The following is a 576,716-nucleotide window of genomic DNA, read 5'->3' as shown; positions in this document are numbered from 1 at the left end:
CTCTCGCTCTCTCTCTCGCTCTCTCGGATCTCTCTCTCGCTCTCTCGGATCTCTCTCTCGCTCTCTCGGATCTGTCTCTCGCTCTCTCGGATCTGTCTCTCGCTCTCTCGGATCTCTCTCTCGCTCTCTCGGATCTGTCTCTCGCTCTCTCGGATCTGTCTCTCGCTCCCTCGGATCTGTCTCTCGCTCTCTCGGATCTCTCGCTCTCTCGGATCTCTCTCTCGCTCTCTCTCTCGCTCTCTCGGATCTCTCTCTCGCTCTCTCGGATCTGTCTCTCGCTCTCTCTCCCGCTCTCTCGGATCTCTCTCTCGCTCTCTCTTAGCCTCTTTCACTCTCCGTCGGCCTCCCTCTCTCGGTCTCCCTCGGCCTCTGGTTCTCGCTTTCCCTCGGCCTCTCGCTCTCGCTCTCCCTCGGCCTCTCCCCCTCGCTGTCCCTCAGCTTGTGGCTCTCGCTCTCCCTCGGCCTCTCGCTCTCCCTCGGCCTCTCGCTCTCGTACTCCCTCGGCCTCTCGCTCTCCCTCGGCCTCTCGCTCTCCCTCGTCCTCTTGCTCTCGCTCTCCCTCGGCCTCTTGCTCTCCCTCGGCCTCTCGCTCGCCCTCGGCCTCTCGCTGTCGCTCTCCCTCGGCCTCTTGCTCTCGCTCACACTCTCCCTAGTCCTCTAGCTCTCCCTCGGCCTCTCATTCTCGCTCTCCCTCGGTCTCGCTCTCGTTCTCCCTCGGCCTCTCTCGCTCTCCCTCAGCCTCTGGCTCTCGCCCCCCTCTTGCTCTCCCTCGGCCTCACCCTCGATCTTCCTCAGCCCCTCGCCCTCCCTCGGCCTCTCATACTCGATCTTCCTCAGCCTCTCACTCTTCCTCGGCCTCTCTCGCTCTCCCTCAGCCTCTGGCTCTCGCCCCCCTCTTGCTCTCCCTCGGCCTCACCCTCGATCTTCCTCAGCCCCTCGCTCTCCCTCGGCCTCTCATACTCGATCTTCCTCAGCCTCTCACTCTTCCTCGGCCTCTCGCTCTCCCTCTGTCTCTTGCTCTCGCTCTCCCTCAGCCCCTCATTCTCGTTCTCCCTCGGCCTCTCTCGATCTCCCTCGGCCTCTCACTCTCCCTCAGCCTCTGGCTCTCGCCCCCCTCTTGCTGTCCCTAGGCCTCTCACACTCGATCTTCCTCAGTCTCTCGCTCTCCCTCAGCCTCTCGCTCTCCCTCAGCCTCTCGCTATCGATCTCCCTCGGCCTCTCGATCTCTCTCGCTCTCGCTCTCCCTCAGCCTCTCGCTCTCCCTCGGCCTCTCGCTCTCCCACGGTGTCTCGCTCTCGCTCTCCCTCAGCCTCTCCCTCGACCTCTCGCTCTCCCTCGGCCTCTCCCTCGGCCTCACACTCGATCTTCCTCGGCCTCACGCTCTCCCTCTGTCTCTTGCTCTCGCTCTCCCTCAGCCCCTCATTCTCGTTCTCCCTCGGCCTCTCTCGATCTCCCTCGGCCTCTCACTCTCCCTCAGCCTCTGGCTCTCGCCCCCCTCTTGCTGTCCCTCGGCCTCTCACACTCGATCTTCCTCAGTCTCTCGCTCTCCCTCAGCCTCTCGCTCTCCCTCAGCCTCTCGCTATCGATCTCCCTCGGCCTCTCGATCTCTCTCGCTCTCGCTCTCCCTCAGCCTCTCGCTCTCCCTCGGCCTCTCGCTCTCCCACGGTGTCTCGCTCTCGCTCTCCCTCAGCCACTCCCTCGACCTCTCGCTCTACCTCGGCCTCTCGCTCTCCCTCTGTCTCTTGCTCTCGCTCTCCCTCGGCCTCTCCCTCGGCCTCTCGCTCTCGCTCTCCCTCGGCCTCTCACTCTCCCTCGGCCTCTCGCTCTCGCTCTCCCTCGGCCTCTCGCCCTCACTCTCCCTCGGCCTCTCGCTTTTGCTCTCCCTCGGCCTCTCGCTCTCCCTCGGCCTCTCGCTCTCCCTCGGCCTCTCACTCTCGCTCGGCCTCTCGCTCTCCCTCTCGATCTCCCTCCGCCTCTGGCTCTCGCTCTCCCTCGGCCTCTCGCTCTCGCCCTCCCTCGGCCTCTCGCTCTCACTCTCCCTCAGCCTGTCACTCTCGCTCTCCCTCGGCCTCTCACTCTCCCTCGGCCTCTGGCTCTCGCTGTCCCTCGGCCTCAGCCTCTCGCTCTCCCTCGGCCTCTCACTCTCCCTCTGTCTCTTGCTCTCACTCTCCCTCGGCCTCTCACTCTCCCTCGGCCTCTCGCTCTCCCTCGGCCTCTCGCTCTCCCTCGGCCTCTCGCTCTCCCTCAGCCTCTCGCTCTCCCTCGGCCTCTCGCTCTCCCTCGGCCTCTCGCTCTCGATCTCCCTCGGCCTCTCACTCTCCCTCGGCCTCTCGCTCTCCCTCGGCCTCTCGCTCTCCCTCGGCCTCTCGCCCTCGCTCTCCCTCGGCCTCTCGCTCTCGCTCTCCCTCGGCCTCTCGCTCTCCCTCGGCCTCTCGCTCTCGCTCTGCCTCAGCCTCTCGCTCTCCCTCGGCCTCTCTCGCTCTCCCTCGGCCTCTCGCTGTCCCTCGGCCTCTCGCTCTCGCTCTGCCTCAGCCTCTCGCTCTCCCTCGGCCTCTCTCGCTCTCCCTCGGCCTCTCGCTCTCCCTCGGCCTCTCGCTCTCCCTCGGCCTCTCGCTCTCGCTCTCCCTCGGCCTCTCGCTCTCGCTCTCCCTCAGTCTCTCGCTCTCGGCCTCTCGCCCTCGCTCTCCCTCGGCCTCTCGCTCTCTCTCGGCCTCTCGCTCTCCCTCAGCCTCTCGCTCTCCCTCAGCCTCTCGCTCTCCCTCAGCCTCTCGCTCTCCCTCAGCCTCTCGCTCTCGCCCTCCCTCGGCCTCTCGCCCTCGGCCTCTCGCTCTCCCTTGGCCTCTCGCTCTCCCTCGGCCTCTCGCTCTCGCCCTCCCTCGGCCTCTCGCTCTCCCTCAGCCTGTCGTTCTCGCTGTCCCTAGGCATCTCGCTCTCCCTCGGCCTCTCGCTCTCCCTCAGCCCCTCATTCTCGATCTCCCTCGGCCTCTCGCTCTCCCTCGGCCTCTCACTCTCCCTCGGCCTCTCGCTCTCCCTCGGCCTCTCGCTCTCGCTCTGCCTCAGCCTCTCTCGCTCTCCCTCGGCCTCTCTCGCTCTCCCTCGGCCTCTCGCTCTCCCTCGGCCTCTCGCTCTCGCTCTGCCTCAGCCTCTCGCTCTCCCTCGGCCTCTCTCGCTCTCCCTCGGCCTCTCGCTCTCCCTCGGCCTCTCGCTCTCCCTTGGCCTCTCGCTCTCCCTCGGCCTCTCGCTCTCCCTCGGCCTCTCGCTCTCGCTCTCCCTCAGCCTCTCGCTCTCGGCCTCTCGCCCTCGCTCTCCCTCGGCATCTCACTCTCCCTCGGCCTCTCGCTCTCCCTCGGCCTCTCGCTCTCCCTCAGCCTCTCGCTCTCCCTCAGCCTCTCGCTCGCCCTCAGCCTCTCGCTCTCGCCCTCCCTCGGCCTCTCGCCCTCGGCCTCTCGCTCTCGCCGTCCCTCGGCCTCTCGCTCTCGCTCTCCCTCGGCCTCTCGCTCTCCCTCGGCCTCTCGCTCTCACTGTCCCTCGGCCTCTCGCTCTCCCTCGGCCTTTCGCGATCGCTGTCCCTCGGCCTCTCGCTCTCCCTCGGCCTCTCTCGCTCTCCCTCGGCCTCTCGCTCTCCCTCGGCCTCTTGCTCTCGCTCTCCCTCGGCCTCGCGCAGTTGCTCTCGCTATCCCTAGGCATCTTGCTGTCCCTCAGCCTCTTATTCTCGATCTCCCTCGGCCTCTCGTTCTTGCTCTCACTCTCCCTCGGTGGTGGTTCATCTTTGGTAGGCTAACTGAAGGAGCGTTGGATCAAAGTATCCCGGGTGTCCCTGCCTCCCTGGATGTTGCCCAGGTCAGCGTCTATGCCCTCAGCGTTCTCCTGACCATGCTTGTCCTCGGATTCATTACTGGACTCATCGTCTGCTGCCAGAGCAGCTGCGTCAACATCATCTTCCTCCACTGTGTCCCCCCTTTCCAGCGCCAGATTGTGGAGAGCGCAGCATGCAACCACTATCAGTGACACAAGATATGGGGGGTATTACTGTGCGCCCCCTGAACAGTCCAGGCATAGGAAGCGCATCTTGAGAAGATTAATGGTTCTCTCCCTCACAGCCCTTGTGGAGACATGGCTCCTATTGTACCGCTGCTCAGCTTCTGTTCTTGGATGGTGGAGAGGCGTCATGAGCCAGCTTCTGAGGGGATAGCCCTTGTCACCCAGCAGCCATCCATCCAGTCAGGCTGGAGCACTGAGGATGCAAGCATCATGGGAGCTGCCTGGGTAACTTGCACAGACTTGTAGAATCTGCATCCTGTGGTCACACACTATCTGCACGTTCATGGAGTGGAAGCCTTTCCTGTTGCCGAAGGCACCGGGCTCACCCGCTGGCACCTTGATGGCCACATGTGCGCAGTCTATTGCACCCTGGACGCGGGGGAATCCAGCAATGGTCACAAAGTCTCTGGCTCGCTGTGTCTGACTTGCCTGGTCTCAACGGTAGTGGATGAACGTCAATGCCCATCTGAACAGAGCGTCTGTAACCTTCTTGACACAAGTGTGGACAGCTGATTGGGAGACACCACAAAGATCACCCACCGACCCCTGGAAGGAGCCAGAGGCATAGAGGTTGAGGGCAGCTGTGATTTTTAGAGCCACTGGCATGGGGTGTCCACCCACACAGTTATGGGAGATCTCAGGCCCAATCATCTGACAGATAGAGTTGACCGTCCCCCTTGAGAGAGAGAGCCTCCTTGCACCTCAGACATATTGAGGTAACTGCTTCGCTGCCTGTATACCCTGGCAGCAGGATAGTAGCGTCTTTTGCGGCCCCTTCCACCTTGGACTTCCTCTTGGCCCTGCGCCCCTTGTGCCTGCGTCTGTCCTCCAAACAGTGGCTCCCCTGGAGGCTGAATGTGCACTCCTGGCCTCCTCCCCATTCTAGCCCTCCCTCCTCAGAGGAGGTGCCTCCAATGGAGAGTTCAGTTCCCATTCCCAGGCTAAGGGGAGGCTTCCTGAAACCTACAGGCCCAAAAAAGATTCCTCACTGCAGTGCTGACCTGGAGGTTGTGAGTCCAGTCTAAGCAGCTGGTATGTGTTTTTAAGTATTGCAAATCACACAGGCAAGTATCAGTAATTTTGAAAAATCAATATTTGACAGAGCACACTCGTGACCCCACTGAGCCCTCTTATCCCCCCCCTCGTGGATGAGGTTTATATAAATGTGTCTTACCCGCCTGCCCAGTGCGCCAATCCAAAGCTCACGTGGGTGCTGAAAAATCGCCATCAATTGGCGCCTCAAGGGCCTTAAGTGGCCCGTTAATTAACGGTGGGCACGCATCGAATATCATCACGCGCCCGCCCAGTGAAATATCGCAATGGGACACTCGCCTGACATCATCACGCGTCATTTTGCACGTCGGCGTGTGGGTCCCACCCCCGTAGCCAACGGCAAAATTCTGGCCTCTGTCTCTTAGTGTTCCTCTCTGCTTGTCTTTATCCAAATCACTACATTGCAGCACCGCCTTGACTTTTCTTAAAATTATGAGCCACCTAAACAACAAACACACTGCAAGTTAGAAAGTAACATTTCTACAGAAGAGAAATGTTTAACATGTTGTAAAGCAGATTAAACATTGTTTTCTTATCCAGAGTGAGACTTCTACAGCGGAATGTTTTGATTTGTCTGAACAAATTGGCAGAGCATCAAGCAATTCTTCAACTTCATAGAAATGTTCCTGTTGCTTAACTGTAATGGAACACTGATTTTTCAGGTTTACACAGCCTGCAGAATGAAAATAAAGCACAACTCTGTTTTGGGCTTCCTCTTCAATGTACAGTGTCTAATTCAGCAATCAAGTTTGGAAGAAAAAAAGGACTTGCATTTATATAGTGCCTTTCACATCCACCGGCCTTCTCAAAGTGCTTGACAGCCAATTAAATACTTTTGTAGTGTAACCACGCTTATAATGGCAGCCAATTCGTACACAGTGAGTGCAAATAGCTCTTTGATAATGACTAGATAATCTGCTTTTGCAATGTTGATTGAGGGATAAATACGAGCATAATTCCCGCCCACCCCACCCCACCCTTATCTGAGAGAGTGCCATGGGATCTTATACATCCATATTAGAAGGCAGGTGGAGCCTCTGTTTAACATTTCATCTGAAAGGCAGCAACTCCGACTGTGCAATGCTCCCTCAGTGCTGCCCTAGGTTGTCAGCTTTGATTTGTATGCTTAAGTCCTGAAGTGGGACTTGAATCCACAACCATCTGGCTGGGGTGAGGGTGCTACTAACTGAACCATGGCTGACATGGAAAAATGGCATTATTCCTTGCCCCGTAAAGTTGTGAGTATGTTACTTACTTTTACTTGGATTATGCAGCTTTATAACCCTGGTCAATCTTCCCTCATTAGTCTAATCTTCAGACTCTGTGAGCATTTTGTAGCACTCCAACTGCTGCCCTAACTGACATCTGCTGAGATCATGAATTGAGGCAGAAGAGATTCAGAAATAGAACCTTGGATTTTCCAATGGGACACATGGCTTGACTGCTACCTGCTGTCATGCTAACAAAAGATACTTCTCACTTTTTGCATTCCTTTTCTGGAAGAACATAGAGCATATGATCAAGAGTGATATTGACCAGATCATTTTTTCTTTCAGTGATGTTGTTTGAGGGATAAAAGTTGGCCAAAGCAAGGGGGAGAATTGCCTAGTCTTTTTCGAATAATATCATCGGATCTTTCATCTTTGTCTGAGAACCCAGTTGAGGCATCAGTTTAACATCTCAAGTTGAATTCCTTTATTATTTTAAGCGCCTATTGTACTCCACATGATTTGCCAGCAAATTCACAGAATCACAGAATCTCACAGTGCAGAAGAGGCCCTTCGGCCCATCGAGTCTACACCGACACATGAGAAACACCTGACCTACCTACCTAATCCCATTTACCAGCACTTGACCCATAGCCTTGAATGTTATGACGTGCCAAGTGCTCATCCAGGTCACCTCCTCAAAAAATTCAGTCAAATTTGTTAGGCATGACCTCCCTCTGACAAAGCCATGCTGACTATCCCTGATCAAACCTTGCCTCTCCAAGTGGAGATAGATTCTCTCCTTCAGAATTTTCTCCAATAGTTTCCCTACCACTGACATGAGACTCCCTGGCCTGTAGCTCCTGGCTTATCTCTACAATTCCCTTCTTAAATAGCGGAACCACATTAGCTGTTCTCCAGTCCTCTGGCACCTCCCCTGTGGCCATAGAGAAATTAAAGATTTGGGTCAGAGCCCCTGCGATTTCCTCCCTTGCCTCTCTCAGCAGTCTGGGACACAAATCATCCGGACCTAGAGATTTGTCCACTTTTAAGCCTGCCAACACCTCCAATACCTTGTCACTCCCTATATCAATTTGCTTAAGAACCTCGCAGTCTTTCTCCCCGAGTTCGATACCTTCATCCTCATTCTCTTGGGTGAAGACGGATGTGAAGTATTCGTTCAACACTCTACTGATGTCCCCTGGCTGCACCCATAGATTGCCCCCTTGGTCCCTAATGGGCCCTACTCTTTCCCTGGTTATCTTCTTCCCATTGATATACTTATAGAATATCTTGGGATTTTCTCTACTTTTACCAGCCAGAGCTTTCTCATATCCCCTCTTTGCTCTCCTAATTGCTTTCTTAAGCTCCACCCTGCACTTTCTGTACTCCACTAATGCCTCCGCTGATTTGCTTCCCTTGTACCTGCTAAAAGCCTCTCTTTTCCTTCTCATCATATCCTGAATATCTCTGGTCACCCATGGTTGAGCTTGTTACTCCTTCCTATCACCCTAGAGGGGACATGTTGAGCCTGTATCTTCCCCATTTCCTTTTTGAATGCCTCCCACTGCTCTTCTGTAGATTTCCCCACAAGTAGCTGTTCCCACTCTACCTTGGCCAGATTCTGCCTTATTTTACTAAAATCCAATCTCCCCCAATCCAAAACATTTTTTTGCAACTTGTCTATTTCTTTGTCCATAACAAGCTTAAATTGTACCATGTTGTGGTCGCTATCACTAAAATACTCCCCCACCACCACCTTAGCCACCTGTCCTTTTTCATTCCCCAGAATTAGGTCCAACACTGCACCGTCCCTTGCTGGGCCATCTACATATTGACCTAAAAAGTTCTCCTGTACACATTTCAAGAAATCCACTCCATCCAAGCCTTTAACACTACGTCTATCCCAATTAATGCTGGGAAAGTTGAAATCACCTAATATAATTACCCTATTGTTATTGTTTTTACATACCTCTGCAAATTGTGCACATATTTGTTCCTCAATTTCCCGCTGACTATCTGGATGTCTATAATAAACACCTAATAATGTGGCTGCCCCTTTTTTATTCCTAAGCTCTACCATCGAATGAACCTCTAAGCTTCATTCGATGCCCCCTTCAAGATATCATCTCTCCTTACTGCAGTAACTGACTCCTTAACTAATAATGCAATGCCTCCTTCTCTTTTACTCCCTCCCCTGTCTCGCCTGAAGATTCTATATCCTGGAATGTTGAGCTGCCAATCCTGCCCCTCCCTCAACCATGTCTCTGTGATGGCTACTATATCACAATTCCACGTGTCAATCCTTACCCTTAACTCATCCGTTTTACCTGTAATACTCCTGGCATTAAAGTAGAAGCCATCCAGCCTTGCCTTACTCCCTTGAAACTTAATGCAGCTGTACTTCCTCTGACTTGATTGTTTTACTGTATTATGACATGTCCCTATTCTGCTGACATTCTGTGTCCCCTTCCCCTGCCGAATTAGATGAAACTCCTAACAGCACTAGCAAACCCGCCCACAAGGATGTTAGTCCAGCTCTGGTTCAGATGTAGACCATCCCTCTTGTATAGGTCCCAACTTCCTCAAAAACGGTCCCAGTGATCCAGGAATCTAAAACCCTCCCTCCTGCACCAACTTTTAAGCCACGTATTCATCTGCGCCATTCTCCTATTTCTGTGCTTGCTAGCATGTGGCACTGGGAGTAATCCAAAGATTACAACCCGAGAGGTCCTGCTTTTTAGTCTACTGCCTAACTCCCTCATCCCTCTTTCTACCTATGTCATTGGTACCAACATGTACCATGACCTCTGCCTTATCACCCTCCCCCTTCAGGATGCCCTGCAGCCATTCAGTGACATCCCGGACCCTGGCACCAGGGAGGCCACACACCATCCTGGAGTCACGTTGACAGGCACAGTAGCGCCTATCTGTTCCCCTGACTATAAAATCCCCTATTACTATTGCTCTTCCTCTCTTCCTCCCCTCCTGTACAGACAGGCTGCTTATGGTGCCAGAAGCTTGGCTCTGTCTGCACTCCCTTATACTATGAAACAAAAGAAGGACTTGTTGGTGACACATGATGTGGGAGGATGGAGACAGTGGGTAACATTTCTGGCTGGATGGTTAGGTTGTGCAACGCCTCTGCTAAAGAGACTGGAGGAATCCGGTTTTCACTTCTCTAGCTTTTAAAATGCTTATACAGCATTGGTGGAGATACTAAGGGCTACATTTTCACCGAGTTGGGACAACATGGAGCCCTTTAAAAATGGCAGGCAGATCCTAATTCTGATATTCCCGACCCCATTTCCGGGATGTCTGATTTTTGGTTGAGCTTTTAAAAGGCACTCCTGACCTTCGGGGCTCCATTATTGAGATAGGAATGTCCTACTCCTCCGCAACTTTCATAGAGTCTGGCCAGGTTTTTAAAGAGTTGTGGTTCACAGCCCCTCAGAAGAGTCATGAACCATACTCTGTTTGAGGGGACTTTTTAAAAGGTGAGTTCAAAAGGGTCCTCCTCATGCCTCCCATATCAAGGTATGGCACTTCCAGGCCCATTTGACACACTGTGTAGAACCAATGAACCCTTTCATAACAATAGGATGTGTTTAAAAAAAACTTTTAAAAAACAGTCTTTAATTCATTAATTTCCACTACGGAAGTTATTTCACTACAGCCCAATAAAAGTATCAATAACAGAAGCTGCAAACCCTTGAAACCCCTTAAACTCGTGTGAATAAACATTGTGAAATTGACAGCAGAGATCAGAGAGCTAAAGCTGTCAATTAAGCAATGTTTTCCCTGGGGCCCAGGTGCTCGATGGAGTAATGGACTTCTGGGCTCTCAGCCGAGAATACATAATGAGGCTTGGCTCAGAGCCTTGACATTGGGCATGGAAGTACCATAGCTTGGCATGAGGGCGTGGGTATAGGGGCGTAGCTTGGCTTAGAGAGCATGAGGAGTGGGTGGGGGGTGCATGGGAGTCATGGATGGGGCATGGAGAGTATGAGAAAGGTGAAGGCTGGGGGGCCTTTATCCCAAGTAAAATAAAAACATAAAAGTCCCACAGAACCACGGCAGGCCTTTTGGACAGCCTGCCCCGGTACACGGCAGCTCCTGCCGCTGCCTCTGACATCTTTCGCAGGTCAACTTGCCCGACTCCAGCCTGCACCTACCCCCGCTCCCTTCAATGAAGATCCTGCCTTTGCAGGCACTTTCTCCCAAGATGGGCGGGCCTAACTGGGAATTTTCCCAACTCCCATTATTTGCTCGATGATGAAAGTCTCAGAATCACAGAATTTTAACAGCACAGAAGGAGGCCATTCGGCCCATTGTGTCTACACTGGTTCTCCAAATGAGAATTATGGCCTAGTGCCATTGCCCTGCCTTTTCTCTGTACCCCTGCACATTGTATCTATTCAAATAATCATCTAATGCCCTCTTGAATGCCTCAATTGAACCTGCCTCCACCACGCTTCCAGGCAGTGCATTCCAGACCCGAACCACTCATTGTGTGAAAAAGTTTTTTTCTCACGTCACATTTGCTTCTTTTGCAAATCACTTTAAATCTGTGCCCTCTCGTTCTTGATCCTTTTACGAGCAGGAACAGCTTCTCCCTATCTACTCTGTCCAGCCCCTCATGATTTTGAACATCTCTATCAAATCACCTCTTAGCCTTCTCTCCAAGGAGAACAGTCCCAACCTCTCCAATCTATCTTCATAACTGAAGTTTCTCATCCCTTGAACCATTCTTGTAAACCTCTCCTGCACTCCCTCCAATGTGTTCACATCCTTCCTATAATGTGGCACCCAGAACTGAACACAATACTCCAACTGAGTCTAACGAGGGTCTTGTATAAATTCAGCATATCCTCCTTGCTCTTGTACTCTATGCCCCTATTAATAAAACCCAGGATATTATATGCTTTATTAACTGCTCTCCCCACCTGTTGTGCCACCTTCAATGATCTGTGCACATATACACCCAAGTCTTTCTGCTCCTGCACCCCCTTCAAAATTTCATCCCTTATTTTATACTGTCTCTCCATGTTCTTCCTACTAAAATGCATCACCTCACACTTCTCCGCATTGAACTTCATCTGGCACCTATCTGCCCACTCCACCAACTTGTCTGTGCCCTTTTGAAGTTCTACACTATCCTCATCTCAGTTTACAACACTCCCAAGCTTCGTATTATCTGTAGACTTTGAAATTGTCCCCTGCACACCAAGATCTAGATCATTAATTTATATCAGGAAAAGCAAGTGACCCAATAGCGGCTCCTGGGGAACTCCGCTACAAACCTTCCTCCAGCACAAATAATATGCATTGATCATTAATCTCTGCTTCCTATTTTTCAGCCAATTTTGTATCCACATTACTTCTGTCCCTTTTATTCCATGAGCAATAACTTTTCTCACAGGTCTGTTGTGTGGCACTGTATTAAATGTCTTTTGAAAACCCATGTACACCACATCAACGGCATTGCCCTCATCAACTTTTTCTGTTACCCTTCAAAAAACTCCAAGTTAGTTAAACACGATTTCCCTTTTAGAAATCCATGTCTTATCAACCCATATTTTTCCATGTGACTACAAATTATATGCCGAATAATTGTTTCTACAATCTTGCCCACCACTGAAGTCAAACTGACTGGTCTGTAATTGCTGAGCTAATCCTTACAACCTCTTTTGAACAAGTCCAGACCTATGAGCTTGAGACAGACAGTAGGAAAGGCAGCTTGTGTGGAGGAGTATGCACAGTACAGCTTTACAACTCTGTTGTCCATTTTAAAGCATATTATTACTTCACAGACATAGCAGAGGCAGGTCAACTTGTAGCATAAGGCACATCTCAGCAACAGCCGCCTTTTGTAAAGTATTGCCTCTGCAGGCAATTCTGCTCTGGAAAAATGTAAGATGTCTACCTCTTTATATTTTGGTAATGTGGTTCCAGTCGATGGGTGGGTGCTGCGCACCTCTGATATTGCCTTATAGGGCTGGCATCTTTGAAAAAGCAAAGTGACTCAGAATTCCCATAGGAAGTTGATTGTGCATTATGTTGACTTGGTGGGTGGAAAATGGTACCCCCAGAGCAAATGGCATAAAATACACAGGTATAATTTCAACCGATTGGCCTAGATTTTCAGATTTCGGAGACCTTACCTGTAAATTTTCATCCCACAGAATAGTGAATGTGAAATGTGTTAGCTGTTGAGTACTTATCTCTATTTAGCTGTTTTCAAATTGGGCGAGAAAGGAAGTTCTGGGATACAGTCAGTAAACATTGAAAAATCAAAATGAACAGCCATTTGGTTTGCTAATAAGTGATATCATTATATGATTGCACCATTGAATCTTGAAATGATTTGTCTCCCATGTGAACTGCAAATGTCCCTTCCCAGCAGGATGCATGGCAGTTTTTCGGTAACTGTATTCTTGATGGTTGTTTTTTTGAAATTGTCTTTTGAAATGTTACAGCACCGTTTCCACATGTGTAACAGATCTCTCAGGAAGCTACTGCATAGCTAGGGGTTTGTGATCCTTGCGGAAGTTGGTTTACCAAACCTCAGAAGAATGTGAAAAGGCTTTGTTTAAATCAGAAACCTTGAAAAACAAGTTTGGAAAAAAAACATATGTAGCGTGCAACTTTCTGGCCTACCTTCCAAAACTCAGAGCAACAAGACATCTTCAGCAGCTGATGTCATTTCCCTGTGGAAATAAAAATACCATGATGGATTTTGCAGATGCATACTTTTGGCTTTCTACAAGATTGGCTGAGGTCCAGTCATTGGACCGAAAGCATAATTCCCCTTTTTTAGTTGATGTCGTAAAGTGGAAACAGGCTAGATAGTTATAGCTTCTACATTTCAATATGAATTAAACATGTTTGGAATGATCTGCCATGCACTTATATCAGTAGATCTGAGGAGAAATTTGGGCTCCATATCTATAATTGTCTGCTTCTTCCCATTCTCTAATTCATTTTTTATGGTACTCTTTCTGTTTTTCTCCCTCTCACTACATCTCTGTTGACGGTCACATGTTTTTTCACTCTGGTATCATGATATAATGTGTAATTGACTGAGGCCCAAGCACTGATCTTTGCAGTACCCCAGTCATTACCGCCTGCCAACCTGAAAATGACCCATTTATTCCTACTCTTTGTTTTCTGTCTGTTAACCTCCACTTCCATAAACTCTAATTTTATGTAATTATCTCTTGTGTAACACCTTTGCTTTTTGCAAATCCAAATACACTATACCCACAGTTTCCTTCCTGCTGGTTACAACTTCAAAAGCACGACTAGATCTGTCAAACACTATTTCCATTTCTTAAGTATGTGTTGACTCTGCCCAATTATATTGTGATTTTCTATGTGCCATTATTATCATATCTCTAACACTGGATTCCAACATTTTCCCTACTACTGATGTCAGGTTAATTGGCCTCTCATTCCCTGTTTTTCCATCTCCTCCCTTTCCTGAATAGTGGGATTACATTTGTTACCTACTGTTCTAGAACCTAAAGAATTTAATACAGGTATTATGCTTGAACATATCAGAACGATAGTCAGTGATGAAGAAGATGTAGAAGAACAAATCTGCAGGGAAATTACAGAAAGATGCAGCCATTATAGAGTAGTTATAATGGGGGACTTTAATTACCCGAATGTAGACTGGGACACTGGTAGTGTAAAGGGCGGAGAGGGGCAAAATTTCCTAGATTGTGTTTGGGAGAATTTTCTACAGCAGTATGTGTCCAATCCAACATGAAAAGTTGCAATGTTGGACCTGGTTTTTGGAAGTGAGGCGGGCCAAGTGGATCAAGTGTCAGTGGGGGAACATTTAGGCGACAGTGATCATAGTATTGTATGTTTAGGCTGATAATAGAAAAGGACGATAGGCAATCCAGAGTAAAAATAATTAACTGGACAAGAGCCGACTTTGATGGGGCAAGAACGGAGCTGGGCCAGATAGACTGGAATGAAAGATTGGCGGGAAAAACTGTAGTTGAACAATGGGCTGCCTTCAAAAAAGAATTGGTTTGGGCACAGTCAAGGTATATTCCATCAAAAGGGAAGGGTAGGACAAACAAATCCAGAGCTCCCTGAATGAAAAAGGAGATAGAAATTAAGAAAAAGAAGAAAAAGTGTGCTTATGACTGGTGTCAGGTGAAAAATACAATTGAGAACCAAGAGAAATACAGAAGGTTCCGAGGGGAGGTGAAAAAGCATATTAGAGAAGCAAAGTGGGATTATGAGAAAAGACCGGCAGTCAACATAAAGGGGAATCCCAAAGTCTTCTATAGGCATATAAATAGTAAAAAAGTGGTAAAAGGAGGAGTAGGGCTGATTAGGGACCTAAAAGGGAACTTACACATGGACGAAGGAGCTGTGGCTGAGCTACAAAATGAATAATTTGCATCTGTCTTTACCAAGGAGGTAGATGCTACCCAGGCCATGGTGACAGATGAGGAAACTCTGTCACTAGAAAGGTTTAAAATTGATAAGGAGAAAGTGTTGAATAGACTGTCAGTACTTAAAGTTGATAAGGCACTAGGACCAGATGAGATGCATCCAAGGATATTTAAGGAAGTGAGAGTAGAAATTGCAGGGGCACTGGCCATAATCTTTCACAGTCTTCCCTAGACTCGAGGATGGTGCCTGAGGACTGGAGAATTGCAAACATTATGCCCTTGGTCAAAAAAGTTGTAAGGATAAGGCCAGCAATTACAGACCAGTCAGTTTAACTTCAGTGGTGGGCAAGATTGTAGAAAGAATTAATTGGGATAGAATTAGTAGTCACATGGTAAAATATGGGTTGACAAGGAGGAGCCAGCATAGATTTCTAAAGGGGAAATAGTGTTTAACTAACTTGCTGGAGTTTTACGAAGAGGTGACAGAAACGGTTGATGAGGGTAATGCTGTTGATCTGGTGGACTTTGAAAAGACATTTGACACAGTTCCACACAACAGACTTGTGAGAAAAGTTATTGCTCCTGGAATAAAAGGGACAGTAGCAACCTAGATACAAATTTGGCTAAAACATAGGAAGCAGAGAGTAATGGTCAAGGATATTTTTCGCACTGGAGGAAGGCTTGCAGTGGAATTCCCCAGGGGTCAGTATTAGGACCTTTGCTTTTCCTGATATATATTAATGATCTAGATCTTAGTGTGCAAGGGACAATTTTAAAGTTTGTGGATGATACAAAGCTTGGGAGTGTTGCGAACTACGAGGAGGATGGTGTGGAACTTCAAGAGGACATAGACACTTTGGTGGAATGGGCAGATACGTGGCAGATGAAGTTCAATGCAGAGAAGTGTGAGGTGATGCATTTTGGTAGGAAGAACATGGACAGACAATATAAAATAAGGCGTGAAATTGTGAAGGGGGTGCAGGAGCAGAAAGACTTGGGTATATATGTGCATAGATCATTGAAGGTGGCAGGACAGGTGGAGAGCAGTTAACAAAGCATATAGTATCCTGGACCTTATTAATAAGAGCAGGGAGGTTATGCTGAATTTATATAAGACACTCGTTCTGGGCACGATATTACAGGAAGGATGTGAACACATTGGAGAGAGTCCAGAAGAGGTTTACAAGAATGTTTCCAGGAATGAGAATCTTCAGCTATGAGGATAGATTGGAGAGGTTGGGACTGTTCTCCTTGGCGAGAAGAAGGCTGAGAGGAGATTTGACAGAGATGCTCAAAATCATGAGGGGGCTGGACAGTGTAGATGGGAGAAGCTGTTCCCACTCGTAAAAGGATCGAGAACGAGAAGGCACAGATTTAAAGTGATTTGCAAAAGAAGCAAGTGTGACGTGAGAAAAAACTTTTTTGCATGAGTGGTTTGGGTCTGGAATGCACTACCTGGCAGTGTGGTGGAGGCAGGTTCAATCGAGGCATTCAAGAGGACATTAGATGATTATTTGAGTAGAAACAACGTGCAAGGGTACGGGGAAAAGGCAGGGCAATGGCACTAGGACTAAATGCTCATTTGGAGAGCCGGTACAGACACGATGGGCCAAATGGCCTCCTTCTTTGACACTAAGAATCTGTGATTCAGTGAAGTTGCGAAGTGGCAAGAGATGCTGTGGAAAAGGCACAGCTAAATAAACTGGAACTATTTTTAGATAGGTGCCAAAGTGGAGCAAAAATAAGGCATTCTATCATTTAGAATTGAGTCCAGTGTGGACATGTTGAACTTCAGTTTGAACCAAATATTGAAGTTCTGATGCAAAATGTTTTAGTGTCCAAACTGCAGAGCCTTTCAAGTGGATTCCTGACACACTTTAGCAGGGATCCGACAGAATGGCTCTAAGTTCTCAGCCACAGATCCCTGTATGGCCTTGTGGGGATTGTGTTTCTGATGGAGACCACAAGGCCAACACAATGTGGTTTTTCTCAGTCTGTTCTCATGTTATCCACTCAAATCCGCACAAATATGTCTGGTCCACAGGTATATTTCAACAAAGGGTAGAAGGAACCCCACCAGCTGGGACTCAGGTCAGAATTGGGGCCTGAGCCCCAAAATGGGGGCTGAATTTTATTTGTAGGTGGCTTCCAGGCATAATGCAGGGATTTCGAGACTGAGTGGTACAAATGAAAATGGATTATGAGTATTTTTTTAGTGCTGTTATCGTGATATAAAGCAGAGGAAGTATGGCTTTGTTCACAGGGAACATGTAAAGAGAATGGAATGGAATTTGTTTAAATTGGATTGCTTTATGAAAGGATTACTTGTTTAGAGTTGTGGCTTTCGATAGGGGAAGTAATCAGCTGCCAGTTTCTTCAACAGCACTTTCTAAATCTACGACCTCTATCATAGAAAAGAACAGGGAAGCAGGCACATGGGAACACCACCACTTGCAAGTTTCCCCTCAACTCTCTCACACCATCCGGATTTGAAAATATATTGCTGTTCCTTCACTGTGGCTAGATCAAAATCCTGGGAATCCCTCCCTAACAGCACTGTACCCACTGGAGTACTGGACTGCAGTAATTCAAGAATGGGGCTTACTACCACCTCCTTATGGACAATCAGGGATGGCAACAAATGCTAGCCTTATCACTGACTCCCACATCCCATGAATGGATCAAAAGTAAATTATTCCATAGATAATTACACACAATTTCCAGCAATGAAACAGGCTATTCAACTCAACTGGTCCATTGCTCTTTACAAACCCCATTCAGCACTATTTCATCTAAGCCTATCTACATAACTTGACCTTTGTGCCTCATATTTTTCTATCTCTCCTTTAAAGTTATCTCTACCTTAATTAGTCCATGTGATAGCAAGTTCAACATTCTAACACTTTCGCAAGTATTGATTGCAGCTACTACTTTTGCCAGTGTAATTGTGTGAGAGGTTTTTAGACTTTTTTTTTAAATCTTCTGCCTGAGGCACAAGTACAGTCTCCAGTGTTTCTTGTGGAAGGGAAAATTTAGGGCCACGCTCCTCATGACCCACAACAGCAAAGTAGAACATCTTATTTCCACACAGCTCTGTATCAAGGGTCTGACACAAACAAGAACATTCATCCTTGGAATTACACCAACAAATGTTTCAAATATAATACCTCACATGTGGGCACCTTGTTAACAGTGCTTCATGGGTGAAAAAAATGGTGCATTACAATCGTTTCTTGCGAAGAAGGATTTTGTTTCTACGTCTGGAATTTGAACCTTTTCAATAACAGCACAAATTAATTGGATTCTGAGCTAGAGGCTACAATAAGTGCCCAAAATGAGCCTGCTTTCTGAGCTTTAAGCTAAGAACATAAAACCTCACTGTGTAGTACTGAATAGGTGCATGATTCCAGGGTTAAGGAAATTAACACACTATTCACAGATAAACATGCTAGGAATGACAAGTATTCAAATGGCATGCTTAAGATTTTGTGAGAAAAGTCTGAGAGGGCATTCCAAATATGGTGTTTCTTATGGGTAAAGTCAACATTGCACATTCTCCCACCTCTGTTTTTTCTTCCCCCAACTTTTCTAAAGAATTTATCCAAACTTGAAGGGGAGGGGCAGAAAGGTGCTATGTATGTGTGTTTCTGGTAATCCTGCTCAATCCAACCGCAAGGATGTACGTGACCAGTGTTGGATAATTTAAGTTTTCCTCTCCCTCTCTTTCACAATAACTCTTCTTGTCCAATTTGTCGAGAATGGGCATCATAATTTAAACATAGAAACTTAGAATATAGGAGCAGGACTAGGTCATTTGGTCCTTCGAGCCTGCTCCAATATTTGATGTGATCATGACTGATCCTCTATCTCAACGCCATATCCCCGCTCTTTCCTCATATCCCTTGACACCTTTAGAGCCTAGATATCTATTTCGTTCTTAAATATATTCAGCGACTTGGCCTCCACAATCTTCTGTGGTAGAGAATACCACAGGTTCACCACCCTCTAAGTGAAGAAAAATATCTCCTCATCTCAGTCCTAAATGGTCTACCCCATATCTGGAGAATGTGACCCCTTGTTCCATACCCCCCAGCCAGAGTAAACATCATTCTTGCATCCAGTCTGTCCAGCCCTGTCAGAATTTTATATGTTTCCATGAGATCCCCTCTCATTCTTCTAAATTCCAGTGAATACAGGCCTAGTTGGCCCAATCTCTCCTCATAGATAATCCTGCCATTCCAATGAACCTTTGCTGCACTCCCTCAATACAAGTATATCCTTTCTTAGGTAAGGAGACCAAAACTGCACACAATACTCCAGGTGTAATCTCACCAAAGCCCTGTACAGCTGCAGTAAGACAGCCTTGCACCCATACACAAATCCTTTTGCAATGAAGGCCAGCATATCATTTGCATTTTTTAAATTCATTCATGGGATGTGGGCTTCACTGGCTGGGTCAGCATTTATTGCCCATTCCCTAGTTGCCCTTGAGAAGGTGGTGGTAAGCTGCCTTCTTCAACCGCTGTAGTCCATGTGGTATAGGTACACCCACATTGTTGTTAGGGAGGGAGTTCCAGGATTTTGACCCAGCGACAGTGAAGAAACAGCGATATATTTCCAAGTCCGGGTGGTGAGTGACTTGGAGGGGAACTTTCAGGTTGTGGAGTTCCCATCTATCTGCTGACCTTGTCCTTCTAGATTGTAGTGATCGTGGGTTTGGAAGGTGCTGTCTAAGGAACCTTGGTGAATTCCTGTAGTGCATCTTGTAGATGGTATGCATTACTACTACTGTACGTCGATGGTGGAGGGAGAAAATGTTTGTGGATGGGGTGCCAATCAAGCAGGCTGCTTTGTCCTGGATGATGTTAAGCTTCTTGAGTGTTGTGGGAGCTGCACTCATCCAGGCAAGTGGAGAGTATTCCATCACACTCCTGACTTGTGCCTGGGGACAGGCTTTGGGGAGTCAGGAGGTGAGTTACTCGTCGCAGGATTCCTAGTCTCTGACCTGCTTTTGTAGCCACAGTATTTATATGGCTAGTGCAATTCAGCTTCTGGTTAATGGTAAACCCCAGGATGTTGATAGTGGGGGATTCAGTGATGGTAATGCCATTGAACATTAAGGGGCAATGGTTAGATTCTCTCTTGTTGGATATGGTCATTGCCTGGCACTTGTGTGGCATGAATGTTACTTGCCACTTGTCAGCCCAAGCCTGGATATTGTCCAGGTCTTGCTGCATTTGGACATGGACTGCTTCAGTATCTGTGGAGTCGCGAATTGTACTGAACATTGTGCAATAATCAGCGAATATTCCAACTTCTGACCTTTTGATGGAAGGAAGGTCATTGATGAAGCAGCTGAAGATGGTTGGGCTGAGGACACTACCCTGAGGAACTCCTGCGATGATTTCTTGGAGCTAAGATGACTGACCTCCAACAGCCACAACCATCTTTCTTTGTGCTAGGTATGACTCCAACCAGCAGAGAGTTTTCCCCCTGATTCACATTGACTCCAGCTTTGCTAGGGCTCCTTGATGCCACACTCTGTCAAATGCAGCCTTGACGCAGAGGCAGTCACCCTCACCTCACCTTGGGAGTTCAGCTCTTTTGTCCATGTTTGAACCAAGGCTGTAATGAGGTCAGGAGCTGAGTGGCCCTGGTGAAACCCAAACTGGGCGTAAGTGAGCAAGTTATTACTAAGCAAGTGCCGCTTGGTAGTACTGTTGATGACCCCTTCCATTAATTTACTGATGACGGAGAGGAATGATGATGGGGCGGTAATTGGCTGGGTTGGGATTTGTCCTGCTTTTTGTGTACAGGACATAGCTGGGCAATTTTCCACATAGCCAGGTACATAGTTTCCTAACTGCTTGCTGCACCTGCATGCTTGCTTCCAGTGAGTGGTGTGGAAGAATACCCAGGTCCCTTTGTACATCAACATTTCCCAATCTATCATCAATTACATAATACCCTGCCATTCTTTCTTCCTACTTCACGCTTATTCATGTTACACTGCATCTACCATGTATTGGCCCACTCACTCAACTTGTCTAAATCGCCTTGAAGCCTCTTAACTTCCTCCTCACCACTCACATTCCCACCTAGTTTTATCAACAAACTTGGAAATATTACATTTGGTTCCCTCATCCAAATCATTGATATATATTGTGAATAGCTGAAGCACTGATTCCTGCAGTACCCCACTAGACACCTTCTGCCACTCCAAAAAAGACCCATTTATTCCTACTGTGTTTCCGGTCTGTTAACTAATTCTCAATCCATGCCAATATATTACCCCCAATCCCATGTGCTTTAATTTTACAAACTAATCTCTTTTGGGACTTCATCAAAAGCTTTCTGAAAATCCAAACGCGCCACATCCACTGGTTCTCCCTTATCTATTCTGCTAGCTATGTCCTCAAAAAAGTCGGTTTGTCAAACATGATTTCATGTAGACTTTATCTAATTCTGTTGATTTTTTTTTAGGTGTCTTGATATCACATCCTTTATAATAGACTCTAGCATTTTCACTACTACTGATGTTAGGCTAACCGGTCTGTAATTGCCTGTTTTCTCCTCCCACTCCTTTTTTAAATAGTGGGGTTACATTTGCCAACCTCCAGTCTGCTGGGACTGTTCCAGAATCTATAGAATTTTGGGAGATGACAGCCAAAGCACCCACTATTTCCATGGCCATGCCCCTTAGTACCCCAGGATGTAGATTATTAGGCCCTGGGGATTTATTGGTTTTCAGCCCCATTTTTTTAACTAATACTAATTTCCTTCAATTCCTCCTTCTCAGTAGACCCTTGGTTTCCCAGTATTTCTGGCAAGTTATTTGTGTCTTCCTCCATGAAGAGAGAACTAAAGTAGTTGGTTAATTGCTCTGCCATTTCCTTGTTCTCTATTATAATTCCCCCATTTCAGACTGTAAAGGACCGACATTTGTCTTCACTAATCTTTTTCTTTTTATATACTTATAGAAGCTTTTACAGTCTGCTTTTATGTTCCTTGCAAGTTTATTCTATTTTTCCCCTCTTATTCAACCTCTTGGTCCTCCTTTGCTGAATTCTAAACTCTTCCCAATCCTCAGGCTTGCTGCTTTTTCTAGCAACTTTATGTGACTCCTCTTTATGCTTAATTTCTTTTGTTAGCCATGGTTGCACTGCTTTTCCTGTTGTGTTTTTGTGCCAGAAAGGAGTGTATAACTGTTGCAATGCATACTTTTGTTCCTTAAATATTAGTCATTGCCTATCCACCATCATGCCTTTTAATGAAGTTCCCCAATCGATTGTAACCGACTCACCCCTCGTGCATTCATAGTGTCCTTTGTTTAGATTTAGGACCCTAGTTTTGGATCAGACTACATCACTTTCCATCCTAATGCAGAATTCTATCATGTTATGGTCACTGTTCCCTAAAGGACTCCACACAACATGATTATTAATTAATACCTTCTCATTGCACAATACCAAATCTAGGATAGCCTGTTCCCTCATTGGTTCCTCGACATACTGGTCTAAAAAAACCATCTTGTACACATTCCAGGAAGTCACCCAACACAGTATTATTGCTAATTTGGTTTGCCCAGTCTATATGTAGATAAAAGTCACCCATGATTACTGTAGCACCCTTGTTACATGCACCTCTAATTTACTGTTAGTTCCCTACCTTACTACTGTTTGGAAGCCCATAAAAAACTCCCACTAATGTTTTCCGTTCCTTGTGCTTCTTTGCTCCACCCAGACTGATTGGCTCAGAAAATCTAGATGTACAATGCCCTTTCTCACTATTGCATTGATTTCATCCTTAACTAACAATGCCACCCCACCTCCTTTTCCTTTTTGCCTGTGCTTCCTAAATATCGAATACCCTGGGATATTCAGTTCCCAGCCTTGGTCATCCTGCAGCCTTGTCTCCGTAATCACAATCATATCATACCCGTTTACATTTATTTGCATTGTTAATTTGTCTACCTTATTGCGAATGCTCCATGCATTCCAACACGGTGCCTTCAAACTTGTCTTTTTAACATTTTTACACATCTTTTTTTGTACTATAGCCCCATTTGCTGCTAGCCCTTGCTTCCTCTACCTTCCACTTTTGCTTCTATTTTTTCTGTCTTTCATTTCTATCTTTGTTTCCCTTTCTTGTGTCTCCCCGCTCAGGTTCCCATCACCTGCTACTCTAGTTTAAACCCTCCCCCGTAGTACTCGCAGATACCTCTGTGAGGATATTGGCCCTGGTCCTGCTGGGGTGCAACCCATCCAGCTTGTACAGGTCCCATCTTCCCCAGAATCAGTCCCAATGCCTCAGGAATCCCTCCTTCCTACACCATCTCTCCAGCCATGCATTCATCTGGTCTATTCTCCTATTCCTGATCTCGCTAGCACCTGCATGGGAAGGTACCCTGAGATTACTACTTTGAGGTCCTACTTTTTAATTTATTTCCCAGCTCCCTATATTCTGCTTGCAGGACCTCATGCCTCTTTTTACCTATGTCATTGGTACTGATAGGGACCATGACCTCTGGGCTGTTCCCCCCACCACCCCCTTCAGAATGTCTTACAGCCACTCAGTGACATCCTTAACCCTGACACCAGGGAGGCAACATACCATCCTGGTATCACGTCTGCAGCCGCAGAAACGCCTATCTGTTCCCCTTATGGTACTATTGTTCTCACACTCATTTTTCCGCCCATCCTGTGCAGCTGAGCCACTCGTGGTTCCACAGACTTGGTTCTTGCTGCATTCCCCTGAGAAACCATCTCCCCCAGCAGTGTCTGAAACAGAAAATCTGTTAGAGAGGGAGATGGACCCAGGGGATTCCTGCACTACCTGCCTAGTGCTTTTGCTCTGTCTGCCAGCCACCCATTCCCTTTCTACCTCTGCGGTCTTTACCTGCAGTGTGACCACCCCACTGTACATGCTATCCATGAAGATCTCAGCTTTGTGGATGCTCCACAGTGACTCCAGCCACAGCTTCAGCTCTAAAAAGCGGATTTCGAGTAGCTGCAGCTGGAGACACCTCCTGCACACGTGGTGGCCCAGCACGTTGGAAGTATCCCTGACTTCCCACATCACTCAGGAGGAGCATTCCACGTGGCTGAGCTGCCCTGCCATGACTTACCCTTAAATTACTCCCTTTACTTTTACTTTGTCTAGTTTAAGGAATATTAACTATATACTTCTTGTACTTTAAACACTACTTAATCTAAACTAAAGACCGATTTTTACTCTAAAGACTGGACAGTAGAAATATTTACCAGATCTTACTTATCAAGGCCTCTTGTCCTGGCTTCTGGTCCCATTCTGGTCTTGGGCCTGGTTCCCCTCCTTTTTAAGGCCACTGCTCCTCTCACGTTATCAAATGCCAAAAGCAAAGGAGCACCTCTTTTCCCGCCTCCCTTAACCCCCTTAATCACCCAACTCTAAGTACTCTATTCTAAGTCTCACTCAATTTATAAGGAAGTTGTATGTTTGAGAATACACTCATGCACGTTATATTAAGAAGTTACTGTCCATGCATGTATCCTGGCCAATATTTATCCCTTGACCAACACCACTAAAACAGGTTAACTGGCTGTTATCTAATTGCTATTTGTGGGGCCCTGCTGTGACAAATTGGCTTCTGTGTTTCCTACTTTACAGCAATGACTACACTACAAAAGTACTTCCTTCGCTGCAAAACACATGGGGATGAGCTGAGATCATAACAGATGCTATAGAAATTAAAATCTTTGCATACAGTTTCTTCCTTGGTTAAAAAATATAATTCATTTTACAGGAGAGACAGGTATTCAATGATTCTTCAGGTTTTCTCTCCAATCAAGAGTTTGGTATTTTTAATTGTTTTTTAAATCCAGTGCCAGAAAAGAGAAAGAGTTTGAGAGCAGTCAGTGGGAGCAGCAATGTGATGAGCCAAAGAAAAGGATGGAAAAGTCAGACATAACTGACACTACCACAGTAATCCAACGTGGGCAGGAATTTGTAAATGGAGATAGATCGGACTACTCGGCCTCCGCCATGGGGAAAATCATGTGAATTTTTTCTCTTCACCTTCAGACTATTGGTGACTTTGGCAAAGTCAGCATTTGTTGCCCATCTCTAGTTGCCCTTGAGTACGTGGTGGTGAACCTTTTGCTTGAATCACTGCAGTCTGTGGTGTAGATGCACCTACAATCCTGTTGGTTAGAGAGTTCCAGGATTTTGACCCATTGGCAATGTGGTGTCTTTGTCCTTCAAGTTAGTAGAGTTCATGGGATTGGAAGGTGCCTACAAAGGAACCCTGGTGGGTTGCTGCAGTACATCTTGTAGATAGCCCACACTGCAGCCAGCATATGGCAGAAGTGGATGTTTTAGGTCAGTGGATGGATTGCATGAGGAACAGAAGGATAAATGAAGAAAGCCTGTCAACCCAAAGATCATGTGGATGTCCACTAAAGAGATTAGCTTTAAGTAAGCATTAATAGGTGATCAGACTTTGAACACAAATTACATAATAGTCACATCCCTGTTATTTGAAGAAGTTTGAATTGTATAATTGCTGTTTAAAGGAACTACTGGGACCTCATCTAACAATGCTGCTGAAGCAGTGATCAGAGTGGCTTTAAGATATGATAAAAATGTATCATTGTACTTTGAAGCAACTTGATAAATTATTGTTGATAACTACATCTGCCTAAACATGAAACCTATGAAGCGTAAATATCATTAAAATACCTCACCCAAGATACACCCCGCTCCTTTTATTTGCATTACAGGTACAACAAACTTGAGGCCTTAGCTAAATATTTAGACGTAACATTATATTAAGAGAGCATTAATAGCAATGCAAATACTTTTTCTGTAACACTACTGTCTGAATGATCAAATGAAGAAAGGAGGACTTGCATTTACAATGTCATTCATGATATGTCAGAGCACATTACAGCCAATGAAGTGCAGACTGTTGTAACAGAGGAAGTTGGCAAGCCAATTTGTGCACAGCAAGATTCCTCAAACAACAATGAGACAAATGACAGGACAGTGTGGATAATTACCCTACTATTCTTATAATTCATACCCTGGGAACTTTTGCATTTACCTGAGAGGATTGACAGAGCCTTGGTTTAATGTCCCATCTGAAAGACAACACCTCTAACAATGCAGCACTCTCTATCACTGTACTTCAAGTGCCAGTTTGGAATAGGTGCTAAAGTCTCTGGAACAGGGCTTGAATTCGCAATCTCCTGACACACAGATGCAAAAGTGATACCAACTGAGCAATGGTTGACACCTATAACACAATGGAAGCTATTTGTTGGTATTAAGATGAAACAATTTGAATGAAACTAATAGGTGCATAAATACATCAGCATTGGATTTCTTCTAGCATTTCAGGCCACTTTTATTCTTGTGTTGCATTATAATGAACTGCTATTAACCAAGGCAGAAAATACATGCTAATTAGAGTATTCTTGATGTACCACTTTTGAAATAAACTCCATGAGAGTCAGACATTAATATTCCGGTTTAGTCATACATTGCCTATTGGGATTATCCATATTCCATTTAGCACCTTGATCCAACTGTTGCATTCATTTAAACACATTCCATTCCATGTTGCTTTGTGGCAGATCACATGGTGATTAATCTAGACAAAGGCTTCCCAGCTAATCTATGCATAACCCCTACGCTTCAAAAGTACCTCATTAGCTGTGAAGTGCTTTGGAGCATCCTGAGGTCAGGAAAAGGGCTACATAAATGCAAGTTAATTCTTTCTTTGTGTTCCTTAATATGAAACCAGAGAATGAGGACTGTTTTTAAAGGGACAATCAGATGGCACCAGGCTAAAACCAGTGTCTTTACAATGGTACTGTACTACTATTAAAACATTTCTACTGAGTTTTAACACCCAATTAACAAAACTATACAGCACCTCCAGTGAGTTAACTGCATTGAGTTAATCTAGCAAGTAACTGAGCCTTAGAGACCATAGAGGTGTTATATTTGATCCCTAATCTATGCTGAGTTAGTATTGATAGGAATGATAAAACTGGCTCCTGTAAAATAGGAAGATTCTTGATAGGATTAACATTTGCATGGAATGTCTTGCTGCTTACAAAAAATAGTAACTACAGGCTTAAAATGTATTGTTATGGCAGTTTCTGTTCTGAGTTTGCAAACCGAATGTCTTATTTTCCTCCTTTTAAGTCAAGTGATGAAACTCATTTGACACAGTAGCAAGTGCACCTCTACGTCAGTAGGTCATAGGCTCAAGCCTCACTCCAAGGTGCAAGTATGTAATTTAGGTTGACGCTGCAGTGCAGCACTGAGGGAGTTGTGTTGTCTTGGATGATACTTTAAACTGAGACTTGTCATTCAGGCGAAGGTAAAAAATCCCATGAAACTATTCAAGAAAGTACAGGGGTGTTCACAGGATCACAGAATGATCACCGCAAAAGAGAAGGCCATTCTGCCTGTCATGTCTATGCTGGCTCTCTCAATTCACCAAGTGCCAGTCCCCCACCTTCGCTCCATAACCCTGCACATTCTTCATTTTCAGATAATGAACAAGGAAATGGCAAAGCAATTAAACAGCTACTTTAGTTCTGTCTTCACGGAGAAAGACACAAATAACTTGCCAGAAGTACTAGGGAACCAAGGGTCTAGTGAGAAAAGAGGAATTGAAGGAAATTAGTATTACGAAAAAATAGTGCTGATGAAATTAATGGGACTGAAAACCGGTAAATCCCCAGGGCCTGATAATCTACATTCCAGGGTACTAAAGGATGTGACCATGGAAATAGTGGATGCATTGGTTGTCATCTTCCAAAATTCTATAGATTCTGGAATGGTCCCAACAGATTGGAGGGTAGCAAATGTAACCCCATTATTTAAGAAAGGATGGAGGGAGTAAACAGGGAATTACAGCCCCAATAGCCTAACATCAGTACTAGGGAAAATGCTAGACTCTATCATAAAGGATGTGATAACAAGACACTTAGAAAATATCAACAGAATTAGATAAAATCAACATGGATTTATGAAAGTGAATTCATGTTGACAAATCTGGAGTTTTTTGAGGACGTGGCCAGCATGATAGATAAGGGAGAGCCAGTGGATGTGGCGTATTTGGATTTTCAGAAAGCTTTTGATGAAGTCCCACATAAGAGGCTAGTGTGCAAAATTAAATCACATGGGATTGGGGGTAATATATTGGCATGGATTGAGAATTGGTTGGCAAACAGGAAACCAAGGATAGGAATAAATGGGACTTTTCAGAGTGGCAGGTGGTGTCTAGTGGGGTTCCACAGGGATCAATGCTTGGGCTGTAGCTGTTCACAATACGAACAAGGAGCAGAAGTAGGCCATTCAGCCCCTCAAGACTGCTCTGCCACTTAATAAGATCTTGGCTGATCTGACAGTAACCTGAAATCTGCATACCCCCTACCGTCAATAACCTATCACTCCCTTGCTTACCAAGAATCTATCCATCTCTGCCTTAAAAGTATTCAAAGACTCTGTTTCCACCACCCTTACGGGAAGAGAGTTCCAAAGACTCACGATGCTCTGATTGAAAAAATTTCACCTCATCTCTGTTTTAAATGGGCGACCCCTTATTTTTAATCAGTGACACCTAGTTCTAGATTCTTCCATAAGACGAACATCCTCTCCACATCCACCCTGTCAAGACCCCTCAGGATCTTATATGTTTCAATCAAGTCACCTCTTCTTGCGGATACAAGTCTTGTCTGTACAAGCTTTCCTCATAAGCCAACCCAGGTATTAATCTGGTAAACCTTCTCTGAACTGCTTCCAATGCATGTACACCCTTCCTTAAATAAGGTGACCAATACTGTACAGAGTACTCCAAATGTGGTCTCACTAGTGCCCTATACAACTGAAGCATAACCTCCCTACTTTTGTATTCAATCCCCTTCGCAATAAATGATAACATTCTATTATTTTTCCTAATTACTTGCTATGCCTGCATACTAGCCTTTTGAGATTCATGCACTAGGACACCCAGAACCCTCTGCATCTCAGAGCTTTACAATCTCTCACCATTTAAATAATATGCTTCTCTTTTATTCTTCCTGCCAAAATGGACAATTTCACATTTCCCCATATTGTACTCCATTTGCCAGATCTTTGCCTGTTCACTTAACCTATCTATATTGTGTTGTAGCCTCCTTATGTCCACTTCTCAGCTTACTTTCCTACCTATTGTCAGCAAGTTTGGCAACCATCCCATTCATCCCTTCATTCAATTCAATTATATAAATTGTAAACAGTTGAGGTCCCAGCACTGATCCCTGCAGCACACCACTTGTTACATCTTGCCAACCTGAAAAATACCCATTTATACCTTCTCTCTGCCTCCTGTTAGCCAGCCAATCTTTTATCCATGCCAATATGTTACCCTCTATGCCATGAGCTTTTATTTTCTGCAATAAATTTTGATGTGGCACTTTATCAAATGCCTTCTGGAAACCTAAGTACAGTATATCTTCCGGTTGCCCTTTATCCACAGCACATGTTACTTCCTCAAAGAACCCCAATAAATTGGTTAAACACGATTTCCCTTTCACAAAACCATGTTGACCCTGCCTGATGACTTTGAGCTTATCCAAGTGCCCTGCTAAAACTTCTTTAATAATAACTTGTAACATCTCTACGACAGATGTTGAGCTAACTGGCCTATAGTTTCCCGCTTTCTGCCTCCCTCCCTTTCTGAATAATGGAGTTACATTTGCTATCTTCCAATCTATTGGGACTTACCCCAAATCTAGGGAATTTTGGAACATTAAAACCAATGCATCAACTATCTACCCAGACACTTCTTTTATATAAGTCCATCAGGACCCTCGCTCTGGTCAGCCCATAGTTCCAACAGTTTACTCAGTACCACTTCTCCGATGGCTGTAATTTGCCTGACTTCCTCCCTCACTTCCATTTCCTGTTTTATAACTGCTTCTGAGATGTTACTTATATCCTCCATGGTGAAAACTGATGCAATATACCTGTTCAATTCATTTGCCATCTCCTTGTTTTCCATTATCAATTCTGCAGCCTCACTTTCTATAGGACCCATGCTCACTTTGTTAACTCTTTTTTAAATTTTTGTAACAATATATATCAATGATTTGGATGAGGGAACCAAATGTAAAATTTCTGAGTTTGCTGACGACATGAAACTCGGTGGGAATGTAAATGGTGAGGAGGATGTTAAGAGGCTTCAAGCCGATTTAGACAGGTTGAGTGACTGGGCAAATACATGGCAGATGCAGTATGACGTAGATAAGTGTGAAATTATCCACTTCAGTAAGAAAAACAGAATGGCAGAGTATTATTTAAATGTAATGGATTGGGAATTGTTGATGTACAAAGGGACCTGGGTGTTCTTGTATGCCAATTACTGAAAGCAAGCATGCAGGTGCAGCAAGCAGTTAAGAAGGCAAATGGCTTGTTGGCCTTCATTGTGAAAGGACTTGAGTACAGGAGCAAGGATGTCTTACTGCAGCTGTACAGGGCCTTGGTGAGACCACATCATGGTGACACCAGTTTTGTTGGTCTTCTTACCGAAGAAAGGATATAATTGCCGTAGAGGAAGTGCAGGGAAAGTTCAGCAGACTGATTCCTGGCATGGCAGGATTGTCATATGAGGAGAGATTGGGTTGACTAGGCCTGTAATCACTGGAGTTTAAAAGAATGAGAGGGATTTCATTGAAATGTATAAAACTCTGACAGGGCTGGATAGACTGGATGCAGGGATGATGTTTCCTCTGACTGGGGGCTTTAGACCAAGGGGTCACAGTATCAGGATATGGGGTAGGCTGTTTAGGACCGAAATGAGGAGAAACTTCTTCACTCAGAGAGTGGTGAACCTGTGGAATTCTCTACTACAGAAAGCTGTGGAGGTCAAGTCACTGAATATATTTAAGAAAGAAATAGGTAGATTTCTAGACTCTAAAAGTGTCAAAGGGTTTGGGGAGAGAGCAGGAGTATGGCATTGAGATTGAGAATCAGCCATGAGCATATTGAATGGCAGCGCAGGCTTGAAGGGCCGAATGATCTACTGCTGCTCCTATTTTCTATGTTTCTATAATAATCCAATTCCCCCTTGAATGCCTCAATTGTACCTGCCTCCACTACACTCTCCAGCAATGCATTCCAGATCCTAACCACTCACTGCAGGATAAAGCTTTTCCTCATGTCACCATTGCTTCTTTTGCCAATTAACTTAAATCTATGTCCTCTCTTTCTCAAACCTTCCACCATTGGGAACAGTTTCTCCCTATCTATTCTGTCCAGAGCCTTCATGATTTTGAATGCCTCTCCCAAACCTCCTCTCAACCTTCTCTTCTCCAAGGAAACAGTCCCAATTTCTCCAGTCTATCTATGTAACTGAAGTTCCTCATCCCTGGAACCATTCTCGTGGATCTTTTCAGCACCCCCTCTAATGCTTTCACATCCTTCCTAAAGTATGGTGGCCAGAACTGGACACAATGCTCCAGTTCAATGATCTTCATTACTCTTCAAGCAAGGGCTACTTTAGCAATACTAGTGCAATGTGAGAGCCACATCGCGAATACTAAATTGTCATTGTTTACTACTCCTTCATGATGTAATGTTACAGAGTAAAACAAAATCACACATTATACTTAAAAATAAATACACATGTACAATTAATAAAAATACAACATTTATAAAACAATAACCAGGAAAATATGAGGAATTAAAAATGCACCTGTGCAAGTAAATTTTTTAAAAGCTGAATAATGAAAAACTTACTTTAAAAACTGGAAGAGTTTGGTACATTGGTAAATGAAATAACTTTTATATTTTTAAACTTATTAAAAGAAAAATGTAACTTTCTGCTTACAGTACCTCCTGCCTGTCTTCCTGAACTTGCTGCTTTCTGATCCTCCTGGCCACTGCAGATCCTCTTCCTCCCTCACCCTCAGCATTGTGGTCTCTCTTCCCCGACCCCCAAACTTCAAGTTGCGGCCTCTTCCCCCTCTCTGATTCGCCCTCTCGCAGAGCCTCCCACTCCCTGGTTCACCCTCTCACTGCTTCCCTCTCCTGGACTTGTGCTCCCATTCAAGATCCAGATCCAATCCAAAGCCAGAGCTCCAATGTTGTGGAAATGCAAGTGCTGATGGTACAGAGGTACTGAGCTGGGTCTGCTACAATCGGTGTTTTTTTTTAAATGCGCCAACTTGCTGCTTGCTTGTCCTGAAGCTTCACTGTGAGCAAGGCAGGAGCAGCTTCTACAGTCATCTTGTGAACACCCCTGCATCTGCGGGGAGGGAAACAGGTTATCATCTTTGGTTGATAACCTTTTGTCAGGATTGGAAGAAGTTAGAGATGCAACTTGCTTTAAGCTGTACAAACGGTGAAAAAATAGAGTCAAGATAGGAAGAAAACAGTTCCTTGGGACAAGAACAAGCTGTAATGACCAAAATGACAAAAGGGATGATAGTACAATGAAAAGGAGATAGTAATGGAACAAGTAAAGAAACAAAAGATGGGTCCTGAGGAGGTGCAATTCGGAATAGCAGAATCATTACCAACAGCAAAAAGGGAGCAAAGGTTATAATGTGAAATTGTTACTCTCAATGTTGAATCAGAAAGTCAGTCCAGTTAGTGGATCATGGGAAGGAAAGAGAAGTGGATTGTTTGGAGGAATGTGAAGTTGGAAGGGATGGATTTCCAGAGGAGATAGGTTAGTGACACTCTTGGAAACAACGGCTTACTGTTTGTTGGTGGAATCATCTCAGGGATGAGGTAGGAGGCCGTGTAAGAGAGTTGGTGTTCAGTCTCTGGTTCATAGAGGTCAATTCGCCAAACAACCACAGCATCACCTTTGTCAGCATGTTTGGTGACAGCATTGGGGTTAGACTTGAGAAAATAGCGTTTTTATTTATTCATTCATGGGATGTGGCGTCCCTGGCTGGGCCAGAATTTATTGCTATTTCCTAATTGCCCTTGAGAGGGTGGTGGTAAGCTGCCTTCTTGAACCGCTGCAGTCCATGTAGTGTAGGTACACCCACTGTGCTGTTAGGGAGGGAGTTCCAGGATTTTGATCCAGTGACAGTGAAATAATGACGATATATTTCCAAGTCCGGGTGGTGTGTGACTTCGCAAGTGGAGAGTATTCCATCACACTCCTGACTTGTCCCATGTAGATTGTTTGACAGGCTTTGGGGAGTCAGAAGGTGAGTTATTCACCACAGAATTCCCAGCCTCTCACCTGCCCATGCAGCCACAGTATTTATGTGGTTGGTCCAGTTCAGTTTCTGGTCAATGGTAACCCTAGGATGTTAATAGTGGGGGATTCAGCGATGGTAATGCCATTGAATATTAAGGGGAGATGGTAATATTCCTGCTTGTTGGAGATGGTCATTGCCTGGCATTTGTGTGGCGCGAATGTTACCTGCATTTATCAGCCCAAGCCTCAATGTTGTTCCGGTTCTGCTGCATATGGACACAGATAGCTTCAGCATCTGAGAAGTTGCAAATGGTGCTGAACATTGTGAAATCATCCGCAAATATCCCCATTTCTGGCCATATGATGGAGGCAAGGTTGGCGCAGACATGATGGGCTGAATGGCCTTTTTCTGCACCGTAACTTTTCTGTGGTTCTATAGTTCTGTGATGAAGCAGCTGAAGATGGTTGGGCTGAGGACACTACCCTGAGGAACTCCTGCTGCAATGTCCTAGGACTGAGGTGACTGACCTCCAACAACAACAACCATCTTCCTTTGTGCTAGGTATGACTCCAACCAGTGGAGAGTTTTGCCCCTGATTCCCATTGAATTCCATTTTTCTAGGGCTCCTTGATGCCACACCTGGTCAAATGCTGCCTTCATCTCAAGGGCAGTCACTCTCACCTCACCTCTGGAGTTGAGCTGTTTCGTCCATGTTTGGGTCAAAGCTGTGATGAGGTCAGGAGCTGAATGGCTCTGGCAGAACCAAAACTGAGCATCAGTGAGCATGTTATTGCTATGCAAGTGCTGCTTGATAGAACTGTCAGTGACCCCTTCCATCACTTTACTGATGATCTAAAGAAGGTTGATTGGGTAGTAATTGGCTGGGTTGTATTTGTCCTGCTTTTTATCAACAGGACATACGTGGGCAATTTCCCACCTTACTGGAGAGATGCCAGTGTTGTACTGGGATAGCTTGGCTAGAGGCATGGCTAGTTTTGGAGAAAAAGTCTTCAGTACTGTTGCCAGAATATTGGCAGGGCCCATAGCATTTCCAGTATCCAGTACCCTCAGCCATTCCTTGGTATCACGTGGATTGAATTGAATTGGCTGAAGACTGGCATCTGTGTTGCTGGGGACCACTGGAGGAGGCCGAGATTAATCATCCACTCGGCACTTCTGGCTGATGATTGTTGCAAATGCTTCAGCCTCATATTTTATGCTGATGTGCTGGGCTCCCCCATCAGTCAGGATGAGGATATTTGTGGAGCCTTCTCCTCCAGTGAACTGTTTAATTGTCCACCACCATTCACCACTGGATGTGGAAGGACTGTAGCGCTTAGATCTGATCTTGGTTGTGGGACTGCTTACTTCTGTCTATTGCGTGCAGCTTCCACGGTTTGGCATGCAAGTAGTCCTGTGTTGTAACTTCACTGGGTTGAAACCTCATTTTTAGGTATGCTCCTGGCATGTCCTCCTGCACTCTTCATTGAATCAGGGTTGGTTCATCGGCTTGATGGTAACGGTAGAATGGGAGATATGCCAGACCACGCGGTTACAGATTGTGGTTGCATACAATTTTGCTGCTGCTGATGGACCACGCGCTTCCTAGATGCCCAGTTTTGAGTTGCTAGATCTATACTAAATCTATCTCATTTAGCATGGTGGTAGTGCCACCCAACATGATGGAGGGTATCCTCAATCTGAAGATGGGACTTCGTCACCACAAGGACTGTGCAGAAGTCATTCCAACCAATATTGTCATGAACAGATGCACCTGCGACAGGTCGATTGGTGAGGATGAGGTCAGGTAGGTTTTTCCCTCTTTTTGGTTCCCTCACTACCTGCTGTAGACCCAGCCTAGCAGCTATATCTTTTAGGACTCAGCTAGCGCAGCCATTAGTGGTGCTACCAAGCCCCCCTTGGTGATGGACATTGAAGTCCCCCGCCCAGAGTACCTTCTGTGGCCTTGCCACCCTCAGTGCTTCTTCCAATTGGTCTTCAACGTGGAGCACTGATTTATCAGCTAAGGGGTGGGGGGTGCGGTAAGTGGTAATCAGCTAGAGAGTTCCTTGCCCATGTTTGACTTGATGTCATCAGACTTCATGGCTTCCAGAGTTGATGTTGAGAACTCCCAGGGCAACTCCCCTCAGATTGTATACCACTGTGCCACTACCTCTGGTGGGTCTGTGTTGTCAGTGGGGCAGGATATTCCCATGGATAGTGATGGATGGTGGTGTCTGGGACATTCTGTAAGGTATTATGTGGTGAGTATGACTATGTCAGGCTATTGCTTGACTAGTCTGTGAGACAGCTCTCCCAAGTTTGGCACAAGCCCCCAGATTTTATAAGGTGGACTTTGCAGGGTCGATTTCCAGTGCCTAGGTCAATGCCCGGTTTTCTGTCTGGTTTTATTCTTTAATGACTCTTCTGTGGTGTTTGATACAACTGAGTGGCATACTCAGCCATTCCAGAGGGCATTTAAGAATCAATCATATTGCTGTTGGACAGGGTCCCATGTAGGCCAGACCAGGTAAGGATGGGATTTCCTTCCCTAAAGGGGCATTACTGAACCAGATGAGGTGTTATGACAATCGACAATGGTCGCCATTACTGAGACTAGCTTTTTATCCACCAACAGCTGCAGTGGGATTTGAACTCTGGATTACTAGTCCAGTAGCATTACCACTGTGCCACCACCTCCCAACCTGCAAGTTCAGAGGAAAATGGGTTAGAGTGAGTGAGGGAAGCAGAGAAATAGGGACAGCCAATCTCACACCAGCAGTTCTCAATGAAAAGATGTAGAGAGAATAAGAGACCACATGGAATAAGTTGGAGTCATTGGCAGTTCCCAAAGATAAAGTTACAGCAGCAAGGTTTGCTGAGTGACAGGAAACGCAAAGTAGTGGTTTTTTGGACTGGAGGAAGATATAAAGTGGGGTTCCCCATGGATCGGTATTAGAACCATCGATTTTCTTAATCTATATTAATCACTGAGACGTCAATGTACAGGACACAATTTCAAAATTTGCAGGTGACACAAAGCTAGGAAGTATTGTGAACTGAGAGGAGGATGGTGATAGACTTCAAAAGGCCTTAGATAGGCAGCTGGAATGCGCAGCCATGAGGGAGATGAAATTTAATGCAAGTGGACGGATGTGAAGGCGAATGAAAGGGTACAGAAAAGATTTACAAGAATTGTTCCAGGGACAGGGAACTTCATTTATGTGGATAAATTGCTGAAGTTGGGGCTGTCCTTCTTTGAGAAAAGGTTGTGAGGAGACTTGATCAGGGTGTTCAAAATCATGAGGGGCCTGGACAGAGTAGGTAGGGAGAAAATATTCCCACTGGTGAAAGGATCAAGAGCCAGAGGACACCAATATAGGGTGAATGGCAAAAGAACAAAAGGTAACATGAGGAGAAGCTTTTTTTATAGTCAATGGTTAGGATCTGGAATGCACTGCCTGAGAATGTGGTGGAGGCAGAATCAATTATTGCTTTCAAAAGGAAATTAGACGATTATCTGAAGCGAAAAGATTTGCAGGGCAACAGGGAGAAAGCAGGGGAATGGAAAGTTCCATATGCAGAGAACCAACATGGACACAGTGGACACAATGCACACAGCATGGCGTCCTCCTGTGCTGTAACATTCTATGATTCTATAATTCTAACATGTTACATTTCTAACATTTTTCAGTTCTGACTAAAGTGACCAGAAACATTAAGTCTATTTCTCTTTTCATGGATGCTGCCCAACCTGCCGAACATTTCCAGCATTTTCCGTTTTCATTTCTTAAAGGAGATGGAGAGAAGTTTAGAGAGGGAATTGCAGACCTTAGGTCCTAAGCAGCTGAGAGCACAGCTGCAATGGTACAGCAATTAAAATTGGCAATACACAAGAGGCCAAAATTAGAAGAGGTAACAGAGATAGGGAGAGGCAAGGTCATGAAGAAGTTAGAACACAAGGATTAGAATTTTAAAATTGTGGCATTGCCAGACCAGAGATCATTATGGGCCAGTGAGCACAGGAGTTATGGGTGAACAGACCTTAGTGCAGATTAAGGTATAGGCAGGAGAGTTTTGGATGAGCTCAGGCTTATGGAGGGTGGTAGATAGGAGGCCGGTTAGGAAAGCATTGGAATAGTTTAGTAACAATAGCGTGATGTCAAAAGAATACCACCCATAAACCAGTAGATCTCTATTTGAACTTTCGATTACCATTAGGCTTCACATTCTTCACAAAACAATTAAAGTTGCTTTCTTATATGGAACAAATGGTATGCCTGTTCCAGCTGAAAAACATATTGTCACAACGGTGGCTTACAGCCCTAAATTACTTATGGGCATGTTGAACTTTCTAAGGAAGACATGTGTTTTTAAAAAGACAAATAAGCAAAGACAATGAGCAAAAGATGGCTGAGAATGTAACAACCACTTTCTGGAAAATTCCTATGTGGATTATACTTGACCGACTGGTCCCAGGAGAACAAGGGATGTCGCACCTAAAAAGGTGTCAAGGCCTACTTCAGACAGATACACTTGAAAGGTAGAGATGAAATGCAAAATACAAAAGACTGAACTTTAATCTCCTGTGGTTGTACAGACAATACAGACTGATTGCCACATCTCAGCAGACATCCAAAACTGATCTCCTGTTGAATTATATCTCAGGATGTGGAAATGATCTGAGTTGAAAGAAAACAGACTCTGGGCGAAAGATATGTTTGTTTCTTCCCTTCCAGGAAGACGCAAGGGAATGGGTTAAAAAGCTATCTGCAGACTTGATCTGTGTGTGCTAGTATGCTAGAGTGCTGTGAGAGCAACAGCACAGGAAGATCAATTAGTCATCCCTGCAGCTTGCAGGCAAAATCTCTCTCCCTCTCACTGTTGCCGGAGGCAAAGCCACAATCAAAAAAGGAAATAGGACAACTTCTTCAGCCAAGTGTCTGCAAATCCAGTGCTCAGCTGCCAAAGTCAGCTCTACCGGAATCACCCAACTTAATGGCCACAACGTTTCGCCATCTACGCCTCACGGACAAGCCAAAGACTGATCCTTATGTCTTTTTTTAAACTTTTATTTGGACTTAACTTCTCATTTATGATCTGTGTGTATTTGTGTTGTGTTTTTATCATTTCTTATCAGGTTTTTGGTAACTAGTAAACTTACTCTTTCTTTGACTCAAGGAAGCCTGGTTAAATTGGATCCTTCTAAATCATAAATAAATTTGTACTGGGAAAAGGTATCCATGGGGGAAGGGATCCCTTTTAAATTAGCCTTGTTGTGACCAACCAAGGGGTTTGAATTAAGAAAGGGAGCCAGCTCATTCCTCCTCACCCAGGAGCATAAAAAAATTAGGTTCCTATTCGTGAGGTTAACAAATTTGGGGACCTCGCCTGGGGACCAGTCGTAACAACATGTTGGGTAAGTTCCTGGGAAGAAGAGATGGGAGTATGGCAGCAAAAACAAATGGTGGGATGTGACCTTGGGGAAGATTGGTGGGAGGCCACAAGTGCCATCCAAGTCCAGAATAAAAACCAAAATGAATCAATAAAGTGAGCAGACCCGAGCTGTGGCATGCCTGCATGCAGAAGAATGCACTAATTAACTTGTGGGACAAATACATAAACTTCTTTTCATAGGGTGTGGGCATCACTGGTAAGGCCAACATTTGTTGCCCATCCCTTGGGAACAGTTAAAAGTCAAGCACATTGCTGTGAGTCTAGAGTCTCATGTCAACCAGAGCAGGTAAGGATAGAAGATTTCCTTCCCTAAAGAGCATTTGTGTACAAGATGGGCTTTTATGACAATTAATGATGGTTTCATGGTTATCATTACTGAGACTAGCTTTCAATTCCAGTTTCTTTTAATTAATTGAATTCAAATTCCACTAGCTGCTGTGATGGGATTTGAACCCATGTTCCCAGAGCATTAGCTTGGGCCTCTGGTTTAACTAGGCCAGTGACATTACCACTGCGCCACTGTCGCCCCATTTGGGCAATAATTCATATATATTCCAAGCATAGAGAGTCCATAATATTTCAAAAATACATGGACATTGCGTGATTTGTATTAACACAAACAGAGAAGTTACAGTCATTCCCACACAGCAGTTATATGAATAGCTGGAATGTGTTATGTCTGCTTGTTCATTAAAGGGTTTCTAAACAGTATTTAGTTTGGCAGCTCTTCTGTTTACAATGCGTGAATGTATGCAATTTATCTTCAGGCCTGGAACCGAGGCTGTGGTTAGCCTGAATTTTTATGGGCATTGATAGAAAGCAACTATTCTGGAATGATGATTTATTTTCAGAAGCTCCTGTTTTAATCTTCCATAAATTTAAGTTGTGTAAAATGTGAAGGGGAATAATAAAATAATCATAGCACTTTCATGTACATTGTACATGATTCATTTCAAAGTTCTAAAAGCAATAAATTACTTTTGGAGCGCAGTGGCTGGTTTATGTAGACAAATACAGCACCCATTCTATGTCAGCAACATCGCACAAGTCAGATAAATAATCAGTTAATTTGTTTTTTGGCTGCTATTTTCAATTGAAGAAGGATTGTTGGCCAGGACATCTAGTGCTCCTCCAATAGAAAATAAGAACTTTCACTGGACATCCACGAGGTATTGTGGGCCATCAGCAGCAGCAGAATTGTATTCCACCACAATCTGAACCTCATGTCCTAGCATATCCCTCACTCCACTCTTACCATCAAGCCAGGGGGCCAATCTTGGTTCACTGAGGAGGGTAGGAGAATAAGTCAGGAGCAGCACTAAACTAAAAATGAAGCACTAATGCAGGATTTCATGCATGCTAAACAGTGTTAGCAGCATGCAATAGACTGAGCATAGCAATCGAACAACTAAGCTCTGCACTCCATTGTGGTGGACAATTAAACAATTAATTGGAGGAGGAGACTCCATGAACATCTGCATTCTGAATGAATGCAAAAAACAAGGCTGAAGTGTTTGCAACCAATTTCAGTCAGCCATGCTGAGCTGATGTTCCATCTCGACCTTCTCCTGAGCTCCCCACTATCACAGATACCAGTCTCCAGCCACTTCAATTCACTCCACGCAATTTCAAGAAATGGCTGAAAGTACTGGATACAGTAATTGATATGAGGTCTGACAACATCCCAGCTGTGGTGCTGAAGACCTATGCTCCAGAACTAGCCATGCCTCTAGCCAAGCTGTTCCAGTACAGCTACAACCTGGCATCTACCCAGATAGAATAGTGTGTGACTTGGAGGCGAACTTACAAGGTGGTGGTGTTCCTATGAGTCTACTTCCCTTAAGGTTAAGGGCAGTCACTCTCACCTCTGGAATTCAGTCCTTTTACCCATATTTTGACCCAAAAATGTAAAAATTTGTCCAGTTATGTCCTGTCCACAAAACGCAGGACAAGTCCAATCCAGACTATTCTCAATTGTCAGCAAACTAATGGAAGAGAGGGTTGACAATGCTATCAAGCGGCACTTACTCAGCAAGAACTTGCTCATGCATTCTCAGTTTGGGTTATGCCAGGGTCAGTCAAATCTAGATCTGATTACAATCTCGGTCAAAATATGGGTAAAAGGACTGAATTCCAGAGGTGAGAGTGACTGCCCTTAACCTTAAGGGAAGTAGACTCATAGGAACACCACCACCTTGTAAGTTCGCCTCCAAGTCACACACTATTCTATCTCGGAACTATATCACCGTTCCTTCATCGTCACTGAGTCAAAATCCTGGAACTCCCTCCCTAACAGCACTGTGGATGTACGTACACCACATCGATTAAAGCGGCTCAAGAAGCAGACTCCACACTACCTTCTCAAGGGCAATGGGGATGGTCAATAAATGCTGTTCTTGCTGGTGATGCCTACAACCCATGAATGAATGAACAAAATTCAACCATCAATCATGTTCTGGTTCCTATTAGAACTGAAAACATTTTAAAATTATTTCTATATTTGAAATTAATTGCACACAAAGAATTGCTCAAAAGTTTGGGATCTTTTAAAATACTGCAACCATGAAGCAACACATATACTGTAAAATATAACCCTTTCTAAGGTGAGACATGTTTACGATTGGTCAGAACTGGAAAATATTGTAGGTACTTTCTGTTTTTCCTAACATCTTGAACTGAAGGTGATCCTTGCACTGGAGAGATGATGTAATTATTGATTTGAAACTTATACTGGCATTATTCTGATATACATTTACATGCAGAACATGTTCCAGGGCAGGTGCCAGTGAATGGTGATGCCTCATGTTACAGCAGCTGTAACAGTACCTTTTTTGTGTTTTAACCATGTAACCATGTTAAATCCCCTTAAGGGAGCAATGCTAGGAGTCTTATTTTCAAGATTAGTGCAGTTTGTTACCCTCTCTACATTCCTCAAATATCCCATCATTTCCCAGCTAATTGTTCTCCATAAATCACTGCATTTTGAGTCATACTTTGCAAAAAAGTGATCTCAGAATAATAAATAATAAAGGCACCAGAGAAAGTAAATAGTCTCATTTAATGAAACCAGGTGGGTAACAAATTTCAGCAAATGTAAATGGCATACTTCAGCTGACTGTAACTTGTAGAAAATTTATTCCCCTCATCAAACTCCCTGCTCTGCTACTGGGTGAGTTTGACTCAGTGGGTAGAACTCTTGTTTTTGTGTCAGAATATTTTGGGTTGCTACATCTGCACAAAATCTATCCCCATTGTGTGGGACCACACAACATGATGGAGGGTGTCCTCAGTGTGAAGGTAGGACTTCATCTCCACAAGAACTGTGCGGTGGTCACTCTTACCTTCTCCTAGGCAGTCCCTCGGGATTGAGGAAGATTTGCTTCCACTCCAGTTCGCTGGGTTCTGACATGGCTGATAAGCCCGATGTGTGATTTGCAAACTCTTGCCTCATGTTGGGTAGATGGGTTGTTTGGAGGTTTGTGCACTCCCTCCGCACCTTGACTTCACCTCTGTAATTTCCCAACAAAGTCTTTTGACATGTTCGGTGCCTCCCTGCATAAGCCTTCTCCATTTTGGTCAGTCACAAGCCAGGGTCTCCCATGAGGCGGTGGGGATGTTTGACCTCCTCAGCGATGCTTTGAGGACACCTCTAAAGTGTTCCCGCTGTCCTCCTGAGAGTCTCCTGCCGCGATCCGAGTTCTGAGTAAAGCAGTTGTTCCAGGAGTCTGGTGTCAGGCAAACGAACTCCACATCCAGCCCAGTGCATCTGGTTTTGAGTGATTAGCGCCTTGATGCTGGACAAGTTGGCTTAGGAGAAGATGCTGCTGTTGGACCACTTTTCTTGCCACCGGATTTGGACGATCTTACAAAGGGACTGCTGCTGGGACTTCTCCAGTGCTTTGAGATGCCTGCTATACGTTATCCAAGTCTCCAAGCATATAGGAGCATAGGGATCACTGCTGCCAGGTAAACCATGGCTTTAGTCTCGGGTTTGAGATTCTTTTTCCCAAATACTCTTTTCCTCCGTCGGCTTAAGGCTGAGCTGGTACATTGGAGGCGCTAGTGAAATTCATTGTCTTTGTCTGCCTTCATCAAGAGGAGGCTCCCAAGGTACAGAAAAATTAAATGTTTTTATTTATTTATTTGCTTACAGGATGTGGACCTCACTGGCAAGGCCAGCATTTATTGCCAACCCCTAATTGCCCTTGAGAAGGTGGTGGTGAGCTGCCTTCTTGAATTGCTGCAGTCCATGTGGTTTAGGTACACCCCCAGTGCTGTTAGGAAGGAAGTTTCAGGATTTTGACCCAGCAGTAGTGAAGGAGTAGTGATATATTTCCAAGTCAGGATGGTTTGTGGCTTAAAGAGGAACCTGCAAGTGGTGGTGTTCACATGCATCTGCTGCCCTTATCCTTTTAGATGGTAGAGGCTGTGGGTTTGGGAGATGCTGTTGAAGGACCCTTGGTAAGTTGCTGCAGTGCATCTTGTAGATGATACACACTGCTACCACTGTGTCGGTGGTGAAGCGAGTAAATAGAACCATAGGACCATCGAAAATTTACAGCACAGAAAATGGTCATTCAGTCCATTGTGCCTGCACCAACCAAAAAAGAAAAAATTTAAAAACTAGCTGCCCATTCGAATCCTACCTTCCAGCACCCGGTCCGTAGCCTTGCAGGTTACCACACTTTAGGTGCAGATCCAGGTACCTTTTAAATGAGTTGAGGGTTTCTGCCTCCACCAGCAAATCAGTCAGTGCATTCCAAACATCCACCACACTCTGGGTGAAGAAGTTTTTCCTCATGTTCCCTCTAATCCATCTACCTTAAATCAGTGCCCTCTAGTAATTGACTGCTCCAATAGGGGAAATAGGGCATCCCTGCCTATTCTATCTAGACCCCTCATAAAATGTACATCTCAATCAGGTCACCCCTCAGCCTCCCCTGCTCTAAGGAAAACAACCCTAGCTTATCCAGCCTTTCCTCACAGCTGCAATTTTCAAGCCAGGGCAACATTCTTGTAAATCTCCTCTGTACTCTCTCAGAGCAATTATGTCCTTCCTGTAATGTGGTCTCCAGAACTGTATACAAAATTCCAGCTGTGGCCTAACCAGCATTTTATATAGTTCCAGCATTACATCCCTACTTTTGTATTCAATACCTCATCTAATAAAAGAAAACATTCCATTTGCTTTCTTTATCACCTTATTTACCGGTCCTGCTGCCTTCAGGGACCTTTGGACATGCACTCCAAGGTCTCTCACTTCCTCTACCCCTCTCAATATCCTCCTATTTATTGTGTATTCCCCAGTTTTGTTCGCCCCTCCCAAACGCACCACCTCAAACTTCTCTGAATTGAATTACACTTGCCACTTTTACGCCCGCTCAACCAAACCATTGATATAATTCTAGAGACAACAGCTAGCCTCTTCACTATCAACTACACGGCCAATTTTTGTGTCATCTGCAAATTTCCCAATCATGCCACTCAAATTTAAGTCCAAATCATCAATATATGCAACAAACAACAAAGGATCCAAAACTGAGCCCTGTGGAATGCTACTGGAAACCATTTTCCATTCACAAAAACATCAACCACTACCCTTTGTTTCCTATCGCTGAGCCAATTTTTACGATGGTGGATGGGGTGTCCATCAAGCGGATTGCTGTGTCTTGGATGGTGTCAAGCTGCTAAAAAGTGTTGTTGGAGCTGCAGTCATCCAGGAAAGCAGAGAGTATTTTATCGCACTCCTGACCTTTGCCTATTTGTAGATGGTCGACAAGCTTTGGCGAGTCAGTAGGTGAGTTACTCATTGCAGCATTCCTAGTCTCTGACCTGCTCTTGTATCCACAGTAATTCAGTAATCCACAGTACAATTCAGTTTCTGGTCAATGGTAACCCCCAGGATGTTAATAGTAATGCCCTGTAATGCCATTGAATGTTAAGGGGTGATGGTTAGATTCTCTCTTGCCTGGCACTTGTGTGGCATGAATGTTACTTGCCACTTATCAGTCCAAGCCTGAATATTGTCCAGGTCTTGCTGAATATGGACACAGACTGCTTCAATATCTGAGAGTCACGAATGGTGCTGAACATTGTGCAATCATCAGTGAACATCCCCACTTCTAACCTTATGATGAAAGGAAAGTCATTACCATAGCAACTGAAGATGATTGGGTCTAGGACATTACCCTAAGGGACTCCCTCGGCAATGTCCTTGGACAATAGTTCACATTTTCCAGGATCTTGTCATTGATCTTAATCGAAGGGGGCAGGTATTGTATGCGAGAGCTGGTTGGAAAAGGATCTTAGTTTTCATGATGTTTAGCGACAGGCCCATATTCTCATATACTTTGAAGAAGAAGTTGACAATGACCTGGAGCTCAGTTTCTGAGTGAGCGCAGACACAGGCACACACAGACACTCCTGCCAATACTTTTATGGATAGATGCATCTGCGACAGGTAGATTGATGAGGATGAGGTCAAATAGGTTTCTTCCCTTCTTCTTGGTTTTCTCATCACCTACTGTAGGCCCAGTCTGACAGATATATGCTTCAGGACTCCACCAGCTAAGTCAGTAGTGGAGCTATTGAGGCACTCTTGATGATGGATGTTGAAGTCCCACTGTTGGTTTTAGTAGATTTTTATGGCTTGAATATAATAATCGTTTTGTAATATTCTTCTTAAGAAACTGTAATGTCAAGGTTGAACTGCAAAGCTTAATTTTTAGCTTCACTGAAAACTGTCAATTTGTCAATGTTAGAATGTATAGGTGTGTAAAACCACACGTAGCTCACTCTGAAAAAGGGAAAGTTGTGGAAGGGGCCCATGCAATGACTCATACAGTTCAAGCAGGGGCTATAATGACATACTTCTGGCTTGTAAACAATAGAACAGTTAAACTAATAGAACTAATTATGTATTATGTGCACTAATATACTGAAGTCTGTTTGAGTTAATGCTTATGAAATTGTTTTACAAGGCCATAGTCTGTTAAAGCCTTTGTGTAAGATCTGGACTAAGAGAGATAGACTTAAGATTTGTTTGCAGAAAAAGAAAGGATACGATGAATGCGAAACTGCAGAATTGTAGAGGTTGAGCTATTAACAGAAATGCGAATCTTAGAACCTTTGGAAAAACTGGAAATATCTGTAAGGGCCTACATCTTGAGCATATGGGGCCCATGGAATATTAATGACCTCTACTTGATCCAATGATATTGACCAGGACAAACTAAAGCCTAATGTTGCTAGGTCAGAGTGTCTCGATGGAGATTAAAGAAAGCAGCTACAAAACATTGCTGGCACATATCTAGAGGAAGAAGACAGACTACAGTTGACAGAATACAGCAAGAGAAGAAGCGAAGACTGTGCCTCAGAGAGTTCAAAAGCTGGAACCATCGGAGCAGAGTCTCGCTGTATATCTATTGTTGCTGTTAAGTATTAACTTTGTATTTCCTTGTGATACTTAATAAACTCCCTGACTTAATTAAAGAACATGAGTCCATACCTTGCAAGGCAGAATTGGCCATGAACCCTGATTGAGACGGGTTGGGATATTCTTTGTCTCACATGGATTATCATACCTGGGTTCCTCTCTCTCTGTGATATCTTACACCCCACCCAGAATGCATTCTGTGCCCTCACCACCATCATTGCTTCTTCCAAGTAGTGTTCAACATGGAGGTGTACAGATTCACTAGTTGAGAGAGAGTGTGAGTGGTAATCAGCAAGAGGTTTCTTTCTCTGTCTTTGACCTGATGCCATGAGACCTTGTGGGGTTCAGAGTCAATGTTGCGAACTCCCAGGGCCTATCCCTCCTGACTGTATACTGTGCTGCTGGTTCTAGTGGGTCTATCCTGCTAGTAGAACAGAACATATCCAGCGACGGCAATAGAGGAATCCAGGATGTTGGCTGAAAGGATTCTGTGATTATGATGTTATAATAGCAGTTTGATACAACTAAAGTGGCTTACTAGTCCTTTTCAGAGGGATGTTAAGAATCAACTACTTGTTGTGGGTCTCGAGTTACATGTAGGCCAGTTCAGATAACGATGGCAGAGTTCCTTTCTTAAAGGATATTAATGAACCAGGTCAGTTTCTACAGCTGTTCAGTAGTTTAATAGTCACCACTGCTGAGACTAACTTTTCATTCCAGATTTACTTCATTAGCTCAATTTAAATTCTTCAACTGCCATGGTTTTTTAAAAAAATTCATTCATGGGATGTGGCCATCGCTGGCTAGGCCAGCATTTATTGCCCATCCCTAATTGCCCTTGAGAAGGTGGTGGTGACCTGCCTCTTGAACTGCTGCAGTACACCCACAGTGCTGTTAGGGAGGGAGTTCCAGGATTCTGACCCAGCGGCAGTGAAGGAACGGCGATATATTTCCAAGTCAGGATGGTGAGTGGCTTGGAGGGGAACTTCCAGGTGGTGCTGTTCCCATCTATCTGCTGCCCTTGTCCTTCTAGATAGTACCGGGTTCTGGGTTTGGAAGGTGCTGTCTAAGGAGCCTTGGTGAGTTCCTGCAGTGAATCTTGTATGTGGTACGCACTACTGCCACTGTGCATTGGTTGTGGAGGGAGTAAATGTTTGTGGATGGGGTGCCAATGGGCTGCTTTGTCCTGGATGGTGTCGAGCTTCCTGAATGTTGTTAGAGCTGCACTCATCCAAACAAGTGGAGAGTACTCCATCACACTCCTGATTTGTGCCTTGTAGATGGTGGACAGGCTTTGGGGAGTCAGCAGGTGAGTTACTTGCCACAGGATTCCTAGCCTTAGACCTGCTGTTGTAGCTACAGTATTTATATAGATGGTCCAGTTCAGTTTCCAGTCAATGGTAACCTCCAGGATGTTGATAGTGGGAGATTTAGCAATGGTAATGCCTTGAATGTCAAGAGGCGATGGTTAGATTCTCTCTTTTTGGAGATGGTCATTGCCTGGCACTTATGTGGTGTGAATGTTACTTGCCAGTTGTCAGTCCAAAGCCTGAATATTGTCCAGGTCTTGCTGCATTTGGACATGGACTGTTTCAATACCTGAGGGGTCACGAATGGTGCTGAACATGCTGTACAATCATCAGCGAACGTCTTCACTTCTGACCTTATGATGGAAGAAAGGTAATTGATGAAGCAGCTGAAGGTGGTTGGGCTTAGGGCACTACCCTGATGAATCCTGCAGTGATGTCCTGGAACTGAGATGATTGACCTCCAACAACCACAATCATCTTCCTTTGTGCCAGGTATGATTGCAACCAGTGGAGAGTGTTCCCCCTGATTCCCATTGACTCCAGTTTTGCTAGGGCTCCTTGATGCCACACTCAGTCAAATGCTGCCTTGATGTCAAAGGCAGTCACTTGCACCTCGCCTCTGGAGTTCAGCTCTTTGTCCATGCTTGAACCAAGGCTGTAATGAGGTCAGGAGCTGAGTAACCCTGGCGGAACCCAAACTGGGCACCAGTGAGCAGGCTATTGCTAAGCAAGTGCAGCTTGATGGCACTGATGATGACTCCCTTCCACCACTTTGCTGGATGATGGAGAGTAGACTGATGTGGCGGTAATTGGCCAGGTTAGATTTGTCCTGCTTTTTATGTATAGGACATACCTGTAATTACCTGGGCAATTTTCCACATTGTCGGGTAGATACCAGTATTGCAGGTTGTGTTATGTGAACTCATGTTCTTGCATCATTACTGCACAAAATCTGGAAATCTGAAATAAAGACAGAAAGTGTTGGAAATGCTCAGTAGGTCAGGCAGCATCTGTGGAGAGAGAAACAGGGGTTACGTTTCAGGTTGATGACCTTTCATTTATGTTAACGACCTCCTATTTTCACCCCCTGCTCATGTGTCTTGGCTGGGGTACAGTTCCACAGGCCCTCTGCTTGCTACCATACCTAACTGATCATTCTTCATTAGTAAGCATAAATGGTAGTTAGTGGCAGGCTCTGTGACCACTTGAGCACCACCAATGAACCTGGTCCTCTCCTTGTCCATCACACACATGTGCATTTTCCATCAGTGGTTACTGGATGACATTAAAGAATTGGGTACGTGTCAATTTTCTTCATAACAAAATTCAAAGGAAAATTTTGCTGCTCCCTGTGCCTAAAGCCTGGAGCTATAGGATCGCCTGAGTGCAGGAAATATGAGAAAAAGAGACAGGAAGGAGTGCACACCTACCAGGTAGCCCGCAGGACTGGATTAGACATGGTTATTTCTACATCCATTGAAATAAAATTGGGCAAGATCCCTCACCCTAAGCCCTGGCTCCCCACCTGATTGTCTTGCACTCAGCATGTCCAGATAATCCGGTATCCCAAGAATAGAAAAACTCCCCATTAGAGTTTATAGATTTACTTCGGTTATATATCGTTGGGGATGAAATCCAGCTTTGGTGGAGGCAGAAGATGGGCATTAATGGATCAGGTACCCATTATACACCCTGCCTCATTTTCCCCACCATTGGGGTCAACATGTATACTGGGCAGCCAGGTACATTATTGCCTGTTTAGAACTCTCCTCCCCTCACCCTCCCCTCCAATCAAATTGAATTTTACCCCCATGAGCTCCATTCACAGGGAACCCACCAGAAGCTATTGAAGAAAAGTCAGAAGGCTTGCATTTTTATAGTGTTTTTCACAGCCTCAATATATCCCAATTGCATCAGATAAAATACTTTTGAACTGTAGTCATTGTTGCAATGTAAAAAACACAACATCCAATTTGTGCTCAGCAAGCTCCCACAAATGGCCACGTGATAATGACTAGATATCTGATTTTCTAATGTTCGTTGAGGGACGAGTACTGGCCAGGACACTGGAGATAACTCTGTACTCTTCAAAATAGTGCCATGGAATCTTTTACATGCACCTGAGAGAGCATTTCATGTCTCATCCGAAAAGCAGCATCTCCAACAGCACGGCACTCCCTCAGTGCTGCACTAGAGTGTCAGCCTAGATTTTGTGCTTAAGTGTCTGGAAGTGGCATTTGTACCCACAACTTTCTCCTCTTCTCCACATTGCCTTTCCCACAAAGGGTGGAAATATGTAGACAATTAACAAAAATTGCACAGCTTTATATAAGTTTGAGCTGCTGCGGGGCTATAATAGTTTAATGCTTAACATATGGTTCAGTCATTGAGACGATGGAAAGTAAGCAAAGGTAGAATCTATGCTGAAGCTGTCAGAGATCAAATGATAATTACTCAAGGCTTTTAAACTGCTCCCTTGTTTGTTTGCAAACCATATGAGTGCTGTATGGGGGGTTTATTTCTCACATATTGAGCTGATTCATAGGTGGCTCACACCTGCGAGGAGCTCATGGTTCTTCCAGTAGAACCTTTCCACAGTCTCTAACTGCATATTCCCTCTGCTCAGAGAGATACCCCCTGTAATTCCAGCAAAACTGGCACTCTAAGTAAGAGCCATTAGAAGGATGCATTGTTCGGAAGTTAGCTTAAACTCCAGATTTGTTAATTGTTTGCTATTTCAAATAACTAATGATGCATATGACTGGATTAAACATCATAGTTTAATGATTCTCTCAAAGTCATTCCACTAAGAGTTAACACTTCCTTATTTGCATGACGGCGTTAAACTTTTAGCTTGCCTTGGTTAATATAAACCTCCATCTCTGAATTATTCAGGAAGATCAGGAAGTCCCAGGATATTTAAGGCGGCTGTTGGATTGCAGCATTCAGCCTGAGTATCCTTGAACTGGGAAGGAGGAAACCGGGGATCCTGCTTCTGATTATTATGCAGTGGCTTCTGCATGTGGAATATCACCTGAGGGCAGGATGGGCTCAACTGCAATGTTCCTCATGATTGAATATTCTGCCACTATCCTTTGTGACAAATGACCATTTTGCCAAAGGACCAGTGCCTTTGGAATCAAACCCCTCAAGGACTCGGTGTCTGCAGGGGAGGAGATAAAAGATTGGAATATGAGGGGGGAGATAGAAACACAAGAACACAAAGAATAGGAGCAGAAGTGGACCATATGGTCCATTAAGCCTGCTCCACCATTCAATACAATCATGCCTTGACCTTGGGCTTCAACTCCATTTTCCTGCCCACTTTTCATATCCCCTGATTCCCTGAGATACCAAAAATCTGCCTATCCCAGCCTTAAATGTATTCAACCTTGGAGCACCCATAACCCCCTGGGGTAGAGAATACCAAAGATTCACAACCCTTTTGAGTGAAGAAATTTCTCCTCATCTCAGTCTTAAATGATTGGCCCCTTATCCTGAGACTGTGCCCCCAAGTTTTATCTTCCCCGACCAGCAGAAATAATCTTCCAGCATCTACCTTATCAAGCCTCTCAGGATCTTGTATGTTTCGATAAGATCGCCTCTCATTATGCTAAACTCCAGAGAATATAAGCCCAATTTATTTAAACACTCATCCTAGGACATCCCCCTCATCCCAAGGACCAGTTTAGTGAACCTTTGCCATGCCACCCACAATGCAAGTGAATCCTTTTTAAACATGGAGTCCAAAGCTGCATACACTATTCCAGATGTGGGCCGGCATTTACCGCACCCACCAGTGCCTGGCGTGTTCAGTGGCATGAGCAGACAATATGGCAAATAGGCCAAAAGTCGATTTCACAACATGGTGAAATCAGTTTGTGATCATCCACTCTGCCCACCTATGGGGGGCCGCGTTCCCCGCCATCAGATGATGGGAACCTCATTGTAATACATCAGCATTACATAAGGCCAGCCCGCTGGACTCACCACCCCTCACTGGATCATCTGCCCACAATGGTGGGACAACACACCGACGTGTTACACAACAGCATATATAAGGTGAGCACTTGGCGGGCTGCGATTCACTCGGGACTTCAAGGTTTGTTTGTCTACCCTTCTTCAGTCAGCACTCGCAGTCTTCAGCACCAGGCTTCACAGACAGCACCACATCACTTTTAGGAGGACTCACAGGTAGGTCTCTACCTGTCAGATCAGCCATATATGGGTGGCTTTTCAACGGCTGCAAGGTCTTGCTTGGGGAAGGGGGAGAAGTGGCCTCAGGCAAAGGAAGAGGCTGCAGGATGAGAGCTGTACTGGGGAAGGAGGATATCCCAGGGTGTGTGTGGGGGCACATGTTGATCTGTGCAAGTGGCCTCAAGATGGTGATGCCTGAGGAGGCAGTCTCCAGAGGAGATTTGGCCAGACGGACATGTGAGGGTGTGTGTGAGAATGGGTGGCAATGCCCTTTGAGCTGGCAGTGAGTGAGATGCCAGTGAATGTGTGATGGGCTTGAGTGTGTGAGGTTAGAGTGATGACATGGTTGCCATACCCTGGCGGCACGGATGAGATCATTCATCGTCTATCTGCCCTGGATGGCCAACCTCTTCTGTGCAACATTGGCACTGGTCACCATTGCCATCGCCTACCAAGCTGGAGTGGTAATGTTGCTGCCCCTCCTATGGCCAGTACGGGGGTAGAGGACATCACAGCGGGGCCTGCACAGTATCCAAAAGGCGCTCGAGGGCTGCAGTCTCCTTGCCTTTCGGGGCCATGTCTTCTTTGCAGCAGCCCTGGGCTGGAAGCACTGAGCGCGGCTGTACTTTAAATGTGGTGCCAGGCATGATGAAGCGGCGAGGTGATGGCGTGGCAGGCAAATCAGAGCCCGCCCACCAGTGTGTATCCGGGGAATGCATAATTAATGCAGCGGGTTTGGGATGATACGGCATGAAAAGCCACCATTGCAACCGGCAGATAAAACTTCATTTTAGACACCATGGAGGTCTGCTGTGAGACCTCTACCCCCGCTCTGGCCGCAGGAGGGGCAGCTACATTACCATTCCGGCTCGTTGTTTTACCCACCCACTACCGCACTTAGCGAAAATCTGGGACGAATCCGCCCAGGGTCTCATCAAAACCCTGTACCATTATAGCAAGACTTCTTTATTCCTGTATTCCAATCCCATTGCAATAAAGGCTAATATGCCATTTACCTTCCTAATTGCTTGCTGCACCTGCATGTTAACTTCCCGCATTCCTTGTATAAGCACACCCAAGTCTCCTTGAACATCAATATTTACAAGTTTCACACCTTATAAAAAATATTCTGCTTTTTGATCCTTATGACCAGAGTAAATAACTTAACAGTTTTCTACATTATACTCCATCTGCCATCTTGTTGCCCATTCACTTAACTTGTCAATATCTCTTTGCAGCCTGTGTGCTCCCCAGTTTATTTTTCCACCTAGCCTGGTACATTCAGAAAACTTAGATACATTACTCTCTGCCTCTTCATCTCAGTCATTAATATAGATTGGAAAGAGCTGAGGCCTCAGCACTGATCCCTGCGTCACTCCATTATTCACTGCCTGCCAACTTGAAAAAGCCCCATTTATGCCACTCTCTGCTTTCTATCCATTAATCAATCCTCTATCCATGCTAATATATTACCCCCAACTCCATGAGCCCTTATCTTGCCTATTGACCTTATCGAATGCCTTTTGGAAATCCAGGTATACTACATCTACTGGTTCCCCTTTATCTACCCTACTAGTTACAATGTCAAAAACTCTAATAAATTTGTCAAACAGGATTTCTCTTTAGTAAAACCATACTGAATTGTTCTAATCATGCTATGCTTCTCTAAGTGAATTGTTAATATTTCCTTAATAATAGATCCCAGCATTTTCACAACAACTGATGTTAGGCTAACCAGCCTATAGTTCACTGTTTTCTCTCTTCCCGCTTTCTTGAAAAGTGGTGTAATGTTTACCAACTTCCAATCTGATGGGACCATTCCCAAATCTAAGGAACTTTAGAAAATCATAACTAGCATATCCACCATCTCTGCAGCTAGCTCTTTTAGAACCCTAGGTTGCAGGCCATCAAGTCCGAGGGGTTTGTCAGTTTTTAGTCCCTTAAGTTTCTCCAATACTTGTTCTCTGCTAATATTAATTTCCTCACTCTTTTGAGCCCCAAGGTTACTGTCTATTTCAGGTATGAAACTTGTGTCTTCTATTGTGAAGACAGGCACAAAATATTTGTTCAATGCCTCTGTCATTTCTTCATTCCCCATGATAACTTCTCCTGTCTCTGCTTCCAAGGGACCAACATTTAGTTTAGCTACTCTCTTCCTTTTTATATACTTATAGAATGTCTAATGTCCTTTAGGGAAGGAAATCTGCTGTCCTTACCTGGTCTGGCCTACATGTGACTCCAGACCCACAGCAGTGTGGTTGACTCTTAAATGCCCTCTGAACAAGGGCAATTAGGGATGGGCAATAAATGCTGGCCCAGCCAGTAACGCCCACATCCCATGAATGAATTTTTTAAAATGAAGCTCTTACAATCTCTTTTTATATTTCTGGCTAGCTCATACTCAAACTCCATTTTATTCCTTTTTAACAACTTTTTGGTGGCCTTTTACTGGTTTCTAAAATGCTCCCAATACAAAGACTTGCTATTGTTTTTTGTGCAACATTGTGAGACTCTTCTTTTAATCTAATATTATCCTTAACTTCCTGAGTGAGCCACAGATGGGACTTTCTTGCTGAGTTTTGCTTTTCAATGGAATATATTTTTGTTGAAACTTTTGAATTGTTTCTTTAAATGTTTCCCATTGTTCATTTACTTCCATAACTTTTAGTCTATTTACCTTATTAACCTTAGCCAGTTCTCCCCTTAGATTCTTGTTTGTGATTGGGATATACTCTGTTCAAAATTAACATTGAATTCAATGTTATTGTGATCATTATTTTCCAACTGATCTTCTACTGTGGCATTACTAATTAATCCTGCTTCATTACACCTGACTCCTCAAAGCCTGTCCACCATCGACAAAGCATAAGTCTAGAGTGTGATGGAATACGCTCCAGTTGCCTGGATGAGTACAACTCCAACATCACTCAAGAAGCTCAACACCATCCAGGACAAAGCAGCCCGCTTGATTGGCACCCTATCCACCACCTTCAACATCCACTCTCTCCACCACTGATGCACAGTGGCAGCAGTGTGTACCATCTACAAGAAACACTATAGCAGCTCACCAAGGCTCCTTCGACAGAACCTTCCGAACCCGCGACCTCTACCACCAAGAAGGACAAAGGCAATAGATGCGTGCGAACACCTGCAAGTTCCTCTCCAAACCACACACCACCCTGACTTGGAACTATATCACCGTTCCTTCACTGTTGACGAGTCAAAATCCTGGAACTCCCCCCACTAACAACACTGTGGGTGTACCTACATCACATGGACTGCAGCGGTTCAAGAAGGCAGGTCACCACCACCTTCTCAAGGGCAATTAGGGATGGGCAATGAAACTGCTATCCTAGCCAGCAATGCCCACATTCTGTGAAAGAATGAAAAAACACACAATACTAGATCTAAAGTAGTTTTTCCCCTAGTCAGTTCCACAACATATTTCTCCAAGAAACTGTCACAAAACCATTCTACAAACGAAAAGTAGAAGAGGATAAATATGATCAGTTCAGAAGGAGTAGACCCTTAGCTCATTTGACTACATCTAAAATAATAGCCCAACTGTATATTGCGTGGCTCTTAAAAGGTAATATCAAATACAGCTATTTTATTGTTTCATGGATATGTGATTGTTACCTCCACCACTGAAGGCAGGTGGAGATAATGTTTTTTCCCCTGCTTGTCTGTTTGTCTGAAAATAATATATCTCCCAAAGACTAATGGACAGATTTCAACACAACTTGGTACACATGTATGGTATGGCTCAAGGGAGAACTGATTAGTTCCAGATCTTGGAATTTTTTAAAGGATCCATTAATATTGGGAGCTAGGGTGAATTGACTTCTTTTTTAGAATGTTGTATGTTGTTTTATTTAGCATGTTCTTGATTGTTTTAGAATGTTGTGGATTGTCTCAGCTGCTGTGTTGGAATTTGTCACAGCTATGAAACTGTGAACAGAGTTTTCAGAGCAGGTTGTTATATGTGGATGGCCCAAAGCCTTCTCAGTGAGATGGCAGATCTTTTGCAGCTTTGTAGTTACAGAATATCAACCAGGAAGGGAGACGAGCTGTGGAATTGTAATAATGTTGATTAACACAGCAGGTGGAGACATGCACTCTACTAAATACCCTCTTCACTTATTGCATATATTATCCTTTAGTGCCAGTGAGTGAGGAGTTGCCATTTACAACTAGTCTGTGCTCACACCTACTCCAATCAGTAAGTTCGTTTTCAAGTGTACCATCATTGGGAAATGTTTGAGCAGAAATCTACAGGGTGGAAAGGGTAGTTCCCAGTCTGGGAACAGTACTTATCATCCACTTGTAACCATCTTGGACAGTTACACCTGCCGAGATCTAGAGTATCTCTGCCAATCGTATGCTGGGACCTGACTGAGGATCTATAGGTGGTGCATTCCTTTCTTAGAGAATCTCCACCTCAAGCCCTGATGGCCTCCTAGCAGATTAAAAAGACTCTGTCTCTGCAAGAATAACTTGGAAACACCAACATAAGGCTAGACTTATGGCAGCTGTTCACTGAAGCGGTTGTGGATTTTCAGGACCCATGGGTGCTGGAGCATTCACACCTGGAATATTGTGTACAGTTTTGGTCTCGTTACCTAAGGAAAGATATACTGGCCATAGAGGGAGTGCAACGAAGTTGCACCAGACTAATCCCTGGGATGGTGGGGTTGTCTGATGAGGGAAGATTGAGGAGACTGGGCCTGTATTCTCTAGAGTTTAGAAGAGTGAGAGTTGACCTCATTGAAGTGCACAAAATTCTTACATGGCTCAACAGGGTAGATGCAGGAAGGATGCCTTCCCCTGGTTGAGGGGTCTAGAATCAGTGGACTCAGTCTCAGATTAAGAGGTAGGCCATTTAGGACTGAGATCAGGAGGGATTCCTTCAATCAGAGGGCAGTGAACCTTTGGAATTCTCCACTCCAGAGGGCTGTAGGGGCTCAGTCTTTGAGTATATTCAAAGCAGAGCTTGATATATTTCTAGATATCAATGACATTGAGAAATATTGGTATAATGTGGAAAGATGGCATTGAGGTAAAAGATCATCCATGATCTACTTGAATGGCTGAGCAGGCTTGAGGGGCCGAATGACCTACTCCTACTCCTATGTTCCCCCACATCCAGGGTGCAATTGACTGCACATGTGGCCATCAAGGCGCCAGTGGGTCAGCCGGGTGCCTTCGTCAATAGGAAGGGATTCCACTCAATGAACGTTCAGATAGTGTGTGACCACAGGATGCAGATTCTGCAAGTCTGTGCTTAGATCCTCAGACACTCCCAGGTGCTGAGGCTATTCAGTGCTCCATCCTGACTGGATGGATGGCTGCTGGGTGACAAGGGCTATCCACTGAAAAGGTGGCTTATGATGCCTCTCTGCCACCCAAGAACAGAGGCAGAGCTGCGTTATAATAGGAGCCATGCCTCCACACGGGCGGTGATAGAGAGGACCATAGGTCTTCTGAAGATGGTGCTCTGATGCCTGGACCATTCACAGCATGCACTACAGTACCCCCAGAGCAGGTGTCACTGATAATGGTTGCATGCTGTGCTCTCCACAATCTGGCTCTGGCAAGGGGGGGAATCCACTGGAGGAGAAGTATCTTGATGCAACTCCACAGGCCACAGATGATGAATCCAGTCGCGAGTCAGAAGAGGAGCACAGTGAGGGTATGGAGGCAGACCTCTGTATCCTTCAGAGAGGCAGGGACATTAGGGACGCCTTGATCCAACGCTCCTTCAGCTAGGCTGCCAACGATCTGCTTCCACCCCATGCCAAGGCTGGCACCTCCATCCCGGATGTCTGAAATTACCCTTTCATTTGAACCCAAAATCCACTCAGTGCCTGTGCAATAAAGTTTAGAGCTACTTGTGTCCAGCATTAGATACTGGCGTACCCTGCACCAATAAAAAAAGGTAAAGCATACTCAGGCCATGACAACAAAAATAAAATTTATCTAATCTTGACAATCCAAAAACATTTACATAACCTTCTCTGGTCTTCATTCCCAGATCAGTAAACATAAACAAAACAGTACACAACAGAAGATCACCCATGACCAGTCCCTCTTGTGCTCATTGTGCCTTAAACTTACATTTGCGAGTGCTACGTCTTGGTGCCCCCCCCCACCCCACCCCCTCCCCCCTCAACTCTCTCGCTGGCATTGGAGCCAGCCTGCTGACTCTGCTGTCTCGTTGGCCTTGATGGCCTTGAAGGTTATTATGTGACAGCCGATGGCAAAGGCTGAGTTGTTCAAATCCCAGGCAGCTGTCTGGGATTTGAAACAACTATCATAATCCATTTTTTCAATTAGTAATTTCGAGATGCAGACTTTGAATTCAGTAGGAATAAGACCACCAAGTCTCGTGGTTTTTATATAAAACTAAATTAAACATTTATTAATTTAACAACAAATTAAACACATGCACATGGCTACAAATTACTACTATAATAACTTTTTAAACAAACCCCCAAATTAATCACCCCCAGGTAAATCTCCACTAAAGCAACAGTAACCCATAGACTTTAAATAGACACCAGGCATAGCACATTTGACCTTACGAATTCTAAATGAGGTTCCTTTGCAAGTTGGCTGGAGGCGTACAGGCTGGTTATGTTTTAAATGCTTCTACGTTACACACACAAACTCCATTCTTTCCCTTTGAATGTAAACTTTCCATTGTATCACTAGATCTTTTGAACGTCAGCTCTTCTAACAATAAAACTCCTTTTATAGCACCAATTTTATTAGTAAGCTGAAAAAATAAACACATTGTTTGGCTTCTTCTAGCTAGGTGGAAGATTTTACCTGCAGTCTTGAATGGTTTATTCAACAAATGCAAATGAACACTTTACCTGACTGTCCTCCTTACTGTTCACCCAATTAACATCTCAAAACTACAGTACATCAAAGCACCCAGACTAGCTGGCTTTAGTCCAATTAAGACACACACAGACACCACTAAACTCTATTCTAAAAAATAATTTCCAATAACATTATAGACATTAATCTCTTCATGACACAGTCATCCTCTGGCCCTGCCTGGGACAGAGTGGCCAGTGCCACGGCTGGCATCTCCCCAGTCAACGCAGCCTCATCAGATCCCACGGTCACTGGCAGAGGGACGGAGGAGCTGCTGCTGTCATCCAGAGTGCCCTGAGAGGAGCCTGCAGAGACAACAAGCAGCTCGTGCGCCAACATGAGGTCGCTCTGGACCTCCTGCTCGCCATTGATGGACAGGTACCTAGTCGGGATACTGGGTGCCTCATCCACCTCTCACACTAGCACCCGAGATAATTTCCTGTGTGAGGGCTTGCAGGTCTGAGTGCAACCCCAGGAATCCCTGATTCTGTTCCTGGAGCTGCATCCTCCATGAGACTTGCCACTCTCTCAATGGAGGAGGCAGTGCGCTTGGCCATGAGGGTCAAAGCAGTGCTCATGCTCTGCACAGGCTCCTCCGCAACAGATACCATGGCACGCATACCCCCATGGATCTCTGCCAGATCCTCCCACACATCATGCTGGACTTCCAGCATCTACCGCCTAACGGACGACTCCAGAGGCTCATCATCTGCCTTCTACTCAGCATCGTCCTAGTCTCCAGCAGTCCTTCAGCTGCCAGCACCCTGGGCACTCTCTGCCTCCGCCTGCTCCTCAAGTGAGTGTGAAGTGCCCTCACTGCTGTTCACTGACATTCTAGCCGAGGGTCAAGGTGTTGGTACCTGCACTGGTGCCTGGTTCAGGGAGCAGGCGTGACGCAGGTGCATCTGAAGCCTGGCAGTCCTCTGTCATCAGGGTGGCTCTTCAGGGTCCTGCGATTGGTTGTGTGGTGGCAAATATAAGGGAGAACAACGACATGTCATTAGTTTAAGTCATCACACTGTCACTGTGGTAGTGGTAATGTCACTGGACTAGTAGTCTAGAGGCCCGGCCAAATGCACTGGGGTCATGGGTTCAAATCTCATCATGGTAGCTGGTGGAATTTAAATTCAGTTAATTAAAAAATCCGAAATTGAAAGCTCATCTCAGAAATGGCAATTATGAGGCTATCGTTGACTGTCATAAAAACACATCTGGTTCACTAATGCCCTTTAGGGCAGGAAATCTGCTGTCTTTACTTGGTGTGGCCTACATGTATCTCCAGATCCACAGCAATGTGGCTGGCTCTTAACTGCCCTCTGAAATGTTCTGTCCACAAAAAGCAGGCCAACTCCAATTCAGCCAATTACTGCTCCATTAATCTACTGTCAATCATCGGCAAAATGATGGGATGTGTTATCACTGGTGCTAACAAGAAGCACTTATTCACCAATGACCTGCTCACCATTGCCCAGTTTAGGTTCCACCAGGACCACTTGACTCATAACACCCTGGTTCAAACATGCAATGCAGAGCTGAATTCCAAAGGTGAGGCGAGAATGACTGCCCATGACTTCACGGCAGCATTTGACCAAGTGTGGCATCAAGAAGCCTGAGTAAAACTGAAGTCAATTGGGATCGGGGGAAGTCTCTCTGCTGCCCTGAGTCACAAAGGAAGATGGCTGTGTTTGTTGGAGGTCAACCATCTCAGCCCCAGGGCATCACTGCAGGAGTTCCTCCGCATAGTGTTTAGGCCCAACCATCTTCAGCGGCTCATCGTTCACTCAGTCATAAAGTCAGAAGTGGGAATGTTCGCTGATGATTTTACAGTGTTCAGTTCCATTCATGACCCTTCAAATGATGAAGTAGTCTATGTCAGCACGCAGCAAGACCTGGGCAACATTCAGGCTAGGGCTGATAATTGGCAAGTGACATTCGGGCCACAGAGAGGTAGGCAATGGCCATCTCCAACAAGAGAGTCTGACCACCACCTGTTGATATTCAATGGCATTACCATCACTGAATCTCCAACATCCTGAGGGTCATCACTGACCAGAAACTTAACTGGCCAGGCCACATAAATACTGTGGCTACAATAGTAGGTCAGAGATTGGATATCCTACAGAAAGTGATTCACTTCCTAAACAGCCTAACTCAACCATCTACAAGGCATAGTCAGGAATGTAATGGAGTGTAACACCATCCAGGGCAAAGCAGCTACTTGAGCGGCACTCCATCTACCACCACCACCAGCGCAACATGTTTGTAGTGTGTACCACCTATAAGATGCACTGAAGCAACTCGCCAAGGCTTCTTCAGCAGCACCTCCCAAACCACCTAGAAGAACAAGGGCAGAGGTGCATGGGAATACCAGCACCTGCCAAGTCACACACCATCCTGACTTAGAACTATATTTTCATTCCTTCATTATTGCTACATCCTGGAACTCCCTCCATAAAAGTACTGTAGTTGTAACCATACCACACGGACTGTGGAAGTTCAAAAGAGTGGCTCATCAACATGCCTTCTCAAGAGCAGTTGGGGATGGGCAATAACTGCTGGCCTTGCCAGTAATGCCTACAACCTGTGAATGAATAAATAATATATCAAAAAGGTAGCTTTGACACCAATGGCAGGGTTTTGGATTGGCTTGGGGGGGGTCAATAGATGAGGGGTCAGAGGTCATGGAGGAATATATGATGAGGACAATGAGTTTAACTGAATGCACTAGGGGATAGAGAACCAATATAGATTTGTGATGATGCAGGTGATGGGCGAGTGGGACTATGTGAAGGGAAGGATGAATTGTAATTTATGGAGGATGAATGATAAGAGATTTGAAATAGTGAGATAGGGGTGAAATTGCTTTTGGCCAGTAGCCCTACAGAACAGGAGCGACTGCATTTCAAAGCAATTGGTTGCATGTAATGTACTTTGGGATGCTTATAATAGGCTACCAAAGAAATACAAGGAAAGGCTTATTCATACTAGTTAAAACTTACTTAGGAAAGAGAAAAGTTGTCATGGTTCAAAACTATCCACCATTTTAAAGGGAATTAGGTAAGTATTTGAAAGGGAAGAATATGGCAATACGAAGGGCAGGGAATTGGCACTGCAGTATACAGCTCTATGAAGAGTCGTCATTGGTGCAGAGATAATGAGCTGTATTGGAAAGTATATGAAGGTAAGTTAGTGCTTCTCAGAAAATATATATAGTGAATCAGCTGTCCATTTTAGGACACACCCAATTGTCTTTCCCAATAACTTCAATAGATGTCAAAGGCTGATTTCACCCCTCTGATTTGACACCTGACAGCAGGTTTAAAGTGGTCTTTCAGAACTTAATAACAGCTAAAAAAGGGTCTGTAAGCATATTCTCTGAATGTAGCCATGTAAGTGAAGCATGCTCAAAGCTTACTAGTGTAAACAACCTTTCCATGTCTAGGCATGTGGTTCAGAACTTTATGAATAGTTTGCTCTTGGACTCTGGCCAGTGTTATTTCATTTTTAATGCAGCTGGTATGGAGCGGACTAACACAGGGATCACATAAGTAATGATTTAAAGTCATAATATACAGCACCTCAAAGGAGAGTGAAGGGTTCCAAGGAATTTGGGCTGCTTTCTAGTTATCTCTGATAGAAAGGTTTTGTTTTGAAGGTCCATCACTTATTTAGACAAGAAAATGTTAGAAGTAGCTTCTTAGGTGATTTACAGACAAACATTTCTGGTTTACATTTGACAAGTTCCAGACATTGTGAACTCTGAACCAAGTTAGCTGATGACACCACAGCAAAACTTGCCTTTTTAAAATTTATTCTTTCATGGGGTGTGGATGTCACTGGCAAGGTCAGTATTTGTTACCCATCCCTAACTGCCCTCCAACTGAGTGGCTTGTGAGACCATTTCAGAGAGCAATTAACAGTCAAACACATTAATATGGAGTCACATATAGGCCAGACTAGGTAAAGACAGCAGATTATTTTCCTTACAGGATATTAGTGAACCAGATGGGTTTTTATAACAATCAATGGTACTTTCATAGTCACTATTACTGGGCCTAGCTTTCAAAGCAAGACTTTATTAATTGAATTTAAATTCCACCAGCTACCATGATGGGATGTGAACCCACGTCACTTAGAAGCATTAGCTGGGCCCTGCTGGATTACTCCAGTGATATTACCACCACGCCACCATCTCACCCAGGTTTAAATGGATATTCCGAAATAAAAGACACCTGGAAAAAATGGACACAGATAATTTACATCTTAAAGCATGCAAGAGACACACCAAAACCATGGATACATGCAAATTACGAACTAGGGTCTGCCTTCAATGTACCAAGCCCTTTTATGAGCTAAACATGGGACAAACAGGTCAGCAACGGGCAATAATAGGTTTGTGAAAGAATAGAATGGGGCATTCTTTATCCAGCCTCCAATGGGCCAAGAAACCATTCTATCTCTGGGATTGAATGCTTGCAAGCTCTGTCCCCGTGATGGAGCCATTTCTCTGTCACTGTGGGAAATGGGTGAAAAAGACCTCCCATTCTACCAAATCTATGCCTGTCACAAAACCCGCTGCAGCCTCACGTTAACCTGCGTGCACTGGCCGCACAGTGCCCTGAACTGAGAAAAGTGCACGCGAACAGCGAGAGGTGCTGCCATTGCCTGCTGCAGCTCCGGACGGATTGAATGTTTCAGCGACTGCTGGGAGCTCCTCTCCACCCCTTCCCTCGGCTTCTGATGATGTGACTGCTTCTCTGCTGAGTGAAGTCGGATGACTGTCCCAAATCTCGCTCTGCAGGTCTATAATGTGATGGCCTGGCATGTGAGTCCCAGCTATTAGTCAAGTCTTCCTGCAGACTTCCTACTCAACCAGAAAACTGCAGTGTCACTCCTATACGTAATGTGACCTATTTTCTTCTCCTTACAAATGTTCTTAATCCATTCTGAGACTTGACTTTGGAAGTCCAGCACAGCCCTGTCATCACATTTTTCGTCCTGTGACTGTCCTAATGTAAGCAGAACTGAGAAACACAGTCCAGTTACTGAAGTTGCACTCTATTCCAAGTGAGAGCATTTTGAAATGAAATGGGAATTTAGATTGTACGACTATCAAGTGAATGCTGGTGTGTAGGGAGTGGGGGGTGTGGGGGGGGGAATTCTTAGCGATGTTGCAGCTGATTAGGAGCTGATCATAACCTCACTTGGTGCTTTAATATCATTGGGAAATTTCTACGGTGCATACATTAAGCATTTTGAAAATAAGGACACCTGCATACTTGCTAATCAGCACAATGTTTAGAACCAAAGCACAGGCACAGGATTGATGGGCTGGATGGCCTCAATCTATGCTGTATTATTCTATAATTCCAATATTTTTCCTCAACAATTCTGCAAAAGAAAGTACATAATTATTCAACTCACCAAGGCTGCTTCGACAGCACCTCCCAAACTTGTGATCTTTACCACCTAGAAGGACAAGGGCAGCAGATAGATGGGAACACCACCATCTGCAAGTTCCCCTCCAAGCCACACACCATCCTGAATTGGAAATTTATCACTGTTCCTTCACTGTCGCTGGGTCAAAATCCTGGAACTCTCTTCCTAACAGCACAGTAGGTGTACCTACACCACATGGACTGTAATAAATGCTGGCCCAGCCAGCAACACTCACATCCCATGAATGAATAAAAAAAGCATAATCCTGGACCCTAAACCTATCGGCCTCTCTACTTCTCATTCTTTAAGATGTTCTATAAAACTTTACATTGACCAAGCTTTTGGCCATCTTTCCTAATATTTCCTTACGTGGCTCAGTGTCAAATTGGTCTGATTACACACCTATGAAATATCTTGGAATGTTTTATTACATCAGAAGTGTTATATAACTACAAGTTGCTATTGGGTAGCATTGGCAACGTGACTGCCAGTAACTGAAGATAGTGTATTAAGTGCTTATTTGATTCAAGTTACTATGATTGATTGCATATTGAGTAAATGTTCCTGACATAGGTGGAACCACAAATCTTCACATCAGTACATTGGACTGCCCACAGCATAACATATGACCTGGGCTGGCTTTGTTGACAACAAGGGAGGTGGTGGCATAGTGGTGTTGTCACTGGACTAGTGTTCCAGGGACCCAGTGTAATGCTCTGGGGATCTGGGTTCAAATCCCATCCACAGGTGAAATTTGAATTTAATAAAAATCTGGAATTAAAAGTCTAATGATGACCATGAAACCATTGCTGATTGTTGTAAAAACTCATCCGGTTCAGTAATGTCATGAAATTTGCTGTCCTGACCTGGTCTGGCCTACATGTGACTCCAGACCTACAGCAATGTGGTTGACTCTTGAATGCCCTCTGAACAAGGGCAATTAGGGATGGGCAATAAGTGCTGGCCTAGGCAGTGACATCCACACCCCATGAATGAATAAAAAAAAACGACTCCCCTTTTGTCCAACTAAATACTTTTGTTGATTTTTTAAATCCAGTTGTGTCTGGACTTAGCAGCAAAACTATTGGGGCGTAGCATTTAGCAGAAGAAGTAATGCCTCTGACTTGGTCATCTCTGCCTGCCCATCTCTCACCTGTGGTTCCAAGTAGTTGCATGTGCAGCAAAAAAACAATACCAACTTACATTTATATAGCACTTTTAATCTAGTAAAACATTCCAGGATGTTTCAAAGGCATGGTGTCAGACCAAATTTGACATTGAGGCACATAAGGAAATATAGGACAGATGACCAAAAACTTGGTAGGTTTTAAAAAGCATCTTAAAGAATGAGAGGAAGAGAGATGGATAGGTTTAGGGAGAGAATATCAGGATTTATGGTGTAGTCAGCTGAAGGCACAGTCACCAATGGTGGGTTGATGAAAATCAGGGATGTGCAAGAAGCCAGAATTGGAAGAGCAATGAGATCTCTAGCTATGAAGGCATAGTAGTCTTTGTAGAAAGCACAAATATTTGGTTTGGCTGCATCAGATACTGCAGGCCATCCATCGCGGACCTCCCCATCTCCAGACATCTAACTTCACTTTGCCGCTGGATTCAGATGTCATGGGGAAAAGAGGTGGGGAGGTGGGTGGGGGGGAGTGCGCAGGGTAAGAGAAGGTGAGGAAAACTCTGGGCAAGTTTCAGTCACTTAATCAAACTCTAATGTAAGTACTATCATTTCGTATTTCGGTTACTGAGATGATATGCTACCTGTCTTTTTCAATATCGAAGGACAAACGGCAACCTAAGCTGCTGCACTGGTCAAAAAAGAAAAACCTGCTCGTGTGGAGCACTTTTCGCAATCTCAGGATGTCCCAAGTGTTTTACAAGCAATTAAATATTTTTGATATGTAGTCACTGTTGTAATGTAGGAAACAAAGCAGCCAATTTGTGCACAGCAAGGTCCCACATAAGAGGACAGACAGGGAAACATTCAAACATCATTATGCTCAAGTTTCTGGAGTGGTACTTGAACCCATACTTTTGTGACTCAGAGGTGAGAATGCAATCCACTGATCAACAGCTGACACCCTGGTTAAAAATGCAGTGGAAGCAAATGGACCCTCTGAAACAACAGTTTAATTCCGTACTATTAAGGTAACTTCCTGGTGAAAGTCATTGGGATTCACCTTTCACTCATTGTTAAACCCAAAATATTGGGGTTGAATCTTGTCAGGGTCTTCTCCCTCTCTGCTACCCCATAAGCTTTACCAAATCTCTGCCAATAGAGTGGGAAAAAACGCCAAGGAAATTCGCTCTCACTCGTGACTCACCATGAGAACACCGCTCAATAATATTGAATTTTTAATGAAATAATCCATTGGCTGCTGCTTCACTGTTCTCTATGTTGACCAACCTACTGTTGGTAGGTTGTCTAATTGTCTTTGGAATTCTCTTCCTCAAAAGGCGGTGAGGCAGAACCTTTGAATATTTTTAAGGCAGAGGTAGATAGATTCTGGATAAGCAAGGGGGTGAAAGGTTATCGGGGGTAGGCAAGAATGTGGACTTGAAGTTAAAATCAGATCAGCAATGATCTTATTGAATGGTGGAGTGGGCTTGGAGGGCCAAGTGGCCTATTCCTTCTACTAATTCATATGTATAGTGCAAATTTCTTTTCTTTGTGGTGCTTGGACATATTCCTGAAGGTTTTGTCACGTGACTTCTTGATTCCAACTGCCCTATCCCACTACACTGCCACTATGGTCACTCTCAAGTTGTACTACTTTCCAAAAAGGAAAGCAAACAGATTTTTGACTGTCAGTCAAAGATCCTTTTCTCCCATCTCCAATATTTTTTACAACTAATAAATGGAAGTATTAAAAAAAAAATGAATGTATTCGAAAAAATGAAAAAAGACATTTAATGGGTTGCTTGCTGTGTCTTGGTGATTTATTTTTCATTCCTGGGGACTCCAGGAAAATCCTAGTGCCATTCCGCTTGATATTTACTGTTTCTTCCCCAGGCACAGTGTAATAAAACCTCTGTGGTCTTTTGCCGAAATGGGTTGCCGTCTATTGCCGGGAATTTCCTAGGGATTATTCCATTGACCACCATAACCTTGGCTGATTTCCTGACAATGATGGATCAGGAGATGACTTCAGGTGATTTCCAGCTTGTGTACTTAATAAAGTTAAGATTGCCGTGACACGAATGGGAAAATTGTCTGCGACTGCAAGTGTTTATTGTGCAGCCAACAGTGCAACGCAGTACCAAGTGTAGTGTGAAATATTTTTATTAAAAACAATTGGAATAAACAATGCCTGGCACAGGAGTTAAGACCTTCTATAAGAAACCTTTTTAGAACTTCCTGTGCAAAGCTATAATCCCACAAATAACTTCTGGCTACCAGCTCTTGAAAATATAGTAAAAAAACTAACAGCATCAGACCATTATATTGTTCTACTGTTCTAATAAAGTCAGGCAGTTTAGTGATGGTCAATGAGTGAATTTTCTTTTTGCATCTTGTCCGGGAGTCGTGATTATTTTTCTCATTGTACCCCACTGCTTTTATTAAGTGCCTGATGGAGATTAAACACTGCATTGTGTTGTACAATACACAATAGTAGATTAACTTGTTTGTAGCAAATAGCCCAAGATTAAAGAAAAGCCAAATTATTGGAGCTGTTTGTAAGGAATGGGAGTAAATATCAGGCCAGGGTTTGGTTTTCTTCGGTGTTCGGTTGCTGTGTGCAACGTTGACTTGGTTGAGTGGTATCCTCATTTCCTTTCAGGATATATTCCAATTGATTGATGGAGATTCCATGGAACATGGGACACTTAATGGTGAATAGGATGTGTGGCAAACATGAGATCAATAATGAACAAGGAAACCAGAGACACATGGTATTCAGATCTATGGCCAATAAGCAATGTATGATAAATAGGGAGGCTTACACAAATTCTAAAAGAGTTGCGCTATCTACAATGACAGAATTTGGTGAAGTCAGCTGATCATAGCACAACACTGAATATACAATTAAAGAGTAACAGGTAATAGATAGGATTCAGTCTAAATTGTACGTGGTAACACTTTCTGACCATTACATTGTGGCATTTGGACTCTGATAAAGTATCTTTCTCGCTAGCTGCTAATTCATTATCTCTCACAATAAAAGTCACAATTCAAACGAATCCCATGAGCCAAACATCAGTGGTCTCTGAATATTTTCTCAAAATCCATTGGCCGAGATAAAAAGTGTAACCTTTGACATATGCTTGGCCTGGAAAGTGCGATCGAGGTATTCAGACATGTCCACATCCACTTCTACGATGCAAGGTCCATTCAAAGACTGAACAAGAATGAGCTCACCCGTCTGTCTGTCAGATCGTTGGACTACAAACTGCCCCTGGTTGCTTCCTCCTGCAATGCCAAACCGCAGGCTGTCTGGTCCAGGCCTTCCGGGAGCAGCAGCTGTGGCCATCCGGAACAAGGTGACTGGGGGTTTCAGTTTTGAGGGCAAGGACAGGTAATGAAAGGAGATGGTCTTTGCAGCATGATGACAGGATTTGCTGTTCATAGGGCAAGGGTGACGTTCGCATTGACTGGAAACAAGAAAATCAGAAGATATACTGTGACCTTTTAAAAAATATATACATGGAATTACAGAAACAGACTATTTGGCTCAGTTGATCTAAATCTGTTTTTATGCTCCACATAAGTCTTCTCCCACCATACCTGTGTATCACCCTATCAGCATAACCGTCTATTTCTTTGTCCGAGTCTATCTAGCTCCTATTTAAATGTATTTATAGTATAAATACTGACAGTGTATTGTTTTTTGTTTTGCTTTTTTAAAAATAAGACTATGATATCCCCGAATCTTTTCCTGCACATATAGCTCTCCTGGCTTAGCCAAATTTGCTGTTAAAAGAGCATGGGAGGGTGGGTGTGCAGTGAGGGGTGCAACCCGCTCCCAGGTCTTAGCCAATACCACATTTCAGCTGGCTGTCAAGGGTTTGTGCAATGCCTCTTCATCATTTGTCTGGCCTCCACTCAGCAACTCATCAGAGCAACGAGGCCAAGGTTGAGAGTTTCTTTTTATTATTTCATGGGATGTGGGCATCACTGGCGAGGCCAGCATTTGTTGCCCATCCTAATTGCCCTTGAGAAGGTGGTGGTGAGCTGCCTTCTTGAACCGCTGCAGTCCATGTGGTGTAGGTACACCCACGGTGCTGTTAGGGAGGGAGTTCCAGGATTTTGATCCAGTGACAGTGAAGGAACGGCGATATATTTCCAAGTGAGGATGGTGAGTGGCTTGGTGGGGATCTTACAAGTGATGATGTTCCCATGCACCTGCTGCCTTTGTCCTTCTAAGCGAGCACAAGAACAGGCTCAGGAATAGGAAGCAGGAATAGACCATGCAGCCCATCGAGCCTGCTCCTCCATTCAATACAATCATGGCTGATCTTGAGCTTCAACTCCATTTTCCTGGCCACCACCCCTGGAACCAAACACATCTTCCCTTTACCCCCACTGTCGGCATTCCATAGGGACCGTTCCCTCCGGTACACCCTAGTCCACTCCTCCATCACCCCCAACACCTCAACCCCCTCCCACAGCACCTTCCCATGCAACCGCAGAAGGTGCAACACCTGCCCCTTCCCCCCTCCTCACCGTCCAAGGGCCCAAACATTCCTTTCACTCCTTGCATTTCCCTCAATTTGGTCTACTGCATTCACTGCTCCCAATGTGGTCTCCTCTACACTGGAGAGACAAACGCAGACTGGGTGACTGCTTTGCGGAACACCTTCAGTCTATCTGCAAGCATGACCCAGACTTCCTGTCGCTTGCCATTTCAACACGCCACCCTGCTCTCATGCCCACATGTCCGTCCTTGGCCTGCTGCAATGTTCCAGTGAAGCTCATTTCAAACCGGAGGAACAGCACCTCATCTTCCGATTAGGCACTTTACAGCCTTCCGGACTTAACATTGAGTTCAACAACTTCAGATCATGAACTCTCTCCTCAATCCTCACCCCTTTTTGATCCTCTTTTTCAAATACTTATTTTTTAATTTTTATATATATATATATTTTTCCCCACCTATTTCTATTATTATTATTTTTAATTTATTTCCATCCATTGTTTTATCCCCACCTTTTAGCCTATTTCGATCTTTTTTTCCCACACTGTCCCCTCCCCACTCTCCACCCCCACTAGGGCCATATGTCACTTGTTCATCCTGCTTTCTACTCTTAATGTCACCATTAGCACCTCCTTTAGCCAGTACCACCACCATCAACACCCCTTCGACCTTTTGTTTATGACATCTTTTGCAATCTCTCTTTTGCCTCCACTTATCACTGGCCTTCCATCCAGCTTCACCTGTGCCACCCCCCCTTAAACAGTATATACTTCACCACATTTTTACTTCTCTTTAGTCCTGAAGAAGAGTCATACGGACTCGAAACGTTAACTCTGTCTTTCTCTCCACAGATGCTGCCAAACCTCCTGAGTTTTTCCAGCAATTTTTGGTTTTGGTTAGATTCTGTCTTGTTGGAGATGGTCATTGCCTGGCACTCGTGTGGCGCAATGTTACTTACCATTTATCAGCCCAAGCCTGAATGTTGTCCAGGTCTTTCTGTATATGGACATGGACAGCTTCAGTGTCTGAGGAGCCTCAAATAGTCCTGAACCTGCAATCATTAGTGAACATCCCCACTTCTGACCTTACGATGGAAGCAAGGACTTTAATGAAGCAGCTGAAGATGGTTAAGCCTAGGAAACTACCCTGACAAACTTCTGCAGCAATGTCCTGGGACTGAGATGATTGACCTCAACATCTTCCTTTGTGCTAGGTATGACTCCAACTAGTGCAGAGTTTTCTCCCTGATTCCCATTAACTTCAATGTTGCCAGGGCTCCTTGATGCCACACTCGGCCAAATGCTGCCTTGATGTCAAGGGCAGTCCACTCTCACCTCACCTCTGGAGTTCAGCTCTTTTGTCCATGTTTGAACCAAGGCTGTAATGAGATCAGGAGCTGAATGGCCCTAATGGCATGGGGCAAAATGAAATAATGTGAGATTCTCACTTACATTATCAAATGGTGCAGCTGACCTCGCTCTGGAACAATGACCACCCACGCAGATGGTATCAAGTATGATTTATGGCCTTGATTGACTTTAAAACTCAAATGCCATGTTGGTGCAATGTTCAGTAAATTTATGGACAAATGGATAACATGAGGAAATCCTACTTCAGGAGTATTCCCCAATTCCTGATACACATGTCAATCACTGTGATGCAGAAATCCATAATCTAAACCCACCTAACTAGGCTCAGATGCACTGGAAATTTAATTTGTAATTTTGACTTACTGAGTAAATTTACTGAGTATGCGATACGCAATTCAGTTGTCAGGCTAGAGGACAGAATGAAAATATGTGGTGCATAGAACTTAAACTGGAATTAATTGACATACAAATTCATAAATTCATGGAAAGAACTTGCATTCATAAAGCAACTTTCATGATCTCTGGGTGGCATAAAATCCTTCAACACTAATTAATTTTCTGAAGTATAGTCACCATTGTAATATAGGGAAATGAGGCAACCAATTTGAGCACAGCAAGGTCCCAAAAATGACAATGAAATAAGCCACATGTTTAACCCGTTTAATGATTGTAATTGAGGGTGGAAGGTTGGCTAGGACATTGAGAGAACCCACCAATTTTCTTTGGTTAGTGCAACTGGACTTTCTACATCTACCTGACAAGGAAAATGGAGCAAAAGCATTTCCAGCTCCTGGAAATCCAAAAAAACCCACAGAAAATGCAGGTCAGCGGAGAGAAATGGAGTCAACATTTCAGGTCAATAACCTTTCCTCAGAATAGTTCTGATGGGGGAAAAGGGGGCCTTACTTTACCATCTCATCTGACAGAAGCTCCGACAGGGCAATGCTGAAGTGTCAGCCCAGATTCTACATCTAAGTTGCCAGAGTGGAGCTTGAACCCATAACCTTTGGATTTCGAGGCAAGATTGATAGGGATCAATTCATGTACAGGTACAGTTTTACTTACAATGGTGACGTTTTAACATAGCTGACATTTCCATGAGGTTCTGGACACTGTGGATTAACACACTGAAATCCTCCTCCTGTGTTGATACAAGTCTCCTCTCTTGTGCAGTTGTGTTGTAATGTTGCACACTCATCGATATCTGGAAAATCCCGACCACAAGTAAAACATGAGAGCACGTTCTGAACACACCATACAACATTTGAAATTTTTTTGAAGCAGTGCAACTAAATTAACATCGCTGCACTAATGCTACTTAATTGACCTGTTGAATCAAAGCAACAAAATTTCACAAAGACCTTGCTCTTGTCCTGTAGGTACTTCCTCCTTCCTCGTCATGTGACACGTGCTATTTGCCTAGCTTGGGACTCCTTGGCTGAAATCGTCTTCCTCGTCTTTTGCCAACGTTTCCCTGAGTCAATCAGTGGGAAATGCCTAAGGGCGCTTGTCTCTCTAGGGAAGTGCCTTGAACTCACTTGGCTCTGTCACAGATTACTTGTGAGCTCAATTTAAACGCTGCAAACTGTCAGGGTCACTGGCTTGAAGTTGAATAGTGCTTCTTCTACTTGGATTCCCCAAACCAATTCAAAAAAAGGGCCATGGTTGCAAACTTAAATCTTGTGTTCTGTTGCCCAGTTTTACAAGGGGCAGAATTTTATATTTACATTTCCCCACTGGCGGGTTTGTAGGGGGTGGAGGGGGGTGGATGTGATGGTGGCAGTAAAATTTTTCATATGGCTTTCCCACTGGGCTCCTGCCCACCCCTAGCTCTCTGCAATTTTACACTGGGATGGGAGAGGCCTAGGCCATCACACCCATCCTTGCCCTAACTGAAGCCTTTAAGTGGCCAATAGAGACATAGAGACAAAGAGAGAGAGACAGAAAGCGAGACAGACAGAGAGAGAGAGAGACAGACAGTCAGAGACTTGGAGAAAGAGGGAGAGAGCGAGGCAGAGGGAGGGACAGAGAGAGAGAGAGTCCATTTCCCACTCAGCCTCAATTTTAAGGCTGGCTCGAGGAGTTCAGGGGCAGGGGGAAGCCTGAAAAGTAACCCTGATTTAGGCCTCAGGCAGGAAGTGGGTGGGGAGGCGCCTCCATCAGCAGCCCCCTTTTAACATCAGGCACTCCTCAAAAGGTCTGGCCGTTGCAAGTGCTCCCTCCCCACTAGCCTCTTCACCAACACTTCACCTCCCGACCCTGTTCTGAAAACCCCACACTTAGCTGGCCCTGGACTTCTGGGTCTTAGAGCAGTCCCAGTCCTGTCCACTACAGCTTCTGGCGCTGCAGGGACTTAGAGAGCTGCCAGTCAATCAGATGAGTGAGGGACAGAAGTCCCACCTCCAACTAATTCACACTTGTTGGGGCATTAAATGACAGTGGGGTACGCAGCATCGGCAGAGATGTGTTCAGTGCCGATTCCTCAGATGGCAGGGAGGGAAATCCCACCATGATAAAAATCCTGGCCTTGAACCTTTGTTAAGCTGGTTAATATTTACTAGCTATTAGCAGGAGATCATCGTTCCTTCATCATCGCTGAATCAAATCTCTCCATCGAACAACAATGTGGAGGCACCATCACCACACATGGTTTATGAAGGTGGTTCACTATCACCTTCTCAAGGTCAACTAATGATGGGCAATAAGTGACCTACCTTGCTAACTAATTCTCAAGAATGGGCTGCTAAATGAATGCTTCACTCGTGGCTCCCGTATGTGGGGACTTACCGTCACAGCTCCTGCCATCATTGTGAAGTTTGTATGCAGGAGGACAAGTACAGCGGTAGGACCCAGGGATGTTAACACAGGTGTGCATGCAGAGTCTGGCAAGCCCTCCCAGTTGGAAAACCTCGCACTCATTCACATCTGTGTGGAAGAATTAAGGCATTTCTTTAATACAACTGTTCACTGCACGACAAATGCAGCCAGAGCAGTCCTGTAGGACATGATTTACAAATTAAACCTTATCAGATTGGCAGTTGATAAGAACTTGTACTTTGTAGACACTTGGGCAGATGCTTCTCAACTTCCTGCCCTCAAGAATATTCCTCCAACAGCACATGTGGTTCCCCGCCCAAGAGGTTATAGAATCACACAATCATAGAATGATACCGCATCCGCCCATTGTGCCTGTGCTGGCTCTTCTTGGCCTTTCATATTTTTCCCTGCAAGTATTTATTCGATTCTCTTTCGAAAGTTGCTGTTGAAACTGCTTCCACCACCATTCCAGGTAGTGCATTTTAGCTTACAACAACTTACTGCATAAAATAAATTCTCATCTAACTCTGATTCCTTTGCCAATTGTCCTAAATTTATGCCCTTTGGTGACCAGCCCTTCTGTTACTGGGAACAGTTTCTCCTTATTTATTCTTCATGAATATAATGTTAATCCTTCATAATTTTGAACACCTCTGTTAAATCTCTCCTTCTCCTTCACTGCTCTAAAGGGAACCAGCTTCTCTAATCACTCCACCTAACTGAACTTCCCTGTCCCTGGTACCAAAAGTCTCATCTTCGCCCTCTCAAAAGCCTTAACATCCTTCCAGAAAATCTTTTTTTCCAGACTTCAGCCAATTCTACTTTATATCAGTGTACAGAAGCCATACATATGCGGCCTGAGTTGATCTGGCCATTTGTCTTCTGGGACATAAATTATCTTCAATTGGCACATATACATTTTTCTTTATTCATTCATGGGATGTAGGCATCACTGGCTAAGCCAGCCATTTATTGTCCATGCTGATTGCCCTTGGGAAGATGGTGGTGAGCTGCCTTCTTGAATCGCTACAGCCCATGTGGTATAGGTACACCCACAGTGTTGTTAGGGAGGGAGTTCCAGGATTTTGACCCAGCGACAATGAAGGAACGGTGAGATATTTCCAAGTCAGGATGATAAGTGGCTTGGAAGGGAACTTCCAGGTGGTGGTGTTCCCGTGTGTTTGCTGCCCTTGTCCTTCTAGATAGTGGAGATCTTGGGTTTGGAAGGCGCTGTCTGAGGAGCCATGGTGAGTTTCTGCAGTGCATCTTGTACATGGTACACACTGCTGCCACTGTGCATCAGCAGTGGAGGGAGCGAATGTTTGTAGACGGGGAGCCATTCAAGCGAGCTGCTTTGTCCTGGATGTTTCAAGCTTCTTAAGTGTTGTTGGAGCTGCACTCTTCCAGGTAGGTGGAGAGTATTCCATCACATCCCTGACTTGCGCCTTGTGGACAGGCTTTGGGGAGTCAGGAGGTGAGTTACTCACCACAGGATTCCTAGCCTCTGACCTGCTCTCGTAGCCACAGTATTTATATGACTAGTCCAGTTCAGTTTCTGTTCAATGTTAATGGCTTTATTGGAGGCTTCTAGTTGATTATATTTGAGATCTATCAAAAGGGGGAGGGACTAGGAACAGAGGTCAGCCTGACGGACAATATGTTGTCTCCAATTGCATGACTCTGTCCATCATAGAACCTGCAACTCTACCCAAATTAGATTGCATCGCCTTCCGCAGTGAGGCAAGTAACTTGTCATTAGCGGAGTATTTATGAGGGATCCTTTGCTTTAATCACTAATTTTAATGAGTTTTAATCACAAATCAGCTCAGCCGGACCTGTGGCATGTCTGTGCCTCTGCTTGTCTTCATCCCTCTTTCTACTCCCCACACATGATCATCCTGCATTTTCCTCATCAAACTCACTTAACACCCATTGGAAAGTGCGTTTCAATTCTGCTGCCTCCTTCGAATAACATGGTTGGTGTAGAATTCTGGGATAAGGAGTGTGGTGGTGGCTCGCCACCGCCTAAGGCCAATTAGGGATGGGCAACAAATGCTGGCCCTGTCATCAACACTCACATCCCATGGATAAATTTAAGAAAAAAGCAGCTCCTTTCCTTCTGGGCTTATGCTATACTTTCAAAAATAAAAACTAACAACATCCTTCTCCAACACTTCTGTTGGTCTACATAGAGCAATCTCAGAGCTGAGCTGGGAATAAAACAGTGCAGACCAACCTGAAGAGCAGTGGAAATGCTGGAAAAATTAAGGGGACGGAGAGATGTTATCAAAAAAGAGAAAGGTTTTCGAAAAGAGAGGGAGGCAACAATATGGGGGAATTCAGGGAGGGAGTGGGAGGACAGGTCCAGTGGCTGAAAGAGAAATGCCAATGGTGGAACAGATGGAATGGGAAACCATGATTTACCAATTGTCAGTGCAAAGAGAGTCCATGTGGTGACAGTTCCTGGAGGAGATTGCTAAGGTGGTTGGAAGCAAGACCACGGTTGGTTTGAAAGACAAGATGAGGATCTTGAAGTTACTTCACTGGGGGTAGGGAGAGCCAGTGGAGCTTGAGAAGGACAGGGAGCTTGGAAGATGCAAGTCGTGGGTTCCTGAATAAACTGTGATTGATGGACAATGGAAACAGGGGGATTAGTGAGGAGGCCATTGGAGAAGCTGAGTTTGGGGCTGACAAGTGTAGGAATTAGTATTTTGTCACGAAAGGGAAAAGATAGGGTTGGAAATTATTCCAGCACAGCTTTTTAAACTTACAACAGAAGTAAAGCTTATTTGGATTTTTGATAACGTCCTGACAATTTGTGTGTTCCACACTCTACCACATGTTTTTATGATAATCACAAGCACGTACCTTGGCACACACTGTCCTCACTGATCACGCTCATATGGAACCCGGCATCACAGCTACAGTGTTGGGTCCTTTCAACCTTTGCACAACGGGGCTTCCGACTAAAAGACAGGTCACTTAACGCACTCGCACTCCATTCTACAGCAACAGGAGCTTTGGTGGGGGTGTGGGGGAGGAAGTGACATACCAGAAAAATAGTTTGTATGGCTCTCTGTTTTTTAACACCATAATGATTACAAGAAACTTGTAACTGTAATTAAACACCTTGGGAGTTAAATTCCCACTGTTGAGAAATTTCAGCAAAAAGAAGTTGGCGTAAGTACAAAGGTTTTAACTAAAGTTAATGATTCCTCCAACCCACACTTCTTTTTATTCTGGATTCTGGTTTGATATTTGTTTTGTTTGGATGGTGTCACTGAATGGAGAACATGGGTTTATAATTTCCCTGTCTGAGTTAGTCTCTGACTTAATCATTTTGCTTCGAGAAAAAGGAAATACAGGAATTCTTCCCATAACTTTTGGCACTGTTGATAACACATTATGAGCCTTCAGAACTGCCCTCCGGGAAAACCAAAGGGAAGAGAGGTGGGCAATAATTAAAAGAAAGTTAAAATTAAATCTTTCTGCATTTACAAATTTCAACAACAACTTGCAGTTCTATGGCACCTTTAATGTAGTAAAACATCCCAAGGTACTTCACAGGAACATTATCAGACAAAGACTAACACCAAGCCAAAGGGGGAAACATTGGGAGAGGTGAAGATTTTTGATACTGAGGCAGGTATCTAGTGTCAGGAAATTTCCTAACTTGGCAGACCCACTCTCGGTTTATAGGGCCCCTTTAGACCCAATTTTTGCTCCAGGGAAGTTGGGGGTGGGACAAGTTGGGCCCGCCGATCCTGGAATCAGACCCTAGGTGGCCACAGGGGTGGGGCGGGGGGTGGGATGGGCTGGATGAGTGCCGAGGTGAGCTAGTTAGAAGGCTCAATTCTCTGGGGCTTTGTCCAAGTCATTTTAGAAGTTGTTAGGTTGTCTAGCCCTGACCTCTCACACCCCCTCAACTCTCACCCACCTCCATGCTAACTCTGCTTCCCATCCACCCCCAATCCCTCTCTTATATCCCCATGTGACCTCCATGTTAATTTATTCCCTGCCTACCCCATGCCCCCTCATAGCCATTCACCCAGTACCCATGATGGACAGACCTCAGGACCCATGTGGAGATGAAACAAATAAACTTCTAATAATCTAATATAGTTCTCACTCATACACACTTGATAGTGAAAAAAAACTCTCATTGATGAAATCCTTTCAAAGCTATTAAATCTTCTTAAGTGCTTAAAAAGAAACTTCTGTTCAGACCCCCCACATCAAAGACAGCTAACCTGTCAATAGCCTAAACTATCAATCAAACTGTAAACTCAAAACTCCCTGGTGAGATATTTTTAGCTTTTGGAACATCAGCCAAGCATTCATAATGACATAATAATAGCCCTTTAGAAATGTCAACAAAGACTTCTATTGAAACTGCACAAACAGATAGTAATTTTTTTTCTAAACTATATCAGATAGTCTGTCACATAAAACAGTCCAGCAAGCGGTGCTTTTTCACTCTCACTGACAGTTTAAGCCTGTTTCTTTCCATCCTAAAAGAACGGAAGATTTAAATATTTCCGACCATGACACTTGATCAGACTTTTCGCCTTTTAGTGTTTATGTCTGCTCCATCAATTTGTGACTCTCACATTGAGAGTTAAAGCCCTTGAACCAGCCAAAATGGAGTCTGTTTGAACTCAGTACCAAGTTCAAATGGCCCTGCTGAGTTTGGGTTTGTGAATTGTGCGCCACCCCCTTCCCCTGACAGAAAAATTGGATCTGTCGGAAATGGGTGAAGAACATCCACACCCAAGTCCCACCCACCCTTTTTAAACGTTTTGAGGAGCATCTGAACGGAGGAGAGGGAAAATGGTGGTGAAGCTCAGGGAGGGAATTCCAGAACTTAGGGCCAAAACAGCTAAAGGCTTGGCTATCGATGGCGGGTTGAAGGGAGTGGCAGTGCACAATAGGCCAGAGATGGAGGAATGCAGCCAGGTGACACAGGGCTGATGAAATCATCAGTCTTTTGAAAGACAGATTTGACTCTGCTCGGTGGTTCTTACATGATCAGATGGTTGGAATTTGAAAGGCTTGCTCACTGTCTTTGAAGTTTAGGATTGTTTATATTCTGGGGAGGGCTGTGTTCATAAAGAAAAGCGACCAATTCTAGAATGTTTGTTAACGTGCTTCTGTAACCTCTTGATTGAACACACACAGGGCGAACATACTTTCAAAAGGTGTTAGCTGTGGCTCAGTGTCTACCACTCTCACCTTTGCTTTAGGATTTGGTGGATTTAAGTCCTACTGCGGACACTTGAGCACCAAACCTAGGCTGGCATTTTGATGCTGTGTGGAGGGAGTGCTGCACTGTTGGAGGTGCTTTCATCTTAAATGAGACATTAACTGAGGCCCTGTCTGTCCCCTCAGCTGAACGTAAAAGATCCCTTAACACTATTTTAAAGAAGGCTAATATTTCTCCCTGCACCATCATCACTGAAAGAGATTATCTGGTTCTTAACATACTGCTGTTTGTGGGACCTTGCTGTGCACAAATTGGCTGCAGTATTTTCTACTTTACAACAGTGAGTACACTTCAAAAGTGTCTATAAAGTATTTTGGGGCATCCCAATGTTGTGAAAAGCACTTTATAAATGCAAGTCTTTCTCTTTCACCCTTAAAGTTATGCAGATTCCAGATGTTCACTTTGTAAAGCAAATGGATTCTACCATGCACTGCTCAAACTGTATTAGTGTTAATCCGTCATGCTCCTGATGATTTAGATGCTGTCAATTTATGTGAACTGTTAGTTGCATGGTCAGACATCACTCGAGTATCCCAGACTGTGCCTCAGTAAAAACCAACGATGCTTAAGACTGAATTGTCCAATTGGCTCTTTTAAAAGCTATATATTATTTTGACAAAAATATAACCATGTTAGTGTTCCCAACCCTCCAGGATTGTCCTGGAGTCTCCAGGAATTTATGATCAATCTCCAGGACACTGATGTGTACTGCCCTGGAGAAAAAAAGCACCGGGACGTTAAAAAAGATTGAGTTTTTTTTGTTACTTTCTTTGAACATTTCTCTTTACCAGATTGAAAAATATTGATAATGGGGGTAAAAAAGGCTTTTTGGCTGACAGTTAAGCATCAACCATTGGGTAATGAACCTTTTTGCTTTCCAATTGGAGTAGGAAGGCACAAAGATAGATTTGTTGTCTGATAATGGCAGGAGTGTGGGGGTACATGTGATGAAACCTCCAGGACTAAATTTAACCACAGTTGGAAACCGTAAGCCATGTTCTACTTTCCAGTAGCCCTCACTTGGAAATGTGGGTCAAAAATCTCACGGTATGAAATATTCCGAAATCCTGTTGCTCACTATAATTAGTTAACGCTTTTGTAAAAGTAGCAGTGATAGGAATCTCATACGAAGATGCCAACATTTTGATCTAATACCACGCGGAATGATTTTCCTTCACTCTAATGGTTGGACGCGATAAAAAAAAATCTAATGGTCACAAATTGCTTCTTGCATCCAAAAGGAAAAGTTAAATAAATGAAACATCAGACAGACCATAGTGTAAGGAAGGAATAGTCTTTCAATGCAATTCTATCAGTCCCAGGTCCTACGCATCTGAGGGCTTATTGGGAATGAATGCAAAGCCGTCAGAATTGGACTTTAATTTTCACCTAGACATAGCTACCCAAAGCAACAGCAAAGATGTGTAATGACAATCTTGAAGTGGTGTATTGCTGAGAAGGCTATTCAACTTTATCATCCTGCTCCCCAAAATTTTGTCTATGTATCTTAAAAAAGAAGTAAAAATATTATTTACCAAACATGATCACATTCCCCCAGTGGAATGTGCGTGCATCCCACACAATAATAACTGTACTTCAAAGACAAGTTCCTGGAACAGACTCCACATGGTTTTAAAAAGTAAAACCACAGCATGTGCAAAATTGCTTCATAACACAGAGCGGAAAACACTTTTCAGTGCTTTTTTTTAGGTTAACTGATCAAAATTATTTTTAAAAGTTTGCCTTTGTAAAATTCCTTGCAGCACATTCCCATGTTAATACCCTTGAGGAAGTCTGAAATGTTTGTTTCCTAACTTTCACTGTTCTCACTTTCCCAAATCTAGACGATTATTTAACCTTCCCAGATGTTACAAACCTGTCTGCACTGGATAATGGCAGTGGCGCCCCGTCCAGCTGTTTGGGCAAGAGCACGTGTACTGGTTCACAGCATCCACACAGATTCCTCCATTTTGGCAGGGGTTGCTGACACATTCATTCATTTCTATAGGAGAAATCAAATAGGCTTGAAAGAACGGGTAAGTCGAACATCATAGTCCACAGATAAGGATTTAGCCATGTAGTTCTTTTAAATCACTTCCTGGGAGGTTCCTGTGACATTTATGAACCACAGAATCATAGAATGATACAGCACAAAAGGAGGCTATATGACCCATTGTGCCTGACGAGCTGTTTAAAAGAACAGTCCAGTTAGTCTCGTTCCCTTTTCCTTTCTCCATAACTCTACAATGTCTTCCTCTTCAAGTATTTATCCAATTCCCTTTTGAAAGTTATCTCTGAACCAAAAATGAAAAACAGTCCTCAAAGTCTTAATCTGGAAAAAATAGAGCTATCTAGTGCTATGGGGTATTATAGATATACTTTCTCCTTTAAGATGCCCCATAAAACCTACCTCTTTGACCAAGCTTTGGTTATCTGTTATAATATGTGGCTCATGGGGCAAAGGATGCAGAGGAGGTGAGAATGAGAGGTTTGAAGTTTGCAGAAGACTTGGTTAGTAATTTGTAAAAAATATTCATAAAAACCCTGCATTTGAACAAAGGCAAACAGATGGGATGACGAATAGGTGGAACAGTTTGCCAAGAAAAATGGTTGAGGTCAGGGTAGTGGGTGCCTTCAGGAATCGCAGGTGGTGGGGCTTGTATTATATTTATTTAATTATGTTACATAAAGCTCTGGCTAGACTGCATTTGGAGAACAGCATTCAGATCTCAGCACTGCCGCTCAGGCTTGTATTCCTTTTCACAGAGAAGATTAAGGAATTGAGGCGCTTAAGATGATTCAAGGTTTTGACAGGGTAGATAAAGAGAAACTATTTCTTCCTGTGGAAGAGTGCAGAACATGGGGACGTAATCTTATAATTAGAGAGAACCCTTTAGGGGTGACATCAGGAAGCACTTCTGCACACAAAGTGAACATCTGGAACTGGTTTCCCAAAAAGCTGTAGATGCTTGAGGGTCATTGAAAATTTCAAAACTGAAATTTATAGATTTTTGTTTGGCAAGAGTATTTAAGGTTTTTTTGTTAATATTCATTCATGGGATTGTGGGTATTGCTGGCTAGGCCAGCACTTACTGCCCATCCCTAGTTGCCCTTGAAAAGGTGGTGGTGAGCTGCCTTCTTGAACCGCTGCAGTTCATGTGGGGTAGGTACACCCACAGTGCTGTTAGGGAGGGAGTTCCAGAAGGGAGCTGTGGAACCAAGGTGGGTAAAGGGAATCAAAGTACAGATCAGCCACGATCCAATTTAAGGGCAAAAAAAAGCTCAAGGGACTGAATGGCCTCCTCCTGTTCCCATTTATTGTGGAAGAACTAGACCGAAAGAGCAGAATGATCTCCTCCATCTTAATCCATGAGTGATCTTGTAATGTAGCCTTTAATGCTTCTTAAGGGATTTTCATCACAATAGCGTCGGCTTCATGTTTTCATCCATTCAAACAGACAAAAGAGTTGTGCCCTGTGTGGCCTGATTCACAGAGCTCTCTTACAGCAACCAGCCAGCACAGCATCACAGAGAGTTACTCAGAACTAGGTACCATTGCCTATCAATAGCATGCCTGGAATATCTCTGGACTGTTAGACCATGAAATTATTTAATGAAATGTCTGAGACTATTAACTAAACGCGTCCTTGACCTCCGAAATCCATTAGGCCTGGCAGCTGCAGCATGGCTGGGTTACCGGGGCAAGTGAGCACAGGTTGCTTCACACTGGCAGAGACTGCCTGATGGGAAAGATAGGAAGCTCAGGGTGGAACGTGAGACCAAATATCATTAGCCTGGGGAGAGATATGCAGGTGTTCTCACATAGAGAATGCAATGTTGTCTTTTTTATGTTTAAGAATGAGAGCATTCAGCTGACTTTGATCAAGGTGGTTTTGTGTGACAAGAAGCACCATAAAAGACTTCATTATTCATTGCCTCTGAAATCAGAAGTTCTACATTTGTGATCACCACCGAGTAAAGTTATTAACAGTTAATTATCAATTCCTGACCCAAATACAGTCTGATAGTGTAAGCCTTTAAATTACTGCATGCAATGTTAATGTGCGAATGTTTAATACATGCATGTCATGTTGCTATTATAATGGAGGCATTAACCCATTCAGTTTAAATCAACACTGTGTTTCCTGCCAACACAATATGGCCATGCAAGATGGCTGCCGATACCCGTCTGCACATGTGCACATGCACAGAAACCAAGCACTCATTTCCATTGATTTTAAATAAGCTAAACTCGGCAGTTTGTGGGCATCGGCTCTATCATTCCAGGCGTCACAGTGAGCTGGTCCTGGTACCGATGGATGACTCTTGCCCTCTGCTACATCCCCCAGCATTGCTAGTTGCACCCTAGAGATCTTACCGGAAAGCGGTATTCTGACTCTGCACTATCCCACAGCTGGGCAGAGAGCCAGCCTCTGGGCACCAATATTGGCACCTGAGAAGGACAGACAGATGCAGAAATAGAGAGAGGTTGATGAGAGAGAGGATGCTGGTGTGATGCAACTATAATGAACGAGCCACACACAAGGGAGAGAAAGAGTGAGAGAGACATGCACAGAGACAGAAAGATGCTGAGAGACTGAGATACAAAGTGAGATGGAGAGAGATAAATAGAGAGGGAATATTGAAAATATAGAGCGAATTAATGACATTGCAGAACCAAATATGATTTTGCAAAGTGCTGACAGACATTTTACTTTGATATATGGTACATAGTTCTTGAAAGTGAATAAGCTGGGTTCATGTCACACATTGCCCCCTATAAAGATGGCTGGCGTGCATGCACCCTGCTGCACATTGCCCCCTATAAAAATGGCAGCCTACCATCAGCACACAACTACGCATGCAAGGCATTGGCAGCAAACACAACCTTAAATCAATGCCTTTGGTAAAAAGTGAAGAGAATACATTTGTATGAATGTGCTCAGCGTTTGTTTTCTGGCATTCAACTGCACACTTACATGGCCCATTTAGTAACTGATTTATTTATTTATAATATTTCACAATTAATATATTAAAATCCTTCAAAAATACAACTTGTTCAAGCAGAAATTTAAATATAGCACAAAACTGTTTCAGCCAACTATTATTAATTACTGTTAACACCACACTGGATCACTAAAGTCCCTGTTCCTATCCTCAAGTGTTTTTCTAACTCCTTTTGAAACATTATGATTGAATTATCTTCAATAACTAATTGTAATTCATTCCAATTACTAAGAACTATTTGCACAAAAATATTTCTTCCAACTAATGTTTCTAGTAAAGAAAGAACAAAACATCTAAAAGTTACAAGGACCTTAGGACATCAGAAGTGCTCTACAGCCAATGAAGTACTTTGAAGTGTAGCACTATTGTAATGTAGGAAATGCACAGCCAATTTGCACATAGCAAACTCTCGCAAACAACATGTGATAATGGCCAGATAGTTTGTTTTTAGTAATGTTGGTCGAGAAATAAATATTGGTCAGCAGGGAGAACTACTCAACTCTTCTTTGAAATAGTGTCATAGGATCTTTCATGTCCACCTGAGAGGGAAGACGGGGCCTTGACTTAACATCGCATCCGAATGACACCACCTCCAACAGTGCAGTCCTCCCTCAGTACTAACTCTGAAGTGTCAGCAGATTTGATGTTCAAGTCACTGGAGTGGACAATCTCCTGAGCTGGAGGCGAGAGTGCTACCACTGAGCCACAGCTGACATTGAAATGATTAACATCTCTATTCAACGTATTAATATAAAACAGAATTGGAGAGGTTAATGCCTTCTTTAAAACAGTAATATCTTGTGTATGCATTAAAAGTATGCACCTTAATATTGCATGGAGTTAGGCTAAAAATAAGCCATGATCTCATTTAATGGTGGAACAGGCTTGAGGGGCTAAATGACTGTTTCTATGCTCGCCCCATTTTCTAAAGGTGGAAAGCACGTCTCAATATTCTTGAGAAACAGATGCTCCTAACATTTTTTTTAAAAGTGTAAAATACTAATGGAACTAGTTACTGTTGTGGTTTGGTTCCACCCAATATCTGGTGATAGTGTCTCACTCAGAAAACCTAGACTCCTCCATATGCTATGTTGCCTAGTAAAGTTTAATGAATAGGGGTCTTTGGCCTGAATGATGTCAACTTTTTGTTTTCATGCAATGTGGGCATTGCTGGCAAGGCTCACACTTGTTGCCCATCCCTGATTGCTCTTGAACTGATTGTCAACCAAATTGCTGTGGGTCTGGAGTCACATGTAGGCCAGGCTGGTTAAGAATGACAGATTTCTTTCCCTAATGGTTATTAGTGAACCAAATGGGCTTTTGCAACTATCAATGATAGCTGTAGCTGTCATGGTCACCATCACTGAGGTAAGTTTATAATTCCAGATTTATTAATTGAGTATAAATTCCACTTACTGCCCTGGTGGTATTTGAACCTGTGCCCCCAGGGCATTAGGCTGGGTCTCTGGATTACTAGTCCAGTGATATTACCACTATACCACCATCTCCCCCAGCCCCTAAGTGAAACTTTAAACAGGAGTACCTGTACAATTAGCATTCTCCCCGGTCCAGCTCCCATCGGGCTGACATACTCTGGTGCTGGAGCCAATGAGCTGGTAGCCTGGCTGACAGACGAAGTGCACTTCATGATCCATCCTGTATCTGGAACCGAATTTCTTGCCATGATTGGGGGCCTCCAGCGAAGGGCACAATGTCACTAAAATGAAGCAGAGAGAGAGAGAAGAATTTCTCAACTGTGCCTGTGTATGTCACATCAGGAATACCTGCTTAAATTAAGTCTTGGTTTGATTCACAACGTTTTAAGCATTCAAAGTAAGGGAGAGTTTAGTAGGTGTCATGATCCAGAATCATAAACAATATAGTAAATGTGCAAATATGTGAAGAACTTGTGACTATTTATTTCTATATCCTTGTAGTCCCCTATTCTCCCTTACCCATTCCCACTTCCTCTCCTGAAGGCATTCATGCACAGTTGGTATGTGATTTCATTGGGACCAGATATCTCTCCAAGTGGTCATGATACACAGATGAGCCTAAAGCGTGAATTCAGGAAGGCTATTTAACAACAACAACAACAACAACTTGCAACTATATAGCGTCATTAATAGGAACATCGGAGCAGGAGTAGGCCATTCAGCCCTTCGAGCCTGCTCCGCCATTCAATATGATCGTGGCTAATCATCCACTACAGTGCCGTTTTACCACACTATCCCCATATCCCTTTACATCATTGGTATTTAGAAATCTGTCAATCTCTGCTTTAAACATACTCAATGACTGAGCTTCCGCAGCCCTCTGGGATAGAGAATTCCAAAGATTCACAGCCCTCTGAGAAAAAAAAATTCTCCTCATCTCAGTCCTAAGTGGCTTCCCCAATATTTTGAAATTGTGTCCCCTGGTTCTAGATTCCCCAACCAGGGGAAACACCTTACATTTACACTTCCTAATTCCTCACCATTTAAGAAATATTCTGTACATATGTTCCTCCTACTAAAGTGGATAACTTCACATTTTTCCTCATTATATCCCAACTGCCATTTTCTTGCCCACTCACTAAGTCTGCCCATCTTCCTCACAACACACATTCTGCGAACTTGGAAATTTTACATTTGGCCCGCACATCCAAATCATTGATATATATTGTGAACCTCTGGGGCCCAAGTACTGATCCTTGTGGTACCCCACTAGTCACAGTCTGCCAATGTGAGAATGACCTGTTTATTCCTACTCTGTTTTCTGCCTGTTAGCCAATCCTTAATCCATGCCAGTATATTACCTCCTATCCCATGTGCTTTAAATTTCCTAACCAACCTCCTATGGGGGACTTTCTCAAAAGCCTTCTGAAAATCCAAGTACACTACATCCACCAACTCCCCTTTATCGATTCTGTTAGTAACATCCTCAAAAAACTACAACAGGTTCGTCAAACATGGTTTCCCATTGATAAATCTATGTTGACTATGCCCAATCAGATCATTATCATCTAAGCGTCCATTTATCACATCCTTTATAACAGATTCGAGCAATTTTCCTACTACTGATGTAAGGCTAACAGGTCTATAATTCCCTGTTTTCTCTCTCCCTCCCTTCTTAAATAGTGGGGCAACATTTGCTACCTTCCAATCTGCAGGAACCTTTCCAAAGTCTATAGAATTTTGGAAAATGATCACCAATGCATCCACTTTCTCCATAGCAACACTCTTTCAACACTCTGGGATGTAGGATATCAGGTCCCAGAGACTCATCAACCTTCAGTCCCATTAATTTCTCCAATGCAACCTTCTTACTAATCCTAATTTCCTTCAATTCCTCATTCTCCTTAGTCCCTTAGATCTCTAAATCTGGGAGATTTCTTGTACCTTCCTCAGTGAAGAGAGACACAAAGTAATCATTTAGTTTCTCTGCCATTTCTCTATCCCCTATCATAAATTCTCCTCTCTCTGCCTGTAATGGGCCCACATTTATCTTAGCCAAACATTTCCTTTTTACAGACCTACAGGAACTTTTACAGTCTGTTTTTATATTTTTTGCTAGTTTACATTTATATTCTATTCCCATTTTCAGCTTCTTGGTCCTCCTTTGCTGTATTCTAAAATCCTCCCAATCCTCAGCACTACTACTATTTCTGGCAACTTTACAGGCCTTTTCTTTTAATCTTGTGCAGTCCTTAACTTCCTTTGTTAGCCACGGTTGACTGACTTTTCTTTTGGATTTTTGTGTCTTGAAGGAATGTGTAGTTGCTGTAAATTATGTAATAATTCCCATCCATTGCCTGTGTACTGTCATACCTTTTAATGTACTTTCCCAATCCACTTCAGCCAATTTGCCCCTCATACCTTCATAATTCCCTTTGTTCAAATGTAACACCCTGACTTCAGATTGAACTACCTCACTTTCAAACATAATGTAAAATTCTACCATATTATGGGGACTCATCTCTAAAGGTCCTTTTACAAAAGATTATTAACCCTTTCTTATTACATAATACTAGATCTAAAATAGCCTGCCCTCTAGTCAGTTTCTCAGCATACTGCTCTAGAAAACCACTCCTAACATGGTCCAGAAACTCATCTTCCACAGCATTAGTGCTCATTACATTTACCCAGTCTATATGAAGATTGAAGTCACCCATGATGACTGGATTATCCATGCTACAGGCTTCTCTCCTGATTAATACTATGCGCCCCACACTACCACTACTGTTAGGTGACCTCTAACAGCTCCTACCTATGTCTGCTGCCCATTGCTGTTCCTTAGTTCCACCCAAAAAGATTCCACATTTTGTTCTTCCGATCTGAGATCCTTCCTTACTAATGTACTGATCCCATACCTTATTATCAACGCAACAACACCTCCTTTTCTTTTTTGCCTGTCCTTCCTAAATGTCAAATATTCTTGGATATTCAGTTCCCAGTCTTGGTCACCCTGTAGCCATATTTCCATAAAGGCAATTAGATCATACCCATTCACTTCTGTTTGTGTCTTTAAATAATCTACCTTCTTGCAAATGCTGCGTGCATTCAGGTCGAGTGCCCTTAACTTTATCTTTTTAACATTATTTCACATTCTAAACCTAGCTGATGCTTATTTTTGTTTCGCCTGTCTTCTAATTTCGCTTGCTACTTTTCTATTTCCTGTTACCAGCTTTACTTCCTTCCACCCCTCTGACAAGCTAGTTTAAAAGCATTTAGAAGTTACCCTCCAAGTCACTCACCATCCTGACTTGGGAATATATCACAGTTCCTTCACTGTCGCTGGGTCAAAATCCTGGAGCTCCCTCCAGTAGAGCAAGCAGGCACAAACTTGCCAGTGTTATTCCATAGTCTACCATAATACCATTTGTTTTTATAACCCATCATAGTAAATTTATCAAGTTACTTTGGTGATTTTTCTCTTTGTGTTGTGTGGGTGTACCTACACCACATGGGCTGCAGCGGTTCAAGAAGACAGTTCACCACCATCTTCTCAAGGGCAACTAGGGATGGGCAATAAATGCTGGCCTAGCCAGCGAAGCCCACATCCTGTGAATGAATAATTTTTTAAAAAGATCTCTATTAGTGTCTCTGCACCTAAAAAATGGCTTAATTTTAAAAGCGCCCTCAAAGGCCTGAAAACAAGGACAATTGACAGAAATTGTCATGTTCATTTACTTGATCTGGGGCTGGGGGAGGGGGATGGGGTGTGCCCAGTTTTGTGGACACAAGCCAGCGCAAAAGATTGCAGAGCTCCATTTATACTGAACGTTACTTGTGCTCAAAATCGCTCAATCTTTGTTCAGGTCTGACTGATTTCAGGTGAAATCATCTAGGCTGATACATCAGTGTAATATCAAGCAAGTTTGCTTTGATGGAAATGTTGTCTTTTGACTAAGACATTCATAGATGCACTGAATTTTCACCATGCACCACTGACCTTTTTCACAGCTACACCAAGCCTACTAACACTTGTCACCATGCAGTCCCAGGAAGTGTCAGTAATTGGGATGACAGCAGGAAAGTGTCATGGCCCAGGACCCAGGCTCTCATTTAACTGCAGCGGTGGGTGGGGAATTCAACTCGTAAGGGTAGTAGCGGAGGAAAGGAGTCAAAAAATTTGCCTTCGAGCGGTATCACAGCACTATGACTTTACCACTGATTTTGCCACTTGGATGCTGCTATCTTGGCACATTAGCGAGGAGGAAACTCCAACCTCAACCTTCAATCCTATTATATCCATATTGTCAATGACCATTCATTTGCTACTATACTGTATACTGTTGGAATGTGAAATGCACAGTGACTCTAACACCACTATTGGCAGGCCCTTAATCAATTTAGCAAGCTAATAAACAAGATGTAAAATGCATGTGAACTAATTAACTATAAATCAATGAAAGATTGTGTTAACGCACGTGTTAAACCACAGCTATTACTGCAAGCACCTGAGCAGTACATTTGACATAAAGATGAAACACAGCAACTTGCTTTCAAGCATATTTTTCCAAACAGCCCTCCACTTATTGATGCTTTTGAACAGTATTTTTAAAAATCTAGTTATTGTACTGAGATTGGGATGTTCTCAAATCCTGAGAAGGATTGATGCAGACACAACAGTCTGATATCATGAAACTTGGTTTAGTTTTACTGCAGAAATGAACCAGAGGTGACACAAAAATTTAGGACCCTCAGCTATTTGCTTAGGAGCACCTCCCTGCAGGAGCTCAGAATGCTACACACATGAATCTGCCGAATGAAGAATGACACTGGCTGAGGGGCAGTCGGAGCTGCATATTTTTGCCACTACCTCTTCTCCACTGCAAATTCCTTTGTCCTTAGGAACATAGGACTTAAGAGCAGGAGTAGGCCATTTGGCCCTTCAAGCCTGTTCTGCCATTCGATAAGATCATAGCTGATCTGGTTGTGGTCTCAATTCCACCTTCTTGTTTTCCCCCAATAACCCTTGACCCCCTTGTCTATCAAAAATCTATCTAGCTCAGCCTTGAATAAATTCAATGACCCAGCCTCCGCTGCTTTCTGGGGAAGAGAATTCCATGACTAATGACCCTCTAAGAGATAAAATTTCTCCTCATCTCCATCTTAAAAGGGAGACCTCTTATTCTTAAACTGTGTCCCCTCATTCTAGTCTCCCCAACAAAAGGAAACATCCTGCCAGTAACCATCCTATCACTCTTCAAGTGATATAAAATAACTCATGCTACCTTTCCAAAGCAGGGAACTCTCCTATTATCCTGGCCAACATTCAACTTTCATTCAATGGCACCAAAACTGAAATTAACTGGTTATTCATTTCATTGCTGTTTGTGGAACCTTGCTGTGAGTATATTGGATCTGTGTTTGCTTACAATACAACAGTAACTGCACCCCAAAGAATAAAGAATTGATTGTGAAGTAGTTTGCTCTGCAGCTCTGAAAGATACCACATAAGGGCAAGCTTCTCCTTGCTTTAGGTCGCTATTTGTAAATAAAGTTATTAGTTGCTTTGGTGTGTGACCTTGGCTTTGTTTTTGTAATATCTGCTATTTTGAAGAGAATTGGGTGCTGAATGAGAAGACTAGTAAAAACTAGTAAGTAGGGTTATTGTAAGTGAAGTAATCATTAGCCCTCACACATTTTGCAAGACTCGAGTACAGAATTTGGATTGAAGGGAACAAAGGTCCATTCCTGAGTCAGAAAGTTATGGCTCAGCACCACTCTAGAACTTGAGCATGTCGCTTATGTTGATATTTTAGCGCAGCATTGAGGGTGTGGAGGGCTGGTTTACTCGGTTGCCTAGGTGGCTGGCGTGCTGATCAGACAAATGCCAACAGCGTGGGGCCCAAACCCCACTCCCGCTAAGGCAGACCCGAGGCCACACTCTACCCACCGGAAAAAACTCATAGCACCTTGCCTAGGACACTTTAGGACAATGAACTGAGAGCCTTTTGAAATAAAAACAGAAAGTGCAGGAAAAACTCAGCAGGTCTGGCAGCATCTGTGGAGAGAGAAACAGAATTAAACATTTTGAGGCTAACATGACTCTTCTTTGGAACTCACCTCTCCACAGATGCTGCCAGACCCACCAAGCCCCTCCAGCAACCCCCCCTCCCATTTCAGATCTTCTGCATCTGCAGTATTTTGCTTTTATTGAGGTGCCCTTTGCCTGGTCTTTGCCCTTTACCCTTTCAAGGGTGGTGGCTTAGTGGGAATGTCACTGGGCTTGTAAGCCAGAGGTCCAGGTTAATGTTGTGGGGGCATGGGTTCAAATCTTGCCATGGCAGCTGGTGGAATTTAAATTTAATGAAAAGCTAGCCTCAGTAACGGTGACCATGAAACTATCATCGGTTGTTGTAAAAACCCATCTGGTTCACTAATGCCCTTTCGGGAAGGAAATCTGCCATCCGTACCTGGTCTGGCCCAGATGTAGCTCCAGACCCGCAGCAATGTGTTTGACTCTTAATTGCCCTCTCAAACGACCGAGCAAGCCACTCAGTTCAAGGGCAATAAATGCTGGTCTTGCCAGAGATGCCCACGTCCCATGAGAGAATAAATAAAAAATAAAAGGCTGTTAGGGGTTAAGACATTTTGTACCACGTGAAGTCAAAAGAGTCAGGTCCAGAGTGGCAGTGGTTCCAGTAATTGCCTTATAGAGTGGCAGGCTTGCGCTCAGCCACAGTCAACCACAACTTTGAAAGGGAATTGGCGGGGTGGGGTGCAGTGAGAGCCAATAGGGCTTGTTTTGCTCTCCTTCCTTTGGGCAGCTCCCAAGGATATCTGCCTAGATTTGCATGGGTTCCATTCATTAATAGGGACTTAATCGGCAGGTAGATGGCACTGTACAACTTTACGGTCAAGAGTTTGGAGAAACGGGTCTCTGCTGACACCTGAGTCTGATGGTAATGTACCTGAGGGTTGGTCTGCTGTCAGTTTGCTCACAGACACCTGTAAGGCAGAGAGCTTGGCTTTCATGTTTCGAATTCCATCAGTAAAGCGGCTTTCTTGTCCTCTTAGAAACTGTTGCATTTGCCGGATGGCAGTTAGAACTTTCTGTCTGTTCAGGCAACCCTACACAATGAAAATAGGAGTAAATTGGGTGTTAGTTCTGATCGTAACTGTTCAGGTGTATGGCCAAATTCATCAGAACCATTATCAAGAGGGATGATGCTGAAAGCCAGGAATTGTATTTTAACTAAACATGCTCAAATAAGTATAGCATGGTACAAATTTAGTCCAGGTAGTGCAATGTTTGGGCTGATACCCAAGCAAAGAAACCAAACCTACATGGGCAACATGAACAGAGTTTCTGTACTATAACTGTGTGCTGTACTAAAACTGTGTGTTGTATTATACCTGTGTGCTGTACTACAGCTGTGTACTGCATTAGAATGGTGTGCTGTACTATAGCTGTGTGCTGCATCATAGCTGCATGGTGTACTATAATTGTGTACTGTATTATAGCTGTGTACTGTATTATAGCTGTGCACTGTATTATAGCTGTGTGCTGTACTATAGCTGTGTGCTGTATTATAGCTGTGTACTGTATTATAGCTGTGTGCTGTACTATAGCTGTGTGCTGTATTATAGCTGTGTGCTGTACTATAACTGTGTGTTGCCCTATAGCTGTGTGCTGTCCTATAGCTGTGTGCTGTATTATAACTGTGTGTTGCCCTGTAGCTGTGTGCTGTCCTATAGCTATGTGCTGTATTATAGCTGTGTGCTGTCCTATAGCTGTATGCTGTATTATAGTTGTATGTTGCCCTATAGCTGTGTGCTGAATTATAGCTGTGTGCTGTCCTATAGCTGTGTGCTGTATTATAGCTGTGTGCTGTACTATAACTGTGTGTTGCCCTATAGCTGTGTGCTGAATTATAGCTGTGTGCTGTATTATAGCTGTGCACTGTACTTTAGTTGTGTGCAGTACTATAGCTGTGTGCTGTAATATAGCTCTGTGCTGCATCATAGCTATGTGCTGTACTATAGCTGTGTACTCTAGTGTTGCTGTGTGCAATTTTATAGCTGTGTGCTGTATTATAGCTGTGTTCTGTATTATAGCTGTGTGCTGTGCTATAGTTGTGTGCTATGTTATAGCTGTGTGCTGATTTGTAGCTGTGTGCTGTACTATAGCTGTGTACTGTATTATAGCTGTGTACAGTACCAAAGTTGTCTACTGTACCAAAGTTGTGTACTCTACCTGTGCACCGTTCCATAGCTGTGTCCTGTACCAAAGCTGTGTACTATGCACAGTTCTATAGCTGTGCATAGTGTTATAGCTGTGTGCTGCATTATATCTATGTGGAGTATTATAGCTGTGTGCAGTACTATAGCTGTGAGCATTATTATAGCTGTGTGCTGTATTTTGGCTGTGTGTTGTACTATAGCTGTGTACTGTATTATAGCTTTGTACTGCACTAGAGTGGTGTGCTGTACTAAAGCGGGGTACTGTATTATAGCTGTGTGCTGTATTATAGCTGTGTGCTGTATTATAGCTGTGTGCTGTGCTATAGCTGTGTGCTGTATTATAGCTGTGTGCTGTGCTATAGCTGTGTGCTGTATTATAGCTGTGTGCTGTATTGTAGCTGTGCATTGTACTATAGCTGTGTACTGTATGAAAGCTGTGTACTGCACTAGAGAGGTGCGCTGTACTCTAGCTGTGTGCTGTACTCTCGCTGTGTACTGTATTATAGCTGTGTGCTGTATATAGCTGTGTGCTGCACTATAGCTGTGTGCAATTTTATAGCTGTGTGCTATATCACTGCTATGTACTGTATTATAGCTGTGTGCTGTGCTATAGCTGTGTGGTGTACTATAGCTGTGTACTGTATTATAGTTGTATACTGTATTATAGCTGTGTACTGTATTATAGCTGTGTGCTGTGCTATAGCTGTGTGGTGTATTATAGCTGTGTGCTGTATTATAGCTGTGTGCTGTACTATATTTGTATACTGTATTATAGCTGTGTACTGTATTATAGCTGCATGCTGTAGTATAGCTGCATTCCGTATTGTCTGTGTGTACGGTATCATTGCTGGATACTATATTATAGCTGTGTACTGTTCCAAAGTTGTCTACTGTACCAAAGTTGTGTACAGTATTATAGCTGTGCTGTATTGTAGCTGTGTGCTGTACTGCACGTGTGTACAGTATTATTGCTGGACACTGTATTATAGCTGTGTACTGTACCAAAGTTGTGTGCTCTACCTGTGCACTATTCCATAGCTGTGTGCTGTACCAATACTGTGTACTATGCACAGTTCCATAGCTGTGCTTAGTATTATAGCTATGTACTGTACTATAGCTGTCTGCTGTAATATGGCTCTGTGCTGCATTATAGCTGTGTGCTGTACTATAGCTGTGTACTCTGTTATAGCTGTGTGCTGTGCTATAGCTGCGTGCTGTATTATAGCTGTGTACTCTATTATAGCTGTGTGCTGTGCTATACCTGCGTGCTGTATTATAGCTGTGTGCTGTACTATAGCTGTGTACTCTATTATAGCTGTGTGCTGTGCTATAGCTGCGTGCTGTATTATAGCTGTGCGCATTGCTACAGCTGTGTGCTGTATTATAGCTGTGTGCTGTATTATAGCTGTATGCTGTAATGTAGCTGTGTGCTATACTATAGCTGTGTGCTGCACTATTCCTGTGTGCTGTATTATAACTGTATATTGTGCAATAGCTGTGCACTTTATTATAGCTGTGTGCTGTACCTGTGTACTGTATTGTGCCTGTATACTGTAATATAGCTCTAGGCTTTACTGTACCCATGTACCGTACTACAGATGTGTGCTGTATTATAGCTGTGTACTGTATTACAGCTATGTGCTATACTGCAGCTGTGTGCTCTACTCTACCAGTGTACTGTACTATAGGTGTCTGCTGTACAGTACTCGTGCACAGTGCTATTGCAGATACTGCATTATAGCTGAGTACTGTACCAAAGTTGTCTACTGTGCTAAAAATGTGTACACTACCTGTGTACTGTTCCATAGTTGTGTGCCTTAGCAAAGCTGTATGCTGTTCTTTAGCTGTGTGCATTACTATGGCTGTGTCCAATTTTATAGCTGTGTGCTATATTATAGCTGTGTCCAATTTTATAGCTGTGTGCAGTGCTATAGCTGTGCACAGTACTATAGCTGTGTGCTTTACTATGGCTGTGTGCTGTATTATAGCTGTGTCCGTTCTTTAGCTGTGTATTGTACTATAGCTGTGTGCTGTATTATAGCTGTGTGCTATATTGTGGCTATATGCTGTTTTACAGCTGTGTGCTGTGTCACAGCTGTGTGCAATACTATAGCTTTGTGCAATTTTAGAACTGTGTACTATATTATAGCTGTGTTGTTCTATAGCTGTGTACTCTACTATAGCTGTGTACTATATTATATCTGAGTGTTGTTCTATAGCTATGTGCTCTACTATAGTTGTGTACTGTATTATAGCTCTGTGCAATTTTTTATACTATTATAGCTCTGTGTTGTTCTATAGCTGTGTGCTATACTATAGCTGTGTGCTGTACTATGGCTGTGTGCTGTTTCATAGTTGTGTGCTATACTATAGCTATGTGCTTTTCAGGAAGCTATTAATGTATATGATATTATGGAAAATATTTTTCTTTTAAAATAGAGGTTTAGCCTGTGGTTGTGTCTTAATTGGTTTAAAGCCAGCTAGCCTGGGTGCTTTGATGCATACTAGTTTTGATATGTAAGTGAGATAGCGTGTATTTGCATTTTTCGAATAGAACATGCAAGATTTGGGGTGAAAACTACCACCTAGCTAGCAGATACCAAGCAATATGTTTAGATTACTGATACAATTCTTACTATGAAAGGGGTTTTATTGTTAAAAGGTGGAGTTCAAAGAGGCTGGTGATTCAATGAGAATTTACATTCAATGAGCGGTGCTAGGTATAACTTCAGCAGTTTTGTGTGTTTTGTTGCAGGGCAGGGGTAATGTGAGATCAAAAGCTGTTGAAAACCTTCAAACATCTCCACAGGAACCAAAGTGAAAAGAACCTCTTTTGAATTGGCAAGGTGAAAATGCTTTGCCTGGTGTCTGGTTAAGTCCATGGGTTGCTGTTGCCTTAATGGAGATTAGTTTGGGAATTTATTGAAAGTTATGATAGTAGTAATTTGTAGCCATGTGTATATACATTTTAACCTGTGTAAATTAATAAAATGTTTCATTTAGTTTAATGTAAAACCTCGAGAACTGCTGGTCTGATTCCTGAATTTAGAGTCACATCTCAAATATAACAATTAAAATTATAGGTTATGACAGTGGTTTAAAGTTTTCCTCTGGGATTTTTAAATAACTCAGCTTTACCAACTGCTTGGTCATAACAGTGCTGTGTTGTGGTTGTGTGCTGTTTTACAGCTGTGTGCTGTACTATAGCTGTGTGCTATTCTATAGCTGTATATTATACTATATTTGTGTACTGTATATGGCTGTGTGCTGTTTTATAGCTGTGTGCAGTGCTATAGCTGTATGCAATTTTATAGCTATGGGCAGTACAATAGCTGCGTCCAATTTTATAACTGTATGCTGTATTGTAGTAATGTACTGTGTTATAACAGTGTCCCACATAATAGCTGTGTCCTGTACAATAGCTGTGTACTGTATTAGAGCTGTATACTGTATTTTAGCTGTGTGCTATGCTATAGCTGTGTACTGTACTATAGCTGTATACTGTATTATGGCTGTGTACTGTATTTTAGCTGTGTGCTATGCTATAGCTGTGTGCTGTTCTATAGCTGTGTACTATACTATAGTAGTGTACTGTATTACATCTTTGTGCTCTATTATAGCTGTGTGCAGTACTTTGGCTGTGTGCTGTACTATGGTTGTGTGCTGTATTATAGCTGTGTGCTGTTCTATAGCTGTGTATTGTACTATGACTGTGTTCTGTGTTATAGCTGTGTGCTGTATTGTGGCTGTATACTGTATTATAACTGTGTGAAATGTTATAGCTGTGTACTGTATTATAGATGTGTCGTTTAATAGCTGTGTGCTGTTCTATAGCTGTACTATAGCTGTGTTTAGTTTTATAGCTGTGTACTGAATTACAGCTGTGTGCTGTTCTATAGCTGTGTGCTGTTCTACAGCTGTATTTTGTACTATACATGTGTACTGTATATAGCTGTGTGCTAGAGTATAGCTGTGTGCTGTACTATAGCTGTGTGCAATTTTATAGCTGTGAACTGTATTATAGCTGTTTGCTGTAATATAGCTGTGAGCAATTTTATAGCTGTGTACTGTATTATAGTTGTGTGCTGTTCTATAGCTGTGTACTGTACTATACCTGTGTACTGTATTATAGCTGTGTACCATATTACAGCTGTGTGCTGTACTATAGCTGTGTGCAATTTTATAGCTTGGTACCATATTATAGCTGTGTGCTATGCTATAGCTGTGTGCTATACTATAGCTGTGTGCTATACTATAGCTGTGTGCAATACTGTAGCTGTGTGCTGTACTATGGCTGTGTGCTGTATTATAGCTGTGTGCTGTATTATACCTGTGTGCTGTTTTATAGCTGTATATTGCACAATATATGTGTACTGTATATAACTGTGTACTGTATTATAGCTGTGTACCATATTATAGCGGTGTGCTGTACTATAGCTGTGAGCAATTTCATAGCAGTGCACTGTATTATAGTTGTGTGCTGTTCTATAGCTGTGTACTGTATTATAGCTGCGTACCATATTATACCATGCTGTACTATAGCTGTGTGCAATTTCATAGCTTGGCACTATATTATAGCTGTGTGCTATACTATAGCTGTGTGCAGTGCTACAGCTGTGTGCAGTGCTATAGCTGTGTGATGTACTATGGCTGTATGCTGTATTGTAGCTGTGTGCTGTTCTAAAGCTGTATATTATACTACATGTGTGTACTGTATATGACTGTGTGCTGTATTATACCTGTGTGTTGTATTATAGCTGTGTGCAATGCTGTAGCTGTATGCAATTTTATAACTGTGTGTAGTACTATAACTTTGTCCAATTTTACCTGTATGCTGTATTATAGCTGTGTACTTTATTATAGCTGTGTGCTGTGCTATAGCTGTGTGCTGTACTATAGCTGTGTGCTGTTCTGTAGCTGTATATTATACTATATATGTGCGCCATATATACCTGTGTGCTGTATTATAGCTGTGTGCTATAGTATAGCTGTAAGCAGTGCTATAGCTATATGCAATTTTATAGCTACATGCATTAGTATGTCCAATGTTATAGCTCTGTGCTGTATTATAGCTGTGTGCTGTGCTATAGCTGTGTACTGTATTACAGTCATGTGCTGTATTATATTTGTGTGCTATATTATAGCTAAATGCTGTACTATACCTGTGTACTGTATTAAAGCTGTGTGCTGTATTACAGCTGTGTGCTGTGTTATAGCTTTGTGCTGTATTACAGCTGCGTGCTGTACTGTAGCTGTGTGCTCTACTATAGCTGTGAACTGTGTTATAGCTGTGTACTGTATTATAGCTGTGTGCTGTACCAATCTACTGTACCAAAGTTGTGTACTCTTCTGTGTACTGTTCCATAGCTGTGTGCTGTACTATAGCTGTGTACTGTATTATAGCTCTGTGCTGTATTATAGCTGTGTGCTGTATAATAGTCATGTGCTGTATAATAGTCGTGTGCTATATTATAGGTGTGCTGTAATATAGCTGTGTGCTGCACTACAGCTGTGTGCTATAATATGGCTGTGTGCTGTATTATAGCTGTGTGCTGTATTATAGCTGTGTGCTGTATTATAGCTGTGTTCTGTATTATAGCTGTGTGCTGTGCTGTAGCTCTGTGCTGTATTATAGCTTTATGCTGTAATATAGTTGTGTGCTATACCATAGCTTTGTGCTGTACTATAGCTGTGTGCTGTACTATAGCTCTGTGCTATACTATAGCTGTGTGGTGTACTATTGCTCTGTGCTATACTATAGCTGTGTGGTGTACTATTGCTGTGTGCTGTATTATAGCTGTGTGCTGTATTATAGCTGTGTGCTGTATAATAGCTGTGCATGTTGCTATAGCTGTGTGCTGTATTATCACTGTGTGCTATATTATAGCTGTGTGAGGTACCATGGCTGTGTGCCGCACTATAGCTCTGTGCTGTATTATAGCTGTGTGCTTTTCTGTAGCTGTATATTATACTACATATGTGCACCATATATAGCTGTGTGCTGTATTATACCTGTGTGCTGTATTATAGCTGTGTGCTATACTATAGTTGGTTGCAGTATTATGGTTGTGTGCTGCACTACATCTGTGTGCTGTATTATAGCTGTGTGCTGTACTATAGTTGTGTGCTGTTCCGTAGCTGTGTGCTGTTCTGTAGCTATATATTATACTATATATGTGCACCATATATACCTGTGTGCTGTATTATACCTGTGTGCTATAGTATAGCTGTATGCAGTGCTATAGCTGTATGCAATTTTATAGCTACATGCAGTACTATAGCTCTGTCCAATGTTATAGCTGTAAGCTGTATTATAGCTGTGTACTGTATTATAGTTGTGTGCTGTACTATACTTGTGTTCTGTACTTTAGCTGTGTGCTGTATTATAGCTGTGTGCTATACTACAGCTTTGTGCTGTTCTGTAGCTGTGTACTGCACTATAGCTGTGTGCTGTATTATAGCTGTGTGGTGTACTATTGCTGTGTGCTCTATTATAGCTCTGTGTTGTATTATAGCTGTGTACTGCACTATAGCTGTGTGCTGTATTATAGCTGTGTGCTGTATTATAGCTGTGTGTTGTATTATAGCTGTGTGCTGTATTATAGCTGTGTGCTGTAATATAGCTGTGTGCTGTATTAATGCTGTGTGCTCTATTATAGCTCTGTGTTGTATTATAGCTGTGTACTGCACTATAGCTGTGTGCTGTAATATAGCTGTGTGCTGTATTAACGCTGTGTGCTCTATTATAGCTCTGTGTTGTATTATAGCTGTGTGGTGTACTATTGCTGTGTGCTGTACTATAGCTGTGTGCTGTATTATAGCTCTATGTTGTATTATAGCTGTGTGCTGCACTATAGCTGTGTGCTGTAATATAGCTGTGTGCTCTATTATAGCTCTGTGTTGAATTATAGCTGTGTGGTGTACTATTGCTGTGTGCTCTATTATAGCTCTGTGTTGTATTATAGCTGTGTACTGCACTATAGCTGTGTGCTGTAATATAGCTGTGTGCTGTATTAACGCTGTGTGCTCTATTATAGCTCTGTGCTGTATTATAGCTGTGTGGTGTACTATTGCTGTGTGCTGTATTATAGCTGTGCGTGTTGCTATAGCTGCGTGCTGTATTATCGCTGTGTGCTATAGTATAGCTGTGTGCTGTAATATAGCTGTGTACTGTAATATAGCTGTGTGCTGTAATATAGCTGTGTACTGTGCTACAGCTGTGTGCTGTATTATTGCTGTATGCTGTACTATAGCTGTGTGCTGTACTATAGCTGTGTGCTGTACTATAGCTGTGTGCTGTATTATAGAGAGCGTTGCTATAGCTGTATACTGTACTATAGCTGTGTGCTGTATTATAGAGAGCGTTGCTATAGCTGTATACTGTACTATAGCTGTGTGCTGTACTATAGCTGTGTGCTGTATTATAGAGAGCGTTGCTATAGCTGTATACCGTACTATAGCTGTGTGCTGTATTATAGAGAGCGTTGCTATAGCTGTATACTGTACTATAGCTGTGTGCTGTATTATAGCTGTGTGCTGTATTATAGCTGTATACTGTACTATAGCTGTGTGCTGTAATATAGCTGTGTGCTGTATTATAGCTGTGTGCGTTGCTATAGCTGTGTGCTGTATTATAGCTGTGTGCTGTATTATAGCTGTATACTGTACTATAGCTGTGTGCTGTAATATAGCTGTGTGCTGTATTATAGCTGTATACTGTACTATAGCTTTTTACTTTTCTGTCGCTTTTGTTTATACTCAAACACACACACTTGCCTCTTCCCTTTTTGCATTTTAACTACATCAGCGAACTCGTTTCTGAAGGTCACCAGCAGCTCTGTAAACTTGATTATTGCTCAGCTATCAATACCAGCAGCGTTTAAATCCGCTATCTTTGAACAGTTCCTCATTGGCCACCATATATTAACAGCTGGAAGAAACACTGAATAGCTGTATGTTCTTTAAAATCGGTAGTCACACATTAACCGAACAGTGGCTCATGCCCCCAGTGCATTCTCCATGAAGTGTAATTGTTTAGATTTGTTCCAACGCATCTGAACGTACATGTCACTTTTTTTTTTCCCTTGAACAAACTTGCGGCAAAGTCTGGAGCCTCGGAACATCCTTCATCCCTGCCCCCTGCAAGTTATTTACTTTACAATTTACTCGCATTTCTTTTTTAAGAAACTGAAGTTACAACTTGCCTGAGCGGCCTGTGATGGGTGAAAGCAGGAGAGTACCAGGTACAGAAAAAGGCTGTGCTGAATCCCAGGAACCATATCGCCTCTGCTCCTTGACTCTCGGGGAATTCCTTCAGGATCAGTATATGCGTGTGGGTTTTTTTCTCCTCCCACCGCACACACCAGGAAAACCCCTGGCTTGTACTGGCAGGTGCATTCACATCGAGGTCATTGCCTTCAACCGGTTTCACTCCTTACACCGGGTGGGAATCCGACAGGGTTTAAATCGGGTTCGTTTTCCAGACTCGACCGAACCCACAAAGTCAGGTTTGTTTTCTTGCTGAGGGACGTTGGGGGTGGGGGGGTGGGGGGTGATCTCTCCCGGACTGTGTGATCAGGGTGAAGGGATCTGCTGTGGTCTCAGGTTCCTGTCGGGATGATATTGTCCCGCCCCTTTCAGGAGATGGGGAACTGGTGGAATTTAAGACAAAAACAAGATTGCTTCAACTTTATTATTAAGACAGCAAATCACGGTTCAAAAGTTACATCCTTTGATTGCAGACAGTATTGACAAGGGTTACATTTTAGCGCACACACAAAAGTAATTGTCAAATCAGGACTGATTTACACGTAGTTTTTATATACATATACTGCACAAGTACATGTAAATACGATTACAGGGTATTGTGATGCTCTGTGGATTTGTACAACGGACCAAACTGGTGCAAAAAGCGATGCTCTCAGATTTCAGAATTGAACCCCACATACTGAGAATGTCAAAAATAAAAGTCGCATAATTTGCTTTCGTGCTTTAAAAATATTATCAAAATGGTGAGTGACAGGGTATCTTTCTAGCGTCAACGGAGATTAGAAAAATATTTTTAAAAATTTAGACGTGAAACTTTATCAAATTGCAAACTTCGCCCTCATTATCTTTTAGTTCAAATTAATATGTAATTATGAGAAATAATAATGTTGCAAAATAGATAGAACTAAGAAAGCACATGCAAAGCATTTAATGAACAATGGAACACTCCTCATGTGCAATATACAGCAAGGTTCCACAATCAGCCAATGAGATGGAATTAACCTTTAAAGCTGTTTTTTTTTGGTGCTTTTTTTTTGGTCGAGGGGAGAAGTTAGGACATGACCGTCCCTTTTCAACTTGGGGTCGGGGGAGGTGGGATAGTTTAGTCTGTTTCCGACTATGGTCCTTTTATGAAGTCTGAAAAGTAGTGTCTGTTTTTAAGTACTTACTGGAGTGCTTGACAAAGAACAGGCTTGGACAAAATGGGCCAGAATGACTCAAGACTGAAAATATTATTTAAATAGAGGGAGGCTGCAGTATGCTGCAGTACAGAGGGATCTGGTGTCCTGCATGAATCACCAAAAGTCAGCATGTAGGTACAGCAAGTAATGAGGAAGGCAAATGGAATGTTGGCCTTTGTTGAAAGCGGGATGGAGTCTAAAAGTAGGGAAATCTTGCTACAACTGCACAGGGCATTTGTAAAATCGCACCTAGAACACTGTGTTTTGATCTCCTTATTTAAGGAGGTATATACTTGCATTGGAGGCAATTCAGAGAAGATTCACTAGGTTGATTCCTAAGGTGAAGGGATTGTCTTATGAGAAAAGGTTGAACATAATAGACTTATACTCATTGGAATTTAGAAGAATGGGAGGTAATCTTACTGAAACATATAATATTCTGAGGCGGCTTGACAGGGTAGATGCTGAGAGGATGTTTCCCCTTGTAGGTGAATCTAGAACATAAGAACATAAGAAACAGGAACAGGAGTAGACCATTCAGCCCCTCGAGCCTGCTCCACCATTCAATGAGATCATGGCTGATCTTCTTGTGTTTCGATTTCCACAATCCCTTCTAACCCCGATAACCTTTGATTCACTTGCCTAACAAGAATCTATCTATCTCTGCCTAAAAATATTCAATGACCCCACCTCCACCACCTTCTGAGGCAGAGAATTCCAAAGTCGCACAGCCCTCAGAGAGAAAAAATTTCTCCTCAACTGTGTCCTAAAAGGGCGACACCTAATTTTAAAACAGTGACCCCTTGGTTCTGGACTTACCCACAAAAGGAAACATCCTTTCGATGTCCATCTTGTCAAGGCCGTTCAGGATCTTGTATACTTCAATCAAATCACCCCTCACTCTTCAAAATTCCAGTGGAAACAAGGCCAGTCTGTCCAACCTTTCCTCTTAAGACAGCCCACTCATTCCAGGTATCAGTCTAGTAAACCTCCTTTGAACCGCCTCCAATGCATTTTCATCCTTCCTTAAATAAGGAGACCAAACCTGCACACTGTATTCAAGGTGCGGGCTCAACAATGCCCTGTATAACTGAAGCATAACATCCTTATTTTTATGTTCAATTCTTCTAGTAATAAAGGATAGCATTCCATTAGCCTTCTTAATTATTTGCTGTTCCTGCATATTAACCTTTTGTGACTCATGTACTAGAACACCTAGATCCCTCTGCACCTCAGAATTATGCAGCCATTCTCCATTTAAGTAGTACACTGCTTTTTTGTTCTTCCTGCCAAAGTGAACAACTTCACATTTTCCCACATTAACTCCATTTGCCAGATCTTTGCCCACTCATTCAACCTAATTATGTCCATCTGCAACCTCCTCATGTCCTCTTCACAACATACTTTCCTACCTATCTTTGTGTCATCTGCAAATTTAGCTACCATGTCTTCACTCCCCTCATCTAAGTCATTGATGTAAATCTAGAGGACACAGCTCAAAATAAGAGGTCTCCCATTTAAGACAGAGATGAGGAGGAATTTCTTCTATGGGGCTCATTAGTCTTTGTAATTTTCTACCCCAGAGAGCAGTCACGGCTGGGTCATTGAATATATTCAAGGCTGAGTTAGGCATATTTTTGAACTTAAAGGGAGTCAAGAGTGATGGGGAACAGGCAGGAAAGTGGAGTTAAGGCCAGTCAGTCAGACCAGCCATGATCTTATGGACTGGCAGAACAGACTCAAGTGGCCAAATGGCCTCCTCCTTCTCCTAATTCTTATGCTGCTGTTATGTTCTTATGATTCTGCTGGGCATTTGAAGACACAATTAAGTCATATTCCCCCTTAAAATCACCTCAAACAATTCTACCAGGATGCCCGAATCAACATTGCAAAAGATCTGTGGCTCAATTATCCCTCACACTATAAAAAATAAGCAGCAACTGCATTCCTCTCCTGGTGAATTGATTTCATATCAAACAGTCCAGAAAGGTTACTCTTGCTGGATATAGAGAGCAGATACTCACAATACAAAGCTGTTAGACTTACCTAACATTCCTACTTTAGTCCATGCAATATGGGTGATATTTTCATTTTCCAGGAATGCGTACTTGAACTAACATCCATCAATACTATACATTAAAAAGCTTAAAATTGGCTGTTATATCTGACTGAGAAACCTTACTTCCTATTGTGACATCTTTTGCCATAGTTTCATGGTGCGTCAACTTTTTCTAATTATAATTCCTATGCCCACAATTGAACATTTAAACATGTGCAGTAAATCAGATTGGCAGGGGTAACATGGAAGACGAATTTGTAGAGTTAATCAGGGATTGTTTCTTAGAGCAATATGTTGCAGGACGTACCCGGGAACAGGCTATTTTAGATCTAGTAATGTGTAATGAGGTAGGATTAATAAGAGATCGTGCAGTTAAGGATCCTCTAGGGGGTAGTGATCACAACATGGTAGAACTTCAAATTCAGTTTGAGGGTGAGCAACTCTGGTCTCAAACCAGTGTCCTCAACTTAAATAAGGGCAATTACAGATGTATTAAGAAAGAGTTGTCTAAAGTGGGCAGGGAAAATAGACTTAAGGGGAAGGTCAGTGGATGAGCTGTGGCAGACATTTAAGCAGATATTCCATAATGCTCAGCAAAAATTTATCCTGGTCAAAAAGAAGGACTTGATGAGAAGGATAAACCACCCGTGGTTAACAAAGGTGGTCAAGGAGAGTGTCCAATCAAAAACTAAGGCATACAAAGCAACAAATAATAGTGATAGGCCAGAGGATTGGGAATTTTTTAGGAACCAGCAGCAGATGACGAAAAAGCTAATAAAAAGGGAGAAAACTGATTATGAAAGTAAATTGGCAAGAAATATAAAAACCGACAGCAAGAGCTTCTACGTGTATATAAAAAGAAAGAGAGTGGCTAAAGTGAGCGTGGGGCCGTTGGAGGATGCGACTGGAGAACTGATAACAGGGAAGTGGCAGATAACTTAAGCCAATATTTTGTATCGGTCTTCATGGTGGAGGACATTATAAACATCCCAGAAATATCAGATAAATAAGGAGCTAATGGGAGGAAAGATTTTGTAACAATTTCTATCATGAGAGACAAAGTATTTGACAAACTAATGGGGCTAAAGGCAGACAAGTCGCCAGGACCTAATGGCCTGGATCCAAGGGTTTTAAAGGAAATTGCTGCAGAGATAGTGGAGGCATTGGTCGAAATATTCCAGAACTCACTGGATTCTGGGAGGGCCCCCAGCTGTTTGGAAAACTGCTAATGTGACCCCTCTGTTCAAGAAGGGAGGAAGACAAAAAGCAGGAAACTATAGGTGAGTCATCCTAACATCTGTAGTTGGGAAAATGCTCGAGTCCATTATTAAGGAAGAAATAGCAGGACATTTAGAAAAGCTTAACGCAATCAAACAGAGTCAACATGGTTTTGTGAAAGGGAAATCACGTTTGACAAATTTTCTAGAGTTCTTTGAGGATATAACAAGCAGAGTTGATAAAGGGGAACCGGTAGATGTAATGTGTTTGGATTTCCAAAAGGCATTCGATAGGTACCACATAAAAGGTTATTGCACAAGATAGAAGCTCATGGTATGGGGGTAATGTATTAGCATGGATTGAGAATTGGTTAACATACAGAAGACAGAGAGTCGGGATTAATGGGTCTTTTTCAGGTTGGAAAGACGCAACTAGTGGAGTGCCACAAGGATCAGTCCTAGGGCCTCAATTATTTACTATCTATATTAATGACTTGGAGGAGGGGACAGAGTGTAATGTATCCAAATTTGCTGACGATACAAAAATAGCACATTGTGATGAGGACATAAGGAACCTGCAAGGGGATATAGACAGGTTGAGTGAGTGGGCAAAAAGCTTGGCAGGTGGAGTTTAATGTAGGAAGGCGGTGGAGGCGGGGACATTGAATATTTTTAAGGCAGAGGGAGATAGATTCTTGTTAGGCAAGGGAATCAAAGGTTATCGGGATTAGATGGGAATGTGGAAATTGAAACATAAGAAGATCAGCTGTGATCTTACTGAATTGCAGAGCAGGCTCAAGGGGCCGAATGGTCTACACCTGTTCCTATTTCTTATGTTCTTATGCTCTTAAAGTGTGAGGTCATGCACTTTGGTAGGAAGAATCAAGAGCAGACTATTATTTAAATGGGAGAGACTTCAAAAAATTGCAGCACAGAGGGGTTTGGGTGTTCTTGTGCATGAAACACAAAATGTTAGCATGCAGGTGCAGCTGGTAATTAAGAAAGCAAATGGTATTTTGGCCCTTATTGCGAGGGGGTTGGAGTTTAAAAATAGGGAAGTCTTGCTACAACTGTACAGGGTGTTGGTGAGGCCGCACCTGGAGTAATGTGTACAGTTCTGGTCCCTGTATTTAAGAAAGGATATACTGGCATTGGAGGCAGTTTAAAAGAGATTCATTAGGCTGATTCCTGGGATGAAGGGGTTGACTTATCAAGAATGGCTAAACAGGTTAGGCCTTTCTTCATTCAAGTTTAGAAGAATGAGGGGTGATCTTATTGAAACTTACAAGATTCTGAGGGGCTTGACAGGATAGATGTTGAGAAGATGTTTCAACTCGTGGGGGAATCTTGAACTAGGAGACATAGTTACAGAATAAGGCGACACTCATTTAAAACTGAGATGCGAAGGAATTTCTTCTCTCAGAGGAATGTCTGGAATTCTCTACCGCAGAGAGTTGTGGAGGTTAGATCACTGAATGTATTTAAAGAGGAGGTAGATACATTTTTGAAATATCGGGGAGTTGAGGGCTATGAGGAGCCGGCACGAAAGAGGAGTTGAGACCTGGGGCAGATGAGCCATGATCTTATTGAATGGCGGGACAGGCTTGAGGGGCCGAGTGGCCGACTCCTGCTCCTATTTCCTATGTAATGACACCCTCCTGCCAGTGGTGGTGTGATAGAGCCTCAATTTTCTAGCTCCTGGCTTCTCATCAAAATTACCATGTTCCAGCCAACTCTACTTCATTCCTTCCAAAACTTGCTTTTGCTGTAAAAATCAAAATATTATATACAAATAAGAAAATAATGCCTGACTTTAAAATGAGAATGGATGTTGTCAGCATACTTTGATTCAGTTATCACCTGTCCTCTAGATCTACTTCATGTGAACACCCATGCTGGACCTTGACCCCCATTTGCAATAGTGTAATCCTGAACAAATGCCAATGGTTCTTTTCATATCTGGGGAAGATAAAGGAAGCTTCCATTCGTATATCACGTCTCTCAGAAATACCACAGAACACTTCACAAACAATATGTCAGACTTAGAGGCTTTCCCGTGTCTAGTGACACAGGAGGCAGACAAAGGACATTCTTGTGCCTGTTTCCATGGCTAATTTTTCCTGGAATGGGTTGCTAGCCTGTCAGCAGAGGCTATAGCTTGAGGAGCACAACTCTGTATCAAGTATGCCTGACCAGCAGACGCTCCCACTTTTACTGCCTGCAATAGCTGTATTGGAAGGATTTACAAGTTGATAATCAACCTGCTTTGGCCACATTATGACTGCACCTTCTGTGACCATCAAGTCCAGGAATGAGACTTGAACCCAGAGCTTCTGGCTCAGAGGCACAGAGACTACCCACTGCACCATAAGACCCCAACAATATATTACTTTTGCAAAAGTAAATTACTTCAGCGGACAGTGAATTACTCTGGCGGGCAGTGAACCTATTTTGCACGCAGGAAGATCCCAAAAACAGCAATTGGGTCGAATAGCCAGTTAACCAAATTGTGGCGCTGTTGGTTGACGGCAGAACAGTGTTCAGAACACGGGAAGAGCTCCCTTCTCCTCTTCCAGCATGGGAGCCTTTAATATTCATCCAAAAGATGGATTGGGCATCAGGTTTAATGTCTTATTTGAAGACCATGGAGATCAATTCAGGAATGGATCACCATTCATGACAGCAGCAAAGCTGAGGGGAGGAATTTCAGCCTCCACAATGCTTCGTAGAACTGATAACCCGAATGCTGTATTCATTGAGAAGATGGAGTGGTGGGGGTGGGGGGGGGGGGGATGGGGGTCGGGGTCTGCAGAAAACAGGACCCATTTAAGGTCCAGATTGATTACATAGGATGTACGCATAGAAACAGGCCATTCGGCCCAACCAGTCCATGCCAGTATTTATGCTCCACTCGCACCTCCTCCCACCTTTCCTCATCTAAATTTACCATTGTAGCCACTTATTCCTTTCTCCCTCAAACACTTGTCTAGCTTCCCCTTAAATACATCTATACTATTCGCTTTAACCACTCCCTGTGGTAAGGAATTCCACATTCTTACACTCTATGGGTAAAGATTTTTTTATAATTTCCCTATTGGATTTCTTGGTGACTATTTTATATTGATAGCCTCTAGTTATGCTCTTCCGCATAAGAAGAAATATTTTTTCTGTATCCACTCTATCAAAAACCTTTCACCCTCTCAGCCTTCTTTTTTCGAGAGCAAGGAGACCCAGTCTGTCAATCCTTTTCTGATACAGACTTCCACATAGTTCTGGTACCATCTTTGTAAATCTTCTCTGCACCCTCTCCAGTGCTTCTATATCCTTTATATAATATGGTGACCAGAAACGCAGCATTCTGTGGTTGAACCAAGGTTCAATGCAGGTTTACCATAACTTCCCTTCCTTACTTCTCAATTCTGTCTCTCTAGAAATAAAGCCTAGTGCTTGGTTTGTTTTTTTATGGCCTTGCTAATCCATGGTAAACTTTAGTGATTGGTGTATTTGTGCTCCAAGATCCTTTTGATCCTCTACCCCACCTAGGCTTGCAACTTCCAAGGAATAAATGACCACCTATTCTTCCTATCAAAATGTACTACCTCATATTTATCTGTGTTGAGCTTCACTTGCCAATTATTTACCCACTGTCTATGTATATTAATGTCCTCCTGTAATTTGTTGTAGTCTTCCTCAGCATTGACGATCTGCTCAGTTTGGTGTCACCTGCAAATTTAGAAATTGTGCTTTTGTTTCCAAATTCCAAACCTTTAATGTAAATTGTGAACTAAGGTTGTCCCAGGACAGATCCTCGTGGAATACAACTTCACCTCTGCTCCCACTCTCTACTTTATGTTGAAGCCAACTAGCAATCCCTTCTGCCTCTTGTGCCCTGACTCCACAATCTCTGACCTTATTCATTAGTCTATTATGCGGCACCTTATCTGGGAGGATTTCTTCTGCCACAGGAAGTAGGCAGTTCACCGATGTGCGTGTCAGGAATTTCCCTGCTGTGGACAATAGGGAAATACCTCAATAGTTTCCACAGCACGCCTTATCTCCCTTCTTGAAGGTAGTTACAAAAGTCACATTCCTGAAGTCAGGGAGTGGGGTAGGGCTGGGGGTTGCGGGGGGGGAATTGCAGTGGAGGGGGTGGAGGGGGGAGTTCTTTAGCCTCCAAAATCTGTACGATGAGTGCATGGAGTCATGATGTGAGCATAAGCCCATCAGCTTTGAAGGCCTCAGCTGGAATGTCTTTGGGGCCGCAGGCTTTGTTGTTTTTCATCCATTTGACTGCTTGTTGCAGCTCCTCCATCGATGGTGGTTCACCCATGGATTCTACCTCAGGGTAGTGGGGGATAGCCTGGAGAGTATCAGCTGCCACTGTGAATTCACGGTTGAGGAGTTGTTGAAAATGTTCTTTCCAGCCTTGGCAGGTGGCATTGTCAGCCTTAAGAAGAGAAACACCATCCTATGGGCAAGGGGATTTTGTCCATTTGGCCATAATACAATTTAACAAGTATTCAGGCAAAACTCCTGCAAAGTCAATTTTGATGGACTGGACACTGTCCGGCTGCCCAAAAAGTGTCTTCCCCACAAAGTCCTGTTTCCTCATCTCTCAAATGGCCAACGTTCCAGGCGAGGACAAAGAAAATGCTTCAAAGACACTCTGAAGCTCCCCATGAAGCACGGCAGCGTTGACATTAATGACTGGGAGGAGCTTGCTATCAGCCCTTCAAAATGGCGACAACTTGTCCATCAAACTGCATCACGCTTCGAATCACAGCGTCTTAATGATGAGGCAGAGCGGCAGCAGGGAAGGAAAGGAAAGGATGCAAATGCCGCACTCCAGACCCCACTACTTCACGTGCTCAAAGATCTGTGGGGCGAAAATCGGCCTGTTCAGTCACATGAAGACCCATGTCCGAAGCTCGTGACCCTGAGTAGACATCATCCTTGAATCAGGGGACAGCCTGACAATGGGGCCCCTTAATTATCTTACAAGCTAGGTTACCCATTAATGGCTTACCATGAGTCATCGTGGGTATAGTGACTCTCCAGGTCTGTTACACTCACATTTCAACTGAGGGAAGATTGATGACTCAGGATTAACTGGACACAAAAAGGTTGGTTTGAATGCTTGGCTCAAGAGTAACCAAATATGACAGAAAGTAGTGCCCTCCACTGGCTGAAATCTGGAGGTCACCACAATAAATAATCAACTTCAGAAACACAGCTAGTGAACGCCCTCTGCTGGTCGTGAGCAAGAAGTGGCAGCAAAGCTCTGGCTTAAAGGGGCAGGCTTGCACAGAAAGTTGACAGGTTCAAAACTGCCCTGTGGTGAGATCCTGCACTGTTTCTCTTGTGAACATCCAAGTTAGTGGGAATCAGCAGGTTTTACAGCAAGAGTGCGAGAGAAACAGCAGGGTCATTTACAGCGAGAGAATGTGAGAGAAACAGCGTGGTCATTTACAGGGAGCGAGTGCGAGAGAAGCGGGGCCTTTAACAGTGAGACAGTGAGAGAAGACTGTGAGACCGTTAAAGAGCATGAGAGGGAAAAGAGCACGGAGAGCAACTGATTGGTGAGTAGGACTGGTGAGTATTTCTAGTCTTTAAAGTAAAAGTAAGGTCTTTAATTTATGTTTAGATCTCTAGTCTTTTGTTCTCTTTTTCTTGAAGATAGCTTTTAAGTATAAGATCAATACTGGTGTGTATTAAAAAAAATTATAATAAAGGGTTAAGAGTGTGGCTACTAGGGGAATTAATTAATAAATTGAATAAAATGTGATAGCGATGGCAGGATGGGTGATGTATTGCTGCTGCAGCATGTGGGAGCTTCTGGACACCAAGGTGATCCAGAGCAAATACATCTGTTCCAAGTTTTTGCAGCTCGAGGTACTTCGGATCTGAGTTAAGGAGCTGGAGTCCGAGCTGCAGACATTGCGCCACATCAGGGAGGGGAAAGCTACCTAGACACTTTGCTTCAGGGGGCAGTCACACCCCTCAGATTAGGTCATTCAAATTTGGTCTGTGATCAGGGACAGGAAGGTGTGACTGCAGGTGAAACAGGTTTGGGGACCCAGGGGGTAGCGTGTGAGGAGCCTCAGCCCCTGCAATTGTCCAACAGTTACGAGGTTCTTGCAAGCTGTGTGGACAAGAGCAGGGACTGCAGGGAGGACGAATGAACTGACCACGGCACCGTGGTACAGGGAGCCACTCAAGTGGGGGGAGAAAATGAGAACGTAATAGTGATAGGGGACAGTACAATTAGGGGGATAAATACTGTTCTCTGCAGCCGTGACCGTGCGTCCTGAAGGCTGTGTTGCCTGTCCGTTTCCAGGGTTAGTGGCATCTCCTCAGGGCTGGAGAGGAACTTGGAGTGGGAGAGGAAGGATCCAGTTGTCATCATCTACGTTGGTACCAACAACATTGATAGGACTGGAAAGGAGGTTCTTCTGAAAGAATTTGAACAGTTAGGGGCTAAATTAAAAAGCAGAACCTCCAAGGTAATAATCTCGGGATTGCCACCTGAGCCAAGGGCAAACTGGCATAGGGTAAATAAAGTCAAGGAGTTAAATGCATGGCTCTGAGATTGGTGTAGGAGGAATGGGTTTCAGTTCATGGGCACTGGCACCAGTGCTGGGGTAGAAGGGAGCAGTTCCGGTGGGATGGGCTTCAATTGAACCGCGCTGGGACCAGTGTCCTGGCGAATCGAATAACTAGGGCTGTAGAGAGGGTTTTAAACTAAATAGAGGGGTGGGGGTTCTGGAAAGGGGATACACAGGCTTACAAAGCAAAAGGATATGGCAGCATTGTAGGGCAGCGACTTAGGTAATAATACCCAGAGTGTGACAGGAAGGGACAGTGTATAAACATAAAAAAAACAGCAGCAAATAGGGTCAAAGGGGAAAAAAATGGTAAAAAGGCAAAATTAATGGCCTTTCACTTAAATGCACATAGTATTTGGAACAAAATAAATGAATTAATGGCACAAATAGAGGTTAATGGGTATGATCGTATAGCCATTATGGAGATGTAGTTATAAGGAGATCAAAGCTGGGAACTAAATATTCAGGGGTATGTGACTTTTCAGAAGGACAGGCAGGAAGGAAATGGCTGGTGAGGTAGCTTTGTTAGTATGAGATGGAATAAGTACGATAGCAAGAAAGGATCTTGGATTGGAAGATGTAGAATCCATATGGGTGGAGGTAAGAAATAACAAGGGTAAGAAGACAGTGAAGAGAGTAGTCTATAGGCCCCCTGACAACAGCTATACTGTAGGACAGAGAATAAATCAGGAGATAATGAGGGCATGTAAAAAAAGGCAGTACATTAATCATGGGTGACATTAACCTTCATGTAGATTGGGAAAATCAAATTGGCAGAGGTAGACATGAGAGAGAGAGAGGAGAGAGAGAGGGAGAGGGAGAGAGATAAAGAGAACAGAGGAACTGAAAAAAATGTTAGTGCTGGAGTCATCAGCCTTGCAGAATTAGAGGAAACAATTGCTCTGATGAAATGCTATCCACCTGAAACTTTTGGGTTAATTTTAAAACCCAAAATGGATGGGTTTTAATCCTTACCCGAACCCAACCCACCTCAAATTGGCCAACTTCTGGTTTTAAAAAGAGGAAGAGGTAGAGGGGGGGGTGTCACCCAACATGCTCTCAGGAAGTGGTACATGCCGCCGATTTTATCTCTTATCCAGCTTTACTGCTGTGGTCGGGATTCCCAGGCCTCTGGAAAAGCGGCAGCTAATGGGAAGTGAGGACTGGTTGGAAAAAATAAGTTAAAAGCAAAAAACTGCAGATGCTGGAAATCCAAAACAAAAATAAAAATACCTGGAAACTAGTTCTGTTGAAGAGTCATACGGACTCAAAACGTTCACTGTGTTCCTATCCACAGATGCTGCCATACCTGCTGAGTTTTTCCAGGTATTTTTATTTTTGTTTTTGGAAAAATTAAGTGCCTTTCTAGCACTGCTTGTGGGCCAGTAAGAGCAGGACTGCTTCTCCCTGGCTTCTGAACATAACCTGCTTGCGCTCCATGCCATTGGACCCCTTCCTTCATAATTGGGCTATCACCTCTGTGATCGCAGGCCCTCTCCCCACGATCAAACCCTGGCCCCACATTCACCAACTCCCCCCCTGTGACCATCCCTATCCCTCCAAGCTATGCTGCACCCACCCACTCCTCGTGATTTCTACCGAGGAACAGGAAACCTCCCTGCTCCTGGGCTGGGGCCCCTCCTTGAATGTTCCTCGTCCAACAGGGAGCCAAACCTGTAAATCAACTGCCCTTTGATCCAACCAAAACTTTTCCTTCCGAGGTTGAAAATCCCACCCCAATAAATATTGGGAATATTACGTCTGTTTCTTAATCCACAGACGCTGCAGACCTGTTGAGTGTTTCCAGCATTTTCTGATTTTATATCAGAATTCCAGCATCTGCGGTATTTCACTTTTGACTCACTTGTTTAGTCTGATGGAGCATGAGAATACTGGAGGTGACACCATTCTCTGCGCCTGGTCTGACAATTTGTGTGAAAGATCCTTTGTCAGAATGATGTAAAATTGGTTCCATATCCCCAGTGGTCCAGTGCGTAGCTGATCCATGCTGGCTGGTGGAATGGGCAGACACGTGGCAGAAACTTAATGCAGAGAAGTGTGAAGTAGTACATCTTGGGTAGAAGAACAAGGAGAGGCAATTTGAAATAAAGAGTTCCATTTTCAAGGGGATGCAGGAGCAGAGAGTGTATGTGCACAAATTAAGGAAGGTAGCAGAGCAGGTTGAAAAGGCATATGGGGTTCTGGGCTTTATGAATAATGGCATAGAGTACAAAAACTTTAAACTCTTTTAAAAAGTGCCTGGATCTGCACCTAAAGTGCTGTAAGCTGCAGGGCTATGGGCCGGGTGCAGGAAGGTGGGATTAGAAAGGGCACCTGGGTGTCCTCGGGCTGGCATGGACAAGGTGGGCCAAATGGCCTCCTTCTGTGCTGTAACTTTTCTATGGTTCTATGATGAACCTATATAAAACACTGGTTCAGCCTCAGCTGGAGTGAAGGGTCCAAATATAGGCACCACACTTCAGGAAGGATGTGAAGACTTTAGAGGGGCTGCAGAAAATATTTATGAAAATTGTTCAAGGGATGAGGGACTTTTAAATGGATAGATTGGAGAAGCTGGGGCCGATGTTTGATTGGAGAAGAGAAGGGGATTTGATAGAGATATTTAAAATCGTCAGGAGTCTAGACAGTGTAGACAGAGAGAAAGTGTTCCCATTGGCAGAAGTGTTGAGAACCAGAGGCCACTGATTTAGGGTGATTGGTCTGTTCTTCAGGGGCTTGACAAGATAGTTGCTGGGAGGATGTTGTGCTTGGCTGGGGAGTCTCGAACTAGGGGCATGGTCTCAGGTTAAGGGGTTAGCCATTAGGATTCAGCAAATTCTTCACTCAGTTGTGTGAACCTTAGGAACTCAGTAGCTTGGAGGGCTGCACAGTCATCGAGTATATTCAAGACAGAGTTTAATTGACTTTTAGACACTAAGGTGTCATCCCTAGAAGACATGAAGGAATATATATATATATGTCTATATCACCCTGGCTACTTCATAAATTTTTTTAAGTAGACAAAGACTTTACACTGACTAAAGTCTGACTTAGCTACAGCTCTCACGGAAGGAATTTCTAGCCTTCAGAAAACAGCAAGGATCTCATTATCTCTCAAGAGGTGCTAATGCCCCCTGTGACTGCAGAAATCAAATTCCAAGGAAATGCATAAAGACCCTTGACATCACTTAGGCAGGTCTCTGGCCAACAGAGACAGTACATCTGCAATATCAAAGGGGCCCTGAAACTTATTAATGGATGCAACATTAACCATTTCAAGAATCCAGGCCAGAAATATACATCCTTTATCCAAACCAAGGGGAAGTGGGAGTTACGTCACATGCCCCTCCCCTCCCCCCTCCCCCAAGCTGTTAGAATCTGTAATATTGCCTTGTGGAGCTGAATCCAGACAGTCTGCCATCTTTCATCAACAAAGCAGCAGCAGAAACAGAGCTCTGTCCAGGTTTAAATTGCCTGGCCCTCATCTACACTGTGTTCTACTGGAACATCTGAACTTCTGCACCAGTGCCTGCTGCAAGACTTCTTCATCTCCACGTGCTTCGCCCATCGTGGAAGGCAGCGCTACTGGAAAAGTGGATCACCCCACATCAGTTTCAGCCTGCTAACCTCTCTGAAGGAATACACCATTGGACTTTTGATTCTGGACTCTGGACTTAAGTGAAACAATCATTCTTATTTTGTCTCTGGTTTTTTTGCCCTGTACCTCTTTCTTTCCCTTATCCCTCTTTTATTGTGTGAATATACTGGGGTTACATAGCGACACCTGCTCCCTGTGTTTTCAGTGTGTGCAAAATAAACTAACCCTCTGATATTACCCTGTCTCAAATTTGCTGTGGGGTTATTAATAGAGGATTGGATCACTCCAAAAACTGAAGGGCTGGGGGAAAATACGCCACCACTTGTAAAGGGGGAAAATCAAAAACACCTGTATACAGATGAGTGGAGAGAGGAGAAATCAGGGTAGTTTTAAATTAAACCCCCTCTTGCCTGTAACAAAGTGAATTAAAGGATTATGAGGATAGTGTAGCTGGGGTAGATCATCAATGATCTTATTGAAAGGCAAAGCAGGTGTGAAGGGCTGAATAGCCTACTACTGCTTCTAGTTTGTATGTTTAATGCACAATTGATATGTAGTCACCAACAGCACCACCATGCAGGCCTGTTTCTGTTTTCTTGGCACTTGACTCTACAATCATAAAATGGCTACAGCTCAGGAGGCTGTTTGGCCTGCCAAATTTTGCCAGCTCCCTGCAAGAACAATTTAGCTTTCCTTTTCGCATAGTCCTGAATTTCTCTCTCTACAGATTCACATCCAATTCCCTTTTGCAAGCCACAATTTTATTTGCTTCCATCACATTTTTAGGCAGTGCGTTCCACATTGTAAACTTTTGCTGCGTAAAAGGTTTCTCCTCATGTGGCGTTTGGCTCTTTTGCCATTCACCATATATCAGTGTCCTGTGGTTCTCGACCCTTCTGCCAACAGCAACATTTCCTCTCGCTACTTTGTGTAGACATTTCCTACCAAATATGCAGTGCCCAGAATTGAATACAGTACTCCAGTTGACGCTGAAACCCTGTTTTACAAAAGTTTATCATAACTTTTTCAGATCTGAAGAAGAGCCATATGGAACCCAAAGTGTTAACTCTGTTTCCCTCTCCACAGATGCTGCCAGATCTGCCGAGTTTTTCCAGCATTTTCTGTTTTCATTTCAGATTTCCAGCATCCACAGTATTTTGCTTTTATTTATCATAACTTTCTTGCTTTTGTACACTCTGCCTCTATTTATAAAGCCTAGGTTTCCCTATGCCTTTTTAACCGCTTTTGCAACCTGCGCTGCTACCTTCAACAATTTGTGCACATATACCTTGCAGTCTCACTGTTCCTGCACCACCGTTGGAATTGCACCCATTATTTCATATTGCCTTTCCTTGTTGTTCCTACCAAAATGTACCTTCTCTAGATTAAATTTAATTGCCAAATTTCTGCCCAGCCTGTTTGTATCCTCTTGAAGTCTATCACTATCCTCCTCACAATTCTCACAATTTACAATACTTCTGATATTTGTGCCATCACAAATTTTGACTTATTTTTATTCTTTGATAGGATGTTGGCATTGCTGGCAAGGTCAGCCTTTGTCAGCCATCCCGGCTTGGAAATATATTGTTGTTCCTTCACTGTCGCTGGGTCAACATCCTGGAACTCCATTCCTAACAGCACTGTGGGTGTACCTACACCACATGGACTGCAGCGGTTCAAGAAGGCAGTCCACCACCACCTTCTCAAGGGCAACTAGGGATGGGCAATAAATGCTGGTCCACATCCCATAAATGAACAAAAAAAAAGTTCCTCTCTCCCTTCCACCTGATTTACAACTATCACTGGCATGTTTTTTGTATCCTCTTGAGTGAAAACAGAAGCAAAATATCTGTTCATTTCATCAGCCATTTCCATATTTTCCACTATGAATCCCCATTCCCACTCTCTAGAGGACCAACATTCACTTTACTTACTCCATTCCTTTTTAAATACTTGTAGAAACTCTTGCTATCCATTTTTACATTTATAGCTAGCTATCTCCTAATACATCTAATTTCTTACTCCTGAATATCCTTTAAGTCATTATCATCTTTATATTCTGACCAATCATCTGACCTGCCACTCATCTTTGCGCAGTTATATGCCTTTTCCTTAAGTTTGATGTGTTCCTTAACTTCTTTAGTTAAGCACAGATGGTGGGTCCTCTCTTAAGTATATTCCTACTATAAAGAAAAATTCTAATGAGTATTCTGAAACATCCCCTTAAATGCTTCTCTATTGATCTACCTATAGCCTAGTTTCCCAGTTCACTTCAGCTAGCTCAGGTTTCATGCCCACATAGTTGCCGTTATTTAAATTCAAGATACTAGTCTTAGACCCACTCTTCTCCCTTTCAAACTGGATGTAAAATTCAATCATTTTGTGGTCGTTGCTACCTAGGGGTGCCTTTACTCTGAGGTCATTAATTATTCTTCTCATTATACAATACCAAGTCTAATATAACGTGCTCTCTGGTTGGTTCCAGAACATGCTGCTCTAAGAAACTATCTCGAAAGAATTCCTCATCCAGGTCACTACTGCTAATCTGATTTTTCCAGTTTGTATGTAAATTAATCACCCATGATTATTGCTGTCCCTTTATCACAAGCACCCAATATTTCTTTTTGTATACTCTGTCCTAAATTGTGGTTACTGTTCGGAGACCTGTGGACCACTCCCACTAGTGACTTCTTTCCCCTGTATTCCTCATCTCCACCCAAACCGATTTACATCCCGATTTCCTGAACCAAGGCCATCTGTAACTCTTGTACAAATGCCATCCTTTATCAACAGTGTTAGCCCTCCGCCTTTACCTAGCTTCCTATTCTTGAGTGTTGAAGTATTTTGTCACTTCAATATGCGCTATCAATTAATTTACTTTGCTATGAACGCTACGCGCATTCAGAAACAGAGCCTTTAGTTTTGTCTTTGTTATCTCTATAACATCTAGTCTTGGTTATTGGTGTATTCTTAGGTTTACCTCTCCGCCCCTTCTGGCTATTCTATGGCCCTCATTTCCCATATTACTATTATGGTCTCCTGCCTTGAATCTACCCTTGATTTGTCACATCTATCCTAGCTTGATCCCTCACCTACTTTAATATAGAAACAAAATACTGCGGATGCTGGAAATCTGAAACAAAAACGGAAATTGTTGGAAAAACTCAGCATGTCTGACAGCATCTTTGGAGAGAAAGACAGAATTAATGTTTCGAGTCCGTATGACTCTTCTTCAGAACTGAAGAGAAATAGAATTGTGGTGAAATATATACTGTATGAGGGGGGGTGGGACAGGTGAAGCTGGATAGAAGGCCAAAAGGTCGAAGGGGTGTTGATGGTGATGATACTGGCTAAAGGAGGTGCTAATGGTGCCATTAAGAGTAGAGAGCAGAATTAGGAAGCGACAGATGGCCCTAGTGGGGGTAGGGTGGGGTGGGGGGAGGGGACAGGGGACAGGGGAAAAGAAAATCAAAATAGGCTAAAAGGTGGGGATAAAACAATGAATGGAAATACATTTTTAAAAATAATAGAAATTGGTGGGGAAAAAAAAATATATTAAAAAATAAACTTCACCTGCCTTGTTTAGTTTAAAGCCCTCTCTACTTCCCTAGTTATGCGGTTCGCAAGAGCACACGTCCCAGCACGGTTCAGGTGCAAACCGTCCCAACAGCACAGCCCCCACTTTCCCCAGTACTGGTGCCAGTGCCCCACAAACTGGAACCCACTTCTCCCACACCAGTCTTTGAGCCACACATTCATCTTTCTAATCTTATTTGTCCTTTGCCAATTTGCACGGCTCAGGTAATAATGCAGAGATTATTACCTTTGAGGCTCTTCTTCTTAATTTGGTACCTAGCTTCTCATACTGACTTCCTTATTTATGTCATTGGTACCTACATGAACCACGGCAACTGGATCATCCCCCTCCCATTGCAAGTCCCTCTCCAGCCCTGAACGAATGTCTTGATCCCTGGCACCAGGCAGGTCAGTATGAGGAGCTAGCTACCAAATTAAGAAGCAGAACTTTAAAAGTAATCAGCAGGTCTGATAGCATTGACAGGATTGTTCCAGTCCTACTCAGGCCCCCTCCCACAACTCTTTTATTGGTACATTGCTGACTCAGTGCTGCTTCATGCTCTCGTCTGGGCCTGGAAAAATTGATTAATTTTGCTTCCAATTTCCGCCCCTCCATCACTTTCACATGGTCCGTCTCCGACATTTCTCTTCCCTTCTTTGATCTCTGTCTCAATTTCTGGTGATAGACTGTCCACCAACATTCATTACAAGCCCACCGACTCCCACAGCTACCTCAACTACAGCTCCTCACACTCTGCTTTCTCTAAGGGCTCCATCCCATTCTCTCAGTTCCTTTGCCTCCGTTGCACCTGTTCCGATGATGCCACTTTCCAAAACAGTGCTTCTGATGTATCTTCCTTCTTCTTTAACCGAGGTTTCCCACCTACGGTGTTTGACAGGGCCCTCAACCGTGTTCAACCCATCTCCTGCGTCTCTGTCCTCACACCTTCCTCTCCCTCCCAGAACCATGATAGGGTCCCACTTGTCATACTTTTCATCCCACCAGCCTCCGCATTCAAAGGATCATCCTCCACCAACTCCAGCATGACGCCACCACCAAACACATCTTCCCTTCAATCCCTCTGTTGGCATTCTGTAGGGACTGTTCCCTCTGGGACTGCCTGGTCCACTCCTCCATCACCCCCAACACCTCCACCCCCTCCCACGGCACCTTCCTATACAATCGCAGAAGGTGCAACACCTGCCCCTTTACTTACCCCCTCCTCACCATCCAAGGGCCCAAATGCTCCTTTCAAATGAAGCAGTGCTTCACCTTACACTTCTCTCAATTTGGTCTACTGCATTCACTGCTCCCAATGTGGTCTCTACATTGGGGAGGCCAAACGCAGACTGGGCGACCGCTTTGTGGAACACCTTCAGTCTGTCCGCCAGCATGACCCAGACCTTACTGTCGCTTGTTATTTCAACACACCATCCTGCTCTAATGCCCGTGCTTGGCCTGCTGCAATGTTCCAGTGAAGCTCAACACAAACTGGAGGAACAGCACCTCATCTTCCGATTAGGCACTTTACAGCCTTCCGGACTTAATATTGAGTTCAACAACTTCAGACCATGAACTCTCTCCTCCATCCTCACCCCTTTTTGATCCCCTTTTATTTCAATATTTTAATATTTTTTCCACTTATTTTCTTTTTTTCAAATTTATTTCCATTTTTATTCATTGTTTTATCCCCAGCTTTTAGCCTATTTTCGATCTTTTTTCCCACCACCGTCCCCTCCCCCCCACTCCACCCCGACTAGGGCCATCTGTCACTTGTTCATGTTGTTCTTTCCAGAATGCTCACCCTGGTCTGGCTATTAACACATTCTGCTTTCTACTCTTAATGTCACCATTAGCATCTCCTTTAGCTAGTACCACCCCCATTAACACCTCTTTGACCTTTTGTTTAAGACATCTTTTGCAATATCTCCTTTGCCTTCACCTATCGCTGGCCTTCTATCCAACTTCACTTGTTCCACCCCCCTTAAACAGTATATATATTTCACCCCATTTCTACTTCTCTTTAGCTCTGAAGAAGAGTCATACGGACTTGAAATGTCAACTCTGTCTTTCTCTCCAGAGATGCTGTCAGACCTGCTGAGTTTTTCCGCATTTTTTGTTTTTGTTTCAGATTTCCAGCATCCGCAATATTTTGCCTTTTACCTCAAAAAATATACTCTGGATTATTATCTGAGCCATATGCAAATTGGTATAGGGCAAATAAGATTAGAGACAAATGGATGGTTCAAAGGCTGGTGTGGGAGAAGTATGTTGGGGTTTGTGGGGCAAGGGCATCAGTACTGGGGAAAGTGGGGGCTGTACCGTTGGGACGGTTTACACCTGAACCGTGCTGGGACAAGTGTCCTTGCAAATTGCATAACTAGGGAAGTGGAGAGGGCTTTAGACTAAATAAGAGGGGTGCGGGATCAAGCTTGGGTAGAGGTAGCAATTCAAGGTGTAGAATCAAGACAGGAGAGCAAAATAGTAACATGGGAAATGAGGGTCAGAGGATGGCAGGAAGGGACAGAGGAAAAAAACCTAAGAATACATCAACAGCCAAGACTAGATGTTACAAAGGTAACAAAAAGACAAAACTGAAGGCTCTGTATCTGAATGCGTGTAGCATTCATAACAAAGTAAATGAATTGATGGCCCACATAAATATGATCTGATAGCAATTAGAGAGATGTGGTTGCAGGACAAGAAGGATTGGGTCCTGAGTACTGAGAGATACATGTCAGTCAAGAAGAATAGGAAGCTAGGTAAAGGTGGAGGGGTAGCACTGTTAATCAAAGAAGGCATTTGTGCAATGGTTAGAGATGACCTTGGTTCAGGAGATCAGGATGTAGAATTGGTTTGGGTGGAGATGAGGAATAGTAGGGGGAAAAAGTCACTAGTGGGAGTGGTCTACAGGCCCCCTAACAGTAGCAACAGTGTAGGACAAAGTATTCAAGAGGAAATATTGTGCGCTTGTGATAAAGGGATGGCGATAATCATGGATGATTTTAATCTACTCAAACTGAAAAAAATCAGATTAGCAGTAGTAACCTGGGTGAGCAGCTCTTAGAATGCTTTCAAGGTAGTTTGTTAGAGCAGCATGTTCTGGAACCAACCAGAGAGCAGGTTATATTAGACATGGTATTGTGTAATATGACAGGATCAATTAATGACCTCAGAGTAAAGGCACCCCCTAGGTAGCTGCAACCACAAAATGATTGAATTTTAGACCCACTCTTCTCCCTTTCAAACTGGATGTAAGACTAGTATCTTGAATTTAAATAAGGACAACCATGTGGGCATGAAAGCTGACCTAGCTGAAGTGAACTGGGAAACTAGGCTAGAGGATAAGACCATAAGACATAGGAGCAGAAATTAGACCATTCGGCCCATCGAGCCTGTTCCACCATTCAATCAAGGCTGATAAGTTTCTCAACCCCATTCTCCCGCCTCGTGAACCTCCTCTGGACCCTCTCCAGGGCCAGCACATCCTTCCTGAGATACGGGGCCCAAAATTGCTCACAATATTCTAAATGTGGTCTGACCAGAGCCTTATAAAGCCTCAGCAGCACATCCCTGCTTTTATATTCTAGTCCTCTCGAAATAAATGCCAACATTGCATTTGCCTTCCTAACTACCGACTCAACCTGCAAGTTAACCTTAAGAGAGTCCTGGACTAGGACTCCCAAGTCCCTTTGCACTCCAGATTTCTGAATTCTCTCCCCATTTAGAAAATAGTCTATGCCTCTATTCTTCCTACCAAAGTGCATGACCTCACACTTGCCCACGTTGTATTCCATCTGCCACTTCTTTGCCCATTCTCCTAACCTGTCCAAATCCTTCTGCAGCCTCCCCGCCTCCTCAATACTACCTGTCCCTCCACCTATCTTTGTATCATCTGCAAACTTAGCCAGAATGCCCTCAGTTCCTTCATCTAGATCACTAAAGTATAAAGTGAAAAGTTGTGGTCCCAACACTGACCCCTGCGTAACTCCACTAGTCAGATAGATCAAAAGAGAAGCAGTGGCAGACATTTAAGGGGATATTTCAAGAGTATTCAGAATAAGTACATTCCTACCATAAAGAAAAATTCTAAAGGGGAGGACCCACCATCCATGGTTAACTAAAGTTAAAGGGAAGCATCAAACTTAAGGAAAAAGCATATAACTGCACAAAGATGAGTGGCAAGACAGGTGGTTAGTCAGAATATAAACTGCTGCAGGAAATGACTAAAAGGTTAGTCAGGAGAAATAAATTAAGAGTATGAGAGGAAGCTAGCTAGAAATGTAAAAAGAGAGCAAAAGTTTCTACAGGTAGTTAAAAAGGAAACGGTGAATAAAGTTAGTGTTGGTCCTCTAGAGAGTGACAATGGGGAGTTAATTGTAGATAAGAAGGAAATGGCAGAAGAAATGAACAAATATTTTGCTTCTGTATTCACTATAGAGAATACAAAAAACTTTCCAGTAATAGCTGCAAATCAGGAGGTGAAAGGGAAAGAGGAACTTGGTGAAATTACAATCACTAGGGAAACAGCACTGAGCAAACTGATGGGGCTGCGGGCTGACAAGTCCTGACGTACTACAGCCTTAAGAGATGGCTAATGAGGTAGTTGATGGGCTGGTGCTAATTTTCCAAAATTCACTAGATTCTGGAAAGGTTCCATCAGACTAGAAAGTAGCAAATATAACCCCTCTATTCAAAAAGGGAGGGAGGCTGAAAACAGGAAACTTTAGGCCAGTTAGCTTGACGTCTGGCAATGGGGAGGTTTAGAATTGGTCATTAAGGAGGTTATAGGTGGGCACTTAAAAAAGCTCAAGGTAATTGGGAAGAGTCAGCATGGTTTTGTGAAAGGGAAATCATGTTTAACCAATTTATTGGAGTTCTTTGAAGGAGTAACATGTTCTGTGGATAAAGGGGAGCCTGTAGACATACCGTACTTGGATTTCCAGAAGGCATTTGATAAGGTGACACATCAAAGGTTATTGTGGAAAATAAGAGCTAATGGTGTAGAGAATAACGTATTAGCATGGATAGAAGATTGGCTGGCAGAAAACTTTTTCTGACTGGCAGGATGTGACAAGTGGGAGTCCTGCAGGGGTCTGTGCTGAGGCCTCAACTTTTTACAATTTACATCCATGACTTTGAGGGAAGCGATGGCATGATAGCTAAATTTGCAGATGACACAGATAGGTAGGAAAGTAGGTTCTGAAGTGGACATGAGGAGGTTGCAGATGGATATAGATGGGTTGAGTGAGTGGGTAAATATCTGGCAAATGGAGTACAATGTGGGAAAATGTCTTCACTTTGGCACAAAGAATAAAAAGTAGTATTACTAAATGGAGAACAGCTGCATAATTGAGGTGCAGAGGGATCTAGGTGTTCTAGTACATGAGTCACGAAGTTAGTATGCAGGTACAGCAAGTAATCAAGGCGGCTAATGGAATGCTATCCTTTATTTTGAGAGGAATTGAACATAAGTTAGGATGTTATGCTTGTTATACAGGGCATTGGTGAGATTACATCTCGAAAGCTGTTGTAGTTTTGGTCTCCTTATTTAATGAATGATGTAAATGCATTGGAGGCGGCTCAGAGGAGGTTTACTAGATTGATACCTGGAATGTGCGGCTTGTCTTACAAGGAAAGGTTGGACAGACTGGACTTGTTTCCACTGGCATTTATAAGAGTGAGGGGTGATTTGATTGACGTATACAAGATCCTCAACAGCCTTGACAAGGTGAACGCGGAAAGGGTGTTTCTTCTTATGGGTGAGTCCAGAACTAGGGGGCACTATTTTGAAATTAGGGGTTACCCTTTTAGGACAGATGAGGAGAATTTTTTTCTCTCCTGGGGTTGTGCGGCTTTGGAACTCTCTGCCTCAGAAGGCGGCGGAGTCAGGGTCATTGAATATTTTTAAGGCAGAGGTAGATAGAATCTAAGGTTATCGGGGGGTAGACGGGAATGTGGAATTCGAAACATAAGCAGATCATCCATGATTTTATTGAATGGTGGAGCAGGCTCAAGGGGCTGAATGGTCTACCCCTGTTCCTATTTCTTATGCAACACAGCCTTCTGGACTCTCGCTCTTTGCTGCAGAGAACAGTGTCAATCCCCCTCACTATACTGTTGCCTACTACCACGACATTCCTATTTGCTCCCCCTGCTCGAACAGCTTCCTGTATCATGGTACCATGGTCAGCCTGCCAATCCACCTTGCAGACCTTGCTTTCGTGCACACAGGTCGTGAGCACCTCAAGCCTGTTTAACAAATGCAAAGTCTGATGTTCCTCCACTATCATCTGCTCGATCCGATTACCTGCCTCACTTAGTGTCACATCCTCGTGTCCCTCAGGGCTGAGCAAAACAGACGACCCTATTCTAAAAGGCGTGACTGTCTTCTGGAACAAAGTGTCCAGATATTTCTCCCCCTCCCTTACGTAGCCCAGAATCTGCAGTTCGGCTTCCAGATCAATCCTTATCTGGAATTCCTCTAGCTGCTTACACTTTCTTCAGATATGTTTGTCCTGGATTGCCTTGGCGCCCAAAACCCCACATTCCACAGCTGCAACATAACACCTGTCCTGCCATTGTTAGTTATATTATTTAATTACTCACTTTATTAACCAAATTAGAAAGACAGCAGCTCAGAATTGTGGCTTTGTATTATATTTAATGGAGTAAAAAGATTTACTTTGACATTTTTGAAATCTCTTAAGAGATATATTAACATTTAATTTAAGAGACAGACAGACTCAAATCATGATTTTACAGGTTATTACTCCTGTGGAATTGTGATTAACCCTTTTAGACCAGTCAATAGAAAGATAATTTATAAGTACAATTTGATCTTAAACAAGATAACGTTATTGAAGAGAAAGCAATAAGAGTGCATATTTCCTTTAACAAAAGAAATCGTTATTTGTGGAAGCTTTGCAGTTACCAAAATGCAATTAGTTAAAATTCTAATTTTGAAAAATACAGTATTTATAATAAAAACAGAAAATGGTGGAAACTCTCAGGTCTGTCAGCATTTATGGACAAGGGAGATGGAGTTGACATTTCGGGTCGTGACCTTTTCATTAGAAGTCTGATGAAAGGTCATGACCTGAAAAGTTAACTCTTGTTTCTCTCTCTACAGATGCTGACAGACCTGCTGAGTTTTATCAGCACTTTCTGCTTTTATCTCATAATTCCAGCATCCACAATATTTTGCTTTTCTTTGCAATATTTTGTAATGATTGTTAATACAATCAGTGGTTTGCATATTTAGTTGACAGACAAAAAAAATCTATTGCAGGACTATCCAAAATAATTCACCATTTTAAATACCTTCCATAACACCCTCTAAATTCTATTTAAATAGTACCATTTAAATGTTTGATGCAAAAACAGAATTGTGCCTTAAAGTCCAACACTAGTAACTCTTCCACAGGTAATGTATAAAACAATTTTAAAATGGAGTCAACGACTGCAGCAATCATTAGGCAATATGCAGGCCATTAAAAATAAATGAAATCCATTAACAAGGTTATCATCAACAGCAACATAACACGACAGAGATCCACTGTGCTTTATCAGACTGGTAGGACAGGCTTGCAATTGTCCACATAACAAAGTTTTGATCTCAGCTGCTGTCCTTGTTAAGGAAAGAGGGAAGAAACTAAGCAGAGCAAAGGAAAAGAAAAGCATCACCGCTACCCCTAGGATGCCACTCTTACACTTCCTCAGTGATCAAAAGCATTAGTAAAGAAGTGGCAGCACTGCACCTGTCCAAGCAAGGCAATGCTTTGTGGCATGGGAGAAAAGAAACATATCATTTTAAATTTTGTTTAAACTGCACCAAAAAAGGGAACTGTGTCAGGAGCTATTGCTGTTACTCCAGCAAGAGCAAAGAGTGAAGGTCTCAGAGATCAGCTGGCCACTTGTTTTATTTTGTGTTGCTAACAAAAGGCTGAATTCAGTATCACAATGTGTGCGCAATCTCTGTTTTTAACTCAGTTAGATTTGGTTCATTAACCTGAACATTCACAATACAATTATTTTCATGATTTTTTTGAAAGAAAATACAACAGAGATAATACAAACCATGATTTTTCACGTGCTTTCTATCATCCAGATCTTAGGCACTATTTCTCTTCCGACATTCACAATAATTGTGTTTTTCTAATTTACAAAAAATATATACTAGTGTCCCTACAGCAATATGTATCCATTATATCTATATCATACAATTCAAAGCAAAGGACAACTGTACTTATAAATGATTCATACAGTATGCTGTGGGCAAATACTGCTAGAAACAAGACACCAGCTTTACAGGTGGGTGTGAAATTAAAACTTCCAAGAAACTGTCAACAGAATATTTCAAGATACTTCTTACACTATGTAGGCTAGCTTAATGGAATACTGTCACAAGGACAAAATTCTAAATCCGCATCAGCCTACAGAGTATTTCATTCTAAGAGGGGAGGGGAAAGGAGGAATTACAGAAAATTGAACTCTCATACTATTTTAAAAGATTCATAGCAAAGTCTGTTTACAGTGCAGATTCTTGATTTTCTGTTATGTGGACTTCCATCTTTATTCACTTCAAAAGTAAGTTTAAAAATAAAATTAGAACGTGAGAATTGCACATGAAGTAAACGAACAGTGTTATCTCTGGTAGCCCAATTACCAACTCAAGCCATCCGTGACACTTCTTCCTTCACTATCCTTGGACCACACCATGTGCAGAATTCAGTCAGTGTCACAAAGTGAACTTCACAGTAAAATACCGGCTTGCATTGCACAAAAAACTTCATTCCATCTTTGACATTTCATATTTGGTTGTCATTATTTCCTAATTTGGAAAGAAAGAGCAAAATTAAAATTAATACTGCTTTGATTTAGTATACTTCTTACCAATGCCATTTCTACTTTCATACATAACTAATGGGGCACCAAGCTCTGGAATTCCCTCCCTACACCTCTCTGCCTCGCTTTCCTCCTTTAAGACACTTCTTGAAATCTACCTCTTTTGGCCAAGCTTTTGGTCACCTGACCTAATATTGCCTTATACCGCTCGGTGTCATACTTTGTTTTATAATGCTTCTTTGGAACACATTGGGATGTTTCATTACATTAAAGGCACAATAGGCGGGATTTTACGGTCCAACCAAAGTCAATGGGCTTTTGAATGGCTCGTTGCATTTACAGCTCCACCCCTGCCGCGACTGGGCCGTAAAATTCCACCCTACATAAATATAGGTTGTTGCTGTTTTAGTCACTTATGTTATGTTCTTCTCAATTGTGACACATGCCACCTCCACAAATACTACCATCCCACAACATACTGCAGGGTACACTCATCAAATAACACTGGTTAATCCACATGAAAATCTTAGCCAAGAAATTCAACTAGGTTCTTGCTCATACACAGAACATCAAGAGACCAACTGGGACCCTATAAGTATGGAACTGCCCAAAACTCAGTACAGAGTACAATCTGCAGAAAATATTGCCAAGTTTATTACAGCCTGACCTCCCTCAGCAGTAACATAAGTACATAATGCTGACATAATTAGAGCTACTGGCAGCTGAGATCTCAGCTGTACAGATCAGATAAACAACAAACCAAGTGGCAATTAAACAATATTTTATTGTAAGATGGGGAAGGAGAGAGAAAACTGCTTGCGAATCAACTTTAATTAACAATGTTCTAGGAGGAGTCTACTTACTTCATCTGAATCCAGCAACATAGGGAGTGCACTGAAACAAAAAATGCAAGTTACATTAGCTATAGTCATGCTAGGTCAAGGGAAATGGAATATATTGTGATAGCAGAGCAACAATCCCTCTAAATTTCTTTGTTGTGCTCAGTCTATTCATTTTAATACATGGTACTTTTAAAATTTTTTGGGTAGCCATGGAGATATGGCATGTTAAAGGGGTCAGCATGCAAGCATGGTAACTTCACCACTGGTGCGCAGAGGGAACATTGCAGTAACTGCAATTAAATAGCAAGCACATTTGGGAGAATCTGCCATTTGTTTAAGGTTGGCCGGGAGCTAAGTTTATCAGAAATATATGAAAAGATGTACAAAACTAATGTTCAGGTACACAACTGTGCTGTTAAATTACTAAATTTTAAATTACTAAATGCACTTTGGCAGGAATAGAGGAGCTGAATATTATTTAAATGGAGAAAAACTTCAGAAAGCTGCAGCACAGAGGGATTTGGGAGTCCTTGTGCATGAATCACAAAAAGCTAACATACAGGTTCAGCAGGTAATAGGGAAGGCAAATGGAATGTTGGCCTTTATTTCAAAGGGAATGGAGTATAAAAATAGGGAAGTCTTGCTATTACTATACAAGGCATTAGTTAGACTACACCTAGAATACTGTGAACAGTTTTGGTCCCCTTATCTAAGGAAAGATATACTGGCATTGGAGGCAGTCCAGAGAAGGTTCACTAGGTTGATCACGGGAATGGAGGGATTTTCTTATGAGGAGAGGTTGAGTAGGTTGGGTCTGTACTCACTGGAGTTTAGAAGAATGAGAGGTGACCTGATTGAAACATATAACATTCTTAGGGGGCTTGACAGGGTAGATGCTGAGAGGTTGTTTCCCCTTGTGTGAGAGACTAGGACCAGAGGGCATAACTTCAGTAAACCTATTTAAAACAGAGATGAGGAGGAATTTCTTCTCTCAGAGGGTAGTGAATCTGTGGAATTCTTTACCGCAGAGGGCTGTAAAGCTGGGTCGTTAAGTATATTCAAGGCTGAGATAGACAGATTTTTAATCAGTAAGGAAATCAAGGATTATGGGGAAAAGGCAGGATAGTGGAGTTGAGGATTATCAGGTCAGCCATGATCTCACTGAATGGCAGAGCAGACTTGATGGGCCGAATGGCCTACTTATGCTCCTACAGGTAGATTTTCCGTACCTGCCCACCACCGTGATCTTTTGGTCCCGCTGCAAGTCAATAGACTTCTAGCTGGGGTGCTGCCTCGCCCATGGCGGGTCCCGCCCTCGATGGGGCCAGAAAATCCCAGCCTATGTTTTATGGTCTAAATAAGTCACAATGTTTTCATGCTGAAGGTGAGAAGAAGCGAGGTGTTTGTTCATTAAGACAAATGACAATATAAGAAACACAAGAAAAAAAATGAACCCAGGAAGGTGTTGTAAAGAATAATTAGAAGTTAAAACTTTGGAAAATGGGTCACAAATGGATCAAACAAATCACCTTAGGACACAATTGTGCACTTTTTTCTGTTAAAGTTGTTGAAAAACAGCAGTGGCTAAGGCAAGAGAGTGTTAATAGTATGTTCATTATATTTGTAAGGTATACAGGTGAAGGGCATTGTTTAATTAAGTATTTTGAGCACATATTAATCGGGGACAGCTGAGGCACGGAGTGAGAGGAGAGCTATGAGACTGAACAAAGTCAACTAACTCTCAATAAAGAAAAGCTGTCTGTCTCGGTTTCTGCTTCACCAACCTGCTTGGGTTCTGCTGGCAGGGAGCAGGTTGTGTTCTGAGATTTAGAAAATGAGGCAAGGCATGAAGGGACTGGGAGGCACAAAGAGCAAAACCAAATGTAACAAAAATAAAATACTCAAAGCAAAGATTAGATCAGAAAGGGTCTCTTTAGAGATTTAATAAAATGCTGATAATTACACGTCTGTAATTGAAGGGATGTTCTCTTCCACCCACTTTAAATCTTCATCCTATTAAAAAAAGCACATATCAAACCAAGTCCTGAAAAAGTGTAAAAATCCGTACAAATTTAAAAATACACGTGTTTTGGAAAAGATAATGAATGATTTGTCACACAAGATGGGCTGGAAAAGTCTTCTCGGGACAATTTTGATCATGCATCGCAAATACAGAAAAAATAAGATTAAGGCAAGAGAACAAGAAAAACCCTGGGCAAGGAAAGGAATCAGTCTATCAAACCCACTCGCCCAGAGTTCACATGTAATTGTATCTTAGACTTCACCCCCAAATCACCTACTGATCTCCTGCTTCATTTAAAGAAGGGGATAGGTATACTTAAGGAGAAAGCAGTTGCAAAGTTATGGGGAAACATTGAGGGAGGGGCACTCTTTTAAAGAGTTGGTTTAGGAAAAAGTAGTCTCCAGTGCTGCCAGATTCCATGATTCAGGTGACATTAATATCCTTTTATCAGATGAGGGTGTCGCTAGCAAGGCCAACATTAGTTGCTCATGTCTTTGAAAAGATGGTGGTGAGTCACCTTCTTGAACCACTGCAGTTCATACGGTTTGGTACCCAGTGCTGTTAGAAAGGGAGTTCCACGTTTTAGACCTATTGACAGTGGAGAAATGGTCTCACAGTTGCAAGTCAGGATGGTGTGTGGCTTTATTTGGTATTTTGTAAACATAAAAAAACATCCCAAGGGGTAAAACAGAAATGTATGAGAGACAAATAGGGAGGAGATATTGGGTAGATATTAGGTGATTAAATGCTTGATCAAAAAGGTGAGTTTTAAGCAGCATTTTAAAAAGGAGAAATACAAAGAGATGGAGAAGTTTAGGGAAGGAATTCCAGACCTGAGGGCCAAGATGGCTGAATGCATGACCATCATTGGTAGACTATCGAAGGAATTGGGAACACACAGCCACATTTGGAGTAATGCAGAGTTGGAGGGTTGCAGGGCTGGAGGAGGCTACAGAGATAGGGAGGGGTAGGAGACCATGGAGGAATTTAAATACAATGGCCCCAATTCACAGTGGTAATGATGAAAAACCATCAGCATTTGCCATCATTACTCGACTGAAACTGACAGCAAGTTCTGGAGTCTGCACATGTGCAGAATAATGCAGAAATCTAGAAGTTGCTGTCAGTGATTCTACGATTCTCCAGAAGGTATGTTGTTTAGGCAACCTTCCCCCTCACCCTCACCCCAAGTTAAATCAATGGAAAATCAACTGAATTGATAAAAGCTTCCACTATTACGCTGTTAGTCTTACCTTGAAAAAGTAAACATCCAGTTACATCTCATTCAAAAAAGGTGCAAAACAGTGTACTGCAAAATACCCTCACTGGACCAGAGAAGCTACTTATACAATTGTGGGACGTCAAGTATTTCCTTAATGGTAAAAGAAATTTTTAAAAGTCTTTTAAGTTTATTTAACTTTCAGTTTCTCTCCTAATCCAATCAGAGTTTATTTTGCTATCTGAAAATTTAAAAGTGAAGGATATTAAGTGCTTTTAACTACCTGGTTTGCTTTTTGTGAATACTTCACTCTGGTCAGCTTGCTAACAACATTGCTGCTGTACATCAAGACATCCCCATAACTTGGCCCATATTTAAACCTTCATTAGGAGAGGGAAAAATCATGCTACAGAGACAGATCTTTGTTGGAAGCTTTCTTTGAAGTCACTGGTGAGCTCCACTGCTTCGTTGCTGACCATAAAGTCTAGCCCATTAATATGCACATACATCTAGACTTTTGAAAAATTAACTGTTCAACATTTTGACGTTATTTCAAGCCTATCCAAGATCAATACTTTACATCTGCATGTTTACATGTATTGATTCCATATCACGAATAACATGCAAAAATACTTCTCACCATATTGGAGCCTGGTTTTGCTGTGCCATTAATCCCCACTTTGGATGTCCTTGCCTTTATTCCATCAGCTTTAGAGTACACAACAAAAATGGTTTGATTGAGTGATACAGACTGTTGCAGTAAAGATTAAAAAATTACAGAAACAAAAATACAGACAATGAGTTGGCTCATTGGAAAAGGTCAACTCATATGTCAAGTTTAGAAAATTCACACTAATACAGAACAAACTCGAATACAGTTTATCTCTACACTTTTTCACTGTGCTAAACAATCTTTTGAGAAACCGTGACTAATTTTTACTACGCTATTTGTAGGATCTCACTGTGCCTACAATTCAACTCCATGCAAATTTAATGTAAATGAATTAAGTCGAAACTCTAGAAATGCAAGCATAATATGTATTTATATACATACCAAAGTTTACTCCAACCAGTTCATTCATTTCATCATCTGGGTCATCAATAAGAGGTGTAAATGCATATCTGAAGTTAAAAAACACCCAAGGGAGAGATAGAATCAGAAAATGTATACCGATAATTTAAAAAAAAATAAAATCTCCCCTCCTGCACTTCTGAAAGTAATGATTCATGCTGCCAGCAACCTCAATATATCTCCCAAGCAACACTTTAGGTCTGAGCTCAGACACCATTCAAGGCAAGGCATTACAACTCAACCTCGCCAGATAGAAGCAAAATGCAGCACTCTTATACCACAATGGGTCTAAAGCTGCTATTTTAACACAGAACAGGAATCACACCTGTCACTGCCCCCTACCCCCCCACAGTGTAAAATCTAGTAACATACCAAGTGATGTTTTTATCATCCAGATTATTTGAGACTTAAGCATTCAGCTTTTACAACAGGACTGGTTTAATCATGCGACTCAAGCTACATTAAAAATTATTAGTTTTGAAACCCAAGGAATCTGAAATACCTCTTTTACTTGTTTTAAAAAGAAACATAAGGAAACGTGAATTAAATGTAAAATCGGAAGAATTGTGCATTTTAAGTTAACACCATTATTTCAGATTAATTTTAATGCAGAAATGCTAAGACATTCTCTGAAGGACTCTAATAATCAGAATTACACTTCATGCAGTGGTGAAGCCATACTACATGATTAAAACAAGTCACTGGGGAAGTTCAATCAACTTTCAGATACTTATTAAAACAGTCAAGAAATTTAGTCTAGGTCTTTTCTGTGGACTTTTGAAGCATGAGAAAGAATTTTTGTGTGCTTTCTTTCGGCACCTTTACTCCGTTTCCATCTAATTAGAAAAAAAGGAAGTTGAGTCATAAGGAACATAGGAGTAGGAGTAGGCTATTCTGTCCTTCAAGTCTGCTCCTCCATTCAATAAGATCATGGTTGATTCTGGTTGTGGTCTCAACTCCACTTTCCTGTCTGCTCCCCATCACCCTCAACTCTCTTGTCTATCAAAAATCTGTCGAACTCTGCCTTGAATAAATTCAATTACCCAGCCTCCAGTGCTTTCTAGGGAAGAGAATTCCACAGACTAAGTCACATTGAGGGGGGAAAAAAATCTCATCTCCGTCTTAAGCAGTAGACCTCTTACTCCTAAACTGTGTCCCTGGTTCTCATCTCTCCCACAAGTGGAAATGTACTCCCGATATCTACCCAATCAAGTCCCCTCATGATTTTAAGTTTCAATAAGACCACCTCTCACTCCTCTAAACCCCAATGGGTATAGGTCCAATTTGTTCAATCTTTCTTCACAAGATAAGTCCCTTATCCCAGTTGAAAGAACCTTCTCATAATTGTGTTACAAGCAGTTCAATCTTTTCTCAGATAAAGAGACCAAAACTGTACACAGTATTCTAAATGCAGTCTCACCAAGGCCCTGTACAGCTACAGTAAAACTTCCCTACTTTTATATTCCATTTCCCTTGCAATAAATGCCAAAATTCCATTTGCCTTCTTAATCACTTGCTGTACCTGCATACTAACTTTTTGTGATTCGTGTACCAAGATACCAGATCCCTCTATCCCACCGAGTTCTGCAATCTCTCTCCATTTAAATAACATATTGGTTTTCTATTCTTCCTGCCAAAGTGGACAAGTTCACATTTTCCCACATTATACTCCATCTACCCATTTTTTGCACATTCATTTAACCTGTCCACGTCCCTTTGCAGACTCCCCCCCTCTTCTTGACAACTTGGCTTTCCTGCCTATCTTGGTGTAATCCACAAATTTAGCTACCATACATTCGGTCCCTTCATCCAAATCATTGATGTAGATTGGACTGCAACAGTTCAAGGCGGCAGCTAACCACCACCTTCTCAAGGGCAATTAGGGACAGGCAATAAATGCTGGCTTAGCCAAAAATGCCCACACCGCATGATGATAAAAAAGATTGTAAACAGTGAGCCCCCAGCACTGATCCCTATGGCATTCCACTTGCTACAGCTTGCCAACCCTAAAAATCATCTCGGTTGCCCAGCTATCACTTAAGTGGTAACATGAAAAGAGATTCAAAACAAATTGCCTGTCAAAAACTCCAGAATGGCAATACAACTAAAGGAAGTCAAGGGGGAAAAGAGAGAAACTCAAGCAATAAATATTTCAAAATGCATTAAGAATTAGAAACTTATACCTCTGATTATTTGCTGATGGTCTCCAGAGGAACATTATGACTAAGAGAATGACAGAAAAAAGAAGTCTCCAGAAAGCATCATCAACCCAGAGCTCCATCCAATCCTGGTAATTTTTGAAAGACAGATAAAAGTGGCTCAAATTTCATATCAATTTAGACAAATTGGAAGTTTGAATAAGGAACACAGTCAAATTACTTCAATTGTGGATGACTGCCAACAAATTTCTAACAAATGTAGTAAAACTCTATCTTCACGGAGACTTTAATGCAGTCCAGTGACAGCAAGTCTGATTTTGGAAAGTGTTTACAATTTCACATTTACTTTGAAATTTCCTAAACTAAACCTGGTTTTGTGATCACACTATAATCCCATTGATAGAACAACTCAATTTTAGATCCCTATCCTTCACATCGTGTCTGACTGAGAGCAACTAGGCAACCTGCTTCCAAGCCTCCACTCTGAAGAAATAGACTCATAGGCGTTTACAGCACAGGAGGAGCCCAGTTGGCCCATCGTGTCTGTGCCGGTCCACAAAGATCTGACTACACCAATCCCATTTTCCAGCGCTCGGCCCCTAGTTAAAACACAAACTAAGGTCATCCCAGGTTCGATCCCAGTATTTGCAGAGTTAGCTGACTCCAACCAAGTTTGACCTAGTTCAGGCAGGAGAAAATGGGCATGGTTTCTATTCTTGATTATTGTATACTGGTATTGTATTCCATTTGGACATTTGACAAGTCCAGAATTAGGATCTCGCCAATAGTTACCGTCATTTAACAGACGATAAGTAATCTTTATTCCCTCCCCCTCCCTGGAACCTGTGTGCAAGGAAATTAATAGTTTAATTCAATTAATGTTAAGGGACATAGTCCATAGCTTTATCAGGGCATACATGTCAAAATAAGCAGTTGTACTAGTTGTTCTTCCTTCTGCCAACTCTCAAGAAGAGAGTTGCTTGACTGTTTGCTTGGGGGTTGTTGGGGTGGTGGTGGGCAGGGGGACAGAGCAGAGTCGTGATTTTCAGGGCTAAATAGTTAATCGTATCAGATATTGATACTGATATTTAAGGCAGAGAAAGCACTGGAACACTAATTCTACTTCCGGATCATTAACATCTGAGCGAGATCATAAATCTAATACCTTCTATTGCAAATTGTTAAGACTAGTTTTGATTACACTCAGCCTTAAGTGGGCTCCACAACATTTTGAAAATGGGATTGGTAAAACATGCATTCCATCTAACGTGTAGCATTTTGGATAGGTCTGACAGAGAACGGCAAAAAAATAATTTAAATAAATAAAATCTTTTAAATAACTTACTGACTGGCATGCTGTCAATGTGAACTTTTTGGTTGTCCATACCATAAATCCAACTGATGCTAGAAAATTAAGATAATTTCTTTAATACACAAAGGAAGCCTTAACAGTTCAATTCACTTGAGGAACCTGAATGCACCAAAAAATGACTTACCTATTATTGCCAAAATTAACGTATTGGTAAAATGTCTGTATAGTGATAGCTTCACTGCATTTTTCCTTAATTTTAGAGTCTTAATTGTTTGAGCTAAGCTGACAAATATGTAACAAAAGTTAAGGAAAATGGCTGCAATAACCATAAGTTGAAAAAAATAGTTTTAAAGGACTATATTGCCACATGCATCAGAAAAATGCTCATTCATGAAAATATTCAAATTCAAGCCACCTAGTTCATTCCCAACACTCCGTTATGATCCCAGTGGAGAAACTGTAAACCAAAACAATCAAATTTATTGAATGACCCCCCTCCCCCCAATTGAAGAAATTACCAACAAGCTTCCACTTTTTGTAGCTTTTACTTTAACACAAATCAGAACCAATGCAAATTAAACACAAATTAACAGGCAAATGATACTTCAAATAAGAAGGTAAATTTCACTTTAAGTAGTTGATATGACAAAGATACATCTTAAGCAGCCACAAGCACCCACATCATTCCCTGGACAAATGCGGCACTAAGTAGCTATACAGTTCCACAATATGCTATTCTTTATTTACATAGGATAGGCCATGAGTCCTATCCAACAATAGCTTTGAGATTCACAATGCAATCATCAGCAAGGCACACTTCTACGAACTCTCTCCCTCAGGTCACAACAGTCCTGATTGGTTAACTTTCCAGAGTTTCTTTCCAACTTCTGAAAATAAATTGACCTCTTCCTGAAAGTGATTTGTTTCTTCTCAAAAATTCTTTGCATTCCTCTTTCTGTCTCTGTCTGCTTTCTCCTTGTGTCTGCATTTGTGTGCTGATCACCTTCACCCTCCAGCTCCTCTGCTTGTAGCTCTTTGTGCCTGTAAGCCACACGGCCTCTTTCTTGACTTCCTTTCTGTTGGTACTGCTTCCAGGTGAATGGTCTCCAAGTCACATTTTCTTAGTATCCAAGAAATCACAATTGATTCCTTTACAATTGATGCAAAGTCCTTTCCATACATTCTTAAAAGCAATTACAGATTCCAAAGACCTTTTAAAAGAAATTACAAATTTTCCTAACTGTACTGCTTCTGTGTCAAAGGTCATCAACACCTCTCTCAGCCATTCCAATTTTCCCTTCCACTCTTGAACAATTGAAATCTAATTCCTCAGGCACCAGCAGCCCTCCTGTACTTCACACAGAAACAGAGAGCACTAAAGCTATAAAATAATGGGAGCCATCATAACCAAGCCTAATTCTTATCCTCACCAGTCGTTCACACATGATTTGACATTTTATTTCCTTTCCTGGCGGGGGATATCAAGGTTCAACTGAAGCACCTCTCGTGTCATCTAAGTTAAGGTTGGCTAACTCAAGACAAATCAGGGATCAAATTAAGATGTGATTGGTTTAAATGGTTCAGTAGATTTATCTTCTGAACTATCTGAACCCTCTTCTCTCACCACACTGTTTTTTTGTTGGTTCTTTTGGGCTCCAAATTCTGGTTTGATTTTATTTTCCTTAACTTTCACCAAAGTTCTCCATCCCTTTTTTGACTTGTCCTTCTCTTACCATTTATGTAGTCATCATATCCTTTGATGGTACTTGTTCTAAAAGATGAATAAATAGAATCTGAAGCTAACTCCTTCCAAATTTACAGGTAAATCAGAGTATGGACCGCTACTGGGTAGGTACCTTGCACCGTAATAAGTTGTAAGAATTCAGTAGAGGAAGCAATGACCAAGCTAGCATGGGTGTAAAGAAAAAACAGCAAACCTACTTTTCTGCAATTTTTACTTTTGCTCAACTATATGCAATGATCTCTTCAGGAATCTCTCATCAGTAATGCTCCAGTCAGTTGAAAGGAAGAGCACCAAAGCCTTTTGGACCACTCACACTTCCATCTAACAAAGCACCTCAGCCTTGCTTATCATCTCAGTTTGACAATGCAGCTAACATCAAGAATTCATATCATAGCCACAGACTACGCTAATGGCAGAGCACTATCCACAAGAAGCGGGAGTCTTCAAATCTGAACTATTGAAGGTAACTGACTTTTCCAATTTATTTTGAACCAGCCTATTACAGACACCCACCCACCCCAGCCTCAACTTCAGAGGGGCTCAATGATTAACTTCATAAGTGTAGAATGAATTTGCAATGTAGTTTTCTTTAAATAAATAAAACCACTTGCAACAAATTAAAACAAAGTAAGGAATTTTTTTCTATAAATACAAAATGAAAGTGTTGAAGATAACGGTGCTGACGTTAAAGAGACAAGAGAGCGCTTGTGGCTGATACTGCTGTACAAGAATCAGGGTAAGGAATCAAACCGCACTTTGAACTTATCCTTAATGCTACAGTGCTTTTGAAACCATCCTCCCTGCCATGTGATATTAGAAATCGGCCAGGATATGGCTTGGGTCCAATTGTTGGAATTACTTGTGCTACTCAGCAGCAGGCATGTAACAAATTGCTTTACAACTCCTAACTGCTTTCAATATATTAAATAGGTCACTTTATTACCTGGCAAGCAATTTTATCATACGGCAATGTTATTGTTGAAATCCACTTGTAATTTGTAGTCCCTTTGTATCTCCATGTATGGTGGTCACGAATGGATAATGCAAGGTGGTGGATTGAATACTTGGCCCAAGTTACTAACATTTCGGTAAGTGAATCCCCATTCAAAAGAAGGAAGTATCATTGGTGTAAGGAATCCAGACTTAGCTTAGGAAAGCTACAAAAATATTATTGTTCTGCACCATCCTGTGGTGTCTACCCAAGAAGAATTCTGCATACCGTGAAGTTGAACGATGCCTTTCTTAGTTTCTCGAACTACCATCAGTTGCTCAAACTAAAAAAAAACCTACATCGATATGACATCATAAATCATTTCACACCCAATGATTTATTTTTTGAAATGCAGTGACTTCCTATCTGGATAAATGCAGTAGTCAGTTTGTACACACACACAGTCTAATGGACAGTTAATAAGGTGAATGAACCTGCTAATCTCTTTTTTGTTGGTGGTGGTTGGGGAAAATGTGGCCAGCACACTGGGAGAATTATGCTGCAATCTTGCGGACTACCTGAACAGATACACATACAAATAGTTGCTTGGTAGTACAGACCTTGAGTATTGCTGAAAAAAAGACATGCTGTCAAAGCTTTTCATCTTGCACTCATCAGGACAGATTTGCAAGAATACCAATTGTAAACGGAAAAACAATTTATACTGCATGAGAAGAGAGTGCTGATTGATTGGAAAGTGGACTCTAATAGAGGCACTGCCGTGGAAAATGCACCAAGGGACAGTTAACTGCTAAGCTTTTGTTTAAATTCAAAACAGGCGGATGGGTCTGATTGGTCAAAGCATTGTCACGAGGAATGAACCAAGGAATGTCTGTCCAAGCTTTTGTTGAAAAGGTGCAATGTGTGGAATTGCTCCTTCTGCCTGCAAAGGACAGGGCCCCAAGTATGAATATATGTAACTTCTAGCACATGTAAGTGAACTACACCATGAGCCTGATAATCTTAAATTGGTTGTCAGTGTTATTCCTAGGAAAATCAGGATTGTTTAGCAAGTGCTGTTTAATCACAGAATCACATCTATTGTTGGACACAATATTTAGAGTTTTGCAAGCATGGGCTGGTTGGGTACGGTCAGCACCTTGCCTGCTGCGAACAGCCAAAGGTGTGCGCTCTTTTATAATGACCTGCCAGTCACTGGGATGTAGAGCCTACATACCTGGCATCACACTGGCACTGAAATTCATACACCATGTTACATCTGTGTTAAGTAAGGCAAAAAGGATTCCAGTTTCATTTCGGTTATGTGTGCCTGGAAGTCTGGATCGACTCCTAACTGAAAAGTCAGGTCTTTTGGGTTTGTTTGTATATATACATTTTAATGATGTTTTACAACTCCTGAAGGTAAAGAGATAGGTTAACAGTTTAGTGACTGTGGGGAGGAAAACACAAAGTGGAAAAAAACTTTACTGTTATACAGCGACAGTGATCCCATGACACAGCCAAAGAAAAGAGAGTTCAGTGCGTGTCAGAGTGAAGACAGGGATTTTTCAGGTCTCTGAGAAGAAAACATTACAAGGCTGCTGGGACAGTGGTTGTATGAATAGTCAGTCATAGAACTCAGTAAAGTGATCAGTTTAGCAAAGGTGCTACTGGAAGACTGAGTTTAGTGTGTGGTTTTTGGGTGTCTTGGGAGAGATACAAGTTGAGTGAAAAGCCTTGAGTGAATGCTCAGGAATTCACCAGAAGAAAACCGTTTGCAAGTGTGCCAGCCCTAAGCGAGAAGACTTTGTGTGTCAAGCTAGTGGTAACTCTTCACTGGTTTGTGTGTCTGTAAAGATATTGCTGGGGTAAAGGAATAGCATGAATTTGAAGGGCTTCTTGATCAGCTGCAGTCCATGTAGTGCAAGTACACCCACAGTGCTGTTTGGGAGGCAGTTCCTGGATTTTAACCAGTGACAGTGAAAGAACGGCAATATGTTTCCAAGTCAGGATAGTGGGTGGAAGAGGGGAACTTCCAGGTGGTGGTGTTCCCATGTGTCTGCTGTCCTTGTCCTTCTACATGGTAGTGGTCGTAGGTTTGGAAGGTGCTAAGGAGACTTGGTGAGTTCCTGCAGTGCATCTTGTAGATAGTACACATTACTGTCAGTGTGCGTCGGTGGTGGAGGGAGTGAATGTTTGTGGGTGGGGTGCCAATCAAGCAGGCTGCTTTGTCTTGGATGGTCTCAAGCTTCTTGAGTGTTGTTGGAGCTGTATTCATCCAGGCAAGTGAAGAGTATTCCCATCACACTCCTAACTTGTGCTTTGGTAGACATGCTTTGGGGAGTCAGGAGGTGGGGAATTCAGCGATGGTAGTGTCATTGAATGTCAAGGGCAGATGGTTAGATTCGCTCTTGATGGTGCCTAGGTCGATGCTAGGCGGTCCATCAAGTTTTATTCCTTTTAGCCTTTTTAGCAGTTTAATACGACTGAGTGGCTTGCTAGGCCATTTCAGAGGGCATTTAAGAGTTAACCACATTGCTGAGGGTCTGGAATCACATGTATGCCAGACCAGATCAGGACGGCAGATTTCCTTCCAAGATATTTTACTTTTTACAACAATCGACAATGATTTCATGGTCATCATTAGACTTTTAATTCCACATTTTTATTGGATTCAAATTTCACCATCTGCCATGGTGGGATTTGAACCCGGGTCCCCGGGGCATTATTCTGAGTCTCTGGATTACTAGTCCAGTGACAATGCCACTATACCACTGCCTGGTATAATATAGTTCATTTTTTCTTGTTTAATAAATATTTTATTCTTTGTGATAAAAGTTCATCAGCACAATCCTGTGAATCTGTTAGTAACTTTCCACCACGGTTTCAAAAAAAAAAATTAGGATCCATCAAGCCTGGTTTCACTCTGGGATCTGACATGTCCGGTATTATCAGCTGGGGTCGTAACAATACTAACAGCAAGAAACAGCTAGCCATTTCACGCTGCTACAATGCAGTAGCAACACGAATGATATTCTCCACTAGCAGGATGCTGCCATCAAGCCAAAAAGACTTTCTGCCTATCACGTAAATGAGTAATGTGGTATAATTTCAGTGCCAGTGTGATGCCAGGTATGTAGGCCACACGTCCCAACAACTGGTGATTGTTCACAACAGCCAAAGTACTGACCATACCCAACCCAGCCCCTGCTTGCAAAACTCAAAACATAGTGCCCAACATTAAATGTGATTCTGCGATTGGACAGCTCTTGCTAAACAATCCTGATTGCGCTAAGAATTACACTGACAACCAATTTAGGATTCAGTCGGGCTTGCAGTATGGCACATAACATGTGGCATGCTAGAAGCTACATATATTCACATGGCCCCATCCTTTGCGGACAGAAGGAGCATGTCCATGCATTGCACTCTTTTCAATTAAACAAAAGCTTTGGGGACAGCCATTCCCTGGTTCATTCCCCATGGCAATGCCTTGCCCAGAGTCGACCTGCCTGGTGTGAATTTAAACAAAAGCTTGACAGTTAACTGTTCCCTGGTGCATTCTCCCTGGCAATGTCTCTACCAATCAGAGTCCACTTGCCAAGCAATCAGCACACTCTTCTCATGTAGTATAAATTGTTGTTCACTTTACAATTGGTATTCTTGCAAATCTGTCCTGATGAGTGCAAATCTGTCCTGATGAGTGCAAGACGAAAAGCTTCAACTGGCTTTTCTCCCAGCAAGATACACATACATGCAAGGATGTCTCATCGAACACAGCCATTCTCTCAGCACTGCACACTTATCCTAGATTATGCACTCCAGGAGTGGTAAGTTAGCCCTTTATTCAGTGGCATTACTGTTATCAACATAGCCAAATTGACACAAGTGTCTAAAATAATTACATGAAACAAAAGCAAAGAATTTTAGAACATAATTAACACAATGTATCTTGTTGGGTGATTAGCAGACACAAATTAGATCCTGCCTTTTGAGGAAAAAATATATTTTATACAGATTAGATTGAAGCAAGTTTAGCTTGAGAATCAATTTAGAAAGCAGTGAGAACAGTCTGACGCTAGTGTGAATTTTAGATTTTTAGAGTGAAAAACAGAGGTGAAGTCAACACACTAGACTGGATGCAGTGTTTATGATTAAAGGATATCCACCAGCACAAGCCAGAATCAAGCAAAGCCAATGGGATATTGGCTAAAAGCTCAAAATCAGATTTCTTTTCCTAGAAAGTTAAAATGTTAAACAATTCCAGTTAGAGAAAGAAAGAAAGCAAACAGTTTAAAGCCAAAAGCAGAAGTTCACAATCAATAACAAGCCAACTGGTTGATATGACAGATTGACAGAGAGGATTCTTTCTAGACAGGTTTGCTGAAAGAAAGTCCATTGTGTAACAGCAGAACAAGCAAACTGCAGTAAAAGCAGCAGCCCAAGATTTTACTTGCACAATATACTATTGATCAAATAGCAGGTCTTATCCAGGGTTGTCCATAAGCAAAATTATGCATCAAACAGCTTTTATAATTCTAGCCCACATGGTCTAGGATCAGTCCTGTCCCCAAAGTAAAACTATTTTGAATTAGGTGGTATAGGTCATGGACATGCTGCTGGCCCAAACTTATTTTAGTACTCTCGTACGTCTGGTGGGTCTTACTTCAGGTGATATTGCAGTTTCTGGCTAACCATCAAATTCTCAATCTACTGGAGTTAACAAAATTTTCTGATAAAAAATGCTACGAAGCACACAGGAACTAGGTCACTAAATTTTCAAATATAAAAGATGGAACAAAAGTTGAAAATGTTTTAATAATTTCTACAGGCTCAGAAAAATGAAAATCACAAAATATTCTGGATGTTGCTATATATTGAGCTTGGAGAAGGACTATAGTTCATGGCTGTACATAGTGACACCATGATTCTTGGCCAGAATGGAGATGATTGGATAAATCCTGCCAGGAGACCACACTGCTATGTGATTTTACACACACAATTTGTATTATATAACTACATTTTACTGGTGAAATAATCAATTTCTAAGATGCAACTATCCTCCACTCACTGCTTTTTGGTGAAAATACCCACCATGTTTATCATCGGGAGAAGTTGCTATAGTTTCATTCATGCATGAGTTCCCTTTTCTGCACTTGCTGACGACTTTATTTTTAAAGACTCTATAGATGGACTTTGTTTGCTTTGTTGTAAAATACACTTCCTTGCTATAAGTCCTGCCCCACCTCCAATTTATTGCCTGACATAATAGTGCCAACAGTCATGGTGAAGTTACATACATTGATGCTGCATTTGTCTGTTTACAATTGCATCTTTATAATAATTCACATCCCTAATAATCAAACTCAGTACCTCAGTCTAAACTCTGCTCAAAGCAAATTATTCTTAAAAAAACAAAAAAAAATAGATCTGCTAGTTGGAATTCTTTGCAAATATGAGTTAAGAAATAGAATCCCTCCTATGTTTGAACTTTGAGACCATCTGTGTGGGCAATGAATTTGACTATCAACAGGACTCAGACTTTTTAAAAACTAATAAACATTCCAGGCTGGTAGTTATTGTGCGAGAAACTAAATATGATCACAAGGTATATTTAAGGTAGTCAGGTAGTGAGAACAATAGTTTATTGTCCTCATTAAAAAAGATCAATGCAAGACTGTGGACAGAAAAAAAACTCATGATACCACTAAATAGTGCCACTTTCATTTAGTTTCAGTCATGAAGCGCAGGCTATTTGGCTCACACACTAAGGTGATAATTTTTGAGAAAGGCATTTATACATCATAAATTTGCAGTGCTTAAATGTTTGGATCAAAAATTTGATACTCATAGTTGCTGCATAAATTGACAGGGATTGGCATAATAGGGCTTGGATTAGAACGAGGCTCAGAGGCATCCAGCATTAGGACAAGCTTAGTACTGGAAAATAGCCTTACAGGTCTTTCCTTTTACTTATTCTTGGGATGTGGGCATCAGTGGTAAGGCCTGAATTCACTGCCCATCCCTAATTACCCTGAAGGTGGTGGTAATGAGTCGCATTCATGGGCCGCAGTCCCGTGTGGTAAATTTTTTTGTAGCCATTTGAAATGGCCTGGTAAGCCACTCAATTGTATCAGAGGGTCGTTTGGAGTCAAACAGTCTTGTGGGTCTGGAGTCACATATAGGCCAGACCGGACAAGGACAGCAGATTTCCTTCCTTCCTTCCTTCCTTAATTATGATAGTTTTATGATCACCATTTCTGATGCTAGCTTTTTAATTCCAGATTTATTTAATTAACTGAATTCAAATTCACAAACTGACATGGTGGGATTGAACCTCTCAAACTCCAGAATAATTAGTCCAGGCCTTTTGAATGCTAGTCCAGTAACAGAGCAACTATGCTACTGCATCCAATATTGTTAAACTTCAGCACAACAACAGGAATAAAGTGCAAGTGCACTTCCAGGTAGCCTAGAATTCATAGCAGAAACTGACAGAAAGGTATGGGATAGTTCTATCACTGTACTAAATTACATTATCTAAAATGAATATATGCTTAGGCACAAACTTTCAACTTCAGCAGGGGTGCTTAACTGGCAATATTCGATCAGCCGACCATTATGCCCACTGCCCGATGTTCCTTTTCAATAAGGAGTATTGAAACAGACAACAGATCTGATATCTTCCATTTTACACCGATATGGAAGTTGAAAGTACTGCCAATAATCTCTCATATAGAAACAATTCAATTCAAAATTCAATATTGAGATCACAGGAAACACGAGAAGGATATGAACCACACAAAACAGGAATCAATTAATGCTAAAACTATATCGGCCACCAAGACTGGCACACTTCTTCGATCCTGTAGTATTAAAAGAAAGTAAATATTAGATTTTCTTAGAATTGGTTTTAATGGGATAAAAGAAAATAAGTCAGTCTAAATGTTGGATTACTTTTCACAGAAAACAAAGTCAAACTTCAAAAATTAGATGATGATAGAAAGATTATTCCCTGTAGATAAAGGCAGAAATTAAACCCTGACCATAATTAAGCAATCAGATAGACAATGGTACCTATAAGGATACAGTAACTTCAGTATAAATGTTTCCCTCTCCCTCCTCCTCCTACAGCATATTGCTGCATTCAAGTGCTGCGCCATGGAACAATGCAATATAGCTTTGGTCATCCTGACACAGCAAGTTCTTGATCACAGGTGAAGCATCAGGAGGGATCGCCGAGATAAGGAAGGCCATCAGGCTCATCCAATCAAAAACCTACAGATCCCCAGCATCCAAGAGTTTAAATAATTCCAATATTTTCACACCCACTCAAATCTACCTTCTCTATTCCAATTATTACCTTCTCTCACTCTCTGAAGCCATTTCTCAAGTTGCTTACTTTCAAAGATAAAAGCTGCCAGTTTTTCCTCTTAATTTGGTCCTCTGAGGTTAGGGATCAGTCTTGTTGGTCCTTCTCAACCTCTTCTAGGGACTGAATGCCTCTTTTGTGTGTTAGTGGCCAGGACTTGATTCAGTACGAAAACATATGATCTGATTAGATAACCAGGCAGTTTGCTTCCTCTGGCATGTACTCTACAGATTTAGTTATATAGTTCAACATTGTATATGTCTTTCTGAATGTGGCTCTGCAGCCACCGAACATGTTTAGTATAAATTTAAAACAAAGAAAAAGCAAGTATTTTTGAACTGCATAAAATGAACTGAAAAATTCCTCACATTAATAAAACCAAAAAGAATCACCTAAATAAAAATATAAATGATTCGTTAAGAGTATTGGCATACAACCCATGCTTTCGTCTCATACTTTAACTAAATTTATGTTCCCCGTTTCAACATAAAGCTTGTTTGCATGGGTTTGGGACATTGAAACTGAGGGAAGAAAAGACACTTTCTTTTAAGTTTGAGTGAATCACAAATTGTACAAACAGTTCTCCATTTTGCTGAATTTAGAAGTGGAAGGCTGTGGGAAAAAAAAAGAGAATTCTCCATTTTAAATTAGAAATAATTGGACCACTTTACCCCTGTAATTCTCAAGACTCCTTCGACAGCTGCAAAAACCAAGTAGAGCGCTCCCAAACCAATCACTCTGTGCATTACTGTGCCCAGTCGAGGTCTGTATAAGTAATATAACAGTTAAGAGAAAAACTTCAAATATATTTACTTTTAACAATTAGCCTTTTTGGTCATTCAGGAACAGGAGTAGGCCATTTAGTCTCTCAAGCCTGTTCAGCTGCCATTCAGTGAGATCCTGGCTGATATGCAATCTAACTCCATAACCTTTGCCCTCATCCCTTAATATTTTTAGCTAACAAAAATCCGAACAATCCTAGTTTAAAAATTAACATTTGATCTAGCATCAATTGCCATTTGTGGAAGAACGTTTCAAACTTCTACCACACTTTGTGTGAGAAAGTGTTAATCCTGATTTCACTTTTGAAAGGTCTGGCTTTGAAAGTTTGAGGCTATGCCCCAGTTCTAGATTCCAGAGCTAGCAGAAATAATTTCTACCTATATACCCTCTCTGTTCCCCTTGATATCTTGAAAACTTAGGTCAAATCATCCTATAACCTTCTAAATTCCAGGGAATAGAATGCTAGTTTGTTTAATCACTCCTCATAGCTTAATTCCATCTTCGCTGCACTTCCTCCAAGGCTATTATATCTTTCCTAAAGTGTGGTGCCCAGAACTGCTCGCAGTAATCCAAGGGTGATCTAAACAGGTCCTTGTAGCTGAAGCATGGCTTCCAACCCCTGGATTTCTAGGTTAGATTAAAATTGGCCGTTCTTCAATACTTGGACAATATGCTAATCAGATCTGGCCAAGGGGGTGAGCCCTGGCTGCTTGGACTGAGTACCTTACAGCTCCAGGGTCACCAATGTGCTGAGCCCTGCAAGGTGTTCCTCAGGTGGGATTGGCCAGGCTGCAATGGCGCTGCAGGTAGAGGATACACGAATCAATGCTAGCCTATCCTTCCAGGAGAAACAATCCCATAACAATGCAGAGAGGTTGTGGACTGGCAGGGACCCCCACACCACATCCTCAGCAGATACGAGCAGGAGGCCCTGGAGCTGGAGAGGCGCCATGCACCTCGGCCAAGTGGCCGTGGTGAGGTTGGTGTGCCAGAGAGAGGTAAGAGTGCAGCGCACTGAGGTGAGAATGTGGCTTTTTGCGACCATTGCAGTGTAGTCTGTATATTGATGTGAGCCTCGAACCTGGAATGCCCATTGACAGTGGAGAGACGAGGGCACCATGATGCAGATCTCCATCTCATCAGGGTGCCAAGCATACACACCGATGGTCTAATGACTTAAAATAATGACATGTCCTTCTTCTCCCTTTTAGGCTCACCTGAAGGCCCATCCCTGACCCCTGAGGACCACCATGCTGAGCATGCACCAGCGTCACATCCTCTATGTCAAGCAGGCAGCAGCATGGACACCAGCACCTCGGTGGGCATAAGATCGGCGTCTAGTATCTCGGTGCACATTGGTGAGGGCACTTCACACTCGCTTGAGGTGCAGGCGGAGGCAGGGAGTGCCCATGGTGCCAGTTGTCGGAGGACTGCTGGGGATCAGGACAATGCTCAGTCGATGGCTGATGGCGGGCCTCTGGAGTCGTCCATGAGGGAGCAGCTGCTGGATATCCAGCAGGGTGTGCGGGAAGATCTGGCGGAGATACATGAGGGAATGCGTGCTGTGGTGTCTGTTGTGGAAGAGTCCATGTGGAGCATAAGCAATGCGTTGACCCTCATGGCCAAGCACAATGCCTCCTCCAAGGAGAGGCTCCACCAGGGATTCCTGGGGATGCATTTGGACCTGCAAGCCCTCACATAGGCAATAACCTCAGCTGGTCAGTGTCAGTGTGGGAGATGGATTGGGCATCTAGTATCCCTGCTAGGCGCCCGTCCATCAGTGGTGAGCAGGGAGGTCCAGAGCGACCCAACGTCGACGCACGAGCTGCCTGTCATCAATGTAGGCTCTTCTCAAGTTGCTCTGGTTGACAGCAGTAGCTCCTCCGCCCTCTGCCAGTGACCGTGGCATCTGATGAGGCTGCGGCGACTGGGGGGATGCCAGCCATGGCACTGGCTGCTCCCTCCCAGGCGGGGCCAGCACAGAGTCCACGGGCCAGAGGACACCCGCCATACTCCTGACTTGTGCCTTGAGATGGAAGCTGCCAGTGTTAAACATGGTAAAATGGGAACTGAGTTCTGGTAACTTCATTTAACTGTGGGATGAGCTGTTGGCCCATTTTACCTCTCTCTCTCATTTGCAACAGCACCACAGCACTGATGGATCGACAGTATGAATGGAATTAACCCCTGAGGTGTGGAGAACTGTCATTAGGTGCTGTTGCTCAATTTCTGTCAGCCAGGAACTTAAACAAGCTTAATGGATCAGGTCTCCTGGCAATCATCTCAGTCACAGATGTCTATTCCACAACATCAGGGTACAGGGGAGAAAAATGCATGTTTAAACCAGTCCAGAAATTATGAATTCAAAGTTTATCAAGTTATGCTACCTTTAATTGTATTTGAAAAAACCCCACCCCACACCACCCTGCTCCACCACATTTCTACTGAACTGCACAAAATCGATGTTTCGCTTGGGTTATGACAGAATAACAGCAACAATTTTCATTTACTTAGCGTCTTTAACATAAGGGAGGCACTGACTAAAGGTTTGGTCAAAGAGGTGGACTTTGAAAGAGAAAGAGGAGGGGATTTTCAAACAACAGGACCGAGGCCAGTAAAGCTTCTACTATCAATGTTGTGACAAAGGAAATGGAGGATACATGGGTCCAGAATCAAAGGGGTGAAATATTAGGATGGAACTGGGGGCAGGGTTATAGATCTGGATGAGAGGTTAAAGCGAGACCGTGGAAGAATTTGAACAATTTGAGAATTTCAAAATACAAAACAATAACCATGTTGTTACTTACACGTGATTTACACCCAGGGACCTATGTAACTGTACTGTTATTTATAGTTAGTAGGCAAAGTCGAGGCCATTCCTGATCAGGAGGTTCAGTCACACAAGAGGGTGAGGAGGGATCTCACTGGGTGCTACATAAGGGCAGTGTTTGCCTCATGTGGAAGTTGAGTTGATTGACGACTGCCAGGATTCCATCAATTCAACTCCATATATTTTTCTACAGTTCCTAATGCCAATTCTTTTATCTCAAACAAAAGTGATGTTTATTTTATACATGTAGTTCTGACGTTTAAACTGATCATATGTTAGATTAATTCCATTTGGAAAATTAAAGCCTGGGGAAGGCTAAAACAACAAAAGTTGCAAAAGAAACATGAAATAATTTTTTAAAAATTGAAACGTAAAACACAATTGGCCAATAAAGCTGGGCAACACTTACGGTAGATCTTTAAGAAGTGAGACACCAGTAGCTGTGGATGTAGGTACCCTAAAGCACTAAAAGCTAGTGTACGTGTTCAAAAAGTAAACAAAGAAATGTTGTATTTATTTTAAGATTAGAATTCATAAGTGAGGAAACAATATCTCAGTTGCACAGAGCCTTGATCAGTTTCCATCTGGACTAATGCATCCAGGTTTGGGCACTGAACCTCAGTAACGTTATAGTGACTTTGGAGTGGATACAGCATAAATTCATCAGAATTATACGAACACTTAAAGGATTAAGTTGTGAGGTTAGATTGCATAAACTTGGGTTTGTAATCCAGAGTGCAGAAAATTGATGGTTGATATCAAAAGGGATTTGATAAGATTGAGAGAGAAATTATAACCTCTGGCAAGGGGACCCAGAACAAGAGGACATAATCTTAAAATTAGAGCTACACCATTTCGGACAAGTGACAGTGGTAATCTGGAACCTTCTGACCCAGAAGACCACGCCTCCTAGGCCAATTGAAATTTTCAAGACAGATTTTTGTTAGGTCGGTGTAGCAATGCAAACATAGCAAAGGTAGTCAGCCATGATTTAACTGAAAGTTCTGCTCCTGTTCCTATATTTAGGAAGCCCATTTACATTTTCAATGAAATTTATATCAAAGTGCTTTGAGTAAATACTTACTTAACTATTCCATATCCCAAGCTTACAATAATCACAAGGAGCCGAGCCAATGTCCTTTTCACGGCAGAAATAAGTTCTGCAAAGACTAGGAGGCCTTGCACTACAGGAAAAGTAAAAACCCATTAGGTGCCTCTTGAACTCGCCATGTACAATTTCAATGGCAACATTTTAAAAAAATAGCTTATTATTTACTATGCTCAAACATTTTATAAGCAAAGAAGTAGTGAGTCAGTAAACAGAGGCCAAGTTCGCCCTTGTAGACAAGGAGGAAAGAAAACAGATGCAAGTGACAGAGCTGCTTTTACACAACATCTAGTAACAGTTTGCTACCTTGAGGTCCAAAACTCCTCAAAATTAAGAGAAAAACACAACAGGATGCTGGTTTTTCTTTGAATCAGTACAATTTCACATAAATCAGAGTCTTCTGGACTTTGTATGACTTTAATTTCCAACTCCCAATTTATTTTTAAATAAAGAAAATCAACAATATTTTGAGATCAATCAAGAACTTTAAAATGCTTCTTAATTTGAAGTGTTATGAATTCAACATTTGGAGGCACTCAATTTCAATAGGAAGAATGTGTACATGGTGACAATCTGATTAAACAGTTCTATCAAGTGATGTGCTCATGTTCTAAGAGTGACCCAACATTCTTACTTCAATACTTCAATGAAACTTTAACAGTATTTGAAGTGGCAGAGAATTTTTTTTCTTTTACATATAAAAATGTCTTCCCTCTGTTTTCCAAAAAAACCTGGCATTTCATTTACTTCAATTTGGACACTTAAACCATATTTGCATTTTTCTTTGCAAAATGAAGATTTGTCGGCTACATATCTATTCATGTGTCATCATTTTGTGCGCACACATTCACCATTGATGAAACAGGATACAGCTACTGCAATTGAGAGACAAAGAGCTCCAGTTGTCCTCAAGAGGAGGAAAAACATCATTGCAGTGAAGGTTAGGATTTTGTATCTACATTGCCAGAAGCACTCAAGTTTTCTAGAGAGTGATCCTAAGAGGTACCATTAAGGTACCATTTAATTCAAATCCCTGTCCAGCCAGATACAATGGTCTAGTCAAGATGTGGATAAGAAAACAGCATTAAGACTTATGATACTTTAAAATTGATCATTGACAAAGGTGTAAATTAGCCTGCAAGAGGCGCACTCAGTATCGGATTACACTGGAGAAAAAATTCATGTCATTAAAGATCAGAATATAAAACAGCTGATTATTTTCCGAAATTATTTAATCCTATAAAATGTGTTCAATGCACTAACTTAACTGTTGATCACATTTAACATGCTGAACAACTTAACTTCTATTTATTGAGCAGAGGAAGAATTACACATACCAGATATTCCACGAATATTAGTGTTCTGATATTCTGCATAGAAAACCGCTTTCTCCAGCATCCCAAGAAAAATAACTCCAGCTATCCAGAACTGTATCCTCAATAGGTCTTTCCAGTAACATGCAGACCAGAACAGCCACAAGATGCCATAAAGTATATATAGGATGCACATCACCATATAAAACTGCAAGAGAAGCACAAATCAGAATAAGAGGACCAAACATCGAGGAAAAACTTTAGATCTGAAACAATATGGTATAAATACACACATGGGGAGAAATTTAGCAACCGCCACCCATCCACACACCCCTCAATCCCCCAGATATTGGGCAATAGTCCTCATTATATGAAATGGATGATACGGATGATATGAAGCTTGGAAGCATTGTGAACTGCAAGGAAGACAGTGTAGAACTTCAAAAGGACATAGATAAGTTGGAGGAGTGGACAGGACAGATAGGTGGCAAATTAAGTCCAATGTGGAGAATTGTGAGGTGATGCATTTTTGTAGGAAGAGCATGGAGGGACAATATAAAATAAGGGGTACAATCCTTCAGGGGTGCAGGAGCACAGGGACCTGGGTAAATATGTGTATAGATCATTGAAGATGGCAGGACAGGTGGAGAGAGCAGCTAATAAAGCATACAGTATCCTGGGCTTTATTGATAGGGGCACAGAGCACAAGAGCAAGGAAGTTATCCCAAACTTATATGAGACACAAGTTAGACCTCAGCTGGAGTATTGTGTACAGTTCTGGGCACCACACTATAGGGAGGATGTGAATGCATTGGAGAGAGTGCAGAAAAGGTTTGCAAGAATGGCTCCAGGGATGAGAAGCTTCAGCTATGAAGATGGATTGGTTAGGTTGGAACTGTTCTCCTTGGAGAGGAGAAGGCTAAGAGGAGATTTGATAGGGGTGTTCAAAATCATGAGGGGGCTGGATAGAGTAGATAGCGAGAAATTGTTCCCGCTCGTAAAAGGATCAAGATTGAGAAGGCACAGATTTAAAATGATTTGCAAAAGAAGCAAATGTGATACGGAACAAAACTTTTTCATATAGCGAGCGGTTCGAATCTGGAACGCCTGTAAGTGTGGAGGAGGCGTTCAAGAGGCCATTATATGATTATTTGAATAGAAACAATGTGCAAGGGTACAGGGAAAAGGCAGGACAATGGCACTAAGCCATAATGCTCATTTGGAGAGCTGATGCAGACACGATGGGACAAAGGGCCTCCTTCTGCACTGTAACAATTCTGTGATTCTGTGATACTGAGGATGACACTGCAGAGGTCGGCAGGCTGTAATTAGTGTTGGAGCTTGGGCTATTTATAATCTAATGACTTAAGCGAAGAGACAGAGAGTGACTACAAAGCTGGGTGCAAATGTGAGCTGAGGACAGAGGGGTTGCAAAGAAATTTAGACAGATTAAGTGAGTGGCCAACAAGATGGCAGATGGAGTTTTTTTGGGGGGGTTTTCTTATTCGTTCATGGGATGTGGGTTTCACTGGCTAGGCCAACATTTATTGCCCACCCTTAATTGCCCTTAAGAAGGTGGTAGTGAGCCGCTTCTTGAACTGCTGCAGTCCATGTGTGTAGGTACACCCTCAGTGCTGTTAGGGAGTTCCACGATCTTGACCCAGCGACAGTGAAGGAATGGCAATATATTTCCAAGTCAGGATGGTGAGTGGCTTGGCAAGGAATTTGCAGGTGGTGGTGTTCCTATGCTGATGGTAAAGGTCCCAAGTTTGGAAGGTGCTGTCAAGTAGCCTTGGTGAGTTGTTGCAGTGCATCTTATAGATAATACATACTGCTGCCACTGTGTGTCGGTGGTGGAGGGAGTGAATGTTGAAGTTGGTGGATGGGATGCAAATCAAGTGGGCTACTTTGTCCTGGATGGTGTCAAGCTTCTTGATTGTTGTTGGAGCTGCAGTCATCCAGGCAAGTGGGGAGTATTCCATCACACTGCTGACTTGTGCCTTGTAGATGGTGGAAAGGCTTTGGGGAGTCAGGAGGTAAGTTATTCACCACAGAAGTCTAAGTTTGTAATCTCCTCTTGTACCCACAGTATTTATATGGCTGGTCCAGTTCAGTTTCTGGTCAATGGTAAGCCCCAGGATATTGACAGTAGGGAATTGTGCAGTGTGTAACTCACCTCCTGACTCCCCAGCTCCAACAACATCCAAGACGGGAAGTAGGGAACTTTGTTCACAGGAATAGAAAAACTGAAAAGTTTTTAAAAGGCATGAAACTTGTGAATGTTGATGTTCAGAAAGATTTGGGTGTGCTCATACAAGAAACACAAAAAAGTTAGCATGCAGCTATAGTAAGCAATTAGGAAGGCAAATGGCATGCCGGTCTTTATTGCAAGGAGATTAGAGTGCGGGAATAAAGAAGTCATGCTAGAATTATACAGGGCTTTGGTAAGACCACATGTGGAATACTGTGTGCAGTTTTAGTCTCCATATTTAAGGAAGTATATAGTTGCATTGTAGGCAGTAACAGCAAAGATTCAATAGATTGGTCCTTGGGATGAGAGGGTTGTTCTATGAGAGGTTGAGTAAACTGGGTCTATATTCTCTGGAGTTTAGAAGAATGAGAGGTGATCTCACTGAAACATACAAGGTACTGAAGGAGCTTGACAGGGTAGACACAGAGGTTGTTTCTTCTGATTGGGGAATCTAAAACATGGGGACACAATTTCAGGGTGAGGGGGTGATCATTTAGGACTGAGATGAAGAGAAATTTCTTCACTCAAATTTTTGAGAATCTTTTGAATTCTCTACCTAGAGGGTTGTGGATGCCCCATCGTTGAACATATTTAAGGCTGAGATAAACAGATTTTTGATCTCTTGGAGAATCAAGGGATATGGGGAGAGGGCAAAAAAATGGAGTTGAAGCCCAAGATCAGCCATGATCATACTGAATGGCCAGGCAGACTCAACGGGTCTTATGGTCTGCTCCTGCTCCTATCCCTTGTGTTCTGGAGATCATGCAGCCCAGGGCTATAATTTAGGTTGTTGCGCTAGCAGATAAATAACGCAGTTGGATGAGCAAGGGATCAGAACACTCTTAAAGATTGATTTAACATAAGTAAGCAGTGAACAAAAATCCGGCATGAATATTATAAACCAAGAATAGATACTCCACACTTACAACCATCAGTGGAAATTCAGTTGCTGAGATGAATCCATGGGAACCTTGCATTAACACCAGCACTGCAAAGATACTTCAACTGATTATGAAATTCTGAATAAGATTTTTTGAAAATAATCAAGTTTTAAACTTTAAGCTAAAATCATTTTCTAAATAAAACATCACATTTCAGGACTAGATCATAGAAACTGCAGCACAAGAGACCATTCAGTTCAGCACGCCTATACCAGACCTAACTTTGATTTCATTTTCTTAACATATGTGAGACAGCTCATTTTTTAAAAAATGTTTTATTCATTCACGGTATGTGGGCTTCGCTGGTGGGCCAGCATTTATTGCCCATCCCAAGTTGCCCTTGAGAAGGTGGTGATGAGCGGCCTTCTTGAACCGCTGCAGTCCATGTGGTGTAGGTACACCCACAGTGCTGTTCCAGGATTTTGACCCAGCAACAGTAAAGGAAAGGCGATATATTTCCAAGTCAGGATAGTGAGTTACTTGGAGGGGAACCTCCAGGTGGTGGTGCTCCCATCTATCTGCCGCCCTTGTCCTTCTAGGCGGTAGTGGTCATGGGTTTGGAAGGTGCTATCTAAGGAGCCTTGGTGAATTCCTGCAGTAGATGGTACATACTGCTGCACCTCCGGTGGTGGAGAGAGTGAATGTTTGTTGACGTGGTGCCAATCAAGCAGGCTGCTTGGTCCTGGGCGGTGTCCAGTGTGGGAGCTGCACTCATCCAGGCAAGTGGGGAGTATTCCATCACACTCCTGACTTGTGCCTTGTAGATGGTGGACAGGCTCTGGGGAGTCAGGAGGCGAGTTACTCGTCGCAAGATTCCTAGCCTCTGACCTGCTCTTGTAGCCACAGTATTTATATGGCTAGTCCAGTTCAGTTTCTGGTGAACGGTAACCACCAGAATGTTGATAGTGAGGGATTCAATGATGGTAATGCCATTGAACATCAAGGGGCGATGGTTGGATTCTTTCTTGTTGGAGATGGTCATTGCCTGACACTTGTCAAGCCTGGATATTGTTCAGGTATTGCTACATTTGGACATGCTTATTTATGAGTCGTCATCAATGGTGCTGAACATTGTGCAATCATCAGCGAACATCCCCACTTCTGACTTTATGATGGAAGAGAGGTCATTGATGAAGCAGCATTGGTGGTTGGGCCGAGGACACTACCCTGAGGAACTCCTGCAGTGATGACCTGGAGTTGAGATGACTGACCTCCAACAACCAACAACAATCTTTCTTTGTGCTAGGTATGAAAACCAGTGGAGAGTTTTCCCTGATTCCCATTGACTCCAGTTTTGCTAGGGCTCCTTGATACCACACTCAGTCAAATGCTGCCTTGATGCTCACCTCGGGAGTTCAGCTCTTTTGTTCATGTTTGAACCAAGGCTGTAACAAGGCCTGGCGGAACCCAAACTGGGCATCAGTGAGCAGATTATTGCTAAGTAAGTGCCGCTTGATAGCATTACTTTACTGATGATCGAGGAGTATACTGATGAGGGCGGGTTGGATTTGTCCTGCTTTTGTGTACCGGGCATACCTGGGCAATTTTCCACATAGCTGGGTAGATGCCAGTGTCTTCAAGTGCCTAGGTGGTCCGGTTTCATTCCTTTTTTGTGACTTTGTACAAACGAGTGGCCATTTCAGAGTCAAACCACATTGCTGTGGGTCTGGAATCACATGTAGGCTAGACCAGGTAAGGACGACAGATTTCCTTCCCTAAAGAACATTAGTGAACAACAATCGACAATGGTTTCATGGTCATCATTAGACTTTTAATTCCAGGTTTTTATTGCCGTGGCGGGATTCGAACCCGGGTTCCCCGGTGCATTACCCTGGGTGTCTGGATTACTAGTCCAGCGACAATACCACTATGCCATTGCCTCCCCTTGCTAAATTACTCCCCTTGTAAATTATTGAAATACTTTAAATATCAGCTAGCTTTGCAAATATAAAAAAATCTTGCATTTATTCAGCACTTTTCATAACCAGCATACATCCTGGAACACTTTACAGCCATTAATTACTGTTGTAGGAAACTTGTCAGCAGATTTGTGTTCAGCAAACTCCCACAAACAGCAACAAGATAATGACCAGGTCTTTTCTTTTAAAAAGAAAAAAAAAAAAGAATATTTTTAAAATATTGGCCAGGACATCAGGGAGAACTCCCCTGACAGTCTTCAAAATAGTGCCCGAGAATCTTTTACATCTGCCTGAAAATGCATACCTGGCCTCAGTCTAACATCTCAGATGAAAAATGAGGCTTCCTATGATTACTTATAGCCACTGGTTTGATTGTTGTAGCCAACAGGGCACATCAACTGCTGCATTTGGAATAAGAGCTAAAAAGCTGAAGCACAGGTTTCAGCAGCAATAATTTTTATTGACTCATTGAGCAGTTTCTCACAACTCAGCCAAGAAACCATTCCTTTTTGGTTTTAAAAAAAGACTTGTATTTATATAGCACCTTTTATGATCCCAGGAAGTCCCAAAACCTTTTACAGTCAATTAAGTACATTAAGTGTAGTCACTGTTGTAATGGAGTTGCACTGGAGCATGGTGGTGTTTATTCTGCACTATTGTAAACTTTTTTATGCAGTAGCGTGGTGGTAACATTACTGAACTGGTAATCCAGAGGCCCAAGCTAATGTTCAAATCCCACCATGGCAGCTGGCGGAATTTAAATTCAACTATTAAAAAAAAATCCAGAATTGAAAGTGAGTCTCAGTAATGGTGACAATGAAACTATTATCCATTGCTGTAAAAACAAAAACACCATCTGGTCCTTTAGGGAAGGAAATCTGTTATCCTTATCTAGTCTGGCCTACATGTGACTCCAGACACACAACAACGCGGCTGACTCTTAAATGACCTCTGAAATGGCCTGGTAAGTCACTCAGTTCAAGGACAATTAGGAATGGGCAACAAACGCTAGCCTTGCCAGCAACACCCACATCCCTTCAAAGAATAAAAAAAATCACGAGAATCAATTGCCTTAATTCTATGCAACTTAAGTAGTTTGTTTTAAAGATGTCTTTACTGAAAAAAATTATAGTAAATAAAAGTCAAAAAACACATTTAGGTATATTTTAAATTTTTTTACTGATACATAAATTCAATGTATTTTAATTACATCTGCAAATTACGCACTCCATCAGATACACAGTAATTTGCCAAGTATTTGGTTTACAAACGTCAAATTTTTTTCTCGTGGCTCCCAATAGTTTTTATTTATGACTTTTTTTTAAAAAAGAAAATTCTTCAGGTGAAAAAGGTTGCCGACCCCCAAGTTATGGAGGTACAGTCAGTTGCTCTGTTCGCTCAGGACCCAGTTGTCCAGTTTCCCTCACTGCGTAATTATCAATTCGCACTTTTAGCAATTTGCCATGTAAAAAATTTGAAAACCTAAACGTACATGGGCAAATTTAACTAATTGCAGATGTCATCAGATGCCATGCCACAGAAAATTACGGTCTGATAAAATGGTCTAAATTTTGCACATTTAGTTACATATTTAATGGTGGTTAATGTGTTTGAAATATTTAAATAATCAATGGCTTTAGTTCTACCCAAAAAAACGAGCAAACCATAAATGCAAATGTTTACATTAATTTTGGTTGGCTTGTCCATAACAAGAAGATAAAAAGTTATTAATAGAAAAGTTCCTACATTCTTTAAAAGAAAAAATTTAAATAGGAACGGGACCGGTTAGTAGAATAGGATAAAATACCTTGAAGAAGTACTGCTCTTCTCTCTGACAGGATTTCTGCTTGTCTCTTTTGCCCTGTTCATCTTCATTGCTTTCCATTCCTCTCCTGGTGTTTGACAAGGTGTTTACTAAAACTCGCTTTCACAGCCATATTTCCTTCCTCAGTGACTGTCTCACCATTAGCACATCCTTCAGCTAATATCACCACCATCAACACTCCTTTGACCTTTTGTTTATGACATCTTTGGCAATCTCTCCTTTGCCTCCACCTATCACTGGCCTTCTATCCAGCTTCACTTGTCCAGCCCCTCCTTAAACAGCTTATATTTCACCACATTTCTATTTCTCTTTAGTTCTGATAAAGAGTCATACAGACTAGAAACATTAACTCTGTCTTCCTCTCCACAGATGCTGTCAGACCTGCTGAGCTTTTCCAGCAATTTTTGTTTTTGTTTCAGATTTCCAGCATCCGCATTATTTTGCTTTTATCTAGGATGAAATACATAGTTTCCTCAAGAGTCAGTGCAGGCACACTGGCTAAAAATGCCGTGAAACTTAGCTGGATTTTCTGTGTTGTATTATTTTGCTCCTTTAATGTATTAGCATAGGTATGGTCAAGTGTATAAAAATATATGAAGATACATTTTTAAATAAAAGCTACTTCATTCATTTTATATAGAGTATTTGCGTAGATTGAAATTTACCTGTTAAATTCCAGTTACTTTCAATTCTTTCTTGGAGAGGTTTGATTGAGACAACAAATAGATATGGACCATCTCTCCAGGTCTGTGCTACGACATCATACTGAAAAAAAAACTATTACTTATCAAATAGTGAAGAGTTAATACACCAACATTTCCATATATAATGCTAAACATGTTCAGCTCCCTGGGAGCTCAGCATGAAAAAGTCAGATCAATCCCTGATCTGTGCAAAGTTCAATGATTTTTCCAAGATTAGCAAGCCCTGGTTTGTTGTGGGAAAATTCATAGGCCCTGCTTCAGACTGCTTTCCAATGGCCTTTGGTGGAGATGTTGTGAGTGGATGCTGGATGGCGAGATATCAGGCTCAATGGGAACCCCATATAAATAACAAGTTAGAACACTCTGAGAAGTCTTCATACATGTATATTCACTATTTGGAAAAGTTACTGACGGGTAACCAGGGCCCTCAGACAACAACGGGTCAACACTTTCAGGAGTTGAGAGAAGAAAATTGGTGAGGTATCCTGTGCGTTTTGTTTCACGTTACTATCAAAGGAGAGTGTAAAGTTTGTTCATGAGATATTAACATTAATACATTCAAATTTGTATACAATTGAAGTGACTTTAATTTGGTAATATCCACAAGTAACCATGTACCTTCTTAGATGAGATGTCTCTTTTCCATAATGAATGAAGAGTCTGAAAAAAAAGATTGGCTTTATTTTTTTTTCTATCTAGCTGTCTCGTTAGCTGCTTTGAAAAAATCACAATTGCATATTTGTAAAGGTGACACTTAAGTATTATGGTGCAGGTATAGCATACTCAAATGATTATAATTTAAATAGAATCAAAGACATGGTAATGGAAATAAATTCTCAACTTGCATTAAAATCAGGAGGTACAGTCTCGTGATATGACAATTAAAATACAGTTATAAAAAAATGCAATACCTTATCACCTTTAGACACATGGACACTGTCAGTGGTCTTGACAATCGAGTTGCTTTTTGCCTCCACATCCTTGAAACAACATATAAAAGTTATACTCAGGTTTAGTCACAGAGATTATAGCTCCTGAACAGATGATGTCAAAGTTACACTTCATCTATCATATACTTGCATTTACTTTTCAAGACTGCAGCAGCATCAAAATCAAAAATACAACAAAGTCAAAATTGCCTTCTTTTTTACCCCCTCGCAATGATTATACTGGAGAACATGTCGAGAAAGCCTTTAAAAAAATTCAATAAGAGTCACAGACTGCTAACTCCCTTAAAACCTTGATCCCTAATAATCATTTGGCTACACAGCTAAATCACAATATTATACATTTGCCCTTAAAAAAAATAATTGAACATAAAATGTACATTTCCAAAATTGTTGCTGTCCCTTGAATGGACAGCAAAGCAGCATGAGATGCAGTGTTATAGTAGCAGCACAGTTAAGGTATCAATTCTGCTGTACAAAAATCAAATAAGAACAAACATTTGACATGCAATATTTGGAAAAACAATCACCACCAAATACAGTTGAGTGCAATAAAGAGTTCTCTATCACTAACTGTATTTTAGAAAGTTATAGTGCAAACAGAACTGCATCTGGTTCATGTTATAAAATTCTTGCGTTACACCTTTTCATATGAATTCATAGCAAGGCCAAACACGCATAACTTAACATGGGCTTCAGTTAGCTACTCCCTGAAAGATCAAGTATTGAGAAGAGGGAGAAAGTCAAAGCAAAACATTAGGTACATTGCCATTAGGTACAACTCTGGATGGGGCAAAGTTGCTGACTGATTGCTCACAGCTTGGCTGGGCGTGGTGGGAGAAGCATTGCAGTCATATAATAAGTGCATCAAGAATTTTCTAATTGCTTTGAAATGTTCAGCACATGCAAATTTAAAATTAAAGAAAGTAAACAAAGTCAGTATCAGCATTGGCTGACCTATCAGGAATACCTTTAAAAGGAAGCTGTTGGTGTTCCAACGTTAAAACCTAGAACTTTAAAGGGTTCCTTTGACATAAAAGCATTACCATAGCCACTCAGCTCTAGTTCATTTTTCAACGTTGTTTCAATTCTGGATTCCATGGCAGCTGAATTAAGGAAATCATTCCACTGATGTATAGACATCATACTAGCAAATCTTCAATTTATGGGATCATAAAGGAGATATTGGGGGAACACCTGAATCCTGCTTTCCAGCAATGGGCCAAATGGCCTCCCATGCCGCAAATCTCTGACTACTTTGAATCCCCAGCAGCAGGCAGTGCTGTGGGCCACTACCCACGCTGCACTCTTCATTGATATCATTGAAGAAAACCACACAACCCTCACAGGTAGCAGCCCACAGGCTAGCTGCTCCCAGGGAATCAACATAGTCTGCACAGTCTAGTGGCACTACACAAGCAAATTTTTCCCACATTAAGTTCTATTGGGAAGTCAATCTTTGTTGTGGTTTAAGAGTGTGATTTAGTGTGGTTTGTACCGTTATCATCAGTTTCTTAGTAATCCTAATTATTATGAATAAATAGTCTAAAATTGGCAAAGGTAGCCTTGAGGACGAGTTCATAAAATGTATTTGGGACAGTTTTTTTCAGAACAAAATGTTATGGAATCATTCAGGGAACAGGCTATTTTAGATCTGGTAATGTGTAATGAGACAAGCTTAATTAACAATCTCATAGCGACAGATCCTCTAGGCAAGAGTGATCATTACTGTGATGAATTTCACAGTTTTGAGTTCAAGAAACTTGGGTTTGAAACTAGTGTCGTAAACTAAAATAAGACATTTATAAAGGTATGAAGGCAGAGTTGGCAAAAGCAGCAGACATTGAAGGAGATATTTCATAATTCTCAAAGATACATTCCATTGAGAAAACAAAACTCTACAAGAAGGATGAACCATTCATGGCTAACCAAAGAAGTGAAGGATGGTATCAAATTGAAAGAAAAGGCATACAATGTTGTGAAGAATAGTAGTATGACAGGAGACTGGAAAAAATTTAGAAACAAGCAAAGGATGATTCAAAAAAAATAATAAAGACAGTCAAAATAGATTATAAGAATAAACTAGCAAGAAATATAAAAACAAACAGCTTCTCCAAGTATATAAAAGAGAGTAGCTAAAGTAAACGTCTGTTCCTTAGAGGACAACACTGGGGAGTTAATAATTAGAAACAATGAAATGACAGGCATTTTGAAGAAGTATTTTTTATGTCTTCACAGTAGAAGGCACAAAAATCATCCCAATAATAAGAGGGTGTCAGAGGGAAAAGGGGAGCGAGGAACATAAAACAATCGTTATTACTGGAGAAAAAACAACTAGACAAACTTACGGGATTAGAGACTGACATGTTCCCTGGACTTGACAGCCTGCATCCAAGAACAAGGGTCCCAAACCTTGGGACAATCATTTAGGGTAGTGAGCTCCAAGGCAGCAATGGTGACTATTGAATGGAGACTCTGGTGGGACAGCCCTTTGATCAGCACTGAGGCTCCAATACACACACACCTGCATGATTCTTAGCTCTGAAGCCCCAGAGTCTTCCAAAAGGTTGTGGACAAAACCACTGGCCCTTGCTCAACAATTCCTTCTCCACGCCCTGCTCTCACTCTGAGCCATTAACATAAGATCACAGCACTGGCCTAGGGTCTTAAAATAAGTGGCTGCAAAGATAATGGTTGTAATTTTTTAAAATTCCCTAGGTTCTGGAAAATTTTCAACGGATTGGAAAACTGCAAATCTAATGTCCTTATTTAACAAAAGGAAGGAGGCAGAAAGCAGCAAAGTATGGGTCAATTAGCTTTATATCTGTTATTCGGTAAATGCTGGAATCCATTAATAAGGAAGTAGCAGGACACTTAGAAAATCATAGTACAATTAAATAGAGTCAACATGGTTTATGAAAGGGAAATCGTGTTTGACAAACCACTTCTTTCCACACCTGAGCTATGCATTTACTCCTAAATGTATGAGCTCTAACTTTTTCAACTGTCTTTGGTGCTGTACTAATGGGCAAGTATCCCAAGTTCAAACCACTACAGTGATTTCAGTGCTGAATCAATCAGCAAGGACCACAGCAGCATTCCCTGCGGAGGGGCAGGGTATCTTGATAGCAGCCTCTTGATTTCCGTGTTTAATTGCTGATAGTCTCATCAAGATTATTACTAAAGCAGAATCTGGGCCATGATATCCTTCAAGTATGTTAAGAGTTAAAATTGACTAAAAAATTGACATCACCTAACTAGAATACAGTTCCAGCTAACATAAAAATACCACCAATTCATTACCACATTTGTATTTGGTGTATGTACCATCACAGGTTTGGGTAGATCTTGGCTCATCTGAAATAGAAAGGGAAATGTTAGACTGAAGGACAGAATGTAATTTAAATAGTTAAGGCATTTTAACACCTCTTTCATATACTCACATTAAATTTTGGGAAGACCTGGGTTTCTTCATTGCAAGCAATATTTTCAGTCTTGTGGGCAATGAACTGTCCTTGACTTAATGGGTGAGGTTCAAGACTATTACTAATACCACTGCTGGACAATCTTTTGTCATACATATCCTAACAAAAAGGAAAGAACATGTAAGCCAACTAGATTGGTCACAAATTTAGCTCTTTGCAATAATTTCACTGACTGCTGATGTGCCCCAAAAAAATAGTTTGCAGACCAGGAGCAGCAAAATGTAAAGATCGTCAAAATGAATGGAGCAAATGGATGCATTTCAGCTAACAGCTTGCGAAAAATAGTTCCTTTCCTTGAAGTAACAGGAATGAAGTTGTGGAAGATTTTATAATCATTTGCCAGTTGCAACTTTTACTTTAAAGTTCACAAAATCCACACTGTGATTCAGACTGGGTTCGAATTTTAGGTTTAGTGCTTGCAGCTGAACTCAAATTTTCTTTTGTGATGTTTATTCAGTGCAAAGCTAAAAAAATTTACAGTTGAGTCCAAAGAGCTTAATAATATGACCTTTGAATAGTGTCAATTTGAATGAACAAATAAATATTTTTCCAATTAAAATTGGACAATGCACTGAATAAATAAGCCTTAAATGGCTTTACTCCTTTAACAAATCTGCATTGACCTTATGGGGAATCGTGGGAATGAATTAATAGATAACATGACCCCTAGCCTTGTAGCTACAACCAATCTTATCCCTCAAGATGTGCTTTTCAAGATTCTAGCAGGTATAGCATTACAAGTGAACATTTCACATTATAAACTTGGTCCAATGACAATAGTTGATAATGCAAAATAAAATGAAATAAAATGACAATTTTGTACTTTAAATGTTTAGTGGAGACTGCTTACATTGCCATTGGAAATAAGACATTGTATATAAAGGCATTAATACTTCCTGAATTCTAAATCTGCACAAAATATTTTCTAAGGATACTTACTTTAATATTATTAAATTCATTGTGGCAAGAGTAATATCTGAGGTACCATTCAACTGTTAACGATATTGCTTCAGGACATTTGAATGAAACAACTATGAAATGGACAAAAGAAAAAATATAAAAGGACATTTTTAGAATACCACAAACTGTTTGGTAAAACTGCCACACACAAGCACAAGGTGCAACAAAGGGGATTCTGGAAATTAAGCACTCATGAAATAACAAATTTCAACTGACATTAATATCAAATCACCACTTAGCTTGTAACAAACAATAAGTTAGTTCAGAAACTGAATACAGGTGTGACTTTGTGGTTGGTTAGCATGACCTGAATGTCCTCCATCACCCCCAACACCTCAACTTCCTCCCACAGCACCTTCCCATGCAATTGCAGAAGGTGCAACACCTGCCCCTTTACTTCCCCCTAAGTCCTCACCATACAAGGGCCCAAACAGTCCTTTCAGGTGAATGCACCTCCTTCAATTTGGTCTACTGCATTCGCTGCTCCCAATGCGGTCTCCTCTACATTGGAGAGACCAAACACAGACTGGGTGGCCACTTTGCGGAACACCTTCGATCTGTCCACAAGCATGACCCAGACCTCCCTGTCGCTTGCCATTTCAACACACCACCCTGCTCTCATGCCCACATGTCCGTCCTTGGCCTGCTGCAATGTTCCAGTGAAGCTCAACGCAAACTGGAGGAACAGCACCTCATCTTCCGATTAGGCACTTGACAACCTTCCGGACTTAACACTGAGTTCAATAACTTCAGACCATGAACTCTCTCCTCCATCCCCAACCCCTTTTTGAAATGCCCCTTTTTTCTTATTCATTTTGATTATTTATTTATTCCCTCCCCACTTATTTTCATTATTATTTAAAAAATTTATTTCCATTTTCATTCATTGTTTTATCCCCAGCTTTTAGCCTATTTTCGATCTTTTTTCCCACCACTATCCCCTCCCCCCAACCGCACCCCCACAAGGACCATCTGTCACTTTCCAGAGTGCCTATCCTGGTCCTGCCATTATCTTCTGCTTTCCACTCTTAATGTCACCATTAGCACCTCCTTTAGCCAGTACCACCACTATTAATTACCCTTTGACCTTATGTTTATGACATCTTTCGCAATCTCTCCTTTGCCTGCACCCATCGCTGGTCTTCTATCCAGCTTCACCTGTTCCGCCCCCCCTTAAACAATATATATTTCACCACATTTCTTCCGTCCTTTAGCTCTGAAGAGTCATACGGACTCGAAACATTAACTCTGTCTTTCTCTCCACAGATGCTGTCAGACCTGTTGAGGTTTTCCAGCATTTTTTGTTTTTGTTTCAGATTTCCAGCATCTGCAGTATTTTGCCTTTATTTATGACCTGGGTGATTGTTTGTATAACTTCAATATCCACCCAGGTCAATTGTGAAACTACGTAGGTACATTAAAAGAGTAAAGGCTATAATAACTAGATCACAACTTCAATTTCCATTCCAAATACACAGACTTACTTCTGTGCCTCTAGGTGGTCAGGAAAATGGGTAAATACAATCCAATTTTCCATTATGTAATTTTACAAAGTTATTTTCCCATTTTCAAAGTATTATGAAATTCAATTATAAAAACAGATTGCATTCAAATGATATCTTTATCACAGTAAAACAGCCCAAGAAGTTTGGAGGCACATGTAAAAAAATAAAAGTCAAGCCTAGAAGAGATATTAGGAGGACAAAAAAAAGAGAACGGAGGTATGTCTGAATAGCATTGGAGTAATCAAGCTAAAAAATGGCAGATGAGTGACATACAGGCAGAGGTAGGTGATGCTACAAAGATAATCTTTGTGAAGAAGATGATAAGGTTGGAAGCTCAATTCAGAGTTGAATAGAAAGCAAAGGATGTGATCAGTCTGAGAGGAGTCAGTGACACAGGCACAGTGTTTTTGGCTAGGGTCAATGATTTCCATGTTGCTAATGTTTAGTTGAGTGAAAGTGAATCTTATTCAAAACTGATGTCTGACAACATAAGTGACAGGAGTCTAGACAGTTGGGCCAGAAGTGGAGTCAGATGCCATCAACAAACATTGGAATTACCCAACATATGGAAGTTGTAGATTATGTTATCAAAATGATGATACCAAACTTTGAGGTGTGACTGAGATTGAGGATGACATCAATCCACTGCAACATGACATTAATAGGCTAGCAGAATGGGCACACAAATGGCAGATGGAATTTAATAAAGAGAAGTGATGCATTTTAGCAGAGGGGCTAGGGAGAGGCAATATAGGTTTAATGGCACACCGGAAGAGTGTGCAAGGGCAAAGGGACCTAGGGATTCATGTGCATTGAGCTTTGAAAATGTCAGGGCATATTAACAGAGTAATTAGCAAAGCATATGGGACCCTGGGCTTCATAAATAGAGGTGCTGAGCGCAAAAGCATGGAAGTTGTGCTAAACCTTTATATTAAAAAAAAGGCTCTGGTTAGACCCCAATTAGAGTACTGCATCCAGTTCTGGTCACTGCACAGAATAATGTGAGGGGCCTTGCGAGAGTGCAGAGGAGAGTTACTAGAACAGTTGCAGGAATGAGAAATTTAAGTTACAAGATTAGGTTGGAGAAGTTGGGGCTGCTTTCCTTGGAGCTGAAGAGATTGAGGGGAGATTTGAAAGAGGTGTACACAATTACGACCTGTTCTTGTCTACCTCAGGTGTACAAGCTTGCTCTGCCATTCAATACAATAATGGCTGATCTTCTGCCTTAACTCCATTTTGCTGCCTGCTCCCCATATCCCTTAATGCCATGAGAAACCAAAAATCAGTGTATCAAAGCCTTAAATACATTCAGCAACAGACCATCTATAAACCTCTAGGTCAGAGCATTCAAAATATTCACAGCCCTTCGAGTGAAGAAATTTCTCATCTCAGTTCTAAATGATTGGCCCCTTATCCTGAGACTGTTCCCATGTTCTAGATTCCCCAGCCAGGGGAAACAACCTCTCAGTGTCTACCCTGTCAAGCCCTTTCAGGATCCTGGAAGTTACAATGAGATCACCGCTCATTCTCCTAAACTCCAGACAATATGGACCCAACTTACTCAGCCTATCATCATAGGTCCCAGAGGTCAATGTAGTGAACTTTCACTGTACCACCTCCAGTGCAAATATAGAGACCAAAACTACACACAGTATTCCGGAAATAGTCTCACAAAGCCCTGACTCTTAAATGTCCTCTGAACCAGGGCAATTAGGGATGGGCTATAAATGCTGGCCTAGCCAGTGATGCCCAAATCCCATGAACAAATAAAAAAAAGCAAGACTTCTTTATCCTTGTACTCCAAACCCTTTGCAATAAAGGCCAATATGCCATTTGCCTTATTAATTGCGTACCAGCATGCCAACCTCATGCTCCTTCTACAATTATACCCAAGTTCCACTGAACATCAACATTTACAAGCTTCAAGCCTTTCAAAAACTATCCTGCTTTTCTATTCTTATGACCAAAGCGTATAACCTAACACTTTCCCACATAATACACCATCTACCTCTACCACCTTGTTGCCCACTCATTTAACCTGCCTATATTCCTTTGCAGCCTCATGTCATTTTCACAGCTTGCATTCCCACCTACTTTTGCATTGCTAGAAAATTTAGCCAAAGTCTCTGTCTCTTCGTCTAAGTCATTAATACAGATTGTGTATAGCTGAGACCCAGCACTGATCTTTGTGGCACTTCACTGGACACAGGCTGTCAACTTGAAAATGCCCCATTTATCCCTACTCTCTGCTTCCTGTCCTTTAACCAATCCTCTATCCATGCAAACATATTACCCCCTACTCCATGAGGCATTATGTTGTGTATTAACCTTTTCTGTGGAACCTTATTAAAAATCTTTTGGAAGTCCAAATGTACTGCTTATGCTGGGTCCCATTTATTTACACCTTCAAAGAACACAAATAAATTTGTCTTTGTGTAAAACCATGTTGACTTTGTCTGATCCTCCCATGATTTTTCTAAGTGCATCGTAAAGACTTTCTTAATAATAGATTCCAGCATTCTTCCAATGACTGATGTCAGGCTAACTAGCCTGTAGTCATCATTTTCTCTCTCTTCCTCCTTTTTTGAATAGTTGCGTTGTATTTGCTAACTTCAAATCCACTGTGACCATTCTAGAATCTAGGGAATTTAGAAAATCATAAACAGCCAATCCACCATCTCGGCAGCTACCTCTTTTAGAAACTTAGAGCAGAATTTTCTGCCTACCAGGCCTGACCCAATCTCTGGCGGGCGGGTAGCCGATCTCCGCCGGAGAAGCGGGCCCCGCCGCCATTTTAAGTGGGCGGGCCAATTAAGGCCCACCCAGCGTGACGCCCAGCGGGAAGCGCTATGCGCTTCCTGTGCGGGCGGGGGAGGATTCCCCAAATGCGAGAGTGCGCTCTTTCGCGCATGCACACGAAAGAGCACACATCTCCCTGAGGCTATGTGCTGCCTCAGGGAGATCGCTGAAAGTTGTCCAAACTTTAAAAATAGAAAAATAAAAAAATCCTTAACATGTCCCCCTCATGTGACAATGTCACACGAGATGGGACATGTTAATAAATTTCACTCAAACTTTATTAAAGTTTTTTAAAGCCTACATGAAACCTCATCCCGCTGGTGGATGAGGTTTCATGTTTTTTCGGAAGCCCGCCGGGGCTCCTGGCCTGCCCACCAACCTTATGGTTGGACGGGCAGGTCCTTTAATTGTTTTAAATATCCTGTCAATGGCCTCAATTGGCCATTGACAGGTCGGCGGGTGGACAGCTGATTTCACTGTCCACCCACCTTCCTGAATATTTAAATGAGGCGGGATGACGTCAGGGGGCTCACGTCATTTTGCACGTTGACAAGCGGGCCCCGCCCCCTGCTCACTGACGACAAAATTCAGCCCTTAGAATGTAGGCCATCAGGTGCTGGGATTCGTCAGATTTTAGTCCCTTAAGTTTCACCAATACTTCTTCCCTGCTGATATTAATTACTTGAATACTGTTGAAAAAAAAAAGATATGCTATCAAAGCTTTTCATCTTGCACTCATCAGGATAGCTCACAAGAAATTTCCAACTGCAACAGGCGAACAACAATTTATACTGCATGAGAAGAGAGAGCTGATTGGTGGAGGCGCTGCCATGGAGAACACAGCTTTTTTCAAATTCAAACTGGGCAGGTCGACTCTGATTGTTCAAGGCATTGTCCTGGGGAATGAACCAGTGAATGATTGTTCCTTAAAAGCTTTTGTTTAGTTGACAAAGGCATAATGTATGGACATGTTTCTTCTGTCTGCAAAGGACAGGGTCCTGTTATTAAATATGAGGCTTCAAGCATGCATAAGTAAGCAACACTGTGAGCCTGACTGACAATATTAAATTAGTTTTCCATATGATCAGATCATTGCTCACTGTATATCATACAGACTCATGAATGAGCCCCAAAGCTGCCACTTTCGGCCCTGAATAGTGCCCAGTCTACCTCAGATTACCCCAGTAAGTTGTCTCAAAAATTTGAGCGACAAGTGAAGCAGCAACACAAGTGGTGTTTGTCACTAACAGGATGCTGCCTTCAGGCCAAAAAGATGTTCTCCCTATCACACAAATGAGCAATGTAGTTTATGAATTTCAGTGCTGGTGTGATGCCAGGTATATAGGTTGTATGTTCCAAAGGTTGGCTGATCATGTCAAACAGCACATCCCTTCAGCTGTTCGCAACAGGCAGAGTACTGAATGTAACCAACCAGCCCTGCCTGCAAAACAATGTCCATCATTAGATGTGATTCCAAATTGGACAACACTTGCTAAACAATCCTGATTGTGCGAATTACATGGAAAACCAGCGTGTCTCTTTTTTCAGCAATACTCAAGTTCTGTGCTCTCAAACTACTGTTTGATATTAATTACCTTGAGTCCCTACTTTTGCTAGCCCCTCAGAACCCCTCCATTTCTGATATGTGATTTATGTCTTCAACTGTGAAGACAGGCATTTTTGCCTACTTCTCACTCCCTACAAGGACAAAGACCGTTCCCTTCAGCTGACAGCACGAGAACTAGGGGACATAGATTTTAGGGTTTTGGGCAAGAGGCGCAGAGGGGATGTGAGAAAGAACATTTTTTTATTCTGAGAGTGTTAAAGACCCAAAACGTGCTTCCTATGGGGGTCCATGATTTCAAAAGAAAATTGGATGAGCACTTGAGGGAAATAAACTCACAGGCCTATGGGGGTAGAGAGGGGGAATGGGACAGACTAAATTGTTCTACAGAGAGCCAGCATAGATTTGAAGGGCTCAATAGCCTCTTTCTATGCCATAATGACTCTATGACTGTTAAGAGGCAAGATGTAGATGAGGAAGAGGAAGAGGAAGCAGCTAAGGATGAGACTCTGGGGTTCCTGAGGCAACAGTAGAGCTGGATAGAGAAGCCGCTACAAATTTTTCTCCATACTCTGGTACAATAGATGGCACTCTTGTGATAGCCAGGCAATGTTTATGAAGCAATACCCTATTTAAAACATTGAAATTTCTTGATGTAATAGCAGGTGCCAAAATAGAGAAACATTCCATTTCTCAGTGTAGACATTTTTTACGTTGAGCAAAAAAATTCATAAAAATAATCAGAATTTAGGAGAAAGAGAGGGAAGAGGATTTGTGATACAAAAATTCAAAGCCAGATGGACTCAAGCACTTTATCTTCAAGCACTGACATGGTTTCTTTTGAAACATAAAATATATATTTTAAAAATCTATACAAGCTGAATTCAAGTTCTCATATCATGGACATTGCAGTTTCAAAACTACCAGGCAACAATTTGTTTCAAATCACATTGAACTGCTGCTGAAGAAACCACAAGAAACAGCTAAAAATGGAAAGCACCAATCTCAAGTCATTTCACAGAAGTTATGCTTTGCATGAACAAAGAGGAATTTAGGTCTTCATTGCAAAATTATAAAGAAACCAAGAAAAAGGTAAAATAAAAACGTATCTCCATGCCTGCACACACAACTTATTGTTGTCTACTTAACCATAGCTTCAAAATAAAAACTTAAACTTACCTTGAAGTACTATATCTGTTTTGTTAAACATTGTTTTTGTAAACACCAGTGGCTTATGGCTCTGAAAAGAAAATTTGAATCATAAGCATTGGTCAAAAATAGCAAAGAAAGAAAAGATGGTCAAACTAAAATTGTTTCAGGTATATTTAAAAATTAAAAAGGTGTTAATTAGCACCAGAGATAGTTTATTCTAGTTATGTATCAGAAAGGCTTATCACTGAGACCCCAAAACATAAAAGACATAATAATTTTGTTAAGACCTCTGCAGAGACCATTAACATTTAAAGAGAAATCTGAACACCTAGTAATTAACTGAAAGACCAAAGGCCACAAGAAAGCAAGCACTACTAACTTAACATTATAGTTTATAACTACGTGTGCCACGAATCCAGTTTTAGTTTTACTTCCACTCCCCCACCCCTACTACCCACCCACCCACCCCCAAGAGTTCTCTTATTTTACAAAATGTTGAAGGTTCATTTGCTTTTCCTGGGACCAACTCGACAGTATGCCACAGTCCTCCAGGTTTCATTTAAATTTCTCCCGAGTTCCAGCTATTCCCAGAGGTATGAAATTTCATGTGGATCCATTCATTAGCTAAGCAATTCTCCAATTTTATTTCAAAATCTCAAAACTGTGGACTTCCCAGCTCAAAATTAAGCTTTACTGGATTCTCCAAACTAACTGCTTATTTTCACTGTGAGGGTCACAGTAGATTTCTTCCTCTAAGTCAAGTTAGGCAAATGTTCCAGTCTATTTTTCCCTTATGAACTCAAGAGAGCTGCAACCTACACAAGACCAAATCTGCAACTGCCTTCTTTGAGAAACACCCAGATAAATCAAACAAAGGAACCGCCACAGCCTATCTCCATTACAGCGTGACATACTTGGGATGTTCCAAACAGATATGTAAATTAACTTATTTTTAACCTTCAAAACACCCTTAAATTCTGTGACTTATATGAATAATGTACGTCTCTAATGGAGTTTAACGACACTCTTTCCCAGAATTGCTAGCTTTTAGCTTCTTTTATTGAGATAATGATAGACACTCTGGCTCTACGAAGAGGTCCAGAGATGGGTGATCCATTGTTCAGTGTTTCCACTTCTAACTCTGATCTTAAAAGCTAACTGTGTTTATCTTACAAGTGTAATCAACCAAGCTTGTTCAATTTGCATTTATATTAGATGCATGCCAGTTTCTTAATGAATTATTTTCATTTGACACTAATTACAGCACAGGAGGCAGCCACTTAGCCTGACATATCTATGCCAGCTCTTTGCAAGAGCAAATCAACTCGTCCCACTCCTCAGCTTTTTCTCCGTAACACTACAAATTTTCTCTCTCCAGCTGTTTATCTAATTCCCCTTTGAAGGCCACAATTGAATCTACCTCCACCATACACTCAGGTCATGCATTACAGATCTTAACCACTCACTGCATAAAAAGGTTATTTCCTCATGTCGCCATTCATTTTTTTGCTATTCATCTTAATGAGTGTTCTCTGGTTCTCAAGCCTTTCACCAATGGGAATAGTTTATCTCTACATGCTCTACCTAGGCCCCTCATGATTTTGAACACTTCTATCAAATCTCGGCTCAATCTTCATTCTCCGAGGAGAACAAGTCCAGCTTCTCCAACCTCTCCATGTACTGAAGTCTCCCATTCCTGTGACCAATCTTGTATCAAAGAAAACTTGCATTGACATTGTGCTTTTCATGACCACCGGATATCTCAAAGCACTTTACAGCCAATGAGGTACTTTTGAAGTGTAGTTACTATTGTAATGTAGGAAGCACGGCAGCAAATGTGCGCACAACAACCTCCCAAAAATTGCAATGTGATAATGATCAAGTCTGTTTCTGTGATGTTGGCTGAGAGATAAATATTGGCCAGGAGACTGCTCTTCTTTGAAATAGTGCCATGGGATCTTTTACATCCAAAGCTTAGCTCAGGGTCAAAAGGATGGAAAGATTACGAACAATCTGGTTCAGCCTGAGACAGTGGTCAGAGATGGCGCTGGAATCACAAAAACAACTTGCAGCAACAAAATATCTCTAAACATAGAAAAACATTCCAAAGCACTTCCCAGAGGTATGATCAGTGAAAACTGAACCCCCAGGCAGGGGAGTAAACATTAGGAGGGGAGACAAAAAGCTTGATTAAAGAGATGGTAGACAGACAACCCTAAAGGAGAGGAAAGTGGAGAGGCAGAGTATTTGAGAAAGAAATTCCTGAGCGTGAGGAAGCCATCAATGGTGCAGCAAAGAAGGGGATGCACAGGAGACCCAAGTCACACAAAGTTCTGGGCAGGGTTATAGGACTGGGGAAGTTTACAGAGTTAGGAATGGTTAAGGCCATTAAAAACTTAAACACGAGGATGAGAATCTTAAATTGGAAGTGTTGTGCAACCCAAGCCTCTGCAGCTCAGGAAGAACAGAGGTGATCAGTGAGGATTTGATATGGGATAGGATATGGGCAATAGTTTTGAATGATCTGAATGAACAAAAGTGCTGATAGATTATTGGCCAATACAAGAAGGTTGGATTGAAAGAGGTGGAAGTTATACTTCAGTGATATAGAAAGTTGGTCAGAAGCCTTCTAGACTTTTGGGTTCTGCATCTCAGGAAAAAATTATTAGTCTTTAAGATGGTGCAGCACAGGTTCACCAGAATGATACCAGGCCTTAGATTAGAAGTTTAAGTTATGAGGACAGGATGCATAAACCTGGCTTGTTTTCCCCTGGGTAAAGGAGAATGAAGGAGGAATTTACAGCTAGGCCATTCAGGACACATTTTTTCACATAAATGGTAGCAGAAATTTGGATCTCTCTTCCACAATGTTCCAAATGGGTTTATGCAGGGGTGGAGATGAACACTGTAGAAAAATTGGAATAGAAAGGATATTAAAGTCATGGAGTGTATAGATTTACTTGAATGACAAACTATTATGAGCAGATCCTCAAGATGCGGGGACTGTTTCCAGTGGTGTTAAAAGGCTAAGGGGATTTTATAGAGGTTTTAAAATTGATGGAATGAAAAGGAAAAAAACTATTTCCATTGGTTAGGATGCTCATGAAGGGGATTTAGAATTATCATTAAGAGATTGATGAGAGGTTAGAATTTTACAAAGAGTTGTAGCAGCATGAAAATTTTTATCATTGGGAATGATTGGAAGTCTCAAGCAAACATTATAAGCCAATTTGTCACTTTCAGCACTGACAATTTTTAAGATTATGCTTAACGTCATTAATAATTCAAGTTTGCTGAAATTTGATTGCCTTCTTCCTATGTCAGGGGTATCAAATGTGCAGCCTGCCAGCCCTGGCAATCTGACCCTCAAATCACAGACAATGCTGACCTATTTACACATATTTGGTTGTCCTGTTTGAATTTATAGGTCCAAGATCTTGAAAAGGGTCATTTTAGCACTGTTGTTTACTTAACGGACCAATACACCAAGATCTTTGTATTCCAGACATCAAATTATGTTAAAATCAAAAGGAAAATGATATTACACATCATTTTGTTTCCTCAGGTTCAGTAGTATACACCTATGTGAGCATAAAGGCAAAACTTGCACAACCATGTCAATGTCTTCCTGCACTGTCCACTCCTGTCAAGTGATGTGCATAGCTTTCTGATGTACTGTATTCAAGCATACGACGATTCAATAATAGCTTTCAAAAAGGGAATTGAATAAATACATAAAAGGGAAACATTTGTAGGCCTATTGGGAAAGGGCAAAGGGATGATATAAATTGAACAAATCATTCAAAAGAACTGGCACAGACATGATGGGTCAAATACCCTCCTCCTGTATAATATAATGGGATATCCACCATATGAATTCAGTTACCTAGCACAATATCATTACTTCACCCAAGACAACCCCATTTGTGATGAACAATTATACCTTTGTGCAAGAGAAATATCTACATAATTTTCATCTGTGTTTGTCAATCACAAAATACAAATCTAGCACATTACTGAAATTAAACTCTAAGCAACACATTCTGACGAATGCTACTGAACCGCAATATAGATTCAGAAACTTACAGCACAGGAAGTGGTCATTTGGCTCATTTTGTGTGTATAATGGCCTAAAACATCTGCACAGCCTAATCCCACTTTTCAACTTTTGATCCGTAGTCTTGTAGGTTATAGCACTTCAAGTGCATATCAAAGTACAGTTTAAATTTGATGAGAATTTCTGCCTCTACTACCTTTTCAGGCAGTGAGTTCCAGACACTCCATCCCAGCCCTCCACACAGTGGGGGAAAAAATCCTCAAATCCTTTCTAAGCTTTCTAATTACTTCAAAACTTCCCCACCCCTATGTTATTGATCTCACTGCTAAAGGGTCCTTCCTATTCACTCCATCTAGGCCCCAAATAATTTTAAAATCTCTCCTCAGCCTCCTCTTTACCAAAGGAAAATAAAACAGCCTATCCAATCAATCAGTTAATCTTAAAACGATTCAAAAATCAACCAGCACTCCAAAAAATTAACGAACAGCAAACGAAAACTACAGTTTGAGGTATCAGAGACAATCAGAACATCACATTTTGCAACCAGGTCTTTGATGACTGGTGAAATCTGTTCTTGTTCGAAATGAGGATGCACAAGTTGCACAGTGGATGCGGACACACCAGCTTGAGAGATCTAGACTTTTCAACTTTTTCAGTTGATGCTTGGCAGGTTTCGTAGTATTATGGATGGATTTTCGCCATGCTCTATCTCGAGAGAAGTTATTCCACTTATGTAGGTCTATTTTACACACACACACATATCACACGTGACGTGCAAACATTTATATTTGAAATGCATGATTTAAATGATCGGGATAACATTGGTGAGATGTGTTTTGATTACTGTGGGAGAGACTGGCTGCTGCCACTCCTTGGCTCACAGAGCAGTTTGCGACCCCGGGCTAACTGGCTGCACCATCCCTAACTTGTGCAGTTAATGTACGAGTCACATTTTGCATCGCTGGCTGAGGGAGAAACCCGAGGCAGCAGCCCGCACTCGATACCGGTCGCCGCCATCAGACCAGAGTGTGAAAACACCAGCTACTTCACTTGTTAAACATAATTTACTCACCGGCCCCACCGTTTGGCTCCACAAGCCGGGTTCCGGCACAGCCTGGACGCCTCGGGCAAGAAAGAAGGCGGAGAAGTAAAAAGCAGAGAAGAGCGAGGCCTGCTTTGCCCCTCCTGGCCCTGACCGCCCACCTGGTGCCATCTTTATGCCGGGTCTCGTTCCTTCCCCCCCACACACACACCTCGGGCACGCGCGGGCTCACCTGTCAGCCACTGACGTCATGCGCTGTACCTGCCGGAAACAGGGAGAGGGGGCGGGGCCAACGGGAGGAGACAACAACAATAACACTGCGCAGCGCGTGCCGCTGCCTCTTCTCGCGCTCAGAACGGGGGTTTGATTTTTTTTTGCTCCCAGAAAGACAACCGGCCCGACTGCGCGTGCGCCCGCCACCGGATGTCTCGTTCCCTTTTTTTTTAAATTCCCGCGTGTCTTGCTGGAGCCTGTTCACGTGGTGAAAATCGGATCACAGTTGACCGGCGAAGGACGGTGGGAGATTTGATTCCTCGGCCTGCGTGCTTAGGGTGAGTTTTTGAGCGGCTTCTATGTGGGAAAGGAAACTTATATCTTGGCTTTTTTTTTTAAAACAACTTTTCTAAATGAAAAACCATCAACCTGAAAAGTTTCTCTCTTCCCCAGTTGCTAATTGACGCGCTTTTTTTTCGGCATTTTCTCTTTGCTTGTTTCCAATTTCTGGTAGCTGCAGTTTGTCGGACTGTAAGATGCACTAGGATTTCAAAAAGAAAAATCCAGAAAATGTTTTCTTTTAAATTACTTGGTGTGATGTGGGCGTTGCTGGCAAGACCAGCATTTGTTACCCATCACTAATTGCCCTGGAACTGAGTGGCTTTGCTGGGCCATTTCAGAGAACAGTTAAGAATCAACCACACTTATTCTGGGTCTGGAGTCAGGTGTAAGCCAGACCAGGTAAAGGTGGGAGATTTCCTTCCCTAAATTAATTTAGTGAACCAGTTGGGTTTTTACAACAATTGATGATAGTTTCATGGTCACTATTACTGAGACTACCTTTCAATTCCAGATTTTATTTATTGAATTTAAATTCCGACAGCTGCAGTGGTAGGATGTGAACCCTTGTTACCAGAGGATTAGCCTGGGCCAGCGAGCTTACCACTAGGCCACCAGGTGGCAAAACATATATTTCATGCGCTGCATTGTAGTTCCTAACTCTTTTCAAATAATATACTATTAAGCACATGTATACATAAGTATCCAGGATGTCACATCACTCACTACTGAATTACAGACATCTACTGAAATAGCAATGTATGGTTCTGCAGCACATGGTGAGATCTGAGAGGTACATTCAATGTCATGTTCAGCATTTGTGTTTAAAAGTGTGATTATTTTGAACTTCTAAGAACCATAAGACATAACATGGCAGTGGCAGGTGACTGGGTAAAACCCAAACATTTCAAATGGATTTGATCTGAATTGGATTGAGGAAAACTCAACCAAATTAGTGCCAGTGAGACAAACTGTGAATCATGTGAAAATGAATTGACCACCACCACAGCAATGTCCGCAGAGTTTCAGCTCAGGATGAATTGGGAGGCTGTTGACGTTGTAAAGGCATTTGAGAAGGTTAAACAAAAGTAAAGATTGATGCTCAGTATTTCTAAAAACTGCTAGTGAAGAGGAAAGGGACAGCTACATCCTTTTGTGGGCAGGTGAGAAAAATCTTTTCAATAGGTGGGAAATAAGTACAGACAATATTTAAAAACCCAGACAAGGTTTTCAAGAAATTCAGCGCACATCTCCGGTCAAAGTCAAACCATTAGATCCACCAATATGAATTTAAAAGCCTGAGAAGGAACTAGGTGAGCCTGATGACAATTTCTTCATGGGATTGAGAAATGTAGCCAGCAAGTGTTAATTCAAGGAAAGGACACACTCTCAATATCGCATGCTGTTGACACTGCCAGAGCACCTAAAGCCACGAGTAGACAGATGAAGGTGCTAACTACTCAAATGGCTGGCCTTTGCTTAAGTGAAGGGAAAAACAGTAGGGTTGATGCAGTGAAACAGCAACGAAAAAATGCACACCAGACAAAGAGAAAGATGTGCAAGAGCTGTAGATGACCACGAGTTCACAGAAAGAAATGTCCTGCATATGATCAAACTGCACAGCTGGTAGTAAGTCCGATAAGACCGAGATAGATAGGTTCTTGATTGGTAAGGGGATCAAAGGTTACAGGGAGAAGGCAGGAGAATGGGGTTGAGAAACTTATCAGCCATGATTGAATGGTGGAGCAGACTTGATGGGCCAAATGGCCTAATTTCTGCTCCTATGTCTTATGGTCTTATGGTAAAGGAGTTAGCAGAGACATGACACATAGAAAAGGAAATAAACCAAAACATCCATACTGTGGAAGATGGAGTGGGGGGAAGTTTGAGGATCCAATAGATGTAGAAACCATACAACTGCCATGAAATGTATGGATGTGATAGATCTCAGAGAAAATAAATTCTCACAAACATTCAGATCAGAAAGAAGGTGGTAAACTGTTGTGCCTCATCTTCAAGGCTAAAGCAGCAGGATGCAGTCAGTCATTGGCCTGGCTATACATCTCCTCATGCTCTGTTTTACGATTCTGTAGCTTATATTTCTCCTCCAACTAAAAAATGCCTGTCTTCCACCAGTTTTCCAGCTTCCTGATATTCCCACTCTGCTTGTCTTCTTTCATTTTGCATTGCATCTTTTAAACACTCCAGCATTCAAACTAGAGATGAGACCAGTGAAGATGAAGAGTTGCAGATGCTCTCTCAGCAAGTGATCCAGGGACGGACTGATAAAATGCAGCAAACACAACCAGAAATAAGGCAGTATCGGCCTATCAAAGATGATATTTCACTAGACGATGATGTTATGCTGGCCGGATCCAGAATTATCATACCCAAAATGATGCAGAAAGAACATCTCCAGAAGGTACATGAAGGCTGCATGAATAGAAAAGTGAAAGCTCAGAGCCAGATCAACTGTGTACTGGATAGGGATCCACAAAGACATTGGAAGAATAATATTGAGAGGTGGCCTTTGACATGGAAGCAGTACATAAAGAAAATTTGTATTTTTTGTTAAATGCCTGTGGAATCTGTAATTGTTTTTTTAAGAATGTTCAACTTCTTTCGAGTACAATCACAGTTCTTGGTTTTCCAGGAGTGGGACATGAACCCACAACCCTCTGATTCAAAGGTGAGGGTGCTATGAACTGAGCCACAGCTGACACCTCCTTTAAGAATGTTCAAAGAGGACTTTTAAGAATTTGCATCAATTGTAAAGAGGTCATTTGCAATTTTCTTGGATAAGAAATACTGGTCCATGTGACCTGATGACCCTTGACCTGGAAGCAACAGGAAGGCGGTTAACATATGAAATCCATGTGGCTGGCAGATACAAAAAGGGGAACTGAGGCAGAAGGCAATCAGCATAAAGATGTAGGAGCTGTTGCAGGTAATGCACAAGTGGGATAAAAATGTCTAAAACTTGGAAGGCTGCTTGGAAATACTAATAGAAGTGGCCACACCTATGAACCGGGCTGTTATTGGTTGGTCGGTTGAAAAAGAACTCTGGAGGCCTACTCCATCAGGGTTGTTGTGACCCGAGGGAGAGAAGGTTCGTAGAAATGTGCCTTGCTGGTGAAAATCATACTCAAACTTGTTGCAGGGAGGGTGGAGAGATGAAAACTGTTGTCATATAGGACTCCTAACCTGCCCTATATAAATAAAGAACTGCATATTGTTGAACTGTGTAGAGACATAATGTTATACATGCTGAAGGGGAATGCTTGTGTTTGTGAAATCGAAGTGAAATTTACCTTTTATTTGAAGTATCATTTGCCTGTTAATTCATGTTTAATTTGCATTGGTCTGATCCACGTTAAAAGTTACAAACAGTGAAATCTTGTTGGTAATTTCTTCATGGTTGAGAGGGGGGTCATTTGGTAAATTTGGTTGTTTTGGTTTATGGTTCTCCCATGGGGATCATAACAGTATCCACATACAGTATATGCCAGAAATATAGAAATACACAACTGAGAGCGGGGACAGCATTGCCACTGAAGTACCAGCAGGCCACAGCATACTGTGGGAGTCAATTTATTCACACACTATCAAAAATGGTACCTCATAGTAGCAAACTGTGACTCAAAGTTCCTTTTTATTAAAAGGCTTAAGGATTTGAGAGCTACAAGAATAATAATCTCAGCAGTATGAATACTGTTTGCTGAGCAAGGGATTCCTTAAAAGAGTAATATGTGATAATTGAACCCAATTCACCTCCACAGAGTTTATGGAATTTGCTGAACAGTATGGGTTCAACATCTTCACCTCATCACGACATTACCAAGGGGAAACAATTTTAGAGAAAGTCACGTCCAGACATAAAGAGACCCCTCATGAAATGTAGAGAAGCAAAAGACCCAAACCTTGCCTTATTGTTACTCCGAGCTACATCTCTCAAGGCTGACATAAAATCCTGATTCAAGTACGCATGCTTAGCCAGTGCCTTTGCATAAATCTGTAGCAGCAAGACATTGTTCCACCAAAATCAGTAATGTTGCTTACGACTGCTACTCTTCTGCTTCACATTCAATCGTTTTGGTAGATACAGAAGTTCCCTTTCTGCTGTGGTCTACTATCCAATTTTTCAGCTCTACTTCCAGCTGTGGCTACTTTCTAGCATACCCACGAGAAGTGTACTTGCTATTTTCTAATTCCACTAGTTCTTCCTCTTCTACCATTTCTGTATCATTTTCTCTGTTGGAGGAGGGCCAAAATGTCTTTCAGTTGCTCTATTTTCATGCTCTCCAACAAAGCTTACCACTTCCAGTTTGAATCCTACAGTATGAAAGAACCTTTTTTTTTTGTCTTGTACCCATTGGGTTTGCCCTAACTACCAGTATCTGTGTAACTCCAACACGTGCTAATGATCTATCTGATGGGGGTGACATTTGGACCATATGATGCACGGCAATTCTAGATGACTTTTTTCCAGGAAACTCTAGTTTCTGCAGGTAACGGAGAGGTAACGTCACAGTTGTCAGCTCAGGTCTTGCACAATGCATGGCTCTAACTAGCCCCATACCTCTGAAAACCCTGAACACCTTACCCTTATGGACTTGGCACTCAACATTGTCTAATTGTGTAGCTAATAGGGTACAACATAAATCATAGAAAAGCATGCTTAAACCATGCATTGTTCTGCTAAGACCACATTTAGAGTACAGTGTTCAGTTTGGACAGCTGGGCACAAAGGGCATATTCGAGCCCTGGAGAGGGTAGAGAAAGCCTTGGTGTCAAAGAACTGACTCAAAGACAGACTGGATAAACTCTAGCATTTCAGACTCTAAAGGCTGGGGAAAAGGGTTTATAGATGCAAAACGGTAGAACCAAAATGCCAATTTAAATTAAACTGATGGTAGAACAAGACAAAATTTGCAAGAGGATAAAACATGAGTCTAAATGACAATTTATTACTATCTCCAGCAGACATTTGCACTTGGCTTAATACCTCCACTGGAACAGTAGGAGTCTCAATGACAAAGAAACCGTTGTGCTTTGATGCACATAACTCAGAAAGTCGGGGTATTAGGTGGAGTGGGACAATTAAAAGATAAGCAATGGGTAATATGGGTAATAAGTTAAAGGAAGAGCAGAAATATGAAGAGGAAAGCCAGCAGAGCCAGCTACATTCCCATCAGAATGTAAACTAGGCACCTCAATTGGAATGTAATATGAAGGAAAGGGAGGGAGCCTCTTCCCGTAATCATTAGGTATTCAAGGACACCACTGGTCTACAGTGTAAAAGATGTCCCTTCATATTGCCACTGATGCACTCATAATGGTCTAGAAGTGTAAAAAATCATGATAAGGAATCATGAGATGTTGACCTGGCTGGGCAAGCAGATGAATACATGGCTTCTTTGGAATTGGATGGATTAAGTCAGGTGTAAATCCATGATTGAGTTAAATACATCTCCAAGTAATACCAATGAGACAGCGACCGGAATTGGGACACGTTTGCCATTTTCATCTAATTTTTGTCCTGTGTGCAAAAATAGCTAGACCTTTATTTAGGTTGCTAAAATCATGATGAAAATAGGACTGACGCAAAAGTGGGCGGGGACCCAGCTTCACAAAACTCTCCATTTTCTGTTTGGATGTGCAGGATTTACACCTGCAAATCAGGACGTCTCAATCAGAAAATCTCAGACTTTTGGAGAGAAATTGAAATTTTCAAGTTGGGATCCAGAAATTAATCTTGCCTAACTTGAGATTTACAGAATAACAACCCATGCCCTATACTTTCTTCTGCTCCCTGATTATTTTAATGTATAAGTTTTCAGTCTGCATTTGAATTTTTGGCCAACTGGCAAGAGGTTTGATGTCAGCTTATAGTATCTAAACCAAAACAGATATTCACTTCTTTCAAAACTTAGTTGGAATGCCTTGTATTTATGTAGAAATTTTCCCCTCCTCTTGGAAATGTCTCAAAGTATTTCATAGGCAATGGCTTGTGTATTGAAACACAGCAGCATATTTTCCTCCATATTTTTCACAGCATTACCCCTCAAGCAGCAATTAAATGTGTAACTATGGTTGAGAGGATTTAAAAGAAATAATTCTCAAAGTTGGATGTCAGTAGCAAGGCCAGCATTTCTTGTCCAGTTCTAGTTACCCTGAGAAGCTGTGCCCGCTTCTTGAACTTGATAGAACTGATAGTTGGGCAGCTAAGAGTCAACCACATTGGTGAGGAATATCACAGGTTTAATTCCCCAAAGGACATCAGTGAGCCAGTTGGGTACTTATTACAATCTAATAGCTTTCACGGTTACTTTTAAATGGTACCAGTTTATTTAAGTGAGAACACTGAAGTTTTCAATAGAATCCGATCATCACTAACCAAAATGAACGACTCATATTCGCTATACAAACAGTAAATTCAGCTCCAAAATCAAATACAGTCAAATTTGAAACTATGACTTCATTGTGAGAACATAAATTGTTTATGAAATTTCTTTCCCTGTCTTAGCTCCTGTGCAGGTATGTGTCCTTGGTTGGACATGGGTGTTAATCACTCTCTGCCAAAGTGATCCATTATTTATGTGTGAATCTTGACATTTTACCAGAAGGGGGCGTTAGGAGCCAAGTTTAATTCTATCCTCACCCAATGACCGGCCACATTCACTTCTAGCAAGGATCGATAGCAATCAGGAGAATGCACATTGGTTGATATCTCCCTCCCTAAACCACAAGAAAAAAGCCTAATTGAAAGGAAGGCACCAGTTTGAAATCAAAATGACAATCGATTGTATACATTGTCAAACGAAGTCATTTCCAGCAAGGATCGATAGCAATCAGGAGAATGCACGTTGGTTGATATCTCCCTCCCTAAACTACAAAAAAAAGCCTAATTGAAAGGAAGGCGCCAGTTTGAAATCAAAATGACAATTGATTGTATACATTGTCAAACGAAGGAAAGAAAGCAAAAAAAAAGATGCCATTTATATAATGTCTTTTGCAATCTTAGAACAACACAAAAAGCTTCAGTCAAAGAAGTACTTTCAAGCATAGTCACTGTTATAATGTAGGAAACATTTCAGCTGATTTGCACACAGCAAGGTCCCAAATAGCAATGATAATTAATCTGCTAAGAGTCCCAATAGTCATGTCATTTTTGTTCTGATAATGCTAATTCTATGCCAGAGTTTCCAACATGGCTTCCTTTTTCCTCAACTGGATTCTTGCCACCATAGTTGACAGTGCTTTCAACTGTGTTCTCATGCTATTCTCATACTTATGCTCTCACTCCTTCCCCTCCCTTGCAAAAGCACAATAGGGTTTCCCTTATACTCACCTTCCACCTCACTAGCCTCCACATTCAATGGATCATCTTCCCCCGTCTCCAGTGACGCTAGGACCAAACATATCTTCCCCTCCCTTAGTCTTTCAACGTTCCATTCACGACTGCCAGGTCTACTTTTCCATCATCCTCACCCCTGCTCCAGCATCCCATGGCACCTTCCCATGCAAGCACAAGAGATTCAATACCTGCCTTTGTCCTTCCTCCAATCTCATCATCAGTGTTCCAGATGCTCCTTCCAGGTGAAAGTGATTTATATGTTCTTCTTTCAATTTATTATACTGTGTATTTGCTTATATTTAGCATATTGTATACATAATGCGGTCACCTCTATGATGTGGAGACCAACCGCACATTGGATGATTGTTACTGAAAAAAAGATTTTTTTATTGAAGCTTTTTGTCTTGCACTCATCAGGACAATTCACAAGAAAATACCAATGTCAGGGGAAACAACGTATACTGTATGAGAAGAATGCTAGTTGGTTGGCAGATGGACTCTGGTAGAGGCATTGCCATGGAGAATGCACCAGTTGATGGTGACTGATGGTTAACTGCCAAGCATTGTTTGACATTTAAACCAGGCAACTTGACTCTAGTCAAGACATTGCACTGGGGAATGAACCAGCGAATGGCTATCACTTATTTTGCTTAGCTATAACAGGCACAAGGTGTGTACATGTTCTTTCTGTCTTCAAAGAATAGGGCCCTGTGGATTAATATATGTAGCTTCTAGTACACGTAAATGCGCCACACTGCGAACCCAACTGACAATCTTAAATTAGTCGTCAGCATAATTCTTAGCACACTAAGGATTATTTAGCAAATGTTGTCCAATCACGGAATCACATCTAATGTTGGACGTTGTTTTGAGTTTTGCAAGCACGAGCTGATTGGATACGGTCTGTACCTTGTCCTTTGCGAACAGCAGAAGGGACATGCTGTTTGATACAATCTGTCAGTCTTTGAGATGTACTGCCTACATATCTAGCATCACACTGGCACTGAAATTCATACACCACATTACTCATTAGTGTGATAGGCAGAATGTTCTTTTTGGCGTGGCAGCAGCATCCTGTTAGTGGCGAATACTACTCGTGTTGTGACAGCACAGTAGCGGTGTGAAACAGCTAGCTTCACCTGTTGCTCAAATTTTTAGGATACTCTTCTCATACAGTATAAACATGTTTCCCCTGACATTGGTATTTTCTTGCGAATTGTCCTGAGTACAAGATGAAAAGCTTCAACAAAAAAGTCTCTCTTTTTTCAGCAACACTCAAGTTCTGATAGCTTTGTGGAACACCTCCACAAGCATGACCCATACTTGGCATTTTAATTCTTCAACCCAGACCCACTCTGACCTCAAACAAAAATAAAAATAGCTGGAAAAACTCAGGTCTGACAGCATCTGCGGAGAGGAATACAGTTAACGTTTCGAGTCTGTATGTCTCTTCATCAGAACTGAGGAGAAATAGAAATGAGGTGAAATATAAGCTGGCTGAGGGGGTGGGACAGGTAGAGCTGGATAGAGGGCCAGTGATAGGTGGAGGCGAAGAAGAGATTGCCAAATATGTCATAGACAAAAAGACAAAGGGGTGTTGACGGTGGTGATATTAGTTAAGAAATGTGCTAATGGTGACATTAAGGGTAGAAAGCAGGATGAGCAAGTGACAGCCCTAGTGGGGGTGGGGTGGGGGGAAAGGATCGAAATAGGCTAAAAGGTGGGGATGAAACAATGGATGGGAATACATTTAAAAGTAATAGAAATAGGTGGGAAAAGAAAAATATATAAAATGTATATAAATAATTAGAAAAGGGGGGATCGGAAAGAGGGTGGGGATGGAGGAGAGAGTTCATAATCTGAAGTTGTTGAACTCAATATTAAGTCCGGCAGGTTGTAAAGTGCCTAGTCGGAAGATGAGGCGCTGTTCCTCCAGTTTGCGTTGAGCTTCACTGGAACATTGCAGCAGGCCAAGGACGGACATGTGGGCATGAGAGCAGGGTAGTGTGTTGAAATGGCAAGCGACAGGGAGGTCTGGGTCATGTTTGTGAACAGATTGAAGGTGTTCCGCAAAGTGGTCACCCAGTCTGCGTTTGTTCCCTCCATAGTAGAGGAGACAGCATTGACCTCTCTGTCTTGACACTGTTGGAGAAGTCTGGCAAAAGTTCATTGACCTGAAATGTTAATTCTGTTTCTTTCTTCATAGGTGCTGCCAGAACTGCTGCTTAATTCCAGCATTGTCTGCTTTTATATCAGATTTCCAACATCCACAGGATTCCCCTTTTTATTTCTTTACTTGTCCATTATCATCCTCTTGTACCTGTACCATCACCCCATTGTCATTTAATCTCCCCTGCCTTCCAACCTATCACAAACCTTCCCTTTTATTCTTTCCTCCCTTCCTCATCTTTCCCTGCCTCTTTACTTGCTTAAAACCTGTTATATTGCCAACTTTTTCAAATTCTGATTAAAAGCTGATGAACCTGAAATGCTAACTTTGTTTCTCTTTTCCATAAAAGCTACCTTAATTTTCTTTAATTTATGTCAGATTGCCAGCATACATCATATTTTGTTTTTGAATAATAATTGATAATATGCAGTTTTTGTCTGTTGGGTTGATTTGCTGGGCGGAACCTACATGGAGGACTGGAGCAAGTGAGGCATATACGGCTGTCAACATTTAGTGGTGGTGGGTGGAAGAGGGGTGTTGGTGGAGAAAAAGAACACCGGAAAGTAAGGGGAGCCGAACAACTGTTAACCCTGGTTGGAGGAATTGAGGAGGGGGTGGGATGGCATGGGAGGGATGTTTGGTGGAGGTAGTTGGGAGAAAAAATAACAGAGGTTAAAGGGAGCACAACAACAAAATTAGCCTGGCTGGAGGGATTGGGAAGGGGCAGCACAGTATTGGGATGGAGGGCATGGAATGGGAGAGAAGGCATGGAAGAGGTGGGGAAGGCATTGGAGGGATGGAATGGAGGCTGGGATGGATATGACATGAAAGGAATGCCATGGAAAGGATGGAATGACATTGGATGGGGATTTAAAGAAACATTGTTCCAATAAAGATACTAATTTTACTGCAAATGAACTCTGCTAGTTACCAAATAATCCAGCTATTTTTATGTGTTAATTGAGAGAAATACTTCCAGAACTAGGGAGAACTCCCCTGCCCTTCTTCAAAATATTGCTACCTGAGAACATGAATAGGACCTCGATGTGTGGCATATCTCCATCACACAACATATCCAAAACACGGATTGAAATCTAATGAGAATATTCATCAAGGAGACTAGATAAATGTTTAATCTTTCCACCATAATTCCTTTTCAATGAACTGTCCAGGGTTTACCATCTCGTTCATGCCAAGAGTTAATGATGCTCGTATTTGGCTTGTTGAACTGTCATACAAAAATCTGATCTAATTATATTAACATTTACACTAACCCACCACTTCTCTTCCCAACCCCTATCAGGATCTGCACAAGCTGTTGAGTGAATAAATTAACCCTTTCTTGCCAATTGTCAGAGAATTCAGATGACAGTTATGAGCAAACAATTGTTAACTTTACAATCACAGGAGCAACACTTAAACATTAAGTATGCAAATAATTAGTAAATAGTGCTAATTGAAATTGAGGTTACAAAAGCAGTTCAGTTATGTCACATCAATACAGCGTTAACTGCTTCTTGTAAATTTATATACAGATCAGATTAATTGGCGATATTTAGGATTAAATTCTTGATAGCTGGCAAGCTACAGAATCAGTCTAATCGGTCCTACTAGAATGTAAAGATAACCAGTGTCTTCCCTTTTCCACTACAAACTATCATCTTTAATCCCCCTTCCAGTGTCCTCCAACAACAAGTGTGAGCAGCTCATGGACTTTTGTCGCAAATTCTGAGAGCATCCATTCAGCTACCTCTGCTACTTCCCTTCCTCCCTCCCTTCCCCTCGCCTCCCCTAAGGTTTCCTTTGCCCTAGCCCTGCCTCCCGTAGCTTCCATCCTATGTCCCTTCACGCCGTCTCCGAGCTGATCTTGTACGTGAGACCCACTCCTCCCTCGACTCTATTCCTACTGAACTGCTGACCACAAAACAACTCTACCTTGCCAATGCCCCCCCCACAACTATATTAGCTGATTTTATTAGCAGCTCCCTCTCCTCGGATAACCCCCTCCGCTTCAAATCTAAAAATACCCATGACCCCTCTGTTCTTGCAAACTACCACTCCATCTCCACCGTCTTCCCCTCAGTCTTTGAATGTGTTGTCACTTCCCAAATCCTTGCCCATCTTTCCCTCAGCTCCATGTTTGAATCCCTCAGATCCGGTGTATCCCCTGCTACGGTACTGAAACAGCCTTTATTGAAGTCACAAATGACATCCTATGTGACTATGGTAAACTATCCCTCTTCATTCATATTGACCCGTCTGAAACTTTTGACATGGTTAACAGGACCATCTGCCTCCCACATCTCTATTATCCAGCTTGAAGGAACTGCCCTCGACTGATTCCATTCTTAACAGCTGAGTCGTATCGAGACAATCAGCTGCAGTGGCTTTTCTTCTGTTCCTGGACCATTGCATCTGGGGTCATTCGAGGATTTATTTTTATCACCCTCCTATTTCTCATCTACATGTTGCTCCTTGACAATATCATCCAAAAACACATCATTATGTACGTGTACCCTGAGGACACTCATCTCTGTCTCACTACCCCACCTCTCTTGATCCTTCCAGCATCTCTGATTTATCACACTGCTGTCCAACATCCAGACCTGGATGAACAGAAATGTCCTTCAACTATTGGGAAGACTGAAGCATTGTCTTTAGTCCCAGTCACAAACTCCGTTTTCTAGTTACCAACTCCGTTTCTCTACAAAAGCACCATTGACCTGAAACGCTAACTCTCTTTCTCTCTAGAGATGCAGCTGACCTGTGTATTTCCAGCATTTTCTGTTTTTATTGATGACTCCATCCCCCTCCCTGGTAATTCCTTTGTGGCAGAAGCTAACGTATCATTTATCTTCCTAACTTGTTGCTATATGTATATGTTAACTTACTGTGATCATATACTGATATATCATTCCAAAATGATTTGGGATCTATATTGTTTTCTTGCACATGTCTAAACATAATGCCACATCATGCACAACTGCACGACAATCTGGGTACCAAACACACATTGTATCATTCTGCTGCACATGAAGCGATGTGAGAAATCATAGAGGATGGAGGCTTCAGAATTTGTACCAAAAGGGTGATTTAATTTGGAATTCTGGGAACCACAAAACAAAACATGGTGGCAACATGTGTTTGTGAGCAGAATTCAAACCCTTTGAATTATGTAAATGCTGAACTTATGAAAATCAACTCAAATTAATGTCCAAACTGTGTGAATCGTGCAAAAACAAGATGGGTGCCGCTGCAGCATTGAACATACAGTTCCAACCCATGATGAAATGGGAGGCTGAAGATGTCATGGAGATGTTCAGCAAAAGTGCCAATTGATATTCAGTTTTCTGAAAGGCACTACAGATGAGGAAAAGGTCAGCTACATCCTTTTGTGGATGGGAGCGAAAGGATCAGTTTCTTTCAATAGCTTAGAAATTAATGAAGGTGACAGTAAAAACCCAGACAACAGTTTTCAGAAGTTCAGCACAAATCTCCAGGCAAAGTCAAACCATCAGATCCACTGATATGAATTTCAGAGTCTGAGGCAGGAACCAAGTGAGCCTGTTGACAATTTTGTCATGAGGTTGACAAATGTAACTACCAAGTGCAAACTTAAGAAAACGGATGAAAGACAGACAGGTGAGCTAATTTGGGACTTTGCGCATCCTGATGTATAAAAAGACCTAATTGGAAAGGACAAGCTCCCAATATTGTAGGCTTTTGACCCTGTCAGAACACCTGAAACCACAAGTGTATAGACAAACATGCTGACTACTCAAATAGCTAGCCTTCAGTTAAGTCAAGGGAAAGGCAGTAGGGTTGATGCAGTGAAACAGCAACAAAAGAATGCATACCAGACAGATGTGCAAGAGCTGCAGATGGCCACATGAGTTCACAGACCAAAAGAAATGTCCTGCATATGGAGCAAGCTGCAGAGCTTGTGGAAAGCCCAATCGCTGGGACAAGATGGACATGAAAAAGAAAGCTGATGGTAAAGGAATTGCCAGAGGAAGAAGAACGGTGAATGAGAAAGAAAAACCAAAACACCCATGTCCTCGAAGATGACACGGAGTTTGAGGACACAATAGACATGGGATTGGAGGTGGTTCAGAGGAGGTTTACTAGATTGATAACTGGAATGAGCGGGTTGTCTAATGAGGATAGGTTGGACAGGCTGGGCTTGTTTCCACTGGAATAAAGAAGAATGAGGGTTGACTTTATTGAAGTATATAAAATCCTGAACGGTCTTGACAAGGTGGACGTGGAAAGGATGTTTCCTCTTGTGGCTGAGTCCTTATGACCAGCCTATTTATCTTTTCTGCTAGGATTCTTGTCCCAGTACTGTTCAGGTGAAGCCAGCCCTCAGAAGTACAGCTCCTTCCTATCCCAACACCGGTGCCAGTACTCCATGAAATGGAACTCCTCTTGCCCACACCATTCCATAGCCAAGTGTTCACCTCCCTTAATCTGCATTTCCCAACACGAATTTGCATGTGGCTGTGGTAATAACCCAGAGATGGCCTGAGATTTCATCAAGCCCACTAGGGAACAGGCAATTCTAGATTTAGTGATGTGTAACGAGGCAGATTTGATAAGGGAGCTTAAGGTGAAGGAACCCTTAGGAGGAAGTGACCATAATATGATAGAATTGACCCTGCAATTTGAGATGAAAAAGCTGGAATCAGATGTAACGGTATTACAGTTGAATAAAAGCAACTACAGAGGCATGAGGGAGGAGCTGGCCAGAATTGACTGGGAGATGAGCCTAGCAGGAAAGACAGTGGAACAGCAATGACAGGAGTTTCTGGGAGTAATTTGGGAGTCACAGCAAAAATTCATCCCTAGGTAGAAGAAGCATACTAAAGGGAGGACGAGGCAACCATGGCTGACAAGGGAAGTCAGGGACAGCATAAAAGCTAAAGAGGAAGCGTACAATGCAGCGAAGAGCAGTGGGAAACCAGGGGATTGGGAAGCCTACAAAGACCAACAGAGGACAACTAAAAAAGAAATAAGGAGGGAGAAGATTAAATATGAGGGTAAACTAGCCAGTAATATAAAAGAAGATTGCAAAAGTTTTTTTAGATATATAAAGGGTAAGAGAGAGGCAAAAGGACATTGGGCCGCTGGAAAAAGACGCTGGAGAAGTAGTAGTGTGGAACAAAGAAATGGCGGAGGAACTGAATAGGTACTTTGCGTCAGTCTTCACGGTGGAAGACACGAGTAACATCCCCAAAGCTCAAGAGAGTCGGGGGGCAGAGGTGAGTATAGTGGCCATTACCAAGGAGAAGGTACTAGGAAAACTGAAAGGTCTGAAGGTGAATAAATCACCTGGACCAGATGGATTACACCCCAGAGTTCTGAAGGAGATAGCTGAAGAGATAGTGGAGGCATTAGTGGTGATCTTTCTTTCAGGAATCACTGGAGTCAGGGAGGGTCCCAGAGGACTGGAAAATCGCTAATGTAACCCCCCTGTTTAAGAAGGGAGTGAGGCAAAATATGGGCAATTACAGGCCAATTAGCCTGACCTCGGTCGTTGGTAAGATTTTAGAATCCATTATGAAGGATCAGTGCTGGGACCTTTGCTGTTTGTGATATACATAAATGATTTGGAGGAAAATGTAACTGGGCTAATTAGCAAGTTTGCAGACGACACCAAGGTTGGAGGAGTTGCAGATAGTGAAGAGGATTGTCAAAGGATACAACGGGATATAGATCGGTTGGAGACTTGGGCAGAGAAATGGCAGATGGAGTTTAATCCGGACAAATGCGAGGTAATGCATTTTGGAAAGTCTAATACAGGCAGGAATTACACAGTAAATGGCAGAACACTTAAGTGCATCGACGGGCAGAGGGATCTGGGTGTTCAGGTCGACAGGTCACTGAAAGTGGCAACGCAGGTGGATAAGGTAGTCAGGAAGGCATACTTGCCTTCATTGGCAGGGGTATTGAGTATAAAAGCTGGGAAGTCATGCTGCAGCTGCACAGAACCTTGGTTAGGCCACACTTGGAATATTGCATGCAATTCTGGTCACCACATCACCAGAAGGATATGGAGGCGTTGGAGAGGGTGCAAAGGAGGTTTACCAGGATGCTGCCTGGTCTGGAGGTCATTAGCTATGAGGAGAGGTTGGAGAAACTCGGATTGTTCTCACTAGAGCGACGGAGATTGAGGGGCGACTTGATAGAAGTTTACAAAATTATGAGTGGCATGAACAGAGTAGATAGTCAGAAGCTTTTTCCCAGGGTGGAAGAGTCAATTACTAGGGGACATAGATTTAAGGTGAGAGGAGAAAACTATAAAGGTGACATGCGGGGCAAGTAGTGAGTGTCTGGAATTCGCTGCCAGAGGAGGTGGTGGAAGCAGGTACGATAGTGGAGTTTAAGAGGCAGTTTGACAAATACATGAATAGGATGGGAATAGAGGGATACGGACCCCAGAAGTGCAAAATGTTTTAATTGACGGGCAATATGATCAGTGCAGGCTTGGAGGGCTGAAGGGCCTGTTCCTGTGCTGTACTTTTCTTTGTTCTTTTCTTTGATGAGATTTCAGAACACTTGGAAGTGCATGGTAAAATAGGGCAAAGTCAGCATGGTTTCATCAAGGGGAGGTCATGCCTGACAAACCTGTTAGAATTCTTTGAGGAGGTAACAAGCAGGTTAGACAAAGGAGAGCCAATGGATGTTTTCTACTTGGACTTCCAGAAGGCTTTTGACAAGGTGCCGCACAGGAGGCTGCTCAGTAAGATAAAAGCCCATGGTGTCAGAGGCAAGGTACTAGCATGGATAGAAGATTGGCTGTCTGGCAGGAGGCAGAGAGTGGGGATAAGGGCGTCCTTCTCAGGCGGCCGGTGACTAGTGGAGTTCCACGGGGTCAGTGTTGGGACCACAACTTTTCACTTTATACATTAATGATCTAGATGAAGGAAGTGAGGGCATTCTGGCTAAGTTTGCAGATGATATAAAAATAGGTGGAGGGACAGGTAGTATTGAGGAGGCGGGGAGGCTGCAGAAGGATTTGGACAGGTTAGGAGAATGGGCAAAGAAGTGGCAGATGGAATACAACGTGGGGAAGTGTGAGGTCATGCACTTTGGTAGGAAGAATAGAGGCATAGACTATTTTCTAAATGGGGAGAGAATTCAGAAATCTGGAGTGCAAAGGGACTTGGGAGTCCTAGTCCAGGACTCTCTTAAGGTTAACTTGCAGGTTGAGTCGGTAGTTAGGAAGGCAAATGCAATGTTGGCATTTATTTCGAGAGGACTAGAATATAAAAGCAGGGATGTGCTGCTGAGGCTTTATAAGGCTCTGGTCAGACCACATTTAGAATATTGTGAGCAATTTTGGGCCCCGTATCTCAGGAAGGATGTTCTGGCCCTGGAGAGGGTCCAGAGGAGGTTCACGAGAACGATCCCAGGAATGAAAGGCTTAACATATGAGGAACGTTTGAGGACTCTGGGTCTATATTCGATGGAGTTTAGAAGGATGAGGGGGGATCTGATTGAAACTTACAGAATACTGAAAGGCCTGGATAGAGTGGACGTGTTTCCATTAGTAGGAGAGACTAGGACCCGAGGGCACAGCCTCAGAGTAAAGGGAAGACATTTTAGAACAGAGATGAGGAGAAACTTCTTTAGCCAGAGAGTGGTGAATCTATGGAATTCATTGCCACAGAAGACTGTGGAGGCCAGGTCATTGAGTGTACTTATGACCGAGATAGATAGGTTCTTGATTGGTAAGGGGATCAAAGGTTATGGGGAGAAGGCGGGAGAATGGGGTTGAGAAACTTATCAGCCATGATTGAATGGCGGAGCAGACTCGATGGGCCAGATGGCCTAATTTCTGCTCCTATGTCTTATGGAATCATACACCTACATGAAATGTCTGAATGCAACAGTTCCCAAAGTAAAGAAATTCTTACAACTATTCAGATCAGGAATGGGGTGGGAGATAAGCCCACAACCATAAATCTGAAGCTTGATACATCATCCCACTCGAGAGATACCAGAGGAACTCTCCTAAGTTTTGAAAGAGGATAGTTACCTAAAGGAAGATGCTCTGAAACTGAGCAATGCTATGCTGATGGTTGACAGTGGAGCTGAGATTTGGCAGCAGGGAACAACCCAAATTGGAGGGACACAAAGGAAAAGACATTAACTGTATGTCCTATGTCACAAACAGATAGTCCTGTTATCCTGGAGCTGAGCAGTTGCGAAGAACTGCAGCTGATCTGAGTAAACCATGATATGATCAGTCAAACAGTTACAGATGTTCTCTCAGCAAGTGATCTGGGCGTAGCCCGATAAGATGATCGATCAGAGATGAACCTCACAAGAAGGTCGTGTTCTGCTGGCTGGATCCAGAATCATCATACCCAAAACAATGCATAGAGAACTTCTCCAGAAGATACACTTCTCCATTCCCTTGTGGCCTTCATGTAAGCTCAGAGCTAGATCAGCTGTGTACTGGATAGGCATCTACAAAGACATTGAAAGAATGTTGTCTACATGCAAGGTATGCCAGATGTATAGAAATATACAGCAGAGAGAGGAGATGGTAACTACTGAAGTACCACCAGACAGTGGCATATTGTGAGAGCTAATTTATTCATTCACAACTAAGAATGGTATCTCATAGCAGCAGACCATTACTCAGAGTTCCCGTTCATTAGAGAGGTGAAAGATTTGAGGGCTACAACAATCATCACAGCTGTACAAGTTGTTTGCTGAGCAAGGGATTGCCGAAAAATTAATATTTCACCTCCAGAGAGGAGTTTGCTGAACGGTATGGGTTTAATATCATAACATCATCTCCACTCAAGGGTTTCATAGAAAGACATGACCAGATGGTTAAGAGGACCCTCATCAAGTGCCATGAGACAAAGGAAGACCCAAACCACACCTTTTTGTCACTCTGAGCTGCTGCTTCTTAAGCAGCCCATTGAGTTTAAGGGTAACTTGCTCCCACTCACGTTTGATGGGTTCTAATTCCAATGTGCGATCTGCAGACCCTGTCACATGCGAGGCAGGTGGTGGTTCACGGGTTGGACAGTCAAGGTATTTGGAAGTTTGTGCAAGCTCTCTGACAACTCAAATTTGCCTCTGGGTGCTCTGATGAAGTCTCTCACTGTGTTCGGTGCCTTTCCCGAATAAACCTCCTCCATTTTGGTTGGCCACAAGTCAGGGACTCCCATGAGTCAAAGGGTATGTTGTACTCTTCAGGGATGCTTTGGGGACATCTCTAAAGTCTCCTGTCGTGACCGAATTCCCAGCAGAAGAGTCGATTTCGGAGACTGGTGTCAGGTATACAAACAATATGTTCCACCTAGCAGAGGTAGTTTTAAGTGATTAGTGTCTTGATACTAGCAAAAGAAGCAATGGAGACATGAGGAGAAACTTTTGCATGCAGCGAGTGGTTAAGATCTGGAATGTGTTGCCAGGGGCTTTGGTGGAGGTAGATTCAATCAAGGCGTTCAAGAGAGAATTAGATGATTATCTGAAAAGGAAGAATGTGCAGGGTTATAGGGAGAAGGCAGGGGAATGACATTAGTTGAACTGTTCCTTTAGAGAGCATGTGCAGACACAATGGGACGAATGGCCTCCTTCTGTGCTATAACAATTCTGTTATGTTGGCCTGGGAGGGGACGCTGCTGTTGGACCGTCTTTCTTGCCACTGGATTTGGAGGATCTTGATGGTACTTCTCCAGTGCTTTGAGGTGCCTGCCATAGGCTGTCCAAGTCTCCAAAGCTTATAGGAACGTGGGGATCACTGTTGCGTGGTAAACCATGACCTTAGTCTTGGGTTTGAGATTCTGGTTCTCAAATACTCTTTTTCTCAGTCGTTCGAAGGCTGAGCTGGTACATTGGAGGCGATGATGAATTTCATCGTCCATGTATGTCTTTATTGGGAGCCTCCTCTCAACAAGCGGGAAAAGGTCCACATTTTCTACAATCTCACCATTGCTTTTAATCAACAGGGGCGGCAGGGGAGATGTTGTGCTTTGGAAGCTGGTTGGAAGAGGACCTTAGTTTTCCGGGTGTTTATTGAAAGGCCCATTTCTCATATGCTTCGGAGTAGGAGTCGACAATGAGCTGGAGCTCAGTTTCTGAGCGAGTGCACACAGTGTCATCTGCATACTGAAGCTCAATGACTGGGGTTGTAGTGATTTTGGTTATGGATTGAAGGCGGTGTTGGGTTGAACAGTTTCCGAGCTACACTTCTCAAGGCTGATATGAAATCGCCTACAGAGTTACTGAATGGGAGAAAGTATAAGACAACATTGCCAAGCGAGATACATCCTCCAAAAACCAGGCAGAAATAAGACCACAACTCACTGAATCACAGGTAGAAGGAAGTCAATACCTCAACAAACATGTCAAATCCTTGCCTGAGAGGCCAAACCGTGCATATACAGGATCCAATCCCCAAAACCTCGACCAGAGCAAAATTTACAATAAACCTAAGTCTTCAAGATCATACATCTTCGAGACAGAAGCTGGTAAGCAGATAAGAAGGAACAGAGTTGATATCTGGCCTACATCCAGAGCCTATAAGGCAGGAAAAAATCATCAGCAACATCACTGACAAGCGAGACATCAACAACAGCTGGACCAAGAAGCTGTGGAAATCAATATTAGCAACATCAAGCACAACTCCCACAACGCACACGTCGCCAGTACAGCGTGCCATCTCATTGCAGAAAGGGATGACTACAACCAAGCCCATGAAATGCAACATCTTACCACCTAAGTGAAATTGTGAATAATGTTTTTGAAAGAAAACAAGCCATAAAAATGTTTTAAGATGTTCAGAATTCCAAGTTTATTGCAAACATTTATCTGCAAAAGTTTATTCCAGAAGTTTAATCTCTAAAGTTGCTTACCCAATTAATTGTAAAAGTTTTATTGTAAATGTTCTTTAGTTTAGACATGAAAAAGAAAGCCTACAAATTATAACACAAGTGAAACAGCAAGCACACATTATAACACAAGTGAAACAGAGCAAGCAACAACGTGCACATCAAGCACTGTTGTTCAGCAAGCTATGACCCGGAAAGGATCAAAATGTTTTATTGGGGACGAAATTGGGGGAAAAAAAACGGGAAAGACCAAAGTGATTCCTGATGAAGTTGGAAGTGAAATGCACGGATAAATCCTGAAATTTGAAAGTGAAGTGAGATTTGTGTTGCCAAGATTAACAGGAACAGAATAAGAAGAGATAAACCATCGTTGCAAGCAGAAAAATCCTGTGATTCCTAAACTAAAGGATTACTATCCTTCGCTCTGGTAATCCATGAGTGTTAGTTTTTGTGATTTTTTAATTTTTAAATCATTCAGAAGTTTTTGATACGAAGACTTATATTAACTCTGAACTGTTACTTGAAGAAATCTGAAATCAGTTAAAAACTCAGTTGAGGACTGAAAGTTTATTTTATTTCATGCTGCCATGAAGATGAAAAGAATAAAATGGTCCAAAAATATAATTGAAATAATATATTAGAAAGTACTAAGTTAATGATTGGAAAAATAATGCTGATAGAAAGAGAAATTACATTTTTCTGAAAGAAAATCCTACCTAAAAAAAATTGGAATGGTATTGTTTCCTCTGCATGTATATCCACAAAACTATATCATTCACAACTGCACCACAGCCTGTGTACCAAAAAGACATTGTATCATTCTGCCACATATGAAGTGAGGTGAGGAATTATACACAATGTAAGCTCCAGAATTTGTGTCAAAAGTGCGATTTATTTTGGAGTTTCTGGGAACCACAAGACATGTACAAAGATATTGAGATCCCTCTGAATGTAAACATTTCCCAGTCTCTCACCATTCAAGAAATATTCTGCTTTATTTTGCCTACAGCACTGGTATTATGTCCCTCTTTTTTTTTTTGAATGAGTGTGTAATATATACAATCTTCCAATGCTTAGGCGCCAGAGTCTCCACAATTCCATCCTTATTTCTCTCTGTAATCTAGGATGCATCCTGGAGGACCTTTTCTACTTTGAGGACTGCCAACCTTTCAAGTACAATCTCTTTATTTTCATACTATCCAGTTTCTCTACAAATTCATTCTTTCCTGTGTCTCTGGCAGAATCTTTAGCGAAGGCATTTACAAAGTACTCATTCAGTATGCCAGTCATGCCCTCGGCTACCTCCGCAAGAAGATCTCCTTTGTCCCTAATGAGCCCCACCTTTTCTTTGTCTCCTTTTAACTATTCATACATTTATAAAAGATTTTTCGGTTCCGTTTTTGTTACCTGCTAAACTATTCTTATACGCTCCCTTTGCTCCCCTTATTTTTAGTTCTCTGTGCTTTCTTTATACTGTGGCAGAAGGAAGTCAATCACATGAACAGAGGCACATTCAAGCTTATTAGGGATCAAGGAATATAAGACGGAGGACATTTTGTGTTCCAAAGGTAGTATATTACAATAAGGACTGCATGCTTACGTGTGCCATATTCTACCTGTTAAACCTGCTTCACTTGTGAATTGATATTTTTGCTGAAAAAAACAAAGATATTGAACCTCTCAGCATTTACTATTTTTGGCATTGCTCATCTAAAAAGAGAATATCCATCTTTTTCCCAATGATGTCTGGATAATTGTAGTTCCCCTTTATCACTGCTCTGTAGTTATGCATCTTTCTGCAATTTGCCTGCAAATTTGCTCCTATATCTCCTTTCCACTATTTGGTGGCCCACAGTGTACACTCTGTGTAATATTTGATCTATTTCGATTACATCATCCTTTTTCAGTGTTGTAAAAGTATTTTTTGAAGAGGTAACAGAGATGGTTGATGAGGGAAAGGCCATTGATGTGGTGTATATGGACTTCCAAAAGGCATTCGATACAGTGCCACACAACAGACTTGGGAGGAGAGTTATAGGTCGTGGAATGAAAGGGACACTAGAAATGTGGTTACAAAATTGGTTGAGGGATAGGAAACAGAGTAATGGTTAATGGGTATTTTTCGGGCTGGAAGAAGGTTTGTAGTGGAGTTCCCCAGGGGTCGGTATTGGGACCCTTGCTTTTCCTGATTATAAATAAATTATCTAGATTTTGGTGTGCAGGGAACAATTTCAAAGTTTGCGGATGACACACAACTTGGGAGAATTGTAAACTGTGAGGAGGACAGTGTAGAACTTCAAAAGGACATTGACACATTGGTGGAGTGGGCAGATAGGTGGCAGATGAAGTTCAATGCAGAGAAATGTGAGGTGATGCACTTTGGTACAAAGAACATGGAGAGACAGTATAAAATAAAGGATACTATTCTGAAGGGTGTGCAGGAGCAGAGAGACCTGGGTATATACTTACATAAGTCATTAAAGGTGGCAGGGCAGGCAGAGAACTGTTTCTAAAGCATACAGTATTCTAAGCTTCAATACTAGGGGCAAAGGAGGTTTTGATGAACTTGTATAAGACACTGGTTAGAGCTCAGCTGGAGTACTGTGTACAGTTCTGGGCACCACACTATAGGAAGGATGTGAACGCATTGGAGAGAGTGCAGAAGAGGTTTACGAGAATGGTTCCAGGGATGAGAACTTCAGTTATGAGGAAAGATTGGAGAAGCTGGGACTGCTTTCCTTGGAGAGGAGAAGGCTAAGAGGAGACTTGATAGATGTTTTCAACATCAAGAGGGGTCTGGACAGAGTAGATAGGGAGAAACTGTTCCTGCTCATAAACGGATTGAGAAGCAGAGGGCACAATTTTAGTGTTTTGCAAAAGAAGCAAATGCGAGTGAGAAAAAACTTTTTCTCACAGCGAGTAGTTAGGGTTTGAATGCATTGCCTGGAAGTGTGGTGGAGGCAAGTTCGATTGAGGCATTCAAGAGGGCATTGGATGATTATTTATACAGAAACCATTTGCAGGGTTACGGGGAAAAGGCAGGAGATTGGCACTAAGTTAAAATGCTCAGAGAGCCGGTGCAGACATGATGGGCTGAATGGCCTCCTTCTGTGCTGTAACAATTCTGCGATTCTGTGATCTTTGAACGTTCAGCCATCTGAACCTTTTTATTCTTTCTTACCTATCTTTCCTGAATACCTTGTAACCAGGAATGTTAAATCCCCAACTCTCCTCTTGTTAGAGCCAGGTCTCCATTACTGCCATTATATCTTAATTCCATGTGGCAATTTGTGCCTCCAGCTCCTACACCGTCTACTGAAAAAATTAGTCCTAAAATAACTGGAACTAAACTAAGAGCTGAAGAATGTAGACAGAAATCTGAAGACTGAAGATTTGACAAAACACTTTTACGTCTTTAATTTCCAAAGAAGACTCCTCAATTCTATTGACCAATTTGAGTGACGTGTGAGACAATTTCAACCTTCTGCTTTCCAAGATTTTAAACAGCACTGTTGATATCCCACTTGACCTACAAATCAATCAACGAAGCAGCTGCACCTAAAATGCTAAATATGTTCACTTACTCCGTATCTTCTTAGAACTCTTTAAACAAAAGCAGTGTGCAGAAGTCCAAATAACTAAGGACTTATTTATGTTCACTGCCATGAACCATCTCCAGGTCTGTAATCTTGTTAGCATGTCTTCTATTGTTTGTGTATGGCTACTTGGTTTAATAAACATTACCTTTTCTTTCATGTCAGTTGTGGCTCACTCACCTTTGAATCACAAGGTTGCAGCTTCAAGTCCCACTCCAGGGCTTGAGCACAAAAATCAAAGTTGACACTCCAGTGCAGTACTGAGGAAATGCTGTACTGTTGGAGGTGCCGTCTTTTGGATGAGACATTAAATTGAGGCCTCACTTGCTTGTTCGATGGATGTAAAAGATCTCATGGCACTGTTTCAAAGGAGAGCTGAGGAGTTATCCCTGGTTTATCCTGGCCAATATTTATTCCTCAATCAATATCACAAAAACAGTTGGTCATTATCACATTGCTGTTTGTGAGACACCCAGTGGTCATGAAAAGCACTATATAAATGGAAATCTTCCCTTTTCTTCACACCATTCAGTCTGATTACTGACTTCATTTTGAGGACACATTTAACAACTTGCATTTATATATTACCTTTAAAGTAGGAAAATGCCCCAAGTCATTTCACAGGAGATTAATTAGACAAAAATTTACACTGAAGCACTGAAGGCATGGCTGCCAATGGTGGAACAAAGGAAGAAGGGGACGTGTAAGAGACTAGAGTCAGAGAACAGAGAGATCACAGAAGGTTGAAGGGTTGGAGCTGGCTACAGAGCTAGGGAGAGACAGGGCATGGAGGAATAGTTGAATCCAGAGGTAACTAAAGCATGGATACGGTTTCAGCAGTAGATTAGCTGACAAAGGCATAGAGACATGGAATATTATGGATGGATGTTAGTGACCTTTGTGATAGAGAGGATATGGGATCAGAAGCTCAGCTCAGGGTCAAATAGGATGCCCAAAATTGGAAACACTCTGTTTCAGCTCGAGACAGTCCATGGATAAGGATGGAATTGGTGCCTGCAGGTAGAGTTAATGGGGGGTCAATAATGGTTTTAGTCTTCCCAATGTTTCAATGGAGGAAATTATGGGCCACCCTCTATTGCGTGTTCAGCAGCACAGAGGAAATGGAAGGGTCAAGAGAGATGGTGGTGAGGTAGATATGGGTCTCATCAGCGTATATGTGAAACTTAATGTCATGCCTGTATGGTGGACTGCAGCGGTTCAAGATGGCAAGGGTAACTAGGGATGGGCAATAAATGCTGGCCTAGCCAGCAAAGCCCACATCCCATGAATGAATAAAAAAAAATACGTGAAGTGCTGTGGTATATTTTGGCATTTTGGTAGGAAGAACGAGGAGAGGCAATATAAACTAAAGGGAACAATTCTAAAGGGGGTGCAGGAACAGAGAGATCTGGGGGGAAATGTACACAAACTGTTGAAAGTGGTAGGGCAAATTCAGAAAATGATTAAAAAAACATGGGTTCCTGGTCTTGATAAATAGAAGCATACAGTACAAAAGCAAGGAGGTTATGATGAACCTTGGTAAACATTGGTTCGGCCTTAACTGGAGTATTGTATCCAATTCTGGGTGCTTTGGAAGTGCCAGGGACCAGTGCAGTAGCCAGGGGAGACCTAGAGCCTTTTCCCCCCTGCGAGGGAAAACCCTTAAGAGGCTTTAGAGAGGGTGCAGAAAATATTTACAAGAGTGGTTCTAGTGATTAATTTACGTGGACAGATTGGAGAAGCTGGGGTGTTCTCCTTAAGGGATGAGATGATTGACAGGAGATTTGATGTTTCAGAATCATGAGGGATCTAGTCAGAGAGAGAAACTGTTCATCCCGGTGCAAGGGTTGAGAACCAAAGGACACCAACTTAAATTGATTGGCAAAAGAACCAATGGCTACATGAGGACAGCTTTTATACAGTGAGTGGCTAAGAGCTGGAATTTACTGCCTGGAAGTGTTGTGGTGGCAGATTCAACTGTGGCTTTCAAGAAGGAAATAAATAAGCACCTGAAGAGAAAGAAATTGCAGGGTGACATGGGAATTGGATCAGCTCAGTTCTTGCAGAGAATCTGCATGAATACAATGGGCCTCCTGTGCTGTAATTATTCTATGTTGTCACCTAGGGCAGCAGGTAGATGAAAAATAGGAGACTAAGGATAGGTCTTTGGGGTCTCCAGTAGTAAGGATGCAGGAATAAAAGCCAGAGCAGAAGATTCTCTGGTTAGGACTGACCAGATGTAATTTTCAATACATTTTGTCTTAACTGTCACTCTGCTTTCCACTCTATTACAGACCTTCACTTTTGGTCTTTCCCCTCTTTCATCTTTACCAACCTCTATGCTTGCTTAAAACCTATCAGTTCTGACAAAAAAAAAGAGGCCTTGTGGTGCACTGATAGTGTTCCTACCTCTGGGCCAGAAGCTTTGGGTTCATGTCCCACTTCAGCACTTGATGGCCATAGAAAATGTGGCCAAACAAGGTTGATTATCCTCCTGTAAATCCTTCCAAGATGCCTGATGCATTCTCCATGGCAACACCTCTACCAATCAGAGTGCATTTGCCAACCAATCAGCACTCTCCTCACACAGTATAAATTGTTGTTTTCCCCCTATATTGGTATTCTTGTGGTGTCCTGATGAGTGCAAGATGAAAAGTTTCAAATGTCTCTTTTCTCAGCAATACTCAAACTCTGGACTATCAAACGTCTATTCAAATATGGTTGTGCAGGTTAGAGCAAAAACTGCCTTTAATTAGGATCGGTACCCAAACACGTTATAGTCTAGTAATGTTAATTTTAAAAATGCAAATATCCTGTAATTCGAATAAAGTAATGTAAACAAATCAGCACAAAAGCTATTTATAGGTATTAACTCGAATTACTGGATATTTGGATTTTTGCATTAACATTGCTAGGCTATAACATGTTTTGTTACCAATACTGAATCGTGCAGCGTTTTAAATCTCCGAACGAGTTACAGCATCGAATTGTTTCACCCATTTGCATAAAATTCCTCTGACCGCTATTGACTTGTTTATTTTAAACGAATTAATAACTCGGACCACATCGGGCACAAGCGTTTATTTTTAGAACAGTGTGCTGCTAGAGGAGGGGTGTTGCTTTTGTTTGTTTCCGTTGGTCATGTAGATTTGTAATCTTTATTGCTGCAGTGGCTGGCCACGATTCCAGTCTACACATACACCTATCCATATATCATTGCCACATATCTTGTCTATCTTAAGGGTTTCGTTTCCTTCAGCTGCAAAATATAGAATCTCTTAAAGCCCCTAACTTTTTATCAAACGGTAACCGGGATACGGAATTTCGTTCCGAATTCCTCAGAAATGACAAAATCTACTTGGAAGTCACTCTGAAATCTCACATATTAAAATTTTTGTCTCACTTTTATTTACTGTAACAGCAGGGCTACAATAACATTAGCTTAAGTGTTTTTTTTCTGTCAGATCTCTGGAAATATAAGATAAATGCTAAGATAGATACTGCGGATGCTGGAAACCAGAAATAAAAACAGAAGGTGTTCGAAGAAGAGTCATATTGGACCCGAAACGTTAACTGTTTCCCTCTCCACAGGTGCTGCCAGACCTGCTGAGTTTTTCCTACACTTCAAGTCCCAACAAGCAGTGCCAGGGACCAGTGCGGTAGCCAGGAGGGACCTAGAGCCTTTTTCCCCTGCGAAGGAGAGAGAGAGGAGGGGGGTGAGTTTAGGCAGCAACTCGTGGCGAGCGGTAAGGTTCCCCCCCACCCCCCTCAGTGAGGTTCATATTGTGCTCAAAAACAAAAATACCTGGAAAAACTCAGCAGGTCAACTGTATCCCTCTCCGCAGATGCTGTCAGACCTGCTGAGTTTTTCCAGGTATTTTTGTTTTTGTTCTAGATTTCTACCACCGCAGTAGTTTGCTTTTTTCATATTGTGCTCTCCTCGTCTGCGAGTGAATTCATTTCCAACTCTCACCCTGGGCTGGGATCACGTGCCTTTGGCAGAGCCGCCTCTCCAACAGGCGATAGTTGCCGTAGAGAATAAGAAACCCAGTTTTTGCAGTCAGCAACCGTGCAGTGTTGCATTATAGTTGGTGCTCCCTCAGATGAGGAGGGGGGGGCTGTAATTTCCCCCATCGTTAGCAACACTGGCAGAATTCAGTGTCATTCTTACTCCTTATCAAAAATAGGCGAAAGCAGGAGTTGTGCGGTCAAAAGTTTGGATTTTGTTGCATGAGTGAAGAGTAATCGCTGCTGTGGGGCTTTCTGCAGCCGGTTGGGGAGCCCCGAGCGGCAGCTGCTTGAGGTGTCGCCGAACCCCAGCAACGAACCGCGCTCCGGGAGAGCTGGTGCGGACAAAGCCTTTCGGTCAAGATGAAACGCTCCAACTTCTGGACGTTTACTTTGTTCCTTCACTTGGCCCGCGGATCTGGTGAGTTGCTGAATAAGATTTGGAAACATGCGTCGACTTTTAAGTGAAGTCAACGAGCCCGTGCGCGCGCTCACCTGGGGATATATATCGTGCATATTTAAACTTTTTTTTTTAATAGTGTTATTAATAAACCGCAGTAGGTGGGAAAGGCTTTCTCGATTTAAATTCAGATGCAAGTATCGCTTTTAAATAAAAGAACAGAAAGGAGTTACAACATGTTCTCTAATGCCCTTCCACTATGATGTGACTGATGGGATGGTGAGCTGGTTTACTTAAATTTAGATTTTTTAATGGTATTTTATAGGTAAAGTAAATGGTTTCTAACCCACACGCGCGCGTGCGCGCGCACACAAACAAACCCGCAAACTTGAGATTCAAACAAAAAATGCTGACCACACATGCGATAAAGGTTCTCCAAATAGTGACCTTTCTTTCGGATGGTGGTGGATTTGTTGCATATTTTCAGCCTTTTTTTTTATATAGCGCGTAAATTCAATGGAGTTTTTAAAAAAAAATTTGTTTGAAAAGTTTCACTCTCTCTCCTCACATTGATATTAAATGAGCGAAAAATTGCAGCTTTACGTTTGCATTCTTGGACGAAAGCATTCCTGCTCTGTTCTCTTAATCCAAGTCCTGGATTTTCTTTTAATTGCTGGGAATGTGTTTAGCTGGCCAGAACAGGGGGAGGATTAGCGCGAGCAGTAATCTGAATGAAAACATTGGAAGCCCATGGCCCCTGGTTATCGTACACTGAGATTTGCTGAGTGTGACTGACAGCAGTTAGTGACTGCAATGGGGGAGGGTGACTCACTTTTTGCTTCTTTAAAGAAAGAAATAATTTGCAATAATACAGCCCCTGCCATGGCCTCCGACGTCCCAAAGGGTTTTAGACCCAATGCAGTACACTGGAGTGCAGTCAGTGTTATAATATAGGGAAACCCAAACAGCAACTAATTTGAACACAGACAAGTCCCAGAGACAGTAATTAAATTGAAACCTTATTTATATAGTGCCCTTAACATAAGGAAACATCCCAAGGTGCTTGTCCAGATAAGACCAGATAATCTGTTTTAGTTGCTTGAGGAGTAATTGTTGACCAGGGCCTCTGCTTTTCTTTGAATAATGCTGCGGGATCTTATATGTCCACTCAAGAGCCTGTGCCAAAAGTACTTTATTAGACATCTGATTTTTGTTTTTGTTCTTTCACGGGATGTGGACATCACTGGCTCGGCCAGCATTTATTACCCGTTCCTAATTGTCTTGAGAAGGTGGCGGTGAGCCACCTTCTTGAACCGCTGTAGTCCATGTGGTGTAGGTGCACCCACAGTGCTGTTAGGAAGGGAATTCCAGGATTTTGGCTCTGACAATGAAGGAACAACGACATAGTTCCAAGTCAGGATGGTGTGGGTCTTGGAGGGGAACTTGGTGTTCCCATGGATCTGCTGCCTTGTCCTTCTCGGTGCTGGATGTTGCGGGTTTGGAAGATGCTGTCGAAGGAGTCTTGGTGAATTGCTGCAGTGCATCTTGTAGATGGGACACACTGCTGCTACTGTGTGTCATTGGTGGATGGGGTGCCAATCAAACAAGCTGCTTTGTCCTGGATGGTGTTGAGCTTCTTGTGTTGTTGGAACTGCACTCATCCAGGCAAGTGGAGGGTATTGCATCACACTCCTGACTTGTGCCTTGTAGATAGATAGCGGGCAGGCTTTGGGGAGTCAGGAGGTGAGTTACTCTCTGCAGAATTCCCAGCCTCTGGCCTGCCCTTGTAGCCACAGTATTTATATGACTTGTCTAGTTCGGTTTCTTGTCAATGGTAATACCCAGGATGTTGATAATGGGAGATTCGGCAACGGCAGTGCCATTGAATGCCATGGGCAGATGGTTCAATTCTCTCTTGTTGGAGATGGTCATTGCCTGGCACTTGTGTGGCACGAATATTACTTGCCACTTGTCAGCCCAAGCCTGAATATGGTCCAGGTCTTGCTGCATTTGGACATGGACTGCTTCAGTATCTGAGGAGTCATGAATAGTGCTGAACATCGTGCAATCGTTCGCGAATATCCCCACTTCTGACCTTATGATGGAAGGAAGGTCATTGAAGCAGCTGAAGATGGTTATGCCTAAAACATTACCCTGAGGAACTTCTGCAGTGATGCCCTGGGACTGTGATGACTGACCTCCAACAACCACCGCCATCTTCCTTCATGCTAGGTATGATTCCAACCAGTGGAGTTCCCCTGATTCCTATTGACCCCAGTTTTGCTAGACTCCTTGATGTTACATTTGGTCAAATGCTGCCTTGATGTCAAGGGCAGTCACTCTCACCTCGCCTCTGGAGTGGAGCTCTTTTGTCCATGTTTGGGCCAAGGCTGTAATGAGTTCAGGAGCTGAGTGGCCCAGGCGGAACTCAAATTGAGTGTCAGTGAGCAGATCATTGCTGAGTAAGTGCTGCTTGAAAGCTCTGCCAATGATGCTTTCCATCACTGTACTAATGATCAAGATTAGACTGATGAGATGGCAATTGGCTGGGTTGGATTTGTCCTGCCCTTTATGGACAGGACATACCTGGGCAATTTTCCATATTGCTGGGTGGATGCCAGTGTTGTAGCTGTACTAGAACAGCTTGGCTAGGGGCATAGCTAGTTCTGGAACACATCCCTACTACCTCACTCACCACTGCCAAAACCTTTTTGAACCAGTCATCAGAGATTCTGAGCTTTCTCCTTCTTGCTTCTAAATTCCTCAAACCTCAACTTATACAGCTGTACCTCTGTTCTCTTCCCCATTCCCACTCTTGTGAAGTTCAGTGACTCTTCATCCTCATTCTCAAATTATTACATCCTGTCCACTGCACCAGTGCTTTCAAAAGCTCCCCAAAAGAAAAATCTTCAATCATGCTTTCAAAGTACCCACTTCATTTTTATTTTCTTTCTGTCCTACTCTGTCATTCTTTTGTCTGCTCTGGAAAGTTGTCTGAGCATTTTTTTTACCAGTGTAGAAATACCAATGGCTGTTGCTGAGGTGGCAGTATGATATTTTATTTTCAAGCTAGCAAGTTGCCTTTTCTGTCTCCATGAAACTGCAAAGTAACTTTTCTACTGTGTAATGTATTGCATGTCTGGTTCCAGGTGGTCAGGAAGCTGATGGCTTCATACACCCCGTGGAATTCCTGTCCAAAGACCTATGACAGGAGCTGCTTTTGTATTGCTCTCAGTACCCTACCTGTCTCCTGATGTGTGCGTCTTCTGGAGCTGGCTGCAACCACCAAAGTAAACCACCTAGATTTGCTAAGTCTGGTTGCTGGGGAGACTGATTTTCCTTTACTGGCACTACAATCATATAAAAGCAGCTTTCGGCATCTTAATGTTACTGTTATGCTGACTGTCCCTGCATATATGTCCATGTTCTTGTAATCCACAGATTAATTTAAAAAGAGTTAAAAGTGCCTCCATCTCCTGCATGTTGAATCTGTCACATTCACAATGTGGCTACGTTAAGTCAGCGACTCTATTACGTAGTTTAAAATCATGTATGTAGTATCTGTTTCTGTTCTATGGTACAGGGGTAGCTGGTCTTTAATAAGATAAAAACAAAAAGCTACTGCGGATGCTGGAAATCCAAAACAAAAACAGAATTACCTGGAAAAACTCAGCAGGTCTGGCAGCATCGGTGGAGAAGAATACCTGGAAAAACTCAGCAGGTCTGGCAGCATCGGTGGAGAAGAATACCTGGAAAAACTCAGCAGGTCTGGCAGCATCGGTGGAGAAGAAAAGTTAACTCTTTTCTTCTCCACCGATGCTGCCAGACCTGCTGAGTTTTTCCAGGTAATCTTCTCCACCGATGCTGCCAGACCTGCTGAGTTTTTCCAGGTAATTCTGTTTTTGTTTTCGTCTTTAATAAGGTTGGGCAGTCTGCTATGGAAAATGTGTCCAAGCAGAGTGAGCTGACTCTCACATTCTCCGACATCTTTGAAAATTCTATTGAATGGTACTGTCATGAAGCTATTAATGTATATAATATTATTGGGAAATATTTTTCTTTTAAAATAGAGGTTTAGTCTGTGGGCATGGCTTAATTGGATTAAAGCAAGCTAGTCTGGGTGCTTTGATGTGCACTAGTTTTGATACGTAAGAGAGAAAGCGTGCATTTGCATTTTTTGAATAGAGCATTCAAGAAATGGGGTGAAAACTTGACTCCCATCTAGCAGTTATCAAGCAATATGTTTATATTACTAATAAAATTGTACTATGAAAGGGGTTTTATTTTTAGAGAGGTTTAGTTCAGAGGTTGAATGGGAGTGGCAGGTATAACTTCAGCAGTTTCAGGTGTGCAGAGCAGAGGCAATATAATATCAAAGCCTGTAAGCCTACCACTGTGTCTGCAAGGAACCAAAGTGAGAAGCACCTCATTTTGAATTCGTACGGTGAAAATGCTTTGCTTGGTGTTTGGTCAAAGTCTATGGGTTGATGTTGCCTTAATGGAGATTAGTTTGGGAATTTATTAAAAGTTATGATAGTAATTTGTAACCATGTGTATATATATTTTAACCTGTGTAAATTAATAAAATGTTTCAGTTAGTTTAATGTAAAGCCTCAAACTGGTGGCCTGATTCCTGAATTTAGAGTTGTATCTCAAACATAACACTTAAAATTATAGGTTATGACAGTTGTTTAAAGTTTCCCTCTGGGATTTTTAAATAACTCCGCTTTACCAACTGCATCGGTCATAACAGTACAAAAACTATGCTTGTAACTGTCAATATTGGTGGTGGCATTTATTGTTGGGCACCCAACAGTGAGTGAGAGGGGACAAATGGTGATGGGTTTGCAGACCTACTTCCCTGAAATTTATATTTCCGGTTTAAGTATTGTTCGAACCAAAATCTCCCATCTTATCGTGCTGTTTATTCACTGCTCATCAACCCAGATAATTTTAGTCTCCAGTTGACTTAGAGGATAGATAGGGTGGGGGTGGTGGAAGGCTACATTTGTTTACAAATAATTGTAACAATAATCTATCTATATTGAAAGCCAAAGGACAGCTTCGCAACTCCGGAGACTATGAAACGGGATGTGGCCTTCACTGGCTAGGCCAGCATTTATTGCCCATCCCTAACTGCCCTTGAGAAGGTGGTGGCAAGCTGCCTTCTTGAATCGCTGCAGTCCATGTGGTGTAGGTACACCCACAGTGCTTTCCTTCTCCACATAATATAATTCATTGATGCTCTGCTCAAAGGAAGAACACTAAATTTCATTCCCTGCTTCCACTTTAAAACAATCAGCAGCACTATTACTATATAACCTCTGTTCCTCTCCTCAAGATATTGATCCAGCAAGGGGAAAGATCTTCAGGGTTATGGGGAAAGAGCAGGTACATGGGCCTAACTGGATAGTTTCTTCAAAGAGCTATCGGGCATGATGCGCCAAATAACCTCTATCTGTGTTGTATTAAATTCCTTTAATGATATCAGTTGACCCTGAATCAGCTATCTTGTCTGTTCCATGTACCCGTTATGCTATGGATTAAAAAAAAGTGCTTTTTCTCCGATTCCATCTTTGCTTGTAAATATTATGTTTGTGTCCTCCACCTTGAACTCATTGCCCATTGAATAGCTTGCTTACTGAAGTAATTTCATTCTATAACTGATACAATGAGACGCCAGCAGTTGTGTTAATAGAGTCAGAATAGTATTTGCAATACAATGGAATACAAAGCTGCTGGCGATTCTAAAATCTTGAGCTTTCAAATACAGTTGCAGCTAACGCATTTAAAGAGTGATGGGAAGATCTATTTTTGCATGTTGTTTTGGCAAGTGTAGTGAACTCTTCCTCAGAATGAAAGGCATGTCTGTCATGGCCTTTCAAACAGCTATAAAAAGTTCATTGAAGTGGAGCTTTTCAAAGTACAAAGAAATGTGATCATGGTTGTCATCAAAACCTGAACCAAAAGTAATGTTAATATGTGGAATGAATTCGAACCTTCCATCCTCTTAAGCACATCCTCAAATGCAGGAAGAAAGAAAAACTGCCGTTGCATATTGCATTCCCTAGGACATCTGAAAACAGACTTCAAGTGCGATCACAGTTCTTATGCAGACAAATGCATTTGCATGGTGTGATGGCCCATGTGCTTTTGGGGAAAAATCTATATTTTATATTGGAGTGGTGGTCCCTTTTAGATCTAGGTTCCTCTGAAAGATGATTCCTTGTAAAAGGCAACTTGCTTCTGATTAGACCAGGCTGCCTGGGCGGTAAACAATATTAAAAAAAAGGAAAACAAAAAGTTAATTACAGAAGGGAGTAGGTTCTTGTATGCGTGGTTCTGTTTTTTCAGGCAGTTTAGTTTGGGAGAAAAAAACTGGCTGCAGGGAACATTTCTTTCTAGCAGAATTTAGTTGAAATTCTGTGTTTAGGCTAATAGGGTTTAAAACCCTTGATAGCTGATGGATTCCACTAACAGTGAGTTGGACTTCTAGGATAGCCAAGCTGAGCCAACAGAGAGACACAGAGACTACAATCGTGGGATGGCTGGAGGGGATTTGAAGGGACAATCTGACAGGAAGTAAGTGGAAGGCCTGAGAAATCTCAACCCATGAGCGAATCTTTGAAACAGTACTCAGGCCAAGTGGTTAATCTTCCAGTTTCTGATAAGTATCTGACCTGAGTTTTTTGAGGTATTAGTCAAATAGGTGTAGCAGGAAATATGAATTAAAAGTTTGGTTTAGAGTATAACTGTGTTCATTGTACTTTAAATATCTTTAATGTACCTAAGAGTGTAGCTATTAGTATTCATGTTTGATTTTTGCGTAGTAAAATTCTTTTGTTTTAAACAGTGACCCTTATGGCTTCATTCTTTCAGTAAATACCTGGGTTGTTGGATTTCCAAAATAAAATAAACATTACTGGTCTCTGCTGAGATCATAACAATGGTACCGGGTAAGGACCTGCTAACAGTGAATGATAAATTTGTCTATTTTTAGATGGCATTGGTTGGGAAAGGAAGTTGGCTAGGGCATCTTTGCTGCACTTTAAACATCACAGGATCCCTAACATCGATTTGAAGCAAAATACCTCACTTTTGTCACTTATGACAAAGCAGCTCTCCCTTAGAGCTGCATTATATACAAAAGTCTGCAGTTGGGCCTGAGGCTATAATTTTCTGATTTTGGAGGCAAGAGTGCTCCCATCTGAGCTAGACTGATGATAAGAAATGAATAGGCCCTTTTTAAAATTCTTTCTTCTTTAAAGTTCTTTGATAGGAAGGTCAACTCCAAACAAGACTTCTAGAACGGACCCAACGTTCTCTATTTTAATCTAAAAAATAAAATTGGGAATTTTCATAAAGATATTTATTCAGAACGTTAAATGTAGAGGAAAATAGAAATGCGAGTAAAAATCCAAAGGAAAATTCAATATTATAGCAACTAAACAAAATAGTCATTTCGTATTTTACTGCGTATGAAGATCTTGATTTCTTCAGAAGTTTGATTTCCTAATCGTTGAAACTTGGTCCAATGACTAGCTGAACCGTTCTAAGAAGGTGTAGCACTCAATCATCAGTCTGTGTTGAGTTAGCTAATCTCAGTCGGGGCACTTTTGAGGACTATTTATCATAGAACATATTTCTCCTGGATGAGGGATGATTTGAGGGAAAGATCAACCAGGGTTTCCACCTGAGAATCACACCCCTGCAGACGCCCTCGCCGCACCCCCCCCTCCCCCCCCCAAACTTCCCGATGCTGGGTCCCTCAGTCAGGCACAAAGTGGCTTTGAACGAGGGACCCCCTCCTGCAGAAGGCCACCTGCAAACCCTATTGGGTTTGCTGGGTGGCTGCCCTGGATGGTGAGTCTACCCCCCTCTCTATCCCCCCGACTCAGGTAAATACCAGTAGCCATGGGATGAAGTCCTTAAGTGGCCTCTATGGGCCTCAATTGGCCTCCATGAGGGAAAGCTATCCACGCGCCTTCTCGCCCTGGACTTAATCAGGGGAAAGAGGTGGGATCTCCACTCTGCCTCCTGATCCCATTGGGGGGGGGGCATTTAAATTCCTCCCAGAGTTAACATTTCACATTGCGACCTTTCATCGACTATGTTTTTGTGGTCTAAAGCATTCTGTCCTTTGAACTGATAGTCCTTGCAGAGCTCGGAAACAGTGGAGGGAAAACGTCCCCATTAAGTTTATACAATTAAACATGAAGCAGGCATCAGCAGCAACAACCTGCATTATTATAGCACCTTTTAATGTAGTAAAACATGCCAAGGTGGTTCACAGGAGCATTATCAAATTTAACACTGAGCCACACAAGGAGATATTAGGACAAATGATCAAAACTTGGTCAAAGAGGTAGGTTGCAAAGTATGACTTAAAGGAGGAGAGAGTTGATGAGTTTTAGTGAGTAAATTCTAGACTTTTGGCCTGGGAAGCTGAAGACATGACCATCAGCCATGGGGTGATGAAATTCATGGATGTGCAAGAAGGCAAAAGCTGGGGACAGCAGCAACCTTGAAGTTATTTAGGATCTGGAGGAAGTTGGGGGGGGGGATGGGGAGGGGCACCGCCGTGTTGAGAGATAAGAAATTTAAAGTTGAGGCGTTGCCGGACCAGGGTGTTATTTGTTCAACTGTATCAACTACCCTGTATAACATGCCTTGTGCCAATTTTTAAAAAAATCAACACAGAAGTCATTGTCATATTTTTTACATCACATATCAATAATAGTAATTTTATTGTTGCACAGGAATTTTATTTGTCTTTTGTTTCCTTTTTAAAATGGTTTAAGAATGTTTGGTCTGCAGAAGAGGCAGTACATTATTGTCTTGTACTCAATCTCTCTCAAGTTTGAGAAAGCTGGTAACAAATGGTAACTGGCAAGCAAGGCCATGAAAACTATTGGCAGACGCTGAAAGAATGTGAACTTTAATCCACTTGAAAGTGCTAAATTCATGAGGCAGCTTCCTAGCAGTACTGTTTTCCCATCAATTTTCACCCATTCACTTCAGAAGACATTGACTTTTGCTGAGGTGTGGATGCTGATCTCTATCCAATCATCAAGTAGCTTACCACTATCCGTGTTTAAGCTTGGCTAATGTTAGCAGGGTCACGGGAGCATAAAGGAAAGAAGAAATACTTGCATTTCTGTGGTGCCTCAAGTTTCTGATTAGGACTTGAGTCCACAACCTTTTGACTCCAAGATGAGAATGCTACACCCTGATACCTGGCACCACAGCCAAGCTCAATCTACTCTTACCCATTGTCCATATATACATCCTTCAAGCAGGCATGAGTGGCTAGCAATCGAGAGTGCTGGTGATCGTGAGTGCACACTCTGGGAACATTTCCCCTCTCTAAGCCAGGAACACGGAGTTGAATTCTAGCGCGCCTGTTACTTCTGTACTGAGGCCTACAAACCCAGCTGAGACAGAGGTCAAACCTGGTACTAATAGCTCGGTGACTCAATTGTTAAACTCGCTGAATTGAAAACCAGGCAACTTACTTTAGTGTGTCAGCCATGGCTCAGTTGGTAGCACACTCGTCTAAGTTAGAAGATGTGGGTTCAAGTCCCACTCCAGGGCTCGAGCACAAAAATCAAGGCTGACACTCTAGGGAAGTACTGAGGGAATGCTGTAGTGTCAGAAGTGCCATCTTTCGGATGAGATGCTGAACCAAGCATTCCTAGGTAGATGTAAAAGATCCTATAGTAGTATTTCAAATTATCTCCAGTGCCCTGGACAATACTTATCCTTAAAGCAACGTCTCAAAGGTAGATTATTTCATCATTATTATATTACTGTTTATGGGATTTTCCTGTGTGCAAATTGGCTTCCGTGTTTCGTACGTCAAAACGGTGACTACACTTCAAAAGTACTTCATTGGTTGTAAAGTGCTTTGAGATGCCCTCTAGAGATGTTGTGAAGGCATTGTATAAATGAAATCTTTTTTAGCAAGTTAAACTACCATACACAGTCCTGGTCTCCATTTTATAAAGGCACTGGAGAAATTGTGAAGGAGAGTCACAAGGATGAGCTGAGAGGTCATACTTATCAGGAAAGATTGAAAGGTTATGCTGTGAGGTGTGAGGAAGCTTGTGAGGAGTACAGATACAAGTGTGGACCAGTTGTGGCCAAATGCCTGGCTCTGTGCTGTACAGCTTACAGCAGGAGATTGAAAACAATTTACACTGGGAGTCTGAAAACAGCGTGAGCGCAGAGGCAGTTGGGAGTCTGAAAACAGCACGAGATAACAATTACTGGCATCACAGCAAAGAAACAATTTGGTTGTTCCTCGGGTTTAAAATTGTATTGGCACTTTACTTTTGTAAGTTGATAGTAAGGTGATTGGCCACTAAGTGCTTAGTGTTAGGGACAGTGTGTTAGTAGCCAGTTTAGGACACAGGAGTTAAGGTAGATCTATAAATAAAATAAAACTGAAACTTTAAAATTAAAATAATTAAAGTAAGCACCTAAAACACACAACTGTGTAGTTAAGGAACATTTAACTTTTAGTTGTCAGTGGTACTAGCATTTAATAGGTACAGTAAATTTTAGCATACATAGGAATTACTCTAAGTTAATTAAGAACGTAATTAAATTAACTAAATAACACCTGTCCAGCCATTGTTACTTATGTTATGTTGCAGCACTGGAATGTGGGAAGTTTTGGACGCCAAGGTGATCCAGGATAAGCACTTCTGCAGAGAGTGTAAGCAGCTAGAGGAATTTTGGGTCGGGATTATTGGTCTGGAAGCCGAACTGCAGACACGGCACAACATAAGGGAAGGAGAGAAATATCTAGACACTTTGTTCCAGAAGATGGTCACACCTTTGAGAATAGGGTCATCTCTTTTGATCAGCAGTGAGGGACAGGAGGATGTGAAAGTGAGTGAGGCAGGTAAAGGGACTGAGCAGACAGTAGTGGAGGATCCTCAGACTTTGTAATTGTCGAACAGATTTAATGTGCTCACAACCTGTGTGGATGAAAGCGAGGTCTACAAGGTGGATAAGCAGGCAGGCCATGGCACCATGGTACAGGAAACTGTTCAAGCAGGAGGAGCAAACAGGAATGAAGTGGTAGTAGGGAGACAGTATAGTGAGGGTGATTGACACTGTTCACCGCACCAAAAAGCCGATCTCCAGAAGGCCGTGTTGCCTGCCAGGGTTCAGGACATCTCAAGGCTGGAGGGGGAGGATCCAGTCGTCATGATCTATGTAGGTACCAATGATATAGGTAGGACAAGGAAAGAGGTTCTGCATAGTCAGTATGAGGAACTGGGTACCATATTAAGAAGCAGTATCTCCAAAGGTAATAATCTCTGGACCTGAGCCACGTGCAAGTTGGCATTGGGCAAATAAAATTAGAGGGATGAATGCATGGCTCAAAGACTGGTGTGGAAGAAGTGGGTTCTGGTTTTTGGGGCACTGGCACCAGTATTGGGGAAAGTGCACGCTGTACTGTTGCTGGGGTGAGTTTTCTTGTGAATTGCATAACCAGGGATGTGGAAAGGTAGGATGGGGTATCAAAGAAGAAATAGTGAGACTTGTCAGAAAGGTACGGCGATTCTCATGGGGGATTTTAATCTACATATAGACTGGAACAACCAGATGGGTAAATGTAGCATAGATGACGAATTCATAGAATGTTTTTGAGAGAATTTCTTAGATCAGCACGTCCTGGAGCCAACCGGGGAGCAGGCTACACTGGACCTGGTATTGTGCAATAAGATAGGGTTAATTAATGACCACATAGTGAAGGTGCCCCCAGGTAGCAGTGATCAGAATATGACTGAATTTTACATTCAGTTTGAGGAAGAGAAGACTGGGCCTAGCACTAGTATTTTAAACTTAAATAAGGGCAATTACGAGGGTATGAAAGCAGAGCTAGCCAAAGTGAACCAGCAATTTAGGTTAAGGGATAGGTCAATGGAGATGCAGTGGCAGACATTTAAGGGGATATTTCAGAATACAAAAAATAGATACATTCCAATAAGAAAGAAAAATTCCATGGGGAGGATCCACCATCCATTGTTAACTAAAAAAGTTAAAGGCAGCATCAAATTTAAAGAAAAAACATTGAATTGTGCAAAGATGGGTGGCAGGACAGTAGATTGGACAGAAGATTAAAAAAAGCAAAAAATGACTAAAAGATTAAAAAGGAAGAAAGATTAGAGTACGAGAGAAAGCTAGCTAGAAATATAAAGACAGCAAGAGTTTCCATAGATATTTAAAGAAAAGTTGACTAAGTGAGCGTTGATCCTATAGAAAGTATGTCTGGGGAAATAATAATGGAAAATAAGGAGTTGGCAGATGAACTGAATAGATACTTTGCATCAGTCTTCACTGGAGAGGATACAAATAACATCCCAGAAATAGCTGAAATCAGAAATTGGAAGGGAGGGAGGAACTCAAGAAAATTCCAATCACCAGGGAAGTAGTACTTAGCAAATGTTGGAACTGTGGGTTGACAAGTCCTTGGTTCCTGATGGATTTCATCCTAGGGTCTTAAAAGAAATGGCTAGTGAGATAGTTATGCACTGGTTTTAATTTTCCAAAATTCACTAGATCCGGGGAAAGTTCCATTAGATTGTAAAATAGATAATGTAACTCTTTTATTCAAAAAGGGAGAGAGACAGAAAGCAGGAAACTATAGGCCAGTTAACGTAACACCTGTCATAGGGAAGATGTTAGAAGCTAATATTAAAGACGTTATAACAGGGCACTTAGTAAATGCTATGACTTTTAGCTTGAAACCAGCTTCATGCTTCATTCGTTTTGCCAGAGGACCCATTTTTGCTTGTCGTTACCCATGCGTGGTCTGTTCTGCGTGGGCGTGTCTTAAATTTCTAAGAATCTTTCTGGCAGCACAGCTTGTATCACTCGCTTGACCCCATGAGCTGACTCATAAGGTGAGTATAGCACGCTTTTCTGACGTGAAAAATTGAGGCCAAATTTAACGTGACTAAAGCATTTTTAGCAGAAAAGAGGACTTTTATGCAAAAAAGATCAACTTATACGCCACTGAAAGACCTAAACATGAATTTTAGTGCCAAAAAATAGGGTCACCTTCTACTTTGGGTCACCTTATACTTGGCAACCTACAATACACAACTTGTCGGTGCAAAATAGTGTCTGTGTATTTTTTTTCAAGTAGACTTCGTAGTTTTTTTCCCTTTTAGATTGTATTAAATCATATTTTCTTCCAGGCCCTCTTTATCTCTTTGGGCTAATTTTTCATCAGGCAAATGGGTCTTTACTGGTGGGCACTCTGAGGCATCCACCAAGAGATACTCAGAGATGAGCTTCCCTCTGAACTTCACCCTCATTTTGTATGGGGAAACTGCCAGCTCTTTTCCTGGGGGCTTTTATTTCCACCCATTCTTATCTCGCACCAGCAGCGTGGCTGAAATAGCAATTTGACAGCTCGGCAGGGAGGAAACTTGGCTTTTACCCCCACAATCCAAACCAGCAGACTTTCTATCTTTGGCAGGAGCTTCAGGTCATGAAAACTGCAATATAAATGCAAATCTTTCCTAATATCCTATAATCATAAAAGTCTAATATATTCTTTTCAAGACTGTGTTGCTATTTCTAAATTTCCAGGGAGTACAATTTTCATATAAAAGCTTAGACTTCAAAAATAGCATTATAGCAAACTTGGAAGAGAGAACACATTGTTCATTTTGCCAGAAGAGGGTAACTGATAATTTATTTCATTGCTGTTTGTGACACCTCGCTGTATGAAAAATGGTTGCTCCATTTGCTGACACAAATCACAAAGGCCAAAACACTTGAAATTAACTTAGTCTATGCAATAAAGCAGAAACTAGATAGGCTCTTCTCAAGAAATGTGATTCAAGGTTAATAAACATACCAAGGGGATAGGTTGGTTAGAAGGACGGAAGGCCTTTTTCCTGAAAACTCCTGTGTCACTAAGTACTTGAAGATGCATCTGAGATATTGGACTGAATTTTAACTGAAAAAATAGATGGGCTAGGGCTGGGTGGGGGTGCTTAGGAGGTTGAATTTTCTCTGCCCAGAAGAGGTGGAAGTTGGGGGGGGTGGGCCAGGAAAATATGACTGTGCCGGACTGGTTCCTGATTGCATTCCCACCACCCAGGAACCTTTCCAGGAGTAGGCTGGGATTAGTGTTGGTTGCCTGCTCCATGGAGACGGGTAGCCAATTAACATAGTAAATACTCCAATGAGGGGCAATTTTGCAGCCTAATGACATTCTTCTGGCAGTGGAGCAGCCCTCTACTGTATGTGGAGCCTGCCTGCTGTCCTTAATAGAATGGCAAACGCGGAGACAGCTAATTAAGATGCTGACTCCGGGAAGATTGCGTAAAGCATCAAGTAACCAGGCAACCTCCTAAAGAAGAAGACTTGGTGGATTCAGGAGCTGCGTGCCTTCTCACCTACCTCCTGGACAAGTGCCTGCCTGAGGAGTTTGCATGATCGGTCCCCCCTTGCCCTCCGGTCGCCCTCCCCACCCCCTGTTCCTGGTGTGGGCATACCTGTTGCTGTGGCCATTAGTGACTGGATTGGCACTTGGGTTTTTAGTCAGGTGGATAACTACTCAGCAGAGTTAAAGTTTCACAGCATTTGGGGAAATACTGAATGGCTCACACCAGCTTTCTGGCTGACCCACTCCCTGCAGGCCAGGTCACTAAAAATTCTGCCCATTAAGTCTTCTCTTTCTACTTTTGTTGAAGGTCAGATGACCGAAAGCATAGTTTAAGGAGGTAAAAGAGCTAAAGAGGTGGATAGGTATAAGTAGGAAATTTCAGAGCCTAGGACCTCGGTAGCTGAAGGCATGGCTGCCAATGGTGGTGTGATATGAACATACAAATTAGGAGCAAGAGTAGGTTATTTGGCTCCTTGAGGCTGCTCCACCATTCACTAAGATCACAGCTAATCGGATTATGGCCTCAACTCCACAACTCCGCACCTACGATAACCTTTGTCACCTTTGTTAGTAAATCTCTCTACCTCTGCCTTAAATTATTCAATGACCTTGCCTCCACCACTCTCCATTGAAGAGAGTTTTAAAGATTCATGATCGTTTGAGAAAATTCCTTCTGATCTCTGCCTTAAATGGGAGACCACTGATTTTTAAACTGTGTCCCCTAGTTCTAGGTGGGAAGTTGGGGGAATGGCAATAAGTGAATTGCTTGTTAGGAGAGTTGGTGCAGATACGATGGGCTGAATGTCCCCCTTTTATGCTGTAAGGATTCTGTGACTCAGAAAGTTGCAAACGTTTGGCAATTTACAGATTAAATGTTTAGAAAATTGAACAAAAACAACTATTTTATATCCGATGAAGCAAATGCTTTTTTCTACTAGCGTAGAGGGTTCACTGTGTGTAGCTCTACAGGATGTCCTTGCCTGATCAGTCATGTACAATTGTTCACTAGAATGCTGACAACCCTAATGTGTATTATGCCAAGTTGCATGCTTCTAAGTCGGTCCAGAATCTGAGAATGTTGCACTATTATGTGTTTGTCATTCTCCCTGTAGTGTTTGGAACTTTGGTGCTGTAGATGTAGGTCCATGTTTATTAATTTGGATTGGAGCTGTCACCTGACAGGTACATATTTGCCTGAGCTATCGAGTTCTGATGAACAAATGGATAAATTGCAAAAATACTCCATAAGGCATGGTGTGAATTCCTAATGTACAATCTGGGTGGTACACTTTCTTGCAATTATTTGAGTGGCGAAGGCTGGACAGTAAATCACAGAAACGCTTCTGGGCTTTTCTTCCAAACCACTCCCAACACTTTTTGTGCTGATCCATAGCTGGAAAATTTATCCTATGTGCAAAAATGTTCCACACAAAATATGTACTTCCTATGTATAATTGTAGATTCTGTGCTTCACACTGCAATTACGCACTTTGCCTTCTGAGATAACAGCTGGATCCCCACCCTCTTGGCATTGTCCCTAAATCAAATCACCCCATAACCTTTTTAAACTCTAGAGAATTCAATCCTTGGTGTCAAATCTACACTGTTTCCTCCAAGGCCCGTATACCCTCCCTAAAATGTGATGTACAGAACTGTTCACTATGCCACAGTTGTTGTTTGAACAGGCCTACATATAGCTGTAGCATAACTAACTCCTTGTACTCTAGTCCTCTTGATATAAAGGTTGCTAGCCTTTTTGATTATTTTCTGAATTTAAGAATCAATGCACCGGGACCTGCAAGTCTCTTTGGACCTCCACTGTTTCTAGCTTTTCACCATTTGGAAAGTACTTGTTTTATCCTTTTTGCAGGTCCAAAGTGGATGACCTCACGTTTCCTTACATTGATATCCATTTGACACAGTTTTGTACATTCACTTAATCTCTCAATATCTCTTTGTGATTCATCTACACTGGTTATTCTCCCACCACCCTTGAGTTATCAGCAAACTTAGATATGTGGCTTTCTAGCCCATCATCTATGTCATTGATAAATACAATGTATGTCTGAGGCCCCAACACTGATCCTTCCAAGACACCACTAGCCCCATCCGGCAATTCAAGTACCTGTTCATTATCCCGACTTTCTCTCTCCTCTCCTTCACCCAGTTTTCTGACCAGGTCAATAATTTGTCCTCAGTTCCGTGAGCTTCAACTTTAGCTCACACTCTCTTACGAGGAACTTTATCTATTGCCTTCTGGAAATCTGTTTGAATAATATCTATAGGCATCTCCCTGTCTTTAAATTTAGTAATCGCTTCAAAAAACTCAAATGAGTTAATCAGGCATGCTGGCTATGAAGTTGGAAATTTTCAAGGTAGTCAGTCACTCTATCCTTAATTATCTGTTCTCTGTAAATCTGTAAATTATTAGAGTTTATATTGGGCTAACTGGCCTAAAATTCCTTGGTTTCCCTTGTTCACCTTTCTTAAATATCAGAGTGATGTGCACAATTTTCCAGTCTAAGGGACCAATTCCCAAGCAAGGTCATGAATTTTCATCTTTCCGATGTTAACTTTGACATGCTTTGTGCAATTTATTTGGTGTCTGCCAGAGCCGTAATGCAACAAGGCATATTGAAATAATAATTAATGTACTTTGTTGTCCACCAGATGTTCCCCATGTGCCTCCCTTAACTGATGTGCCACCAGAGAATGTGCCAACGCCAGCTGGAGAACTGCAAACTACTGCCAAAAGCAGCAGTGATGCTACGTTTGTAGCAAATGTTCGCGAACAGATTAGATTCAAGCCTGGAGCAGCAAACATTGTAATATCTCAAGGCAACTCTGTAAGTTTCAACTGTTCCATTGATGTACCCAATGTGCATCAGGATCTGCGTATTCAGTGGCTGAAGAATGAGAAAGAACTACTAGATGGCCACCGTTGTTTCTACAAAGGGATTGCTTTTGGTGTCAGTGAAAGCAGGTCCAGGATTCTCAGCAGCTGCAGGTACAGGAACGTTTTAAATGTTTTTAGTTTTTGAAAATCGTATCCCTGTTGCCTTTGTATTGGGCCTCTCCCTCAATGTTTTATTTCACTCTATTTTTGTTTAAAAAATACTGGTATTTTTCATTCTTCAATACAACTTGTCATGTAGTCTATTTTGTCTCTCCTTGGGGTCTACTAGAATCAGCCTTGAGATTCCCTCTCACACACACTGCTGCACCTGAAGCCATGTTAGGCTGAAGCCAGGTGCTGCATTATAGCAAGCCTGGGAGCAAGGTGGCGGGGAGAGGCGGACAGTAGGGAGGAGGTGGTTGGGACATGAGCAACTTCTTTTTTTCGGAGCGCCGAGACAAACGATCACCAGCAGCTCCAAGAAACAAAAATTGTGCTTCCGAAATCCCTTGATATCGATTCCCCATGGATAAAGAACAAGCGCCTTGTCTGTGTGATATTCACAGCAGAAACCCTTCAGCCAATTAAGGACAAGCCATGATTAGGCAGATTAAGGAACAAAGGGTGGTTGTTTTACTTTCAAGTTGTGTTGATGCAGAACATGTTGACACTTCCAACTTTGTGGGGAATAAATGCAGGGTTAGTGATGAATTGTTCCACATGGCAACGCACGGTGGAAAATAATATTACTTGTAGTAAATGGCATTTTATGACTCCTAGTGCAAAATCGTTATTGAAATTCCTGAAAGGGGTGCAGGGGTGGGTGGGTGTGGAAGCAGGGACAGGAATGCTTTTGTAAAAATAAAGTCCTGTGCATCTTGAGAGCAATCTATGCATTTTTTTCCCCACAGCATCTCCAGCGTACAGCATTCTGATGCAGGTGCCTACAATTGCAGGATACTAATCTCTAATGTACCCATTGAATCAGACATTATCAATCTTCAGATTGAAGGTATGACTTTAAGTACAGCATGTCACCTTGGAACCATTGCGCGTGCCTAGTCAGTAATTTATAACAACTTTCTAACCAGATGGTAAAAGGAATGGGGCATTGAGTAAATTGGTGGAATGACATCAGGAATTAACCTATAGTTATGAGGAGAGATGTGATATACAGGGATTATCTCCATTTGGGTATAGAGGATTGAGACTATTTAGTCAAGGCTTTTAAATTATGATGGATTTTTATGAGGTGAAAGGGCAATCTATTTATGTTTGGAAAGTCATTGATGAGCAACAGGATTTGTCGGTTCAGAACTATCACCTAAGATTGAGGAGAAAGAATGGTGAATTTTTTTGAGAAAGAGTTGTTAAAATGTGGAATGCTTCGCCACAGGGAATAATCGAGGCAAAGATGGTTGCATCTCTGAAAGGAAGAGTTGATTTGAAAATTTGAAGCTGAAAGAAATAGAGGAATCTGGAGAGAGCAGTGGGATTAGTTTTTGATTGCTTTAGGTAAGGGCAGGTATAAATAGGATGGGCTGAATGGCCTTCCTCTACAATGTAAACTTCTGAGTTCTATAGATGTACAATTTGGAGCTGAATACCATCTGCAATGTAGCTTAACTTAGTAAAATCATGTTGTAGACACCATACTAAAATACCGTGTTCCTGCAAATTTAATTGTGTAATCATCAGAGGAGTTGAATGTTTGCATTCTAGAGTGTGTCATGTTCCATGCTTTTTCATCATTCCTCATTCAGGCCACTGGATTGAAGTGCCACCTAAAAGCAGAACGTTCCATTGAAAAGGAGCTGTCATTTTGTAACTTTGTACTGCACACTTCCAACTGAACTGCACCAGGTTAGGATAACATGGCAGGAGTGGAAACTAGGATTGTTCCCAGCTTGCTGGAGATATTGTGCTGGAGCCAGCTGAAAGGCGTGGCTAAGGCCGCTAGCCCTGCATTTTTCAGTGCCTTTCTTTTAAAGGAGGATGCTCACTTTCAACTCAACGTGTCTGTATTTTTTTCTCTTCAATCCAAAAACAGTCTAGGTGAAATTGGAAGATCATCACGTGTAGAATTCTCAATGTGAACCTCTGTCTTCTTGTACAATCATAGAAATTTATGGCACACAAGGAGGCCATTCAGCTCATGAAGTCTGTACTAAAAAAAAAAAAGCAGCTGTCCACCTAACTTGACGATTCAGCTCTTAGCCCATAGGCTTTTAGGCTAACAGTGCTTCAAGTACATTTGGTTTTTTTTGATGAGAGTTTCTGCCTCTTTTAGCCAGTGAACTCCAGAACCCCAATACTCTTGACAGCCATAGTCATTGTGGTACAGAAGGAGGCCATTTGGCCCATTGAGTCCATGCTGGCCCTCTAAGGAACAATCCAGCCAGTCCTCTTTCCCCTGCTCTAGCCCTGCAAGTTGTTTCCCTCAAGTTCACAGTTAATTTGCTTTTGAAATCAGTGATTGTCTCGGCTTCCACCACCCTTGCAGGCAGCGTGTTCATTACCACTCGCTGGGTTCAAAAGTTCTTCCTTACATTTTCGCCCTCGCTCCCCCATCAAAACTTTAAATCTGTGTCCCCTAATCCTGGTACCATCAGCTAATGGGAACTGCTTTTCTTTGTTGACCTTATCTAAAGCTGTCTTAACTTATACCCTGCTATGAAATCCTCCCTCAATCTTCTTTGGTCCAAGGAGAACAACCCCAACTTCTCCCACCTAACTTTTTGTAGCTAAAATCTCTTATTCTGGTAAATCTCCTCTGCACCCTTTCAAGGACCCTCACATCTTCCTTCAGTATGGTGACCAGAACAGGATGCAATACTCTGCCTAACCAGAGCTTTATATAGGTTCAGTATCACTTCCCTGCTTTTACACTCAATTTATGAAGCCCAAGATCCAGCATCCTTTACTAATTTACTCTCACCCTTAAAGATCTAAATACATAGATCTTTCTGTACCTGCAGACTCTTCAGAACTCTGCCAGTAAGTCAAAATTGACTTTGCCGATTCTTTCTGCCAAATTGCATCACCTTACAATTCCCTGTATTAAATTCCATCTGCCACTTTCCTGCCCATTCTGTAGCCTATCCATGTTTTTTTGCAGTCAACTGGTATCACCCTTGATGTTTGCCACCTCTCCGAGTTAAGCAATTTTATTCTGTGTTTCAATATCTAACGGCAGAATTTTACGGTTCCCACTCGGAGGGTTTGTGGTGTGGTGGGGGGGGGGCATGTCCCATAAAATTCCCTGGATGGCCCTCCCACCTGCCCTGACCTCTCCTCGGTTCCTCAGTTTTATGGTGGGACAGGTGAGACCTAGGCTGACTCTTGCCCCAATTGAGGCCCTTAAGTGGGCAATTTTCAGGCTGGTGGGAGGTGTTCAGGAGTGGGGATAGCCTGGCAAGTCCCTCTGCTCAGGTGGGAAGGGGAGGGCCATCTCCTTCAATGGCCTCCTTTCCACATTAGGTGTCGCGACCTCCAATGTCTGCCCCTTGCAGGTGGTCCCTCCCCACCTGCAACCCTGGCTTCTCCACCAAGACCCCACCCTATCTCCTCACCTTCCCACCCTGCTGCGGTATCACCTATGCTTACCTGGTCCTGGACTCTGGGACTTTGAACCTCAGGACTACATGTAATCCCAATCCTGGCCCTTACCGCTACTGGCACTGCTGGAATAACATATTGCCTGGAAGCTCTCCGAGGTGTGACTTCTTCCTGAATGAGGGACAAAAGTCCCGCCTCCAGCCAATTAATGCTCCTTGGAGTGTTCCCCATTGACTCTTCGGATGGCGGGCCAGCAAACCCTGTCACCTGAAAAATCCTATCTTATATCATTTATCTACATCAAATGGAGTATCAAAAAAAAGTAGCCCCAGCGTTGATCCTTGGGGAACACCACTGCCTGCCATCCTCCAGTCATGACTGGCTGTTTTTTGTCCTTAAGTTGATACTTTCTCGATGCTTTCTTAAAATCCATACAGATAACATTTATTGCATTCCCTTCAACCTTCCCTGTCACTTCTGGGTAAAAAGAAATTATCCTAAATTCCCCCTTATCCTTTTACCAATTACTTTTAAAATCTATGCCCCCTAGTTAGTGACCTCTCTGCTGCGGGAAGAGGTCCTTGCCTATTCACTCTATCTGAGCACTTCATAATTTCATACACTGCAATTAAATCTCCCCTCAGCCTCCCCTGTTCTAAACAACTCGGTCTATCCGCTACTTCCTCATAACGGAAATTTTCCAGTCCTGATAACATTGTCGTAAATCTCCTAAATGCCCCCTCTAGTGTGATCATATCCTTCCTCTAACATGGTGACCACAGCTGTACCCAGTGCTCCAGCTATGGCCTAACTGACGCTTAGTATATTTCTAGCATAACCTCCCGGCTCTTGTATTCCAAACTCAGCTAATAAAGGAAAGTAACCTGGGATGACTGTCACTTTAAGATCAGTTCAACTGAGTATGGGGTACGTGGTTTGTTCAACCAATGTGTAGCTAGCGCAGGGCAACAAATTCTATGGGAGGAGTTTCCTAGGAGATGGTTGTATGAGGGGCTGGTTAGCTACAAGCAGCCACAGAAGCTCTCATGTAAATTAAGTTCATTTTGTTTGACTAAGAAGCCTCCCAGAGTGTATTTCGACATTTGGCGACAAGGAAAAAGTATCCTGGCACTGTCTCCCGCCTGCACCTGTGAGTATCATGTTTAATCGACGACTGTGAATGGGACATTATATTACTCACTGAGATGCCTCTTCTTGGCCGGACAGACCCAGTCGATGACTCTGCAGAGGAATGGGGTCAATATGTCAAGTGCCTTGGATTCTATTTTTCAGGCGAATGAAATAAGGGATGAGGAGAAGCGTAAGGCGATCTTCCTGAGCGTTTGTGGAAGCCATACTTACAGTCTGATCTGCAGCCTTACTGCTCGAAGTGCACCTGACTCCAACTTATTCAATGAGTTAGCACTTAAAGGTCGTTTCCAACCGAAACCTTCAGTCATAATGCAATGTTATAAGTTTAATTCACGAGTGAGAGTCCCAGGGGGAATCGATTGCGTTGTACATTGCGAAACTCAAACAATTGTCAGAGCATTGCAATTTTGGTACGACCTCAAGTGATATGCTGCGGGATCGATTAGCCTGTGGTGTGTGTAATGATGCCATACATTGCCGGTTGTTAGCAGAAGTTGATATTGATTTCAAATGCGTGATAGAGATGAGTGCTCGCTATGGAAAACGCTGAGATAGATGCATTGGAACTGCAGGGCGCACAAAGTACACCAATTAGTGTGGGAACCTGCAGCCAGCTGTGGTGATAAATCGGCTGAAACCATTGGAAAAAGGGAAGCAGTTCCAGTCAACTACAAAACTGAAAGATACAGCGGAGGCAGTCGGGCAGTGATTCCTAAGACCCAATATTATTAATGTGGGAGTAATCACACTCCTAGATCTTGTCAATTTAAGGAGGCTGAGTGCCATTATTGTGGGGGAATAAGTTCACCTGAGGAGACAATGCAGGGCTAGGTCCAGGCACCTGAATAGCCAATCCAACAAGATGTTACAAGTACGCAATGTAGAAGACCCTGGTACCAGTAAGATATTTACTCACTTTTCAACCTCAAGGATGTTAAGCCAGACCTAATCACCGTAACACTCTGTGTAAATGGGAAGCCTCTAAATATGAAAGTAGATACAGGTGTATCAGTCACTGTGATGGGCGAGCACACATTCCAGTATTTGAGAGGGGTGCCCAGCCTTTAAATTTAGATAGCACTTCAGCCAAGCTGAAAACATACACCGGAGAAGAAGTAAAGGGGAGGGGTACCACCTTTGTACCTGTAAGCTACGGACAGCAGCCTGTCCCGCTACCTATCACAGTAGTAATGTCTAAAGGACCAAGCCTTCTGGACCATGATTAGCTCGAGAAAATAAAGCTAAATTGGGCTGATGTTTTCCAGGTGAGAATAGGGGGATTTTCAGAATTGTTAAGAAAATATAATGGTGAGTTAGGCAAAATTAAGGGCTTACAAACCAAAATCTACGTGGATCCGGAAGTCATTCCCCAATTTTTCAGAGCTTGCCCGGTATCATTTGCCCTGTGTGAGAAAGTGGATGCTGAACTAAAGAGGTTAGGAGAAGTAGGTATTATCCAACCGGTTCAGCTTTTGGAACGGGCTGCACCCATCATCCCCATCTTAAAGCTTGTCAAGACTATCCGCATTTGCGGTGATTACAAACAAACCGTCAATCAGGCCACAAAGCTGGACAAGTATCCTCTTCCACGAATCAAAGATCTTTATGCAAAACTGGCCAGGAACCAGTCATATCCCAAGCTGGACATGAGTCATGCTTACCAACAGCTTGAGTTGGATGACGGTTCCCGAGGATATGTCACGATATACACCCACAAAGGGCTTTTTCAGTACATGCGCTTGCCTTTTGATGTCTCGCTGGCATGTGCAATATTCCGACGCACAATGAAGAGCCCGCTACAGGGGTTGCCATAGGTTGTGGTAAACCTCGATGATGTACTCATCCCTGGGGCCACGGAGGCCGAACATCTGGCAAATTTAGAAGTGGTGCTAAAAAGATTCCAGGAGGCTTAAGTCCACCTCAAGAAAGAAAAGTGCACATTTCAAGTCAAGGAGGTGACTTACCTGGACACAGGATCAATGCTCAAGGGTTACAGCCTGTTGAGGAGAAAGTCAAGGCCATAAAGGAAGCGCCTTCCCCTACTAACGTGCCTGAACCTAAATCGTTTCTAGGGATAGTCAATTATCATGGGCGGTTTTTGCTAAATCTATCCACTGTGCTGATCCCCTTACATGCCCTACTAAACCTTGAGTTCTTGGGGGAACTCCTCAGGAAATGGCTTTCAACAAGGTGAAGCAATTGCTGCAGCCTTCAAGTCCACTTGTACACTTCCTCCCATCGAAGGAACTAATACTGATGTGCAATGCCTCCTTATGGTGTTGGGGTAGTGTTGTCCCATGAGATGTCTGACGGCTCGGAAAGTGTTCTTGACACATATATCAATAGCTGAAAGAGGCAATTCACAATTCAAAAAAGAGGGCCTATCGATAGTTTTCGTCGTCAAAAAGCTCCATTAATATCTACATGAGAGTCATTTCACTATTGTTTCAGACCTCAAGCTGCTGTTGGGCCTTTTTAAGGAGGACAAGGCTACGCCACCAATAGCCTCTGCGTGGACTTAGAATTGGGTATTGATCCTGTCCGCATATGAATACACCTTCAAAAGCCGACCAGGGGTACATATTGTGAATGTGGACACGCTCAGTCACCTGCCCTTGAGAGAAAGTATTACATGTACAACTATTCCTCAAGAAATTGTCTTGGCCATAAACTTTTTGGATACGCTACCGGTCTGTGCGAAACAAATCAAAACCTGGACCAGTCCGGATCCACTGTTATCCGGAGTGCGGGATAAAATCCTTACGGGATGGGACAATGAAGCAGTTTCAGAGGTCATGAAACCCTACTCCATCTGTAAACATGAACTTAGTTGTCAAGATGGTATTGGGGATCGTGAGTGGCTGTTCCTGTGCCAGGCAGGGAGCCACTCCTGATGGAACTACACAGTGGCCACCCTTGGTACCTCGAAAATTAAAATGCTAGCCAGGGGTTATGTATGGTGGCCTGGAATCAACACCGATTTTGAAAACTTGGTCAGGTGCTGCCAACAGTGCCAGTTGCAGCAAAACCTGCCAGCCACAGCTCCACTACACCCTTGGGAATGGCCTGGCTGGCCATGGGCCTTCATCCATGTCAGTTAAGTAGGACCATTTATGGGTACGATGTTTCTCCTCGCAATTGATGCATACTGCAAGTGGATAGGAATTTTTGAGGTGAAACCACCAACATCGATGGCGACCATCGAAAAGCTGCAGCACTGGTTTGCCTGAAGTAATCATGTCTGATTATGGGGAAGTGTTCACGAGTGTGGAGTTTCAAATCTTCACCGCTCTCAAAGGTATAAAACACACAAGGACAGTGCCCTACCACCCAGCATCGAACGGCTTAACTGAGAGCCATTCAAACTTTTAAATCTGGCATAAAAAACCTATCAAGTGGATCTTTAGCAACAAGAGTCTCACGTTTTCTTCTGAGTTACGTATCACCCCACAACCAACGTTGGGTGTTCCTCCTGCTGAGCTGTGAGTGAAATGTCATCTCAGGTCAAGGTTAAGTCTTTGCGTTTCCAAATTTTCAGGGGAGGGTAGAGTCAAGTCAGTGCAGCCAGATGACAAGTCATGATTCTCACAGTATAACTAGGAAGTTCTTAACTAATGAAAATATGTATGTGAAAAACTTGAGTAGCGGTCCTAGGTGAATTCTCGGGAGGGTAGTCTCTGAGGCCGGACTTCTTTCGTATGAAGTAAGGATAGAGGGACGGATCGTTCGGAAGCACGTTGACCACTAGAGGGGTAGAGAGGCACTCCTGCAGTCGGTGTTGCTACCGAATGTTGGCGAACTTGTGTGCACTGAAGATTCTGGTCGACCTGTAATAAACGTCAAGGACATCCTTGTGGAAGTTAATGATAATGAATTGTCTGTAAAGGAGGTACCCTTGAGTTCAGTTCCAGAAAATGTTGATCTAGTAGAAGCCTCACAACCTATCGAACTATTCCGCTTGACGCAAATTTGAAAACCACGCCAAAGACTTAATTTATAACTATGGGGTCTATTGTATGTATTGTGTAATTGAAATCCAGGCTAACAGCATATGTAATTATTTCTAGAATTCAGAAAATTTTTGGTTCAATTGTATAAAGCAATTGTTAACTGAAAAGATGTACAAAAGGGTTAAGAGGGGAGGGATGTTTTGACTGTCACTTTAAGATTAGTTCGTCTGAGTAGGGGTCACATGATTTATTCAAACAATGTGTAGCTAGTGCGGGGGAATATATCCTAGGGGAGGAGTTTCCCAGGAGATGGTTGTATGAGGGGCTGGTTAGATACAAGCAGCCACAGAAGCTCTTGTGTAAATAAAGTTCGTTTTGTTTGACTAAGAAGCCTCCTAGAGTGTGTTTCTACATAACCCATTTGCCTTCATAACTGATTTAGCTATGTGGCTGAGTTCCTTCAGGGATCTGGGGGCCTGCACTCCAAGGCACCTCTATTCCTCTACAATTCCAGTATCCTGCCATTTATTATGTATTTTCTTGCTTTGCTTGCCCTCTTCTCACATTACCTCGCACTTATCCAGGTTGAATTCCGTTTGTCACTTTTCTACCCATCTAACCAGTCCATAAATATCTTCCTGCAGTCTGCAGCCTTCTTCCTCACTAACAACCACACAGCCAATTTTTGTATTACATACAAACGTATGATAATCCAGAGACCCATGGTAATGCTCAGGGGATCCATGTTCGAATCCCGCCACAGCAGATGGTGGAATTTGAATTAAATAAAAAACTGGAAATAAAAGTCTAATGATGATCAGGAAGCCATTGTCAATTGTTGTAAAAACCCATCTGGTTCACTAATGTCCTTTACGGAAGGAAATCTGCTGTCCTTACCTGGTCTGGCCTACCTGTGACTCCAGACCCTCAGCAATGTGGTTGACTCTTAACTGCCCTCTGAACAAGGGCAATTAGGAATGGGTAATAAACGCTGGCCTATTCAGCAATGCCAACTTCCCATGAATGAATTTTTTAAAAAAAATACCAGTTAGGAGCAGGAGTAGGCCACACGGCCCCTCGAGCCTGCTCCGCCATCCAGTAAGATCATGGCTGATCTGATTGTAGTCTCAACCCCACATTCCTGTCTACCCTTGATAACCTTTCATCCCCTTGTTAATCAAGAATCTATCTAGCTCTGCCTTAAAAATATTCGAAGACTCTGCCCCCACTGTCTTTTGAGGAAGAGAGTTCCAAAGGCTCATTACCCTCCAAGAAAAAAAATTCTCCTCACCTCTGTCTTAAATGAGTGACCCCTTATTTTTAAACAGTGATCCCTGGTTCAACATTCTCCCACAAGAGGAAACATCCTTTCCATGTCCACCCTGTCAAGACCCCTCAGGATCTTAAAGGTTTCAATCAAGTCGCCTCTTACTCTTCTAAATTCCAGTGGATACAAGCCTAACCTGTCCAGCCTTTCCTCATAGGACAACCCGCTCATTCCTGGTATTAGTCTAATAAACCTTGTCTGAACTACTGCTAATGCATTTACATCTTTCCTTAAGTAAGGAGACCAATATTGTACATAATACTTCAGATGTCTCACCAATGCCCTCCACAACTGAAGCAGAGCCTCCCTATTTTTGTAATCAATTCCCCTCACAATAAATGATAACATTCTATTAGCTTCCCTAATTACTTGCTGTATCTGCATACTAGCCATTTGTGATTCATGTACTAGGACACCCAGACCCCTCTGAATCTGAGCTCTGTGATTTCTCACCATTCAGATAAGCTTTTTCATTCATCCTGCAAATATGAACAATTTCACATTTGCTCACATTATACTCCATTTGCCAGATCTTTGCCCATTCCCTTAACCTAATTATGTCCCTCTGTAGCCTCCTTACCTCTTCTTCACAATTTGCTAACTTTGTGTCATCAGCAAATTTAGCAAACTTTTTAATCATACCCCTGCGTTTATGGTTAAATCATGGATATATATGATGAGAAGCAAGGGATCCAATACTGAGCCCTACAAAACTTGACTGGAAATCAGCCTTCAGTCACAAAAAGGTCTGTCAACCATAGGCTTTGCTTCCTGCTACTGAACCAATTTTGTACTCAACTTACCACTTTCCCTTTGATCCAATGGCCTTTTTTTCTTTCTGTCCAGTCTGTCATGTGGGTCCTTGCTAAAATCTGTATTGACTGTACCAGAAAAATTTTGACTCAAAGACTATCTTTGTTACTTTGCGTTCTATAGCACAGCTTAGTGCGGCACCCTTGTGCCTCTGTCAATGTAACTATTAAGCATCTACTCTATTTATTGGACAAAATAAATTTGTATAATTATTTCCTGCCCAGTCAAATGTGGCAACACAGGATGGAGGGAAATATATGACACTGAGCAAGCTGAAGAGAGATTCTGGAAAGAAGGAGAGGAGGAAGGGGAAATTTTCCAAAAGTTCTTATTAATTTGGTATGGGGGACATTTGAGTCATAATTTGTGTTTCACTTCTTCTTCCTGTCATGGGTTATGTTATATACTCAAAAAGCAAAGCTCAGCAACATGAATTGGAAAGGCAGCTAGGTGGAGTCAAAAGATCTTCAGAATCTCACAGTGCAAAAGAGGCCCTTTGGCCCATTGAGTCTGCACCAACACGTAAGAAACACCTGACCTACCTACCTAATCCCATTTACCAGCATTTGGCCCATAGCCTTGGGGCCATTAAGGCAGTTATTAGAAATTATAATTAAGGATGCTTTGGTCCAGTTGATAAATACACGATGGAACTGAAGTGTGAAAAGCAGCAAGGTCTCCAAGATTGATCTCTGTTTTACGCTGAAGTAGCTAATCTGAACCAGGACGGAGATTAGGGTGCCACAGTTAGCTGCAATAGCCCTGGGCTAGGCAAAGAAATATTTGCTCTTCAGCAATGTGGTTGACTCTTAAATGCCTTCTGAAATGGTCTTGCAAGCCACTCAGTTGTACCAAACCACTACAGAAAATTGTATAAGGAATGAAATTGGATGGACCACCTGGCATCGATCTAGGCACCGGAAATGACCCCTGTGAACCCTGCAAAGTTCTCCTTACTAATACCTGGGGCCTTGTGCGAAAATTGGGAGAACTGTTGAACAGACTAGTCAAGCAACAGCCTGACATAGTCATACTCACTGGGTCATACCTTACAGACAATGCACTAGACGCCACCATCACCAGCCCTGGGTATGTCCTGTCCCACCAGCAGGACAGACACAGCAGTATGCTGAATACCATGTACTGTTTCTTCCCCCCCGCCACCCCTGCTCAGCTGACCAATCAAGGGCGCAGAATATACTGTGGGTGTGGGGCTTCAATGCCCATCACCAAGAGTGGCTCAGTAACATCACTACAAACCGAGCTGGCTGAGTCCTAAAGGACATAGCTGCTAGACTGGGACTGCGGTAGGTTGAGGGAATCAACAAGAGGGAAAAACACACTTGACCTCATCCTCACCAACCTGCCTGCTGCAGATGCATCTGTCCATGACAGTATCGTTAGGATTGACCGCCGCACAGTCCTTGTGGCGATGAAGTCCAATCTTCACATTGAGGATACCCTCCATCGTGTTGTGTGGCACTACCACCATGCTAAATGGGATAGATTTCGAGCAGATCTAGCAACTAAAGACTGGGCAACCATGAGGCGCTGTGGGCAGTCGGCAATGGCAGAATTGAATCAGAAGGTTGTGGGTTCATGTCCCACTCCCGGAAACCAAGAACTGTGAATGTACTCGAAAGAGTTACATGCGATCTGTTGATAACTCGAAAGAGTTACAGCAGGAAGTCGTTCACTCCATCTAATTTAGCCCCCACCAGTCAGCTTCTTCCTCCCATAAAGCTGCAAACTATTTATCAACAACAGCTTAATATAGTGCCTTTTAAGGTGACGAAACATGCCAAGGTGTTTCACAGAGCATTATAAAACTAAGTATGACACCAAGCCATATAAGGAGATATTAGTTCAAACGATCAAAAGCTTGGTCAGAGAGAGAGGCTTTGAGGAATGTCTTCAAGTAAAAAAGGAAGGTAGAGAGGTGGAGGAAGGGAATTCCAGAGCTTGGGACCTAAGCAACTAAAGACATAGACACCAGTGTTGGAGCCATCATAATTGGGCATGCACAGGAGGCCAGAATTAGAGAAGCTTATCTTCAAGTACATGTCTAATTGCCTTTTGAATGGTCTTGTGTCATCTGATTTCATCCCCTTTCAATCAGCTATGAGAAATTATTTCTCCTCATTTCTCCTGTAGTTCAATTGTCAAACATTTTAACTCTATGACCTACTTGCTAGTGTTGTTTCTCCCAACTTGCTTTATCAAAGCCCTTATGATTTTGAATACCTCTGTTGTGCCTATTGGAAAAGAATCCCTGCTTCTCCAATCTCTCCACAAAACTGAATTCCCTCATCTCTGACATCATCTTGGCAAACCTTCCCCCTACCCTCTCTAAGGTGTCGACATCCTTCCTAAAATGTGTGTAGAATTGGCCTAACCAGTGATTTGTAAAGGTTTGGCATGTTTCCTTGTTTTTGCATGAAATGCACCAATTTACAAAGCCAAGTATCACATATGCTTTCTTAACTGCCTTATCAGCTTGCTTTTCCACCTTCAAGGATTTGTAAATATGTACAAATTAAAATGCAAATACACAAAAACTTTGTGGATAATAGTCAGAGTTAATAGATACATTTTGGGGCACAATTAGTTTATTCCAATGGGCACAGTTAGGGTATGTTATAGATAATAGATATGGTTTTGACTACATTATCCATAGTATATGCATTTCGGGTATCTCATTGTTAACTGATGCCATTTTCAAATGTTGCCACTTGCAGGATTGCCAAGTTTTATTCGAGAACCTGAATCAAAGAACGTCACAAGAAATGCCCCCTTTAATCTCACTTGTGAGGCAGTGGGCCCACCGTATCCTGTGCATATTTACTGGTTACGAAATGGTGATAAGATAGAAATGGTTGCAGACAGTTCTCCTTCTGTCCTAACTGTACCAGGTAAGTTGTCATCGAGAACACCTTTCTGTTTCTTGATTAATTTAGTTGGCAGCTATGTCTGATTGGATTCTGTTGCTTTACATAGTCATTTACTGTGAAAGATGCGAATGAGTGAAGTATTTCATTTTACTAAGTACAGTATTATAACCGCCCATTTTGTTACATGAAGATTGTTTTGTGAGCTGTTAACCACATCAAGCTTGATTAACACATTCAAAAAGATAGCTGGAGAACTATGTGATTGGCAATGGGAACAATGGTTACAGGAAAAACATAGACTAAAGTGGTTGAATACATCAGAGGGTACAAAGGTTTCTGTGCTGTTGTAGGGAGGGTGATGAGGAATCAACATTTGTGGAGCACAGCGAGTTAGGTATAGATAGATACATTTTGAAATTATCCTCCACCATTATCATTGAGAATTGAGTGGGGTAGAAAATGGGCGAATGGTAGACTGCATTACATCTAGGCATTGGAAATTGGATGCATGATGTACACCATGGTCTTTTCTCATTCTCAAGTCTTTTTTGTGTTCTTAATGTGGCCTCTTCCCTGTAATTATTGTGCAGATTTTATGAAGGCAGCGTTCATGACACAAACCTTGGGTGGGACATATGCCCCCAACATGAAAGTTGGATGAACCTTTTGAGAACCTTTATATGAACTGACCAGGATCACAACTGCTTTATCAATATTTACAAAAGCAATTTCAATACATTTTTATGGAAAGAAATTGAAGAAGTATTCACACTTTTAGTCACAAGTGCTTAGTTTCTATCGAGGTTTCTTTTTAAGTCATATTTAAAAATAAATTTCTTCCCTTTTTGAGTTCTCTCACACTGAGTCCTTATTAATGCCCTGGATGGAAAATATTTATTGGTGCACTTCTGTAACAGCCCTTTAAAAAGGGTTAAATGCACAGCCTTGGTGAACTTTGTACTGGAGTTTTCATCCCTGTGGAAAATGTCCCAGTCTACACTTAAGGCTCCAACAAAAATCGTCTGTTTTTCATCAGCTTTCTGTTCTCTGGAAAAAAAGAACTTAACCAGCTGTCAAAAAACAAGTTCAGAAAATTGATTTATTTCCCTGACTTCCAGTATAGTCCTGAGAGAGTGCTGCACAATCAGAGGGGTAGACCTTCAAATGAGATATTAAACCGAGGCCATGTCTGCCCCCTTGGGTAGACGTGAAAGATTCCATGGCATTATTTCAAAAAGTGAACAGAGGGTTATCCCTGGTGTCTTGGTCAATATGGAGCCCTCAACCAACACCTAAAAACACATTATCTGGTCATTATTACATTGCTGTTTGTGGGATCTTGATGTGTGCTGCTGCGTCTCTCCTAAGACAACAGTGACTAAACTTCAAAAATACTTCACTGGCTGTAAGCATTTCCAAAGCTATGGTAAACAAGGAGGCTTCTGGGATGCTATGAGTTAAACATAGATAATAAAGAGGTACTTGAAAGGCTGGCTGCACTTAAAGTCAACGAGTCACCTTGTTTGGATGGGATGCATCTTAAGCTGATGAGAGAAGTTAGGGTTGAAATTGTGGAAGTGCTGACTTCAATCTTCCAATCCTGCTTGAGTGCAAGGCTGCTGCTGTCAGAGGACTGGAGGATTGTAAATGTTACACCTTTGTTCAAAAAAAGGTGAGAAAAATAAACCAGTCAGTTTTATGTTGTGTTCAAATATGCTAGCATGATCATAGGATGGTTACAGCACAGAAGGAAGCCATTTGACCTATCCTTGTTTTCTGCAAGAGCACCTTGGCTAGTCCCATCTCCTGTCCTTTTGCTGTAGCCCTGCAATATTCTTCTCTTCAGGTGCTTATCCACTTCCCTTTTGAAAATCACGATTGGATCTGCCACCAACACACACTCAGGCAGTGCATTCCAGATCTTAACCACTCGCTGTGTAAAAAATGGTTTTCCTTTCGTCTCCATTGGTTTTTTTGCCAACCACCTCAAATTGACGTTCTCTGGTTCTTGGCCTTTCTGCCAATGGGAACACTTTCTCTCTATCCACTCTTGTCTACACTATCCATGATTTTGAAAATTTCTATCAAGTCTCCTTTCCTCTAAGGAAAACAACCCACCTTCTCCAATCTATCCACATAACTGAAGCCCCTCATCTCTGGAACTATTCTTGTAAATCTTTTCTGCATGCTCTCTAAAATGTTCACATCCCAGTTTACCAGTGTGTGCCCAGAGCTGGCCACAATACTCCAGTCAAGGCTGGACCAGTGTTTATGCATGTTTATCATATTTCCTTGCTTTTGTACTCTATACCCATTATTTTTGTAATGCCCAGAGAGCTTTGTCATTTTAATCATTTTCTCAACCTACCCTACCACCTTCAATTATTTGTGTCTGTATATCCCCAGGTCTCTCTATTCCTGCACCTCATTGAGAATTGTACCCTTTATTTTGTATTGCAGGTCTTCGTTCTTTCTGTCAGAATGTATCACTTCACACTTTTCTGTATTAAATTTCATCTGTTACACGCCTGCCCAGTTTACCAGCCTCTCTCTGTCCAAGTGACAGTGAATTTTCTCTCACTTTATTTTTTCAAAAAGCTTTCCCACCACTGAGTTTAAACTGACTGGCCTTTAGTTGTTGGAGAAGCTTTTAGGGACATTAGCCCAGGAGAAAATTAACATCCACTTGGACAAACGTGGACTAACAAACCAGAGCAAGCACAGATCTGATGAGGGAAAATCGAGTTTGACTAACATGATATGAGTATTTTGATGAAGTAACAGAGGGTGAATGAGGACAGTGCAGTTGATTGTATATATGGCATCCAAAAAATGTTAGATAAAGTGCCATATTTTAGACTTGTTAGCACAATTGAAGCCCACGGGATTAAAAGCAGGGTAACAGAATGGATAAAAAATGGGCTGAGATAGAACGGAGAGTTGCACTGAATGGGTTTTTGTTTTGAACTGGAGGGAGAGAAAAAGGTCACATTTCCCAAAGTTCAATACTAGTACCACTATTTTTATGTGCATTAATGACTTGGACTTGGGGTGGTGGAGTGGGGGGTGGGTCACAGGACATAATTTCAAAATTTGCAGATGACATGAAACTTGCAAGTGTAACAAACTGGGTGGAAGATAGTAATCAACTCATAGAGGGGGAATGAATGAGTACGACCTGCCACCTCCAGAGTCGGGCATGGAGGCAGGCGAGTGCTGGGGTGGGCTGGTTAGAAATCCAACTGTGCCACCTCCATAGCCAGCCGCATAATATTCACTCTGGGCAGACCTCAGGACCCATGTGGAGATGAAAAAAATTAAACTTCTAACAATCACTCATACACCCACTTGATACAGAACAAAGCTGTCATTTATGAAACCCATTCAAAGATTTTAAATCCCCTCAAGTGGTCAGTCTGTTATAAAGCAAACAAGCTTCGATTCAAGTAAGCACATCAAAGACAGGCAATCTTTTGATAGCCTCTTTAAGCTGTCAATCAAATTCAGAACCTCCTGCTGAGATGAGCATTCATAATGGGCTCAGCTGCAATAACAGCCCCTGGGAAATGTCATCAATGAAGTCTATTGAAACTGCAGGAACACATGGTAATGTTTTCTAAGCCAAACCAGGTCAATCAATGAACTCCAGCATGTGTTTGTTTTTTTTTACACACTAACAGCTGCAGCTTGGTTATTTTCATGTTTAAAGGGCTGGGGATTTAAATAACGTCTGATTGTGACAATTAACCAACCTTCAAGAGTGTTTACATCTCCTCCATAAAATTGAGACTCCCACATCGCAGATTAAAACCCTTGGAACAGCAGAAAATGTGGTCTGTTTGAACTCAGCAGTAACTTGAAATGGCCCTGCTGAATCTGGGTTTCCCACTTCTATGATTCACACCTGCACCTACACACCCCCCTCCTCCTGTCAGCAAAAGTGGCATCTGCTGAAGATGGGAGTGGGACCCCCCTTTTCGGTCCTGCCCACCATTTTTAAAGGCCTCCAGAGTTGGCCCGAAATTTGTGGAAATACGGCCCTAATCCTTAATTAGATTATAAGTAGCTGTGGCCCAAGCATTGATCCTTACTGTACTCCACTAACAACAGCCTGCCAACTTGAAACTGATCTATTTATTCCCACTCTCTTTTCTGCCCCTTAACGAATCCTTGCTAATATATTATCCCCAACACCAAATTGTTCAATACATTTCACGTGGCGTCTTATTGAATCCTTTTGAAGGTCCACATCCATGGCTCCCATTTATCTGCTCTGCTAGTTACGTTCTTAAAAATCTCGAGTAGATTTATCAAGTACAATTTCAGCATCATTTGATTTTTTAAGTGCCCTATTACCACTCCCTTAATAATAGATTCCAGCACTTTCCTGACAGCTGATGTCAGGCTTAACTGGCTTGTAGCTCCCTGTTTTCTTTCTTTCTTCCTCCTTTCTAGCATAGCAGTGTTACATTTGCGACTTCCAATCCACAGGAACTATTCCAGGACATTGGAGAATCACAACCACTGCATCCAGTATCTCTGCAGCCACCTCTTTTAGACCCCTAGAATGTAAGCCATCAGGGCCATGGGAGTTGTTAGCTTTTAATCCATAAATTTCTTCAGTACTTTTTCTTTACTAATATTTTAAGTTCCTCACTCTCACGAGACTCTTGGTTCCGCTTTGTTTCTGGAATGTTTTGTATCTTCTATGGTGAAGATAAACACAAAATATTTGTTTAACATTTCTGCCATTTCCTTAAACCAAACATAATTTATCCTGTCAAAGCCATATTTACTTTTGCTTTCCTCTCCCTTTTTACATACTTGTAGGAAACTCCTTACAATTTGCTTGTATAATTCTAGCTAGTTCACTATCATATTTAATGTTCTAAGGGGAGGCGGTGGTATTGCCACTAGATTGGTAATCCAGAGACCCCGGGTAATGCTTTCGGGACCCAGGTTCGAATCCCACCACGGCAGATGGTGGAATTTGAATTCAATAAAAAAAATCTGGAATTAAAAGACTAATGACCATGAAACCATTGTTGATTATTGTAAAAACCCATCTGGTTCACTAATGTCCTTTAGGGAAGGAAATCTGCTTTCCTTACCTGGTCTGGCTTACATGTGACTCCAGACCCACAGCAATGTGATTGACTCTTAAATGCCCTCTGAACAAGAGCAATTAGGGATGGGCAATAAATGCTGGCCTAGGCAGCGACGCCCACATCCCATGAACGAATAAAAAAAAACTTCTGTCAATTTTTTTTTTTGAAATCTTTTGGTTTCTAAACTCCCAGTCCTCAGGCTAACTACTACTCTAGGTAATGTTGTAAACCTCTGCTTTTAATCTTGTACTATTTTTAACCTCTTTAGCCACAGATGGGTCGCTTTTTGTGTGGAGCATTGCTTTTTCAATGGAATGTTTGTTGAAAATTGTGAAATATTTCTTTAAACGTTCGCTGTTACTTGTCTACTGTCATAACTTTTAATATAAATTCCCAATCCACCTTAACCAACTTGCCCCTCATACCTGTGTATTTGGCTTTATGTAAGTTAAATACTCTAGTTTTGCTCAGGCAGGAGAGTAAAGGCTCTCCTTCTGGATCCGGCAAACCTTCGCCGGGATGTAGCTGCCGACTTTCAGTTAAAGATGAAAATTTGAATAATAATGAGGCATGCAGCCACATGATATTTAAAGAGCCAATATTCCACAGTGGAGCGACATGATCACTTGCCCACCTTGGTCAAAACCAGAAAGGGCGATTGGAGGCTTGGATCAGAAATCCGATTTCTTTTTTACAGCTTTAAACCCCCCCCCACCCCAACCCACTCCTCCTCTCAACCCAAACCTGCCGGGTTATTTTTTTGGTTAAAATTTCCCCTAGTTCTCTGCAGGATTAACACCAAATGCACCAAAAACGTTAAAGAAATTGTAACTTTCTTTTGGAAGAAAGGATTGGGTTCTCCTTTTAGAAAGTGTGTTAAATGTTCACATGAAGCACTGGCTTGTAATGGCTAAAGAGCTGGATTTAGGAACAGCTGCCCTGTCATTATCATGCATTGTAATTATGTGGTGATCCTGTTTGTATGTGTTCAGTGGGACTGAACATTATTGATGACATGCTGAGCAAATAAAGCTTGCCGTTTGTAGCAAATCCCTCAATGCACTGAATGACTTTCTATTTTCAGTCCTCAAAATAGCCTTTGCTTTTAAAGTTGGGTGAACTTTATATCCATCAAACGTAAGAAGGATCTTATTGCTGCAAAGTGTTGTGCCTTTTTGCTAAATTTACAGTGTCCAGCACTAATGCAAAATAAAACTCCCCATGACCCGCTTCACTTCCTCTGACCCAGAGTACTTCCCTTCCTGAGGCTCTATTGACACCAGCAACCCTGTGGTAAGGGTGAAATTGCCTATGAGCACCGAGTTAAGGAGAGTCACGACCTGTATGGTTTTCAACTAGAGATTGGTTGAGGAGTGGGTGGGGTGGTGGAAGACTGTTGGTGTCTAATTAGAAAAAATGAAAATAAGATAAAGATCCAGTTTTCCTAAAGGGCCTTTTAAAAATGGCTGTGTACCTTTTTTTAAAAAAAAGTCTGTCATGAAACTGTCCGCCTGCTTAAGTACAAACTGGGCCTGTGTTCATGTGTGTGTAGGTAAGGCCATTGCACATGTGCACTTTTCTTGTTTCAGTCACTGGTGAGCAGTTCAGCAGTCTAAGTGCATGTTATTTTTTAATATCTAACCCCCCACCTGGATTTTGACTGAGGGAAAAGCTAGTCACTCTTGAATTATGGGCAGTTTTGTGTGTGGGCTCATGGCCTTTGAGTTGAGACTGCTGAAACTCTTGTCGTTGTAGCAAATCATTCCCTGGTGTCTGAGGCCTCCGTCCTGTGGCACACTATTGGATTTGGGCTCAGGGCACAAAGATGAAAAATCACTATCTTATCACCTGTTGTCTTTATGTTATATTGTTTTCGGGTTCTTTATTTTTCTTTTATTAATTGATGGAAGATTACATTTGGGTTTATCATAAAACCAACTTTACAATCGGAAGCATAAACAGAAAATTCTGGATACACTCAGCAGGTCTGGCAGCATCTGTGCAGAGAGAAACAGAATTTTCCCAAGCCCACAGAGGTGGCTTTGGAGGCGGGGAGGGGTGGAGTGAGGAAATTTGGAAAGTTGCTCATTGGGTCGGCTCCCAAACGTGTTCCTGCTTCCATGTTCACTGTGTCTCCTCCTTCACTAGTTACTTTTTTGTCCTACCCCTGATGTGACAGGTTTGCAAAACTTTTACCTGATCCCTTGGTTGTGAGATCACTAAATTAGCTGCCGATACTACTTTTGCTGCATAGCATGTTGTGTTGTAGCTTCACCAGGTTGGTACCTCAGTTTCGGGTATGCCCGATGCTTTTCCCAGCATGTTCTTCTACACTCGTTCAGCCAAAGTTGATCGCCAGGCTTGATGGTGTTGGAGGAGTGAGGGATATTGTAGACCATTTTGGGCATTACTGGTAAGTCAAATTCAATTTATAGAAAGTGCAGACTTCCTATGGATGTTGGCTTTTGCTTTGAGCATGTTCTTACAGATGGGGAAGGAGTCCAAGTCATAATAAGGACATCGCCTTTTAACTCCTTAAAAATAAGGACAGCATCTCCCACAAGATAAATAAAGTAATAAATAAAGACACTATGCTTCAAAGTGTCAGCATAGACTCTGGGCTGAAGGCTGACTTGAAGTTTTGAGTGCAGTCAGTTGAACAGACTGACACTACATTTGAGTCATGCCAAATACAGCTTTTTTGTGCTAGTCCTGTTGTGTTCTCTTTGCAATGCAGCTCTGTTTTGAAGCTCATATACAGTAGGCAGTGCGGTTGAACTCTGATCTCACTTGTGCTTTTGACTTGAGGCCCATCAAGGAAACTGCAGTCATCTGGGACAGGAGAAGATGATTGCAGGAAGACTGAAGGCATCAGCTTGATTGAAAACAGATGACCAACGTGCAGACCACGTACTTGTGCTGTCTGCATTTTAGAATTTAAGCCGTGTATTGAAATCTGGAAATAAGGCAGTGAAATACAAAACATTGAAAAAAACAAATCTGAATATTGCTGAAAAGAGAGACATGTTGCCAAAGCTTTTCATTTGCACTCAACAGGACAAAAGCTAGAATGCCAGAAATTTGGCATTCTTTTATTTGTCCTGATGAGTGCAAGACAGAAAGCTTCAGCAACATGTCTCTCTTTTCAGCAATGTTCATAAATAAATTTAAAACAATGAAACAGAAATTGCTGAAAAAAGAAGGGTGAGTTCACAGCACCTGTCATTCTTTGATCACAAAACATCTAGCAATTTGTGGTGGCGAGAGGCCATGAGTTCCGATTCTCCCCAAATTGTTGGATGATTTACACCATTCTGCTGTTAGCTTTGCTTAAACTGAAAATATTGCCATCTTACCACGAACCTCCCTATTTGTCTGTCATGAAATTTTTGGAGTTACAATGTTAATTTTTAAAAATTCATTCATGGAATGTGGACGTTGCTGGCTTGGCCAGCATTTATTACCATCCCTAGTGGCCCTTGGTGGTGAGCTGCTTTCTTGAACTGCCACAGTCCATGTGGTGTAGGCACACCCACAGTGCTGTTAGGAAGGAAATTCCAGGATTTTGACCCAGTGACAGTGAAGGAACAGCGATATATTTTCAAGTCAGGATGGCTTGCAGGGGCACTTCCAGGAGGTGGTGTTCCCATGTGTCTGCTGCCCTTGTCCTTCTAGATAGTAGCGGCCTTGGATTTGGAAGATGCTGCCTAAGGAGCCTTGGTGAGTTCCTGCAATCCATCTTGTAGATGGTACACACTGCTGCCACTGTGTATTGGTGATGGAGTGAATGTTTGTAGATGGGGGTGCCATTCAAGTGGGCTGTTTTGTCCTGGACGGTGTTGAGCTTCCTGACTTGTTGGAGCTGCACTCATCCAGGCAAGGGGAGAGTATTCCATCACACTCCTGACCTGTGCCTTGTAGATGGTGGACAGGCTTTGGGAAGTCAGGAGGTGAGTTACTCACCACAGGATCCTAGCCTTTGACTTGCTCTTGTAGCCACAGTATTACAAATTAATCTTACTGCAGCCATTTAGGACTGGTACTTCATGTCATAAGAACCCTTTTCAAGACTTGATTTATGATCCTGAAATGGCACTCAACCTTGAAATCCCGTAAATGGAGCAATACGAACATACAAATTAGGGGCAGGAGTAGACCACTTGGCCCCTTGAGCCTGCTCCGCCATTCAATAAGATCATGGCTGATCTGAATGTAACCTTAACCCCACATTCCTGCCCATCCCCAATAACCATAAGACCATAAGACATAGGAGCAGAAATTAGGCCATTCGGCCCATCGAGTCTGCTCCACCATTCAATCATGGCTGATAAGTTTCTCAAATAACCTGGGGATAATAAATAAAACATCCCCATATTCATCAAGAATCTATCTATCTCTGCCTTAAAAATAATCATAGACTCTGCTTCCACTGCCTTTTGAGGAAGAGTGTTCCAAAGACTCTCAACCCTCTGAGTGAAAAAATTTCTTCTCATCTCTGTCTTAAATGAGCCACCCCTTATTTTTAAACAGTGACCCCCGGTTCTAGATTCTCCCACAAGAGGAAACATCCTCTCCACATCCACCCTGTCAAGACCCTGTCATTCCTGCAGTTAGCAAATTATTCCTAGCAGTTGATTAAATGTTTAATATTTAAATTTTATTCTTACTTTTCTTTTATGTCCTTTTTTTTCTTTTAACCTACTTTCTCTTGTTCCATCTCCCTCTCTCTCTCTCTCTCCTTCCCTCTCTCTCTCTCTCTCTCTCTCATATTCACCCTATTTGCTTCTCCATTGTTAACTTTCTTTCTCCATCCTTGAATTTAATTTCTTAGGTAGATAGACCACTGGACATTCACTAGGGCCCAGATGCACTGTTGACCTCTCATTTTAAGCACTAAAATGATATGAACTGTCCTGCCTGGACCCTTGAAGTCAACATCTAAATCCTGTGCAGTGACTGCTGTCATAGAAACTCAAGACAGTTGCCACTTAATTGGGCAATGGGGTGCAATATTTGTGGGAGTTTCCAGAAGCTCTTGTTACTTCACTCCACTCTTCTCTTGCAGAGACGCAGTTCCACGAGATTGGTCTTGGCTCCACTGGGGAGGCACCTGCCAGGATGACAACATGTCTACTCCCCTGCCACATAGTCCACTAGTGCTTATTAGTGCCGTGCAGCCAACTGGGCCAGACTGGCCCGGTCCATGCCGACTTGCTGTCTTTCACAACAGGGCCCTCGGGGCTTAGGGCTACTTGAGGTTGATTACCATAGTCAGCAGCCTTCCTTCCACCTCCCAAGCTGTAGCCCCTGGGAATACACTGGGAGAATGAGGTTCGGTAAATGAGCACATAAGCCAGGTTGCTAAGCATTATTATTGTTAAATATTATACACGGTGGAATTGATTTGTTGGATGCATTTATTTTTCTGTATTTGTTAATTGTGAAGAGAGGCCAGGAAGGCCATAGAGATGAGCATTTTTCAGGAGTGTGGGACTGTTGGTGTATTGGGGTTGGAGGGATGGCTTGCATGAAGTGCTCTAGGTGTGTTGGTCTCTAGCAGTTCTAGCAGCTTGGGCACTGGTGTTTGATGCTGCTTCAGCTGTTCCTCCTCTTAGTGCTATTCTTTTTTTCCTCTGCTCCCTGCTGTCCCAGTAGTGTTAAGAGTTCATCCCTTGTTATTGGAAAGTTAGGTAGCACACAGCCGCATATACAGTCAATGCTGTAACTACAAAACTTTCCTGAATGGTCCTGGCAGTGAAAGTGTTGTTTGAGGATACCAGCTGCCTGCTCAATGTTTCTGGTGGCCGCATGCTCCTGTTGTAATTCAGATTTGCAGTTGTGCCCGGCTTCCTGACTGGATTCATTATCCATGTATGTAAGCAATAGCCCTTGTTGCCCAGTAACCAGCCCAGAAACGAACCTTGTGACCTAGTTGGAATGAAGCACGGAGAACTGGCACAGTTTCATTGCACTATGAACGTTGCCCCGAAACTGGGAACAGACTAGCAGTGCTGCAGTGTCATAAATAAGCTGGGCATTGAGTGAGTCGAATCTGTTTCAGTTTGGAGAAATGCCAGGTTGATGTTTGGGCAGCATGCAAGGCAACAAGGGCAAAAAATACAGAACCTCGGACCCTGGGAAAGCCTTATAGTAATTAATGCAAAGTCCAATACTCTTTGCTTTGTCCATTTGGAAAGTAATATTGATGTACTTCTTAGTGTAAAAAGCTTTGGCCACCACCCTCCAATGGAGAGCAGCAAGGTAGGAGACGTTACTGATGTCATCTGCTACGGCCTGGAAGCAACCTATTTCATTAAAAACTAAGGGCCATAATGACCTTGACAGCCACAGGGCAGTGTTGCCATATCCTGGTTTGCTGCTGAAGTAGTGATGTAGTTCAGTGACAGCCTCCTAGGTGACGCAGTAGCATCTCCTGCAGTTTCTGCTCAGTGAAGTTCAGGTGAGATGAGCTGCCGGAAGGCCTCCTGTGGGTATTGTCTCCTGTCCGCATCATCCTCTTTTTTTCCCCTCCACCTCCCCACACCTCATACATTCTGGTCTCTCCTTTGTTGCTCCGCCTTGTCTTTCAGACCCAGCAGATTATCCCAAGACGGCAAGCAGTCCAGCACCAGAAAAATGTTGTTAGCAGAAGTCTGAATTCAGGCGCAACTTAAAAAAAAAACAGCCAAAAAAAGCCACCCAGACGTCTCGCAGCCACCGAACGGTCAAACCAACATGTTTAGAATAAATAGGCCCTTTAAATAAAGCCAGGATTTGTTTGAGCGAGTGCATTATGGGGTGAGCCAAACATTGGAATAGACCAGTTTCACAAAAGGGCCCTACAAGTGTAGGACCAAGTGTAATACCCTTACGTAACTATTAAAATGACTGCATTTAATCCTTCCAGTGCCCAGTCCAGCATGGTGAACAATGTGCCTCGAGCACTGACTGAATGCATGCATATCATGCATCAGTTGGACGGTAGGACAGCAGTCTTGTGCACTACTCAACGCCCTGAAGATGTTGACTCTTTGTTGGTACAAGAGGAGAGGACAGAACATTGGGAAGAAAAATAGAAAGAAGAAATGGGGCTCCAGAGCAAATTATAGAAATAATGATCCTACAAAAAAGACGTCCAAATAGACCTAGTGTTGCAGTAAACCCTCCTGTTACATTAAGCTCAGCTTGGCAAGCCAGTATGGAGTGGGAAAATTCTCCATGCTGGTGCAAGAAAATCCAGGAAAACCGTGCATCTGCAATTGGATGCGCAATCCAAAGGTTAAAAACAACTTGAAGATGCCAAACATTCAGCCCAGTCCTCTGCTTGCAACCCTGCTGTTTTTCACACCAATGTTTAGCCAATTTTATAGCCCTTTCAGACACTTTCCTGTCATCTGAAGCTGACACTGTATTGGTAACAGTGGTGGTTTTTATTTGATATGTGTGCATTAGTTGTATATTATGTTACCTTGGTATCTCCAGAAGTTGTGTTGTCTTGTTCCCCATTCCCTCTACGTTTTGTCCGCATTTAGCCATGACTCAGCAGATAGTGCACTCGCCTCTGTATTACAAGATTCTAGGATCAAGTCCCACTCCAGGGCTTGAACACAAAAATCAAGGCTGTCTCTCCACTGCAGTACAGAAGGAGCACTACATTGTCAGAGGTCCTGTCTTTCGATGAGATGTTAAACTGAGGCCCCATTTGCTGCCTGGTGTTTGTAAAAGGTCCCACAGCAAGATTTTGAGGGAGAGCGGGGAAGTTATCTTCTGTGTCCTGGGCAATATTTACCCCTCAATCAACATCACAAAAACAGATGATCTGGTCATTATCACTTTGCTATTTGTGTGAGTTTGCTGTGTGCAAATTGGCTGCCGCATTTCCTACATTACAAAAGTGACTACACTTCAAAACATATTTCATTGGCTTTGATACACCCATTGGTTGTGGAAAGCGACATATAAAGGCAAGTCTTTCTTTCTTTCTGTACATGCATCCTCGAGAGGCTTGCTGTTGAATCTTCCACAGTGAAGCTTCCAGGTTATACCCCATAAAGTGGAACTAACAGCAGAATTTGCCCAATCACGTCTTCTCCAATATTTCCCTCCCCTTATCGTTTAATGATGACCATGAAACCATTGTCGAATGTCGTAAAAACCCACCTGGTTCACTAATGCTCTTTAGGGAAGGAAATCTGCCGTCCTTACCTGGCCTGGCCTACACGTGACTCCAGGCCACAGCAATGTGGTTGGCTCTTAAATGCCTTCTGAACAAGGGCAATTAGGGATGCACAATAAATGCTGGCCTAATTAGCAACACCCACATCCCACGAATGAATAAAAAAAAACCTGCTCCACCATGTTGACAATATGTACAGGGCTCACTGTGTGTTATCTCTGTCCATAATCGTGTCACAAGCTTCTCTAGTCTCTGGGTTAAAGGGCCATCCTGCAGACCTTGAAACTAATGGCCTTGCTGACTGCAATCAAGTCTCAATACATTGTTCAATTTACTATTTTATTTAGAAGAACGAGCATAACTGTGGCTTATCAAACCTTAGAAATTAAGTAGTCTTCCAAGGCCCAATATTGTAAAAACCAGGTTGTAAACTGGACAAAGGAATAAACAGAATACAAGTCGGTCTGGAAAAGCTTCTCATCACTTGTGGCAGTTTAAGGTGAACCTAATATGCCAGACAAAGCTTCAATTTTTAGTTCTTTGAGACTGGTTTCTCCAAATACCTTCATACTCACAGTCGGCAGGTTATCAGAACCATAGAAAAGTTACAGCACAGAAGGAGGCCATTTGGCCCATCTTGTCCATGCCAGCCCGAGGACACCCAGGTGCCCTTTCTAATCCCACCTTCCTGCACCCGGCCCATAGCCCTGCAGCTTACAGCACTTAAGGTGCAGATACAGGTACTTTTTAAAAGAGTTTAAAGTTTCTGCCTCTACCACCAACTTGGCAGCGAATTCCAGACACCCACTACCCTCTGCGTAAAAAAAGTTCTTCCTCATGACCCCCCTACACCTTCTGCCACTTAGCATGAATCTATGTACCCTGGTTCTAGAATTCTCCGCCAAGAGAAACAATTTTATCCTGTCCACTCTATCTATTCCCCTCATAGTTTTGTACACCTCAATCAAGTCACCTCTCAGCCTTCTTTGTTCTAAGGAAAATAACCCCACCCTATCCAATCTCTCCTCGTAGCTACACTTTTCTAACCCTGGCAACATTCTTGTAAACCTCCTCTGCACTCTCTCCAGAGCTATTACGTCCTTCCTGTAATGTGGTGACCAGAACTGCACACAATACTCCAGTTGTGACCTCATCAGTGTTTTATACAATTCCAACATTATATCCTTACTTTTATATTCTATACCTCTGCCAATGAAGGAGAGCATTCCATATGCCTTCTTTACAACCTTGTCTACTTGAACTGCTGCCTTCAGGGACCTGTGTACTTGTACGCCAAGATCTCTCACTTCATCTACCCCTCTTAGTATATTCCCATTTATTGTGTAATCCCTGTAACTGTTTGACCTCCTTAAATGTATAATCTCACACTTCTCTATGTTAAAATCCATCTGCCACTTTACTGCCCACTCCACCAACCCATCTATATCGTTTTGGAGATAATGGCTATCCTCTACACTATCCACTATCCAGCCAATCTTTATGTCATCTGCAAATTTCCCAATCATGCCCCACTTTTTTTTTCACTCGTATAAATGGGGAAGCAGTCATAGTTTGATGTCATGGTTGACGATCCATTCAACGGCTTCAGCTGATGCAGTGTGAATGGTTGTGATACCATCAGGAATGGATCTCTCAGGGCAGAAGTTCAGGATGTGGGCGATGGTCTGACTTGGATGGCCGTAGTCACAATTTGTTGCACCTGTGGAACAAGTACCCATATCTTCCCTGGCCCGTCCTCCAGCGGCTGAGGGTTGCCCAGGTTTTCCGTGGAAGGTTGAAATCTGGCACTTCACCACCTGGGTCAGTTACCACATTGTGTGTTGGTGGTGTTTGCTGCCAACCAGGAGGCGTGCCATTGAGAGGTGGAGCTGTCGTCCGTTTGCAGGGTGTGGAAGTGCTCACTGGGGACTATGGGATTTCAGATGAGTGCGTGGGGTTTTTTGGGGTCCAAGATGTGAGTGCTTCATTAGCTGTCAGCCAGTGGTGTTCTCTGAGGAGAATGTTTTCCCCGTGGACATGATAAAGCTCAATATGTTCTCACACAGGAAGCTACTCAAGCTGTGTTGGTCTCAACATCCTGGAAATAATCTTCATGGCTCCCCGGAGGTGAATATCTACCACTTTTGTGTGGCTGTTCCTGAGCCAGATTGCGCAGCAGGACCTGACTGAAGGAACATCACTGGGGGAAAAAATGATTCTTCATTTAATACAAATCATTAAACCTGTTGAAAACTCTGACATTTTGTTTATTTCTTTAATTCCAGTCTCCCAATAACTCCAGGCTTATAACAGTGTTGCCTTTGTGTTTAAATCAGCCTTCCAATTCCCCACTCCACCACAGCAAAGGTCATGTTTCAACTCTGTTATATAGCTGGTGAACTGCTGATTACTGGCAGAAATGTGATGACAAAGAACCCCATTCACACTCTGCCCACGACTTACCTATCTGAACTCCTTCTCCCTCAAAAGTATTTGGTGCCATGTAAATTTACTCGACTGACATAACGATTTGAAACATAAGATCTGCTCCACGGCTTTTTCGCTTACCACGACAGGTTTTCAAAGATGTGCTGCTGAGCAAGAAAAATACAAGCTTTTGGAGATACTTTAAATGTGCTGCATTAATGTAGATTCAGTTAAGTCAAAGCTACATTTAAATATAGGTTTCCGGTTTTGAATTGAGAAAGGAAAGTTGATGAGAAGCTGCTTTGATAACTGAAGATAAATGTGTTTAATTGCAATGCTCACTCAGACTTGAATGGTGAAGAGATGACCTTGGCAGCTAGTATTGAGCTTCTGGCCCTCCGCTTGGAGTAGAATGCATGAAAGATATTCTATTTGAGATTAAACTTGTTTAAAACATAAGTGTTTTACCCTTCTACATTTCGCTGAAGCTTTTCTTAAAGCTTTGGAGGAGGACAAAGTGCGGCCAGTTTTACACAACTATTAATGAAGTAGTCATCTCTTGAGGACTTGGGCATAGTTACTGAAAATGTAGTTGGAGATTTAAGCTTTTGTGCTGTATATAGCTTTTACTCAATTAAATGTACTTAATATTTTTGTAACTGAAAATGCTGCCTGCAGTCCAATTGCACTCTAAATCTGCCTGTCGTGCAAAATAAATTCTATCTACTTTTGATTGGTTCCTGAGACATTTGATCCAACGGGAAAACAAACATTTCCTTCACTGTCTCTCAGCATGTTACTCATGATAGCTTGGCAAATTCCACCTCTAATCTCTCTTCATATGTATAACTTGACTTGCATCGTATCCTGATGTACATCATGTGCAATGCACATGGCATTTACTAATATTGCATTTTTTTTTAACCTATGTGAGCCCTCAGAATGGTCCCCAGGGTTTTGATAGCCTGTGCTTTATGAGTTGCAAAGGATTTGTCCTGTGTTTAGCTAATGTTCATCCAATTTGATTCGCCACTGTACAGCAGATTTCTGAGCCTGAAATTCATTTGAGTTGCTGCTGTAACTTCACCATGCACGAAAACCTTGTTTATACTTGGGGAGTCTTCTGCTGCAGTTCCAGAGGAGGTTCTGACAGCTGAACAGGAGCAGCTCTGAGGAAGTTCCCAGCCAGTCATTCAGATGTGTGCCGATCACTGTGACTCTGAGATCCTCGGATACGATCATCTTAACTAGCAAGCCCAACAATACTGATAGATCCCTGCTAACCATTTGATACCATAGACCAAATCGATTGCTGCACAAAGCTGAATACTGTACCCCCCCCGCCCCCCCCAACCATTGGTGATCCCTTGCCATGTCAGCACCACTCTATTTACAACCATCCTTCGCTTTTATCTGGTTTATCTATTTGCAAGTCCACCTCAGAAGTTTACCTGCCCCTATTCTGTGACTTGCTACTTTGTGGATTAAGTACTTGTGTGGTATGGTATCTAGAGTCTTGCTGAAATGTAATAAATCACATCAACAGAATTTGCACCGCCAGCCAGGCCATTAACTTCATTTCTTTAGTGAACTTCAGTAAATTTGAGCATTGCTGAAAAAAGACACGTTGTCAAAGCTTTTCATCTTGCACCCGCCTGGGCCTGTCTTCAGCAATACTCCAGTCATTTTGTAGTACAGAACTTCACAGTAAATCTGTTCGGCATGACCTCCCACCCGTAATTCCACATTATCCAAGTGTACAATATTCCCGTCTTCAACCGAAAATGGATGTAAGGTTCGCAGGCCTGTAGTTCCCCAGGCATCTTATCTCCTCTTTAAAGATGGGTGTTATCTCAGCTACTTTCCAATATTTTGACTATACCTCCATTTCAATGATTCCATGAGGATAGTGTGAAAAATGTGACCAGCACTACTGGCAACTTCTTCAAGTACTTTTGAATGAAGTCCATGCAGTCTTGGTGCCTTTGCCCTCCTTTTAACTTCCTCATCTTATCTGACATTCTTATTTCTTTTAATATTTCCTGAACTTTGAGGGAAGTGATTCTTCACTTCTGACACTTAAGTGTTTTAATATTTTGTTGCCGTCGCCTACTGTAATCATTTTTTATGGTTCGGCTGCATCAGTAAGTGCCATACTCTGTAACAATGCCTAACTCCTGTATCATTTTTGCTTCTGTCATTATTTTACCATTTTCTAGATCTGCTATGTTTTCTCCTCTGCCCTGTCCTTATTATTTTTACATTAGTACTGATTATATAGGTGGAGCTGTGTCCCATTTTGAGTTTCTCCCTGTCCGAGAGCCTTTCCCAGAGTTTGAGGAATCTGAGTTCCTTCCTTCAATGCCATGCAATCCGGTACCGAAGGGATAGTGTGAAAGTATGAAACTTCTAAATACTTATTTTTTTTTAATAACAATTAATAACAAGCAGTTCTGTTAATGTAGGGCAATAGAATATGGCTTTGTGCCTGGGATTCCTCATGCCAAGGATTTCTAGTCACTGAGGAGAGAGGTGTGACCTCTCATTGTAGGAAAGGATGGAAAATTTGGAGGAGAGGGAGAAATGCTAGCCTGGCCAATGATCAAATGAAAAGAGGGAGCTTGCCAGCGCATAGCAAGATAATGAATGGAGAGGCATCATTACTGTGGCGATGCAGGGAAAATTAAAGGGAAAGAAGATCCTGAAAAAGGAAGAAACCCCTGGCATTGCAGACCTGGGCTGAGACCATTGCTCACGAAAGTATTTACAGCACAGAAACAGGCCATGCTGGTGGTTATGCTCCACACACGCCTCCTCTCGCCCTTCTTCATTTCAAAGCCCTATCAACATATTCTTCTATTTCGTTCTCCCTCGTGCTTATCTAGGTTCCCCTTGAATGCATCTCTACCACTCTCAACTACTTGTGATAGTGGATTCCACTCTCTGGGTGAAGAAGTTTTTTCTAAATTTCCTACTGGATTTATTAGTGTTGGCACTATGTTTCTGACCTCCAATTCTGGTAGATATTTTTCTATTATATCTTTTGCTAAGTATTCCACTATCTTTTGTATCACTAATGTTAACCTAATTGGTCTTTTTTAATTCTTTCACGGGATGTGGTGCCAGCATTTATTGCCCATCCCCAATTGCCCTCAATGGTGTTGATGAGCCTCATTCTTAAACCGCTGCAGTTTGTGTTGTGTAGGTAAACATATAGTGCTGTTGGGCAGGGAGGTAGACTCAGCAATGAAGAAGGAATAGTTTCAAGTCGGGAGGTTGTGTAACTTGGAGAGTTACTTGCAGATGGTTGTTTTCCCATATGTCTGTTGCCCTCGTTCTTCTACATGACCTACGGGTTTGGAAGGTACTGTTGAAGTAGCCTTGGTGAGTTGCTGCAGTGCATCTTGTGGCTGGTGCACGCTGCTGCCACTATGCATCAGTGGTGGAGGGAGTGAATGTTTAAGGTGGTGGATGGGATGCCAATCACGCTAGCTGCTTTGTCCTGGATGATGTTAGTCTTTTTGAGTGTTGGTGGAGCCGCACTCATCCAGGCAATTGGAGCGTATTCCATCACGCTCCTGACTTGTGCCTTGTTGACGGTGGACAGACTATGGGGAGTCAGAACTTGAGTTACTTGCCCGCAATTCTAGATCCCTCTTTCTAATGAATTTTGCTGTGTGTGGTAGCATATCTGTTATCTTCTCCTAACTTCTTTTTGTATGTGGAGATGCAGTCCACCTGGAGCAGAGATGTAATCCTCCCAAAATTTGACTCGCAAGCCATGATCTCTTCTCCCCCACCTCCCCACACACCCCCTCCCCCGCCCAACCTATCCTCCTTATATTTTAACTCCCTTTATATCTTTTTGTTCTTTTCTAATTTCATGCACACCATATTAGTCTCCCTGGTAAATGCAGAGGCAAAGTAATTATTTAATATTTTTGCCATTTACTGTCACTACCTGTGATTTTCTCATGTGTATCCCCTGGTATTTTTTTTATTCATTCATGGGACGTGGGCTTTGCTGGCTGGGCCAGCATTTATTGCCCACCCCTAGTTGCCCTTGAGAAGGTGCTGGTGAGCTGCCTTCTTGAACTGCTGCAATCCATGTGCTGTAGGTACACCCACAGTGCTGTTAGGCAGGAAGTTCCAGGATTTTGGCCCAGCGACAGTGAAGGAATGGCGATATATTTCCAAATCAGGATGATGAGTAACTTGGAGGGGAACTTCCAGATGGTGGTGCTCCCATCTATCTGCTGCCCTTGTCCTTCTAGGTGGGAGTGGTCGTGGGTTTGGAAGGTGCTGTCTAAGGAGCCTTGGTGAATTCCTGCTGTGCATCTTGTAGATGGTACACACTGCTGCTACTGTGCGTCGGTGGTGGAGGGAATGAATGTTTGTGGATGTGGTGCCAATCAAGTGGGCTGCTTTGTCCTGGACGGTGTCCAGCTTCTTCAGTGTTTTTGGAGCTGCACTCATCCAGGCAAGTGGGGAGTATTCCATCACATTCCTGACTTGTGCTTGGTAGATGGTGGACAGGCTTTGGGGAGTCAGGAGGTGAGTTAGTTGCTGCAGGATCCAAGCCTCTGACCTGCTCTTGTAGCTACAGTATTTATATGGCTAGTCCAGTTCAGTTTCTGGTCAGTGGTAACCCCCAGGATGTTGATTATGGGGGATTCAGTGATGGTAATGCCATTGGATATCAAGGGGCGATGGTTGGACTCTCTGTTGTTGGAGATGGTCATTGCCTGACACTTGTGTGGCCTGAATGTTACTTGCCACTTTTCAGTCCAAGCCTGGATATTGTCCAGGTCTTGCTGCATTTGGAGCCCTATACTTATCTTCCTTTTATCTACGTGTTTGTAGAATATATCTATATCGTGCATATGTGTATTTTTGTGTTCCATGGCTATTTAATTTTCTAGTTGCACTTTTCCTTCCTAATCTCTTTGACTTATTTCCTAACCTTTCCATACTTCCTTTTGTCATCTTCCCCTTTGTTATCTATATACTTAACGTATTTTAATTTTGCCTATTTTCTTATTCATTCATGGTGGGTCATTGGGTGGGGGAGGGGTGTTAGATGTTGGTGCAGTGGTAATGTCACTGGACTAGTAATCCAGAGGCCCAGGCAAATGCATAGTGGGCATGGGTTCAAATCCCACCTTGGCGGATGGTGGAATATCAATTCAATTAATAAAACCTGGAATATAAAGCTGGTTTCAGTAATGGTGACCATGACAACTGTCATCAATTGTTGTAAAAACTCAACCGGTTCATTAGTGTCCTTGAGAGAAGGAAATCTGCCAAGCTTATCTGGACTGGCTGACATGCAACTCCAGACCCACAGCAAACTGCCCTCAGTTCAAGGACAATCAGGGATGGACAACAAATGTTGGCCTTGCCAATGACATACACATGTTGCATGAAAGAATAAAGAAAAATATTGCTGGCTGGTTTGTTCTTGATTTTTTTTATGAGGGTATATTTTTCCTTGATCACTCTTTTCAATGTTTCCACTACTGTTGTATTTCTGTGTTTGTTGATAAAAGTAAAGGTACAGGGCCTTGGACCAGGCCCTCTATCTCCATCTGTAATGTTCTAAGCTTCAACCCCACAACCCCCAGCTTACTACCTCCATTCATCTGGCAGTCTGGGAAGTGGCGATAAGAGGGACAGGCAGAGGTCTAAATTGGCACAGAGTCTGAAATCTCCTCTTTCCTTTTCTCCATCCCATCTGGCATTTACATACGGCAGTCAGGGAAACTCTTTCGAGTTATCAGCAGTCACAGATTGTAACTCTTTCGAGTACATTCACAGTTCTTGGTTTCCGGGAGTGGCACATGAACCCACAACCCTCTGATTCAAAGGCGAGGGTGCTATGAACTGAGCCACAGCTGACACCTCCACGGCAGTCAGGGAAGGGGCAGGGCAATTAAGATCAGGATTTTCCTCTGTGGCCCCACCCGATTTCAGGCAATTAGCAGCAGGAATGGGCTTTATTGGCCTGAAATCGGGTGCAATTGCGAGGAAAATCCCAAGCTCTTGCATTGCCTAATCTCTATAGGCCTCTGAACTTGGGTGTGTTAAAACGAAAACTTGGGCTGACTGGAATTCGTATGAAACATCTTAATAAAAATGCTTCCTTTTAATGAAATAAAGTTCATGTGAAACTAGCAATTTCGAAACTAAAAGCATGCTTTTTAAAATGAAAGAGCCAATAATGCTTCCAGTAACCATTGTCCTCGGTCATCATGAATTTAACCTCTTGACCTCAGGAAGATAAAATGACCTTGAAACTCTTGGATTGTCCTTTAGGCCAGGAAACGTGTCTGCATGTAATTTCAATCCCACACCAACGTGGCTGACTGTTAGCAAGCCATAACATGCAGCAAGCCACTCGGTTGTATCAAAACTGTGAAGAAGACACACCACCACCTTCTCAGGTTAGTTAGGCAAGATGCCAACTTTGCCAATGATGACCACATCCCTAGAATAACAAGTAACAATAAAAAAAAAATCACAGCTGCATTGGCTGAGGTTTGCTGTCTGTCGAAATGGACGGACAGAAAATCGAAAGCAGAGTAGTGGTGCAGGCTTTGTCAGCTTTGTTTGTGTGTGTGTGCGGGATGACCTGATCACTGAGTAACAGAGCCAGGAATACCTGAAACAATTAAACAACGTCAAGGAATGAAAATCGTATTATCCAATTTTAACTCCTTTTGTAATTGGTTTTGTGAAAAATAAGCACATGCTGTATATGTGCTTGAGTTTTATTTTTAATCAGAGTCTGAAGCTATCTAATTACATTTTAGCTCCATTCTTCTGGGGAGTTCTGAGAATTCTCTGCTAATGAGAAATAAGCAATACCTGTTTTCGGAGGAAAATAGTTCCTTTCTCCGAGAGGGGAATATTTATGTGGATGGGGCTTAATTATGTTGCAAAATATTTCTCGTCACTGTTAGTGGCTTGTTTAGCCACTGGAAAATTTTAACACCAATGTTATAATGAAACCATGTGAGTTGTGGCTCCACTGATGGTTCAGCAGGTTTAGCCAGTGAGTGACCAAGTCATACCAAGCAGCAAGGCCCTAGCTTCAATCCCAACTTCCAGCTGAGTAGCATTAAGGGTCGGACAATCAGCCTCAATATCCCTGCGATATGGAAGGAGAGGAACAGCCAAGGACACCAGTTCCTGTGGTGTCTTGTGATTCGTGGTTGAAGTTTTTGTGTGTGTACATGTATGTGTGTGTGTGTGTGTATGGCAAGTGAGGACAAGATGAAGTTTGACTGGGATGCCACCTGTGCCCAGATCACCCGCTGACATTTGCTGTCAAAGCCATACCTGTATAAATGACCAGGTATCAAGAGCTGTATCCAGTCAACATGTTTGAGAGAAAAAAAAAGAGTAAAAATTGACAGAAAAATCTATTTTTTTAAACTGTAAATTAAAATACAAATGGTTAACCCAATCGTTTCTGGGCTTCTGGTGGCCCAGAGGTTTGTAATGAGGTGGTCCATTTCTATCTTTGGCTTTCTCGTCATTTCATCTTCATTGGCAAGATTGACTGCATATGTCTCTCAAAACTGCATATTCCAAACAAAACTCTTTGTGATCACTGGGAAATGGATGAAAGGAGCCTGTATTTCCATGCAGGGGCAGGCTTGATCAGTCTAAAGATTTACTGGAACTGAAAACCTGACATTTTCTTTGTGAACTGGGATCCCTTATTTTGATGCAGGTGGATATGCAATTTAGTTCTTGGCTTTCATCAGAATTCCTTGGTTTCAGTTTCCCAACAAAAGCAATCCATCACTACACTGGGATTTCTAAAATGGATGTAACGCACAGAAAGGGTAAATTAATTTTCTCCATTTTAAAACTTTTTTTCCAATTCAGGAATTAGTCAGCGGACAAGATATAGCTGTGAAGCTCACAATCAAAAAGGAGTAGCAGTTTCAAAGGAAACCCAGGTTAACATCAAGGGTATGTACCATGGGCAGCTATTACTGCCTTTGTATAAGCACTTTTTTAATCCAATGCCACAGCCAGGAATTTCCTTGGAGCTTTTCTGTTCCATCATTGTAACCATACCAGAAATACTCTGCAAACATTGTCTAAATGAGCAAGCATGGTTCCTGGTGAAATTAGAATGGCAGGGTGGGATTGGCTCTGAGGAAATATACCCTGTGCTTATTTTTAATATGCCTATACTGTCAAGTTGTTAGTTTTTTTTCCTCCTCTCTTTTCTTGCCATGCTTTCCCATGCCTTCCTTTCTTGAAAGCGCCGTCAGCTGGATAGGATCCGATTGTATGGGCAATAGTTGCCCGAGCTATCTCAACAACAACAATTTGCATCTATATTACTTGTAAAAGAATGCTTTGGAACACTTTCAAAAGGGTGAATTAGTGACCAAGCTGAAGTGAAGAAACATGGTGGGGCGGGTGGGGAGAGGCTTTTATTTTAAGGTGCTTTTCAAGGCAAGTGAGGGAGGGTTGGAGGTAATGACGCAAAGCGAATTTGGAAGAGAGATGCCGAGGGATGAGGCATAACGGTCAAGAGATCAGCCTTTTTAGAACAACAGGGGATAAGGGAGCCAAAGAAATAGGAGAGTATGGATTGAGATAGTTGGCTAGAAAGGATTTCCAAAGTAAGGAGGACTGAGACTATGGAGAGATTAAATGGAGTTTGGTAGGGACAGGGATGATGGCGTGTACAGGACAGGGGCTCAACTCTCGAAGTCAGATGATTTCACGTTTATGGAGGGCAGGGATGGGATGGCTGGTGAGGAAAGCATTAGGAAAGTCAACTATGGAGGTGATGGTATAGATGGGGGTTGCAAAGGTAATGGGGTGGTGGCTCCTCCAAAAATGGAGTTGAACTTTAGTCAGTTATTCATACATGAGCCTGCTGGTGACAGTTCAGTCACACAGGACACCACAACCCGAGTCTTAAATGAATACAGAAAATGCTGGCAATACTGGGCAGCAGCACAGGCAGCATCTGTGGAGAGAGAAACTGAGTTAACGTTTCAGGTCGGTGATCTTTCATCAGAACTGGATCTGAACTTGTCTTCACCACAAGTAAACATGCATGTATTTCCAGCAAGGGTTACTGCAACGTAGTCAGCTGTACTGTTGCCACAGTTCCATGCTTTTGGAAGAACGTCTGATGGATTCGTTGGCAATTGCGCTGCCCCTTTAAGCACAGCCATGATGACTGCAATCTGAGCTTCGGGATCTCTGCTGAGCTTCCATTGCAGCACCGAGATGTTGTGTGTTTGCTGTCTGTGCAATGGGAACTGGGACAGTGTCCATCAAATGCTTCATCATGGCTGGACCACAAGAGCATGGAGGCTATGCACATGCCCCGTGCCATGTTGGAGTTGGTCTCTGCCATGCTCCTTGACGGTAACAAGAGGCTGACTGGCAGGCTTGCCAGTGCACCAAGCATCTCTGTGTGCATACTTTACAGCACTCTTCTGTCCGCTGCCTCATTGAAGTCCTTAACTGAGGCCCCAGTAGCAGAACTCGTCTGAGACCTCTCTCTGCAGGAAGCTGGCACACAAACTATCTTTTCCCCTTTGCCTGGCTGTAACCCGCTTGTGTCTGGTGACTCACCACATCCCGATCTCAACTCTATACTACTCTGTAAGATAGGCACCGCACCAATATCTGAGCTGATGGCTGAAACTGTCAGACCAAGGAATGGTGCTTCTACCTCAGAGGTTTGTAGCAGCTCTCAAGCTGTCTCGCGCACTCTCGCTCGCCCTCTCCCTCTCTCTTTTGAGGCTGCGCTGGCTGGTTAAATGGCAGTTCTTGGATATCTGAAAGCAAAAAATCAGAATGGCGAGGGAGAGGGCATGAGGTGGAAGCAAGAGGTCCATGGTCACACCATCTACGTCTTGCGTTTTATGCCAGATAAGATGAGGGTGAGGTGGGATTTGAGAAAAGCCATGTCATCCTGAATGTTCTTGGTGGTGCCAGATGCAACCGTCTCTGTCACAACCAGCTCCATGACTCTGCGCGCAGTCTCCTCGCAGGTTTTAGTGTTGTAGGTGTGCCTGTCTCCCTCTGGCTCTACTCTGCTCTGAGGTTATGGAGCACCTTACTCTTCAAAAGGGAGTGAAGCATGTCAGTGAGTGTATGGCAAAGTGTTTGGGTGTTGTGCCTACCATAGCTGAATAGCTGGAAGTATGTGGAGGCTATGAGAGATGGGTGTGTGAGCGTGAGGTGGAGCTACCAAATGTTAGGTCTAGGTCTGAAAGCTAGGGCAGCTGATGGGTGAGTGATGGGAGTGTCGTGCATTGAACAGCGTCAGAGGCTGGTGGTGTCTTAGTTAACAGATGTCGTTTGAAGGTAGATTCACTGACCTTGATCACCCATGTGAGGTCATTGAACCTCTTGCGACACTGCTGCCAAGTTCTCTGGGCCAGACGCCAGAAATTGACCTTGGTGACCTGCTCCCATTCCATTCTGAGGGATTTTCTTGAGGGCCTCCTGGTTCCTAGCAGAAACATTTCTCTCCTGCTGTCGAATTTGATTAAGGCCTTCAGCGCTGCATCCAAGAACCTGGGAGCCCTTTCTCTTGGCTGTTGTTCCATTTGGTGTTCATCATCTTCCAGTCATTTAAATGGTGAGTCAGCACGCAGTTTGTGTGCTGCTTGTCTCAATGCGACCAGGCGCAGGTTAATTGTGAATCCTGACCCCACACCTGAAAATGGGAACGGTGCAATTTTTAGCCCAGTAGATTTCCAATTGGAAAAGAAATTACGTGTGCATCTAAATATATGTCATATTCAGCAAGTGTTATAATGTGCTGCCATTCTTTTTTGTCTTAATTAGAGGTCCCACATGCACCAATTGGCCTACGGATTAAGAATCAAACAGCTCACATTGTTGTAGTGTCATGGGAGCCTGGCTTTGATGGATACTCCCCTCTCAACATTTGCCAAATGCAGGTAAATTTCACTTCTAAAGTGCAGCTACTTCAGAGACTGAGTGATTGATTGCAGAGAATGGTAACATGCCGATTTAGACCAACTGCTCTTCTATAAGTCACATACAGATGTGGCAGACTTTGGCAAGTTTAGTACCCATGAGCTGTAATTTGCTAGCTGTGACTTTGCAGTATACATGATTAAGTAAATGTAAAGCCATAACAAAATGTTAATCAGCGAGAACTGTTCATTGGTTTTTATGGACTGCAAACCTAATAGTCTGAAATGTGTATTGACTCATACTGGTTTTGGCACCAGAAGTGTTTTATCTGGCAAAGCCTTAGAATGGCAGTGTGCCTTATTTTAACAGTGATGACATTTGATGATTTTAACAGGTAATTACTCACCACTTTTGTTTTTAAAAGAGTAAAGTCGAGTTTGGTTCATAGAGGTGTACAGCACAGAAAAAGGCCCTTTGGCCCATCGAGTCTGTGCTGGTCAAACAAGTACCTAACTATACTAATCCCATTTTCCGGCACTAGGCCCATAGCCTTGTATGCCATGGCATCGCAAGTGCACATCCAAATACTTCTTAAATGTTATGAGGGTTTTTGCCTCTACCACCCTTTCAGGCAGTGAGTTGCAGATTCCCACCACCCTCTGGGTGAAAAAATTCTTCCTCACATCCCCTCTAAACCTCTTGCCCCTTACCTTAAATCTACGCCCCCTGGTTATTGATCCCTCCACCAAGGGGAAAAGTTCCTTCCTGTCTAACCTATCTATGCCCCTCATAATTTTATACACCTCAATCTCCTCTGCTTCAGGAAAAATAACCCCAGTCTATCCAATCTCTCCTCATAACTAAAACTCTCCAGCCCAGGCAACATCCTGGTAAATCTCCTCTGCACTCTCACTAGTGCAATCACATCCTTCCTATAATGCGGATTCCAGAACAGCATGCAATACTCTAGCTGTGGCCTGACCAGCGTTTTATACAGTTCCAGCATAACCTCCCTGCTCTTATATTCTATGCCTTGGCTAATAAAGGCTAGTATCCGTTATGCCTTCTTAACCGCCTTATCTACCTGTCCCGCTACCTTAAGGGGACCGGCGGACATGCACACCAAGGTCCCTCTGATCCTCAGTACTTCCCAGAGTCCTACCATTCATCTTGTGTTCCCGTGTCTTGTTTGTTCTGCCCCAGTGCATCACCTCACACTTATCCAGATTAAATTCCATTTGCCACTGATCAGCCCATCTGACCAGCCCATCTATATCCTCCTGTAATCTAAGGCTATCCTCCTCACTATTTACCACCCCACCAACTTTCATGTCATCTGCAAATTTACTGATCAACCCTCCTACATTCAAGTCTAAATCATTTATATATACCACCCCACCAATTTTCATGTCATCTGCAAATTTACTAATCAACCCTCCTACATTCAAGTCTAAATCATTTATATATACCACAAACAGCAAGGGAGCCAACACCAATCCCTGTGGAACCCCACTGGACACAGGCATGCAGTCACAAAAACACCCCTCGACCATCACCCACTGCATCCTGCCACTCAGCCAATTCTGGGTCCAATTTGCCAAACTGCCTTGGATCCCATGGGCTCTTACCTTCGTTATCAGTCTCCCATGCGGGACCTTATCAAAAGTCTTTTTGAAGTCCAAGTAGACCATGCCAAATGCATTGCCCCCATCTACACACCTGTTCACCTTTTTGAAAAATTAAATTAAATTGGTCAGACATTACCTCCCCATAACAAAACCATGCTGACTGTCCTTGATTAATCCCTGCCTCTACAAGTGTAGGTTAATTCTGTCCCTCAGAATTGCTTCCAATAGTTTCTTCACCACTGAGGTTAGACTGACTGGCCTGTAGTTTCCTGGTTTATCCCTTCCTCCCTTCTTGTATAACGGTACCACATTAGCTGTCCTCCAGTCCTCTGGCGTCTCTCCTGTGGCCAGAGAGGTATTGAAAAATATTGCCAGCGCCCCTGCTATCTCCTCCCTTGCCTCATTCAACAGCCTGGGATACATTTCATCCGGGCCTAGAGATTTATCTACTTTTAAGCCTGCCAGACCACTGAGAACCTCCTCCCTTTATATGCTAATTTCTCTAATTATATTACAGTGTTTCTGCCTGATTTCCATACCCACGTTGTCCCTTTCACTTGTGAACACCAACACAAAGCATTCATTTAGAACCCTACCTAGGTCTTCCGGCTCCACACACAAATTACCACTATGGTACTTAATAGGCCCTACTCTTTCCCTATTTATCCTCTTACTCTTAATGTATTTGTAAAATAACTTTGGATTTTCCTTTATTTTACCTGCCAATGTCTTTTCATGCTCCCTTTTGGCTCTCCTAATTTCCTTTTTAAGTTCCCCCCTACACATTCTATACTCCTCTAGGGCTTCCGCTGTTTTGAGCCCTCGATATCTGCCATAAGCCTCTCTTTTTCTCTTTATCCAATCCTGTTTATCCCTCGACATCCAGGGCTCTTTCAGTATTTCTGAGAACCACCATTTCCCTCAGCACAGTCCTGAGAAGTTTGTTTTTTCAGTGTCCTCTCTTTCCCCTCTCCTAAAGGCGTTGACTTTGCAGGGGTTGCAGTTCCACAGGCAAGAGTTGCCCTCCATTACCCAAGTGGCCATTTCTTCCTTTGTGAGCTCTGGTGCACTATTCAGCTGTGGCAGGGATTATAGTTGTGAGATTTAATCCTAGGTTCATGTAACATCCGTGGCAGTTTATAGCAGGGGTCATTGGGCAGCGATAAGAATTAGGGGGCCTGGCTTTTTTTCACCTGGACTTCCACTGAAGTTATGGTGGTGGAGCAGACAAATCTGCGAGGGACATTGCGTCCCCATTCTAACAACTTCTGGTGAGAGAAGACAGTCAGTATAGCTCGCTATCTTGTCCAGCCTCTCTCTCTTATCAGATCTCCCCAGATCATTTGCTAATTTTTATAAAGACAAATGCTTTTCATATTTCCTTCCTAAATCCCAAAATGTCTGATTTGATTAATTTGCTCCTTACATTGATCACCCTTTTGTTAAAGAATTCTGCCCATTTGCTTCGGTTTTCCTTGCCCTGCCTAATGTGGCAATAAATAGGATTGCAGAAGATAATCCAGGTTCTCATGTCAGGCATCACAGAACAGTTTGTTGTGTTCATGGTCGTTACGTGGTGGATTGTTTTCTGTACTTAACCACTCTGACAGTGCGCCCATCACTAGCAGTTTTGTAATAATTAAAATGCTGCACTGCAAATGGACTGTGCTGGTTGAACATTCTTGACGGCTAAAGTAAGTTTTCAACAAATATCCAATCTGATCTGTGAAATTTACATTACTTGTCCTTCAATAATATGCACAATAATGTAAATAAGTGTGAATGGAAAATTGTACCAATGTTATACCGTGTTCAAGTATATAGATATTGAGTGCAAGAATTCCTATTTTAGTATTTTGATCTGAACTTTTAACCAGGGAAAACTGGGATCGTTTTTCTTAGAGCAGAGGTGGTTAAGAGGACGTTGGATAGAGGTGTTCAAAATCGTGAAGGGCTTTGACGAAGTAAATAAGGAGAAACTGTTTCCGATGTGTCGGTAACTAGTGGAATCTGATTTAAGAGGATTGGTTTAAAAAAAAAACAGAAGCAACATGAGGATTTATTTTTATGCAACGTGTTTTTGTGATCTGGAATGCACTGCCTGAAAGGATGATGGAAGCAGATTCAATAGTAACTTTTGAAAGGTAATTGGATAAAACTGGAAAGGAAGAATATTCCAGGGCTATGGGAAATGAACAGAAGTGTAGGACTAATTGGATAGCTCTTTCAAAAAGCCGACACAGGCACGATGCTTTAAATCGCAGCTTCCTCTGCTGTATCATCTATGATTCTACAATAATTTCTGCAAAGTCTATTTTTAAACATTTTTTGTATTCTTTCATGGGATGTGGGCGTCACTGGCAAGGCCAGCATTTATTGCCCATCCCTAATTGCCCTGGAAAAGGTGGTGATGAGCTGCTGCCTTGAACTGCTACGGTCCACCTGGTATAGGTACATCCACTGTGCTGTTAGGAAGGGAGGATTTAGATGTACTGACACCAGATGGACTGCTGTGATTCAAGGCAGCAGCTCATCACCACCTTTTCCAGGGCAATTAGGGATGAGCAATAAATGCTGGCCTTGCCAGTGACGCCCAGACCCCTGAATGAGCCTTTGACCTTCCATTCACCATGATATTCCTACAGCTATTAATCTGCTCAAACATTCCACCACCTCTCACCTTGTCATTGTCTCCATTAACATTCTTTTATATCCTAGTCATTCCCTCATCATTTCCCCAGTATGACAAATACACACCTAATGGGAATTGTGATAGTTGAGCACATAGATAATGGGATTGAGGATAATAGGCTGCTGCAAGGGAGTTGGGATGATCAAGGGTACCTAGATAACAGGAGTGGGATTCCATGATCTAGTCATACAGAGCTAGAATTGCAATAGTAAATGGCAAAGTAAAGACATTTGTAAGGTCTGCAGAGGAGTGTGATTGTAGTTTTTTTGCACCCAAGGTTGAATTCTTTAGTTGTAGCCAGGATTAAGGGTTATTTTAAAAATAATGATGTGAGGCTTGTTAATTCAAATTGTTAAATTGATGTTGAACATACCTGTGGGCAGCAGTGTATATGACCAGTAATATCTAAAATATATTGTGTTTGCTAGGGAAATACTTTAATTTGTTACGTCCCTATCTCTCTGGATATTCAGCATTAAAAGTTTATGATAATTCTGTAACTGAGGCCTGGCGTTGCAATTCTCTCCTTAACTTCCTTGTCTGGGCTATCTCTTACCCAGCTTCAAGTTCCCTCAACAACATCGTTGGTCACTTCCCCCAATGTTCTCACTCTTCCTACTGATGTTCCAAGGCGTAGGATGTTTTGCTTTGTTCTGGGCACTATATAACTTCAGTTGTTACTGTTCAGCTTTGTTGACCTTGTATTCTGAAAGCTTGTGAATTGTCACATTATTGTAGGTAGTCATGCGATAGAATCATACAGCACAGAGGGAGACCACTCAGCCCATCGTGCTTGTACTGGCTCTTTGCCAAAAGCTTATCCAATTAGATCCACTTGCCTGCACTTTTCCCATTGGTATATATCCAATTCCCTTCTGATGGTTAATTGAACCTACTTCCACCAGCCTTTCAAGCATTCCGTTTCAAATCATAACTTGTTGCCCAAGCAAAGTACTTCTCAACTCTTGCCTAGGTTTTCTTGCTAATTACTTTAATATCTGCTGTCAGTAGCACTATGAATTCAACAAGTTCTTTGTGTTGGGCTGAGTTTGTTTTGTTTTTATGATCAGGTCGAGGAAGCTGCATTTGATAAAAACATGACAAATCCAGTGCTTACCTATCAAACTAAAGTTCCACCATACGAGTATAGCATCCTTCAGCTGCAAGCCATGACTTCCTACAATATCTGTGTTTCTTGTAAGAATGAAGTTGGACGGTCCAAACACTGCTCTGGGATCCAGGCCAAAACAACAGAAGGAGGTAAGTTTTTTTTTTGTGGCAATTTCTAATTTTTCCCTTGCTACATCTCTTCCATCTTCAGAAGTCTCCACCAAATTGACTTCTGCAGAGTAGTGAAAGTGAGCCGGGGTCCTTTAGAGCCTGAGGCAGGAGATGTTACAATAGGGAATAAGGAAATAAGAGACTAAACAAATTTTTTTGCCTGCCATGGGTCTAATGAGAGTGAGAAAGTTAAAGATAAACTTAAATTACTATTAGTAAAGAAAAAGTACAGGAGAAATTAATGAGACTAAAAGCTGACAAATATCTTAGACCTGATAGCCTACATCCTAGGATTCTGTAAGAGGTGGCTGTAGAGATAATGGATGCAATGCTGGTGAATTTCCAAAATTCTCTACACCCTGGAAAGGTCCTAGAGGATTGGAAGTTGGCAAATGTAACATCGCTATGAAGGAAAAAGAGAGAGAAAACACAGATGTACAGCTTGACACCAATTGGGAAAATTCTGGAATCTGTTACTCAGGAGGTACTAACAGAGGACTTAGAAAATTGTCAAATGATTGCGTGGAATCGGTTGTTTTTTTGAAAGGGAAATTGTGATTGATAAATCTACTAGAGTTTTTTGAGAATGTAATTAGAGTAGATAAGTGGATGTAGAATATTTGGATTTTCAAAAGCTATTTGTTAAGGCGCCACACCAAAGGTTGTTGCACAAGATAAGGGCTTATGGGGTTTGAAGTAATATATTAGCATGGATAGAGAATTGGTTGAAGGACAGGAAACTGTAGGAATGAATAGTCATTATCAGGTTGACAGGTTGTTGCTACTGAGGTGTCACAAGTGCTGGGGCCTCAGCTATTTGCAATATACATTAATGACTGAGCTAAAGGGACTGAGTGTAATTTATCTAAGTTTGCTGATGATACAAAGCTAGATGGAAAAGTGAACGTGTGAACCTGCAAGGGACACAGATACTGTATGTTAAGTGAATGTGCTGGAAGTTGGCAGGTGAAGTATTATGTGGAGAAATATGAGGTTATTCACTTTGGCAGGAACAATAGAAAAATAATTTTTTTTTAAATGGTGAGAAACTATTAAATGTTGGTGTCCAAAGGCATTTGGGTGTCCTTGTACATAAAACACAAAGTTGAAACAAATGTGCAGATACAGCAAGTAATTAGGAAGGAAAATATGATAAATTGGCCTTTATTGCACAGGGATTGATTGGAGTACAAAAGGAAGTATTGTGGTGATTGTACTGGGCTTTGATGAGAGCATGCCTGGAGTACTGTTTGTTTCCGTACCTAAGGAAGAATATACTTGCCTTAAAGCGGATGCAATGCAAATTCATTAGAGTGACTCTTGGACTAAGAGAATTGCCCTTTGAGGAGAGATCATGTAGATTAGGTTCATAATCTCTGGAGTTTAGAAGAATGAGAGGTGCTCTCACTGAAACATATATAACTCTGAAGGCTTGACAGGGTAGATACTAAGGAGATATTTCCCCTGGCTGGATAGTAAAGAAGTAGGGGGCATAGTCTCAGGATAAAGGCATTGGCCATTTAGAAGTGGGTTAAGAAGAAATTCCTTCACTCAAAGGTTGCGAATGTTTGAAATTTTCTACCCCAGAGAGCTGTGGTTATTCAGTTGTTGGATGTTTTAAAGATTGAGATCGATAGATTTTTGGATTTTTAAGGTGGTCAAGGGATAATGGGATCGTGAGGGTAAAGTGGAGTTGAGGTAGAGATCAGACATGATCTTACAAAAGGGTGGAGAACACTCAAGTGGCTATATAGACAGCTTTTGCTCCTATTTCTGACTTCTTATGTAATACCTCCCCTCACTATTCTTCCTATTGCAGTGTGAATTCAAAAATCTCCATTCTATAAAGTGTAAGTTGTTGTGCATTCATTTCTTGCAGCAAAATTTTAAATGTGTACTGGAAGGCTTCCTCCCATCTTTCCTCATCTAAACCTGTCAGTGTCCCTTCTCTGTTATATGCTTCTCTAGCCTTCCCTGAAATGCTTCTGTACTATTCGCTTCAACTGCTCCATGTAGTGGCAAGTTCCACTTTCTCACCACTCTTTGGGTGAAGAAGTTTCTTCTGAATTCCCTATTGGATTTCTTGATGGCTATCTTGTATTGATGGCCTTTATCTATGCTCTTCCCAACAGGTGGAAATATTCTTTCTGTATTCACTCTACCTTTCATTTTGTACCATTCCATTTAGTTTCAGTTTGGTTAAAAGTGCCACACTATCTTGTGCATTGGAGTGTTTGATTAGATTATGCTTCATCAAATTCCCCCTTCTCTTCACCAGCAACACTACTGTGGCGCCCACATCCCCACCCTTAGCCCTCCAGCCAACATGCTCCACGTATTCTGAAATAAAAACTGAAAAGGCTGGAAAAACTCAGCAGGTCTGACAGCTTTGTTATTCTCTCTCCACAGATGCTGTCAGACCTGCTGAGTCTTTCCAGCATTTTTTGTTTTTGTTTCAGGTTTCCAGCATCCGCAGTATTTTGCTTTTTGCCCCACGTATTCTGTTGAGATAATAGTGTTGTGCTGCCTGCACAATTTGTTTTTGTTTTGTACAAAGGAAACGAAGTGCAGTAACCTGTGAGCAGCTTGAAGATGAGATGACTCATGCATTTCTTTCCTTTGCAGTCCCAACGGCCCCCCCTTATAATGTCAGCATACTAGTGAGTGATTCCACGCTGACGGTTGAATGGGTTGGACCTCCGGAAGAGGAAATTAATGGCATCCTGTTGGGTTACAAGTTGCACTATGATTGGGAAGGTGGTAATTCCCCTGTAAGTATATTTAAAGTGCTTTCAAGTCAATAAAAAAATGGACAAGTTTAATGGGCTGGCGCCTAAAGTAGAACAGCTGGTGTTCTGTGGAGCCATGCGGACTAAGTAAATCATTGGAGTGACTTCTCACCAGTGTGCCGTGAAATTATCTTATTGTGGCGAGTGGGCATTATTTAATTGTTGTGGCATCTTTATGGTTTTTAGGGCTCTCTTTAGCAATAACAATCTAGTTCAGTAACTCCTTATAATTGTTTCCCTTATTGAGCTCACCAGCTTTCAATATTGTACGTCAGGAAATGGAATATTAATTTATTATTTTCAATTGTTTTTGATCTATTTTTAAATTGAAACTTTTTTTTTGTTTATGAAAACTTTGTGCCTTTTGTGCTCATTAAAAGCTGTAGGATGTTACTGCTGGGGAAAATTTTCCATTTGGGCTCAAGGTGTCAACACTATCGAACAAGATGAAACATAGAATGAAACTCCCTTCACTGTGCAACAATGTACTCCCAGTCCTGAACCCCAGGCACTCTTACAACACCAGCTTGACATCTTTTTATTTTGCACACCAGTCATCCTGTGGTCATTTCTATATTGTGCAATTACCAATTGTCACCAAATTAATAACAGGTTTTTGTTCTAGCTCACCGAGTGCTACAGTTAACATTGCCTAAATTCATTTCAGTTAGACTGTTAATAGTCACATGGCAGAGATTCTCATCCCATCAGTGTTGGCGGTGTATTTGGTATGGTCTTTGTAGCTCAGAGTGACTTAACTTCAAAATGGCTTCAAAGCAGAAAGGAAAGGATAGACAAACAGTTTATGGCATGTGGATGTCGTTGGCAAGCCAACATCTATTGCCCCATTCTAGCACTGCTGCAGTTTGTGTTCTGTAGGTACACCTTTACTGCTGTTGGGCAGGGATGATGAAAGAATGGTGATTATGGTTCCAGGTCAGGATAATGTGTGACTTTGAGAGGAACTTGCAGGTGGTGTTGTTCCCACACACACACACACACACACACCCCCCCCCCTCCCAGAACGCTAATGTTCCAGTATATAATCACAATGTTACTATACCCATGTTGTCAGACAGTGTGTTTAAAATTATGGGCAGTTCAGGCTTGGAATATGCACATCCAGTTGAGCTCCAACTTCTTTCTGATTAGATCTTCAAAAAATTGCAGAGTAAATATAATTAGAGTGAAAATAACAGAGCAGTCACTAAGCTTTCTGTTCGGTAAGGATATCATGGGACGTGGCTCAAAGGCAGATAAATGGGGTTTTGGATTTGTCTTTCAGTGCATTGTGGAGTTGGTGTACTTGGCCACCGCCTTTGTGCCCTCCAACACGGCGTGCTTGGCCAGTTCCCTGGGCAGCAGCAGACGCAAGGTGGTCTGGATCTCCCGGGAGCTGATGGTGCTGCGCTTGTTGTAATGGGCCAGGCGGGAAGCCTCGTCCGTGATGCACTCAAAAGTGTCATTGACAAACGAGTTCATGATGCTCATGGCCTTGGAGGAGATGCCAATGTCAGGGTGAACCTGTTTCATGACTTTGTAGATGTAGATGGAGTAACTCTCTTTACTGGATCTCTTCCCCCTCTTGCTGCCTTTTGGTGGCACCCTCCTTTGGGCTTTCTTAGCGCCCTTCTTAGAAGTTGGTGCTTTCTTCTTGTCAGCCATGGTTGATGTACAGATTAGCCATGACTGAATTGAATGACAGGTCAGGTGCTTGAGAAGCTAATTGACCTGTTCCTATGTAGCATGCCTTACCAAGTGAATAAACAGGATCTAGGCATTGATGTTCTGTTTGTATCATAACTTTTAAACTGTAAGTTTAACTGGAAATGCTCATTTATTTTAATTGCAAGTTCACATTGAACTCAAGATGACTCAGGCAAGTTCTTAAACTACCTGAGGGAAGCTGTGGTATCTTGATTATTTTGACTGGTAGAAAATCATACAAGTTGTGTGAAGAGATTCTCCTAATCTCATATTTATGGTAAATATAAAATTTGTGTTTTAATTAATGGTCCCTTTTTTGCCTTTAATACCATAGCTTGTTTTAAAAAGTATTACTCATCAGATTAGGAGAAACTTGCATTGAGGCTAAGAACTGAACCGTATAACTTGATTGCTGCTTTATTTCATACTGAGTTGACACTTCTTAATCTGTGTCTGCTGCAAATGAACTACCTCCTTCTGTCAACATTGGGTGGTCCACCAAAAAGAGGGTTGAAAATCCATTAATTGTGGTAAGATATCAGTGACCAGGCTAGCTGCACATTGAACCAAACTATTCCAGTACAGCTACAACATTGAGAACTACACAACTAATTGAAACAATGCCCAGGTATGTTCTGTCCACAGAAAGTAGGACAAATCCTAGCTGGCCAGTTAAGGCTTCAGCAGTCTGCGCTTAATCATTAAGAAAGTGCTGAAGGTGTCTTTAATGACTTTATTAAATGATACTTTCTCATTTTTGGCATGGGGAGTGGTGGGGTCAGGGGGAACTCTTCACTGGCTTGAGCCATAACTAGCCAAAAGGACGATGGTTATTGGAGCCCCAGGACCTTGAAGCCCTCGGCTCAGCCATTTTCAGCTGCTTCACGAATGACCTTTCCTCCATCATGTGATCACATAATGAATAAACAACAACAACTTTTATTTATTTAGTGCTCTTAACATAATAAAATGCCCCAAGGTGCTTCACAGGACATTTGCAAAATAAAATATGATACAAGCTACATAAGATATTAGGGAAGATGACCAAAAGCTTGGTGAAAGAGGTAGGCATTAAAGGGGCATCCTAAAGGTGAAAAGAGAAGTAGATAAGCAGAGAGATTTTACTAAGGTAAATTCCAGAGCTTAGAGCCCAGCAGCTGAAGGCACAGCCACCAATGGTAGAGTGATTTAAAATTGGGGATGTTCAAGAGACCAGACTTAAAGGAGCACAAATATCTTAATGGATTGTGGGGCTGGAGGAGATTACAAAGATAGGAAGGTGAGGCCATGGATGATTTTTAAAAATAGAGAATTTTAAAATTATTGCATTGCTTAACGTGAGCCAATGTAGGTTGGTGAGAAAAGAAGTGATGGGTGAACAGGACTTGGTATGAGTTGGAACATGAGAAACAACTCAAGTTTGCGAAGGGTGGACCGTGGGCAGCTGGAATTGCATTGGAATAGTCAAGTCTAGAGATAACAAAGGTGGGGCTGATGGTTTCAGCAGCATCCATGCCTGTCTGCAGTAAGACCTGGTCAATATTCAGGCTTCAGCTGATGAATGACAAGCCAAAATAGCCAGAATATCTGCCACTTGCTTACGAAAGCAAATCTTACGTGGAGAGCTCGAGTCTGTTGGACAAAGGAAGCACTACAAGGAGCTCCTTCAGGAACGCTGCACCTGGTGCAACCAAATAAAAAAGGGTGCAGCCTCCTTTGAAAGCAAGTGCATATCAGAGCCAGTGAAAAAAATGCAAGGAGAGAAAATTCTGAGCTAACAACTTGTCTAAAACTCAAATGCCTGTCCTATTTGCAGCAGAACCTTCCATGCGCAGATCGGCCTTAGCAGTCACCTACATACACATCGGAACCCTATAAACATCCCAGACAATGAACAAGATCTACTTTGCCTTGAAGGACAAACAAGAGGGGCAGGCAGCATTTACGCCAGGGTTTGCCAAAGTAAGGGTCGTGATAACCAGTGAGGTTTCGAGACTACCAATTGGGGTCGTGAGCTCTGAGGCAGCAATGGCAGCTGTGTAGATGACACTTTGCTGAGACAGAACTGGGATTAGTTCTGAACCCTTTAAATATGCACACATTTGCTGGTGGGCATGACCCAATGAAATGAACTTTGAGGCCCGATTGCTACCAACAGAGACAGCAAAATGGTAGGTGTCTGCATTTTTTTGTGTGCCTGACCTCTGCTGTCTGAACACACTCTTCCACTGAACAACTCCTTATCCCTGCACAGCAACGCGCCACCCCCCACCCCCCCCCAACTTGCTCAACAACTCTCCCTCCCCTCTCAACAACTGTCAACCACCACCACTACCCACCCCCCACGCCTACTCAACAATTCTCGTGTCCACATCCACCACACTGTTCCCCCCACAAATTTTCACTCTGGGCTCACACCAAGTGTGAAGCATTAAAGTGGGGCTCACAGTGGGAATATGTTTGGGAAGCACTGATCTATGCTGCACAAGGTCTAAGAAGAAAGACTCCCCCTTCACATTCAACAACATTAGCATCATTCCCCACCATCAACATTCAGGGGAACAACGTTGACCAGAAACTTAATTGGAACAGCCATAGAAATGCTGAGCTGTCAGCAGGTCAGAGGCTGGATAATCTACAGCAAAATCACTTTCTGAATCCCCAAAGCCTGTCCATTATTTACAAGGTGCAAGTCAGGATTGTGATGGAATACTCTCCACTTGACTGGATCAGTGGAGCTCCAGCAACACTCAAGAAGCTTGACACCATTCAGGGCAAAGCAGCCTGTTTGATTGGCATACTGTCCACCACTTTAAGTGTTCACTTCCTCCATCATCAATGCGCAGTGACAACAGTGTGTACCACCTCCAATTTTGACAGCACCTTTCAAACTGGCAACCTTTAGCACCAAGAAGAACAAGAGCAGAAAGCTCATGGGGACACCACCATCTACAAGTTCCTCTTCAAGCTACAAACTACCCTGACTTGGAAATATATTGCAAAGATCTGACTACACTAATCCCATTTTCCAACACTTGGCCCATAGCCCTGGAGGCTATGACAATGCAAGTGAATATTTAAATACTCCTTAAATGTTACGAGAGTTTCTGACTCAACCACCCTTTCAGGCTACTGAAGGCACAACCACCAATGGTGGAGCAATTAAAATTGGGGTGCAAAAGAGGCAAGAATTAGAGAAATGCAGATATCTTGGAGGGTTGTGGGGTTGGAGGAGATTACAGAGTTAGGGAGGGGCAAGGACATGGAAGGATTTGAAAACAAGGTTGAGAGTTTTATAATCAAGAGATTGCTTAGCTGGGAGCCAATCTAAGTCAGCAAGCACAGGCGTGATAGGGGAACAGGACTTGCTGCAAGTTAAGTCATGGGCAGCAGAGTTTTGGATGACCCCAAGTTTACAGAGCGTAGAATGTCGGAGACCAGCCAGCAGTGCATTGGAATAGTTGAGTTTAGAGGTAAATAAGGTGTGAATGATGGCTTCAGCAGCAGATGAGCTGAAACAGAGGTGAAGTAGGGCAATGTTACCGAGGCAGAAATAGGTGGTCTTAATGATGGCACAAGTATGAGGTTGGCAGTCCAGGGGCTTCTCCATATGGACTGCTGCAGTTTAAGAATGCGGCTCACCACCGCCACCTCCTGGACAATTAGGCCTGGGAAATAAATGCTGCCTGGCCTTGCCAGTGATGCCCATGCCAATGAGTGAATAATAAAAAAATTGGGCCATTAAGAATATTGGTGGGGTATTAGTAACTGTTAGTGGGATATTACTTATGGCATACAATTGACATTGGTATATTTGTAAACATACTAGTCATCGGTGGCATATTGGTATTAGTGGAATATTAGTAACAATACTGCTAGGATATTAGTTATTATTGGTGGTACACCACTAACAGGATTAGTTGGATATTAGTTATAGATGCATTTTAGGTAAGCAAGTTAATGTCTGTCTCAAAACAGTTGTGTGCTTGTTTTGGCACATCTTGTTACTGAAGCTTGCCCCCCTATAGCTTGCATGATATTCAGGATCAGGGGATGGTTTGCGACAGGAGGGGATTTAAAATGACACTAACTTAAGAGATAAAAACAAAAAGCTAAAAGCTACTGCGGATGCTGGAAATCCAAAACAAAAACAGAATTACCTGGAAAAACTCAGCAGGTCTGGCAGCATTGGTGGAGAAGAAATCAGTTAACGTTTCGAGTCCTCATGACCCTTCGGCAGAACTGAGTATAGTTAGGAGAGGGGTGAAATATAAGTATAGTGCTTGTATTCTTATAAGTATAATATAAGTATATAAGTATATAAGTTATAAGTATACTTATAAGTATAATATAAGTGAAATATAAATATAAGAGCTTATATTTCACCCCTCTCCTAACTAACTTAAGAGTACTTTCATGCTGCTGTAGTTGGTAATGGGAGGTGACATATGGGCAACACTATTTGTCTGTTGTTGGCTGGGTTGTGCTGTGGGTTAGAAGCAGATGATCAGTGGAAATGTGGTCTTGCCACAAAAAGAGCAGCACGGGTCTGCTTTTCTGCGAGGACGTCTGTTCCCACATTGCCCGCTGTTGTTACACAGCAGCTGAGTTAGCACATAACATTCAGTTCTAAGGGGCAGACAGCACGTTCTACAGATGTGAAAACTACTCATGACGACTGCTGCTGACTTCAGTGTTGTTGGGTGGTGATTGATGTGTATAAATGGATTTTTGCCACCCTTACCCAATCTGGCCTGCAGACCCTGACTCCAGACCCACAGCAATGTGGCTGACTCTTAACTGCCTTCTGAAATGGCCCAGCAAGGCCAGTTCCAGGGCAATTCAGGATGGGCAACAAATACTGGCCTTGCCAGTGATGCCCACATCCAGTGAAAGAATAAAGAAAAAAGCTTTGCGATAGGAAGGGTGAAGAGATTAGAAAGATACTTCAAGGATGACAAGGATTATATTTGTATTTCAATTCACCAAGCAAAACCTCTATTCGTTCATTCTGAGGAAAATAATTTTGTTTTCAAGCTTTGGGTTTGCTGCCAGCTAGATTTTTCTGGTGGTTACTCCGATTAGGGTTGCACAATCTAACACATTTGGACGCTTCATATTGCCTAAATGTTCTGCTGGTTTGTTTGCTGCTGGCATGGTGCCAGGGTTGGCATTCTGTTAGCAAAGCTGCACCCTGACCCTTGCCAATTTTCAGAGGTCAGGGTTGTCAAATAACTGACATGGTTTCCAGCCTCCTCCTGAGGTATATTCTGCTGTTGTTGATGTGCAAAACAACAGCAACAGGCCTTTGTAGCTTGCAACACCGCACTATACTCAGCAGCCTCTTGTTGCTTTGAAAGTCTTTTTAAAAAAATAAAATTACTTATAATACAGCTAGTAATTGAGTGCCTTGCAATCAATTGAAAAATTTATTTGTCTTTCAAAATGTTAAATCTGCTATCTGGATGTTGGGGATAAAATGACATCTCTTGCACCCAGCCATTTCCACCGCATTACCATTACACTTGTCTGTATATGGGCAGACTTATTGTACATTGGTCATCACCTTCACAGTCGGAAGTCCCAGAAATAGTGGAAGGAGACCAAGGAGCCTGTGGGGCAACTCCCAAAGAAAGCTGGAACAAATTCTACCCTGTTTACACTGATGCATTAGTGTGTAATGAGTGAGAAGTCTAGTCCATTGCCTCCTTTTTGTGATAACACCATTAATGTGGTGAGTGTTTCCAACGAGAGAATTATTTCTAGATCGCTAATATCTTATGACATTTTCTGGGTTTGAAGTTTGGGTGAACCTGGAGCAAATTCAATGACTTGGACTGGAAAATTGATGGGTGAAACCATTTCGAGCTGGATTCTGTCTGTATTTTTGGTCTAGCAATTTTTTTCAGAAAGGGATTTGTCTGCTCCTGTGCCTGCTTCCTCTGTTCATTCTATCCCTTGTGCCCTTAAAAGACCCTCAGTGAAACTTACACCAGTTGAGAACTGCAATGAGGCCTGGGGAAGACCTTGTCAAAAGTAAGTTAATTAATCCCAGAGTGGGAAACCTTATACTGCTAGTGTCATGACTCCCAGTGGAGCCCAAGATCCTTTACAGCTGTTTCTGATTTGGGCAGCTCCGGGTTCTGCTTAACTGATGGACAAAGCCCATTGGAATTTCCCCACAGCTCCACCATGTCTTCGGGTAGGAGATTGTGACTGTCTGACGAACTCAGTCTGTGAAGTGTCAGCTGCTTTAGAAAAAGTGCTAGGTGAAGTCTGGGTTTTCCAAGTTAAAACCAACTTCTAACTATTTTTGAAAGTTTAACGAGTTAACATAATTTTTTAATGTGACTTTGATTTTAGGGGCAATTGCTCCAGAATGCCAGTGATGGAGAATCAAGTAAAGGGGTTGGTTATTTAGGAATTGATCTTAAACGATCCCTAAATTTCAAAAGGATGTTTCCCTCAAAATCTGAATGTAAATCCAATTTCTTTATTTTGCTCTTCTCAAAGTACAAATTGTTTACAGGTATTTGAATCCACTGGCACTGCTCACCCTCTTGGTACCTTGGCCAAACGAGTGTTTAAGCTTTGGCAAAAAACTCAATTCACTGGACTGTAAAGCCTGACCCTGATTTCAGCTCACATCCCCATTTCCCAGTGTGTGTTGCTGGATAGTGGTCAGGAGCAGGAACCCTGACTGATCTTTTACTGTCCTACACCTGTCAGAAGTGGGGATGTTTGCTGATGATTGCACAATATTTGGCACCATTCGCAACTCCTCAGATACTGAAGCATTCCATGTTCAAATGCAGCAAGACCTGGTCAATATCCAGTCTTGGGCTGACAAGTGCCAAGTAACGACCATCTCCAACATTAGAGAACCTAACCATTGCCCTTTGATCATCGCTGAATCTCTCACTATCAACATCCTGGGGGTTACCATTAACCAGAAACTGAACTGGACTAGCCATATAAATACTGTGGCTACAAGAGCAGGTCAGAGACTAGGAATCATGTGGCAAGTAACTCACCACCTGACTACCTAAAGCCTGTCCATCATCTAGAAGGCACAAGTCAGAAGTGTGATGGAATACTCTTGATTTGCGTGGATGAGTGCAGCTCCAACAACACAAGAAGCTTGACACCATCCAGGACAAAGCAGCCTGCTTAATTGGCATCCCATCCACAAACAGTCATTCCTTCCACCACTGACGCACAGTAGCAGCAGTCTGTACCATCGACAAGATGCACTGCAGGAATTTACTAAGGCTCCTTAGGTAGCACCTTCCAAACCCACGACCACTACCATCCAGAAGGACAAGGGCAGCAGACACATGGGAACACCACCACCTGGAAGTTCCCCTGAAAGCAACTCACCGTCCTGACTTGGAAATATATCGCCATTCCTTCACTGTCATTGGATCAAAATCCTGGAACTCCTTCCCTAACAGCACTGTGGGTGTACCTACACCACATGGACTCCAGCGGTTCAAGAAGGCAGCTCACCACCACCTTCCAAGGGCAGTTAGGGATGGGCAATAAATGCTGGCCTAGCCAGTGATGTCCACATCCCATGAATGATTAAAAAAAAACAAGGGCAGAGAGACCAATTGTAACATTCCACTTAGTCACTAGCCAACAAAGCTCAGCTCACGATATTTATCAGACCTGAGACTTGCCTAGCCTGCACAGCTCCATCTCTCCAAATAAACATAGGAAACCACTAGGAGAGCCCTACTTGGACAAAGGGTTTCAGTGGCCACAAATGAGATGAATTCAACAGCAGAGGAGCTGCCTAGCACCAACTATCAAACTCAATCAGATCACTTACTGTAAAATATGTTAACAGTGATGCAAAGCAGTTGCTAACAGCCGGGATTAGCCTACTGAAGCTTATTTTATATTTGAGCGATGAATGTGTCAGGGTAGCATTCATGGGTGACTTAACAACAGCTACACTACATTTGAGAGCTGCCAGACTTTTATGTTGAAAGAACAGCAAAAAAAATGCTGATGGAGTGATAATTGTGTGCAGGCGGTCACTGTGGGTTGTTCTTTCAGTTCTTAGTTTGCTTCCAAATATGATAATGTGATTTTAACAGTGGTTAAAACAGTGGTTATTGCTGCTTCAGCAATAACATCCTCAATAAGACTGAATGAATTTCCTCTTGGATTTTTTTTTTCTTAATCTTCTGTAAGGGTGCAGACTGTAGCTTAAACTTGCTTCAGGTGTGGGCTGAAAAATGCCAAGTCTGAAATGAGGTTTATTTTGGCTCAAAGCGCGTAGTGTGTCTAGAACGCGATAAAGAATTTCTTCAAAGGCATTTCCCCACTCCTCTTTCAAATTAGTACAATGGGACATTTTAAATCCACCCGAGAGATAAAATTGGGCCTAAACTGACCTATCATCTGAAAGTCAGCAGTGGTAGCAATGAAGTGTCAACCTCCTAAACTTTCTGGTCAGCTGGAAGGACTATATTTTTAATGGCCATTGTCGTAACAATCAATCTAGCGTCAGTTCTAAACTTCCCCCACCTTTGTGTGCAGAAGTGTTTCCTACTTCCACTGCTGAAAGTCGCGCTCTAATTTTTAGGTTATGGCCCTAGTATTTGGCTGCCCAACCAGTGGAAATATTTTCTCTGTTTACTCTGCCTGATTTCCTTAACGTCTTAAACTTCGAACAAATCGCCTCTTGACCTTCTAAATTCCGGAAAATACAAACCTAGTTTGTGATATTTTTCCTCGACAGGCTGCGGGGGAAGAGTAGGTGAGATACCCTGCATCATGCCATTCCTATTGCAATTTCATCCCAAAGGAATTGTGTTCTTAAAATCCACAAGGAATGTGGTTAGAAGATCTCGCTAAGGTGTGTAAAATGCCAAATGTTACAGATGGGATTTTACTTCAGATTAAAGCCGGAAAGTCAAGAGGATATCGATTTAAATTTGAGAAATAGTTTTAAAGATTGGGCGGCACAGTCGTGCAGTGGTGAGCGCTGCTGCCTCACAGCTCCAGGGACCTGGGTTCGATCCTGAGTCTGCCTGTGTGGAGTTTGCACGTTCTCCCCATGTCTGCATGGGTTAGCGCCGGGTGCTTCGGTTTCCCCCCCACCGTTGAAAGACGTGATGGTACGGTGGATTGGCTACGATAAATTGCCCCTTAGTGTGTGTGTGTGTGTGTGCATGTGAGTGTGTGTGTGCGCGCGTGTGAGTGTGTGCCCTTGTGATGAACTTGCATCCCCTACTGGGGTGGATCCCGCCTAGCGCCCTTTGCCTGTTGCAATCAGCTCCGACTCCCGCGGCCCTGAATTGGATGAAGCGGTTCTGGGAAAGTGACTTCTAAAGATTATTTCAGGAAGGGTTTCTTTATTTTAGAGTGCAAATGTTTGGAACATTTCTTTATTCTTTCTTTATTCGTGGGACGTGAGCCTTGCTGGCAAGGCTAACAATTATTGCACACCTCTAGCTGCCCTTCAGGTGGTGGTGAGTTGCCTTTTTGAACCATTGCACTCTATTCGTGTTAGATACATGCACGTTCTTATTCGTGATTCGAAGTAAAGGTAACCACATTCATCATCTGGAGTGTTTGGTAGGGTTCCAGTGGGCATGTATGATGACTGCTAAGGCCGATCTGAACCCAAAAGGTTCTGCTGCAAATTGGATAGGAATATGAATAATGGACAGGGTACTGCAGACAATTCAGGTACTCCCACAGTGCTGTTAAGAAGGGAGCTCCAGGATTTTGACCCAGCAACAGTGAAGGAACGGCGATATAGTTCCAAGTCAGGATTGTTTGTGACTAGGAGGAAACTGGCAGGTGGTGGTAGAGGTTGCGGGTTTGGAAGATGCTGTCGAAGGAACCTTGATGAGTTGGCTTTATGTGGTGGTAGAGGGAGTGAATGTTTGTGGATGGGGTGTCAATCAAGCAGGCTGCTTTGTTCTGCATGGTGTCAAGCTTCTTGAGTGTTGTTGGAGCTGCACTCATCCAGGCAAGAGGAGAGTATTCCATCACATTCCTGACTTTGTGCCTTGTAGATGGTGGACAGGCTTTGGAGAGTCAGGAGGTGAGTTACTTGCACTAGAATTCCCAGTCTCTGACCTGCTTTCCTTTTTTTATTCTTCCATGAGATGTGGGTGTCACTAGTAATCCCTAATTACCCTGGAGCTGAGTGGCTTGGTTTCAACCACATTGCTGTGGGAGTCACATGTAGGCCAGCCCAGTAAAGATTTCCTTCCCTAAAGGATGTTAGGAAACCAAAGGGGTTTTACTACAATTGATATTCCACATTTATTAACTGAGTTTAAATTCCAACAGCTTCCATGGTGGGATTTGTACCCATGTCCCCAGGGAATTAATTTGACCCCTCTAGATTACTAGTCCAGTGACATTACCACTGTGCCACCATCTGCCCTTGTAGCCACGGTAATTATGTGGCCAGTCTAGTTTCTAGGCAATGGTAACCCCCAGGACATTGGAGAGATTCAGCGTGAGTAATGCCATTGATTAACAAGGGGAGATGTTTAAGTTTTCTCTTGTTGGAGATGATTATTGCCTGTCATTTGTGTGGCACAAACGTTTACTTACCTGCGTGAGATGTAGCAGCAAAAAAACCTTCGGTCCAAATGAGGCCGGTGCTACAATATTTGAAGCCAGCGATGTGCAACGTGTCTTAGCAGTGCATCACATTTAGGTGCATGGGCCAGCATGAAGGAGCGCTGATGCCCAAGGCCTGCTCTGTGGCCTGGTGTACAGGATACATAATGACAGCACTCACCTGCATATGTGCCCAATATCATTGTCAGCTGCAGCATTGCCTTCACTGATACCTGCCATACCTAAAGGCCATGGAATAAAACATGATTTCTGCCTATTCCTTTAATCTGCCTCATAGGATAATAACTGTGGGCACAAATTCTGCTAATGGGTAGTGCGTGGTGTATGTTCAGGGTGTCTTGTCCCATTACTTCCTTTGAGTAAAAGTGTGATGCATGTGTCACCTACTTCCTATAGAATGATTCCATTCTGTCCTTTTAACTTCTGCTTCTCCCCTTTAAGGATGGCCAGCAGATTTTGCAAACTTTGCCTATGTAAACACAAGTTGTTGTATCACGGGGTCAGCACAATACCTGACTCTTGCATTGCAGTGTCCCAAAAGCAGCAGTTCAGATGCCTCTGTACCCAGACTGTGTTATCAGCCCTGGGCGAACTTCAGTGGGCCAAAATGCCTGTGCACGTCCTTGTGTTAAGAATTCTGTATATATTCTGGATATATCAAGCAGCTTGCATTAGGAATTGATGGTTTTAAAGGGCAATATTTTCCAAGGACCTTGGCCAGATCAGATAAGGTACAATATATGTGCTTGAGGTGAATATTTTTCCACACATCACAAATTATTATAGCTTATTTATATGCATACCAATTTGTTTAGACCCTGTGCCTCATTTTGGCCTACATTTTGGTTCCACTGTATGTAGAAGTGACCATATTTCACAGTTTTTCTTGTTTTTGTGGCTGGATTTATTGCTTCAGTTGTGGCCTCCTTTTTGAGTGCTGACCATCCTGTCACTGCCCATTCGTGTTTTAAAAGGAAGTATGAGCATATATACAAGATCAAAAACATAAAAGGAATGTTTGTAATTTTTTTTGCAATCATTTAAAGAACAGAGGACTATAAATCACTGCCAAAACTAAAGCAGCCTTGCCTGATCATATGACAACCCAAAGACCGTTGAGTCACTGCAGCAAATCCACCTGTGTCCCTTTTGTGAGTTGATTCATTTCTGCAGTCGGAACTGGACATCCTGAGTTGTGAAAGGGAATTGATTTTATTTGACCTCCTTTTGGCTTTTTGCCATGGTGCACAGCTAGATTCTTGTGTTGGTAAAAAGAACTGAACATCAGGAACACGAACAAAACCTCATTTCAACCACTTTGGGCTGAGATCGGACCCTTTGCTATTAGTTACAAACACATTAGCTTTTTCATACGGAAACCCTTTGGTCACAAAATTGGATAGGGCCCAAGAACCACCTTGCAATGTATGATCAACCTGTGTGCATTACTTCCAAGTCAGGCAGTGTGCAAACTTTGCAATGCCTGCTAATTTAAATAATAGCAGCCCACAGCCCTGCACTAAACGCGCTGAGTGGCTACAGGCCTTAGAAGTGGACCCAAGTTCATGGGTGGCTTGCACTTCTTAAACCCAGCCTCTTAAAGGGGACATGCACCTCTGGTTTTGGAAGTGACTGGGAAAGACATTCTGAGCAGGAAGAGACTAGTGATGCGATAAGAGTGTAAGAATGTAAGAAATAGGAGCAGGAGTAGGCCATTCAGCCTTTCGAGCTCGCTCTGCTATTCAATGAATTCATGGCTGATCATCTACCTAACACCATTTTCTTGCACTATCCCCATATCCCTTGAGGTTTTTAATATGTAGAAATCTATTGACCTCAGTCTTGAACATAGTTAACTACTGAGCCTGCACAGCACTCTGGGGCAGAGAACTCCAAAGATTCACCATCCTCTGAGTGAAGAAATTCCTCCTCATCTCAGTCCTAAATGGCCTGCCCCTTATTCTGAGACTATGTGACCTGGTTCTAGGACCCCCCACCCAACCCAAGGGAACTATCTTTTCTGCATCCAACCTGTAGAGCCATGTAAGAACTTTGTATGTTTGAATGAGATCACCTCTCGTTCTTCTAAACCCCAGAGAATAAAGGTCCAGTCAATTTAACCTTTCCCCATAGGACAATCATTCCAGCCCAGCAATTAATTTAGTGAACCTTTATTGCACTCCCTGTATGGCAAGTATATATTTCCTTGGGTGAGGAGACCAAAACTGCACACACTACTCCAGGTGTGGTCTCACCAAATTTCTATATAATAGAAGAAACACATCTTTACTCCTATACTGAAATCCTCTTGTAATGAAGGCCAACATGCCGTTTGCCTTCTTAATTGCTTGCCATACCTGCATGTTAGTTTTCAGTGGCTCATGAACAAGGACACCCAAGTCCCTTTGAAGTTCAAGACTTCCCAGCCTCCCACCATTTAAGTAGTACTCTGTGGGCCGGATTTTACATCCCGTGGACGGGGACAATCCCGACCCGATCGTCATCGCGCACTCATGCGATATTTCGGTTGGTGGGCGCGCGTCACAGCCAGCAGCGCATCTGCCGACAATTAAGAGGCCTATTAAGGCCCTTAATCAATTAATGTAAACCTGTTTTCCGCTGCCCGTCCAACCTTACGGTTGGCGGGTGAGTGAATCGGCCAAGCGGCCTTCTGATTTTTTAGCAAACTCATCCACGGGCGGGATGAGGTTTCCACAATTAAATAAAAACAATATGTAAATTTGTGAGCAGAATTTTTATTCTGTTGTTATTGTGAGTGCGTCCCTTGTCAGGACATTTTTTTCAGATTTTAAAAATCTTTATTTTTGACGTTAAATTTGTTCAGCTCCCTGAGGCTGCTCCCTGTTTTCATGCACAGACTTTTGCACTCGCACTCCTCCTGCCCCCAGCCCAGCAGCGCTGAACTTCTTAGCGCGCCTTTCATGCTGGCTGGCCAATTAACGGTTGGGGTCCAATCGCAGGCGGCGGACCGTTTCTCGGCCCACCTGAGAACCTGAAAATCCTGCCCTGTATTTCTGTTTTTCCTACCAGAGTGGATAACCTCACATCTCTCCACATTGTGTTCCATCTGCCAAATTCTTGCTCACTCGCTTAGCCTCTCCAAATGTATTTGAAGTGTCTTTGCATCCTCCTCACAACTCTCACTTCCACCTAGTTTTGTGTCATCTACACACTTGGAAATATTACATTTAATCCCCACATCTTTGATATAGGTTGTGAGTAGCTGGGGCCCAAGCACTGATCCTTGTGGTACCCCACTAGTCACAGCCTGCCATCCTGAAAATGACCCATTTATTCCTATTTTCTGTTTTCTGTCCATTAACCAGTTCTCAATCCATGCCATTATATTACCCCCCCAATCCCATGTCCCATGCTCTAATTTTGTTTACAAACCTCTTGTGTGGGACCTTATCAAAAGCTTTCTGAAATTTTAAATATACCACATCCACTGGTTCACTCTTACATAATCTGCTAGTTACACCCTCAAAAAACAAACTCCAACAGGTTTGATAAACATGATTTCCCCTCCATAAATCCATGTTGACTCTGCTCAATCCTACCATTATTTTCTAAGTGCCTAGTTATCATACCCTTAATTAAAGCAAAATACTGCGGATGCTGGAAATCTGAAACAAAAAGAGAAAATGCTGGAAAAACTTAGCATGTCCAGCAGCATATGTGGAGAGAGAAACAGAGTTAATGTTTCAAGTCCAAGATGTAATATATTTGGATTTCCAAAAGGCATTCGATAAGGTACAGCACATCAGGCCACTTAATAAGATAAGAGCCCATGGTGTTGGGGGAAGAATATTAGCATGGATAGAGGATTGGCTAACCAACAGAAAAAGAGAGTTGGGATAAGCAGGCATTTTTGGGATGGCAACCTGTAACTAGTGGAGTGCCACAGGGGTCAGTGCTGGGGCCTCAATTATTTACAATATATCTTAATGATTTAGATGAGGGAAGTGAATGTACTATTGCCAAGTTTGGAGAGGCAAGGTTTGATCAGGGATAGTCAGCATAGCTTTGTCAGAGGGAGGTCATGCCTAACAAATTTGATTGAATTTTTTGAGGAGGTGACTAGATGTGTAGATGAGGGTAGTGCAGTTGATGTAGTTTATATGGATTTCAGCAAAGCATTTGACAAAGTCCCACATGGGAGACTTATAAAGAAGGCAAATGCACATGGGATACAGGGTAATTTGATAAAGTGGATTCAAAATTGGCTTAGTTGCAGGAGGCAGAGGCTGATGACAGAAGGATGCTTTAGTGACTGGAAGCCAGTGTCCAGTGTCGTACCACAGGGATCTGTGCTCGGTCCCCTATTATTTGTCATTTATATAAATGACATAGATTAGTAAATTTGCGGATGACACAAAGGTTGGTCGGGTGGTTAACAGTGAGGTTGAGTGTCTTGGGCTACAGGAAGATGTAGATGGGATGGTCAAATGGGCAGATAAGTGGCAGATGGAATTTAACCCTGAAAAGTGTGAGGTGATACACTTTGGAAGGGGTAATTTGACAAGGACATGTTCAATGAACTGCAATGAACTAGGAAGTTCTGAGGAACAAAGGGACCTTGGCGTGTGTGTCCATCGATCTCTGAAGGCGGAGGGGCATGTTAGTGGGATAGTGAAAAAGGCATATGGGATACTTGCCTTTATCAATCGAGGCATAGATTACAAAAGTAGGGAGGTCATGTTGAAGTTGTATAGTTGGTGAGGCCACAGCTGGAGTACTGTGCAGTTCTGGTCGCCACATTATAGGAAGGATGTGATTGCACTGGAGGGGGTGCAGAGGAGATTCACCAGGATGTTGCCTGGGATGAAACATTTAAGTTATGAAGAGAGGTTGGATAGACTTGGGTTGTTTTTGTTGGAGCACAGAAGACTGAGGAGCGACCTCATCGAGGTGTACAAGATTATGAGGGGCATGGACATGGTGGATAGGGAGCAGCTGTTCCCCTTAATTGAAGGGTCAGTCACAAGGGAGCTAAGTTCAAGGTGAGGGGCAGAAGGTTTAGGGGGGATGTGAGGAAAAACTTTTTTACCCAGAGGGTGGTGATGGTCTGGAATGCACTGCCTAGGAGGGTGGTGGAGGCAGGTTGCTTCACATTCTTTAAAAAGTACCTGGATGAGCACTTGGCATGGCATGATATAACATTCAAGGCTATGGGCCAAGTGCTGGTAAATGGGATTAGGTAGGTGGGCCAGATGTTTCTCACGTGTCGGTGCAGACTCGATGAACCAAAGGGCCTCTTCTGCACTGTGATTCTGTGACACTCTCTATGCAGAACCTCTTTCCTAGTCTTCCCTTTGTCGTTGGTACCTACATGGACCACGACCACTGGATCCTCCCATTCCTACTGCAAGTTTCTCTCTAGCCCTGAACAGATATCCTGAACCCTCGCACCGGGCAGGCAACACCACCATCTGGACTCCTGCTCTTTGCTGCAGAGAACAGTATCTATCCCCCTGACTATACTGTCCCCTATCAATACCACATTCCTCTTCTCTCCCCCCACTTGAATGGCACCCTTCGCCATGGTGAAGTGATTAGTCTGCTTATTCACCTTGCAGCCCTCCTCATCCATATACATAGCAAGCACCTTGTACCTGTTGGACAAAGCCAGGGGCTGAGGCCCCTCCATCACTACATGCTGGTTCCCCTTACCTGCCTGACTTGCAGTCACATCCTTATGTCCCTGACCAACTCTAAGGTCCTGTCTAACCTAAGAGGAGTGACTGCCTCCTGGTACAAAGCGTCCAGACAACCTTCCCTCACCCTGATGCCCCACAATGTCCACAACTCTCACTGTAGCTCAGCAGCTCAGAGCCAAAGTTGTCTAAGCTGCAGACACTTAGTGCAGATATGGTTGTCTTGGATTGCACTGCATTCCACAGGTTCCCACATGCTGCAGTCATGGCACACCAGCAGCCCTGCCATTTCTGTCCAGCCTTATTTATTTAATTAATTGATTAGTTAATAATTTACACAGATAAAGTAATAGAAAGTTCCACTCACATAACTTGGAGACAAGGAAGGAAACTCACTGGAGGCTAAACAAAAATGGAAAAAAGAACACTTTTCCCCCTCTGCCCCAATTCCCACCTGAACCAAATTCCCAACCTCATATATATAATATATATATATATAGAGTTTCTGATAACTCAATAGCTAGCTCAACTTTCTGCTACACCAATTAACATGTATTGAGGGCAACTGCTTTCAACTGATTGACAGATAACTGCCACTTCATTCAGCCCCCTGCTTAACTAGGCTATCCAACTAGCAATGTTTGAAAGTAAGAACCTAACTGTTAATCTAAATTTAAAGCTATGAAAAGCTTACCAGGGACATTCCCACCTGAACCAAATTCCTAACTCCAGTCAATCTACGTCTCACTCAGGTGTAGTCTGGTGTCCATGTACCTCTTTCTGCCAAAAAGCAAATCATCACGGGAGGACTTGATGTAGGAGGTGGGCAGGAGGAGAGGGGTCCTTTATCTAAGGCAGACCAGACTCTATCTAGGCAGACACTGCAAAGGCAGTGGAAGATGATAGCTTCAGCAGTCAATGCCAGCAGTGTAACCCCAAAGACATGGGCGAGGTGCCACAAGGAGCTCAGTGACCTCACAAGAATACACTCAGTCAGTGAATCCATCTTCAAATACTAGCTACTACAGCACTAGCCTCATTCACTGCACAATTCACCACCCTCCCTTTTGTTCACCCACCAAATATTTTAATCAACCATGTCTCATAGCTCACACTCATAGCTTCACCTCCATCTTACACACTTAGCACTGCTGCAAGCCTCACACCCATATCTCACAGCTTGCTCACACTGCCTACTAGTCAACTGTGACAGACACATTACATAAGCACATTGCAGCACATTCACTGACGCACCTCATTCTTACTGGGTAAGGTGGTGCCTGAGCGCAGGCAGCAGCACCTAACTTTTGGATGATGGTCTGGATGCATGTCCTCACCCAATGCAGGAGATGGTGCGTACAATCATTAGAATGGTCATGACTCAGGCCACTGGCAGGACTGCAATCAAAGAGAACGACGCTACCTTCCCATCTAATCCTCCTCCTCGCTTCCTACTTCCTCCTCACCCCACTATCTCCTTTGAATTACAAGCTGAGAATTAGGTAAGCATGCTTCTCTTGCTTCCTCCCCCACCATTCCCTCTCTGCAACTCTACCCTTAGGCCTTTCTCATTCAGGCAGTGGTAAGAAATGCAAGAGGAACGAGAGACTGATGAAAAGCAGTCATTTGATTTAATACACGCAGCCAGTAGCACAGACGCCTGCACTATGCAATTTAGAGAGCAGCAAAGAGATGTGATTGGTACATGGTGAGGAACTGGGCATGAGTCACCTACAGTCAGGGTAAACTGGCAGGTGCCAGCTCCCCAGCGAGCAAGGCTAGACGAGTTCTGCTGCAGAGGACTCAGATGAGAACTTCAATGAGATGGCTTACAGAAAAAGGTTGATGGGCTTGATGCAATAAAATGTTTGGTGCATTGGCATGCATGCCTGAACGCCTGCAGTCACTGTCAAGGAGCAGGAAGGAGTGCAGCACCAACTTGCCACAAAGCTTTTTGCAGAGCTTGGAGCCCATCCTTTCCATCATGGAAGTGGTGGCCAAATCTATGAGCACACTTGCAGACCCAAACGTTTGATGGCTGATGCCCCAGCCTCCATTGGAGCAGTTGCAGAAGTCGCCCAACATTTGAGTGCTGCAGTGGAAGCTCACACTGAAGTCACGCAAGCTCGGCTTGTATTGAAGGCTCAGACTGGTCATCCAGCAACAACCCCGTGGTGCCATGGTGGCTCAAATACTGATGGCACAGAACAAAACATCATGACTGCTACTAGAATACCCAGCATTCACCTATGTGATGTGTCAAGCTTGGTTGCACACCAACTTCACATTTAGGGAGTGGGACCCTTTGCAGTACATATTTGACTTTAAATGTGGTGACCACAAAGCCATGTCTGTGCAGTCAATGGCACCCTGCTGCATGAGAAAGCTCACTATCCTGTCAAAGCCAAATGCTTTGGCTAGAGAGAATGCTGTGTACTTCCCTCTCCTTGCATAAGGAGCACAGTCACTTCCTCCCTTATAGAGAAGTGGAAGGCAAACTGAAGATGTTAGCGATGTTGCCTGCTCTAGCTCAGAAGGATCCCGATGTGAAGAAGTTCCTGGCCAAGGTCATCTTCACAGCCACTGACAGCACCTTCCTCACCCTGCTCTGAGGCTGCAGGTCTGCCTACAAGAAGTGGCAGACTTCAGTGAGCACCTGCTTCGTAAAACGGAGACATCGCACACACTCTTGATCGCTAAGGTTGAAGTAAAAGAAATGCTTCCTCAAGACTTTGGTGTGGATAAGACCTTCTACTTAAGAACCCTTCTCTCCTCTCTCCTCCCCCCTCTGTTAGCAGCCGATTCTCCTCTGTTTAATTTCCCTGTCATGCCCAAGATCAAGGGGGATGGTAACTATGAAGGGAGCAAGTTGTCTGATCAGAAACCTTGAAGTCAGAACCAAGACATTTGCCACGCACAACACTTCTACATTCTTAGAGTTAGTAGAAATCAATCAGTAATTAACATGAAAATAGTTGGTGATCACTTTAAATAATGCAGGGTCCTTCGTGCTGCAGATCACATGTTCATTTGTGTAAGCCTAAGAGAGGGCATTAGCGGGATCGTTGAGGTCAAAAATGGCAGTGGGCTAGTACCAAATCAGTGCTGCTTGCTAACTGACACCATGATCTGCCTACTCTGCATATACCTGGCACATGCTCCTAATGCCTAAACGAAAATGGTATCTGGCCATGATTTATGCCAGAGGTGTCCATGCATGATAGAGATGGCATTTTGGAACCAAAATGATACCTTTGCCAGTGGAAGGACAGTTGCTATGCAACAAATTTTATAATGAAGAAACCAGCTCATTTGTTGACCAAGTTAATTCTTTCCTTTAAAATAATGGACATAATTTGGCACTAATCCCTACAAGTATTCATTAATACCACGTAGTGCAATTCACCTGTTTGGTACCTATTTGAATATCTTTCTGTGGATTGGTGAATTCCTAATTTTCTTCTTTTTTCTGCTGTGTTTTGGGAAACAAGATGCTTACTCATTTATGTAATTTAAAATCCACTGACGTGAGGGAGCCAAGGTTACTGGTAATTATGAAAGCTAAATCTAAGTTAACGTACTAACAGGAAAGTAGTACAATGGACTGATTTGCTTCTTTATAGTTCTGTAACAAGTATATACACAAAAAAATTGATTTAAGAAGCAGTGATCGGCAGCTTAGCCTTCAGAAATTCTTTTGCACTAGTGTAATCATTAATCCTTCAGACATGGCTTAATGTCATTGTACCAAACTCAACACTGGCAGAATTATCATCTTGCAAAGGATTTAAACTGAACAACAATCATACATAATGGAACCCTGGTGAATGGGCATATTGTAAGGTTAATAATAAGTCTAGTATCTCCAGCTGAAATGTCATTGTGCAGGCTTGCATTTTGTGACTAAATGTCACTCTGTGCAAAAGGCGATTTGCTGCTTGTTATGAAAGGTTGAGCTTCCAGTAAGCACCTAGCTAGATGGTATTCTGTCTGTCAGCCACTATTTGTGGAACTGAGTAAAATGACTCATCAGCAAGTGACTTTTTGGGAAACTGCTTAGGATGTCTTGGTTTCCTTAATACTAACATTGTTCAGACGCCAAGTGTGTGTTTTGTCATATGACCTTTGCAAATTAGGCTTGCAGTTGAGTAGTTAATATTTGTATTTATTATTCAACAGTTGAATAGTATGTTATTGTTTTAAAATATCGTAAAGTTGCTTCATACAGACTAACATGCAGGCAAAGATAGGCATTAATATCCTGTGTATTGACAGCTGCGTGCAACATAATGTTCACTTATGCCAACTTGACTAACTCAGACAAGTGGTGAGTAAGTGCAGCTGCTATATTGATGAGCGCACCCACAGTCATCACAACAGCTGTACCTTTACACGTCCTCTTAGTGGTGCTCATGGGATCTTTTCCATTCACTTAAGCCACATCTGCTTGTTTTTTTATTTGTTCATTGGATGTGGGTGTCGCTGGCTAGGTCAGCATTGTTTGCCAATCCCTAATTGCCCTCGCTCAGAGGGCATTAAAGGGTCAACCACATTGCTGTGGGTCTGGAGTCACATGTAAACCAGACCAGGTAAGGCCAGCAGATTTCCTTCCCTAAATAACATTAGTGAAGCAGATGGTTTTTTATGACAATCAGCAATGGTTTTGTGGTCATCATTAGACTTTTAATTCCAGACTTCTATTGAATTTGAACCTGGGTCCCCAGAGCATTACCCTGGGTGTCTGGAATACGAGTCCAGTGACAATACCACTATGCCATTGTCTCTCAGTCAAAGCCAGCACCTATGACAATACAGCACTCCCTCAGTATTGCATTTGAAGAGCCAACATTTCTAATTTATTTGACTCCAATCAATCACTGGATTAACATGATGCATAGATAAGATTTTTTTCTTTCAGTCAAGGAAAGTATTAGTGTAACTTTTGACTCGTTCTCCTTACTCGAGTGTTGCCGATAAATATATGCTTTAACTGTTCTGTTTCTGTTGAAGGTGAAGTGATAAGTGGTGATAGTGGAAGGGGGAGAAGGGGGAGAAAGAGGTCAAGAGTTGGAGAAATATTGAGGTTTTAGTGTGAAAGGAAAATCTTCAACCTGTCTTGATTGTACAGTGCAAATGATTGAAATCTCTCAACTTCAGCTCCTTTTTTTACTGTCAGGAAAAAGTTTCAGATGCTCATTCAACATATTATTTGCATTAACCAGACTTTGTAATGTTAGTTTGACTCAGTTGGTACTCTGGCAAGTCCTTCCCAAACTTTAGCCTTTGCAGCAGAAGGCTTTGGATTCGCATCCCACTGGACTTTGGCATGTAATCTTATCTGCTGTAATAGGAAAAAGATAGGGTTGGCTTCATAAACTTGAGTTTATTCCATTGCCTGTGTCTTTTTGCGCACCAAGTCCCATTCACTCAGCAACCCTGTACTTGCTGACCTACTTGGGCTCCTGATCAAGGAATGCCTCAATTTTAAAATTCTCATTCTTGTTTTGAAATCCCTCCATGGCCTGGCCCCTCCCTAACTCTTAATATCCTCCAGCCCTGCAACCTTGCCAAGGTGCCTGTGCTCGTCTAATTCTGGCTTCTCCATGGTTCCAATTTTAATTGCTCCATCACTGGTCGTGCCTTCAGCTGCCTTGGCCCTAAGCTCTGGAATTCCCTCCTAAACCTCTCCAACTTTCTAACACTTTTTCCTCCTTTAAGAGACTCCTTAAAACTTACTTATTTGATCAAGTATTTGGCAATCTACCCTAGTATTGCTTTACGTGACTCAGTGTCCAATTTTGCTTCATAACACTCCTGTGGAGCACCTTGGGATGATTTATTATGTTAAAGATGCTATATACAAGTTGTTGTATTTTAGAAGGAAGATGTCAAAGGACCTTTTTTTATCTGAACTCATCTTATAATGTCCTATCTTTTGCCTCTTTTCAGAGTGCTTCTTCATAGTCTGCAGGTTGGATAATCTTGTTATAAGTCCTTAAGAAGCTTTAGGACCCCAATGTAAACCTCTCAATTTGTGATTTCTACTGTTAAGCCATTTAAATTTGTCCTTTCTCCTTTCCAGGTTGTGAAATCACTTGAACTGTGTTGCAATCAGACGGTTAACCAAGGCATTATTGATGTTGTGGCAGTAAACGTTACATATAAGGTGCAAGTGGCAGCATATACCAGCAGTGGAACTGGGCCTTACAGTGATCCAGCACATGTGTTTGTTGGAAGCAGTGGTAATTATTGTTGTGTATTGTGGAAAATGTGAATGCCATCAGCCAGGTGAAATGGTGATATTCTGAATTGTTAAGAAGCAGTTTTAACTGAAAAAGCATCGTACAAACAGCCAAAATGTTGTGATTTTTTTTTTACAATAATACCAAAATTGTTTATTTTAAGTGAATGAGAATGGGTGCAAAGAGTTGACTTTTTACTTGCATGTGCTCTTGTTGGATTAGCAAAGGCCAGAATTTTGGTCTATCTGGTCCAGCTATTAACTCAGCACTCCTGTTAGGGCATTTCAACCTCCCAGCTGTGCCCATTTGTAATTTTGAAAACTTGCTTTTTAAAGATGGCATAAATGCCAATCTGGACAGTTGGAGCTGTAACTTGTGGTTTCATCCAAGATTCCCCCATGTAATGAGGTTTCCATGCTTGGCATGTCTAAGGAAGTTACAAGCAGGAACTGACTACTTTCCAACATCAATCTTCTTATCCCATGCAGTGCAAGAGTTGACAGGTTCTCATGTGCTTATCCAATCTCTTGCCTTGGAGAATGGTGTGTGTCCCAGATACAACAAAGTGAAAAGGTGGATAGTAAAAATCCAGCTGTGGGTAAGTGAATCTATTGGATTTTGGTCATGGAAGAGACCCTTGAGGGATAATTTTGGCAATGTAATTGTAGGGTCACCTGTGTTGCTGCACATTTTCACTCAGAGGGTCATGAATCTTTGGAACTCTCTTCCTGAAAATGTGGTGGAAGCAGAGTCTTTGAATATTTTTAAGGCAGAGGTGGATAGATTCCTGGTAAGCTAGGGGGTGATAGGTTATTGGCGGTAGGTGGGATGCAGATTTCTGGTTACTATCAGATCAGTCAAGATCTTATTAAATGGCAGAGCAGGCTTTAGGGGCTGAATGGCCCCTACTCCTGCTCCTTGTTTGCATGTTTGTATTAGTTTCAGTCAATTACAATTCCAAGCCTGGAAAGTATGAGAGATGCTGGAGAGTTCATGGAGAACAAACAATCTTGTTCACGCCTTTGGCTGCCCAAAGATATGAACCTCATCAATAAAACAAGAGATGCTGATCCACTTGTTGTAAGATTGTTTGGTGTCCCACCAAGAGGTCAGGAGGCTTTGTGTGGTTGAACATCAACTGTTTATTAGAAATAGACAACTATATACATATCTCCAAGGTATAGCCCTGACTAGATGCTATCTCCATGCTGACTTCTATCAGATTCTCTCTACTCACAGTAGAGTGTTCTAGTCATATTGTAGTGGGAAGGACAAGATGAATGGATTCAGAAGCTCCCAGAAGATGGGTTCTGTTGGAAAGGCTGGGTTAAATTCAGATTTATTTTTTGCATACTTAAAATCTGTAGAGTGGTCCCAAATCAAGATCATTCACAATTCCACCAAGTGAATCTTGAACTGAAGTCCAGGAGGACTGCAGTCTTGCCAATTTATTAAACACTGCTGAGAAAATGAGCTGAACTCAAGATTTTCTCAGCATTGAGAAAATTGAGCCCTCTCTCTGATACCCACTCATGTCTAAACTTGAGTGTCATCCTGTTTGGACCTGGTTTCGAATATTATTCCTCTCTACTATAAAAGCAATATCTCTGTCATATTCTTTGGAAAGTGTATATTGCGCTTAATACCTTCCAAAAAGCCTCTTCAAGACTTGTCTCTTCAACCATTCTGTTGATTCACCCTGCCTTAGCTTTCCTGTTATCTGCACCTATGTGTCATTACCCGCTTGTCAAGTACTGAGAAGATGTTGTTCTGCATCATGGGTGATAGAAAAATGCAAGCTTTTGTCACATTGCAGCCTTCCAGAAGTTAGTAAGAAGCAAAACATAGCCCTTTTTAAAACTACACTTGTGTGTAATTCTAAGTAAACAATTTGTATTAATTTATTAGTTTTGTGAATCCAAATCTAATTTTCCCATGTATTTGTTTCCTTGCAGGTGCGGTAATACTTTCACCGTTCTCAACTACTGCAGCTGCCGATGACAGTAATGCTGAACGTTCCCTAATGGCGCTAATTGGAATAGTTTGTGTCAGCGGCATAATTATTTTAGCAGCGTTCATCTATACAGCTATGAAAAGGCGGATGATGGAGACCACGTTTGGGTCAGTATTGTTGGCTTCAACCATTCAAACCTTGTCCACGTTTCTAAAAATTCCTTGTGAAAGGAAGAGAAATGATGTTAACTATTGCACAGATGCCCAGTACCAATAAGGATGGAACTGGTGTCTGATGATTCGCCAGACCAGGTTTCAGTGTTGGTAGCTTCTTAGCTACCTCAGAAAAAAAATCTCCATTGGTCTGGGATACAAGTGAAGAGCTAAACAAATGCCTGGTTATATTGGGATGGTCATTTATTTTTTCAATGAATGAATGAGAATCTGTACCTTATGGGGAAAATGGCGGTATTATAAGCGTGAGACACAGTGAGAAAACATGGCTAAAAGGTATCTTTAGGAGAAAATGATACCAGTTTCTTATATGAGCTAGAGCTTGAACTTGCCTCAAACCTCATAATTGCTAACACTATTTAAGACTTGGCAATCAGTAAAATTAGATAAATGCTTGATTTGGAAGAAGATTATGGGAAAAGCATGGCAGAGCGAGATTAGTTCTGGATGCGTCATCTGCCAGCCAACATGTTGGACCAAATGCCTTACTCCTGAGCTGTAAAGCTCTATGGTTCTTAACTCTACTGAACAAATGCCTGTTTCCTCAGAGTTTCTGTAATTGGGCTTCTCTCCTTTCTTGTATGTCCCAAAAGAGAAATTAACAGTGTGTTACTTAGACCAGTTATTTCTTTGAACAAAACAATATGTTTTTGATGTGATAGAAATGATGAAAGCTGTTGCAAAATTGGGACAATGAAACCAGAACCAGAGGACAAAACTTAAAAACATGAGCAAGGGCAAAGTTCATAAAAATAATTTTTCCCCACAGGATAATGGATATGTAGAAGAGACCCATAGAAAGTGAAGTCTCATCATGACAAGTTTAAGTGCCCTTGTAACACTGTGCTAGTTGATAATTACTGCCAATCAACCCCTTTGGCGCCAAATGCAGAGTTTCATTCCGTCAGGGGTTGAATTTTTTGAGAGGTTTTAGAAATATCCAACTTTTTAAGTTAATTTTTTTTTTCTTACCTTTTTTCATTCTTTGATATTGAGTTCATCCTCTTTAATTCATTTTAATTCTTGGTCCTTCCTGTGTTTATATGCTTAACCTTAAATCTGATTGGCTAAGGAGGTGTCCTGCTGACTCAGATCTTCAATACCCTCTTCCCTTGCAGCATCAGCACTTACAACAACTTTGCGGGGCAAAACTTTTTGGAGCTGAAGCATTTAGGGGCAAATCTAGCTCACAGCAGATGACTTAGATATGCTACGCTACAGCAAATTCTGATCCCTTGTTTACATGTGCTCTCAGCAGAATGGCATGTCCAGGATTTCCTTCTATTTTGTCATTCTGTTACGCCTTTTAATTCGTCCACTGCCAAGAATTTTCGGAATTTCTACTGAATAGGCCAGGCAAATTTGGCTTCTGTTTCAAAGGAACAAAGATTAACCCTTGGGCTGCCAACAACTCTCGGGGAATATCCTGCTGTCTGACGATCACATAGTGAGATGTTAAAAATAAGACATTACAGCCACAAGTTTACAATCCACTACTCTACTGTTAACTGCAAGCTGCCAGAATAAACACTGGAACATAAAGGTAGGAATCAGCTATTCACTCCAGACTCCGTTGAGTCTGTTCCATGATTCATGGCTGATATGTATCTCGACTTCATCTATGCACCTTGGTTTTGTAACCTCTGATTACCATTGAGTAACAAAACACTCTATTCATCTCTGTTTCGAAATTGTTAATTGACTGCTGCCCCAGCCTCCACAGATTTTTGGGGGAGAGAGTTCAAGATTTTCACTGCCCTGGCATGAAAGCATCAAGTCGACCTGAATGGCCTCCCTCTGAGCTCCAATTTTAAGATTATGCCCCCTCATTCTGGAATTCTCCCTGTTGCACACCACCAAAGAAAATAGTTTCTCTCTCTGTAAGGCGTTGGGGCTGCTCCATTGTTGATTGTATTCAAGGCTGAGACAGACAGATTTTTTTTATTTTTCAGTGAATCTTGGGATATGAGGAGTGGGCAGGAAATTGGAGTTGAAACAGGAGATTAGCTATAATGGAATCGCAGAGCAATCTCAAGGCCATATGGTATACACTTATTCCTATTTCTTATGTTCTTAACTACCCTCAAATCATTTTTAATGTAAAAATGAAACCTAATCATGGAGGTAGGCAGTGGCATAGTGATATTGTCACTGGACTAGTAATCCTGAGACCCAGGGTAATGCTTTGGGGACCCGGATTCGAATCAAGTGTGCTGAAATTTGAATTCAATAAAAATCTGAAATTAAAAGTCTAATGCCCATGAAACCATTGTTGATTGTCGTAAAAACCCACCTGATTCACTGATGTCCTATAGGGAATTAAATCTCCTGTCCTTACCTGATCTGGCCTACATGTGGCTCCAGACCTGCAGCAATGTAGTTGACTCTTAAAAGCTCTCTGAATTGGCCTAGCAAGCCCCTCAGTTGTATCAAACCGCTAAAAAAAGTCTAAAAGGAGTGAAACAGTATAGACCAACCGGCATCAGAATCGACAACAGAAAACCCAACCCTGCAAAGTCCTACTTGGGCTCTATGGGGCTCTAAACCCCATGAAGTCTCATGGGCAAGGAAACTTCCTGCTGATTATCACGTACCGCCCTCCCTCAGCTGATGAATCAGTGATCCTCCATGTTGAACAGCACTTGGAGAAAGCACTGAGGGTGTCAAGGGTGCAGAATGTACTGTGGGTGTGGGACTTCAATGTCCATCACCAAGTACCATTACGGATTGATCTGGCTGAGTCCAAAAGGACATAGCTGCCAGACTTGGTCTGTGGCAGGTGGTGAGAGAACCAACAAGGGGGAAAAACATACTTAACCTCATCCTCACAAACCTGCCTGTTGCAGATGCAGCTGTCCATGACCGTATTAGTAGGAGTGACCACCACACAATCCTTTTGGAGATGAAGTCCCACCTTAACATTGAAGGTATCCTCCATCGTGTTGTGTGGCACTACTGCCATGCTAAGTGGGACAGATTTCGAACAGATCTAGCAACTCAAGACTGGGCATCCATGAGGTGCTGTGGGCCATCAGCAACAGCAGAATTGTATTCAACTACAATCTGTAACCTCATGGCCTAGCATATCCCCCACTCTGCCATTACCATCAAGCCAAGGGATCAACCTTGGTTCAATGAGGAGTGCAGGAGGGCATGCCAGGAGCAGACCAGGCATACCTAAAAATGAGGTGTCAACTTGGTGAAGCTACAACACAGGACTACTTGCGTGCCAAATGGAATAAGTAGCAAGCAATAGACAGAGTTAAGTGATTCCACAACCAACGAATCAGATCTAAGCTCTGCAGCCCTGTCACATCCAGCCATGAATGCTGGTAGACGATTAATCAGCTCACTGGAGGAGGAGGCTCCACAAATATCCCCATCCTCAAAGATGGGGGAGCCCAGGACATCCATGCAAAAGATAAAGCTGAACATTTACAACAATCTTCAGCCAGAAGCGCCAAGTGGAAGGTCCATCTCGGCCTCCTCCGGAGGTCCCTAGCGTCACAGATGCCAGTCTTCAGCCAATTCGATTCACTCCACATGATATCAAGAAATGACTGAAAACACTGGATACTGCAAAGGCTATGGGCCCAGACAATATTCCAGCAATAATACCGAAGACTTGTGCTCTAGAACTTGTTGCGCCCCTAGCAAAGCTGTTCCAGTACAGCTACATCACTGGCATCTACCCGGCTATGTGGGAAATTGCCCTGTACACAAAAAGCAGGATAAATCCAAACTGGTCAATTCCCGCCCCATCAGTCTATTCTCGATCATCAGTAAAGTAATGGAAGGGGTCATCAACAGTGTTATCAAGCTTAGTGCTTAGCAATAACCTGCTCACTGATGCCCAGTTGGGTTCCGCAAGGGCCACTCAGCTCCTGACCCCATTACAACATTGGTTCAAATATGGACAAAAGAACTGAACTCCTGAGGTGAGGTGAAAATGACATCAAGGCAGCATTTGATCAAGTGTGGCATCGAGGAGCCCTAATTGGAGTCAATGGGAATCGGGGAAAACACTCCGCTGGTTGGAGTCATACCTAGCACAAGGGAAGATGGTTGCGGTTGTTGGAGGTCAAACATCTCGCTACTCCTATCATCAATCATGGATTAGGCCATCTCTGATCATTTCCTTATATTGTTCTCCACCCACATGCCACCTTCCCCCTCCCAACTCTACATTCTTTTATGTCCACCCATGGAAAATGCTGTCTTCTAATTCACTTACAACTGCGTTTTCAAAATCCCAACTGTCTAGCATTTGGCCCTCCATTCACCATGACTTTTCTGCAGCTACAGTTCTTCTCGATTGTACCCTCAGCTCCAACTTTGATGCCCTAATCTCAACAAAACCGTTTCTCATGCTCGCTCGCTCTTTCTCTCTCACGCTCATTCTCTCTCTCTCTCTCTCTCACACGCTCGCTTGCTCCCTCTCTCACGCTCATTCTCTTTCACTCTCACGCTCGAGCTCTCGCTCGTTCGCTCATTCTCTCTCTCTCTCGTGCTCGCCCTCGCTCTCTCTCTCTGGCGCTCGCCCTCTCTGGCGCTCGCCCTCTCTGGCGCTCGCCCTCTCTGGCGCTCGCCCTCTCTGGCGCTCGCCCTCTCTCTCTCTCTGGCGCTCGCCCTCTCTCTGACACTCGCCCTCTCTCTCGCGCTCGCCCTCTCTCTCGCGCTCGTCCTCTCTCTCGCCATCGCCCTTTCTCTCTCGCCCTCACCCTTTCTCTCTCGCGCTCGCCCTTTCTCTCTCGCGCTCGCCCTTTCTCGCGCTCGCCCTTTCTCTCTCGCGCTCGCCCTTTCTCTCTCGCGCTCGCCCTCTCTCTCTCGCGCTCGCCCTCTCTCTCTCGCGCTCGCCCTCTCTCTCTCGCCCTCTCTCTCGCGCTCGCCCTCTCTCGCGCTCGCCCTCTCTCTCTCGCGCTCGCCCTCTCTCTCTCGCGCTCGCCCTCTCTCTCTCGCGCTCGCCCTCTCTCTCTCGCGCTCGCCCTCTCTCTCGCGCTCGCCCTCTCTCTCGCGCTCGCCCTCTCTCTCGCGCTCGCCCTCTCTCTCACTCCATCTCTCTCTCGCCCTCGCCTCCTCCCTCGCTCGCCCTCGCCCCCTCACTCGCCCTCGCCCCCTCGCTTGACCTCGCTCACTCCCCCTCGCTCCCCCTCGCTCGTCCTCCCCCCCCCCCCCGCCCTGCGTCTGGCTCTCTCTCTCTGGCGCTGACTCTGGCTGCCCCCATCTCTGCGTGACCTCTTCTCTGCGTGTCCCCTGTCTCTCTCTCAGGCTGGTCATTCACATTGGTACTCCCTCAGCATCTCTTGAACCTGACTTGAACGGATATTACGATATTGGTTTCGTCACCCATCGCCAGATCTGGCTGGACTACATAAAGCACAATAAGATGCTGCTTTTGTCGACCAAAGCTGCTCATCCTGAACTGCCAAGATAAACCCCAGCTTTTTTTTTCTACAGTAAACCATAACCTTAAACCCCTCTCCTCTGCATTCTCCACCCTCACTTCCAACAAGAAGTTTGAAGTTTATGGACTGTCTTTGCTACCTGAGGTTGAGACTATCCAGTCAGCTGCTTCTCCTTTCTAGCCCACCAGGCCAAACTACTCCTAGAGCTCCCCCTGCCCTAGGCCCTGCCCTTTCACATTCCTGTGCTTTCTCTCCTATCTCCCCTCAAGCTCTCTCCGAGTTTGTCTTGTATGTGAGATCCACCTCCTGCTCCTTCGATTCTATTTCCAATAAACCGCTGACCACCGAGCATCCCTTCCTGTCTTCCATGTTAGTTGGTATTGTTAATTGTTCTCTGTTCTCAAGTACTGTCCCTGTCTCCTTCAAATCTGCTTCAACGTGCCTCTCCTCAAAAAGTTAAGCCTTGTCCCCTGCCAATTTTGAAAGCTACCTCCCTATTTCCAAAGATCTTGAATGAGCTGTCACCTCCCAAATCCATGCCCCATCTTTTCTGGAACTTCATGTTTGAAGCATGAAATAACATGACAGTGCTGAAACAGCTCTTAACAGGGTCACAAATTACATCCCATGACAAAGGTAAACTATCTCTCTTTGTCATTCCCAAGCTGTCTACAGCCTTTGACACAGTTGACCACACCATTCTTCTCTATCGCCTCCAGCATTATCCAGCTGGTTGAAACTGCACTTGCTTGGTTCTCTGCTTACCTATCCAGAGAATCATCTGGAATGGCTTCCCTTCCTATTTCTACTCCCTAAGGATCTAACCTTGGCCCCCTCCTATTTCTCATCAGCTCTCTGCCCCTCACAACATCATCCAGGAACACAGTAGCATTTTCCACATGTGCGTTGACAAAATACAGCTCCACCTCACCATCACCTCTTTCGACCCCTCCAGTGTATCTAAATTCTCAGATTGTTGGCCTGACATCCGGTATTGGATGAGTAGCAATTTCCTCCAACGAAGTATTAGGGACATCAAAGCCATTGTTTTCTGTCCCCGTCATGAACTCCATTCACTAGCCACCAACTCTATCCCTCTCCCTCCATCTGTCTAAGGCTGAACCAGATTGTTCACAAACCTGGTGGCACATTTGATTGTGAGATGAGCTTCCAAGCGCATATTTGTGCCGTCACTAAGATAGCCCTCTTGCACCTCCGTAACATCACCCAACTCCACCCCTCCTCAGCTCATTTGCTGCTAAAACCCTTATCCATGCCTTTATTACCTCTAGATTTGATTATTCCAATGCACTTCTGGATGACCCCCCACGTTGTAGCCTCTATAAATTTGAAGTTGTCCTAGTTCCCTCCAAGTCTCATTCACCCATCACTTGTGTGCTTACTGATCTGTATTCGCTCCAGTTAAGCAATGCCTTAATTTTAAAATTCCCAGCATGGATGGCTTGGTTATTAAGGGTAAATGGTTGTCTGATTAGGAAGAAGATGTGAGATATTCACACCTCTAAACAATGACCAGAGTAGTTGTGCTGACAATGGATAGACTGTAAGTCCCCAAGGCTCACAGGAAGGTGTTAGGAATGTCAAGTTTTGTAAAAGGTTATACTTTAAATTGTCTATTTAATTTCAAGTTGGAATCGATTTGAGGGTCTAGAGGATAACTAATTAGCATTTTTTTCTGGGTAGAAGGCCCAGGTGATTCATGTTGCCATGGAAATAGGTTTTGAGAGGAGAAGAGTCCATAGCGAGCCATTGTAGTATTGGCTTACAGGTTTATCAAGATATCTCTGAAACCTGTCAGGCAGGTCAGTCTACAAGAATCTGCGAGAGAGTGCGGAAAGATAAAGGCAGACAATCTCTTGTTCAGTAGGCAGAATGTGGGTGGGAGCTCACATTCAAATTGAAGAGACCAGGTTTGTGAGGATTTAAACTAAGCTGGAAGATTCACTTAGCTTTGGATAGAGGGAGGAATCTCCATCCAGGGTAACCCTCACTGTGAAAGTCAGTTCAGGGATTAGAAGTCACTTGGCTGGAAAAGGGAGCAAACCATTGAGAGCTGAGAATAGCTTTGGACTGGTTGCTGGACATAGTAAAGTATAACTTTGGAAAGGGATTTTGGGTTGTTTTAGAAGTTAAATGGGGAAAAACTTTTCTGTAGTTTAGAGTACAAGTTGCTTAGTGAAATAGTGTTTAGTCAGTGTTGTTTTTAGTTTAGTTGTCATGATACAAGTCTTAAAACTTGAAATCTTGTCATGTGATCCTTCTAGTCACTCTCGGAAATTTAGGCATCGTTTTGAAAGTTGTCAGTCTCTATGGGGATCATAATGCTATCCATAATTTCCCCTAGCTCCACAACCTTCTGAGGTATCTGCAGATCTCTAATTCTGGCCTCTTGAACATCCCCAGTGTTAATTGCTTCTCCACTGGTTAGCATGCCTTCAGCAGCCGAGGTCCTAAGCTTCAAAATTCCTACATTAAACCTCTCTGCCCTTCAACCTCTCTTTCCTCCTTCAGATAGCTTCTTAAATCCCCAATTATGTCATATTTCTTGACTTTAATTCTGCATTTATTATCCAATCCAATATAATCAACCTTTTCTAACTTTTATTGTCATAAAAAAATTCAGATTTTTAAAGAGTTTACTTAATTTTCTTTTTTCCAGCTGGCCTGGACTCCATGTTTGGGAGGCGTGGATAAGTTTTTAAATCGGGGCTTCTTAATTTGACTTTTCAGCTAACTGAAAGCCCAGGATCGTTTCAAGCCACATGTCAATCAAAACTGCTGACCCTAAAAACTGGACCAAGTCAAACTGGAAGAGCAAAAAATCTGGCTCAGTGTCAGCTCAAGGTTCTTTCCAAATGTTTCCACGCTGTCATTGGAACAAATGTGACTGAAGCCAAACTTCAGCCCAGCTGAAAATCAGGAAGGCCTCAATTCTGAGAAACTAGCTTTAGAAAGTTGTCATTTGGCAGCTTTTTAAACCACAGAACACACATGGGTAAATGTATTTGTCAGTGGCCTGAGCAATTTGTTGTTGCTCAACATTGCTAAGAATCGAGGACTTGCATTGACTTGAGGATTTGTTAAGCAAAATTGCAGCAGCTGGGCTGCAAATTGCCTCTTTTTAAAGTGTAAGCATGAATGCAATGTTGCCCCACTCCCCTGCACCAGGGTGGTGTGCCCTGCTGATCACATAATTGATGAGCTTCAGCAGTGGCAACAGGTGTTGAGTGAGTCTGGTGCTCTTTACACCACCTTGCCCAGCCCACCCAGCTCAATCCGGGGCCAATTTTGAGCTTGGCTGAGGTTTGTTTGAGTTGTGTCATTTTTGTTCCAGTTAAGATGTGGCGACCTTGGAAAGAAGCTTGAGCTGAAACGGCTTTTTGCACTTTTTTTTCCCCCCCAATTTGACCAGATAGGATTTCGGGTCAGCAGCTTTGATTGATTAGCAGCTCAAAACAAGTGGAATTTCCATTCTGTTCATTACTGATAACATTAATTTCCAGGGTGTGTTCCATTATGTCATGCTGTATTTCCTTTGGTTCTTCACTGCTGAAGAAGCCATTAGACATGTTGATTTGACAAATGCGGCAGGGGAAAGAAAATCTCAGGGTAGATTTTTCAGACAAGTACTTCTGCTGCCTAGCCTGTGTCGTGGCTCTGCTAATTTTCCATCCAGTAAAGCCATAAAATAGGCTATTGTCTACACATAAAACACTGATAACTTTTAATAGCTAATTTGTAAAGTCTATTCGATATCTTTTTTTTCCCCAAAAAGGTGTGTTCTGAGTGGACTGAAGTACCTTTGTTTCTGCAAAGGAGATATCTAGATTTATATTCTGAGCACCACTTGATGTAAACCATAAGGGTTGGACAAGGGGGCAAGATGGTGAGACGAAAGGTTAGGACCGATTTTAGGAAGCTCTTCTTTTAAAGTGACCCAACACTTGGCATGGAATTCGGTGTTGCACTGGGAGTAAAATGTCTAATTATTCAAGAGAAAGATGTAGGCATGATGAAGGTGGAGCAGTGGTTCTGGGCTGCAGAGAATTGACGGATTTACTAGATTGATGAGGTAAGTTGGGTCAAACGGCCTTCTGCTTCTCTGTCCATCTTCTGATTTTAGAAAGAGTTAATTACTTGTGTTGACAGTTTTTTTGGAGGTTCTTTCAATCAGTTGCTGTAACTTTGGCAAAAGGTCAATGGAAATTCTTGTGGTTTCTGTAAATTAGGATAATTCTCTCAAAGAATTTCCCAACTATTTTAGTTGACATGCTACCGGTACTTTTGATAAGTTTAAGAATTATTCATTGCACAGTTTTCTGATAGGATGGAGTTCCAAATAATAAATGTTTCCAATTGTGTGAAATGCAATAAGTGGCTTTAGGAAACCAGTCAAAATGGCCAGTTTACTTTGACATTGGGCTGTGCTTTCCTGCCCACTTATAGTCAATGGATGGAAGATCTTGATATCACAGGTCAACTTTCAGAATGGGGCATGAAAGCAACACTTCCTTTTGGAAATCAATTGTTTCATTTGTCTTTTGAAATAATGAAGTGTAGCTGAGGACATCTGGGAATAATTATTTGGTTCAAGTTCATTTGAACAAATGTCTTAATGGTGGATGGATTCTCAGGATTTCTGGCTATTCTTTTGAGTACCAGGCAACCATAAACAGTTGGTAGTACATGTTGGTCTTTTATCGGATTTTGAATAGCCTTCATCACTGGTTCGGTAGTTTTGGTCTCCTTAATTGAAAAAGGATATAGTTGCATTGGAAACAGTATAGAGAAGGTTCACATGACTCATTCCTGGGATGAAGGATTTATTCTATGAAGAAAGGTTGAACAGGTTGGGCTGATATCCATTGGAATCTAGAAGAATGAGAGGTGATCTTATTGAAACATAGAAGACGCTGAGGGGACTTGACAGGGTAGATACTGGGAGGATGTTTCCACTCATGGGGGAGACTAGGACTAGGAGTCACAGTTTAAGAATAAGAGGTCTCCCTTTTAAGACTGAGGTGAAGAGAGTTGTTAGTATGTGGAATTTTCTTCCCCAAAGAGCAGTGGAGGCTGGATCATTGAATTTACTCAAGGCAGAGTTAGATAAATTTTTGATAGACATGGGAAATAAGGGTTGTGGGGGGCAGACAGGAAAGTGGAGCTGAGACCACAACGAGATCAGCCATGATCTTATTAAATGGCAGAGCAGACTCGAAGGGCCATATGGCCTGCTTCTGCTCCTATAACATATAAGTGATGCTGCAATAAAAGAGTTGCAGCTTGGAGAACTTGAGCTGGTCATAGAAGTAAGTAATATTTTTAAGAAGTGTTTTTGTATGCTTTCTCTATTCATTGTCAAAGAAAATAAAATTCAGATGTAAAATGGGCTGCTGACTAACTTGCTGACACCGAACTTACATCATTGCACCTATTCAAGATGTACCTTATTGTCTTGGAACAGCAATAGATAAAACAACAATGGATAGTACTGTGGAATAATAGAGCATGAGCTTATACTCTCAGTTCCTCGAACATCACTTGAATTTCCAGTCTCAGTCATGTCCTTGAGTGTGAACACTGTATGCAGCTCAAGCCTTCCCCACTTGAGAAGCACTGGAAATTATGTATCCTCTCATGGCTGTTTGAGGCCTGGAGCAGTTCCCTCACCCGATAACTTTGGGAAACTTGCAAAATGGATGAAAATAGCTCACGTTCTTTGAAGAAAGATTTTGGATTTGGCACTTTTTTTAAAAATAGGAAGTTTCAAGTAGCTTTAGTGTGTCAAGAGTAGAGCTGTATTATCCGAATATATGTTATGTTAATGTGTTATTTTTGCACATTATCTATATTGCTTTATTTTTTGTTGAACACAGGAATGCATTCGCTGATGTAGGGGTCTCTGAACCAACTGTCCAGTACAGAGTGAAGAAAACCTACTTACGTAGAGCAGTTGAGGTTACACGTAAGCTATATTATCCATTGGTTCTCTAAATTAAAAAGAGTATAATGGTAGAAATTAAGATTTTTGAAGGTCAAACACACTCAATCTATATTCTTCTGGTCACAATCTTTATGTAGGAATTAACACATTCAGAGTAAGTAGGTTAAAATCTAACAATAGCACACATGGAAATGTAGCACAAGCATATTAAACATTCATATTTGATCTTGGAGATCAGAATTTCTACCCTGAAATACAAAAATCCTTTAACGATCACGCATTATTGAAAGAAACAACAGTATTGGCAGAAAGCAGGCTGCAGTTAACCGTATGAAAATGCCTGTAAGGGATGGTTGAGTCATTTGTTTGCACAGCGCTGCTGACTGTGGATGTGTTTTCTTAACAACAAAGGGGTCATTTTGTCCTGACTCACCCAGCAGCGAACTGATAGGATCAGATCGACCACTTAGATAATCGCAAAATACTGCGGATGCTGGAAATCTGAAACAAAAACAAAAATACCTGGAAAAACTCAGCAGGTCTGACAGCATCTGCAGAGAGGAATACAGTTGACGTTTCGAGTCCGTATGACTCTTCATCAGAACTAAGGAAACAGAGAAATGAAGTGAAATATAAGCTGGTAGAGGGGGGTGGTACAGGTAGAGCTAAGATAGGGGGCCAGTGATAGGTGGAGTTAAAGAATAGATTGCCGAAGATGTCATAGACAAAAGGACAAAGGGATGTTGACCCGCCCTCTCCTGATGCTATGGCAGCAGCACTCTGGTATCTAGGCTAAGTGGCAACATTTCAACAGTGAGCGCCTTGGCAGTGACTGTGTGTTTGTGGTTCCAGCTATTGCTGTTAGCTTCTTGCATACAATCACATGGATGTTCTAACTCTTCCTGACAGTTTTTTCTCTCCCCCCCCCCCCCCCCCCTTCTCTCATCATATAGCCAAGATCTAATTAGATTGTTCCTCTATTCATGTCTGTTGGAGGTGAACTAACTAACTAACCAGACACTGAAACAGGAGATTTCCCCAGAGGCTCTGAATTTACCATTGCATCAACAGGGTAGTGCAGTGATTTACTTGGAACATTTCATTTTTAAATCAGAAAGCAGAGCAGAATAGTATAGAAACAATACTGTCAGAATTTCGAAAAGGAATGTTGATGTGTGAATTATTAAAGGGAGCAGGAGAGTGAAGTTAGAATAAGTGGCTCACATGGAAAACCACCAGCACAGACTTGTTTCAATACTGTGAAATGGTGCGATTTCATGAATTGATTTTTAATTCTTCACTTTTTCTTCTCACAGTAGATAGTTTAGGAATCAGTGAGGAGCTGAAAGAGAAGCTGCAGGATGTAATGACTGACAGGAATCTATTGACTCTGGGTAAAGTTCTGGGAGAAGGTAAGGTCATGAACTGAAGCTTGCAAATCCCAGCCTCCTATAAATGATATGTGAACATGAGAGCAGGATGTGAGTCCATTCTAAGATGTGGGCTCTTTCCCTCCCCTCCAGAGTTTTAGACATTACCTTGTGCATTTAACTCCTGTTGTCTTATTGCCATTCTTCTGTTTTGTGGCAGTAGTTAGCTACGTTGTCAGCTTCGCAACACATACGCCTATATTAACCTGCTTTGTGTAACTGTTGCATCAACTACTGTTTGCTATTCTTGTACTCCTGTGATATTGTTGTCAGATTTTTATTCCATAATGCTTCAAATAATTAAACTGACAATACCATACTGGGAGAAATAGGCTTTGAACAACTTGTTAAAAGATGAGCTGAAGTAGAAAAATCAGTATTAGCTTCTATTCCCTTTTGATTAAAATCTGTTTTTAAAAAATCTGTAGAAACCCAAACCTGGATATTTTTGATTAAGAAAGTGATGCAAAAATGAAAGTTGCAAGATTAAGGTTCATTAAAGTGTATCTCATTTCCAAGAATGGGAATGAATTATAGCCATTGTTGGAAATATGGTAATAGGAAGGGCTGGATTAGTTTGATTACTCTGGATATTCGCAGAAATCTCCTAACTTTCAAGTCATATAGGGTAGGCTAAGACAGACACAAACTGTGCCACTTGTGAAGGGTGAGCCTATCAAAAAACAAAACCATGGAACTCTTCTGCAGAAAAGATTAGTGGCATTGTTGGTACTGGGGAGATAAAAGTATTGCACTAAGTTTATAGTTCAACAAGTTAAACTACTTAATATTACTATAGGTAACACTTGAGAGATGAGCCTAATTAGTTAAACACAATAAAGATGGCAGGGCAGGTGATGTGTTGCAGCTGCAGCATGTGGGAGCTGGTGGACACCAGTGTGATCCACGACAAACAAATCTGCGCTAAGTGCCAGCATCTCGAGAATCTTTGGCTCAAGAGTTAATGAGCTGGAGTCTGAGCTTTGAACACTGTGATGAAACGGTGATGGGGAAAGTTGCCTGGATGCTTTGTTCCAGGAGGCAGTCACACTGCTTGGGCTAAGTACTTCTGATTTGGTTTGTGGCCAGGGACAGGAGGGTGTGACTGTGAGTGAGGCAGATGTGAGGATCCAGAAGTTAGCAATGAAGGATCCTCAGCCCTTGCAATTGTCCAGCAGATTTGAGGTTCTTGTAGCTTGTTTGGACGAGAACTGGCAGACTGCAAGTTGGATGAGCAAACTGACCACGGCACTGTGGTACAGGGAGCCATTCAAGTGGGGACAGTAAAAAGGAATGTAGTCGTAGTAAGAGACAGTATAGTTAGTGGGATAGGTACTGTCCTCTATAGCTGAGAGCATGAGCCTCAAAGGCTGTGTAGCCTAGCCGGTGCCAGGTTTAAGGTCATCTCCAGGCTGGAGAGGATCTTGGAGTGGGAGGTGCGCCATGACTTAGCTGGACTAAGAAAGATGTTTTGCTGAGGGAGCATGAGCAGCTGAGCACTAAATTTATAAAGCAGAACCACAAAGGTGGTAATTTCTAGATTATTACCTGAGCCACAAGCAAATTCACATAGAGTAATTAAGATTAGAGAGTTGAATGCACGGCTCAAAGATTAATGTGGGGGAAATGGGTTTCAGTTCATGGGGCATTGGTACCAGTACTGGGGAAACAGAGGGCTGTACTGTTGGGATGGTCTTCATCCGGACTGTGCTTGGACCAATGTCCTGACAAGTCGTATAACTAGGGCTGTGGAGAGACAGAGAGCTTTAAGCTAAATAATAGGGCGGTGGGGGAGGGTTTTGATGAGGGGAGATTTGGAAAGTTCAAGAGAAAGGGCAAGGCAATAGTGTAGGGTAGTGGTGAAGGTGATGATAACCAGAGAGTTGTGGATGCACCATCATTGAATATATTTAAGGCTGAGATAGACAGAATTTTGATGTCTCCGGGAATTGAGGAATATGAAGAGTAGGCAGGAAAGTGGAGTTGAAGTCCAAGATCAACCATGATCATATTGCTTGGTGGAGCAAGCTTGACGGGCTGTATGGTCTGCTCCTATTTCTTATGTTGGAGCAGAATCAAAAGAGCTTTGCTCTTCCACTAGGGATACTTGATGATGTGAATAGCTGACAAGTGTTTTTTAAAGTATTGCATTTGCAGAATAGCTCTTGATCAGGGGAGAATTTACCAATAAATTAGTTTGGACAATGAATTAGTTCCCAATGGCACTGTGGGTTATCTACACCACGTGGACTGCAGTGGTTCAAGAAGATGGCTCTCCACCACCTTCTCAAGGGCAATTAGGGATGGGCAATAAATGCTGGCCCAGCCAGTGATGCCCACATCCTGTGAAAGAATAAAAAAGGGACGGGGTGTGTGGGGGCAAAGTGAGGAAACATATTGCCTAGTATTGCTGCAGCTGTCAGACTGGAAAATGTAATTCCATCAGTCTGGGTAATTTCAAATCCAGATCACAGAGTTAACAGGGCAGTTTTAACCAATAAGTCCTCACACAGGCCATGTACAAATCAGCCCCTTTTAAGTTGCTGCACATACATGGGTGAGCAAAAAAATGTAAATGGGCCGTGCACTAAAATAAGTCACCCGTGTACTCCAAAACAAAGTTAGAGGGAACATTGGTTCTAACCCATGAAACTACCCAGTCACTTAGTTGAAGTTGTACAGATAACACACGCAAGGACCTGTGACTCACTTTAAGTGGCTGATAATATAGCTTTATTAACAGGGCCAAAACCAACACTGTGGGTTATCTTTTACTCTTGACTAGTTTTGCTGACATTAGGAAACAATGTGAGTTGTTTTAAATTCTGGATGTAGAAACCCAATAGCTAACTGATCTTTATATTCCATTTTCTTACAGGGGAATTTGGTTCTGTAATGGAGGGACACCTTAAACAGGCTGATGGCACCAGTCAAAAAGTAGCTGTTAAAACCATGAAATGTAAGGATACCACGGATGCAATAAATAATGGAAAATAAAGCGAGAACCTGTATTTATATGTAATGCTTGTCTTGCCTCTAACATAGACTGGCAATAAACAATTTATAGAGAGAACATTTAAAAGAAAAATTAATAGACATGGAGCCATGTTGGAACAGTTAAGAGATGACCAAAAACTTTGATGAAACGATAGTTTTGAGAGGCTTTTGAAAGTGAACTGTGGTGGTGGGTTTAGAGAAGTTCAGAAAGAGGAACCACACTGGCTGGGGGGCTTTCTACCAGTGGTGGGGTGATGGAAGGCCGGTTGACATTCAGTTGACAGCCATTTGACATTCTACCAATCTGATAGTCGCATGGTACAACTGTAATGGAATTGTTGACCAATCCTAGCAGTTGAAATCTGTCAGTTAGTTGACAACAGACCGAGATATGAGGTACGGAAAACTCCATTGATGGTGAGCTTTGGGATGGACAAAAGTTTAAAGTCAGATGACTGAAGGGAGCTAACATAAGACTTGGAAAGTGGCAAAGCTAGATTAATATGAGGTTACTGAGGATTTCAAAGTGATACATTTTTAATTCAATGAATTGGGCCAGGAGCTAGTGTGGGTCAGCAATGAAGAGCTTGTTGAGTGAGAGGAGCTTGGTGTGGGACAGGATATTGGCAGCTGAGGCTTGTGGGAGAGGATGAGACCTGCAAGAAGGAAATTGGAGAAATGGACTTTACATGGTTAAGAGTTACAAGCATGGTTAAGAGTTTTGATGTGGTTAAGAGTATGGTAGGGGTGAGTACTGTCAATGTTGCAGCCCTGGTAGTAAGCAGCCTTGGTGATTCATAGGATGTGGGGTTTGAAACATAACTGTGGGTCAAAATTAACACACCAAGGTTTTGCACAGCCTGAAGAAATGGCAAGAGAGGGGTATTGAAACAGTAATAAGAGAATGGAGTTCATGGCTGGGGCCAAAAACAATGGCTTTTAATCTTCACATTGTTCAGTTGAAGGAAGTTTGCATTCATCATAACAGGCAGTCTGACAGCACAGAGGTGGTCCCATGGGTCAACAGAAATGTGTGATGTCAGCACCCATATGAAAGTTGACCCCATGCCTGTACATGATGTTAATAAGCAGCAACATATTGACGAAGAGAACAGTCAAGGATAGATGGTTAAGGAACTTTGGAGCTGAGTGCAAGATGGAAAGAAGCCTTTTCTGGCTGTATTGGAATAGGTGGAGTGGAACATGCAAAGGCAGTTTGATGGAATTAGACAGCAGATGAGAGGTTGCATTGACCACTGCGTTAAAAGCTGTGCAGAGGACAAAGATGGATAACTCACTTAGTTGCAATTAGAATATTTCCACGGCAGTCTTGTTGCTGTGAGCAGGGTTGAAAATGGGCAGAAGTCAGGCAGATAGGATTTGAATAGGAATTTGAAGAGACATGGGCACAGAGCTGGGAAATGATGAAATGTTCAAGGACTTCAGAGGTGCAGGCAGCTGCATTGTTGATGTCAATTATGAAGCTAATGAAATCTGAGCTTTATCCTGTCTCTCATTGTGCAATAAAGAATTTTTAAGTAAATTGAAAAGAAAAGAAATAGGAACAGGAAGAGGCTGCATGATCCCTCAAGCCTTTCAATAAAATCATTACTGATCTATCTGACCTATACCTTCCTGCACTATCCCCATTTCTCTTAATTTCATTAGCACCCAAAAATCTGTTGACCTCTGACTTGAATGTACTCAACGACTAAGCGTCCAGAGCTCTCTGGGATGGAGAATACCAAAGGTTCACAACCCTTTGAGTGAAGAAATTTCACCTCATCTCTGTCCTAAATGTCTGAACCCTTATCACAGAATCACAGTGCAGAAGAGGGCCATCGGCCCGTCGAGTCTGCACCGACACGTGAGAAACACCTGACCTACCTACCTAATCCCATTTACCAGCACTTGGCCCATAGCTTTGAATGTTATGACGTGCCAGGTGCTCATCCAGGTACTTTTTAAAGGATGTGAGGCAACCCACCTTCACCACCCTCCCAGGCAGTGCATTCCAGACCGTCACCAACCAGTGGCCCCTAGTTCGTGATTCCCCAACCAGGGGAAAAGTCCTCCCAGCATCGGTCCTGTCAATTCCCTGAAGAATTTTATATGTTTCAATACAATCACCTCTCGTTCTTCTGAACTCGAGAAATCAGGCCTCAGTCTCTCTTCCTTGGACAATCCCCTCATTCCAGGAATCAGTCTAGTGAAAAAAGTACAACAAATTATTTTGTAATGTGGTCACTGCTGCTACACGTCTGACCAGTTATTTTGTGCACTGTGAGGTCGTACAAAATACAATGTGAGGATTGACCAGCTTTTACACTTTAATTGAGGGTGGGATGTTAGCCCAGACATTGGGAGCACTCCTTACTCTTAATGCCTGGATAATGTAACAAAGAGAAGAGCTTCAGTTGATGTGTTACTTTAAAGAATGGCTCCTCAGAAATGCAGTATTCCCTTGGTACTGTGCTGAAATATCAGCCCTGATATTATAATCGTGAATGCACAGCCTTGTAACTCAAGTTGACAAAACAATTGACTGAACCCAACTGAATTTTTAGACTTAATTTGTTGTTCTACACATTGAACCCAATCCAAGAATTTTATTGTTTTTACAGTATCATTGTGACTGTTCTGAAAGAGAAATGATAATTGACTTTGGAAATAAAATCATCCTGTTTTTGTTCTAGTGGATAACTTCTCACAAAGGGAGATTGAAGAGTTCCTTAGTGAAGCAGCATGCATGAAAGATTTTGATCATCCAAATGTCATTAAATTGTTAGGTATGGTACACATCCTTTAATACATATCCATGTTGTGTAATGGTCATATAATGTAAAGATTGTAAATCAGGAGCAAACTTATTGCATTTCATAAGGCAGGTGTTAGTTTGGAATGGAGTACCTCTGTTGCTGGCTCCTTGCCCAAGTGAGCATTGGTAGTGATCATGTATAAGCCTTATTGTTCAGCATCAGCAGACTTTTTCGACTGTGGGAGCTTCACAACTGAGTCCAACGCAGGATTTTCGCCCTGATATGAGGGTGAGAATGGAGGCGGGCAGACTCTTAATTTCACACCCCCAGCCCATGTGCGCTTTGCCAGCACCAACAGCCCCTGAGCCCCTGGGAGATGGGGAGGGGGAGGTGGTGGCAGCAAAAGCAGGGGGATGGCTCTCAGTGGGCCCCCTTCCCAATGCCAGGACTCGATCAAGCACCGAGTACCTTTGATCGAGGGACCACACCCAACACCGCCCCCGCTCACCCCCCTGAGAAGCCCACACACAACTCTGAAGGGACCTGCTTGTTGTGCTCTCCACATGGTGAACCCCCCCGCGACAGAGTTAGTTCCAGCAGCGGCAGGATGAGGCCCCTAAGTGGGCATTAATTGCCCACTGAAGGGCCTCAATTTGCAGAGGGGTGGAAAGGCCGTCCATGGGCTTTCCCACCCCGGACTTAATCAGGATGGAGGCAGGATGGTGCCAGGCACCCCACCTGCCACACTCCCTCCCTGATTAAATGCCCCTCCTTCCACCGGGCAGAGGGCATAAGATTCTGCGCTATAAATTCTTTCTTTATTACTCCAGACCAGAAAGGCGTACTTGATGGTTGAAATTTTCCTATTGTCTTACACAGTTGTCCTCTTCCTATAATTATGGTAAATACTTGAATTATGTTACCCTTGTAATTGTACACCATGTTAATAACCTGAAAATGAAGGCGCTGCAAAGTTTTTGCAGAAATATGTGGAAGCGAAAAGAATGCTGGATTACAGATTCATTAAAGTTTAGTGAATGGATGGTGGCAGGGGGGGCGTGTATAAAACAAATTGAGGCAGAGATGGGTGGAGATGAGTTTGAAATAAGTGAGGAACAATAAGTAGATTTGACTGTGCTTTTATTTAGGTGTCTGCTTGGAACTGAGCTCCGGGGAACTGATTGCAAAACCTATGGTCATTCTGCCCTTCATGAAATATGGTGACTTGCACAGCTTCCTACTATGCTCAAGGCATGAAGAAAATGCTGAAGTAAGCAAGGAAGTAGATAGAAAAATAAGTTGTTGTCAGCTACACTGTTTACATGAAGCTCTTGTGTTAATTAAACCACAGTTTTTAGCTGGTTCCTGAATAGGTCCATTGTGCCACTTGGAAGGCAGCGAGATAGTCCATAAATCTCATTTATGTTATTTCCAGGAAATTTTCTGTGCGCTGATTGTTCAAGCTACTGTCTGCTTTATATAGTAAATAAGCTGAGTCAGGGCATGATGAAGAAGTATAAATGGCCAGTAGAAGAGACGGGGTTGATTTGAGGTTTTCTTATTCAGTACATTCTTATACTCCATGTATAAACTAATTATCCTCGCTCATTATTGCTTGTAGCATTCTGAAGGAATCTTGGACAAAATGGCTTCAGGCTTTTTCATACAAATGTTCTCACTGACATATCTTCATTGCTTTTTTTCCTCTCTGCCTCTGTACCAAGTGACTTCTTATCCTCGGTGATTCAACCTCTATCTCAATTCATCACACTCTCTCTTCTCTGAGTTTACTGCCCTCGTATTCTCCCTTAATTTTTCCTCTTTGTAAACTCCCCAACCCATATTCAAGGCCGCCCCCTTGACCTGGCCATCTCATGTGACCTCTCTGTTTCCATCATATCAATCACAGATAAAGCCATCTCTAATCATTTCTTTATATGACTGCACCTACATCCCCTTTCCCCCTCTAAATCTAATTTCCTTCTCTATCTGCATGAGACAAACTCTCACACAATTCACTTACAACTGCACTTTCAAAATCCCAACTGTCTAGCTTTTGGCCTTCTGTTCATCACGACGTTTCTACAGCCACAGATCTGCTCAACCACCACCCTTACCTCTACCTTTGATGGTCTTGTCACCATTAAAACTATTACTCTCTCTCACCCTGACCGTTACAGTCCTTATTTGCATTCCCTTATGTCCAAGGGATGTAGGTTTGAATGGATATGACTGATTCACCTCTGAATCTGGTTGGACCACATAAAGCTTTATTAGGTCCTGCTCACTATTCCAGGGTCATCCTGGAAAGCAAAGATAATCCCTGGCTTCTTTTCTCTCAGCAAATTGCCTTGTTTAAACCCCCCTCCCCTGTATCACTTCCTACAGTTAAGTTTGAGGAACCCATGGAGTTCTTTGTCATTAATTGAGATGAGTTGCCTCTGCCACTTCCCTTCCTTCCCCTAGCCCATCAAATCATACTTCCTGGCCCCCTATCTTTGCCCTGAACATGCGTCTTTCTCTAGTTTTTTTTCCTCTCTGCCTTTGTGCCCTCTCTGAGCTCATCTTATCCATGAGACCCAGCTTCTGCTCCCTTGACCCTATTCCCACTAAACTGCTGACCAACCAGATTCCCTTTCAGATTTCCATATTACCTGATATTGTTCATGGTTCACTTTCCTCAGCGTTTGTCCCCCTCTCCTTCAAATTTGCTGTCGTCACCCGTCTCCTCAAAAAATCAAGCCTTGCAACAAGCCTCAGCCCTTGCAAACTGCCACCACATCTCCAACCTTTCTTTCCTCTCCAAAGTCTTTGAATATCTTTGAATACATTCAAATGAGTACAGAATCTGTACTCGTATACAGGATCTCCATGTTGAATCCCTTCAATCAGGAGTCACTTGCAATGACTTTGTTTCTCCTCCTGCAGTGTTACGTATGGTGTTCCCCATAATCATCCAAGATATCTTTGCCCCTCAAGCTTTGGAGCATTGAGCATCCCTAAGTTTAATTGCTTCACCTTTTGGTGGCTGTATCTTCAGTTGCTGAGACTCTAAGATCTTGAATTGCCACCTTAAACCTCTCCACTTCTCACCCTCTCTTTCCTCCATCAAGGTGCTCCTTAAAACCTGCCTATTTGACCAAGCTTTTAGTGGTCTATGTTAATATCTCCTTAAATTGCACTGTGTTGAATTTTTGTTTTATGACACTTCTGCAAAAGCATTTTGGGGTATTTTTGTTAAAATCACTACATAAATACGTTGTTGTTGTAAACTATTTGGTATAACATTTGTTTTCCAGTATTTTCCACAGCAGACATTACTGAAATTCATGATCGACATTGCTAATGGAATGGAATACCTCAGTAACAGGAATTTTCTACACCGGGATCTAGCAGCCAGAAACTGCATGTGAGTGAAGTTATAAAGCAGGATATGTCGGATGAATACGTGGCTGAAGCGATGGTATGAGGGGGAGGGTTTCAGATTCCTGGGACATTGGGACCAGTTCTGGGGGAGGTGGGACCAGTACAAACTGGATGGGTTACACCTGGGCAGGACCAGGACTGATGTCCCAGGGGGAATATTTGCTAGAGTAGTTGGGGAAGGTTTAAACTAAAATGGCAGGGGGATGGGAACCTATGCAAGGAGTCAGAGGAGGGGGAATCAAGGACAAGAACAAAAGACAGAAAGGGGAATAAGAAAAGTGATAGTCAGAGAAATCAAGGGCAAGAATCAAACAGGGCCTCAGTGAAAAATAGTGGGAACGGGACAAATAATGTTAAAAAGACAAGCCTTAAGGCTTTGTGCCTTAACGCGAGGAGCATTTGCAATAAAATGGATGAATTAACCACGCAAATAGATGTAAACAGGTATGATATAGTCGGGATTACAGAGACATGGCTGTAGGGTGACCAGGGATGGGAACTAAACATCCAGAGGTATTCAGTATTTAGAAAGGACAGACAAAAAGGAAAAGGTGGTTGAGTTGCATTGCTGGTTAAAGAGGAAATTAACGCAATAGTGAGGAAAGATATTAGCTCCAACGATGTGGAATCTGTATGGGTAGAGCTGAGAAACATGAAGGGGCAAAAAACGTTAGTGGGGGTTGTATATAGACTCCCAAACTGTAGTGGTGATGTTGGGAATGGCATTAAACAGGAAACTAGAGACGCATGTAATAAAGGAACATCTGTAATTATGGGTGACTTTAATATGCATATAGATTGGGCAAATCAAATTAGTAACAATACCGCAGAGGAGGAATTCCTGGAGTGTATACGGGATGTTTTTCTGGACCAATATGTTGAGGAAATAGCTAGAGAACAGGCCATCCTAGTCTGAGTATTGTGTAATGAGAAAGGAATAATTGGCAGTCTAGTTGTGCGAGGCCCCTTGGGGATGAGCGACCATAATATGATAGAATTATTCATCAAGATGGAAAGTGATGTAGTTGATTCTGAGACTTGGGTCCTGAATCTTAATAAAGAAAACTACAATGGTATGAGGCGTGAGTTGGCTATGATGGATTGAGAAACGTTACTTAAAGGGATGATGGTGGATAGGCAAACCTTCAAAGAGCGCATGGGTGACCTGCAACAATTGTTTATTCCTGCCTGGTGCCAAAGTAAAACAGGAAAGGTGGCCAAACTATGGCTTACAAGGGAAATTAGAGATAGTATTAGATGCAAGGAAGAGGCATACAAAATGGCTAAAAAAGAAACAACAGACCTGAGGATTGGGAGCACTTTAGAATTCAGCAAAGGAGGACCAAGGGATTGATTAAGAAGGGGAAAATAGAGTATGAGAGTAAGCTTGCAGGGAACATAAAAACTGACTGTAAAAGTTTCTATAGGTATGTGAAGAGAAAAAGATTGGTGAAGACAAATGTAGGTCCCTTACAGACAGAAGCAGAGGAATTTATAATGGGGAACAAAGAAATGGCTGACCAACTAAATACATATTTTGGTTCTGTCTTCACAAAGGAGGACACAAATAACATACCAGAAATGTTGGGGAACACAGGGTTTAGTGAGAGGGAGGAACTGAAAGAAATCAGTATTAGTAGGGAAATGGTGTTGGGGAAATTGAGGGGATTGAAGGCCAATAAATCCCCAGGGCCTGATAATCTACATCCCAGAGTACTTAAGGAAGTAGCCCTAGAAATAGTGGATGCATTGGTGGTCATCTTCCGAGATTCTATAGACACTGGAACAGTTCCTACAGATTGGAAAGTAGCTAATGTAACCCCACTATTTAAAAAGGGAGGTAGAGACAAAACAGGGAATTATAGACCAGTCAGCCTGACGTTGGTAGTGGGGAAAATTCTAGAGTCCAATATAATAGATTTAATAGCTGAGCACTTGGAAAACAGTGGCAGGATCGGACAGAGTCAGCATGGATTTAGGAAAGGGAAAACATGCTTGACAAATCTACTGGAATTTTTCGAGGATGTAACTAGTAGAGTTGATGAGGGGGAACCAGTGGATGTGGTTTATTTGGACTTTCAGAAGGCTTTCGACAAAGTCCCACATAAGAGATTAGCATGTAAAATTAAAGCACATGGGATTGGCGGTAGTGTATTGAGTGGTTAGAAAACTGGTTGGCAGACAGGAAACAAAGAGTAGGAATAAACGGGTCTTTTTCCGAATGGCAGGCAGTGACTAGTGGGGTACCGCAGGGATCGGTGCTGGGACCCCAGCTATTCACAATATATATTAATGACTTAGATGAGGGAACTAAATGTAGTTTCTCCAAATTTGCAGATGACACAAAGCTGGGTGGGAAGATGAGCTGTGAGCAGATGCAGAGATGCTTCAGTGTGATTTGGTCAAGCTGAGTGAGTGGTCAAATGCATGGTAGATGCAGTGCAATGTGATAAATGTGAGGTTATCCACTTTGCTAGCAAAAACAGGAAGGCAGATTATTATCTGAATGGTTATAAATTGAGAGAAGGGAAGTGCAACGAGACCTGGGTGTCCTCATACACCAGTCGCTGAAGGTAAGCATGCAGGTGCAGCAGGCAGTAAAGAAGGCAAATAGTATGTTGGCCTTCATAGTGAGAGGATTCGAGTACAGGAGCAAGGATGTCTTGCTGCAATTATACAGGGCCTTCGTGAGACCACACCTGGAATATTGTGTGCAGTTTTGGTCTCCTTATCTGAGGAAGGATGTTCTTGCTATAGTGCAGCGAAGGTTTACCAGACTGATCCCTGGGATGATGGGACTGACATATGAGGAGAGATTGAGTCGGTTAGGATTATATTCGCTGGAGTTCAGAAGAATGAGGGGGGATCTCATAGAAACCTATAAAATTCTAACAGGACTAAACAGGGTAGATGCAGGAAGGATGTTCCCGATGGTGGGGGAGTCCAGAACCAGGGGTCACAGTCTGAGGATACAGGGTAGACCATTTAGGACTGAGATGAGGAGAAATTTCTTCACCCAGAGAGTGGTGAGCCTGTGAAATTCTCTACCACAGAAAGTAGTTGAGGCCAAAACATTGTATGTTTTCAAGAAGGAGTTAGATATAGCTCTTGGGGCGAAAGGGGTCAAAGGGTATGGGGAGAAAGCGGGAGCGGGCTATTAAGTTGGATGATCAGCCATGATCATGATGAATGGAGGAGCAGGCTCGAAAGGCCGAATGGCCTACTCCTCCTACTTTCTATGTTTCTATGTAAATGTGTCTGTTTTTTTGTGTGTATATTACATATGTATGTCCCTTCATATTTTAATCTAAACTCTTGGACCAATTTTTATTTCTGTCTTTTGCATTCATTCATTCAGTGCTTTGTTTTTAATCTCCAAGTTCTATTTTGAAACAGTGATGTGCGCAGGGAAATCCAAGTGCCTGCTGCTCTTGCTTCTAGCCTTGAACCTTAAAATCTTTAAGCCCTCTCCAAATCCTTCACCAGCTCCTGAACTGTGACATTCTGTGAAAATGATTATCCTGCTTATTAACGCATATTGTTTTTATTCCATAACCCTATGCAGTTGCTGTTAAATTCCTGATAATCACATGACTGTTGCACCATGAGGCGTCATTTAACTGAACTAGCTTACATAAGCATTAGTACACATTCGGCATGTTGCCACAAAAGTGCTTTCAAGCCATTTGTTATGTAAAGGACCTAGTCCAACTGTACAAATTATAACTCAACAAACTTGCTAACTGAAGGGGAAACTTCAATATTATTTACTCAAGTTTTATTATTTTCCTCCTCCTATTTCCTTTCTTCTAGCTCCTTCCATCCAAGAATACAAGGCAATCAGACTATGTTACGGCATTTACATAGCACTTTTCACAACCCCTGGCTATCTCAAAGTACTTCACAAAGTATTTTTGAAGTACAGTCACTGGTGTAATGGAGGGAAAACAATGACGAATTTGGCACAGCAGGCTCCCATAAGTAATAGTGTGATATTTCCGAGATAATCTGTTTTCTGTGATGTTGATTAAGGGATAAATATTGGCCATAACACTAGGGTTAACAGCCCTGCTATTCTTCGAAAAAGTGCCATGGAATCTTCTGTGCTCACTAGAGAGGCCAGATGTCCTTGGTTTCACACCTCTTCTGAAAGATGGCATCATTGACAGCGCAGCACTCCTTCAGCTCTGTTAATTAAGGACAACATTAGTACTTCAGTGAAAGGCGACCCTGACTCGAAAGAGTAAGATATAGTATCAGCTTAGGTAGAGATAAGAAAGAGTAAAGGTAAGAGGTCACGTGTGGGAGTAGTTTCTAAGTCCCCTAACAGAAGTTACACGGTAGGACAGGGTATACAGGAAGAAATAAATGGGGCGTGTAAGAAAGGTACCACAATAATCCTGAGTGATTTTAATCTAAATAGAGATTTGGAAAATCAGATTGGCAAAGGAACGTGGATAATGAGTTCATAAAGTGTACTTGGGACAATTGCTTAGAACAGCACGTTCTGGAGCCAACCAGGGAGCAGGCAACTCTGGATCTGGTAATTGTTAGTATCTAATAGCTTATGTTGTTCTGCTGATGGATGTTAAATACCTAGTAGTTTAAGGTAATAAGGTGAACAGGTATTGGCTATTGATTAGTTAATTATACTCAAATGTGTATATAAAAAGAGTCAGCCAGCACTAAGGGGAGATTCAGTTGGAGTGGAAAGGTAAGCTCTGTGGTGAGCAATAAATAATCTCCACCAAAGCATCCTAAACTCAGTGTCTTCTTCACAGCCTGGCTTGAGAGATCCTCTGACGGTAATGAACAATGAGACAGGATTAAGCAATAACTTCATAGTAAAGGAGCCTCTAGGCAACAGTGATCATAACATGATAGAATTTCATGTTCAGTTTGAAAGAGAAGTGAGTGTCTAAGACTAGTGTTTTAAACCGGAATAAAGGTATTATAAGGGTATGAAAGCAGATCTAGCTAAAGTGAATTGAGAAACAAGGTTAAAAGGTAGGACAGTGGAGATGCAACGGCATACATCTAAGGAGATATTTAAGAACCCTTAGCAAAAGTCTATCACAATGAGAAAGAAAGACTTCGTTGAGAAGGATGCATCATCCATGGCTGAATAAGGCAGTTAAGGAGAGTAAAAAATTGAAATTAACACTTCACAAATCTGCAAAGATTAATGGTAGATCAGAAGATTGGCCAAATTTTAAGAACCAGCAAAGAATGACAAAAAAGAGAAAAAGTATGAAAGAAATGTAGCTAGTAATGTAAAAGCCGATCATAAGAGTATTTAAATAGAAAAAGAGTAACTAGAAGCTAGTGTTAGTCCTCCAGAGTTAGAGTCTGGGGAATTGATAATGGAAAACAAGGAAATGGCAGATGCGTTGAACAGGTATTTTGTGTATGTCTTCACTGTAGAAGATTTGGAAAACTTCCCAAAGATACTTGAAAATCAAGAGGTGAACAGGAGGGAGGAACTTAAAACAAGCACCTTCACTAGAGAAGAGATGCTGGAAAAACTATTAGACCTAAAGGCTGACATGCCCCCAGGACCAGATGGTCTGCGTCCTGGGGTTTTAAAGGAAGTGGCTGCAAAGATGATAGATGCAATGGTTATAATCTTCCAAAATTGCTTCAATTCTGGAAGGGTTCCAGTGGATTGGAAAATAGCTAGTGTAACGCCTTTATTCAAGAAAGGAGAGAGTCAGAAAGTTGAGACCACAACCAGATCAGTTATGATCTTATTGAATGACGGAGCAGACTCAAAGGGCTGAATGGCCTACTCCTGCTCAAAGTCCTATGTTTTTATGACACTGGAGTATCAGCTTTGATTTTTGTGCTTAAGTCCTAGAGTGGGACTTCAACAAAGAACCTGCAACACAGAAGGATGCGTACTACCAACTGAGCCACAGCTAATATCCAATAGCTAGAGCTACAATAGTTACTGCTTCATGGTCGTTTGTAAAGAATTCCTTGAGGGCTAATTTGTCCCCACAGCCTTCCGTCAGAATTTATATCCTACAGAACTGAGTTGATTAGCCAGTTTTAATTGATCCCATGCATGCCATAAACAAATAGCTCATATTTTTCTGTTCTGTAATGATTCAACAGGTTACGTACCGATATGACAGTATGTGTGGCAGACTTTGGCTTATCCAAGAAGATTTACAGTGGGGACTATTACAGACAGGGTCGGATTGCTAAGATGCCAGTCAAATGGATTGCTCTCGAGAGTCTTGCTGATCGAGTTTTCACGGTTAAAAGTGATGTGGTATGTTTCTAAAAAGTGTGTCTCATACATAAAATATATTAATAATGTCTTGTCTAATATGTGCTATATCACGCTCTTTAGATATATACTATGGCCCTAACCAAAGTCACAAATGGCATTCTCTGTGACTGTGATCTTTTTTGTTGTCGCAACTTGTTGGCAGCTATTGATATAACTGACCATATCATCCTCAACATCTTGCCTTTTGTTTCCCAGCTGGTCCTATGCTTACTTATCCAATTATAGCCAGAGGTTTTCTAGCATTTTTTTTACCCTGCACTGTCACCTCTCTTGATGCCAAAGGACCTTTCCTTGACCTGCTCTATTTCTTCATCTGCCTACTACCCCATCACAACATTATCCACAGATATTGGCTACCTTTCACATAATCACTTGTCTACCCTCTCAATTGCTCCACTGCCTTAGTGTTGTCAAGCTGCTTGTCTTACATCCAATCCTTGAATAGTTGTAGCTTCCTCCCCCTACGTATTGAGAAGACCAAAGAATTGTCTATTGCCTCTGCAACTACATAATATTCTTGCCACTGATTTCATTCCCCTCCCTGCCCACTGTCTCAGACCTAATCAAGCAGTTTGGAACCTCAGTGTCCTATTTGACCTGGAGTTGAGCTACTGGCCCCGCAAACTCTACAAAGATAACCTACCCCTATCTCTGTAATATCACTTGCTTATTCCCTTACTTCCTTCCCTCTGCAACTAAAAGGTTTTGCCCATTCCTTTGCCACCTCCGGGCGAGATAGTTCCGGCAATCTTCAGGCTTGTCTCCCATCCTGCACTCTCTGTAAGGTTGGGCGTGCCCAAAATTCTGCTCCCTGTATTCTCTATCACGTTGACTCCTGTTCACTCATCATACTCATCCTCGCTCACCCACGTTGGTTTCCGGTCCCCCAACACCACCTAATTTAAAATCTCATCCTTCAAGATTTTACCCTCTTCTAATCTCTGTAACTTCTTTGAAAACTCTCCCTTTTCCCCAGCTGTGCTCCCTGTTCCTCCTGAGTCCAGCCCCTTGTGCTTTACCCTCTGCCACCAGTCCCCCCACAGCCCCCCTCCCCTCAACCATTAGCAGCATGGCTTCAGCCACTTGAATCCAACACTTATTGGAATTCCTTCCCCGAACAACTCCTCTCCTCCTCAAAACACACCTTAAAAAACCATCTCTGTCCAAGCTTTTTATCATTCCTCTAATCTCTCCTCCTTGGACTTTGTGCATGTTCTTTTTCTGTTTTTCCCTCATGCTTCTGGAAAACGCCTTTGGCTTTTTTCTGCAAAAAGACAATACAGAAATTCAAGATGATGATGTTAAGTAAGAAAAGGAAATTAAGTATTTGGACATACATTGTTCTTGTGCACCTCCTGCAGACAGGTTTCTGTGACCTTGTGGTTGGTTGGCTCAAGGAGTGAGGGATGGCGTGGGAAAGGTTTAAAAAAAAATGAAGCAAATGTTTATTTTATGCTGGGTTTTGATGACCTTGGAATGATTTCAAGGCAACATTTTCATTGAAGGGTCAGATTACAGTTTAAACCACAAAGAGACATATATCCTGACCAAGATTAGATTGCTACCTTGAAGTCACTTTGTGCTCATTTTAAAACCCATTACCCTGCGGTGTTTAGTTTGATGTTAGGTTTTTATGTACTTTATGTGGAACTTCTGGAAGAGATCCCTGCAAGGCAAATAGCAAAACTCGCAATGCAAGTCACCAGATCACATCTGTCTCTCTACAGTCCTCTTTATTGCAACATCGAGCTGTTTCTTTTTGTTTCCAATTTCATATAACCATTCCATATCTTGTATGAAAGAGAATTTCTTAATGAGAAACTCAAAGTTTGTCTTTCATCAGTTTAAACCTTACGTTTTTATCTTGCAGTCATGATTTAATTTGTAGTACTTGGTCTTCCATTGGGCATTGCCAGACATTGCTACGGTTTCAAACTCCACTATCGCCTCAATCCTTGTCATCGTTATTAGCTTTTGTTCATTGAGAACCAGAGCAGTTCATATTTCTGGCTGAAATCCACAGTGTCAAAATACAGTGCCTGGACTGTTCACAATGCAGGCTGAAATATTATAAAGGTGGTGACAATGGGGCCTAATGAAAAGTGGAACTAAAATGCCTGAGGGGAGAGTGGGTTATTATAAGCTGGACATAGTGAAACCCTTATTCCCAGCTAGAATGGAGATGATTGGGTAATTTATTAGTCAATCTCTCCTGGAGCTCTGAAAATGGCTGGGATTGATTTTCTGCACATAATTTGTGTAATGCAGCTATCAGCCAATCACTGCACATGGCTGGAGAAATGGTCAGTTTGTATTTTGTAACCATTCTTCATGCACTGTATTTTTTTGGAGCAATCACTGTGCTTTTATCAGGAGAAATTACTTCAATTTCAGTCATGACTTCTGTCTGCTGCAGTTGATAGAGACACCGTTTTTAAATAGACCGTTTAAATAGGCCTTGCTTGCTTTGCTGGTTGTTGTGAATTACACTTGTTTGGTGTGAGTCCTGCCGTTTGGTGCGAGTCCCACTTCGCGTCCAACTTAAGTGACACTCAGTTATTATAATGTTGTTTCAATTAACCAAATAGAAGGGAAATGGCTCTCAGTGTCTAATAGTCCTGTATCACCATGCATCAGTTCTGGATGCTGTAGATTACCAGAAAATGAGCATGTGAAGACCATAGAGACTGCAGCAATACTAAAACATAGGACAAGCTCGGCAATGTCGAACAATGAGGGGTCAGGCGAAGGCAGATTTAGAAACCTAAAGAGAGAGGTCGAGGCAAGAGAACTGTGTAGCAATTGGATAAAGACAAGGGAGGGACAGAGAGTTTAATGGTAGCAGTGCAACAGTGAACGAGGCCCATGCAAAGAACAGTTTGAAAAAAATTAAAGCCTCTCTAAATGAATGTCTGAAGATAGACAAATAGCAATAAACGGTTGACAGTGATTGTCAATGCAGAGAAATTGTACTAAGGTAGATGAGGAAAAACTGTTCCCATTAGCTGCTCGTACAAGGACTAGGGGGCATAGATTTAAAATTTTGGGCAAGAGATTCAGTGGAATGCGAGGAAGAACGTTTTTACTTGGAAGAGATAGTGACGTGGAACCGCTGCCCACCAGGGTGAATGAAGCAGAAGCAATCAATAATTTCAAAGGGAAATTGGATGGGCACTTTAAGGAAGTAAAATTTCAGGGCTACGGGAATGGAGCGGGGGAACGGGACTGACTGGATTGCTCTGGGGAGAGCCGCATGGACTCGATGGGCCAAATGGCCGCCTCCTGCGCCATAAATGTCTCTATGAATTATAGATTGGTTCGTGGGATGAGAGGGTCATTGTATGATGTGAAGCTGGATAAATTGGGCCTATATTCTCTAAGAATGAGAAGTGATCTCACTGAAACATGCAAAATTCTGAAGGGACTTGACAGGGTAGATAATGAGAAGTTATTTTTCCTGGCTGGGAAATCTAGAACACAGTGGGGGGAACAATCCGAGGAGAAGTTTCTTCACTCAAAGGCTTGTGAATCTTTGGAATGGACTACTCCAGAAGATTATGGATGCTTCATCATTGAATATATTCAAGGCTGAGACAGATATTTGGTCTCTCGGGGAATCAAGCAATATGAGAGTGGACATGAAATCAGAGTTGAGGCAGATCAGCCATGATCATATTGAATGGCGGAGCAGTCATCAGGTGCTGTATGGTCTATTCCTGCTCATCTTTCTTGTGTTCTCATGTTGTTATGTAATGGGGTTTAAAATGACAATTGGTTTTAACATTGGAAATCCGAAACTTGTTGGACGCATAAATACAATCTTTGTCAATTTTATCTTTCAGTTATATTAATATGGGTAAGTTTCCTTTGACTACAGTGTGATAGCTGATACCATTGTATATTCCTGAATGTTGAAGAGTCACATCTTCAGGAAACTTGACCCATTTGTTGGAATAGAGAAAATCTGTCTATGTTTTACAAGTAAAGTGAACTACTCTCTCATGACACTGTTTCAATGACCCTCTTTTGTCTGTTCCTAGTGGGCTTTTGGAGTTACAATGTGGGAGATAGTTACCCGAGGGATGACCCCTTACCCAGGAGTACAGAATCATGAAATTTATGACTATCTGCAAGCAGGTCACAGGTTGAAACAGCCTTCAGACTGCTTGGATGAGCTGTGAGTATTTCACACAACTGTGGCATGAACTTTTGTTTTTACAAAAAAGTAAACTGACCACCATTAAACCTGCAGGTTGTCAGAATTTTGGTTCACTAAAAGACTCCCAAGAACGTGTGACGCATTTAGAGTTTCTATTTCTGTTGCCCAAAGTGCAGTGCAGCCAACAAGATGAGACTCAAATTTAACATCATTCAGAGAGGATCAAGCAAATTCACGAACCTGGCACTGCTAACAGAAGGCTACTGTCAAAAGGGAGCATCAGCCAGAGGGGAGCCTACAACACTGGAGTGCTAATTCTGTAATCTTTCCTAGATTCCTAGGCACTAGGGTTTGGATTTTACCAGCCCTCTAGGGATGGGCTGGGAGATGCATCAGGGGCCATGCGTGTAAATTGCCAAGGGAAGGCTGGGGGTGAAGTACCCATCTCTTTCCTGTTATAGTGATATTCTGCCAGCAGCAGGGAAGGTGGCAGATTGTCTGCCCGTCCAGAGGCCAATTGTGCTACTTAAGTAGCCAATTAAAAGCATCTTCCTGCACCATTGGCATTTTGCCAGTGGTGGGTGGGCCCTCTGGCACATGGGCAGACCACCTGATGAACCCTGGTGGCGCCTCTACGGGCTCTATGGGAGAAGGGCTCTCTTTATTGGGAACTCTGTGGCCCTGGACGATCTCCCGGTTGGCAATGGCTATCTCCATGGAAAGATCCATCCCTGCACTCACCAACTCCCTGACACCACCTCGCATGGCCTGCCTGACTGGCCCTGGTGACCACTCACCCCATTTGTCTTACTGTGAGGGTGGTGTCCATTGCTGCAACCCCTTGGCTGGGTGCAGTCCCAGCATTGGCCACAGCTTCTGGTGGTGCTGCTGGGTCTGAAGAACTGCCTGGCAGCTCTTTGAAGTAAGTTCTGGTCCCCTAAAGGATGGACCTAAGATGTGGCTGTGGCTCCCTCAAATGACCAAGGAGGCATTGCCCCCCTCCCCTCTGCCCACTTCTGGCCTGTCATTGGGGGCTGACCTCCCCTAAAAATTTGAACCTTGGGTGTGTGAGATTTGAGACTTCCAATTGCCCATCATTATCCATTCTGATGACATCTAGCAATCAATAAACAAAATCTTAGCAGTACAGGAATTGATAGCCAATTTGAGCACGGCAAGGTCCCACAGAGAGCAAATGAAATGACCGGCCGAATAATTTGTTTTGGTGGTGCTGGCTCAGCAGGGAATTTTGGTCAAAGCATCCGTGGAACTTTCTACCCCTTTTTAATCCAATTCAGATCCAACTGACCAACTCTCCTGAAAGATCTCACCTCTGACAATGCATCACTCCCTCAGTACTGCGCAGATGTATCAGTCCAAGTTAAGTGCCCAAGTTCTGGAGTGGAGCTTGAACTCATAGTCCTTCCAATGCAAAGACATGAGTGCAAATACTGGGTCAAGCTAATACTTCTATTGAGTAACCTTGATGAAGAGCCACGATTCATAGTGCAGGACACCATTAAAGCAAAAAGGAAGGGAAAACAAAGTGAAGCAAGAAACAGTGGCCTGTAGTCCACAGCTGGGGCTTTAATATCCTCTAGGTTACAAAAGGAAAAGAATAAGGGTAGGAGGAAAATTGTGCTGGACTAAGTTAGATAGATACAAAATTTAGAAATGGCCCTAAAGCAGTTTGCACCAATTGGACTACCTTCTCCAGTGTGACTGAATAAGTGTATATTGCCAAAAATGGTGTTTACTTAAAATCTTAAGTGATTTTGTCTGTTCATTTTCAGGTATGAAATTATGTACTCCTGTTGGCGAAATGATCCTGTAGATAGGCCTACGTTTACCAATTTAAAAGTGTTTCTCACCAAATTTTTAGAGAGTTTGCCTGAAGTTCGAAGCAAAGAAGACATTATTTACGTCAATACAGGTATGCCTAAAGAGCAGAGGCATCTGACTGAAGACCCTGAGCTCTCCAATGTGGACTTATGCAATTCCAACGAAGCAGCATCCTGTAGTCCAGGGCCTGCAGAAACTGCTGTCACCGTGGAAATTCATGGAACCATGGATATGAAAGACAGATATGTCATACCTGGGGTGTCTGAAGAGCAGTTGGACACGTTAGATGTAAAAACACCTTTGTTGCATGGAGTTGGTCAAAATAATGGAGTGTCGCTGCCTACAACTGGACCCCAGTCCGGGGATATTCCATATGCTGATGATTCATCTGACGACTCTGTTATCATGCTATGAAGGAAAAAGGACTGATGGTGAACTTTGTGACAACTCTGCTTGTTGCTGGACAGACCTAAACTTCTGCCCCCAGAAGTGCTGCCAGACCCAAGTGTATTTTCCTACTTTTTTTTAAAAAAGGAATCAACGAATGTTGCTACTGTGATGAATTCCACAAGTGCGCTTTAAATCAGTCGTTAGCTCATCTGAGAGCAGTCTTTTCACCAGTCCATTGTTTGGGTCTTGGTGTTGAATCAGGGATCATTTTGAACATTTGTATATTTGTACACATTTCCTTTCTGGTTCTGAGGATTATCAGGGCATTGAAATGATTTATGGAGTGCTTGAACTGTCTAACAGATTTTTTTTAATACAGTATTTCCTATTGGAGGTCTTGCAGGATATGAATTACTTTTTCACATTCGTTACTAACTGCGTTTTCACATGGGTTGATTATGACCAGCATTGAATAAGGCAATGACCATTTCTCATGACCGTAACGTAGGGAAAGATGAGAAGGACCATCCAGCCCACCCTGGTTCATCCGCTCACTGCACAAGTACAGTTCCAGTCTCCCCGCCCATCACCCAAACCACAGCATCCAATTGCCTCATAAGTGACTCCAAGGTTTTTGTCTCACTTGCTCCATGTGGAAGTCCACACCAAGTGTTTGCTTATTATTTGAGTGAGGAAGAAAATACTAATGCAAATCCTAAGGTTGCCTTTCCCCAGTTTAAATCTGTGTCTCCCAAGTTTGCAGTCATAGTTTAATTTTAAGTATTATATGAAATTCTTGTAATTAAGTTCTATTAGTTGATGATTGTACTTTCCATAAATGTTCAAATTTTTTGAGCGGGATTGCTTTGTTTCCTCAAAAGTTCATTTGGACTGGTGATCTTCCAATATCTGCTACTTTTTAAATAGATAAATTGGTGGTCTTGTGAAAATACTGAAGGACCATCCAAGCTTACAACACAGAAGGAGGCCATTCAGCTCATTGTATTCGGACTAGAGAAATCCAAATTTTATCCATTATCCTGATGCAATACTAAGACATAAAGACCCAGGAAGGCGAGATGAGAGTAACTGTCTTTGACGTCAAGGCAGCATTTTAACTGAGTGTGGCATCAAGGAGCCCTAGCAAAACTGCAGTCAATGGGAATCAAGAGAAAACTCTCGACTGCCTGTCATACCTAGCACAAAGGAAGATGGTTGTGGTTATTGGAAGCCAATCACCTCAGCCCTAGGATATCACTGCAAAAATTTCTCAGGGCAGTGCCCAATCATCTTCAGCTGCTTCATCAATTTCCCTCCCACTATCATAAGGTCAGAAGTTGGGATGTTTGTGGATGATTGTACAGTGTTTAGATCCATTTCCAACTCCTCAGATGATGAAGGGACCATCCCTGCATGCAGCAAGGTAAGGTTTGGGCTGATAAGTGGCAAGTAATATTCATGCTACACAAGTGCCAGGCAATGACCATCTCAAACAAGAGAGAATCTAACCACCTCCCCTTGACATTTCAGTGGCATTACCATCATTGAAATCCCCTCACCATCAACATCCTGGGTGGAGGCATCAGTGCCAGGGAGGGAAATTGTGAGCCTTGGTCCTTTTCCTGTTAATGGGTCCCTTGTCTTCCCCGCTACCTCCCACCACAAATCCTCCCCCTCATATCGTTCAGTGCCCAGAATTGAGAACTCTAGTCACAGTGGGGTCAAACTGTTTTGTATAGGTTTAGCAAAACTTCTTGACTTTTGTACACTATGCCTCTAATTATAATGTCCCATTGAAAGCTCGGGTTTCAATATGATGCATTTGCAACCACGGCTTTGTCAGACAATTTTGACGGACAACCTTTGTCAGACAATTACACACAACTTGGTTGTTTGTATAATGCAATCGGCTCCACTTCTTGAATTTGGAACTATGCGATATCCAGATAGCAACATCCAAAAGATGTGAACCTCACGAGCACCACAAACAACAATCCCATGTACAACTGAGAATATCTTGAACTAACAGTGACATATTCTATTGGCACATGACTCCTGGTTTCACTTATGAGTTTAAAAATGGCTAAATCTTCCAGTAAATTAGCATCAAACAATTCGCCTGGAATAATGTGCTATTTCTATCCACATGGTGGCCTTTGTTAACAGAAAAATTACACTTTGCATTGAGTGATCAATATTTTCTTGTTTTAAATTGAAACTAACCACACTTATAAATGTCCAGCCTGGAGAGAAAAGTTCTGACGATGCTGGAAATCTGAAATATGAACAGAAAGTGCTGGAAGTACTCAGCAGGCTAGACAGCATCGGTGGAGAGAGAAACAGAGTCAACACTTCACATTCACGATCTGCACAGTTCTGATGAAGGGTCACTGACTACTTCTCTCTGCACAGATGCTGCCAGACATGCTGAGCATTTGCAACATTTCCTGTTTGAATTGGAGCAAAAATAACCCCTTTTCCCCTTTTGCCAGCCCTTGAAAAAGCAGTCAAACATCCAGTGGGCCCCTCATTTCCCTGCAAGAAACCCAGCAGCAGCTGCCTGAGATCTGGGTTGGCGCAACGTTAAATATGAATTTCAAAAAAAAAAAGTTAAGGTATGAAGAAAACACACAAATCAATGTCAAAGCAATGAATTGATAATTTCAAGAAGTGAGAGGTTACTAAAAATGACTGTTTTAAAAATTGCCAAGTAGCAGAGCTAACTAATTAAACCTTTTTTGCCTTTTTACTTAAGAAACGGAGCTAGAGAGAGACAGACTATGCACCAAATCCTGGTCTCAAGGAAAGGGGGAGGGGACCGAGGCCAAGCTAAAGAATTGAGTTTAACTAACAATGACCTTGCATTCTCCTCTGGTGATTCACATTCCGAACTGGCCTAGGTGGAATTCGTACAAAATTGGGGTCAGAATAACTAACTGGGTTGCCTTTCAACCTGAGTTTTCCCCTTATCCCAGCCTCGTGTGTCGATGGGTTTTTGGGGAGGGGGAGGGTGTGTATGTCAGTCCACACCAGCAACCTGTGTGTGTGTGTGTGTCCAGCTCACTCCCAGTCTCGGGGTTCTCTCTCTCACTTTCACACACTCACTTACTCTCGCTCTCCCTTACGCGCGCACACCCACTCTCTCACACACAACTCAGGCCCAGAAGGTTTAGAAATTGTATCGCTGAGTTCAGGCCAGCTCTGAAGGTGGCAAGATGTGCTTCCTCTTGGCCATAAATAACACTTCAGCTGCCCCAGGCCCCTCTGCTGCAGATGCCACTCTCCCTGGCCTCCTGGATTGCTCCACCATCTTGACCTGAACGCAACTCCTGCAGCCCGTTAGTGGGCGGGGAAGAGTGTGGTTAAGAGTGGACTACATCACCCAGAATGCAAATGGCCGCATGGACACGGGCTCTTGCTCCAGGCCAATCAGATCTCGAGCACTGGAAAATTGTCCCAGAGCGGCTTGCCCGCTGTGCACTTGTGTGCAAGCACATTAAGGCCTGAGGCGGCCACTTGAGAGAGGGGCAGTGCTGCCGGTAAAGGCAAAAGCTGCGAGTTGAGCCTGGGTGCCGCAACACGAGCCCTGGCATTTTGTACTTTGTGCACCCCCATCTCCCAGGCTTTGACCAGAAACTGAACTGGACTCGCCACATAAATACTGTGGGTACAAGAGCAGTTCAGAGGCTGGGAATTCTGAGGTGAGTAATTCGCCCCCTGAATTCTACAAGACACGAGTCAGGAGTGTGATGGAATACTTTCCATTTGCCTGGGCGAGTGCAGCTCCAACAACACTCGAGAAGCCAGTGCTACCCACATCCCATGGTGAGTGAAAAAAGAAGGGTCGCTGGTCAAAGGGTTGGTTTCTGCTCATGAGTTCTTCCATGGTACCTAGACCAGCTTCAAAAGTCTTGAATGAGCGATTCTTTCTCATTTTCAAGTCAGCCCATTTTTGCCAGAAAGCCACTCCCTGCAGTCAACACTCCTTGGATAGCAGGTCTGTCTTTATCCTGCTTGAAAACTTCCATTTTTCACTCAGCATTTTGGTCACATTCCTGTTACCAGGCAGCATTTTGGTCACATTCCTGTTACCAGGCTAAAAGCTAAGTTACAATATGAGAGAGAAAAATGGACATGCTACCCAACTCTGCACAAGACCAGACATGAATCCTCGAGCCGTTTATGTCATTTCTCAGGGTTGGATGGTTCTCCCTCCATGTTTGCTATAAACCAGAATACTCTCTGGTAATGCCACATGACTGGCTTAATAGATAGGTATACCCTGCTCCTGGGTATATCTGTACCAGGAATAGATTCGACGTTTGCCCTAAAACATCTCATGCCTGCTTTGCTATCTTACACTTAAAAGGATTCACCTCCATCCCTGACCCTCATTCCACTTAAATGACTTAATGATGACCATCTTATGAAGAGGAAAAAAACTGGAGTAGGGAAGGGCTCCTCTAAAATTGATCAATTAAAACAAACCAAAATTATTTACAAGTCTGCAATTTTTTTTTTAAAAATGGCTTTTTGTACTTTGGAAATATTTTGCATTGTGAATTAGCACCACAGTCTCTAGTCAGCCTCATGATATAGCAGTTATTATCTCAAATTAGTACCAATTGTAACAATTTATAATCCTGATTGCCTGTAGCCTTTTAAATGGAATGTTATTTTATATCACTGTACATACAGCACTGGGTTCACTAATGCTCAGATAAAATTTATCCCGGTCAAAAAGGACTCGATGAGAAGGATGAGCCACCCGTGATTAACAAAGGCGGTCAAGGAGAGTATCCAATCAAAAACTAAGGCATACAAAGCAGCGAAAACTAGTGGTAAGCCAGAGGATTGGGAATTTTTTAGGAACCAGCAGCGAATGACTAAAATGTTAATGAGGGAGAAAATTGATTATGAAATTAAATTGGCAAGAAATATAAAAACAAACAGCAAGAGCTTTGATGGGTATATAAAAAGAGAGTGGCTAAAGTGAGCGTGGGACCCTTGGAGGATGCGACTGGAGAATTGATAATGGGGAACAAGGAAATGGCAGATAATTTAAATCAATATTTTGCATCAATCTTCATGGCAGAGGACACTATAAACATTCCAAAGATATCAGAAAAGCAAGGAGCTAATGGGAGGAAAGATCTTGTAACAGTCTCTATCACGAGGGACAAATTACTTGAGAAACTAATGGGACTAAAGGCAGACAAGTTGCCAGGACCTGATGGCCTGCATCCAAGGGTTTTAAAGGAAATTGCTGCAGAGATAGTGGAGGCATTAGTCGAAATATTCCAGAACTCACTAGATTCCGGGAGGGTCCCAGTGGATTGGAAAACCACTAATGTGACGCCCCTGTTCAAGAAGGGAGGGAGACAAAAATTGGGAAACTATAGGCCAGTCAGCCTAACATCCGTCATTGGGAAAATGCTAGAGTTCATTATTAAGGAAGAAATAGGACATTTAAAAAAGCTTAACGCAATCAAACAGAGTCAACATGGTTTTGTGAAAGGGAAATCATGTTTGACAAATTTGCTAGAGTTCTTTGAGGATATAACAAGCAGAGTTGATAAAGGAGAACCGGTAGACGTGTATTTGGATTTCCAGAAGGCATTCGATAAGGTGCCACATAAAAGGTTATTGCACAAAATAGGAGCTCAATGTATTGGGGATAATGTATTAGCATGGATTGAGGATTGGTTAACGCACAGAAGACATAGAGTCGGAATTAATGGGTCTTTTTCAGGTTGGAAAGACGCAACTATTGGAGTGCCACAAATATCAGTCCTAGGGCCTCAATTATTTACTATATATATTAATGACTTGGAAGAGGGGGCAGAGTGTAATGTATCCAAATTTGCTGCTGATACAAAAATAGGTGGGAGGGCATGTTGTGATGAAGACATAAGGAATCTGCAAGGGAATATAGACAGATTGAGTGGGCAAAAACTTGGCAGATGGAGTTTAATGTAGGAAAGTGTGAGGTCATGCACTTTGGTAGGAAAAATCAAAAGGCAAACCATTATTTAAATGGAGAGACTCTCCAAAAAAAGTGCAGCACAGAGGTATTTGGGTGTTCTTGTGCATGAAACACAAAATGTTAGCATGCAGGTGCAGCAAGTAATTAAGAAGGCAGATGGAATTTTGGCCCTTATTGCTAGGGGGTTTGAGTTTAAAAATAGGGAAGTCATTTTACAACTGTACAGGGTGTTGCTAAGGCCGCACCTGGAGTACTGTGTACAGTTTTGGTCCCCGTATTTAAGAAAAGATATACTGGCATTGGAGGCAGTTCAAAAGAGATTCATTAGGCTGATTCTTGAGATAAAGGGGTTGACTCATCAAGAACGGCTAAACAGGTTAGGCCATTCTTCATTCGAGTTTAGAAGAATGAGGGGTGATCTTATTGAAACATACAAGATTCTGAGGGGGCTTGACAGGGTAGATGTTGAGAAGATGTTTCTACTAGTGGGGGAATCTCGAACTAGGGAACATAGTTACATTTAACACTGAGATGCAAAGGAATTTCTTCTGTCAGAGGGTCGTGAATGTCTGGAATTCTCTACCCCAGAGAGTTGTGGAGGCTAGATCACTGAGAGTATTTAAAGAGGTAGATAGATTTTTGAAATATTGGGGAATTTAGGGCTATGAGGAGCTGGCACAAAAGAGGAGTTGAGGCCTGGGCAGATCAGCCATGATCTTATTGAATGGTGAGGCAGGCTTGAGGAGGCTGAATGGTCTACTCCAACTCCTATTTCTTATGTTCTTAAGTGTTAATTGTCCCTGTTTTTGAACATGTGCATACACATCACCAAAGCACACTGGGCAAGATTTAATTTGTGTCTACTCACTGTCAATCCAGTGTTAAGGAAATCTTGCAGCACTGCAGTGCTGAATAAAGCAATCTCATGCTGTTCAGCAAAGTGATGCGGGCTGCCGTAAAACTTTTAATTTAATTTTTGCACGATTATGCTTTTCGCACCAGTGAAAGCATTGGTCAACACCTGTGAGAAATCTTTGCCGAGGAGTATTTTCTTCTTCCTTGTTGTGTCTTTAGCTGATTCTTGCTGGGAAATGGTCTCAATAAATGGTGAGCAACTTCAGTTTTTTTCCCCCACAAGCGGTCAACCTTCATTTGTGAGCATAGATGATGAATGTCAGCGGGATTCAGCCAAAGCTCAATTCTCACTAGCTGGTGTCACTGGATAACAGCAATTAGTTGATTTTCCCCTCCCTAGCCTGGGAGCCCTCCACGGCTCAGCAGTATGTTTAATCTATGTCAATAGCAGCTTAGCCCTTCTGTTATGCTCTTTACAAGTAGTGGTAGATGTTGTACAATATGCTACTTAATTAAAAATGTTTGGTACTTGTCATGGCAGCCATATGTATGTCACCCTTCCTCCTCCTTGATTGAGGTTTTGTGGATATTGCTGTGGTGGAATGGGCATCTATGAACAGCACTGCTTCTATTTTGCTAGCTGTTAAAAAGACCTGGCACACTTCTTGCTACTGCTGCCCCATGTATACCTTGGTGATCTTCGTTCAATACAATGGAAACATTTGGATCATATTGAACCGTTCCACACTGAATCTCAAAATTTGGTTTGTCAGTTATTATGCCCTCTACATGCTGAAACAATGAATACCCATTATAGTTGTTCGGTAGTACAGAACTTGAGTATTGCAGAAAAAAGAGACATGTTGAAACTCTTTGTCTTGCACTCATCAGGACACTTTGCAAGAAGATAAATTTAAGGGGAAAACAACAATTTATACTGTGTGAGAAAGAGTGACAAGCAACCAATCAGTACTCTCTTCTCATACAGTATAAATTGTTGTTTTTCCCCTTCTTGAGGTGTCCTGATGAGTGCAAGACAAAAAGCTTTGACGTGTCTCTTTTTTCCAGCAATATCCATTATCCATTAGTCAGTGACTATTTCAAGCCAAAAAAAAAACAATTTTTAAAAATGAATATATGTAGCAAAATATTTTAATGAAGCTAAAATCATTCAAGTGTGCATTTGTTTAAGTGAACTTTATTGTGTTTCATGCATAGAGTTATGCAGGTACCAAGTCTGCAACTGTGGAAAATATATGTAGTGTACCATTGAGGTTAGTGTATATCTATCGCGAGACTCGTAAAACCATACTTGTCAGAATTTAATATTTTCATGTGGGGATGTGCACTGTGCTCTAGTGCTTTGCACTGCCAAACAGAGAATGGAAGACACTTCCAAATTTTGTATAAATTTGATGTAGACGTGTTGGTTGTCTGATGTGTTAACCTTGTGCCCTCATCAGACATATCCTTTCATTCAGCTGTTGTGCCTTCTATTATGTAACTTAATCTATTTCTTCCTCTTTCACTTTTTCCTTCCTTAATCACAGTTGCGTTTTTCTCTGTACATTTACACTCTTTGGCTGGGAATGTGGAACCACATATGAAAAAGCAGAGTGAGTAAGCAGGTTTTATCCAAACCCAGCCAGCCCCTTTGAGGTTGACGGCTCTTCTACTGGGAGAGCTTAAATTCAAACCTTGGATTCAAAAACAGATCTCTAGCACCTTATGTCAGTGAGAGTCAGGATGGGCACATGTAAATATCAATTTTGGTTATTGAACCTGCTTCAAGCAACATGCACAAATTGGGAACATTGTTGATTGAAGCTGAAGCAAAACTATACTTTGAGCACAATTCAGGGCCATGTTACGTTGCACATAAAAGGTCACTGACTGGTTTTGGTCACTCCGGTGTGCAGTATAACTGGAATTCCAGCCAAGAATCCAACTAGATTGTCTAATGAACTGAAAAAGAGTTAATGGTGGGGGTGAGAGGAAGGCATGACATTGCAAAACCAAGATCCAAAGGAATTCGTAGGTGGCTGGTGTATGTGGATTGTACGTTGTTGTACTCTGTATTATATGTTTATACTTCAAGTGGGCAACAAATTAATGTTTAAACATGTTCTTATGTATAAACAAAAAGCTGCTGAGAGTCTTTGGGCATTTTAGAGTTAAATGTAATTTTATAGAAGCAATTTGTTGGGAGGTTTAAGACATTCCATAACTGTTGTAATAATATGTTCAATTTTACTCATTTAATTCATTGATTTAATCCAATTTGGTTTGCACTAATCAAATTGCTTTTGGGGCTTATAATTTAGTAGAAAAAAAATCTTTATAAAGCCTATGTCTTTTTATATTAAAAAAATGTCTTTTCAAAAACTGTTCAATTAAAATTGTTTCTGTTTTAGAAAAATATCATAATGAAATTGCTGAATGGACAATTACCAATTTTTATTGAGTGTCATAGGTCTGAGGTTAAAATGTACACGTCATAACATTGAGAAGGTTAAGAGAACTGACTGTTACCACACAGTAAGTTTCTAGTATCAGCTGGATCATTTGGGAGGATAAGTAAATCAGTGGGCACTACCTGGTAGCCAGTTTCAGGTTGCTTGCTAGCCTTCAAGCCTTTTAAAAAGATGGGTTATGATGGCACAATTAAATGCACTTGGGTTGATGATGGTGATGAAGAGAAACCAGTTCCGGGAAGGGGTGGAGGGGATAGAGCAAATGGCTTCAGGAGAGGGTGGGGGGAAAATGGCTCTGGGGCAGGAGGAAAACTGTTGCAATCTGGGTTGGGGGGGTGGGAGGAGTGGTTGTGGTGGGCGGAAGAGAGGAAGGAGGTGCTGCAATCCAGAGAGGGAGGGTGGGATGTTAGTATTAGGAAGTCACATTGAGGATACCTCCATTGTGTTGTGTGGCACTACTACAATGCTAAACGGGATAGACTCCTAACAGATCGAGCAACGCAAGACTAGACATCCATGAGGCATTGCGACTCATCAGTGGCAGAATTGTACTCGACCACAATCTTTAACCTCATGGCCTGGCATGTCCTGCACTTCACCACCAAGTCAGAGGATCAACCCTGGTTTAATGAAGAGTGCAGGAGGGCTGCCAGGAACAGCACCAGGCATACCAAAAAATTAGGTGTCAACCTGGTGAAGCTACAACTCGGGACTTGCATGCCAAACATTGAAAACTGCATGCAATAGATAGAGCTAAGTGATCCTACAACCAACTAATCAGATCTAAGAAAAACTCAGCAGGTCTGGCAGCATCGGCGGAGAAGAAAAGAGTTGACGTTTCGAGTCCTCACGACCCTTCAAAAGAACTGAGGATAATGTGAACTTGTCAACTTTGGCAGGAAGAGTAGAAAAACAACATATTATTTAAATGGAGAGAGATTACAGAGCTGGGAGTCATGATACACAGATCAAAAAAACTAGTATGTATGTACAGCAGGTGATTAAGAAGGCAAATGGAATATTGTCATTTATTGCAAGGGGAATGGAATAAAAAAATAGGGAAGATTTGCTACATTTGTACAGGGCATTGGTGAGACCACATCTAGAATGCTGTATACAGCTTTGGTTCCCTTATTTATGAAAGGATGTCATTTCATTGGAAATAATTCAGAGAAGGTTCACTTTACTCATTCCTGTGGTGAAGGGGTTGTCTTAGGAGGTTGGACCTACACCAATTGGAGTTTACAAGAATGAGAGGTGATCTTATTGAAACATATAAGATTCTGAGGGACTTGACAGGGTGGATGCTGAGAGAATGTTTCCCCTTGTGGGAGAGACTAGAAACATAGGGGAGACAGTTTAAAAATAAGGGGTCTCCATTTAAGACAGAAATGAGAAGAATTATTTTCTCTTTGAGAGATATTCGTCTGTGCAGGGTCATTGGATATTTTTAAGGCTAAGTTAAATAGATTCTTGACTGACAAGGGAGCTAAAGGGTATTGGCGGTAGGAGAGTTCAGGTCACAATCAGATCAGCCCTGATCTTATCCAATGGCGGAGCAGGTTCAAGGCACTGAATAGAGGAGCAGGAGTAGGTCATTCGGCCCTTCAAGCCTGCTCTGCCATTCAATATGATCATGGTTGATCCTCTATCTCAACGCCATACTCCTGCTCTCTCCCCATACCCCTTGACGCCTTTAGAGTCTAGAAATCTATCTATTTCCTTCTTTGAATGTATTCAGTGACTTGGCCTCCACAGCCTTCTGTAGTAGAGAATTCCGCAGGTCCACCACCCTCTGAGTGAAGGCATTTCTCCTCATCTCAGTCCTAAATGGCCCACCCCGTATCCTGAGACTGTGACCACTTGTTCTTGACCCCCCCAGCCAGAGGAAATATCATCCCTGCATCCAGTCTATCCAGCCCTGATGGAATTTTATACATTTCATTGAGATCCCCTTTCATTCTTCTGAACTCCAGTAGATACAGGCCTAGTCAACCCAATCTCTCCTCATACGACAATCCTGCCATCACAGGAATCAGTCTGGTGAACCTTTGCTGCATTCTCTCTATGGCAAGTATATCCTTTCTTAGGTAAGGAGACCAAAATTGCACACAATACTCCAGGTGTGGTCTCACCAAGGCCCTGTACAGCTGCAGTAGATATCCTTGCTCAAGTCCTCTTGCAATGAAGGCCAACATACCATTTGCCTTCTTCACTGCTTGCTGTACCTGCACGCTTGCATTCAGTGATTGGTGTACAAGGACACCCAGGTTCCTTTGTACATCAACATTTCCCAATCGATTACCATTTAAATAATACTCTGCCATTCTGTCTTTCCAACTGAAGTGGATAACTTCACACTTATCCATGTTACACTGCATCTGCCATGTATTTGCCCAACCACTCAATTGGCCTGAATCACCTTGAAGCCTCTTAACATTCTCCTCATCACTCATATTCCCACCAAGTTTCGTGTCGTCAGCAAACTTGGAAATATTACATTTGGTTCCGTCACCCAAATCATTGGTATATAATGTGAATCGCTGGGGTCCAAGCACTGATCCCTGCAGTACCCCACTAGTCACGGACTGCCACTCTGAAAAAGACCCATTTATTCCTACTCTCTGTTTCCTGTCTGCTAACCAATTCTCAATCCATGCCAATATATTATCTCCAACGCTATGTGTTTTAATTTTGCACACTAACATTTTATGTGGGACTTTATCAAAAGCTTTCTGAAAATCCAAACACACCACATCCACTGGCCTACTCCTGCTCCAAAGTAGTATGTTTGTATGTAAGCACACTAACGCATAAGTTATTGAGACCATTAAACGCACAGTGTGCAGTTCACAAGAGGGTAACTACAGAACCTTGCTTGTGGTCAAAAAGAAAGATGGTCAATTTTTTCACAGTTTAAAGCATGCAAAAAGGATTTGAAATAAAAGATTCTCACATGCACTAAAAAATCCATTCCGCTACATTTAAAATGGACCTGCTCCTACCTCAGTCCAGTTGTGAAATTTTACCTGAGAAGTGGACCAGTCACACATGGTCAAAGGATTATTTTTATTTTATCAGTATATTCTTCTTCCCTCTTGCTCTCTTTAAAAGTGTTGATCTGAACCATCAGTCACTGGATAGTGATTGCCAGCTTGACATTCATAACACGGGCACTGGGACCAATGGTCCTGTCAGCTTAATAGGTTTAGCTGATTAATAAAATACTGATACTTTCTGAAATGCATGAATGCATTTTGGTAGTCTGCACAACTTAAAAACATTACTTGACAATTTAAGCATGTTTAGCATATGTAGCACTAGAAACTGCAAGCAAACCACTACCAAGTGCACAAGTAGCTACCAGGGATTGCTACTGAGGTTAGCAAGCAACTATGTACTCACAAAATACCAGTCTGATTAAAGCAGCCAACAATCCACAATTTAAACATAAAGATTCTACAAATCACTCTTTAGTGGGATGCAGTCATCATTGGCAAGGCCAGCATTGTTGCCCATCCCTAATTACCCTTGAACTGAGTGGCTTGCTTGGCCATTTCAGGGGCAGTTGTGGGTCTGGAGTCACATGTAGGCCAGACCAGGTACGAATGACGGATTTTTTCCCCCTGAAAGCCTTAAGTGAACCTGATGGGCTTTTACAACAATGAATGATACCTTCATGGCACCATTACTGGGAATAGTTTTTAATTCCAGATTTAATTAATTGAATTTGAATTCCGTTAGTTGCCATTTGAACCCATGTCCCCAGGATATTAGACTGGCTCTCTGGATTATTAGTCCAGCACCATGACCACTACGCCACTGTCTCCCCTTGAGCGGAACAATTAAAGCAACAGTCTGTAACATTATGAATTACTATTGAGGCTAACAATTAGAGCAGCAATCTAATAACTAGACAAATTACTGTTGAAATTCATGATTAAAGCAACAATCTATAACATGACACATTACTATTGAGGTTAGCTACAAAGTAAAGCACAACTAAAGGTTCCAAAATCCAAGCAGCAAACAACTTCAGAGATCAGCATAACTGCAACAGCATCTCGCTCCAGGCTCGACAAGGTAATGTGTTTGCACAGGCAGACAAGGGTGGTGCTGTTGTTGTCTGGCGCATTGACCTCTACCTCGCAGAGGCTGACCGTCAACTCGCAGACACTTCCTCCTACCTCCCCCGGACCATGACCCCACCACCGAACATCAAGCCATTGTTTCCAGGACTGTCACTGACCTCATCTCATCTCTGGAGATCTTCCCTCCACAGCTTTCAATCTCATAGTCTCCCAACCTCGGACGGCCCGCTTCTACCTCCTACCCAAAATCCACAAACAATACTGTCCCGGCAGACCAATCATGTACCAGCCTGTTCCTGCCGCACGGAATTCATTTCTTGCTATCTTGACTCCATTCTCTCTCCCCTTGTCCAGTCTCTTCCCACCTACATCCATGATTCCTCTGACACCCTACATCATATCAACAATTTCCAGTTCCCTGGCCCCAAGCGCCGCCTCTTCACCCTGGACGTCCAATCCCTCTACACCTCCATCCTCCACTGGGATGGTCTGAGGGCTCTCCGCTTCTTCCTCGAACAGAGGCCCGAACAATCCCCATCCACCACTACTCTCCTCCGTCTGGCTGAACTTGTTCTCTCACTGAACAATTTCTCCTTAAACTCGTCTCACTTCCTCTAAATAAAAGGTGTGGTTATGGGTACCCGTATGGGCCCCAGTTATGCCTGTCTCTTTATGGGGTATGTGGAACGTTCCTTGTTCCAGTCCTACTCAGGCCCCCTCCCACAACTGTGGCTGCTTCAGTGCCGTTTCATGCTCTCGTCTGGATCTAGAAAAATGTATTAATTTTGCTTCCAATTTCCACTCCTCCATCATTTTCACGTGGTCCATCACTGACACTTCCCTTCCGTTCCTTGACCTCTCTGTCTCAATTTCTGGTGATAGACTGTCCACCAATATTCATTACAAGCCTACCGACTCCCATAGCTACCTCGACTACAGCTCCTCATGCCCCGCTTCCTGTAACGACTCCATCCCATTCTCTCAGTTCCTTCGCCTCCGTCGCATCTGTTCTGATGATGCCACTTTCAAAAACAGTTCCTCTGACATGTCTTCCTTCTTCCTTGAGCGAGGTTTTCCACCCATGGTGGTTGACAGGGCCCTCAACCGTGTCCAGCCCATCTCCCGCGCATCCGCCCTCACACCTTCCTCTCCCTCCCAGAACCATGATAGGGTCCCCCTTGTCCTCACTTATCACTCCACCAGCGTCCACGTTCAAAGGATCATCCTCTGCCATTTCCACCAACTCCAGCCACCACCAGACACATCTTCCCTTCACCCCCCACCATGGTGACTTTCCGTAGGGATCGTTCCCTCCGGGACACCCTGGTCCACTCCTCCATCACCCCCTACATCTCAACCCCCTCCTATGGCACCTTCCCATGCAACCACAGAAGGTACAACACCTACCCCTTTACTTCCCCCCTCCTCACCGTCCAAGGGCCCAAACACTCCTTTCAAGTGAAGCAGCGCTTCACTTGCACTTCCCTCAGTTTAGTCTACTGCATTTGCTGCTCCCAATGCGGTCTCCTCTACATTGGAGAGACCAAACACAGAATGGGTGACCGCTTTGCGGAACACCTTCGGTCTGTCCGCAAGTATGACCCAGACCTCCCTGTCGGTTGCCATTTCAACACACCGCCCTGCTCTCATGCCCACACGTCCGTCCTTGGCCTGCTGCAATGTTCCAGCTCAACAAAAACTGGAGGAACGGCACCTCATCTTCCGACTAGGCACTTTACAGCCTTCCGGACTTAATATTGAGTTCAACAACTTCAGATCATGAACTCTCTCCTCCATCCCCACCCCCTTTCCAATCCCCCTTTTTTCCAATACTTATAATTAAAAAAATATATATTTTTCTTTTCCCACCTATTTTTAAATTTATTTCCATCTATTGTTTTATCTCCACCTTTTAGCCCATTTCGATCCCTTCCCCCCACCCCACCCCCACTAGGGCCTTCTGCCACTTGCTTATCCTGCTTGCTACCCTTAATGTCCCCATTAGCAAATTCCTTAGATAATATCACCACTGTCAACACCCCTTTGCCCTTTTGTCTATGACGTCTTTGGCAATCTCTTCTTTGTCTCTACCTATCACTGGCCCTCTATCCAGCTCTACCTGTCCCACCCCCATCTACCAGTTTATATTTCACCTCATTTCTCTATTTCCTTAGTTCTGATGAAGAGATGAAGAGTTATACGGACTCGAAACGTCAACTGTGTTCCTCTCTGCAGATGCTGTCAGACCTGCTGAGTTTTTCCAGGTATTTTTGTTTTTGTTTCAGATTTCCAGCATCCGCAGTATTTTGCTTTTATCTTAGTTTCATCTGCTGTCGGCTCTCCGGAACCTAGGCACACGCACAACTGATCGGGTGCACACGCATTGTCGGAACTGGGTCTACATACACAGGAAGAATGTAAAAATTCCAGAGTTTTCAGAGATCGCGAGTGAGGCTGAATTTGAGGATTTGCACTTCTTGTGATCAATTCATGAGGGAATTATTGGGGTCACATTTTAAGTCAAGAAACTACCTCAAGTTTCAAATAGACACTGGTGCACAATGTAACTTGATCATGTCAAAAGTCAGCATGATTTTAAGCTAGCAAAGGTTGAACGGCTTAAGACTGAGTTTGTAGTGTTTGGTGATTCAGGGTTTTTAATTAAAGGACAAGTAAAAATCTGGGTCCAACACGGTGAATTTTGGTGTCAACTGGACTGTAAACTCATCAATATCATATCAATACGCCCTCTGCTGGGTAGAAAGTCCTGTCTCGTCATGAACATCATAAAGCACACAGATAATAATGAAATAAATAGAACACCATCTACTGGTTCACCAGTGAACACACTGAACAACTACAAGCCACTAAACAAAGTGTTTAGAATTGAAACATACTTGGGTATAGGGTAAGACAAGTTGAGGCAGAACACTGAATCAAGCTCAATAAGGCAACGGAATTGGTTCAACGTATTCTGTGTTAAGTATCAGTGGCTTTTTTGGATACGTTGAAGAAAACCCTGGGTTGTCTGGTCAGAGAAGATAGCATCATTCCTGTAAAAATGCTGAGCGCGTGGATCAGTTCGATGGGAGGTGCACCAAAGAAGAATGGCACACTGTGCATCTGCTCAGATCCTTAATACTTGAACAGGGCTATCAAGCGAGAGCTTTATCCTCTGTTGACTAGGATAAGTCAAACATGCCAAACAGTGTAAAGTCTTCACAATTCTCAATGTCCACAATGGCTTTGGTGCGTGAGTCTTGATGGACATTCGTCATACTTAACTGCATTCCACATACCTTTTGGACAATGCCGCTGGAAGCCAAAGCCACTTGGGATCAGCTCAGTGTCCAAAGTCTTAAATGGAAGATGCATGAGTTGGTGAAAGAATTGGGATCAAAGTCACTGCAGTTGATTTTGTTTTGGAGAGACGCTTGAAGAAGCAATTCGACACTATGACAAATGCCTGCAAGCTTTCTTGCATTGATGCAACAAAAATGGTGTGGCGTTAAATGTTGATAAACTGAAACTGCGAAGAAGAAGCACCTTTTATCATACATGTTGGTACGAGAAAAGGATATTACGTGGTTCCAGCCAAAGTTTAAAGTAATTTTGGAGATGCTGACACCAACTGATTTAAGAGATTCCCAGAGACAGCTTGGACTTGAGTGAGTTCCTCCCGCACGCGTCAGATATTGTGAAACCACTTAGAAATTTGTCACAAAAGGACACAGAGTGGTTCTAGGGACCAATAAGAGTCAGTGTTAGAATGACTTAAAGTAGCGATCCCCTGCATGTCAGTCCTCCATTATCACAATCTCAGGGACAAAATCACCCTCCAATGCTACGCTCCTCAATCTGGGCATGGAACAGTAATGGTGCAGAATGGACAACCAGTTGCCTAAGTGTCAAGGGCATTAACAGCAGCAAAGACAAGGTACACACAGATTGAGAAAGAACTTCTAGTGATCGTGTTTGTCTGCAATTAATTTGAAACCTACATCTATGTGAAATGTTGAACAGATCACCAACCATTGGAATCATTTGTTCTAAAACCATCAAATAATGTACCTAATCGACATCAAAGAATGCTGTAAAGCCTCCAAAAATTCAGCCTGAAAGTTTTATAAAAAGGAGAAGATGGTTCTGGCAGATACATTGGCCAGAGCATACCTGGCAGAAGTTATAGCTTGTGAGTTTACCTGTGAACTGGAAGAAATTGATCATTGTGAATCACTTCTTGTTCGAGATTCACACTGGCAACAGCTTAATCATGCTTCAGTGGATGACCTGGTTCAGAAAAAACTTATTATTCAGCAAAGCTGGGCTGGGACCAAGTCAGAGATACCTGAATGCCCAGACCATTACTTTGACTTTTGAGATGATCTAATGGTCTGAGATGAATTGATATTCAAGGAACAGCAACTCCTGGTGGCTGCTACATTAACTAAGGAGCTATTTGTTAATAACTTTGGCATTGATGACTGTGTCTGTAGAGTCCACAATAGACCCTATTGGCCCAGGATGTAGACAGAGCTCAAACAATATATTGTGAAGTGTGAGATCTATTTGGCTCTTCCAAGTGAAGGACCACTTCTACAGCACAAAATTGTGGGTAGGCCTTGGTTGAAGGTTGGGGCTGACCTTTGTAAGTTCCATGGCCAGACCCTGCTCATCATGGGTGACTATGACAGTGACTTTATTGAAGCAGTTAGTCTTGGTTCTTGGAGCAGTTGCTCATGCAGCTTTCTGAGAGACCTGAAGCAAACATTTGTGAGATTAAGCCTACCAGACATCCTATTAATGGATAAAGGTCCACAATTCACTTACAAACAATTTGCAGTGTTTGTCAAAACATGATTACTAAGCTCTCCACTGTTCAGTGGCAAAGCCAAGAATGCTGTCAAGACTACTGATGAAATGGGAAACATGTCGTCAAAGCTTTTTGTCTGGCACTCATCAGGACAAATGCAAGAATGCCAAATTTCAAATGCTCAAAACAATATATACAGGAGAAAAGGAGTGCTGATTGGTTGGCAAGTTGACTCTGATTGGCTGAGGTGTTGCAATGGAGAAAGCAACAGGGAACGAGAGGCACCCCAAGCTTCCAGGTAATTCAAAAAAGATGCAAAGCTTGAACATATTCCTTTTTGCAAAGAACAGGTCCCTGCGTCTGAATATATGCTGCTTCTCGCAAGTGCACATGAGCCACGTTCTGAGCTTGATTGATTATCTTAAATATTTTTTAGTGTAGGGATTAGCATACTCAGGATTGTTTGGCAAGTGCTGCCCAGTCGTGGAGTCACGTCGATTCCTATTGAGGGAGGAATCTGCACAGGTAACAATGAGTCAGGTTGGCCAATCGCGAAGGAGGAAGTGCATTACTTTGTTTCCTCCGGGGCCGATTGCGCTTGCGCGCACATAGCGCGGTGACTGATGGGAGCCCAAGATGGCGGCGCCCATCTGAATCTGCAATACGGACTTCAAGTGAATTTTGGTTTTGGCGCCGATTTGGAGTAAAAATTAAAGTTCCGGGTTTAGAATTTCAGCAGCGGATGGTCGCAGAGAAACCGTCGTTAGAAGTTTCACTTGTTATTTTAACAGGTTGGTCTGATCGTCTTTCATAATCACAATTGTTGGAACATAACGATCCCGCCTCCCATCATCCAGAGTCCACGGACATGTTCCCCCTCGCGCGCGCGCCCCCCACCCCCTTCCTCCCCCTCGCGCGCACCCCCAGCCCCTTCCTCCCCATCGCGCGCGCGCCCCCACCCCCTTCCTCCCCATCGCGCGCGCGCCCCCACCCCCTTCCTCCCCCTCGCGCGCACCCCCACCCCCTTCCTCCCCCTCGCGCGCACCCCCAGCCCCTTCCTCCCCCTCGCGCGCGCGCCCCCATCGCCTTGCTCCCCCTCGCGCACGCGCCCCAACCCCCTTTCTCCCCTCGCGCGCGTACCCCCACCCCCTTCCTCCCCCTCACGCACGCGCCCCACCCCCTTCCTCCCCCTCGCGCACACGCCCCCACCCCCCTTCTCCCCTCGCGCGCGCGCCCCCACTCCCTTCCTCGCGCGTACCCCCACCCCCTTTCTCCCCTCGCGCGCGTACCCCCACCCCCTTCCTCACTCTCGCGCGCACCCCCTCCCTCTCACGTGCGTGCCCCCACCCCCTCCTCCCCCTCGCGCGCGCGCCCCCACCCCCTCGCACGTGCGCCCCCACCCCCTTTCTCCCCTCGCGCGCGCCCCCACCCTTTTTCTCCCCTCGCGCGCGCCCCCACCCTCTTTCTCCCCTCGCGCGCGCCCCCACCCCCTTTTTCCCTTCGCGTGCGCCCCCACCCCCTTGCTCCCCCTCGTGCGCGCCCCCACCCCCTTTCTCCCCTCGCGCGCACCCCCACCCCCTTTCTCCCCTCACGCACGCCCCCACCCCCTTTCTCCCCTCGCGCCCACCCCCACCCCCTTTCTCCCCTCACGCACGCCCCCACCCCCTTTCCTCCCCCTCGCACGTGCCCCCCCCTTTCCTCCCTTGAACTACTTTGTCACCCGTAGAGAGCATATGTTGAATTTTGGGCTTTCTTCAAGCAGAAATAATGCTGATATCTGGAACCCATGTCGAACGTCTGTGAAGAGAGGGTAACGATGATTGCAGCAGGGGAAATGCAGGAGTTTGTTCCTTTTGGCCGTGACCACTGCAGGCGCCACCCTAATGCCACGAATCTTCAGCTTCGGCAGCTGCAGCCTGCTTCAGAACTGTGGTCCTCCGATGGCGATGCGGGATTGGTGGGATCACTGAGGGAAGTTACGATCCATGAGAAACAGAAGGTACAGGATTGGAAGCCTTATTAGAAGTAATGAGCAGTGCCTAAAATTAGAGCATAACATCTTCCCCAGTGAGGGATACTGTATAAGGATGTGATTTTGAATCTGTACAAGGCATGGGTGAAGCCTCAGTTGGATTTGTGCATGGAGGTTTTGGGATTATTGAAAGGATATTGGAAAAAGAGATTTGTAACAAAAAGAACTTGCATTTATATAGCACCATTCGTAACCTGTGTTCCAAAGCACCTTACAGCCATTGCAGTCCCACTTGCCATGTAGCAATTGCAGCAGCAAACGTGCACACAGTAAGATTCCATAATAATGACTAGTTTAATAATTGCTGTTTTAGCGACGTTGGTTGAAGGATATGTATTGGCCAGGACGTCAGAGAAAACGGCCCTGCTGTTCTCAGATCGTGGGATCCTTTGTGTGCACCTGAGAGAGTGCCTACGTTTAATGTATCATCTGGCCGATAGGACCTTGGATGGTTCAGCACTCCCTCAGTACTGCGCTGAAGTGCGGTCTACATTTTGAACTCACAATTTTCTGACTCTGAAGCGAGAGTGCTGCCATTGATCCATGGCTTACGTGCCTGAAGGCTTCAATGCTACTGGGATGATACCAGGGAGAAACTTTGAAAAACTAGGATGTGTTTACTGGAGCAGCGAAGTCTGAGGGGAGGATGTAAAAGAAGGATTTAAAATTTTTAAAAGATATCAAAGAGTTGACCACACATCCTCCTCATATGCCTCTCCTCATTCACCCAGCTGGGTAGGAATGCTCTCATCTGGTTCCTTTCTTATCTGACCGGTTAGAGCCAGAGAATCATCTGTAATAGCTTCTCTTCCTTCTCTTGCACCGTTACCTCTGTCGTCTTCCAACGATCTATCCTTGGCCCCCAACTATTTCTCACCTACATGCTGACTTTGGCGACATCATCTGAAGACACAATGTCAGGTTCCATGTGAATACTGGCAACACCCAGCTTTACGTCACCACTATCTCTCTGGACCTGGCCACTGTCACTAAATTATCAGACTGTCTATTCGACATCCAGTACAGGATGAGCAGAAAATTCCTCTGATTCAATGGTGGAAAGACTGAAGCTGTTGTTTTTGGTCCTCGCTACAAACTCTGCTCTCTAGTTACCGACTCCACCCCTCTCCCTTGAAACTGTCTGTGATTGAACTTGGCTGTTTACAACTTTGGTGTCATATTTGACCACGAGCTGAGCTTCTGACCACATGCCATTAACAAGATTGCCTGCTTTCACTTCCGTACCGTCACCTGACTTCACCCCGTCTCAGCTGCTACTAAAGCTTTCATCTGTACCTTTGTTACCTCAAGACTCAACTATTCCAGCCCTCTCCTCGCTAGTCTCCCACCTTCCATCCTTCCGAACCCTGAACTCGTCCAAACTTGCAGAGTCCAGTTCACACATCACTGTTAGATTGCCTGAGTGGCAAAGCCTTGATTTTAAAAATTATCTTTATTTTCAAATCACTTGCCCCTCCCACATCTCTGTAATCTCCTCCAGCCCTAAACTCACTGAAATGATGGGGGACAGGCGAAAAAGTGGCGTTAAAGCCACAATCAGATCAGCCATGATCTTATTGAATGGTGGAGCAGGCTTGATGGGCTGAGTGGCTTCCTCCTGCTCCTCCCTAATTCTTATTATGATCCATCTCTTCATTCTTCCAATTCTAACCTGTTGCACGTCAGGTACTTTAATTGCTGCATCATTGGCAGCCTTCAGCTGTCTAGACTCTGAAATTCCCTCCTAAGCCCTTTCTTCCCTCTCTAACACTCCCCTCCTTTAAGATGATCACTAAAACCCACCTCTTTGGCCAAGCTTTTGGTCAGATTTTAGAGTCCTTATTAAGGATGAGATTTCGGAACACTTGGAAGTGCATGATAAAATAGGGCAAAGTCAACATGGTTTCATCAAGGGGAGGTCATGCCTGACAAATCTGTTAGAATTCTTTGAGGAGGTAACGAGTAGGTTAGACAAAGGAGAGCCAATGGATGTTATCTACTTGGACTTCCAGAAGGCCTTTGACAAGGTGTCACACAGGAGGTTGCTCAGTAAGATAAGAGCCCATGGTATTAGAGGCAAGGTACTAGCATGGATAGAAGATTGGCTGTCTGGCAGGAGGCTGAGAGTGGGGATAAGGGGGTCCTTCTCAGGATAGCGGCCGGTGACTAGTGGAGTTCCACAGGGGTCAGTGTTGGGACCACAACTTTTCACTTTATACATTAATGATCCAGATGAAGGAACTGAGGGATCCTGGCTAAGTTTGCAGATGATACAAAGATAGGTGGAGGAACAGGTAGTATTGAGGAGGCGGGGAGGCTGCAGAAGCATTTGGACAGGTTAGGAGAATGGGCAAAGAAGTGGCAGATGGAATATAACGTGGGGAAGTGTGAGGTCGTGCACTTTGGTAGGAAGAATAGAGGCATAGACTATTTTCTAAATGGGGAGAGAATTCAGAAATCTGGAGTGTAAAGGGACTTGGGAGTCCTAGTCCAGGATTCTCTTAAGGTTAACTTGCAGGTTGAGTCGGTAGTTAGGAAGGCAAATACAATGTTGGCATTTATTTCGAGAGGACTAGAATATTAAAGCAGGGATGTGCTGCTGAGGCTTTATAAGGCTCTGGTCAGACCACGTTTAGAATATTGTGAGCAATTTTGGGCCCCGTATCTCAGGAAGGATGTTCTGGCCCTGGAGAGGGTCCAGAGGAGGTTCACAAGAACGATTCCAGGAATGAAAGGCTTAACATATGAGGAACGCTTGAGGACTCTGGGTCTACTCAATGGAGTTTAGAAGGATGAGCGGGGATCTGATTGAAACTTACAGAATACTGAAAGGCCTGAATAGAGTGGATGTGGGGAAGATGTTTCCATTAGTAGGAGAGACTAGGACCCGAGGGCACAGCCTCAGAGTAAAGGGAAGACCTTTTAGAACAGAGATGAGGAAAAACTTCTTTAGCCAGAGAGTGGTGAATCTATGGAATTCATTGCCACAGAAGGCTGTGGAGGCCAGGTCATTGAGTGTATTTAAGACGGAGATAGATAGGTTCTTGATTGGTAAGGGGATCAAAGGTTACGGGGAGAAGGCGGGAGAATGGGGTTGAAAAACTTATCAGCCATGATTGAAAGCAGACTCAATGGGCTGAATGGCCTAATTTCTGCTCCTATGTCTTATCGTCTTATCTGTCCAAATACCTCCTTGTGTAGCTTAGAGTTAAGTTTTGTTTGATAACACTTCTGCAAAGAACCTTGGGATATTTAACTATATTAAAGACACTATATAAATGTAAGTTGTAAATAATGAAGAATTATTTCTACTGGTTAGTGAATCAGTAACGAGGAACATAAATTTAGGATTAGTATTGAAAGCAAAAAGGATGAGCACTTTTCCCCTCCCACTTTTGGGTTTTCACTTAGCTAGTCCCTCTTGATGCTGAAAGGTATTTGAAAATAAAAATAAGTACTCATATCATGCTTGAGTGTAGCATGTTTTTGTCAAAAGCTTGGTAACAAGTTTATGAATTTCTGGAACATACAGAGCTATATAAAAACTTGTTTAACTTTTCTTCTATGAGGACTCTCCAACTTTTTATATCTCAGCTCCTCTGAATTATCAGAAAAGCTTGTAGTAATTCTTTAATCCAATATAAATAATCTCTTGCTAAAGTATTTAAAGTTCCCTTGTTTCTTTGCAAAGTACTGATGCATTATTTAAATTTAAAGATCTTTTGAAGTCTAATTGTGTAGCACCTAGTGACTTGACCTAATTCCTAGCATTACCAGTTTGATTTAGAAATGCTATTCATGTTGCTCAAAGGGGAAATTGTCTTTTTGTGTGAGTATGATTCTGGTGAAGGCTGACGTTACTTGTCTTGTTGCAGGAGAGTTGGCATCTAAGGAAAGGCTCTTGTGACATTGGTGAAGAGCTGGACTATGATGAAGAGCTGTATGTGGCTGGTAACATGGTCATCTGGAGCAGAGGAAGTAAAAGCCATGCTTCTTCAGTTTATAAGGCATTCACAGTGGACAGCCCTGTCCTGCAGGCAAGACAATGGTTTACCACATTTTCATAAACCCATATGACATAACCTTGCTTTTAAATGTGTGTTTGTTCCCTGGCCACATTGGAAAAGATCATATCCCTGTGTATTGTCATTTACAGCTAAGATAGTGCCTATTTGTAACTTTGAAATGCTCGAGGAAACTGTTCCAGTAGTACCTCTGCATAAATAGAATTGTGCAAAACCATGTTCTCTTTCGGCTCATTTTCCTGAAACATTCTTGTCTTAAATGGTGCACGCTGCTGCTGATGGTATGCATTGGGTTAGAATTTGAGTTTACCTGTGTTGAAATACTGTGGTGTATGGTTTTGCAGTACCTGCAAGACTATTATTCAGCCACCCTGTCCAAATACCCTGTTTGAATTGGAGTTGATTCTAACACATTCTAACTAACTTACAATGTGGAACACACTACCACAAGGAGCAGTTGAGACCAAATACATTTAAGAGGAAGCTAGATAAACAAAAGGAGGAAAGGAATAGAAGGCTATGTTGAAACTGTTACGTGAAAAGGAGGTGGGAGGATCATGAACACTAGCATTTCAGGTTGAATGGCCTGTTTCTGTGCTGAACATTTTGTGTAATTGGGGTGCTCTGAACAGAATTGAAAAAGGTAATTTTAGAATGACCCCTAGCCTCATACTGGGTGCAGCTTTGACACTTCAACCACAGTGATATTTTTCCTTCAGTCCTAACAATTCACTTTTGTTGCTTCATAAACCATCTTTAAAACTCTGTAACCCTTCTGGAACATTGACCCCTAGCATCTCCAGTCACTCATTTCAGTCTTGCCATGAAGGTGTGTTCTGCACTGGATGTCCACCCACTCCACCACCAGCGTAGCTGTAGCTGTAATATGTGCCATGTTCAGGTTGCAGCTCAGCAAGCTAATCTCAACAGTAGCTCCCTCTTCTGTCAGAGAATGTGCAGCACCTCCTAGTTCCACTCTAACTCTCACCCCCCTGAATCGGAGGTAAGCATTGGCATTTTAGTTGCTGCTGCAATAAATCCTGGAAACCCTTGCCTAACAGCGTCAGAAGACTGCAGCAGTTCAGGGAGAAGGCCTCCAACTATACCTTCTTGGTATAGTTAGGGGTGGAGAATAAATGTGCCCTAGCCAGTGCTGCAGTCCACAGCCTGGGAACAATTTAAAGGAAGTCCATATCTGAAAACTGCAGATTTCTTCGCATCCTTTCATTAAGGTGCCTGGACTTGATAGGCTTGACCAATTTTATGACTTGACCAATTTTCCTTAAAAAAAATAAGTAAACCAATAGTTCTGGAGTACTTTCACTCCTCTGTCACCCTTCTTATGTAATGAATTTATTACTGTCAGTATGCTAACCTGGGATGTTGTTTTTCACCCTTAAACTCCCTTCCTGCCCAGCTCTATCCAGAAGACCAGGGTAATGATCTGGGGTCAGGTTCAAATCCCACCATGGCAGCTGGCGGAATTTAAATTCATTTAATAAATCTGGAATATAAAGCTGGCCTCAGTAATGGTTACCATGCCAACTATTATCAAACCCACCTGGTTCACGAATGTTCTTTAGGGAAGAAATTCTACCATCCTTACCTAGCCTGGCCTACATGTGACCCCAGATCCACAGCAATGTGGTTGACTCTTGACTCCCCTCTGAAATGGCCGAGCAAGACTCTCGACGGAAATCAGGGATGGGCAATGAATGCTGGCCTTGCCAGCGATACCCGCATCCCATGGAAGGATAAAAGAAAGCAGTTCTCCAAATTAAATTAGGCAGGTAGGAAATACAAGTAGACAATTTAAGATCATAACATAAGAACTAGGAGTAGGCAATTCAGCCCCTCGAGCCTGCCCTGCCATTCAATACAATCATGGCTGATCTCATTTCGGCCTCAACTCCAATTTCCCGCCCTCTCCACATAACCTTTCAACCTGTGACTAATTAAAAATCTGTCTATTTCCTCCTTAAATTTATTCAGCGTCTCGGCATCCACTGCACTCTGAGGTAGTGAATTCCACAGATTCAAGGCCTAAACTGCTCAATCTCTCCTCATAAGACAAGCCCTGCATCTCTGGAATCAATCTAATGAACCTCCTCTGAACTGCCTCCAATGCAACTACACTTCCTGAAGTAAGGAGACCAAAACTGTGCACAGTACTCCAGGTGCGGTCTCTCCAATGCCTTTTACAGTTGCAACAACACTTCCCTATTTTTATACTCTATTCCTTTAGCAATAAATGCCAAAATTCCCTTTGCCTTCCTTATTACCTGCTGTACCTACATGCTAGCTTTCAGTGCTTCATGCATGAGGACACCCAGATCCCTCTGCACTGAAGCATTCTGAAGTTTCCATTTAAATAATAAGCCGCGTTTTTATTCTTCTGACCAAAATGGATAACCTCACACTTATCCACATTAAACCCCATCTGCCAAATTTTGGCCCATTCACCTAACCTGTCCATATCCATTTGTAAATTTCTTATTTCTTCATTGCCAACTTACTTTCCCACCTATTTTGATGTCACCTGCAAATTTAGCTATAGTACCTTCTATCCCTGAATTCAAGTCATTAATATAGATTGTAAATAGTTGGGGCCCAAGGACCGAACCCTGTGGCACCCCACTAGTTACAGCTTGCCATCCAGAAAAAGACCCATTTATCCCGACTCTCTGCTTTCTGTTGGTTAGCCAATCCTCTATCCAAGCTAATATATTACCCCTAACTCCGTGTGATCTTATCTTGTGTATTAATCTTTTGTGCGGCACCTTATCAAAGGCCTTCTGGAAGTCCAGATATACTACATCTACAGGATCACCATTATCCACTTTGCTTACCACATCTTCAAAGAACTCTAGCAAATTAGTCAAAGACGATTTACCCTTCATAAAACCATGCTGACTGATGGATTGCATTTTGGCTTTCCAAATGCCCCATTACTGCTTCCTTAATAATGGATTCCAACAATTTCCCAACGACAGACGTTAAACTAGCTGGTCTATAGTTTCCTACTTTCTGCCTCTCCCCCTTCTTGAATAAGGGCGTTATATTAGCATTTTTCCAATCCATGGGAATCTTCCAGAATCCAGGGAATTTTGGAATTTTATAGCCAATGCATCCACTATCTCTGCTGCCACTTCCTTTAAGACCCTGGATGTAGGCCATCAGATCCTGGGGACTTGTCACTCTATAATCCCAATAGATTGTAGAAACCTGGAATTCTCTTCCCTGAGATACTGTCCATGCTCAGACAATCGGAGCTTTCAAGTCTGTTTGTTGGTGCAGGATATCAAGGGATACAGATCAAAGTGGGTACATGAAGTGGAGATGCAGATGAGCTGTGATTTAATTGAATTGGTAGAGCAGACCCGAGGAGCTGAATAGCCTTCTCATGTATCCTGCTTTAAATGTGAAAATGTTTTTGAAGGAAATTATTTATATTTTATAATTATACAGTCGTCAATTTCCTGCACCACTAAGTGAACAGTTTACAAGGACAAAAGCATTATTTCCTGTCATGCAGACTTCTTATTCTGGTGCAATTGTGTGGGTGTGCATCTCTCTCAAGGTGCACAGTGTCTGTCAGCTTCAGACTAAATGAATGAATGCTGAGATCAAGCAGAGGTCGGGCTGCAGATTAGAGCCCTGGCTTCCTTTGTGGGGAAGTCGATTGAGAAGTTGCAGATATTCTGGCTCCAGTTTCAAGTATGCTACAGGAAGTTACATCGGCTGTTAGTGAAATATGGGGTTTGCTATTTGGGGTTTTGATGCACTGCCACTATGTTCAAAATATTGCTCGTGGATCTCCCATGCCCTTGCTTATAGCGCCTTTAACACTTATAGTAAATAAGAGGACATGCTTTTGATCCCCCCATGTTTTAACTATTGGGACCTTAATCTACATTCAGATTTTATGGAGCAGTTATGGGTTTATATTCAAACATAATAGATACAACTGTGCATTCCTAAACTTGAAGCCATTGTGTGATTAAAGTTCCATTCACATTGAATTCTATTAGTTTGTTGTGTACTTTTGAGAGTACTTTTCACTACATGAATAATTAACTCGCTGTGCACCTTGACTGCATGGGATGTGTGGGAGGAATTATTGCTATTTTTGCTGGAAGCAGTGAAGATTGAAGGTATGAAGACAGCTTGTTGGGCCCTGTGTTTGGAGTGGTGCAGAGGGAATTCCGTGCACCTGTCATGTTTGTGTTGATGCCTCTCATGGCTGGTGGATGAGCCAGTAGGGTGTGTTGGGCAGCCTCCAAACCTGGGCCCTGAACTTGCCAGGCATATCCCCAATTCCAAGGGGAAGCCAGACACGAGTCCTTCCAATTGGCAGCTTCCCCCACCTGTATCAATAGTGTTAGTCGTGTGCTTGGCTGCACTCAGTAGTTTCTGAGCTAGTAGTGAGAGTCATGCTAGCCTGCTGATTCTGGAACATGCCTCTTTCTCTCATTTCTCCCTAACATCCAAAGTCGCACAACCCTCAGAGAGAAAAAAATTTCTCCTCATCTCTGTCCTAAAAGGACAACCCCTAATTTTAAAACAGTGCCGCCCCTAGTTCTGGATTCACCCACCAGAGGAAACATCATTTCCACGTCCACTTTGCTGAAACATTTCAGGATCTTGTATATTTCAATCAAATCACCCCTCACTCTTCTCAACTCCAGTGGAAACAAGCCCAGTCTTTTTAACCTTTCCTCATAAGACAACCCGCTCTTTTCTTTGGTTAATTGTCTTAGGTCGGCAGCCAGATGAACACAGATTTATCTGCCAATGGAAACTCTTGTTCTTGGTTACCCTATCAAAACTCTTAATACTTTCAAACACCTCTGCTAAATCTCCTCTGCTCTGAGAACAACCCCAGCCTTTCCAGTCTGCAAGTCTCTCACCCCTGAAACCATTCTAGTAAATCTCCTCCGCGTGCTGTCCTGGGCCCTGACATGCTTGCCACTGCTCGAGATTATGAATAAATTGGTTTTTACTAGGTCTTAAGTATGCACTGACAATTAACAATAATCAGAATTACTGTAGCCACAGGAGCTACAAATGCTTGGATTTACTAGGTGTCTGAATCATGCAAAACTTCTATAAAAAAAAAACTTCACTCAATCTGCTTTCTTGTGCGGGATGTTATAAGGACAAACAAGGCAGACCATTCTAAACCCACACTGAGGTGAATGGGCAGTTCATCTGGTTTACAATTTAACACCAGTTACACATTTGGCTCTTAATAGGGACAGGAAGAATGAATACTGGCTACCTATACATTCTAGGCCAGTGGTCCACCAGCCTCAAACATTGCTTTTGACCCTCACCCTGTGTGCATTGTTGCAGGCGATGGATTAGCAGTGTATCAAAAGTGTCACTTATAGTAAACACCTTCTTCATGCATCACATTTAATTCCTCCAACATTTTTTTTCTATCACAGTTGCTTGCCAGCATCCCTATTGCATCATCCAACTCCCCATGAGCTGTGCCATGGCAGACTGCTAGTGTTCTGAACTGGGCAGTGTATTTGCATTAAATAATGTGGTTTTCAAAGTAAACTAATTAGGGGAAAACCAAAACTCAATCATGAATAGTTAACTGACGATATCTTTTTTTATCTTGATTTTAGGCACTATGGTGTGATTTCAGCATTCCACAGGACAAGACCGAATGCATGGAAGGTAAGTTTTCACTCAACATTGCAATTCTGTTTAGAAGAAAAGAAAAAAAATATATTTTCTTGCTAACTTTCTCCACTCTCCTGCCTTCTGATGCATTGCTTGCTGGGAGAAAATTAGAGAATGGGCATATTTCTAATAGTTAGCTGTTATGAAGGTAATTGCTTGTAAAATTCAAAAACTTTTTTCTAACACTGTTGCAACACATGTTCTGTCTCTATTCAGTGTTCAGCCTGAATATCTGAAATATTCGTTCATGGGATGTGGGCGTCTCTGGCTAGACCAGCGTTTATTGCCTATCCCTAATTTCCTTGACCCCTTGTTCAGAGGTCAGTTAAGAGTTAAGCACATGTGGCCTGGAGTCACATGTAGGCCAGACCAGGGAAGGATGGCAGATTTCCTTCTCTAAAGGACATTAGTGAACCAGATGGGTGTTTCATGGTCATCATCAGACTTTTAATTCCAGATTTTCATTGAATTCATATTTCACTATTTGCCATGGTGGGATTTGAACCTGGGTCCCCAGAGCATTATCCTGGGTCTCTGGAATACCAGTCCAGTGACAATACCACTATGCCACTGCCTCCCCCACTGATGAAATATCCTTGATAATCAGGCTTCGGAGTGGCTTGTCATTTTGAGTTTCCTAAGTTTTTATTCTGTATTCATTCTCAAGATGTGAGTGTCTCTTCATTTATTGCCCATGAGAACGCAACAGGGCCTCTTTGCTTCTCCACCTCTCTACTTTTAACGTGCTCCTTAAAACCTACCTCTCCAGCCAAGCTTTTGGTCACTATCCTAATATATCAAATTATGTTTTGTACTGTTCCTGTGAAGCACCTTGATGTTTTGCTATGCTAAAGGTACTATATAAATGCAAGTTGTTGTTGGGCCTAAGCAGCTGATCCTGGGCTAGGATAGTTGCTGATCAGCTCCCCATTATTATGAATGGAGACACTTGCTGCATCATAATGAACCTGGATAGAAGGAGGCTCAAAATGGTGTGGGTCTGCGAAGCCTTTTTTCTAGATCAATATTGATGGGAGTACTTCGAACAGAAAATACAGCCTCTGAGCTTTTTCCTTCATCTCTTTTTGTTGAGACTTTCATAATCCCTGTGCACTGATGGTTTCAGGAGGGTAAACATGTCACTGGGTTCTGGAGTTCTTTCTGCTTGGTTCCAGATAACCTGTAATTCACTGCCTCATGAGTACATGGGCCTTAGCTGGACTAGTGGAGTACCTGCTTGGTGAGCTTACTTGGTTTTGGCTGCACTTTTCATCTTGCTTAAATATCCCAAATCCGTGCCCTTGACAACCCACATTTTAATTTCCTGGCCCTGGGTAAGTAGACTGTGTCCCTCCAGGGAGTGTGCACATTCTGTATTGGACCCCACTTATGTAGATCACTTGGGAATGTCTGTGACCTGTTGTTGGCCATCTGTCATACACCTGAGAGGCCAAGCAAAACATTTATTCATTCATGGGGTATGGGCATTGCTGGCAAGGCCAGCATTTATTGCCAGTCCTTAATTGTCCTGGAGAAGGTGGTAGAGAGCCACCACGTTGAGCTGCTGCAATCCATGGTCAACCTAAATACTTCCAAGCAACATTGTCGTGGTAATGGTTAAAGTTACACTTGACTTTTGTTGTTGATTCCCATTGCTGTGGGCCTGTTTGCTCTCTCAACTCATGAACTGTGATAAAGCTCTTGCTCTTTCAGCTCAAGAGAAGACAGAGAAGTGCGTGTGTATTGTACAGAGATCCTGTGTGAATGTACACACCGTGGATGGGAAGGACTACATTGCCCCATTACCTTTTCAGGTGATAGCTTCTGTTCTTAAACGTTTTTTGGCCAAGGTTCTGGCCTCGACCAGCATCGCGAAATATCGGTTAACCGGTCATTCGTTGCATTGCTGTTTGTGTGATTTCTCTGACTGTAACATTCAGCTAGCTATCAACAATAACTGTTACAACTCAGATAGCAAGATGATAAAGGATAGAACTGGAGCCGAGTCTTGAAACATTTGCAAGCTTTTATTCACAGAGACACATGTTATATGTCGTACAGCTCCAACCCAACAACTACAGTTTCAGCGTGCTCCTTTGAGCACAGGTGAGTCCCCAATTAATGCCCACCACCAGAATACAATTAAATACCCAATTAAGATACAGTTCAAGTGACTGCACTTCAAAGTAATTTTGTTTTAAATGAAGTATTTTGGGACGTTGAGTGATATGATTAAAAAGCTATACGAACATAAGGTCTTTCCCTCTTAAATGACTAGGCTGAAAGGAAATGGCGACGATATTTAACAAGTTGGGACTATCTCAGCAAGAAAAGAAACCACTGCTATAGTTTTGTAAATGTTGGCTCATGGTTTAATGCTATTGAAGCAAACTGGATCAAAGCTCTTTCTGAAACTTGGCTTAAAATACACCACTTTGCTTTGTAAATAAGTTGTTTAAATAATATTTTCCTATCTCCTTTTAGGTTGCAGATGTTTGGGCAACCAAATATGGGTTAATTTTTGAGCGCAATAACCCTGTGCAAGAAGTACCTTTAAGTCCTCTGAGGTAGGCAACTAAAAGACATACACTTGTGCCTGAGATTAATTCTGTTTAAGTTGCTCTTGTAAGTTTACTGCTCTTGTAGTTTGACTTTGTTCAGTTTTCATAAGATAGATTTTGATGAAGAAGGACCTTTCATCCTATTTGATCACATTTTTGAAGAATGCCAATGCTGCCACTTTACCATTTCTTTTAGTTAGTTGGAAGATACAGTCTTAATTTGGACCTATCCATTGATAACATCAATTGAGCGCTGTAGCGATTGAGTTTGGGGAAGGGTGTGTAGGGAAGGGCGCTGGCTATATTTTGAGTAAGGAAGAAGTTTCTCAGTCAGTTTTGCTATGAGGTGCTCTGTTTGTAAGCCCAAAAAACTGATCTATGTAAGGGAAACAAGCTCACAATTTAAATGTGGTTTGTGATTCAAATTTTACTTTCTTCACTCACCTCTAGTCACCTATTTTGCTTTCTAATGGACTACATTATGCGATCCAGTTTAACACAAGCTGACTTACAATTTTATGCCATTGGTGCATTTAATTTTCCAAAATGCGCTAAACTTAAATAAGGGTAATTACAAATGAATGAGGGCAGAGTTGGCTGGAGTGGACTGGGAAAGGAGTTTAGCAGAAAAGACAGTTGATGAACAATGACAGATGTTTAAGAAAATGGTTCATGATTCACAGCAAAGATATATGCTGGTGAGGAAGAAGGATTGTAGGAAGGGGATAAACCGACCATGGTTAACCAAGAAAGTTAAGGATAGTATCAAAGTGAAAAAAACATAGAATGTGGCAAAGATTAGTGGTAAACCAGAGGATTAGGAAAGTTTAAAAAATCAACAGAAGATGACCAAAAAAAAAAATGAAGAGGGAGAAATTAAACTTTGAGGATAAACTAGCAAGTAAAGTAAAAATGGACAGTAAGAGCTTCTTTAAATATATATAAAAAGGAAGAGAGAGGCCAAAGTCAATCTAGGTCCCTCAGAGAATGAGGCTGGGGAAATAATAATGGGGAATCAGGAACCAGGCAGAGGAGTTGAATAAATACTTTGCAACAGTCTTCATGGTCTTCTTATCGTGTCCACGGACAGTCTATACATGGCCCAGCCGGAACTGGACACATTTTTGCGCCTTGTTGTTGAATTCGGCAAGATCTGCAACAGTGCAAGGTTCCTCTAGCGATAGACATTGCAGGAGATGTTGCATAGTCTGTGGCTCAGTTCCACATTCACAAGTTGTCAGGCAGGTTGTATATCCCCATTTGCTTAGTGACACCTTTGAACAACCTACACCAGTCCTAAGTCTGTTAAGGCACTTCCAGGTTGCCCAGTCTTCATGGTAGAAGACACGAATAGCATACCAACAATACTAAATAATCATGGGGCAAAAGGGGGAGAGGAAATAAATACAATAACTATCACTAGAGAAAAAGTACTAGGGAAAGTAATGGGGCTAAAGGCTGATAAGTCACCTGGACCTGATGGGTTGCATCCTAGGATATTAAAAGAATTAGCTGCAGAGATGGTGGATGTACTGGCAGTAATCTTCCAAGAGTCCTTAGGTCCTGGAAAAATCCCAGAGGATTGGAAAACTGCCAATGTAGCGCCCTTATTCAAAAAGGGAGGGAGACAAAAAACAGGTAACTATAGGCCAGTTAGCTCAACATCTATGATTGGGAAAATGTTGGAGTTTATTATAAAGGATGTAATAGCAGAGCATTTAGAAATGCATAATCTAATCAAGCAGAGTCAGTATGGCATAATGAAGAGGAAATCATGCCTGACAAATTTATTAGAATTCTTTGAGGAGGCAACAAGCAAGATAGATAAAGGGGAACCAGTGGATGTAATATATTTGGATTTCCAAAAGGCGTTTGATAAGGTACCACACATAAGGCTACTTAATAAGATAAGAGCCCATGGTGTTGGGGTAGTATATTAGCATGGATAGAACATTGGCTAACTAATATAAGACAGAGAGTTGGGATATGGGGGCCATTTTCAGGATGGCAATCTGTAACTAGTGGTGTGCCACAGGGATCTGTGCTGAGGCCACAATTATTTACAATATATATTAATGGCTTGGATGAGGGAAATGAATGTACTATTGCCAAGTTTGTGGATGACACAAAAATAAGTGGGAAGGCAAGTGGTGAGGATGACACAAAGAGTCTACGGAGGGATATAGACAGGTTAAGTGAGTGGGGAAAAAGGTGGCAGATGGAGGATAATGTGGGAAAGTGAGAGGTTATGCACTTTGACAGGAAGAATAGAGGAGCTGAGTATTATGTAAATGGGGAAAGCTGCAGCACAGAGGGATTTGGGGGCCCTCATACATGAATCACAAAAAGCTAACATACAAGTTCAGCAGGTAACAGGTAAGGCAAATAGAATGTTGGCCTTTATTTCAAAGGGAATGGAGTATAAAAATAGGGAAGTCTTGCTAAAACTATACAAGGCACTAGCTAGGCCACACCTAGAATACTCTGAACAGTTTGGGTCCCTTTATCTAAGGAAAGATATACTGGCATTGGAGGCGGTCGAGAGAATGTTCACTAGGTTGATCCTGGGGATGGAGGGATTTTCTTATGAGTATAGGTTGAGTTGATTGGGCCTGTAATCATTGGAATTTAGTTGAATGAGAGGCAACCTTATTGAAACATAAGATTTTTAGGGGGCTTGACAGGGCAGATGCTGAGAGGTTGTTTCCCCTTGTGGAGAGCCTAGGACCAGGGGGCATATCCCCTGGTGGAGAGCCTTAGACCAGGGGGCATAATCTCAGAGTACCTTCTCTGAGGTTAGTGAATCTGTGGAATTCTTTACCGCAGAGGGCTGGAGAGGCTGGGTTTTTAAGTATATTCAAGGCTAAGATAGATATTTTTAATTAGTAAGGGAATCAAGGGTTACGGGGGAAAAGGCAGGAAAGTGGAGTTGAGGATTATCAGATCAGCCACGATCTTATTGAATGGTGGAGCAGACTTGATCGGGCGAATGACCTACTTCTGCTCTTATGGTCTTATTCTACTGTTGTGGACAGATGGTGAGTGTCAGTAAGCTGTTTGACCAGAGAGAAATTCACCCATAGGAATGACCTGTCTGCCTTTGCCTGGTTTATGTTTCCATGTACTTGCCATCAAAGAGCTGGTGGGGGTGCGGGTAGGGGTGGAGGTTCGGGTGGTGATCACTGGATAGGGAATGGGGATCTTAGTTAATTTCTTGGACTCCTTCTCTGCCCTCTGAACTGAGAAGTCGGCACACACCAGCAACTCGCTTTGTTTGTGCAGCTCACTGTTGCACCACTGTGCCATTGCTGTGTTTAACTTGATCCATCTTTCAGCATTATGACCAAGTGAGGAGGAGTGAACTGGCTCTGCTTTCTTCAACCTTCTCGGCTGGTTGCAACAAAGGTTTAAGTTTTTTTTTTCACGAGTAGATGCCTTTTCAAATCCAAATGTATTTAACTGTTTATACAGTGAACAATAAGGAGTCAGTCAAACAACGCTTTCTTGAGTTAAAGAGAGAGCAAATTTATCAACCACTAAACCCGAGAAAAACAAATAAAAATTCAACATCGCACACACACAGGTACGAGAAATAAGGGAAGTTAGAGTCCAATAAAAAAAAATGCAGTCAAGTGTCCTTTGATTGTCTTTGAGGCATAGATTTTAAAACATTGCGGCTGTTTTGGATTAGCGGGTTTTGTGGATGTGACCAGATGTAGAGGATGTTGCAATTATTATGTAATCTTGGTTCACTGGTAGATTTCTAGTAAAGCTGAATTCCGAACCAGTTAATATATTTGTTCCAAAAGAGAGAGAGGCAGAAAGCACAGCTTTTCAGCTTATTTCCCCTGCTGAAAACTTCCTTGACATCGCCAGTGTCACTTGCAAACTCTCTGCAGTAGCTGCAGCCCAGCCTGTTACACTTCACCCATTGTGTATTTCCAAGGGGTTTTGGGTGGAGCTGCCTGTGGCAGCCATTGACGAGTTTCGATGAGTCACAGAATCACACAGTGCAGAAGAGGCTCTTCGGCCCATTGAGTCTGCACCGACACATGAGAAACACCTGACCTACCTACCTAATCCCATTTACCAGCACTTGGCCCATAGCCTTGAATATTATGACGTGCCAAGTGCTCATCCAGGTACATTTTAAAGGATGTGAGGCTACCCGCCTCCACCACCCTCCCAAGGCAGCGCATTCCAGACCGTCACCACCCTCTGGGTAAAAAAGCTTTTCCTCACATCCCCCCTAAACCTCCTGCCCCTCACCTTGAACTTGAACACAAGTGACTGACCCTTCAACTAGGGGGAACAGCTGAGTCACTGAACTATAGGAAATGTCTCTCTTGTCACATCCTCCTGAGGGTATCTTGGTTGCTTTTTCACCTTCACTGGGAAGGTGGCTTTGCATTTTTAAGTAATTTGTTCTATTTCATTTCAAATTGCAAAATTTCTAGTCAGTTGAAAGATGAAAAGTAATATTTTCAAAAAATAAAGAGGCATAGCCTCATGACATCACTAATGACTCAGTTCACAGGTTGTGGCGAGGTTGGAAGATTCAAGGCAGGGCAAAACTTACTTCATTGTCTGATCAAACTCGCTCTTAAATTTCTTGAACGATCTTCTTTGCAATGGGGGATGTTATGCTAAATGGCACTGTGCCAAAGTTGCTAACCATTGCTGTGTAACTGGTTGCAGGGAGCCACTACCTACTATGTTCAGCATGCTGCACCCACTGGATGAAATCGCACCCCTTGTATGTAAGTCAACAGGTGAGGATGACATTAAGTAGCAAGTTATAATTTGTGGCTGATTCTGTTTGGGGGTGGGGGGGTGGGGCTACTACTGAGAGGATTTGTGATGCGAAATGTATGGGGTGGTTAGTGATATTAAAGGGTAATGATCAAACAAGGAAACAATGCCCGTCAGAGCAGTTTTAGTGAAGCAGACACAGTACTTGAATTCACCTCAAACGTTCCCCAGTTCCCCACATAGGGGAGTTCCCAGTCTCAGTTTGGGGACAACTGGGGAGCTGTTTTTGTGGAGGGACCAGCAAATGTGAAATAAATCTTGCACTGACTAAAGGGCGAGGACGAATGATGAGTAAGTACCGTGTATATGTGTGGGGTGACAGGCGGAGGGAAGTAAAATATCTCAAATTCACACAGATCCAATTAATTCCACTCCCCTACTCTTTCCTGGTAGGGCTGCAATTTTTTTTTTTGAAGTATGTATCCCGTCACCTTTGAAAGTTACTATTGAATCTGCTTCCACCAACCTTTCAGGTGGGGAGACGGTGGCAATATCACTGGACTGGTAGTCGAGAGGACCAGGCTGATGCACTGGGGGCATGGGTTCAAATCTAAATCATTTCAGCTGGTGGAATTTAAATTCATTTAATAAATCTGGAATATAAGTCTTAGTATATATAAGATTCGGTACTGGTGGCCATGATGATTGTCACTGATTGTTGTAAAAACCCATCTGGTTCAGTAATGACCTTTCGGAAGGAAATCTGCCATCCCTGCCTGGTCTGGCCTACATGTGACTCCAGACCCACATCAATGTGGTTGACTCAACTGCCCCCTGCAAAGTCTAGCAAGGCACTCAGTTCAAGGGCAATTAGGGATGGGCAACAAATGGTTGCCTTGCCAGCGACGCCCACATCCCATGGAAGAATAAAACAAATAGTGCGTTCAAAATCATAGGAATTCGGCATAACATAAATTTTCCTCAATCCCCCCCTCTTGTTCTTTTGCCAATTACTTGAATTTGTATCCTCTGGTTACTGATTACCACCCTCCCCCAAACTGGTGGAAATAGGTCCTCCCTATTTACCCCATCAAACCCCTCAAAATTTGAGCACTTCTGTTAAATCTCTCCTTAACTTTCACTTCTCTAAGGGTAACAATGCCAGCTTCTCTATAGGTAAACATGTTACCTTGTTTCAGCTTAATCTGTGCAGTATTTACAGTGTTGTGTACTGAGCACGGTATAGAACTGATCAGAGAGCTTGACTGTCCTCTTTTATTCTGGAGACACATTCATTGGTGACAGTGATTCTACAATGTACACCTGTTCACTTGATGTAAAATGTGCTCCATTTGTCCTTCAGGGTGGATAATTACTCAATTGTGGAGTTCGTGGATGTGCATTTGCTCTGAAGCTGAGAGCTTCATTTTAACCAAACTGCAAGCATTTATGACATTGTCAGCTCAGGCACAATCCACATTGATGAGAGAAGGACAGGGCAGTGGGGAGAGTCCAGCTATATGTTTGCTCTCCATTGGAGTCCTGGACTTCAATGTTTCCTTTCAGTCTTTTCCATTCTTTCCCTTCCTTCCATTTAAAAGTATAACCTGGGCATATCGATTACCTTTATTAAAGGTAAAGCTCAAATTTAATCACAGTTTACATCATTGGGGTTAAGTGCATAATTTATAAATATACACATTGGTTTTATTTAAAGATAAATTGCAACTCTGCTGAAGTGAACATATTTTTAAGGACCGGAAGCAATCACAGGAGAAGGATTATTAGACTGAATGCTAAGTTAACAAAATTTACAAGCTGAGTATTAGAGAAGAAATTTTAAATGTAAATTGAGCAATCAAAGCACCTGTAAGTGTTCATTAGCAGTAGATTATTCACACTTTAAATATTTTTGCATAAGCAATGCAGTCAGAGATTAACCGTTATTTGCAGGAAGAAAATAACTTTAGAATTATTAATAATTATGCTAGTATATTTTTAAAATATTGGGACGTAACTTGCAAGCTCCCCAGCGTTGGATTGCGGGAGGTCGGGGCGGGGAGGGTGGGGACACCCCAAAGTTGCACTGGGGAACCCTGTTTGGAAGTTCCCAGGTAAGGGTTTGCGCAGCAATTGCCCAGAAGTTCAAAGTTCCCCTGCACTGGGAACCATCCAAAAATGCGATTTAAATCGCAAACTTTGGATGGTTCTGATTGTTTTACACAAATAGTTACACAGAAAATGTTAGAAGAATGGAAACCTCTTCTAACTTCTGGGTAACTGTTGTACTGGCCCCCACACCCCCCCACTCTATTCCTTAGGTCCGACCCCCATCCACTTGCAAGACTGACCTGATCTCCCCCCCGCCTGACAAAACAGGCCCGCCCTTCCCCCGGCCTAGTGACCCCCCCCCCCCCCCCCCCCCCCAACCGCCTAGGACCCTCCTCCCACATGCCGACCTGACTCTGTTTTACCCCCTCCCCATACCTGAACTGTGGACCCCCCCAAACATCTTTTTTTCCAAGCCTGAACTGAACCATCCCTCCCCTCCACCCCCTGGGCACTGATTGCCACTCCCAGGAAGTTATAGCCTAATTTTGGGACCATGTGATGAACCTGTTTTTAAGTTGTCTGCCCTTGAGTTTGATATCAAATATTATTGATAATAGTTGCAACTATATAGTGTCCCACAACTTTGCTGACGTCACAATGTCATTTGTACAATAACTTGCAACAGGATTAATTTACTCTTTTCTCCTATTCAGTAGCCGTGACCAATATAACAAGAGTACAGTATGTTGCTGACTATACGCTGAAAATCGTTTTCTCCAGCTCGACTCCATCAATCATCATGACTTATGACACAGCCCAGTGCCTGCATGCAGTTTGGGCATTACGCAAAATTAAAACTGAGGTACTTATTCTGTAGAGTGTTTTTTTAAAAACATTTATTCTTGCTCCCCCTTTTCTTTCTCAACTTCTGGCTCGAGAAAAGTAGCTCCACAGATTCTACTGTCGTTTTCTAGGGATCCCGGGAGGTGGAGACACACACAGCTCTGTCCTGGTTAAAGTTTGGTTATAAAATCAGAGAAATATATTAATTACTTATTTTTATATAGCATAGAAAGCACAACCCACGGGGCTTGATAGGGGTGTGAGATCCTGAGCCAAAGAAGGGGGCATTGAGAAGGTGACCAAAGGCTTGGTCAAAGTGCTGGTGTTTTAAGGAGGTTCTTAGTGGGAGCTGAAGAGAGGTGGCGAACTTAAACAATTGGCTGACAGTTGACCAGCTGGACTATTAAGCCTGCAACACAGTCATGATGGCTGGAGTTTTATGATTAAACTCATGCTTCCTCTTTCCCTCTTCCCCTTCCCCCAGAGTCATGTAATCTCTCAGGTAGGCGCTGAGCAGGACAATGTAATGGAGATGGAAGCAAGCAATCTTTCTGAAAGTGATGATATGGGATCAGAATCTCAGCTCATGGTCTAATTGGATACCAAGGTGGTCAACAGTCTGAGATGATACTGGCTCTGTGGCAGAGTCAGTGGCAGGAAGCAGGGTTTGTGGTGGGTCTGAAGGTGACTTCAGTCTTTTTCAATGTTCAGCTGGGAGGTTGGGTATCTAATTTTAACGTGGGGCCTGGGGTATGGTAGCATAGTGGTTATGTTATTGGGCTAGTAATTCAAAGGCCTGGGCTAATAACCTGGAGACATGGGTTCAAGTTCCACCCTGGCAACCGGGGAATTTAAATTCAGTGAATTAAGTAAGCCGGGAATACAAAGCTAGTCTCAATAACGGTGACTATGAAACTATTGGATTGTCGTAAAGCCCCATCTTATTCACCCATGCCCTTTAAGGAATGAAACCTGCTGTCCTTACTTGGCCTGGCTTACATGCAACAAGGTTCACACTTTACTGACCCCTTAAATGGCCCCAAAAACCCACTCTGTTATATAAGGATTGACAATAAATGCTGGCCTTGCTCGTGACACCCACATTTCATCAATGAATAAAAAACATAACTAAGAGGATAATAAAATGTCCTCCACTCTTCTGTCCCTGTTAATCTGACTGTATTTAGAGATTCTTTCTTCCTCAAACCCTGCACCACTCTGACTTCCACGGAGGCTATGTGGGAGCCCAACTGTTCCAGGATACCTATCACTTTAAGCACTTAGAGGATTTAAGTGACAGACGGTCTCAGGAGAACCCTCCACAAATAAGTGACTAATTGCACTACTCAATCCCATCCTATTGGATGGTAACAATGTCACTACCCAGTTTGTTTGCCCCTGGTCTTGGTCAGTGATGGAAAACCTTGTTAAGTAATGTAACATGTTCCAACAAGCTGGCCTCTGTCTTGTATTGATACATGTTTGCCATATCTCTTAACGCCAGGCATAAACTCTTGGTATTCTCTCAACAGGAGCAAAACACAGTTCTAAGGTGTCCCAGCACTTCAGGAACCCCTCAGCAGATTGTCACCAGCAGTTCCCTGACTGCTCACCTCAGAAGCGTCTCAAAGGGCGAGTCACCTATAGCTTCTCCGTTCCAAAACTTCTCCTCCTTTCCGAACCAGAACAGATCTACAGTCTCACCTGGTGCACACTCTCGCTCCCACTCTCCTTCCATTTCAAATATGGCGGCTCTGAGGTGAGCAAACGTAACGGTTATCAGTGAACAGTTCGATAAATTTGTGGGAGTTTTGCGATGTTCATTACACAAAGAAGATAAATACTTTTGGTTCTTCTGGTGTTAGTAATATTGCTGAAGCCTACCCACTGGGGTCTTAGTTGTCCTACCAAATCGAGAACGTGGTGGTATTGTGTTGGGGGACTATCTCGATGCAGAGTTGATGTTGCAGTAAGTTTTCTGTATCTGTGTCATTTGGTAGTACAGAACTTGAATATTGCTGAAAAGAGAGACACGTTGCCGAAGATTTTCGAGTTGCACTCACCAGAACAAATGCTAGAATGCCAAATTTCAACCGATCACAATTTATACTACAGGGGAAAAGGGTGCTGATTGCTTGGCAAGTCAACTCTGGCCAAGGCGTTGCCATGGAGAAAGGAATATATTCAATCCTTGTGCCTTTTTTAAATAACCCGGGAGCTTGGGGAGCCTATAGTTCCCCGTTCATTTCTCCATGGCAACACCTTGGCCAATCAGAATCGGCTTGCTGACCAATCAGCACCTTTTCTCCTGAAGTATAAATTGTGACATTGTCTAAAATTTGGCGTTCTTGCATTTGTCCTTCTGAGTGCAAAATGAAAAGCTTCAGCAACATGCCTTCATTTTAGCAATATATCTCTGTGTGTACTTTTTGACTTTCCAAGGAATGTGAACATGGAGATTTTGAAAGCCCATTGCTTCGCCTGTGTTTCATCCATGGCCTGTGCTCTGTTCCTGGAGCCATTTTCTCCCCTTGCTCCACCCACGTGCTCACACCAGATTTGAAGTAATCACTCAGAAGTCCCCGCCCTGTGCCATTGCCAGCTTCTGCTCAGGATATTAACTCGTAAATGTAAAGCATTTCACCTTTCCCTCTCTTTTACTATTCTTCTCTGTCTTTGCCATCCCCTTCCCAGTTTTATTTAGATTTTTCACATAACATTTCCTTAAAAGCACTTTTTGGGATTCCAGCTTTCCTCATGCGCTAGTATTTTAAAAAAAAATAATTCCAGGAATCTTCTTTGTTAATAGTTAGCCTACTTGAGATGCAGCATGTAACTCCTGTAACAACGGCTTTCAAAGGCACTAAATGGAAAAGCACCATTTACCCTTAAACTTATGCTCACGACCTGGCTGCTTTTCCCAAAGATAACAAAGAAAACAGAACCCTGCATCCGTCAGTTTCCAAGTGGAATACTTAAAAACTAATTGTGCTCAGCTTTGCCTGTCTCTCAATTTGTTAGGGTTAGGGATTTTTCATTGAGTATCCGACCTCTCCTAAGCTTAATTCGGAACAGAGAAAAGTATGAAACTCACCAAGACTCCTTCAACAGTACCTTTCATACCCATGACCTCTACCACCTTGAAGGACAAGGGCAGCAGATGCATGGGAACACCACCACCTGCAAGTTCCCTCCCAACCACACACCATCAACATGAACTGCAGTGGTTCAGGAAGCCATCTCACCACCAACTTCTCGAGGGCAATTGGGGGTGGGCAATAAAAATGCTAGTTTAGCCTGTGACACCCATGTCCCATAAAATAATTTAAAAATATGCTAGTTTGTCACCTTGCAGAATGATTCAAGCATTGTACCAGTAAGCTTCCTTGTAGCATTGCCTCCCTTTTCTCTCACACAACTGCTTTACATATCCTAAGCTGAGCTGACTGCTTATTAATGACTCCTCCCGTCTCTCCCCGCCCCCACCTCCCTTCAGCGTAACCCAGGACCCAGAATGGTGTTGATATTAAACGTTTGTTCTTCCCCTTTTTCCTACCACCTCGTCCAGTTAACCACTCGCAGCAACCTTTGTCCGACTCTTCCTTTATCATTTCTCGCACAGAGACTTCATGCTGGACATCCACCCCACTCTATTTGTTTCTTTACTGAGTCCAGTACCATCACTGTCATATTGATATGTTCACACACATTGACCTAATTTAAAATGTGGCAATTTTTCCCATGATGACCTGCAATTATCAACCTCCTGCTGCCACTGTTAAATTGGTGGATGGAGGAAGGTGGGTGGGGGAAAACAATGCATTAATAAGTATGAAATTATTTTATATCTTTAAAGAAGAGGAAAAAGACAGTGAGAACAATTGAGTGCCTCCCTCCTCTTCCTATTGGTGTGAATTTGGCTAAGCTATGCTGAGTTGCAAAGGTGGGTTGTGCAGATTCCATTCCTATTGATACATATAGGCGGAATAGCACCTTTTGAATAGGGGTATCAATATGGAGAGCAAAGCTCTTTCTCCCTGTTTCCAGCATTAATGCCCTGGATCAGCAGCTTGAGCATCATTAATGATGCCCTAGATAAAAGCAAAATACTGTGGTTGCTGGAAATCTGAAACAAAAAGAGAAAATGCTGGAAAAACTCAGCAGGCCTAGCAGCATCTGTGGAGAGAGAAACAAAGAGTTAACGTTTCGAGTCTGTATGGCTCTGAAGAAGGATCATACGGATTTGAAACACTAACTCTGTTTCTCTCTCTCCATTAATGATGCCCTGTTGGAGAGACACTGCCAGATTTTCGCCTGTTTTCTCCATACCTCTCGTGGAAGTACAACTCATTTTGTTGCATCTCTTTGTCTTTCCAGTCGTTCTCATTCCCCGTCCCTGGGAGCTTCATCGTTTTCAGGCGTGCAGCGGTTCAACTTATCAACCTACACCCCGTCTCCAAAGCGTGGTCGAAATTCCCACTCACCAAACAGCACTCTGAGTGACTCCCTGCTGGTGCCTGAAACTGAGCCGGTCATTCCGGAGTTGTGCCTTGATCACTTATGGACTGAAAGTATGCTCAACATGAGGTCAGTCAAGGTTTTTGTCACGGTTTCTTTTCTCAAGAGCTGTTTTACAGGGGGGACAGTGGTAATGTCACTAAACTACTAATCCAGAGGCCCAAACTAAGCATAAGATATAGGAGCAGAAGTAGGCTATTCGGCCCATCGAGTCTGCTCCACCATTCAGTGAGATCATGGCTGATCTGATAATCCTCAAATCCACTTGCCTGTCTTTCCCCCATAATCCTGATTCCCTTACTGATTAAAAATCTATCTATCTCAGCCTTGCACATAGTTAAAGACCCAGCCTCTGCGGTAAAGAATTCCACAGATTTATTACCCTCTGAAAGAAGAAATTCCTCCTCATCTCTGTTTTAAGTGGGCGACCCCTTAGTCTGGGATTATGCCCTCTGGTCCTAGACTCTCCCACAAGGGGAAACAACTTCTCAGCATCTACCCTGTCAAGCCCCCTGAGAACTTTATATGTTTTAATAAGGTCGCCTTTCATTCTTCTAAACTCCAATGAGTACAGGCCCAACCTACTTAAGCTCTCCTCATAAGAAAATCCCTCCATACCCGGGACCAACCTCGTGAACCTTCTCTGAACTGCTTTCATATATCTTTCCTTAGGTAAGGGAACCAAAACTGTTCACAGTATTTTAGGTGTGGTCTAACTAGTGCCTTGTATAGTTTTAGCAAGACTTTCCGATTTTTATACTCCATTCCCTTTGAAATGAAGGCCAGCATTCCATTTTCCTTCCCTATTATCTGCTGAACTTGTATGCTAGCTTTTTGTGATTCGTGCACGGTGGCCCCCAGATCCCTCTGTGCTGCAGCTTTCTGCAGCCTTTCTCCATTTAAATAATATCCAGCTTCTCTATTCTTCCTGCCAAAGTGCATAAACCTCATATTTTCCTACATTATATTCCATCTGCCATGTTTTTGCCCACTCACTTAACCTGTCTATATCCCTCTGTGTAGACTCTTTGTGTCATCCTCACCACTTGCCTTCCCACCTATTTTTGTGTCATCCACAAACTTGGCAATAGCACATTCACTTCCTTCATCCAAGTCATTAATATATATCATAAATAATGGTGGCCCCAGCACTGATCCCTGTGGCACTCCACTGGTTACAGGTTGCCATCCTGAAAATGCCCCCACCGTATCCCAACTCTCTGTCTTATATTAGTTAGCCAATCCTCTATCCATGCTAATATACTACCCCCAATACCATTTTTTTAATTCATTCACAGATGTGGGCTTTGGTGGCTACGCCAGCAGTTATTGCCCATCCCTAGTTGCCCTTGAGAAGGTGGTGGTGAGCTGCCTTCCTGAACCGCTGCAGTTAATGTGGTGTAGGTGCACCCATGGTGCTGTTAGGGACGGAGTTCCAGGGTTTTGACTGAGCGACAGTGAAGGAACGACGTTATATTTCCATGTCAGGATGTTGAGTTATTTGGCGGGGAACGTCCAGGCAGTGGCATTCCCATCCATCTGCTGCCCTTGTCTTTCCAGATGGTTGTTGTCGTGGGTTTGGAAGGTGCTGTTGAATGAGCCTTGGTGAATTTCTGCACTGCATCTTGTAGATAGTACACACTGCTGCTACCGTGTGTCAGTGGTGGAGGGAGTGAATGTTTGTGGATGTGGTGCCAATCAAGCGGGCTGCTTTGTCCTGGACGGTGTCAAGCTTCTTAGTGTTACATAGAAGCTAGGAGCAGGAGTAGGCCATTCGGCCCTTCGAGCCTGCTCCGCCATTCATTATGATCATGGCTGATCATCCTTGTGGGAGCTGCATTCACCCAGGCAAATGGGGAGTATTCTATCATACTCCTGACTAGCGCCTTGTAGATGGTGGACAGGCTTTGGGGAATTGGGAAATGAGTTACTTATCACATGATTCCTAGCTCCTGTAGCCACATTATTTATATGGTTAGTCCAATTCAGTTTCTGGTCAATGGTAACCCCCAGGGTGTTGATAGTGGGGGATTCGGTAATGGTAATGCCATTGGGCATCAAGGGGCGACAGTTGGATTCTCTCTTGTTGGAGATGGTCTTTGCCTGATATTTGTCTGGCATGACTGTTACTTGCCAGTTGTCAGTCCAAGCCTGGATATTGCCCAGGCCTTCTGCCTTCGGACACGGACTGCTTGAGTATCTGAGGAGTCGCGAATGGTTCTGAACATTGTGCAGTCATCAGCGAACACCTCCCATCCCTGAGCATATGGCGGAAGAAAGGCCATTGATGAAGTAGCTGAAGATGGTTGGGCTGAGGACACTACCCTGAGGAACCCCTGCAGTGATGTCCTGGAGCTGAGATGACTGACCTCCAGCAACCACAACCATCTTTCTTTGTGCTAAGTATGACTCCAACTCGTGGAAAGCTTTCCTCTTGATTCCCATTGACTCCAGTTTTGCTTGGGCTCCTTGATGCCACACTTGGTCAAATGCGGGCTTGATACGGGCAGTCACTCTCACCTCACCTCGGGAGTTCAGCTCTTTTGTCCATGTTTGAACCAAGGCTGTAATGAGGTCAGGAGCTGAGTGGCCCAGGCGGAACGCAAACTGGGCGTCAGTGAGCTGGTTATTGCTAAGCAAGTGCCTCTTGATAGCACTGTTGATAACCCCTTCCATTACTATACGGATGTTCGGGAGTAGACTGGTGGCGCGGTAATTGGACGGGTTAGATTTGTCCTACTTGTTGTATACAGGACATACCTGGGCAGTTTCCTACATAGCTGGGTAGATGCCAGTGTTGTAGTTGCACAGGAACAGCTTGGCTCAGGGCGCAGCAAGTTCTGGAGCACAAGTCTTCAGTAATATTGCCAGAATATTATCAGGGCCCATCGCCTTTGCAGTATCCATTATCTTCAGCTATTTCTTGATATCACGTGGCGTGAATCAAATTGGCTGATGACTGACATCTGAGATGCTGAGGGCCTCTGGAGGAGGCCAAGATGGACCATCCACTCGGCACTTCTGGCTGAAGATTGTAGCAAATGTTCCATCTCTATCTTTTGCACAGCTGTGTTGGGCTACTCCATCATTGAGGATGGGGATTTTGTGGAGCCGCCTCCTCTAGGGAGTTGTTTAATTGTCCACCACCATTCATGACTGGATGTGGCAGGACTGCAGAGCGTAGATCTGATCCGTTTGTTGTGGGCTTGCTTAGCTCTGTTTATCATTTGCTGCTTATGCTTTTTGGCATGCAAGTAGTCCTGTGTTATAGCTTCACCAGGTTAACACCTCATTTTTAGGAATGCTTGGTGCTTGAACCAGGGTTGACCCCCTGGCTTGATGGTAATGGTAGAGTGGGAGATATGCTGGACCATGAGGTTACAGATTGTGTTGGAGTACAATTTTACTGCTGCTGATGGCCTACAGCGCCTCATGGATGCCCAGTCTTGAGTTGCTAGATCTGTTCGAAATCTATCCCATTTAGCACGATGGTAGTGCCACACAACATGATAGAGGGTATCCTCAATGTGAAGTCGTCTCCACAACGACTGTACGGTGGTCACTCCTGCCAATACTGTCATGGACAGATGCATCTGCGGAAGGCTGGTTGGTGAGGATGAGGTCAAGCATGTTTTTCCCTCTTGCTGGTTCCCTCACCACCTACCACAGTCCCAGTCTAGTAGCTATGTCATTTAGGACTCAACCAGCTTGGTCAGTAATGGTGCCACTGAGCCACTCTTGGTGAAGGACATTGAAGTCCCCCACCCAGAGTACACTCTGTGCCCTTGCCACCCTCAGGGCTTCCACCAAGTGATGTTCAACATGGAGGAGCACTGATTCATCAGCTGAGGGAGGGCGGTAAGTTGTAATCAGCAGGAGGTTTCCTTGCCCTTGTTGGACCTGATGCCATGAGATATCATGGGGTCTGGAGTCAATGTTGAGGACTCCCGGGGCAATTCCCTCCCGACTGTATACCACTGTGCCGCCACCTCTCCTGGGTCCGTCCTGCTGGTGGGACAGGACACACTCGGGGATGGTGATGGTGGTGTCTGGGACATTATCTGTAAGATATGATTCCGTGAGGATGACTATGTCAGGCCGTTTCTTGACTAGTCAGTGAGACAGCTCTCCAACTTTGGCACTAGCCCTCAAATGTTAGTAAGGAGGACTTTGCAGGGTCGATAGGACTGAGATTGCCATTGTCTTTTTCGGTGCCTAGGTCAATGCCAGGTGACCCGCACATGGGCTCTCAACTTACCAAGTAGCCTTATGTGTGGTACCTTATCGAACGCCTTTTGGAAATCCAAATATATTATACCCACTGGTTCCCCTTTATCTCTCCCGCTTGTTACCTCCACAAAGAATTCTAATAAATTAGTCAGGCATGATTTCCCCTTCATGAAGCCATACTGACTCTGCTTGGTTATATTATGTATTTCTAAATGCTCTGCGATTACATCCTTTATAATCGGCTCTAACATTTTCCCAATGACAGATGTTAAGCTAGCTGCCTATAGTTACCTGTTTTTTGTCTCCCTCCCTTTTTTTAATAAAGGTGTTACATTGGCAGTTTTCCTATCCTCTGGGACTTTTCCAGAATCTAAGGATTCTTAGATTATTATTACCAGTGCACCCACTATCCCCGTAGCTACTTCCTTTGATATTCTAAGATGCAACTCACCAGGTCCAGGGGACTTAGCGGCTTTAGCCTCATTAGTTTCCCTCGTACTTTTCCTCTGGTGATAGTTATTGTATTTATTTCCCTTTGGCCCCTTGGTTGTTCAGTATTTTTGGTATGCTATTAGTGTCTTCTACCATGTAGACTGATGGAAAGTATTTATTCTGCGATTTTCTGGTTCCCCATTATTATTTCCCCAGCCTCATTCTCTAAGGGGCCTATGTTCGCTTTAGCCTCTCTCTTCCTTTTTATATATTTAAAGAAGCTCTTAGCATCTGTATTCATATTACTTCCTAGTTTACCTTCAAAGTTTATTTTCTCCTATTATTTTTTGGTCATCTTTTGTTGGTTTTTAAAACTTTCCCAATCCTCTGGCTTACCACTAATCTTTGCTACATTGTATGTTTTTTCTTTCACTTTGATACTATCCTTAACTTCCTTGGTTAACCATCGTTGTTTTATCCCATCCCTAGAATCCCCCTTCCTCACTGGGATATATATTTGTTGTTAGTCAAGAAATATTTTCTTAAACGTTTGCCATTGTTCATCAGCCGTCTTTTCTGCTAAACTCCTTTCACAGTCCACTCCAGCCAACTCTGCCTTCATTCCTTAGTAATTACCCTTATTTAAGTTTAGCACAGTTGGTTCCGACCCACTCACTCTCAAACTGAATACTAAATTCTACCATGTTATGGTCACCGTTTCCTAGGGGTCTTTTACTCTGAGATAATTTATTAAACCTGCCTCATTACACATTACTAGATCCAAAATAGCCTGATCCCTGGTTGGATCCACAGCACATTGTTCTAGGAAACTGCCCCAGATACCAGCTTTGATTCTTGCTCATGGCTACCTCTGCCAATTTGATTTTCCCAATCTACATGAAGATTAAAGTCACCCATGATTAATGTACTGCCTTTTTTACATACCCTCGTTATCTCCTGATTTATTCTCTGTCCTACAGTATAGCTACTGTTAGGGTGCCTAAAGATTACTCCCACCAGTGTTTTCTTCCCCATGTTATTTCTCACCTCCACCCATATGGATTCTACACCTTCCAATGCAAGATCATTTCTTACTATCATACTTATTTCATCTCATGCTAACAAAGCTACCCCACCACCCTTTCCTTCCTGCCTGTCCTTTCAAAAAGTCACATACCCCTGAATATTTAGTTTCCAGCTTTGATCTCCTTGTAACCATGTGTGCCATAAGATCATACCCATTGACCTCTATTTGTGCCATTAATTAATTTATTACGTTCTGAATACTATGTGCATTTAAGTAAAGAGGCATTAATTTTGCCTTTTTACCATTTTTTTTCCCCTTTGACCCTATTTGCTGCTGTTTTTTTATGTTTATACACTGTCCCTTCCTGTCACACTTGGGTATCATTACCTAAGTAGCTGGCCTGCAATGCTGCCATATCCTTTTGCTTTGTAAGCCTACGTATCCCCTCTCCAGAGCCCTCCCCCCACCTATTTATTTTAAGCCCTCTGTACAGTCCTAGTTATTCGATTCGCCAGGACACCGGTCCCAGCATGGTTCAAATGAAGCCCATCCCACCGGCTATCCCAGTACTGGTGCCAGTGTCCCATGAACTGAAACCCATTCCTCCGTCACCAATTTTTGAGCCACGCATTTAACTTCTTGACTTTATTAACTCTATACCAGTTTGCCCATGGCTCAGGTAGTAATCCTGAGGTAACTACCTTGGAGGTTCTGCTTTTTAATTTAGCTCCTAACTGTTCAAATTCTTTAAGTAGAACCTCCTTTCCAGTCCTATCAATGTCGTTGGTACTAAGGTGGATGACAACAACTGGATCCCTCCTCTCCAGCCCTAAGGAGATGTCCTTAACCCTGGCACCAGGCAAGCAACAAAGCCTTCGGGGCTCAAGCTGACGGTTGCAGAGAACAGTATCTGTCCCCCTAATTATACTGCCCCCTACCACTACTATATTCCTTTTTCCTCCTACCCCCACCTGTACCATGGTGCCGTGGTCAGTTCGCCAAGGCTCCTCGAACACCACCCCCTGGGTCCCCATAACTGCCTCAACTGCAGTCACACCCTCCTGACCCTGATTCCAGACCAAATTTGAATTACCTAATTTGAGGGGTATGACCGCTTCCTGGAGCAAAATGTCGGGTAACTCCCCCCACCCGACCCAAAGTTCCTCGAGCTGCAAACACTTATTACAGATGTGTTCACTCTGGATCACCCTGGATGATCAGCAGCTCCCACATGCTGCATCACCCATCCTGCCATCACTATCGTATTTAATTTATTAATTAATTAATGACTCTAATATTCTTGCTCTTTACATTTGAAGAATACTTGCTTTTTACACTTTAATGCAATTAATTTTTTTTACACCAGCCTTTATATCTGCCCTGCCCCTCTCTCGCCGTTTTAGCTGCGCCGCCCCTCTCTCGCCGTTTTAGCTGCGCCGCCCCTCACTCACCGTTTTAGCTGCGCCGCCCCTCTCTCACCGTTTTAGCTGTGCCGCCCCTCTCTTGCCGCTTTAGCTGCGCCACCCCTCTCTCGCCGTTTTAGCTGCGCCGCCCCCTCTCGCCGCATTAGCTGCGCCGCCCCCTCTCTCGCCGTTTTAGCTGCGCCGCTCCTCTCGCGCCGCTTTGGCCGCGCCGCCCCTCTCGCCGTTTTAGCTGCGCAGCCCCTCCCTCGCCGCTTTGGCCGCGCCGCCCCTCTCGCGCCGCTTTGGCCGCGTCACCCCTCTCGCGCCGCTTTGGCCGTGCCGCCCCTCTCCCACCACTTTGGCCGCACCGCCCCTCTCGCGCCGCTTTGGCCGCGCCGCCCCTCTCGCGCCGCTTTGGCCGCGCCGCCCCTCTCGCGCCGCTTTGGCCGCGCCGCCCCTCTCGCGCCGCTTTGGCCGCGCCGCCCCTCTCGCGCCGCTTTGGCCACGCCACCCCTCTCTCGACGTTTTAGCTGTGCCACCGCACTGTGGACATGGGTTCAAATACCACCACGGAAACTGATGGAGGTTAAATTCAGTCAGTAAAAATCGGGAATATAAAGCTTGTGGCAGTAATATTGTGGCTGTAGCTATCATCAATTGTTGTTAAAACCCATCTGTGTTCACTAGTGCCTTTAAGGGAAAGAAGTCAGCCATTCTTACCCGGTCTAACCTACATATGACTCCAGACCCACAACAATGCGGTTGACTCTTAACTGCCCTCTGCAATAGCCCAGCAAGCCACTCAGTTCAAGTGCAATTAGAGATGGGCGAAAACACTGGCCTAGTCAGTGATGCCCACATTCCATGAAAGTATAGAGGAAAAAAAAAATCCAAGGCTACTTTTAGAGACGTAGCCAATTCAGGGATAAAAAATAACTTTTATGTAAAAACCTTTCATGTTTTCAGGACATGAAAAGGTGCTTCAAGGTTTGTGAATTATTTCTGACACACATATACATACAATAAACACAGCAGCCAGTTTGTGCATGGCAAGTCCCACAAACAACAATGAGATAAGTACCTTGTTCGTATATTTTAATGGTGTTGGGTGAAGGATGGATATTGGCCAAAACAGTGGGGAACTGCACTGCTTTCCTTCTGGAATACAGTAGTGTCATTTATGCCCATTTGAACAGGGCCTCAGTTTACTGTCTCATCAGACAAAAGACATTTTTGACAGTGCAGCATTCGCTCAGCATTGAACTGAAGAGTCAGCTGAGATTTTGTGAAGTTTCTGCAGTGAAGTTTCTACAATTGTCAAATCCGGAGGAGAAATTTATATCACTGAGTTGTAGCTGCACTCAAATAGATGCTTTTCTCTGAGCAAGCTGTGTATATTTTTATCTTTTCTTTTAATTTTCTGGTCACTTTGTGCAGCATTCCAGCTGAAGAGGAACTGAATGTGTGCTAATCAATGGCCACTGTCTCATTTTGCCCTCAGAAAATCAGTTTGGTTGCCTGATCCATCATTCTTTTTATCTATATTTTTCTCTTGCTTGGTAAGGTGGTGATTTTTAAAGATTTATTCATGGGATGTGGGTGTTGCTGACTAGACCAGCATTTATCAGATATAGACCATCCCTAATCACCCTTGAGAAGGTGGTGGTGAGCTGCCTTCTTGAACCACTACAGTCCATGTGGTGTAGGTACCCACATGCTGTCAGGGAAGGGATTCTAGGATTTCGACCCAAAGACAGTGATATAGTTCCAAGTTGGGATGGCGAGTGACTTGGAGGAGAACATGCAGGTGGTGGTGTTTCCATGTGTCCGCTGCCCTTGTCCTTTTAGGTGGTAAAGATGGCAGGTTTGGAAGGTGCTGTCAAAGGAACCTTGACAATTTGCTGCAGTGCACCTTGTAATTAGTACACACTGCTGCCACTGTACACCCACGGTGGATGGAGTAAATGTTTAAGGTGGTGGGTGAGGTGCTGACCAAGTGGGCTGCTTTGTGCTGGATGGTGTCAAACTTCCTGACTGTTGTTGGAACTGCACTCCTCCAGGCAAGTGGAGAGTATTCCATCACGCTCCTGACTTGTGCATTGTAGATGGCGGACAGGCTTTGGGGAGTCAGGAGGTGAGTTACTCGTCACAGAATTTGTAGCCTCTTAGCTGCTCTTGAAGCCACAGTATTTATATGGTTGGTCCAGTTAAGTTTCATCAAGGGGCGATAGTTAGATTCTGTCTCTTTCTTGTCTAGTGCGAATATTATTTGCCACTTATCAGCCCAAGCCAGGACTTGCTGCTTGCAGACGTGGATTGCTTCAGCATCTGAGATGTTGCGAATGGCGCTCAACACTGCAATCATCAGCAAAAATCCCGACTTCTGACCATATTATAGAGAGAAGGACGTTGATGACACAGCTGAAGAAGGTCTAGGACACTACCCTGAGGAACTCCTGCAGCAATGTCTTGAGGCTGAGATGATTGGCCTCCAGCAACCACAATCACCTTCCTTTGTGCTAGGTGTGACTAACTAGTGGAGAGTTTTCCTTCAATTCCCTTTGACTTCAGCTTTGCTAGGGCTCCTTGATACCATATTCAGCCAAATGTTGCCTTGATGTCATGGGCAGTCACTAACCTGACCTCTGAAATTCAGCTCTAGTCCATGTTTGTACCAAGGCTGTAATGAGGTCAAGAGCCAAGTGGCCCTGGTGGAACCAAAACTGAGCATTGGTGAGCAGGTTATTAGTGAATAATTGTCGCTTGACAGCACTGTCGGCATGATACCACTTCTACCACTTTGCTGATGAGCAAGCATAGACTGATGGAGCAGTAATTGGCTGGAATAGATTTCTCCTGCATTTTGAGGACAGGACATATCTGGGCAATTTTCAGTTTGTCGAGTAGACGCCAGTTTTGTAGCTGTACTGGAACAGCTCGTTCTGGAGCACAAGTCTTCAGTATAATTGCCGGGATGTGCTCAGGGCCCGTAACCTTTGCTTTTTCCGGTGGGTTCGACTGAATTAAATTGGCTGAAGGCTGGTATTTGTGATGCTGGGGCCCTCAAGAGGAGGCTAAATTGGATCATTCACTTCTGGCTGAAGTTGTTTGTAAATGCTTCAGCCTTGTCTTTCTCATTGATGTGCTGGACTCCCCCATCATTGTGGATGGGGATGTTTTTGGAGCCTCCCATTCCTCCTCTTAGTTGTTTAATTGTCCACCATTCACACCTGGATGTCTCAGGATTGCAGAGCTTTGATCTGATCTGCTTGTTATGTGATTACACTGTTCTGTCTAATGCATGCTGCTTTTACTGTTTGGCATGCATGTAGATCCATGTTGTAGCTTCACCAGGTTGGCATCTCATTTTTAGACATGTCTGGTGATGCTCCTGGCTTGCTGCCCTACATTTCACGTTGAATCTGGGCTGATCCCCTGGCTTGATGATAACAGTAGAGTGAGGGATATGGCAAGCCCTGAAATTACAGATTGTGATTGAATATAGTTCTGCTGCTGCTGATGGCTTACAGCACCTCCTGAATGCCCTGTTTTCAGTTGCTGGATTTGTTCTGAATCCATCCCATTTAGCACGGTGGTCGTGCCACACAATGTTTTCAATCTGAAGATGTTACTTCATCTCCACAAGGAATGTGTGGTGGTCACTCCCACCACCACTTTCGTGATCGGATGCATCTGTGACAGTTTGGTGAGGATGAGTTCAAGTATGTTTTTCCCTCTTGTTGGCTCCCTCACCACCTTCCGCAGGCAGAGTCTAGCAGCTATATCCCACAGGACTCAGCCAGCTCGGTCAGTAGTGGTGCCACCAAGCCACTCTTGGTGATGGACATTGGAGTCCTCCACCCAGAGTGCATTCTGCGCCCTTGCCACCATCAGTGCTTCCTCCAAGTGGTGTTCAACATGGAGGAGCACTGATTCGCCAGCTATGTGAGGGCTGTAGGCGGTAATTAGCAGGAGGTTTCCTTGCCCATGTTTGACCTGATGCCATGAGACTTCATGGGGTCCAGAATCAATGTTGAGGACTCCCAGGGCAACTCCCCACTGACTGTGTGCCACTGTGCCTCCACCTATGTTGGGACCTGACACACCCAGGGCTGGTGATGGTGGAGCCAGGGACATTTGGCTGTAAGGTATGGTTCAGTGAATATTTCTATGTCAGACTGTCATCTGCCACCTGATGTTAGTGAGGAGGACTTTGCAGAGTCAGCAGGGCAGAGTGAGACTTTCTCGTTTCTGGTGCCTAAGTCAATGCCAGGTGGCCTATCTGGTTTTATTGTTGTTCAACTTTTCTTTAGTGGTTTGATAGAACTGAGTGGCTTGCTAGGCCATTTCAGAGGGCAGATAAGAGTCAACCACATTGTTCTGGGCCTGGAGTCACACCTAGGCCTGGCCAGGTAAGATGGCAGACGTCCTTCCCTTAAAGGACATTTGTGAAGCAGGTGGGCTTTTACACAACAATTTGTTATTTTCGTGGTTACTGTTAGCTTTTTATTCCTGATGTATTAATAATTGAATTTAAATTCCACCAGCTGCTGTGGCGCATATGCCCAGGCCTTTGGATTACTAGCCCAGTAGCATTACTACTATGCTGCCACTCCCACATTACCATTTGTGCATTAAAGATGCTAGGAAAATGGAAGTTGCTGTTCTATTGGAAAGGTGAGAGACTGGCTGTCACGTTAACCTTTGCTGAAGCTTGTTCTTGAGTTTTAGTTTCACAAGACAAAGGATTTTTTCATTTGTAAGATGTTGCTACAGGCATGCTGGAAACAGTTTCTGCCCAATAAGAGTTTAGGACAGAGTGTATTTATTCTTGGCTGACGGGGGTTGGAGGTGACAGGTGTGGAAGCACCCTTTCTTCAATCAATTATCTCGCTTTATAAGTCTAGATTCTATTTGTTGTATCATGGAGCAGAATATTACTGGGGTTGGGTGGGGGACTCTCAGTTCGTGTGGCACTTTAACTGCAAAAATTGTGATTTTGACCTGAAAAAAGAATGGCACAGTTGGAGGTGCATATGTTATAAATTAATAAAACACTAAGGACATTAGAGGGTCATAGTCAATTTAAATTCCATTTGGTGGTTTGATTCAGCACTTTAATTTCTCAGTCTTGTAGCAGTTCCTCAGCTTTTTTTATTTTCTCTATAATCACATAAAGTAATGTGGAGTTCAATTTACTGTCAACAGCATGTTGGAAATGACCCATGGTGACCGCGCAGCAAGCTCTGGGTTTGACTTGAGGTCTGTGTTTTGTCACTTGATCTCAGCTGGTGCAGCGGTTAAGATGTCATTGGGCTAGAGAGCAAACAAAACAAACTCTTCCGGGGTTGGTGCTCCCAGATTTCTGCCCTGTGACCTCTTGCTCACGCACACGTGTGAAAGTTCAGAAAGAACGTCAACAGGCTCGGCTGTGATAGCATCTAGAATCAGAAAGAACACACACGTCAACACTTGTTCGCTTGGCTCATATGTAAAGAGTGGTCCCTTGGGTGAGGTCGTGGAAAGCTTCCGGCTTCCGTGGGAACATCACAGCACAAGCTATGGCCTTTAGAGAGGAGAGTAAATTGGAAGAAAGAAAATAATGTGTTATATTGCTTTGGGGCTAAAAAAAGGAAATATGCAGCAGGCCAGTCAGCCTCTAGTCCAGGCTTAAGACCATAAGATGTAGGAGCAGAAGTAGGCCATTCAGCCCATCGAGTCTGCCCTGCCATTCACTGAGATCATGGCTGATCTGATAATCCTCAACTCCACTTTCCTGCCTTCTCCCCATATCCTTTGATTCCTTTACTGATTAAAAATCTGTCTATCTCAGCCTTGAATATACTTAACGACCCAGCGTCTACAGCCCCCTGTGGTAAAAAATTCCACAGATTGACTACCCCCTGAGAGAAAAAAATCCTCCTCATCTCTGTCTTGAATGGGTGAGCCCTCACTCTGAGATTATGCCCTCTGGTCCTAGACTTTCCCACAAGGGGAAACAGCCTCTCAGCATCTACCCTGTCAAGCCCCCTAAGAATCTTATATGTTTTAATAAGGTCGCCTCTGATTCTTCTGAACTCCAATGAGTACAGGCCCAACCTACTCGAGCTCTCCTCATAAGAAAATCCCTCCATACCCGGGATCAATCTTCTCTGGACTGCCTCCAATGCCTGTACATCTTTCCTTAAATCAGAGGACCAAAACTGTTCACAGTATTCTAGGTGTGGTCTAACTAGTGCCTTGTATGGTTTTAGCAAGACTCCCCTATTTTTATACTCCATTCCGTTTGAAATGAAGGCCAACATTCCATTTACTTTCCCTATTACCTGCTGAACTTGTATGCTAGCTTTCTGTGATTCATTCACGAGGACCCCCAAATCCCTCTAGGCTGCAGCTTTCTTCAGTCTTTCTCCATTTAAATAATATTCAGCTTCTCTATTCTTCCTGCTAAAGTGCATAACCTCACATTTTCCCCCATTATATTCCATCTACCAAGTTTTTGCCCACTCACTGAACCTGTCAATATCCCTCTGTAGACTCTTTCTGTCATCCTCACCTTTTGCTTCCCCACCTATTTTTGTGTCTTCCACAAACTTGGCAATAGTACGTTTATTTCCCTCGTTCAAGTCGTTAATATATATTGTAAATAATTGTGGCCCCAGCACTGATCCCTGTGGCACTCTACTAGTTACAGGTTGCCATCCTGAAAATACCCTCTGTATCCCGACTCTCTGATTTCTAATAGTTAGCCAATCCTATATCCATGCTAATATACTACTCCCAACAGCATGGGCTGTTCGAAATCCAAATATATTAAATCTACTGGATCCCCTTTATCTATCCTGCTTGTTACCTCCTCAAAGAATTCTAATAAATTTGACAGGCATGATTTCCCCTTCATGAAACCATGCTGACTCTACTTGATTAGATTATCCATTTCTAAATGCTCTGCTGTTACATCCTTTATAATAGACTCCAACGTTTTCCCAATGACAGATGTTAAGCTAACTGGCCTATAGTTACCTGTCTTTTGTCTCCCTCCCTTTTTGAATAAGGGTGTTAACATTGACAGTTTTCCAGTAATCCTCTGGGACTTTTCCAGAATCTAAGGACTCTTGGAAGATTACTACTAGTGCATCCACTATCTCTGCAGCTATTTCCTTTAATATCCTAGGTTGCAACCCATCAGGTCCAGCTGACATACCAGCCTTTAGCCCCATTAGTTTCCCTAGTACTTTTTCTCTAGTGTATTGTATTTATTTCCTTCCGCCCATTTTGCCCCTTGATTATTTAGTATTTTTGGTATGATATTAGTGCCTTCTGTGAAGACTGATGCAAAGGATTTATTCAGCTCCCCTGCCATTTCCTGGTTCCCCATTATTATTTCCCCAGCCTTATTCTCTAAGGCACCTATATTGACTTTGACCTTTCTTCCTTTTTATATATTTAAAGAAGCTCTTACTGTCCGTTTTTATATTAATTGCTAGTTTACTCTCAAAGCTTATTTTCTCCCTCTTTATTTTTTTTTGGTCAACTTCTGTTAGTTTTTAAAACTTTCCCAACCCTCTGGCTTACCGCTAATATTTGCCACATTTTATGTTTTTTCTTTCACTTTGATACTATCCTTAACTTCCTTGGCTAACCATGGCTGGTTTATCCCTTTCCTAGAATCCTCCTTCCTCACTGGGATATATCTTTGTTATGAGTCATGAACTATTTTCTTAAACGTCTGCCATTGTTCATCAACCATCTTTTCTGCTAACCTCCTTTCCCAGTCCACTGCAGCCAACTCTGCCCTCATTCATTTGTAATTACCCTTATTTAAGTTTAGCATAGTTGTTTCCTACTTAAGTTTCTCACTCTAAATCTGAATGCTAAATTCTATCATGTTATGGTCACTTTCCTAGGGGATCTTTTACTCTAAGATCATTTATTAAACCTGTCCCATTACACAGTACCAGATCCAAAATAGCCTTATCCCGGGTTGGATCCACAACATATTGTTCTAGGAAATCTCTATTAATTTTTGCTCGTGGCTACCTCTGCCAATTTGATTTTCCCAATCTACATGAAGATTAAAGTCACCCATGATTAGGTTAGTTAGTCCCTTCAACCTGTTCCACCATTCACTCGGATCATGGCTGACCTGTGCCACAACCCCATTATCCTGCAGTGGCTCCATATTCTTAGATACTTTTACCCAACAAGCTCTTGAAAGAGAAAGGCAGATTCAGAATTTGTAAGTGAACTCTTTATCAGAAATGCAGGGAGTAATCTCTCAAGAAACACCAAGCCATTGCAATACATCTGCCTGCATTGCAGAAACCTCAAGTATTGACTTCTATCTCCACAGAGAAAAGAATTCTCAGGCCGTAAAAGTATTTATTACCAGTGATCTCTGCGGTCAGAAGTTTTTATGTTACTTGGTGGAGACTCGCCATCAACTGCGGTGAGTGTCACTAGTGAAAAGCTTGCCAAGTTATAAATCACAGTTGAAATGCATTGAGTTTTCTCTTTTTGCCTTATAAAGGATTTATATCGAATAATAAATGGACAGCTGGACTGAGTTTTTATAAAATTTACTTTGGGGGTTCGGATGCATAACTCGTCCTTGGCCACATTACTTTCTGTTGTCTGATTATTGCACAATTTATATTCTGCTAGAAATTGAAAGTGAGAACTTTCGTGCATTCATTCAATCGCCAAGCAAAAATATGATTTGTAACCCGTCAATCCTCTCAGCTTCCCTTTCCCTTACGTGCAGAATATGTGTTTGCCAAGAGGTTGGAAAGGCCTATTTGTAAATGGAAGGAGCAGGGCCTTCATGCAGGGTGGCTGCTCCGCTGCTGTACTTCCACACTCTCAATACCACCACCACCCCCCACCCCCCCGCATTGTAAATTCTAACCCGAGATTTTTAAACTTGTTGAGAATTTGATTCAAGTTTTGATCATTTTTAACATGATGGCTATTTAGTAAAAATGATGTCATTGGCTTGCTTAGACAACTGGTTACATAGTAAATATTTGGAAAACTTTTCTTTGCTGCGTCTACTTAAATCCCAAACAGGTGTGTGAAATTTGAAGAAAGCAATGACTTGACTCAGCTGATTTTCGGAACAGTTACTGTCATACAAGCGAAAGATGCTGCTGCTATGGAGGTGAGTTGTATTTTAAACCGTGCTGCTTCTCATAACAGAAAATTCAAACAACTTGCATTTAAACACCATATTTATGGTAATAAGATGTCCAAAGGCTTCACGGAAATGTTTCAAGCAAAATTTGACACTGAGCTACATGCGATGTTAGGACAGCTGAACAAAAGCTTGGTCAAAGATGTGGGTTTTAAAGAGTGTCTTAAAGGAGAAAAGAGAGGTTGAGAGGTTTAGGAAGGGGATTTGAGAGCTTGGGACCAAGGCAGCTGAAGGCACAGTCGTCAATAGGGAGTGAGGGACTTGTTGCGCATTAGCATCACCCAGCAGAATCTTGGATGAGCTCATGTTTAGGGAGGGTGGAAGCTGAGGGGCTGGCTAGGTGAGCATTGGAATTGTCAAGTCTCGAGGTAACAAAGATGCTTCAGGCATCATCGTTAGTGGCGTAACTGCTAATTGCAATTCTCTTGGCAACATTTCTCTAATTAGTTTTTTAGAAAGGTGTTACTGTCCCCACTGCTTACCACTAACCCCCACTTATGACAGCTGCCTATATCGGTAGGTGCCAATTACAAAGGTGTCATTCAAATCAAATTAAGTGAGTTGGCTATTTCATGCTACTCAAGAAGCTGTTTGGTCACACTCTGTCTGACCTGTCCAATACCATTTACCCTGCTGCACTGTTCACAGATCAGAGACTTTGCCGTTGACCAGCATGTGGAATTTCAATTTTATTGTTTTAAATGGTGCCATTGAGTGGAATTAAGATCAGCTATCTTCTCCTGGCCTAAATGCAATGTGGCTTGAAGATATGTTAGGCCCAGGAAGCAGCAACTAATTTTTTTTTTCTGTTCAGGCCTTTTAGAGAGCGTTAATTTTGAACAGTGTGATTAAAAAAATTTTTTATTAACGCTGCCTCATTATCTTGCAAATGGTAGTTGTGTTTGCATAAGCAGATTCATTTTAAAGTGAAGTAGCACTTGGAGTTGTCTTGCTGTGTTTCTGTGGATTGACCGCCTTTCTGTACACAGCTTTTAGTTTGTGCTTTGCAATCATTTTTGTTTTATGTTGCCAAACTTGTTAAATTTTCATGAGATTGAAAGTCAGGCTCACAATTGTGTTTGCCTCCAACTGATAACCGTGTGGAGAAAGGAGGGGCCTGGCTGAATTGGTGGATTCATTCACTTATACATATTTACTTTAAGTGAAAATATACTTGCAGAAACTGAAAGTATTTTGCAATTTATTTTGCTGAAATCTTTTTTGCCACCTCTAATTTTACAACCAATGCCATGGGACTTATTGGATGGCAAATCTCACTTAGCCTCTACCAATTGTGCAAGCGTATTGTGGAATGAAGGCCTTTTGCATTGCTCGCTCCCTGCCTGCCTTCAGTATTGGGAGAAGCTTGGACTGCACCCATTGCTTGTGCACAGTAATATAACAGTGAATGCCAGCTCAGGGAATGAAACAATCCTCTACTGCTCCAAGTCACAAGTTGGTGATATGCCAATATCTTCTGATACTGTGTTGCCTGAATTTGAAACAAAAAGTCTGTAGAATTGCTTTTGTTACTATTCAGTAAAGTACAATGATGGACAACTTGCAGTTCAAACTCATGGAGACCATGCCAATATTGGTTTCTGAGCAGAAGTGAGTGATAACAATTGACTTACCAGTAAATCATGGTGTCACCTTTGATTGGATCACTGCCAAGTATCCAATTTTATGAAAAGTTTGTTTCTGTTAAAGGGAAAAAAACACATTGGCATTTGCCATTGAGAAGCAATGGCTAAAAATGAAATAAGCAACGAAAACAGCAAATGCGATAAATAATAAAACTGGTTTAATTGTGGTTTAAGGTTGCATCACATCTCATTGTTTTGTTGACCTTAATGAAGCGATGTTGTGGTTTATAACGCCAGCTGAAGTATTAATGACCGGAAACATACAGCAACTAATTTGTTAGCCTGACCACGTTTGTCTATATGTTATAGCATGTGGTCCTCCACAGACCACCTGATATTGTTAACATTTGTTTGCAATTTTCAGAATAGATTCCAGCCACCCAGTGATGGTGTCGTCAAGTTAGTGCCCCCTGTGCACTTGTCTTAAAGGTTATTCCATATATAACATTCATCTAAAATCATTATTCATGCTTTCTTATGATTCCGACCTGGGGACTTAGTCAACCCCATTCCCTGTACATAATCAGTGCTGAGATGGGGACAGAAAGGTTAGTTCTCAAAGTTATTCCGATGGTGGGATGAGGGGTATATACAGGGTTTTCTTTACCCATATTGCAAACAGTTGACCTTAAAGACAGCAGGACATGTTCCTCCTTTCCGTATTTAAATTCACTAAATTCTTCTGTGTAATTCTTCCCCACCCAAATTATTTTGACTCCGCTAAGTATGAAATGTTGGCATTAATTCTGCAGCTTCAGACTACTTTATTCTTCCTTGTCTTACCTTTGCGAACAGAGTGTCAACACAATGGTGGTCCTGGAAAGTAACGGCAATCTGGTGCTGTACACTGGCATTATACGGGTAAGTTGCCATGCTTTTTAACATTTGAAATGAATTCCCAGTCTACACTGGTTTTAAACTTTTCAGGAAGCAGACACTTTCAAGGTTGAAGTTACACGTGTTTTGTGGAGAAAGCGTTAAAAAGAAATAAAGAGCTCGCATTTATAGTGTGCCTTTTGCAACCTCAGTTGGTCCCAAAATACTTTACAGCCAATGGGAGCACTTTTGAGCTGCAGTCGCTGTTGTAATGTAGGAAAACCCAACAACCAATTTGTGCAAGGCCATCTCCCGCAAACAGCAAAGTGATAATGACCAGACGATCTTTTTTTTGAGATGTTGGTTGAAGTATAAATGCTGGAATGGGACTTGAGCAAACAACAATCTGACTCCATGGCAAGAATGCTATTCTGACCCACGGCTGGCACAGATTTTGGTGCATAAATTGTGTGCATAATTCCTGAGGCGAACTGTTTTACACAGGCTATCCTCACAATCATTGAAAGCAGTATTTAGTACATAAATACGTTATTTCTATTTTATGGTTTTATGATAATTAGGATTCTCTCTAAGGTTCCTTTTGTGGTAGGACGTGGAGGAAGGAGGTAGAGAAGAGAAGAAACTTCATACAAAGCTGGGAGATGTCAGCGTTCTGTTGTGTGTGCGTGGGTTGGGGACAGGGTTGGTGGTGGTGGCAGGTGTTCATTTGTGGTACTGACACTTGACGTACATTCAGGGAGCCTCTGAAAGCAACACAGGAGAAATAGACACAGCAGTACTGGAACCTAAACAGACACATCTGGAGAGAGCATTGAGGTTCTGGCAAAGTAGTCAAAGTAAGATCATAGGATTACATAGGATGTAAGGCACAGAAACAGGACATTCAGCCCAACTGGTCCATGTTGATGTTTCTGCTCTACTCAAGTCTCCTCCCATCTTTTCTCATCTACCATCGTAACCCTCTATTCCCTGAACTCTTATATTCTTGTCTAGTGTCCCTTTAAATGCATCTATAATATTTGCTTCAACCACTCCCTGTGGTACTGAGTTCCACATGCTCACTGCTCTTTGGGCAAAGAAGTTTCTTCTGAATTTCCACTTGGATTTCTTGGAGACTATCTTATATTGACGGCCTCTAGTTATGCTCTTCCTCACAATAGGAAACATTCTTTCTGTATCCACTATCAAAACCTTTCATAATTTTAAAGACCTATATTAGGTCACCCCTCAGCCTTCTTTTTTTCAAGAGAAAAGAAACCTGTCAATTCTTGCCTGATATAGCTACCCATGTATTTTGGCTATCCTTGTAAATCTTCTGTGCACCCTCTCCAGTGCCTTTATATTCTTTTTATAATAAGGCAGCCAGAACTGCATGCAGTACTCTTAAAGTGTCGTCTAACCAAAGTTTGCTACAGGTATAATATAACTTGCCTACTTTTCAATTCAATCCCTCTAAAAATAAAAACACTTTAAAAATCCAATCAGTTTTAACCCTTGAACAATTGAGGGCAAACTCTTAACTTGTGACGGTTTACCATTTTTATTTCTATGCTTTTTAGGCCTCGGATCTTGGGCTAAAGGGGAGAGGTACCCAGCTTCAATGAAGCAAAGTATTGTTGCAGTTCTTGTAGCCATCTGGCCGCCAATACAGCAGCAGCTTGCCCCCTACAACTTTCTCACCGCCCCCTTACTGAAATGTGTCTGATCTCCAATCAGCATGATTAAGACCAATAACTTACCAGAACTGGTTCTGCTTGAACCTTCCTGCATGACCTGTCGATGTTCCAGAGCAATGTGGCACTACATGTTCTGACTGAGTTACTTTTCCTCTATAACCTGCATGTTTATCTCTTTTTTTTTAAAGAAAAGTAAATCCTGCTAATTTTCTCTCCTTTTTTGCCTCACTTTTCCACTTTCCTGAAGACTTTGACCCCCTTCCTGACATACTGTACTGTGGTTTCCATGCATCCTCCAGGCCCTCACTCGAGTGGGAATTATGCGTGACAGCCAGTGTTGGCCAACTTTGCAGAGGGTGTCATTGCTGAGCCTGGTTCTGTGCCCCCATCTTGCGTTATGCATGCAGACACCATCAAGTGTCACTGGATAGCAATCTGGGGCAGGAGCTACAAGGATGATGCTGGTTGGGGTAAAATATAAGAGTGCAGTCTTGCAGTGCAACCGATTGTAATGTGATTGATTGATTTGATTTGGGTCCCCTGAAACGGCAGGAGAAGACAGCCACATTTTGCTGAAGAAATTCTTGCTAGCCCCTCCCCAAACTCCAATTGCTGTTTAATTAGGTCCCCCAGATCCACTGGAACAGTGTAATGGCCTGCCCAAAATACTCTAAGCAGCCTGACACCAAGACAAAATCTAACCATTTCCCCATGACATTCAGTTACATTACCATTGCTGAATTGCCCACAATCAACAACCTCGGGGGGTTACCATTCACGAGAAACTGAATTGGACCAGCCAAATAAACACTGTGGCTGCAAGAACAAATCAGAGGCTGGGAATTTTGCAGCGCATAACTCACTTGCTGACTTCCCAAAGCTTGTCTGCCATCTACAATGCACAAGTCAGGAGTGTGATGGAATACTCTGCACTTGCCTGGATGAGTGCAGCTCCAACAACCCTCAAGAAGTTCACCACTCTCCAGGACAAAACAGGCTGCTTGATTGACACCCCATCCACCACGTTAAGCATTCACTCCCACCACCACCACAGCAGAGTGGCAGCAGTGCGTACCATCTACAAGATGCATTTAAGCAACCCATCAAAGCTTCATCAGCAGCATTTTCCAAACCTTTGACTTCTTTCACCTAGAAGGACAAGGGCAGCAGATGCATGGGAATGCTACCACCTGCAAGTTCCCTTCCAAGCAACACACCATCCTGGCTTTGAACTATATTGCTGTTCCTTCAGTGTCACTTTTCAAAATCCTGGAACTCCCTTCCTAACAGCACTGTGGGTGTACCTACACCATAGTGGTTCAAGAAGGTGGCTCACCGCCACCTCCTCAAGGGCAGTTAGGGATGAGCAATAAATGCTAGTAACGCTCACATCCTGTGAAACGATAATACAAAAAACACTGGGATTTCCAACTTTGCCAATGTCACTGGCCTAAAATTGCTCCCTCTGGGCAAAAATATCAGGGCTGCTGCTTTACCTGTAAGATTATACATCCTAGGCATACTCTGTTTTCCTCAGAAAAATACTACAAACAAGGTTGGCATTTTCCAAGGATACCACTATTGTTTATGTCTTTGTAAATTAACATGTATATTTGAGGTGTAAATTCTGTTTATTTTTAAAGGTCGGAAAGGTGTTTATTGCTGGACTTCCAACTCCCTCATTATCTGTGTCCAACACAATACCTCGGCCTAGCACTCCACTGGGCAGTGTCAGCACTCCAGCTAGACCTTCAAGCAGACACCCTGGTACACTGGATGAGGTAAGAATTTTAACAAGCTGTTCATCTAACATAGCTTAATGCTGTTCTTCTCCAAAGTTTACAATTTTGGGATGAACTCTGAAAATGAGCAATGTTAACTTGAGTTCTGGATTATGTATCAACTTTTTGTGTTACAATAGTACATTACTATTTTGTACCATCTTGTCAAGTTTTCTTCTATTCCCTCACTGATCCTAATTCCTAGCCTCCTTCTCATAGGTAGGTGTTCATTTTTCAGTCTATTCAGCCTACTGATGTGAGCACCTAAACTGACAAAGCTGCTTCTAGAAAGCTTTGGCTCACATTATGCAACTGATAATGAGAACTGTGTATGTATAGTGCAGTCAACTGGCCCAGATAATTCTGCCTGTTGTGTTTCGTAAAGAATGATGTTCTTCAAGAGAGAAGTTTATCTCTGTATGTTTGAAGATAAGAACATAAGAAATAGGAGCAGGAGTAGATCATTCTGTTCTTGGCGCCAGCTACACCATTCAATGAGATCATGGCTGATCATCTACTTCAACACCATTTTCCTGCACTATCCCCTTATCCCTTGATGTTTTCAATATGTAGAAGTCTATTGCTCTCAGTCTTGAACATGCTCAATGACTGAGTCTCCACAGCCCTCTGGGGCAGAGAATTCCAATGATTCACCATCCTCTGAGTGAAGAAATTCCTCCTCATCTCAGCCCTAAATGGCCTGCCCCTATTCTGAGACTGTGTCCCCTGGTTCTAGACCCTCCAGCCAGGGAAAATACCCTTCCTGCATCTACCCTGTTGAGCTCTGTAAGAATTTTGTATGCTTGGATGAGATCACCTCTCATTCTTCTAAACTCCAGAGAATAAAGGCCCAGCCTATTTAATCTTTCCTCATAGGACAACCCCTTCATCCCAGGAATTAGTTTGGTGAACCTTTGTTGCACCCTCTTTATGGCAGTAGATCTTTCCTTAGGTATGGAGACCAAACTGCACTCCAGGTATGATCTCACCAAGCTTCTGTATAATTGAAGTAAGACACCTTTACTCCGAGACTGAAATCCTCTTGTAATAAGCCATATATTTGCTGCTTTAATTGCTTGCTGTACCTGCATGTTAGCTTTCTGTGACTCATGAACAAGGATGCGCAAGTCCCTTTGAAGTTCAGCACTTCCCAGCCTCTCACCATTTAAGCAATGGCCCGTATTTCTGTTCACTTCAGCATGCTAAGAGGTTAGATGACTGACGTAATTTTGTAGTTATACCAACTATTTAATGTTGATGGCACTCCAGAACGCTTGGCACAGTGATAAGGTGTCTATAAAGCAGCGTTTAACACAGTAGTACTTTAAAGACACTAAATAGATCTAAGTTGTTATTAATGTAATGAAAGTCCCAGGAGCACTATAAAACGAATTATGACACCAAGCCATATAGGGAGATACTAGGTCAGGTGACCAAAAGCTTGGTTGAAGAGAGAGGTTTTAAGGAGTACCTTAAAGGAGGAAAGCAAGGTGGAGGGATGTAGGGAGGAAATTCCAGAGCTTGGGGCCTAAGCAACTGATGCGCTGCCGCCAGTGATAGAGCAATTAAAACTGGGAGTGCACAAGAGGCCAGAATCAGAGCAGAGCAGATATCTCGGATGTTTAACGTAAAAAAATCTGGTTTTTCAAATTGGAGCTCTGCAAGTTTTCCTGACGTCAGGTTTTGTGGTAATACTGTTTCTAGGTGGTGAGTGTTATTTAGACTACTTGATAGCAAAATACTTTTCTGAGGGACAATTGACACTTTGCAAGTCATGTTTAAGGCCAAGTAGTCAATAGCAGAGTTTTGTGAGGATATAATTATTAATTGGTGTTTGCTTTTTTTTAATCCATAGGCTGTGTGGCCCTCCCCAGTCCCTGAGCTGAATGATTCCACAAAGATTCATGACTCGTTGTACATGGATGACTGCACTTTCCACCAGATTGGAACATACATTCACTCCCTGCGGGATCCTGTCCAAAATAGAGTTACCTTGGTATGTTGGTGTTGTGGACCTGGTCAGTGGTAGCATCGACAGTTTAGTTTCCAGCAACAGTTGAGCTCGGGCCCTGCTTGGCTATGCTGAGCATTTTCTTATAACAACAAGGGTATTGGACACCTACAGTTGCAGGTACAATGGATAGTAATCTGGACCGTACTGCCCATTGGGTTTGAGTTCATTATGTAACTGTGTTGTCCTTAATGCAATCTGTGCTCACTACCGGGGAAAGAGTAACTAATATTTTGCACAAAATATTAATCTAACTTAAACTGGTTTGAACATTTTTTTTTCTCCCTTTTATAAAGCCCACCTAATGTAGAAGTCAAGAAAATTTTACATTTATGTGATGCCTTTCGTGACCTCAGGGTGCCTCAAGTACTTCACAGCCAATGGCACACTTTTTTTTATTGAAGTGTAGTCAGTGTTGTAATGTAGGAAGTGCAGCAACCAATTTGCATACAGCAAGGTCCCACAAACAGCAATACGACGCATGGCTAAATAAACTATGGCCCAGATCTTCCGTTTCCTAGATGGTTGTAACTCGGAGGATACGCTGGGGGCCCCCTTGGAAGTCACCATGGACTGCCTACACAGGAATTGCCTGTGAAGTTTCAACTTCCTTTGGCAATTACTCTGCATCTGTAAGCCTCCATAACTCTGGTTTAAAGTTGGGGATTTCCAATGGTTCCGACTCTCCTATCGGAATAACTACACAGGAAAAGTTAGAAAGATTAAAACCAGTTTCAACTCCTGAGTAACTAAAGGACTGACATCTCCGAGACCCCCCCCCCCCCCCACCATGGACCATCCAAGTACCCCCGCACTCACGACTACCTCCCGACAACAGTCTCCACCCTTGTCTCCTGACAACCAACCCCCCGTCCCGACAATCCCCCCTACCCTCCCCTCACTGTCTACCTTCACTGCCCTCCCCCCCCACCGACTACCTTCCCCAGCCCAACCCCCCACCCCACCAACCACCATCCCCAGGCCCGAGGCCAGCACCTGCCCCCTCTGCGGCCGACTAGCATCCCCAGCCCAACACTGCCCCTATTGACTACCCTTCCCACTGACTACACCCCCAGCCCACCCTCATGACTACCCTCCCAGCACCCCCTCCCCACTGACTAACTTCCCCACCCCCATGACAACCCGACTAACCTCCCCAGCTGGCCCCGCCTCCATTACCCCCACCCCCGACTACCCGATTAACCTCTCCACCCCTGTGGGCGAGAAATGTGGAGTTCCACTGTAGGGTCAGTAAATAGGAGCAGACTGGCAATCCGACGGTGATTGCCACTCCTTGGAAATTTGGCCCTACTTCATTGATATTGTTGAGAGATAAATGATGGCCAGAACACTGGAGGGAGCTCTAATACATTTTGAATAGTGCCATGGGGATCTTTTTTGTGCAGCTGAGAGAACTAAGGGGATCTGGATTTAACATCTCTTTTGAAAGAGGGCACATTCGACAATGCGGTATTCCATCAGTATCTCCCTGCCAGCCTAGATTTTGTGCTCAAGTCCCTGGGGTGAGACTTGAACACACAACCTAACTCAGAACCACTGAGCCACAGCCGATATGCCGCATAAAGGCCAGCTTAAACTGCTGTTTAATTTTTATTTGTTTTTATAAAATCTGTCTTGTGTGTGTCTTCATACAGTGATTCCTCTTCCGATGTTGAGTGTTTTGTGATCTTTCTCCTCAGGAAATGAGTAACGGGAATTTAATTAGGATCACTACGCCCGAAATAACCAACTCTCAATTGGGTAAGGGCAAACCAATCTTAATATTCTTCGGTGAGAACTGTGTATTTTAGCACGATTAATTATGTATAAAAATCCCAAACCTGTAATTAGATTTTTGAAATAAATACAGTGTTATGCATTTTGGTGCTAAATATTTCATTGAGTGTCATGGGGGACGACTTATCAACAAAAACATTTTTTTGTTTAAATTCCAATAGTGAAAAAGTGTTTGCAAGCAATAAAATATATCCTCCCGAAAGAGGTTGCGGTACAAGTTTTGATCAAGTGGTACAATGCATACAATGCACCTGGAGGACCCAATTATCATTCAGAGTGGAACATGTTTGTGATCTGCCTCATGAACATGATGGGCTACAGCACAGACAGGCTCACATGGACACGCAATGTAAGTACATTTTAGAAATTTAAGCGGCTTTCATTTTGGAAAGGGGGACAGATACCGAAAAACACTCCTGTTTGACGCTGGATATTAATACTGTTTTTAAAAAAGAAAATGTTTACAAAATGCAGTAGAACCTGAATCTCCAGCATGCCCATTATTGATAACAAATTTGTCCTAAGTCGGGGGCTTGCGATTGAGGAGCCAGGATTGACAGAATTGATTAGAAAATATGAAAAATATTTCAATCTAAAACGTGACCTAGAAAGTTCATTTAAGAACCCATTTAGAGGGGATTTTGAGACTCTTGATGATCAGTTATGTATTACTCATGGGGACAGTCCCCATGACTGATATTTTCAATTCATGACTCTTTCTAATTGATGACAAAGCATTTGTTCTCAAAATGTAAGAAGGAAGCAGCTGAGCAGCACTGCACACATCTGTCAGGATTGTCCTCTGGAATGATTAGTATCTCAAAGGCTCAAATCCTGATTACCTTCAGTTGTACTTATCAACACCAAAGTCACGCTGTTTACTGTATAACTCCTTTACATAGGATATCCGGCACAGAAACAAGCCATTCAACCCCCAGCTCCACTCGAGCCTCCTCCCATTTTTTTCCTTACCTACATCTACCATCATAACCATCTATTCCCTTTTCCCTCCTATACTTGTATAGCTTTCCCTTAAGTGCACCACTGGAGTGGTTGAGGGCCATATATCACACATACATTTAAGGGCCTCTAGTTATGCCCTTGCCTTCATGTGGGAAGCATTCTCTATATTTCCACTCTATCAAAGCCTTTGAATGCCTACTTAGTGCTGCCATGCACTTAAAATAACTGGTTATCCAGCACAAGCCACTACTTAAAACAGCTAAGCCTTTGGACAAAATTACTGGGACAAAACCATTCTTACTAAATGGGATTTGACTAAGTAATAGGAAAAGGAGAAAAGGAAGAGCTTTCATTTTTATAATGCGTTTTATGACTCTCAGACATTCCAAAGCGCTTTACTGCCAATTAGGTACTTTTGAAGTGTTGACAATATGTAGAAAGCTCAGCAGTCAAATTGCACACAGCAAGTTCCACAAATATCAATGTAACATGACCAGATCATCTGGTTTTTTTTTAGTGATGTTGGTTGAGGGGGTAAATGTTGGCCAGGCACCTTCCCATTGTTCCTTTAAACAGTGGATCTTTTACATCCACCTTAGAGGGCAATGAGGAGGAGGCAATGGAAGAGGGAAAGAGCTGAATCGTGTCTGGCAGCATTGAGCAGTGTAACTGGGGAACTGGCAATAAGAATGAGACACGAGTGCTGACCATTTCGAGCTGTTGGCCAATTGTATTCCACTGCACCAACACATTTCAATATGATGTATCAGAACACAACTTCCCTGCGTGCATTCAGCTCTGTCCTAACGCCCCCCGCCCCCCAGTTCCGAGTTGGAAGCTTATGGGTTCGAGCCCCACTCTGAGATAATAACAGCTTACATTTATACAGCACCTTTAACATAGTAAAACACCCCAAGGTACTTGGAGATTGGGTATATAATCTAGCTTTGCACCAGTGCAGTATTGAGGGAGTGTTGCTTTTCAAAGGCAACGTTCGGGCAAGATCATAAATCATGGCCCCCAACTGCCTGTTGAGTGGAAATTACTCTATCCTGTAGCACTATTGGAAGAAAAGCAATCTGACTCCTTGGCCAACATTCTTCTCTCGACTAAACACTACCAGAACCATACGAGATAGCCATTTATCTCATTACTGCCTGTGGAATCCTTCTCTGTGCAAGGTGTACGCCATTTGCCTAAATAATTGCTTTTGATTGTACGGGCAACACTTTGATACATTTCGGAGCCATGTAAAAGTACTCTATAAATGCAAGTCTTTCTTTTCCAAATTGTGCCACTTGCTGAGCCCTTCATTTTCCACCAGAACTGAAGTTCCATTGTCTTTGAAGGGAGTGAAGGAAGTGACATATTTTTTCCCTGAGGAGGAAGGAGGAGGAAAGAAAAGCCTTATTGGCTGCCTAATTTCTGTTCCAGCCCATCACCTTCCTGAGGCCCAGTCCAGCACTGTTATGATAGGTCTGGGATCAGTTCACTAAAAAGATTTACTCTTCTGCACTTACCACCTTAGATAAGGATAATGCAAAACACAGTTAAATTGAACTTTAATCACTAAAATAAAAAAAAATGCACTTTTGTTAAGGTAAATAGTGAAAAACTATATCTGCTGGTCAGAGAGTTGCCAATGACAGGATATATATTTAAGACCTTTGGAAGGAAGGGAGATGTTGGGAGAAACTTGTTTAAGCACTGGGTTGTTAAACATGGAATAGTCCATGAGAAGTAGCAGTGGAAGTTAGTAAAGCGAGTTGGGTAAAGAAAAATTTTAGAGCATCTGGGAAGGCAGGGAGATTCAACTAAGTGGATAACTATTAGAGCGCTGGTACAGGCATATTGGGTTGAATGACATTCTTCTCTGTTTGAAATTCCAAAACGATATATCAAGCGCGTAAAAAACAAAACTGGGCTATTTATTGAAAGCTTTTTTGATCATGTTTGCCTATGCAACAGCATAAATTTGAATCAATATGAAAAACTGTGCACGCGTAGATCTGTCTACAAATATAAGTCTTTGGGTGCATTGGTACATTTCCCAGAATATGTTAAATGAGGGAAAAGAATTTGCTTCTGTGGAGTTCCTCACATAATGTTAAAGTAACCGAATCATAGGATGGTTGCAACAAACAAGGAGGCCATTTGGCCTGTTGTTTCTGTGCCAGCTTTCTGCAAAAGCAGTTTAAATAGTGCCACACTGTTGCCTTTTCCTTAAAGCCCCCACAATTTTTTCCTCTTCAGGTAATGATCCAATTCTCTTTTGAAAGCCACGATGAAATCTGCCTCCACCACACTGAGTGCATTCTAGATCCTAACCACTCGCTGAGTAAACAATATCTTTCCTCATTCTACCTTGTATCGCTGTTGCTTTGCCAATCACATTAAATTGGTGTCCTCTGGTTCTTGATCCTTCAACCAATAAGAACATAAGAAATTTGAGCAGGAGAATACCATACGGCCCTCCATTGAGCCTGCTCCGTCATTCAATGTGATCATGGTTGATCTTGGGCTGCCGCTCTCCATATCCCTTGATTCCATGAGAGATCAAAAACCTGTCACTCAGCCTTAAATAGACTCAGTAGTGGTGCATCTACAACCCTCTGAGATAAAGTTGTGAATCCTTGGAATTCCCTAAGTGAAGACATTTTTCTTCATCGCAGTCCCAAATGATCAGTCCTTATTCTGAAAGTGGCCCCTTGTTTTAGATTCCCCAGCCAGGGGAAACAATGTCTCAGTATCTATCCTGTCAAGCCCTTTCATAATCTTGAATGCTTCAATAAGATCACCTTTCATTTTTCTAAACTCAAGGATATAGACCTAATTTACTCAGCCTCTCATCATGGGACAATCCTCTCATCCCAGACACCGACCTTGTGAACCCTCGCTGCTCTGCCTCCAATGCAAGTATATCCTTCCTTAAATATGGAGAGCAAAATTGCATACAGTATTCCAGGTGTGCTCGCACCAAAGCCCTGTATAATTGTAGCAAGACTTTATTCTTACACTCCAATCCCCTCGGAATAAAGACTCTCAAGCCATTTGCCTTCCCAACTGCTTGCTGTACCTGCATGCTAATTTTTTGTGTTCCTTGTACAAGTACACCCAAGTCTCTCTGAACATCAACGTTTACAAGTTTCACCCCTTTTTAAAAAAAAATTCTGCTTTTCTATTCTTGCAACCAAAGTGAATAGCCTCACATTTCCTCACATTATACTCCATCTGCCGTTTTGTTGCACGCTCTCTTACCCTGTCTCTATCTTCTTGCAGTCTCTTAGTATCCTGCTCACAGCTTGCATTCTCACCTAGCTTTGTATTGTCAGCAACTTAGATATTTCTCTTTGTCTAAGTCACGAACATAGATTGTAAATAGCTGATGTCCCAACACTGATCCTTGAGGCATTCCACTAGTCACAGCATGCCAACTTGAAAATGGCCATTTATCCACATATCACAGATGTGATATCCAGATGTCTGTGACATCTTTTGATTATCTGCTCATCTCCACAATCACCACACCCTCAATGTCTCTCTCTCCCCACCCACCTTAAACCAATTTATATTTCTCCCTTCTTCTAACTATGCTTCAGTTCTGCCGAAGGGCCATGAAGGCTCGAAACGTTAACTGATTTCTTCTCCGCCGATGCTGCCAGACCTGCTGAGTTTTTCCAGGTAATTCTGTTTTTGTTTTGGATTTCCAGCATCCGCAGTAGCTTTTAGCTTTTTGTATTTATCCACACTTTCTGCTTCCTGTCTGTTAACAAATCCTCTATCCCCCAACTCCATAAGCCCTTATTTTGCGCATTAACCTTTTGTTTGGCACCTTATCAAATGCCTTTTAGAAATCCAAATACATTTACTGGCAGCCTTATATTTACCCTATTAGTTACATCCTCAAAAAAATCTCAAACTTGTCAAAAAAGGATTTCCCTTTCGTAAAACCAAGTTGACTTGTTCTAATCGTACTGTGCTTTTCTAAGTGCATTGTTAATAACAGATTCTAGCACTTTCCTGATGACTGATGTCAGGCTAAATAGCCTGTAGTTCCCTGTTTTCTTTCTCCCTCCTTTCTTGAATAGCAATGTTGAATTTGCTAACTTCCAATTAGCTGGGACCGTTCCAGAATCTTGCAAATTTTGGAAGATCAATGCCACTTTCTCTGCAGATTTTAGAATCCTAGGATGTAGGTCATCAGGTCCTGGGGATTTTCCAATGCTTATTTACCGCCATAACTTTTAGCCTATTTATCCAATCAACCTAAGCCAGCTCCCCTCTCATACCTATGTAATTTGCTTTGTTTAAGTTAAAGATTCTTGTTTGTGATTGGAGTATGCTGTTTGCAAACTTAATGTTGAATTCAATTGTATCATAATCACTATTTCCCAGTGGATCTTTCACTAGTACATTGCTAATTAACCCTGCCTCATTCCACAATACGAGATCTAAAATAGCATTACCCCTAGTTGGTTCCACACCAGATTGCTCCAAGAAACTGTCACAAAAGCATTCTACAAGCTCCCCTTCCATTCCTCCTTTGCTAATTTGATTGGTCCAATGCACATGAAGACACAACTGTCACATTGCCTTTGTTACAAGCTCCAATAATTTATTGTTTATTGCTCTGTCCAACAGTATAACTACTGTTCGGGGGCCAATGAACTACTACTAACGTTTTCTGATCTCCACCCATAATGTTTCTAATTCCTGATTTTCTGAACTAAAATCCTTTCTCACAAATGTCCTTATGTCATCCTTTAATATCAGGGCTACCCTTTCTCCTTTTCCCATATGCCTGAAATGTTGGATATACTTTTGTATTGCCTCAGCTTTTATCTTTGAATTTCTAAACTTCCTTTCACCCGAGCACTCCTCCCCCTCTGTTAGTTTAAAGCTATTTTTCCTATTGGGACCATATTTGCTGGTGCACTCTTATGTTTTGTATGCTCTGTGCCTTCCTGTCATACACTGTTTACCATTATCTGTGTTGCTACCCTGCAGTATTGCCTTGTTTTTTCTCTTCAACTTTCCAAATCTCCCCTCACATGAATTCTCTTTTTCTATTATCCCTCCCCCACCCCCATTATTTATTTTAAAGCCCTCTCTACAGACCTAGTTATACCAGTCGCCAGGACACTGGTCCTAGTACAGTTCAGGTAAAGATTGTCCCAACGATACAGCTCCCTTTTCCCCTGTACTGGTGCCAGTTTCTCATGATCAAAACCCATCTCTCTCACACCAATATTTAACCACACATTCCCTGAGCGGAACCTCTCACTTAGTCCTACCTACATCAATGGTACCCATGTGAACGACAACTGGATCCTTCTCTCCAACACTGAGGGGATATCCTTAACCTGGCACTGAGCAAGTAACACAGCCTTTGGGGCTGACACTCTGGACTACAGAGAACAGTATCTATCCTTCTATCTTACTGTCCTTACTATGTTCCTTTTTATACCTTCCACTTGAATGTGGTGCAGTGTTCAGTTTGCTCATCCACCCTTTAGAACCATAGAAAAGTTACAGTGCAGAAGGAAGCCATTCAGCCCATCTTGTCCATGCCAACCCGAGGACACAAATCCCACCTTCCTGCACCCAGCCCATAGCCCTGCAGCTTACAACACTTAAGCTGCAGTTCCAGGTACTTTTTAAAAGAGTTGAGAGTCTCTGCCTCTACCACCAACTTGGGCAGCGAATTCCAGACACCCACTACCGTCTGCGTAAAAATGTTCTTCCTCATGTCCCCCCTACACCTTCTGCCACTTATCTTAAATCTATGTCCCCTGGTTCTAGAATTCTCCACCAAGGGAAACAATTTTATCCTGACTACGCTATCTATTCCCCTATGGTCTCACCTCTTGTCCAAACAAGTTGCAAACCTCTTGATAGAAGCAAAGTACCACGGATGCTGGAAATCTGAAATAAAAACAGAAAATGCTGGAAAAACTCAGCATGTCTGGCAGCATTTGTGGAGAGAGAAACAGTTAACATTTCGAGTCCATATGACTCTTCGGATCTGTTGGACAATTGCAAGGGCTGCGGCTGCTCCATTGGATCAAACTGGTGTCCTCCAGCACCCACATGCTGCAGCTGCAACACATCATCTATATTGTATTTTAATTAATTAATAAGGTTTCAAGTTTAGAAATATCACTTGAGTGTTACCTGTAATTATATTAAGTAGTTTAACTAGTTAAGCTATAAATTTAATACAATACTTCTCCACAGTACCGGTTTAAACTCCTGCCTCCCTCCATTTAGAGGGATAAAATCTTAAGAGTCACCAACTAATTACCTACCTGCTCACCTAGTTAATGGCTTTGAAGCCCCTGGTCCTTTGTCCTCAATGTCTCCACTCTGTGCTCCCACTCTGTGCAGTCGCAAAACCTATCTGCTATTATAGAGAGCTGGTGACTCTCACCCAAATTGCAACTGCTGCTTGCTGCAGTAATTAACACCTGTTCAGGCAGCTACTTTCAATTGATTGACAGATAGTTGCCTCTGCCAAACAGTTTCTGTTTCTGTTAAACTAGGTTTGTTATCTAGCTTGCAGTTTTGAAGTTCTAAGTCTGACTTTGACTGTCAATCTAAATTATAGCACCAAGTTCCCAAATTAGCACCCGTTCCGCGTCACACTCAGCCCTCATTGTCTCCGCTCTGTGCTCCCACTCTCCAATGGAGACAGTTCCTCCCTATGTACTCTGTCAAGACCTGTAATGATTTTGAAATATCTCAAACTCTTGGGGTGTCATGACCATCAAACATTGGTCTAAAGCAGTAATGGTGCTGTCATTTTTTAAAAAAAAGCCCAGCTGATAACATGTCCTTTAATTCACACAGCTTGATTTAGAAGGTTCACTGTCTCCTGTGATTGTTGCCAAAAAAGCCAGGCCTTCGGAAGTTGGCTCAGATGAGGTAAGGAAATTATTCCTTAAACGTTTCAACAGGAAACCATTGTAAACTATTGTTTTGCTGGGGAGAGATATTCTCATTGCATCTGAAATGTTTGCACTTGAAGCGTGGAGTATCTTGGTGGTTTTGATACTGGGCTAGCAACCTAAAGGGCATAAGTTCAAATTCTGCCTCATTACAATCAATCTGGTTATTTGTGGTCTAGCACAGGATTGTCGCAAGCGCCCAACTGGTCAATTAATATCCTTCAGGAAAAGAAACTTCTACACAGTCTGCCCTATATGTCACTCCAGACCCACGCAATAATTGAATGTTAATGCAAGTTGAAATGGACAACAGAAGCTATCTTACCAGTGTCCCAAGGACAAAGAAAGGTACCTAGATAAATATAGATGAGGAAGCCCATTTTAGCTTATCCACCCAGGAACACCTACATCCAACTGTCCCTTGTATGATTTCAAAGGTTTTTGCCTCGCCACCCTATCTGGAGGCCCATTTCTAGTGTTGATCACTCTTGACATCAAATTGTCGTTGGAAATTCCTTTCGCTACTTTTTTGTGAATGGTGTTCTTCCTGCCTTTACGCATCTTTATGCGGTTCTTTTTAGCATTCGTTCATGGGATGTGGGTGTTGCTGAGCGGGCCAGCATTTATTGCCCATCACTAATTGCCCTTGAGAATATGGTGGTGAGCTGCCTCCTTGAACTGCTGCAGTCTATGTGGAATTCCAGGATTTTGACCCAATGATAGTGAATGAACGGCGATTTAGTTCCAAATCAGGATGGTGTCTGACTTGGAGGGGAACTTGCAGGTGGTGGTGTTCTCATGCACCTGCTGCCCATCTCCTTCTAGGTGGTAGACATGGCAGACTTGGAAGGTACTGTCTGCTGCCACTTTGTCAGTGGTGGAGGGACTGAATTTTGAAGGCGGTGGGTGGGGTGCCAATCAAGCCGGCTGCTTTGTCCTGGATGGTATTGAGCTTTGAGTGTTGGTGCACTCATCCAGTGGAGAGTATTCCATCACACTCCTGCCTTTAGCCTTGTAGATGGTGGACTTGCTTTGGGGAGTCAGGAGGTGAATTACTGTCTGCAGAATTCCCAGCCTCTAACCTCCTCGTGTGGCCACAGTATTTATATGTTTGATCCAGTTCAGTTTCTAGTCAAAGGTAACCCCCAGGATGTTGATGGTGGGAAGGGGGGCTGAAGGGAGGAATTTAACAATGTCATTGCATGTCAAGAGGGGATGGTTAAACTCTCTCTTGTTGGAGATGATAATTGCCTGGTACTTAAGCGGCGTAATGTTACTTGCCACTTATTCGCCCAAGCCTGAATATTGTCTAGGCCTTGCTGCATACGGACATGGACTGCTTCAGTATCTGAGGAATCGCAAATGGTGCTGAACATTGTGAGCATTCCCACTTATGACGGAGGGAAGGTCATTGATGAAATGGCTATTGTGTGAGTCTCACATTCCCTCTAGTTGCTGACCATGCAGCCGCACAATTGCAAGACTCAGGATGTTGGTTCACCTTCTTCCTTAAAAAAGAACAGTAGTTTTACATAAGAAAATGCTCTTGTACATTTAACGTCAGTGGCTCCTGTTCAATCACTGGTCATCATCCTGGCCACGCTTGCACTGAATTAAAGTGATAAGTTAAGCCTATTGCACAAGATGCATATTGACACAACTATGAAGCATGTTGGCTGGAGCGTAACGTTTGCTTCAGTATATTCAACTCTTAGTTGTTTGGTAATGCAGAACTTGAGTATTGCTGAAAAAAAGAGACATTTTTGTCTAAGCTTTTCGTCTTGTACTCATTAGGACATTTCGCAAGAATACAAACCTAAGGGAAACAGCAAATTTATACTGTATGAGAAGACAGTGCTGATTGGTTGGCAAGCTTCGACAAAAAGTCTCTTTTTTCAGAGATACTTGTATTCAACTCTGTTTGAAAACCCATGGGTCACATTGTGGGAGCAACAAAATTGGCCATAGAAAAGGTAAATTTGCTATAGAAAATGCTGTTAGAAAAATTACACTCAAGTGATCATGCAAAGCTATGGTATCACCCCTAACCGCAGTTCTTGAGCAAAAAGACTGTTTTACCATTCATACTTTTATGTAAGAAAGTTGCAGAGCCTTATAATGCATACTAGACTTAATTAAAATGCTTTTTTTTTTATTTTTTTAGGACTGGGAATACCTGCTTTCGTGTGACTATCATCATAATTTTGAGTCTCACCTTTTGGCCAGTGCTCTGCATTTAGACCCTTTAGAGGTGTTGCATCCCAAAGAAGAGATATTTCCAAACCTTGGACTGGATTCAACGACTCTACTTTTCAGTCACATTCCTGCCATTTTCTTTGTGCTGCATTTGATCTATGAGGAATTGAAACTGGATAACCTGATGAGGGAGGGTGCACGTTCACTTGTCATTCTTCTGTATCAGCTGGCAAGGTAACCACAAAAATGTCCCTTCAAAGAAGCCTGTGAGGACTGATTTATGTTGCTTTTGCATTGTGGCCAATAGACTTCCTTTTAATGTAAATTTCAGTATGGTGCTGGCAGAAATTACACTTGAACCAGTAAGCTTCCCCTTGTTCCCATACTTATCTCATGTATTGTGTTTAATTTATTACCTCCGATCACTCCCACCACCAGTGACAGAACTGTAACTGCGCCAAAACTTCATCTTCGTCCTGGATTTGGGAGAAACTTGTTTTGAAATAATGCCTTGTCTTACAAAATAACAAGATAATTTAGGGTGAGGAAGGCCTATCCATCCCTCTTCGTTTAGCCACTCAGAATTACCCTAAAATATCACCATTGTAGCACTCAGTTTTTTTTCTCCCAATTATTCTATATTTTTTGCCTCCACTAGTCTTGGAGTCTATTTCAAATGTGTTTCGCTCTTTGTGAAGAAAAGCTTCCACGATATCAGTCCTAAAATTGCCTTATACTTGTTGAATCTATGACCCCCCCTCACTTTGTTCTACTCTTCCGGTTGAATTAAAGAATTTTCTGAGTTGACCTTTTTTCTTACTGTCCGCTATCTTATTGATTTCTGTATCCTTTTCCAATCTCCCAGACTTCGAAATCTCTGTGCTCCTCCAGTTCTGGCCTTGGGCATTGCTGATTTCCTTTGCCGCACCATTGATGGCCACACCTTCTGCTGCCTAGGCCCTAAGCCTGGGAATTCATTCCCTAAACCTCTCCACCTCTTTATCTTTTTTCTCTTTGATGTCACTCTTTAAGGCTTGCCTCCTTGTCCGAGCTTAACCGTCCTAATATCTCTACGTGGCTCAGTGTCAAATTTTGTTTGATAACGCTCCTGTGAAGCGCCATGGGATGTTTTACTACATTAAAGGTGGTATATAAATGCAAGTTGTTGTTGTAAGATTTCCTGTCAGAGACGACACATTTTCCAGTCTGAAATTCCTAATCTTCTCCGGTGTTTCTTTCCCTGTCATAACTCTGATCTTCAAAACTAGTGATTACCTCTGAGAAATGTTTCACAGCATTTTAAGGCAAATGATGTTGTGAAGTGCAGTCACAGCAGCCATTTGCACAGCAGAAGGTAAACCAACAAGAAATTAGATGAATGGCTAGTTTTTTTTAATAAGGAGTGTGGTCAAATAGTGTTAAAGGATCTTTAACATTTCCTGACCAGGCAGATGTGACGGCGGCTTAGTTTAACATCTCATATGAACGATGGCATCTCTGACTGTGCAGCACTCCTTACAGTCCTGCACTGGGAGTGTTGGATCAGCTTTTGAGCCCAAGTCCTAAAGCAGCTGCAACTTTATAATTTATAACCAATAAAGGGCGAGTGCTCAAAACTGAACCCAGCTGACCCAATATTATTTCATCCCTCTTTTACCTGATCAGTCCCGGGTTCAAAGCAACAATAATGAGATCATCCACTTTGTGTGCATAAAGAGAACTGTGTAATTAAGGGTTTTGTATTAATTCATGAATGTAGTTAGAAAAATTGCATTAGTAAACAATGTTTCATGAAGTCACTATGTCCTGTCATGCATGTTACCTCAGTCTATGTGAAAGCCAGTTATTTTTTCATTCTTTGAATATAGATTTTAAACCTCAGATAAAATTGCGTAAACCAAGTACCTTATTTCGATAGGGTCTCTTGTATAACTCATTGAAAGTACTTCCATAATTTGGGTTGTTTCATTTGACAGAGATTTGAAGCTGGACATGTACATGGATTCTTACTGGAGGGACTACCCATTCTTGGTGAAGGCTTTGAAGCAAACGTGTAAAATTGATCAAGGTAAGACTGTTTTTCATATTGGCTGAAATGTGGGATTTCTTTTGAGCAGTTGAAATTGAAGTAATCTCTGCCCTGGTACTTCATCCATGGTTTAACTATGGAGGATTCTTCAGGCAGGGACCACTGAGGATGAACTGATCTTACTGTGTTGAGGCATGGATGCTACTGCATTGAAATCGGTCACAAAAATATTTAAACAAGACTGTATAACACATAGTTACTTGCATATGTTATTTTTGGGTTTTAATTCGGTATTGCTTCATACTAGTCCAAGGAAGAAAAATATTGCAAAACTTCCTATTTTTGGGGCCTGATGAAGCTAACTTCAGTAGTAGGATTGATGAAAGGTTAACAGGTCATGTGATTTTTATGGAGCATTAATGTCAATTCAGGGGTTAAAAGTGTAAGAAAAGGGGAATGGGCTGACTGGATTGCTGTATGGCTAACCAACATGGACTCAGTGGGCCAAAGGGCCTCCTTCTGGACCTTAATGACTCTGTGGTTATAAAAGCAGGACTGCAGGTTGGTCAGAAAAGAATGGGATTGTGAGGGAAACTGAACTGTAAAGCAGGGACAATTTGCAAGTAACACAAACGAGAAGGAAGGAAAAAAAACGTACGCCTTCTGACCCCAATTTGAACCTGACGGAGGGATCCTGAAGCCCACAGGAAAAATCTAGCCTTCTAGTCAAAATATCCAAGGTTCATGTCCCACTCCAGAGACTTGAGTACATAATGTAGGCTAATACTTGAATTTAGTATTCAGGGAGTGCTGTACTGTTGGAAAGGCCATCTTTCAGATAACATGTTAAATCAGAAATGATCCCATGGCATTACCAGACTGATTCCTGGGTTGGCGGGATTGTCCTATGAGGAGAGATTGAAGAGACTGGGCATATATTCTCTACAGTTTAGAGGAATGAGAGGTGATCTTATTGAAACATACAATTCTTACAGGGCTTGACAGGGTAGATAGAGGAAGGATGTTTCCCCTGGCTGCGGGGGTCTAGAACTAGGGGACACCGTCTCAGAATAAGAGGTAGGCCATTTAGGACTGGGTTGAGGAGGAATTTCTTTGCTCAGAGGGTGGTGAATCTGTGGAATTCTCTACCTCAGAGGGCTGTAGAGGCTCAGTCATCGAGTATGTTCAAGACAGAGATTGATAGATTTCTAGATATTAAAGAAATCAAGGGACATGGGGATAGCGTAGATCAGCCATGATATAGTTGAATGGTGGAGCAGGCTCGAGGGGCTGAATGGCTTCCTAATGCTCCTATGTTCCAATGGTATGAGGCAGCGAAACAATTTGAGAAAAGATGGATAATAAAGTAACTAATAATAGAATTTGAATCATTTTAAGGAAACAGTTTGTCTCGGTGTTACCTCCTGATGTCCTCTGTTATCTATGGCGTAGTGTAATGTATGAGAGCCTGTTAATTATGCATTATTTTATTTATCATCTTTTTCATCCCCTCCCCTCACCATTTAAAGATGTTGATTCTTTGCCATGGTTGCTTGTTGCCATCTGCTGCTGTCGGAGTGGCAGCTAGTTGTTATGACACAGCAGTTGGTAAAGGCTGAGTTATTTAAAATCCCAGAGGGAAACTTTAAACAGCTGTCATAACCTATATTTTCAATTGGTACGTTTGAGATGCAGCTCTGAATTCAGAAATGAAACCCATCAAGCCTCAAGAGGTTTTTTTTTATATAAATTAAATTAAACATTTATTAATTTAACATCACATTTAAACACATACTCATGTCTACAAATTACTACCATAACTTCTAAACAAATCCCCAAATTAATCACTCCCAGGTAATCTTCTCCAAGGCAACAATAACCCATAGACTTAAACAGATACCAAGCAAAGCACATTTTATCTTACAAATTCAAAATGAGGTTCCTTTCCGTTTGTTCCTTTGCAGACACAGTGGTAAGGTTTGCAGGCTGCTTAGATATTACATGCCTTTGACTCACACACAAAACTCTTCTCTGTATATACCTAACCTTCCTTTTGAATGCAAATTCTCATTGCATCACCAAGCCCTTTGAATTCTACCTCTTCTAACAATAAAACTCCTTTCAAAGTACCAATTTTATTAGTAATATAAACATATTGCTTGGCGTCTCCTAGCTGGGTGCAAGATTTCACCCCGCCTTTGAATGGTTTATTCAACAAAATGCAAATGTACTCTTTACCTTACTGTTTAACATCTCAAAACTTTCCATCAAAGTACCCAGACTAGCTGGCTTTAATCTAATTAAGACACACACACTCACACCAACAGACACAGACCCTACTACAAGTCCAATTTCCAATAACATTATATACAATAATATCTTCATACATAGTCATATGAGCCCTGACAGTGAGTAGTCATGAGTTCTGTAATCATATAGGTAACACCACTGCACCTGTCCTCAGCCACAACATCCACACACTAATATACTTGCATTGAGTGTTGCATAATAGTAGAGAGGTGACCAAAACACAGTTCCCTGACTTCTCCAAATTCTAAGATTGATCAATAATAATGTAAGTATTTCTATTGATATTGTGGGAATTTGTGTCCATTTGATGGTGACACTCGATTGGAGTTTTCTGCTGAGCTCACTCAGCCTTGGGTGAGATCAGCTAATGGCTCTGACTTGAATCTTCCTGGTCACTATGACTTAGCTTGCATGAGGCACTCCATTTATCCACAAGCGGGGGAGCTACAGCTAAAGCAAACTAATCTAACAGTGATTTTTCACTGACCAGGTACTCGTTGTGAATCTTAAGAAAAAAAACTTATTTTTGACAAGCGAATTTAAATACACTGGATTCTGCAATTGCCACCAGGAGCTGAGTCTAAATGGTAACTAATTACCAATCCAAAGCCATTAAGATTTTAAGATCTTGCTTCTTCAACACAGCACAGACAAGACTCATGCACCAGCCGCCTTTCCTCACTACTGAACCTCCAAGCATCTATCACTGGCTAAGTTCTTGTCTGAATGGTGATATCATGTCCCCTTTCCCTTACCTTCCTGGCATCTGTGAAAGAACAAAATTAATAGTGCAGGTAAGTCACCCTTTTACCCTACTTTTTGATTGCTCTATATTTTTGGAAAGGTGATGGGGGAAATGTTGAGAGAGTTTGATTTTGCCATGGCATTCATGCTGGTTGCATATTGCCATTGAACTGTCAACTTTTGTTCAGCAAGCCTGTATCTTGTTTATTTTTTAAATATGCTAACAAATTGATTAAAAATTTCAATGCATTGTTGTTGATGCTCCTCTGTTTAATCTTCCTTCCAATAACATCCTCCATGCTAATATGAAGTTGCCATATTAGGTACAGAGCCAATGGGTTCAATGCAAAATCCCTCGATCGCCAGCCATATTTTCTGAGATTCTGTGGGACTGGGGTACAGGCTGAGATTCTGTGGGACTGGGGTACCGGGTGAGAATCTGTGGAACTGGGGTACAGGCTGAGATTCTGTGGGACTAGGGTACAGGCTGAGATTCTGTAGGACTGGGGTACAGGCTGAGATTCTGTGGGACTGGGGTACAGGCTGAGATTCTGTGGGACTGGGGTACAGGCTGAGATTCTGTGGGACTGGGGTATAGGCTGAGATTCTGTGGGACTGGGGTACAGGCTGAGATTCTGTGGGACTGGGGTACAGGCTGAGATTCTGTGGGACTGGGGTACAGGCTGAGATTCTGTGGGACTGGGGTACAGGCTGAGATTCTGTGGGACTGGGGTACAGGCTGAGATTCTGTGGGACTGGGGTACAGGCTGAGATTCTGTGGGACTGGGGTACAGGCTGAGATTCTGCGGGACTGGGGTACAGGCTGAGATTCTGTGGGACTGGGGCACAGGCTGAGATTCTGCGAGTAGGGAGTACAGGGTGAGATTCTGCGAGTAGGGAGTACAGGGTGAGAATTTGTGGGACTGGGGTAGAGGGTGAGAATCTGTGGGACTGGGGTACTGGGTCAGATTCTGTGGGAATAGGGTACAGAGTGAGATTCTGTGGGACTGGGGTACAGCCTGAAATTCTGCGAGTAGGGGGTACAGGGTGAGAATCTGTGGGACTGGGGTACAGGATGAGTATCTGTGGGACTGGGGTCCACGCTGAGATTCTGTCGGACTAGGATACAGGATGAGAATCTGTGGGACTGGGTTACTGGGTGAGATTCTGTGGGAATAGGGTACAGGGTGAGATTCTGTGGGACTGAAATTCTGCGAGTAGGGGGTACAGGCTGACATTCTGTGGGACTGAGGTACAGGGTGGGATCCTGTGGGACTGAGGTACAGGGTGGGATCCTGTGGGACTGAGGTACAGGGTGGGATCCTGTGGGACTGAGGTACAGGGTGAGATACTGTGGGATTGACGTACAGTGTGAGAATCTGTGGGACTGAGGTACAGGGTGAGATCCTGTGGGACTGAGGTACAGGGTGAGATCCTGTGGGACTGAGGTACAGGGTGAGATCCTGTGGGACTGAGGTACAGGGTGAGAATCTGTGGGACTGAGGTACAGGGTGAGATTCTGTGGGATTGGGGTACTGGGTCATTCTGTGGGGCTGGGGTACAGGGTGAGATTCTGTGGGGCTGGAGTACCCTGGGTAAGATTCTTTGGTTGCAAGTTTGGGTGAAAACTTGAGTTTTGTCATTTTTGGAGAGAGAGAAAATCTGATAGCCAAGACACATTTCAAAACTGGTCTCATCCCTGGAGATACGGCTAAAATGATTCATTTGTTTGGCACTGAAGTGGGTAGGCGTTGACAGCAAAAACTGGCAGTGCCTGCACACAGTTTGATGATTTCTGTGGGTAGTGTCATGCACTTTACAAGATAAAGTGTTCACCCAGATTGATATCACTATCAAGCAATTGCTTCACCATGTATAAAGCATAATCTTGTGACCCAGTTTGAAGGGAATAATTACAGTGCATCTTTTATTATACTTGGTTTCAAACATCACAAACTGTAAGGGCGCTGGACCAAACCAAGGCTTGGGAACAGGCAGTTCTTAAATTTATTGCAGGGAGTGAGTGTGGTTTTAACTGACTTTGGTCTGAAAGTAGTTAAGAATAGATTTGGAGCTAATCAAATATATTTTTTTCTGCTTCAAAGTCATGAAGAAAGCTATGGTCAAAGGCTAGAAGACCTTTTATTACAGTATTTTTAAAATTTATTTATGGGAGGTGAGTGCCGCTGACTAGACCAGCATTTAATGCCCATTTTTAATTGCACTTGAGAAGGTGCTGGTGAGTTGCCGCCTTGAATCGCTGCAGTCTTTGTGATTTTGGTATACCCACAGTGATATGAAAAAGGGAGTAAACCAGAGATCATGGACTCATACCGTCATACAGCTCAGAAGAAGTTGGTTTGGCCCATCATGCCAACTATCCAATTCGTTCCACTGCGCTGCTCTTCCCTCATGTTCCTAGTTTTGATCGTCTTTCTAAGTAGGGTTTCCAATATAAATTGAAAGCAGATGTCCAAAGCAATGAACCCTAGGATTCTGGCTCTCAAAGTCCTATTTGTGGAATTATTTTTAAATTTGTTGATTTTTCCAGCTTTTTATGGCCCTAGAGGCTTGGGAATGGCTTGTCTCGGCACACTGCCACATTGATGGATCAGAACACTGAGATGCGTTGATGTGAACGACCACCAGGGCTTCACACAATGCCATCTTGGCATCCCTGGAAGTCAGAGGCCTGAGCAGTCCTGTAGGTCATCCTCTAATGCTCTTCTTAGAAACAACAGATTCCTTTTGAAAATACACTGTCTGATTAAGACCAATTGAAAGTGAAATTTCTCCATTGCCTTTTAATGCCAGCTGTGGCTGCCTGATTGTACCGGTAACTGAATGGAAACAGAAAACAATGGAAATTTGCAGCACATCTGTCAGCACCAGGAAAGAAAAGAAGCCAGTTAATGTTACACAGTGGTGACCTTGTTTCAGAACAGTTCAGAAGAATACACTATCTGAAATTAATAACCTGTCTTTTTGCACATGCTGTCCACTTTGCTGTATATTTCCTGTGCCGCCTGCCTTTTTAAAAAAAATAATCAACATTTGCATATTTTTCTTTTTCTCAAGGGTCTCTCTTTTCATTCACATTTCAATTTATTTTTCTGTACCAGTGAAGTGTCTCAGATGTACTTTTTGTATCCCTGGTAAAGCCCTTGAAAGCATTAGCAGTAGTTGGTATAGCCATGTTTTCCAGTAGATCACGAATAACCAGATTGCTATATTCCTAAACAAACCGTTTCAATTCGGGTTCATCCCAATGTTTTCCAACATAAGCACACAAAACAGTTTCTAACTTGAATGTTAGATCTGTAAATTAACAATAAATCCTGGGTATCAAGTTAAATGTATTGACCTCCAGTGTGATCAACGGGTTCAGTAAAATAATTTTTCATAAATGCATATTGTTTTGCTTTAGACTGTCAACTGGCATGCACTTGAATGCTCTTTCTAAACCTCTCCCTTGTAGCGCATCTCCATCCTACCCTGTTTAGTAAGGATGTCAAGTCCCTGGAGATGGTGCAGAAAAGATTTGACAGGGATGATGGACTTCAGTTATGTTGGCTGCAAAATTCAATTGCAAAGCACCTGCTTTTTTTCAGTGCCGCAGGTGCCATTGTTGGCAACAAATGGAGTCCATGCCATACATTTTTGGTGCTGGCTGAGCCGGGTGTTTGCAGGGGTGCACAGAGTGTGTGTGCGTGGGAATATGCAGAGTAGGCAGATTGAGACGTCAGTCAGCATGTAATGTTGAGTTGATGTGAACGGTGCCCTTTTCAAGCTGAAAGCTCCAACTAACAGCCAACCTCTCTAAATCCTGTACAGTTGAACATGTTCAGCAGCAGGAAGCCCTCGCCACCAGTGCTATTTAGAGTTACTCTTTGCAGAATTCCCAGCCCCTGACCTGCTATTGCAGCCACAGTATTTATATGGCTGGTCCAGTTCAGTTTCTGGTCAATGGTAACCCCCTAGGATGTTGATAGTGGGGGATTAGGTGATGGCAATGCCGTTGAATGTCAAGGGCAGATGGTTGGATCCTCTCTTGTTGGAGATGGCCATTGCCTGGCACTTGTGTGGCACAAATGTTACTTGCCACTTATCAGCCCAAGCCTGAATATTGTCCAGGTCTTGCTGCCTATGCTGATAAGTGGCAAGTAACATTTGTGCCACACAAGTGCCAGGCAATGGCCATCTCCAACAAGAGAGGATCCAACCATCTGCCCTTGACATTCAACGGCATTGCCATCACCTAATCCCCTCATTACCTCTCACTTTTCCAGGTTGAATTCCATTTGCCACTGCTCTGCCCACCTGACCAGTCATGGGGCTGAGATGACTGACCTCCAACAACCACAACCGGCTTCCTTAGTTCGAGGTATGACTCCAACCAGCGGAGAGCTTTCCCCCCGATTCCCATTGACTTCAGTTTTGCCAGAGCCCCTTGGTACCAAACTCGGTCAAATGCTGTCTTGATGGTAATCCAGATAGCGATTATTGAAAAAGAGAAAGAAGAGGAATGAGAAAACTTGAACTCCACAGAGAGAAGTTAACAAGGGAAAAAAGACAAAAAGGAAAAAGACCTTTTCAAAGTTTCAAAAGAGAGAGAATCCAGACAGAATGAGCTGGCTAAAGAAAAGCTTAGGTTTCATGGTTTAAGAGAAGCTGTTCCAGTCAATAAAAATGATAGTGTAGAGAATAAAAGTGATGTAAAGGAACTAGTATATTTTCGTTGCCTTAAGATGGGGCATGTAAAAGCAAATGGTTAAAAGCTGAACAGTTAATTAGTGTCAGTAATAAAGGGCTACCTTAGCACCAACATGGAGTCAAGAACCACTGCTACCGCCTTGGATCTTAACAGGGCTTCTCCTGACCCCATGACTTAAAGCCATCCAACCACAGCCCATTTTCTGCTTGGAGCCTCTTTCTCTGTTCCTCTCTCTCTTTCTCTTCTCAACTGGGACTTCTCCCAGTCCCCTGTCTGGGACTGGTATTGAACACGTGTTTTGTGTCTGTCTTCACAGTAGAGGACTTGGAAAACTTCCCAAAGATTCTTGAAAATCAAGAGGTGACAGGGAGGGATGAACTTAATACAACCACCATCACCAGGGAAAGGGTGCTGGGGAAACTATTGGACCTAAAGGCTGACAAGTCCCAGGACTGGATGGCCTGCATTCTCGGGTCTTGAAAGAAGTGTCAGCACAGATGCATTGGTTATAATCTTCCAGAATTCCTTAAATTCTGGCAAGGTTCCAGCAGATTGGAAAATACTTAATGTAACACATGTATTCAAGAAAGGAGGGAGGCAGAAAGCAGGAAACTATAGGCCAGTTCGCTGCCCATGCACCTGTCATAAGGAAAGTGCTAGAACTCATTGTTAAGGAGGTTATAGCAGGATACTTAGGTAATCATGATTTGATCAGGCAGAATCAACATGGTTTAGTGAAAGGGAAATCGTGTTTAACTAATCTATTAGAGTTTTTTGATGAAGTAACAATCAAGATGGATAAATGGGAACTGCTAGATGTGGTGTACTTGAATTTCCAAGAGGCATTTGATAAGGTACCACATAACGGTTACTACACAAGATAAGAGCACATGGCGTAAGGCAGGCTTGCCCAACGTTTTTGTTGGGTGGGGCCACCTTTGCATATTTTCCTCACTCAAGGGCCGATGTGCAAATTTCAGAAAGATAAGGTTTGGCACAACAACAAACTGAATTTCCAAAAAAATGTTGAGGCTTTAAGGAAAGAAACAGTTGCTGAGCAAAAGTACAGCTATGTCATAACAATTTACTGCTAAATTAAAAAAGAGTAATTAATAAAAATGACCAGAGTGTGAGGGTCAGTCTGTCTGTGTCTGGCTCACTCCCAATCTCAGGGTGCACTCACTCACTCACCCTCACCCACTGTGAGTGGGCACATGTGTATGTGTTGGTGTGTGGTGGCGAGAATAAGTGAGAAATCTGAGATTGGGCGTAAGGCAGATTCTCACTCTCACCCTCAATACACTCACTCAGCCTCTCCCACTACCCCCCAGCCCCCACCCCTAACCCGCACATTCAGTTTCTCGTACCTCCCCCACCCCTGCGCCAACCACACATACAACCCCCCAACTACTCATTCAATCTCTTGCACTTACCCCAACCACTCACTCAGTCACACACACACACGTACACAGTCAGTCTCTCACTCTCAGTCTCACTCCTCCACAGTCATTATGGCACCATCTCCTCCCTGGGCCTGCCGCAACTTTGCCTTCATCAGGCCCCAGCCCCAGCCTACCTTCGCCTCCCTCAGCCTGGCAGCCCTCAGCAAACTCACCAACGCTGATGTTCGCTGCTTATCCAATCAAAGACTGTTTCTCTCTCTCTCACTTGTGAGCTTATCAGCAGCAAATGCAGGAGAGAAATGGCCTGTGATTGGAGGAGCAGCTGCATGCAGAAGTTTCGATTGAAACTCACCAGTTTCACCGGAATTTTGAAAACTGGCTCAGGGGGCTGCATAGAGGGGCTTCGCAGGCTGCACTTTGGACAAGCCTGGTGTAGGGGGTAACCTATTGGCATGGATCAAAGATTGGTTGGCTAACAAGAAGCAGAGAGTAGGGACGAATGAGTCTTTTTTGGATTGGCATGCTGTAACTGGAGGAGTATGAGGGTACTGAATGTATGGTGGCTAAATTTACTGATGAAACTGAGGTGGGAGGAAAATAAATTTTCAAGAGGAGATGGAAAGTCTCCAAATGGATATAGACAAGTTAAGTGAATGGGCAAAAATTTGGCAGATAGAGTATAACATGGGTAAATGTGAACTTGTTCACTTTGGCAGGAAGAATAGAAAAGCAGTATAGTATTTAAATGGAGAGAGATTGCAGAACTCAGTGATACACAGGGGATCTGGTTGTCCTGGTACATAAATCACAAGAAGTTAGTCGGCAGCTACAGAAAGTGATTAGTAAGGCAAATGGAATGTTGGAGTTTATTGCAAGAGGAATAGAATGTAAAGATAGGAAAGTTTTACTGCAGCTGTACAGGGCCTTGTTGAGACCACCCCTGGAGTATGGTGTGCAGTTTTGGTCTCATTTTTAAAAAAGATATAATTGCTTTCGAAGTAGTGCAGAGAAGATTTACTGGACTCATACCTGGGGCGAAGGGGTTGTCTTACGAAGAAAGGCTGAAGAGGTTAGGCCTATCCCCATTGGGGTTTAGAATAATGAGAGGCAACCTTTTTGAAATATATAAGATCCTAAGGGGACTTGATAGGGCGAATACCTGGCGGATGTTTCCTCTTGCGGGCGAGGGGCGGGGCGGTGCGGGTGGTTGGGGTGGGGGGGTGCGTTGGGGAGACTTAAACTAGGGGACATAATTTAAAAATAAGAAGCCTCCCTTTTAAGACAAGATTAGGAGCTTTTTTTTTCCCCCAAAGGGTCATTGGCATGTGGAGTTCTCATCACCAGAAAGTAGTGGAAGCTGGGTCACTGAATTTATTCAAGGCAAAGTTAGATCTTTGATAGATAAGTGAGTCAAGGGTTATGGAGGGTAGACAGGAAAGTGGAGCTGAGACTACAACCAGATCAACCATGATCTTTTGAATGTGGAGCAGGCTCGAAGGGCCAAATGGCCTACTCCTGCTCCTATATTCCTATGGGATCTCTCCCTGTCCCCTGCCTTGCTGGCTTTCCTTAATTAACCTGCATTTGCCCAAGTAACTATTAATTTTCCAATTTATTACATCTCAAAGCTTCCCCACCACCGAAGTTCAGCTGACTGACCTGTAGTTGTTGGACTTATCTTTGCACCCATTTTTGAACAAGGGTGCATTCATCTGGCCTATAATTCCAAAAGAGTATAGTGGAGAGTAATCTCTGAGGGAAGAAAGGAGAAGGAAAATGGAATTGGATATACTATAAAAAAGGATAATTTACTATAAAAGGATAATGGGCAAAGTACAGTTTATTGAGACTAATGGGTAATGACTAATGACTGATTGCTGAAAAAAGACATGTTGTCAAAGCTTTATGTCTTGCACACATCAGGGCAGTTCACAAGAAAACCAAATGTAAAGGGAACAACAATTTATACTGCATGAGAAGAGAGCGCCGAACGTCTGGCAAGTGGACCTTGACTGGCAGAGGCATTGCCATGGTGAATGCACCAGTTAACTGATAGTTAACTGCTAAGCTTTGTTTGAATTCAGATCTGGCAGGTTGACTCTGGTCAAGGCATTGCCCTAGGGAATGAACCAGAGAATGGCTGTCACCTATTTTGTTTAGTTGAAAAAGGTGCGATGTGTGTACATGTTCTTTCTGTCTGCAAAGGGCAGGGCCCTGTGTAATAATGTATGGAGCTTCTAGCACATGTAAGTGAACCACACAGTGAGCCTGATAATCTTCAGTTGGTTGTCAGTGTAATTGTTAGCACGCTCAGGATTGTTTAGGAAATGTTGTCCAATTGCAGAATCACATCTAATATCGGGCAATAACTTTTCGGATGGCGGAATCTTGCTTCCCGCCATCCGAAGTGTCGATGGGGAACACACCTCCGCTGATCCCGGGTGCCCAGCAGCTATTTCATGCTCAAATGAGCATCACTTGGCTGTGGGCGGGACTTTGGCCCCTCACTCAGGAGGAAGCCCCACCTTGGAGAGCTGTGATTGGCCGGCAGCTCTCCAGACCCTGTAGCAATGAAAGTTGCAGTGGACTGCTGAGAACATGCAGGAGGACACCTGAAATTAGGCCCAGGCACTGGAGGCCCAGGCAAGTTTAAAGGATCCCAAGGCCAGAATTTTGAGCTTCCCCACCAGTGCATTTTTAGGTGGGGGTGGAGCGTGAAATTGAAGGGATGGGATTCCCTCCATGTTCCCACCCGCCCTGAACACAGCAATTTTATGCTAGGGCAGGCAAGGCCTCAGACGGGAAGCCAGGCCTTGTCCCAATTGAGGCCCTTAAGTGGCCACGTAAGGGCCATTTCCCACCCAGCCTCAATTTGTAGGCTGGCAGGAGGATTGAAGTTGCATGGGGTAAGTGCGAAAATGAACGGAGTTAGACCCTGGGTGGGTCCCTTTCTGAAGCAGGACACCCCTTCCCCCCCGCCGAAAGTCCGGTGGCCTGCAGATCTCCCCCCTGCTGGCTTGTCCTCTCCCCTCCCCAGTTGCCCCCTTCGCGTCTCCACAAGCCTCCCCTACACTCCCTGCCATGGGACCCTTTCAACTTACCTGGGACTCCATTGCCCAGACTTGGTCTCCGACATCCTCCTGCAGCTCTTGTCACTGCAGGGACTGGAACGCAGCTGGCCAATCTGATTGGCTGGCAGCTCTCTAAGACAGGACTTACTCCTGAGTGAGGGGTGGAAGTCCAATCTGCAACCACTTGACACGTGAAATGGCTGTGGGGCACTAGGAGTCAGCAGGGATGCATTCCCTGCCGACTCTTTGGATGGTGGGAAATGAGACCCCGCCATTCAAAAGTTTATACCCAGAGCAGAGAGGATAGGGAAAGACTGAGGGAGCGATCGAGGTCTTGGGAGAGAGGTCGGGGTGGGGGGGAAGGCGGAGGGAGGTCCGGAGGCCACTGAACTTTAAGTGGGACAGGGTGGCCCGACTTCAGAAAGGCGGCTTCTGATGGAGACGTCTCCACCATCACCCCCCCTCCTTCCTGCCCTGTATCTAACTCCGTTGACTTTCGGGCTTCCCCCACACAAATTCAATCCTCCCGCCAGCCTGAAAATTGAGACTGGGCGGGAAACGCCGTCAAGTGGCTCATTATTGGTCATTTAAGTTCCTCAATTGGGGCAAAGGCGGGCTCCCCATCCGAGGCCTTGCCCACCCCAGCATAAAATCGCTGTCTCGTCGGGACGAGCAGGAATCCGGAGGGAATCCCGTCCCTTCAGTTTCATGCTGCCCACCCTCTACCTAAAAACCTGCCAGTGGGGGAACCGAAAATTCTGGCCTATGTTTTGCATTTTACAAGCATGGCTGGTTGGGTATGATCAGTACCTTGCCTGTTGCGAACAGCCAAAGGGACATGCTGCTTGATATAATCTGCCAGTCTTTGAGACGGACAGCCTACGTACCTAGCATCACACTGGCAGTGAAATTCACTCCTCATGTTACTTGATTGTGTGATAGGCAGAACGTCTTTTTGACTTGACGGCAGCATCCAGTTCGTGGTGAACACCATTCGTGTTTCTACTGCATAGTAGCAGTGTGAAACGGCTAGCTTCACCTGTTGCTCAAATTTTTAAGATACCTTAACCTTCCAGAGTAATCTGAGGTAGACTGAGCACTTTTTGGGACCGAAAGTGACGGCTTTGGGCTCATTCGTGAGTCTGTGCGATACACAGTGAGCAATGGTCTGATCAGGGTAGCCATTATCTCACAGGATGGCTTAGGCGCGCCCTATTTCAGCATCAAGCTTACACGGTGAGCAAATGGCTCGGGCCTTATTTAATGATTGCAGATAAGGCCAATCTTACAGTGTGTGGAACTGTAGGAATGCCAATAGGTATGTTGTCCAGTGAAGACAGGGTTGTAGTTTACGTCAGCAGAGAACCCCTGGCAGATTTCTCAATTAGCACATCACGGAAAGGGAGCTCATTTGAGGTGAATTTGAGCGCAAGTTGGAGCCCATTAAGGTGTGTAAGGAAATTCTTACATGTAGCTGCGGATTCCAATATAGCAAACATGTCATCTACGTTTCAGAAATATGCAAGGGGTAGGAGGTTGGTGTCATTCCTTCGAAGACGTGTTTCCCGTGGAACCCAACAAAGCTGTTTGCGAGAGCTGGGCCTAGAGGGGATCTTGAGACAACAACCCGTGGGTTTACATGGGTGTCTCAGAGAGCCAGCACAGGCATGATAGGAGGAATGACTCCCTTCATTGCTATATAATTCTCTTTAGGGGAGTTGGTGGCATAGTGGTAATGTCAATGGACTAATAATCCAGAGGCCCAGGTTAATGCTGTGGGGACGTGGATTTGAATTCCACCATGGCAGCTGGTGGAATTTAAGGTCAGTTAATAAGTCTGGAATTAAGAAGCTAGTCTTGGTAATAGTGACCATGAAATCATTGTTGATTGTCGTAAAAATCCATCTGGTTCACTAATGTCCTTTAGGGAAGGAAATCAGCCATTCCTACCTGGTCTGGTCGACATGTGACTCCAGACCCACAGTAATGTGGCTGACTCTTAAATACCCTCTGAAATGGCCTAGCAAGCCACGCTGTTGCATCAGAACCGCTACAAAGTTTTTAAAAAAGGAATGAAACCAGATGGACCACCCAGCATCAACCAAGGCACCGGATTTGACTACGGCAAACCCAGCCATGTCGATCCTGCAAAGCTTCTGACAAAATTGGGAGAGCTGTCCCACGGACTAGTCAAGCAACAGCCTGACATACTTTACAGACAATGTCCCAGACACCACCATCACCAGCCCTGGTTATGTTCTGAGCCACAGACAGGACAGATCCACCAGAGGTTGTGGCACAGTGGTATACAGTCGGGAGGGAGTTGCTCCTGGGAGTTCTCGACATCAACTCCAGCCCCCATGAAGTCTTATGGCGTCAGGCCAAACATGGACAAGGAAACATCCTGCGGATTACCACATACCAACTCTCCCTCCCTCAACTGATGAATCAGTGCAGTGCTCCTCAATGTTGAACAACACTTGGAGGAAGCACTGAGGGCTACTAGGGCACAGAATGTACTCTGGGTGGGGGAATTCAATGTCACCAAGGGTGGCTGGGTAGCACCACCACAGTGAAGCTGGCCATGTCCTAAAGGACGTAGCTGCTAGACTGGGTCAGCGGCAGGTGGTGAGGGAACCAACAAGAAGGAAAAACCTAATTGAGCTGATCCTCACCAACTTGCCTGCTGCAGATGCATCTGTCCATGACAGTATTGGTAGGAATGACCACTGTACAGTCCTTGTGTAGACGAAGTCCCGTCTTCACATTGATGATACCCTCCATTGTGTTGTGTAGCACTACCACTGTGCTAAATGGGATAGGTTTTGAACAGATCTAGCAACTCAAAACTGGACATCCATGAGGTACTGTGGGCCATCAGCAGCAGCAGAATTGTAAACAGCCACAATCTGTAATCTCATTGCCCGACATATCCCCCACCCTACCATTACCACCAAATCAGGGGATCAACCTTGGTTCAATGAAGAGTGCAGGACAGCATGCCAGGAGCGGCACCAGGCATACCTGGAACCTGGTGAAGCTCCAGCACAGCACTATATGCATGCCAAACACCGAAAGCAGCAATGATAGACAGAGTCAAGCGATCCCACAACTGACGGATCAGATTTAAGCTCTGCAGTCCTGCCACATCCAGTGATGAATGGTGGTGGACAATTAAAGAACAAACAGGAGGAGGAGTCTCCACAAATATCCCCATCCTCAATGATGGGGGAGCACAGCATATCAGTGCAAAAGACTAGGCTGAAGCATTTGTAAACATCTTCAGCCAGAAGTGCTGAGTGGATGTTCCATCTCAGCCTCCTCCTGAGGTCCCGAGCATCACAGATGCCGGTTGTCAGCCAATTCAATTCACTCCACGTGATATCAAGAAATGGCTGAAGGCACTGGATACTGCAAAGGCTTTGGGCTCTGACAACATTCCAGCAATAGTACTGAAGGCTTGTGCTTCAGAACTAGCTGTGCGTTTCGCCAAGCTGTCCCAGTACAGTTAAAACACTGGCATCTACCTGACAATGTGGAGAATTGTTCAGGTATGTCCTGTACACAAAAAGCAGGACAATCCAACCAGCCAATTACCACCCCATCAGCCTACTCTTGATCATCAGCAAAGTGATGGAAGGGGTTGTCAACAGTATGATCAAGCTGCAATTAATCAGCAATAAGCTGCTCATTGCCGCTCAGTTTGGGTTTTGCCAGGGCCACTAAGCTCCTGACCTTATTACAGCCTTGGTTCAAACATGGACGAAAGAGTTGAACTCCCAAGGTGAGGTGAGAGTGACTGTCCTTGACATCAAGGCAGCATTTGACCAAGTGTGGCATTAAGGAGCCCTAGCAAAACTGGAATGAATGGGAATCGGGGGAAAACTCTCCATTGGTTTGAGACATACCTAGCACAAAGGAAGATGGTTGTGGTTGTTGGAGGTCAATCATTTCAGTCCCAGGACATCACTGCAGGAGCTCCTCAGGGAAGTGTCCAAGGCCCAACCATCTTCAGCTGCTTCATCAATGACCTTCCTTCCATCATAAGGTCAGAAGTGGGGATGTTCGCTGATGATTGCACAATATTCAGCAGCACCATTTACAATGCCTCCGATACTGAAGCAGTCCGTGCCCATATGCTGCAAGACCTGAAGCATATCCAGGCTTGGGCTGACAAGTGGCAAGTAAGATTCACACCACACAAGTGCCAGGCAATGACAATCTCCAATTAGAGAGAATCCAACCATTCCCCTTGACATTCAATGGAATTAACATCACTGAACTCCCCACTATCAACAACCTGGGAGTTACTATTGACCAGAAATTGAACTGGACTAGCCATATAAATACTGTGGCGACAAGAATTGGTCAGAGGCTGGGTATTCTGCGCAGAGTAAATCATCTCCTGTCGCCCCAAAGCCTGTCCACCATCTACAAGGCACAAGTCAGGATTGTAATGAAATACTCTCCACTTACCTGGATGACTGCAGGTCGAACAACACTCAAGAAACTCAACACCATCCAGGACAAAGCAGCCCGCTTGATTGACACCCCATCCACCACCTTCAACATCCACTCCCTCCACCACTGACGCACAGTGATAGCAGTGTGTACCATCCACAAGATGCACTGCAGCAACTTGCCAAGGCTTCTTGACATCAGCTTCCAAACCCCAGACGTCTGCCACCGCCTGGAAGGGCAAAGGCAGCAGATGCATGGAAACACCACCACCTACAAGTTCCCCTCTAAGCCACACGCCATCCTGACTTGGAGCTATATTGTCGTTCCTTTACTGTCGCTGGGTCATAATCCTGGAACTCCCTAACAGCACTGTGTGTGTCCTTACACCACAGGGACTGCAGCAGTTCAAGGTGGCAGCTCACCACCACCTTCTCAAGAGCAATTAGGGATGGGCAATAAATGCTGGCCGTAAAAGAATAAAACAACTTCGAGTTATGCAACCGGTAAGTACAATATAGAGGTTAGAAGAGGAAAATGTCGATAGACAATTGAAATGTAACTGCTTCCCATTATCATAGCATCACCAAATTGTTAAGAGCTCAGAAGGAGGCCATTTGACCCATCGTGTTTTCATTGGCCAAGGAAATGATTGAAGAGTATGAGAGGTCAAGTAGTGTATGGTATCCTCTTGCTAAATTGTGCATTTTTTTTTGTGTTGCAGAGTTTTGCACTGTACATACTTGGTGATGAAAAGGCACTTTCCTATGAGTCATCCATGTATTTATCTAGAATTGCAGCAGGTACTTGGTCTTTCTTCTAATATGAATTCAATTTTCTGCAGTATTTGGGAGAGCACTGAAAAAGTTTCACTTTCAAGGTCACAATTTTGATGTGCACCACAGTTTGAGGTAGGTTTGTGACAATGTTTATGGGCTAAATATTCCTTTCAGTGTGTAGTATGGGCTTAGTAATTCTACCAACATGCATCCAAGCTTGTTCCATTTTCTATTACTGCTGGCAACCAATGGGTAAAATACCACACACAAGCTGTAGCTAGTAGGAGCTAGAGAGAACCAACACAGGCAGGTTTGAAATCCCTCCTATTCCCTATCGTACAGCAAAGGGTGAGCTGTTTTGCTGTTGTGCTTAAGTGCACATGGGAGTTAACCTCCACAAGAGCCAGCAATAAGTATGCCAGACACATTGCTTGTCAGAAAATTACTTGTGTGTTTAACTACATCCAAATAATTTGCTTGGCTAAGAATGATTTGTAATGCGTTTACTGCTAAAGGCAACAAGAACATCAAGGAATGTGGCCCAGAAATGGAATTCACAGAGGAGCTGCCTCTTAAAGCTGCCATGCCTCAGAAAATACATTTTATCCTTTGAAGTTAATGGCTGTGGTGCAATGTTAAGATAAGACTGGGAGCAGCACAAGTTTTTTTTATGGAAAGGTAAGTGGTATGAGGTGCAGGTTTAATTGCTTCCTTCACAACGCCATCCCACAAAGAACCGCTCCTGTTACTAATTGGATGCCTACAGTAGAAACTAGGTGTTAGTGAAGGATGTAAGAGAGAAAACCATCTCCCAGGCTGATTTGAAAACTCTCCTAGACAACCTGTTCAGAAGGGCATTGGAGTCCTGGAGCACCTGTTCTGCAAAACCAAAGGGAAGAGAAAACGTATGATGGTAAATAGTAGTTGTGTACTGGGAGCCCTGCACCAGAGCACTTTGAAGTTAGCTACGAGCAGAAAGGTTAAAAGGAATTCAGTTTTAGTTTACTCACCAAAAGTAATACTTAAAATGTAAACTGTTTAGATCCCACAGCATTATTTAGAACAAGCAGGCTCTATGTCATGGCTAATATTTATCTCTTAACTAATGCCACCAGCACAGATAATCTGCTTGTTTATCTCATTGCTTTTTGTGGGAGCTTGCTGTATGCAAGTTGGCTTCCGTTTCCCTGAGTTCCATCAGTGACTAAGCTTCATTAGTACTCCATTAGCTGTATAATCCTCTGGGACATCCTGAGGCCATGAAAGGCTCAATGGATGCATTTTTTTTTTTCTTGCTTTCATTTCCTTTTTTCTTTCATTCCTTCTTTTTATTATGTTAGAGTGGGTCAGTCATGAGTTAAGAAACAATCTTCCCGCTTTGTTTATTTCTTGGATTTCCTTTTAACAGTACTTTTCAAACTGGCAAGAGTAGAGGTGCCCTTCACAGAATTGTTCCAGTGCAGAAGGGGGCCATTCGACACATTGTGTCTTCACTGGGCTCTCCGAATGAGCAATTTACTTGTGCCATTCTCCCACCACCTCCCCGTGACTGTGCACATTTTTACTTTTCCAATAACAGTCTAATTCTCTTTTGAATGTTCAATTGAACCCGCCTCTACCCCGAGAGTCAATTTGGCAGAAAAGCAAGAGGCATTTTAAGTAAAAAGCTGTAAGTGCTAGGAATCTAAAACATAAGAAAGGTAGAAGGCGGAAACGCACACCGTGAAGCAATGCTATATCGAATTTACAGAACAGAAACAGGCCATTCGACCCATCGCTTTCTTATGTTTTAGATTCCTAGCACTTACAGCTTTTTACTTAAAATGCCTCTTGCTTTTCTGCCAAATTGACTCTCGGGGTAGAGGCGGGTTCAATTGAACATTCAAAAGAGAATTAGACTGTTATTGGAAAAGTAAAAATGTGCACAGTCACGGGGAGGTGGTGGGAGAATGGCACAAGTAAATTGCTCATTCGGAGAGCCCAGTGAAGACACAATGTGTCGAATGCCCCCTTCTGCACTGGAACATTCTGTGAAGGGCACCTCTACTCTTGCCAGTTTGAAAAGTACTGTTAAAAGGAAATCCAAGAAATAAACAAAGCGGGAAGATTGTTTCTTAACTCATGACTGACCCACTCTAACATAATAAAAAGAAGGAATGAAAGAAAAAAGGAAATGAAAGCAGAAAAAAAAATGTACTCAATATTTAGGAAGGACCATGCAAAAAGGAAAATGAGGTGAGGTGGCTTTGTTAGTTATGGATGAAATCAGTGCAATAGTGAGAGAAGATATTGGGCTTAGAAAATCTAAATGTAGAATCAGTCTGGGTGGAGCTAAGAAGCATCAAAGGGCGGAAAACATTAGTGGGAGTTGTCTATAGGCCTCCAAACAGTAGTGATAAGGTAGGGGATGGCATTAAACAGGAAGTTAGGGATGCATTTGACAAGGGTGCTACAATAATCGTGGGTGACTTGAACCTACATATAAACTGGGCAAACCAAATTAGCAACAACACTGTGGTGGATGAATTCCTGGAGTGTGTACGAGATGGTTTTTTTTTTATCAGTATGTCGAGGAACCAACTAGGGAACAGGCTATGCTAGATTTGGCATTGTGCAGTGAGACGGGTTTAATTAATAATCTTCTTGTGTGGGGTCCTTTAGGGAACAGTGACCAAAACATGATAGAATTCTCCATTAGGATGGAAAGTGAAGTAGTCCAAACTGAAACTAGTCCTAAATCTAAGCAAAGGAAACTATGGAGGTATGAGTTGGCTAAGATAGATTGGGGAACTTCATTAAAAGGCATGACAGTGGATAGGCAATGGCTAATATTTCAGGAACAAATATGTGCATTGCAACAATTATACATTCCTTCTTGGAGCAAAAACGCAACAGGAAAAGTGGCCCAACCATGTTTAACTAAAGAAATTAAGGATGATATTAGATCCAAAGAGGAATCATATCAAGTTGCTAGAAAAGATAGCGAGCCTGAGGATTTGGAGCTGTTTAGAATTCAACAAAAGAGGATCAGGAGATGATTAAGAGAGGAAAATAAAGTAGAGTATGAGAGTAAACTTGCAAGGACCATAAAAGCGAACTGTAAAAGCTTCTATAAGTACGTAAAAAGAAAAAGATTAGTGAAGACAAATGTAGGTCCCTTACAGTCCGAAATGGGAGAATTTATAATAGAGAGCAAGGAAATGGCAGAGCAATTAAACAACTACTTTAGTTCTGTCTTCACGGAGGAAGACACACACAATTTCCCAGAAATACTAGGGAACCAAGGGTCTAGTGAGAAGGAGGAATTGAAGGAAATTAGTATTACTGAAAAAAACAGTGCTGGAGAAATTAATGGGACTGAAAGTCAATCATTCCCCAGGGTCCAATAATCTACATCCCAGGTGGCCATGGAAATAATGGATGCATTGGTTGTCATCTTCCAAAATCTGGAATAGTCCTGGCAGATTGGAGAGTGGCAAATGTAATCCCACTATTTAAAAAAGGAGGGAGGGAGAAAACAGGGAATTACAGACAGTTAGCCTAACATCAGTAGTAGGGAAAATGCTGGAGTCTATTATAAAGGATGTGATAACAGGACACTTGGAAAAGATCAACGGGATTAGATAGAGTCAACATGGATTTATGAAAGGGAAATCATGTTTAACAAACCTACTGGAGTTTTTTGAGGGCGCAACTAGCAGAATAGATAAGGGAGAACCAGTGGATGTGATGCATTTGAATTTTCAGAAAGCTTTTGATGAAGTCCCACATAAGAGTTAATGTGCAAAATTAAAGCACATGGGATTGAGAATAATATATTGACATGGATTGAGAATTGGCTCGCAGACAGGAAACAGAGAGTAGGAATAAATGGGTCTTTTATGGAGTGGCAGGTGATGAGTGGGGTACCACAAAGATCATTGCTTGGGCCCCAGATATTTACAATGTCGATGTAAAATGTAATATTTCCAAGTTTGCTGACAACTTAAAACTTAGGAATGAGTGGTCAGGAGGATGTTAAGAGGCTTCAAGGTGATTTAGACAAGTTGAGTGAGTGGGCAAATTCATGGCAGATGCAGTATAACATGGATAAGTGTGAAGTTATCCACTTTGGAAGGAAAAACAGAATGGCAGAGTATTATTTAAGTGGTGATAGATTGGGAAATGTTGATGTACAAAGGGACCTGGGCGTCCACCAATCACTGAAAGCAAGCATGCAGGTGCAGCAAGCATTTAAGAAGGCAAATGGTATTTTGGCCTTCATTGCGAGAGGACTTGAGTACAGGAGCAAGGATGTCTTAAAGATGCAACTGTACAGGGCTTTGGTGAGACCACACCTGGAGTATTGTGTGCAGTTTTGGTGGTCTTACCTAAGAAAACATATATTTGTCAGAGAGGGAGTGCAGCGAAGGTTCACCAGACTGATTCCTGGGATGGCAGGATTGTTGTATGAGGAGAGATTGGGTCAACTTGGCCTGTATTCACTGGAGTTTAGAAGAATGAGAGGGGATCTGATTCAAACATATAAAATTCTGACATGGCTGGACAGTCTGGATGCAAGGATGATGTTTCCTCTGGCTGGTGGGTCTAGAACAAGGAGTCACAGTCTCAGGATATGGGGCAGGCCATTTAGGACTGAGATGAGGAGAAACTTCTTCACTCAGTGAAATTTTCTACCACAGAATGCTGTGGAGGCCAAGTCACTGAATATATTTAAGAAGGAAATAGATAGATTTCTAGTCTCTAAAGGCATCAAGAGGCATGGGGAGAGAGTGGGAGTATGGCGTTGAGATGGGAGGATCAGCCATGATCACATTGAATGGCGGAGCAGGCTCGAAGGACCAAATGACCTACTCCTCCTATTTTCTATGTGCCTGTTTCTATGCTATTCACCTAAACCACTCCCCGTGGTAGCCAGTTCTACATTCCCATCACTCTATTGATAAAGAAGTTTCTTCTTTTTCCCTGCTGGATTTATTAGTGACTATCTTATATTTATAGATCCTAATTCTTGGCTTGCACACAAGTGGAATCATCTTCTCTGCATCTACCAGAACAAACCCTTTCATAATCTAGAAGACCTCCATCAGGTCACCCCTCAGCCTTCTCCCCTCCAGAATTGTCTTTGCTTTTCCTGTTTAATAAGCTAATTGTTTGACAATAGGGCACATGAGTTGTTATCACACAGCAGTGACATTCTCACTGCTCCGGCACTTATGTAGAATCATGCCACATAGGGTAAGTGTACAGTTATGGCATTTGTTGGAGTGTGACAGAACATTGGACCCACCCATAACCTTGGAAGAATCAGTCTGAATTGCAAGATTCTGTTAAGTTAAACAGTGAGAACACTAATGGTGCCCTCCACGTTTCATAAAGGATGTGAGTTACGTCCCTGAGAGAACTTTAAGCTCTTGGTTGAGTGGAATTTGATGGCATAAGAGATTTTTCCCCTCGTAGTGATTCTTTGTCAGATGAGCTCATAAGAGGTCCCAGTAAAAGTTGTGCCATGCTTTGGTTTCTGATTAACACAAAGTTTTGTTAAAATATATGCATCCAAAATGGAGTTGTAACACTCCTGATAAGGCACAGAGTGCAATTGGAAGGGCTGAGGTTAAGATGATGTTCTCTCCTAATAATTCAGTCACCTTTAAACCACTACATGTTCTAAAAAATTCAACAGGGCAAAGGAAGCAGCAAGCAGAGGAAGACAACAAAAGGTAATGAACGTCAAAACTGTCGACATTGCAATTTTCTCTTCATTCTGCTGTTGGCTAATGCCAAAGCCCCTACTTACTTTTATATTTCTCCCTCTCTCCTCAGGCTCAGTTTGAATCCATGCGCTTTGTCCTCCAGCTTAGCGGCAAAGCTGGTGGTGTCACTTACAAACCTAGGTAAGCTTCCAAAACAGAAATGTTACTGTATTATTTTTAAATATCTGACCAGGTGTGGCCAGCAGTGCATTAAGTTGGAGCACCAGGACATCATAGAGTCCAGCTGGTTGTCAGCTACCATTTCCCACACTGAGCTTAGAGGGCTGAGCCAGGTGTGATGGGGAGATGAAGAATTCCTCCTTGTGAGGGAGGATGGAAAGGAAAGTTTGATATTGTGGGCTACCCTCTGAGTCTTGCAGCACCTTTTGTATCTACCTGGGAGCAGAGCTCCAATCCGTCATTGTGCATGGGATACTTATATGGTCATGGGACAGCTTGGGAGGTGGTGGGGAGAATAGAAACCTGCAGCACAGAAGGAGGCCGTTCAACCCATTGTCCCATTCCCTACCCTTTGTCAATTTAAATCTAATTCCCTTTGGAAAGCTACAATTGAAGCTGCTTCCACCACCTTTTTAGGCAATGATGATGAAATAAGTAAGCCCATTGGCACAGAACTTTCAACTCCAGTGCCATATGTTAGGATGTGGAATTACATTTACAGTTTGCGACTTCACAAGTTCTTGTATTCTTACCCTCTCCTCTCCTGAAGGTGTGGACTCCTTGTTCAAGGCAATTTGGTTAGTGCCGGGCACCTCCACAGGCCTCATTCGGGCGACTTTTATTCACGTGAACCTGCACGACGAGTGTCGGCCAGCTGTTCAAATGTGGGGTGTGTCAGAGTGGAGCTTGCTGCCAGTGCTTACTTATTATTCACACGCTAGCTGAGGCTGTTTGTCGCACATCTCTGACCATCTGAGTTGAGATCTGCCATTTCAACACAAATAAGGATCACACTTTGCTTATTGCACAACTAGGTAGTGAAGCAGCTTGGTAAGCTGGTAGGTGTGTCTCTTGGGCCCTGTGCTTAACCATTCTGTGATTGGGAGTAGCATACAACCCCAAAGAATGAAAACTACGACATTGTTCGGCTTCAGATGGAAATGCAAGTCCTCACAAGAGACTTTGTACGTTCATGTGTGTGCGCCAGTTACTCATTGGAACATACAAGCTGGAGTAGGCCATTCAGCCCACCGGGCCTGCTTCACCATTCAAACAGATCATGGCTGATCATCCACCCCTGTCGTTTTTACCCACTATCTCCATATCCGTTGATGTCATTAGTATCCAGAAATCTATCGTATAGCTAGTACCTTTTGTAAAGCAGGAATGTTCAGTATAACATCACCTATGTTGTATTACTTCTCCAGGATTTACCTTAAAGGATTTGGAGTCTGTTCCCTTTGGGGTTGCTCTCCCAATACGGGACGCTATCTATCATTGCCGTGAACAGCCTTCCTCAGATTGGTCTGAAGCTGCCTGTTCGCTTATTGGACGTCAGGACCTTTCCAAGCAGGCACATGAAGGAAATCTACACAAGACAAAATCTGTAAGTTCACACTAAGTTTTCTAGCAATGTGAGCTGTGGGAACGGAAGGCTTTGTTCTTAAAGCCTGACAGCAGCTTTGAATGCTGAACTATAATTTTAGTTTTAGTGAAAAATTAATGCCATTCCTGCATGCATTAGATGTTATTAGAGGTTCACGAGAATGATCCCAGGAATGAAAGGCTTAACATATGAGGAACGTTTGAGGATTCTGGGTCTATACTTGATGGAGTTTAGAAGGATGAGGGGGGATCTGATTGAAACTTACAGAATACTGAAAGGCCTGGATAGAGTGGACATGGGGAAGATGTTTCCTTTAGTAGGAGAGACTAGGAGGGCACAGCCTCAGAGTAAAGGGAAGACCTTTTGGAACAGAGATGAGGAGAAACTTCTTTAGCCAGAGAGTGGTGAATCTATGGAATTCGTTGCCACAGAAGGCTGTGGAGACCAGGTCATTGAGTGTATTTAAGATCAAGATAGATAGGTTCTTGATTGGTATGGGGACCAAAGGTTACGGGGAGAAGGCAGGAGAATGGGGTTGAGAAACTTATCAGCCATGATTGAATGGCGGAGCAGACTCGATGGGCCGAATGGCCTAATTTCTGCTCCTATGTCTTATGGTCTTATGTTGAATTTGTGCAATGTGCATCAGACCTGGTGTAATTTCTTGCGAAGTTGCTACAAGTGAGAGGCATCCAAATCTGAAAGTACCATTAAATCTGGCACATAAAGCCCAACTTCATACCGACATTCCCTCTAGTTTTTCTCTATTTTGCGCGGTCTGTTTGTTGCACGGCATAGTGCGCCCTGGATTGCTGAATGTTATGCAGCTTAGAAGGGAACATTGGTTCACACAAATCAGTCTCTCACCTGAGATATGAGGGCCTTATATGTAAATTGCTATGGAAAATTTTAGAGTGAATATGCTTTGCATTTGGGCGAGTGTCAGCATTCTTGACTAATTGGTAGCACTCTTGCCTCTGAATCAGGAACCTGAGGATTTGAGCCTCAGATTTATTCCATCTCACTTGGGTGTTGGGGGATGCACAATTGTTTAATTTTACATTGTTTGTTATGATCTACTTCAACTACAGTAATGATTCTCATATCTTCAAAGGCGGGCAGTTCCAAGGCAATGCAGGGGGCAGGTCCAAGAGTTGCAGTGGGTAGGTCCAAAACTGTAGCAGCAGTATAGAGAAACCTGTGATGTTGAGATGACGTCTGTATAAATCTAAATAAGAGCGTGCTGGAAATATTCAGTAAGCCAGCAGCATCTGTGGATAGAGAAACAGAGTTATGTTTCAGGCTGATGACCTTTCATCAGAACTGTTGCTGGAGAGGCAATGATTACTTTAAATTGAAACTGGTGAATGTTGAAGGTTACAGATGACTGTGTGTGGAACAATTGATTCCTCCAGCATGATAATACATCACTCCGCTGTAGTGACCTCATACTACCAATATAAATTAAGGTAAATGCGTATGTTGGAAACCTGAAATAAAAATAAAAAATGCTGGAAAAATTCAGCAGTAAACTGTCAACAGTCAACAAAACTCAACATAAATGAAGGTATTGTTTCGTCAAAAGCAACTATTGTATTTGCAAACACCTATCTGTCATTCCTGGCCCATTTAACTCATGGCCAAGGCTAAGGGGCGTCAACTCCAAATTGCTTTTTGTATATTCCCCCCTTTTCTCTGCTACTTTTTTCTGTCCCTCTTCCACCTGAAGGTATTGTTTCCTGGCCAGGGTACATTTCCCCAAAACCTAAATTGGTGGTGTTGTTAATAGTGAGGAGGAAAGCCTGACGTGACCGGATAATATAGATGGGCTGGTAAGATGGGCAGAGCAGTGGCAAATGGAATTTAATCCTGAGAAGCCTGAGGCGATGCATTTTGAGAGGACTAACATGGCCAGGGAATACACAATGAATGGTAGGGCCCTAGGAAGTACAGAGGATCAGAGGGACCTTGGTGTACATGTCCATAGATCCCTGAAGGCAGCAGCACAGGTAGAAAAGGTGGTTAAGAAGGCATATAGGATACTTGCCTTTATTAGCCGAGGCATAGAATATAAGAGCAGGGAGGTTATGTTGGAGCTGCATAAAACATTAGTTAGGCCACAGCTGGAGCACTATGTGCAGTTCTGGTCGCCACGCTGTAGGAAGGATGTGATCGCACTGCAGAGGAGATTCACCAGGATGTTGCCTGGGCTGGAGCATTTCAACTATGAAGAGAGACTGGATAGGCTGGGGTTGTTACACTTAGAGCTGAGGGGGGACCTGATAGTGGTGTACAAAATTATGAGGCGCACAGATAGGGTAAATAGGAAGAAACTTTTCCCCTTAGTGGAAGTGTCAATAACAAGGGGGCATAGATTTAAGGTTAGGGTTAGGAGGTTTAGAGGGGATTTGAGGAAATTTTTTTTCACCCAGAGGGCGGTTGGAATCTGGAACACACTGCCTGAGGGGGTGGTAGAGGCAAGAACCCTCAGAACATTTAAGAAGTACTTAGATGAGCACTTGAAACGCCATAGCATACAGGGCTACGGGCCAAGTGGGATTAGAATAGATAGGTGCTTGATGGCCGGCATGGACACGATGGGCTGAAGGGCCTGCTTCTATGCTGCATAACTCTTATGACCTAGTCACTCAACACTATCTTGCCCAAGCATTCAGTATTCGTATATGAGTCTCTACATGAATGACAACTGGCTACAGGGGAGGGCGAAGGCAACATGGGTGTTATTTCTTTACATCCATGGCACATACACAGCAGGGCTGACTGGAAACTGGAGAGGGGTAGAAGACTTGGGTGTTTATCCGCCTCCTGAACCCAGGACACTGAGGCCAATTGTAAAACTTCCTACTCCATCCCAGATTTGATAACTCAGCAGGATCCTCCTGGTCAGCAAGGCTAAGTTAGTCGCCACCTTAGTTAACTGAGCCATGATGGGTCTGCAAGCTGTTCCTCTCTCAAATGTCCAGAAACTGCTAATATACTAACGCGATCGCCTTTGCAGGCTATTGGGCACGTGTTGCTATCTGACGGAGCCTCTGGGAATGAAGCTGAGGAGGAGGAAGATGGAATGAATGACATGAATCAAGATTTGATGTCCTTAATCTGGAATGAAGATCTGCGTGTTCAGGAGGTTCGACGCCTGCTTCAGAGCACGCACCCTGTACGTGTTAATGTTGTACAGATGCCAGAAGTTAGTGACCATGAGTATATCGAAGAGAAGGAAAACAGGTAAAGAATCATTTAAAAGCCAATCACACACGAGCTTTAGCTTACACACAGGTCATCAGAGTTGCAATTGTCACAGTTCTATCAGCTTGGCGTGAGAGCACGTTGAAGCTCTGGTGTGGCGCGTGATGGGAATAGTGGAATAGGGCCAATGTCCACAATTCAACAGGCAGATCTCCGTGGGTCGTCTCTGAATGATGGCAAGTGGAGGGCAGGAATTTCACCCATTGGTAGTGGGGGTGGGGGGGAATAATTCTGTGCTATCTTTGAGCAGCTCCTCACAGTTTAGTTTCTGAGCAACATTTGTGGACGTTTTAGAGTCAGTGATCTCCCTGCTTGCTCAGCTAGGGTCTTCTCTCTAGCAATGATCGACTGATTGGCCTGCTCCTGTGCTATGAACTTCTTTCATGCTGCAACAGGAAGCAGTGCTTAAAGATTTAAGAAAGAGAACATGTTAGAAAAAAAAGGGAAATGAACGCAGCGTGACCCATTCATTAACTCATGGAGATTATCACTTGGAAATACAAAGAATTGCGCTAGACACGGTTTTCTGACAGAATAAGGAGTGATCATCCGGCAGGGGTCAGCTCGCACTTCTGAGCCAAAAAGTCGTGAGATCAAGTCCTACTCTAGAAATTTGAGCACAGAACCTAGGTTGACACTTCAATGTAAACACTGAAGGAGTGCTGTACTGTTGGAGGTGCTGCCTTTCGGATGAGGCGTTAAACTGAACCCCTTCAGGTGGCCATTAAAGTTGCAATGCCATTATTTGGAGAAGAGCTTGGGCCAATATATTTAACTTTAAACCAACATCTAAAGCACCCCTGATTACGTTTTGTGTGAGCTTGTTGAGGGTAAGTTGACTGCTGTGTTTCCTACTCATCAAAAGCACATGATTGGCTGTAAAAGGCTTTGGGACACTCTGATGTTGTGAAAGGCACTATATAAATACAAGTTCTTTCATTCTATTAATGTGACTTGAGGTAAGTGATGAGAACCAAAGGATGGACTCCTGCATTTCCTTCTCTTTATCAGCTTCTTCAGCCACCAGCTTTCTTGCTGAAGGCATCCATCCTCAGTTGGGTTATTGTGCTCATCGCCCTCCAGTGTCTTTTCCAAGTGACCACTCTGTAATGTGTGAGCTCAGGCAATATTGATGGCAAATGATTCAACCGTGGTGGGGAAAGGCGTGGTGGGGCGGGGGACTGGTGGGGCAGTCACAGCCAAATTTGCTTTTGCCCTCCCCTAACACCCACACACACGAGTCTCCAGTAAAAATTAGGAGTGGAAAACCTGGCTGAGATGCACCAATCTGGCACAGGCCAGCAATTGAACCTATGGCCTTCCTGTTCTACATGGTTCAATTACTCACATCTTTAACCACTAGTTATACTGAATTGGGAGAACCGAACTGAAACGTTTAATCTGAACCTTGTTTTTGACAGATCTATTTACTTTCTGTGGTTTGGGCAGGGCTCTGACATAATCCACACCTCAGTACAGCAGTTTATTGGATTCCAATAAACAGGAAATTACTGGTCTGCCCTTTTGTTCACCTCATTTTGACTCAGAAATGAAACGCATTCCTGGTGGAAATTTTAAATTTCCTCTTTCTCTTTCTTTCTACCTTCAGTGCTCCCCAACAACTGCCACTTGGCTCGTGGAACGATGCCTCTGATTTATGCTTTATCATGCAGCTATTTTGAGACCTAACCTGTGTTGCAAATTGTGTTAAAGGACCATGTTTTGCACCAATATTGTGTATCTTTTTCGGAGAAATGTTTTAGTATTTTCCCTCTGTTCTTTGAGGCTAGATCAGTTGAAAATCTCAATTTTGGTAATTTGCCTGACAAAAAAAAATTAAAAGGTTGGAATTAGATCAGCCATGATCTAATTGAATGGTGGATCAGGCTCGAAGGGCTGCATGGCCTTTCTCCTGTTCCTGTGTCCCTTGCTCTATGCACACCTATCTATGCCTATCATCCTGCAGCCTGGAAACAAGCATTTACCACGACTTAAATAAAAGCAAAATACTGCGGATGCTGGAAATCTGAAACAAAAACAAAAATAGCTGGAAAAACTCAGCAGCTCTGACAGCATCTGCGGAGAGGAACACAGTTGACGTTTCGAGTCCGTATGACTCTTGATCAGATTTACCATGACCTGCTGTTTTCTGTCTTGTATGTGTCTGTACAATATGATCACCATACTTTATATGATAGGGAACAATGTCCTGTTACACCTTGCACTTTATTTTCAAATGCCCATTACTTATACAATAATCCGAGTGTTTTCTTCTTGAGACAGGTTACTACAACTGTGCCAACGAACCATGGCACTTCCTCCAGGAAGAGGGATGTTCACTCTATTCTCTTACCATCCGGTGCCAACTGAGCCACTTCCTATTCCAAAATTAAACTTGACCGGTGCGTATTTCTCCCCCAATCCTCTTAAGTATAGTGTTCTTCAAATTGTTGTGGCGGTGTTCACCTTGCAGTCTTTCCTGGAAATCAGCTGGTTTCACATATTGCAACAAGTTGTTGTATGGAAAACCACCTGGCACCTGACTGAAAGAAAGAAGTTGACACACGTCTTTATACCTGAGATGCATTGGGGTTTGGATCTGCAGTCATACTGAAAGTCAGCCCTCACTGCTGGTTATAGATGCCTTCTGCATAACACTCGTGGACAATCACAACTCGTTGCTTACAACAGCGCAAAACTGTCATCGTTCAAAGTTAACCTTCAGATACTGCAACCTTGTTTCGGATGAATCATGATGACTGATAAGGGAAATGAAAATATCGCCCTGGTTCAGTTGGGTTTGGGATTACAGTATGCTATTAAATTTGAAGGACATTTTAATCTGTGGTCTTTCCTCCTTCCCCTCTTTCCACCCTGACCCCTCTCTCCTTCCCAGTCACTCTCTTTCCTCTCTTGGACCCCCATCTTCCCCTCGGCCAGCCCATTCACCCCCCCCAACCCCCCCTCTCTCTCCCTTTCCCCCTCTCTCTCTCTCTCTCTCTCTCTCCAACCCCCAGAATATGAAATGATGGCCTTGGGATATCAATTTACTACTTGGATAATGTTTTAGCGAGTATTCTAGAGTGAATTTTACAATTGATTGTCACTGGCTATTCTATTTACCACTGCAGGTTGATGGATATTTTTCAAAATTTAACTTACTTTTTATTTGCCAAGTCACTTGGCTGTTTGTTTGAAAAATACTTAACGGTTACAGTTTATAAAATTTAGAATATATTTGAAATGGTTTCACTTTTATGTGACTTTTCAAATATATACTGTCTAATTTGGTTAAAACCAGATTTGATAATCTGCTATGGTCTTGTGTTCCTGAGCATTTGCATATAATTGGATTGTAATGTATGAAATTTTCCTGTGGCAAAAGTTTGGTTTTGACATATACGGTGAATTGCAAAGCACTTGGGCAGTGTAGAAACAAGTTTTAAATGCTTCAAAGTATAACTCCTGGAGCATTTTCTGCATTGGATTTGTTTTGTGTACACTGCTCTCAATCACACAAGGATTTATGTAAGAATCTAGAAAACATTTGCATGCGACAGATGAACGTCAGTACAGATAAGTGGTGCATGTTTGATGAATGATGTTGAGCTAGCTGTGGGAACAAATTTTGCATTTGTTCTCAGCATGTGGGTGATGTTGGTAAGGATGCATTTAGTGGATTTGAAGGTTCTGCTGATGAGGTTAGATGAAAAAGGTGGGTGGAGGCTTGTGTGGAATGTTAGGCTGAATGGCCTGTTTCTGTGCTGTGGGCTCAATGTAATTCTCATGCATATCCCGAGTGACCCTAAGAAAGTGACATGAGGCCTTGTTGAACTCCTATTGGCCTTGAACTAATAGTGCCCCTGCAGTGATTTGGACACGAAATTCCAGGATAGTGACCAACAATGATGAATGAATGACAATTTCAAAGAATGGTTACAACACAGAAGGAGGCCATTTGGCCCATTATGCCCATACTGGCTTGCCTGGTCCCATTTCCCCTGCCTTTTCCCTGTCAGATAATTATCCAATCCTCTTTTGGAGGCCTCAGTTGAATCCGCCTCCACAAGATTCCAGATCCTAACCACTCACTGCCTCATAAGTTTTTCCTCATGTCTCCATTGTTCCCTTTGCCAATCACTTTAGATCCGTGATTTCTGGTTCTTGATCCTTCCACCAATAGGAACAATTTTTCCCCTATCTGGTCTGTCCGGACTTCTCATCACATTGAACACCTCTATCAAACTCCCTCTTAATCTTCTCCAAGGATAACAGCCCCAGCTTCCTTGTAGCTCAAGTTCCTCATCCCTGGACCCGTTCTTGTAAATCTTTTCTGCACCCTTTCAAATACCTTCATAAAGTGTGGTATCCAGAGCTGGGCACAATGCTCCAGCTGCAGCCTAACCAGTATTTTGTACAGGCTCATCATAAATTCCTTGCTTTTGTCCTCTCCATTCCTTTCTTTCTTTGGCTGTTTGTTTCTTTGTTGCAAACAGCAACAGGAGTTCGCCACCACCACGACACGTAGGTCCCCTGCGCATGTTTGCAGGCAGAGGGGCACCAATAAAATTTCCCAGTTTGCTCCCCCGCCTACCCCAACCTGTCTGGACCTGGATTCTGGGACTTAGAATCTGGGGAGTGCTTGTAGTCCCAGTTCTGGCCACTGCCTCCCAATGGTGCTGGTGAGGTTGCAGAGCTGCTAGCAGCTCACTGAGGCAGGACTTCGGCCAGTGAGGGGTGGAAGTCCTGCCTCCAGCCAATTAACACTGCCCGGAGCGTTAAACGGCTGCGGGGCTGCCATGATCGTTGGGGATCCATTGCCCACTGACTCTTCGGTTGGTGGGGCGGGAAACCCCGCCATCTGAAAAATCCTGCCCAAGGTTTCAGAAGCTCCAAAGCAGATGCCAACCCTGCAAACAAGACGTCAGCAGAGATCATCCTACACCACTGACCAGGGACAAATTTACGTTCAGCATTTGTGGCAGACTCTGCCTTTCCGAAATCGGCTTGCTCAACCATCAAAAGAAGTGCATCATCTGACCTCACGTCCCGAGGCTGCATTCCCATTGTCTCTCACAGATGGAAGGATGCTAGTCCTTGCCTTTTGTATTCTATGCCTTTATTTATAAAACCCAGGATTGCATATGTCTTATTAACCACTTTCTCAATCTGCCTTGCCACCTTTGATGATTTGTGCACATTTACCACCAGGCCCCTTTGCTCCTGCACTCCCTTTAGAATTATACACTTTATTTTCTATTGCCTCTCCTCCTACCAGAAGGTGTCACTTCCCTTCGTTAAGTTTCATCTACAAGGCCACCCATTCTACCATCTTGTCTAGGTCTTTTTGAGTTTTAACTGTCCTCCTCAGAGTTTACAATACTTCAAAGTTCTGTGCCATCTGCAAATTTTAAATATTAAATTTATGCCCTGTACACCCAAGTCAAAAAAACAGTGGTCCGAACACAGACCCATGGAAAATGCCAGTAATAACGTTCCTCCAGTCTGAAAAGCAACTGTTCATCACTAATTACTCTGTTTTCTGTAACTCAGCCCGTATAAGCCCAAGTCAGGATGTTGAGTGAGTTGTGGAGCAGCAGCTGAGCAGGCGTTCAGTGTGCTTTTTTACACATCAGTGGACAAATCAGTGGAGAACAAGTTGAAGGTCATCAAACTGCAATGGTCCAGTACATCGTCAAGCAACACTCGAGCAATGAGCTTTGTTCTGGCTTTCCAGCAGGCAAGGGAAAATCCAAGTCCTGGACACTATGGAGTGAGGGATAAGAGGTCCCGTTCACCCATCACCTCTCCCTCGCTGACCTACATTGGCTCCCAGTCTTGAACTTAAAATTCTCACGCTTATGCTCACCCCTCCCTATCTCTGTGATCTCCTCCAGCCCCACAACCTTCTGAGATCTCTGAGCTCCTCCAATTCTGGTCCTTTATTCATCCCTGCTTTTTGTCACTGCACCACTAGTGGCTGTGCCTTCAGCTGCCCAGGCACTAAGCTTTGGAATTTCACCCCACACCTTCCCCAACCCCAAAACCTCTCCATTCTCTTTTCTTTTCAGAAGCTCTTTAAAATCTGCAAGTTTTTGGTCACTTTTGGCTCCTGCGAAGTGCTTGAGAATGCTATCTAGTTACAAATCATTACTGACCCCTTGTTTTTTCATAATTCTTTCACAGGCATGAGCATCGCTGGCTAGGCTAGCATTTTTATTGCTCATCCCTAATTGCCCTTGGGAAGGGGGTGGTGAGCCACCTTCTTGAACCGCTGAGGTCCATGTAGTGTAGATACACCGACAGTGCTGATAGGAAGGGAGTTCCAGGATTTTGACCCAGCCACAGTGAGGGAACGGCGATATATTTCCAATCAGAATGGTGTGTGGCTTGGGGGGGAACTTGTAGGTGGTGGTGTTCCCATGCATCTGTTGCTTTTGGCCTTCTAGGTGGTAGAGTTTGTGCGTTTCGAAGGTGCTGTCAAAGGAACCTTGATAAGTTCCTACGGTGTATCTTGTGGATGATACACACTGCTGCCACTGTGCGTCGGTGGCGGAGGGAGTGGCTGTTGAAAGTGGTGGATGGGGTGCCGATCAAGCAGGCAGCTTGGTGTCAAACTTCTTGAGTGTTGTTGGAGTTGCACTCAACCAGGCAAGTGGAGAATATTCCATCACAGTCCGGACAAGCTTCGGGGAGTCAGGTGGTGAGTTACTTGCCACCAGATTCCCAGCCCCTGACCTGCTCTTGTAACCACAGTATTTATATGGTTGCTTCAATTCAGTTTCTGGTCAATGGTAACCCCCCCAGGATGTTGATAGTGGGGAGATTCAGCAATAGTGTCAGCTAACTTGCCTTGCAAAGAGAGCGTTAGAGAAAAGTGACTTTTCACTATGGAAAGGAGGCAAATGTGGGAGAACTTTATAGAGGTTATAAAAGATACCAAGTGGAATAGAAAAGGTTAAATCTAAAGCATTGATTTGAATCAAATAGCAAATTCAGCACACAGTGAAAAAAGGTACAAAGCAATTCAGAGCAAGTTCAAGATCCAGGCCAGGGTTTACACATTTGAACAGCTGAGCGGTGTCTTCCTGAGGTTGACCCTCAAGTTTGTTCTGCAGTAGCTAGTATCAAGCCAGGATGTTGTGTTAGTGTTGCTACAATTAGCTCCAGAGACCCCTGAGGGGGGAGATTTCTCTGAATCACTATCTACCCATGCTAGGAATGTGCGTGTGTGCACGCCTGTGCATGCGCGTGATGCGTCCATAGTGTGTGCCCGGCCTGTGCGTAGGTTGAAATTGAACTCGGAATTGGGCTTGGATCTGATACTGTATCCCATACAGTTGAATAGCTTGCTGATATTCAACTTATAGTCACTGGCCCATGGAGCCAGAGAACTGGAGAAATATTTTACCGATATCAGCAACATCAGAAAATTGAAGTCAATTGTTTTAGTTGATAAATGTGGAAACCTTCTGTTGTACCTGGGGAGTGCAAAGCAAATGTTTGTAATGTAATTGCTATTATATCTTTTCCTGACTTGTCTCAGCTCAAAAACATGGTGATAGCTTTTGGACAAAATGATCGCTGTTGCATAGCATTGACTTCCGGAAGTATCTTTTAGGATTGTAATATTAACATTTGCACTTAATTTAAAACTGCGCTGAAATACTTCCCCTTTTTAAAGAAATATGAATTTTTAAAACATTGCATAAAAAACACACGGCAAACAGACATGGTAAATATATTTAGTCTGCGGGTAGGAGCGAAGGTGTCGGACTGGCACATTTTGACCGGGGTGGGTGGGGGGGGGGGGGCACAGCCAAATTGAGTGAAGTGTCCTGATTAGAGAACTAAAGAAATGGGAGGAGGGAAAGGAAATAGGGAGCGAATAGTTATTTTTAAAAAAAGGCTGTAATTTTATTTTCAGTGGCCTGGCCGGTCTTTGGTATTTCATGGAGACTCACAACGGTACTACTTCACATCACCCACACAGGCATTTTTATAGTTTCCAGTCAATAGACATCTTGATTTTAAAATGTTCGCATTTATTTTCAAATATCTCCATGGCCTGGCCTTGCCCCTCCTCATTTCTGTAATCTCCTTCAGCACCACTACCCTCATATCCCTGCTCCTCTAATTCTGACCTCTTAAGTATCCCCAATTTTAATCACTCCACCATTGGTGGCCGTGCCTTTGGTTGCCTCGGCTCTGGGTTACCCTCCCTATAGCTCCCTGCCTCTCTACCTCACTTTTCTCCTTTAAGACACTTCTTAAAATCCTTCTCATTGACCAAACTTTTGGTCATCTAATCTAACGTGGCTTGGTGTCATACTTTTTATGATACTCCTGCTTATTAAATTTAGAGGCACTATATAAATAAAAATTGCTATTATAATTCAGATAAACCCTGTCAAAACGTTAGTCCATGGGAGACAGAGCAATGCATTTCCTCGCTTTTGCTCGAGCAGTGGCTTTCACTTCCATGTGTTACGATTCAACAATATAGCTTCATTTCATGGAAGTGGGCCAATGATACCAAGAGATAAAGCATGAAAGAAAGTCTTGCATTTATATAGCGCTTCTTACAATCCCAGGACACCCCAAACCACTTTGCAGCCAATGAAATACTTTCCTTTGAAATATAATCACTATTGTAATTTCGGAAACGTGCAGCCATTTTGTGCACAAGGTCCCACAAACAGCAAGAAAAAAATGACCAGATAATCTGTTTTACTGATACTGGTTGAGAGATAAATATTGGCCAGGAAACCAGGAATCTTTTGCAACCACGTGAGATGGTAGGCAAACAAAAGACGGCATCTCCGACAATGCAGCACCCCCTCAATACTGCACTGCAGTGTTAGATTATGTGCTCTCAAGTCTCTGGATGGAACTTGAACCTAAAACCTTTTGATTAAGAGGTGAAAGTTCTCCCGTCAGGCATTGGTTGACAGCTCGTGGTCTTATTAAGCAGGCAGCAGCGTTTCTTTTAAATGGGCAACCATCGCTTTTAGCAATCTGGGATTGTTGCCAATTCAAATTGAAGTGGGAAATATGGAGAGTAATGTGATCAATGTATTATTTTCCGTCCCCAAATGGCATTAATTTGGAGTGGGATTTCACCACGTAAGGAATTATGGGGGACAATTTTATGCCATCACCTGTGATGTGCAGTTGTAGAGATTTTTGTATTTTTTATTGTACACAGTGTTTGACAGATATCTGTACTGATGAACCAGGGAATAGGACACTAACCTTCCCGGTGTCCATGTCACATAGGCTAGACCTATTGCATCTACCTTTGCCCCAACAGTATTGCTTGACCTCACCCTCGTAAGATTACTGCTGCTGCACCATTTAGAGTATTCCATTTTTCACACCAACAATTCTTGTGACCTCTCGAGTGTAACTGATTTCATAGTGCTACTTGTGTTAAATTTAAGGGTAGTTTTGTGCTGTGCACTCTCGGGACCAGTTGGGGATTGACCAAACTCATTTCACATTGTAATCTTACAGCTATCAAAATACTCACTTGTCTCATTAGTTTGTTCTGAATCCAGAAGCTTCCAGAATTTGAAGGTTTAGGAGTGTGATGGAATATTCCCTACTCGCCTGGATGAGTGCAGCTCCAAAAACACTGAAGAAGCTCAATACCATCCAGGACAAAGCAACCTCCTTGATTGGCACTCATCCCACACCTTAAACATTCGGTCCCTCGCCCACCAACACAGTGGCAGCCATAAGTACCCATATACAAGGTGCACTGTGGCAGCTCACCAAGGCTCATTCAACAACACCTTCCAAGTGACCTCTACCACCTAGAAGAACAAGGGCAGAACATGCGTTGAAACACCACCAACTGCAAGTTCCCCTCCAAGCCACGCACCATCCTGACTTGGAGCTGTATCGCTGTTCCTTCAATGTCACTGGGTCCAAATTCTGGAACTCCCTGACAGCATTGTGGGTGTATCTACTCCACATGGACTGCAGCAGTTCAAAAAGGTGGCTCATCACTACCTTCTCCTGGGCAGTTAGGGATGGGCAACAAATGCTGGCCCAGCCAGCGACGCTTACATCCCATGCAAGAATAAAAAAAACAAGTGCTTATACACACTCACTGCTCCCCTACTTCAGACGTTATGAATGTTGTATGTTGAATCTTGTGGTTGGTGCAGCCTCCCCTCCTGCAATGCAAAACATATTGTGCCTTTGATTATATTTCTGTTTGTTTTAAAAAGCCCCTTAAAACCCACCTCCTAATATCTGCTTTGTTAGCACGTGGCTGTGTAAACCTTGATATGCGTGTCTGCATTAATAGTGCTATATAAATGCAAGTGTTTGTTGCATTATTACATAACAGTAGTGACTAAACTTCAAAAGTACTTCATTGATTGTGAAACAGCTCAATGTCTTACTATTTTAAATGCATATTTAAATACAAGTTGTTGAGGTTTTAAGGATATGACCGGTTCTATTTCACTTGAAGAGTTTTACTGTGAACTGTCGGCAAGAAATGATCCATTGTTTTCTGTGCTAATTGGTGTCGTGCGTTGTCCTCTCTGATCATTAGGACGAGCTCCTCCTCGAAACACGACCGTTGACCTGAACAGCGGGAACATCGATGTGCCGCCCAACATGGCCAGTTGGGCCAGCTTTCACAATGGGGTGGCTGCTGGACTAAAGGTAGCCCCAGCTTCCCAGATAGACTCTGCCTGGATCGTGTACAACAGACAGAAAAACACTGAGCTAACCAACGAGTATGCTGGCTTGCTGATGGCGCTGGGGCTCAATGGGCACCTGAGCAAACTGACTACGATGAGCATTCATGACTACCTCAGTAAGGTGGGCACTGAGTGCGCTGAAACTGTTACCTGTTCGTGTCGACTCCTGTGTACATAAGAGTCAAGTTGGGCTGAAGTGGGGTGTCTGGTGCACTAGGTAAATCAGCCGCATCACTGATACTTCAAGTGTTAAACTCCTCCCAGTTGGGGCATGGTTTTCCTGTCCACTTATGCTTTCCAATGCAGAAACTTTTACTCTCTCTTTAAAACAGCGGATATCTGGCTGCTGCTATTCTAAATGCTGACTAAAATTATATGAGACGCCTTGCCTGACTAATGTTGCTAAGGTCAAAATGCAACAGAGATTTATGAGCTAGGGCTCAGTCCCTGCTTTCTGCTGATCTTAGCCATGCTTCCTCAGAGCCTGTGGGCCATGGGGCATTCAAAGTCGGCCAAGCTTCTTGCCCCCCTGATTTCTACCTGCTGACACGCTTGAAAGATCACAGATGAGGGTAGGCCGAGGCCTAGCTATCATGGTCAATTAGCCTGCTGGGAACCAATCTTTAGGACAATTCCAGGTCACTTTCATGCATGACTGGTGATCACTTGGAGAATGGGGATAGCTGCAGCCTATAGAACCCATATCACACCAAGGCTCAGAACCTTCATAAGAAGAAGGGAGGAAAATTGGAATGGAACAGGGTGGTCCAGGAGGAAATAAAATAAAGGCTGAGGTGAAGCAGTGGTTAAAAAGGTAGCACGTTTATTACTGTTGACAGAATTTCTCTCTATTGATTCAGAAAGAATCTTACATGTGTAAGATGTTATTTGGCCTTCCAAAACATAAGAACTGGGAGCAGGGACAGGCCATTGGGTCCTTCGAGCTTGCTTTGCCTTTCAGTAAAAGCATGACTGATTTTCTACTTCAACAGTACCTTCCCGCACTGCTCATAACCTTTAATTCCCTTAGTATCCAAAAATCTATCGATCTCGTATACACTCAACAACTGAGCATTCACTGCGGTCCAGGATAGAAAATACGAAAGGTCCAAACCCTTTGAGTGAAGAAATTTCTCCTCATCTCAGTCCTAAATGGCCACCCCTTATTTTGAGACTGTGACCCCTTGTTATAGATTTCCCCATTCAGCATCTACCCTGTCAAGCACCTTAAGAATTTTGTACATTTCAATGAGATCACCTCTCATTCTTCTAAACTCCAGGGAATATAGGCCCAGTCTACTCAGTCTCTCTTCATGGGACAATCCCCACATCCCAGGACAATCCCCTCATCCCAGGAATCAGTCCAGTGAACCTTTAGGGGACAGTATTATTTCATTTGCCAAATTCTGGTCGTGTGTCTGAATTGAGTCAATACTATCAACAGCTGCTTCATCAATGACCTTCCTTCCATCATAAGGTCAGAAGTGGGGATGTTTGCTGATGATTACACAATGTTCAGCACCATTCGTGTCTCCTCAGATACTGAAGCAGTCCGTGTCCAAATGCAGCAAGACCTGGACGATATCTAGGCTTGGGCTGACAAGTGTCAAGTAACATTCGTGCAATGGAAGTGCCAAGCAATGATCATCTCCATCTCCAACAAGTGAGAATCTAACTATCGCCCCTTGAGATTCAGTGGCATTACCATCGCTGAATCCCCCACTATCAACATCCTAGGGGTTATTATTGACTAGAAACTGAACTGGATTAGCCATATAAATACCATAGCTACAGGGGCAGGTCAGAGGCTAGGATTCCTGCAGTGAGTAACTCATCTCCTGACTCCCCAAAGCCTACAAGGCACAAGTCAGGAGTGTGATGGAATACTCACCACTTGCCTGGATGAGTGCAGCTCCAACAACACTCAAGAAGCTCAACACCATCCAGGACAAAGCAGCCCACTTGAGTGGCACCCCATCCACAAACATTCACTCCTTCCACCACCGATGCACAGTGTCAGTGGTGTGTACTATCTACAAGATGCACATGCAGGAACTCACCAAAGCTCCTTTGATAACACTTTCCAAACCCATGACTGCTTCCATATGATAGGACAAGGGCAGCAGACACATGGGAACACTGCCATGTGGAAGTTCCCCTGCAAGCCACTTACCATCCATTTTTTCACTCTCGTTGGAGCAATAACCTGGAACTCGCTCCCTAACAGCACTGTTAGTGTACCTACACCACATGGCCTGCAGCAGCTCAAGAAAGCAGTTCACCACCACCTTCTTGAGGGCACTTAGGTATGGGCAATAAATGCTGGCTTAGCCTGCGATGCCCATATCCCACAAATGAGTTTAAAAAAGCTCATTCAATGTAACTTTCTTTTAAAATCTAAGTTTAGTTTCATATATATATATATATATATCACTACCGCTTTTATTAGTTTCATCTCTGTTTTAGCATGTCTTCAATCACATTTTTAACATATCAATGATTGCATCCTGTTTGCATTTGTTTGCCCAATTCATTATTTTTTTCTGAAAAAAATGCAGATGAGTCTTTTTTAAGAAAGGAGCCAACTTGAGTTTCAGGTGGTTGGGCACACTTTGCTCAGAAAATCTTTTGCTGACTAGAATTTTAAATATATATATATATTTAAAAAGTTAAGCTTTGAAACAGGAAGAAAGGATATGTCACTTTTCCACACTGGGGAAAATGAAAACCTGTATATCTGGCAGCACCATTTTATTTTTAAAAAGATCACCAGATAAAAACAGTAGATTACTTGATCCATCTCATCTTACCTGGTTGGGAAAGAGAACTTGCAGTCCTTCAGTCATGCTTCTTAATTTGATTGCTGAATGTGTCTCTGGTTTGTGCTCCCACTGCTCCATCCTAACGACATTCTGAGTGTGCATCACTCCTTTGCAAGAGGATGATCTTCCTATTATCTGTCCCAAATTGGCCTTTCAATAGCTTTTCCCTGTCTTTGTTGTCCTTTGATCTTTCCTTACCTTGAAGTAGTGCTTCTGATTTACCTTAACTACAACATTTAATGTATTCTCCAGCCTTCTCAGATTCCCTCTCAGTTGCCTCCTTTCCAAATAAAAGTGCCCCGGTTTCCCATGACTTTCCAAATGACTTAACAATTTGATGCTCGGGATGAACTTCATGTCCCCTGTCCACACTGCCTCTGTAGCCTGAATGTTTCACTGATGTTTTGGTGATCAAACTGGGCACAACATTTCACGTATAACCTGATCTAAGCATTTTTGACAATATTGTGCCTCTCACTTAACCATTATTTATTTTAACATGATGATGCAGAAAGTTTGCTCATTTGAAGTTTGCCCAAATGCCAAGAGCTCTTTTGTAGAAATTCAGTATAAGAAATAAAAGGCAGATTTATATTTGTATACAGGGCCTTTTATTACCTCGGAATGTCCCAATAAGAGATTAAAATAAATACTTGTGGAGTAATTACAGGGTTTAAAAATGCCCTTGGGCATAACATCTCCCCTTCGTCCCTAGTGAGATTATGGTAATGATATCCATTTTACACAACAGTTTGGACAGAAGCACAGCACGTTTACTGAATTAATGACTGGAATTTATTTTACCCCAAAAAATTGACTTTACCAGAAAATGCTGCAGACAAAAATGAAGTACTTTTGAAGAAGCTCGCTCGAGATATCTTAAAAATACTAAGTGTTGCTTTGAACCATGTATCGCTGCAGTGTATAGTTCATTCCTATTATTGACTTAAAGAGCAACTGAGACATAAAAATGTTACTGAAAATTAGTGGTTCCATGAGGAAAGTAAGTTCCCTGTGCTCTGTGAAATATTCAAGGGAAGTTGCAGTGTAAGTTGTCAAAACCTTTTCTCGGTTTTACCACAGACTGTATGCAGATGCAGCCTGGGTTTCCTTGACTGAAGGTGCTGTCTTTCTGTTGTACTAGTTGCATCCAGTGCAACACCATGACATGGCTCATTGATAATTGAAACTGGGGGATGGCAAATTTTTAAAAGAATCATCAACACTTTGAAAACATACAGTGCCATTATCAGGAACGAAAGTAATATGGAAAGAAAAGATTAAAAAACTGCTTTTAGTGTTGAGGTTGAGGGTAGTTACTGGTGAGAAAATTAAGCTTTCAATGCAGAATTTGCTCTGCTCCTTGCAACACCTCTGATATTTTCCATTACCTTACAACAGCAAGAATTGCAACCCCAATACTTGTTTTAAAAGGGAGGAGGAGGCTGGATGACCGGTCATAAAGTGTTGAGCAAGTTTTTCAGTGTAATGTGCATCGACAAGGAGAAACTTTTTTATCAGGGGACCAACAGAAGTTAAGATAGCACATTGGATAGCACTTTGAGATTTTGTCATTCTGTTGTCACTGTGCTGAAAGTAAAGAAGGAAATGTAAAAGTTGGGTACGGTTTCACTTTTACTGTAGATTTTTCCATTGTGAAGAATTCTTGCAGTTCCACCTAAAATCCTCCTTGACATCAGTGTGGAAGTTTTGATTGTTTCCTCAATCCTCCTCCAGCATCCTACACACACCCAGAAATTATCTGGATTTTTTTTCTTAGCAGTGGAATTTTGGGAAGTGGTCTTTTCTTGTAAAGTAAGCAATAAGCATGATGTGATGCATCTGTTGTTTAGTGAGAGTTTTGAGTAGCTTATTTCAAATTTACCCTTTAGCCGTATTAAAGATTTATGATCTGATGAGATATTACTGAGTTTTTGTTTCAGGTGCACAGGTTTGCTCTCAGTTGCAAGCAACAAATGCAAAGGCTGCATAAATGCAGGCCAGATAACAGGTTGACTGCTCTCCCTACCCATTCTCCCCAGGGAATGGGTGGCAACTTGTGTAGCATTTATTTTGGGGATCAAAGGGGATGGCTGGTGAAGATAAAGAAGGCTCTCTAACCACTTGCCTCTGGACTCCACAGTCATTTCATAAATGCTTCTACTGCTAATTTCACAAACACCACATAGAATCATAGAATGGTTGCAGCACAGAAGGAAGCCCCTTGTGTCCATTCTAGCTCTCCCTCTGTTGAGTGAGGCAATGAAGGAGATGACAAGGGCATTGGCAATAATTTTCAGTACCTATCTGACCACAGGAGAGGCGCCAGAGGACTGGAGGACAGCCAATGTGGTACCGTTATTCAAGAAGGGAGGAAGGGATAAACCAGGGAACTACAGGTCAGTTAGTCTAACCTCAGTGGTGGGGAAACTATTGGAAGCAATTCTGAAGGACAGAATTAATCTACACTTGGACAGGCAGGGATTAATCAAGGACAGTCAGCATGGTTTTGTTAAGGGGAGGTCATGTCTGACCAATTTGATTGAATTTTTCGAAGAGGTGACCAGGTGTGTAGATGAGGGCAATGCATTTGACGTAGTCTCCTTGGACTTCAGCAAGGCTTTTGATAGGGTCCAGCATGGAAGACTGATAACGAAGGTAAGAGCCCATGGGATCCAAGGCAATTTGACAAATTGGATCCAGAATTGGCTGAGTGGCAGGAAGCAGAGGGTGATGGCTGAGGGGTGTTTTTGTGACTGGATGCCTGTGTCCAGTGGGGTTCCACAGGGATTGGTGTTGGGTCCCTTGCTGTTTGTGGTATATATAAATGATTTAGACTTGAATGTAGGAGGGTTGATCAGTAAGTTCGCGGATGACACGAAAATTGGTGGGGTGATAAATAGTGAGGAGGATAGCCTTAGATTACAGGAGGATATAGACGGGCTGATCAGTGGCAAATGGAATTTAATCCAGATAAGTGTGAGGTGATGGACTTGGGCAGGACAAGCAAGGCACGGGAATACACGATGAGAGGTAGGACCCTGGGAAGTATCCAGGATCAGAGGGACCTTGGTGTGCATTTCCACTGGTCCCTTAAGGTAACGGGGCAAGTAGATAAGGTGGTTAAGAAGGCTTATGGGTTACTTGCCTTTATTAGCCGAGGCATAGAATATAACAGCAGGGAGGTTATGCTGGAACTATATAAAACGCTGGTTAGGCCACAGCTGGAGTATTGCGTGCAGTTCTGGAATCCGCATTATAGGAAGGATGTGATTGCACTAGAGAGAGTGCAGAGGAGATTTACCAGGATGTTGCCTGGGCTGGATAATTTTAGTTACGAGGAGAGATTGGATAGACTGGATTTATTTTCCATGCAGCAGAGGAGATTGAGGGGGGGGCTTGATTGAGGTGTATAAAATTATGAGGGGCATAGATAGGTTAGACAGGAAGAAACTTTTCCCCTTGGTGGAGGGATCATAGATTATAGATCATAGAGGGGCATAGATTTAAGGTAAGGAGCAGGAGGAATAATTTTTTCATCCAGAGGGTGGTGGGAATCTGGAACTCACTGCCTGAAAGGGTGGTAGAGGCAGAAACCCTCATCACATTTAAGAAGTATTTGGATGTGCACTTGCGATGCAATGACATACAAGGCCATGGGCCTAGTGCTGGAAAATGGGATTAAAATAGTTATGTACTTGTTTTTCTGGTGCAGACTTGATGGGCCGAAGGACCTTTTTCTGTGCTGTAGACCTCTATGACTCTATGAAAAGAGCAACTTGGCTAATCCCATTCCCCCACTCTTTTCCTGTAGCCCTGCAATTTTTTTTGCTCTTCAGATAATACTCTATAATTCCCTTTTGAAAGCCACAACTGAATCTGACTCCACCACCCTCTATCAGTGCATTTCATGTCCTAAACATTTGCTGTTTAAACATGTTTTTCCTCAAATATATCGCTGTTCCTTCACTGTCGCTGGGTCAAAATCCTGGAACTCCCTTCCTAACAGCACTATGGGTGTACCTACACCACATGGACTACAGCGGTTCAAGAAGGCAGCTCACCACCACCACCTCAAGGGCAACTAGGGATGGGCAATAAATGCTGGCCCAGCCAGTGAAGCCCACATCCCATGAATGAATTTAAAAAGTCATTGTTTGCTCCTTTTGCACACCCAAGTTTAGGCCTTTAATATAGATTAAGAAAAGTGACCTAATACCAACCGCTGAGAAATCTCCCTGTATACATTATTCTAATCCAAAATACAACCATTCACCACTGCTGTCTGTTTCCCGTAACTCTGCTAACTTGGCATCAATGCTGCTACTGTCTCTTTTATACCATGGGTTTTGACTTTGCTGACAAACCTGTTCTGTGCCATTTTATCAAAAGCCTTTTGAAAGCCCATGTACACCAGTTCAACTGCATTACCCTTATCAAGTCTCTTACCTCATCAGAAAACTCAATTAACTTAGTTAAACATGATTTGCCTTTAATAAATTTGTGCTGGCTTTCCTTTATTGATCCACATTTGTCCAAATGACGTAAATTTGTCCAGATTATTGCTCCAAAAGTTTTCCCACCATCATGTTTAAACTGACTGACCTGTAGTTGCTGGGCTTATCCTAATACCTCTATTTGAACAAGGATGTAATATTTGCAATTCTTTTCATCCTCTGGCACCACTCCTGTATCTACAGAAGATTGTAACATGTTTTCCTTGTGCTTTCTGGCAGGGCCATGAGATGACCAGCATTGGATTGCTGCTGGGAATTTCAGCTGCAAAATTGGGCACAATGGATATATCGGTTACACGTCTCCTGAGCATTCATATCCCTGCACTGTTACCTCCTACCTCAACAGAACTGGACGTTCCCCACAACTTGCAGGTTGCAGCTGTTATGGGCATAGGACTTGTATACCAAGGAACTGCTCACCGGCACATTGCAGAAGTGCTTCTGACTGAAATAGGTGAGGTATCTTCAGCTCTGAGCTCATATATGAAAGAAAAATAAACCTTTGTCTGTGGAGCAGACAGTTGTGCCCTTGGCAGCAGTTTGAGCTGATATCCCAACATGGCACTTTGTTACGGAGGAGGTAATTCATTATGCGAAGTGATATCCTTTGAATGAAATTTTAAACCGAGACCTCTTTCTGTTAAAGACATGAGGCATATTCATTAAAGAAAGCAGAGAAAAAGAATCTTGGGCCATGGATTCCACCCAAAATCATGACTCCTGTTCCCCCATTCCCAGCTACTAAAAGGAAACTTGCAATCAGTTATTCTCAACTAGGCATGTAAGAATAGCTTTGAATGAAGAAGCATGTTGGCCTGAGTATAGCATATCGCCTGAATGTTGAGGTATTGGAAATTCTTGATGGTAAATTTCAGTGAATCAAATGAATATATTATATGGTTCTTATAATGGGGTGCCCTTAATTATAACAGTTTCAAGCATCCCATTATAGAAATTATGTCAGAGTGATGACAAGGCACCATCTGAATTAACTAGCGTGTCACCAGAGACAGAGACAATTAAGGTTAGGAAGAAAGCCTCTAGTGGTTGGAACATTTTTCACTTGAACTGAAGAAGTTGAGTAATATGATAGGGTGGTTGGAGATTAAAATTGAGAATTGGCCAAGAAATCTATTTTATGTGGAATAATCACTTGTATTACAAACATATGAACTTACAAAATAGGAGCAGAAGTAGGCCATTCAGCCCCTTGAGCCTGCTCTACCATTCAATAAGATCATGGCTGATCTGTTTGTGTTTTGAGTTCTACATTCCCATCTGCCCCTGATAACCTTTGATTCCCTTGCCTAACAAGAATCTATCTACCTCTGCCTTAAAAACATTCAGTGACCTTGCTTCCTCTGCCTTCTGAGGCAGAGAGTTCCAAAGTCACACAACTCTCAGAAAAAATTTCTCCTCATCCCTGTCCTTTAAGGGCCATCCCTAATTTTAAAACAGTGTTCCCTAGTTCTGGACTCACCCACAAGAGGAAATATCCTTTCCACGACCACCTTGTCCAGACCGCTCAGGATCTTATATACTTCAATCAAGTCACCCCTCTCTCTTCTAAACTCCAGTAGAAACAAGCCCAGTCTGTCCAATCTCTCCTCATAAGACAACCCGCTCATTCCAGGTATCAACCTAGTAAGCCTCCTCTGAACCACCTCCAAAGCATTTACACCCTTCCTTAAGTAAGGAGACCAATTTGCTTTCATTAATTCTGTTGTTGAAATCTTAGAATTAAGACAATCTGCAAATGTGACTGTTGGGCAACATCTGTAGCATGTCAACAACTGTGCAAGGCTGTAACTGTCATAATATAAAATAGCCTTAGCTTGTTCTAATTTTCTCTTGGGTACATTTATATGTTTGTTCCTTTTTATACAAGTAAGTAGAATTTTTTGATGAGGTAACAAAAGATTGATATTTGGAATATGGTGGATGTTGTCTATGTGGATTTTAAGAAAACATTTGGCAAGTACCACTTAAAAGACTGATGAACAAAATTGAGATGCACAGAATAGGAGATTCAATGCCAGCTTGGATAAGAAATTGACTTAAGGTGAAAAACAATGAATCATGTTGAATGGTTGTTTTTTAAGTTGGAGGATGGTAGACAGTGGTGTTCTCCAAGGGTCAGTAATGGAACCAGTGCTTTTTTGAAATACATATAGATGTCTTGGATTTTTTTAAAAATTCGTTCATGGGATGTGGGCTAAGTCAGCATTTATTGCCCATCCCTAATTCCTTGAGGTGGTGGTGGTGAGCTGCCTTCTTGAACGGCTGCAGTCCATGTAGTGTAGGTACACCCACAGTGCTGTCAGGGAGTTCCAGGATATTGACCCAGCAACAGTAAAAGAACAGCAATATATTTCCAAGTCAGGATGGTGAGCGGCTTGGAGGGGAACTTAAATGTGGTGCTGTTCCCATGTGCTTGCTGCCGTCGCCCTTCTCGATGGTTGTGGTCGTGGGAAGGTGCTGTCTAAGGAAGCTTGACGAGTTTCTGCAGTGCATCTTGTAGATTGTACACAGTGCTACCACTATATGTCAGTGGTGGAGGGAGTGAATGTTTGTGGATGGGGTGCCAGTCAAGCAGGCTGCTTTGTCCTGGATGGTGTCAAAATTCTTGAGTGTTGTAGGAGCTGCATTCATCCAGGCAAGTGGAGAGTATTCCACCACACACCTGACTTGTGCCATGTAGATGGTGGACAGGACAGGGATGTTGGAATACAAAATAAAATTTTAAAGTTTGGCGATGATGCCAAATTTGGAGGTGTGGCAAGCAGTAAGGAAGATGCCTATTGACAAGGCATGGATAAGCTAGCAGAATGGACAGGCAGGTGGCAGATGGAATTTAATAGAGAGAAATGTGAGGTGATGTATTTTGGCAGAAGGGATAGTGAGAGACAACAAAGACTTAGTGGTACAGTTCTAAAGAGTGTGTAAGGACAGAAGGGTCTAGGGGTTGATGTCTTTTGATCTTTGAAGGTGGCAGGACATATTGAGAGTGATTAGCAAAGCATATGGAATCTTGGACTTCATAAGTCAGTGCATTGAGTACAAATGCAGGGAAGTTATGCTGCTCTGGTTAGGTCACAACTGTATCCAGTTCTGGCCACCAAATTTTAGTTCCATACACATCTGTAATCTTCAACATGTTACCAGTTTCAATTTAAAGTAATCATTGTCTCTCCAGCAACAGTCCTCATGAAAGATGATCAAACTGAAATATTAACTCTGTTTCTCTCTCCAAAGATGCCGCCTGACCTGAATATTTCAGCATTTTCTGTTTTTATTTCAGATTTCCAGTATCCACAGTATTTTGCTTTTGTATTAGTGATTGGGGGGAGATTTGATAGAACTGTACAAGGGCATGATTGGTTTGGATAAAGTAGACAAGGAAAAACTGTTCACATTAGCTGATGGTACAAGGATTAAAGGGAACAGATTTAAGGTTTTAAGCAAAAGATAGTGGGGGGGATGAGAGGAAGAACTTTTTTGTGCAGCGAATTGTAATGACCTGGATCTCTCTGCCGACAAGGCTGGTGGAAGCAGAGGTGATCAGGGTTTCAAAAGGAAGTTGGAAGGGCACATGTGTGAAATAAAGTTGCAGGTTAATGTGGATCGAGCGGGGAATAGGATTGGCTGAACTCGATGGGCTGAATGGCCTCCTTGGTGCAGTTATGACTCTCACTGTACAGGGTATTTTACCTTGGGCCTGAAATCAGTGTGTGTGGAACCTTTGTGAGTCTTTGATATGTTGAGCTAATTCAAACGTCAAAGTTACTGAAGAGGTCAAGCGATTAAGGAGGGAGGCCTTTCGCTGAGCTTAAAAGCGAGACTGTTATAATGTGAGGTTCAGGGATGAAGGTGGAAGACATGTGGAGGGTGGAGCTCACCTGATGGTAATGTGTGTATCATCTGCAGCAGAGCTTTCTTTGTGACCTTGGTGTTAGCCGTGAGTATGTTGGTTCATTTAATTTTTGATAAGCTGCAAGTGTTTGACCTCCTGTTTGAACTCATTATTAATACAGGCATAGGACTGCATCCTTTGTATAACAGCACAAAATTTACATTCCTAACGGGGTATTTAAGGTTGCCGAAGGATTGTGAGAAGGTCCATAATGACACATTGTTTTCGCTGCTGCAACAAAAGATCAAGAGGGAACAAATCTGCGTTAATCACAGAAAAAAAATGAGAGGTTAAAAGCACGTCTATAAAGGCTGGCTGGATGCAGAGTTCTCTGCCACAAACTGGTGTTGAAATAATGTCTATAAACTTTTTGAAACAGTATTGTATTGCCGTGCATGGGAAGTGAGCAGGGTGGAGAGTTTAAATTAAAGAATTCTATTGATTAGTGGAAGGGCCACATGTCCTTTTTATAATGTTGGAATATTCTGCATTTCTATAGCAGCCCATATCTGTTGATCACACAGTCCATTCCACTACAGCCCCAGTTGTCTGGACAAGCCTGTAGTGCATGCTTGACTCAATTGCTAGAAGTCTTGCCTTTGAGTCGGAAGGTGTATTTAATCTTCACTCCATTTTTGGAGGTGCTGTCCTTCAGCTGAGAGAGATTAAATAAACCAAGGGATTCTGATAGATGTCGAACACTTATGAGTTCAAAATTGAAGAGTTGCAAAGCCTTTGACACCAAAGAAGGGCTTGCCAATGATGATGATTGACTGCCTGTAATTGTCACGTCAGGCACTATTTCTGAGTGCAGCTGAGGGGGGATTGGGAATTAAATCTAGTCAAATTCACAACAAAAAAAAATTTAGGCGAGAAAGAATTTGTAATTATAATAGTATCTAAAAAATATCCTTCTGGAATCGCAAAGCATTTCGCATTCGAATGAATTGCTTTTGAGTTATAGTCATTGATGTTATTGATAGCAAATGAAACCACACCACAGGATCCCGCACAGAGCAATTGAAGGAACTAATCCCGTTCACCTGCTTTTGGTGGAGTTGACTGAGGGGTGGTTGCTGGCCAGATCACCGGGACATCTCTTTGTGCTGCTTCTAACATGAGCAAATGGGCTAGGCCTCAGATTTACCCCAAAGACAAAATAGCACTACGGCAAAACAGCACTGACTTATCAGCCTAGATTATGGTGCTGAAGCCCTGGAGTGGAGCTCGAATCCACAACCTTCTGACTGACAAGACGACTGCGCTACCAACTGAGCCTGAGCCAAGGCGACATTCAGAAATTATTGAGCTGGCACAAAATCAATAAAAACTGGTGGGAAATAATTTAGAAATCCGCTGGGCCGGAGGTACTCTATCTGGTGATTTTGGTGTACAAATGATGTTTTTGTTAGTGGTAGAAGCTGCCATTTTTCACCTGCAAGTTATGATCTGTCTTGTAAGTATCTTGGTTCACGGTTGATAAATAAAGTTATGTTTATATTTCTGGAAACAAAATGTTTAATAGGTGGACATCCATTTACTGAATTGGGCAGCAAAAGACATTCTGTGAATCACAACTGTTTTATCATTCAGTGCAAATACCAGTTTCCACTCTTCCCTTCTAGATCCTTTCCCTGTCCAGAAGCAAAAACCCCTGAGAATGGAAAAAAACCTAGCTCTTAAGTATAGGCTTCAATGAGCATCACCTGCTTTCAATTTGCTCTGAAGCTTGCTCTGGCTTACTCTTAAAGGGACCTGCATTTCTAACATTGTCACCAAGCACTTCTTAAGTAAATGGCAAAATATTGCAGATGCTGAAAAGCTGAAGTAAAAAAAACAGGAAAAAAAATCTTTCAATTGTTACTTGTTTAAGCAATGCGGTCAGTGCTGTTTCCTCTGTTTAGGTCGTCCTCCAGGTCCCGAGATGGAGAACTGCACCGATAGGGAATCATACTCTCTGGCCTCTGGTCTCGCTCTTGGCATGGTCTGTCTTGGGGTAAGTGTTAGAAGGGTAGGTGGTTACATTTTTGTTTTCATTTGTCAACATTTTCAACGAAAAGGATTTAGCTGTTTGAAAATTGTAGTTGTATTTCAACTTCAAGCTGTGGCATTTATTGGCATACTAAAAGGCCATTGGGAAGATCAGAGCAAGCCCAATTCTCACCTTGTCTAACGTTTGCACCTAAGTGCAGGTGTGTGCACATGCAAACAACACAGATTGCCAACTGTTAGGAACAGGACTCTTATGGGCTTTCGCTGGACTTTAAGACATGCCATAGAATCTTACAGCACGCAAGAAGGGCGTTTAGCCCATCATATCTGTGCTCTTTGAAAAGGTTACCCAATTAGTCCTGCCCCCCAGCTCTCTCTGCCACAGATTTGCAGGTTTTTCTTTTCAAGCATTTATCCAATTCACTTTTGAAAGTTATTATTGAACCTTCTTCCACCACCCGCTCAGCCAGCACATTCAGCAACTCACCAAACCTGTGATCTCTACAACCTAGAAGGATATGGGCAGCAGATACATGGAAATAGCAACACCTGCAGGTTCCCCACCAAGCCACACACCATCCTAACTTGGAACTATGTTGCTGTTCCTTCACTATTGCTGGGTCAACATCCTGGGACTCCCTTCCTAACAGTGCTGAGTATGTACCTGTACCACGAACTGCAGCAGTTCAATAATGTGCCTCACCGCCACTTTGTTTAGGGCATAGGCATGGGCAACAAATGATGGCCTTGCCAGCAATGCCCATGGAAGAATATTTTTAAAATTCGCCTAATCTCTTTGCTGGTTCTTTTGCCATCTGACATTTGTCAATGCCATATGAGCATTTTAATGCAGTTGCACCTAGATGGACCTTCTACAGAACAAAAACTTGGGTTGCATTCCCTTAAATTTAGAAGGCTAAGGGATGATTTGATCAACGTTTTCAAGATATTAAGTGGAGCAGATAGGGTGGATAGAGAAACTTCGTCTGCTGGTTGGAGCGCCTGGAAGTAAGGAAATAGCCTAGCTGCAGACCTTACAGAAGTGAAATTGGGAAACATTTCTACATGCAAAGGGTGATAGAAGTTTGGAACTTGCTTCCACAAATGGCAGCTGATGCTCGATCAGTTGTTAATTTTAAATCTGAGACTGATAGATGACAAAGATTTTAAGGCTCGAAGGACTAAATGGCCACCTGCTGTTCCTATGTTCCTACAAATTTTCATGAACACTGTGTGTTTTGAGTTTTGCAAGCAGTGTCAGTGCCAGTATAATGCTAGGTATGTAGACTGTACGCCCCAAAGACTGGCAGATCGTATCAAACAGTATGTCCCTTCCGCTGTTCGCAACGGGCAAGGTGGAGACTGTACCCAAGCGACCAGTGCTTGCAAAACTCAAAACACTGTGTCCAACATTAGATGTGATTCTGTGAGTGGACAACATTTGCTAAATAATCAACAGTGTGCTAAGAATTATGCTGACAATCAATTTAAGATTGTTAGTCGGGCTTGCACTGTGGCACATTTGTGCATGTTGGAAGCTACATATATTAATACACAGGGCTCTGTTCTTTGCAGACAGAAAGAACATTTACACACATTGCACCTGTTTCAGATGAAGAAAATAAGTGAAAGCCATTCGCTGGTTCATTCCCCAGGACAATGTCTTGATCAATCAGAGTCTAGCTGCCTGGTTTAAATTTCAAACACTGCTTGGCAGCTAACTGTCAGTCACCATCAACTGGTGCATTTTCCTCTACCAATCAGAGTCCACTTGCCAACCAATCAGCACTCTCATACAGTATAAGTTTGAAGTTTCCCCTGACATTGTCATTTTCTTGCGCATTGTCCTTAAGAGTGCAAGATGAAAAGCTTCGGAAAAAAAAATCTCTTATTTCAACAATACTCGAATGCTATACAATAAAATGTAATGTGTGGTACATTTGTGAGATACGTTCTAGGTTTAGGTTCTTCATCCGAATTGGGAGGAATCATACCTGAAATATTCTCCTCAGCGTTGTTGACGGACCTTCTAAGTGTTTCCATCATTTTCTCTCTTGTTTTCAAGCTTCTAGTACTGTATCAGCAGTTTTACTTCTACTGTTTGTGCTCTGCATAAGATGTAATATATTTAATTTTGAAATCAAAATTTTCTAATTGATTGTACCACACTAGTCCTTTTTCTGCTGCGTACTTTTAATTCTTGTGTTATTGCAAGAAAATGTATTCTTGCAATCACAGGGGAACTATTTCAAGTTAGTACTGAAAACTATTGCAGTAACAGGAAGCAGATGGTAATGATAATGAAAAAAGCTCCATGTGGGAAGCATGACTGATCCTTCCAGGATCACGTATTCACTATTTAGGGGAAAGTACTTGGCAGTATAACAATTTGTTTGTGATGACAGCCTATGTGGCTCAAGGACTTTGTAACATTCAAAGCTCACTGGACAAATCAAACTGCCAAATAGATTTTAATTTAGAAACATGAGAGGTGAAGCAATAATTTATATGATGAATGTATTAAAAATTAGCAAAAGCAAAAAACATAAAGGATATCTGTGCAATTTTGTTCAGACACACCCAGTAAGTGTGGAGCTTGGTATCAACAAAACTAAAAATACTGGTGTAAATCTAGGGGGATTTGACAGCATGTCAAAGACTGGTGATCTTAACTTAGACCATTGATAAGAGCACATTTTGGCACTCTGTTTTCAAATTGCATGCACCAGAGAAAGTTCAGAGAGTATCAGGAATAATTATAGTACTCAGAGCTTGAAGTTATAGAGAAAGATTTGCAGAGCAGAACACGTTTTGTTGCAGCAAAACTGAAGGAAGTCATGCCAGTCTCTGAATTGTTGAGCTGTAAATGATATAGATGGAAAGAAGTTGTCTGACTTGGATTGAAGCTGCAGATTTGGAAGGTACAGTTTCAAAATTGGTCAGTTTCTAGTGAGACCAATGATTGGAGTCATTTTCTCTGCCAGTGAATTAGTGGAGATGTGGAACAGACTCTTGAAGGAGCTGATGTTCTGTTGAGGACACCTTCCAAAAAGAGCTGGATAAATGTCTGACTGAGGATGATTTAGTATCAGGACATAGGTATACAACAACAACTTGAATTTAATGTAGCAAACCATCCAAAGGCTCCTTAATTAGTATAGGGTAAGATAGTGAAGTACTGCACAGGCATTGTGATCTCTGGGTCTGAGACAGGGCTGCATATTGAAGATGTGGAACTGGCAAATGTCCTTTTGCTTCATTATCTTTGTGGCTAAAGGAACATATCTGTACTAAAGAGAGTCTTTGGTGCAAATTGTACATGCTCTGCAGATACAGGGTTGAAAGTAATTTTTCCTTGTTTCGTGCTTTAACTTCCAAAGTTGTATTTTATTCATGCACGAGATTTGGGAATCCCTGGTAAAGCCAGCATTTATTTCCCATCTCTAATTGCCCTTGAAATGATGGTGGTGTGCCACCTTCTTGACCCGCTGCAGTCCACATGGTGTAGGTATGCTCACAGTGTTTTTAGGAAGGGAGTACCAGGATTTTGACCCATTGACCGGGAAGGAACGGCGATAATGTTCCAAATCAGAATTGTGTGTGTCTTGGAAGTACCTTACAGCTGGTAGTGTCACCTGCTGTCCTTGTGGTGGGTGGCAGTGGTCTTGGGTTTGACCAGTTCTTGTCCCATGGTAATTATCTGGCTAGTCCTGTTACTTTTCTGGTCAATGGTGACACACCACCCCCTGCCCTGCAGGAATGGAAGGGAACTTGCAAGTGTGGTGTTCCCACAAGCCTGCTTCCTTTACCCTTTTCAGTGGCAAAGAGAAAAGCTATTGAAGTTGTTTTGACAAGTTTCTGTAGTGAATACTGAAGATGGCACACTGTATCCACGGTGTGCCAGTGGTGGAGAGAGTGAATGTTTAGGTGATTTGAAAAAAATTATTCATGGAATATCAATGTTATCGGTAGGGCCAGCATTTGTTTCCCATTTCTAATTACCCTTGAGAACATAGTAGTGAGCCACCTTCTTGAACTGCTACAATCCATATGGTGTAGGTACACCCACAGTACTGTTAGGAAGGGAGTTCTAGGACTTTGATCCAGTGACGGTGAAAGAACAACGATATAGTTCCAAGTCAGAATAGCATGTGGGTTGGAGGGGAACTTACAGGTGGTGGAGTTCCTGTGCATCTGCTCCCCTTGTCCCTCTCAGCCGCAAGGGTGCAGGTTTGGAAGAGACCGTCAAAGGAGCATTGGCGAATTGCTGCAGTGCATCTAATAGGTAGTGAGCACTGCTGTCACTGTGCATTGGTGGTGGGGAAATTAATATTTAAGCAGCAGGTGGGATGTCAGTCAAGCAGCCTGCTTTCTCCTGGCTGGTGTCTAGTTTATTGAATGTTGTTGAAGCTGCACTCACCCACTCATTTGGAGAGTATTCCATTACACTCCCGACTTCTGCCTTACAGATGGTGGACAGACTTCAGGAGGTCAGAAAGTGAGTTACTCTCTTCAGAATTCCCAGCCTCTGACTTGGAGCCACAGTATTTATGTGGCTGGTCCAGTTCAGTTTCTGGTCAATGGTAACCCCAAGGTGTTGATAATGGGGTGGGGGGGGTGTGGTTACCATTGGCCAGAAACTGAACTGGGCCAGCCAGATAAATACTGAGGCCATTGAATGTCAAAGTGAGGTGGTTAGACTCTCTCGTTAGGTATGGTCATTGCCTGGCACTTATGTGCCACAGATATTATTTGCCCCTTATCAGATTTAGCCCAAGCCTGAATGTTGCCCAGGTCTTGCTGCACATGGGGTATCTGAGGAACTCCGAATGGTACTGCATACTATGCAATCATGAGTGAACATCCCCAATTTTTACCTGATGTTGGAGATATAGTCATTGATGAAGCAGCTGAAGATGTTTGGGCCTAGGACACTACCCTGAAGTACTGGAGCTGAGATGATTGACCTTCAAAAACCACAACCATCTTCCTTTGTACTAGGTATGACTCCAACCCAGCAGAGAGATTTCCCCCTGATTCCCATTGGCTCCAGTTTTGCTAGGGCTCCTTGATGCCACATACTGTCAAGTGCAGCCTTGATGTCAAGGGCAGTCACTCTCCCCTTACTTCTGGAGTTCAGCTCTTTTGCCCATGCATGGACCAAGGCTGTAAAGAGGTCAGGAGCTGAGTGGCCCCGGTGAAACCAAAACAGAGCTTCAGTGAGCAGGTTATTTCTAAGTAAGTGCCACATGATAGCACTGTCGTCAACCCCTTCCTTAACTTTACTGATGATTGAGAGTAGACCGATGGGGCAGTAATTGACAGGGTTGGATTTGTCCTGCTTTTTTGTGGACATGACAATTTTCCACATTGCCGAGTAGATGCCAGTGTTGTAGCTGAACTGGAACAGCTTGGCTAGGGGCATGGCTAGTTCTGGAGCACAAGACTTCAGTACTATTGCTGAAGAGTTATCAGGACACATAGCCTTTGTAGTATCCAGTGGCTTGAGCCGTTTCTTGACGTCACCTGGAGTGAATCAAATTGGGGACCTCATGAGGAGGCTGAGATAGATCATCCACTTAGCACTTCTAGCTGAAGATGGTTGCAAATGCTTCAGCCTTGTTTTTTGCATTGATGTGCTGGGCACCCCCATCATTGAGCAAGGGGGTATATAGGAACAGGAGGAGGCCATTCGACCTGTCAAGCTTGCTCCGCCATTCAATTTGATCATGGCTGATCATCTACCTCAATGCGCCTTCCCGCACTATCCCCATATCCCTTGATGTCATTGGTCACCAAAAATCTATTGATTTCTGCCTTGAACATGCTGAACGATTGAGCTTCCACAGCGCTCTGGGGTAGAGAATTCCAAAGATTCACCACCTTCTGAGTGAAGAAATTCCTCCTTATCTCGGTCTTAAATGGCCTGCGCCTTATCCTGGGACTGTGTTCCCTGGTTCTGGACTCACCAGCCAGGGTTAACATCTTATCTACATCCACCCTGTAAGAAATTTGTAAGTTTCAATGAGATCACCGTTCATTCTTTAAAACTGTAGGAAATTCTTTGGTAGAAAGAAATGAGAAGGCAGAGTGTTTCTTAAATGGTGAGAGGCTGGGAAGTGTGGGTGTCCAAAGGGACCTGGTTGTCCTTGTTCATGAGTGTCCTTGTTCATGTGGTGAACTCTGTTGCACTCCTTCCATGGCAAGTATATCCTCCCTTAGATAAGGGAACCAAAACTATGCACAATACTCCAGGTGATGTCTTACCAAGGCTTTATATAACATTGTTACTTCTGTACATCCCCTCGCGATGAAAGCCAACATACCATTTGCCTCCTAATTGCTTGCTGTATATGCAAGCAGCCCACTTGGCACCCCACCTACAAAAATTCATTCCCTCTACCACTGATGCACAGTGTCAGCAGTGTGTACCATCTACAAGATGTACTGCAGGAACTCACCAAGCCTCCTTAGACAGCACCTTCCAAACCCATGACCACTACCATCTTGAAGGACAAGGACAGCAGATAGATGGGAACACCACCATCTACAAGTTCCCCTCCAAGCCACTCACCATCCTGCCATTCCTTCAGTGTCACTGGGTCAAAATCCTGGAACTCCCTCCCTAACAGCACTGTGGGTGTATCTATACCACATGGACTGCAGTGGTTCAAGAAGGCAGCTCACTACCACCTTCTCAAGGGCAATTAGGGATGGGTAATAAATGTTGGCCTAGCCAGTGACACCCACATCCCACAAATGAACAAAAAAAAAATAAGGACCCAGTCTCTTCCATGTCTCCTCAAAAGACAAACCCACCATCCCAGGGATTAATGTGGTGAACTTCTATTGCACTTCTTTTATGGCAAATATATCCTTCCTTAGATAAGGGGACCAAAATTGTGCACAGGTGATGTCTCACCAAGGCTCTTTACAGCTGCAGCAAGATATCCTTACTTCTGTGCTCAAACCCCCTCGCAATGAAGGCCAACATACCATTTACCTTCCTAATTGCTTGCTGCACCTCTATGCTCGCTTTTAGTGACTCATGAACAAGGACACCCAGGTCCCTTTGGACATCCACACCTCCCAACCTCTCACCATTTAAGAAATACTCTGCCTCCTTGTTTTTTCTAACAAAGTGAATAACTTCACACTTATTCACATTATATTTCAACTGCCATGTTCAGCCCATTCACTTAGCCTGGCCAATTCCTCTTGAAGCATCCTCCTCACAACTTGCGTTCCCACCCAGTTTGGTGTGATCCACAAATTTGGAAATATTACAATTGGTTCCCACACCCAAATCATTTAATTATATTGTGAACAGCTGTGGACCTAGCACTGATCCTTGCAGCAGCTGTGGCTCAGTTCATAGCACCCTCGCCTTTGAATCAGAGAGTTGTGGGTTCATGTCCCACTCCTGGAAACCAAGAACTGTGATTGTACTCAAAAGAGTTGCAATCTGTGACTGTTGATAACTCGAAAGAGTATCCCACTAGTAACAACCTGTCATCCTGAGAATGATCCGTGTATTCCTCTCCTCTGCTTTCTGTCTGTTAACCAGTTCTGGATCCATCCTAGTATATTTCCCCCAATCCCTTACGCTCTAATTTTATTTACTAACCTTTTATGTGAGACCTTATCAAAAGCCTTCCAAAAATACAAATACACCACATCCACTGTTGACTCCTCCCAATTTTACCATTCTTTTCTAAATGTCCACTTATCACATTCTTTACATTAGATTCTAACATTTTCCCTCCTCCTGACGTCAGACTGACATGGCTGTAGTTCTCCATTCTCCCTCTTCCTCCCTTGAATAATGGGGTTATATTTGCTACTTTCCAGTTTGCAGGAGTCTTTCCAGAATTGATAGAATTTTGAAAGATAACCACCAATGCGTCCACTATCTCCCTCGCCACCTCTTTCAGCACTCTGGGATGAAGCTCATCTGGTCCAGGGGATTTATCAACCTTCAATCCAGTTAACTTTTCAAGTACTACCTCTTTACTCATACTAATTTCTTTCAGTTTCTCAGTTTCACAAGTCCCTTGGTTTCCTAGTATTTCTGTGAGTTTTCTATATCTTTTTCCGTGAAGACAGACATAAGTAACTGTTTAGCTTCTCCGCCATTTCCCTGTTCTCCACTATAAATTCTCCTGCCCCCACCAGTAACGGGCCGACATTTGCCCAAGCTAGTCGTTTCCTTTTCACCTATCTTCATAAGATTTTACAGTCCATCTTTGTGTTCCTCGCTAGTTTGCATTCATATTCTTTTTTCCGTTTCTTGATCAATTTCTTGGTCATCCTTTGCTGGGTTCTAAATTACCCCCAATCCTCATGCTTCACACTTTTTCTGGCATCTTTATAAGCTACTTCCTTTAATGTAATACAATCTTTAACTTCTTTGTTTAACCACAGTTGATTTACCTTCCCCTTTGCATGTTTGTGCCTCAGAGCAATGTATATCTGTTGTAGATCATGTAGTATTTCTTTAAATACTAGCCATTGCCCATCTACCATCAAATCTTTCAATGTATGTTCCCAATCCACCATAGCCAACTTGTCCCTCATACTTTCATAGTTTCCTTTCTTCAGATTTAAGAATGAACTATATTGCATTTAAACTTAATGCAAAAATCTATCATATTATGGTCACTATTTCCCAAAGGCTCCTTTGCAGCAAGGTTATTAATTATCTCTCTCTCATTATACAAAACTAAATCCAAAATAGCCTGACCCATAGTTGGCTCCTCAACATACTGCTCCAGAAACCCGTCTCATACAAACTCCAGGAATTCATCCTCCACAGCATTAGTGCTGATTTGGTTAACCCAGTCTATGTGTAAATTGATGTCGCCCAATATTACTGTATTATCCACATTACATGCATCTCTAATTTCCAGATTTATACCGTGCCCTCCACGACCACTACAGTTTGGTGGCCTATAAACAACTCCCACCAATGTCTGCTGGCCCTTGCTGTTTCTCAGCTCCACCCAAACTGATTGTACATCTTGATCCTTCGATCTAAGATCGTCTCTTAACAATGCCCTGATCCTGTCCCTATTAAATGGGTGCTACCCCACCTACTTTTCCTTTTTGCCTTTTCCTCCGAAATACTGAATATCCTTGGACATTCTATTCCCAATCTTGGTCACCCTGTAGCCACGCCTCCGTAATGACAATTAAATCATACCTATTTGCCTCAACTTGTGCATTCAAATCATCAGCCTTTATCCAAATGCTACATGCATTCAGATAGAGTGCCTTTAACTCTACTTTTTTAACTTTGTTCTGTATTCTGATTATATTCGATGCTTGACTATACTTTACCTGTCTTCCATTTCTGCTTTCTACTTTTCTACTTCCCTTTACCAGTTTTGCTGCCCTTGAAGCTGAACTCCCTCTCAGGTTCCCACACCCCCCGACCAATCTAGTTTAAAACCTCCCTGACAGCACTGGCGAATCTCCCTAGGAGGCTGTTAGTCCTGGACCTACTAGGGTGTAACCCGTCCATTTTGTACAAGTCCCACCTGCCCAGACCTAGTCCCAATGCCTCAGAAATCTGGTGCCCTCCCTCCTACACCAGTACTCCAGCCAATTTTCAATCTGTCAATTATCCTTTTTCTATGCTCACTAACACGTAGGACTGGAAATAATCCTGAGATTGCTGCTTTAGAGTCCCTGCTTTTCAACCTCCTTTCTAGCTCCCTGAAATCTGCTTCTAGGACCTCATCACCATTGCTACTTAAGTCATTGATACCAACGTGGACCATGACCTCTGGCTGTTCACCCTTCCTCAGAAGAATGCCCTGCAGCTGCTCCATGACATCCTTGACCCTGACACCATACAAAAAGTAAGAGAGTAGTTAAAGTAAACATTGGTCCCTTAGAAGCAGAGACAGGAGGAATTATCATGGCAAATGAGGAAATGGCAAAGGGAGGCGTTGAGTAAATATTTTTTGTCTGTCTTCACAGTAGAAGACACAAGTTCCATTCCAGAAATAGACGATAACCGATAACCTAAGGGCTAAAAAGAATGAGGAAATTGGGGAAGTTAATATCAGCAGAGATAAAGTATTAGAGAAACTTAAGGGACTAAAATCTGGCAAATCCCCAGGACCTGATGGCCTACAATCTAAGGTTCTAAAAGAGCTAGCTGTAGTGGATGTGCTAGTTATGATTTTCCAAAATTCCTTATTGGGAATGGTCCCATCAGATTGGAAGTTGGTAAAAGTTATTCCGTTTTTCAAGAAAACAGAGAGAAAGAAAACAGTGAACTACAGGCAGGTTAGCCTAACATCAGTTGTTGTGAAAATTAAGGAAATATTAACAATTCACTTGAAGAAGCATAGCATGATTAGAACAAGCCAGCATAGTTTTACTAAAAAGAAATCCTGTTTTTGACTAATTTATTTTGAGTTTTTTGAGGATGTAACTAGTAGAGTAGATAAAGGGGAACCAAAGAAGTAGTATACCTGGATTTCCAAAAGGCATTGTTAAGGTGCTGCATAAAAGGTTAATGGGCAGTATAAGGGCTCATGGATTTGGAGTCATATATTAACATGGTTAGAGGATTGGTAATTGGATAGAAAACAAAGTGGGCATAAGCAGGGCTTTTTCAAGTTGGCAGGCAATGAATAGTGGAGTGTCGCAAGGATCAATGCTGGGGCCTCAGCTATTTACAATCTATATTAATGACTTAGACGAAGAGGCAGAGAATATTGTATCTAAGTTTGCTGATGATACCAAGCTAGGTGGAAAGGTAAGCTATAGGGAGGATACAGAGAGGCTGCAAAGAGACATAGATAGGTTAGGTGTGTGGGCAACAAGATGGCAGATGGTGTTTGATATAGGGAACTGTAAAGTTATTCACTTTGGTCGTAAGAGCAGAATTTTTTTTTAAGAAGTGTGGAATTTGTAAGTGTTGATGTTCAAAGAGACTTGGGTGTGCTTGTACAAGTAATGCAGAAAGTTAGTATGCAGGTGCAGCAAGCAATTAGGAAGGCAAATTGCAATATTGGCCTTTATTGTAAAGGAATTAGAGTAAAAGAAAAAAGTGTCTTGCTACAGTCATAGAGGGTTTTGGTGAGACTGCATCTGGAATAGTGCATGCAGTTTTGGTCTCCACGTTTAAGAAAGGATATTTGCATTGGAAGTGGTACAGCAAATATTCACTAAATTGGTACCTGGGATGAGGGAGTTGCCTCATGATGAGAGGCTGTGTAAATAGGGCCTATATTCTCTGGAGTTAAGAATGAGAGATGATCTGATTGAAACATACAAGATTCTGAAGGGGCATTGAGAGAGAGTTTCCACTGGTCAGGGAATCGAAAACCCTGGGGCTAAGTGTCAAGATAAGGCGCCGATCATTTAGGACTGAGCTGAGGAGAAATTACTTCACTTAAAGGGTTGTGAATCTTTGGAATTCTCTATCCCCGAAGGTTGTGGATGCTCCATTGTTGAAAACATTTCAAGCTGGGATAGACGTATTTTTGGTGTCTCAGGGAATTAAGGAATATGGGGAGTGGCTAAGAAAATGGAGTTAAAACCCAAGATCAGCCATGATCGTATTGAATGACGGAACAGGCTTGATGGACCGTGTGGTCTACTCCTGTCCCTATTTCTTGTGTTCTTGTGGTAGAGTGAGGGACATGCCGAGCCATGTAGTTCAGATTGTGGTTGAATACGGTTTTGCTGCTGGGATGACCTGCACTGCTTCATGGATGCCCAGATCTGTTCTGAATCTATCCAATTTAGCACAGTGTTTTTTTAAAAAATTCTTTCATGGGATATAGGCATTGCTGGCAAGGCCAGCATTTGTTGCCTATCCCATTGTCCTTAAACTGAGTGGATTGCTAGGCCATTCCAGAGGACAGTTAATCACATTGCTGCGGGTCTGGATTCACATGTAGACCAGACCGGGTAAGGACAGCAGGTTTTCTTTCCTACAGCACATGAGTGAAACAGAAGGGTTTTACAACAATCTTGTAGTTTCGTAGTCACCAGTACAGAGACTAGTTTTTAGTTCCAGAACTGTTAATTAATTGACTTTAAATTCCACCAGTACTGTGGTGGGATTTGAGCTTGTTTCCCCAAACCATTTGTCAGGGCCTCTAGGTTAGTAGTCCAGTTCCATTACAACGACCTCACCATCTTCCACTTTTCCCAAGTTTGCCCTGATGCCATGAGACTTCATGGCGTCCCAGGGCCACTCCCTCTGACTGTATACCATTCTGTTGCTACCGCTGATGGGTCTGTCCTAGCAGAGGGACAGGTCTTACCCAAGAAAGGTGATAGAGGAGCTATAAGCTATGGTTCTGTGAATATGACTGTCAGGCTATTCCTTGACTAGGCAGTGTGACAGCTCTGTCAATTTTGTTGTGTCTGAATCCGATCCCTTATACTTTTTCATACTGGTTTTGTACAGATGGGAGATTTGTTCGGCCATTTCAGGGTGCGATTAAGAATCAGCCACATTGCTGAGAGTCTGGAGTCACATATAGACCAGACTGGGTAAGGACAGCAGGTTCCCCCTTAAGGACATCAGTGAACTAGATGGGTTTTCATGACAATTTGGTAGTTATGTGACCACCATTACTGTCGTCAGATTTTTATTCCAGCTTTATTTAATTAATTGAACTTAAGCTCAAGAAGTGGTACTTGTATCTCTCTGTGTTGATGATAACATGTTTTACTCCATTGTCTTTCCTTGTAGCATGGGAGTAATTTGATAGGCATGTCTGACCTGAATGTCCCAGACCAGCTGTACCAATATATGGTAGGAGGACACAGACGTGCCCAACCTGGAATTCACAGAGAGAAGCACAAATCACCCAGTTACCAAATCAAGGTCTGCATTTCCATTTCATTATTCAGTTGTGTTGATGTACGATATTCACAAATGTTACAAAGCCCGAAGGACAGTTTTACATTGTGGCTTCAGAGTTTCTATGTCAAACTCATGAATAATGAAGTCTATAGAATTTTACAGCACAAAGGGAGGCCTTCCAACTCACCCCGCTTCCCCCAGCTCTCTGAAAGAGCTGCCTACTTTGTCCCATTCATTTCCTGCCCTTTCCCAACTTATTTTTGTTTCTTCAAATATTTATCTACTTCCCTTTTTTTCCCAAAGCTGTTGTGGATTCTATTTTCCACCAACACTTCTGGGAGAGCATTCCATGTCTGTAGTAATAAATGCTCAGAGTGAATCACTTTCTTCTAACTTCCCCTTTTTTCATTCTGGTGACGACCTGAAGTTCATCTTCTAGTTCCCAATCTGCTGGCCAATGGAAATGATTTTCCCAATGTATCTTTTCAAAACCCTGTACAAGATGGTCAGATCTCCTCTTAACCCTTTTCGCTGTAAAGGGTGGAGCCCAGTTTCTCTAACCACTATTTATCATCAAAGTGTCTCATTCTTCAGGTCACTTTTGCAGGCCTCCTCTGCAGCCATTCCATCACATTGGCGCTGCTCAGCTCAAATCTGGTCCCAATGCAATGAGCCAATGATCTGCACGGGTTTAGCATTATCTCTTTGGTTTTCTACCCTAATGCTGTTTTTAAAAATACTATAATTCTGTACATTGCATATTTTACTGCTTGTCTTCTCTCTTTTAAAGATATGTGTATCCAAACCCTTGAGTCACTCTACTCTACTTTTAAAGTTTGGTGTTGGAGAGGAAAATTGCTGCATTAGGGCTAGATTTTGTTTTTAATGGTTCTGAAGAGGCTGATTGTAATTCTTCTCTTTGACAGGAAGGGGACACTGTGAATGTGGATGTTACATGCCCTGGAGCTACGCTGGCTTTAGCCTTGCTTTATCTGAAAACGAACAACCGGTATGGTAAAATAGAGATAAAATGCTCAGCTAAGCAAAGGCGTGGGGTTGCTTGGATAGTGCATAGTGGGCAGCTTAATTTAAATTATTTTCAAAGGAGTTAACGCATAGTGATAAACCGCCACCACAACAACAACAACTTTCATTTATATAGCTCCTTAAAGATTGTACAACATCCCAAGGTACTTCACAGGAGTGTACGAACATACAAAATAGGAGCATAAGTGGTCCATTCGGTCCCCCATGCCTGCTCCACTATTCAATAAGATAATAGCTGATCTATTTGTGTTTCAAATTCCACATTCCCAACTATCCCCAATAACCTTAGATTCTTGTTAGGTAAGAAAATTAATCCACCTCTGCTTAAAATATATTCAATGATCCCGCCTCCACCACCATGCTGACTCTTCACAATTACCTTGAGTTTCTCTAAGTGCCCTGCCATAAGCTCTTTAATGATTGACTCTTAACTCCTTCCCACAACAGACGTCAAGCTAACTGGCCTATAGTTTCCCGTTTTCTGCCTCCCTCCCTTCTTGAATAGAGGGGTTCTATTTGCTACATTCCAGTTTGATGGAACCTTTCCAGAATCTAGGGAATTTTGGAAGATTCACACCAAAGCATCTACTCTCTCATTAGCCACCTCTTTGAAGATCCTAGGATGAAGTCCATCAGGACCCAGAGCTTGTCAACCCGCAGCTCCTTCAGTTTGCTCAGTACCGTTTCCCTAGTGATTGTAATTTCATCAAGTCCCTCTCTCCCTTCCACCTCCTGATTTACAGCTATTACTGGAATGTTTTTTGTTTCTTCCATAGTGAAGACAGGAGCAAAATATTTGTTTGTTTCATCTGCCATTTCCTTATTATCTCCTATTAACTCCCCATTGTCACTGTCTAGAAGACCAACACTCACTTTATTTACTCTTTTCCTTTTTAAATACCTGTAGAAACTCTGTGTGAACAAACAAATTTGACACAAAGTCCCATAAGGTGACATGTCTTCCTTCTTCCTTAACTGAGGTTTCTCCCCCACTGTAGTTGACAGGGCCCTCAACCATGTATGACCTGTTTCCCGCGTCTCTGCCCTCACACCTTTGTCTCCCTCCCAGAACCATGATAGGTACCTGTCCTCACTTTTCACCCCACCAGCCTCCACATTTAAAGGATCATCCTCCACATTTAAAGGATCATCCTCCGCTATTTCCACCAACTCCAGTATGATGCCACCACCAAACACATCTTCCCCTCACCTCCTTGTCAGTATTCCGTAGGGACCGTTCCCTCCGGGATACCCTGGTTCACTCCTCCATCACCCCCAACACCTCATCCCCTTTCCATGTTGCCTTCCCATGCAATTGCAGAAGGTGGAACACTTTGCCCTTTTACCTCCTCCCTCCTCACCGTCCAAGGCCGCAAACACTCCTTTCAGATGAAGCAGTGCTTCACTTGCACCTCATCCAATTTGGTCCATTACTTTCGCTGCTCCCAATATGGTGGTCTCTACATTGGGGACACTAAATGCAGACTGAGTGACCGCTTTGCGGAACACCTCCGGTCTGTCCACTAGCATGATCCAGACCTTCCTGTCGCTTGCCATTTCAACACATCATCCTGCTCTCATGCCAACATGTCCGTCTTTTGCCTGCTGCAGTGTTCCAGTGAAGCCCAATGCAAACTGGAGGAACAGCACCTCATCTTCCAATTAGACACTTTACAGCCTTCCAGACTTAACATTGAGTTCAACAACTTCAGACCATGAACTCTTTCCTCTATCCTCACCCTTTTTTTAAACCCTTTTATTCCACATTCATTTTTATTTTTTATCCACTTATTTCTATTTTTATTCGTTTATCCATGGTTTTATCCCATTTTCTATCCTTTTTTTCCCCACCATTGCCCCCTCCCCCCACCCCACCCCCAAAAGGCCATTTGATACTTGTTCATGTTGTTTTTCTCAGAGTACTGGCTCTTGCTCTGTTATTATCACATTCTGCTTTCTTACCTTTGCCACTATTAGCACCTTTTTTAGCCCTTATCACTACCATTAACACTCCTTTTGCCCTTTAGTTCATGACATCTTTGTCAATCTCTCCTTTATCCTCACTTATTGCTGGCCTCCTTCACCCCCTTAAACAGTATAAATTTAATCACATTTCCATTTCTCTTCAGCCCTGAAGAAGGGTCATACGGACTCGAAACGTTAACTCCGTTTCTCTCTCCACAGATGCTGCTAGACCTGCTGAGTTTTTCCAGCATTTTCTGACTTTGCCTCAGATTTCCAGCATCTTCAGTATTTTGCTTTTATCTCAGAAGGGGATGTTGGGACAGATGACCAAAACCTTGGTCAAAGCAGCGGGAGTTAAGGTGCATTTTAAAGGCAGGGGGCGAACCAGGCTCTATTGAATGTATGTTGATGCTATTTAAATGCAAAGCAATTATCTCAGAGTAACCTAATTACTGTCAAAGTAAATTGTAAAATGGAATAAGAAATTTTCTGATCCTGCAGCAGGAAGCAGAAGTGAGTAGTCAATTTTCGCATTACTTAATCTTAAACAACTATCTTCTTATGAAGAATGAGTCCAGTCTGGCAAGAAAAGTTAATGTCATTTCCGTGGTGTATTGTTGAGATGTGTGGTTTCAGCCTGAAAGGGAGAAAATTAACGACATTGAAGGAGGCTATTCAGCCCATCATATCTGTGCTAGCTTAAAAAGAGTAATCCAACAACATCCCACTTTTCGACTCTTGGTCTGTTGCCTTTATGTTATTGCTGGCTAGGCCAGCATTCGTTGCCTGTCCCGAATCTCCCCTGAGAAGGTGGTGTTGAGCCTTGAATCACTGCAGCCCATGTGCTGTAAGTAGATTCACAGTGCTGTTAGGAAGTGAGTCCCAGGATTTTGACCCAGTGATAGTGAAGGAACAGTGATATAGTTCCAGGTCAAAATGGTGTGCGGTTTGGGGGGGAGCTTGCAGATGGGGGTGTTTCCATGCATCTGCTGCCCCTTGTCCTTCTTGTTGTTGGGGGCGCAGGTTTGGAAGGTGTTGTCAAAGGCATTTTGGCAAGTTCCTGCAGTGCATCTTGTAGATGGTACACTATAAGATGCTGCCACTGTACATTGGTGGGGGATGGAATGGAGTGAATGTTGAAGGTAGTGGATGGGGTTTCAATCAAATGGGCTGCTTTCTCCTGGATGCTATTGAGCTTCTTGGATGTTGGAGCCACATTCGTCCAGGCAAGTGGAGAGTATTCCTTGAAACTCCTGGCTTGTGCTTTGTAGATGTTGGACAGTCTTTAAGCAGCCAAGAAGTGTTAACATGTTGCAGAATTCCCAGCCTCTGACCTGTTGTTTCAGCCATAATATTTATGTGGCTGGCCCAGTTCAGTTCCAGGTCAAGCATAAGCATCCCTGGATGTTGATAGGATCATCAGAACATTGGAACAGGAGTAAGCCTTTCATCCTGTCAAGCCTGCTCCGCCATTCAATTAGATCATGGCTGATCATCTATATCAATGCCCCTTTCTCACACTATCTCCATATCCTTTGATGTCATTAGTCTCCGGAAATCTATCAATTTCTGTCTTGAACATGCTCAGTGATGGAGCTTCCACAGCCCTCTGGCATATAGAATTCCAAAGATTCACCACCCTCTGAGTGAAGAAATCCCTCCTCATCTCATTCTTAAATGGCCTACTCCTTATCCTGAGATTATGTCCTCTGATTTTAGACTCCCCAGCCAGAAGAAACATCTTATCTATATCCACCGTAACATACCCTGTACGAATTTTGTAAGTTTCAGTGAGGTAACTCTCATTCTTCAGAACTCTAGGGAATACAGATCCAGTCTGCCCAATCTCTCCTCATAAGACAATCCCATCATCCCAGGGATTAATCTTCTGAACCTCCGTTGCACTCCCTCTATGGCAAGTCTATCCCTCCATAGATAAGGGGACACGATACTCCAGGCGAGGTCTCACTCAGGCTCTTTACAACTGCAGCAAGACATCTTCATTCCTGTGCTCAAATCCCTTTACGATGAAGGCCAACATACAATTTGCCATTCTAACTGCACCTGCATGCTAACTTTTAGTGACTCATGAACAAGGACACCCAGGTACCTTCGGACACCCACACTTCCCAAACTCTCACTATTGAAGAAATACTCTGCCGCCTTGTTTCTTCTACCAAAGTGAATAACTTCACACTAATTCGCATTATATTCCATTTGCCATGTTATAGCCCATTCACTTAGCCTGACCAAGCCCTCTTGAAACCTCCTTGCATCCTCCTCAAAACTTACATTCCCACCCACTTTGGTGTCATCAGCAATTTTGGAAATATTGCAATTGGTCCCCACACCCAAATGGTTTATATAGATTGTGAACAGCTGTGGACCTAGCACTGATCTTTGCTGTACCCAACTAGTAACAGACTGCCATTCTGAGAACGATTGGTTTATACTTACTGTCTCTTTTCTGTCTCTTAACCAATTCTCAATCCATATTAGTGTATTTCCCCCAGTCCCGTGTGCTCTAATTTTATTTACTATCAAAAGTCTTCTGAAAATCCAACTACACCACATCCACTGGTTCTTCTCTATTTATGATACAAGCAATAACCTCAAAAAAACGCTAACAAGTTTGTCAAACATGAGTTCCCGTTCATTAACCCATGTTGACCCATGTCTGCACAATTTTACTATTGTTTTCTAAATATCCAGTCATCACACCCTTTATAATAGATTCTAACATTTTCCATACTACAGACTTCAAACTAACAAGGCCTGTAGTTCTCTATTCTCCCTCTTCCTCCCTCCTTAAATACTGGATTACATTTTCTACTTTCCATTCTGCAAGAACCTTTCCAGAGACTATAGAATTTTGAAAGGTAACCACCAATGCATCCACTATCTCTCTAGCCACCTCCTTCTACCTCTGGGATGTAACTCATCTGGTCCAAGGCATTTATCAACCTTCAATCTAGTTACCTTTTCAAGTACTACCTCTTTACTCATACTAATTTTTTTTAGCTTCTCAGTTTCACAAGTCCCTTGGCTGCCTAGCATTTCTGGGAGATTTTCTGTGTCATCTTCTGTGAAACAGACACAAAGTTTCTCCGTTTAGTTTCTCCGCCATTTCCCTGTTCTCACTATAAATTCTCCTGTCCCCACCTCTAACAGGCCTACATTTGTCCTAGCTAACCTTTCCACAAAGCTGAAGAAGCTTTTACAGTCCACCTTTTTGTTGCTCGCTAGTGTGCATTCATATTCTCTTTTCCCTTTCTTAATCAGTTTCTTGGTCTTCCTTTTCTGGGTTCTAAATTGCTCCCAATCCTCGAGCTTACCACTTTTTCTGGCATCCTTGTAAACCACTTCCTTTGATCTAATGCAAATTTTAACTACTTTCGTTAACTACAGTTAATTTACTTTTTGCTTTAGTTTTTGTGCCTCAGAGCAATGTATATCTATTGTAGACCATGTAGTATTCCTTTAAATACTCACCATTGCCTGTCTACCATCAAATCTTTGTGTATTTTCCCAATCCACCATAGTAAACTTGCCTCTCATACCTTCATAATTTCCTTTTTTCAGATCTAAGTCCCTAGTTTCAGAATGACCTAATGCAAACTTAATGCAAAATTCTATCATATTATGGTCACTGTTTCCCGAAGACACCTTTACCAGCAAGGTTATTAATTAGCCCTTACTCGTTACACAACACTAAATCCAAAATTGCCCAATCCCTAGTTGGCTCCTCAATGCACTGTTCTAGAAATCTATCTCGTACACACTCCAGGAATTCATCCTCCCCAGAATTAGTGCTGATTTGGTTAACCCAGCCATTGTGTAAATTGAAGTCACCCATTATTACTGTGCTATGCACATTACATGCATCTCTAATTTCGTGATTTATAATGTGCCAAACATTACCATTACAGTTTGATGGCCTATAAACAACTGCTGTTTCGTATGATGGTGATAGATTCAGCAATGGTAATGTTGTTGAATGTCAAGGGAGATGGTTAGATTCTCTCTTGTTGGAAATGGTCACTGCTTGGCACTTGTGTAACACACATGTTACTTGTCACTTATCAGCCCAAGCCTGAATTTTGTCCATGTCTTGCTGCACCCTGCGTAGACTGCTTCAATATCTGAGGAGTTGTGAATGGTGCTGAACATTGCACAATGATTAGCGAACATCCCCACTTCTGACCTTATGACAAAGGAAAGGTCACTGATGAAGCAGCTGAAGATGATTGGGCCTCGGACACTATCCTGAGGAACTCCTGCACTTGGGAGTTTTCTCCTTGGTTCCCATTGACTTCAATTTTACTAGGACTCCTTGATGCCACATCCAGGCAAATGAGGCCTTGATGTCAAGGACAGCCATTCTCACCTCACCTCACCATTGGAATTCAGATCTTTTGTTCATTTTTGGACCAAGGCTGTAATGAGATCCGGAGCCGCAAGCTCTTGGCAGAACTCAAGCTGAGCAGCGGTGAGCTGGTTATTGCTGAGTAAATGCAGTTTACTATCTCTGTAATGAAGGTTTCTGCCTCTTCTACGCTTTCATTCAGTGAGTTTCAGACCCTCACTATTCTTTGGCTGAAAACATTTCTGCTCACCTTCCCTCATTCTTACAGCCAATTTCTTTAAATCTATGCCTCCTGGTTATTGACCTCGCTACTAAGAGAAGTAGGTCCTTCAAATCATACTATCTCAGCCCATCATATTTTTATAAATCTCCCAACCTCCCCAGTTCCAAAGACAACCAACCCACTCTGTCCAATCTTTCCCCATAGCTAAAATTCTCTGTTGCTGGCAACATCCTCATAAATCTCCTTTGTATTCCCTCTAATGCGACCATATCCTTCCTCCCTTTCACCGGACTTGGCTGAAGCTGATGGTGAGTGGCCGGACCTCCCCTTACCACTCCCCCCACACCAATCTCCACTGCTCCAACTGTAGCAGAGGTCCCTATTATCCTGAATCAAGCATTTTACCACTACCTTCATCACCCCCTGCCATTCCTTTTCTAAACATGCTAATCTAACAGCATGACCTATGCACCCCATTTTTATCAGTTGAGGCTTGGTGGTTTTACTTTCAAGTACCCAGCCCTGTTCTGTGGCACATGACGGCTTTCCTTCAATGAAAGTCCCTTTCTTGTATGCTAGCTGCCAAGTAGCTGACGATTTTACTGTATTTTTAATCAAGATTTAGGAATGGATTTTTTTCTATAACGATGAGCATTATGATGCACAATTCTGTAATGGTTTTAATTTTGATTGTCAGACTAATGCCCATTTGCCCTGCCCTTGGGCTGCTGAGAGCAGCAATAGATAGTAAATATAAAGCAGGTAGATCAGTACTGAGAGGTTATTCTTCTGGAGCAAGATAAAAAATATGGATGTTCTTATAAGCTATTCCACAAGATAATAGGGTTCAATGATATTTATTGGCTTTCATAGGAAGCAAGCACACAATGGCAACTATTGCCAAAAGTGGTACATATACAATGATAATAATTACACACTTAAGGTAAAATTCTTCAGCGGTGAGTTCACTGGGTTTCGAGCTCAAAGGGGAATGGTTGCCAACTTTGCTGAATTCTAAAATATCTATTCTAACACCTTTATTTCACTCTGCATGGATGAGAATTTGCATGTTTTGAGTTATTACCTCATCCAGTTAGCTGGACCTCAGTTTAACAATAACAACTGAGCAGAATTTCAGTACATTCCCTAATTTTCAAGATTTATGGCAGGTGCCTTTTAAAACCCACAGCTAGCAAAGCCTGTCAGCTTGCTGAATCTCTTATCAGCAAAGACTATTTCTGCTTTTTCAGCATCTATGAGATAACTTGTAATGAATAATGGCTCTCTGACTGCAGTTTCTTTTAACTCAAATGTCCTTCTACCAGAAACTTGTTTAACAGGCAAAAGGTAAAAGCAAAGAATTGACCGTTTCCTTATTAAACAAGCTTGAAATATAAATTGCTTGTGACGAAATTTCCAATTTTCAAAGAAAGGTTGACAGTTTTGGTTGCAACGCTTTCCAGGCAGAAGTAAAGCCTGAGGTTTGCAAAGCTGAGTTGGTGGAAGGATTGGTGACTGCTGCAGAGGATTCTGCAGTTTCCAGTTTTCTCGATAGTCTGCAGCTCAGTTAGACGGTTGTGTGGCATTGTTTAGAGGTGGGTTGGATGCCTCCAAGTTTTACAAGCTGTAATAAGCCATGGAATGCTCATTTAACACTATACAAGAATGTTTCTAGGCGGTCCCTATTTTGCCTAAAGCCATGGACACAGGAACTAACTGAGACCTTGAGCCAGCAGCTTGCATCTTCTCCAATTCCATCTCGACTTTTTTTTTTCCTCACTCCTCATCCTCAACGTTTCATCAAATGCTCAGCAGCCGATCCTCCTAGGGAGGTGGTATCTGCATTAGTGTTTGCCATTCTAGGAGGAGGCAATGCTGGATGTAGTATAACTAACCTTTCTTGTATATTACTTAGATCTATCGCAGACTGGCTACGAGCCCCGGACACTCAGTACTTGTTGGACTTTGTGAAGCCAGAATTTCTTTTAATGCGGGTAGGTAATAAGATCAAACAAACCAGCATGAAGCAGATTCTGTGATAACTGTCTTTGAATAGAAATAGAACAGCATTCTCATTTGTTGGACTGTGACCAAAGTACGCAAGCCATGCACTTATTATAGGTATATGAAACAGGGTAGAACACTGTGTACAGATAAAGGGTCATGGAGATTGTATACAACTAGAGAGAATTTACCTGCATAGATACAGAGGTGGCCAGGGACAAAAGCAAAGTGAGTGGGTGGGGGTGTTGGAGGTGGGATGGCAACGGATGTGTTTTGGCTTGGCAAGATTTATTTGTAGGTCCCATGGGCCTGTGAGAGCACATCTTGTGTGTTTTATAACTAAGTAAGGGATTCAGACATAGGCACATGAGGTACGTCACTGAAGTTTGCTACTGTTACCTAATCATCAGGGGCATTGCAAAATGTGAGGAAGAATACAGGGGCTGGGAAAACTATTGGACCTAAAGGCTAACAAGTCTGCAGGATCTGATGGCTTGCATCCTACGGTCTTAAAAGAATTGGCTGCAGAGACATTAAATGCATTGGTTATAATCTTCCAAAATACCTCAGAGGGGGGGCACAGACAGGAATGTGGAGTTGATACCACAACCAGATCAGCTATGATCTTATTGAATGGCGGAATAGACTCGAAGGGCTGAATGGCCTAGTCTTGCTCTTAGGAACATAGGACTTATGAGATTGTTAACAGGTTCACAGAACGGGCGATTTCCATTCACTGCAGAGAAGTGGTTCATTTTGTGGCAAGGGGTAGTGAAGGGAGAAGTGCTCTAAATGGTAACAGAACTGAGATGCAGATGTCATGGAGCTGGATTATCTGGTCATTGAATGGGCAGAAGTTCTAGCTTATGGATCTTTAAAGGTGGGAGTGCAGGTACAAAGGGATTAAAAAGAACACGTTAGGTACAAAAACATGGAAATGGCTTAAATTCTTACAAGACCTAGGTCACAGTTGGAGAATTTCTTACAGCACTGAACACCCCTTTATAAGAAAGATGTTAACCATCCAGTTCCCATGCCCTTCATCCACATATCCATTCTAATCTTGAATGTTGACATATTTTCTGCCTCAGCCACTAGCCCGGAATTGAGAGTTGCAGACTCTAAGGAAGGTTCCTCTGTTCTCTGCTCTTAATCTCTGAATCTTGTATTTATGGCTTCTCATTCTAGGCTCCACATCTCTGTAAATGGCCTGATTTTGCCCCAACTTTTTATATTTTTACACACTTTTGTCATAACAGTGATATGTTCTAGCAACAGAGGTCCCAGTTTTTCAAATCTAGTTTCTTAATTGTATCTCCTCACACTAGGCAGCATCTGCATTGTGCCTTCTCTGAAATCTTAATACCCTCCCTACTGCACACAGTTCTGTAACTAAGATCTTATAGGCCCATATTTTCCTGTCAAATGAACAGCGTGTCTAATGGTATTCACTGTTATTTATGCCCCAGTGGTACAGCAACTTCAGGCCAGGGGCAGATGTACAGTTAAACTTATATTGAAATGTTGCTGTCTGAGATGCACCATTCTGCCGTTAATTTTGCGAAAAGAGCATCTCGCTGTCTGCCTCATCATTGAAATGCATTGAATGGCGTCAAGTTGCTATTTGTGCGGTCAATACAAACTAAACTCACCACAGAAAATGAAGTCTTGTGTATTCAAATCTTCACTTTTAATGATGTGATATGTATTAATTACTGCCGAAGAGCGTCCCTGGCACTGAAGATTAACTATTGCACATGTGGAATCTCGTTCCTTCAGGTTTTAATTGTAGTTGGAGATTTTTATAATGTAAAAAAAATTTAATTGCCTTTTCCTTTGTCTCGCTTTTTCTCTCCCCATTCTTTCTCTTTAGTTATCTTTCTGTACCTGATTTGAGATGATCTCATCTGCTCTGAATTTGCACTTTCTTCTTCGTCCTTGCACTGTTAATTTTGCAATCCTTCAGTTTGATTATGGAGATGCATTGTTGCTTGCATGTTCTTTCGGCTCCCAGATGCCCTGCTTCTCACTGCACTGTTAACAGTTCGCATTTTCAGCAACTTGACAAGTGCAAACTGTAAAACCTAAGCCATGGCAATCACTATTACATGCCCTGCTACAGGAAAGTCAAGGTCTTTAGATTTTAAATGGACTCATACTCACCTCTTGGCTTTAATATCTCCTACTTCTTGAGGGAAAAACTTAGAACACCATTATTTTTTTTTTAAATAGCCTCTTCAACCTGAGGTGTTGCCTATAATGTACCACTGCTCTTCCATGGCACTGAGTCTGCCTCCATTCAGGGTATAACTACTGATATTTTTAATTCAAAATGCTTCATGTCAAAGATGCTAACAGAATTCCATCTGCCACATTTAAGCTGATTCCCCCATCTTATCATTATCTCTTTTCAGTTTCCTTTGGGGTTCTAAAGAACGCTCCTCCTATTTTGATACCATCTGCATATCTTCACACTACTTCCTCTAGGTCTATATCCAAATAACTGTTATGCATAGTGAACAGAAGTGGCCTGATAACTGAACCCCATATGACACTACTACCCAGTTTCAACCACTCTGACAAAAGCTTGCCCTTAAATCCTTCTCTCCTTTATTACTTCTAACATTTTAACAAAGTTTTCTGTCCTCCCCCTAATTCTATCCTCCACAATCTTCTGTAGTCATGTCTATGATAAGCTACCATGTGGGAGATTACTAAAGTCTGGTTGCACACAGCATCCACTACATTCCCCATATACCCAATGACCATTACCACCTCAACTAATTCTATTAAATTTGTCGGGCATGATCCTCCCATTTGAAATCTCTCCTGACTACTTCTAACTATTTTCTTTTCATCTATATGCATCTACTACAACAGCGATACAAGGCACATCACAAGAGCGTTACCAGACAAAATTTGACACTGAACCACGTGCAAAACTCATAAGACAGGTGACCAAAAACATGGTCAAAGGGTAGATTTTAAGGCCTTGGAGAGAGGCAAGGAAACTGGAACAAAGTTGCTCCTACCAGTCAACAAATAATTCATGGGAGTGTATTGGGTATCAATAGATTGTAAAGAATGTCCTTTTGTTTGTTATGCATATTATGTTTCTGATTCTTTCCTCAGACTCTGGCAAGGGGATTAATTATGTGGGATGAAATAAAGCCTAACCCAACTTGGATTAATAGCAACATACCGCCTGTAAGTACTTGTTCTCATTCAGCTCTCTTGCATCTTCTCTTATCCTGTACATTTTTAGGAGCTTTAGTACCTTGTTACATTGCATACAGTCAGTCAAAGTTCCTTTAAAAAAAATTAAATTCTTACAAGCAAAATTGAAGTCTTTGGGAATTGGGGTGGTGGGGGGGAGCTGTCCACTGGTTGGAGTCATACCTAGCACAAAGGAAAATGGTTGTGGTTGTTAAAGGCCAATCATCCAGTCCCAGGACATTGCTGCAGGTGTTCCTCAGGATAGTGTCCTAGGCCCAACCATCTTCAGCTGCTTCATCAATGACGATTCCTCCATCCTAATGTCAGAAGTGGGAATGTTCACTGATGATTGTACAATGTTCAGCACCATTCAGTGCTCCCCAGATACTGAAGCAGTCCGTGTCCATATGCAGCAACACCTGGAAAACGTTCAGGCTTTGGCTGATAAGTGGCAAGTATCATTCATGCCACTGAACTATGTCACAGAGACATGGTTGAGAGAATGGTAGGATTGTTAGCTCAATATTCCAGGATTTAGGGTCTGAAGGCAAGACAGGGAAGGAGGTAAAAGAGGAGGGGGTATCGCAATATTGATCAAGGAATCAATTACAGCAGGAAGGAAGGATGACATCTTAGAGGAGATAGTTCCTCAAATGAATCCACATGGGTAGAACTGAAAAACAAAAAAGGAGCAATCACATTGCTGGGAGTGTACTATAGGCCCCCAAACAGAGAAATAGAAGAGCAGATGTGTAGGCAAATTTTAGAGAAGTGTAAAAATAATAGGGTAGTAATAGTGGGGGATTTCAACTTCCTCAACATTAACTGGGTTAGTCATAGTGTGATAGATTTAGAGGGAGCGGAATTCTTAAAATGCATCCAGGAGAGCTTTTTAAGCCAGTACATAGAAGGTCCTACAAGATAGGGGGCGGTCCTGGACTTAATTTTAGAGAATGAAGCTGGACAGGTGGTAGAGGTATCAGTGGGGGAGCATTTTGCACGTCGTGATCATAACTCTGTTAGATTCAAGGTTGTTATGGAAAAGGACAAGGATGGGCCAGAAATCAGAGTTCTAAATTGGGGGAAGGCCGATTTGAATAAGATCAGATATGATTTGGCCAGAGTGGACTGGGAGCAGCTGCTTTTAGGTAAATCTGCGTCAGAGCAGTGGAACTCATTCAAGAAGGAAATAGGGAGAGTACAGGGCCAACATATTCCAGTAAAGACACAGGGTGGGACCAACAAATCCAGGGAAACCTGGATGTCGAAGGATATACAGAATTGGATAAAGAGAAAAAGGGAGGCTTATGGCAAATACTGAGGGCTCAAAACAGCGGAAGCCCTAGAGGAGTATAGAATGCATAGGGGGGAACTTAAAAAGGAAATTAGGAGAGCAAAAAGGGGGTATGAAAAAACATTGGCAGGTAAAATAAAGGAAAATCCAAAGTTATTTTACAAGCACATTAAGAGTAAGAGGATAACTAGGGAAAGAGTAGGGCCCATTAAGGACCATAGTGGTAATATGTGTGTGGAGCCGGAATATGTAGGTAGGGTTCTAAGTGAATACTTTGTGTCGGTGTTCACAAGTGAGAGGGACAACGTGGGTATGGAAATCAGGCAGAAACACTGTAATATAATTAGAGAAATTAGCATAGAAAGGGAGGAGGTTCTCAGTGGTCTGGCAGGCTTAAAAGTAGATAAATCTCTAGGCCCGGATGAAATGTATCCCAGGCTGTTGAATGAGGCAAGGGTAGGAGATAGCAGGCAATAATTTTCAATATCTCTCTGGCCACAGGAGAGGTGCCAGACGACCGAAGGACAGTCAATGTGGCCGTTATTCAAGGAGGGAGGAAGGGATAAACCAGGGAACTACAGACCAGTCAGTCTAACCTCAGTGGTGGGAAACTATTGGAAGCAATTCTGAGGGACAGAATTAATCTACGCTTGGAGAGGCAGGGATTAATCAAGGACAGTCAGCATGGTTTTGTTAAGGGGAGGTCATGTCTGACTAATTTGATTGAGTTTTTCGAAAAGGTGACCAGGTGTGTAGATGAGGGCAATGCATGTAGTCTATTTGGACTTCAGCAAGGCTTTTGATAAGGTCCCGCGTGGGAGACTGATAACGAAGGTAAGAGTCCATGGGATCCAAGGTAATTTGACAAATTGGATCCAGAATTGGCTGAGCGGCAGGAAGCAGAGGGTGATGGTCGAGGGGCGTTTTTATGACTGGATGCCTGTGTCCAGTGGGGTTCCACAGGGATCAGTGTTGGGTCCATTGCTGGTTTGTGGTATATATAAGCGATTTAGACTTGAATGTAGGAGAGTTGATCAGTACGTTCGCGGATGACACGAAAATTGGTGGGGTGGTACGTAGCGAGGAGGTTAGCCTTAGATTACAGGAGGATATGGACGGGCTGGTCAGATGGGCTGATCAGTGGCAAATGGAATTTTATATGGATAAGTGTGAGGTAATGCACATGAGCAGGACAAACAAGGCACGGGAATGCACGACGAATGGTAGGACCCTGGGAAGTACCGAGGATCAGAGGGACCTTGGTGTGCATGTCTACCGGTCACTCAGGGTAGCTGGACAAGTAGATAAGGTGGTTAAGAAGGCATATGGGATGCTTGCCTTTATTAGGAGGCATAGAATATAAGAGCAGGGAGGTTATGCTGGAAATGTATAAAGCGCTGGTTAGGCCACAGCTGGAGTATTGCGTGCAGTTCTGGAATCCGTATTATAGGAAAGATGTGATTGCACTAGAGAGAGTGCAGAGGAGATTTACCAGGATGTTGCCTGGGCTGGAGAGTTTTAGTTAGGAGGAGAGATTGGATAGACTGGGGTTATTTTCCCTGGAGCAGGGGAGATTGAGGGGGGACATAATTAAGGTATATAAAGTTATAAGGGGCATAGATAGGGTAGACAGGAAGGAATTTTTCCCCTTGGTGCAAGGAGCAATAACCAGAGAGCATAGATTTAAGGGAAGGGGCAGGAGTTTTAGAGGGGATGAGAGGAAGAATTTTTTCATCCAGAGGGCGGTGAGAATCTAGAACTCATTGCCTGAAAGGGTGGTAGAGGCAGAAACCCTCATACCATTTAAGAATATTTGGATGTGCACTTGCGATGCCATGGCATACAAGGCTATGGGCCTAGTGCTGGAAAATGGGATTAGAATAGTTAGCTACTTGTTTGACAGGTGCAGAGTCGATGGGCCGAAGGGTCTTTTTCTGTGCTCTAGACCTCTATGACAAGTACCAGGCAATAACCATCTCCAACGAGAGAGAATCTAGCCCCCTGCCCTTGACATTCAGTGGCATCACTGAATCCCCCACTGTCAACATCTTGGGGGTTACCATTTGCCCAGAAGCTGACCTGGACACACTATAGAAATACTGTGGCCTACAAGAGCAGAACAGAGGCTGGGAATTCTGTGGCGAGAAACTCACCACTTGACTCCCCAAAGCCTGTCCACCATCTACGAGGCACAAGTCAGGAGTGTGATGGAGTACTTTCCACTTGGATGGATGAGTGCAGCTCCAACAACACTCAGAAGCTCGACACCATCCAGGATAAAGCAACCCAGTTTGATTTGCACTCGTCCACCATCTTCAACATTCACTCCCTCTACCACTGACACACAGTGGCAGCAGTGTGTACCATCTACAAGATGTAATGCAGCAATCACCAAGCCTCCTTTGACATCACCTTCCAAACCCGCAACCTCAATCACTTAGAACGACAAGGGCAGCAGGTGCATGAGAACACCAACACCTGCAAGTTCCCCTCCCAGTTACACATGTCTGACTTGAAACTATATTGCCTTTCCTTCACTGTCGCTGGGTCAAAATCTTTGGAACTCCCTCCCTAACAGCACTGTGGGTGTACGTACGCTACATGGACTGCAGCGGTTCATGAAGGCAGCTCACCACCACCACCTTCTCAAGGGAAATTCAGGATGGACAACCGATGTTGGCCTAGCCAGCGATGTCCACTTCCTGTGAAAGAATAAAGAAACAGTAACTCGCAGGAATGTAAATCTAAGCCTGCAGTTATTGCTTTGAGGTGTAAAGCCAAACAGACGAATAGGGAAGCAAAGCCTTTTCAGGATACCAGCTGCACTTGTGGAATTGCGGATGCCACTATTAATGTTACTTAATTCCCAACATTCCTGCCTTGGTGCCACTCAGGGTGCAGCCCCCCACATCTCCCACCCCTTTCAGCTAGCCTAAAAGCTGCATGGTAAGCCAAGGCAAGAGTGGAGCACTGATATGGAGGGAAGAGCAAGTTGGTCTGTGTCTCACTGGTTTCTTGTTGATCAGCTTCAGAGCTGAGGACCGAGTCACATTGTTTTTTCTATCTTGTCGGAAATATTGGGGCTAATAACAAAGGTGGGAGGAGAAGATTAATTTTAAAATTCCTGCTATGATTACTTTTGACCTTTGATGCCATGTACTGGTCATACTGCTAACGCAACACCTTGTGCTACGGTCCAGGTTGTTTCTTAACATGAGAAATAATTTCTCTTTAAAAGATGATACTATATGGTTTTGAAGTATTTGTACATTGATATTGAAATGGCACCCACTGCTTTTCCATTTGAGCATGCTGGTGTGTCAGTTGACCCGCGGGCTTGTAAACCAAAGAAATGTAGGAAGGTGCAACCTACTTACACTGAGTTTTACAGCAACTTGAGAGTTGTGCTGTTCAGCGTTGTATCGTGGCAACTGTCAATGAGAGATGTTACAAAGTACATACTTGCAACAAAATGTTTTCTTCCACTGCTGCACAGCTTTCAGTGGTATTTTGTTAAGGTTAGAAATGACTGACCTTGGTAGCACACTTGTGCACATGTTAATTGGTTTGCTGAGGGAATTTGCTGCCTGTTAAGTTCCTGATTGTGGTCCTGCCGCACTTATCAATAACGGTTGCGTTGTTCCTGGTGGGGGCGAGTAACCATTTAGAAGAGTCGGTGAAAATCTGGAATCAGGATGTCTGAGTGCTGTTTTCATTGGGGAATGGCAAGTTACATGGGGCAGGTTGGGGGGACGGTGGGCGAAGGTGATGATGGGTGGGGAGAGGGAATACGAAACAAAATGGATTTGTCAATAATTACATCCATCATCCAGGGACAGATCCAGTGAACAAACATAAGATCTTTGCATGAAAGATGCCATAGGCCCTCCAAGTGGGTTTTCATTGTGGAGATGGAAGTCAGAAAGAAACTGTGCAGAACTTGGAAACTGACATGTTAAGTACAAGAGTTCATTGGCGAAACATTGACCCAGATTTTGTGGTCGCAACTGTTCATCACACTTAAACGTTCTCATAGACTTTCTATGGGCTTTTGCAGAATCTGTTTAAGTGCATTGACCTCTACGGGGGTCGTGGGACTTCTGTGAACAGGGCAAGTAATTGCATGCCTCCTTAACCAACCCGATTAAAGAAATCTTAATGAGCAAAGCAGACTTTGAACTGGGAAGTGTTTATTTTAAATCTCTAATAATTCAAATCTAAAGGAATGAAGCTTCACAATTTTAATTTTTCACTGCCAGAGGTTCGTTCTTTTTGGCAAGTTTCATGGGCAAGTACAGCATTGTCATGCATTCCTTGTATTTTAATGGTGAGTCTCTTGGCAAGATACCAATGTTATGAAGCTTGTGAATTAGCAAGGCGACTAGGACAGCAACTTCCTGATTTCCATTTTTAACTGCAGTCACTGGAAGTTGCTGTACAATTTGATGTTTAGTAGCAGTGTGCATTGATAGCCTCACCGTTTTTACCACAAAACCCAAGCCAGCGTGTCTTGAGAAAAAGTAATTTGATTAATATCTGAAAGAAGTGCAAAATGTGGCAGATGCTGGAAATCTGAACTAAAAGCAGGAAATCCTGGGAATACTCAGCAGACCAGGCAGTATCTGTGGAGAGGGAAACGGAGTTAAAATTCAGGTCGATGACCTTCAACTGATCAGTTAATCAGTAGATTAATATTTGCTACGTCTGAGTTATTAAGTTCCGCATCTAACTCAAATTGAGTTCCCCAGTGAGCTGGGGAAAATCTGGAGCAGTACGCATTCTACAATATTTGCTGGAGGAAGAATCCGCTTTTGAGGAAACAATATTTCCTTGCTCCATGCTCCGTTAATTCTACAGACAACAATATACAGTAGCATGCATAAATAGATTTCTTACAGTTAAAGTATGTTGTCCATCTTCATTACTGAAACACCCTTGTGGTTCATTTTAGAATGTTACCCATAAACGTTTGAATAGTCATCCAGTAAGTGATGATAGATGACACCTTTTTAATATTACCTTCGAAACCGAAGATTTCCTTGATGACATAAACTGCGACTATGCTTTTGCAGTGTGCAATAGTGGCTTTCATCAACCGACTGTTTAGACAAATGTTTTCACTATTAGTTGGGGTTGAACTAAGACAATGGTTCTGTTGTCATCTAGTTGATGAGACACAGTTCCATTCTTCCTCATTCGTTATCTTTGTCTGAGCATTAATCCTGTGCTCAGTATGCTTCATTGACTAACTTTTCACTAAATTAATCAAAACAGCTTGAATCTGTTTTGACCATTGTTGGTACCTTAATCTTCCTTGAAGTAAAAGACAAATCTTTGCAACCTTCAGTTGCCTTTGCTGTCTCCCTAATCGTCCCAACATCTTTTCCGATTACTCTCCTGTGAAATGCCTTGTCATGCTTTGCTACCTTAAGGGAGCATTGTTGATGCAAATTGTTCATTTGTTGCACAGACTTCTGACTTTGGCCCCATTCTTCACAATGAGCATGATAAAAGAAATGTATAACCATCTCATTGCACAAGTTGAACAGTGTTTAATATCCTTCCACTGGCAAATGATGCCCTGGGAGGCTGACGTGGATTTTTTTTGCATCTTGTCAAAGCCACCTTTTTTGGTTTCCTTTTGGCGCATGACAGAAAAGGTCTTCGGCAACAGTTTATATTTTTTGCGCAGGCGGAGACATTTATGAGTGCCATGCACCTTAGCTTCTTTTCATTACCCTTGTAGCTGAATTTTCAGACATAGATGAGCTCTGGCGGTCTTGGGGTAGTGTTCCTACCTCTGGGCCAGAAACTCCGGGTTCAAGACCCACTGCAGGACTTGATCGCCAAGGAAGGTGCGAGCATAATGTGGCCAAACAAGTTGATCATCAGCCTGTAAATTCTTCCTATATGCCTGATGGTGGGTGGTAAATAGCGGTAGAGTTTCCTAGAGGAGGAGGAGATCTCTGATTATTTATCAGTAGTATTGCACAGAGAAGGAATTTGAACATTTGTACAAAAGCAGATGTTATTTCATGGAAAACTACCAAATATGAATTGTAAGATACCAAAGAGACCAGAAAATGTTTCCTCCATTTGCAGGCCAGGATAATTGCCTCTCACGGACCTCCCTCAACCCCCTAACTATGTTTCTATGTTTCTAACTGCCTTTGTGCTCCTCTTGGATGGGTCCTAACATTCTCCAGCTAAACAGGATGGGCCCTAACATTCTCCAGCTTCTCCGGCTGAACTCATTCCTCCACTCCCTCAATACTGAGTATATTTTCCTTCCTAGCCACAGTCTCAGGCCGAACCAGATTATTTTTAACCTTGAAATCCGCTTGAAACCTGAGCTGAGCAACCTCCATGTTCTCTGCATCAGAAGGAGCACCTCCTTCTGCCTCCAAAACATTACTGGTCTCCACCCATCAGCCTATCCACCACAGAAGCTTTGGTACATCTTCATTGCCATCAGGTTCCAACACTCATGTGATCTCCTTACCAGCTTTCTGCCTGTTCTATGACTCCAAATCGACCAAATATCTGATGCTTGTATCCTATACCACACCGCTTGGCTTGTCTGTCGCCCCAGTCCCTATTGTCCTACATTGGCTCCCAATCCTGCAAAGCCTAAAACTTAAATTCCTTGTCTTCAAATTCCTACAGTATGGCCCCGTTCCTCCCACATCATGACCTCCTCCGGACCTGGAAATGATACTGAACTCTCCATGCTTTCGGCTTGGTCTGCAGTACTTTTATTCCCCTTCCCCATCGCATTCACTCCACCACTGACAGCAGTGCTTCAGAGATTCCACTCTCTGTCATCCTTTCAGTAAAGTTTAAATTCCTACCCTTTGCACCACTGAAGTGCTTTGCTACTTTTTTTCTAAATTAAAGTCTTCCAGCTTCGATTTGATGGGCTGAATGCCCTAATGACTCTCTGCCTTCATCTAAATGTGATTTATTATTTAAGTGTCTGCTACGCTGGATGCAAGGTTCAGTAGATCATTGAATTTACAATCCTTAGCTCAGTAGTTATCAGCTATTTCTTCTGAAGGTAGAAAATTACTACAACAGGACCTTCTAATCTGGGTGGTCACAAAAAACACGATATTTTCTTGAGGTGTTGCTTGCAAACTGCACCTTACTTTGATACTTTGATGGTGAATCTAGATAAGGAAGTCTAAGGCCTGACTAAAACTGCTGGTTTAGCTTTCTAACCTCATTTTTAAAAAATAGAGCTAATGTAGATCATACCTCAGGAATGATGAGCACAAGCCCTCAAGTGCTCTATTTTTTTATGATAGAAAAGCTCCAACGTTGATGGCTTTTCTCCATTTCCATTTCTGTTATATTGCTGTCTCAGCCATGCCTTCAGTCTTCTAGACCCTAAAATATGGAGTTTCCTCTCTACCCCTCTATCCTCCTTTAAGTTCCTCCTTAAAACCTGCTTCTTTCGCAAGCTTTTGGTCACCAGTCCTAATATCCCCTTATGTGGCTCGGTATCAAATTTTGTTTAATAATGCTTCTGTAAAGTGTGCTGGAACGTTATATAATGTTAAAGATGCTATACAAATGCAAGTTGTTGTTTTCCATGGCTCTGCAGAAAATATGGGCAAACGAAATTAAGCCGGAGTCGCTATCATAGCTTCTTTCTGATAATGGGCGCACGAACATTCCATACCGAGGAACATCTCAGTGGCAAATGAATAGTGTCTCTCGTGCCTGTAAAGAGTTTGGTTTGACCATCAGCATCAGGAAGACAAATATCATAGTCCAGGATGTTGTCATACCACCATCCATCAACATTAACAATGTCATGCTGGAGGTTATTGATAGCTTCACATTTCTAGGCCCTATAATCATCAGCAATCAATCACTGGGTGCTGATATCAACACAGGCATTGCAAAAACTGCAGCTGTTATATCCAAGCTGAGTAAGAGGATGTGGAACAACAGCAAACTGATGAGAATACCAAACTGCGAGTCTACCAAGCCTGTATCCTCAGCATTCTCTTCTGTAGTGGTAAAACTGGACATCATGTGCTAGGCAGGAGGAAAGGCTGAACAGTTTCTACATTCACTGTCTGAGGTATCTCAGCATCTTGTGGCAGGTTAAGGTCAACTCTGAAGCCCTGGATTGAGCGCTGGCTCAGCCACGTTCATCGGATGAGTGACACCCAAAGACCTTCTGAACAGTGAACTGGCCACTGGATCATAGCCTCTTGGGCGTCCATTCCTCTGCAACATGGACCCCTGCAAGTGAGGTATGAAGATGGCGGGCATTGACACTGATAACTGGGATCCAGTTGCAGACGGCCATGATGTCTGGGGGCTGAATGTTTGGAATGGTATTGGAATAGATGAGAGAAATAAAAAGCTCAGCTGGCCTAGAAGAGGGCCCATGGAAAACAGAGGCCAGTGAATCATGCACCTTCTCAGTCCACTGTCTTCCTCTGCAGCAAATGCAACAGAGACTGCCAAAGCAGTGGGGTCTGAGCCTCACCAGACGATGCTTAACACCCCAGCGCAAATCATCTTACGAGACGAAAGGCTGTCACTGTCTGGTGATGGGATCAGAATGTAGGATCCGTGTTAGATTTATTTCATAGCCTGACTGTCAAAAGCTACAAACTAAATTAATAACCATCTTTCCTTCTGAGACCACCATAATTTCATCTTGCAGGGCTCATGCTCTTGAATTGCACGGTTGTTCAAAGGTAAAATGACACATGTATGTGTGCAGAAACTAGATTTCATAATGGCACCACTGAGCAAATAAAATAAGAGAACCTTTTTGAAATGTTTTGCAAAATAGACAAATGTAAGGTACTTTATTCCCTCCCTCCCCACCTCCTAATTCCATCCCTTACTAGTTCTGCTAGTTGTAACAGGATATTTAGAAATCATAATACAGTTAAACAGAGTCAACAGGGTTTTATGAAAGGAAAATGGTGTTCAACAAATTTAGTAGAGCTCTTTGAGGATGTAATGAGCAGAGTGGATAAAGGGGAACCAGTAGATGTCATAGTCTTTACGACACAGAAGGAGGTAATGCAGCTCACCTGTAGAGTCCCATTCCCCTGCTCTATCCCTGTAGCCTTATTTTTATTTCCCTCACGTGCCCGTCCAATTTCCTCTTGAAGTTATTCATCATCTCTGCTTCCATTGCCCTCATAGACAGCGACTTCCAGGTCATTAACCACTCATCGTGTAAAAAAGACTTCCTTACATCCACCCATGTACCCTTGCCCACAGCCTTAATTCTGTGTCCCCTGATCTTTGTACCGTCAACCAATGGGAAAAGATTTTATTTGCCTGCCTTATCTAAACCTATCATAATTTTGTGCACATCTGTCAGATCTCTCCTCAATCTCCTTTGCTCCAAGGAGAACAAACCCAGATTCTCCAACCTAACCTTGTGACTATATCCCCTCACCCCTGGAACTATTCTTGAAAATCTCTGCACCCGTTCAAGGTCCTTCATGTGTAGTGTATTTCGATTCCTAAAATTTGATAAGGTGTCACATAAAACTGTACAATGGTGTTGCGGGGAATACATTAGCATGGATAGAGGATTGGCTAACTAGTGGAAAACAGTGTGTCAAAATAAATGGGTTATTTTCAGGTTGGCAAGCTGTAATTAGTGGAGTGCCGCAGGGATCAGTGCTGTGGTCTCAACTATTTACAATCTATATTGATGACTTGGATGAAGGGACCAAGTGTATTGTAGCCAAATTTGCTAGCAATACAAAGACAGGTGGGAAAGCAAGTTTTGAAGAGGACACGAAGAGCCTGCAAAGGAATGTAGTTAGGTTAAGTGAATAGGCAGAAATGTGGCCGATGGAGTATAATGTCAGCAAATGTGAGGTTGTCTGCTTGTAAGGAAGAATAGAGAAATAAAATATTATTTAAATGGAAAGAAACTGCAGAATAAGGGAAGGTTATGGCATGGTGGTAATGTCCCTGGACTAGTAATCCAGAGGCCCAGGAGAATACAAACATACGGAATAGGAGCAGAAATATGCCATTCAGCCCCTCAGGTCTGCTGCGCCATTCAATAAGACCATGGCTGATCTGTTTGTGTTTCGAATTCCACATTCCCATCTCTTCCCCCCGCCATAACCTTAGATTCTTGTTAGGCAAGGGAATCTATCTACCTCTGCCTTAAAGATATTCAATGACCCCCACCTCCACCGCCTTCTGAGGCAGAGTTCCAAAGTTGCATAACCCTCTGATAGAAAAAATTTCTCCAGATCCTAAAGGGCGACCTCCTAATTTTAAAACATCGCCCCCGAGTTCTGGACTCATTCACAAGAGGAAACATTCTTTCCACATCCACTTTGTCAAGACTGTACAGGATCTTATATACTTCAATCAAGTGACTCTTCTAAATTGGAAACAAGCCCAGTCTGTCTAACCTTTCCTCATAGGACAACCCGCTCATTCCAGCTATCAATCTAGTAAACCTCTGAAACATTTCCAAAGCATTTACATCCTTCCTTAAATAAGGAGAATAAAACTGCGCACAGTATTCGAGATGTGGTCTTGCCAATGGCCTGTATAACTGAAGCATAACATCCTTTTATGTTCAATTCCTCTCATAATAAAGGACAGCGTTCCATTAGCTGCCTTAATGATTTGCTGCACCTGCATACTAACTTGCTGTGACTCATGCATTAGAACACCTGGATCTTTCTGAAGCCGTTCTCCATTTAAGGAATGCTCTGTTTTTTATTCTTCCTGCCAAAGTGAGCAACTTCACATTTTCCCACATTATACTCCATCTGCAGATTTTTGCCCACTCACTCAACCTATCTATATCTCCTTGCAAACTTCTTATGTCCTCTTCACAACATACTTTCCTACCTATCTTTGTGTCAGCTGCAAATTTAGCTGTCATGCCTTCGCTCCCCCCATCTAAGACATTGATATAAATTGTAAAAAGTTGACGCCCCAGCACAGATCCCTTTGGGACTCCACTTGTTACATCCTGCCAATCAGAAAACAACTCATTTATGCATCCTCTGTTTTTTGCCAGCCAGCCAAATTTCTATCCCCCCGATACCATTTAGTTTCCGCAATAACTTTTTTGAAGTGGCACTTTATCAAATGCCTTCTGGAAATCCTGTCTGCAGATTTCCCTTTATCCACTGTGCATGTTACTCCTTCAAAGAACTGCATTAAATTGGGTTAACATGATTCCCCTTTCACAAAACCATGCAGATTCTTTTTGATTACCTTGAGTTTCTCAAGGTATTCAGATGTCAAGCCAGCTGGCCGATTGTTTTCTGTTTTCTGCCTCCTTCCCTTCTTTAATAGATTTGCTACTTTCCAGCCTGATGGAACCTTTCCAGAATCTAGTGAATTTTGGAAAATTAACACCAACCCATCTACAACCTCATCAGCCACCTCTTTCAATGCCCTAGGATGAAGTCCATCAGGACCCGGAGATTTGTCAGCCCCCAGCTCCATCAATATGCTCAGTACTGGTCCCCCAGTGACTGTAATTTCACCAAGTTCCTCTCTCCCTTCCACCTCCTGATTTACAGCTATTACTAGAATCTTTTTTGTACCTACCACAGTGAAAACAAAAACAAAATATTTGTTCATTTCCCCTGCCATTTCCTTATTATCTACTTTTATGTCCCCATTGTCACTGTCTAGAGGACCAACACTCACTTTACTTACTGTTATCCTTTTTAAATACCTGTAGAAACTCTGTGTAAACAAACAAAATTTGACACCAAGTCTCATTGGGGGATGCTGGGACAGATGACTAAAACCTTGGTCAAAGAGGCAGGAGATAAGGTGCATTTTAAATGGGGAGGGAAGCAAGCTCCGTGGTATGTTGATACTATTTAAATGCAAAGCTGATTATCCCAGGGTAACCTCATCACCGTTGAGCAGTAGAATTGTAGCATATAACCACAATCTGTATCCTCATGACCCGGCATATTTCCCATCTTCCATTACCATCAAGCCAGAGGAATCAACCCTGATTCAATGAAGAATGCAGGAGAGAATGTCAGGAACAGCACAAGGCATACCTAAAAGTTGAGGTATTAGCTACAACACCGGTCTACTTGTATGCCAAACAGAGGAAGCAGCATGTAATAGATGGAACTAAGCTGGTACAGAGGGATGTGGATACCCTCATATCTGAAACAAAAAGTTACCATGCAGGTACAGCAGGTAATTAGGAAGGCAAATGTAATGTTAATTTTTATTGCAAGGTGGGGTGGAGTATAAAGGTAAGGAGCTGTTGCTACAACCGTACAGGACGGTAGTGAGACCACACCTAGAGTACGGTATATAGTTGAGTCTTCTAATTTACATGCATTGGAGGCAATTCAATAGTTGTTGCAATTGCTTCAGATGCCCTTGTTCTTGCACAAGGTCATAATCCTTGCATCATGCATACCCTGGAGTACTGCCCGCTCCTTCCAGCAGTGACAGAGAAGTTTGTGCAGATGCTGCAGGAGTGCCGGTTTCCCTTGCTTGATGAGCTCAGGTGATTTAGCAACAGCACCTGGGATTTGGCCCATGTCAAATGAGTCAGTAGCTTTGCTGAGCTCCTCCACTGTGGGGTCGATATCCAGCTCTCCCATGACAGGCCAGTTTGCTATGGTGTGTAGCACCTTCTTGATGACAGTATTCTCCCTAGAGTACATCTCAAGGCTGTGTTCCATCTCTCCAGTTGTTTATTGCAGTCAGTGAGGAGCTCCCTGACTTTGTTTCCAATGGGGCTGTTTTCTTCCTAATGGGCCAGTTGCCTATTTGATTCCATCATACATGCCCCTGATATTCCCTGTGTTGAAGGACATATAGATATTCAAGCAAAGTTGAAACTAGTAGCCATTGGTGCAGCACCTGGTACTCTGTTAGACTTCAACAGTTCTTTGTGCATTCAGAGTCTTCTCATTTGGATCTCTCTTTCAATTACTGAGAATGGATCGCTTGGCTTCAATGACAGGTTCCATCACAGTGATATTAGCCTCAAACCAGCCAGACTTTTTCCACCTTTGCTTCCAACATGTTGAGAGTGTATTGTAGATGGTGTCTCAAAGTACGTTCCACTTTGCTTCTGCACAGTGTGGGAATGCTGGAGAGCGCCTGTTTCAATCGAATTGATTGAATTGTTGTTTTTATCTGGATTGTTTTTATCTGGGTAGGCAGTATAGCTGACATTGATATGAGGGTAACCTTTCTGCTTTGAATGAAAATACTTTAGGAATTGCACCCTAACCCTGGTGCACACCAGGAAGTGATTTGCATCACAGTCAGCTCTGTGGTAGCTGGGAATGTTGAGAGTCATGTCTGGTGATGATCAGATGCAGCTGGTGTCAATGTCCTGATCGCCCTGCTGAGTATCATGGGAAAAACATTTACCCATGTTGCCCTTGTCAGACTGCAGATCTTGGCTGGATGCATCTATCCCGAATTCCATTGTGGTTTCAGAACTGAAACCAAGCTGAGTAAGAGATTGTGGAACAACAACCTGAATTGGAACCCCCAAACTGCGAATCTACCAAGCCTGCGCCCTCAGCACAGTGCTCTCCAGTAGTGAGACCTGGACAATGTATGTTAGGCAGGAGAATAGGCTGAGCAGTTTCCGCCTTCACACTGTCAGACGTATCTCTTGGCAGGTCGGAGATGCTGGAGTGAGCTAATTCCATCAGCATGCACTCATTGCTAAGCCAACAACCAGCGCAAGAAGAGAGAAAAATGACGGGACATGATTATGTGGCAGAGGAACATATTGGGAAAATTAAAAGGAAAGTTGTGTTACTGTTTGGGGACAGTTGGCAGTTGGGAGGAAGGGAATGAACTCGGCTGAGTGATGTAATATGATGAGGTGGAATTGGCAGCCCCTTTAGGGGCTGATCATCCAGCTCTGCAGAGAGCAGTCTGGAATCAACTGTTTGCTACCTTCAAAGCAGAGGAGGCTTATTGAGGGGGTTTTCCATTTGACTCAGCAGTTATTGCCTCATTGCGATAGAATGTAACTGGCAGCTATGGTGGGACATGGACTTTAGTGGATAAGCTGCCTGATTTACTGTTCGAAAAGAAAAATATCTGCATGTATGACGGGCAACTGATTCACTACTGCCCCTGTTCCGCCATTGTTGAAAGTGGAAATCTAACTTAATGTTGTCCTCACATGGGCTTCCAATAATACATTGAAATGTTAGGCTCACATGGCAATTAGCAGGTCTATTTTTTTTTTAATGGCTGATGGTATATTTTATTGTATTTAAATGCAATGGAAATTGCTTCTTGTACAATTTCATTTAGACTGAGGAAGATTCCAGTGCCCTCGTTTACTTATCTTGCAGCTGAACTACTAATTTGTTTAAATACCACCCACGTAGAGTGGAAATCTCAGTGATGCTCTTCCATTACGTAGCATCCTAAGGTGCACTGGAATGTGACTAATTATGAGCAATCTTTATTGTCAAAAAAAAGCAAGAATCTGTGTTGGCGGAGAATCAAGTTTTGGGCAAAGTGATTGGTGACCTGTCCTATTAATATGATGAGGCATTTTACAAGGTTTGCATAATGTTTTAACTCTGCAGTTCCTATTTCTGCAGTGATAGAGCTCAGTTAAGCCACATAGACAGATATGACATTGTGACTTCCAACACCAGGGTAGGGTGGAGGGCACCTACACATTTGGGTGAAAGGCAGATGAAAGGGCTTCTCCATGTTCTGGTTGATGAGATCAGATCTACTGTGGCAATTCCAGTACAACGCTTAGAATCTCAGAAGTAAATCTGCTAAAGAACAAAGACAGCTGTCAAGATTACTAAAATGAGGAGCTTCCGTAGCCTCTTTTAAACTTGTGGCTTTTTGCCACGGAGCTGGCCTTGGATTTCTAGGACACAGGATTTAAAAGTTGTTCCATACTTGGGCATTTTGATCATTTTAAAAACAAGTTCCTAACTGTCATCATTGTTGTTTGTGGCATCTTGCTGTGCACTGATTTAACTCTTCGAGATTCCTGTCCCTCAGACCAACCACACACAATTGGAGTCATGTTAACCTGCCTTATATGGAGTTCAAATGTTCACAAGTGCCCTGAAGTGACTTGTTGCTTTTTGCCTTTACCTCTTCCCTTTTCACACTCCTTTCCGCTTTTATCCTCCGACCTTTCTCTCTTTCACATTTTCTCTATTCATTTCACTTTCCTCTGCCTTCCACATTTCTGCCCCTTTCTGCTCCCCTGTCACTTCCCCTCTTCTTTCCTCACCTTCATCTCCTTTCCTGACTTTCTGGCCCACATTCTTCAGGCTCTCTACCCTGCCCTGCCCCTCGTCCGCCCTGCCCCTCGTCCACCCCGTGTCCGGTCCACCAACCCCCCACTCCGCGCGTCCTCTCCGCCTCGTCCCTCGTCCTCCCCACCTCGCCCCCTCGTCCTCCCCACCTCACCCCCTCGTCCTCCCCACCTCACCCCCTCGTCCTCCCGATCTCCCCACCTCACCCCCTCGTCCTCCCGATCTCTCTCTCACTCACTCACACGCACATTTACAGCACAGAATGAGGCCATTGAGTCCATGCTGGCTCAACGCGGAGTCACACTTACCCACTTCGTCCCTGCAGACCTGTCAAGTCTCCATTCATTACCACTCACTGCTTAAAAAAAGTTATTCCTTACATTTCCCCTGCATCCCTTGCCCAAAATCTTAAATTTGTCCCCTCTGGTCTTTGCACAATCAGCTAATTGGAAGAATTTGTCCTTGCCTACCTCATGTAAACATGTTATCATCTTATGCATCTTTATCAAATCTCCCCTCAATCTCCTTTGCTCCAAGGAGAATGACCCAACCCTTCCAACCTAACCCCTTGTACCTAAAGCCCACCCCCACTCCCTGGAATCATTCTGATATATCTCCTCTGCACCCTCTCGAAGACCTTCATATCTTCGCTAAACTTTCTAATAACGCATGGGAACACCACCACCCCTAGGTTCCCACACTATCCTGACTTGGAACTATTAATCGCTGTTCCTTCACTGCCACTGGAACTCCCTTCTTAGATGTAACTACACCACAAGGGCTATAGAAGTTCAAGGCAGCTCACCACCACCCTCTCAAGGGCAATTAGGAATGGGCAAAAAAACATTGGCCTTGCAGCGATTCTCAGGTCCCATGAATTAATCAAAAAAAAACAAACACCAGAGAAAAAAGTCTTCAACCTTCTGCCTTTGTTTCCCTATTGTACTGTTTAGCATCAAAGGCTGAAGGAATACTATAACAGGAGCCTTAGGCACCTGTTATTTGAGATATAATGTTCCTACTGACTAATCTAGGTTCAATGTTAACTACGTCAGGTAACATGATTTACATCATGCTGATTGGCTTCCCAAGGTCAGATAAAGCAAAAGGCTCATCAAAACAAACAGATTATATCCTTGCTAAGAGCAGGAAATTCTGGAGGTCAGCAGTGATGAATGCCGACAAAAGAAGAAAAAGGAGAGATAAAGGGTTAGGAGGGAGAGAGAGATAGATAGAGAAAGGCAGTGAGAGAGAGCAAGAGAAAATGGTGAAGGGAGAGAGGGGAAGGGGGTGGGGTCAGGAGAGAGAGAAAGGGGAAGGGGCGGAGGGGAGAGAGAGAGGGGAAGGGGCGAGGTCAAGAAAGAGAGAAAGGGGAAGTGGGAGGGGTCAAGATAGAGAGAGGGGGAAGGGGGCGAGGTCAGGAGAGAGAGAAAGGGGAAGGAGGCAGGGTTGAAAGAGAGAGAGAGAAAGAGGAAGGGGGCGAGGTCGAGAGAAAGGGGAAGGGACAGGGTCGATTATTAATTATCTATCTTTAAAGACACTGACAATATTGTTCTTGCCTGCACTGCGGCTGCAGGTCCAGCTTGAGGAGATAGCACAGTTCTGTGACCACCTCCTTGGTGAAGTGTAGCCACTGCAGATGCTGCTACTGGCTGAGGTGCAGATAAGAGAAGTACTATTTGAAAACCCTAGGTGGGTACGACCTCCAGCTGACAGCAGTCCTCCTCAACCCTCTGCAAACAGCTTCACTTCCTTGCTGCTTGTGCTGGGGTGGGGGCTGTTATCCTTCACGCAGCTGAATGTATGTTAAGCTGTGCATTTTTCAGAGAGGATATTAACAGGACCAGCAAAACCGAAAATCGGAGGTGTCAAATCAGTTGGGCGCTGACTGCCTTGTGGATATGCCCACTTCATGTGCTTCTGGTGCACACATGGGATGCCTGCACTATTTGCACACCATTTCTAGTGATTGACTGTCTACCAATATTTATTACAAGCCCATCGACTCCCGCAGCTACCTCGCCTACAGTTCCTCCCACCCTGCTTCCTGAAAGGACTCCGTTCCATTCTCCTAGCTTCTCCATCTCTGTCGCACCTGTTCTGATGATGCTGCTTTCCACACTGGCACTTCTGACATGTCTTCCTTTTTCCTCAGCCAAGGATTCTCCCCACTGTGGTTGACAGGGCTCTAAACTGTGTCCAACCCATTTCCCTCACCCTTTCCCCTGCCCCCCCAGAACCACAAGAGGGTTCCCCTTGTCTTAATTTTCCACCCCACCAGTCTCAGTATCCAAGAGATCATCCCCGCCATTTCCGCCAACTCCAGAATGATGCCATCGCCAAACCCATCTTCCCTTCACCTCCCCTCCCTCTCAGCATTCCAAAGGAACCGTTCCCTCTGTGACACCCTGGGCCACTTCTCTATCACCCAACACCTCATCCTCTTCCTGTTGCATTTTCCCATGCAATTGCAGGAGCTGTAACAGCTGCCCCTTTACCTTCTTCCTCCTCATTGTTCAAGGCCCCAAACACTCCTTACAGGTGAAGCAGCAATTTACTTGCACTTCTTTCAATTTAGCCTACTGCACTCACTGCTCACAATGCGGTCTCCTCTACATTGTGGAGACTAAATGCAGACTGTGTGACCATTTTGTGGAACACCTTTGCTCAGTCAACAAGTATGACCCCAACCTTGCCATTGTTGCTTGCTATTTCAATTCATTATCTTTCTCTCATGCTCACATTTCTGTCCTCAGCCTGCTACAATGTTCCAGTGAAGCCCACTGCAAGCTGGAGGAACTGCAGCTCATTTTCCAGTTAGGCACTTTACAGCCTTCAGGACTCAACATTGAGTTCAACAACTTACCACCATGAACTCTTCCCTCCATTTTGATTTTTTAAATTTCCCTCCCCTTCCTCCTCCCCCTCCATCCCAGTTTGCCAGTCCATATCTTGTTCTCATGTTTTTGCTTTCAGACAGTGCTGACCATTTTCCTGCTATGAGCACATTCTGCTATTTTGCTTTCAGACAGCGCTGACCTTTATTCTGCTATTAGCACCTGCTTTAGTCTTTAATACTATTACTACTCCCTTTGCTTTATGTTCCATAACATCTTTGTCATTTAAGCGCTCCTGTCCTCCAATATATCCCTGACCCCCTATTTTGTTCCACCTGCCCCTCTTCACTTTTTCAACAGCATAAAATCCATCACATTTCTACCTCTCTCCAGCTCCAAAGAAGAGTCATATTGGACTCGAAACTCTGTTAACTCTGTTTCTCTTTCGACAGATGGGCAGACCTGCTGATATTTTCCAGCATTTTGTGTTTTTAGATCAAGAAGACTGCTTACCTTCACCTTCTCAAGGGCACTTGGGAATGAGCAACAAGTGCTGGCCTTGCTAGTGACGCATGCACCAATGAATGAAGAAAAAAATTCTGGATGTGGCAATTTTGACTTTACCTTGCAGAAATGTTTTCTTAAAAATTGCAGTTATCATAAAGGGAAGAGTTTTTTTTAAATTCATTTGTAAGATGTGAATAAGGCCACCATTTGCTGCCCATCCCTAATTGCCCTTGAGAAGATGGTGGTGAGCTGCTTTCTTGTACTGTTGCAGTCCATGTAGTCTAGGTACACCCACAGTGCTGTTAGGAAGGAGTTCCCAAGTCAGGATGGTGTGTGACTTGGAAGGCAACATGCAGGTGTGTCGTTCCCATGTGACTGCTGTTCTAGTTCTTCTAAGTGTTAAGGTTGCGGCTTTGGAAGGTGCTGTCGAAGGAGCCTTGATGAGATACTGCGGTACATCTTGCAGATTGTACACAATGTGCGACTGTGTTGGAAGGAATGAATATTGAAGGTGGTGAATGGGGTGCCAATCAAGCAGGCTGCATTATGGTAGCTCCTGAATAGTGTGGAGCTTCTTGAGTGTTGTTGGTGTCAGGATTAATATGTTTCGTTTTACAAAGTGTAATATCTGAGCAAGCAGAAATGATGTGTCTTCTGGATTAGATGTTTTAATTCAGTCTCCTGAATGCAGCAGTAATTTTGGATCCTAATTCAAAGATGTTTTATCGCATAATGTAGCAATTCCATTGTAAAAGAGGTTTAGCTACATTAGAGTGATGCTGTTCCATCCTTTTCCTCAAATTAATATTTTTACTTGGCACTTGTTTTTTTATAGATTGTTAGACAGAACAATGCATCATTAAACACAATGGATGGGCAAGTACCTGAAGATGTTGACTTGCAAACCATGCGGTAAGTTTAAATTTGGGCTTTACTCTTTTTTAAAAAAAAATTTCAGATGTTGGTGTCTGCCATAACTCTGTTAGTAGCACTTTCACATCTGAGTCAGAAGGTTTTGGGTTCAAGTCCATTCCAGATATTGATGCACGTGATCTAGGCTAACACTCCAGTGCAGGCATCATGTAGTGCTGCACTGTTGAGGTAGCCTTTCAAATGAGATGTTAAACCAGGGCCCTGTTTGCCCCATCAAGTGGATGTAAGAGATCCAGCTTTTTTTTTCAAAATATTGAAGGGGAGTTCTCCCTGGTGTTCCAGACTACAACTATCCCTCAACCAACATCACTAAAACAGCTCATCTGGTCATCACAAGTTACTCTTTTGGGCCCTTGTTATACACAAATTGGCTGTGGCATTTCTGACAACAGTGACTACAATTCAGAAGTGTTGTATAGTGCACAGGAATAGCTTGAGGTTGTAACCTGGGCAATATAAATGCAAGCCTTTCTTTAATTTGCAAAACTTCCAACAAATGTGCTGTGTCCACGTGGTTCACAAAATGTATCACGAGCAAGAGGAATGATGTATGGTCTGCAGCTGATTCTAAGCATCACATGTGAAGGAGAACATTCAGCCCACCTAACTCATTCTGCCATTGAAACCTGCACAACACCCATTTGTTGACCCATTCAAGAGCTCCACCATACAACCTAGAAAATAATTCTGGACATCAGTTGCTCTTGATTAATGAACTGCATGCTGATATCAATCCTGAACTTACTTGTCATCAGTTTAAAAACTGAAATAAAAGGTGATCTTTAAATCAAAAGGGCACAAGACAACACATTTGTACCATTTTACACTTCCCTCCTTGTTTGAGGTCCTCCTCTAAACACGTCTGAGATTTGATCAGTTGAGTGATTTGCTGAAACGGTGTGGCTCAGTTTGCTGAAGTGGTTTGACAGGGGAGGATGGAGGTGATTTTCTGTCAGATTACTCAGAGGAAGAAGTTCCTGGTATGATTCAACCATAGCGGTCTGATCTGCAAGTATCGGAAAGTGATGTAGAATAAGTGATGGAATTAAAAAGAACAGGAAATAATAGTCAGTAAATTATGAATTGAATGAAAGGTAAAAGATTTTTGAAAAGAAAACACTCTAAATCAGATGCAGGTTATACCTAAGGCCTGCATTATTTTCATCTTTCAGTTTCAAATTATGTTGTGAATCATTGCATTTATTATTAATATTGCACAGCACAATTTCACCCCTAATTTACTAATTGTAATGGTTTTTAAAAAAAATAATTTAAAAATATAGAGTATTTTACCTCAGGATATGTTTTTTAGGATGAAAATATACACGTTAGAAGCATACATAAATGTGACCAGTTTAATTCAACAGCATCCTTTCTTTTACAAATTTCAATTTTGAAAAGGGACCTGCACAGTGTGTTTGGAGTGCCATACACATAATTTCTACCTATTGACCTACACCCATTCAGATTATTTTGCGTTATCTATAAAAAACTTTACCTGGATTTTCCCATTTAAGATGCAAGGTTTACTTATTTTCCCTTAGTCATTTGTCGAATATGACATACAGTCATATGGTCCGTGGATGCAAGACACAAAACTGCATCTTAATTAATAGAAAGCAGGCACCCAAGTGTTTAACATAGAATTTTCCAAATTCAGAATTCCTGACTTGGATGCTTCACGTAATCCCTGGGCCAATGTTTTTCCATTCTCTCACTCAATTCTGCACACCACCCAATGCTAATTGGGATAGCTGAACATTCTGGCCTGCCTCCATATTGGTTGAACCGCTCAGGTGGTTGGAACCTTTCCCTTTTGACCCCGCGCTTGATAAACCGAAAGTTGCTATGGGCAACCTGCAAACCAAGAAAGTCGGTTTTCAACTATCTTTGGTGGCCTGATCTCACTCTCACTCACTTCCCCCACTACCACCACCGCCAGCGTGAGAAGACACAGGGACTTGAAATTGTATTTTTAGAACTTAGCCAGTTAGTTGTTTCAAAACTAGGAATTCCTTCACACCCACCTCACCACCCTGTCAAATAGAAATTTATTCTAACAATCAAATAATGTACATGAATAAATTGTTGCTCATCCTCTGTGTAATTTGCATTCTACTCTCATAATTGCCTTACAGCCAAGCTCATATCAACATTATTGCTGGTGCCTGTATGGCAATGGGCCTTCGATTTGCAGGTTCTTCTAATGCAGCAGCTTTCAATTGTTTGGTAGGTAATGTCATCAAACTCCGTGCTGTTTTTCTAAAGAAACTTGCTTTGGGGGAGCTTACTTCACGAGCCGTTTGTCACTTTGCAGTTGTTGTTGACTGATGTTTCCAAATAATATGCCAGAAAGTGTCTCTGTGTAACACTGGTAACTATCGTTTTTATTGTTTAGTTCAAATATGTGAAAATGTTCCTGGAATCTGTGTCCTCACCTGTGGCAGCGCTGGTAAGTTCCATTTGTTCTCTCCTTACATTTTATGATCAATTCATAGTTGTTAGGTTAAATTGTTCATAGTGTATAATTTTGTGCTTTTTGAGGTAAGAGATGTTTTATCAAGCATGTCCAGTTCGGGTAGAATTATTTTTCTGGCGGTCCGTGTCTATTAAATTGGCCAAACTTACTTGACAAAAGTTTCTTGCAACCGGAGAGGACTTCTTACCCCATTGATCTAGACTGATCTTGAGGTGAAGGACCTAAAGTTCCTACTTTTGAGGATGCATTCACATTAAGATAACATATAAAACTGCAAAGCGCAGGTCAAGTGAATTGTAAAGAACATTTCAAAAATTAGTGTCCTTGATCGCTGCTTCGTTTGATTTTCTTTAATCGTGGCCTATAATGGAATTCTATTTGGAATTGGAGCACTCGAGCCTGCTGCAGCTCCCTGTTACAGTATAATTTGATAGTGAGTGCACCCCCCGCCACCCCCTTTACAAGCAGCTGAGCTGTCAATCTCACTTTGCTGATTGAAGGCCTCCTTCCTGTCAGCACTGCCAACATTGGCTGTGAACTGGAAACAGCTCACCTTAGCCAGTGACTCTGCTGCAGTCGTGCATGCACTGGAAAGATCAGCACAGACAACGGAGGAAGCTTCCTGATGGTTCAGGGAAGTTACCTGAGCAGCTGTGCCATGCAAACTGAATGTCCCTGGCTTCCATTGTCAGTCTCTGCTCGGTTGTGGGTCCCGGGTGGGGCAGAGTACCATAGGGGCATTGCAGTTGTACTCTGTTCATGGGGGAGGGGGGGGGGAGAAATGGATTTGACTCCTGATCACTGTCCAGCAACATTTCCTGGAAGTGTGCGTATGCCGACATTAGGTGGCAATAGGATCAAACTACACTGTGAAACCCTCCGCAAATAAATTACCTCCCAACCCTTAGCAGTGGAGCTTAGACTTAAACAATGGTCAGTTGGCCGAGAAACCAGAGGGTGACCAGTGCATATGGAACTATATGCCAGTGAAGAGATGCCTACAGGAGGGCAAAAGAAATACTGATAAGAACGTGACTTTTGCAGGAGAAGTGAAATAAAAAGACGTACCTTGACCAAAGATGATGCTGCTGGAAATAATGTGATGTGCATAAACGTAGAAAATAGGAGTAGTTCCTTTGACACTTCAAGCCTGCTCCCCCATTCAGTATGATCATGGCTGATCCTCTATATCAATGCCATACTCCTGGGCTCGCCCCATACCCCTTGACGCCTTTAGAGTTCAGAAACCTATCTATAAGTTATAACGCATTGTGTATTTTGTAGTGCAAAGGTTGTTAAACTTATCGACATAACCTGATAATTCTTACCATTAAAGACTTCAAATCATAGAATCTCATAGCACAGAAGGAGTCCATTCGGCCCATGGTGTCTGTGTCAACTCTTCGGTAGAGCTATTCAATTAATCCCACTACCCGACCCCACCTCTTCCGCATAGCCCCGTAAATGTTTTCCTCTTCAAGTTTTTCCCTTTCAGGCAGTGCATTCCAGATCATAACTCACTGGGTGAAAAGAATTCTCCAAATCTCCCCTCTGGTTCTTTTGGCAGTTACCTTTAACATGTGTCCCCTGGTTACTGACCATCCTGTCAGTAGAAATGCTTTCTCCCTATATATTTTATCGACACCCATCGTAACTTGGAACTCCTCTGTTAAATCCTCCCTGAACCTTATCTGTTGTAAGAAGAACAACCCAGGCTTCTCTAGTCTCTCCAGATAGCTGAAATCCCCCTTCCCTTTTACCATTCTAGTAAATCTCCTCTGCACCCTTTTCTAAGCCTTGACGTCTTCCTAAAGTGTGGCGCCTAGAATTGAACACACTATTCTTGCTGAGGCCTTGACCAGTATTTTATAAAGTTTAGCGTAACCTCCTTTTGTATAAAAGTTTAGCATAACTTCCTTTCATGCTAACAAAAAAAAATAGAAAATACCTGTATTTTGGTCCAGTGGGTTTAGTCATGAGCACCATTATGAAACGCCTGGTTTTCAAAGTGACTGGTGTATATACAGCATGGTTATTTCCCTTTGTTCAACGGTTGGAAGTGCATTTTTCACAAAATTCAGGCGGTGGGGGGTGATGGGTTTGCCAGTGATTGATGCACTCCACTCAGGATCTCTGGGTAAGGACTGAGGCGTGGAGAAGTTTTTTCATGCAGAGATTTTTACTGTGGATGTTCCGTCATTGAGTATTTTCAAGGCTGAGCTCAATGGATTTTTTTGGACACTAAGGGCATCGAGGGATATGGGAATAAGATGGGAAAGTGGAAATGATGTAAAAATTCAGCCATGAATGGTGGATCAGGATCAATTGACCATGTGGCCCACTGCTCCTATTAATTATGTTCTTATGAAATTATTATCATAGTCAATATGGTCAGGTGGACTAAAGCAACCTGAAAGATATTATTGCAGGAGCTCACCTTGCTCACTTATAAGTTGCAAGCAGTTGATGCAAAGGCCCTGTTAAGAGGGACCAGGGAATAGGCTGCCCGCCTAAAAACCTTAGCAATGTTCCCTTTAAAAGTGGTCGCGCAGGGAACAAACAGGTCACTTGCAAGCCGTGGTCCCTTTCAGAGGCGTGCTTGCAAGGCCGCGTGATAATCTTAAAGGGACTACACAGCACAAGAAGCCGGCTGCCCATAGCGAAGAGAAGTTAGAGGGAACATTGAATCTCAGTCAAGGAAATGTGTTTCTTCTCCGCAAGAAGAATAAAAGAAAATGACAAACGGGTGGGGTGGGGGTGGTAAAGGAGCAAGCCAGTTAACTTTCTCATTAATTTCACAGGCTGGCCACCACAACCTGGAAACCTGCTTGAGCGTGGTTCTACTTTCCCTTGCCTTAGTGATGGCAGGCACTGGGAACCTGAAAGTCCTCCAGCTGTGTCGATTCATGCATAAAAGAACTGGAGGAGAGATGAATTATGGCTTTCACATGGCAGCTCATATGGCTCTTGGTCTCTTGTTCTTGGGAGGGGGAAGGTAACTTAGAACTATTTCACTTACAAAGTAAATTAACAAGATGTGATGGGGGATTGAAATCTTCCAATTTCAATCACCCACTGTAGATATTGTGTGCTTTCCAGGTCTCTCATGACACAGCCAGATTTAGAGCAAAACTCAAAAACAAAATACTGCAGATGCTGGGCATCTGAAATAAATACAGAAAATGTTGAAAAGGCTCAGCAGGTCAGGCAGCATCTGTGGAGAGAGAAACAGTTCACGTTCAGGCCAATGACCTTTCAACAGAACTCTCAAACACACTCTGATCCACACCCAACAATGTGCTTCAGCCTCAACCTCAGAGGAGTGCCTCCCCCATTGCACCAGTAAGGCATTTCTCACAGCAGCCATCTTGTGGCCTACCTAGGTAAGATTACCAATTAGTGCCAAACTGCAGAGTTTTGCTCTGTAGGCCCGTGCCCACTAGGAACTGGAAGGACGCTTATTTCGCAGAGCTTTGGAAAACTTGCACGCTCTAGGTCTGACCTAGATTTTGAGCTTGGATCCCAGAGATGAAAGGCCGTCATTTAAAATAAATATTTTAAAATTTTTATGAGCAACCCAGTCTTGATCACCAAAGTGAACAGTGTCGCTCGTGTTGGGAATTCACAATATGTCAGCTTGAGAAAATACAGGTGAACATTTTGGGTGTACAACCTTTCTAAGAAGACAAAACACCAATCTGTTCTTTATCTTTCCCTGTGCTGACAGACCTGCCTGTGTATCGCCTCCAGCTTTTCTGTTCTCCCTCTTGCTCCCAATGCTGTGAGCCCTGCTAGTAAGTGCATCTGCAGGTGTTGGGTACGGACAGCCTCTTGGCTCAACTGTAATGCTGTTCACAATCGAATAGTCAACCATTATTCACTGCAGAGAATGGCCATTTGGGCAAGATAGTAGAATGCACCCATGGCAAGCTGCCATGATATGAATTGCTGTCTTCCAGGAAAGGAAGCATAAAAAATTGGAGAAAGGAAGAAAGCAAGTTACAATAAAATTGCAGAACTATTTTGAATTGCTGTCAGTAGATGGTTATGTTTGATAGGTACAGTGTATTTATTATTCTACTTTTTCCACACAGCACAATTGTAATTTAAATAGTGTAGATCAGTACTGATTGTTAAATATGAAGGATTCATTACTGTGTACACATGAGGCATACAGTGCCTTAAATATGCATTTTATTTCCTTCACTTTTCACTGCCCACCCTAATCTACCCACCACACTTGCTCCACCTCCATGCTAATTTAGCTCATCCAATTGCCCCACTCAGCCATCCACACAACCTACCCTTCTCCTGTCTCTATCTCACCCACCTAATTGCCCTGTCAGCACCCAAGCACTCTCCCAGAACACACTCACCTCATTTGGCTCAATCACTCCTGAGTAACCCACTAGCTTGCCTCCACCTAATCACCCAACCTCACTCATCCATGACACCCAACTTGCCCATCACATGCATCTCCCACATCCTGTACCACTTAATTTCTGCTCCAGCCCACGGCACTTAATCAGCTGCCCTCCTCAACAGTCCAGTCATTCACCCCCTAGCCTGCTGGCCCTCGTTCTTTTTGCTGCTTCTCACTCACCGCACCCATCTTGTGCACATTACCTACTCACCCCACCTCGCTTACCGCAGCCGCCTCCTCTTACCACACCTCACTCGGTGGTTCACCTTTCCAATGGACTTCGCAAAATACACTGGAATGGAGATGATCGGGTGAAAGCTCTGTGCAGCCACAACTATGATGTAAAACCCTGCCCACGTGCTTTACTGTGTGATTGATATTGGTATAATTTGTGGGTTCTGCTCGCCTGCTTTTAACAGTCAGTTTGTAAAGGGATGAGTCGTCTTACAACTGTTTTCATTTGTGTTTTCAATTGTCCCTTTAAATCTCCATTACAGATACTCATTGTGCACGTCTAATTCTGCAATCGCAGCTCTTCTTTGTGCACTTTATCCTCGCTTCCCAGCTCACAGCACTGACAATAGGTAGGTGTGTACTTATGTATATTGGAGCTTACCAGTATCACTTTGTAGTCCTGATTTTTTTTTTTACAATGAGCCCCATAGATTTTATCCAGAAGTTCCCTAACTCTTGGAAGGGCTAATCCCATTGCTGTCTAGACATGGTGGGTTTTCACCATTGTTCTACCCCATCCCTTTTGATTGTGAACAATCTGTCTTCAGCAGGGGCATCAGCTTCATCCCTCTAAGACCACACCTTGACTAATTCCAAACCTGATGTGATGTCGAGTTCCTTTAGCCGTGCCTTTTTTGCCTGGAGTCTCGCTTAACTCTGACCCTTTTATTCTTGTCTCCGGAATCTCCACCTCCCTCAGGCCTCTTGCACTTTCATCGAGAACTGTGGCCATCTGAGTTTCTCCACTCCCCTGACTCCAATCTGTCATGCCCTTGGGCTCATAGCTGTCTGTTCCCTCAACTCCAATCCTCCTGACTGAGGTGATGCTACTGTTCTCTGGCGGAAAGAACTCTACCTGGCTGAGGTCAAACACAAATTAATTGACTCTTCTTCCTATATTTCTCTGGGCCATGGTGCTCCTACCACATAACAAACCTTTAATTCCTAGAGTGTCTCTGATCTTCCCTGCACTTTCTCTAATTTCATTCCAACTTCATACAACCCATTTCTCTGCCCTTGCCAAGACATTGCAAACAGGTTTGTCTATGCTAACTCATTGTTTCAGCATACATTTGTCCCATTGAAAAAGTCTTATCTTATCTAATTCCATTCTCCCCTTGGTACTTTCCTATGTAAACATAGCAGGAAAAGGGAGGGCTGATAGAGGTATTCAAAATTGTGCGGGGTTTCGACAGACCAAGTACAAAAAAAACTATTTCCTCTGGCAAGTGAGATGGTAACTGGAGCACATAGGTTTAAAATAATTGGCAGAAGTAGATAGAAAATGTGGAGAAAATGTTCACAGAGTTGTGAAGATCTCTACTGCATTGTGAAAGCAAATTCCTTTGGAACTTTCCTACACTTGAAGAGGACTAATTTTCAGGGTTATGGGTAAAAAGCTGCAGTATGGAACTAACTTGGACGGCTTTTTCAAAGGGCCAAATAAACCATCTCATGCTGTAAGATTTAATGATATGATTCTATATAACTTCTATTCATTTGCATCTTCCCACACCACTTCCGTGTGAGGCAGCAAGTTACATTTACTGTACTTACTCTTCATAGTGTAGACTCCACAAAGTTGTGGAGATCAAATATAGATTGGCTGGTGACTTAGCCAAACTTTTTTTTTCCTATTTGCCAAGTGCAATCATGATCTACTTGTGACTTTATATTTCAGCCCCTCCACCCTTTTGCCTATCACTCTGACCTTTCTGTTTTCGGTTTCCTACACTGTTTCAGTCAGACTTGAAGGAAATATATGGAAGAGTATCCCCTTTCCCTTGAGCACACTGTAGACCTCTGGTCTGAACACTGACTAACCAACTTTAGTTACCTCCCCAATTTCCTTGCCCATTACTTCCATCTGCTTTCTTTTTCATGCCTCACCATGTTGGAGTGTTTATGTAAGTGTTTTTGTGGCACACAGAATAGAAAGAAAAAGCACAAGTGACATTGAGAGATTTTACCCTGGGCCTCCAAAGGAATGGCTTAAAATCAGCAATATTCGTGGATACCTTACCTGCTATAGTGGTGCATAGCCTGACAGACCAAGAGGGCTAGTGGGAAAAGTACAAGGATTTATATCCTCCAATGACCTTACATCAGTCAAGATAGAAACTCTCAGAAGAACAGGATATTCTCCCTTAGCGATTATTTTTTGACCTCTAACTGACCTTGGTTGTTAAGAACTGAAGGCTCGATTGCTTATTGAAAGGACAGTTTCATTGCATGCCAGACAGCAGTAATGCGGGGGAGCATAATGCACAAGAGAAAAACTTGAGAATGTAATTGTTGGCCAAGGCCTTGGAGACCTTGAGGGCTGAGTCATTGCATTTTTTTCCTTTTTCATCCAGATATCACCTACAGGCACTGAGGCACTTGTATGTTCTTGCTGCTGAGCCACGTCTCCTAGTGCCAGTTGATGTGGATACAAACACTCCATGTTATGCCCTCATCAAGGTTACCTATAAGGTATGTGAGCTAGAGTTGACTGTTTATAATTAAAGCAGAACTGAACAACTGGGTGTGACCTTTTTCATTCCAGCATCTTGTATATCATGCACAAGCAAACTAATTCATCAAAGGAAGCAAATTATGAGGGACATCATTACTCAAGAGGTTTTACAGCTCATGATTGTTGGGAGCTCAACCATTTGACCATCTTACCTGAGAATGATAACCAGCAACTTGCCAGGCTTGTTACTGGTTGTACACCTCACCTGTAAGGAATAGCTGCACCACTGTCTCCCCACATTGCCCTTGTCTATCTTGTATTGAATATATCAAGCTAAGAAATGCGGCTAAGCCAAGTAGGATGTTGCCAAGCACGCATGGCCAATCAATGCCAAGGAAGTGCCAGCCATTGTACTGGACTGAGGATTGAATGATTTCAGTTATGTTGCCAAAAACTTAACATTGTCAGATGGCACAAATACCAAAGGAACGTTTCCCCCGTCACACCAGCCCCCCCACCCTTTCCCGCTCCAAAAAAAACCCCTTCCCCAGCAAAGAAGGTAACTCTGGACCTGGTAACACAGGATTCTCCACAGAAATGGATTCTTGAGCAGTGATGAGTCACACACTACTGCTGAAATCATATCTGTGCTGGTTAACATCTATATCCTTCAAGCTATATCCGCTTGGGGACAATTAAAATGAAATGCATCTATATCTCTGAGGAGTATTAGGACTTCTTTTAAATTCTAACAAAGGAAATTCTAACCTTTAAATAAACATGACTTTGTAATCCCAGCCCTCACTGTGGGAATGCTTAATTCACATCTACTTTCAGGATATGGTTCCCATCTACATTGTTCTCATGTGAGACAACTCCTACAGAGACATGCACAGACTTTCCCGGGGGAAGGAGAATTCCAGAGCCACAGTATTATGGCAGACTGGGTTGTATGTAATGAGTCAACACTATGGTGATCCACTACATAAGCAAAGGAGGTGGCCTGTTCCCACGCCCTTTGTGGATGTATAGTCCTTTTAGTATGCTGATGTCTGGTTCACAAGATTATTTTATTGGCTCACCATGTCTAGAAAAGAGAAAGCTGAGAGATGACCTGATAGAGTTCTTTAAACATACAAAGAGGTTCGATTGGGTAGGTGTCGAGAGGACATTTCCATTTGTAGCGTATCTAAAACTGGGAGCTGTAAGGTAATGAGCATGAAGGTTTCTGAATACATTTGTTTAGTTTTCCCCCATCTCACAGTCAGCTGAAAAGATACAAGGAGACAGAGCACAACTTACACTAGTAACTTGTCCAAACCCTGGCCACATTTATTTTGACATCCAGGCCTTTGAAAGAGGAGGGTTGAGGGTTCCTACCCCAGGTCATCAGTGTCATCTTGAGTTCCTGCAGGCCATTCATAAATATAGCTTGTAATAGAAACTGGAAAAATAAGCTGTTCAGTGATATTTTACTGAGACAATTAATCCTAATTCTAGAGCATTTCCAGCACCTGACTGCCATTGGTCTTAAACCTGCTTTCATTTGAACTCATGATGCAGTTCTTTGTCCTTCATGAACCATTTAAGTTTGGAACTAAACACAGGAACAAGAGTAGAAATACGGCCCCTCGAGTATGCGCGGCCATTCAATATGATCATGGCTGAGCTTGGGCTTCAACTCCACTCTCCCACCTGCCCCCTTGATTCCCTGAGAGACCAAAAACCTATCTATCCCAGCATTAAATCTATTCAATGATGGAGCATCCAGAACCCCCTGGGATAGAGAATTTGATCCCTGATCCACATGCTGCCCCTCGTTGACATAATTCACAGACAAGGTTGTATTCTACATGTACATGGACAGCAGCTCTACCTCTCCCCTGTCTGTGCTGGCAGACTGACTTTCCAACAGCCCAGTCCTGGATGGACCACAATCTCCTCAGCTAAATATAAATATTAAGGTGGATAAGTCCCCAGGGCCAGATGGGATCTACCCCAGAGTACTGAGGGAGGCAAGGGAGGAGATTGCTGGGGCCTTGACAGAAATCTTTGTATCCTCACTGGCTACGGGTGAGGTCCCAGAGGACTGGAGAATGGCCAATGTTGTTCCATTGTTTAAGAAGGGTAGCAGGGATAATCCAGGAAATTACAGACCGGTGAGCCTTACGTCAGTGGTAGGGAAATTATTGGAGAAAATTCTTCGTGACAGGATTTACTACCATTTGGAAGCAAATGGGCGTATTAGTGAGAGGCAGCATGGTTTTGTGAAGGGGAGGTCGTGTCTCACTAACTTGATCAAGTTTTTCGAGGAAGTGACAAAGATGATCGACGATGGAAGGGCAGTGGATGTTATATACGTGGATTTCAGTAAGGCCTTTGACAAGGTCCCTCATGGCAGACTGGTATAGAAGGTAAAGTCACACGGGATCAGAGGTGAGCTGGCAAGATGGATACAGAATTGGCTTGGTCATAGAAGACAGAGGGTAGCAGTGGAAGGGTGCTTTTCTGAATGGAGAGCTGTGACTAGTGGAGTTCCGCAGGGATCAGTGCTGGGACCTTTGCTGTTTGTGGTATATGTAAATGATTTGGAGGAAAATGTAACTGGGCTAATTAGTAAGTTTGCAGACGACACTAAGGTTGGAGTAGTTGCAGATAGTGAAGAGGATTGTTAAAGGATACAACGGGATATAGATCGGTTGGAGACTCGGGCGGAGAAATGGCAGATGGAATTTAATCCGGACAAATGCGAGGTAATGCATTTTGGAAGGTGTAATACAGGCAGGAATTATACAGTAAATAGCAGAACCCTTAAGTGCATTGACGGGCAGAGGGATCTGGGTGTACAGGTCCACAGGTCACTGAAAGTGGCAACGCAGGTGGATAAGGCAGTCAGGAAGGCATATGGCATGCTTGCCTTCATTGGCAGGGGATTGAGTATAAAAGCTGGGAAGTCATGCTGCAGCTGTATAGAACCTTGGTTAGGCCACACGGAATATTGTGTGCAATTCTGATCGCCACGTTACTAGAAGGATATGGAGGCGTTGGAGAGGGTGCAGAGGAGGTTTACCAGGATGCTGCCTGGTCTGGAGGTTATTAGCTATGAGGAGAGGTTGGAGAAACTCAGATTGTTCTCACTAGAGCGACAGAGATTGAGGGGCGACTTGATAGAAGTTTACAAAATTATGAGTGGCATGGACAGAGTAGATAGTCAGAAGCTTTTTCCCCAGAGTGGAAGAGTCAATTACTAGGGGACATAGATTTAAGGTGAGAGGAGAAAACTATAGAGGAGATGTGCAGGGCAAGTTTTTTACGCAGAGGGTAGTGAGTGTCTGGAATTCGCTGCCAGAGGAGGTGGTGGAAGCAGGTACGATAGTGGTGTTTAAGAGGCAGCTTGACAAATACATGAATAGGATGGGAATAGAGGGATATGGACCCCTGAAGTGCAAAATGTTTTAGTTGACGGGCAATATGATCGGCGCAGGCTTGGAGGGCTGAAGGGCCTGTTCCTGTGCTGTACTTTTCTTTGTGCTTTGTTCTAAAGACTGGAGACCAAGGCCAATTACTTCGGCCCAGCCACAAACTCTGCAAATGACCTGTTAGCTTGATCATTGTTTTGTTTCATTCATTCAATCATGGGATGTGGGCATCATTGGCTAGGCCAGAATTTGTTGCCCATCCCTAATTGCCCTTGAGAAGGTGGTGGTGAGCTGCCTTCTTGAACCACTGCAGCCCATGTGGTGTAGGTACACCCACAGTGCTGTTAGGGAGAGGGTTCCAGGATTTTGACCCAGCAACAGTGAAGGAACAGCGATATATTTTCAAGTCAGGATGGTGAGTGGCTTGGAGGGGAACTTGCTGGTCGTGGTGTTCCCATGCATCTACTTCCCTTGACCTTCAAGGTGGTAGAGTTCACTGGTTTGGAAGATGCTGTCAAAGGAGGCTTGGCAAGTTGCTGCAGTGCATCTTGTCAATGATACACAATGCTGCCACTGTGTGTTGGTTTCAGGTGGTGGATGAGGTGTCGATCAAGCAGGTTGTCTTATCTTTGATGGTGTCAAGCTTCTTGAGTCTTGTTGGAGCCACACACATCCAGGCAAGTAAAGAGTATAGCATCACACCTTGTGGATGGTGGACAGGCTTTGGGGAGTCAGGGGATGAGTTACTCATCCCAAAATTCCCAGTCTCTGACCTGCTATTGTAGCCACAGTATTTATATGGCTGCTCCAGTTTAGTTTCTGGTTGATGGTAACCCCCAGGATGTTGATGGTGAGGGATTCAGCGATGGTAATGCCATTGAGTGTCAAGGGAAAATTATTAGATTCCCTGTTGTTAGAGATGGTCATTGCCTGGCATTTGCGTGGTACAAATGTTACTTGCCACTTACCAGCCCAAGCTTGAATGTTGTCCAGATCTTGCTGCCTATGGACATGGACTGCATCAGTGTCTCAGGAGTCATAAACGGTTCTGAACACTGTACAACAGCAAACATTCCCATCCTAACCTTATGTTGGAAGGAAAGTCATTGATGAAGCAGCTGCAGAAGATTTGGCCTTGGACACTACACTGAGGAACTCCTGCAACAATGTTCTGGGGCTGAGATGATTAGCCTCCAACAACCGTCAACTTTTGTGCTACATATGACTCCAGCTAGTGATCCCTATTGACTTCAGTTTGCTTGGGCTCCGCGTTCCACATTCAGCCAAGGGCATTCACACTCACCTCACCTCTTGAGTTCAGCTGTTTTGTCCAAGTTTGGACCAAGGTTATAAAGAAGTCAGGAACCAGGTGGCCCTGGCAGAATCCAAATTGAGTGCCAGTGAGCATATTATTGCTGTGTAAGTGCCTCTTGATAGTAGTGTCAACAGCCCCTTCCATCACTTTGCTAATTGTGAGTAGACTGATGGAATGTTAATTGGCAGGTGTTGCAAACATGAGGTTGATTAGATTACATTTTGAGGCTGTAGCTTTAAATTTAGAGTAAATGAAGGGGGATTACGTGATCTGTTCTGCAGTCTGCCTGATAGTAAGCTTGGATAGTTTGATTGTTAAAGATCAAAGGAAGCCTTAGATTGCTTTACCTGAGATGAGGGTGCAAGGTATTTATGGTTGGAGATAATAGAAACAGAAAATAGGAGCAGGAGTAGGTCATTTGGCTCTTCTAGCCTGCTCCACCACTCAATATGATCATGACTGATCCTCTGGCTTAATGCCATACTCCTGCACTCTCCCCATACCGCTTCATGCCATTAAGAGTCCAGAAATATATCTAATTCCTTCTTAAATATATTCAGTGACTTAGCCTCCACAGCCTTCTGTGGTAGAGAATTCCACAGGTTCATCACCCTGAGTGAAGAAGTTCCTCCTCATCTCAGTCCTAAATGGCCTGCCCCGTATCCTGAGATTGTGGCCCCATGTTTTAGACCATCCAGCCAGAGGAAATATTGTCCCTGCGTCCAGTCTGTACACCCTTCAGAATTTTATATGTTTCAATGAGATGATCTCTCATTCTTCTAAACTCCAGTGAATACAGGCCTAGTCAGCCCAATCTCTCCTCATACAACAATCCTGCCATCCCAGGAATCAGTCTGGTGAACCTTGCTGCACTCCCTCTATGGCAAATATATCCTCCCTTAGGTAAGGAGACCAAAACTGCACTCAATACTCCGGGTGTGGTCTCACCAAGGCCCTGTACAGCTGCAGTAAGACATCCTTGCTCCTGCACTCAAGTCCTCTCGCAGTGAAGGCCAACATACCATTTGCCTTCTTATATGCTTGCTGCACATGCATGCTTGCTTTCACTGGTTGGTGTACAAGGGCACCTAGGTCCCTTTGTACATCACCATTTCCCAATCTATCACCATTTAAATAATATTCTGCCATTCTGTTTTTCCTACCGAAGTGGATAACTTCACACTTATCCACGTTATACTGCATCTGTCATGTATTTGCCCACTCACTCAACCTGTCTAAATTGCCATGAAGCCTGTTAACATCCTCCTCATCACTCACATTCCCACCAAGTTTTGTGTTGTCAGCAAACTTGGAAATATTACATTTGGTTCCCTAATCCAAATCATTGATATATATTGTGAATACCTGAGGCCCAAGCACTGATCCCTGTGGTATCCCTCTGGTCACTGCCTGTCACTCTGGAAAAAAACCATTTATTCCTACTCAGTTTCCTGTCTGCTAACCAATTTTCAATCCATGCCAATATATTACCCCAATCCCATGTGCTTTGATTTTACACACTAACCTCTTATGTACCTCTGAAACTCCAAATACGCCACATTCACTGGTTCTCCCTTATCTATTCCGCTGGTTACACTAAAAAAAAACTCCAGGACGTTTGTCAAACATGATTTCCCTTTCATAAATCCATGTTTGTCTAATCCCATTGATATTTTCTAAGTGTCCTGTTATCACATCCTTTATTACAGACTCTAGCATTCTACCTACTGCTGATGTTATGCTAACCAGTCTGTAATTCACTGTTTTCTCCCTTCCTCCTTTTATAAATAATGGGGTTACGTTTGCCACCCTCCAATCTTCTGGGACTGTTCCAGAATCTACAGAATTTTGGAAGATGACCAACGCATCCACTATTTCCATGGCCTCCAGCTTTAGTACCCTGGGATGTAGAGTATCGGGCCCTGGTGATTTATCAGCTTTCAGTCCCATTAATTTCTCCGGCACTATTGTTTTAGTAATACTAATTGCTTTCAATTCCTCCTTCCACTAGACCCTTGGTTCCCAAACATTTCTGGGAAGTTATTTGTGTTTTCTCTGTGAAGACAGAACTTAAGTAGTTTAATTGCTCTGCCATTGCCTTGTTCCCTATTATAAATTCTCCCATTTCAGAATGTAAAACACCAATATATAGAAGCTTTTGCAAAGTTTACCCTCATGCTCTATTTTTCCCCTCTTAATCCCTTAGTCCTCCTTTGCTGAATTTAAACCCATTCCAATCTTCAGACTTGCTACTTTTTCTAGCAACTTTATATGACTCCTCTTTGGACCAAATACTATCCTTAATTTCTTTTGTTAGCCATGGTTGGGCCACTTTTCCTGTTGTGTTTTTGAGCCAGAAAGGAATATATAACTGTTGCAATGCGTACATTCGTTCCTTAAATATTAGCCATTGCCTATCCACCATCATGCCTTTTAATGAAATTCCCCAATCTATTTTAGCCAACTCACACCTCATACCTTTGTATTTTCTTTTGTTAAGATTTAGGACCCTAGTTTCGGATCAGACTACTTCACTTTCCATCCTAATGAAGAATTCTATCATGTTATGGTCACTGTTCCCTAAAGGACTCTGCATAACAAGATTATTAATTAAACCCTTCTCCTGGCACAATACCAAATCTAGGATAGCCTGTTCCGTAGTCGGTTGCTCGATATGCTGGTCTAAAAATTGCATCTCATACACATTGCAGGAATTCATCCACCACTGTGTTATTGCTAATTTGGTTTGCCCAGTCTATATGTAATTAAAGTCACCCATGATTATTGTGGCACCCTTGTCACATGCATCTCTAATTTCCTGTTTAATGCCGTCCTCTGCCTTATCACTACTGTTTGGAGGCCTGTCGACAACTCCCACTAATGTTTTCCATCCCTTGTTGCTTCTTAGCTCCACCCAGACTGACACTGCATCTAGATTTTTTGAGCCAATATCCTCTCTCACTATCACACTGATTTCATCCTAATTAACAATGCCACACCACCTCCTTTTCCTTTTTTGCCTGTCCGTCCTAAATATCAAGTACCTTTGGATATTCAGTTCCCAGCCTTGGTCATCCTGCAGCCATGTCTCCGTAATTGCAATCATATCGTACCCGTTTACATCTATTTGCATTGTTAATTCGTCTACCTTATTGCAAATGCTCTGTGCATTTAGGTACAGTGCCTTTAGACTTGTCTTTTTAACATTTTTACATATCTTTTTTTGTGCTATGGCCCTATTTGCTGCTAACCCTTGTTTCCTCTGCCTTCCACTTTTGCTTTCTACTTTTCTACCTTTCATCCCTATTATTGTTTCCCACCCTTGTGTCTCCCATCCCGCTGCTAACCTAGTTTAAACCCTCCCCCATAGTACTAGCGAATACACCTGTGAGGCTATCGGTCCCAGTCCAGTTTGTACATGTTCCATCTTCCTCAGAATCAGTCCCAATCCCTCTAAATCCCTCCCTCCCACACCATCTCTCCAGCCATGCATTCATCTGGTCTATTCTCCTATTCCAAATCTCACTAGTATGTTACACTGGTACTAATCCTGAGGTTACTACCTTTTTGAAGCCCTGCTTTTTAATTTATTTCCTAGCTCCCTATATTCTGCTTTCAGGACCTCATCCCTTTTATTACCTATGTCTTTGGTACCAATATGGGCCACAACCTCTGGTTGTTCACCCTCCCCCTTCAGAATGTCCTGCAGCCGCTCAGTGACATCCATGACCCTGGCACCACGGAGGCAACATACCATCCTTGTGTCACGTCTGCGGCTGCAGCAACATCTATCTGTTCCCCTTATGATAGAATCCCCTATCACTATTGCTCTCCCACACTTTTTTTTACTCCCCTCTGTACAGCTGAGCCACTCGTGGTGCCACGGACTTGGCTTCTCAAAGAAAGCCATCTCCCCCAGCAGTATCCAAAACAGAAAATCTGTAGGAGAGGAAAATGGACCCAGGGGACTCTTGCACTACCTGTCTAGTGCTTTTACTCTGTCTGGTGGTCACCCATTCCCTTTCTGCCTGTGCACTCTTTACCTGTGGTGTTACTAACCTCACTGTGCATGTTATCCATGAAGGTCTCACCCTTACGGATGCTCCGCAGTGACTCCAGGTGCAGCTCCAGCTCCGAAACATGGATTTCGAGTAGCTACAGCTGGAGATACCTCCTGCACTCACCTCCTGACTTCCCAAAGCCTGCCCACCATCTACAAGGTATAAGTCAGGGGTGTGATGGAATACTCCCGACTTGCCTGGATGAGTGCACTCCCACAACACTCAAGAAGCTTGACACTGCCCAGTACAAAGCAGCCCACTTGTTTGGCACCACATCCACGAACATTCATTCCCTCCACCACAGTAGCAGCAGTGTGTACCACTTGCAAGATGCAATACAGGAATTCACCAAGGCTGCTTCAACAGCACCTTCCAAACCCACAACCACTACCACCGAGAAGGACAAGGGCAACAGATAAAAGGGAACACCGCCACCTGGAAGTTCTTCTCCAAGTCACTCACCATCCTGACTTGGAAATATATCGCTGTTCCTTCACTGTTGCTGGGTCAAAATCCTGGAACTCCCTTCCTAACAACACTGTGGGTGTACCAACACCACATGGACTGCAGCGGTTCAAGAAGGCAGCTCACCACCACCACCTCCAGGGCAATAAATACTGGCCCAGCCAACGAATCCCACATCCCGTGAATGAATAAAAAAAAACACATTGTCGCCTGGACGCTGGAAGTGTCCCTGACTTCCCACATCACACAGGAGGAACATTCCACTTGGCCGAGCTGTCCTGCCATGACTTACCCTTAAATTATTCCCTTTACTTTTACTTCCTCTACTTTAGAGAATATTAAGGACAGAAGAAATACCTAGCAGGTCCTACTTACCAAGGCCTCTGCTCTTCTTACTGAAGGAATGTAGAAAATGAATGGATCACCTTCCCTCTTTGGCGAACTCCCTCTCTCACCAAACTCCAACTGAAGCACTCTAATGCAACCCAAAGCAGCACTTCACTGCAGACAAAAGCAGCACTGTAGTTGGCTTACTTTTATGCTGTTTGAATCTAGCTTCTGAAAACCTGTTTATGCTAATTAACTAGCTGCAGCTGCAATCAGAGCCTGTATAACCTTTGTTTTAAAGCTGGACTAAAACTCACCTTCTCCCAACCCAAAGAGCAACTTTTAGTTAGTTGCTAAATTAAAGAAAGATTAGACTTTAGATAGAAATCAACCCTTAAAAGTCCCTTTCTCACCAAACTCCAACTGAAGCACTCTAATGGAGCCCAAAGCAGCACTCCAGTGCAGACAAAAAAAGCAGTCTCTGAGTTCACCATAAGTAAACACTGACTCTCCTGAAGTCCTAGAAAGGTGATGTTGGCATTGTAAAGGAAATTTCTTTTTTTTTCCTAATATTGCTGTGGGATATTGAAGCAGGCTTATGTGTGTGTATGTGTCTAATTAATTAAACTGAAGATAGTCAGATTGAAATGTTTAAATCATTCGAGAGGTTAGGGAAAAAGCAGGCATTTTGAAATGGAAATGGACAAGCTAAGATTTGCATTTGTAGATGATTTGAAAAGTTGTTTGAATTTCAAAGGAGAATTATAAGGTGATGAGGAAAATTGTTGCATCTTGCAGGAGCTCATAGGTTAACCAGCAGTGGGGATATCACATTTTATTGACCCAAAAGCAAAGAGAAGATGGAAACATGAAAGATCTTATATTTGGAAGAGTTTGAGTTTCAAAGAAAATTTAAAACAATGGATTTAAAGATAAGGGGAGAAAATATTTTTAAGGAAAGATTGAAAGCTGTATGGGAGTGGCCATGTGAGATCTTGAAAGGTGGACTTGTGAAAAAGCAGCCTCTAGCCACCCCAGAGAAGTGCTTGCTTGCTCCAGAGAGCAAGGTTTTGTAAAAAGACTTTGAATTCCATTGTCAAGTGAAAGGAAGAGAGGAGCTGTGAAATACCTCTCTTATAGCAACATTGGGTGCCTTGTGGTAATATTACTGGATGGTTTATAGATTAAGAATCTATTTGGACTGCCTCGCTAAGTAGGAATCTTTTGGGAAATGTTAGACCAGATTTAACCGTGTAACTGCAATCTTGTGTGTTTAAGTTTTCTTTTCTTTTGTTAATAAATGTTTTAATTTAATCTTTAAAATCCCTAAAAGCGGTAGTAGACTCTTTACTTCTGACTTCAGTGCACATACCTTCTCATCATCAAAATACAAATTGCAAATTGTTGTGTTAGCTTGGCCAGGTCTCTCTGGGATTTGGTCAGCCTGGCAGTTACCACCTGCCATATCATAACAGTATTGTGTTGTAAATAGTTGCGCTGTAAACCACTGAGTTACTTCTAAGATGAATGGGAGTTGGGACCAAGGATAGCTAATTAGCTGTTCTCCATAAATGCAACGTTAATGTGTTTCACATTGCCATAGGGAAAGGGTAGAGGAAGAAAAGCCATTTTTGAGACCAGCCTACAGGCTTCCCTACAAATCAGGGAATATCACAGACAGACAGCAGAGTGAAAAGGCTGTTTGACTTTGCGAGCTACTACAGCCAGATGCGGGAGAAAGACAATCTCTAGTCAAAGAGTTGCATCCGACAGCCACGTAAGGATTCTGGGAGATTCGTCCTGGCATGACCAGGGGAAGAAGAATTGTCAGAACAGGCTTTACTGCTGGCTTTGGATTAAAGGAACTCTACAAAAACTGAAAAGTGCCTGGAGATGGTCCCTCGAAGTTACTACTCGGTGAAACAGGGATATGGAAACCTAATGAAAGCTGGGAGTTTCTGTGGACTGTTTTCTAAAAGGACTGTAATACCATAGAGGGTGTGATGGGTGATAAGTATACAAAGGATGTCACTTTCAGCAGTTAAAGCGTACGTTTCGACAAAAGAAGAGTTTAGTCAACAATTTTTTTAGTCATTTATTACAGTGAATGTTTTAAAATGTAGAATCTTGCCAGGTGATTCTTTCAGTTAATAACTGGAAGTCTGAATCCCTCTCTGAAAGTATCTCTCTCTATGGAGATCGTAACACAAGATTGGATTTGTCCTGCTTTTTGTGGCTAGGATATACTTGGGAAATCTTTCACATTTCAAGTAGATGCTAGTGTTGTAATTGTAAAGGGACTGTGGAACAGGCAGGGCTAGTTCTGGAAGCACCGAGCTTCAGTACTACAGCCCCATAGCCTTTGCCCTGTCCAGTGCCCTCTGTTGTTTCTCGATATCATGTGGCGTGAATCAAATTGGCTGAAGGCTAGCATTTGTGATATTGGGGACCACAGGAGGAGACCGAGATGGATCAACCACGCGGCATTTCTGGTTGAAGATGGTTGCAAATGCTTCAGCCTTTTACACTGATGTGCTGTGCTTCCCCCATCATTGAAGATTTATGGCGCCTCCTCCAGTTAGTTGTTTAGTTGACCACCACCATTTATGACTTAAAGCAAAATACTGCTGATCATGGGATCGGTTAGCTCTGTCAATCGCATGCTACTTCCACATTTAGCCTGCAAATAGTCCTGTGTTGTAGCTTCAGCAGGCTGACACCTCATTTTTAGGTATGCCTGCTGCTGGTCTTGACATACCCTCCTGCACCATTCATTGAACCAGGGTTGATCCCGTGGCTTGATGGTAATTTTCTTTTTATTCATTCATGGGGTGTGGACTTTGCTGGCTGAGCCAGTATTTATTGCCCATCCCTAGTTGCCCTTGAGAAGGTGAGTGGTGAGCTTCCTTCTTGAACCACTGCAGTCCAAGTGGTGTAGGTACACTCACAGTGCTGTTAGGAAGGGAGTTCCAGGATGTTGACCCAGCGACAGTGAAGGAACGGTGATATATTTCCAAGTCAGGATGGTGAGTGACTGGGAGAGGAACTTCCAGGTGGTGGCGTTCCCATCTTTCTGTTGCCCTTGTCCTTCTAGATGGAAGTAGTCGTGAGTTTGGAAGGTGCTGTCGAAGGAGCCTTGGTGAGTTCCTGCAGTGCATCTTGCAGATGGTACACACTGCTGCTACTGTGTGTTGGTGGTGGAGGGAGTGAATGTTTGTGGATGTGGTGTCAATCAAGAGGGCTGCTTTGTCCTGGATGGTATCAGGCTTCTTGAGTGTTGTGGGAGCTGTACTCATCCAGGCAAGTGGGGAGTACCCCATCACACTCCTGACTTGTGCCTTGTAGACGGTGGACAAGCTTTGGGGGTCAGTTGGTGGGTTACTCATTGCATGATTCCTAGCCTCTGACCTGCTCTTGCAGCCACAGTATTTATCTGGCTAGTCCAGTACAGCTTCTGGTCAATGGTAACCCCCAGGATGATGATAGTGGGGGATTTAGTGATTGTAATGCCATTGAACATCAAGGGGCGATGGTTGGATTCTCTCTTGTTGGAGATGGCCTTTGCCTGACACTTGTGTGGCGCAAATGTTACTTGCCACCTGTCAGCCCAAGCCTGGATATTGTCCAGGTCTTGCTACACTTGGACATGGACTGCTTCAGTATCTGAGGAGTCGCGAATGGTGCTGAACATTGTGCAATCATCAATGAACATCCCCACTTCTGACCTTATGATGGAAGGAAGGTCATTGATGAAGCAGTGGAAAATGGTTGGGCCGAGGACATTACCCTGAGGAACTCCTGTGGTGATGCCCTGGAGCTGAGATGACTGACCTCCAACAATCACAACCATCTTCCTTGGCCAGCGAAGCCCACATCCCATGAATAAAGAAAAAAATGGTAGAGTGAGGGATATGCCAGGCGATATGAAGATCCAAACCTACGAATTAGGAGCAGGATTAGGCCATTCGCCCCCTCAAGCCTGCTCCGCCATTTAACAAGGTCATGACTGATCTGATTTTAACCTCATATTCCTGCCTATCCCCAATAACCTTTCATCCCCTTGCTTATCAAGAATCTATCAACCTCTGCCTTAACGATATTCAAGTACTCTGCCTCAACCACCTTTTAAGGAAGAGAATTCCAAACCCTCTAAGAGTAAAAATCTTTCCTCATCTCTGGCCTAAATGAGTGATCCCTTATTTGAAACAGTGACCCTGAATTCTAGATTCTCCCACAAGAGGAAATATCCTTTCCACAGTCACCCTGTCAAGACTCCTCAGGATTTTGTATGTTTCAATCAAGTCACCTCTTACACTTCTAAATTCCAGCGGATACAAGCCTAGCTTGTCCAGCCTTTCTTCATAAGATTACCTGCCCATTCCAGGTATTAATCTAGTAATCCTTTTCTGAACTGCTAATGCATTTACATCTTTCCTTAAGTAAGGAGATCAACACTGTACACAGTACTCCAGATGCGGTCTCACCAATGCCCTGTATAACTGAAACATAACCTCCCTACTCTTGTATTCAATTCCTCTTGCAATAAACAATAACATTCTATTAGCTTTGCTAATTAGTTGCTGTACCTGCATACTAACCTTTTACGATTCATGCACTAGGACACCCAGATCCCTCTGCATCTCAGAGCTCTGCAATCTCTCACCGTTTAGACAATATGTCTCTTTTTTTATTCGTCCTGCCAAAATGAACAACCTCATATTTTCCAACATTATACTCCAGATACTGCCAGATCTTTTCCCACTCACCTAACCGATCTATATCCTTTTGTAGCCTCCTTACATCCTCTTCACAGCTTACTTTCCTTCCTACCTTTGTGTCATCAGCAAACTTAGTAACCATCCCACCATCCCTTCATCCAAACCATTTATATACATTGTGAAGAGTTGAGGCCCCAGCACTGAACCCTGTGGCACACCACTCATTATATTCTGTCAACCAGAAAATGAGCCATTTATGCCTGCTCTGTTTCCTGTTGGCTAGCCAACCTTCTATCCATGCCAGCGTTTTACCCTTTAAACCATGAGCTTTTATTTTCCGCAATAACCTTTGATGGGGCACCTTATCAAATGCCTTCTGAAAATCTAAGTACAGCACATCCACTGGTTCCCCTTTAACCGTGGCATCTGTTACTTCTTCCAAAAACTCCAATAAATTAATTAAACATGATTTCCCTTTCACAAAGCCATGGTGACTTTGCCTAATTTCCTTGAATTTATCTAAGTGCTATGTATAACGTCTTTAATAATAGCTTCTAACTTCTTTCCTATGACAGATGTTAAGCTAATTGGTCTATAGTTTCCTGCTTTCTGTCTCCATCCCTTTTTGAGTAAAGGAATTACATTAGCTATTCTCCAATCTAATGGAACCTTGCCCCAAATCTAGTGAATAATTTTCCATGAGTTATAGATTCTGGTTGAGTACAATTCTTGCTGATGTCCCACAGCGCCCCATGGATGCCCAATTTTGTTCCGAATCTGTCCCAAGTAGCAAGGTGGCTGTGTCACACAACATGATGTTCGGTATCCTTATTGTGAAGATGGGACTTTGTCTCCACAAAGGCTGTGCAGTGGTCACTCCTACTTTTCATGGACAGGTGCATCTGTGACAGGTAGATTGGTGAGGGTGAGGTCAAATAGATTTTCCCTCTTGTTGATTCACTCACCACTTGCTACAAGTCCAGTTTGACAGAAGTGTCCTTCAGGACTCAGCCAGTTTAGTCAGTAGTGGTGCTACCAAGCCACTCTTGGTGATGGGCAGTGAAATCTCACACAAGAGTACATTCTGTGGCCTTGCTACCTTCAGTGCTTCTTCCAAGTACTGTTCAACATGGAGAAGTACTGATTCATCAGCTGAGGGAGGGCTGTAGGTGGAATCAGCAGGAGATTTCCTTGCCCATGTTTGACCTGATACCATGAGACTTAGCTGTGTTCCCTTGGAATGTGGATGATGAATTATAAAAGGACAAATACACTCCTGGGCAGAAAATCTATTTATCTCTGCTGTCGCTCGGACCAAGGTTCCCTAACTGAGCTGAAAATCTCATTTCTGACTCCATATCAATGAACAATCAGGCCTTAAATTAGGAGGAGACTAATCTTTATGATGTTGAAGTAAAGGAAAGAAAGCAAGAAACACTTGTGTTTATGTTCTGCTGTATGTCATTAGCATCTTCTGTGCCCTGTAATTAGGGTTGCAAGCAACCTCCCTCAGGATTTACCCAATGACATTCTGAGTTTACTCCTGCCCATGTATTGTGGGGCCATTTTCTTTTAGTAGTGATAGTAAAAGCATAAAGTTCTTCTGACTAAGCAAGAGGAGATCTCAAAATATTTATTCTCATGAAAAGTATTTAACTTTTCGTTTTGGCTTTTAAATTTGGAGTAGAGGTTTAACTCCATGTCCAGTATTTCCTATGTCCCAACACATTAGCAACATGCGACTAATTTGGATTCCAAATGTAGCTCGTTGTGTTTTTGATTAGCAAGTCAAAAAATGAGTAATAGACGCCATCGTTGGGTTTTTAATCTCAATACTCTCACTGTGTATGCATATGAACTTTAACCACAAGGGTATTTTTCAATAAAATGGTAAGACAGAAAGCTGAGAGTGAGCGCTTTTAGATTGCTTTGTATTCTTTGTTTCCTCAGCTACAACATATTAGCTGTCTGCTAAGCATGTAAAATGCAGGCAAAAATGGTGGACTTAATTTGGATCAACGATTTCAAAGGCAAATTTGATGGGCACTCAAAGGACATCAATTTGTAGGGTTATGGAGATCGAGCAGGGGATTGGGACTGACTGGATTGCTCTACAGAGAGTCCTTGTGGACCTTATGGGCCAAATAGCCTGTGTCGAAATAACTATGCCTGCGGCTATTGAATAGTACAGAATAGGAAGCTATCATTGTGATCAGCTCAGTCAATTAGAATAACAGTTCCAGGGGAGCAAAAGAAAGCAAGCTCCAACAGGGCACGGCATGGGAAAGTTGAAGCAGTATGTCACTGCATTCTGACGCGTCTCATTGAGAGGACATTCTCTCAACAATCACTCAGATACAAGGCAAAATACAGCTCGCATCTGCTGGACAAAAATGGCCGCCTTCTCTGCCATAAATTAAATGATTCTATGAGAAAGCTAAGATGTGTTGCATGATAAATTCATGCTAGAATTCCAGACTGGGAGAGGGAAAGACTGCAAATTTTTGCGCTTAATAATGGTAGACTTTTGTTAAGTGAAAATACACACATGAAGTACATTTACTTGTGTCATTGGTGTCCAAGGCATTTTCCACCAAAATTAGTGCCTGATAAAATGGTGTCATTGCAGCCCTACATGTGGCTAGTCAGTGATTTTTTAATATATTATTGCTGGTCATTAAGAACTCCACAAATGCTACGCATACTATTCAGTGGTTGATTTACCGGCAGGTGGAAAGAAACTCTTCAGGGCAGTTTTCTCACTTTCCAATAGCAGAGCAGCTCCACAGATGTGTAAATTTGTGTCTTGAGGAACACTGGTTTGGCTGAGAATGTGTTCGATACACAGTCTTGACAGTGGTGTGTGCCGTCACTAGCAGAGCCTCGCTTGTATGCTAATTATAGTTCGTTTATTCTTTCAGTGCCACTAATTGTTCTGACTTCTGAAATACCTTCATACTGCAGTGTTTGAAGTCTGTTGCCAATCCCAATATCTCCACACCATCAAGTGTTGCATTAAAAAGTGCCAACTGGGTAGCCACAATGCATCAGAGTGTTGGGCTGCTGGCTGAGATCGGTATTGAAATCTTCACACTCTGGTTTCCCCCGAGATGAATTTTCACAGCAACGAAAATTGGTGGGATGGTAAATAGTGAGGAGGATAGCCTTAGATTACAAGAGGATAGAGAAGGGCTGATCAGTGGCAAATGGAATTTAATCTGGATAAGTGTGAGGTGATGCACTTGGGCAGGACAAACAAGGCACGGGAATACACGATGAATGGTCGGACCCTGGGAAGTACCAAGGATCAGAGGGACCTTCGTGTACATGTCCACCAGTCCCTTAAGATAGCGGGACAGGTGGATAAGGTGGTTAAGAAGGCATACGGGATACTTGTCTTTATTAGCCGAAGCATAGAATATAAGAGCAGGGAGGTTATGCTGGTTGGGGAGGGATCAATAACCAGGGGGCATAGATTTAAGGCAAAGAGCAGGAGGTTTAGAGGGGATGTGAGGAAGAATTTTTTCACCCAGAGGATGGTGGGAATCTGGAACTCACTGCCTGAAAGGGTGGTAGAGGCATAAACCGTCATACCATTTATCTGGATGCGCACTTGCAATGCCATGGCATTCAAGGCTATAGGCCTAGTGCTGGAAAATGGGATTAGAATAGTGAGGTACTTGTTTGACCGGCGCAGACTTAATGGGCCGAAGGGCCTTCTTCAGTGCTGTAGACCTTTTATGACTCTGTGGAGGTGCTGTTCTAAGGGAAAATGAGAAAACTGGTTTGGAGGTTTTGCATCCATTCTGCCCCAGGGAACCTGCTATGTAAATCTGAACACAGAAGGGTGGCTTTAAGGGATCACGAGCAACTGAAAAGAATCATTATCTCTTAGTCTCATTTCCAAACTCAGCTCCACTGGGCCGCCTCAACTATTGTTCAGTCCACACACGTCTCCTGTGCCTTTTATTGTTCCTCGACTGTTTGCTCTCCATTATACTCCGTCCACTTTTCCCTAGGTAGTGACAGCTGCTGCCGAGCTATGTTTCTACATGCATCACTCACAAACAGTGATGGAAAGGAAAAGACCTACTAGTTCATCCAGCCTGTCCCACACATTACACTATCCTGTGCGTCAGGATACATATATTGCTCACCCGATGCAATTTCACCAAGAACCAGACTAAAAACCCAGGCCAATTAGGGGGAAAAGAAAATCGGGAAAAAGCTTCTCAGATGGGGATCCTTCCCCCCCCCCAACCCCCGGCGATACCCCAACCTGATCCGGATTAATGTTATATGGCACCTACCTCAATAATATAAGGTGATGATCTCCCCAGCCAGAAACCCGTCCAGTTCTTGCTTTAAGAAACCCTGTAACACACAGTTCACTGCACGATCAGCAGCCTGTTCTAGAGACCCACTATCTGCCATTCTGTGGGATGGGAACCACCTCCTGACATCTAACATCACTCTGCCTGTACTTTAACTGCTAGCTTTTGTGCTAAAAGCTACATATATTCACACGCAGGGCCCTGTCCTTTGCAAACAGAAAGAACACGTCCACGCATTGCACCCTTTTCACCTAAACAAAAGCTAGCGGGGGCAGCCATTCCCTGGCTCATTCCCCACATCAATGCCTTGTCTAATCAGAGTTGACCTGCATAGTTTGAATTTAAATAAAAGTTTGGCAGTTAGCTGTTCCCTAGTGCATTCTCCATAGCAATGCTTCTACCAATCAGAGTCCACTTGCCAACCAATCAGCACCCTCTTCTCATGCAGTATAAACTGTTTTTCCCTTTGAGATTTGGTATTCTTATGAATTCGTCCTGATGAGTGCAGGATGAAAAGCTTCAACATCATGTCTTTTTTCAGCAATTCTCATGTTATTGTACTACAAGCGGTTAATTAAATTTAAGTTAGGAGAAAGAAAAACGATCAGAGTTTTTCATTGTGATTGGTATTCGTGAACACCTGATAGTAATCGTGTTCTTTTTAAGGTAATATTTTGAGGACATCTTGTTGTGTTCATCCAGATAAGGGATGTCAGTTCTGCTGGAAATGAGGACTCTCTGACTTCTGTTCCCAGTATTATCATTAAGCATTACCAGGTCAAGTGCTGTGTTTGCCACAGGTAGATATGGTACACAAGGTATCCTAACATTAACCTGAAGAAGAGCACTCCTACTGCATTGTAGTCATTATAGCATTTCCTACACCAATAAAAAAACACAAGAATTAGAAGCAGGAGTTGGCCATTAGGCTCATCGAGCCTGCTGCGTGATTCGATAAGATCATGGCTGATCTGACTGTAGCCTCAATGCTACTTTCCTGTATGCCCCCCCCAACAACCCTTGACTCCCTGGTCAATCAAAAACCTATCTAACTCAGCCTTGGACATGTTCAATGACCCAGATAACACTGCAGTCTGGAGAAGAGAATTCTACAGGTTAACGACCCTCTGAGAGAAAAAAGAATTCTCCTTATCTCGGTCTTAAATGGGGGACCCCTAATTTTTCAACTGTACCCCATAATTCTAGACTCCCCCACAAGGGGAAATGCCCCCTCAGCATCTGCTCTGTCAAGTCCTCTCAGGATCTTATGTTTCAATCAAATCACCCCTCACTCTTCTAAACTTCAATGGGTACAGGCTCAACTTGCCCAATCTTTCCTCTGAAGAAAACCACTTCATCCCAGGAATCAGTTGAATGAACCTTCTCTAAATATGTTAATACTTGCGATTTCTCTGTCTCTCTTAAATTATCAACTCATCAGATTTTGTATTCCGTCCTCAATGTCTATTTTAGAACTGATTGGAGATGGCTCAAACGCATGCAGAAATCTTGTAGTCAACAGAGGAGAAACTTTTATTGAATTAGCATGTTAGAACATAAGACATAGGAGCAGGAGTAGACCATAGGTCCCCTTGAACTGGCTTTGCCATTCAATCCGATCAGGGCTGATCTTCTGCCTCAACTCCATTTTCCTGCCGCTTCCCATATCCCTTAATTCTTTGAGAGACCTATCTATCTCAGCTGTAAATATAATGATGGAGCACCCACAACCCTCTGACACTTCCAAGGATTCACAGCCTCCCCGAGTGAAGAAGTTTCTCCTTTATCTCAGTCCTGGGTTAAAACCCTGGCCCCAGAGGTGAAAGGCCAATGCACAATGTACAATAGTTTGATAGGCAATATGATCGGCGCAGGCTTGGAGGGCCGAAGGGCCTGTTCCTGTGCTGTACTTTTCTTTGTTCTTTGTACTTAATCTGTTGCACTATCCAGTCCCCACTTCATTTTAAGTTTTTAGTTTTTAGACTTTCTCAAGCACTATAGAACTGTAAAATGCCAACTGAATAACCATTTCACATTATAAACAGTAGAACAACTACTCTATCCAAGTAGAGATAAGCAATTCTCATTGGCATTCTGAAGATTTTTTAACTTGTATTTGGAGATTTTGTAAGACCAGTCATCAATCTTCTCTTGCAATTAAAATAAAAAGCACTTGCAACATAAGGCAATATCATTTTCTTTGCCTATGTGAGAAATATTTGCTAAGCACTTCACATCAGTCTTTACTGAGAAGGATATAGGGGTGGAGGCATATCCTGAAGTGGTTGAAATAAATGATATTATGATGGACAGAAAGGACTTTTTAGGCGAGTCAGTTAAGCTAAGAGAAGGGCAATGTGCCAGGGCCTGACTGGATACATCCTGGAATCCTGAATGAGATGAGGGGAGCAAATTGCAAAGGCCCTACAATTATAATAAATATAACAATAAATTATTATTTCAGAACTCCTGAATTGTGCTGGAGAACTGGAGTGTGGCCAATGCAGTACTCATTCTTTAAAAGGGAGACAGAACTAATCTGGATAAGTACAGGCCAGTTAACTTAGCATCTGTGGTAGGGAATATTTTAGTCTTTAAGGCTGAAATTGCCACGTATCTCGAGAAAATAGTTAGGATTAGGCAGCACAGATTTCAAAGGGTTTAAGAACAATATGCTTAGCAAATGTCGTTGAATTCTTTGAAGAGGTAACAGACCTGGTAGATGAGAGAAATGCAGTGGATTAGTATACATGGAATTCATGTATGTACCTTTATCACAAGATCACAAGAGTGACATCTAGAAGAGCTGAAAACTCAAGAAGCCAATATTGACTTGTTTGAAGGGAAAAAAACATGCACAGGAATTAGATTATCATGCAACAAATGCCATTCAAGAGGTCTTTACTGCAGGAGTTGTTGATAATGAGGTTGCTTACCTTTAATGTGAAATCCTATTAGTCTGTTGAACACTTGAACCTGTTAGATCTAAACACCAAAGAATGGCTGCTCAGGATTCATTTGACAATATTCTGCCACTCAGGTACTTAATAGGCCAGCAGCGGGCCTTGCCCCAGGTTAAAGGACCCTGAGGATGAAAGTCCTTCCCACCAGGAGCTGCTGACCAATCAAAGGCCGGAGGCTCTTCTATACTCAACAGTGCCACTGGAGGGGTGGTGGTTGCTGCTGATACTACACCAACCAGGGGTCTTGGATCAAGGAGGGTCCCAGGAACAGTGATTTGGTGAGGGGTCTGAGGGGTGGCTCTCAGCGGGCCCGCCCCCTTCCCAATGCCAGGCCCCTTGATTAGGCAATTAGTGCCTTTGAACAAGGAACCGCTCCTGGAAGCCTACAAGCAAACCCACCAGGGTTTGTTTGCTTGTCGTGCTCCCTGCATGGCAACTCTCTTGACCACAGTCCATGACTTTGTAGGAGGGAGGTCACTGGTATATATGTTGAAGAGGACGGGTGCAAGGACTGATCCCTGTGGGAGCCTGTTGTTGATTGTGTGAGCAGCTAGTTTGATCTCCAAGATGCACCCAGACCTGTTGGTTACTGATCATGGAGTTTAGTTGTAGGGTTTTCACAAGGAGGTCATTTTGGGGAGTTTCAGCAGCTTGCCTATACACCACACTGTATCATAGGTGCAGGACAAGTTAACAAAGATAGTTCCTGTCTTCAGGCCTTTCTGGGAACCGGTTTCGGTATGCAAGGTCAGTGTCAGGACCTGCTCTAAGCCGATGCAGCCTATGCAAAAACCTGCTTGCATTGCTGCTTCCAGGGTGGGAGGCATTCCAGGACCTTATGTTCTAGAAAGCAGAGCGATGGGCAGTAGCTGCATGGGTCGCCGAGTGGCTTCCCTGGCTTGGAAGTGGCCACTATATTGGATTGATGCCAGATGTTTGGAATGGCACCTGTGGATGTTGCTAAACATCTTTGCTAGCCACTTCCTTCCCTTTGATCCAGTGTTCTTCAGGAATTCCAAATCCCATTGACTCCTACTGCTTCACCCAACTTGGGTGCTGTCAGGGAATGATATATTTCCTCTTGTCTGTAAGGGTTTATGTCCGCTGTGGACTTTCTTGAAAAACTGCATTTGGGCTGTTTTTACCATCCGTGTATCTTCCCAGCTGGCCGGTATCTTTGAGTTTATTAGGAACTGTGAACTAACGGCATCAGCGTTGATTCTGGGCCATTGGTGTGATTCTTGCCCGGCTGCTCTCGAGTGGCTTAGGAGATTCCACGCCATTCGGCATGAGTTTGTGAAGTCAATCTTCTGTGCTGTTCCCTACCATCTTATGAAACGTCCTTCATCAGGGGATTCGTGGGGTGCTGTTGCCACATCAGGGTCTTCATTTTTGCTGTATTCTTCCAGGAGCCATTCACTTTCTGGGGTCCAGCAGAGGATGAAAGTTTTTCTGAAGCTTCAGCTGCCAAGGCACTAGCTATAGAATTTCCTCCATAAACCTCTCCACTTCTTGAACTCTCTTTCCTCCTTTAAGACACTCCTTAAAACTTATCTCTTTGACCAAGCTTTTGGATCATTTGCCTTAACACCTTATGCCCTTATTTGACCTTGGTGTTAAATGTTATTCGATGACACTCCTGTGAAGTGCCTGATAGTTTGTTATGTTAAAAGTTCTGTATAAATATAAATTGTTATTGTTGAGTAGAAGGGAATAAATGAGTATTTCTAGAAACTGCCATTTAAGTATTTCAAAAAAAGATTTATATCTTTGTTTTTAATCTAGGCTTCTCAATGGTGTGAGGAAATGACAGTAAACCTCATGGCGCCTAGCCTTCTTCCTGAATTACATTTACTAAAAGAGGTAAAGTAGACCTTTCTTTGGTAAGAACATTGTTGGTAAGATCAACACAACTACTTTCCAGTATGGGATCTAAAGTAATGCAACTGGCAGCATTTCATCCTGCTTGTATATTTTTATTAGCTGTTATTCTGGATTAAATATGCAATTGGCATGTGCAGTGAGCAATAACATTGGAAAAATAGTCCTTTCATTCATTTCCCAATTATATGGTAATAGGTTTGTATTTCAACATGGTGAAATAGATTTTTTTTTTTAATTCTTAGCTTCATTATTGAGCAGACTGTTTTGTGGCAGGTTATCGAGGTAGGGGGAACAAAATCAAGATAAGCTAACATGGTTCACTCATTCCTCTTACAAGGATGCCTCTTATCATTTGGTTCTGCACAGAAGACAGCATTTTGATTGCCTTTTGAGGGGCAAATCAAACGACATGTTGTTAGTTTGTTAGGTGGCACAATATCAGATTCTATGTCCTGCAAAGAATCCAGTCATAAAGTAATAATCGGGGCAAGTTAAGAGAAATGAACAACCTCAAGATAAAAGACAGATGACAAGAGCTTTACTCTTTTCAGATCAAAGTAAAAGGTCCCAAGTATTGGGAGATTATGATGGATCTCTCTAAAGGACCACCAAGTTTGCAGTGAGTATCCTTGTAACGTAATTTTTTGTCTTTATCTTGCCTTGTCCATTTGTTGAATGTAGAAATAACTGAAAGCTGTAATTTTGTGCTGTCTGCACGAGGTAATTTGTTATCACCCAATTGTCATGGACTCTTTCTTTCAGATCAATTCTGTCGAAAGATGGATTTCTTTATGTCAAGCTCCGAGCAGGACATCTCTCCTACACAGAGGATCCGAAAGGCTTTCGTAGTCTTTTAGCTCAGACATTCACTCACAGAAATCCCGAGTTCCTTTCTATCAAGGTACAATCGAGAAAACTGCTTCCTTCTAACCCACTTCTGTAAAGTACACTGATGGCTAAGAAATGTCTGTGTCTTTGTGCTTAGTTTATTTTTTGACTCCATATGTCAGCTAGATTTTAAAACCCCACTGTGCTTTCTTTGCAGCCTGAAGCTGTTTCAGCTTTTACCTCTGATCCAGCTTTGCTGTCATTTGCAGAGTACTTTTGCAAACATTCAAAGAAAGAGGGACAGGTGAGCGTTCCTTATCACAGTAGCAATATCACGTAAAATTCTAATTCTGTACATATGTTTCTTCCTTAACTTGCTGTGTAATCCTGTATCTGGTATAAAGTCTGCTCAATCATTTGCTCCCAACTTTTGTTTTCTGGCATACAGATCTCTACCTTGCAGAGGCTGAGCACCAACTCTCAGACACTTCTTCCTCCCTCCCCCGGACCATGACCCCACCACCGAACATCAAGCCATTTTTTCCAGGACCGTCACTGACCTCATCTCCTCTGGAGATCTTCCAACCTCATAGTCTCCCAACCTTGGACAGTCTGCTTCTACCACCTTTCTAAAATCCACAAATAGGACTGTCCCAGTAGACCCATCATGTCAGCCTGTTCCTGCCCCATGGAACTCATTTCTTCCTATCTTGACTCCATTTGCTTTCCCCTTCTGCAGTCTCTTCCCACCTACATTCATGATTCCTCTGATGCCCTACATCATATCACCAATTTTCAGTTTCCTGGCCCTAACCATCCCCTCTTCACCCATAGATGTCTGATCGCTGTACACCTCCATCCCCCTCCTCCAGGATGGTCTAACGGCATTCCGCTTCTTCCTTGAACAGAGGCCCAAACAATTCCCATCCACCACCACTCTCCTCCGCCTGGCCGAACTTGTTTGCTCACTGAACAATTTCTCCTTTAACTTGTCTCACTTCCTCCAAATAAAAGGTGTGGCTATGGGTACCCGCATGAGCCCCAGTTATGCCTGTCTCTTTATGGGATATGTGGAACATTCCTTGTTCCAGTCCTACTCTGGACCCCTCCCACAACTCTTCTTTAGGTACATCAATAACGGTATTGGTGCCGCTTCATGCCCTCATCTGGACCTGGAAAAATTTATTGATTTTTCGCTTCCAATATCCACCCCTCTATCACCTTCACTTCGTCCATCTTCGACACTTCCCTTCCCTTCCTTGACCCCTCTGTCTCCATTTCTGGTAATAGACGGTCCACCAATATTCATTACAAGTCTGCTGACTCCCACAGCTACCTTGACTCCAGTTCCTCACACCCTGTTTCCTATAAGGACTCCATCCCATTCTCTCAGTTCCTCTGCCTCCGTCACATCATTCTGATTATGCCACCTTCCAAAATGGCGCTTCTGACATGTCGTCCTTTTTCCTTAACCCAATGTGGTTGACAGGGCCCTCAACTGTGTCCGACCATCTTCCGCATCTCTGCCCTCACCCATTTATCTCCCCCTCCCCCAAAACCGTGTTAGGGTCCCCCTTGTCCTCACTTTTCACCCCAGCAGCCTCCACATTCAAAGGATTCTGTCATTTCCACCAACTCCAGGATGATGCCACCACCAAACACATCTTCCCCTCACCATCACCACACCGCCACCCCCACCCTCCCAACCCCCGGTCAGCATTCCATAGGGACCATTCTTTGCATGACACACTGATCCACTCCTCCATCACCCCTAACTTCTTATCCCCTCCCCACGGCACCTTCCCATGCAATCGCAGAAAGTGCAACACCTGCCCGCTTACCACCTCCCTCCTCACCATCCAAGCTTCAAACACTCCTTTCAAGTGTTTCACTTGCACCTCCTTCAATTTGGTCTACGGTATTCTCTGCTCCCAATGCAGCCTCCTCTACACTGGGGAGACTAAACGTAAGCTGGTTTGCGGAACACCCTCTCTCAGTCCGCAAGCATGACCCAGACCTTCCTGTCGCTTGCCATTTCAACACACCATCTAGCTGTCATTCCACATGTCCATCCTTGTCCTGCTGCAGTGTTCCACTGAAGCCCAACACAAAACTGGAGGAACAGCACCTCACCTTCCGATTAGGCACTTTACAGCCTTTCAGGCTTAACATCGAGTTCAACAGCTTCAGACCATGAACTCTCTCCTCCATCTCTACTCCTTTTTAATCCAATTTTTTATTGCTTAAAATTTTATCCTTGTATTTATTTGTTCGTTTTTTTAATCCTTTTTCTCCAACCCCCCTTCCCCCACAGGGCCATCTGTCACTTGTTTCTATACTGTGCTTTCACAGAGCGCCGACTCCTCTTCTACTGTTAAAAGCTTCTGCTATCTTACCTTTATGCCACTAGCAGCACCTCTTTCAGTCTTTACCACTACCATTAACACTCCTTTTGCCTTGTGTCCATGACATCTTTATCAATCTCTCCTTAGTTGTCACCTATCCCTGTCCTAAGCTGTCACCTATCCCACACCTTTTATCTTGCTCCACCCCCTCTAAAACAGTATAAAATCCATCACATCACACTTCCACTTCTCTTTAGCTCTGAAGAAGAGTCATACAGACTCGAAACATTAACTCTGTTTCTCTCCCCACAGATGCCGCCAGACCTGCTGAGTTTTTCCAACATTTCCTGTTTTTATTTCAGATGTCCATCATCTGCAGTATTTTGCTTTTATCTTTCGTTTTCTGATGTAGTTTTGAATATTTATCAAAGCACTTCGCTATAATCAGCAAAATTGTAAGCTGGTGAACTTAATTGTAATGAGGGACAGAATGTATTTCACTAATCAGCCAAAATTGTTTGGTAGTTAACATAAGAAATAGTTAATTATTTGTCGCAGTTTCCTTGTTCGAGAAGCTAGTTAATTGGAAATTTATAAAATATTGGAGTGAGAGTGATCACAAGGGAATTGGACCTCCTGAATCATTTACCGATAAGCTTAATGAGATGATGGTAGATTTGTTCCCTGGAGATGAACTGAATGGCCTTCCACATCACATTTGTTTTGCGAGAGTTATGTATCTTAGCATTTGGTATTTTTTGTTTCATCCTCTGTTTCTAGCAGTTTTATTTTTCTGGTTCTTAATGTGGATATTATTCTTTGGGTGATTCTGGACATGTTACGAGAGTAGAATGCAATTCCCACATTTTGTTACTTCAGTAGGATGTGATCCCCACAGTACTGGGGTACAGTGTGATTCCGCAGTCTGTTACTGGAGTACAGTGTGATACCCGCAGTTTTACTGGAGTACAGTGTGATTCTCGCAGTCTGTTACTAGGGCACAGTGTGATTCCTGTAGTCTGTTACTGGAGCACAGTGTGATTCCCGCAGTCTGTTACTAGGGCGCAGTGTGATTCCTACAATCTGTTACTGGAGCACAGTGTGATTCTCGCAGTCTGTTACTGGAGCACAGTGTGATTCCTGCAGTCTGTTACTGGAGTACAGTGTGATTCACGCAGTCGGTTACTGGAGCACAGTGTGATTCCTGCAGTCTGTTACTGGAGCACAGTGTGATTCTCGTAGTCTGTTACTAGGGCACAGTGTGATTCCCGCAGTCTGTTACTAGAGTACAGTGTGATTCTCGCAGTCTGTTACTAGGGCACAGTGTGGTTCCTGCAGTCTGTTACTGGGGCACAGTGTGATTCCCGCAGTCTGTTACTGGAGTACAGTGTGATTCCTGCAGCCTGTTACTGGGGCACAGTGTGATTCCCGCAGTCTGTTACTGGAGTACAGTGTGATTCCCACAGCCTGTTACTGGAGTACAGTGTGATTCCTGCAGCCTGTTACTGGAGTACAGTGTGATTCCTGCAGTCTGTTACTGGAGTACAGTGTGATTCCTGCAGCCTGTTACTGGAGTACAGTGTGATTCCTGCAGCCTGTTACTGGAGTACAGTGTGATTCCTGCAGTCTGTTACTGGAGTACAGTGTGATTCCTGCAGCCTGTTACTGGAGTACAGCGTGATTCCCACAGTCTTGTCAGCTGCCAGACATGCTGAGTTTTCCAGCTTTTTCTATAGCACTCCACTGCAGCCTTGTCTGATATCTGCTACCTCTATACAGAGGAATGGGGATATAAAACTGGGACATTTCTGATCAGGGTAGCTCTGCCCCTCCCTGAGCTGTCAGGCTACCTGCTTTAGTTGCCTTAACGAGTGATTGTAATTCTTGCAGTGCTGTGGAGACACCGTGTAACAGCTAGGTGAGGCAGCACAATGAGTTAGAAGTGTCAGGTACTGCCATAACTTGCCAAGTGGGAACATTTAGCCTCTGGCATTTGATGTTCCACCACTCCTGTTTTCCATAAAGGGAAGCAAAAATCATCATTTGGATTGTGCTTTAATTTTTCCTTTAAGACAGAAACTTTGCTGCATGCAGCTTTTGAATACTGTGTAACATTCCGGAAACTTGGAGATGTGGGATGTGGTGAGTGTAAGTGCACATTCACCATCTTACGGTGGCCGATCCTTGTACTCACTGCCTCAGCCATGCAGACAACTCAGACTATCGACCTGTTAACTTTGCTTGAATTCCCATATACTGTCACAAATTGAAAAATGCACAAGTGCTGAAAACTTGAGGTATTGAAGTGTTAAGCATTAAGTGTTTTTGTTGGGTTTTTTTCAGGTCTGAGTGGCGCAGTTTTTCTAATGTTGTAAATCCCAATTAAAGGCATCGTTAGGCTGAATCTGAATGAGTGCTGAAGTTAACTATCCACATTTCATTTATGCATACGACAAGATGGAAAGTAGTTTAGGGCTGATTGTTATGATGTACGTTTTTGTCATTGATTAAAAACAATATTATGTTATTAACAATAAAACTGTTCTCTCCCTTCAGAAACAGGACGTGCTAGACTTGCTCTCATCCATCTTATATGAATGTGTCACTCAAGAGAAGCCAGAAATGTTACCTACATATATAGCCATTGATCAGGTAAAACAGGGATCCTTTGGACTCTTTAGGTATTTTTAGCCCATTCCTATTTCTACTGTCTCTCCGCTGCACACTAACTTCACTTGAAGACAGCAGCGTGAAACCTATTCCCAGATTTCCTACTAGTTGCCCTAGTTCAGAGGGCATTTAAGAGTCCTTACCTGGTCTGGAGCCAGATTTCCTTCCCTAAAGGAAAGGACATTAGTGAACTGGATGGGTTTTTACAACAGTCGACAATGGCTTCATGGTCATCATTAGACTTTTAATTCCAGATTTTTATTGAATTTAAATTCCACCATCTGCCGAGGTGGGATTCGAATCCGGGTCCTCTGAGCATTACCCTAGGTCTCTAGATTACGCCCAGCGACAACATCACTATGCCATCGCCTCCCCTTACTTGGTGACGTTCAGCTTCTGCCAAGTGGCTTCCATAATGGTTGAGATCAAAACCCAGAACTTGAAAAAGTTTTCAACCATGAACCCATCTGTTAGCATTCCATGTTTCAATGCACTGGATCTGCAGTGTACTTTGCTATCCTTTTTGTAGGCATAGAACAATGGTGCTCCTGATGTAATCTGGGTGCCACTTGTAGCCCAGACACTCATTTCATCTGGCGGGCATTGCTGTTGAGTTGCAGAGATGTCGCTGGAAGTGACTTTCAGCAGTCATTCCTGCAGTCTTTCTGCTGGCACTCAGAAAGCATGAGCATAATAAATGCATTTCAGAAGTGGGGCTATTCCAGAATCCATTGCACATTTTAAATGTTAAAGAACAATTCAAATGGAAGAAAATGTCACTAAATAGTTCAACAATGAGCTCCACTGCATTTTCCTAAGTAAATCTTTATCAAATTGTCTTGTAAAAAAAATTAAAAATTTTGCTTTGCATTGTCGTCCAACTCAGATTGAGAAAGACTACACAACTTAGCACTGTTTGCTCTTTCCATTTCAGGCAGTGCGCAGATTAGAACGGAAAGAGATGTCGGAAACCTTCGAGCTGTGGCAGATAAAGTTAGTGCAGCAGTTCTATAACTCTGTTTGCCTCCAGGATAAATTTAAAAACAGCACCACTGGACTACTCATCAACCCTGAGTTCCTTCTTGCCATGAAGAACATGTTGGATAAAACCCTGGATCAGTGGCTCCATGGTAAACACTTTCTGTAATTTTGTTTTTTAGATTGTTGACAACCTCTCAGCCATTTGATTTAGGGCACGTGATTTTTAGAATTGAACCTGCATGTTCTAAAAAAAAAATTAAAATAGTGATGTAGAACCCAATTTTAAAAAAAAGAAATTGTACGGAAGGGAGACATAATAGTGACCGGAAGGGGAAGCAATTTATAATCAATTCTTTTTTTATTCATTCACGGGATGTGGGCTTCGCTGGCTGGGCCAGCATTTATTGCCCATCCCTAGTTGCCCTTGAGATGTTGGTGTGGAATCGCCATCTTGAACCGCTGCAGTCCACGTGGTATAGGTTAGGAAGTAAGTTCAAGGATTTTGACCCAGCGACAGTGAAGGAACGGCGATGTATTTCCAAGTCAGGGTGGTGAGTGACTTGGAGGGGACTTCCAGGTGGTGGTGTTTCCATCTATCGGCTGCCCTCGTCCTCCTAGGTGGTAGTGGTCGTGGGTTTGGAAGGTGCTGTCTAAGGAGCCTTGGTAAATTCCTGCAGTGCATCTTGTAGATGGTACACACTGCTGCTACTGTGTGTCGGTGGTGGAGGGAGTGAATGTGGATGTGGTGCCAATCAAGCGAGCTGCTTTGTTCTGAACAGTGTCAAGCTTCTTCAGTGTTGTGAGAGTTGCACTCATCTAGGCAAATGGGGAGTATTCCATCACACTCCTGACTTGTGCCTTGTAGATGGTGGACAGGCTTTGGGGAGTCAGGAGGTGAGTTACTCATTGCAGGGTTCCTAGCCTCTGACCTGCTCTTGTAGCCACAGTATTTATATGGCTAGTCCTGTTTAGTTTTTGGCCAATGGTAACCCCACCAGGATGTTGATAGTGGGGGATTCGGTGATGTTAATGCCATTGAATGTAATGGGGCGCTGGTTAGATTCTGTCTTGTTGGAGATGGTCATTGCCTGGCACTTGTGTGGCACGAATGTTACTTGCCACTTGTCAGCCCAAGCCTGGATATTGTCCAAGTCTTGCTACATTTAGATATGGACTGCTTCAGTATCTAAGGAGTCACGAATGGTGCTGGGCATTGTGCAATCATCATAAAACACCCCCACTTCTGACCTTATGATGGAGGGAAGGCCATTGTTGAAGCAGCTGAAGATGGTTGTTATGAGAACAACAACCTGAGGAACTCCTGCAGTTGATGTCCTGGAGCTGAGATGACTGACCTCCAACAACCACAACCATTTTCCTTTGTGCTAGGTATGACTCCAACCAGGGGAGAGCTTTCCCCCTGATTCCCATTGACTCCAGTTCTGCTAGGGCCCCTTGATGCCACACTTGGTCAAATGCGTCCTTGATGTCAAGGGCAGTCACTCTTACCTCATGTGTTCAGCGCTTTTGTCCATGTTTGAACCAAGGCTGTAATGAGGTCAGGAGCTGAGTGGCTCTGGCGGAACTCAAACTGAGCATCAGTGAGCAGGTTTTTGCTAAGCACTGTTGATGACCCCTTCCATCATTTTATTGATGATGGAGAGTAGACTGGTAGGGCGGTAATTGGCCGGGTTGGATTTGTCCTGCATTTTGTGTATAGGATATACCTGGGCAATTTTCCACATAGCCAGGTAGATGCCAGTGTTGTAGCTATACTGGAACAGCTTAGCTAGGGCACAACTCAAATCTTCAGTACTATTGCTGGAATATTTTCAGGGCCCATAGCCTTTGCAGTATCCAGTGCCTTCAGCCGTTTCTTGATATCACGTGGAGTGAATTGAATTGCCTGGAGACTGGCGTCTGTGCTGCTGGGAACCCTCAGAGGAGGCCGAGATGGATCATCCACTCAGCATTCCTGGCTAAAGATTGTAGCAAATGCTTCAGCCTTATGTTTTGCACTGATGTGCTGGGCTCCCCAGTCATTGAGGAAGGGGATTTTTGTGGAGCCTTCTCCTCCAGTGAGTTGTTTAATTGTCCACCACCATTCGCGACTGGATGTGGCAGGGCAGCTGAGCTGAGGTCTGATCCGTTGGTTGTGGGATCGCTTAGGTTTTTCAATCACTTGCTGCTTATGCTGTTTGGCACGCAAATAGTCATGTTGTGATGTAGCTTTACCAGGTTGACACCTCATTTTTAGGTATGCCTGGTGCTGCTCCTGGCATGCCCTCCTGCCCTATTCATTGAACCAGGGTTGACACCTTGGCTCGATGGTAGTGGCAGAGTGGGGGATATGCCAGGCCATGAGGTTACAGATTGTGTTCGAGTACAATTCTGCTGCTGCTGACAGCCCACAGTACCTCACGAATGCATTACCCTGCGTCACTGGATTACTAGGCCAGCAACAATACCACTACGTTATTGCCTCTCCTGTGGCTGGTCCTCAGTTGTATTTGTCCCTGGGATGTGAGCAACACTGGCTAGGCCAGCATTTGTTGCCCGTCCCTTATTGCCCTTGAGAACGTAGTTATGAGAGCCGTTGTCTTCAACGCTGCAGTCTATGGTGTAAGTACACTCATTGCTGTTTGGAAGGGAGTTCCAGGATTTTGATCCAGTGACAGTGAAAGAACAGTGATATAGCTCCGAGTCAGTTTGGTGTATGGTTTGGAGGGGATTTGCAAGGTGGTGGTGTTCCTGTGCGTCTGCTGCCCTTGTCCTTCTAGCTGTTGGAGATTGTGGGTTTAGAAAGTGCTGTCAAAGGAGCGTTGGCAAGTTGCTTCAATGCGTATGTTAGATGATGGAGGGACAGATTCTTAGAGACTCATCTTGAGCTGTTTTAGGATAGCAATTTGTCAGGAAGCTCTGTTATGAGTTAGTTGACCCTGAGCAAGCTGAATGTAGGTGTGCCACAATTAGCTTCGAAAGATCTAGATTGGGGGCCAGAGAACAGGGAAGCCAGCTTCAGTCCCCACGCTTAATCGTTATTCCCAAAGCCTTTGCCGTAAAGCGCACATGTGGCCGTCAGTTGAGGACGGAATTGAGCTTGGCGATGGAACGCTCCAAGCTGTCCAATATCTTGCCAACAATCAAGGCACAAGCCAGAGTAATGATCATTTGCATCAAGGTACTGGAGGGTGAAAACATACCCTAATCAGGAAGTCAATAACTTTGGACAGGAAGGGAGACAAAAATAAATGAATCGAATTATGGGGAATCCTTCGACATGTATCATTACAGTACATCCATTGAAATGAGTATGTCTTGTTTTTGATTGCATGAAGTGGTTTAACAAGGGAGGCAAAAACAGCAGCAATGACACTTGGAAGTTAAGCACCCAAGAACGTATACTCACTCATATTTTTACATGGAGGCAGATAGTCAAGCAAGAAGTAAAATCTCATTCTTTGGGCTTACACTTGGGGCTGAGTTCCCCTTTATATTTTAGAATTCAATGAGGAACTAGAAGTGTTGGCAGATAACCGCTACTGTTGCCATACTGAGTCAGGCTTGCCAGAACTAGTCATTCAACTCCTGATAATTCTGAGTGAAATAATCCAATAATTTGAACGGATCATTGTAAATAATGCTTCAGATGGAGAATTCAGAGCTCAAACAACTGTTAACTACTCATTAATTTAGATTGAAACTTCCTATAATGCATATGCACGAAACAATTGTTATTTTTCTGCTATTAATTGTAAACACTGAAATTGTTCAAGACTCAGATTCTTTAATTCTTGATGTCTTATTCTGAAATCATGATCTTAGCAAGCCATTTAGTTTTTAAAGTAAACCATGCTCAATTTGTACCTCAAATCTCAAAAGAAACATCCTGTGCCCTAATTACAGCTTGACTGGTGCTGGGTTTATGGTTTCAAAATCAAACAAATAGAAGAGAGCATCTGATAAAGGTGCTGGAATTTTATTTATAGTGACCCAGACCATGAACAAGATGCATGTTTTGCATCTTTATTTTGTTATCATTCTTGTTCAATTTTCTCCCCACTGTTCTGAGTGCAGTAGGCCATGCAAAGGTTCCCTGGATGTTGCCCACCCTCCAATGCCTCATGTTTGTGGCCATTCCTCATAGAATAGGTGATGGCATGCATTTTGACCATTAATTGGACATTACAGCCAAAGCCTGACCCCATCCGAGCCCGATTCTCATTCCCACTGCTTCCATTCGGGGTTGCTGGAAAGGCAATGGGAGCAGGGACCCCAGCTCATTGTTATCTCTGCCATTATCTAAGGCCAACCACAGATGCCTCTACCACGTTCTGGCATCAGCTAACTCTCCTCACCTCAGTTCTGGATCTTGAGGCCTTCCTGATTTTTATCTTTTCAAGTTTAGTAATTTTTCAAATAAGGTCTCGCATTCAGAGGCCTAAAGTTGATAGATCAGGACAGTGCCATGCCCTCCTAATAAAAATAAGATCCCTTGATAGAAAAACAGAAAGTGCTGAAAATACTCAGCAAGTCTAGCAGTTTGCGGTTCTGAAGAAACCTCATTCTTCTTAACTCCAGAGAATATAGGCCTAGTCTGCTCAATCCCTCCTCACAGGACAATCCCATCATCCCAGGAACTAGCTTAGTGAACCTTTGTTGCACTCCCTCTACATCAAGTGTGCCCTTCCTTTGGTAAGGAAACCAACACTGCAAACAGTCCTCCAAATATAACATCACCAATGCCCTGTACAATTGTAATAATACATAACTGAGTTTTGTACTCCTATCTGTTTGTAGCAAAAGCGAACATACCATTATCCTTCTTAATTGCTTGCTGCTGTACTTGCATATTCACTTTGTGATCCAAGTACAAGGACATGCAGGTCCCTGTGAAGGGAAACATTTCCCAGTCTCACCATGCAAATAATATTCTGCTTTTATATTTTTCCTATCAAAGGGATAACTTCACACTTCACATTTTATTTTATCTGCCATGTTCCTGCCCTCACCCAACCGCTATATACCCCTATGCAGCCTCTTTGCATCCTCCTCACTGCTTATTTTTTCACCTAACTTTGTATCCCTCAACTGTCCATCACTATAGATTGTAAATAGCTGAGGCCTAAGCAGTGATCCTTGCTGTACCCCTCCAGTAACAGCCTGCCAAACTAAAAATGACCTGCTTATTCCTACTGTCTGTTTTCTGTCCATTAACTAATCTGTACTAACATATCACCCATGGGTTCTAGTTTTGTGCAGTGACCTCTTGTGCGCCACCTTACCATATGCTTTTTGAAAATCCAAATACAGTACATCCACTGGTTCCCCTAATCCATCTTACTAGTTCCATCCTCAAAAAAACTCTTAACAGACTTATTAACCACTCTTTCCTGTTCAGAAATCAGTGTTGACTTTGGTTAATCATATAAATTTCTAAGTGCTCTTGTTTCCACATCCCTAATAATAGATTCAAGTATTTTGCCCATTATGATATTAGGCTAGCTGTCATGTAGTTCCCTGTTTTCTCCCTTCCTTCTTTCTTAAATAGTGGGGTTACGTTTGCTACCCTTATAATCTTTGGAAACTATTATAGAATCTAAGGAGTTCTGGAAAATCAAAACCGATGCTTCCACTATCTCTGCAGCTACCTCTTTCAAAACCTTGCACAGGATGCAAGTTGTCAGGTCTAGGGGAATTGCTGCTACTTAGTCCCCTTAACTTCTCCAGTATAATTTCTTTACTTATATTGATTTCTTTGAGTTACTCGTTCTCACTAGATAATTGGCTCCCTATTATTTCCAGAATGTTTTGGCGTCTACCGTGAAGACAGGTGCAAAGTGATGTTTAATGCCTCGACCATTTCCATATCCCCCATGATAATTTCACTGGCTCTGCCTCTAATGGGCCCGTGTTCGCTTTTTTTAATCTCTTCCTATTTATATGTGTATAGAAATATTTGCATTATTTTTTACGTCTCTTGTTAGTCGACTCTCATAATCTGGGTAACTCTGAGCACGTCACTTCATAAAGAAACTTTTCTTTTATTTGTTCATGTGATGTGTGCATCACTGGCTAGGCCAGCATTTGTTGCCCATCCAGAATTGCCCTTGAGAAGCTGGTGGTGAGCTGCCTTCTTGAACCGCTGCAGTCCGTGTGGTGTAGGTATACCCACAGTGCTGTTAGGGAGGGAATTTCAGGACTTTGACCCAGCGACAGTGAAGGAACAGCGATATAGTTCCAAGTCAGGATGGTGTGTGGCTTGGAGAGGAACTTGCAAGTGGGTTGTATCCCCATGCATCTGCCCTTATCCTTCTAGAAGGTCTTAGAGAGGGTACAGAGATTACTAGAATGTTACCAAGGATGAGAGACTTCAGTTGCTTGGAAAGACTAAAGAAGCTGGAGTTGTTCTCCTTAGAGTAGAGAAAGAAACAAAAAACTTGCATTTATATAGTGTCTTTCACAACCACTGGATCGCCCAAAGTGCTTTACAGCCAATTAAGTTCTTTTGAAGTGTTTTCGCTGTTTTAATGTAGGAAATGGCAGAAAAGGTTAAGAGCAGATTTAATAGAGGTGTTCAAAATCATGAATGGTTTTGAAAAAGTAATTTTTTCCAGAAATTTTGCAGTGTGAGGTGGGTCAGTAAACCAGAGGGCATAGATTTAAGGTAATTGCTAAAAGAATTAGAGGCATGATGAAAGGGAAATAGTGTTTAATAAGTCTGTTAAAAGTTTTTTGAGAATGTAACTAGTAAGATGGATCTTTTTACATGACGGGTTGTGATCTGGATTCCGCTACCTGAAGGGGCGGAAGGAGCAGATTATGTGGCAACTCTAAAAAGGGAGAATACTTGAAGGGGGATACACTTGCAAGGAGACAGGGCAGAGATGTGAACCTAATTGCATAGCTTCATCAAAGAGCCAGCACAGGCACAAAGGACTGAATAGCCGCCTCCTCGCTATGTTAATATGATTCTCACTCTTGATTCCATGTTTGTACTTTAGATGAGGACAAAATTGGGCTCAGCAGTGACATCCTTGCACTCGGACAGCCAGCTAACACTTACTGCCTCGGTCATAGGTTTGGATAGGCAGAGGGCAATCAGTACCTGCTGAACTGTAGGCCAGTAAGGAGTGAGAAAATGGCAGTGAATATTTCTGACTGGGAAAGAGCTACAGTTACTTGAAATACTAAAAGCAGAAGGGGCGGAATACAATCTTGTGGTTTCTCTGTTGTGTATTGTCATGAATGTTATTTTTAATACAGCAAGATAATAGAGCTAAATAACACTACTATGCTGAGAACCTATTCCTATTTGATAAACAAATAATCCTCTCCCCCTGCCTGCTTCTGCTGTGACATTATCTAAACATTTTGAAGTATTGTATTACTAACTGCAGTCTTTGTGTGTCATTGATGTATAATTTGACTACCTGTATAAAACATATGATGGTTTACCTAAGGAAAGGAATAATGTTATGAATTATATTTTTAATTCATTTATGATATCCAGTCATTTGTCTATCTTTTGAAGCAACTTGTTTATAATGAACTGATTTGACCACTTAAATAATTTTCCCTACAAATTGCACCTTCAATCAATTTTCTGTTTCAAAATTTTATCCCTAGCCAAATTGTAGCTATTCATGAATTGTCAATTAAGTTTTACAATGAATAGGGGCTGGCATTTTGACAAGGGAGGCAATGACATCATCGGGTATCGCAGCCCCTTCCCTCCGCCCAACAGCAGCACTTCCTGTAAACCAGTTATTCTGCTGCCTATGACAGGAAGTAGTAGGTTGTGTGGTATCTCACCGCCACTCAGTGTTAGCTTGGCATTCTTGGTTAGTGTGACCGGTTCTTTATAAAGGGTCATTTTATAAAGGAAGGCTGAACTAAAATTATTCTTCTTGTGGTCTGTAGCTACCAGACATTAAGTTGGTGTGCTGTCTCACTGTAAGCTGAATGACCAAAACCATTTTCTGCATAGCTAGCATTCCTGTCTCAAAGAACGTGCCTTCTCCACACCCCCGTACTCCAAATTAAAATGTATAACTTCCCTGCCTCCCTTCCTGAGAAACTGGTTCTCGAGACTAGCAGGCAGCAAAACAATGATGTCTTCCAAATTCCTATTATGGGGACTTTTTTTTTTCTTTCATGTTGTTAACATTGAAAATTGACAAATGTTTGCTGCGAAACATATTACAATGATCAAAAGCTGTAAAGCACCACTACCACTACTGCTCCAAGCTTCCATCAGAAAGATGGAAAGATGATGGATTCCAAAGCGCACAAAGGGTCAGATTGTGCCAGTGATTTGACAACTCAACATCAGTTGTTACTGTATTCTGAAAGTATTGGGTTGCAAAATTCAGCTCAGTATGTCACTGCTGCTGGCACTTTGGAAGCTGGAGGCCCTCCAAATGGTGCGCATTGCACCTCTGTCTGCTTTCAGTAGGGCGCCCCATACTGAATGCTTGCACAGAAAGCAGAGACTTTCGCAGTGGCAGATCATGATGCCAAACAGCCTCTTGCATGAGGGATCCCCCACCAGTGCAAGTTAAAGGGCCTTCTCTCCAACTTGCAGGTGAGGTGCTTTTGACTTACTGTTGCTCTTGCAAAGTTTGTGGAAGTAGTGTGGTGTGTTTTGGAGGAGTTTGGGTAACTTGCTGTATTTGGAGGGGAGTGTCTATGCATCCCGTTAGGGAGGTTAGAGCAGTTTAGGGACCTGTCTACAGAAAGGCTGTCGTTGCAATCTTTTTGGGCCTGCAACATGACAGGTCGGCGGAGTGGAGGCTGAACGCAGAGGGAGGAGGACGGGGGGCTCTCCACAGAAGGGCCCTATTCACCAAGAGTTTTCAGGGAACACTTCTCCTTCCCCTGTCTCAGCCAGGAGCAATGCCCGAGGTGCCTGAAGTTCACCAAGGATTTGGTCACAGAAGCGTGCCAGCTCTCTCAACAGCATCTGCTGAGGACGGCTCTGCCAGTGGCTGTCAAGTTCACCGTTTGGGCATAGTGTCTGTCCAAATTCACGGTGGTCTGATGCACCCTCCACTACCTTTCTATTACAAGGGCACAGCTCTTGCCACCAGGCATGCAAAAGCCATCTCGGGAAGAAGGCGACGCAGGGTGGGACACCACCCTTTCACCACCATTGCTCCACAGTTCCCCATCTTCACATTCATCTGCGATGTCCTATCACAGTGTCCTCTTTGCCAAAATCCTGCAATAAAACTCTTTCCATAACAACTTTATTGAACAACACATCCAATAATAACAAAAAAAAAACTATTCACTCTTGTACAACCCCTTCGTGCCTGTCTTGCAGGTTCCTGTCTCCCCTGCCCTCCTGGCGCCCCAACACAGCGCTATCCCAATGGCTGCAACTTGGCTAGTGGAAGGCTGCTGACTTTCACTGGGGGAGACTGCAGATGGCCTTGCAGGATGATCATACGCAGCTCTGGCTCCTGAGGGTCTGGCTTTGGTCTGCACAACCTTGGCACGGGCAGCCACAGTGTAGGTTGATTGAGATGCGATAGCAAGGGCATTGGCAGAGGGACATTGTGGGAGCATAAATGCATGATGGAGCCGCTGCCAAGCCCCAGGGTGGTGCTTCAGCAATCCTTAGCAATCTGTTGGAGGGCAGATTGCAGGACTGCCGCAAGAGCCTGCGCATTCCGTTGCGCACTGAGTCTAAGCCTGCCTAGCAACAAGCATGTATCTCAAGAGCCCCAGTCTGAGCTTCCACTGCAATACTGCAACATTAGATGACTTCTTCCTGTGTTGCAATGGAAGCTAAGACAGCAGCCATCAGATGTTGCATCACAAGTGAGACTGCAAGTGCTGTCATGGACCTGATCTGCCCTGGTGAGGACAGGAAGCCCTCACTTGAGTCCCCTGCAGCAGAACTAATCAGCAACCTTGCCCTCCAGGGAGCTAGCACAAGAACTCTCTTTCCTCCTGGCCTGGCTGCAGCCCTCCCGTGTCCAGTGACTCCAAGAAGCGAGAATCAGTGAAAGCAGTGGGGCTACAGAGAGCACAGAGAGGGGAGGCGAGAGCTCAGTTCGAGAGGCAAAAGCAGCGGGGCTACAAAGAGCAGCTTCATGTTCATGTGCGCACTGAGTTTGAGAGAGAGAGAAAAAAATGCAAAGAGGGAAAAGAATTCAAAATTCACAGGAACGCCATAAAAGGATTGGTTAGTGAGTAACTGCTGTTAGGGACTGTCTGTAAAGAGCTGGAATTTAGAAAAATGTAAACTTTTCAATAACCCTAAAGTGCCTACCTTATAATTAATTTAGAAACTAGTGAATCCATTATTTTATTCTTAACTGATAGCGTTTATTGGATTACAAAGTTTTAACTTAGTAAAGTCTGAGGAGGCATTAATTTAATTCAAAATAAATTAAGAAAATAACTAATTAGTTACTTAATTAAGATACAACAAGGATGGATGAGCAGGTGATGTGCCACGATTGCAGGATGTGGGAGCTCCTGGATGCCAGTGTGACCCAGGGCAAACATGTCTGCAGTAGGTGTCTTTTTTTTATTCATTCATGCGATGTGGGCTTCGCTGGCTGGGCCAGCATTTATTGCCCACCCCTAGGTGCCCTTGAGAAGATGGTGGTGAGCTGCCTTCTTGAACCACTGCAGTCCATGTGGCATAGGTACACCCACAGTGCTGTTAGAAAAAGAGTTCCAGGATTTTGACCCAGCGACAGTGAAGGAACGGCGATATATTTCCAAGTCAGGATGGTGAGTGACTTGGAGGGGAACTTCCAGGTGATGGTGTTCCCATCTATCTGTCGCCCTTGTCCTTATAGATGGTAGTGGGCTTGAAAGATGCTGTCTGAGGAGCCTTGGTGATTTCCTGCATTGCATCTTGTAAATGGTACACACTGCTGCTACTGGGCATCAGTGGTGGAGGAAGTGAATGTTTGTGGATGCCAATCAAGCAGGCTGCTTTGTCCTGGACAGTGTCAAGCTTTTTGAGTATCGTTGGAGCTGCACTCATATAGGCAAGTGGGGAGTATTCCATCACACTCCTGACTTATGCCTTGTAGATGGTAGACAACCTTTGGGGAGTCAGGAGGCGGATTACTCATCGCACGATTCCCAGCCTCTGAACCTGCTCTTGTAGCCACAGTATTTATATGGCTAGTCCAGTTCAGTTTTTGGTCAATGGCAACCGCCGCCACCGCCCCCCCCCCGCCCCAGGATGTTGATAGTGGGCGATTCAGTGATGGTAATGCCATTGAATATCAGGAAGCGATGGTTGGATTCTCTCTTGTTGGAGATGGTCATTGCCTGACACTTGTGTGGTGTGAATGTTACTTGCCACTTGTCAGCCCAAGCCTGATATTCTTCAGGTCTTGCTACATTTGGACATGGACTGCTTCAGTATCTGAGGAGTCACGAATGGTGCTGAACATTGTGCAATCATCAGCGAATATCCCCACTTCTGACCTTACAATGAAAGGAAGGTCATTGATGAAGCAGCTGAAGATGGTTGGGCCGAGGACACTACCCTGAGGAACTCCTGTGGCGATGTCCTGGAGCTGAGATGACTGACCTCCAACAACCACAACCATCTTCCTTTGTGCTAGGTATGACCCCAACCGGTGGAGAGTTTTCCCTCTGATTTCCGGTTACTCCAGTTTTGCTAGGGATCCTTGATGCCACATTCTGTCAAATACAGCCTTGATGTCAACGGCAGTCACTCTCACCTCACCTCGGGAGTTTAGTTCTTTTGCCCATGTTTGAACCAAGGCTGTGATGAGGTCAGGAGCTGAGTGGTCCTGGCAGAATCCAAACTGGGCGTCAGTGAGCAGGTTCTTGCTAAGCAAGTGCCGCCTCATAGCACTGTTGATGACCCCTTCCATTACTTTACTGATGATGGAGAGTAGACTGATGGGGCGGTAATTGGCCGGGTTGGATTTGTCTTGCTTTTTATGGACAGGACATACCTGGGCAATTTTCCACATGGCCGGGTAGATGCCAGTGTTGTAGCTGTATTGGAACAGCTTGACTAGGCGCGCAGCAAGTTTTGGAGCACAAGTTTTCAGTACTATTGCTGGAATGTTGTCAGGGCCTGTAGTCTTTGCAGCATCAAGTGCCTTCAGCCGTTTCTTATTATCACGTGGAGTGAATCAAATTGGCTGAAGACTGGCATCTGTGATGATGGGGACCTCCAGAGGAGGCCGAGATGGATCATCTACTTGGTACTTCTGGCCGAAGATTGTAGCAAATGCTTCAGCCTTATCTTTTGCACTGATGTGCTGGGCTCCTCCATCATTGAACCTGGGGATATTTGTGGAGCCTCCTCCTCCAGTGAGTTGTTTAATTGTCTGCTGCCATTCATGACTGGATGTGGCAGGCCTGCAGAGCTTAGATCTGATCTGTTGGTTGTGGGATTGCTTAGTTCTGTCTTATCACTTGCTGTTTGGCACTCAAGTAGTCCTGTGTTGTAGCTTCACCAGGTTGACACCTCGTTTTTAGGTATGCCTGGTGCTGCTCCTAGCATGCCCTCCTGCACTCTTCATTGAACCAGGGTTGATACCCTGGCTTGATGGTATTGATAGAGTGGGGAATTTGCAGGCCATGAGGTTACAGGTTGTGTTCGATTACAATTCTGCCACTGCTGCTGATGGCCCACAGCGCTTCATGGGTGTCCTGTCTTGAGCTGCTAGATCTGTTTGAAATCTATCCCATTTAGCATGGTGGTAGTGCCACACTACCACCTCAATGAGGTTATCCTCAATGTGAAGACGGGATTTTGTCTCCACAGTGACTGTATGGTGGTCACTCCTGCCAATACTGTCATGGACAGATGCATCTGTGGCAGGCAGGTTGGTGAGGATGAGGTCAAGTATGTTTTTCCCCCTTGTTGGTTCCTCGCCACTAGCAGCTATGTCATTTAGGACTCGGCCAGCTCGGTCAGTAGTGGTGCTACTGAGCCACTCTTTGTGTTGGACATTGAAGTCCCCCACCCAGAGTACATTCTGCACCCTTGCCACCCTCAGTGCTTCCTCCAGGTGGTGTTCAACATGGAAGAGCACTGATCCATCAGCTGAGGGCAGGTGTAACATGGTAATCAGCAGGTGGTTTCCTTGCCCATGTTTGACCTGATGCCATGAGACTTCGTAGGGTCCAGAGTCGATGTTGAGGACTCCCAGGGCAACTCCCTCCTAACTGTATACCCACTGTGCTGCCACCTCTGCTGGGCCTGTCCTACCAGTGGGACAAAGACGTACCCAGGGATGGTGATGGTGGTGTCTAGGACCTCTTGCAAGCTGTTCTCGCTTTAAATCTGCTTTCTGCAGCTTTTGTCTCTTTAAATCTGAAGCTTGGGGCCTTTCTCTTTGCCCCTCACTCTTAACTTCTCTTAACAGGACCTTTTCCAGGTTCCCGTCCTTCCTTTTGACCAGAAGGTCTTCTTGGGACTTTCCCCTGTTTCAACTCTCCTGGATTTTGGGGTATTTTCTTTAACTTGGGACTGACTCTCTATCCCCTTTGCTCCAGTCTTTCCTGGCAACTACTTTCAAAACCAACTTTAGCTTGGAGCTGACTGTCTGCCCCTTCTAGCCTGCTTCTCTGGCAGCGATCTTGAAAACCAGCTGAACTCTGACAACTTTGAAAATAAACTGCTGTTTCTAGCTTTTCTGTGTGTGTGTTTGTGGGAGGGATGTGCCTCGCTGGACCCCTGTTGCTAGGCAACAGTCCAATTCTTCTACTTTTTTTTAACGACTTAAGCTAAGGTAAACATTCTTTAGAAATGCCAGCACCTTTTTAAAGTGAAACTAAAGCTCAATTTGTCCTTTCTTAACATACAGATACACAAATACAAATCAAACTTAAACTTTAAAGCTATAACTCATTCCTAACACCCACAAATACAGATATAACTTACTTAAACTATCTCTTTCCTAACAATGTGGTGGTTTTCTAGAACAGCATGTTAGGGAACCAATTAGAGAACAGGCTATTTTAGATCTCGTATTGTGCAATGAGAAAGAGCTAATTAATAATCTTATTGTAAAGGAGCCTTTAGGGAAAAGTGACCATAGTATAATAGAATTTTACATGAAGTTTGAAAGCGATGTAGTTCAATCTGAAACTAGGGTCTTTCATTTAAAAAGAAACTACAAAGGTATGTGGGGCAAGTTGGCTGAGGTAAATTGGGGAACTACATTAAAAGGTATGGCAACAGACAGGCAATGGCTAGCATTTAAATAATTAATTCATGATTTGCAACAAATTTACATTCCTTTAAGATGCAAAAAGCAGGCAGTGTGATCCAACCATGGCTAACAAGAGAACTTAAGTTTTTAGCTTTTTGTTTTTAACTTAAGGATTCTGTTAGAGCAAAGGAAGAGACTTATAAAGTTGCCCAAAAAAAGTAGTAAGCCTGAGAATTGGGAGCATTTTAAAATGCAGCAAAGGAGAACCAAGAAATTGATAAAGGAAAAGAAAATAGAATATGCAAGTAAACTAGTGAGGAATATAAAAATGGACTGTAAAACCTTCTATAGGTATGTAAAAAGGAAAAGATTAGCAAACAAGTGTGGGCCCATTATAGGCAGAGAATGGAGAATTTTTAACTGGTAATAGGGAAATGGCAGAGAAACCAAACTAATACTTTGTGTCTGTCTTCACGGAGGAAGATACAAAAAGCCTTCCTGAAATATTGGACAACCAAGAGACAAGTGAGATTGAGGACCCAAAAGAAATTAGCATTAGTAAAAAAGTAATGCTGAAGAAATTAATGGGACTGAAAATAGATAAATCTCCTGAACTCTATGATCTACATCCCAGAATGTTAAAAGGGGGAGCTGTAGAGATAGTGGATGCATTGCTTATCATATTTCAAAATTCTAAATATTCCGGAACATTGCCTACGGATTGGAAGGTGGCAAATGAAACCCTACTATTTAGGAAAGGAGGGAGAGAGAAAACCGGGAACTACAGGCCTGATAGTCTGACATCAGTAGTAGGGAACATGCTAGAATCTATTCTAAAGGATGTGATAACTGGGCATTTAGAAAATAACGGTGAGATTGGGCTGAGTCAACATGGATTTATGAAAGGGAAATCATGTTTGACAAATCTGTTCAAGTTTTTTGAGGATATAACTAGCAGGCTAGATAAGGAAGAACCAGTGGATGTGGTGTATTTGGATTTTCAGAAGGCTTTCGATAAGGTCCCATGCAGAAAAAGTAGAGCTCATGGGATTGGGGGAAATATACTGGCATGGATTGAGGACTGGTTAACGGAGAGAAAACAGAGTAGGGATAAATGGATCATTGTCAGATTGGTAGGCTGTGATTATTGGAGTTGCATAAGTATCAGTGCTTGGACCCCAGCTATTTACAATCTACATCAATGATTTGGATGTGAGGACCAAATGTATTGTTTCCAAGTTTGCAGATGACATAAAACTTCGTGGAAATGTGACTTGTGAAGAGAATGCAAAGAGGAGATTGAGTGGGCAAAAACATGGCAGATGGAATAGAATGTAGAAAAATGTCAAGTGTTGATGTCCAAAGGGACCTGGGTGTTCTTGTTCATAAGTCACTGAAAGCTAACATGCAGATGCAACAAGCAATTAAGAAGGCAAATGGCATGTTAGCCTTTATTACAAAGATATTTGAGTAGAGGAGTAAGGAAGTCTTGCTGCAGTTGTATAGAACCTTGGTGAGGCTCCAACTGGAGTATTGTGTGCAGTTTTGGGCTCCTTACCTAAGGAAGGATATACTGGCCATAGAGGAGATGTAATGAGGGTTCACCAGACTAGTTCCTGGGATGACGGGATTGTCCTATGAGGAGGATACTGCCTGTATTCCCTAGAGTTTAGAAGAATAAGAGGTGATGTAGTTGAAGTCTACAAAATTCTTACAGGACTTGACAGGGTGGATGCAGGAAGGATGTTTCCTTTAGTTGGGGTTTTAGAACCCAGGGGACACAGTCTCAGAATAAGTGGTAGGCCACTTAGGACTGAAATGAGGAGGAATTTCTTCAGTCAGATGGTGCTGAATCTTTGGAATTCTCAATCTCAGCGCTGTGGAGGCTCAGTCATTGAGCAGAGGTTGATAGATTTCTAGATACCAGTGACATCAAAGGATACGGGGAAAGTGCATCGATGCAGAAGATCAGCCATGACCTAGTTAAATGGTGGAGCAGGCTCAAGGAACTGAATGGCCTACTCCTGCTCCTATGTTTCTAGATCCCAGCTCTATGCTGTCATGTAAGGGCTAGGATCTGAGCTGGTGGCTGAGAGAGTCCAATCAAGTAACTTTGTTTCTACTTCAGAGATCTGTAGCATCTTTTGCCCTTCCTCATGGGGCTGCACTGACTGGTCACACAGCAGTTCTTAGATATCTGAAATTAAAAAACCCAGAAGTGGGGGATGTTGGGGTGAGGGTGGGAAGCAAGAAGCCTATGGTCATACCATCTATGGCTTGCATTTTACATGAGATAACAGGATGAGGTGGAATTTGAGAAAGGCCAAAAGGAGAAATTTACTGTCAGATGCAGCATCCTCAATGATAGCCAGTCCTAGCATGCAGAATACCATCTTTCCCACTTAAATGATGCAGGCAGGCCTGTCCCCCTTCAATTCTGTTTTGCTCCCAGCAATTATGTCCTACAAGAAAGATGGCAAAATGCCACTTAGTTTGTTGTGCTGTATTTTGGTCATGTGCCTGCCATAGCTCAATAGCTGGAGGTATGTGGAAGCAGTGAAAGGCGGGTGTGAGGCTGGCATGGGTGTGTTATGGTGAAGTAGTGCGCCTCCTGCTGGAGGAGTGATGGGGGTACATTGAGCAGCATGAGTGTTTGGTGGAGTGGTGGAAGGTAGGAGATGCCATGTGAAGACACCTTCGCTGAGCTTAACCACCTGCATGAGGTCATTGATCTTTTTATGTCACTGCTGCCAGGCCCTCAGGGGGTGACTCTGGGAATTAACCACCCTACCCATCTGAAGCCGTCCTGCGGCTATGTGGCCTCTCTCCTTTGACCTCCTGGACTAAGGCCTCTAGCGCCACATCCAAGAACCTGGGAGCCCCTCTCTTCTCAGTTGCTCCATTTTAAGGGATGCAGGCTGGCTAGAACATGTGCTAGCCACTCACACTGCTGCACCCCCCGTCGAATATTTATTCAGCTACCAGGTCATACTCGGCTGAAACAAAAACAAAAATTGTTAGAAAAACTCAGCAGGTCTGACAGCATCTGTGGAGAGGAAGACAGAGTTAACGTTTCAAGTCCCTGTGACTCTTCATCAGAGCTGAAGAGAAATAGAAATGTGGTGAAACATAAGCTGTTTAAGGGGGGTGGGATACTCGTCTGAATGCTGCAATCATTCAAATGTGGAATCAGCATGATGGGATCGAGCGTAAGCTGATCCTGAATCGTGATCCCGGGGCCTGAAAATTTTAGCCCATGGTATCTAGAAGAAATAGGAGGGGATGAAAGAACAGTGAAAAGGAAAGCTCTTAAAAGAGCTTTTGAGGAGGTCAGGGAAACGATGAGGTTGAGTTAAGGCACTGGCCTAGCAACCCCCACATAGGCAAGTTGCAAAAATGAATTAGATAAACCTGCTGCAAGAAAAAAAATGATCTTGGATGCTGCCAGATTATCGTAAGAATCCAGTTGTATTGTTCTTCACAGAAGGAATCTTTCACCTGGTGGCGGCCTGCACGTGACTCCAGTCCAACACTGTATGGTTGACCCTTCTTGTCCTCTGACATGACCAAACCAGTTTTAAAATTAACTCTTCATGATCATGCCCCACTATCCATTGTTCGGTGCAACTTAGAATGGGTAATGAATTGCCCTCATAAACCAGTGAAGAAAAACGGGGATGAGGGGGCCAGGAGCAAAATTGCAAATTAACTGTCAAAATGAGGGTGCAGAGAAGGGGCTGTTCAATTGGAGGAGTTAAAAAGCCTTGGCGTGTCAGCAGTGTCTTACAAGACCAACAAATGGAAACCAAGCAATGTTCACAATAAAAATGTTAATCAGTTACAGAAGTGCAATGTGTATTTGTGAATTAAAATGCTTTGTTTTTTTTTCTCTCTCCCCAAACTACTCCTTTTAGCATCAGGTGATGTGCTGTTACATTCCTACCTAAGTAGTCAGCCTGTGGAGGAATCTCAGATCAGTATGCTGGCTTGTTTCCTAGTCTATCATTCAGTCCCTACACTCCAGCAAATTGCAGCAACAGGAATTGAAGGTAAGGGTAAAACTTTAACCCAAGTCTGACCTGGAATGCGATGCCTGAACGGGTGGTGGAAGAGATTCAATTGTAACGTTCAGAAAGGAATTGGATAAATAGTTGATGGGAAAAGTTCCAGGTCTGTGGGGGGTAAAAAGTGGAGGAGTGGAACTAATTGGAATTTTCTTTTGAGCGGAATTTTCTGCCAGTGGGATTGAACGGTTCCCCCTGAAGTTAATGGACTTTTGAACTGCATTTGACTGCCCCGCCTCCGCCACGATGGGGCCTGTAAAATTCCGCCTTTAAAAAAATCAGAGGCATGAATAACATCCTTCTCTGCTGTATCTTCCTATGACCCTTGTGCCCTTTGCTGGCTCTAAAATAGGAATTGTGCGCTGAAAGATTGAAGAATTATTAAGAAGCCAAATGAAACGGTAAATGAATAAAGGAAAATACTGGAATTCAGTATTACGCCTGTCAGCACCTAGAGAGAGAGAGATTGTTTAAAATCATAAAAAGTTTAGATAAAGTAAGTAAAGAAGGAATTGTTTCCACTGGCTGAAGGGTCAATAACCAGAGGGGACAGAATTTAACGGATTGGCGTGAAAAAAAGAGGCGACATTTCAAATGTACTTCATTGGCTGTGAAGTGGTTTGGCGTATCCTGAGATCATGAAAAGTACTTTTTAAATCAAGTCGTCTATTTAAAAACAATTCACGTTAGATATATGTTCTTGTCATTGTGGAAAATGATGTTAGGAAAAACAAGTTTACATTTAGATAGCACCATATCACTTTGTGAGGACATTCCAAAGTGCTTTATAACCAATTACTTTTGAAGTACAGCCATTGCTATGTAAGCAAATTATGCCGCGAATTGTATATGGCAAGGTCCTGCAAACAGCAAATGAGGTCCACAACCAGTTAATCCAGTCCTTGATGGTGACTGAGGAAGAATGCTTGGTCAGGCTACTGGGAGAACGCCATGCTCTTCAAATAGCACCAAGGAGTCTTTTGGTTTCAACTAAATAATGCGCAGATCAAGCTTTGATTAGAGATCTCATTTAAAAGATATCTTTCTGCACTCCACTGGTCTGTCCGCATCTGGAGGACTGTGTACAGTATTGGTCTCCTTATTTAAGGAAGGATGTAAATGCGTTGAAAGCAGTTCAGAGAAGGTTTACTAAACTAATACCTGGATTGGGTGGGTTGTCTTATGAGGAAAGGTTGGACAGGCTAGGCTTGTATCTGCTGGAATTTAGAAGAGTAAGAGGTGACTTGATTGAAACATATAAGATCCTGAGGGATCTTGACCGAGTCGATATGGAGAGGATGTTTCCTCTTGTGGGAAAATCTAGTATTAGGAGCCATTGTTTAAAAATAAGTAGTCGCCTATTTAGGACAGAGATGAGGAGAATTTTTTCTCTGACAGTCATGAGCCTTTGGAACTCTCTTCCTCCTAAGGTGGTGTAAGCAGAGTCTTTGAATATGTTTAAGGCAGAGCTAGATAGATTCTTGATAAGCAAGGGGGTGAAAGGTAATTGGGGATAGGTGGGAATGTGGAGTTGAGGTTACAGTCAGATCAGCCATGATCTCATTGAATGGCAGAGGGGGCTTGAAGGGCCCAATGGCCTGCTCCTGCTCCTAATTCGTATGTCCACACCCCCCCACATTATGGACCTTACCACATCAGTTTTTGGATTGCAATGTCTAGCACTTTGGGATGTGAAGAAATTGCTGAAGTACCTGTTTTCACATGCACTGTACTTGTGTTTTATTCTTTAGGTACTGCAAGTTTTTCCGAACTCCTGCTGAAATTCAGCCAACTACATTTACCAGTGCAGGCGCTGCTGAGGTTAGCCCCAGTGATTCTCGGTGGCCCCCGAGCAATGTTGATTTAATGGTCACTGGTGCTTATTATGATTCTAGGCTCAGTGGGACCATCATCAGATTCTCTCTACTGTCCGGTTACAGAGTTGGGTCTGGGTCATTTAGAAAGATTTTTTAAAAAGTACTTTTTGATTGTTGTTGTCGGAAAGCATGTTAACAACACTTAATCCCACCAGTAGTTGCCGTCTGGTCTTAGATGTGCATCTGTTAACTGAAGTTGAACTGAATTTGTGAATAAAACGCCTACTTTTGCATTTGGTTCTGATGTTTTATTTCACTGTAAAATTTGCTTTGCAAACATACGAAAGAGGACAGACAAGAAAAGACCAGCTGGTCCATCCAGCCTGTCCTTCACTGTCGTAGTATAACTTTTACATGCAACCAGTCAGCCACACAATCTCCTGTAAGAGCCAGAACCATTTTAATGGAGCAGGGAAATAACTCTCCAACTCCCTAAGGCAATCAAACAAGTTCAGGTGACCACGATGACTGAGTGTAACATCCCCAAAAGCCCACCAATCCTTTTATACACAGTGACATCCGGCACAGTAAGAAACTTGTTGCACAAACGGAAATTTGTTCCAGAGGCCGTTAACT

General features: G+C 43.0%; 4 protein-coding genes and 1 non-coding gene across 10 annotated transcripts; 2 read left to right on the top strand and 3 right to left on the bottom strand.

Annotated features, from left to right (window-relative positions):
* Window positions 1-66,915: 66,915 nt before the first annotated feature.
* On the bottom strand, window positions 66,916-101,823 carry fbln7 (fibulin 7). The gene is made up of 8 exons (XM_078542658.1): window positions 101,620-101,823; window positions 92,143-92,302; window positions 85,285-85,458; window positions 80,611-80,736; window positions 76,340-76,489; window positions 73,442-73,579; window positions 71,720-71,858; window positions 66,916-68,241 (listed from the first exon to the last, which is right to left on the bottom strand). Exons 1-8 carry the CDS (start codon window positions 101,692-101,694, stop codon window positions 67,869-67,871), a joined length of 1,335 nt encoding a protein of 444 aa, XP_078398784.1. The 5' UTR covers window positions 101,695-101,823; the 3' UTR covers window positions 66,916-67,868.
* Window positions 101,824-126,564: 24,741 nt separating this feature from the next.
* tmem87b (transmembrane protein 87B) lies at window positions 126,565-179,044 on the bottom strand. 3 transcript variants are annotated; one of them, XM_078542655.1, is made up of 21 exons: window positions 178,657-179,041; window positions 173,555-173,615; window positions 166,487-166,578; window positions 165,506-165,646; window positions 165,366-165,419; window positions 162,027-162,095; window positions 161,734-161,775; window positions 161,077-161,176; window positions 156,653-156,714; window positions 153,500-153,683; window positions 152,139-152,238; window positions 148,113-148,206; window positions 146,853-146,935; window positions 137,579-137,676; window positions 137,428-137,486; window positions 136,107-136,210; window positions 133,906-133,973; window positions 133,492-133,559; window positions 131,573-131,622; window positions 129,631-129,661; window positions 126,565-128,753 (listed from the first exon to the last, which is right to left on the bottom strand). In XM_078542655.1, the coding sequence occupies exons 1-21, from the start codon at window positions 178,795-178,797 to the stop codon at window positions 128,712-128,714; spliced, it is 1,743 nt and encodes a 580-aa protein (XP_078398781.1). In that variant the 5' UTR covers window positions 178,798-179,041; the 3' UTR covers window positions 126,565-128,711. The 3 variants fall into 3 exon arrangements, with proteins under 3 accessions (XP_078398781.1, XP_078398782.1, XP_078398783.1); XM_078542656.1 differs by having other exon boundaries at window positions 178,859-179,041; XM_078542657.1 differs by lacking the exons at window positions 137,579-137,676; window positions 146,853-146,935; window positions 148,113-148,206; window positions 152,139-152,238 and having other exon boundaries at window positions 178,657-179,044.
* Window positions 179,045-207,406: 28,362 nt separating this feature from the next.
* On the top strand, window positions 207,407-335,573 carry mertka (c-mer proto-oncogene tyrosine kinase a). The gene is made up of 19 exons (XM_078542653.1): window positions 207,407-207,586; window positions 224,655-224,991; window positions 225,792-225,892; window positions 238,419-238,592; window positions 262,179-262,265; window positions 265,125-265,240; window positions 270,611-270,800; window positions 273,447-273,592; window positions 297,695-297,854; window positions 299,810-299,975; window positions 311,344-311,432; window positions 312,728-312,823; window positions 315,720-315,800; window positions 318,535-318,627; window positions 319,746-319,867; window positions 321,897-322,006; window positions 328,141-328,300; window positions 332,362-332,498; window positions 334,274-335,573. Exons 1-19 carry the CDS (start codon window positions 207,529-207,531, stop codon window positions 334,734-334,736), a joined length of 2,886 nt encoding a protein of 961 aa, XP_078398779.1. The 5' UTR covers window positions 207,407-207,528; the 3' UTR covers window positions 334,737-335,573.
* Window positions 225,326-225,460, bottom strand: LOC144681185 (U11 spliceosomal RNA). The gene has a single exon (XR_013576716.1). It is a non-coding gene; the product is annotated as a U11 spliceosomal RNA (small nuclear RNA).
* Window positions 335,574-353,549: 17,976 nt separating the features above from the next.
* Window positions 353,550-576,378, top strand: anapc1 (anaphase promoting complex subunit 1). 4 transcript variants are annotated; one of them, XM_078542651.1, is made up of 48 exons: window positions 353,550-353,722; window positions 354,694-354,930; window positions 358,839-359,000; window positions 364,628-364,679; window positions 366,399-366,499; window positions 367,170-367,252; window positions 371,945-372,018; window positions 374,767-374,912; window positions 376,426-376,652; window positions 379,271-379,480; window positions 394,857-394,952; window positions 395,573-395,663; window positions 398,138-398,203; window positions 401,499-401,636; window positions 403,492-403,632; window positions 405,348-405,408; window positions 405,606-405,793; window positions 413,257-413,331; window positions 415,519-415,784; window positions 417,527-417,618; window positions 420,535-420,683; window positions 435,004-435,082; window positions 440,742-440,778; window positions 440,882-440,952; window positions 442,200-442,378; window positions 445,398-445,624; window positions 447,929-448,047; window positions 456,216-456,487; window positions 463,925-464,159; window positions 469,523-469,614; window positions 482,335-482,469; window positions 483,375-483,457; window positions 491,965-492,043; window positions 495,186-495,260; window positions 516,021-516,097; window positions 518,257-518,347; window positions 518,517-518,570; window positions 521,399-521,592; window positions 523,518-523,604; window positions 525,612-525,729; window positions 549,100-549,177; window positions 549,750-549,817; window positions 549,961-550,099; window positions 550,244-550,330; window positions 554,928-555,023; window positions 555,976-556,171; window positions 574,114-574,248; window positions 576,015-576,378. In XM_078542651.1, the coding sequence occupies exons 2-48, from the start codon at window positions 354,718-354,720 to the stop codon at window positions 576,128-576,130; spliced, it is 5,850 nt and encodes a 1,949-aa protein (XP_078398777.1). In that variant the 5' UTR covers window positions 353,550-353,722; window positions 354,694-354,717; the 3' UTR covers window positions 576,131-576,378. The 4 variants fall into 4 exon arrangements, with proteins under 4 accessions (XP_078398777.1, XP_078398775.1, XP_078398776.1 ...); XM_078542649.1 differs by having other exon boundaries at window positions 374,764-374,912; XM_078542650.1 differs by having other exon boundaries at window positions 353,562-353,722; window positions 354,691-354,930; window positions 374,764-374,912.
* The last annotated feature ends 338 nt before the right edge of the window (window positions 576,379-576,716 follow it).

Source organism: Cetorhinus maximus, chromosome 5 (assembly GCF_964194155.1).
Source record: "Cetorhinus maximus chromosome 5, sCetMax3.hap1.1, whole genome shotgun sequence".
Classification (NCBI taxonomy): domain Eukaryota; kingdom Metazoa; phylum Chordata; class Chondrichthyes; order Lamniformes; family Cetorhinidae; genus Cetorhinus; species Cetorhinus maximus.
Note: the sequence above shows the minus strand (reverse complement) of the source record. Positions and strands in the feature narration are given on the sequence as shown.

Coding starts and splice junctions, on each gene's coding strand:
- fbln7 (XM_078542658.1), bottom strand. CDS start 101,694: ATGGTTCCTGGGATTCAGCACAGCCTTTTTCTGTACCTGGTACTCTCC. Junction 76,490..80,610: donor CCATTATCCAGTGCAGACAG/GTTTGTAACATC, acceptor CCCCCACCAAAG/CTCCTGTTGCTGTAGAATGG. Junction 71,859..73,441: donor TGATGGCAGGAGCTGTGACG/GTAAGTCCCCAC, acceptor GGGATTTTCCAG/ATATCGATGAGTGTGCAACA.
- tmem87b (XM_078542655.1), bottom strand. CDS start 178,797: ATGGCACCAGGTGGGCGGTCAGGGCCAGGAGGGGCAAAGCAGGCCTCG. Junction 153,684..156,652: donor CTGAATTTCCACTGATGGTT/GTAAGTGTGGAG, acceptor CTTCTCTTGCAG/TTTTATATGGTGATGTGCAT. Junction 133,974..136,106: donor CCATCAGCAAATAATCAGAG/GTATAAGTTTCT, acceptor TTTTAACTTCAG/ATATGCATTTACACCTCTTA.
- mertka (XM_078542653.1), top strand. CDS start 207,529: ATGAAACGCTCCAACTTCTGGACGTTTACTTTGTTCCTTCACTTGGCC. Junction 207,587..224,654: donor TCACTTGGCCCGCGGATCTG/GTGAGTTGCTGA, acceptor GTTGTCCACCAG/ATGTTCCCCATGTGCCTCCC. Junction 238,593..262,178: donor TTCTGTCCTAACTGTACCAG/GTAAGTTGTCAT, acceptor TTTCCAATTCAG/GAATTAGTCAGCGGACAAGA.
- anapc1 (XM_078542649.1), top strand. CDS start 354,718: ATGTCGAACGTCTGTGAAGAGAGGGTAACGATGATTGCAGCAGGGGAA. Junction 374,913..376,425: donor TACGCAAAATTAAAACTGAG/GTACTTATTCTG, acceptor TTCTCTCAACAG/GAGCAAAACACAGTTCTAAG. Junction 549,178..549,749: donor AATTACATTTACTAAAAGAG/GTAAAGTAGACC, acceptor TACTCTTTTCAG/ATCAAAGTAAAAGGTCCCAA.